At 41.5% G+C, this 576,716-nt stretch overlaps 9 protein-coding genes and 1 long non-coding RNA gene across 26 annotated transcripts; 7 read left to right on the forward strand and 3 right to left on the reverse strand.

Moving 5' to 3' along the window:
• The first annotated feature begins 18,089 nt into the window (after positions 1–18,089).
• Positions 18,090–51,450, forward strand: DEK (DEK proto-oncogene). Of its 3 annotated transcripts, none has more exons than XM_077810577.1 (11): positions 18,092–18,262; positions 20,957–21,082; positions 24,439–24,540; positions 25,116–25,225; positions 32,917–33,011; positions 36,543–36,663; positions 40,858–41,046; positions 45,564–45,699; positions 46,185–46,339; positions 47,519–47,587; positions 49,956–51,450. In XM_077810577.1, exons 2-11 carry the CDS (start codon positions 20,968–20,970, stop codon positions 49,965–49,967), a joined length of 1,104 nt encoding a protein of 367 aa, XP_077666703.1. In that variant the 5' UTR covers positions 18,092–18,262; positions 20,957–20,967; the 3' UTR covers positions 49,968–51,450. The 3 variants fall into 3 exon arrangements, with proteins under 3 accessions (XP_077666705.1, XP_077666703.1, XP_077666704.1); XM_077810578.1 differs by lacking the exon at positions 18,092–18,262 and adding an exon at positions 18,481–18,829; XM_077810579.1 differs by lacking the exon at positions 40,858–41,046 and having other exon boundaries at positions 18,090–18,262.
• Positions 51,451–52,199: 749 nt separating this feature from the next.
• Positions 52,200–99,829, reverse strand: KDM1B (lysine demethylase 1B). Of its 2 annotated transcripts, XM_077810575.1 has the most exons (22): positions 99,755–99,829; positions 99,144–99,208; positions 87,976–88,078; positions 86,889–87,013; positions 85,017–85,106; positions 82,821–82,932; positions 81,797–81,913; positions 80,505–80,543; positions 79,121–79,325; positions 77,704–77,882; positions 76,357–76,533; positions 75,214–75,288; positions 72,151–72,288; positions 69,484–69,655; positions 67,973–68,100; positions 64,884–65,015; positions 63,207–63,281; positions 61,603–61,719; positions 60,522–60,647; positions 58,788–58,910; positions 56,146–56,298; positions 52,200–54,992 (listed from the first exon to the last, which is right to left on the reverse strand). In XM_077810575.1, the coding sequence occupies exons 3-22, from the start codon at positions 88,063–88,065 to the stop codon at positions 54,909–54,911; spliced, it is 2,457 nt and encodes an 818-aa protein (XP_077666701.1). In that variant the 5' UTR covers positions 88,066–88,078; positions 99,144–99,208; positions 99,755–99,829; the 3' UTR covers positions 52,200–54,908. The 2 variants fall into 2 exon arrangements, with proteins under 2 accessions (XP_077666701.1, XP_077666702.1); XM_077810576.1 differs by lacking the exon at positions 72,151–72,288.
• A 7-nt stretch (positions 99,830–99,836) lies between these two features.
• Positions 99,837–115,247, forward strand: TPMT (thiopurine S-methyltransferase). Of its 3 annotated transcripts, XM_077810581.1 has the most exons (10): positions 99,843–99,984; positions 101,978–102,204; positions 104,013–104,105; positions 105,856–105,988; positions 106,856–106,908; positions 111,484–111,558; positions 112,858–112,943; positions 113,898–113,942; positions 114,100–114,138; positions 114,869–115,247. In XM_077810581.1, the coding sequence occupies exons 2-10, from the start codon at positions 102,065–102,067 to the stop codon at positions 114,988–114,990; spliced, it is 786 nt and encodes a 261-aa protein (XP_077666707.1). In that variant the 5' UTR covers positions 99,843–99,984; positions 101,978–102,064; the 3' UTR covers positions 114,991–115,247. The 3 variants fall into 3 exon arrangements, with proteins under 3 accessions (XP_077666709.1, XP_077666707.1, XP_077666708.1); XM_077810582.1 differs by lacking the exon at positions 114,100–114,138 and having other exon boundaries at positions 99,848–99,984; XM_077810583.1 differs by lacking the exons at positions 105,856–105,988; positions 106,856–106,908 and having other exon boundaries at positions 99,837–99,984.
• Positions 115,248–118,729: 3,482 nt separating this feature from the next.
• NHLRC1 (NHL repeat containing E3 ubiquitin protein ligase 1) lies at positions 118,730–123,830 on the forward strand. The gene has a single exon (XM_077810584.1). It carries the CDS (start codon positions 118,819–118,821, stop codon positions 120,019–120,021), a length of 1,203 nt encoding a protein of 400 aa, XP_077666710.1. The 5' UTR covers positions 118,730–118,818; the 3' UTR covers positions 120,022–123,830.
• Positions 123,831–142,707: 18,877 nt separating this feature from the next.
• KIF13A (kinesin family member 13A) lies at positions 142,708–339,618 on the forward strand. 6 transcript variants are annotated; one of them, XM_077810585.1, is made up of 40 exons: positions 142,708–143,139; positions 143,799–143,892; positions 233,908–233,920; positions 243,086–243,146; positions 254,505–254,597; positions 255,270–255,450; positions 259,039–259,126; positions 260,532–260,666; positions 261,910–262,022; positions 267,665–267,776; positions 269,517–269,729; positions 272,861–272,971; positions 275,041–275,175; positions 283,880–284,010; positions 285,717–285,803; positions 285,909–286,075; positions 288,945–289,155; positions 294,493–294,655; positions 298,650–298,790; positions 300,457–300,606; positions 301,225–301,389; positions 302,104–302,277; positions 302,837–302,988; positions 303,125–303,257; positions 303,354–303,500; positions 304,391–304,429; positions 306,502–306,601; positions 306,985–307,111; positions 308,582–308,637; positions 309,854–309,978; positions 311,436–311,612; positions 322,158–322,250; positions 323,758–323,914; positions 324,155–324,228; positions 324,829–324,876; positions 326,475–326,586; positions 327,623–327,774; positions 328,346–328,450; positions 334,435–335,551; positions 337,362–339,618. In XM_077810585.1, exons 1-40 carry the CDS (start codon positions 143,085–143,087, stop codon positions 337,646–337,648), a joined length of 5,994 nt encoding a protein of 1,997 aa, XP_077666711.1. In that variant the 5' UTR covers positions 142,708–143,084; the 3' UTR covers positions 337,649–339,618. The 6 variants fall into 6 exon arrangements, with proteins under 6 accessions (XP_077666711.1, XP_077666714.1, XP_077666713.1 ...); XM_077810588.1 differs by lacking the exon at positions 328,346–328,450; XM_077810587.1 differs by lacking the exon at positions 324,829–324,876.
• An 8,612-nt stretch (positions 339,619–348,230) lies between these two features.
• Positions 348,231–372,839, forward strand: SIRT5 (sirtuin 5). Its single transcript, XM_077810593.1, has 9 exons — positions 348,231–348,386; positions 352,465–352,603; positions 355,816–355,949; positions 359,079–359,304; positions 360,948–361,035; positions 364,949–365,002; positions 367,902–368,025; positions 370,958–371,073; positions 372,263–372,839. Exons 2-9 carry the CDS (start codon positions 352,489–352,491, stop codon positions 372,336–372,338), a joined length of 933 nt encoding a protein of 310 aa, XP_077666719.1. The 5' UTR covers positions 348,231–348,386; positions 352,465–352,488; the 3' UTR covers positions 372,339–372,839.
• A 2,457-nt stretch (positions 372,840–375,296) lies between these two features.
• Positions 375,297–392,811, forward strand: NOL7 (nucleolar protein 7). 2 transcript variants are annotated; one of them, XM_077810595.1, is made up of 8 exons: positions 375,297–375,457; positions 378,177–378,237; positions 379,617–379,675; positions 380,339–380,370; positions 381,643–381,724; positions 382,972–383,093; positions 383,176–383,253; positions 391,691–392,811. In XM_077810595.1, the coding sequence occupies exons 1-8, from the start codon at positions 375,306–375,308 to the stop codon at positions 392,038–392,040; spliced, it is 936 nt and encodes a 311-aa protein (XP_077666721.1). In that variant the 5' UTR covers positions 375,297–375,305; the 3' UTR covers positions 392,041–392,811. The 2 variants fall into 2 exon arrangements, with proteins under 2 accessions (XP_077666721.1, XP_077666722.1); XM_077810596.1 differs by lacking the exon at positions 391,691–392,811 and adding an exon at positions 384,416–384,743.
• Positions 386,422–456,868, reverse strand: RANBP9 (RAN binding protein 9). Its single transcript, XM_077810594.1, has 14 exons — positions 456,445–456,868; positions 448,007–448,118; positions 427,867–427,919; positions 421,039–421,206; positions 418,449–418,471; positions 416,546–416,730; positions 413,698–413,810; positions 411,401–411,509; positions 403,623–403,813; positions 401,484–401,631; positions 392,815–392,936; positions 389,389–389,540; positions 388,300–388,411; positions 386,422–387,394 (listed from the first exon to the last, which is right to left on the reverse strand). The coding sequence occupies exons 1-14, from the start codon at positions 456,851–456,853 to the stop codon at positions 387,264–387,266; spliced, it is 2,028 nt and encodes a 675-aa protein (XP_077666720.1). The 5' UTR covers positions 456,854–456,868; the 3' UTR covers positions 386,422–387,263.
• Positions 398,026–409,075, forward strand: LOC144261248 (uncharacterized). 2 transcript variants are annotated; one of them, XR_013345190.1, is made up of 4 exons: positions 398,026–398,326; positions 405,164–405,242; positions 405,831–405,918; positions 407,884–409,075. It is a non-coding gene; the product is annotated as an uncharacterized LOC144261248 (long non-coding RNA). The 2 variants fall into 2 exon arrangements; XR_013345189.1 differs by having other exon boundaries at positions 405,826–405,918; positions 407,884–409,074.
• Positions 456,869–509,223: 52,355 nt separating the features above from the next.
• On the reverse strand, positions 509,224–543,922 carry MCUR1 (mitochondrial calcium uniporter regulator 1). Of its 5 annotated transcripts, none has more exons than XM_077810597.1 (9): positions 543,517–543,922; positions 541,417–541,539; positions 540,250–540,353; positions 532,452–532,553; positions 529,339–529,380; positions 526,840–526,911; positions 521,858–521,911; positions 518,252–518,366; positions 509,224–514,620 (listed from the first exon to the last, which is right to left on the reverse strand). In XM_077810597.1, the coding sequence occupies exons 1-9, from the start codon at positions 543,614–543,616 to the stop codon at positions 514,565–514,567; spliced, it is 768 nt and encodes a 255-aa protein (XP_077666723.1). In that variant the 5' UTR covers positions 543,617–543,922; the 3' UTR covers positions 509,224–514,564. The 5 variants fall into 5 exon arrangements, with proteins under 5 accessions (XP_077666723.1, XP_077666726.1, XP_077666728.1 ...); XM_077810600.1 differs by lacking the exon at positions 543,517–543,922 and adding an exon at positions 543,074–543,304; XM_077810602.1 differs by lacking the exon at positions 541,417–541,539.
• Between the last annotated feature and the right edge of the window lie 32,794 nt (positions 543,923–576,716).

The following is a 576,716-nucleotide window of genomic DNA, read 5'->3' on the forward strand; positions in this document are numbered from 1 at the left end:
GTATAGATACTGCTGAGCCAGTGTCCAACATTACCTGAATAGAGTGTGGTTTGCTTGAGGGTGTAGCAGAAACGTTTACCGTGCACTTTATCTGTTCTGAAATATGTGCAGTAGTGATTTTGTCCACGCTCAGCACAGTAACATCTGGTATTTTAACTGCATGCACCTGTTGATTGAACTGGCTACTGCGACATACTTTAGCAAAATGTCCAATCTTTTTGCAATGATTGCACTGAGCTACTTTTGCTGGACATCCTGTGTAGCTTGCAAGGTGTTGTGGGGATCCACAGCAGAAACATGCTTTTACTGTATTTTGAATTTGCTGATTTGGTGGTTTTTCATTACTTTTCCTCTTGCAATTGTGTGTCTGCAGTGGTAGTGAACTTTTCTTCAAAGGAGTCACAGCCTGGACTGTGCCTCCTGTATCCATGCTCATTATTTTGGCTTCAGCTGTAGCTGGCTCAATCTGAGTAGCAATGGTTATTGCTTTTTCCAGTGCAAGTTGTGGTTCTAGAAGTAAGCATTCTCTTACGTGAAGCATGGTTGTTTTCTCAATGAGCTGGTCTCTAATCATCTCATCTGCCATATTTCCAAAGTCACAAATTACAGTCAGACTCCTCAGGGAAGCAATATACTGTATTATAGTTTCCCCTTTTTTCTGTCCACACTGGTAAAATCTGTAGCGATTAGCTACTACATTCACTTTTGGCACAAAAAAATTCTTTAATGCAGTGAGTGCAGTCTCATATTTATCATCTGCAAGGGGAAAAGTGTAGCTCCAAAGCAGTGGATTAGCAGAGAATGCTTTCTTACTTCAGAAATCTCTGTAGCACTAATTGCAAGCAGATAAGTCTCAAACACATGGATCCAGGTAGTAAAAGCAATTGGAGGCTTACCTGGGCTTTGCAGAAAGGGTGCAGGTGGGTTCAGAGGCAGAAGATCCATCCTCGTCTTCAAAATGCCTCTCCACCAGGCAAGGTACTAACAAGCTTCATCAGGACTTTATTTTCAAAGTGGAAACCTCTTTACCAAGCTGCCACTGCACCCTCTGTAGCTTTCTCCCAGCCTCTCAACTCCTCCCTTCTCCTTCCTGTTTTCTGTCCTTCCAGACTCCCAACAGCCAGTGCTCCCAATTCTAATAATTACAAGCAACATCTAAACACCACAACAAGGGAAGGACAATCAGAACAGCTATCACTCCATAAACTTTTCCTTCGCAAGATACAGAAATGATGTTTCAGTGACAAGTGTTATTAGTCACCCAAAAGGACCTGTGCCTATGTCCCTCTTCCATGCTGATGGAACAATGAGAGGAACAGACCAAGCTGAATTAGGGCATCAGCTGGAAGCTCAAGCTGAAAGAATCCATGAGCTAAGAGTATGTAACAAAGAAACCACAGTGTACATCAGAAGTGCCATGATGATGGCTGGAAGCAAATTCCACACATTTGAATTTGGCTGCTGAGTTCTTGAGGCAGGTCCTAAAGGATTTCACAAAGCTAATTCTGTAACTGAAGTTTTTGACAGATATGACAACTGTTAGTGAAAACTGAAGAAAGACAGCACCGGTTAGGATCTAAGGTTGGACGGAAGAAATGCCAGGTGATTGACGGACACCCTGTGTCTCCATGGAAAAAGTTTCTAAACTTGACATCCAATAAGCAGTCTGCTGTAAAATTCTTCTGTGAATATATGTTCAAAATGCATCTGAGAACAGGTGAGCACTCCCAGCATAGACACTCCTTCTTGCTGGAGGCTTTTCTAATGGTGCAGTAGCAAAGTCCATCACCAGTAGAGATGCTGAAGAAGCCCAAGACTTGTACAGTACTCAAGAGAAAGCGGATATAAGGATGCTGCCTGCGGGATGTGCCGATATGGCTTTTGGGGCTCTTGGTGTCAAAGGAACCATAGTAATTAGGTAGGGTGACCAGATGTCCCGATTTTATAGGGACAGTCCCAATATTCAGGGCTTTGTCTTATACAGGCACCTATTACACCCCACCCCCATCCCAATTTTTCACACGTGCTATCTGGTCACCCTATAATTAGATCAGCTTAGAAAGATGTTGGTCTTTGCTGTTCACTATTTTTCAAATATGGAACACTTAGATAACATGTGGACTGAAACAGGCACCATTACCAGCACAACTGACAAGCATTGCTTCATACCTGTGCATGCAATTTGTGATGCATTCACTCCTGACTACTGTAACATACTTCCTGCTGTACACTCATTAACAGCATTTGACTCTGTGTCATCCCTATTTGGTACTGGAAAAAAAAATGTGTTTAATGTTGTCACAATGAAGGGAACTTACCTCTTTAGAGATCTTGCCAAACTGGGAGAGGATAACTGACAAACTGCAATTTCTCCAGCAAGGAAGTTGGTAGCAGTGCTGTATGCCCAGAATGAGAAAAAAAGGAGCCCCACAGAGACCTGAATTGTTTGCATCTCAATCTAACTATCAAAAAGGATAAGAAAGTGGCCAAACACCCACTGCGTGAGGACAGTTTTGAAGAGCATGTCAAAAGAGTATCTTGGCAAACAAAGATTTGGATGTTCTTGCATAGGTAAGCCAGATATTGGATCACCATTTCAACTCGGATGGGAAAATGTGGATGATGAGCTACTTGCTGTATTGTTCAAGGCCCAATGGCCTCTGAGCCGCTACAAGACCCTTTTTGAGCCTCTGCAAGTAGGGATCACTGCACAGTCAACTGTTGCTGTAGTCAGTTCAATCTTCTCTGCACAGAACTGTGTACGTGCCAAGACAATGAAAACTGTGGTAAACCACGCATTCTTGGCAGAGATCATAATGATGAACTAGATGATGATAATGATGTTGACTAGCAATGTTACCAGCACTAATACATTCAATGATACCAATACAAATTTATTATTTAATTTTTTTTTTAGCCTTTATATTGTTGTGGTATTTTGGGGTCACAAAGAAATCCAATTTTATGTCCTGAAATATATGTAGTCATTAAAGTAATGGAAATGTATGCAAATATTTCAAAATGGTCATTTTTAACATGTTGATGGTTTCATTGTTTACCCCCGTTTCTGTGGTAGCAGCACCAGTTAACAACTCCACCATCATCTTAAAATAGACATAATAAGCTTTCAAATCATATATGGTGTGCATATGTGTAGAGAGGATACATTAAGCAGACCAAAACAGTGGTGTCTGCTGCTCACCCAGATAGGAAGTGTTTGCAGGATTAGGTCCTAACTTGGCACTGTGCATGCAGTAACAAAGGCATTCTGAAAAGGCAGGGAGTGCATACCCAACCACATTTAAAATACCTGTCTTTTATGTTTTTAAATGTGTGTTTCAAAATGTAACTGGACTTTAAATCAAAGCTACTTTTAAACTGAACTTAAATGTAAAATGTAAATATTTTGTTATAAATATGTAAAATAAAATTCCCACCTGAATAAAATCGCCAAATCAGTATACTGGTTTAAAAAAGAAAGAGCCTATAGAGGCATTCATAAGAGAAATAACGAAAATCCATCTTTTATTTGCAAAATTCCTAGAGTAGGGGGAAGCTGTGCAAAGATCGCCAAGCTGCAGACCATAGAAAAGACACATATTTTGCTAATAATGCAAACCACCGAGAAATCTCGGGGCCGGGGGGCGGGGGACGGGGAGGGGGGGGACACGTACGTTCCTTCAATAGGAAATCACTGACTATTTACTTACAAGCCTGGGGAAAGTTGTTTGTTTGTTGGGGGGAAGAATGAAGAGAGAAATTTCCCTGGCTTCCTACCTACCTTCAACCAATTCATGAGAAAATCCTGGCTTGACGCTGTGTGTGTGCTGAGTAGCAGCCATGGCCTATAATGGAAACGCTGACACCACAGGCGGCAGGCGCTTGTGGGCGCAGCTGCAGCACTAAGCCAGTGGTGTAACAGTAACAAGCCGCTGCACCCCTCCGCCACACGAACTCACTTCGCCACAAATATGAATGCAATGTCTTCCGATGCCGTGTGAAACTGACATGCTGCAAAAGGGAGCTTTCCAGACGGGGCGGGGGGGGTCATACTACAGCAGCTCTGGAAAAGCCTGTATAAAGGTCTAGATTAGAACAAAATGCCCAGCTGCATAGGGATAACCCCAGTTAGTTTCTTACCTTTCTTCCTCTATCCCAGCAGTTAGGGGATGGCATGAAGTTTTAAGCTTTGAGGCTGTTTCTTCCTTAACCCAGCTCCTGTTATCTTGCAATTTCAATAGTTGCTTGATGTGTAACAACAGGAGAGAACTGACAACAGCTTCAGGTAATAAAAGAAAAACCTCACTCTTGCAGATACCCCTCCTTCTCCCTCACTCCTCTATTCTGTTCACTTCTTTCTCTCCTCTATCATTCCCTAACTCAGCTCCCTCCCTTCTCTCTTCTCCTCTCCAGAGGAGGATGTTAGCAGCAACAGCAGCAAGTTCATGATCTCAGTTGACAGGAACTGGGGTGGGCAGCTGCAGGACCACCTCTGCCCACATACATCTTTCCGGCTTGGACTAAGATTGTGCCCTGAGCAAGTCTGGGGAAGGGATACACAACCCAAAGTCTCCTCATTGCAATTCATACATGCAGTGTGTGTCTGAAAGCACCGCCTCCTCCTCCTCCTTCTCTTCTTACAAAGGGAAAATTCATTTTTACATTTCATGAGTACAGTATAGAAACCAGGCCAGGAGTCAGTGTCTGAGGAGTCCCACAGCTATTGAATGTTTGAGGGGGAGCAGAAAGAAAGAGGCTCACTCTGAAAAGAAAAGCCTTTTGTATTCTGGAGAACGTCAACTTAAATCATGTATTGTCAACAAACCACTTATTATTGTCCCTGTTACTAATCAGACCTTAGATTATAAATGTTAAAAACTTTTTTAAAATCCAGATTGTCACTCCTTACACTGTTTACTTCATGTATGTCTTTCATTTTGGACAATGAAAATTAATTTGGTGAATTTCACTTTGAATTACAGCTGGTGTAATGATTCTCAGCGCTGAATTGTTTGATTACAGTAATAAGTATGGAAACTTTTCTATTGCTGTTAGATTTAGTAAAACCTTGTTTTATTATAATTGTGTAAGAAAATCTAAAGGCCTAGTATCTGTGAATAAAGGTTTGCAGAATCTGGGAAAATACCCCTAAATGAAGGGGGAAATGTAAAGTGACAGTGTCCCTTTATCTTAAATACAAGTTACATAATGTTTGCACAAGTGACTCACCTACAAACACACTATTCATTACAAAAACTATGCCAAAGGTGACAAGGGGCTAGCAATTGTCTGAAAGCTCATCCTGGGCCACATTCTGCTCCTATCATAGTTGCATTAACCAAACCTCATTGTTTGCAGTGATGTTGCACCAATGCACCTGAGAACAGAATTTGATCCCATGTGTTGAACCATGCAGATCTAGAAACCAATTTCTCAGCCATATCCACATCACCCAGATCTTTGCATCAAACAAAGAGGGATTCAGAATAATTTCCACTGCTCTGCATTTCTTAAGAGAGCTGTACTGAGATCTGTGTGCAGAGCTCTCTGACAGTAGATTTATCTGTAAATATCAGACCTGCTGAATAACACCTTTATGTGCTTTCCCTGAATACACAGTTTCAGAGGTTTTACTTTAATTTGTGTACATTTTGAAATACACACGATGCAGTAATCTCCAAACTTCAGAGTATATGATTGAATTTCACTTTATCCTACAAGAGCCAGTTACATTATATATAGCCACTTTCTGGTACCACCCAAGCACAGATAGCTAAGGTTGCCAGAATTCAGTGCTGTCATTCATTTTCAATGTATGGAGCATATAATCTAATGAAAGGTTTGTAGCATCTACTTAGAAAATGTCCAGTTCAATTTCAGTTTTGAGTCATGGTCTATATCTGGGGTATCTTACAGCTTTAGGATGTAGTTTGATCTTTGCATGTGCTTGGTTGGAAATATAATACATATCTATGTTTTGCCCTTTGCAGTAGAAGGAGCAGCTGCAGCTGGAACTATTTAGATCAGTTTATGTTTTACTACCTATTTCGTATAAATGATAATACCTAAATATATATGAACAGTTTGAATGCAACTATATTCTGCTGTTCTACAAATATACAATAGATGTAGGAGAAAAACACAGGATATTGTCAGGATGTTGTTAGTGTCCAGGAGAATCTCATGAGGAAACACTTCACAAATCAGTTATTCTTGACAATCAAAGCAAGTTTAAATTATCCTGTATAAACCTGCAGTGAGCAGTTGTGCTATAAGATTAGGCAATTCTTGATTAACCATGATATAAAGTAATTGCCTAGTGTATCAATAATTTTCTGTTTTCTACTGTTTTGAAAATTATTTGTGTTATTAAGTCAACCAATTATCTTTTTCATTTTTAGATTTTTATTCTGGCAACAATTTTGACATTTAGGTTTAAAAGCTGTATAAAGTTTCTAATGTTAATAATAATACTTAGCATTTATATGAGGCTTTAAATTTTTTCAGCACTTAACAGACATGAACTAATTAATTATCTTAACACCTCTGTGAGGTAAATGAGCAAGTATTTGTATTCCTGTTTTAAAGATGGGAAACTGATGGAGGGGAGATTAAGTGACTCACACAAGGACACAAAGGAGATCAGTGTCAGATAAAGGAGTAAAGGTATTTCTTGTATGCATATTATTAAAAAGTAGTATCACTCCGCCCACTGCAGCAGGTTTCCACTCTATACATAAAGCTCCGAGTAGGAACTGATGGGTACTTTAGTATTTTGAAAATCTGGCCATTTATTCTAGTATCTAAATATGGATTTAGGAGCTGAACTTCAGGCAGGCAGTTTTTATAATGAAGGCCAAATATTTTTCCTAGACCATTTCACAACATTCCCATCTACCTCTTATGTACAAAAATAAATGGTATTGATTTACTGTATTTAAAACAGTTATAGCAACATAACCTGTATAACAGTTATGTTAGTAGTACACATAACAGTTATGTTATAACCTGTATAACAATTAAGTGACATTTAAATGTCATGTCACAAGTAATTGTGTTGGTAAACAACTCCAGAGAAGTACCACCCTCTGGGATAAATTGCATGTACTGCTTCACACCAGGTTCAAGAGGCCCACCTGATGAAATTAATAAGCAGCAGGTATAATACAAACAAGAGGAAGTACTTTTTTACACAGTCAACCTGTGGAACTCATTGCCAGAGGTGTTGTGAAGGCTACAAGTATAACTGGGTTCAAAAAAGATCTAGGTAAGTTCATGGAGGATAGGTCCATCAATGACTATTAGCCAAGATGTTCAGGGATGCATCCCTATGCTTGCAGCGACCATAAACCTCTGACTACCAGAAGCCGGGAGGGGAAGACATGGGTGGATCACTCCCACTGCCCTACTCAAGTGAGTTGAATAATTACATGTATGTTTACAGCACTAGAGCCTAAATTGTCACACTTTCTGGAGCACCTCACTTAGAAGTTCTCCATCGTAGTTCAGATCAAGTCCAAACTTGCTCATCCTACAATAAATGGAAAGTGTTACATTAGTTTCAATCATCTCTCCCTACCATTTGTGTGGCCTATGGCTTAATAATGAGGTACTTCTGCCTTTCATTTCTTATAGAAATATAGAGCTAGAAGGGATCTTGAGAGGTTATGAAGTACAGCTCCCTGTACTGAGGCAGAACCAAGTAAACCTAGACCACCCCTGAAATTATCCAACCTATTCTTTAAAACCTCCAGTGACGGGGATTCCACAGTCTCCCTTGGAACTTCACTACTATCATTTGTCTCTCCCCTGAATGCGGATGCAGCATGGAACTCACTCAGAATAAGCATCTATATAGCTGCAACCTTAGCTTTTGGTAAAACTACTGTAACCCTTCTGCCCATCAGAGTTGGCAGCAACAAGGGCCGGGTTCAATATCTAGGGATTCCATTCCAATAACACAATGCAAAACCGGCTTGAGCCCCCACCCAGTGACCTGGGACAAATATATACTCGCTGGGTGCCTCCAAGAGGCAATACTTCCCCTCTCACAAGCACAGAGTCTGAGTATAGCAAAAGCCTTTTAATAACAGAGAGAAACAATGTGGCATTATGTTGGGGAAACACCACCAACAGGATTCATAACATAACCCATGAGCAAAAAACCCACCCCAAGCAAATTGGGCCATGTCCTTTCCCTTTGGTTCTTGAGTCCAGCAACCCAAAGTCCCAAAAGTCCAACAACGCAAAAGTCTCTGTCCCTGGTCAGTGCAGCACCAGAGTTCGAAAGTTTATCTGCAGAGTTTTACCTCCCAACCTGGGTGGAGATGTTATACCAATAAAATCAAAACCAGCAGGATCTTATTAAAGGGGAAAAGGCAAAATGCCACATTTATTGTGAATACAGAAAGAATCATAGTAAGCAGTTAGTTATAGCTATAACATTCCATTCAATTTCATATTTATTCACATATTCATTCATACACAGACACACACACACACACAGGTTCTGCAAGGTTATTATCATAGTTACCAGCTTTAAGAGTTGCTCATGCCAAGCCACTGGCCAGGTGGCCTGGACATGAGGAGGGAGCAGGGCCTTGTCAGATGCTCATCTGACCCCAAAGTTCTCACTTTCTAGAGTCCATTTTTATAGGAATTTATTCCTATGCCAGTCTATGGGAATAGCTTCATCACGCTGTTGCTGAATCAATCAGCAGATGGCACATTCCTGACGGCTCTGTGCTGCCAGATGTTATCTTGTTCTTTGGTTCCCCCATTCTTGAGGCTGTTGGGTGGATTCCAGTCTGCCCTCCGGGGGTCCTCTGGTTATTTTCACTTGACGCTTTCTTCAGCTGATGGACACTGGATTCTTAGGCTGGCACCTCCCTGATCGTTCAGTTATTATCCACACCAAGCATTCATCCACATACATCCTCTATCTCTATTTTAATCACAATTGTTAACAAAGCAAGATGAATACAACAAAAGGGCAGGGAGTCTCTGGGTGCTGTTTCTGTTGTTACAGGGTATTGCTTTGAGTCTCTCTCTGTGTGAGTAGTTGTTGTTACAAAGAATTGGTTTGAGAACAGACTCTGTCTTAGAATGTACTAACACAATTAGCAGCTTGCAAGTTTCACACATAGAGGGAGAGAAACAGTACCAAAAACCAAGAGACCTCTTAATTAGTAATACCCTGGAATTTAAACTATGGGGAATCAAACTCATTTGTGATTTTAATACAGAACTTCTTTAATATGATCCAACAGAGATGGGGGGGGGTTAAGGGGTCCAAACCCGATTGTCCCACCTCTCCATGGGGCTCTGCTCCGCTCCACCAGCCATCCCACAAACTGCTCCATTCCACCAGACACTCTGCTCTGCCAGCCATCCCATGAGCCACTCCAGCTGTCCTGCAAACTGCTCTGCTCTGCCAGCCACCCCACAAACTGCTCTGCAATATATCTTCAGGCTTCCCCCACTACTTAACGCAACACTCAGTAATTTCAGCTCTTAGTAAGTTTAGTTCTTTTGTGATTTCAGCTTGTAGTATGGGAGCCTCAGTGCTGCACCATTGGCCCAAAGTGAATTCAGCTCAGCAGCCTGTAACTAGACTCCTAATGGAATCAAAATTAGCTAGGATATTCCACAGTGGAGAAACTGCAATTAGCATGTAAGGCCCTTACCAGGGGGGGTCCATACCACCAGGTATTAATACCTGTCCCCAGCCTCTCTCAATTCACTGAGTTTTGGAACCCATGTCCCTTGCCTAGCGCTACTTAGTTGATGGTGAGTCCCTCCATCATAACAAAAGGCCAAGTACAGTTCCACTGTCCTTGATTCACATAATCAGGATAATAATAATTTATTCTTCCTGTCCCAATAACAGAGAAACTGGGGATCCCACAGCAGCCAAAGTGACCATTTGGGTAGCTATGGGCTCATGCTAGGCGGGGTGGGTGTGCCTATGCAAATGAGATCAGCCCCTAAAGTTCTTTTCCACAACTTGCCACAACTCACCACAGGGTGGAGCTCATCCTGACTCTGCTTAGACTACTGTACAAGAGAAAGACTGGTTTGCAGCAAATTGAAGAAATTCTTACTGAAGCAAAAGGCACAGCATATCTCCACCACAACATGACCCTCTCTGGAGACATGTGTCCAAGAGGGCATTGCAATGAACAGCAAGGCAATGTGCTCAATCATACTGGATCGATTTATGCAAGAAAATACAAACTTCCTTTGAGAATGGAGATCTAAGAGGAATGTATGATGAAATCAAGAAAGCAACAGGTCCTTCAGTCGAGAAGACTGCCCGACTCAAATTTCTTAATGGAGACATCATCGAGAGAAGCAAACACATGCAACACTAGGTGGAACACTATCATTAACTCTATTCACATGAAACCACTGTTTCTAAAGTAGCACTATATGTGATCCCAAGGCTCTAGAGGCAATCACTTCCCTAGCACCAGGATTTGCTATAGGAAAAGATGGAATTCCCTCTGGAGTACTGAAACAGGGAGGAGAGTTATGACTAACTGTCTGCACAATATCTTGCTTGCCTGCTGCAGGGATGGAGGGGCATCACAAGACAAGAAGGATGCCAACATCATAACATTATATAAAAAGAAAGGAGATCAGAGTGATTGCAACAACTACAGAGGAATCTCTCTCAGTGTAATTGGCATGTCATTTGTATGGGTTGTCAAAGTCAGATTCAGGACTCACATAATTTGTCAGACCACTCTGTTTATTAGCAAAGCACTTTGCCAATGCACCCAGATATGTGAGCCCCTCTCTGAGGCTCAAGCTAACTTATTTATACAAATAAGTCAAAGCCAATTTAACATAAGAGACAAAAGGAAGCAGAAACTGACAAATATACATACATATCTTATTTGCATACTAACGTTTACCAATCTCCTAGCTCAGTAGGAGCTCTAAGTTAATTAGTTTGAGGACCCATTGTCTCACACTCCTTAATGTTTCTCTTCCTGACAACTATATTTCAACAAACCCTTCAAGTAGCATTTCTTTAATGAATTATAATTTCAATATAATTCATTCTACTTTCACAGGGTCATTTTCAAAAGAGTGTATATCCAGAGTCAGTATGCCTTCCATGCCAGCACATCAGCTTTTGATATATTCTTCACTCTAAGGTAACTGCAAGAAAAGCATCAAGAACAAGGCCTCTCCACATGGCATTTATAGATCTTACAAAGGCTTTTGACCTGGTCAGCAGAAAGGGCCTTTTCCAATTGCTAGAAAGCATGGGTTTCCCCCCAGTCCTCAGACTGATTCAATCCTTCTGCGATGACATGAAGGCTACAGTGTAAAACAATGACAATCAATCTGACAGCTTTGAAATTCGCAGCAGTCTCAAACAGGGATGTGTTTTGTTATCAACACTCTTCAGAATATTCTTCTTTCTGCTGCTTCATCATGCTTTCTCACCTAGCACTCAGGGTGTACATCTCCAAACAAGATCAGATTGAAAACTCTTGTTATTTTTTTATTAATCATTTCACAGTTTTCAAGTACTGTATTATGGGTGAACAATTCACATTTTTCTCTTAAATGAGAAAATAAGCATTGGGATTGCACAGGTATAATTGAGAACAGAATTTGTATCCCCTTTTGGCAATTTAAATAGCAGTTTAAATTTCCTGATGGGGAAATTTCCTGATGGGGATCCTTTCTCGGGATCCCATCTCTTGTACCTGCTGGTGGGTGAATCTTATTATTTCACAGGTTTCTTCCATCTCTAGCTGCTATGACCTTGTCATATTTTACAATTATATATTTGTTTTTCTGGTTTGATCTACTTTTATGATTGACTCTTTGCATTAGTTACAGTATGCACATTTAAAATATGGATAATTAAAATAAAAATATAAGATGGAGGCTTTTATGGTGGACAAGTCATTTCCCCTCTTTGAACCTCACTATCCCCATAACTGCAAAGTGTCCGTCTAAAGTGACAATCATATGCTTTCCTCTGCTATCATTTAATGTCGGCTCAAATGTCATCCTGTAACAGTGGTGTCCCCATTCCCACCACCAGCTATTGCCCCGTCACAATTTCAGAGTAACTGCACCTGTATCCCCCCTCAGTGGTCCATTCCAGGAGTCCCCAGTTAGGTCTCAGATCTCCAGCCACCACCTGTGTCTGGGCAGGGTTTCAAGGCTTCACAGCCCCCTGCCATAAGTGTGATATTCCCAGTAATCCAGTCTGCCTTAAGGCCAGCTCCTGAGATTTGCTTTTTCTTCAAGGGCTATTATCAGTGCGTAATTTGTAATGAAAGAGGTGCTGGGGCTTAAGCAATATTTTTACTTTCATAACTGGTGCAGCAAGCCCAGAGGTGCTGGGGCTATGAACTGCCAAGACTAGAGGTGCCAGGGCTCAGTCCTGGCACAAATTAAGCACTGGCTATGATTAGTGTGTACCAACACTTACAAGTTACCACAGGGCTCTTTATCAGCAGAGTACATTATTCTTAGGATAAAAGCACACAGAGAAAACATAAACAACAGGTCCTACACACTTACTAATAAATGTACTATAAATTGCCCATCAGTCTTATGGGTCCTAGTAGGCCAAAGTCTTTCCAACTGTTCAGAAGGATTGACCACAACATCCTGTCCATTTCCTCACTCAAAATGAAGGCCCTGTGTCTGTTTAAACTTATCCTTTTAGCACTTTCTTTGTCCCTGAGTGTCTGGAAAACCTAGTTTGAACCAACCCAGAGGGTTCTTCTCTGGAGTTGTTTACAGTCTGAGCAACTTACCTGGATCATCTGCATAGTTTTTCATTCCTGGAGAAGCTGCGGTAACCCACTTTCATGGAGAAGAACATAATCATACATAAACCATTAACAAATAAGGCAGTAAGAAAATTGTGGGCCATGATTTTGTTGCAGAAACCAGCACTGTCAACGTTCACTGCAAATTTTTCACAATGCCATTCACTCAAATTTGGCCTGGCCACCCATCTGACATAATCCAAGAGGATGATGGGGCCAGGACACATGTGGGCTTGTCCCACTGGCTGCCCCGACTCTGCACCAAGTGCCACCATCTGCACTTAGCCCTGGTGGTGCTGGCCTCACCCTTCGGCCAGGTGCAATTCCATCTCCTTCAGATTGTGCGGGCTGGGCCACTGAACAACAGTGGCTCTTATGCAACTTTGAGGACTTCATCTTTTGTGGCTGCCTGGCTGTGCTGGTGCACAGGTTCAGGGAGGCCCCAGTGAGCGGGGCTGGGCAGAAGCTGTGGCTTATGCCTCCCATACGGTGTGGGGCTGGGACAGGGGAGCCCGGGTAATGCCAGCCCTCTCCAGTCTCTGAGCTGGGGCCGCCTCTAGGGCTCAGGGGCGTTGGGGCCCACATTCTGCCTTGAGTGTTGAAGGTTTGACTAGGATTATGCAGCCCCTGTGGGAGGGTAAAGAATCTGCTACCAACTTGATATCTATTCAGTTACAAGAGTTTAGGTCCTGCACCATCCCCTGGAGCCTGTCCCTCCAGCTGCCAATATGCACCTTCAATCCAAGCACAACTTTAACAGACTGGCCACAACTTTCTTACTGTCTTATTTATAAATGTAACACAATGCCCCCCAAACATACTTCATGGGTTGCAATATTTGTGACAACTCCTGCCTCAGTTTTCCTATTCTGGTCTTCCCAATAACTGCATCCAAGCTCTCATGCTAGTCAATAACACCCCTTTGGAGGTCTGGTTTATTAACATTGAAATAGTTTAACTTAATGCTATACATTCCTGCTCCCCTAGTAATTTGGACTCAACAGCTCATTAAGATCCTGTGGAGCTCAGCAGTCTGTTTGCCCTGTTGGAGCAGAGCAATGGAAAGCTGACTTCCTTCTACCCTAAGCAAGCACAAATGTCAGTTCACTTTGACACTCATTAGCACTTTACTCCTGGGGAAATTCTGTACCACTGCACATGCGCACAATTTATGGCCCCCCACAGGTTTCTTTGTTTTCCTGCAGAAAAATTACTTTCTGACTGGGAAGCAAAGGGAATCCACAAAAGTGGTCATGTGACCCTCCTCAGCAGTATGTGTCAGGTGCTCAGGGCAGCCGGCAGAGAGGTCAATCACTGTGGGGCAGGGGCGGGACTAGGGAAGACATGGCTGGTGGCTCCTATCCTGCACTGGGCTCAGCTGCTAGTCCCTGCTGGGCTGGGGCAGACGGAACTTCTTCTTCCTCTGCATGGCATCTGGGGCCAGGTCAGACCCACTTCCAGATTTCTCCCCAGGCTGTAGGAAGCTCTGCAAACTTCCTCCACCCCACCCCAACACTTCCTGCACCCATCACTCCTCAGTTGCAGGGGGAGGGATCACTGTCCAAACCCCGTGCATCCAGACCCTCCCACCAAGTCTCACCCACCCTGCACCCATAATGCCCCCGAGCCTCACTCCCCCTGCACCTAGACCACCCTGATGAGCCACCCAGATCCCCACTCTATCGAGTCCCAACCAGCTGCACCTGGATCCCAACCTCACTGAGCCTCACTCCCCCAGCATCTGGCTCCCTCCACACCCAGATCCCCCTGCTGAGCTCTATCCCTCCTGCACTCAGACCCCCACTGTTGAGCTCCAACCACCTTCACCTGGACCTCCCTGCAAAGTCCCATTACTGTTGCATCCAGAACCCCCCAACAAGCTCCTGTGCATCCAGATACCCCCCACACCCAGATCCCACACTGAGCCACCTCCACTCACATTGCCCCACACAGAACCCTCTCAACCCACACCTGAATTCCCCACACACAAAGCCCTTCCAAATTTGGATCCTGTCTTGCTGAGCCTGGCTGCACACACATGGTGTACCTGGCACAGGGGGGCAGGGCTCTTGGGTGTTTCTGGGGCAGGCCCAGTCCTTCCGCTGGGTCAGGGTTGGGTGTAGCCTTTCCGCTGAATCCATGTCCTAGGGGGGAGAGGGGGAGCTGCACAGTGATCTCCCACCTCTGTGCAGCCAGTGCTCTGTACCCCCAATGACATGCTGGAGCCTCCACATTTATTTGACAAATAAAATTTGAAAAATATTGCAGAATTTTAAAATGTGTGCAGAATTTTAAAATATTTGGCACAGAATGCCCTCAGGAGTAGCACTTGCACTGTCCTGTCCAGGCTACTTATTCCTCCTTAAGGAGCTTGATCCTACCGTGGCTACAGATAGATCCAGCCAGGCTTTTCCCTTTGGCTGCTATGGAGCACTTCTTCCCCACAGCCCTCTGGACATGAGGTAGGTGCTTTGCTCTTACATCTTTCTTTGTCTCCCTCTTATAGGAAGCACATCCCACCCCCAATACTGCACATATTGCCTGGTCACCTGAGCCAACAATACAGCACATTTAGGGCAGAAACTAGGATGTAAAATATGACTGCTTTTTGGCTCTGAGTAGCAGCACAGTCTATCCCAAGGAAGCAACCATGGTGGATGGGAAACAGAACCATTGTAGGTAAAACGGCCAGTTGAAAAGGGGGAAACAAGCAAGTGGAAGGTAAAGACAAAAGAAATTGGGAAAGAGAGGAAAGAAAAGAGTTTGAAAACTACAGATACCAATAAAGAAGAAAGGCTGGATTTGTGGCTAAGGTATAGGACTGTGAGCTCAGCTTCTGTTCCCAGCTCTACACTGACTGACTGCGGGATCTTAGGAAAAGCACTACCTCTTTCTACGTCTGTGTTTATCCAGGCTTAAAAGGGGGATGAATATATTGCTCCACCTCACTGGTCCTGGGATAGGAGTATTAGAGTGAATGATTATGAGAGGGGGAAGTGTGTGCCCTTGATAGGCTCTCCTTGTACTGTGGTCCCACATCATTCCTTTCTCTGAGAATCTCCACAGGCTCTACACCAGGGGTCTCAAACACGCAGCTGGCGGACTTATTTCCTGCATGCCATAAGCGCCGACTCCCCCACTCTGCCCCTCACCCCCGCCCCTCTCCTCACATCCCCCCCGAGCACGCCGCGTCCCCACTCCTCTGCCTACCTCCTGGTGTTTAGGACTTTCCAGGAGGGAGGGGGGAGGAGCGGGGACGCAGCACTCTCAGCGGAGGAGGCGGGGCCGGGGCGGGGATTTGTGGAAGGGGTTGGAATAGGGGCAGGGAGGGGGTGGAGTTGGGGCAGGGACTTTGGGGAAGGGGTGGGGCATGTACTGAAGTGTTGCTAGAGGCAAAGAAACCCGGGCTGCCCCTGTCGTCTCCCCAGTCCCGGGGCCTTCCTCCTCCGCCTGCCCAGCGCCAGGCTGCCAACTTGTGCCAAGCCAGGCAAGTGGAGTGGCAGGAGCATAGGGCAGCGCGAGGCTCTCCCGTCACCCTCCCGGCCACACAAAAACGTGCGCTGGCTGCAGCAGGGCTAAGCGGAGCCGGGCGCTGTAGAGCTGCGAGCAGCAGAAGGGAGGGAGAGCAACAGGCTGAGCAGGGGACCCGCGGGGGCCGCTGAGGCTGTATTACCGTGCTGGGCTGACGGGTGGGGGGGTTTGTGTTTTTTTTCTCAGTCAGCCCCTTGCTAGTTTCTCGGGGCATCGCAGAGTTTTCACATTTGAAAACAGCCCCCAACTCCTCACTCCTCCCTTAGAAACAAGCATGATTTGCAAACTGGGGGCGGGGCGGCGTTTCCAAGCCGTGAGTTCCACTGCCCATCTGTTTCCTTCTGCTCCCTCGTTACACAAGCCTTGTGCAGCTAGATACCTCTTGTGGCTATGGTAACACACCTCTTTTCATTAGGTGCCAGCAATGTGTTTGGTAAGACCTCAAACAGCTTAAAGTCTAGCAGAGATACACAGGAGCCAGGATGCACAGGAAGACCCAGAGCGGGGACTAACCTGGAGCAGTTTGGGAGAGGGGATTGTTTATTTGGGCATCTGTGCTGTGATTTGAATCATACCTGTCATTCCCCTTGGCTTTAAGGCTTTGTTGCAATGCACATGCTATGGGAGCCTGTTCTGAAAGGTGCTAAGCACCCTGAGATCCCACTGGTCTCAGTGGGAGGAGAAGGCATCTCAGCTCTGCACAAAGGAAGTTCTAACAGAGAGATGACCCAATTGGGGGGGGGAAGTAGTCAAAACCTGCGTCCCAGCCCCTTGCTGTTCTGGGCTGTGACCTCAAGCTGAAAGGTGCTACCAGCTGCCTTCTGTGAGGTTCAGCGCATGCTCACTGCCAATGGCTCTTAGCCCATCAGTCCCACCAGTCCCCATGACAGCTCCCTCTACCTCCGCAAGGGTAAATGGCAATGTTTGGAAGTACATATATATGTGAACAGTTTTTCTCTTCCATGAAGATTAACAAATCTTCAAAGGGCTCACTGATGAATATTTGCAAGCAACGCTTGAGATTGGTTTCGTCTCAGGATATCAAACCTAATATTGATGCCCTGGTTGATGCAAAACACTGCCAGCTAAGTGGCCAAAAATGAAATGATAAAATTAGCATTGACTTTTTGCATTACAGCTTTTAAAAAGTTAATACATTGACTTTTAATAGCATACTATATTACTCTTCATTTTTGACTATACTTTTGTATGGTTGTATGAAAAGGTTTGAGTGATGCGGCCCACGGGCCAATGTACTAGTCTTCATGTGGCCCTCTTGGTGATTTGAGTTTGAAAGCCCTGCTCCCCACTGTCTTTTCCACTGCATACCTCCGATGAAGTGAGCTGTAGCTCACAAAAGCTTATGCGCAAATAAATTTGTTAGTCTCTGTGGTGCCACAAGTCCTCCTTTTCTTTTTGCGGATACAGACTAGCACTGCTGCTCCTCTGAAACCTGCTCTACACAGACAGTCACAATTTCTTTGCTTCTATTAAACTAGTGACAAATCCCCCCAGATGTTAATGGGAGAAGCATCAGACACACTGCTCTGCTCCCGTCCCCCTCCCTCTACAGCAAGGAGCAGGCGCCCTCGCGCTTTGAACAGCCGGCATCCCGACACACCCCCAGCGCGCGCGCGCGCGCTCCCTCTGCAAGGCGCGCACGCCTTTCGTTCGCTTCACAGCCTCCAGCCGCGACTTGGGTTCTGGGCGCTGATTGGCTGCTGCCTTCCCGCTTCCTTCCCCTCCTCCGAGAACCCGCCATTTTGAAAACCTTGTTGATTCCGGCCCGGGGAGAGTGTGAGCGCGAGACGTGGAGCGCGCGCCTGTCCCCACCCCCATCCCGGTCACTGTGAACTGTCGCCTTCAGCCGCCGCCCACACGGGCGAGAGGAGCCGGGCCCCGCCGGGCAGCGCCGAGCCGAGGTGGGTGAACCGCGACTCCGGCGAGGGGCTGCGGCCGCTGTGATGCCACGGCGGAGGGGCTCCGGGGCCAGAGGCCTGTAGGAGCCCCGGATCCCTAGCGTGGGCGGAGTCACTCCGGCTGTCCGGCCCTGCAGGGATCGAGCCCGGCCAGGCCTGTTCCCTGCGCGGGAGCCAGGCCCAGGGCAGAGTGAGCCGCCAGCCCCGTCCCCCGCCTGAGCCCGCTGCCACCCCCGCGCCAGGATCTCTGATTTTCCCGGCTCCGCTCCCTGCTGCCCGCGGCGAGTTGTTTCCCGCCTGCAGGGTTTCTTGGGGGCCCCAGTCCTGGCGGGGGCCCCGTCCCGCTCGGGGTCGCTGCTTTCCCCAGCCACAGCGCGGGCCGACCCGCGCTTCCCTGCAGCCCCCGCATCCCGCCCTGCAGAGCGGATGCATCCCCGTGGCCAGGGTCGTCAGTCTTGCTGTGCAGCGCACACGCTGCGGCGGCCACCCCGCCGTGTTAGTTCGCGTAGCTAATTCTCCACCCCCGGACACTGGTCGCTGTCCAAAGCTGAGTCCCGTCGGTTAAGCAAGGTAACCTTCAGTGCCTTGAGTGTTGCTGAGGGGGAAGCTTGGCTACGTCTTTAAAATTGCTGCTACTTTTGAGTCGTGTGAACAAACTTAACAGCTGAAAATGGCCAAGGCCAAGTTCAGTTTTTGTTTTCTGTTTGGAATTGGAGTAACAGCACAAATGATTGAAAAGTTACTTCTGAATGTGCTTATTAGGCATCTCATTTGGCAAACAGTGTGAAAACCCTTCTCTCCTCCTTCCCTTCCCTGCTTGAAATCGCAGGCCACATCATCCCAGAGTAGGAATGGTTCTCAACCTTTCCAGACTACTGTACCCTTTCAGGAGTCTGATTTGTCTTGCCTACCCCAAGTTTCACCTCACTTTAAAAACTCAGGCTTCAGCCTCACCTAGTGGGGCTTTGGCCTTCTGCCCTGGGCCTCAGCTGCTGGCCCTAGTGACCCAATTAAAACGAACTCACCCACTGCTTGAAAACAGCTGATGTAGTATACAGAACAGTGTACATAAGTCATTGTATGACATTTTAGTTTGTACTGACTTTGCTAGTGCTTTTTATGTAGCTCGTTGTAAAACTAGGCAAATATCTGGATGAGTTGACGTGTATCTCCTGAAACCTCTCCATTCCCTCTGATTGAAGACCCCTGTTCTAAAGCATTTGTCAGGACACATTACATGAAGTTGATTATAAATATCTTATTGGAACAGCTGACCTTTTCTTAATCTATTTGCTTAACATTAGGAACAGGAAACAATAATCATGTGACTTTTAGGAGCTCTAGGACAGCTGTGTTTTGTTTCATTTTGTTTTTTTTGTAAATTGTGATCACTTTTTCAAAGATACAATCACTGAACTTATAGACAGATTTTCTTCTGTCCCCCTGATAACCATTGCATTACTCTGTCTTCAAGGGAATTTCTTCTCCTCCCTCCCCCCCCACCTTCACAGAAATGAGATTTTTAACTTCAAAGCCAGATTTGAGCCATTTTAAATATTAATGCTATTAAGCAAGACTTTTTTTTTAAATAAAGAAATTCATTCAAAGCACTAATACATGATTGATGTTCCATGTTCCAGATTTTATGGCCAGAAGGATCAGACTAGATCATCTCATCTGATCTTTTGTATATAGCACATGCCATCTAGAATTTCATCCAGTTATCCTTGTTCCAAAAGCAGTGTGTACTCCTCTAAGTTGTTTTTTGTTCGTACATTATGTGAATGTGTACTTACTATATGACAACATAAACTTAAATCAATATGCATGTTTAACCAAAAGCAGAAGTAGAATATTCCCTATCTGAAGTGTGGCATAATGAAGATTGTGGGTTTTTTAAACACTTGTATTTTCTGGCTCTTGATATTTTGTCAGGAGCTTTAAGCTATGTTAATGCAGTGTTGTTGCTTTCAGTAGGTATGGCTGTATAGTTCAGGATGCAGACTATGAGACCTTCATGTCTGGATGGATTTGATAACATTGCCATCTGTTCTAACTAAAACTTTTACTTTAAAATGCACTGTTCTTTAGTGGGGTATTCGCATAGTCACAAAAAATGGCCAGACTTGCATGACGAGGATGTGAAAAATTGTTCATATTCCTCTTTAGGTTACCTGAATTTGTGTTTATAGCATCAAATAGTCAGTGTAAAGTATTCACAGTAATATTGTGACAGGACTTTTATCCAACAAAGATGTCTGGTAGATATATTTAGACTTGGACAAATGAGTTTTACTGGTAAATGTTAGTAAACATCAGTTGCACTGTACAAACATACAGGGATGAAAACATATTTCCATCAATAATAATTTAAATTTACAGATAGGCAAAGTAAGAAAAATGTTGCTTGAAAATCTACTAGAGTTTGATTTAAGGCTATTTACTATGTATAGTTTGACACAATGCTGACAGTTTGTCTTGTAATGGTTACAAAGCTTTAACTTTTTGAATCTGTCAATAAATAATTGTCTGACTCTCTCCATAATTTCCCACAACTGAACATGTTTAAACTAAAGCTTAAAACCCCCAATATTGTGCATAAAAATTATAAAAAAAACAGTTCTGCCACGCCTATGTAGATTCAAGAATTTTTCTTACATGTTGTAATAGCAATGACAGTTCTCTTGTGTTCCACAGAACCACCCACCATGTCTTCCTCAAAAGAAGATACAATGTCTGCTGAACAAACAGATGAGAGAGAACCTGAAACTGAAAACAAAGTTGAGGAAAGTGAGGAGGAGGAGGAGGAGGAAGAAGAAAAAGGTAGGTATACATGCAAAGAAAGGGAAGATTTAAAAATAAGGGCTGAATTAAGTGTCAGAGTATCAGCCTATTCAGCAGTAATTCTTCGGTGTAATCAGTGTTCAAGGATGAGTGAGATGTAACAAACTAGAATATCTTTGGGAATGAAAGAGGGGGCATGGCTCTATGTGCAGATATTTCCTAATGTCTAACACATGAAAATCTAAGTTTATTTTATTAAGCTTCAGCACTTAATTTTAGGAAATAATTTCCTTTTTTAATGTGACTAACTGTATTTGTAATACCTGTGGCACATCTTGACATGAGGAGTCTCAGTGGACCCTGTTGTTGCAATGGAAGCAAGCATCACATGGATGCTTACACTGTATCCATGTAATGGATGTTATTGTGGTGGGCAGTCCAGGGATAAGAAATTCCTGGTTGCTCTGTACTTGGCAGAGAAGGAGATTACAGTTGAAGACAGACTGAGTCTTTCCATGATGGAGCCTCACAAGTAGTTTCTATTCTGGTAATCCAGTGGAAGCTATAAGGAGCAACTCACCTGAACAAAAAAGAAAGTTCCTGTGTGTCCACCCACCACTACTACCTGTGCTATGATAGGTATTGACCAAGGCTCAATCCTAATAGTTCTATACTGGTCCAGAGCAGTGTGTTCCTCAACTCTGTTGTAGATGGCCAATATTGATACAGTCAGACTGGAAATCTGGCCTCGGATAATCTTTCAGAACCAGGGCACCTCACTCCATCCCAAACTGGAGAGCATTTTACCTCACTGCTTGTTTTCTGACAAGGTAGAGCTCTGTAGGCACGAGGTCTCTGAGGAGTTAGCTTATATCCTCTTTGCATCTTAGAAGCCTTCTACAAGGACTGATAATTCCAAGTGGAATATTTCTTCAGTATGTTGCAAAATCACAAATTAGCATGGGGAATTAGCAGGAGGAGCAGTAACTAAAATGACATAGACATAATTTTAAAAAAAAATCAACAATTTCATTTGAAGCATGTGTCAGACTGTGCTGGCATTTGAAATCTGACAGTTTGAAGGTTTTGTGGTTCTCCAGTCTGATTTTGTGAATACCGTGTTGTATTTCAGCCTTCATTTTGAGTGTCAACTTGATTATGTGCTTCACTGTATAATGTAACTGTCATGTGGGACTGCATCAATCCTTTTGTGTTAGGCAGAGCATGTGCCTCTGAGTTTAACCCTGAATGAGAGAGTCATCACTGGCCATTAACTATTCAATGGCATTACCCTGGCAGGACAATGGAGGCTGCCAGCAGAACTGTTAAACCAGCAGCCCACGCAGGGTTGAATGTGTAAGTTCCACTCAAGGGTTGGATAATGGAAAATCACTGCGTGAGAAAGTAAAATATGTTTCAGGTTGGCTTTAAGAGAGAGGCTTTCTAAGTGGGGGAAACACCATTGCTAGAAGAGAAAAAGATGCTGGGGATCCCCTAGGGGACACTGACCAAAAACCCAAAAGTCTTGGGAGTGGTGGGGACACTGGATGGGAGGGATTTGCATTCAGATATTTGTTGTTTATCCATAAATCTGTAACTATTGTACTTTGAACAAAGTGTATATGATTAATAAGTTCCTTTGCAAAGGCTATTAATTCCTTGCTTTGACTATCATGTGATCTCTGAACAGTTAAACAGTAGTGCCATATGGTTGGACCTCTAGGGAGACTCTTGGGAGGTCAGCACTGGTTCTATGGGGCCTTGTGCTACAGGGCTCCACATCCTAAGAGGATGTACAGTAACTCCTCGCTTAATGTTGTAGTTATGTTCCTGAAAAGTGCTACTTTAAGTGAAACGATGTTAAGTGAATCCAGTTTCCCCATAAGAATTAATGTAAATTGGGGGGGGAGGGAGTTAGGTTCCAGGGAAACTTTTTTTGCCAGACAAAAAACATATAAAAAACTCTCTCTCAATATAAGTTTTAAACAAACAATTTAATACTGTACACAGCAATGATGATTGTGAAGCTTGGTTGAGGTGGTGGAGTCAGAGGGTGGGATATTTTCCAAGGAATGCCTTACTGCTAAATGATGATCTAGCACTCGGCTGAGCCCTCAAGGGTTGACACACTGTTGTTAAGGTAGCTTCACGCTCTACAAGGCAGCATGAATGGAAGGAGGAGACACTGTGTGTGTGTGTGTGAGGGAGAGGGAGAGAGGAAGGAAGGGCGGGACAGACTCTCACCATGTGTGAGAGAGAGACACGTGCATTGCCCCTTTAAGTATGCTGACTCTACTCAAAGTACACTGCCTTTTTAAAAAGAAAAGGAGTACTTGTGGCACCTTACAGACTAACCAATTTATTTGAGCATAAGCTTTCGTGAGCTACAGCTCACTGAAAGCTTATGCTCAAATAAATTGGTTAGTCTGTAAGGTGCCACAAGTACTCCTTTTCTTTTTGCGAATACAGACTAACACGGCTGTTACTCTAAAACCTGCCTTTTTAAGTCGATTAGCAAGTTGAGGCAGCAGCAGCTGCTGCCAGCAAGCTCCCTCCATTCTGAGCCCTGTTGTGTCCTTCCTTCCCCAACCCCGTGGCTGTGGAGAAGGGGTACAGGGGAGGGGGACACCCTGTTATTAGCACCCTTCTTTCCCCTACCCCTCACAGCAAGCAGGAGGCTCCTGGGAGCAGTTCCAAAGCAGAGAGCAAGAGCAGCATACAGAGGTGGGGTGGAGGGAGGGATGCCTGAACTACCAGGCAATTGATAGCCTGCTGGGCGGCTGTTGCCCAGGGAACTTAGGGAGCTGCCGGCCCACCCTGGTTCCAAGCTCACATCGGCTAGCTCCATCGGGCTGCTCTTTCTGCTTGCAGTGGACCAAGCAGGTGGCTGCCAAACAATGTTATAAGGGAGCATGTTCTCTAATTGATCAACAACGTTAACCAGGACAATGTTAAGTGAGGAGTTACTGTACAAGACAGGGAGTCTAAATCCTGGGATGCTACAACTTAATTAAAATAGGATCTCATCAATATGCTTGTATAGAGATTATATCCAAACCTACTTTATTTATAGCTGTATATGTATAGTTCAGCTCAGTTTTCAGCAGATGTGGCTCCAGTTAGTTGTAAATCAGTTCTGTACTTCTCTTGGTTACATAAATTATAAGATGTTGTTTGGGGCTCTTGTTAGTTCAGACTAGCATTTTACACTAAAATTTTGTGCAATGTCTCTTAAGTTAATTAGGTACTTCTACTGCATGTTAGGATACTATAGCTGATACCTTGAGATATTTTGAAATTCTCCCCCTTCTCTCCATATGATAGCAGTGCAGTTACAGTGTTTGTCTCACTATTTGTGAAATGTTGTTATGCTTAAGGGAAACTGTCTTTTGCAGAAAAGAGTCTCATTGTTGAAGGGAAGAGAGAGAAGAAAAAAGTAGAGAGATTGACCATGCAGGTATCCTCGTTACAAAGGGAACCTTTTACAATTGCACCAGGCAAGTTTGTCCACTTATTTCAGAACTATAATTGTTCTAACTAGTAGTGAATAGTGAAACTTCTTAAGTTGACTAAAGTATGAATCCTAGATAAGATAACTGAGCCACCATAAATCTTAAAATAGGTTGCTGATTTCTTTTTACGGAAAGGCTATTAAAATTACAGATGTGGAGAGGTTTGTGAAACTGTCAATCAACAATGCTGAAATACTTGAACAAAGTACATTTTTACCTGATCTCAGGCAGGCACATGATGTATAGCGACCATTTGTGAAAGCAAGAACTGCTGGGAATAAATGCTCTGTGTCCAAATATACTTGCACATCAGGTAACAAAAGAATAATATAAAGGTGGCTAGCAAGTTATTTAATTATGATAAACATGGTAAACAGGCAGTCATCTGCCGTCTGAAGTTTTTGGTCTAGGAGTAAAATAACATTATTCCTCTACCTCAAAAATATTTCAGTTTTAAACACTTGCTGTATTTAAAAACAGATACTAGAAGTTATAAACAAATATGTCATTTTGAAGAATATGAATGAGAGAGACAACATAACTTGCTTTAACTCTTTCAGGAAAGGGACAAAAGCTTTGCGAAATTGAAAGGATACAGTTTTTTTTGAGTAAGAAGAAAACAGATGAACTCAGAAATCTACACAAACTCCTTTACAACAGGCCAGGCACAGTAAGTCCATCTTTTGCATGATATTAACACTCTTTTGGTAGAGTTAAAAATGTATAGTGTATCATCACTTTTCCAAGTGGAAATGTGTGTCTTTTTAAAAGCAACATAGTTACAGTGCCTGCCTACAGAATGTTAGCATTAAGATAGACAAGCACTTAATTATAATTACACGTGAAATCCTTTATCTACCATTGTTACAATAACATCTAAGATTACGAACAGAGAAAATAATTTTTTTCTCACGTCTTCGAATTGTTTATCCCGTGTGTTTGACAGCACTACATACATAGTCGGTTTCACTGTGGTCTCTGCATATTTTGTGACATTTTCATATGCAACTGAGGGGAGGAGGACACTGCTTTATTTAAAACAAAACAGAACCCTAGTCTGTCACCCCCTCCCCCTCCCCCCCCCCCCCAATATGTTTGAAAAACCACAAAAACTGGCAGGACTTGGATAGATGAAGTACCTGAAACAACTTAACTTGAGGCTGATCACACTTCAAGCTGATGTGTTACCCCTTTAAACTAATGTCACTTACATGACTAATCTCTTTAAAGGGATAAAATATAAAAGTAAAATAAATTTGAAATTTGAAAAATAATTTGCTAGTGCAGAATATGTTCCAAATGATCTTAACTTTCATCAATAGCAAACTTGTTTCTGAACCATTTATGTGCTAATGAGCATACATTGTTTTGATATGGGGGTGCGAAGAGGCTTGGGTCATGGCTCATGTTGTGGGGAGCATCCAGAGAACGTAAGAAGGGAGATCAATCTAATTCTTTAGACTTTATTTCTAAAGGAGATGTTTTGAAATATGGAAGAGGCACTTATTCTTAAGCCTCATGTGCATTAGGGAAATTTTTGCAAAGATTTCTTATCATTGCTAACACTGGGGTCAGCTTCATTGATGGTACCAATGTTGAAGAAGCCCTAGTGTGGACAAGATGATGTAGTTTTAAGCACCCTGTTACAACTGCTTCAAGCAAATGTGATGATCAAATGTTTAGAAGACCAGCTTCTGGTCTAAAGTAGAGCTCTCAATGCTGTAACCAGTGGTGTAGCTGAGCTGGTGTTAGCAATGGTGGGAAATGTTTGCAAAAATTCCTTAGTGAAGACAATGCTACTAATGGAAGTTTGAAAGTCAAACTCAATGCTATTTTAAAGGGCAAGGAAGTATATGAAAAATACTTACATGAATCCAGGAATCTAAAAATACAAGTCTAAAACTTGCCAACCTTTAATGGCATAAAAATGCATTAACACAGAATTAAGATTGCTTGGTATGTCATCCCTCGCAGAACTTTTTGTTGAGCAGAACTCAAACTACAGAAGACCAGGAAATGCAAAGTTAAGGTTGCCCATGCCACCTTACTCTGCCCTCTTCCATCAATGTCCCAGTACACCCTGTTTTACACACACAGCACTTAGATAATTCTGTAGTGGAAAACAAGTAGTTTACTTAACAAAATATAGAGATTCAAATGATAACTAGATGCTTCCGTGTCATAGAGCAATACTCATCCCAAAGTCCTAGTGTTTTACAGCCAGGTCCTTCCATTCGTGAGACAAAGATGATGTCAGTTTGCCTGCTAGGTGAAATATTCTGGGTGTCTACACCCCAAGATATATCAGAACAATCCATTGTCCTTATTTATAAATAGTATTGCCGCGGTTTCTGTAGTTTTCCTATCTTATTGAAATTGCAAACTCCTGATTAGCCTTTGGCTCAGAATGCAAATAGACATGCATTGTGAGGTGGACAATACCTGCTACACCAGATAAGGAAATAAATGTCTGTTACCCCCTGCCTGAAACAGCCGTTCCTTAGCTAGGTCTCACTTGCTTATCTGCCTTACAAACATAATTTTCAGTTTAGAGATGTAACTTCTTAATTGTTATCCATACATAGTTTCACAAGTGATTATGATGATCAGTTGTTAAGGTCTCTTCCAAGAGCCATTTATTTGCCACCCTTTCATGAATTATTATTTATATATCTAATCCAGGGGGGTCCCTGTAAAACTGTGTGCATCCCCTGTGCCTTCTCTCAATTGGAATCAAGAGGTTCCTGGGTCATACTTCCCCATTGTTAATTGCGTCGAGTATCTGTTCACTGTTAACCTTGTTAGTGAAGACTGAGGCAAAATAGGCACTGAACACTTCAGCCTTCCTGATATTAGTTGGCTCTCTTTCCCCGCTAAGTGGAAGACCTACACTTCCTCTCATCTTTCTCTTGTTCCTAATGTATTTAAAGAAGCTTTTACTGCTTTTTATGTGCCTTTCTAGGTATAACTCTTTTTGTGCCATAGGCTTCCTGATTTTGTGCCTATATGTTTGCACTATTCTTTTGTACTCCTCCTTAGCAATTCATCCATGTTTCCACTTTTTGTAGGATTCTCTTTGATTTTTCAGGTTATTAAAGAGTGCCTCATGGAGCCATATTGGCCTCTTACTATTCTTCTCTTTCAGGGTGGATTTGATTTAAATCATGAATTTAAATCACTAGTCAGGAAGACTCGATTTAATCATGGATTTCTACATAAAAGTACATTCTTGTTGGTTGTCATAACCTTAATACATATTCTTCACAACTCAGAGATAGATGTAGGTTTAATTTTTAGAAGGTACACACTATACATTTGTAAAGTGATTTATTTTGAAAATTAGTTTTACAGCTATATCAGAAAATGAATGATTGTTTGGTTATTTCATTTACCAAAGGTAATTGAAGCAGATATTTATGAAGTCATTAGGAGGTAAACTATCTTCAGTTCAACAGGTTAATCATTAAAATTTGGAGGACTTTCTTGCTGTGCTGTATTAGGAGGAGAACATCACCAGACAGACATTTAAATTTGTTAAGGTCTCTACCTAAAACAACATTATGTATTCTGGATTTTTTTCTTCAAGAGCAAACATATGCTTGTTTTGTTAAAAATATTATGAATTTTTGAATTTAGTGAAACATTCCAGTGTTTTCAAATCAGGTTTGTTTTTGTTAAAATTGTGTTAACTAAAATAGTTAAATGAATTGTTTTTTTTAAAAAACAAATTAAATCGAGTGTCAGCCAAGTCAACATGAGAAACTTAAAATATTGGCTTCTGCAGCTAACTCAGTCGTCTTCACCTTCATTTTCCTGTTTGTTCATAATCTGGAAAAGAAAAACAAGCTTTCCTGCTTTTCAGGTCCCAAATGATGTCTCAATTTGGAATGATTTAGTCCAAAGGAAGAAAATATACTTTCTGTACCGGCAGAAGAAGCTACTGCTGTTAAAAGTGAGATTATCACTTCAACAGTCTCTGAATCCAAGTGCTTAAGTGACTTCCACCAATTCACTGGTGTTACTTTCTTTAAAACATCATCAGCAAACATATTTCTTAAATGGTTCACCCTTAGCTCTGAAATTTATTATAGTTGGCATTATGAAGGAATGATTGCTGGAGGTCCATGTCATAGCCAGTTTCTCTTCTTCAGCAGTTAGGGTTTGACCCTGGTACCGAGTATTGAGAATATTTGCAAAAAAACAAGCTGGTGATAGTGCATGTTCCATTTATTTGGTTTTTTAATGTTTGTAATTTAACTCTGTCATTGCATATTTCACTTTTTAAGATCTCGCTCAGTTCCTTCCAAATTTCAACAGCATCAGCAATAAAACAGCTATTTCCGTGCATTTTGTTCAAGGCTACAGAAATAGGCTTCAGGGTAATTAGCGTGTATTCAACATTTCTCTGAAGCCCAATGTTGAGAACTTTGGCTGTGACAGTGCCATCTATTTTTTCACAATTTTGTTCACAAACTGTCATCAGATTAGGCCAGTTCTTGATACAGTGCTCAAACCAGTCCACTACTGAGTTCCATCGCACATCTTGTGGAGAGTTAGCTTGGTTCCTCCCACTTTTTTCAGAGCAGCTGCTGCAAAGTGGTTGTTACGGAAGTATTTTGCAATTTCAATAACATTAGCCTTTATTTCTGGAACACTGAAGTCTTTGTCTAGGAGGTGCATCAAATGAGCACTGCAACTCTATGTTATTAGCTTGGGACTCTCTTCAAATAATTTATTCTCATCTTGGATACATTTGCAGCATTGTCTGTGACCAAGCTGCATACTAGACATTTGAATTTTTTTTCACTGTTTGTTATAGCTTTTACTGGTACGTCTTATAAGTATTCTGCTGTGTGTGCATTTCCTGATGTATCAGTTCTTTCTGTAAGAAAGACATTCCTCACAAGCACATACAACAGGATGATTGTGAACATTGCTCCACACATCAAAACTCAGGTTAACAATTTCACCCTCTGGACCTTTTGCACACTGCTCAATTTCTCTTTCATACGCTTTGTCCAGCAATTGGCCTGTGACATCTGCTCTGTTGAGTGGACTGTATCCTGGTCTTAATGACTGAACCACGTTAATGAAGTATGGGTTCTCAATCATACAGAAAGGAGAGCTTGTTGTATAAACAAACCAGGCAATTTTTTCATCAATTACCTCTTTTTGTAATCTGCTGGTTCTTATTACAAACTTATCTATGGTTGTTTCTGGATGATGGAGATTTTTTTTTTCTTTTTGCTGCAGGTGTTATACTGTGGCTATGTGACATGCATGATGTGACTGAAATACTATCATTGGCAGATAACTCTGAAACTATAGAAAATGATGGTGATCTTGAAGGTAGATAGTCTTCAGAATCCTGAATGTTGAGGATGGAGTCTCCTAAACAAAATAAGTCAGTTCAGTTATTTAATTATTATTACCATACTGCTGATTTAGTATTACTCATTGCATTCACTGACACTCAGTACTACTTTAAATGTGAAATTGTAAAAGGAAGATCTGCCTATTTCAGCTATTTTTTATCAAAACTGCATCTAAAATTATAGTACCATAGAGTAACAACTATATTTTTTGCTCAAACATGAGAATTCAAGAATAGTCCAGAAGGAAGACAGGCAGTCCTTAAGAAAGAAGTATGAAATAAAAAAGTATACCAACCTGAAAATACTGCATGTTTGGACTGTTCCTTTCATCCTCTTCAACACAGCTTCCTCCTGAGAAGGGACATATCTCATGATGTTGTTTCATTCGGGCAACCAGGCCTTTCATTTCTTTGTTGCACTGTTTGCATTTTGCATGCATGCGTGTCTTACCCACAGGTAGAAGAACTTCATTAAAATATTCCCAAACTGAGTCCCTTTTACGGCGTGCTGCCATTATAGATTTTCCCTTCTAGTGAGAGAATGGTATGGTAGATCTCAAATGAATGAAGGCTACACTCAGAAAGACCTCAAGACTTCTGGAATATGCTGCTCAAAATGTTTCACTTTTGTTTCTACTGCCTGTCCCTCTCTTCTCACATTTATCTCCAGACTTCTTCTCCTTGTCCAGATCTGTTCCACCCACAACAATCTTCTATTCATTGAACTTTTTGAAACTTTGCACTTTTAGAGAGAGGTAAGGCATTGACTCTGTACACAAATTTACAGAGGGACAATAGGTTTGAGGTCTGTTATTTCTCACCTCTATTATTTATTTTATTTTAAATCATTTTTGCTGTTAACAAGCATGTTATCTCTGGAGACCCAAACTGAGGACTGCAAAACTAAGCATCTCTGATGGTATCTTCTAGACTGATCACTGAGTCCCATTGGGTAGATAGAAAGATTAACCTAAATAATCTATACAGAAGCCCCTGGAATCTCATAAGATTGGGTCCCTAATCCATAGAATCATAGAATATCAGGGTTGGAAGGGACCCCAGAAGGTCATCTAGTCCAACCCCCTGCTCGAAGCAGGACCAATTCCCAGTTAAATCATCCCAGCCAGGGCTTTGTCAAAGACCTTAAAAACCTCTAAGGAAGGAGATTCTACCACCTCCCTAGGTAACGCATTCCAGTGTTTCGCCACCCTCATAGTGATCTATTGGAACTCATTTACAAAACATTACATGACTATATTGTCTCACACTATAGAATTAGAATTTATAATCCCTATACTATGATGAGCTATCTTTGAGCTATAATGTATCTTAATTAAAACTATCTTTAGATAGGTGTTTTTTCCCCATGGATCTATCTACGAGTTCTCAGAGTTTGTTCAAGTCTACTTTTCTGGAGTTTGTTGTCCTTATTTTGCTGCTCTCATTCCTTCCTTTCCTTGGACTCAGGAAATCTATCATTTCATTATCACTTTCACCCAAATTACCTTCCAGCATCAGATTTGCAACCAATTTCTCCCTTCTGGTCAGATTCAAGTCTAAAATTGCAGTTCCCCGGTTACTTGGTCCACCTTCTGAGACCAGAAGTTGCCACCAGTACATTACAGGAACTTATTGACCATCTTGTGTTTTTTTCCATATTCCTTTCCCAAAAGGTGTCTGGGTAGTTAACATTCCCTATTACTACCTGATCTTGTGTTTTGGATATTTGTTGTTTGTTCTAGAAATGCCTTGTCCAACTCCTCTTCCTGTTCTGAGGGTCTGCAGATGTCTGTTGTGATATCACCTCTTTTTTTCCCCATTTATCTTTACCCAGAGACTTTCAACTGGTCTGCCTCTCATCTTCTGGACATCGGAACAAGTGTGTTCCCTCTATACCAATATTCCAATATTAGATTCATCCCACCAAGTCTTTGATGGCAATTAAGTCATGATGGTTAAGTGAAAGTGTAGGTTGAGATGGTATGTCTACGTTTGAGATGGCAGATCTGATTCCTAGCTCATGTAGATGTACACAAGCTAGCATGCTAAAAATATCAATATAACTGCAATAGCAGAGGCGGCTGGTTGAGATAGCCGCCCAAGTACGTATCCAGGAGGTCTGGGTGGGTTTGTACTCAGGCGGCTACCATAAGCCGCTGCCTGTGCTACCCTTGCTGTACTGAGATCTTTAGCATGCTAGCTCAAGCAGAATCACACCACCCAGTATGTACACTGTACATGTATTCTTTCTGGGGAGTTGTCTAAGTCTGTGAGTGTAGCTACACCAGGATCCGGAAACTCCTGAATATTATGGTGCCAAGGGCCAGCGTGTGTGTGCACATATTGTGGCATTTCTCAAAGAGGGCAGAGGTAAGGTGATACTAAAAAAGTAAAACCACACAATCGAAACCAGTCTGTTCTTTACTTTTTATGCTGCTTACTCAACTTATGCAATAAACCAGACTAGCCAGTATCGGCCTCTTAGGCACTGGCAAAAGGCTGCAGATGTTGGGGTTGGAACCATTACAGTGGTACTTCATAAAGCTGAAGGCCAGTAGGGACAATCAGATCCATTTCATCTGACCTCCTCTAACATAAGCCTAAATCTAACTTGGATTTTCACACTTCTGAGCGACGTAGTTATTACTGATATAAGTGTGTAGTGTAGACCTGGCCTGAGTAAATTTCCCAGACCTGAAGAAGAGCTCTGTATAAGCTTGAAAGCTTGTCTCAGTAACAGGAATTTGTCCAATAAAAGATACTACCTCACCCACATTTTCTCAAATACATGACTACTAAAGTATTTTCGTACATTTTACCACACTATACAATGGCTGATCATAATGTCCTAATTCTGTATGCCCTTTCGAATGTAAGCATCTGAACAAACTTTCTCATATACTAATAACAATTAGCTGAATAAACATTGCTGGATGTAATCTATTAAACTGTTTCCAATGAGACATAATCAATGTGTTCTGTTTTAGGTTGCCTCACTAAAGAAGAACGTGGGTCAGTTCAGCGGGTTTCCATTTGAAAAAGGAAGTGATCAATATAAAAAAAAGGAAGAAATGTTAAAAAAGTAATGACTTCTATAACTACTTAATATAGCTAAATCATGCTGGTTACACTTATTTTCTAATGTTTGCTCCAGGTAATCTAAATTTTAGGATGAGGGATTATTTTCTAGAGCTTTGCTTTTTGTCCTTGAGCTCAACTTAAACAATTTTATTTCTTAATATGTTCTAAATATTATTTCAAATCACATTTAAACATTTCTAAAGAACTAGTTTCATTAGACATGTGCTCTCTCTAACTTCAGATGTAGGTTTAATCTTAATGGTGCAGGATTGTACTGGAAAGCAATTGCTGTTACGTATTGTAATTTTTTTCTAGAGGTTAGAAAAAACATATTTAATGAAGTTCCAACACCAGAGTGGCTTGAACTTCATGTAGAAGGCTTTAAATAATTTCCTCTTGTATTTTATGTAATCTCTGGATGTTAGCAAATGTCTACCAAGAAGCAGAACAGCCATCCTTAGTTTTCTGTATCTCTGATCTTCCTTTTGCTGTACCACTTGTAAATGCTGGGTTTGGACAATGCAGCCCCCACATTTCTAGGTCTAGTTGGCCCCAGTGGTCTCCACTCCACCTAATTACTTCACGAGGAATGGCAAGACTCCTGTGGGTAGCATGTTGCTCTGACCAGTGAGAAACTCGGATTTAATTCCCAAGGTTAAGTAAAATGCTTTGAGGGCACCACATGCAACTCATGACAAGGGGTACACCTATATTGTGTACTGGCCCTTATAGTTGAGCAAGGAACTCCTTTGGCTTGAAAGGGAATCCCCATTCATCCTTCTGCGTCTGAATGAGGAAGTCATTTTGAGGGCTAAAAAAATATTTCTCATTATCTGCATATTTAATTGCAGCCTTACTCCTTTCAAATGTATGCCAAGACCTGAAAAGATATGCAAATAAGAACAGTAGCTGCATCTTTCTGCTGGAAATGTAACTGTAAAATAATTAATTTTTAGCACTTAAATTTGTAATTAACTCCTGTTAAGAATGGGAGAAGTTCACACCTACTTTGTGCTGCTATTTCAGTCTGGTTTCAAATTCAAGACAATTTACTGGCTTACATTTTGAAGTTAGTTATGGCAAGTGGAAAGAGCAAGCAGACTTTTTAAATTTAAAGTTTTGCCCTTCAGTCTGCTGAAAATCAGTGGAAGGACTCCCAGAACTTGCAGAGTTTTGTTCTCTCTCTCTCTCTCTCTATTTCTAGTTCCCTAGGACACGAAGATTTCCAGGAGTTTAATTTTAAAAGTTAGTACTTATCAAATATTCATAGACCTACATAACAAATCATGGCAAACTATCTAAAGATGAAAATCTTAATCTTTAACAGGTTGAGTTGAAGAACATTTGCATTACCCTTGATATGCAAAATATTATAGGGTATACTTAAATACTTTTGCATATTCAGACTCGTAACTAATATGAAAAGCAGCTGATGTACGTTTGATCTGCTGTGCTAATCCTCTTCAACAAAATTTCCATGTTAATTCTTAAAATCTTCCTTCTCTGCGAAAGCAATTGCACATATGTTGTTTTAGGTCTTAGTACATCTGACTATCTGTTTGCTTTACTGCTTTTTGCCCCCTTCAGCACTGAAAAGTCTATACATATAACACTGGGGAAATTCTGCTGTAGTATTAATTACATTCTGACTGCAGGACTAAACTCTGTCTTCCGTACATCTTTGCAACCTCACTATTTTCAACAGGGCTGGACAAGCATAACTGAGTACAATATTTGGTCTGCAGAATTTCTTATGGTGAAGAAGAGTAAAACAGAAAGAATGAGCTTGAGCTTCAAACAGAATATTGAGTTTGACAGTACAAGCAACTGGAATTTTTACTTATAAGCTTAACTTGATATGGAAGGTACTGATACAAGCATAGAATCCCTCAGTGACCTCTTCATAATAAAACTGCACTTTAATACTTATTGTCTTGCACCCTACCAAACATAATTACTTTATCCAGAGATACCTCTTCCAGTGCAGTATAAACACTTATTTGAGTTATGTAATTCATAAGTAATGTGGAAGTTTTGAATGAAAGCAACCCTTGTTTACACGTATTCAGAATCCATTTCATAGCAGACCATTTAAACCCATGTTGATGAAATATTTGGCAATATGTTGTTGAGGTTTTTGATCATACCACGAAAGGCTCTAACGTGATGCATAGCAACAGTAACATTACTTATTGCAATAGAAGCCTTCATCAGTTTTCCAACTTTTGTGAGGCTAAAAAAATCAACACTAATGCAACAAGAAGTGTATTTACGCCATATTCTACTCATGTTTTCCTTATCAGTACAGCATATCAACTAGAGAACTTAAGTCAACCCTTTCATAAATATACTTCTCTTTAGCCCTGTAGTAATAGCTTAGAGCAGGGGAAGTCAATGGGTGGACCGGGGGCCAAATTTGGACCTTGACAAAAAATAGATTATCCCTGGTTTAGAAGTATTAGTAGTAGCCCCAACACCCAAACTCTTAGAATTCTCTCAGCAGTAGTAATTAGGTGCATATGTGTATCTACTTACCATCTTGTCTAGCGGGTGAAGGATTTGGAATGAATGTTGCAAAGGCAGCAACAGACACTTTCTGTTGTCTCTCCCAATATGATCTAGCCATGATCTGTTCTTGGCTGTCATCCAAAACTCAGTAAGTATTGTGGGAAATAATACTGTTTTTCCTGTTACCTTAAGGACTTTGGGAGCCAAATTAAAGGGACCTTGTTAGGTTCAAAGAAATTCTCGGCTCAAATGTATCTTCATTGGGTATTACTCTTCTCTTTGCTCATCTTGTACAATGAAGCTAGAACAATGAATTTCACTTTGGTTATTTTGCATTAATCTAGTTGCAGTTTCTGGATACAAAATTTCATTCACCACTATGTTTTAAAAAGGCAAAACATTTCGTTTCTGATCCTGCAAACCCTAAATTGTAACATGACACCCAGCTCTAGTTTCCCTTTATCCAAAACTGCTGATAAAGTAGACGACGTGTCCCAGTGTCTATCCATGCCCCAAATATACAGTAACTACTAGATGGCTGGATGGAAAGGCAGGAGCAACCAGAAGAAATAGTAGAGGCTAAAATATTAGCATTTTTGGTGGGGTTGCCTGCAAGGTTGTGTTTAAATAAGTCATGTTCACCAGACTTGTCCTGGAGTGGATAACTTCAAATCTGGGGGAAAAAAAGTTATTTACATTGTAACTAGGGAGACTTTTCTGAGGGAACTGCTGCTTATATTGTAGGTGTATTTATATCCCACAGTATATAGCTTTGAGTTGGTTTAGGGAAATTGTTGAGAAGGGAGACTTACTTTCATTGATTCTTGATGCTGACCTATTGTATGTAACTGTGTTTGTAAGCATCTACAGATAGGTACAGATGCAAATAGGAGTACTTAAATTGCCTACGCCTGCATGTGTTTGTAGGATCAATGTCTAACCAAAAGTGTCTCAAACTCTCAATACTTAAATGTTGACTTTTTTAAATAACCTGTTAAGATAATTGAATTTTGTTTCTGCTCAGATTCAGGAATGCCATGTTGAAAAGTATCTGCGAGGTCCTTGATTTGGAAAGATCGGGAGTTAATAATGAACTGGTTACCAGAATCTTAAACTTCTTAATGCATCCAAAACCTTCAGGCAAGGTGAGGCACAATTTTATTATACTTATTCATTGTTATGATTTCAACTTGGGGTGGGATGTGGGCAGAAAAAAACAATGGGGACATACAATGTTGCCTTAAGCGGTTTGCTCCCCCTTCCAAATATGCTTCTGCTACCATAGCTAAGTATGTGGGTGGCTCCTCGAAAGTGAATGTCTTTCTAAATCTGTTCCCGCGGTGACTCAGTGTAGCTGACCATAGCAGATCACATGTATAGGGCTGCAGGCTTAGGCAGAAGCCACAAGCTTGATCTTCTGTTCTCTTTTCCCATCATGCTCAGCTAGGCTGCAAAAGCATATGTATCCAGCTCATGGAGTTACCATTGGACATCTCTACCCAAGCAGCATGTAGTCTTTTTGCTTTGAGGAACAAAAAGGGAGCTGTGAAATGTGAGCCAAAAAGAAAAAAAATAGAAATGAGGTGAGGGAAGGGAGGAAGATGAAAATGGACAGAAAAAGGGTGGCAACTGTATCAGGGAATGGTATGAGGGCTCATTGTAGGTGGAAACACCTTTCAACCCATTCATCACACAGTGGGGAGGGGAAGGGGGGGATCACAGTTTTATTGGAACTGGAGTGTGTAACAATGCATTAAAACCAGCTGCACAAAATACTTAATTAGGCTCCTGTATTCCACCTTATTTTTTTTTAACCTAAGAGCAATACAGAAATGGTCAAAGGCTGTCATTGCTTATCAAAATTCCTTTTATCATAGTTGCTACAAATGTGAAGTCGTATACAGAAGTGAATAAGGAATGTCTCTGTCTATGCTGCTTTTTTTTGTTTGGGGAAGCAACCCAGACATCCATTTCTGTCAACACTTAACTTATTGAAGTGCTCTTCTACCCTGGAAAGTTATCCTCATTGGGGAGTTAATGTTTGTGTCTCTATAGGTTTAATTTGCTCAGTTTATGAAGAAACTATCTTCTAATAGCTGCCAGACCTACAAGTCAGTCTAGGTTCTTTCCTTCTCATGCATCATCTCCAGTAATAATAATAATCTGCTTTGAGTTACTTTTGTGCAGTTACTCGGAAGGCTTTTAAAAGAAACATGGACTCCCCCGATGCCATTTTCAAAGTTGCTTTTCCAGGGTAGAAGCACTAGAAGAGATTATAAGTTAAATAAGGAGAGTCTACTTGAGTGTCCCATACAGAGATGTTTGTTATTTAAAGCAGAAAATATGGAGCTCTTCCTAATAAACTTTAAATGACCATGTTTTTAGTCTTCAAAGACAAGTGTCTTTTGACAATTGGAGAGGTTAATCTAAAATGAAGCAGACATCACTAAAATGTACTGTGTGTACTTTCAGCCTCACAATGCTCAACTTTAGAGGGCTGCATATTAATGGGGATCAAAATTTTTCCCCTCCCCTGTTGACATCTTTCTACACACATAATCACCTGTTAAATGAGCTGATTGGTGTCATTGTGTTAGCAGGCATTGTGAAGTTTGGTTTTAGTCTTAACAGTGAGAACAAAAACGCAACAATAACTGAAGTTGGGCTTTTGTAGAATTATGGCTGAGGAATTAAATGAACTTTGCCTCAGTTTGTGTGGGGGAGGAATATGTATAGGTAAAATATGTATCTGGAGTTTTGTCCAACTTGAGGAACTTCCATTATATAACCAACATTTATTGCTGTTTGCATGTGATTCTACAGTGTAGATCAGTGTTTCTCTTAACCTTTCCTGACTGCTGTACCCCTTTCAGGAGGCTGATTTGTCTTGCATACCCCCAAGTTTCACCTTACTTAAGCTACTGGTTTACAAAATCAGACATAAAAAGACAGAAGTGTCACAATGCACTATTACTGAAAAATTGCTTACTTTCTTACTTTTACCATATAATCATAAAATAAATCATGACCCCCAGGTTGAGAAACACTGATATAGAATGTAAAGCAGTACAAACAAGTCATTTACTGTATGAAACTTTAGTTTTGTACTGACTTCAGTAGTGCTTTTCCTGTAGCCTGTTGTAAAACTAGGCAAATATGTAGATGAGTTGACGTGTCCTCTGGAAGACTTCAGCATACTCCCAGGAGAACATATACACCTGGTTGAGAAACACTAATGTAGATTATTGGATGGACATATTTGGAGAAACGTGTAGGTGGTAAAATAACTTACAGCAACACCCATCAAAGTAGCTTCACCAAACATAAGCTCTAAAACTGTTCTCATTAGGCAGCAACAGTAACCCTTTCTTATGGAATACAGATGTTTACCTAAACCAGGGGTGGGCAAACTTTTTGGCCTGAGGGCCACATCTGGGAGGGGAAATTGCATGCAGGGCCATGAATGTAGGGCTGGTGCAGGGGGTTGGAGTGCGGGAGGGGTGCGGTGTGCAGGAAGGGGCTCAGGGCAGGGGGTTGGGGTGCAGGAGGGGTGTGGGGTGTGGCAGGGACTTAGGGCAGGGCGTTAAGGTGCAGGAGGGGTGTGGCAGGGGGCTCCGGGTTGGGGTGCAGGAGGGGTTTGGGGTGCAGGCTCCGGCCCAGTGCCGCTTACCTTGAGCAGCTCCAGGGTGACAGCGGCGTGCAGTGGGGCTAAGGCCGCTCCCGGAAGCTGCTGGCACCATGTCCCTGCAGCCCCTGGGGGAGAGGGGGACAGAGGGCTCTGTGTGCTGCCCTCACCTGCAGGTACCTCCCCCGAAGCTCCCATTGGCGGCGGTTCCTCGTTCCCAGCCAATGGGAGCTGTGGGGGGCGGTGCCTGCAGGCAAGGGCAGCACATGGAGCCCTCTGTCTTCCTTCCCCCACCCTCCCCGGGGCCGCAGGGCTGTGGTGCTGGCCACTTTCAGGAGTGGCGCGGGGCCAGAGCAGGCAGGGAGCCTGCTTTAGCCCCACGGGGGTGGCAATCCCGTGGGCCGGATCCAAAGCCCTGACGGGCCGTAGATTGTCCACCTCTGACCTAAACCCATCAGGCAAAGCTCTATCTAAAAATGAAGATTACATAATACTCTGAAAGCTATTAAATGCTGACCAGACTGCCAGAAGGAAAATTTGTTTGATTAGGGGACCATCTACTGAATGTGTTCATCTCTGGCTCTCATAATGCTTATATGAGCACTTAAAGAGTCAAGTCAGGTGAGGTGGCAATTCTTTATTGGACCAACCCCTGTTAGTGTGAGAGACAAGATTTTGATCTTACACAGAGTTCTTCTTCAAGTCTGGGAAATGTAGTCAGTGTCACAGTTAAATGCTGTCAGCAGAACGCTTACAGGATTCTTTGTTATTTTTGTGACTCAAGGGGAGAGGCAGCCTTTAATGCCAATTCACAATCAGTCTAGGGATTTAGATTATAACCAATATTTAGATTCGCATTTAAATCAGCTGGAAGTTCAATGTAGCAAATGAAGTGCAGGTATGTTGTGCTTATACTAACCCCCTTCTAAGGCAAGAGGGTTGTCTCAGTCTGTATTAGCTGAGGCTTCAGAATGGTTTTCAACGATAGTTCTAAAATACAGTACACTATATACCTTTCTCACCTCCAGAATGAGCCAGTATGCTTGGTAATGTCTCTATTGGCAAGAAAAAGATGAGGCATTTTTTAATATGATTGGCAGAAAAAAATTAGACAATAGCCATCTAGACATTTTTGTTGGGGTGGAGACTCTGAAAGAATCCAGGGTGCCCTTGTCAAAAATGTTTGTATTTCTAAATAATGGAGCAATACTTAAGATTAAGATTCTCAGCTTTTTAGATCTGAAAAGCTAAGCCTCTAACTTGAGTCCATTTTTGAGATAATGGGTTGAAGTGATTGGAGGGCAACATGTTCATCCACAATGAATGACAGTGTCTTTTTTGGGGGATAGGGAGGAAATAGACACAACAAACTATAAACTCAGCGTCCACCTGATTTCCCCCATACCACAGACACTGACAACTATGTGGCTACAATTTTAATTGTTTCATTGTGCCCTAAATTGTGATTTTGTCATGAACTTAAATAAAACAATCCCTTGAATTTTTTTAAAGTAGTGTAAACTCTTCACTTTAAAATGACGGTCCCTAGTAACGGGCATCTGGTGGTTGCCAAAAGCACATACTTTTAAGTTTTATGGGTCAGTGGTGGCTCTACCTCTGCTTATTCTTGATTCATATGATTTGACTGAAATTGAAATTTAAAAAATTATTAAATTTTGTTACTCTTTTAAACCCATACTTTTATCTTAAACAGCCATTGCCAAAGTCCAAAAAAACACCCAGCAAAGGCGGCAAAAAAGAACGCAGTAGCTCAGGAACTGCACGAAAAGTAAAACACACCAAATGTCCTGAGATTTTGTCGGATGAATCTAGTAGTGAGGAGGAGGATGAAAAGAAAGAGAAAGCTGAATCTTCTGAAGAAGATAAAGAGAGTGAAGAGGAGGTAAATATAACAAAACTTCATTTTCAGGAAAGATGAATGAGTTTGTCTTGCTTAGTTTGTAACTAACTGGCTACATTACTGGAAGGGGGTTTCAATATAGTGTTATTGTTTTGGTGGTGGGTTTTTTTTAAAAGTGTAAAGTAAGCTTTAGTTAGTGGAAAGGATTGCTTCACATGTGGACAACTTGAGACAAAAATTCATAAGGTACTATATATCAGGAAGACCTGACTTCTTCCAGTGTCAGAAATATGGTGTGATCCAAGAACTAAAACTTTGAGGGATGAAGAAACAGAAATCAGAGGACCTGGTTCTGATCTCAGATGCTTGTGAGTCTTGTAAAATCAGTTGCTGCATGTGATGGACTTTTTTTAAACATCTCTAACAAGCAGTGCAGCCAAGAGCTGAAATTTAAGCATTGCCTTTCTTATATCTCCTGGTGACATTTTCTAGTAAAACACCATTGCTTTTTGACTAGGGATTACTTTTAGTGAGCTACAGTTGAAGTAAGAATTGTAGAATTCAGTAAGTAAAGTCACTTCTACCTATCTAGCACTGGTCTTGGGACATCAGTTCCCAGATTCTTGTGTAGTTCTTTAGTGGTCCCTCAAATATTTATTAGTACAAAACTAAGCAACCTTAAATGGTTTTCTGCAGATTTTCAAGAGGTGATAGTCCCACTACACTCAATTTTCTACTCCTTTTTGTTTGTTCGTTCTTTTCAGAACCTTATTTTTCCATAAACTTAATTTTTTTTCTTCAAACACTAGCATTTTTCCTCATACATTCACAGCTTGAGATTCCCCTCATCCCTTTCTTCCCCCTATTCTCACAAAAGTTACAAAATGTGGAGTGGCAATACAAGCATCTTCACATTGACTCAACCCTATACTATACCAGTGAAGAGACTTCAGGCTTCGTATCCTTTGACATCTTGATCTCTTAGATGAGATCGTTTATTACCTGCAGTTATGGCTGTGGGTTTTGTGATGTGGACGTGTCCAATTCACTAATTTACAGGACTGAGACCAGCATTTCATATAAGCCACTGAACTACAGGTTGTGATAAAACGTCAGCCACTATTGACCTGGGCTGCACTTCCACTTATGATTTACAAGTGTGGTAGGCCATATATTTGAATTGTCTGAGCTATGGAAGGTAGTTAATCGTGAAAACTTTGTTGGAAGGCAAATTCGTGTAACTTCAAAATGAAAATGTCATAAAATGCCAAATGATATTTCACCACCATTCTCCATAAAACAAGATTGGAACCACACATTCTTAACTTGCCATTTTTTGGTGGTACTCACAGCTGGTGAGTTGAAAGAGGGCTAGAGTATTAAAAGCTAATTTTATATTTTGTTCATCTGTTCACCAGTACAGTCTTTCTGCTGTGAGGAGAGGAATCTGGCTCTCTGTGTCAGGAGTCTTCTTTAGAAATCCTTTTTCCAAGAGCTCAGCTGCCTATAAAAGATAGGTAAGCCCCACTCACCTCAGTTTTTTGCCTTTCTTCAAGAGGTAGGAGTTAAACCCTCTGTTCCTTCCGAGCTGTCAGGTAAAACCTGAAAACTTTTAGATGTCTGACACTCCTAAGGAGTGTTTACAGACCCACCTCAGAGGGACTATAATGTTAGAGAACTTCAAAGGAAACTTGATTAGTTTGTGGAAAAACTACCCTGCTCTTAAAACATTCTACCTCTTATGCCCTGTACAGGCAATTCTCCTGACTGAGGGTCTTAAAGGAAAAGTTTCAGCAAACCAAGGGGTTGTGTATATTTAAAATGCTGACAGAGGGGTTCTCATTTCAGCACAGGTAATCCACCTCCCCGACAGGCTGTCTACACTGGGGTTTAACTGGATAGGTTTAACTGGATTTTTCACACCCCTGAGCGATGTTATACCGACATAATTTCATATTGTAGACCAGACCCAAGTAAACTCACTCAAGTTATCCCAAATTCCATGAAGGTTCAGACCAGAGTTGTCCGAACAGTGAGAAGTCAGACACTTAATTTACAATCAACTTGAAGATCAAACTTTCACAGACAATCTATAGATGAATATCTGTAGGCTATAATGTATGAAGTTATTGAAAATAAATTGAAATTATAAACCTGCTTGGAACAGAAGCTTATTGACAACTGAAAACTGGATGTCTCTTTAGCTCAGTTGTGGCAAATGGCAAAAGGTAGGCAAGAACTGCCTATATATTTAAAACGGCAAAAATTTATTATTTTTTTGCCATGTGCTTAACAGTCCTTCAGCAACAGCACAATAAAAACTAGCTAGACGGCCCTCATTTAGTTAGGCTATTCTGCTCTCTGTTGAGCTAACTGTTGGAGTCGTGGGTGAGGAATGGTTGGGACAGATGCAAACACCTGCATGCTTCTCTTGATTGAGATTCCAAAAAGACAGCTTCTTAGAATTAAGGATTCAAAGACAATTTTTAGAAAACAATCTGGATTCTGAGGAAAGAACACTTCCTATACGTTATAAGGCAGACTGACTTCCATTTAAACTTCTAACCTTGCTCTGTAGCCAAACACTTAAAACACCAAAGCACTCCAGTTTGAAAAGTAACTACTTAAGGATATGATCTGTGTGTATTTCCTGCTGACTACAGTGACAAAGTTCTCAGTGCTTCTGTTGCCTCTGAAAAGCCAACAGCTCTGAGGCAGTGAGCTGGATTCTAGTCTGACTGGGGCACCAACACAATTAACTAAGTTTTATGGGTTGCACAAGTGTAAATGAAAGTAGTTACTGGTAATGTGAGTCAAAATCCAATTTGGTTTTTTTTCATGTCAAATTGTTTTGCACTAGTTACGATTTACAGGACTTAAGCACATGCTTAACTTTTGACTTTTCCTTTTGAGAAATTCCCAAGTTCTTATTTTTTGCAGTATCATTTGATGCTAAACAGTGTTGTGGAGTTCCATGCTTGCCTCAGTAACTTTCAGAGGAAGTTTCTAGGGCTGGCAGTTAAACAGACTCTGATCCTGTAGACTTAAATACGTTTAACTTGTGTAAATAAAGCAAACATGTCTAGTTTATGTATCCTGTATCTTCTATTTATCAGTTGATTTTGACTTCATCAAATATGTTGTAGTTTGTCTATTTTTAAAGCATCATAACTGAGCCAGTTGTGTGCATTCATTAATGTAGTTCACTTCTACTAGTAAAAATTCACCCATGTGTAATAGTTAGAGGCCATGCAGCCATACTTCTGCCTGACTGAAGGGATGCTAAGTTGCAGTATTGTGGGCAAGGATGGAAACTAAAACTAGATTGTTTATAGAATACCATGGTTTGCTTGTTCAGTTTTAATCAGACTCTCAAGGGTTCTGTTGTAGGGCAAATGGTGCCTAGGGTATTCTAGAAATCAGATGACATAGCAGTCAGTTATTGGTGCTCCGCTAAAATAAACTGACTAAAGTTTTGGGATGATAAAACTGACAAAGTAAAAGGAAGGTAAGTAGAACATTGTGGAAGGGATAAGAGTTGGCATTCTGTTAGTAGTGGATTGCTTTCTAGGTGCACCTCTGCTTATTTTTGGCAGACTGGAGCAATTATGCGTACTTCTGGTTTTGTCTTAAAGGATAGTCGCTACTTATAGGAAAAACAGAATCTGCTTTGGAATAGTTATTGATGGGACACTATTGTATTAAGTGTAATTCTACTCTAAAATTATTTAAAATGACACCTTTTAATTCCAGTGTCTATCATTTATTGTGAACTGATCCCATATGTCATACTTTCTAACTGCCATACCTACAAATGTAATCAGGATTCTTTCCTTCTGGTGATTCGTCACCAATAAAATATTTTGTACACCAAATTAGATCCTCAGTTACACCCATACAATCTTGTTTAAGACTAATGGGGTTGTGCAGGTATGGGGGGTTGAAACTTGGCTGGCAAAAGCTTTATTACTTATGATGCTATGTGAGCACGAAAAAATGTAACTTTCATAATTTTCCAAGGTGGAATGAGTCCTGGGTATGTTTGTAGGATTGGCGGTTAGAAAATGCATCTTGCTTCATGGATAAATTCAGGTTACAATAATCATCGAACTCTCTGCCATTGTAGTCCCTTTTCAGAGTAGAATTTCACTTTAACCAGGCCTATGAAGATACCTGCCTCCTGGGGGAAAAAATGCTCTCTAATAACATCAGACATAATTATGAATGGAGATACTTAGTACAATCACCCATAAGGCTAGAAAAAGTTCCAGCTGTTTGTTAAAACAGTCAAGAATTTGATTGTCTTGGTTTGAGCTCCAGAGTTTATGCAAAATTAAAATCTAATCTTGAAGAGTCCAGATTTTAACTTCACAGTACCTATGCATTTTCCTCACTACCATCCACTATAGTACACAGCTATAAATAGCCAGTATGTCACATCTGAATGTAATAATTCAGTTTGCAATGACATGTTTCTCACACCCATGTAGCATATTGGTGGGGATTGAGAGCTGTTGTGCTAGAAGTCAGGATTCAATCCATTCTTTTCTCTCCTACAGCAACCTAAGAAAGCATCTAAAAAAGAAAAACCTAAACAGAAGATGCCTTCTAAAAACAAGAAAGCTGTGAAAAGTGCTAATGTCAAGAAAGCAGATAGCAGCACTACAAAGAAGAATCAGAACAGTTCAAAAAAAGGTAAAGGTTTTAGTCTTGTTTTCACTGTGTTGCTTAATTTAGAAGATGAGTCTTAACCTTAACTGTACAGCAAAACATTGCATACTTTTTATTGCTTCTCTGATGTAGAAATCACAAGTTTGTTTTGCTAATTTAGATTTGAAATAGCAGGATGAGACCCCCTCTCTGCTGGGGGGCCTTGGCAAGATCTTTAACAGGACCTGTAGAGTGATTTAACAGAATCTTATAACCTGGTCTGCAGCCATACTTCAGCCTGATTGATGGGAGAAGCTGAATTGCAGTATTCTGGGTTAGGGCAGAAATTAATACTAGATAGTTTTAAACACTTGGTATTTTATAAACAAAATCAGCAAAACATGATCTGTCAGATTGTCAAGGAATAATGTGGGACAGGGTGGGACATAATTGTCCTGTGTTCTTTTCTGGAGGAAGGAAGCAGCAGGGAGATGTCAAACATTTGAAATCTAATAAAGTAAATCTTCCAGATTTAGAAAGTGAGTCTGAGGATAGTTCAGATGATGAACCTTTAATTAAAAAGTTGAAGAAACCACCTACAGATGAAGATCTTAAGGAAACTGTCAAGAAGTTATTGGCCAATGCAAATTTGGAGGAAGTCACAATGAAACAGATTTGCAAAGAGGTATGTGTAAAAATTCTACAGCTTTCGTTTAAAGTTTTGTTTAAAAACTAACTTTGATATTCCTAATTTTGTTTTGTAAATTGTAAATGTGTGAAAATGTAAATATTTCATATACTAATTATACTCAAAGAAATGTGTGAATGTCTAAAGCTGTACCACTTAAGGCTTTGATCTTGAACTAGGCTGCATTGAATCTTGTCAGCACTTTGCTGGAAAGCCTCAGGGTGCTAGAGGTTAACAGAGGGTTAACACTTTCCCCTCAGCCTCCTCTACCCCACACATCTACCTGGCTGTTTTGTGAATTTAGTCCTCGTTTGCTTTTTGTCAAAATACATAAAATAAAACACATTTGAGTCAAAGTATTTTTTGACTTGCCCAAAATTTTGTTTTCAGCTGGACCTGAAACTAAACTTTTTTTAAATTTTTCAGAATTGCCAGCAAGTCAAAAAATCCATTATTTGCCAGTTTAGTGATCATCTCTCTCCCATCTCCCCCCCCCCCCCCCCCCATTTGGCTACTGATAGTGGTAAAACAGTATCTGTTTTTAAAAACAGTACTGTCATTGATTGATTTAAAGGACCCAAAACTGTACTTACTGTGGACCTGGTCTTTGTTCTTTTAGTCTCTTTCATACTTACGGGGAATGCAGCTGCCGGTCTAGAGTAGTGGTTCTCAACATGTGGTCCGTGAAAGCCTTAAACTGAAAAGATTTCAGTGTGCTCTCGCTCTGTGTGTGTGTGTGTGTGTGTGTGTGTGTGTGTGTGTGTGTGTGTGTGTGTAAAAAAAACTTCATGGGGTCCACATCTCTATTTAAAATTTCTTAGGGGTCCACAAATGAGAAAAGGTTGAGAACCACTGGTCCAGAGGATACAACACACCCAGTGGTAAACAGCATGAATTGCTTGACTCCAGGGTATTCTGTCACCCACATGTTGTGCTTTATTAATATGAAAACTGTAACTCCTGTTATTAAAAATAACTGCTACACAAACTTTCAAAAACTGAGTTTAGGCAAAATGAGGGAAATAAAAGGTTTGACACTTCAAATGACATTGTACAACTTACATTTGGATTCTACAACTCCAGCTCCTCTGCACTAAAATCATGAAGTTAATGTTCTGAAAACTAAAAGTAACAGACTTCTCACTCACACTAGCTCTTTTTTATTGCTTGCTTTAGGTATATGAAAATTATCCCAGTTATGACTTGTCTGAAAGAAAAGATTTCATCAAAAAGACAGTTAAAGAGGTAAACTTATCTGAAAAAGTAAATGGTATATTTTTAAACATCAGAGGTTGGGACACTATATAATACTAAGTATCAGAGGGGTAGCCATGTTAGTCTGGATCTGTAAAAGCAGCAAAGAGTCCTGTGGCACCTTATAGACTAACAGACGTATTGGAGCATAAGCTTTCATGGGTGAATACCCACTTCGTCGGATGCATGTAGTGGAAATTTCCAGAGGCAGGTATAAATATGCAAGCAAGAATCAGGCTAGGGATAATGAGGTTAGTTCAATCAGGGAGGATGAGGACCTTTTCTAGCAGTTGAGGTGTGAACACCAGGGGAGGAGAAACTGCTTTTGTAGTTGGCTAGCCATTCACAGTCTTCGTTTAATCCTGAGTTGATGGTGTCAAATTCGCAAATGAACTGAAGCTCAGCAATTTCTCTTTGAAGTCTGGTCCTGAAGTTTTTTTGCTGCAGGATGGCTACCTTTCAATCTGCTATTGTGTGTCCAGGGAGGTTGAAGTGTTCTCCTACAGGATTTTGCATATTGCCATTCCTAATATCTGATTTGTGTCCATTTATCCTTTTACATAGGGACTGTCCAGTTTAGACAATGTACATAGCAGAGGGGCATTGCTGGCACATGATGGCGTCTATTACATTGGTGGACGTGCAGGTGAATGAATCAGTGATGATGTGACTGATCTGGTTAGGTCCTGTGATGGTGTCGCTGGTGTAGATATGTGTGGGCAGAGTTGGCATCGAGGTTTGTTGCATGGATTGGTTCCTGAGCTAGTTACTCTGCTGTGGTGTGTAGTTGCTGGTGAGAATATGCTTCAGGTTTTCTGTGGACAAGGACTGGCCTGACTCCTAAGGCCTGTGAAAGTGAGGGATCGCTGTCCAGGATGGGTTGTAGATCAGTGATGATGCGTTGGAGAGGTTTTAGCTGAGGACTGTATATGATGGCCAGTGGAGTTCTGTTGGTTCTTTCTTGGGCTTGTCTTGCAGCAGGAGGCTTCTGGGTACACGTCTGGCTCTGTTGATCTGTTTCCTTATTTCCTCGTATGGGTATCATAGTTTTGAGAGTGCTTGGTGAAGATCTTGTAGGTGTTGGTCTCTGTCTGAAGGGTTGGAGCAAATATGGTTGTACTAGTACTAGTTTCAGAAAGCTTGGTTTTTTTGTATGGGAAGTGACCAAAAACATTTTTCAGGCCAACCTTGATTCAGGAGCTGGATCTTTGCCCTATGTGCTCTTCATCTAAAAGCTGATAGTTTTTTTTCTTAACATTAGTCAAACGTGAATGCCACTCACATGTGGGTTCAATAATTTTTTTATCTTTAGGAAATACGAGTTACTATTCAGGAAGAACTAAAATAGTAAAGCTACCATGGCCTCTATTAATCTAACTAGCATAATTAATGCACAGCTTTGAAAGGGCTAAATCATGGCCTAGGCTACACAGCAATTTAGGGATGCAAAGCACTGGCTACTTGCATCACAGGTAATAGCACAGGTAATACAGCGGGGAGGGACAGCTCAGTAGTTTGAGCTTTGGCCTGCTAAACCCAGGGTTGTGAGTTCAATCCTTGAGGGGGCCATTTAGGGATATGGGGCAAAAATTGGGGATTGGTCCTGCTTTGAGCAGGGGGTTGGACTAGATGACCTCCTGAGGTCCCTTCCAACCCTGATATTCTATGATTCTATGAGGAGAGAACACAAGCTGAGCTGCTCTGTTCCCTCTCCATGCAGCTGTGTGGGAGTGGGGAGAGAGCAGGCAGAGCCTTGGCTCAGCACATATCTCCAGTCACACACCTGGTTGGGAGAGTTATGATGCTGCCTTGAAGAGAGTACACTGCATCTGATGTAGACCCCATACTCCCTCCCTGCAGCAGTAGGGGAAACAGGAAGGAAACTGACTCCATGAATTGCAATCTTGCTTTCTTTAGCTGCTACAGCAACATGCCACCCTTAATGTAGAGCTCATGATCCAGGCTGTAGCTAGTAATGCTTAAGAATAATTTCAAGTGAATTCATTTTGCTACTCCCTAAAATAAAAAAGGGATGATGTAAGGGAACCAGTACTTGTTAGTCAGACTGCAGAAAAATTGTAAGTGAATGTCTCTATTTTACTTCAAACCCTCTAATAAAAAATAATGCATACACCTCAAATGTCGTGTATGCCAGCTAAAACACAGTGGAATATTCTAACATGAGATGGTACTGAACAATTTGATTTGTGATGGTACTCCCATGTAAATGGGATGGTTGAGAGAAGAGCATAAGCATTTCTTAACTAGCATTTTTGTACCTGTTCTTGAACAGCCTTTATCTTAATGGTAGACTGGTATGGAATTGATTAAGGCTAAAGGAGAAACTGTCTCATTTCAGTTGATTTCATGATCTAATTGACTGGAGGAAATGAAAACTGCTGACTTATGTTCCCATGGATTTGAAGATGATAGACACCAGCAAAAAGAATGTTTGTGATATATTATGTTTAGTCAGCGCTGATTCTGCGGACCGAGTATCAGTGTAAATTGCTTTGTGTACCTTTTTAATAATTGCATTTGATGCAGGTTTTAGTTAACTTGCTTACTTTTTTTTGCATGGCAATAAATGTTCCCTTTTTATAGTTTTGTACATTTTGAATTGCTTTGTAGTAGTAGATTCATTAAGACATCATAGCTTTTAATGTGCTTTAATACCTTGCATAATTTTTTTTAAGACTCAAGTAGGATAAAAGTTTGTGTTCGCATACATACATGCAGAAATTGTCTGGAATATTGCAGTATTGGGTTATAGAAATATTTGAATGCATATTCTGAAGATCAGTCATGCTAGTGTTTATATTCTGATTTACATGCTATAAATTCAGAATGCTCAATCTACATTACTGTCTTGCATGTGTATGCACTGAGAACCATCAAAGCATGGTAACTAATTGGCAGATATTATTTTTGTACTTTTAAAGACTGTATATAAAATTATTGCAGATTTCTGTTGTGCAAATCAGTTTTTTAAATCTCTAGTTATCTTAGGACTTATGACATGTCAGTGTTCAGCAGTGATGCTGGGATGAAAAGTGGGAAGCTCCGTTGAAGTTTTACTGTTTGTCCAATCTTGCCTTGTAAGGAAGATTCGCCTGTAATTTTATACTTAAGCTTTTCAGTGTTTAACTTTATATAAAAGGCTACAGCTGTATTTGTTCCAATGGCTTGACCTAATACATTAATAAAGTTCAAAGTGAAGGCTATGGGGGGAAAAGTAATTGACTTGATAATGCTTATTTGGGTGTTGGACTCTGTGGCCAAAACTTTCAGAAGTGGGTGCCTAAAGTGATGAACACCTGGCAGGCTTAACAACTGAAAATCATGCCCCAAATCTAGGAGCCCAAGCAGGATAGTACTTAATCATTTACTTTAAGTGCTATTCTGAATAGGAATAGTTTTCTAAATTCAAGCATAAATATGGTTTATGGTACTCTAGAATCACATCTCAAACTTTGGCCAACTGCTTCTGGTTCAAAGTGGAAATTTTCATGTAAGTTGTTTTTGCCCACCATATTATACCTTTGTGCTATTATAGAAAGTCACTTATAATTTATGTAAAATACTAACACAGGCCAAACAAAGTGTTGCTATCAATGCTATGAAAAACAAATCCTCTAATGACTCCAGTATTCAAGAGCAAAACATTTTTAAAATTTTAGTATTCTGTGTTTGCAAAATTAGGAGTCAGATTATTTAAATTCTGAAAATGTTCAGCCAGTCAGGATGTTAATTAACCTTTACCTTTTTATGATTTCTTTGCATGTAATCCTTTCTTTTAAAAGGCTGAATGTTTCAGTTTTGTACTCAATAAATGTCTTTCAGAAAAACTTAAATCAATTTTGATATTCACTTACCTGTACAGTAAAACTCTACAGCCACAGATGTGCACTTAGTCATCTAGAGAAAACTCTGGAAAAGGTTTCTGTGCTTTAGAGGTGTGATCTGTGCCATAACATGTCCTGCCATCAAAATATGACTACAACAAATGACCGACCCCTTGTGCAATTGCTTTGAACAATCTTATCAACTTTAACAAAGGCATTTAAACAATTTCAAAATCCTGGTAAAGCAGTAAGTTACTTGTCACTGAATCTTGTTTTGTCCTTGGGTAGTACTACAATAGGTTATTTTTAAATTGTACTTCTAAAGCTTCTGTAAATAACACTCATGGCCAAGTCACCACCTTATTTGAATGAGGTGGACAAGATCAAAGTTACTGAATTTCTTCTCAAATGCTTTTCCTCATGTAGGAAAATGCTAATGAAAGCTAGAGTGCATAAGTGTTGACACTATGATCTAACTCTACCCCACTGGTTCTCAACCAAGGGTATGGTCTATGGGTGAAGCTTGTGTGTAGAGTATCATCTCTTGTCCCCACCACAGTCAGTGCTTGGTGAAGTGTTGTGTGATCCTTTGAAAGACGCTGGATCCATTATTGTACAGATAATAGAATCAGGACTTGCAATTCAGAGATAGTTATAGAACAGCAACTATAAGATTCTGCCTCTAGATATTAGTCAAGCATGTGGTCATGTTGCTCAGTATGTGCTTAGCATCAATTTCAAAAACAATGTGCAACATCCAGTGGACACTTTCCAGTTTTATTCTGCTGCCATAACAGTCACACAGAAGAGTTGAAGTGTAACAGATCATGCTCTGCCTTCAGACATTTTGGTCATATTTTAAACAAATTTACTTAAAGCCATTCTCCAGTTGTTTATTTACAGGGAATAAACTGTACACAAGTTAGAAAAACTGGCATGCTTAATTAAATGACATAATTATTAGTCCCCAATAACTTCTCCAGTGCTTTAAGTTGGGCCAATTCTGAGGCTCTTAACTTTTTAAAAGTCTTAAATAAGTATAAACAAAATGGAATAGTCTCATTTTATGCTTGTTTCTCCACATATGAAGTGTAGCACGAAACAGTTTAAATGCCTGATTAGTCCATAATAAATGTCTTATTACTTTGGTAAACAGTTTAAAATTTACCATATGCTCTGCATTTATTATCCCCCATTCTTGCCTTTTTAATGAGGCCTTAATTCAGCAAAGCATTTAAACATGTGCCCACTGTTAAGAATGTATATAAATTCCAATGCAGTTGTCAACAGGACTTGGGTCTATGCTTAAAGTTCAGCATGTACAGAAATGCTTTGCTGAAGAGGGATAGACTGTTGAATTGGGATCTAAGACACTAAGGATTAACTGAAAGGTCAGGCTCTTAACTGTTTCCATGTTATTACGAAGCTGATTGGAGCTTTGACCAAGGCCTGTAGATGTGGGCTGTAAACAGAATGTATATTCTGAGCTTGTACCAATGATTCTTTTATTTAACTCTGTTTCTAAGCTTCTTTCCTATTAAAATTTTGGTATCTTATCTAGTACATTGAGAGAGGCAGGGAGCTCTTCCTTTCACTTTTGCCCACTATGGACACTTTTCATTTCCTGTTGAAATCTCTCTCACTTCCATTATAAATTGGTCTATAAAACATGGAATAATCAAAGTAGCAATGATTTAGCAAAATTTAAACCTTGATTACCATTTCTTCTACAAGCAAAGGATTTCAAGCCTTGCTCTCTAACCGTTAAGCCACTTACAATTTAGTACTTGAAGTATTTCAGAACTAGAGATATTAGCATTCTTTAGAGCAAAAAAAATTAGGAACACTTACACTTTCAGTCACATCCTCAGTTCAGTTTTAAAAAGCAGAATATTTAGCTGAAAAACAGATCTAGTTACATATAAACATCTTCAACCTTGTAAATTAAAGATTAAATAAAAATATTTAACATATCTGAACATCACATCTACTCTAGAAAACAAATTAGGTATCGAAGAAGAGTAAAAAATTTTTTTCTTCAGCAGGCTTCTTTTCTAAAGGTAACCTTTCTGGAGTTAAGCACTGTAACTCAAGAAGACTTGCTTTGTCACACACACACAGCATTCTAGAGACTAAGAAAAATAATTAAGTGCTTATTTTCCTTCCAGAATCACACAGAACTCTGCAGTAACATCACAGGAGGAAAAAAGTGTTTTGGTTTTTTTTTTTTAATTTAAAACATTTTCCATTTACCCTGTTCTATGGGATGTTAAGGCAGGTGTGGATGCTGTGTGTTTTATTTCTTGCTGCCTTCCCCTGTGGGAAGAACTTAAGTATCTACTTATCTTTTACTGAATTACTCCAGAATCATTTTTTATAATACCTTCAAATAATAAACTAAATCAAAGTGCAAGCCACCTTATTTCAGCCCTTCATAAAAAGCATATTTTACCTCATTCATCTTCACCTATTTTAAATACAAAAGCTGAATGAGTCACTAATAACTTACACTCCCCCTTTATCCCCAATTAAGCTCTCATAATTGTGTGTGTAAGTGATTCACCTACTCAGCTCAAATGAATTTGGAAGTTCACTTTCAAAGGAAAAACATCTAAACCCATACAATTTTTTTGTGCTACCCTACTTGCATGATCAACACTGAGCAAACCTAAACTTACTCTTATCATAAAGATTATTCCTTTACAACTCTGAATATGCAGCACAGAGAACATTTCAGAGACATTTTGACTGTAACAAAAGCTTTTTTCCTTTTGAAAAATCCTTTAGCTTCAATAACCCTTTGATGATTGCACTATAAACTGTTCCAGCAGTTTTTATTTAAAAGGAACACATTTGAGATGCCAAAGCCTGACTGGTGGACAGTAAATACACTGAAAAAATGTCAGAAGAGGTTATTAGGAGTAGGGTGGGGTAGATGTAACTGATTTTGTTCTCTCTTACAACCATCTCCATTGGCATTCCATGGTTTGGCTTGTTTGTTCAAGTACTACTCTGATCATGATCAACCTGAGAACAAAATGAATTTAGGAGCTCCACCACTAAATAATCCACCATGCTCTAATACTGTATAGAAATCAATTGCTCTGTTATTCTGAACTTCTTCAATGCAGGTGGTTTACTACAATAGTGTGGGCTGAACCATATAGAAAAAGGCCTCACACAGCAGGCTCTGGTAGTAGACCTGTGTGCGCCACAGTAGCAAGAGACTCCAATGTCAGTGCTGACATGTTAATATCATCTTTGTTGGAAAAATGACATTAAGAAAAACTATGACTTCATGTAGCACCAGGGTTTGAAAGAAAAGGAAAGTTAAAGATGAAGATTTTATCTTCAGATACCATATACTGTTTTAAGTACCACTTGGGGGAATGATAGCAAAGGGGAAATTGAAGAAAGTCTTACCCACAGAAAACAATTAAAAAATATATAGACACAAATGTCAGTATTCAAAATGCTGCTATTTTGCTTGCTTCTCGAACGCCACTCAAGTAGGCTCCTGTAACGGTCTGTGGAAAGTGCCTGTTTGTGGCCTATAATAAAATAAAAATTGCATAATTTCTGAAACAGCTATAGAAGAACAAAAATAAAATTCTGCTCCAAAACGAAGTTCTGTGTAGTGCAAGAGTGTTTGATATATGCTTTTACACAGGTATTTTCAAACTATTAAATGCTCTCAAATTTTAAAAATAGCTTGTTAAAAAGATGAACCAAAGAAAAGCCTTTTAAAAAAAAGGCAACAAGTATTGAATTTAGCAAAAAGGTAAACTCTGAAGTCATATATCCATTAAAGCGAAGAAATTGGACTCTTGGCAGAGGTAGTCATTTTTGCTAGTTTGGACATTACTTCAGAGAGGTTGTTCGTACACTTTCGTATATCAATACACAATAGTATCAATGGCATGAGTTTGTTACAGCTGCATAGTCAGTCAATTATGCAGTTCATCTGAACTGCGGTGGGCAATTATGAGTCTCAATCTATAATATGAACATGCGTTTTGTCTTTATAAAAATCAGCAATTGACCATATGTATCCAGATACAATTATGCAAAACATAACTACGATAAAGGGCATGCCTGGAGAGTCGTTTTTGAAGAACTACAATTTATCATTATTAACTACTTGAGACATTCCTCCATACATAGGCAGGGGCTTGTCTTTTAAAGAGCTTATTGCTCTTCTGTCTTCCATAGGGCAAGATGATAGTTACTGTACATCCCTAATGGAAAAACATGTCCACAGGGACTGAAGTCAGTTATATAAGTTATATCCACACCAGCGTAACAATTTTCCATTTTGCATCTTGTTTTGGGTATACATTTTGGTGCAGATTTTCAAAACTAGAGGCTCTGGCTCATATGGCTAAGCAGATTAAAACTACACAAACTGCAAAGAGAAGTTCAAATCACAATTACATCGAAAGCGTAAGTGGATTTTGTGGCCTCATCCTACTCTGCATTTATCCACTTCACAAAGCCACCCTTCAATTTGGTACAACTGGCAGTGCCAGCGCAAAACAAGCTAGGAAGTGCTGTACGTCAGAATCAAGGTGCATTGGCAAAGGGGATATTTACAAAATGTCTGTCCACTCTATATCTTTCTCTACCCAGCACTTAATCTCTTTTTTACAACAAATAAAAACTAAATTCTTGAACCAATTTTAGAATAATAATGAAGACATTTACCTCGCCAGCAAAGAAGATTGTTCCTTGAATGTCTTCAGCTATAACATCATAAGCCTCACCACTGCCACCTGTCTTTACAAAACTATATGCCATCTGGATCCAGGGATCTTTGTTCCATCGTGTAACAAAGTACTTTACTGGGTCTGGAACTTCCTGAATTATCAAGGAAATAAGTTATGCAGTATAATGGAGAGAGTTTATAGGAACCTCCAGTGAAGAATTATATTTGTTAAAATGCTTAACCTAATGTTTGAAATATTCAGGGTATACTCATGCAGCTTTGAACTTAGGAAATTTGAGAGTCTGCATAATACAAGGGTTGTAATGCTGCATACAGCTATATTTGGAGAAGAAACTCTTCTTCCCCCAGATGATATGCTTTGTATATTCTTCTGAACAGGTACAAGAAGCATCAGTTTACTAGTGATAACCTCAGGGTCAACATTACTATGCACAAAACTTTCTGCAACCAAGAGACTAAAGATCAACTTTGTGAAATAATGCTGAGATTTCTACAATAGTGGGGTACATCTTAGAAAGGAATCCTGGTGCAGCTTGTCTTTATAAACTGTAGTAACTGGTCCACCATGAAAGAAGTTTTACAGATAAGTTCTTCTGGTTGTATAAGATGGGGAGAAAACAATCAGACTGGCATGGAGACCAAATATTAATTTGCCACCTGTAAGTTCTTGAGAGGTCAGAATAGCAAGTAGGTGAACTTTTAATATGAATATAATTTGTTATAACAGCTGCTCACTCAAGTATATTTTCTGAGGAACAACTGAAAACTCAGGATTTCTTTAAGTGAATCACTTAAAAGTTAGCTATCAGTGTTATTTCTGTTGAGGCCATTAGCCTCATCCTTGCTGGTGTCTGCCAGCTTCATTAAAATCTCTCCCATCTAAGGGGTGGGGGGCTGGAAGTAAGCATGGACTCTGTATGCACCAACTATAAGGAAGGGCTCACACAAAGCATTAGAGCCACCAATGTACATCATGCATTACACAACACCTGAACTGCGTGACTAATTCAGACTAGAAAGCTCCAAACAAGATCCAAATTTCAAAATAATACAAATATGACAAAACAGTGGCAACATTTGTTTTACTCAAAGTTTACTCAACTCAAAGAATCCAGAGGTCAGTTTAGCCACTACTGGCTTGGCTACACTTGCGAGTTACAGCGCAATAAAGACTCCCCGGGCGCACTAGCTCACTACCTGTCCACACTGGCAAGGCACGTAGAGCACTCTGACTCTGCAGCTACAGCGCTGCTGGTACTCCACCTCGGCGAGTGGAATAACCGTTTGCTGCGCCCTCGCTGGAGTGTTGTGGCACCAGTGTGAACGAGGTGTTGCTTTACTGCTCTCTGATCAGCCTCCAGAAATGGCTCATAATCCCCTTAAGTCAAGTGGCCACTCTTGTCATTGTTTTTGAATTGGCTGTAGGAATGCGGAAATGCCCGTTGAAAGCTGTTTCTGACAGCCGGCTGCTTATCTCCTCCGAGGCAAAGCAACCATCACTGTGGAATGCTGTGTGTGTGAGAGAGAGGCGGCGGAGGGAGAGGGGTCTGCTGCTTTCTGAACTTACAAGACAGCATGCTGACATGCTCTCAGCCCCGCCCACCAAACCCACTCTCTCTCCCCCCACATAGCCACAACACACTCCACCCCACCCCCCACATTTGAAAAGCACGTTGTGTCACTTGCATGCTGGGATAGCTGCCCATAATGCACTGTGCCCAGTCCCAATGCAAGTGCTGCAAATATGGCCTCGCCAGAGCGCTTGAAGCTGTCAGTGTGTACAGACTGCAGGGCTTTCCCCTACTGCGCTCTACGAAGGTGGGTTTAACTCAAAGCGCTCTACATCTGCAAGTGTAGCCATGCCCTCAGTCTTCCTTAGCATCCAGCTGTTAAAAATCAGAGCCACTCTAGAATATCGTGAGAGGAAAGTTCAGCCCTCCAGGGTTGGGTGCAAATGGTATTGCTAAGTAATGATCTCCTGCTTCCCCAGAATTGGCAAATAGTGTTTATAATAAATGTAGATATTAGTTATTATCTCAAAGGTGACCTGCTAAGAAAAAGAGAGAGCAAAGAGGACTTGTACCCAACAGATATACAAGGAAGGCGTGCCTCTTTTGTGTGTGTGGGGAGGTGGGGGTTTATTCTGCTTGGTTTTCACATCAGAAAGCCAGCTCTTGACTAGCCTATACAACTTGCTGTATGGATGGTGAACTAGTGGGATGATAACATCGGAAAGATCAAGGACATGACACCTGATTAACTGAGAAGCGATTTTTACTCAGACTGTTTAAACTTTGTTTGGTTTTTCTTAATGCCTCTAACCAAAACATGTGGAAGAAAAACTCCCATTTGGTTTACATTTTACCAACCCTACTTCTTCAATTCAGGCCCATGATAGCTCCCAATTTCCTTTTCTGTGATCACAGAAGATCAGACTTGACAATCCTGATATTTCTCAGACAAAAGACAGGCAGAAAAACACACACATACACACGTTTCAGACCTTCTTTATACATCATAGAGAAGTAATAAAAGGGCGCAAACTTTTTGTTTCTTTGCAGGTCCCTCTTTAAATCTCTGGCAAGTTAATTCTTCTTTGACGGAAACAGACTTCTCTTACCTGCTCCTTAAACAGTTCTCGAAGTACAGTCATGCACAGTTGTAGTACTTGTTTGTCATCTAAATTCTTAATGGTTGTCACGGCATCTCCAGTAACTACTGACATTAGAACACTATATTTACCCTAGAATCAAAACATTAACATTTGATATCATTTCAGAAATACTAAGAATGTCTAGAAAGTCACTTAAATTACTACTGTCCCCAACAGACAGTCAGTGGGGAAAATTAACTTTTTTTTTTGGACCAAGTCAGTTATGATCCCAAAGAAAGTTCATCCTCTGTAGTTTTTACTCTCAGATATGAAAAAACTAGAAGTCAGAGGATAATATAGAACTTTATTAGGTAGAGTTAGTCCTTTTTAGAATAGTGCAGAATTAACTGGAACACATATATTTGTCAGCCTAAATAATACACAAAGGATGTTAACATGCTTACATTCATGCATAAAAGTCACATTTTCAGTGCCAGATCTGATCTCCTGTTCAATGCTAATGCTCCACTGCCAACTTCAAGAGACGGAAACAAGAAGAGGCCCCACTAGGATGCTAGTCATTATGGGTCTGAGACAAAGCCCACTGAAGTCCACGGAAGTCTTTATATTTACTTGACCGGGGTTTGGCTCAGGCACCAAATGTTCTGCTCTAAAACAGCTGTGGTCCTGCTTACCTGTTACCACAAAACTCAGCTATCAGGAGTTTCAAAAGTGAAAGAGCAGTGGCTACAGAATATTGCAGAAGGCCTCATCTCGCTCACAGTGTGCCATTCCTCCCTCTCCTCTTTATGGAGCAATTAACCTACCAGCATTACTAACCTAGAGAACAATTTGCTACGTAAGAATTACTCCAGAAGCTCCTATTTAACCTCAAAAACCCCCTCCACCAGCACACTGAATCTTTCTGCAGGAGTAACTTCTCAAATACTGGCAGGTGCCTTTTCTAAAGGTCAGCCAGGAACACATGATTACAGGACATTGTCTTCATAGGGTCTCTTGGAAAAGCCAGTAAGTTACAGAAAGCTCTTTACTTGTTCACAAAAAGTAGTAGATAAAAGGGCAAGGTACACTGAGAGTAAAAGGGGAGGGTGGAGGGGGTAGACATGCTGTCAAACCACAGGCTGGAGTTGGTATCAAAATCCATAGCTTTGAACTGACCTTACAGCCTTATTATTGTTATGGGTGAAGCCAATCTGACTGCAGTGGTGTCAGCCTACGGGTCCAATCTATGAGCCTGATTCTCTATCCCCCTTACTGGTTTAAAATGATTACACAAGGTGTAGGGAAAACAGAGAACCAAGACTTATGTTCCTAAGATGAAAACTGAATTCCTCATTCTTTCTCCACCATTCATTACAACAATCTGTATTCAAATTCCATAGACTTGGCTGTGGAACAGCACTTCAGTATATATCACCCCAGTGCCTTTATCTGGCTCAAGAAGCCCAAATCTTTCAGACCTAAAACAAGGACAGGCTAGTTGCATAAGGATCGCTCTGCAGCCAGTCTTGAAAAGTGTCTCCTACTTACTACAAAGCAATGCTTTAAAAAGAGTCTTGTCAATTCACAATCTGTTCTTCTCCTACAGAAAAATACTGGTCCCATTTTTCTAATAGCAAGGGAGCAAACAGCAGAGCAAACAGCAAAGAAAACCTCCATTATTGCACTTGGGTTTCAAACTGAAATTTGTTAAGAGACAATTGAAAATACTGACATTCCACCATATACAGCATATGGTACCTGTGGATCCATGTCATAGAAGACACTGAAGAGCCCACGTTTGCTGGAACTAGGTGGAACGTGACCAAAAAAATCAGCTCCTTGAATTTTGCTGTCCCAGAATCTATAAGGAAACTGCAAGGCAACCTAGAGAGAGAGAAAAGATTCAGTCAGAGAGAATTTCACATTACAGAATTTGTAACCTGCCTCGTACCTCCGTATTTAAAACGTTTCTCTTTCCCCTCAACCTCAGGTACCCAAATATGCTAGGTAGGATATTTGGGTCTTTTTCTTTATCAAGAAAGAAGAGTGGTATAAAACTTTTGCTATCTCAGATTAAAAAAGCACAAATCTGAGTAATGTTGGTAATCCATTTGGCTACAGAAAACCTTGGGCAAGATACTGTGCTCTTATGAGGCACTACACAGAACTCATAGCCCAGAGGGATGGTTGCCCTGTAGGGTGCAGCAATGCCTGGAAGTTCTGCAATGCTGTGTGCCCTTGGCACAGTCCTCCTGCCAGCCCCACCCCCAGCACACAAGGATTGGTGAATGTGAAGGGAACCTCAGAGATAGTTTTACGCACTAGTGGGGGAAGGGAGAATCCTCCCCAGGGCAAATACGGGGCTTTTAGTGTTTCTTTATGCCACTCTGGCCCTTTTGCCTGACAAAGGAACTGGAGTGGGTGGATATCACCCCTTATGTCTGTTAAACTTAGTACTCTACCATACACATTGTTCAAATATAGGCAAAAAGTTTAAAGACCAGCAGTGATTTTCTACAAAATAATTTGTTTAAAAAAACATGGTTAAATTAGGATGGAAAACGAAAGGAAAAGAAAAATGTATATATAGGATCCAGATACCATTTTGCTCTTCTATGCTTGATTTATTTATTTAAATGTATGTTGTGCAGGTTAAAAAAAAATTAAGAAAGTAAATATCACAATACACATACCCAGGCATACCCACAGCAGCTCTATGCTTATAGCATGAAAGTAAATTATGCTACAGGATGCAAGTCAGAATCATCCTACTAAGAGGCTCAAAGCACTTGATGCTCATTTTCTTTCCCATAACTAAAAAGTAATTTTAATTATGTACCTTCTCAATGACTCCTGCTCCCAAACTGTTAATGGCTTTCATTTTTCTTTCTGGCAGTGGTGGATTAAACTGAATGGCATTTTTCTGAAGAAGGGCCAGTGGCACAGTAACCAAAACCTATGGAAGAATAAAGAATCATGATCACAACAATAGCAAAAGCTTTACAAAGCATTAAGACTAATCTCTCATTGAAAGTACCCATTGTTCTTAAAAAGAAAAGGAGGACTTGTGGCACCTTAGAGACTAACCAATTTATTAGAGCATAAGCTTTCGTGAGCTACAGCTCACTTCATCGGACTGCATGCATCCAATGAAGTGAGCTGTAGCTCACAAAAGCTTATGCTCTAATAAATTTGCTAGACTCTAAGGCGCCACAAGCCCTCCTTTTCTTTTTGCGGATACAGACTAACACGGCTGCTACTCTGAAACTCATTGTTCTTGTAACAGAACAAAGATGAGGAGGCACAATTCTCCCAGGGCAACTCGGGGTTAGTGTCTACTGTCACTGCACATTAATGGCAGCCATGTCACACATTCAGGGGAGAACAGACTCCTCAGTACAGTGGTTCTCAAGATGTAGTCTGGAGAGTGACTTACAACACAGTGTTGAACTATGCTAACAGTAAAAACAACGAGGAGTCTTTGTGGCACCTTAGAGACTAACCAATTTATGGTTTTACCCCATGAAAGCTTATGCCCAAATAAATTGGTTAGTCTCTAAGGTGCCGCAAGGACTCCTCGTTGTTTTTGCTCACAGAGACTAACACAGCTACCCCTCTGAAACCTGTCACTATGCTAACAGTAGTAATGCTTCCTGATAGTTATAGTTCTAGAGTTTCCAAGTGGCTTTTTCGATTACTTTTCTCTACACCCTGCACAACAGCTTCATGTCTTATTCTTCTGGGCTTTTCTGTGGTGTAAATTCAGCCTTGATCAAAGCACACGCCCTCAAAATTTGAGAAGCAGCAAGCCTGGGCAGATTAGAGCAGTTGGAGCGATAGGAAATGAGGGGAGAGTCAGTAGTAAAGTGTAAAGTCCTATTCACAGAGAAAGGGAGTAAAAAGGCTAGATATATATGTATCTGGGTGAAATATAAATGTAAAAATAGGAGGGAGGTTGGAGTGGGGAATGTAACCAAACAGCTGTCACTAAAGCAAGCTGATTTTCAACTGGTCTCTTTTATATTGTCCTAATACTGACATCAGAATATTAGATTGACTCTTACAAATAGTTATTTAAGTCTAAATAAAAATATACTACTCTTACTAGTGCATTATGAAATATCAGTGTTATTAAAACAACCATCAAAATAAGCAAACAGAGGACGCTTCATCAGCCGTTAATCTTAGATATTTTTAAAACTGTGTGTTTCACTTATTTGCAAAATTCAGGTAATTCTGAATAGGTCATTTGTTCAAATGAGCGAGTTTCCACAGTATATATAAATTAGCATTCCAAACTTAAACATGCCCAGTGAAAAACGGTCACTATATTAACCAAACATGGGTCACTGAACAATTAAGTTGTAAAAATATACAGATTTTTTTTTAACCTCTAAAGAATCTATGATCTAAATATAGATAAACTTGAAACATACTTGTTACCTTTTGTGCTGTCCACACAGTTCCATCTGCTGTAGTGACCTGGACTTCTTCCCCAGAATAGTCTATACTGTGTACCTGGTTTGCAAAGGGAAAGTAATGGTGATACACCAAAAATTCTATGTAATTATACAGTCCACATTCAGAGGATAGCAAATTATTACAAGTCTATAAACGTCACTTCCGGATACGTTAGCTCCCGTATTTGATGCAGAAGAGCACGTTAATCAGAAAAACTAGCCACTGTGGAAAAAGGGAACCTGAAACAGTTGTTCACTGTTCAAATGAAGCAATTCATAATATGATAAGGAGGATAATATGTTATACACAGTTCTCTCAAGATTATCCCTGCGTTCCCAGAAATGGTAAGGGTAGAAGTCAAACAGTTTATTAGTACGAATGCTAACGCTAAGGAGTCTGATACATGAAAGAAGGGAAAATATATGTTTTTAAAGTCAAGTTAGTTACAAACGTGACTTTTTCAAGACCAAACTTTATGTACTTGCTAAATATTATGATTAGCTTAGTCAGACATTTTAGACTGGGGTGGGTAAACTTTTTGGGCCAAGGGCCACATCTGGCTGGGGAAATTGTATGCAGGGCTGGGGCAGGGGGTTGGGGTGCAGGAGGGAGTGCAGGGTGCAGCAGGGGGCCCAGGGCAGGGAGTTGGGGTGCGGGGTGCAGCAGGGGGCTCAGGGCAGGGGATTGGGGTGCAGGAGGGGTGCGAGGTGCAGGCAGGGAGTTGGGGGGCAGGGTGCAGGAGGGGTTCGGGCTCCGGCCCGTCGCCACTTACCTAAAGCACAGAGCTTCGCGCGCTGCCCTTGCCATGCCTCCAGGTACTTCCCCCAAAGTTCCTATTGGTCACGGTTCCTTGTTCCTGGCCAATGGGAGCTGGGGAGGCGGTGCCTGGAGGCAAGGGCAATGCACAGAGCCCTCTGCCCCCACGCCCCCACCCCGCCGGCGCCCCAGGGATGTGGTGCCGGCCACTTCTGAGAGCGGCGCAGGGCCTGCTGCACCATGGGGGGCAATCCTGCGGGCAGATCCAAAGCCCTGAGGGGCTGGATCTGGCCCGTGGGCCATAGTTTGCCCAACCCTGTTTTAGACTATGCCTCTAGGATGCAGATATCCAACTACATTTCCAGTATCACAGGTTTGCTATAAATAGAATCACTTGCTAACAATTGAGATGAAATCTAAACAACACTGAAATTATACAGAAATAATTAAAAAATAAAGCTTCTTCCTGTTCCGTCACATTGAAAAAAGTTATAGTTATCTCAAAACCAGATTTGTTTGTGGAATATGAAGAGATGCTTGTATGCTTCAAAGCTAATACTCTCTCATTACCTTCACTGCGGGACAACCTTGACTGGACAACAGGGAATGAGAGAAACCCAGAGCATACATACAGCAGGATGTGAGGTGCCTCCCTTCAATACCTTCTTCAGTCCTCTGCTTAATCACTGGCTGGGCAAAGCCAGCTGATTGATTGCCAGGTGCTCCTCTTCCCCCATTTAAACTAGCCTAGGCATTTCAAAAGCCTCTTTATCTCCAGTTAGTTCCTCCCCACCCCTCCCGCCCGCTCCCTCCCTCCCTCTCCTTGGTTGTAGCTTAGGAGCTGTGCCTCTTATGATGATGTGAGTCTGACCAATCCCCTGACACCATCACTTTACAACTCACCGGAAGCTTAAGTCGAATGTCAACACCTTCAGCCAGTTTATCTATGATGGTAGAATACCCTGGCGTTAAAAGGGTGTGATCTCCAGCAAACTGGGCAAAAAATTCATTGTGGTCCCATGAGCGTGCAGATACCTGTGGACAGAATACAACAGGTTGTGTCTACCAGTCGGGAGACAACATGTAAGCTTTATAAAAGCCATACATGTAGAGGAAGCCAAAGTGGTTTCTTCCATACCAGGGGATCAGATGCCAGCAAATTTTTTATTTAAATGAGGCTACGCTATGCAAATCATCTAATTAAGCAAAATGACACAATCTGGATAGGTTACTAGGCGATACCCTACTGAGAACATCATTTGGCACAGTGCAAGAGCAGCACTGTGAAAAAGATTGGTGTATAGGCATAAAACATTTTAGATACCAGTAAAAGGTGTTTTCCGACTGAAACAAGGGTATACAGCTATCCAATCTCTCAAATGATTAGATGCTACAGTGTTATTATACCAGTAAGGGTTTTTAAGCATTAACACTCAGATAACAAAATATAAAGAAAAGGAGTACTTGTGGCACCTTAGAGACTAACACATTTATTTGAGCATAAGCTTTCGTGAGCTACAGCTCACTTCATCGGACGCATACAGTGGAAAATATAGTGGGGAGATTTTATATACACAGAGAACATGAAACAATTGGTGTTACCATACAGACTGTAACAAGTGTGATCAGGAAAGGTGAGCAATTACCAGCAGGAGAGCGTGGGGTGGGCGTGGGGAACCTTTTGGAGTGATAATCAAGGTGGGCCATTTCCAGCAGTTTACAAGAACATTAGGAGGGAAATAAACAAGGGGAAATAGTTTTACTTTGTGTAATGACACATCCACTCCCAGTCTTTATTCAAGCCTAATGTAATGGTGTCCAGTTTGCAAATTAATTCCAATTCAGCAGTCTCTCGTTGGAGTCTGTTTTTCAAGTTTTTTATGTTGAAGAATTGCCACTTTTAGGTCTGTAATCGAGTGACCAAAGAGATTGAAGTGTTCTCCCACTGATTTTTGAATGTTATAATTCTTGACGTCTGATTTGTGTCCATTTATTCTTTTACATAGAGACCGTCCGATTTGGCCAATGTACATGGCAGAGGGGCATTGCTGGCACCTGATGGCATATATCACATTGATAGATGTGCAGGTGAACGAGCCTCTGATAGTGTGGTTGATGTGATTATGCCCTATGATGGTGTCCCCTGAATAGATATGTGGACACAGTTGGCAGCGGGCTTTGTTGCAAGGATAGGTTCCTGGGTTAGTGTTTTTGTTGTGTGGTTGCTGGTGAGTATTTGCTTCAGGTTGGGGGGCTGTCTGTAAGCGAGGACTGGCCTGCCTGCAGAGTGAAAGGCTAAACAGAATGCAAGTGTGCGATTCTAAAAACCACTCATATCAAAGATGCTTGAAAGATGCTTGAAATGGCAAACTTTGTCCTAAGAGAGGTAATGAATAAATCTCTGGGGTCTGCTTTTAAGGTCAGTGGATTGGTGCCACTACAAAGTTAACAAGCATGATTACATGAGATTTAAAAACACAGGGTGAAATTGTTGACTCCTTTGAAGTCAACAGCAAAACTCCCAAAACATATGGCTGAAAAATACTAGGGGGAGGGAAAGAGGTATGAAATGGTTCTCAGCAAACTGGACAGGAAGTAAAAGTAAACGTACGTCATCCATTGGGTTCCCATTGAAAATGAAAGTATTCTACTACTAAAAGAATAAAAATATAATGCAGCAGCTATGTTAATTATTATCACTTTTAATATCACAATAAAGTAGAACCTCAGTTATGAACGCCAGAGTTAAGAACTGATCAGTCGACCACACACCTCATTTGGAGCCCGAAGTACACAATCAGGCAGCAGCACAGACAAAACAAAACAAAAAAACCAAATACAGTACAGTACTGTGTTATATGTAAACTACTAAAAAAATAAAGGGAAAGCAGCATTTTTCTTCTGCATTGTAAAGTTTCAAAGCTGTATTAACTCAATGTTCAGTTGTAAACTTTTGAAAGAACCACAACGTTTTGTTCAGTTACGAACAACCTCCATTCCCAAGATGTTCATAACTCTGAGGTTCTATTGTATTCTCAGGTGCTACAGATAATTTGTCCAATAATATTTCACAGCAACTAATACAACACTAGAAAACTGACTACTGCAGGTAAAATGATACATGTAAATACATATGTGCATCACATACACTATATTGCCAGTACAACACAGCAGTGTTCCCTCTAATGTTTTACGTCCATGTGCGGAATGAATTTTATTATGTGCATCAATATGGGGCAGAGGTTTGGGGTGTGAGGGGATGAGGGCTCTGGCAGGGGGTGCGGGCTCTGGGGTGGGGCTCAGGTAGAGGGTTGGGGTGTGGGAGGATGAGGGCTCTGGGGATGAGGGATTCGGGGTGCAGGCTGTCCTCAGGCTGCAGTGGGGAGAGAACAGACTCCCCCCAACCCTCTCTCGCTGCAGCAGCTCGGGGCCGGGGGAGAGGAGTCTCTCCCCCGGCTGCAGCAGCTCCAGCGTGGATGGGCCAGGCTGAGGGAGGGGCTCCTTTCCCCCAGCCGCAGCAAGTCTGTGGCAGATCCATGCTGAGGCTGGTGGGGAGGGGCGCTTCTCCCCGCTGGTCCCAGCACAGACCTGCAGCGGCCAGCGGGGAGGGCCATGGCTTAGAGGGACCTTAGCATCACAGTGAAATTTGCATTCTGTGATCACCACTTGCAGTAATCATTTGGGTATGTGGATCAAAAGCTAACTTTTCAAAACCCAGTTTCCACTATAGCAGAGGAATTTACCTCACATTTTGCAGTGACCACTTGGGTGTAAGGTTCAAACTGGAGGTGAATTTCTTTGAGAGGGGAGTGCTATTATCTCAGTTTTAGTGATGAGAACTGAGGCACAGAGAAGTTACCCAGGAGGTCTGAGGTGGAGCAGGGAACTGAACTCGTTTCCTAAATTCCAGGATAGTGCCCTAGACATTAGATTATCCTTCCCTTCTCTCTATTTCTAAGTTACATCACATATTTAATCAATCATGCACTCACCTGATGGAGGTCACTGCCACAGGCGTACTCCAAGTTACTGAGGTGGAACTGTAGTACCTTTTCCTCCAGATCACTGAACTGGATACCTGACTCCTGAATAAAAGCCTTATAGATCTCCTGTATCTTCTCTGTACAGGAACAGATTTACAATAAAAATGTAAAATAGATGATCGCAGTTCATTGTTCTCTGACTCTCACAAGTTTGCAAGTTAGCTATTAATACTCATCCAAATTTACTTCTTATGTCGTGAAAAAGCTGCTACAGAATATATGCCAGCAAGATCTCTCTCATGTGATCAGATGAAACCCTAAATTTGAGTTCAGATTAAAATAAATTTGATTTCAGACACAGATCTCAAGGGAGTGTATGTTTCCCAAGAACTGCTCTCAAAAAGAGAGAGTAGACGTTACTGTCAACCTCAGAAAAAAATCTGGTTAAAAATAGGAGCCGTGTGGGATAACCAACATAGACAGCAGAGAAATTCATTATTCAGCTATCATCAGTACAACATGCTGCAGTGATGTGGTTTAAATGACACTCATTCCCCAAGGCTAATTCATCCAAAATAAATAAATAAATAGAAAACCCCAAAACAAACAGAAAACAACAACTCATGAATACTACTCCGAATGCCACCTTCTATAGCATTCTGTGTAATTTTCACTATAGCAAAAGATTTGAGAGCCTTGGGGCCTGATTCAAAGCTCACTGAAGCCAATGGATTCTCTTCATTGTTTTCCAGTGGGCTTTGGATCAGGCCCCTACTCTGTGTGTACTCATCATAGAAAAAAAGAGCAGAACTATATTCTGAAAATGTAATTAAAAAAATAAAATCACAGCTGCCCTGACCGTCTCTATCCAACCGAAACTGCTTCAGCTACTTAGGGTATGTCTACACTGCAATTAGACACCCGCGGCTGGCCTATGCCAGCTGTCTTGGGTTCGTGCTAAGGGGCTGTTTAGCTGCAGTGTAGACATTCAAGATCGGGCTGGAGCCCGTACTCTAGGACCCCATGATGTAGGAAGGTCCCAGAGGTTGGCTCAACGTCTACACCACAATTAAAAATCCCATTAACTTGAGCCCCATGAGCCCAAGTCAGCTGGCACGGATCAGTCGTGGGTGTGTAACTGCAGTGTAGACATACCCTTGGAGACAAACTAGTGGTAGTACCAAAGCCAAGGACAAGTATATTAAAAATGGCCAAACTATGAAAACAACTGATCTAATCTCCTATGTTACTATCAATGTAGGGAAAAAAAAAATCACCCTTCAAATGAGATATGGTATGGCCTACAACTCGAGGGTGAAATCCTGGCTCCACTGAATTCAGTGACAAAGCTCCCATTTACTTCAATGGAGCCTCGAAGTTTAAGGCCAACCATACATACAAATATTCAGAATCCCCAAATTATGTGCAAAATGAAAGGCAAATTAGCATAAAAGCCCCCTTATTTTTATGGTTATGAAAACTGTCAACACCTCTGGTGTCCAGGACAACTCCTCCCTTACCTCCAAGAGGGACATCTTGATGTTGGGTCTTATCTTTTCTCCATTCTGAGACAACATCCAGGATGGCATTGAAATGAAAGTCCATGCGCTTATCTATAGTGGGGTCAGTAATCCTTCCACCTTCTTGGATCAAATCACATCTCTCCCCTAGTTTGTGCATTTTAATACCAAGCTTCAAAAGAAAGTTAAAAATGAATAAGCATAAAATTTCTATGGGGAAAACTTCACTTTCTAAGCTGCTCAAGTACATATTAAAAAGAAGGGTAAATCCTTAGGAATAAGGCACTGTTGCTAACATGGAGTTTTTGCACACTTTAAACAACTGGTCCGGTTAGACATGAATCTCAACCTCTTAAAATAATACAAAAATTTAGTTCTGAATGGAACTTGAAACTCAGCAGTTAAACCAAGCCTATGACTTTTAAGCAACAATACATCAAGGCAGTACAAAAATCCAAAGATTAGGAAATGGTAAAACTAAAGAGTCGCACACTTTGTTGCTTCTGTAGGCAGAGTGCACTGCACACAGCAGGAGCTCCTTCTGTTCCTCAACATACACCCCACAAACTCTGTGTCCCACCCTTCCATCCCACTCTATTTCAGAGACTCACAGCAACCTCTTGGCCCCTTCCCTCATGCCAGGGGCTCCGTGTGTCCTCCATGCTGCTGAGTCTGCCAACCAGAAGCCAGGGGCTCCGTGTGTCCACCATTTTCCCCTTCCAGTTTTCACCAATATCAATATGGTTTTGCCCATAGAGGACTAAAACATTCCCTGAATGTTCTGGAATTGATCAGATGTTCAATAATTCAATAATTATTGCATTATAGACAGAAAGACAGACAGAGATGCCATTGAGTTGAGTGTTAAACCTTGCTTTGCTTGGCCAATATTTTTTTTTAAAGTCAGAGTAAAGAGTTGACATGTTTCACAGAGTCCAAGTGAAACAGTTACTTGGAGATGTAGCACAAATTCTTTTCAATGCACTTTTACCTAATCAGAGATATGGCCTAAGATTTTCCCATTTTACCCACTTATCCTGTGAGACCCTGGGCTGCTTCTCACTGCAGGTCTCTTTTCAAAATACAGATCTATTTTTTAAAAAGTAAAAAATACCCTAAATAAATGATCACACACTATTACTCAACATATGAGCTCTCTCTGGGTATTCAGAGGCCATACTTTTCTAATTAAAATAAGGTTTTGCTATTTCCCCCATTATTCTTCCCAGTGCCATAGAGCATTGGATAGTTACAGGAAAATGAGCTGGATTTTCTCCTGGCTCTGGGTCTCCAGAAGACTAGTTTGCTAAGTTCCACTTGCAAAAACTCAGTCTGGGATCTGAACATAAAGCTGCCTTGGAGTTTGCAATGCTGGCAGTGAGAAAACACCTTTTTACTGGTAGCCTGTGTGGATTTCATCTGGAAGTCACTGAAAGACAGTATCCATGAATCCCCACAATGCCATAAAACCACACATTAAGGTCAGTTGGGGCTTATAGTTGAAAACTATTGCCAACTCCAGTATAAGGGCTTATCTCTACTACAACCACCAAGCTGCTGGGGACTCTTACAACATTATCCGCAGTTGCAGGCAAAAACCATGGCTTCTTCTTGCAGATGGTGCCTAGCCATTTTTATTTTAGCTATATGCCTGACACCGTGCTAACACCCTGCTCTGTCCAAGGTTGTAGCACTAATCAAAGACATGGTTACCATACAGATGTCACTTACAAGACAGAATTATGTTTTAATCACACCAACCATGTCATAAATTGGGTCACCAGATGCGGTTGTTATTGCAATACAGATGGGCCCTAACGTTCTCAAACTTGATAAACTCTTATGCTTTACGGACTGACCATTTCTCCATATATGGATTAGTACTACTAAGGATTGTTATGAAAGTGATGTTTTTCTATGGAGGTCAATTTGGTTGCTACGAGTTAGAATAGCATTTCATCAGAATCTCTTGTTCTCACCCATTAAGTTGAGAACTTTCTCTATTAACTTGGTTCACCTAAGAGATAGACTACAGATACTTTGAGCAGAACATCTCTGAGCTAGTTATTTCTTCACCTCCTTTCCTGAATCAATGTGGACAATAATTTCATTTGAATTGTGTACTGCAAGATCTTCAATTAAAAATTTGTACTCTGAAAACACTTTTGTCTTTTGCTTCATTTATAGTTAAAACGTGGCATAGATCCAACTTAATTGTATTTAAAGAGCCATTCAAGACAATAAATACATATATAGTACTCTGTCTGAAAGGTAGTACTTGAAACTAAGGATTTTTCCTATTCTTTAGAATTCATATAGAACTTAAATGTACCAGAGAAATAATTACAATCATAAATAAGAGCAGTCTTACCACAAGGAATTCTATTGTGAGGGAGCATTTGGTTTGATTGGTTGTTTTTTTAAGATGACTAATGTTAAAACGGAGATATTTTAAAGAAACAAATTATTTTAAGGTTAGCTCAGCCATTACTCTGATTATAAGAGGCTGACCCACCTAATTCCTGGAAGGAAACTTTTATATTCAGAAATATTAACTCATGTGGAGCAAAACCACGGCACTCACACATATATACATGCCTACATGGCTTTGTAATTAGTCCATTTTCACTGACAATAATGCATAACCATTGCAGGGAAGAAACCCACTTGCTCACACATTAGTGCTATCGGGTTGTTGACACAGCCATTGACAATCTGTGCTCCTTTTCCTACGGTGACTCCTTTGAAAGTCTTATCGTCCCACACACGCCCGCCAATTCTGTCTTTTGCTTCTAGCACAATGACCTGTAACACAAACATAGCTTAGGAAGCTGTCAGAGAAGATATTTTAAAAACACTTATCTAGGCTCCAGGATAAAGACAAAATTAAGCTGCTTAGTTATGTTATTGAGCTTAATACTTTACTTTGTTGGACACTAATGGAGCAGACCTTCCATTCATGTTTCTCAAATTGTCATTTAAAGGTTACTTTAAAGAGATACATACACACTCACACAGTTATAAAACAAAGGCTCATTTACACTTTAGCCAAAATTAATACCTTAATAAAACTAGGCTTAAGCATATTATCGTTTGCTTTTTTCAACATCTACAAGGTGAAAAAACTTCCAATTTTTCAGGTTTAGGGAAAGGTGCTCCAGTTGTCCAAGTTAATATATGTTGACCTTTTGCTGCTTCTTTTAAAATACATTTAATGTACATTTCACATACTGAAAATAAATATTTTCTAAAGCGATAAGCAATATTTTCAATTAAAACTGTTTTTGCTGTTTGATATTAATATAATTCATTGCAAGATACATTTCTGCATGACTGAAACAATGCAGCTGGAGGACAACATGCATTCCGTGATTCAGCAATCATGGAATGGGCTGAAAATGAGGCAGAATTCCAGCCTTCTGGATTGTGATGCTGTGTATAAGAAAGTTGACCATTTATATCACTGTTTCAGAGTAGCAGCCATGTTAGTCTGTATCCGCAAAAAGAAAAGGAGGACTTGTGGCACCTTAGAGACTAACCAATTTATTGGCGCATAAGCTTTCGTGAGCTACAGCTCACTTCATCGGATGCATACTGTGGAAAGTGTAGAATATCTTTTTATACACACAAAGCATGAAAAAATACCTCCCCCCACCCTGCTCTCCTGCTGGTAATAGCTTATCTAAAGTGATCACTCTCCTTACAATGTGTATGATAATCAAGTTGGGCCATTTCCAGCACAAATCCAGGTTTTCTCCCCCACACACACACACAGTTTGTGGGGGGGGGAGAGAAAACCTGGATTTGTGCTGGAAATGGCCCAACTTGATTATCATACACATTGTAAGGAGAGTGATCACTTTAGATAAGCTATTACCAGCAGGAGAGCGGGGTGGGGGGAGGTATTTTTTCATGCTTTGTGTGTATAAAAAGATATTCTACACTTTCCACAGTATGCATCCGATGAAGTGAGCTGTAGCTCACGAAAGCTTATGCTCAAATAAATTGGTTGGTCTCTAAGGTGCCACAAGTACTCCTTTTCTTTTTGCGAATACAGACTAACACGGCTGTTACTCTGAAACCTTTCTTTTTGTTGTTACTCTGTTACACAATTTCCATAAGTCTTGCACAAAGTGTATCATGTAAGGTGTCAATGGAAAAGTTACAAGCTATCGAATATGATTATCCTGATTAAATCCATATTTGATCTTTGTATCTAAAGTTATGAATATTGGTTATGTATTTGCATCTCCAATATGTGTTTTGTTCCTGGGTGACACCCTCCAGATAGATTTACATCAGGGCTAGACAGCTATGTGTTGATGGCCCATTAAGGACACTCAGCTCACAATGGGTCATTGAAGAAATTCATCCTGCCCAGTAAGCCTTTCCTGTGGACACCTCAGAAACAATATGGCAAATAGCTGCATGAGTCAGCAAAGCATGCGAGCACATGTGATAATGATGTGACCTGGACTCCATCTTGGGACCAAACATTTCTATGCACCTGGCAAAGAATATAAAAAGACACCTGAGACACCTCCATGTTGCCTCTTTGCTGCTCTAATTCCCTGGACTGTGGATTTACAACTAAAAGGAATATCTTGAACTCTGGACTGAGGCCCTTCCAATCTTTTGGAAGTTACCAGAGAGACTTTTGCAAGCCAGCAGTCTTTTCCATCACTGCTACGAACCTGACATAAGGACTTTGCAATGGTAACCTTTATACCTCTCTTTTCTTTTATTAATAAATCTTTAGTTCATTTACTAAGGATTGACTGACAGCATGATATTTGGGTAGGATCTCAGATACATCCTGATGTGGGGTAAGTGTCTGATCCTTTGGGATCAGTAAGAACCTCACATATGGTGAAATAGGTTTTCAATAACCTCTAACTATATTAGACTTGGTTGTCTGGATGGGAGCCACGGGCTGGAATGCCCAAAGGGGACTGTGTTTGGCTTCCGGTTAACCAGTGTGGTACTGCAGAAGCTTTTTTGTTACTGGCTTGGGGAATCTAATTATAGAGTAAACCACCAGCTTTGGGGATGGTCTGCCCTATTTCTTGCAGTCTGCCCTGAGCGTTGAACTTCTCAGTGTGGCCCATCCAGGAATCTGATCACAAGGATTTTCAAAAGAAATCGAGAAGCTAGTTGCTCAACTCCCATTCAATCTCCAATCCTGCAAACATTTACACCTGGAAGTATTTCCCCTGATTTTAATGGGACTACTCATGTGTGCAAAGTATTGCAGAATCAAGATGAGTGGGGGAGAGGGATACAATCAAATGTATGCAATTTATGTACACTTGTTTATTATAAATAGATCACGTCAATTATTTTTAATTCTGGTAAAGTTAATTTAATAAACAAGAGTTAATTTTTCCCTTATTATTTACTTTATTACATTATTACAACCCCTAAGAACTGCAGTCAAGGATCAGGGTCCCTCTGTTCTGGACACTGTTCTCATATGTCATTTTTTAAAATAGTATGTAAAATATGTACTAAATGTACTGCTGTTTTGCTTTGTTGTTTGACCTGAACTGAAACAACCAACAGATATTACCTCACCTAATTAAACCTGAGATTTTGTACATTTATTGGGCTGTTCTATGGAGGCATCTGTATTAGGAATATTATTTTTCCATTACTGAAGGACAGGTTTCTATGTAGGAGGTCTGCTGTTTTTAAGTGTTGAATAAAGATATTTATCCTAAAGCTTCTTACCTTAATTCCAAAGTTGTGCAGTTGTCTTGCAGCTGCTAATCCTGCTGGACCAGCCCCAACAATAATGACAGATTTCTTTTTTGTTTTTAAAAAGAGAGAGAGAGAGAAGGAAAGTAGCAAATGTTCTTACAGAAGAAATCAGTTGGTGCAAAACCAAAAATCAATCATTGCACATTATGGGTGAAATCTGTGCTCCCACTGATTTCAGTGGTGTGGGATCATGCCTGTGTACTCTAAAATAGTCAATGATAACTTTGAAAGGCATGATTTGTTAGGGTTCATTTAGTGTCAGCGGAAGGCCAGTTATTGCTTTGGGGATACTAACTGGTTTATTTGAGGCCTTTAAAAGCATTTGTCTCAATTTACTTCAACTAAAACAGTGCTGATAAAAAGTCAAGCAAGTTAAGTGACCTAGATCAGATGCAACATGTATCTTGTAAGCATCTTTGATCACAAAAGGCATTAAATAACGAAAACTAGTTTAAAATACACACACACACTTTTCATTTACATGTAGCATAAAATTGTACTTGGCGTATCTCCTAGAAATACAGACATTACAGCACATATTCATTTCTGATCTACATTTCAGTGTTGTGTCACACAAATTGATAGTCCGATACAAGCACTCTTTGATCACAGTTCTTGAAAGGGCGGGGGGGTGGGGAATGAATCAGCATTCATGTCATGCTCCCTGTGAGCACCTGGTCCGGCCAGGGAAGCTAATGATCAAACCAGCAGACCAAATTCGGTGATGAATCCTGGTCATGTGCACCTGAGGCACGTTGCGCATACACTAAGACAACGACAGTTCTTGAAAGCCATGTTTTCTAGCGTGGGTAAACAGGGTTGAATTGCTATGCTAGGATGTGGAGGAAAGCAGAGTGTATACCATGGGTTTATAAAACAGGTCACAAAGTAGTTCATCCCTGTCCATAATAGCCACGGAAACCATAGGCCTGATGTGTCCATGGAAGTCAATGGGAGTCAACACTTTGCTACCAAGAACTAAGCTAGGTTTAAACATGATCCTGGCTAATATGGTTGGAATTACAGATTGAAACAAGAGCCCAAATGTGAAAACAGAAATTAAGCAGCAGCATATGCTATCTACTAATTAATGAGAATATTATGGTTACCTACATTGTGGTATTCTTTGGGAAGAAGATGTTGGTCAGGACTGACTGACAAAATCCCTGTATTAATCAGCCCTTTTCTTGCCATAAAATAAAGTATCCTCTCCATCTCTTGCACACAGCGAATACGCACAAGCCCCCGCACAATGATGCGATGAGTACATTTGTGAGGGGTCAGAGCTTCCTGCATTTAGGGAAACAAAAACAAAATAAAGACGTGTTCATACAAAATGTTCCATGCTTTCCCATGTTTAAAACACATTTCAACCGTAATTCAGATGCTGAAGCCTAACCTCTAATCAAACAGGTTACTAAGAGAGATTAACAAAGAGTAAAGGTCAATTTTGTGTCCCAGCCAACTGCAGGGAGAGAACTCTAGACCATTTGATTCTTCCAATTCTCCCAAAACCAAACAGAGTGAATTAACACAGAACAAACGAGATAAGAGTACAACGGACCTCAGCTACATCCATGCCTGCCAAGTACATTTAGATATCGCAGCGATGCTAGATAGTCAAGCTTTTCCACTGAATGTCCTGTGGATCCACACAGTAGAGGTTTGTGCAAGTTGTATGCTACTCCAGCCAAAATAAAAACAGGATCATATTCAAAAATTGTGTATTAAGAGACCCAAGTCGAGAAGTCTTAGTTTTGAGAAAACCAATAGGGCTTCTGATCTCATTTATACTACTATAAATCAGGAGTAACTCCAGTGAAGTCAACTGAGTTAAATCAGTATAAACAAAGAGAGAATCAAGCCCACAACCATGTCTGCGGTCACTTGTGCCCCTGCAGATATACTAGAAGGTGGCTGTGAGACTCCTATTCACTACATGGTGTTTGTGTTGCAAATAACATGCTCAATCTGGACTAAGTTTCTAAACTGCTAGAAGCTTTGATATTTTACTTTTCCTCCTTAGTCATCCTCAGCTGTAGTTTTGCCATAAGCTTGTTCTCACGCTTACCCAGGTGTCAGTACTTACCTAACATTCACATAAACAAAAAGTACTGAAGTGCCCTAAAAAGCCATTTAGAAATATTCTGAAGTTTCCCTTTACCAAGCTTGTACAGGGCTTTCATCTTAAAGTTGGAGTGTTTCAAAAAATTTGAAGATCACTTTAAAGGAAGTTTCTTGGCATTATTAAGTATAAGTAATTTTTTGTTTAGTGCTGGTTGTTTTGTTTTGTTTTTTTTTTTTACAATTTTTAAAAGTGCAATTACTGTGTCTAATGAAGATTCTTCATAGAACACAGACTCCAGGAGGGCTCTTCTGCCTATACTTCTTGGAGGCAGTGCCTTAGAGCACATTATTTGTAAATATAAAACTATACCATTAACTCTCAGCCTTGCTTACTTTGCAATTTGTGTACCACAAAGACAGGATGAGGTTTCTCAAAGCTAGGTACATGGTAGGATCTCGTGAATATTCTGGGAACTCATAGAGCTCATCTAATTCCATGACATCTGGTCTCACACAGAGTGCTTTACCACATTCATTGGGCTGGTAGAAGGGCTGGAAGTATCTATTCATCCCTGAAATGGAATAAAGACAGGCCGTGAATCAGTCATACTCTGCTGTATCTACTAGTCAGTTCCTGGCCAGTCTAAGATTATACACTGAGCATGCCCAATGACCATCCTCGGGGTGGTAGTGAGGAAGTCCTCAAACCTCTGGCAACTCTAAGGATTGTCCCAAGTTTTCACTGCTTTATTCCCTCCTCCACCCTCCAAGTCCTGCAATGCAGACATTGTCCTTCCAGCTGAAGAGATCTGGACCTATCCAGGTTAGAGTGGTTTTTTGGCTCTCTGGGTAACACACCCAGGTGGGACAAATGGATGCAGTAGAAAGAATCCAGGCCAATAGATGTTCTAGTCTAACATTCAGAAAATTCTTTGTTCTCTCTGAAATAAAACATCCTCTTGAAATGCAGAATACATTGAAGAAGAGTAAGTTGCTAGACAGTCTCTGACATCAGCAATTCTGAGTACATGAATTTTAGAACTATCACAGACAGCTAATATGAAAATAAACTCTTTATTCATAAATGATTGAAACCCTTGTGTTTTCTGAATTGTTGCTAATAATGATCTTTTACATTTCTAAAGCACCATCTTATCCAAGAATCTCAAAGCACTTTACAAACATTAATGACGTAAGCCTCACAGAAATGCTGTCAAGTTTCTAATCTTATAGAGAGATGAAGTGATTTGCAAAGGTCACATGGAAAAATCTATATCAGAGTTGGGACCAGAACCCAGATTTCTTGTCTCAGCACCACACAGCATTAACCTCAAGACCATCCTTCAACCTAATGTGCAGTATAATGATTCAGTTAAAGTAACTGAACATGTAACATTCAAGAAAAGGACACAAATCTTTGCAGAGCTGCGTCATGTAAACAGACCACCAGTTTTCAAAATGTGGGTCATGACCCTGTTTTAACGGGGTCACCATGATTGGCTTGGACTTGCTGGGGCCCGGGGCCGAAGCCTGAGCGCCACCTCCTGTGGCTAAAACTGAAGCCCAAGGACTTTAGCCCTGGGCTGTGGGGCTCAGGCTACATGCCCCCTGCCTGGGGCTGTAGCCCTCGGGCTTCAGTTTTGATCCCCCTGCCTGGGGGGAGAGGGCTTTGGCCTTGGCCCTCCATCCAGGTCAGGTTCAGGCTTTGGTCCCCCCTCCTGGGGTCATGTAGTAATTTTTGTTGTCAGAAGGGGGTCGCAGTACAAGGAAGTTTGAGAATCCCTGAAATAGACACACGAACAGCCCTTACCAGCTACATTAGGTGCACTCTTTATGTGCTCTACCTTCACAGCGTTGGATTCACCAAGTAATCGGTTAGTGCTGGTACAGGAGGGACTCATGCCTACGCAGTCTGGATAGTATGCAGACAGCAAAGGAGCTGCCACACTGTCTTTAAGCAAAGGAGGGAGGATGAGCATGGAGTACCACCAATGGTCTGAAACTTCAGCAACTCTCTGGATGGAGGAGAGAAGGCAGAAGAGAACAAGCATCAATACTCTGAACACATTTGACTTGGTTTTTCCATTTTACCCCTCAAAACTCAGACCTGAGAGCACTAAAAGCACCAGCCTCAGAGACAAGACAGTTTAAATCACACAGACATTTTTCTTCCCTTTCTCTCCCTCTTGTGCCTGACTTAGAAAGTGTGAACTGTTGCCATGTGCATCATAAATGAATCTGCCAAGAGCCACAACACAGCATCCATTTTGTAAGCTAAAAAAAGGAGACATACTTCACCACTTCATCCAGACTAGGCATTTTTAATTGTTTCTGATTCAAGACAGCTGAATTTAGGAAACTTAAGAGGCTCATGGCAATACATAATTGATCAGTTTCATTTACATTCTTCCCTCCCTGCAACAATGAACTTTGTCTTGCAGATCTATAGTTACAATGCAAAACAAATACAGATCAAAAAGCTTAAATATGTAGGCAAGCTTACACAAGTGTTAACAAGAATTAACCTGAACAAATTGTGTGGCATAAAGGAACTGTTCATACACTTGCCAACTTTGGCTTATAGCACATGATGTTGTGCAGAGAAACTGCAATGCACTGTCATGCCATTCGTGATGGCATCCCAGTCTAACCAAAATATAACGCCACACTTCAAAACAGTCAGACCTTTGTAATTATTGTGAAAAATTACAGTTTAGTTTTTCACATAGTACGAAGACAGTTTACGAAACAGGACACTAGCCTGAAAGAAAATGGAGGACCCCGCCCCCCCCCCCCCCAAAAAAAAAAAAACAGGGAATTTTCTGCCTAAATCTGGATGGTTAGTGCAGGTACTGTATGCCATTTTTGCCCGATTAGATCCCAGAATCAGGAGCAGACCTAGAATCAGGGCCTTAAGTCAGAGACTATGAAAACCACGCCAACATTTATACTAAGAGGGAAGAAAGATTAGAAGATTGAAGTGTCAGCCCTTCCCCATTATTAAAATGGATCCTTCTCCAGATGAGGCACAGGCAATCTCAATTCCTGAGGCTGAAATGCACACATGCCAAAAGACAACGCTGCAGTTGTGATCTCTGGCCAAGAAAGGGGAAAAAACCACCTACCCCATTCCCAATTTTTCATCCCACTTTTACACTATAGAGCAAATGAACCGTCATGTACAGACAACTCACCAGATCCTCAGGCATGGAACACTGGTCCGAGCCCTCAATCTGAAAGAGAAATTTAACTATCTAAAGCCACACAAGAATATTACATAAAAGAAGCAAACAGACTCTGGTACAACTCCTTTAGACTTAAAAGTGTATTTTTTTAAAAAAGAGTGCTCTATTTTAAGCTTTCATAGCACAGATAACTAAAATACTACCATATGGTAATTATTTTTTTACAGTATATAATATTAAAAAATACTAAAAAGCCAAACACCACAGATAAAGTTCCTGGCTGACTGAACCAAATGGCCTTGGCTATCTAATGATCCCACATTAACATATACATAGCTGGGGGGTTGAGTGGAAACAGAGGAGTTTCGGCTTACACTGCATTTCAGTGCTCAACAATACAGATACATGCATATGTGAAGAGGCAAGTATCTGCAGCATTGCATAAACATTCAATAAAATCATTTCCTGTACATGCACAGTATACTACTTTCATATGTCTACTAAAGGCACTTGTCCACAATGAGCACTATGTCAATTGCAAGTTGTTTGTCTGAATAGCAATTCCAGAGACATCTAAAAGTGTCTCTGCAAGTGAAAAAAGTGTTTCACGTTAAAATTCCACAAAAACAAAACAAAAAACAGCCAGATGTAATTTTATCAGATATTCCAGGAAGATTCCATGAGAAAATTCTCTTGTCCAAAGAATTAAAGGGTGAACTCCTGGTCCCATTGACATGAATAGCGCCAGAACTTCACCTTAAATGTCTGAAAACAAACTCGCGACAGAAGTCCTTCCTCAACCATAACTCTAGGGCTGCTAGTAAGATACTACAATGACTTTTAGGAGTTCACTATCTTCCTATTAAATCTTAATCCTTTCATTTCAGTTGTCAAGCACAGATGCACATTAAAAAACGGAAAAAAAAAAAGGACCATTGGACATTTCAGATGTTTTGACTAGTAAAAGAAAAAATCAAACCAAAAAAGGAATTGGAAAGGCATATACATTTTGGAAGCAGCAACTTTTGTGGAGACTGATCTCTTAGCATTTTGAAACATGATTTTACAACTAATTGCATGAGCATTTCTACAAATGATGTTTTGGATATTGCACTTTCATCACTTTCCTGAGGGAAACATTTAAATTGCTGTAGAATACAAACTATACAGCTCCTACGATCATCAACTCATCATTCTAACAAATGTAAATGTTAAAAGAAAAAAAAAAGCCAAGTTAATGACTGTAACAAGAGAATCACCTTAACTGCAGCTTAAGTAGGGACAAACAGTGTTGCTTTTACCTTAGTAGAATTGTTCAGTTTCATACCACATCGGTACGTTTTTGCTATTTGTGATGTAAGCTGAATTTCCTTTGTCAGCTGACGCCATTTCCCACACTCTGGTTTTGTGCACTGCACCTAGAAGTAAAAAAAAAACAAACATGTTTTAACTTGAGCTTGATCTATAATCAGAGTCAATTACATGATGCAGCAAACACCGGCAAAGGAATGTGATAGGAAATCTACTTTGGGACCATAACTAATGGGTAGGTAAGAAGGAAGATGCAAGGGAGTTATTAAATACATTATTCACATAAGGTGAAATTCGCCCTCATGCAGAGGACCAGTACAAAGGTTATACACAGTTTAAGCCTACTTACTCCCTATGGGTTTGATGCAGATGGCCAGGACAAGGCCTATGAGCCACCTAAGCCTACAGGGCGTAAATAAGACTTAAGCTGCGCATAGACTTTGTACTGGTCTTCTGCATGAGGGTGAATTTCACTCATAGGACTTAATTCCACGATGTATTGAACACACAATTCCCACTTATTTCATTGGGGTTTGGAAGTATGCAGTATGTTTCAGGATTAAATCTGTATTGTCCATTGCTGCCTGAACTCTCCCTTCCATTCCACTCCCATCCAGTGAAGGTGTACTCCCTTCCCGTCCATTTTACTTACCTTCCGCTCCCTTATGGCTGGTTTTCTCCCTCTCTCTCTATTTTCCCTAGTGCTACCATCCTCTTCGCCATCACCACCTGCCCACTCCTGACATCTGCTTCCACCTGAACTACATCCTAAATGCTTCCTGCTGCCTCAGTAATTAGACTGACAAACAGAGTACTGCATAGAGAGCACTTAGCCAAGGATTGGGAAAGATTTCTGACAGTGGAGATACTGATCAGGATTGTTATCTGGAGTCTGCTTTATCCCGCCTCCCTAATACAAGAAATCCTCCTAGAGTCCCAGAGCAGAACCTGCTACTTGATCTTCAAACACTAGAAACTACTCAAAACACACACACCCCCCACTATATTCCTTACCCAGTAAGGAAGTTGTTGATCAGCCATGAAAGCTTTAGGACTGGGCTCACTTTTACCATTACTGGTCCAAATCCTTTTCCAAGCAGTGTATTTCTCATAACCATCTTTATGACTAAGAAGAAAGTTAAAGTAAATGGCAAGCAGTTAGCAAGTGGGCTGGTCCAGTCTATTTTAAAGAACAATACTTATTCCAAAAAATCACGTTTAAAAAGAGAGAGACAGACACACACACATAAGGCTGAGGACAGCACTTTTTTAAAGACACAAATGCGATAGCAATCAGGGAAGTGTGTAGGCCTACATTTCCTTTCGATAATAAATACAGGGGCTAATATGCAAGGTTGAGGTGAACTACAGCTCAGCATATAACTGCCATATTAGTCTTTCTAGTCAGTTTTCAGAGTAACAGCCGTGTTAGTCTGTATTCGCAAAAAGAAAAGGAGTACTTGTGGCACCTTAGAGACTAACCAGTTTATTTGAGCATGAGCTTTCGTGAGCTACAGCTCACTTCATCAGATACATACCGTGGAAACTGCAGCAGACTTTATATATACACAGAGAATATGAAACAATACCTCCTCCCACCCCACTGTCCTGCTGGTAATAGCTTATCTAAAGTAATCGTCAGGTTAGGCCATTTCCAGCACAAATCCAGGTTTTCTCACCCTCCACCCCCCCACACAAATTCACTCTCCTGCTGGTGATAGCCCATCCAAAGTGACAACTCTTTACACAATGTGCATGATAATGAAGTTAGGCCATTTCCTGCACAAATCCAGGTTCTCTCACTCCCTCACCCCCCTCCAAAAACCCACCCCCATACACACACAGACTCACTCTCCTGCTCATGCTCAAATAAACTGGTTAGTATTACCAGCAGGAGAGTGAGTCTGTGTGTGTATGGGGGTGGGTTTTTGGAGGGGGGTGAGGGAGTGAGAGAACCTGGATTTGTGCAGGAAATGGCCTAACTTCATTATCATGCACATTGTGTAAAGAGTTGTCACTTTGGATGGGCTATCACCAGCAGGAGAGTGAATTTGTGTGGGGGGGTGGAGGGTGAGAAAACCTGGATTTGTGCTGGAAATGGCCTAACCTGACGATTACTTTAGATAAGCTATTACCAGCAGGACAGTGGGGTGGGAGGAGGTATTGTTTCATATTCTCTGTGTATATATAAAGTCTGCTGCAGTTTCCACGGTATGTATCTGATGAAGTGAGCTGTAGCTCACGAAAGCTCATGCTCAAATAAACTGGTTAGTCTCTAAGGTGCCACAAGTACTCCTTTTCTTCTTTCTAGTCAGTAAACTTCAAGCATCAAATTCTTTGACTGATTTGGGATACTTTGAATCTGAAAGGCACTTTGTAAAACTAAATTCCTACCACCCTCATCTAGATTTACTCAAGTTAAAATTGGGCTTGCTTATAATTAGGCTTGACAGAATTCAAGTCTATTTTTTGTGGTAATTTTGACAGATAATATCAATGTTTATTAAGTACTTTTTTCTATTTTTATTGGTTATAAATTTTCACAGTTGTGGGAAATTATAGGATGGTTAGACAATAATTAATTAATGACAATAGACACAGATTTAAAAAAGTTAAAGCTTTATAACTGTTGACAATTTGTGTTTTAACATCTCATGTCAAAATATACAAAATAAATATCCTTAAACCAAACTCTAACAAGTTCTCAAGCAGCATGAGCCTTACTCTGCTTATCTGTAAATTTTGACTCCCATTGACACAAACAGTTTTTCATCCATTTGTGTGTGTATGGTGAAATTGACATTTACTAACACTTACAGATAAAAATCTAATTCTTCCAAGCCTACAGCGTACCTTTAAAAATAAGGAAGATCTTGAGTTATTTTCCGGAAGAACAGATTCACAACTCATTACTTGTTGGTTTTGTTTTATTTACACTCTTTTCAAAAAGCCCTGAACACTTTTTTAAAAAAGTCACAGAAGAACTGACATACGGCTCAGATTGCCGCTTTTTGGTTCATAGGTGGCCCACACATCAGCTGCAGTTTGTGCAACTTACACTCAGCAGTCGCTAAGTCTCACTTCAAAATAAAGTCAGTAGAGAGGAAAAAGTTTAAAATATTTGTTTCAGTAAATGAGACTGTACATTTTTAATATCCAATCAATCTCTCCAAGACTTCTGTAAACAAAACATGGTCTCAGTAAGTATACCTTCGATAATAGTGATCAAAACACTCATTGCAGAAATGTTCCCCACAGGAGAGATGATACCATCTAGATGTGTAGCCATTTTTAGCACACCTAGGACACAAGAAAACAAGTAGACTGCATTATGACACTTAAAAAAAAAAAATCCCATGGACTCTGCTTCATTTTAAAATTTAAAGAAATGTTAAGGCCAGGGCATGGCAGAAGAGAGTTTGATACTCTGCTGTTTCTTTTTATGTTTATACAGAGCTTTGCACAATGGGCCCTGGCCTCTAAGCACTGCAATAACAGAAAGAGTAATAATAAAAATAATAATTAAAAATAATTTTAACTGTATAAAAGATCTCAGGTTTCATCATGAGCAATACAAGATGCAAAGGTGGCAAAATCTATGTCATGTACAATTTTATAACTTCTCTGAGATTGCAGCAGCTTCTGTTTAGTATGGTCAATTGGGCATGCTCTGAGCCAGATCTCAGAGAAGGTTGCTGGACATTGATAATTATTACTCTTATTTATACTGTGGCAACAGCCATTTACTTACACGCAGGAAAACATAGTCCCAGCCTCAAGGAGCTTACAATTTATTTTTTTTTAAAAAAAGCAAAAAAAAAAAGCATTGGGCATTTCCTTCTAAAAGCCCAAATTCATAGGTTGATTAAACCAAAAATATAGAACTATTTGCTGCTAGGTCTAGGTCTGTGTACGTGAAATATCTATTGTCCAATTATTTTCAATTATATAAAATTACTGATTTGGTTGCTATTTTAACCTAAGACAAAAATCTATATAATTACACATTGTAAGTGTTCGTTCTCTTTTATTGTCACATTTATATAAGAATTACATTCATTAGACAAAGCAATTAATCCTGCATTCCTTATTCAAGCAACAAACCCAATTAAGTCAATTAAATATTCCTCTAAAATTAAAATTATGTGGTAGCAAAGCACAATGGTGTCTGAGCTGGCTAGCCATGAAATTATCTAATTTCCCATAAGTAATCATATGGAAGTATTTTTAAAAAATAACACCTACGAAATAAGACTTAAAAATGATTAAATTGTCTTAATTGCCTCCTGCAGCATTTAAAATCACTTCCCATGGTTTCCTGGGTATCAAAAGTCCCATATGCCACGTACTCAGTTGCCAAAACTTCCAGCTTTCCTGTGACAACGTTTATAATGCAGATATTCCCTTTCAATATAAAAAGATGCAATACATACACAATTTAAAACTTGGAGGCAGCATAAAATAATTGTATATAATAGCCAAATTAACTGCACAATATTAAACGGGGAGGGGACAGTGCCACATACATTTAGAGACATGCTGCATATTATAAGCCCTGCCCATATAGTAATGCTTTATTTCCACATACCTCTAAATTCAGAATGTTAAATTAAAAAAGTACTTATATAAAAGTTGAACAGGAAGTTAGCCCTGAGTGAAAACAGGATGTTATAATGAAAATAGTTTTGTAAGCTTCAGAGCCAATCCTGCAGACTCAGCACATTAATGACAGATTAGAGAACTCTATAACAACACAGTAATAGTATAGGAGAGTATATGATGGTTTCATTTTGTGTTTTGATAGGGAAGCTCTTCTGTGTATGTTTCATAAACACACCCTTAATTTCAGAAAAACAAAATTTGTGCCAGAAAACAGCCGACATGCTGCACTGACAACCCTTGTCCTTGAGAAACGTTAATTCAGGATTGGCAATACATTGCAAAAAGTCATCTGCAAAAGATGCCGTTTGTGATGATTCACTAGCACTCTAAGTCTACAACCAGCATTACATCTGTACCTGTCAGTTTTGCCTGTAGCTTTAAGAGATTTTGTCATAGGTATGTAAGTACAGAACGACAAACCTTTCAGCAGCACTTGCAAAGCAAACAGGACATGTTGCAGTGCACCCAGCTTTTTCACATTTTCTATATTTCTTCTCTGATGCGTCATCATCATCCTCTGCTGCTTCAGCCGCCTTCTTCTTCACCTAATAAAGAACAGTTAGAATTGAACTCTCATAGGATCGGTGACTGGAAACAACAATGACGCTGAATTTTTTACAGTGCAACACCCAAAGATTCCATTGTTTCATCATTCAGGGCACAGCAATGGCTAAAATAATATAAATCAGATCTCTGGAATCCATAGCAGCGAGGGACAACTTGAAAACTGTCAAGGAAGGTCCGTTTTAAAGATCCAACAATCTCGCAATGTTCATTTAATTTAAAGGCTTCTTGATTTAGTCTTTTAATTGACACCCTTAAATAATTTATAAAACAGGGCTTCCAGTTTAAATTAATATTTTCATTCCTTTGGATCCCAGTGTTTCTAGCACCATCATTCCAATCTCTCTTTAAAATTATTTTATTGCACAAAGCCAATCAATGTTAATCTACGTTAATAAAGATATTGTATTCTACTCCTAAAATTTATAAATTAATTTTTAAAATAACAAAACTCCAATACAGAACCATCCTCCTGGTCACTCTGGGCATTGTGTGTCCAATTTGTACGGTCTGTCTAGGTCTCAATCCTGCTAACTACTCTGTATGGCTGTATCCCAAAGATCAATTGACTTTACTTTCAATTAATTATTTTCAAGTAATTATTCAAACAGCTTTACAACAAGTGGATGAACTCCAAATGGTCTGACCCATCCCATCCCCCATGGAGGTGGAGCCCACTGCAACATCAGAGCCTTTGCCTAAATTTACATCTTGTCTTGTCCAATACTTCATAAGTGCCCCCTTCCTGTCTTTTTCTGGAGTATTAAAATGCTCTCACCTTCTCTTTGGACAATTCCAAATACTTCTCCTCTGTTTGTGATAACTGGGTACTGCCCAAAAGGGTTACACAGGGGAGTCCTTTTATAATAAATGTTAAACAAATGCATACGCCAAAAATCATTTCTATGAAGCTTTAAATATATAATTTTTAACACTTAAGTACCTGTCTCCCAGAACTCCTCAAAGGAAGGTTATCTGGAGACTGGTCCAATGAGGATGACTTTTTTTTTGTTCGTACCCTTCCAGTTGACATTGTATTATAGGATCTGCAAAATGAAGTCAGAAGATTGTTAAGTAATATGACAAAATGGTTTGGTTTGAGAGAGTGGACTAATTAGATATTACATGAACATTCACCACCATCAACCACCACATTGGTCAGCGAGAGTTAGTCAAGCTACACGCCTTTATATCCATTAATGAAAAAAGAAAAGAAAAAGTGGGTGGGCAGGAAAGAGGAACAGTAATTTTATTTTAAACTAAGCTCAATGTGAACATATAAGAGCAGTTCCTCAAATAGTGTAAATCAGCATAGGGACGGTCTTACTCAGGCATTACTTAATACTACCTCAGTACAGGGGGACTGATTAGATGACCTGTTGAGTGCACTTCCAGGCCTTCATTTCTATAGCTGTATTGATTTCATTGGACTTAAGCTGATTTGCACCACCTGAAGACTTAGCTGATAATTATAGTTTAGAAAGTGAATAAGCATAAGCTCATAATGCAAGCCTTATACTGTTACTCTCAGTGACACTGGTCCTACCTACTGATTTATGGGGGGCTGCGGAATTTGGATTGTATAGTAACTTTTAATATAATGTATTTGAACTCTTATTTAATCTCAAGTCAAGGAAAAATTAAATGTATTCCGAGACTTGCACACCTTCCTATGAACGTACTTGTTCATTTAGCGTCTAGAAAATTGTAGTTGCGTTGTAATTATATGTAGTTATAATACTTTATACTTTACCAGTAAATGCATTGTAGAATACATTATAAAAATAATAAAGTCTTAGTATCTTGAGGCTTCTCTATAATTCTCCCTGATTAAATCTTTGATTGGAAGTGGGGAAGAAACCACCATTTATTGCACAAGTTATAAGGTGTGCAGATCTTGGTGTATAAAAACATGCTGCAAAAGATTTTAAAATATGCTATTGTCAAATATGTACTTTTCTCCAGGGAGCGAAGTACAAACAAGAGGGAACACAGGAAAAGAACTGAAAAAAAAAAAGACACAAAGGGGAAGTGGTACCATAGAAAGATATCTATATTAATCCACTGACCAAGAACTCGGTCTGTATTACTGAGATATAAATGTGACAATCAACTATAACCCTATGCAGTTCATAATATCTATACTTGTGAGCCTTTCCAATGATCAATCACTGCCATTTCTATATCTACCATTTTTATATTATCTTATTATGAGGCACTAATTGCCACTGAAATGCTCATAGCAATTTCCTTTTTCGAAGGCATTTAAGGCTGTGGGTATGTCTACACTGCCCATGTCAAGGTTCCTCCCCCACTCTGAACTCTAGGGTACAGATGTGGGGACCTGCATGAAAAACCTCCTAAGCTTATCTTTACCAGCTTAGGTCAAAACTTCCCCAAGGTACAAAATATTCCACCCGTTGTCCTTGGATTGGCCGCTACCACCACCAAACTAATACTGGTTACTGGGGAAGAGCTGTTTGGACACGTCTTTCCCCCCAAAATACTTCCCAAAACCTTGCACCCCACTTCCTGGACCAGGTTTGGTAAAAAGCCTCACCAATTTGCCTAGGTGATTACAGACCCAGACCCTTGGATCTTAAGAACAATGAACAATCCTCGCAACACTTGCACCCCCCTTTCCTGGGAAATGTTGGATAAAAAGCCTCACCAATTTGCATAGGTGACCACAGACCCAAACCCTTGGATCTGAGAACAATGAAAAAGCATTCAGTTTTCTTACAAGAAGACTTTTAATAAAAATAGAAGTAAACAGAAATAAAGAAATCCCCCCTGTAAAATCAGGATGGTAGATATCTTACAGGGTAATTAGATTCAAAAACATAGAGAACCCCTCTAGGCAAAACCTTAAGTTACAAAAAAGATACACAGACAGAAATAGTTATTCTATTCAGCACAATTCTTTTCTCAGCCATTTAAAGAACTCATAATCTAACACATACCTAGCTAGATTACTTACTAAAAGTTCTAAGACTCCATTCCTGGTCTATCCCCGGCAGAAACCAGCATATAGACAGACACACAGACCCTTTGTTTCTCTCCCTCCTCCCAGCTTTTGAAAGTATCTTGTCTCCTCATTGGTCATTTTGGTCAGGTGCCAGCGAGGTTACCTTTAGCTTCTTAACCCTTTACAGGTGAGAGGAGCTTTCCCCTGGCCAGGAGGGATTTCAAAGGGGTTTACCCTTCCCTTTATATTTATGACACGCCCCCCAAATCTCAGCTAGGGTGAAACACTGGCTGGGATTTCTTCCTGGAGCTCTAGGAAAAACAGAGTTAATAAGACACATGCATCTCTAAATATACTACCAAGTACATAAAGACTAACAATATTTTCCACATCTCAAGGACGATTTTAACCAGTTGATTCTGGGAAACTTTCACGGGAGAGTGCATCAGCCACTTTGTTAGAAGCTCCTGAGATGTGTTGGATGTCGAAATCAAAATCTTGGAGAGCTAAACTCCACCGAAGAAGTTTTTTGTTAGTTTCCTTGACGGTGTGAAGCCACTTCAGTGCAGCATGGTCGGTTTGCAGGTGGAAACGCCGTCCACAAACATATGGGCGTAGCTTTTCCAGAGCGTAGACAATGGCATAACATTCTTTTTCAGTGACTGACCAGTTGCTTTCCCTCTCAGACAGTTTTTTGCTGAGAAACACTACAGGGTGGAATTCTTGATCAGGTCCTTTCTGCATTAAAACTGCTTCCACACCACGCTCGGACGCATCTGTGGTTACTAGGAACGGTTTGTCAAAGTCTGGGGCCCTTAGTACAGGGTCAGACATGAGTGTCGCTTTAAGCTTGTTAAAGGCCTTCTGACACTTTCCGGTCCACTGAACACCATTTGGCTGTTTCTTTTTGGTTAGGTCTGTCAGTGGGGCAGCGATTTGGCTGTAGTGCGGTACAAATCGTCTGTAATAACCGGCCAAGCCTAAGAAGGATTGAACTTGTTTCTCTGACTTTGGGACAGGCCACTTTTGGATAGCATCCACTTTGGCCTGTAGGGAGCTGATAGTTCCTTGACCCACCTGGTGTCCAAGGTAAGTCACTCTGTTTTGGCCTATTTGACACTTCTTAGCCTTAACAGTTATTCCTGCCTTCCTTATGCGCTCAAGGACTTTTTGTAGATGTTCCAGGTGGTCTGCCCAAGAATCCGAAAATATGGCCACGTCGTCAAGGTAGGCGACTGAATATTCTCCTAATCCCGCTAGGAGACCATCTACAAGTCTTTGGAAAATGGCGGGTGCATTTTGCAGCCTGAAAGGGAGTACATTAAATTCATACAGCCCGAGATGTGTGATGAAGGCTGACCTTTCCTTGGCAGATTCATCTAGCGGTACCTGCCAGTACCCCTTGGTTAAGTCCAAGGTAGAGATGAACTGGGCCCGTCCCAGTTTCTCTAACAGTTCATCTGTGCGTGGCATTGGATAGTTGTCTGGGTGAGTTACAGCATTTAGCTTACGGTAGTCCACGCAAAAACGTATTTCCCCATCTGGTTTGGGAACTAGAACCACTGGAGATGCCCATGCACTTTCAGAGGGGCGGATTACACACATCTGTAACATATCCTGGATCTCCCGTTCTATAGCAGTTTTAGCTTGAGGAGACACCCGGTAAGGTTGGACCCTAATTGGGTGAGCATTACCTGTGTCAATGGAGTGGTATGCCCGTTCAGTCAGTCCTGGGGTGGCTGAGAACGTTGGCGCGTAGCTAGTGCACAGCTCCTGGATCTGCTGTCGCTGCATACGCCCAAGGGTCATGGAGAGGTTCACCTCTTCCACACCACCACCACATTTCCCTTCGTAGTAGACACCTTCGGGCCACTCAGCGTCGTCTCCTCCGTGGGCTGTAAACTGACAGACCTTTAATTCTCTGGAATAAAAGGGCTTTAGAGAATTAATATGGTACACCTTAGGCTTTCGGTTGGAGGTGGGGAATGCTATGAGATAATTAACAGCTCCCAGGCGCTCCTGGACGTGAATGGCCCTTCCCACGATGCTTCCATTTTATGGGCCTGGAGCGCCTTTAAGACCATGACCTGGTCTCCTACTTTGAAGGAACGCTCTCTGGCATGTTTATCATACCAGGCTTTTTGCTCTTTTTGAGCATCCTGTAAGTTTTCTCTAGCAAGGGTTAAAGAGGTTCGGAGGGTGTTTTGTAGGTTGGTTACAAAGTCCAGAATGTTAGTTCCTGGAGAAGGTGTAAATCCCTCCCATTGCTGCTTCACCAACTGCAATGGCCCCTTAACCTCACGGCCATATACAAGTTCAAATGGGGAAAACCCTAAACTGGGGTGTGGTACAGCTCTGTAGGCAAAGAGCAACTGCTGCAACACTAGGTCCCAATCATTGGAGTGCTCATTTACGAATTTACATATCATGGCCCCCAAAGTTCCATTAAACTTCTCCACCATGCCATTTGTTTGATGGTGGTAAGGAGTGGCAACCAAGTGATTTACCCCATGAGCTTCCCAAAGGTTTTTCATAGTTCCTGCCAGGAAATTAGTCCCTGCATCTGTGAGGATGTCAGAGGGCAAACCTACCCTGGCAAAAATGTCTGCTAGTGCCTGGCACACACTTTTAGCCCTGGTGTTGCTTAGAGCTACTGCTTCCGGCCATCGAGTGGCAAAATCCATGAAAGTCAGTATGTACTGCTTTCCTCTGGCTGTCTTTTTCGGAAAAGGACCCAGAATATCCACAGCTACTCGCTGAAATGGAACTTCAATGATGGGGAGTGGCTGGAGAGGGGCTTTGACCTGATCTTGGGGTTTTCCCACTCTTTGGCACACCTCACAAGACTGGACATAGGTAGAAACATCCTTGCCCATTCCCTCCCAGTGGAATGACCCCCCAAACGGTCTTTGGTCCTGTTCACCCCAGCATGGCCACTAGGGTGATCGTGGGCTAAGCTCAAGAGCTTGGCCCGGTATTTAGTTGGAACTACCAACTGTCTCTGAGGATGCCAGTCTTCCTGGTGTCCCCCAGAAAGAGTTTCCTTGTATAAAAGTCCTCTTTCTACAACAAACCTGGATCGATTAGAAGAGCTGAGAGGCGGTGGGTTGCTCCGTGCCGCCGTCCAAGCTCTCTGGAGGCTTTCATCTGCTTCCTGTTCGGTCTGGAACTGTTCCCTTGATGCTGGAGACATCAGTTCCTCATTGGATTGTGGACCTAGGCTTGGTCCCTCTGGAAGCGATATAGGGGATGGAGCTGTTTCTGTTGACTGTGAACCGCTCTCCGCTGGTGCACTATGTTGGGATTCAGGCTCCGTCTGAGCCTCTTGTGTCGGGTTATCGGCTGCTGCCAGTTCAGGGTCGGTGGGGCCCTCTGGTGTTGAGGTTGCAAGTACTGGATTCAGTGCTGACACTGGGTCTGGTGTTGGTTGTTCGGCTGGTTCCGGTTCTGGGACTGGTTCCGTCTGGGTCTCTGGGACTGGATCCACTACTGCTGTTGCAGACATTGGCCTGGGGTCCGGGTCCATCACCTCTGACCGGGTCCTGACAGAAGTTTCCGGAACAGAGCTAGGCCTCACGGCTTGTTTAGCCTGGCTGCGGGTGACCGTTCCCACCCTCTTGGCCTGCTTCACATGATTGGCCAAGTCTTCCCCCAACAGCATGGGGATGGGATAATCATCATAGACTGCAAAAGTCCACATTCCTGACCAGCCCTTGTACTGGACAGGCAACTTGGCTGTAGGCAAATTGAAAGAGTTGGACTTGAAGGGTTGAATCGTCACTTGGTTCTCTGGGTTGATTAAATTGGGGTCCACTAAGGAAGCATGGATAGCTGACACTTGTGCTCCGGTGTCCCTCCACGCGGTGACCTTCTTCCCACCCACACTCACAGTTTCCCTCCACTCCAAGGGTATCTGGGCCTGTGGACCTCTGGTGTGATTCCGGTGCAATGAACTGTAATCTGTTGGGGTTCTTGGGCAGTTGACCTTTACATGCCCCAGCTCGTTACATTTAAAACATCGTCCAGCTGACGGGTCACTGGGGCGAGGAGGGTTGCTGGAGAACGGGGTGGTGGGACGATAAGGGGTCTGGAGGGTTCTTTGGGAGGTAGGTGGGGCTTTGGGCGGCCCCCGGTAATAGGGTGGGGTCTGGGGTTGTCCCTTCTGGTCTCCGCTCCAACTGCGACCAGTTTTCTTCTTCTCTGCCACCTCCACCCATCTGGCTCCAATCTCTCCTGCCTCGATTACAGTTTTGGGCTTCCCGTCTAGGATGTATCTTTCTATTTCCTCAGGAACACCCTCTAAGAATTGTTCCATTTGCATTAGGAAGGGCAAATTTACTGGAGATTCAACACTTGCTCCTGATATCCAGGCATCCCAATGTTTCACAATGTGGTAGGCATGTCGGGTAAATGACACGTCTGGTTTCCACCTTAGGGCTCTGAACCTCCGACGAGACTGCTCGGGTGTTATCCCCATTCTGACTCTCACCTTGGATTTAAACAGTTCATACTTGTTCATGTGTTCTTTAGGCATTTCAGCTGCCACCTCAGCTAAGGGTCCACTGAGCTGCGGCCTCAGTTCTACCATGTATTGGTCAGTAGAGATGTTGTACCCAAGGCAGGCCCTTTCGAAGTTTTCTAAGAAGTTTTCTAAGAAGGCCTTTTCGAAGTTTTCTACCCTGCCTTGTAGGTGGGGAACTTTCTGGGATGGGAAGTGGTACCTGGAGAAGGATTGCTAGAGTTTGTTGGTATATTCTGCTGGGCCTTTATCCTCTCCACCTCCTCCACATGCTTTCTCTCTTTTTCCTTCTCCTCCTCCACATGCTTCCTCTCTTTTTCCTTCTCCTCCTCCACCTGCTTCCTTGCCTCCATTTCCCTCTTGTGGGCAGCCTCCTGTACCTCCTTCTTCAGCCGCATGAGTTCTATCTGTCTTTCATGTTCCCTTTGTTTTTCCTCAGCCTGAAATTTGGCTAATTCCAGCTGTAGTCGAGCCGCGGATTTTGTCATTCTAACCTCTCTGTTTTTAACTAACTTTACACCCGAGGTTTAGAAATAAACAAACAAAACTTGGCTGTAAAATTTTGCTGTGCTGGAATAGAATACCTATTCTCTGATAGTGATTGTCAGCCTACAGAAAAAGACAATTCCCTTGTCTCTGCTCTGGGCCCAAATCAAAGCAAAAAACCCCCAACTACTTGGAAACCTGCTTACCCAGCCCAAAGAAAAAGCAAATGGGTAGAACACCCCCCCCCTTATTTACTTTTAGGAAAAAAAAAACAAAACTCTGGGTTGGAAGACTGTGAATTTCCCTGCAGGAGTTAAGTACCCTGCCTCCAGGCAAAGAAAACCTGCAATTCACAAAGATAATCCCCTTTTGTCTCTGCTTGGCCACAAAGCAGAGAAAAAACAAGCTGCTTTCAGTTTCAGCTGTTTTCTGGACTTCCTTTCCAAAGGAAAAAAAAATTTCCTTTTTAAAATCTGTATTTCTAGTTCAAAAAATCTCAACTGGATCTCAAAATGATTTCAGGTTAATCCCACCACTATGCCACCATGTCAAGGTTCCTCCCCCACTCTGAACTCTAGGGTACAGATGTGGGGACCTGCATGAAAAACCTCCTAAGCTTATCTTTACCAGCTTAGGTCAAAACTTCCCCAAGGTACAAAATATTCCACCCGTTGTCCTTGGATTGGCCGCTACCACCACCAAACTAATACTGGTTACTGGGGAAGAGCTGTTTGGACGCGTCTTTCCCCCCAAAATACTTCCCAAAACCTTGCACCCCACTTCCTGGACCAGGTTTGGTAAAAAGCCTCACCAATTTGCCTAGGCGACTACAGACCCAGACCCTTGGATCTTAAGAACAATGAACAATCCTCCCAACACTTGCACCCCCCTTTCCTGGGAAATGTTGGATAAAAAGCCTCACCAATTTGCATAGGTGACCACAGACCCAAACCCTTGGATCTGAGAACAATGAAAAAGCATTCAGTTTTCTTACAAGAAGACTTTTAATAAAAATAGAAGTAAATAGAAATAAAGATATCCCCCCTGTAAAATCAGGATGGTAGATATCTTACAGGGTAATTAGATTCAAAAACATAGAGAACCCCTCTAGGCAAAACCTTAAGTTACAAAAAAGATACACAGACAGAAATAGTTATTCTATTCAGCACAATTCTTTTCTCAGCCATTTAAAGAAATCATAATCTAACACATACCTAGCTAGATTACTTACTAAAAGTTCTAAGACTCCATTCCTGGTCTATCCCCGGCAGAAACCAGCATATAGACAGACACACAGACCCTTTGTTTCTCTCCCTCCTCCCAGCTTTTGAAAGTATCTTGTCTCCTCATTGGTCATTTTGGTCAGGTGCCAGCGAGGTTACCTTTAGCTTCTTAACCCTTTACAGGTGAGAGGAGCTTTCCCCTGGCCAGGAGGGATTTCAAAGGGGTTTACCCTTCCCTTTATATTTATGACAGCCCATATTACAGTGCGGGTGCGGCAGTGCTGCGATGTGGGCAGTGTAGACACGCTTTATTGCCAAGAGAAAAAAAAATCCACCCTGAACGAGGGGTGGTAGTTTTAACGCTGGAAGCACGGCTCCTGGTGTTAAAGTACTGGCGCTTTTCAGCCCTAAAACTTTTGTCGCTCAGGGGGTGTTTTTTCACACCCCTGAACAACTAAAGTTTTAGTGCTGAAAGTGGCAGTGTAGAAAGTTTAGTTAGACAACAGGAAAAGACAATGAGTGTTCATACAATGAGATTTGTTTATTACTAAGTAAACTTGATGTGATCAACTAAACCAACACACTGACCTCACCCTGAGGTGAAAGGATTAGACTGAAGTGAGGAAAATCACACTAAGATATCTGTGTAAATGGAAAGGGAAAGGAGTTTAGACAAACCAAGGTATTATCCTCCTTTTGTTTATGTAGAAATGTAGTCTAACCTAATCAATTAGAATAAGATAAATAGAAGCTTGGTGATCTGTAGTGAATTGAAGAACAATGTCACCACACCACAGGTGTACTGAGCTGGGTAACATCATACCTGCATATAGAAAAAACACAGTCTGTATTTTATGGGGCTTTTCCAAGGGTAGGCACACACCTCTCTGTGACATGGTGCTGTTTTTTCCTGCAACCTGCTTTCAGGAGTGGGGTGAGACTTGTATATCCTTTGTACGGCCTTACTTGGTAAAAAAGCGTAATTCCTTAGCCGAGAAGCCTTTGTCATACATAGCTAGACATGTCTGTTTATAAACTATATTATTCTGAAGAAAAATTACCAATATACATTGAGTTTGGTGAACCTGACTTGAACTGGGTACTTGACTATTGTCAGCCAGACAACTGCTGACTAGTGGACCAGAAGAGACAAAGAGAAGAGAAGGTAATTCTTTCTGTATACAGCAGGGGTGGGCAAACTTTTTGGCCCGAGGGCCACATCGGGGTTGCGAAACGGTATGGAGGGCCGAGTAGGGAAGGCTGTGCCTCCGCAAACAGCCTGGCCCCCGCCCCCCCAGAACCCCCACCCATCCAGCCCCCACCCCGCTCCTTGTCCCCTGACCACCCTCTCCTGGGACCCCTGCCCCTAACCGCCCCCCTGGAACTCCACCCCCATCCAACCCCCCTGCTCCCTGACTGCCCTGCCCCCTATCTACACCCCTGCCCCCTGACCGCCCCCTTCCAGGACCCTCGGCCCTAACTGCCCCCCTAGGACCCCACCCCCATCCAACCCCCTGCTCCCTCTCTCCTGCCCCCCTCCCTGAACCTCCACCCCATCCAACCACCCCCTGTCCTCTGACTCCCCCCAGGACCTCCTGCCCCTTATCCAACCCCCCCTCCCCCCACAAGGCTGCTCAGAGAAGCAGGACAGGCTTATTGGAAAGTCTGGGAGGTGGGCGAGCACAAGCCATGCTGCCCGCATGGCAGCGTGGCTGCTGGGAAGAGGGGCCAGCAGGGGAGGGGCCGGGGGCTACCCTCCCTGGCCGGGAGCTCAGGGGCCAGGCAGGACGGTCCCGCGGGCCGTAGTTTGCCCACCTCTGATATACAGGGTCACAGATATGGAGAAGGCGGCTGCGGTTATCCTCTGCTGAACTGTTTGGGAAGACCATTTAGGGCACAGATAACCCTTCACACCTGAAGGGTACAAGGTTACTGTTACAGAATGGCTGGCATATTTATATCAAGTATCAAGGAGGAAAAAAAGCAATCTGTTAAGATATATAAAGAACTCATACTTCTGGTTATACAGTCTGCTGCTTATTGGATCTTGCCACTGGTGAAAAGGTTTAAAAAAAAAAAAAAGGTGAGTAAGCTAGTCAAAACTCCATTTTCCCCAAACGAGAAGTGGGTAAACTCTGCTTACTCACATTTACCCTCAGCTACCCTACTGGATCCTGGGGGTGGGGAGGGCGTACGCACCACCCCAAAAAAACCCCAAAACAAAACTTCATTTCCAGTAGCAAATTGTTCTATTATTCTATGCTAGACTTTACATTTATCTTATTATTATTATTAATAGTAGCCTTTTGGCTACTAAAGTAATTCTGAAAAGGAGACATTTATGATACATTAAAAATGTCAAATGATGTGACAAAGTATGTTACGTACTACTACTTGGGAAAATATTTCAGAGTTTAAACATACAGTGACAACTAATTCATCTGAATGACATGGGGATCATGACATTAATATGATAAACAAGATTTTGGATAATCAAAAATGGTATATACATGCACACATTTAAATGTATCCATTATTGAAAAGTTGTTTTTAAAATAAACTATTTAAGAAAAACATTCAAATGGAGTTTTAACTAAAATATGTCAACAAAACCATTTGACAGAATATTTCAACCCATTAACCATAAAATGGTAAAATTAGCATATTTTAAATGTTATGTCATTATCTGCAAGTATTTTGCAAGAGAAGTCCCCTTTTAGAGACATGACAACATAAGCAGCTGTAAGGCAATGTGTCAAGGGTCCCTGCACCAGCTGGGGATAGCCAGTTTGAGGTTTCTCTTCTAAACCTTGGGGTCCCACAGGCTCCAAAAGAATCCCGAAGCTACAGAGCACAGGTGGGAACTGCAAGAAGAGAAATCTATCTGTGCTCTGCGGGAGCTGGTTTCTGCTCACCTTGGATCCAAATCACCCAGGAGCCGGATATTAAACTAATGTGTCCAAAGCACTTCCAACCAGAGCTGCAATAAAGAGAAACCATGGTAAGGTCAAGCGATAGACCCTCCCGGCAAATGATCCCTGCTGCGCTCTGGAGACAAACCCCCGGACACCTGCTCACCACCCCCTAGCGCTGCTGCTCCCACCCAGACGCTCCCTACTCCCCATAGAGACACTCCTCCCCACGGCCTGCCAGGTAGGAAGACACCAGACTCCCAGATACACCCTCCCCCCGGTAAAAATCCCAGAGATTTCCCCCCCCCCCCAAAAAAAAAATAACCCCCAGGGAGCCCCAAATCCCCGATGCCAAGAGCGCGCCAAAGCTCCCACGCACACAGACCCTCCCCCCGGCAAAGGAAAAGATTCCTGAGGGACCCGCCCCCCGCAGAAGAAAGCCCCGTTCAGGGGGCTGCTGGGTCCGCTTTGTGCGGCGCTGTCACCACATCCCCGCCCCAGGCGGCGGCGGCGGCGCCGGCAGCAGCAGCGCCGCCTGCCCCAGGGCAAGGAGGCAGGGGCTGCCGCGGCCAAGCGCCCGCCCCGGCGGCGTCCGGCCAGGGGCGCTCACTCACCGCAGGGCGCCGCCGCTCCCACCATCCTCCTCCCGGGGCGGCCGCCGCTCACCTCTCACCCCCCGCCCGCCTGCCTCCCTCCGCTGCCGCTTCCGCTCTGCTCGGCGCGTAGCGTGCGGGGCAGGGGGCGGGGACAGCGGGTTCCTCCCCCCGCGGCCCGGGCGGGCCGGACTCCGCAGCCTGGAGGCGGCTTGGCCGGCTGGGAGCTCCGCGGGCCGCGCCCAGGCCAGGTCAGGACGGGGCGCTCGCTCGGGGCCGGGGCCGGGGCCGGGGCCGGGTCTCTGCTGGGGACCGGGGCTTTGGCGTTGGGAGAGGGAAAGACGCTGCGGGGTCCCTGCCCCAAAGGAGCTAGAGGGGGCTGGCTGCGCTCCAGCAGCGGGGGTCGGAGTTCCCAGGGTGTGTGCGGGGCGCTGGTGGCATGTCTGGCTCCCCAGCCTGGCCCTGCTGACGGAAAAGATTCTGGAGGGCTCCCTCGGGCGCTCTGCAGCCTCCATCGCCCTGGCACTGGCTGTCCCCTAGGGTGCTCCTGTTGTGCTGTTTAATCATCAGTATATGGACGCGAGTCACTAAAGCCCTGATCCTGCAAACGCTTGAGCTCCCGGTTTATTTTAACCCTGGAGAGTAAATTTCCTGTCCTTGCCGTCCATCCTGGCACTGTTCTTACTCTATGTTCCATTCTGTGCATCCGATGAAGTGGGCTGTAGCCCACGAAAGCTTATGCTCTAATAAATTGTTAGCCTCTAGGGTGCCACAAGTCCTCCTTTTCTTTTTGGGCTTTAAGTTAAGCATGAACATGTTTGGAGCATCAGGGACCAGGTGAGGTGTGGAGAAATCACATTGTTCTAAGGCGTTAAAGCAGGGTGGAGTGATTGCATAACATAGCCTTTTCCTGTAATTGGCCCTGGCACAGAGGAGCCAAATTAACGGATTGTGTAATCTCAGAGTCTCCTAGTGTTGTACAATACACAGTTTCTCAGTCTCTTCTCTTTCTCCCCGTTTTATTTCTGTTTGTTTATTTCCTTGGATTCTCCCACCCCGGAAAAAAGTACATAACTGAAATAAAAGTCATTGTGAGATGGTAACTTGCTCACATGTGGTATTTTGGATCACTCTTCAGGCAATTAATTATTTAACTTCTTGTTTATAAGATTGGTACAATCTGGAACTATCATTTGCTGTTCAGTATTTTTATTTTCCAGGAAAAACCAAAACTAATTTTTTTCTTCTCACTAAAAAGTAATTTAAAATGAGATATCCTTTTTCTCTGAAACCTTAGGTTATTAATTTCATGACCTTTGTATATTTTAAACTTGCAACATTAATATTGCATTAAATATGATTTTGCATGTTAATTTATTTGGCATATAATGTCAGCAAGCTGTTAAATCTCAGTTTTGGGGAACAGAGCAGGGGAGAAGGGCGTTTTAACTGTGCTTTGGAGAGGAAGGTATCAGTCTAAAAGTATATCCCTCTGTCCCCAATGGGGGAAATGCGTGAATGTCCCCTTTTTAATATTAACCTCCCCCTCCCCATTTAAATAGAGCTGCTTCCTACAGAGCTCGGTCAGCAAACTGAAATTAAGTACAGACTGAGAAACTTCTGGGACCACACCTAGAAAAAGGAGAAAATTTTGAAAAGAGCAGCCCTGCTATAATGTTTTCTATTCTTTATAATGAATTCCCTTGTCCTAGTGGTTTCCACATTTCTGAAAGCTGAACCTCCTTTCAGGAAAATGGAAACCATTCTTGCCCCTCTTCAGTCCCACCATGTGTTGTGAAAAGGGAATTTAAAAATAAAGTGTGGAAATTTATCTTAAAACATTCTAACCAACCCCAATTAAATCCTTGTATATTTCTTTGGAATCTCATTGCAAGTGTATTATACTGTGCATGAATGGAACATAAGAGTAATGCATAAAATGGTATGTAAAGATTTGTTTAAGAATATAGAACAAAATTCCTTTAAGATCTATCCGTGCAGGAATTCTGGATTGTCCCATAGATGATATTTGCTCAAAATAAAGTGATCTGAGGTGACAGAAATATTGTCAATATGTTAGGACCCACATTTCAATTCTGTTAATAAATTAAAGGCAAACCTGATATGAATAAAATATTTTCATGATCTTTTAAAATGCCAGTTGTTTTTAATAGTGTTTTTATTCAGACAGAATTCCAACTGAAGCTAATAATAGCAATTAATGAAAGTTCTCCCTGATTGCAGGATCAGGACCTCCGTACATGGTACAAAATATTGCTTGGGGAATATATATTTTTACCCTCTACACAGACAACGTAAGTATATGAGACCATGGACAGCTTTACAGATGTACCAAGAATAAAAGAAAGCTCTGATATTGGGCAACAACAATGCAGAGTGGTGACTGAAGAGGAATGGCTGCAGAAATGGCAAATGAGAAAAATTGGATTTCATAAGGAACAAGGACATCGGTATGTAACTCTTTCTTCTACCTAAGCTGTAATGAATGATAATTGGATAATATGACTTTCATAAGGCCTGTCCCAAAAATGCAGCCTGGGTACAAACATCAAAGTGTTTTGTACTAGCCTTTTCAGAGCTTCTATAATTTTGGATGTTTAAGTTGCCATCACAAGGATAGTGGAGAGATGGAAAGATCACCTTGCTTGTCAAACTTTTACATCTTAAATGAAATCTTTAGGCCACAAAACTTAGATATGGTGTGTGTTCTCTGATGTGAAACACTTCTACAGTATTTATGAATTGTTTTAGACCCCAGTCTTGCAGTATGTAGTGCGAGTGCACAGCAGTTTACCCATATGCTGCACCTTACAGGATTGGAGCCTTAGAAAACAAAACTAATTATTCTGGTTACATTGCCCAAGCTGAGTTAAATACAAGAAGTAAATAGTGTAGAGTAAATTAAGATGTTTTAGGTTCGTTCAGTTGTAATAATCTAAGGTAGCCGTTTCAGAGGTGAGTAATTCTTTTGCCCAAGTAGTAGGCTGTGCCCAATTATAATGGTAATTGAATTTCCTTTTTTAAATTTAATTTAAATGTCTGTTAAAAAGTGGATGTTATATTGTAAATTAATGGAGACAGTTTGAAACACCAAAGTATAGTACACTTGAGGTTGGGTGGAAGCTTTTAGCTGGGCTATTGCATTATGTCTGGCATAGACTTACCTATAGCTATGGGTTACTTTAACCAATTACCCATCTCAAGGTGAGGGTTTATACCTATACCTTAATCTCTGAAAGTTCAGCCCCCAAGAATGACTACAGTAAAGAGGTTATCAATAGAAAGAGGACCCCCAAGGTGAATAATAGAGACTGCATAGTGCTCTTTCTATAATAATTACTTACACTGCAATCTGTTAAAGGAGAGAGAGAGACCAATACAGAACACACAGTATTTGTATTACTAACACCATGCCTTGTGGAAAAACCTGAAGTGCTAGTCATCCTCGCCACCACTAGTGGTCGTCATCCTGGTTTCTCCCCCTCCACCACCCGGCAGTTAGGCCACAATGCAGCTTTTATAATCAGTTGTGCTGATGCCCACTGGGGTTCATACATATTTATGATGGTTTTAGGAGCCCCTTTTCCTTATTTGACTTTACATACTTCACTACTTTTGGGGTGATAAACACCCATTTTTTCATGGTTTGTGTGTATAAAAACATCACCTGTATTTTCCACAGTATGCATCCGATGAAGTGAGCTGTAGCTCACAAAAGCTTATGCTCAAATAAATTGGTTAGTCTCTAAGGTGCCACAAGTACTCCTTTTCTTTTTACTTCTGTGGTGTCACATTTTCCATAGGCTAACTTGTTAGTTCCTCTTATACTCGTTAACATTTACATCCCCTTATCACCATAGTAACAGAAAGTCTCTAATATTTCACCCAGGCTGCCAGCGGTCATCTTGTAGCGTCTGCTGAGCTCTCATAGACGTTTTTATCCAAACTCAGCACTTCTTTTCAAAAATCAGTGCATCACAAACATAGACACAAGCTCAGTGAGTTTATTATTAGCTTACTTAGCTCTATTGTAAAGATAAGTTAGCATAACTTAGCCTAAAGCCTAATTTGGCTAAACTAAATAATTTATAGCCGAAGGCCTGTAGACCCTATGTTAAATCATTAATTAATACTTATATTTCACCTTTATATCATATAAATACCTGATACCTTTTATTCTTGACTACACTTGCTTTTCAGCTATGAACATGAAACAATTCCAATATTAAATAGTTATTTTTTTTTTTTTCTTCTGCAGGATTTTAAGGAAGTATCTGGATGTTCTTCTTAATGGCAGGAGTGGACTCAGGATATTTTTTCCACTTTGTGGCAAAGCAGTAGAAATGAAATGGTAAAATACAGTCCTTAAGAGTAGAAATCTTCTAACTTATTTTTCTTGGAAAATGTATTATCCTGTCTGCATCTCTGTAAGTTAGTGAATATAATAGTCATTCCTTTATTTTCACCATAAAGTATAGTTCCTTTGCTTTTACATGCTCACTAGATATTTTAAAAGAAGGCAGCATTTAATTCTTCCAGGTTTTCCAGTGATGAGGTAATAGTAACAAACAGTTAGAAAGCATTCATGTAGGAAAAAGAACAGTTCAGCTATATAAAAATTTGATGTATACAAAAGCAGCTAGGTTATGAAAGAGTAAGATGTTTAAGATTTTTGGTATGGTAAGTTGATTGAGAGCTAGAAAAATTTGCCAGGCACCTATTATCCAAATAGGGAGAGTAGGCACCAGTGAGCTTCAAGGAAAATGACCTGTTAAGAAGCCCAATACCTTATGTCCTGGCTGCTAGGAAGTGGGAGGGTGCTGGGATTCCTACCAGGGTACTCTCCTGGGAGAGTTTCCCCAGTATGCATCCGATGAAGTGAGCTGTAGCTCACGAAAGCTTATGCTCAAATAAATTGGTTAGTCTCTAAGGTGCCACAAGTACTCCTTTTCTCCTGGGAGCCTACTTCAAGAGTATGTACTATCTGCTGATTAGTAGATGTTTGTTTAACTTTAAGCTTTTCAATCTCTGTCTTAGCTTCCTTCCATCATGTCCTCCTCCCCCCCCCCCAAAAAAAAAAAAAAAAAAGGTTGAGGGGAGAGTGTCTCTGCTGCTACTCTGTATCAACATAGGCTCTTGGTTAGTACCTTCTCTGTTTTGCCAAACAGCAGCAGTGTGAAAGAAATGTGATTCTGCAGTTAACTGATAAGAGTTCTGTTGCAGTGAACCTGACCAGTGTGTTGTTAATTTAATTCTGCTGCTGTTTGGCAAAGCCAGGCAGCAGCATAGGTCTTGAGCTGTGTATCTTGAGACACCAGAGAACAGTATAGTAGTAATAATGTGTAAAGTGTAGTAATGCTGAGTCATTCAGGCATGCAGTATAAGATTGCTCTTTGTCTAAAAACTCATGTCATGTATTAATATGGATCACAGTTACTAGAGATTTCACTTGGCATGGGTCAGCATCCATCTTCAGTTCAAATTTGGAAAATTTTCTTCGTAACCACGAAATGAAAGCCTTATAAGTGTTTGAGAAAGTGATAGTCTAGCTCCTCACTTGCCAGAGAAAGTTTCATGCTATTCAACAGCTTTTGCGGTTTTTCAAACATTGATGTTGTAATAACATTAACAGGATGTGAAATATCAAGCAAACACTTTATCCACTAGGTGACTGAATCCTTGGTCATCCACCATGGGAGGGAAGTATTATTACTGGTCATTGTAGTGCCCCCATATTTTCCATTAATATAGTAAAAATGAATAATCAATTGCATGTAAAGCTTCTCAAGTTCAAACAAAGTGCATTCCTTAGTTCATATCAAGATCTACTCAAATAACCATGCAAAATTGCATTAAAATCAGATACTGTGTTTTTTTTCCAATAAAGTGTGAAAACTCCAAGATTAAAAATACCTATATAAACCCTATCTCACAAGAGCCTGGATTCTGAAAAAAACTGCTGTAATAAACTACTGTTCTGTAGGAGATACATATGTACCAAAGCCTCATCTTGAGGTAGAGAATGATCAGGATAAATCAAAATTATGTAATAAGAACAGTGAATCACAAGTAAACATGAAAACTTTTATTGCTGTGCATAGGTTAGCTGACATGGGACACTGTGTAGTTGGTGTGGAACTCAGCGAATGTGCACTGAAGGAATTTTTCACAGAACACAATCTTTCTTATTCTGAAGAACCAGTCCCAGGGATTTCTGGAGCCAAAGTTTTTAAGGTTTGTTTTGTGCTTGCATAGTCAAATCTTTTTCTATACTTAATGATGCAATTCAGGGACAGCTGAGCAGGCCAAACCATTCTTTAGTCATGTAGCGCTTCTTTGTCTTGCCTTTCATCTTTCACCTGTTCTAAAGAGGATTCTGAGAAAGAAGCATCAAAGTTGAATTTTGTACTGGGTAATTATCCTCAAGCTGTTATTTAGTTTGGCCCTCATTCAGCAAGGTATTTAAGTGCCTAACTTTAAACACTTTGAAGTCAATGGGACAACTCCCATGCTTAAAATTAGACACTTGCGTAAATGCCCTGATGAATCAGTTGTATACAGTGGTGTTGTAGCCATGTTGGTCCCAGGAGATTAGAGAGAGAAAGTGGTTGAGGTAATATCTTTTATTGGACCGACTTCTGTTGGTGAGAAAGACAAGCTTTCAAGCCACTCCGAGCTCTTCTTCAGGCCTGGAAAAGGTACTCACAGTGTCACAACTAAATGCAGGGTCAAACAGATAGTTTAGCATAAGTAGTTAGCACATTGTCTAAGGGACCAGTCAAGGTGAAGTGGCCTGTTAACACTCCTGTCCTGGTAGGACAAAAAGGGGGGTTAGTGATTGTTGTAACAAGCAGTAAATCTAGTGTCTTAAGTAAAAGATATTACCTCATCCACCTTTTTTCTCTCTCTCTCTGAACCTTAAGCCCATACCACATGACAGTGGTGAAGCAGCAGTCACAGGGCTTTGAGATACATCGATAAGGAAAAACTGAAAGAACATTCCTCCTAATTCCTCCCCCACTTAGGTTTTTTATTTTAAAATATATATATATATTAAAATATGTAGTTCACTAAAAGGTGTTTCCCTGCTTTTCATTGCAGAGTACCTCTGGGAACATTTCTCTGTATTGTTGCAGTATCTATGATTTGTCCAGGTAGGAATGAACAGCATTTTTTCACCAATCAAATTTTTAACAAATATTGTTAGGTTATGTTTTATCTGAACTAGCCAAAAGCATTTGAGCAGTAAGGACCAAATCATAAGAAGCACTGAACATCTGCGACTCTGACAGATGTCTGTCGCAGGCTAACATTTCGGGGTTGCCGCCTAGGGGTGAGAGCAGGCACCTTGTTTACCTCCTGTGTTCTACAGACAGCCACAACCGTGTGGTCTGTTTCTGGGGTACAGAGTACAGCCCTGCAGCTGTGCCTTGTATGAATCTACCCCCTTTCAGGGGCTATAAAGCAGTCCATACAAAAGGAAAATACTTCCCTGACCCCTCCCCCTTCGTTGTGCAAGAGAGAAGGAAGTAGTCTCTCAGGCCTTACAGGCATTCTCAGTTCCTTAATGTGAGTAAAGGTTATGGCTTAATCATGATGGAATTGTAATAAAGATAACCAGCCCAGGCCATCTGCTTCTCCAGAGGGCTCGGCAGGCAGCACATAAAAGCCATAGGTCAGTGAGTGCTACAGGACTCCCAGTCTGAGAGCTCTGAACCCTGGCACTGCTTGCCACCAATACTGCACTGATTTCCACCCTTATAAGGGCCTGCTTCCAGGCATGACACACCTCACAAGTGCGAGGGGTTGAAGCTGATTGCGACCACAGGAGTTCCTTAACTTTGCCTTGTCCGTGGGAGTGGGGCATGTCGTCTGCTCCACCACAATATTGTGTGGGAGATGCAGTTATTCAGCATCTCTCAGAATCAAGCCCTGCCTGCTTGCTACTGACTAGGCTCAGTCCTTCATAATGCTGAATGCTCTCAGTACCCAGAGCAGTCAATGGGCCAGATTTACCAGTCCATGAAGGGGACTTTGCCCCTGTTTTCTGGCTCAAAGCTGCTAGATCCAGCCAGTGGAGGCTTTCCTTTGTGCCAGTGAATTATTGGGTGGTACAAAGCCACCTTTGCCGCTCCAGACTCCAGCATAGGGAGGGATACAAAGGAATGTTAAAACCACCTTCCTTGCCTCTGATCACGTCCTGAATACAGTTCAGCCAGACCAGAAAATCTGTCCCATAGGGCGTTAACGGCACTCAGCATCTGCAGGATAGTCCCAGTCTTGCAGTTCTTATTTAGATAAAACTCCCTCTAGGGCTGGTGAGTTTTGCCTCAATATCAACCGCAGGAGCAGGCTGTTAATATGAGCAGTATTGCCCCATAGCTTTACAGTACTATGAGGAAATCAATCATTTATCTTTGTAAATGATAAGAGTATCAGAGCTACTAGAGAGAAGGTATAATTTGTAGATGGGGAGACAGGAATGTGGTGCTGGCTCTGAGATATTGTGGGTAAAATATCCAAAGTTATTAACATAACAGATGGTCACTAAACCTTTTGCTGACTTAGCTGATTCTCTTTTGTTTGTGTGATTAAGCGGCCTTGCAAGAATGGAAGTTTTAATATAAAAGATATTTCTATATTCCATCCAAAGTGACAAGGTAGAGAAAGATTCAGGCAATGTTGCTGCTTGCACAACAGGCATCTTTAAAACTTTCTAGCTATCATTGGACGCAGAGCCTGGAAATGTTCAAGCTTATTGTCAGCAATTTTATAAAAAGTTAATGATTTTTAAATATAGTTGTAAGTAACATGGCAAAATTTAAAACCTCTATGATACCAATATGGAATGATATTTCAAAGTAAAACAAAATATGTAACACGTTAGCAATGCTGCCAGTGGGAATCGCTAGACCAAATAGTGAGGAGATGTGGTCTTATTTAGAGGACAAAATAAACAGGAGTCACATGCATGTGTTGTAAATTTTCTTCTACATTCCTGTTTTGTTTTGTTTTTTTTAATAAGACGCTCTTATGCAATGTTCTAAAAGAGTGGTGAAAGTGTCAACATCGTTCTGTCAATGGAACAATTGGAAGACTCCTTTGAGTATAAAAATGCATCAATACTGTTGCGGCTTCTGTCCACACACAATATAGGTAATACTCGGTTAGTAACTATTGGCAGTTAAGCTTACTTCACGCTTGCCTGGGCTGGCCTGTGATCAGTCACTTTTGTTCTAAATTCAGAACATGATTTGGGCAGGGGAACCTAGATGTGTTCATGCCCTGTGTCAGAATGAGACAATTCAGACTTTTTTTGCTAGTTAATGAGTAACAGGAATTATTACTCTTTGAAGGAATGCTGTGTTGTAGCTAAAGCAGTTAAACTAAGCAATCAGTTGTGGCTCAGAATTGTTATGAGTGCTAAGCTAAATTTTTTACAATCTTTGTACTTACTAAACACACCCTTGGGGCCCAATTCTGAGCCCTGATTCAGGCAAATATTGCCTTAAATCAGTGGGATTTTTGTTTGTGTGTGATCTGCAGGATTGGCCTAACGACAATATTTAAACCAGGGATGGGCAACTGTTGGCCCAGGAGTCACATCTGGCCTGCAACATTATTTTATTTGGCCCATCACAACACAGCTTAGGGCAGGAGATCCAGCAGACACAAGGGCAGGAAGAGGGCAAGGCATCACTGGGGAGGGTTCCGTAACATAACATTGTGGCAAGAACAGTGGGCTGGAGCGAGGAGGTAGGCCCAGCCCTGTGGGACAGGAGCCACCTCTGCCAGGATGAGTGGAGGGCAGGCTCATTCTCCAACCCACCCTCTCACCACAAAGGGGCAGGACCCTACTCCCCACCCCCCTGACTCCTGTGTCACATTCCTCCAGGGACAGGACCTGACCAGACTCCTCTCCTCACCCCGCTTCCTCCTCCCAGCATCACAGCTCCCAGGGTCGGCGCAGGACACGACACACATACCTGTGTCACATACCCCATCACCCCACAGGGTTTTAATGGTTTTTATGGCCTTCTACTCCCTTAATGTTGCCCATCCCTGATATAAACTATTGTTTTATTTATTATTATTTGTATTACAGTAGTGCCTAGAATTCCCAACTAAGATCAGGGCTCTTACACAGATAGGTGCTGTTCAAACACAGTGGGAAACAGTGCCTGCCCAAAGAGTTTACTGTCTAATTAGACAGTACAGTTAAGAGGTGGGAGGAAAAACAGAAGCACGACGAGGTGACATGGCTTCCCCAAGGCCATACAGCAGGCCAGTGGCAGAGGTTGAAATGGAACCCAAATCTAGGATCCTGTTCACGAGACTATGCTACCTCCCTACTTAAATTGGCTCTTAAATATCACGTCTTGGTTGTGAAATGTTATATTTAAAAGCCAGTGGTAAGTGCATGTAGAAGGCAAAGTAGTGGGATCTCCTCTCCTTGCAGACCTTTAAAAGAAAACAAGCTTTTAAAATTAAAAGGAGGACTTGTGACACCTTAGAGACTAACACATTTATTTGAGCATAAGCTTTCGTGAGTTTTGTGAGCTTTTAAAATGTTTCATGTCTCATTGCATCAGACAGAACAATACAGGACAGGGTTACAGGTCAGAAGCCAAAAACTTGATGATGATGTTGTGATTAAAACAACGGAAGAAAGTGTGATTTATTTATTTTATTTATTTATTTAAATGTTAGTGGACTCTGAAATAAAGCCCAGTATCAGGTGGAAAGCTGCTGCACAATTTCAGGGTATCTCACATTTTTGTTTTAAGGCAAATTTATTTTAAACTCTTCTTTGGAATTATGTCACTTACTCCATTGTTACACAGCACACTAAATCACAGTTTTCATATTTACCAGAAGGAAAACTTACTTAATGTCACCCTCCTAATTCTCACCGGCAACCAGTGAGGACAGTTCTCTTTACCAGTAGACTTTATCAAACTGAATTTGGGCACCAATGCCACATCAACCAACACAACTAGGAACAAAAATAGTCCCGAACAATTTGTTGGATTAAAGCAAGCAGCAATGAGTTTTAGCTTTTCTCAAGTGAAAAGATACCTCAGAATAAACATCTGAGGTATATGTTTGGGTCTTGAGTCTGAGTTGCACGTGAGCTGAGCTCAGTGCACATTGAGCAGAATGGAGTGAGCTGTCTTGAGCCATCTCTCTCTCACTCTCTTGGATCTGGAAGTGTCCAAGGATTGTTGCAGTCCTTGGCATAAATTAGTGGTATCCCCAGAGTTTCTATAAATTATGACTGCCTGAAAAAACTGCCTCATAACCAAGAACAGCTGTGTTCAAACTAGAGCTCTTCTTGCCCTTGCACACCCTTGCCAAAGGGCAACAGACTCATTCCACCATTTCTGTGGCACCCAGAGAAGGCCTCTACACAGGAAATGTTCCTTGTTCAAAATGTTTTATAGCATAAAGGGGCCAGACCATAGCAGCATATCAGCCCTCTGTGCATGTGCACAGCCTATCAGAGATTTTTCACTTCTTTTGCAAAAGTATCTCAGTCAAATTATAAAAAACAAGATCATTTTGAAAAGAACGAGGAGTATTGGTGGCACCTTAGAGACTAACAACTTTATCTGAGCATAAGCTTTTGGATTTTAGCCCACGACACAGACTAACACGGCTACCACTCTGAGAGATCATTTTAGTTTTTAATATAAAATCTTTTCCTTCTCTCCACCCCCTATTTGTAGCACAATTGCTGGCAGGTTTGATGGGATTTGGGACAGAGGATCTCTAGTAGCCATTAACCCATGTGATAGAGAACAGTAAGTAATGTATTTATTTTATGACTGTTTTCTTTCTGATAGGCGGTACCTTTCACAACATATCTTCCTGGCACTGACTAATCAGCCATCCCTCACTTTCCTTAAACCATGAGTAATCCAAGCCAGTCCTTCTTTGCCATCTGTGGCAACTAAAGTCACTGAACACTGTGTTCTGAAACAGAGTTTCCTTCCGGAAATGGTCTTGCCAATGCAAACAATACCATTGGCATAAGGACAGTACAGTAGAACCTCAGAGTTATGATCACCAGAGTTACGAACTGATCAGTCAACCACACACCTCATTTGGAACAGAGGAATGCAATCAGGCAGCAGCAGAGACAAAAAAAAAAAAACCAAATACAGTACAGTACTGTGTTAAACCTAAACTACTAAAAAAAGGGAAGGTTTAAAAACATTTTTTATAAGATAAGGAAACTGTTTCTGTGCTCATTTAATTTAAATTAAGATTATTAAAAGCAGCATATTTGTTCTGCACAGTAAAGTTTCAAAGCAGCATTAAGTCTATGTTCAGATGTAAACTTTTGAAAGAACATCTATAATGTTTTGTTCAGAATTATGAACATTTCAGATTTATGAACAACCACCATTCCGGAGGTGTTTGTTCGTAACTCTGAGGTTCTACTGTATGTTGCTGCTTATGTTCTATACCTAAAGCTGCTGTTCCCATCTAGTGGTAGATATGCAGATCTGAATTTTACCATTACTTTTTGCTTTCCATGTTTGTTTTTGGTCTCTACCATTTTCACCTTTTTCTGCCTCACTCCATCTTCTTTATTCTCCTTTCCCCTCTCCAATCTTACCCATGACCCTCTCTCTTCACTTTACCCCTATTACTGGACATTAAGTTAAGTTGAATACATGGCCCTTACTTTGTAAAAATAAAATAAAATAAAATAAAATGCTGTGAATTAACAAAATCAATACTGCATAGGCCCCTCTACAGTAACTATAGATTATTGAAGACTTAAATACTAGGTCAGCTTTACATTTTCATGTTTTTGTTAGTTCATATGAAAAATGGTGTGCGTGTGTGCATGCATGCATGTGTATAAGGTAGAATTTTATTAATTTTATTTAGGGTTTCATATGTTGCATGTTTACTGCATGGAATTTTACATGAGAAGTACCTCAGTTAAATTAGTTTATGTGCATTTCAAGGGTGCATTTGAACTATTCTGCATAGGAATACATTACGTATCTTTTTTGCTGAACATTTTGAGTACTCTGTACCATATACTTACAAAATAATTACGACTGCAAATATTTTTTTCTTTTTAGCTATGCCAATTTGATGTTGTCTCTAATGGAGGGAAGCTGTTGTTATCTCTTGGTTAGTGTTTTATATGATTCAAATAAACATAAAGGTAAGAACTTTGAATCATTTTGTTTAGAAGTTAAGTAAAATCACTTTTTACCTTTACACTAATTAATTTATATATATATAAAAAAATAATTTTGCCTCAGTTCGTGTCAAGAGGCTTGGTGCTCAGATTTAATGTTTTTCTATTTAACTATATTTTGGCATTCACAGTAGCAAAAGTTTGTGATTTTTTTTGGGGGGGGTGAAAGGAGAGGGGTTTGTTTGTATGTAAATTTCTTTATAACCCTGTTTCCACTTGCTTCTCAGTTTTGGAAAAAAATTCCTACAAGGCAGAAACTTTTCGTGCTTGGTCTCAATTGAAAGGTTGTTTTTTTGGGGGTGGGGGAGAGGTGAATTGTGAAACAAAATGCAAAATAACGTTGCCTTCGCTGTTTTTTGTATAATGTATAGAGAGTGTCCTGTTTATCCCCTTCTGCTATGTCCACCTCCTTGGCACCCTTCCCTTACCCTAGCATTGCTCCCTCACTTGCACCCTCATTATCTGAAAATCCTATTGTATTTCTGATGGATACTAACTCAGGATTTTCAGTATCTCATGACCTAAAATCAGGAATTATTGCCCAATTTACTGTAGCGTGGCTACCTCACAGGTGTTATAATTCATTAATAAATGTTTGTAAAATGCTTTGAAGATGAAAAGCTCTATGTAAGCGTTAAGTATCATACATCAGGCGGATTGATTAATTTTTATTAAACCCAGAAGCTCCTTAAGTTTTCCTTGATAATTATTAACTTAATACAAATAAGTTTTCCACTGCTTTTTGAACTTCTCTAAGTAATTGTTATTAAAAGAAAGTCTTATAATTAATAACCTATAATAATTCTTTTTTAATATTTTAACATTTCTCCTTGTATTTGGTCAGTGTTTGCTTCATTGTAATATTAGACGGGTCATCGTGACTTTTGCTGATTCAGCTTTTCCTTTTTTGTTTTCCAGGTCCACCATTTTATGTTCCTGATTCTGAAATTAAAAGTTTATTTGGTAAGTTATCTCCACTGCAGTTATGAGTTTTCTCAAAACATGTGACAGACAAATGTGTTCATATTGTAGTGTTTTGAGTCGTCCTGAGGCAAATGTTTGCTTCTTGTACAAAATCTGGAGAGACATAGTTTGAAAATAAATATCGTTTTCACTCCAGGGTTATTGATATCAGGGGAAAACATCACTTCCCTAAAAGGTATACAGACTCATTGTTTAAATACACATTGTAAAGGAAATTTGAACCTGTGCTACCAGTAAGACATAAACAGTCCCTTTTTGGCCCAAGGTTACTTTCTTTCCATGCTGAGTCTCCAATAATTCAAACTAGATCCCAATGTTCATTCTTATTCCCACAGCTTCTCACTCTTGGTCCTATAGTCACTTTCTCATGTCCTTTCTGTACCAACATCTTGGTTTCTTGCCCCGCCCTCCCCACCCCTTCCTCCAAGCCCCATTATCTGCTCATTTTACCCAGATTTAACACAGAAACCTTCCCCACCATCTGTGTGCTTTCTGCTATAATTTTGAAACCAAAGTTAACTTGCAGGAAAAAAAGTATGATGATAGGAAAACACCATGTTAAGGGAATTAAAGATCCAACTTAAAGCTACTGAAACAAGAAAATTGAGTTAAGGTTGACATTTCATCCTTGATATGCCTTACATTAAGCTTTGGTTCTACAGATCCTGTGGTTTACACCATTCTGAAACCTCTGAAGTGTCTAAACACCATGAATTATTCTTAATTAACAGTAGCATACAATTATGAGAGAGGGCTAAATCCTGCTCACTTTATTTATGCTAGTCTGCAAATGAGTTAAGTCAGCGAGATTTTTCCTAATAGTGTAAAAATTCATGATTGAAAAAAGCAAAACAAACTATCATCATCCTTCATCATATCTGTAACTTGCTATTCTTCCTTTTCAGGAAAAGTCTGTGAAATTAAGTGTCTTGAGAAGGTCGATGACTTCTCGGACCAGCACAAAGCCTGGGGACTAGATTATTTTCTGGAGGTAACATATCTGCTTACCTTAAAGTCTGTTTCTTGATGAAACAAGAAACACAAAATTTATTAGCAAGGTGGGAAGAATTATATTGATCTCACTTTGAAATGAGCTGGATATTTGGGAATTCTGAAACACCTCAGTATATGAAAACTGGGTTATGGAACATCTTTGTCTTTTGAAGACTTTATGCTTTCTAAGTCAATTACACTGTACATCTGATTTGACTTACAGTATCTATTTTAAGATGCGTAGCACTTAACCACATTGAAACTCTTTTTATAAACAATCATTTTAACTTTGTTCGTCTCCTGTATTATTTCAAATAATTAAAATTAAAAAGTCTCTCTCTATATAGCTTTCTTTGCTATTGGCAACTACACACAAGTTGTTTTTCTTCAGATATTTCTTAGAAAGGTACTTCAGATATCTCTGGGAAAATGGCACCTCTGAAGTTACAGCAATTTTGCTCTTGCGTCTCTCAATGGTCACCACACCTCCACCCAGATTACCAGCTTTTCCATTCACTTTGATTTGTTCCTGCAAGAACTGCTCGAAGTCGGCTGCGTCCATGATTCCATCTTCGATGGGATGGGTGCAGTCCAGAGTGTGTGTGTGTGTGTATAAAAAGAAATGACCATGACCGTTCTCCATAGCTACCAATATTGTCTGTCTGTCTGGAGCTTTGCAGTCCCATCCCAAGTGTTCATAGTTCCAGCCCATGTCCTAGGAGCTATACAGTGCTGACAGCTACAGCTTTTGAAAAGTTTTTTTTTTTGTTTTTGTAATTCTGAGCTCCTGCCACTAGTGACTGCTGCATAGAAGAGGCAGGAGGCTGCTTGACGGCTGCTGTCTTTTTCTCCCTACCTCTGTTGCTATGTGCTGTGCAGAGTAGAGACTGGCTAGCAGAGAGCAAAGCAGAATATTCAGCAGCAGCCATCACTGGATGAGGGGGACACAGTCAACTATAGATCTCCAAGAGGGGTAAGGAAAGTGACTCAATTGAGAGGAGAGCAGAAGACACCGGGAGTAGATGCCCCTTGAAATTTTCTATAACTGTGATATTCTTCCCCCTCAATACAACAATTATGAATCCGGGAGTCCGGCCACAGGAAGAAGGGTTGTATGGGGAATGTGGATTGTGGGCCCTAATGGATACCCTTCTGCGGTTTGGATAAGCATATGAGCTTTAGGATATTTATCTGAACTCAAACCTTTGAGGGTCTCCCGTCGCTAGTTTATAGACACTATTACAACTTTGCAAAAGGGAATTTTAGTTTTGAGTCCCTAATAATAGATTTTTTAAAGTAACCTAAAATTCACTAGGATGCTGACACAATCTAATGTTGGTTCTCAGACCCCTTTCCTTCTCCATCCTGCATTACCGTATGCGGAGAAGAGTCTCTGAAACCAAAGCTGATTTACAGTATTACAACCTGACGTTTAAAGGGTGCGATCGGTAAGGCCTTCCTCAGGGGTCACACTCCGGCAGCTTCAAAGGCCTTTTCCCCTTTCAAGGGTGTTTTGGGGTTTTGGTAAGTCTTTGGGCCGTGAAGTCTTGTCAGATGTTTTCCTCTCACCTACTCCATAACATGAATCTGAGGCACAGCAGTTTTCCTTCTGGTTGCTGCCCCTTCCTGTTAGCAGCTCTCCTTGTTAAGCTTGCTTCCTCCAGCTGAAGTTGGCTTTGCAGGCATGTTTGTTTGGTAGGGATTGAACCCAGAGGAGCTCATTAGCTTTCTCCTGATTGGGATGGGGGCATGCCCCTTCACCCAGGGGTTATGAACATTAGAGTTGGAAGTAGAAGCAATGTCTTGTATCAAGTGTGTGTGTCTCTTGCTCATAATTTTTTTTTTTTTGAGGCAGGTATAGTTAAAATAGTTGTTTTAAAATATTGAGATTATCCAGTTTAAAAGATTTAGCTGTGCATTCATATCGCATTGAAGTGTATTTGTATCCACATCCGATCAGTGATCTGCAAACACGGTCTTAGACATCCACAGATTAGCAGAGCTTTAGAAATATATGTCAATTTTCCTCCATTTCTGTTTGTGGCAAGCTTTTGATGTTCATTGCAAACATTGTATTCAAAGAGCTGCAGACTCAGGTCTGATGCTTTCAGGATATTTGTAGTTGTAGCCAGTAGTGAGTGATCACTTTAATGAAACTTTAAGGTTTTTGTTGTTGTTTTTTAACCATTGAAGTTGGTGGTGACAGGGTAGAGAGCAAAGTAGGACCCCCTACTGGCTGGCTATATAAATACTGCTCTTCTAGCATCCCAGTCCGTTTCTTTGTTTGCAAGAGAGTCTGTCTTCTCAGAAAAATAAACCAACTACAGAGGATCAACAATGTGCTTTGAAGAAAAATAAACAACAAGGATCAAGAGAAAAGTAACTCTCAAAAAGCAACCTCCAAGCACTGAGGTGAGGCAGGCAAGTGAGTGTCCTCCTGCAGTATATTTTCAGAGAAGAAGTTGAAGGAAGTTCTTTCTCATCTCCAATAATACTATCTCTGTGCGATTCTTACTCCTGGGCCATGAGATACTCAAGGGATATTTGAAAATGAAAGTAAAGCTGAAGTGAGCAGCAGTAATAAGGCTAAGGCCAACAGTGTGAACAGGGAGGTTTTAAAAAATACAAAAAGGAGCAAGTTACTCCTTAAAAGCCCAGGGTTGGACCTAACATTCAAGTTTTCCAAAAAAAAGACGTTAATTGGACAAAATCAATACAAAGAATGTAAGAGACATCCCTAAATAAAAATCAACACTTTGTGGGCATGGGGGAAGTTTGATCCCATCTATCTTGGAAACAAGTTCTGGAACATGATGAGTCTGAAACGGCATTCCCAGGAGGCTGAATCCAAGTAATAATACTTTTGTAAAGGCACCCAGAGTGCATGATGTAGCCATTTCACCTACCTCTGTAATAGAAACATACCTGAGGCAGGCAGCGGTGGCTGCGTTGCTCCTGACTGAGTGAAGTTTGACTTGGCCTCTAGTTGCAGGTCAGCCAGGTAATAGCAATGAGAAATGCAATCAGACATCCTATTAGACATGGTTCTCTTGGTCATAGCATTGTTCAGTAAAATAATGTTAAAAGGAACAGGTAGGTAGACTTTCTAATTGCTTTAGTCCACTTCCAGCAGAACCCCAAGGACCCTTTAACTTTCTTTGAGCATGTGGAGAAGGGCCTCCCCGGATGGGCAATGTGGGTGTGGGAGGAATGTTAACAGCAGGAGGTCAGAACAGGAAACCTTTGTGACCTAGTCTAACTTCCCAGCCCATCTCTAGTAGCAGGATAAGAGGTGGAAGAAACCAGTGGTCTGAACCGCCTCTCTAACAGATTAAACTCCTGCTCTTGCCTGGGCTCCTGAAAATGATAAACGCGGCCCTGTTCACTCATTGCATCCTGAATAACTACCCCTCAATTGCCCACTACCCCCTTCCTCTTCCTTCCTCCTGCTTTTGTGTGGTTTATTGGACTTTAATCATGTATTGACTCTCGAAAACTGATGTGGACTATGAAACCACTCTTGCTATGCTAAATTACCATGATTTAAATGATATGAGTCTGGATTTATAGTTTACAGTTTAGATATATGTTCATTCCAAATGAAATTAAACAAAATATTTGAGGGAAAAAGTGAAGATAACAGTAAGAAAATATTAAAATATATTTTGGTGAGCCCATTGCATTTTCCCAAGTTTCCTTTAGAGGGCAGGAGACTACAGTAAATGCTTTGAAACGGAACATACCATCAGCATTTATGGAAAGGCCTCTGATGTAACACAGTCCTGTGACTGTCCAATGTGACCAGATGGCAGCGTCACATCGCTAGCACAGTATAATCAACAATCCTCTTAAAGCTGCAACTATGTCTGCCACGGCCCCTGATAGAATGCAGATTATGACCGAACTGGTGAAGGAAACTGAGGTCAGTCTACTTGAATGCAAAGTGTGTTTTGAAAAATATAGCCAGAAGAAGAAACACAGGCCGAGGAACTTGCCCTGTGGACATGTTATGTGCTTGGAGTGTGTATTCTCTCTAGCACACCCAAGGAATTTTAGGTTGGAGTGCCCTTTCTGTCGAAGAGCTTGCAAATCCTCAGAGACAAGTGACTGCTTACCATTGCTGCACCTGATAGAGATCTTAAGCCCTGCAACTAATATTTCTTTAGCTTCAAGAACAACAACTGGGACTGGCAATGAAGCAGCTGTATCAGCATCTCTAGGCTTAACGTTCAACCTTTCTTTCGGAGGCTGGGGGACGCTGATCGATCCAACTGGGATTGCAATGTGTCGAGGGTCTGACTGTGTAGTAGTGGCACACGATGGCAAGAAAAGGATTAAGCTGTTTAGCTTGAGTGGAAGCTGTATACAACAGTTTGGGGAAAGAGGAGATGCAGGCAATGATATTAAATACCCACTTGACGTGACAGTAACATTGGACGGCCACGTGGTTGTCACGGACAGCGGCGATCGCTCTGTGAAAGTGTTTGATTTTAACGGAATAGGCAAGCTAGTTATCAGGGAATCCTTTTGTTTACCATGGGGTTTGGATACCACCCCAGAGAATGACGTTATCCTGTCTGATCCAGAGGCAGGTGCTCTTTCTCGGTTGACAGCCAATTTTAAAAAAGGAGAACTAAAGAAAGTTCAGAAGATCCAGTCTAACTTATGCAACCCAAGAGAGGTGGCAGTTTCTCAGACTTCTGGTATTATCGCTGTAATAGAGCACCTGATAGCTAAGGGACCAAACTACAGCAGCACAAGAGTGAAGATATTCAGTGCTGACATGAAACTCATTGGCCAGATGGATAGCTTTGGTCTAAACCTAGTGTTTCCCTCCAAAATATATGCCACTGCTGTGGCCTTCGACAGAGAGGGACACATAATAGTAGCAGATGCCTATAACCAAGTTGTATTGTGCTTAGGAAAACCTGAGGAATTTCCTGTCTTAAGGCCCATAATTACCCAAGGGCTTTCTTATCCTGTGGCATTGACTTACACAGCAAGCAATTCTCTGATTGTCTTAGACAGTGGTGATCATTCAGTTAAAGTATATACTGCTAGCTGAATTGTTTTGGATTACTAATTTCATTCCATTTCAGATTTTAAAAGAAGTCATGATGGTTTTATCAGATGCATGTGTGGGTTTTTTCTGCCATGATTTTGTGTGAAACGTACCATTTTTATGGACATGCTGTATGGTGTTTGACATTTGCTCATCAATTCTGACTCCTAAGTATGTGTGAGAGACAACATGCGTATTCTAAATAGCACTAGACAAAGAGACCTCAACCAGATGACCTGGCATTTTTTCTAAACCATTATACGATTATTACTTTTTTTTTTTCCTTAAAATGAACAATAGTCTTGTGTTAGATAATGGAAGATCCTAGATCAATTGTGAAACAGAGAATGACTTGCACCTTTTGGTTATCTTGATTGAAGTCTAGCTTACACAGTGTTTTTTTGATAAGGTGAGAGAATCTCACGAGAAAGAAGCAGCAATTTTCAGAAATTCTATTAGAAGGGAGACTCTCTAGCTCAGAGGACTAGTAACTGTAAGTGAAATGTTTTAGTTCCAAAGGTTACTTTAATCCAATTGAGGTCAGTAGTGACAAAATACTTATCTCGTTCAGTGGTCAGTTTGAAATGAGTTGTGTGGTCAAAGTGTAGTTTCTCCACATTACAAAAACCACCATGAAGACGGCTATTATGAAAGGCCAATGACTGAATGGGCCTAGAGACTGATCCACCATCTCATTCCTAGAGGTAGGCCTATCAGAAGAGTTAAGACATAGTGGTGGTGCAGTGTTTGGAAGCTTGTACTATCTGGGCCATACATTTTCTTTAGAGAATTATTTTGTGGTAGTCAGGTTTCCATCGTGCACCGCTTCTTCATTAACACTAACTTCACTTTGAAAAATAAAGTTCTAAAATTTGTAACAAAGACACTGTCTTACGGTTTGACCACAGTTATGCATTTTTGTGTGTGCCAGGCTTGTATTTATTATTTATAGTTTCTTACACTAACCTCATCACTGTAGTTTGAGTGCTTGCATTAAGAGTGCCTAGCTGTGTAATGATAGTGATATAAAAGTCAGCTTCTCCACATGGATATAGACAGTGATTTGGGTAGTAGCAGTGATGAGCAGAACTCCAATGGCTCAAAGGTCTAGGCAGTTATCTGGTCAAAAACTTGTTTGCAGCTCTGCAAACTGAATTGGGCATCTTACAGAAACAAACCTTCATGAGATTTCTGGTACTTTGTGCTTCTGGGTGGCCTTTCTAATTAAATATTAGCACTTCTGCTTCCAGACCCAACCAGAACTAAGTGTAGATGTGGTGAGAAGGGATGGAGGAGGTGAACCTCATTTTTTCCCCTCAAGTTTCAAAAAAGATTTTGGGTCAGTTCTTATTTTATCCAAGACAATCTGGCTGCATCTTGTCACTGGTTCTGTTGCTTCACTGGATAGCAAAAATTGAAGAGATAATGCTATGACTTAAATAGGGATTATAATATTACTTTAGTTGGACTCTTCACTGAATCTATTTGGATTTCTCTGCTGCTAAAAAGAGGCTGTTTGATAGCTTTGAATTATTAAGTAGTTTGACAGTGACGGCAGTTTTGATACAAGTGTAAATGCTTTGTAAGGTAGATAGAGGTAGGCTGAAATTATATATACCTCTTATTTTCCTTTATTTTTATTTGGCCTCACAGACTCAATAAGATATTCTGTACTTCCACATGCCCTGAACCAAAGCCCTTTCAAGTCAGAGGGAGTCTTTCCATGAAGTTTAGTGGGCTCTTGATCAGGCTTTTAGAGCATATAATTACTACATAATATTATACCCCTACCATAATTGACAGATCCTTATTTTAAACAGGACAGGGGCACTTTCAGCACCTCATTTCAGATTCAATGTATCTTTGTACCTGTCTTGTATTAAAATGTTTGAAAGTGATAGAATACCGTTAAATAAGCTATTTTCAAAAAGTTTTACTGATTAGTGACATACCAGGACATTAATAATTGTGGGTTTGGAAAGCAACATGAAGTTTCTGCACTTATTTATTATGGGTTTGTTATTTTACTTCAGTATATTCATTTTTCTTTGGTATCACTAGATCTGTTGTAGAGTAACTTTATATATTAGAGATTTTATGGATCTGGTTTGTAGATCTTTTCCATCTCCACCCGCCACACACTAAGGCAGTGGTTTCCAAACTGTGGGATGTGCCTCCCTCGGGGGGCGCAGAGGAATGTTCGGTGGGGCATGTTGGAGGGCTCAGGCTAGCCCCACAGTGGGTGGGGATGGAGTGCCCCCCAGCCCAGCTCCGGCCCCAGCTGCAGCTCCACTCCATCCCCAGCCCAGCTCTGCCCTCATTCCTTCTCCGCCCCCCAGAAGAGCTCCTCTGCTGAGCCAACAGCACAGTAATGGGGGCGCGGACAGATTCCGTTACTGGTAAGGTGGGCCATGACAGGTAAAGTTTGGGCACCACTGCAATAACGGGTCTGAGGGTGACAAGGTTTGGATTCTCTGTAAGAAGAATTCTGCTGGCCACAACAGGATTCCTCTGTGGGTCAGGACACTCATGCAGGGAGCGCTTTACTTCTCTGAGTAGGAAAAAGAACCTCTTTACCTGCTGCCAGCAAAAGCTTACTATTAACTATGGTGTCTGGGGGGGGATACCAAACTGATTTGATAGAGGAGAGAGAGAGGGCACAGTCTTCCTCTTCCTTCAGGGAATTGATGTACTTCTAAATGCATAGGGAAGGGTACCTTAGAAGTATGTGAATTAATAAAGTGTTAAAAGTAAAGTTTAGGGTGCTAGACATTCAGGCTGCGATCCGTCATCTGGCTTGTCCTTTCAACCAACATAACCCCTTCCCACACCCACCTTCCCCAAACCCCACCCTGTTGTGCACCACAGAGAGTCAGCACAACAGAGAGTCAGAGTTTGTCCTTACTCTTTTTAACTTACGGATGAACAACCTTGGGACCACCTAGAGCCACAAAGGTAACTAGCCAAGAGCTGAAATACTGAACTTAATTTTTAAATAAATTCACGCCATTTTAAAATCCAAGCACAAAAACACAAATTATCCTTGTTCTGTATTTCTCTTTTGATAGATAATAGAAATAGCTTGATGTTTGAGTTCACAAACAAACAAACTGCTTTTGTTCCCAACCTGCAGTAGTAGGAAGATGGTGGCTGGAGCAGAAGGATCTATTCTAGAATGCTGCAGGCTACACTGACTTTTGCTTGTGTCAAATGTGTGTTCTTTCGTTGAATGATGCATTATATTTTGTGTTTGTTATGAATCTCATTGCTATGCCTTGTAAAACACTGGGCAGAGAAACCATTTAAAATTCTGTCTTCAGTTATTAAGGGTGGGTGCCTAAAATATAGGCACCCAAATAAGTGTCCTGTCCTATGAAAGTGCTGACTACGTGAAGCTCCCACTGACTTATGAAACTGCATAAATATGGATTTAGGTGACCAACTTTAGGCACCCACGTTTGGAACTTTTGGCCTGAGTTATTGGGTGGTGGTGCAGCCATATGACTGCAGTACATTTTGCTCCTCCTGTTTGCTCTTTTATTCTTTGTAAATGTGTGCTAAAACTTAATCAATAAAACACTATTTTTTGGGGGAGGGAATCCTCTGTGTTGTTAGAATTTTGTTCCATTTGTTAGAAAAAATGCAGGAATAAGCAGAAATTATTTTCAGTAACTAAATATATCCTGAGATTAGGTGTTAGTAATGTAGGTAATAAACTGAAATGCCCTAAATTTTGTTTCTCATGTGTTTTCCTTTTTCTTTATACATAGAGCAGAACTATTACATGCATATTTTATATATGTCTTCCACTGGTTTAAAAGAAGAGACAATAACGATGGTTGTTTTACAAAGGCCTGATGATCAAATACTGGTCCCATTGATTGAAGTCAGTTCGAGTTTTAACACAGACTTCAAGAGGATAGACATTTGGCTCTGAGGGAGAGGAATGGCAATGGACAAGAATTCAAATTCAGAGGTCATGGTTCCATCTGGCCTTAAATCTATGAATTATTTATTCTTGGGTACAAAATTCCAGTGATCCACTTATTACAAAATTGCTTGTTTGATTATATAGATGTGATAGTTCTTTGCAGATGGCCTTCTTTGCATTACATGTTTCAAAAGTAACTTTTACTATAGACATTTCACTCTTCTTCTATTATTACATCTTTATAATTTCCTCAAAATAGATTCTGATAAATATGCAGCGTATAATATATTGTCTTACTATCATCTGACTACCCTCTGCTTAAAATTCTTTAGTTCTAATTTTCCATAGTTGAAAGGGACAACTATATTTAGGTCCAAAATTTATAAAAGAGATAAATAAAGGTCTCATGGCTAGAAATATTTTCATTATTTAAAAATGTTTAATGAAAACAGATTTTGTATTTTCACAATACATTACATTGTAGAGGCAAAGCTAACAAGGTGGTGGTGTGGGTTGTTTTTGAATACTTCATTTTTCTTGAAGGATTATTTATATGTAGAGGGTGTGCAGCTCTAGGGGTGCTTACTTTGTCCAAAAACTTCAAGTCCTACACATTTATTATTACAAATACTAAGTTGAAATTGATTGATAATTCTCTTATTACTGCCTGGGAAGGGCCATATTCTAGCTGTGAAGTCACACCTGCTCAAAAGTGGGCTGTCCAACTTCCAAAATTCAATATTAATCTAAAGGACAGAGCCCTTATCTTGTCAATTTTCCAAACTGAAATACTTCATGCCTTAAGAATGTTTTCCCTTTAATGGCACTTGGGCTGTGCTTTGAATTGATATTGGCTCCCCTTGTGCTTAAGCAATGAACATCTATTCACTAAATCTTTCACTCCTCTTCACCTTAAATCAGTTCTCCTCTCTTCCACCCCCAAAATAATTTAAAAAAAGGAATTTGCCCACCAGAAAGTAGTTTCACAGCAGTACATCCCTTTAGAGTGCATTCCAATTTGTAAAGACTTTGCAGACTGGGAGAGTACATTGGCTCCAATTATCTAAAAATGTAACATGTAGAAGGGTATTAATTCACATGATTAAAGCATTTCCACCAGTGAATACCAAAGGAATTAATAATGACAAGATCATTAGTGAAATGTCAAAGCTCCTTAAAAACAGTAAGGCAGTTTCCAGACAAAAAGATAAGTAACCACAAAATCTTCCTCCCTTTTTTAAGACATGAATCATGGAGCTGGGAAATCAGGGTTCTAGTCTCAAAGACTCTCCTGTGTAACTTTGGGATAAACTCTGTGCCTGTAATTTGGGGCTCATAATATTTACCTCCCTGCTTATCGCACAGGGATGAAGAATTAATGTATTAATATTTATAAAGCTCTGAGATTAAAGCATGGAAAATGGTATAAAGTGCACTGCATCATCCACTTACTTTATACTGCTTACCTTGGATAACTCTGAAACCATCCATAAAAACTAGGATTGTGTTTTATTGAGAGAGCTCTCTATTGAAACCTATATTTTTGTTACCAATGTCACTTAACTCAAAGGTTGGAAATATAATACATTGTTGAAGTAGCTGGTGCCCTATGATGATGGAAAAATCTAGAATTGATAATTATTCCTTCTAACTTGTATTTTACCAAATTAGTGTGTGATGGAGGGGGGTGAGGGACTACTTTGTTCTTTGAAATACCATATTTCAAGTTTAAAGGTTTGTAATCGTAATTTTGTGTGTGGAATTTTCATACACTGTAGGCTGTGGTGTGGATACAATTGTTAGACTGTTTAGGCTCTAGCAGTGAAAACCTGGGCTGAGAGTCCTTGGTGGCAGAAAGTTTGCTCAAAGGGGTACTGAAGAGGGAATAAACATAGACACAGAGGACATGAACCTACATCCTTTTTTGACAAGCATAAACCAAACAAGGTATGTTTTAAGGATGCACCTAAAATTGGCATTTCTGAAACTCCTCCAGCCAAATATTTTACTGCCACAAACTGTAAACATACCAGAGTGTATGTTTATATGCAGCTATAACATGAGATCAGGACTCAAAATAAAACCAAATAGAAGTTGCACAGTGTGTGTGTTAGACGAATGCACAGGATCTATCTACATGGGAACCAAAGATCTGAAATTATAGGGAGTGGGAATTCTGCCACTACATTTGTTTGGAAACAAATTGTTAGAGTATGTGGTTCACAAAGGACTGGACAAAGTTTTGTTTATTTTATTTTAAATACAAGCAATGGTTGTAATTAAAGAGTCTGGGAGAAATAACCAACAAACCAACTTTTAGAAAGACATTCCATGTGCTGGGACACATTAAGTCTAAGGTTGTATAAAGTAGATGAAACCACGGTTTACCCAATGATACAGTTGTATAACATGGGATATATAATTTAACCCAATGACTCCTCCATGGAGCTCAGTAATGTGTGGTTGAAGCAGAAACTGCAGAAGGGAAGTCTTGTATTGTACGACAATACATAAATCCAAGAAGGAATCTGCATAGTAACCTAAGATGAAGTACGATATCTTGAAACAAGCCTAAGAGATCTAAGGAAAGATGTTGGAGAGGTAAAAGATTAGGGAAAGATTATTTTAAATCTCTGTAAGAAAATGTTTCCTAAATCACAAGCTCTTTTGCTAACTGTACTCCAATTTGCATTAATTTTACAACATTGTTTTGTAGAGCTGAGATGTTACTAAAAAGATTTTTAACTCTTTACAGTAATTTGTCTAAGTGGGGGCTTGAGCCCATGTTCTGTTAAATATTCCTTCTTGATTCTGCCTTCTGTATTTATATAAATACTCCTTAGTATCCCAAATGGGACTACCCACATATATAAATACTCCAGGATTGGACTTTTAGATACACTGAAATCGCACGATTCTCACTGCAGAGGTCAAGCTTTAGAATTTAAGAGTTTTGGGACAGTTACTTCTATCCTTACATGCCTAATCTGCTGTGCACATTTATGGCATGTTATAATTTATTGTAACATTCAACAAAAAATTTTCACCAAACACACAATTTATTTTTCATTATGTATTTCCCCCTTTTACCATAACAAACCCTTGGATAGGTCACAGTAGCCCACCCAGCCCTAAGGTGGATCAGTAGAATATCTTCACTTTTGGATGTGTAGTTGCTCAGCAACCAACAGATGGGGACTAGATGGACTCAATTGCAGTCAGTGCAAGATAAATACCAGGCCGGCTCTTGCAAATTCTGAAGAGGAGGAGAATAGAAGGGCCTATTATTGGGTCGGGGGGAGTGGGTGGTTTAGGATACTTTCTGTGCAAGAATAACTGTGCAAGGTCTGGTTATTGTGTAGAGCATAGGACTTGTGTTTAAGGCTGCTAGACATTTTGATTTTATCTAATCTCAGATTCATGAACATCCAACTAGCAGTTGCAACAGTTCAGAGCAATTTTATCATTTTTAATATAGAAGAGTAATATTAAAGTTACTCCAGAGAGACATGACCCTCTAATTTTAATGAGTTGAACATTTTTGTGTGCACTTAGGTAGGGCCTGATCCAACCCATTAAAGTTCCTGGGACTCTTTCCATTGACTTCAATGGACATTAGCTCAGGACCCCACTTACTTTTTAACAAAGGGAATCCCCTCCCCCTCTTCTGCTACTATTCAAGCCAAGGATTTATTCAGCTTGTTTGGATGGAATCTTTTGATGAATGACTTTAATTATCTCTTCCAAGCAACATAGTTGCATTTATCCACTGCATTGTATAGGGATATACAATTTTGCATATGATACAAAGAGGGAAACCTATTTGTATGCACAGTTGAGAAGTAATTTTATAAGGCGCAATTGTGGCCAGCGAGTCTGGCTGTCACCTCAGGCAGGCTCTGCAGAGCCACAATAGCCCCACTGCCCTCCTTATGCAGTTGGGCAAGAGGGGGCAGAATGGGCAGGGCAGAACCTTGGCTCCATCTGCAACCAGGTTTCAACCTGGCATAGTTTACTCTTTCTCTGTAGCAGACAGGAACACAAGAGGGAGATTGTGACGGAGTTTAAAGGGTTAATAAAAATCTTGTACTAATTTTTGAAAAGGCTAGTTTCATTTACTGTATCACAAAGAATGGATATTTTATCGATTTCTTGTCTACCCCTGTAGAGCAGAAACTATATCTCTATAGCTGAACATAAGGGTTTCTGAATGTTAAATATACTTGATGTGATATTTTACTGCTAACTCTATAGTCTGTTAGACTGCATGCTCTTCAGGGAAAGGATTGTCTTTACATATTTTGAACAGTGCTAAGGAAATTATCTGCACTAAGCAAACGTATATATAATAACTGTATTGATGTACCAGACAGTATTTGTAAGCTGGCCTGCTGCTTTCTGTTCCCAAGAGCCATGGGGCTCTCAATTCAGGATTCACGTTCACAATAGAACTGCAGGGATCTGTTCAGTCATACTTGCATACCAGACATTCTTTATAGTAATGATGAAGAAAGTGAGGGCCTTCTGGGGTGGGGAATAATGGAAGAGTTGTCCTTTACAGTGTTTGCTGGGGCCTGCCCTGCTGATCTACATTGTGATAATGTCAGGAACAGACTGGGGCAGTTAATTTTTTCTTAGGGATGAGCAACTAATTTCTCTATTGTTAGGTGGTGCAACTAAGTACTACAAATGAGTAAACACTAAAATTAATATGGTTATTGGGAAAATCTCAAAAGAAGAAAATGAATATTTGATCCTATTTTAAAAGTTGAACTACTATTTATATTAACAGTATATATCCAATATTAGTAAATCTGAGGCCTGCGATTCAGTATTTTTATTTTGTTCTCATCACAGTGCTTACTTTTTATGTTTTCACTTTTCTTCCTTTCTACCTACCATACACCTATCACAGTGGTAAATGAGCATCTTGATCATTTATTAAAGTGAACCCAAGAAAATCTGCCTCTCTTTCTCCCCCCATACTGTAGGGTGTGTGTGTAATGTTTGAGGTTTTTTGGTGGAATTATTGAAGGAAGACTAGGTCTTTTGATTTTGTAATACCAACAGTATCAGAAGCCCTATACTGTGATTCCTATTAACTGCAGTGAACATTGCTAGTCAGGTCGGATAACCTACAGTGCTAGTTTCCCTGTTAGTCATTTAAGAAGCTGTTTGAATTCCAATATATATTTCTTTTGAAGCCAAAAGTGAGGTGCTGTTAATTTATTTCCCCTTTAGTATTTGGGGTAGATGCTAACCAAAGTAAAAACCAACCATCTTGGTCATGCATACTCAAAAGTCTATTCACATAAATGTTTTCTTTTACTGGCTGTAAAGGATTCTGAACTTGGATGCAAAAAGATTACTAGGTTCTGAGCTTAAGACTGTAGGGATATTAAATTCCCCATTTCCACCATATAGGCTTGAGCCAAAGCTCATTAAAGGCAATGGAAAGATTCCATTTGACTTTAATATACTTTCAGTCAGGCTCCCACTATACAAGAAAAGATTTCCTAATACGTGAGCTAAAGTTTGTTTATTTTGACTTTAAGGCTTGTCAACATGCAAAGTTGTTACAAACTTTAAGACATTACTGCATCTGCCACCTCCTCATCTGCCTCCAGACAACTTCTTTGTAATGCCTGCTTTATAACAAAACGTCTGATTCCAAGATGACTTCTTTTCACCAATACTGTTTTTCATCTATAGGTGGCATTGGCACTTAACAGTTCCCACAGTAATTGAACAGTGGGAGGTAGGGAGCAAGGCAATGTGACTCCCTCCCCTGCTCTTTGATCATTGGAGAAGGGAGTATCCTCTGCAAAACTTTAATACAGTTTAACATGTTATTTTTACACATACTTCCCTTTTCTCTTGTGTTGCGCGTGTGTACTAAGCTTTTTTATGGACACCATTGCAAAACAGTATAGGGATTCGCAAAAAGAAAGGAGTACTTGTGGCACCTTAAAGACTAACATTTATTTAGTCTCTAAGGTGCCACAAGTACTCCTTTTCTTTTTGCGAATACAGACTAACACGGCTGCTACTCTGAAACCTGTTAGTATAGGGATTAGAGGCACAGACAAAATGTCAATATACTTAATCAGTTCAACGATATTACATCTAATTGTACCATCAGCACTGAAACATTTCAGCCTGACAGGAACATGATGGATCCTGCCTCAGCAATGCTTACAAGAAAGTGCTCACCTGGAAACATTGTCTTTAAAATTCCAGACTGCCTGAATCTCCACTGATTCAGACATGCATATGAGCAAACCCTACTTCAGAGCAAGGTGTTTAAAAATCCATGATTTTTTAAAAAAAATCAAAAAATCGGATTTTTTTATTTTGATAAAATGCTTTTTGAGGAAAAAACCTATCTAATGATAGTTTTAATTAGGATACATTATAGCTCAAAGATATCTCATCATGGTATAGGGATTATAAATTCTAATTCTATAGTATGAGACAATATATTCATGTAATGTTTAAGAAAAGTTTTGTAAATTAGTTCCGATAGTTCATGGATTGCAGACCCAATCTTATTGGGTTCCAGGGGCTTCTGTATAGATGATTTAGGTTAATCTTTCTATTTACCCAATGGGACTCAGTGATCAGTCTAGAAGATACCATCAGAGATGCTTAGTTTTGCAGTTCTCAAACTATGGATTTGTGTCTCCAGAGATAACATGCTTGTTAACAGCAAAAATGTTTTAAAATAAATAATATATAGAGGTGACAAATAACAGACCTCAACCCTGTTGTCCCTCTTCAAATTTGTGTATATAGAGTCAATCCCTTACCTCTCTCTAAAAGTGCAAAGTTTCAAAAAGTTCAATGACTAGAAGATTGTTGGGGGCAGAATAGATCTGGACAAGGAGGAAAAAGTCTGGAGATAAATGTGAGAAAGGAGGGGCAGGCAGTAGAAACAAAAGTGAAACTTTTTGAGCAGCCTATTCCAGACTGTAGCCTTTCTGAGTGTAGCCTTCATTGATTTGAGATCTACCGTACCATTCTCTCACTAGAAGGGAAAACCTATAATGGCAGCAGGCCGTAAAAGAGACCCAGTTTGGGAATATTTTAATGAAGTTCCTCTACCTGTGGGTAAGACAGGCACGTGTACAAAATGCAAACAGTGCAACAAAGAAATGCAAGGCCCGGTTCCCCCAGTGAAACATCATCATGAGACGTGTTCGTTCTCAGGAAGAAGCTGCATTGAAGATGATGAAAGGTACATGTCTGAACATGCAGGATCTTCAGGTTGGTAAACTTTTTTTATTTCATACTTCTTTCTTAAGGACTGCCTGTTTTCCTTCTGGACTATTCTTGAATTCTCATGTTTGAGCAAAAAATATAGTTGTTTCTCTATGGTACTATCATTTTAGATGCAGTTATGATAATAAATAAGTAGCTGAAATAGGTATATCTTCCTTTTACAATTTCATCTTTAAAGTAGTAATGAGTGTCAGTGAATGCAAAGAGTAATACTAAATGAGCAGTATGGTAATAATAATTAAATAACTGCATTGACTTATTTTGTTAGGAGAATCCATCCTCAATATACAGGATTCTGGAGACTATCTACCTTCAAGATAACCATCATTTTCTATAGTTTCAGAGTTATCTGCCAATGATAGTGTTTCAGTCACATCACGTATGTCACATAGCCACAAGATAACACCTGTAGCAAAAAGAGAAAAAAAATACCCATCATCCAGGAACAACCATAGATATCTTTATGATAAGAACCAGCAGATTACAAAAAGAGGTAACTGATGAAAAAATTGCCCCCTTTGTTTATGCAACAACCTCTCCTTTCTGTATGATTGAGAACCCACATGTCATTAACATGGTTCAGTCATTAAGACCAGGATACAGTCCACCCAACAGATGTCGCTGGCAAATTGCTGGATAAAGTGTATGAAAGAGAAATTGAGCAGTGGGCAAAAGGTCAAGAGGGTAAAATTGTTAACCTGAGTCTTGATGGGTGGAGCAATGTCCACAATGATCCTGTTGTATGAGCTTGTGTGACAACAGAAGAAGGGAATGTCTTCCTTATAGAAACAGTTAATACATCAGGAAATGCACACACAGCACAATACCTACAAGAAGTAATGGTAAAAGCTATAACAAACTGTGGGGAAAAAATTCAAATGTCTAGTACGCAGCTTGGTCACAGACAATGCTGCAAATGTATCCAAGATGAGAAGAAATTTAGAAGAGAGTCCCAAGCTAATAACATAGGGTTGCAGTGCTCATTTGAGGCACCTCCTAGACAAAGACTTCAGTGTTTCAGAAATAAAGGCTAATGTCGTTGGAATTGCAAAATACTTCCGTAATAACCACTTTGCAGCAGCTCTGAAAAAAGTGGGAGGAACCAAGCTAACTCTCCCACAAGATGTGCGATGGAACTCAGTAGTGGACTGTTTTGAGCACCATATCAAGAACTGGCCTAATCTGATGACAGTTTGTGAACAAAATTGTGAAAAAATAGATGGCACTGTCACAGTCAAAGTTCTCAACGTTGGGCTTAAGAGAAATGTTGAACACATGGTGAGTACCCTGAAGCCTGTTTCTGTAACCTTGAACAAAATGCAGGGAAATAGCTGTTTTATTGCTGATGCTGTTGAAATTTGGAAGGAACTGAGTGAGATCTTAAAAAGAGAAATATGCAATGACAGAGTTAAATTACAAGCAGTAAAAAAAAAAAATGGGACAAGCACTATCTCCAGCTCATTTTCTTGCAAATATTCTCAATACTCAGTACCAGGGTCAAACCTTAATTGCTGAAGAAGAGGAGCTGGCTATGACATGGACCTCCAGCAATCATCCCTCCATAATGCCAACTATAATAAACTTCAGAGCTAAGGGTGAACCATTTAAGAAATATATTTTTGCTGATGATATTTTAAAGAAAGTCACACCAGTGAACTGGTGGAAGTCACTTAAGCACTTGGATTCAGAGACTGTTGAAGTGATAATTTCACTTTTAACAGCAGTAGCTTCTTCTGCCAGTGTAGAAAGAATATTTTCTTCCTTTGGACTAATTCATTCCAAATTGAGACATCATTTGGGACCTGAAAAAGCAGGAAAGCTTGTTTTTCTTTTCCAGATTATGAACAAACAGGAAAATGAAGGTGAAGACGACTGAGTTAGCTGCAGAATCCAATATTTTAAGTTTCTCATGTTGACCTGGTGACATAGCCTATTTAATTTTTGTTTTGTTTTTTAAATGTTTAATTTAACTATTTTAATTAAAACAATTTTAACAGAAGCAAACCTGATTTTAAAAAACTTGAATGATTAAATTCAAAAATTCATATGCTTGTTTTGTTAAAATATTATATGTTTGCTGTTGAAGAAAAAAATCCAGAATACATAATGTTGTAGTTTTAGTTAAATAAAACAATTTAAATGTCTGTCTGGTGATGTTCTCCTCCTAACTCAGCATGGCAAGAAAATCCTCCAAATTTTAATGATTAACCTATTGAATTGGAGGTAGTTCACCTCCCAGGGCCTTCATAAATATCTGCTTCAATTACCTATGGTAAATGAAATAACCAAACAATCATTCATTTTCTGATATAGCAATAAAACTAATTTGAAAAGTTTTCAAAATAAATCACTTAAAATGTATAGTGTACAGTACCTTCTAAAAATGAAACCTACATCTATCTCTGAGTTGTGAAGAATATGTATTACAGTTATAACAACCAACAAGAATGCACTTTTTATGTAGAAATCCATGATTAAATAGAGTCTTCCTGACTAGTGATTTAAATCAAATCCACCCTACTTCAGAGTATGAATATTTCGGTCAATTTTTAATTTGAAAAGCCCATTAGGAGTGGTCAACAGTACAGTAAATAAGCTGTTATTGTCCCATCTAATGAACATAAAATACCAAAGTACAAGCTTAATTTTACTGTTGATGTATTGTCCTGTCTGGGAGGAGGTGCAGAGCCACACAACCACAAAGAGAGGTTAAGTGGGGACTGTGCTTTAAGGAGTCATAACCACTCCCCAGCATGCAGGGAGAGTGAATACGCACCATCAGGGGTATGTCTACACTAAAAGTAGACATCTGCAGCTGGCCTGTGCCAGCTGACTTGGGCTCGGACTAAGGGGCTGTTTAATTGCAGTGTAGATGTTTGGGCTCAGACTGCAGCCCAAGACCCTCCTCCCTCACAGTGTCCTAGAGCCTGTGCTCCAGTCCAAGCCCGAACAACTACACAGCAATCATCATCCCCTTAGCCCTGTGAGTCCTTGAGCCACAGAAAACCACTCTCTCTCTGTCCTCCTCCTTCCTCTTCAGCCAGCTAGTGTAGCAATGGAAGGATTTGGAGAGGATCCTAGCCAGTGGGAAGAAGCTGCAGATAGCAAAACTGTATGCTAACAGTTGTTGTTGCAGCCATATTGTAAATGGCCATATTTTGGAATCCAAGATTCTTGAGGATTATTTGTAATCAGTACAAATATCACCAAATTCAGGTATTCATAGTGACAGAAATTTCAGATCCAAAAACCTCCCAGTCCTAATTTATAACTATTCTTACCTGCAATTGCTTTTTCATATGTACCTTTTATATAATACTTTTCATCTTCAAAGCATTGAATAAACAACTAAATAATCCTCACAACAAAGAGAGAGTTCTTATTTTAGATATTTCACTCTAAATTTATTCAGGCTTGGTTTACTGCAGTGGAGATACAGCAAGAATGAATTTGACCCAATATGATTTTAATTCAATCAAATACTTCTGCAGAGAAGTCATAATTGTAACATGGTGGACCATACTCTACTGATGTTAACTGGCACAACTCTATTGAAGTCAATGAAGCTGTGCCAAATTATCCCTGCAGACAGTTTGTCCTAATGTGTGTAAGTAAACACATGACATTGTTCTTGTAACTTTTGTCTCCTTTCCCTGTTCTGTTTATTGCTTACATTCATAGTTTGTCGTCTAAATGTAAGCCCTGATCTTGCAGTTGGAGCCATGCGGGTGGACCCACACTAAATTCATATAGAGCCATATGGGGGTCTGCCTAGGCAGATCTAATTACAGAATCAGAGCTTTAGATTGTAAAATCTCTAACAGCTTAATGGGACTAAATCGGGGGGCCCAGATAATCTTCATCCAAGAATATTAAAGGAATGGGCACATGAAATTGCAAGCCCGTTAGCAAAATTTTTTAATGAATCTGTAAACTCAGGGGTTGTACTGTATGACTGGAGATTGCTAACATAGTTCCTATTTTTAAGAAAGGAAAAAAAAGCAATCCGGGTAACTACAGGCCTGTTAGTTTGACATCTGTAGTATGCAAGGTCTTGGAAAAAATGTTGAAGGAGAAAGTAGTTAGGGACATTGAGGTCAATGGTAATTGGGACAAAATACAACATGTTTTACAAAAGGTAGATCATGCCAAACCAACCGGATCTCCTTCTTTTAGAAGATAAGTTTTTTTAGACAAAGGAGATGCAGTGGATCTAATTTACCTCGACTTCAGTAAGGCATTTGATACTAAAAAGAAAAGGAGTCCTTGTGGCACCTTAGAGACTAATCAATTTATTTGAGCATGAGCTTTCGTGAGCTACAGCATCAGATGCATCTGATGAAGTGAGCTGTAGCTCACGAAAGCTCATGCTCAAATAAATTGGTTAGTCTCTAAGGTGCCACAAGGACTCCTTTTCTTTTTGCGAATACAGACTAACACGGCTGTTACTCTGAAACCTGGCATTTGATACTGTTCCACATGGGGAATTATTAGTTAAATTGGAAAAGATGGGGATCAATATGAAAACTGAAAGGTGGATAAGGAACTGGTTAAAGGGGAGACAACAATGGGTCATACTGAAAGGTGAACTGTCAGGCTAGAGGGAGGTTACTAATGGAGTTCCTCAGGGATCGGTTTTGGGACCAATCTTATTTATTCTTTTTATTACTGACCTTGGCACAAAAAGCGGGAGTGTGTGTTAATAAAGTTTGCGGATGACACAAAGCTGGGAGGTATTGCCAATACAGAGAAGGACCAGGATATCATACAGGAAGATCTGGATGACCTCGTAAACTGGACCAATAGTTTAATTTTAGTGAAAAGTGCAAGGTCATGCATTTAGGGATTAATAACAAGTATTTTTGTTATAAGCTGGGGACTTATCAATTGGAAGTAACAGAGGAGGAGAAGGACCTTGGAGTATTGGTTGATCACAAGATGACTATGAGCCGCCAATGTGATGTGACCGTGAATAAAGCTAATGCGATCTTGGGATGCATCAGGCAGGGTGTTTCCAGGAGAGATAAGGAGGTGTTAGTACCATTATACAAGGCACTGGTGAGACCTCATCTGGAATACTGTGTGCAGTTCTGGTCTCCTGTGTTTAAGAAGGATGAACTCAAACTGGAACAGGTCCAGAGAAGGGCTACTAGGCAGATCTGAGGAATGGAAAACCTGTCTTATGAAAGGAGACTCAAAGAGCTTGGCTTGTTTAGCCCAACCAAAAGAAGGCTGAGGGGAGATATGATTGCTCTCTATAAATGTATCAGAGGCATAAATACCAGGGAGGGAGAGGAATTATTTAAGCTCAGTACCAATGTGGACACAAGAACTGTGTTCTGGCCATCAGGAAGTTTAGACTTGAAATTAGACAAAGGTTTCTAACCATCAGAAGAGTGAAGTTCTAGAACAGCCTTCCACGGGGAACAGTGGGGGCAAAAGACACATCTGGCTTCAAGACTAAGCTTGATAAGTTTATGGAGGGGATGGTATGATGGGATAGCCTAATTCTGGCTATTAATTGATCTTTGACTATTAGCAGTAAATATGCCCAATGGCCTATGATGGGATGTTAGATGAGGTGGGATCTGAGTTACTAGAGAGAATTCTTTCCTGGGTGTCTGGCTGGTGAGTCTTGCCCACATGCTCAGGGTTTAGCTCAAGGGTGAGCAAACTTTTTGGCCCAAGGGCCACATCTGGGTATGGAAATTGTATGGCATGCCATGAATGCTCACAAAATTGGGGGTTGGGGTGTGGGGGGGGGAGGGCTCCAGCTGGGGGTGTGGGCTCTGGGGTGGGGCTGTGGATGAGGAGTTGGGAGTGCAGGAGGGTGCTCCGGGCTGGGACTGAGGGGTTCAAGAGCAGGAGGGGGATCAGGGCTGGGGCAGGGGGTTGGGGCACGGGAGGGGTGCAGGCTCCGGATGGCACTTACCTCAAGAAGCTCCCAGAAGCAGTGGCATGTCCCCCAGCCAGATTTTATGCGGTGGTGCAGCCAGGGAGTTCAGCACGCTGCCCCATCTGCAGGCACCGCCTGTGTAGCTCCCATTGGCTGTGGTTCCTGGCCAGTGGGAGCTGCAGGGGCGGCGCTTGGAGTGGGGCAGCATGCGGATCCCCCTGGCTGCCCCTACCTGTAGGAGTCAGAGGGGGCACATGCCGCTGCTTTCAGGAGCTGCGCGGAGTGGGGCAAGCCCTCAACCCCGCTAACCAGCTGGAGCACCGGAGTGGGGCAAGCCCCAGTCCCCAGTCCCCACTCCCAGGCAGGAACTCGAGGGCCAGATGCGGCCCCAGGGCCGTAGTTTGCCCACCCCTGGTTTAGCTGATCGCCATATTTGGGGTTGGGAAGGAATTTTCCTCCAGGACAGATTGGCAGAGGCCCTGTGGGTTTTTCGCCTTCCTCTGCCGTGTGGGGCACGGGTCGCTTGCTGGAGGATTCGCTGCACCTCGAAGACTTTAAACTATGATTTGAGGACTTCAATAGCTCAGACATAGGTGAGGGGTTTATTACAGGAGTGGGTGGGTGAGATTCTGTGGCCTGTTTTGTGCAGGAGGTCAGACTAGACTATCATAATGGTCCCTTCTGACCTTGAAGTCTAAGATTTTTGAGGCAGAGGCGCCACACCTTATTTTTATTAATTCGTCTGGAAATTGCCTGTCCCACTTGTGGATGTGGTATAAACAATAAAACAGATGGTGAGTATGATGATATACAGTAAAGTAAAAACAACATTGCACAAAATCAGATTTCTCTTTAGAAATTAAACATGAAGAAAAAGAAATGAGGGAGGAATGGACAAGGAAAACTCCTATTCTGGTTTTAGTTTGCATTATCTATTGCGGGGGAATTGCGTAAAGTGCTTACTGTCACAATCCTTTTGAACTACTCCAGCTGTGTAGAGTTTCATATAGTGCTCTGGGCCCAACATTCTTAACACTCAGAAAGAATACTGAAGTTCAATTGTTCTGGACTGGGACTCAGACTTGGGGTCTATTCTTTGCTCTGCCACTGGTCTACTGGATGACCTTGGGCAAATCACTTCCCCTTTCTATACCCTAGTTTCCCCATCTGTAAAATGGGGATAATACTGACTCCTTTGTAAAAACACTTTGAGATCTACCTATGGAGAGCACTATAGAAGAGCTAAGTATTACTATGTTAGTCTTTTCATTAAGTATTTTACTGGAATTGAGAGATTATCAATCAGTCTTTTAAAGAAAGTGTGTGCAGTTGCTGTAAGACTGGTGGTGGTAAAATAATCACGTTTCAAAGGTAGGTGGCATATATACTGACCCATAGTCTTCTAGCTTCAGTTGCAATTTTACCCATGTATCATAATTAAAATATCGATGTTTTCAAAAACAGATTTAAGCCAACATGTCCAAAGTTGGATATTTATATTTATGCATTTAAGCTAAACTGGCCTAATTTCTAAATGTGCAGAATAGCTCGAGTTCTGGTTGAAAATTGATGGTCCCTGCAGATGCTCAGCAATTTTGAAAATTGGCCACTTTCATGTAGATGCCTAAATATGGGTTTGAAAAACTTCACCTGATATTTCAAAAAATTGTAGGAGACCCTTATGCAAAATAACTAAAGAAAACTATGGCAAAATGTTTAATAGTTGTACAATTTAAGTTATGCTATTAGGATACAAAGAGATATTGTATTAAGTAGTGGTAGCTGGAAATCATTACGCTAAAAGGGTGAAATCCTGGTCCCAATAAAGTCTGTGGGAAAAGTCCCCCTCACTTCAGTAGGGCCAGGATTTCATTCCAGATATATGATCAGATTCCAGCTCTAAGAATGGCACACATATCAAACATGTTAAAAGTGTTAAGATTTAAAAGTTCTTTCTACATCTGAAGAGAGTGGGCAATAGTATTTTTCAAGATTATGCTAATTATGCTTTGAAATCAGCCATCACAAGGTTCCTAATTAGTGAGCAACATTAGGGCACATAAGTCACTTACATGAATTGCCTTATTCCTCTCTTTGTTCCAGGAATGCAAGAGAGTGTGGGGAAAAATACTACTCTCTCTAACACACTGGTAGTGACACTGACTTTAGTGGGACAATTTGAGTCATGGATTTTGCTGGTTAGTTCTCTCCAAAACATAGGGTGCTGTAGCACTGAGCCAGATACTCAGCTTCCTCCTCATTAATGGGGAGCTTTGCCACTGAATGTAGGACCAAGCCCTTAAGCGTTTAAACTTTAAAAACAGATGGGAAAAGGGGGTTTAATAACTTTAAACACTTTTTCTAGTCAACTCAAAAATAGCGTCGGTGTTAAATATTGAAGATATATTAACTAATGATTTAGGGGAATTAAAAATGACCCATTTTTTAAAACTTGAACTCAGTGAATGGTACTCTCCCCTACTGATCCACAATGTTAAAAGGAGACATTCTGATCTGTCAGGTTAACTTAAAAGTAGACATTTTTGAAAGATACCTAAATAAGCAGTCATCAGCCACATTAAACAATGTTTAGGTACATCTATTCTGCATTTGGTCAGAGGACTGACACTTAAGATTTCCCCCACCCCACATTTGGGGCTCGTAACACCATTCAACCTGAACTCATTTTAGTCTTAAAGTGTCTCTATAAATATGTTACATGTAGACCCATGATCTTCAAGTCCCCCAGCAGGATTTTGCAGACACAATCAAAATAACTATCAGTAAGAGAGGTGAAAAACATCTAGGCCATCTAACATGTATCTGTGAATTAGGAATTAGAAGCAAAAGAAAAATCTAAAACCCCATCTAAAAGCACTGGACAAAAACCTGTTATCATAAACACTGGTGGTAAATTCAGAGAAATTCCTCTTCAATGGAGATATTGTGGATCCCCACTGATGTACCTGAAAGTAAATTTTGGCTCAGTGTGTAGAACGTCAGGAAGGCCACTTGTCTACATCACTCCTCTCAACAATGTTTTACTCTCATTGTGCTAAAGAAAAGTTTATTTGGATAATTTACCATTTGAGTATAAGGAATCACATCTTCTCTTGTCCCTGCAATGTCAAAAATCTGACTCCCTAGAACACAACCAACAGATTGATTTCACAAATGTTAAAATATAACCTTTTTAAAAAATGTATGAGATGCTGGGCCCACTGAAATATATGAAAGTTTTGACACTGATTTCATTAGAGCTATGATTTCACCCCATGTTTTTACTTATGTTACAAATAAAATCTTCGGTTTTTAAAGGTGGCATTTAAAAACATCTAAATGTACTTTTCACCACACTAAGGGCTTGGCTACACTTGCAGATGTAGAGTGCTGGGCGTTAAACCAGCCTTTGGACACCACAGCAGGGAAAACACTGCTGTGTGTTTACTTTTTCTCAGATTGGAGGTTGAAGTTAATCAATTTCACTTTCTCAGGCACTAACTCTAACTCAGCATTGCCATGTGTTTGAGTTGCAAAAAGTTGGGGTTTAGTTTGTTTTCATTGGATTTTTTTTAAAATCCAAACAGTTATATTGAGCTTAGATTTTCTTTAAAAGCTTGTTCTTATAAAACCTAAATGTGGGTCAAATTTGGTTTGATAATCTCTTTAAAATCATTAAAATCTTAGCTTTATTATTTACACTACCTTAAAAATTTAAGGCTTAACTACTCTGGCACTGAAGGCACTATACAAATAATAATTATGACTTTCCAATCAAATTCTCTATTTTAAATTTTTTTGTTTCTTTTAAAATTAAAAAACTGCTCTAAATCCTCTCACCACTGCAAACTTTCCCTTTTTTCTGGCTTCTGTGAAATAATGAGATGCAATCAGGGAGGCTGGTGACAGGGCAGCAGGTACAGCAAGATGTTGGTGGAGAAATTGTTGAGAAGATTATTATTCCTAGCAGGCACCAAAATAGTTCTCCCATCAGATAGGCAGAAAAACATCAGGGAGTTCATGGGATGTTGTGCCCCAGATACAGGACATGAGGGCAATCTGGACTCTTGACTCCCAGTGTCTCTTGTGTGTACCTTTTTGTCCTGGAGTAGTATACTATCTTCCCTGTCAGGAGAAGATGGGTGACTGGCATCTGAATTTACTACCAGTAGCAAAAGTAGAAATTTAAAGGATTTCTTATGGCAGCCATGTTTGATGGAGAAATATAAACAGGTATTATGCCAGGAACCAAGCACTGTATCAGCCTGGATCTCACTCAGCTTCCCTCTGCCACTTCCCTCCTCATCCACAACTGCATTCCTGACATTTGTTCCTCTTCAGTGCAGGTCCTGCTTCCAATCAGCCTAACACTTTTAGAAGTCGTTCTTCCTGTTCCTCCAGAGTTTTTCCAAACACAGTCACATCATCCAAATAAATAAACTAATACTTGTAATAGGTTCATGTCTCCCACAACTTTTCTCTATAAGACAGTGGCATGTGGTAGGCACTCCAGATATTCCTGGGGGCATGTGTTCAAACAGAAACCTAAAGGGCAGAGAATGTGGTTTTCTCTCTATCATCTTGTCTCAGGGGGATGAGGTAATATGCACATCAAAGATTCACCATCAAGAACCACTGGCTCCCTAGCAAACAGTTCAAGGCATAGAGTCATGGTGCACTCATCAATCACAGCGCATCTACTTAAGGTAGAGTAGTCTATAATCATCCTTATTTTCCCATTTCTCTTCTGGACCAGCACAATCAGCATATGAACTATGTGGTTTACAAGCAGTGCATGACACCGCGCAGCATCACCTCAGAGAGCGCAATCTTCCTAGAGGGCTCCAAGGGCTGGTGAATCTTGCAGTCTGATGTTATCACAGAACCCTGAGATGGAAGGGCCCTCGAGAGGTCGTCAAGTCTGGTCCTCTGCTTCCTTGGTGCGTCTCCCATGCCACCCGGGGAGCAAGAGCACCTGGGAGCTTTCACCTTTCCTCAAGCAGATGATCCTTCCACTCCTCAGACACTAAGGAACCCCCAAAGTCAAACCCTGCACGATCTATGAGTGGGGGGCCTGGGGCTTCACGGGGGACTTTCTGCCTAGGAGAGGTCTGCTCTCCGCTGTCTTCTCCAGGCGCCTCCAGCCACTGCTCTGCTCTGCCACCCTCTGGTCCCACCTCCCCCATTCACCCCGCCGAGCTGCTTATCCCCCTTGGTCCGCACCTCGCCCCCCCTCCCCGCCTCACACCCGCCACGCCGCTTTCCACGCCCTGTTTCACCCGCCCCGGCGGCTGCGCGCGCAGCGCTCGGCTCCCTCCCACCTCGCCCTACGCGCGCACAGGGCGCAAAGTACAGGCAGGCAGCTCTTTGCGAGGGCGCTGTTCCCTCTGCGCATGCGCTGAGGGGGTCCGCGCGGGGGGGGTACCGCAAAGCACTCGGGGCGCGAAGGATATACGCATACCTAGGCGGCGGGGTTACCCTGGGACACTCCTTTCCACTCCCCCTGCCTCGAAGACACTCGGCTGTTTCCGTGTCTTTCCGGAACAACCTCTTCCCCTCCTCCCCCCTCCCCCGCGTTAACCCGCCCGTCTCCTAGGCGGCTGCGGTCTGTTCGGCGAGGCAGCCGCTGGCCGTTGTGGGCGGAAGATGGCGGTCGGGACGGGCAGGCGGCAGCCGCAGCAGCAGCAGCGGCGGCGCAGAGGAGCGGAGCGGCGGGAGCTGTTATGCAAACGAGGCTAGAGGCGGACAGACGCGGAGTCAGACAGGCAGAGGCCGCCCGGGGCTGCTCGGCCGCCGCTCCCCTTCCCCCCCCTCCGCCCCGCACTGGCGATGGACCTTGGGGCTGCGCCTCGCCGCGGGCAGCGCGGGGCTGGCAGCGACCCGTCCCTGTGAGCGGCCCCCGGGCAGCAGCGGCGGCGGCGGCGGCAGCGCGGAGGGAGCTGGGCGCCGCCGGGGAAGATGTCGGAGATCAAGGTGAAGGTGGCCGTCAGGGTCCGGCCCATGAACCGCAGAGGTAAACCGAGCCGCCGGCTGCCCGCGGGGAGCGCCCGCCGGCCCCCCCCGGCTGGGCACCCCCACCGCTGCTTCTCCCCACCGTGGCTGAGCGGGCGCACCCCCGCCCCAGCGCCCGAAGCCGGGTGCGGGTGGGGGTCGGGGGGGTGTCGTCAGCGCTCACGGACCCCACAACAATCAATGAGCAAAAGGTCACCCTTCAGGGGTGCGGCTGAAGCGTCCCTTGTCACAGCCGCTGCTCCCGCGGGGGCGGACCCTGCTTTTTCAGACCACTTTGAGCACTCTCCTATCTCTTCCCCCCCCGCCCCCCCCCGGGTGCACACACCTTCCCTCAGCTGGTGGAGGTCCAGGGTGAGCCTGCGACTCCCCCATCTTCTCCGCAGGGCTGCCTGGAGAACCTCCTCCTAAGGAGGGCAGTTCTCCAAACAGCCCTGGGGATTAGCTAGGGGAGCTTCAGGCTCTGGGGAGAAATACCAAACTCTCCTCCCCCCACACACATACCCCAGTAGTAGTGTGGGGGTAAGGGTTGTTCGGCAAGTAGCTCTGGGGAGACGTTGGGGGAAGCCCAGTTTGGCGGGATGGAGAGGGGTGCACGTGGGTCCCTTCTGTGCACGAGGGGCTATTCTGATAGGTAAAGCCGTCTGGCATGTTCTCTTCTAGAGTTGGAGTTGAACAGCAAATGTATTGTGGAGATGCAAGGGAATCAGACTGTGCTGCACCCTCCCCCTTCAAACATCAAACAGGGAGATAACAGGTACAAATAAAATATCCCTATCCTGAAATCCCTGCCCCACCCTGTCTACTTTGGATTAAGCATGGGCTCAAACAATGAGTTGTTTGTGTGCTTTTTTTAAGAGACAAGCAGCGTCTTAATGTTGCCTCCGCTACTTTTGGAAGCTCTTTAAAAAAAAGTCCAGTAGCCTGATTCTCCTTTCACTTGCAGCTGTGTAAGATGCCAATAACATCAATGAAGTTGTATCAGTGGGAGATCAGAATCAGACCCCAAGTTTCTCTATCCACACCCTGTTAGAGGATTTAGGGGTAATAGCATTACTCTTTTAGAGGCAAAAGATCATTAGTAGTTTCATATATGTTTAAAGATTTATGCTTTCATCAACTGTTAGATGAGATTGATTAGTGGTGGGATGCAAGAAACTGAAAAGTCCATAATATTTTTGGCAGTTTCATTAAGGAGATTCTGTTCATGAGTTGCTGTAACCTTCAGTTTTGATTTGTGGGAACAAAAGTTGTGTCCTGGATTTTAGATGTTGGGGGAGGGATTTTTCAGGGCTGTATTTACCAGATTGCAACATATTTGCATTTGAAAAGTTGTGACTGCTGGATCCCTTATTAATTCTGTGGTGTTCTGTGAAGCAGTGTAAGAGAGTGCACTAAAATAATTTGGAAATCTGGCACTTACTTGTGAAGTCCCTGTAAAGAATACTTTTGGAAATCATCCAAAATACCAATGCACCAGATTGTAAAAATAGAGCAGAGCAGGAAAAGATCTGCCCCCCCCACCCCATTTAGGGTGGGGGCATGAGGAGGAGAGCATTGTGTACTGATCTGTTCAGTTACCTGTTAAATGATCTCTGTACTTGGTGCTCTGAATATATTTTTTGCTTAAGAGCAGAACGTTAAGCAAATAATCAGTTGTGGCCATTTTCCCATAAGACTGCTTGCACATCTCATAGGCATGGCTTTGTGAAGAAATAGAACTCACTGCATATGTCCATCTGAATTATTTGAGTTGGTGCTTTTTTGGTAGACATTTTACACTTTCATGATGCTTTATATCTTAAAAATTCTGATACTTCGTATGAGGGTCCACTTACACTAATCCAACTGCAGAATTGGGATGTAATAAATTTTGTGTTCAAGTTTAGCTTTATGCCATTAATCCTTTTGATAACAGCGTAAGGAAGGCCCATCTTGTGGTTTACGCAGTGTTTTGGAACTGGGAAGATATGGGTTCATTTCCTGGTTCTTTGCCAGACTTTCTGTGCAACCTTGGCAGAGTCATGTAATCTCTCTGTGCCTTGGTTCCCATCTGTAAAATGGGAATAATAAATGTTGTCTTGGTCTCTTATTTACTTATTTACTGTTTCTTACTATGTGTGCGTATAGTGCCTAGCACAGTGAAACCCTGATCTTGATTGGAGCCAATGTTCTAAAATGTGTAGGCTTGAAGGAACTTTGGTACTGTAAATTTATTCTCCATACGTATTTCATGATTTTGTACAAAACTAAAGGAAGAAATAAACTGAATATAGTTCTGAAAAAAAGGAAACAAATGTACAAATATACCAGAGTAGAATCAAGGTTTTAGAAATAAATGTTCAAATAAATAAAAAGTCTACAGTAAAAAAAAAAAAACTGAAAAAACTGTTTCTAAATTACTGGTAATCAACTTAAGGTGGGAATGTTACCCTCTTTGTGAAAATTGTTGCAGATATTTGGGAAGAAGTTACAATGCTACTGTAATATAAGACCACATGTGGTTTGTCTGTATGGGTTTTTTTTCTTGCTTTATCGTCTGTTATGTATAGAAATATCTATCCCTTTTTGACCTTGCTTGAATTAGGACCCAATTCTGTCTTGATAACCACATGTGCAGACCCTTGCAGCAGCATGGAATCCCACTGGCATAAATAGGCCAACAAACATGTTTCTTCAACAAACATGGATCTGCCCACCTGTAGCTCAGTGCAGCTTTGGGGTCTTAGTTTATTGTTAATATTTAATTTAGTAGTTTTCTTTGCAAAACTGTATCTGATTTAGTGCATTGGAAATATCCCTGAAGTGTGTAATGTGCAATGGACTGTGATCAGTTAATATTGATCATTTTTGTTTTGGTCTAAATAAAATTGTAATTCATTGTCTTCCAAATCTGGAATTTATGTATAGCTTTTTCCTGAAGCTTGTTGGATCCTCCTGATGTTTAGCAGAACCACTTAAAATCCGTTAATTTAATATTAAATTATTGGATCATATGTTTTTTTCCCCTCATCTGAATAGTCAATACTGTTGGTACTGGAGGAATTCTTTATATTTTTATGCATTTCCAAAGATATTGTCGATATTAATTTAATCTGAATCATTGCAACAGTGCTGCTTGTATTTGGATTAATTTCATAGCAGAGATAAAGGCACCAAATGGGATTGGGTTTTCTTTGTGTAGCTTGGTTTCATATTTCTGTTACACTATTGCTATAAAGAAAGATCTATTTCCGAATTAGAATTTCACTCGTTGGATTACTGGTTGATCATTTTACCATTACTCTTGTTTGTAGTTGCATATTAAAGATGAAAAGCTAAATGTCTTACCAAAGTTAACTTTTATGTGGAACGCCTGGGGCACTGGGTGGGGCCTAATTTTGTCGTGTTTGCTGGATAGTTCGTTGTGGTGTATGTATTCCCTTTGAGTTCAGTAGGACTACTTTTTACTCATTGTGAGTAAGCACAGCTCAACTGGGCCTGAAGTGTGTGTAATCATTTTCTTTTAATCAGAGTTGTCCATACTTGTGAGAGAAGAGGAGGGGAGAGGCAGTTGAGATAATGTAGGAAATAGTGTTTTAAAAATTTATATTGTTGTGCTGTCATTTAAGCTGGCAAATGTAATATTGGAAAAAATGCTTTATAGTTAAATGAAAGTAAAAGTTTATACTGTGATTCATAATAAGAGCAAGTGGCTTCTACTAAAGGAAGCAGGCAGGCTTGGCTTCCATAATTGCTTTTTCTTAATGGAATTAAGGCCAAGAAATCAGTGATGGCAAAATAGGTTTCAGGACCTCCTAGAGCTGAAGTTTAAAATGCACAGAACAGATTGTGTAAAACAAAATGATCAGACAGAACTTTCGTACACATTTATAATTAAACATGCTGGTACTCATTTCTAGAAGATTAGCTTTTGGGAAACAGTTCTCAGGTGATGAACAGTGGAGCTGTACAAACTTGTCTGTTTCATAAGGGTGGTTGGTTTTATTTTGGAATTATATCTAACGAATATGTCAGAGTTTTTTTAATTTTGTAAACTTTAGGCTTAATCTTCACAAGGGTAGGATTTTTGTGGTTTACACAGGTGAGTAAATATTTTCCCCATTTTACAGGTGAGGATAACAAGGCAGTAGTTGTGACTTGCCTAAGATCACAGTGAGACAGCGGCAGAGTAGTGGGGTAGATCCAACATTTCCTGACTCCAGGTCCCTTGCTCTAACCACCAAGTCACATTGCCTTTTAAAAAATTTAGTCACAAAAGACACCTCAGTCTAAATTACTTAATTTAGAGAACTGTCCAAAGCAGGCTAGCCTACCTGCCCCCACAAACATATGATTTTCTAATTTTGTATTCAGCAAGGACATCAAAACCTAGAAGAAGTTAACCAACTGCATTTTAGTCTCATTGAGCTAGGGAGAGCTTATTTGGTTCAGTTTTTGACTCGCATCAGGAAGTGAATGTAAAAAGGAACCATTTAACAGGCATCAGTTGCACTCCCTTCAATGTTGGGAAGAACATTGGAATTGGGATCTTTTAGCAGGAAGATCAGGCCTAAGTGTAATTAGTAATAGCTGTAATTGTTTCTTTCTCTTTAACTGATAGCCATACTTTTTTGTGGATGGAGAACAAATCAGGAATACCTTTTGTCTTTCCTCTATGCACAGGCAAGATTACTTGTCCATCTTCAGTTGGAGGAAGGAAATCAGATTCCCTACTAAACTCTTCTCTCTGTATTACTAACAATATGAAACACTGTACCGAGTGATCAGAGACAATTAGGAAATGGAATAAACGTTTCTGAACATGTTGAAAACATTTTGTTTCTGGGTATTTTTGATGAAATTTTTGTCTTGCCTCTGAAATTTTCCAACTCATTTTGGGAGTATTATAAGCTACTGCTTTGCATTTAGAACTGCTATCCCATTGTAAAGTAATGTAAAATGAACTTTCCTGGAGTTTCCTTTGCATTTGTGCTAGGGTTCTGCTTGCTAATTGGAATAGACTCATCCCTCCCTCCCCATCACTGCCAATTTATTTTCTAAAGAACATGAATTTCGAAAAGCAAATCCTGTTTTGATTTCCCTAATGACTCTAGTACACACATTAATCCTCTGTCCTCTTTTTTTTTTTTATTTACTAAATTATCTGCATCTTGACTAAAATAAGTGAGGAACTAGGGAACCTGCAGAACTGAAATATTCCTATATAACTGCAGAATCTAGGACTGAAACCAGGGAGATTTGTTGGGAAATTTATTACATTAAAGCATATTCTTGTGCAAATTTATCTTTATTCAAATACTTTCTTTCCAACTTAAGTAAAAGGTTATTAGCATGTGAAACTGAACTTAAATATACTATTTAGATTAGAAAGTGTCCTGGAATTCTTTTTACAGACATCTTAACCTTTTCTGCATGCATTTTGTAAGGTTTCTTATGAATAAACCATCTGCTCTGCCTACTCCCTTGACCTCTTTGTGTTACTTACCAGTTTTTATCAATGGTTAAATCCTGAAAGCATTACTTGAGCAAAACTTTTATTGTAATTGTAGATTGATAAGAGCTATAGAATAATACTGGGTGGTATTTTGTAATGTTTCCTGGCTCCTCTTTAGGAGTTTTGTAGGCCTCTTTGCTTTTTTTAAATGACTGCTTATTACCTTCGAGTCACTAATTTCCTAGCTAGTTAATATTTAAAAACCAATTATTCCATACATTTCTTTCCTAAACAATAATTCTGCTTTTCTTTCTGCTCCTTCCTGTTTCCAGAGGAGGGGGAGATCATGAATCTGTATAAACTTCAGTGGTTGTAGTTTGTTTTGATTTACCACTATTTGGAGCATCAGAGGAGACTGGGAGGAGAAGGTCACTGCTCTGGGGAGTTTGTGTGTGTTGTAACAGTCACTGCTTTAAACTGAAACTTGTCAGAAAGGAGTGTCAAGTGAAATGAGACAGCTGCTAACTCTCCACATGTCTGAAGGAATTATCAACCAGATAGAGGCGTGGATGCATGTGCTCTAAATAATCACCTGCCTGAGGTAGTGTATAGAATAACAGTGACCACTGCCTTTTGTCTATAGGAAATTGTAAAAGTAATCTGACTTTGATCTCTCGTAAATTAGTTTTCCTGTTATGCCTCAGTGTTCAGGTTGTGAACTACTAGCTTTGAATCCTCTTCCAAGAAGAGGTGCAGTCGCTTTATGGAATATATATATATGAGGTGGGAAATTGCATTTCAGAACTGTTTCAGCGGCATTTCACTTAGTTTCCTACCTGAATCATGACTAGATCCTGTTCCAGAAGACTGCTGTTGTCAAATTACACATCATTAAAAATCCTAGAGTTCAGGTTATGGCTATGTGGCAGTGCTGTTTCTGAGGTGGCCTGAAGCAGGGTGAATGGGGAAAACTATTGTTCTTTTAATAAGTTTAAAATCCAGACAGCTAGAAGTACCTTGTGCTTGGGTCTATAAATGGCACTGCTGGAGGAAGCTCATGTTAGAGGCTCTTGGAATTATAAGCAAACTTTTCTGAATAGAAGAAATAGTTTGGCTGCATATCGGAACAAGAACAGAAAAGAAGCATTTGAGGGGAAAAAGGATAACCGGTCTTGGTGTTGTCTTGAATGGTTGTTCCCAGTTTTCCAGCCTTCCTTTATATGACCATTGGTGGAAAATTTATAAAGTGAGAGGTCAAAAAAGATGAACGAGTCAAAAGTTTCTCTTGTAGATCTATCATAAAATGTTAGGAACACCCCAGACAATGAAATTTTGAAGTAGTTTGTTAAAGAGATTAGCAACCCTGTAGACATACTTAAATCCTGTGGTTGGTCTGAATGATTATTTTTACACCAGCTGATTATTTTAGCCATATAAATGTTTGTTTTGAGATTAGGATTACTGCTAAATTTTCCTGCTTTAAGAAATGAAATACATATTTTTAAAAGACCTGTAATTTAAAAACAGAGTAATTTTTTTCTTTCCTAGGTAAAAGTTGATAAGTGGAGGTAGCCTCATTGGTTGCCCTGTCAGTGAGCCTCGCATTTTATGCTTAAAGGTGAGCGAGTAGCTCAAGCTCTCTGTTTATTTGTCCCCTGCCTCTCTGAGCCTGTTAATGGAAGTAATTAGTGCCAGTAATACTGAATAACTAATCACTGCAGGAATGCTGTACAGGCACTATAAAATAACTGAATATTTTTTCTGATCATGCGATTCCTTGTCCTTTGTATGTGGGTGTGTATTACAGGCTTCAGAATATGATGTCTCTATAGCAAATACAGAACTACAGTATAGTGAAAGACACAATTGTACGCATTCATTAAGTGTGTGAAAGATTAAAGCCAGGGCTGCCGCCATGCAACAATCTGTGCCCTCGTTGGTCAGCTGGGAGTGAACTTGGGACCTCCAGGACAAAAGCACAGGCCTATACCATGTTAACTAAAGGAGTAACTCCATTAGCTGATAGCAGCAGTAATATCTCTTACCCTCTACATAGATTTCAGAGTAACAGCCGTGTTGGTCTGTATTCGCAAAAAGAAAAGAAGTACTTGTGGCATCTTAGAGACTAACCAATTTATTTGAGCATAAGCTTTTGTGAGCTACAGCTCACTTCATTGCATCTGATGAAGTGAGCTGTAACTCACGAAAGCTTATGCTCAAATAAATTGGTTAGTCTCTAAGGTGCCACAAGTACTCCTTTTCTTTTTGCCTCTACATAGAGGGAGTAATCAGTAGAAGTAAATAAGATTCACTTAGCCAGTATTAGACATCATACTGTCAGAAGAAGCTTGTCCTGAGAGCCTGAGGTCTACAAACCTTCAAATCCGCTTACAACTTTAGGGACCCCTCCATCGATTGTTGGTGGGTATTGAATTGGGAACTCTTACTGCCAAAAGCACAGGCCTTTACCACTTAATGACTCGAGGAATTAATGAGTTAAGGAGAGAGATGGTGCTAACAAACAGCTTGACTATTGAGCATACAGTAACTGATCAGCGCAAAGGAGTGAGAGAAGCCTGTGCTGGAGAACTATTAGTGGGACTTCTTACACAAGCAGACATATTCTGTATTTCCAGTGCTCGAGAGGGTGCTCCTTTATTCCAGTTTCATTTGGAAGGCAAATGAACCCCCTTCCAATACTGTAGGCCTGGTTCAACTTCGCTAATTCACCTCTCAGTAATTTTGACTCTTGCTATTCTGGTAGGTTTTTTTTTTTTTTCCATTTAAAACTTGAATATTAAAAATGTAAATATATCTTGATGGAACTTCCTGTTAATTTGATGATAAACATATTATGAGCCAATAAATTCACTTGTAATCAGCCTTAGACTTTTTTCAGCCCGTAATACGGAATGGGACACACCCTCAAATAATGATATATCGATGGCTTGTGAGGTATACTAGGAGTTAATCTGAAGCTACTGGCTTCACATAGTCACTAACAACTTTTCATCACTATTAAGCTGACTTGGATTTGAACTAATGATCTAGAGATATGGCATTTATACAGTACTAGTTGAGTTGTAATAGGACAAAGATTAATTCCTAACTTCTTTTGAGTGAAGGTAAATCAAACCTTGAAAGTTATTTAAATGGAGTTCTTTTCATTCAGCAATAGTACTGAGCACTTTCTCTTAAAGACTTCTCAAAGCACTTTATAAACATTAATTAATTAAGCCAGTTGCTTTGGCTGGAATTTTATCTATGTGCACATGTATTCAGAAAAACATTTTTTGAAAATATATTGAATATGCATAATTTCTTTTAATGTAGCGCCTTTCAAAGTAAACATTTACAGCACATAAATGATAGTATATGAACAGTTGCTTTAAAAATCTGTTGCTGTAGGTTGAGTATTTTAATATAATGTATACAAAAATACAACCTTCTTTGTGTGTGTCTGTATGCGCACACACAGATATAGGTTCTGTGTGTGTGTGTGTGTGTGTGTGTGTATGTATATATATATATGTATGCGCGAACATATATAAAAATAAAAAACATGGGTGAACATAGTTTATTGCACAGGTAAGAAACTCCTCTAGAAACTTTAGTTCAAGTAGAATGAAGTAATTACACACTATCGTTTTTTTGGGTGCTTAAGTTTTCTTTTGGTGTCAATAGTTTTTTTTTTTTTTTTGTTCTGATACATAAACACAAACTTGGATTAAGTGATATTCAAAAGCATCCACTAAAATCAGACACTTTCCCCTCTCCAACTTCTTCATAATTCTGAATAGATTCCTGACATATTTGACATCTGTTTTATCTGCATGTAGATATGTAAACTAATCTATTTTGCTTAGTATTATGCTGATGAATTGCTGCTGCGTGTCACATCTTTGAATGAGTAGATAAAGCTTGTGGTTTCATGGATTATCTTTCTGTAGTAATTTAAGAGCAGTGTTTTGCTTTCCATTTTTCCTTCTATTTTTGGAGTCAAAGTGAAATCCTGCACAACATGGTTGATACCCACTTCCTAAAATGAAGCTTATCTTTCAAAATTACTGGGGGGAGGAAATAGCTCACTAGTTCTTAACCTGTGAAGTAAACATTGTTAGACTTAATGTGCATTGACTTGTATCAGATAAATACTCAGTGATAATTTTTGAAATATTCTTTTTTAATTTAGATTTATTTTGGAGAGATTTAGTTGCCTGCAATTAAAAGTGCAACTTTTATGTGGAAATATACTATTTGATTTATTTTACTTCATTTTTCTAAAACACAGTACTTTAATTGATTAATCTTTGTTTTCCCTATGTTTTGCACTCTTTGAGCCCAAATCTTTTGGATTCTGAGCTTTTCATGAACTGTGTTGGTATGCATTGCTATACTCCCTATTGTGCACATGACTGTAAATGAAAAATTATTTCCCCCAAGATTACATGGCAATATAGCTATGTACTAGTATCACTTTGCCTGAATACTAATCCTTTAAAATGATATCCAGTTGTTAATTGAAGACCTAAATTTTTGTTTTTAAATAATAAAATACTCAATTAAAAGAGACTTGGACAAATACCAGAAACATTTACTTTCCAAAACCTGACAAAATTCAATTAATGAATTCACTGAATAGCATATTTTTACAGCCAGAGGAACTAAGTGTGACCTTCTGCAAAACACAGATCATAGTTTTACCCACGAAATTAGCTAGCACTATGTTTTACATTTCGTAAACTGTTCTACTGTGAGGATAAAATGTGACTTCATACCATCTCTTGGACCTTCCTTTGCTGGAAAGCCTTTTTTGTTTAAGATGATAAACTGTATTTGAGAATAGAAGGTATGGTAGCTACACGTTGCGATGTTCCTTTATAAAAGGTGATTTCATGAGTGTTCTCTCTCCTTTTAAAAAGTTGTGTAATATGGCTTAATTGGCCTTTAAGCATTTCATTGTTGTGAGTAAAGATTTCAGCTTCCTCTTGACAGTTTAGCTTTTAGATAACTGCCTTAATTTATACATTAAGTGAGTTAGTGTAATTATGAAGATAGAAAAGTTCTTTTAGACTATAGAGTCTATCACCTTTCCTAAATTCTCTGCAAGTGCAGTTCCTTCATGGGAGTATAGGAGTGTATTAAACTTATACAACATTTGATCTTGGCCACCATGAGGAATGTAATTGTTAATTTTCAAAGTTTATGCCAAACAGTCTCTGCCAAAGCTGTCAGTTTTTTGCAAGTGCAAGTTAGGCTTTGTCTACACTGGCAAGTGAAAGGCAAAACTTCCGTCCTTCAGAGGTGTTTAAAAAAAAAAAACAAAGACGCACAGGAAGACAAAAGTTTTGCCGACAACAAGCGCTGATGTGAAAAGCTCTTTGTTGGCAGGAGCGCTCTCCTGCTGGCAAAGAGCTACACCGCATGTCTTTTAGCGGCACTGCTGTAGTGGCACAGTCGTGTTGCTAAAAGCTGCATAGTGTGGACACAGCTTCAGTCTTACCAAAAGCACTTTAAACTGACCTGTTATGTCCCCTCAAGAAGATAGATGCCTTAAAGTTTTCATAGGGTTTTACAATTTTGAGAACTGAGTTTTTACACTTAAACTCTAACAGATCAGTATTTTCAACCATGCCCTATTTCCTCTGAGTTAATTGAGGCCCCACAAGTGACTGTTGCTTCCCTGCTCACTTTTGCTCAAAAATGGAATGTAAACGTAAGACCTGTCTGCAGAATAGAATTTGAAATAGGATGTTGTCCTAGAGCATAACTTATGTTGCCAGTTGCTTCTGATTTCCTCGCTTACCTTGCACAAATGCTCCCAAGTAAACTATATTCCTACCATCTATTTGGCTCCTTCTGTTAAGAAAAATGACTTTGAATACAAATTTTAGGAATTTTTTGTTACCTCTTATTTTTAAATTCTTATCTATTTAGGTTTTAAATTTAAAGGAATGCTGTTGTACTTTCGTTCCAAATATTAATGTTTGTGTGAATATTTTTTAAAAACCTAATAACAAATGTATTTTTGAACTTGAATGGAAAATTTGTTTTGGATTTAAATGTAACCTTACTGTTGTTGCTACCCAAACATTGCAACATTGGGTTAACTGGAAGAAACAGTGGAACTGCATATAAATGAGTTGATACACCTCCTCTATTTTTCATTGTCCAAACTGAGTGAAATGCAAAAAGTTAAAAGCACAATCAGTAAAAAGTAAATTGGACACAAGTCTGTCTATGAAGAACCCCTTACAGGACTGAGAGCACTATTTCTATTTTCTAAATTGTTAGTGCTAGCATTTTTCTTGAAATCACCATGATCAACACAGGTTGTTCTTGGTTTAATAGTAATTTTAAGTGAATAATAACACTTAATGATGCATGTGTTATACATATTTTATATCCCATTGCAAAGTTGTTGTTTTGGAATATTAATTTCCTATTAAGACAACTTACTTTTAGGGATCATGATATGTCTTTGCTTCTGAAAGTTTTAAAAAATTAAACTAAATGTAAACCAAGCATGTTCAAATAACTCATATAGAATTATAAAAGAAACTGACCAATGAAAATAGGTGCTGAGATGTAGTGATATCCTCTATTTAATGTGGCTGACAGTATCTGACAATAGGAGTTTTCTTTTCAGGGTGATTTAAAAATAAAAATGTGGCTCATAATAGTTACATGGTGAACTACCTAAATATAGCCTTATTTCTGTTATTTGAAGAATATTTATAGGGCACTCTTGCAGTTTTTAAAAATCAAATCAGATCAAATCAATTAATGTGATTTATTTCTATGCTTGTGGCCTGGTTTCTTTTGTGGAAATGTTGCCTAAAGGATATATGTTTGATTGTAATAATGGCCTGTATAACAGCCTCTCTAATTCTGCATCATCTGATGGTATTTTCTATGGCAAGTATGATGATTCTGTGCCAAATTGTTATGTAGTTTGTGGCGTTTCATGATGTTGACTACATTCTGCATTACTTCTATACCCCAAACTCTTGTTTTCTTCGTACAGAGCCTTGTGTATGCGAGAAATACAGGATTAGTTCCACTGCATGGCTACACATAAGTGCGGCCTGAAAAATGCTAGAGATTTTGAAAATATCTTCTCTTTGTTTACTTGTGTGTTCCCCAAACCATAGCCATTTAACATCAAGTACATCACCTAATTGCTTTAACATCAACGGAATGTTTGCACTTTGTCTCACCCGTTTTATTTAATTTCCTTCAAAGGAGGTGGATGGCTCTGGCATCCAAAAATGTGCCTGCTTCTGTTTTAAGTAACAATGGATTTTAATTTCAGATTAATCTTGTTAACTGAAAAGTTTCTAAACTGCTTGTCTTCCATTGGAAGTTGGGAGGATACACATTTATTTTAAAGACTGAAACACACTGTTTAACTTTTGCCCTTCTCCTGGTCTTGTCCTTTTTTAGCCCCCCTTTTACACACAGCTTTCTTCCTTCTGACCCTTTGCCACACTCTTCCTTGTGCTTTTGAAGATGCTATTTAACACCTATTATGAAATCTCCAAAAATGTCAGTTTGGGAACGTTAAGGGAAGAGATTAAGTACTGCTGGCAATTCTTAGTGCTCTTTCTTTGTGGATTGTAAATTGATAACCTGGAAGCTTTTGATTTAAAGTAGTCTCTAGTGCAGTCAGTGTAACAGGCATGTGCCTGTTGCCTTAGCCAAGTTGTTCTGTCATGCTAGTAACTCACCTGAAACCACTTTCTGACTCTTTCTTTCCTATCCTCAACTTTGCACACTAACTGAAAATTTCTCTACTGCTGGGAAGCTGGTCACGGCTGTCAACCATATATCATTGTAAGATGAACCTTTCAGTGGTTGGCTAGCCTATTGTTTGTTTTGTCTTCTATTGAAGATAAAAGTATAACTTTGTTTTCAAATGCCATTGCATACATGTGTAAAATAACATTATATGAGAGTGTCAGCTTTTGAAGAGAGAAAACTATAAGCTGATTTTAAAAAAGTGATGAGAATATCTAGGTAGGATTTCAAAAATCCTCCTCTTTCCACACATGTAGGGTGTGGTTGCTTGTGCCATTGTGGAAAGATCAAAACAGTGACTTTCTTCATGTCTTTAGAATTACTGAAAATTATGAACTCTGAATAGAAGGGTCCGTGTAGATTGAGAGATCTTTTGAGTGAAGGGTTGGTTACTGACTACATTGCTGACTGCTTTTTGTTCATGTTTAAAATGTTACCTTCATTTTAAAAAAAAATGAAATGTTAAGCTCTACAGCATGTCAATTATTTTAAATCAAGCTCTGGAGTAATTCAGTGTTCTCTACTTGCCACTGTTTTAAAAATGCATTTAATTTAGTCATTTTCCCCCAGTTTTTTTATATAACATTCCACATTTGTCACAATACATAGCAAGTAAATCAAAATGTGCTCTAGCAAATAAATAAATAGAGATATTTTGAAAACACATACACTAAAGTGCTTGACTGGCTTGTAAAAGTATGTCAAACTTCTGCTTCTGAGTGAAAGCATTATAGAATTTAGGCCTGATCTCAGGGTGGATTGATTTAAATGAGGGTGATTTAAATCAGCATGTATATCAAGTGGAAAGCCTTGGTTTTAAATAAATGATTTTAATTAACTTTTCCATTTGAACTCCAGTTATTTTCTAAAGAGAGGTGCATTCTCATTGGTTGACATAACCATTCAACATGTTGATTTACAACTAAATAGAGCCTTTACCCTAGATTTGGTACATCTTTATGCTACTTAGGAAGGTACATTTATTGAAACAATTTATATAGTTAATATTCAGATTATTCTTAATTGTACATTTTTAGTACATTAGAAAGTGGTGAATGATATTGCTTATTTACTAGATCGGGGTTCTCAACCTTTTTCTTTCAGAGGCCCCCCCCCATGCTATAAAAACTCCACATCCCACCTGTTTCACAACAACTGTTTTCTACATATAAAAGCTAGGGCTGGCATTAAGGGGTAGCAAGCAGGGCAATTGCCCAGGGCACCCCACGAAGCTAAGTTGATCAGGCTTCTGCTTCAGCCCCAGGTGGTGGGCTCAGGGCCCTGGGCTTCAGCCCTGCACAGCAGGGCTTAGGCTTTCTGCCCTGGGCCCCAGAGAGTCTAAAACTGGTTCTGCTTGGCGGACCCCCTGAAACCTGTTCCTGGGCCCCCGGACCCCTGTTTGAGAACTACTGCATTAGATAAAGGTACTGGGCAGATCAGTGTTTTTCCATGATCTGGAAAGTAAGTTTCCATTGCGGGTAAGGTGACCGGGCCGGGCCACCTGTCACTAATTTAGTGGGACAGTACCAAAATGTACATTTCAAGTCCTGGTCCCAGACTGAATGACTCTGGGACAGCATTTGTCCTGGATTCCCTGTGGCACTGCTTTGTACCTGCCTGAGGCTCTGAAGTGGCGCCAGGCTCTGACTTCGCCATGAGGCCCCGCCCCCTGCTCCTCCTCCTGTCAAAGACCCCGCCTCTGAGGCTTATAGTTAAGGCTGTGAGTCTGTCACGGAAGTCATGCCCAATGGGAGCTTCAGCAGCCGTTGCTTGTGGCGGAAGGAGCAGAGCCCCTGCCTCCGCCGCCGAGGAGATGCAGGGACAACTAATTAGGTAGGAAGACCTGCCAACCCCCCTAGCACCAGCAGGGGTCCCAGACTGTGCGCTGCAGCCTGACACCTCTGCCTCCTCAGCACCAGCAGGGGTCCTGGGCCACCTCCCGCACCACCCGCAATGCCCCTGGACCACTCCTCCCTGCCCAAGTTTTAGTCAAGGTGCGTATTTTTGGGTGAATTTTTGTTTACAGCCCGTGACCTGTCTATGACTTTATTAAAAAAAAAATACCCATGACTAAAATGTAGCCTTACTTATAGTACCTGGTATTCATCATCGTTGTCTGCGATCCCTTGAGGTCGAGGATGATCTGTTTCACAGGTTTTACTTTTTTTGAGTTCTTTGGTGACTGAGGAGTCCATCATTGAGCCCCAGGCTTGTTGGCAGACATTGCAGATGATGATAGAAGTCAGGGTTGGGCCACGATTGCTGCATGACAGTCTATCCTTTCTTTTCCGGTGTTTTTTTTGTGACCACGGCAAGGATATTTTCCTCAAAAGTGGATGTTCCTTCTCTGACAAGTCTTTGCCAGTTATCACTATCCTGGGCTACTGTCTCCCAGTGTGTGGTGTTGATGCTACATCTCTTGATGTTTATCTTGAGGATGTATTTTAAAGCATTTCTTTTGGCTTCCCCATTTCCTTTCTCCTTTGGTGAGTTGGGTGTACAGCAATTGTTTTGGTAAGCGTACATCAGGCTTGCACACACAGTGCCAGCTCCACCTCAGCAAGTGATGGATAATCAGGGCCTTAACGCAGAAGATGTTGGCCTCTGTGAGGACACTGAGATTAATGCGGTGATCCTCTCACTTTGTTGAGGATCGTTCGAAGAAAGTGTAGATGCTTGCATTCCATGTTTTTCAGGTGTTTTCTATAGGTCACCCAAGTCTCACAAGCATAGAGGAGAGTTGGGATTACCTCTGCTTTATAAACAAAGTCGTGTGTGTTCTGGTGTTTTGATTGTTGAGCACCTGGTGAGGGTCTGCCAAAGTCAAGGCTGGCACAGGGGATTCTATACTCAATCTCAACGTCTGTGTCTGCCCTCTGTGAGAGATGGCTGCCAAGATAGGCCAAGTATTCCACATTTTCCGGTTCTCTGTCAATGTCGATCTTCCTTGCTGGGATTCATGACTGACTGGGAGCTGGCTGGTGGAGAACTTTTGTTTTGCCAATGTTCAGAGTTAGCCCTAGGCTTTTGTAAGTTTCAGAGAAGCAATTAAGGGCTGTTTGTAGATCCTCCTTTGAGTGTGCAACTACACCACAATCATCTGCATGCTAGAGTTTGGTTAGTGTTGCCGGTATTACTTTAGTTCTGGCACGGAGACAAGAAAGTTTTTGAAGAGGTTGCCATCAGTCCGATATTGGATTCTAATGTCTTTTGGTAGACTGTCTTGGGTTAACATTTTCATAGCTGCTAAGAAAATGGAGAGAAAAGGGTAGGTATCAGTACACAACCTTGTTTTATGCTGGTTGGGATGACAAAAGGTTCAGAGGTAGAGCCACTGCACAGGATGGAAGCAGTCATCTGGTCATGGAAGAGTCTTACAATGGTGATGGATTTGCTTGGGCAGCCAAACTTTGACATGATTTTCAACAGAGCCTCACAGTTGACAGTCAAAGGCTTTGGTCAGATTGATAAAGGCCATACATAGTTCCTGGTGTTGTACCTGGTATATTCTCCCTGTGAAGGTATTTATACGCCATAATCAAGATACCTTTCAGTTTTCTTTTTGACAAACTGAACAGATTGGTCTCTTTTAGTATAAGGCATTTTCCCCTCATGAATCTTTTCTGCACTCTTCAGTTTTTCAGCGTCATTTTTAAAATGGATCGGTCTCACCTATGCCATACACAGGGGGTAAACTTACCCCTGTAATCCTACTCACTAGGATTTGTTGTTTATGTATTCTGGGATTGCACTGGCCCCTTTTTGTGACAGCATCACACTGGAAGATCTTATTCCGTTGCTAGTCCACTATGACTCCTAAATTTATTGGCTGCAATACAGTCTCCCATTCTGTAGATACAATCTGCCTCCTTTGTTCCTAGCTAAATAACCTTGCATTTGTTCGTACAGAGGATTGAGCGCTTTGGCTGTTAGGCCAAAGTAATTTGACCCATGTTCAACTTCAAAAAATTTAATAGTACATTGATCCTCATGTTGGGATTGATTATATGCAATAAATTATTTAAAATAAACAATGCAATGGGATTTAAGAATATAAAGATACTGATTCAAACTTTTACCGTTAAATTATTACTGCCTTTGAATGTTTGTTGTTCATCTTCATGTACCAGCCCAAAGAAATAAGTTGGAACAAACAAACCCATCAGATGAGGACAGAAAAAAACACCTTGTGATGTCACCCATCCTTTTCCCCTTCATAGGCGCTTGCTAGTTTTCACTCCCAAATGTGTATTCTTTAGAAGATGGAAGATATAACATTTTACTGGTATCCAGAAGTTATCTGTTTAACCATCTTAGGGGATGTTTTAGGCCAGGTTTAATTTCTTTCCCTACTTTATTCTGGATAAATTCTGGATCAAATAAATAGGGTTAGTAATTCAATTGCGTATCAGTAGTTCCCATTAGGAAAGTGGTTCTCAATCGATTTACCATTGTGGGCTGCGTCCAATACTACTAGTATAGCCTTGAGGATGTCACATAGGCCGCAGTTCTGTGGTGACTGGGCCGCAGGTTGAGAACCACTGCATTAGATACTCCCCCTTCAATACATAACATAGGACATTAGCAAAATTTTACAGCGTGGTTGCAAGCTCTGATTTCCTTGTAAATTTTTCTTGATGGCCCCAAAGAAGCACTGATTCTATGGAAAATCCTCATCAAAGAAGTAAAAGGAGGTGACTGAGTGTCAGTGTGTTAGCTGGCAGTTCCATTCATGTTTGGCCTTGTGCATAGGATTCAGACTTGCATATTACACTTGGAATCAGCATCCATGGTCTTCCTACTTGAGTGTGATGGACAAAGCCAAGCAAAGTGGGATTCTGTGCATCTTGTGCAAAAGAGTAGGTGTGGCCAAAGCTAGATCAATATGGGGAAGTATTTCACTTATTTGTGTGAAGTCTGGCTTGGTGCTAGAGCCTCAAGAAGACGCTCTAAAAAGGCTTTTTAGGCTGGATAGTGCAGTCTGAGCTACTCCTGTCATCCTGGCTTTCATGGCAACTTCAGAGGATTGTGAAAAGAAAAAGTACATTCTTTTATTGCTATCCTAGCGGAGTCTGGCTACTGGATTAGTTGTTTGTGCACAAATTTTGCTTTCATAGGTACAGAATGCATCAGTTCCCATTCTAAGAAAAGATGTTTCATGATAATGGCTGCACATATCTTTTTCTAATAGTTTTAAATCTAGAAACTGTATCTTCCTTTCTGAAGGCAGATTCTGGCTTCATTTACTAGCGTGCCCTGTTTATTAAAACCAAAGACTACTTGGAAGAGAATTTAAAGTGCTAAAACTAATGAGAATAGCATGTGTTAGGGTGTGCCATTTGCATGTTTCTCTTTACAGTAGAACAGAGATGTAAAATTAATATTGAGCTGTGTGATTACAATTGGTGTATGTGTTAACAGAATGAAAATCTATAAGCTGTATGTTCTACAGCAGTAACAATCGCTCTTTGAAACATGCAGAATACGGTAGAAAATAAGGGTCAGATGACGTCCGTTTTTATTAAAAGATAAAATCAATATCACTTGTTTTCTGTTAAGTCTTCAAAATTGCTTTAGTTACCCATTCAGTGAAAGCAATGAGTAAAAAATCCAGAAAATTGTGATAAGCTGAATGTTTTCGACTACTCGAGGGACAAATCTTGCAGAGTTCACTTCAGGCTGTGGGATTTTTCTGTTGGCATACAGGTCTGGCTAATGTTGTAGTAATTTAATACTGAGGGAGAGCTTTGGGCAGTTACCCGATAAGGGGAGCTGCTGTCAATAGGCTATGTATAGCTGTTGGCTTCCCCCTCCCTCCCCAATATTACTGTGTATTTTCCAAGAACAAATCCAAAAGGCTCTAAGGTGCCACAAGTACTCCTGTTCTTTTTTTTTTTTTTTAGTAAGAACTCAGTCCTGCAAAGTGCTGAGTGCTTCTTTGAAGGTGCTAATCACTCTCAATTTCCACTGAAGTCATGTCTGACTTTATGGAACTAACTGGCTCCAGAGAGGGCTAGGTCTGACCTTCCCTTCTTTGCTGCAGAGTCTATGAAGTGAGAGGGAGGTGAGAGGGGAAATTTTGTGCACTGTGAATGGTACAGAAAAATCCTGTCCTCTTTGAAAAGAAAAAGCTAAAGAGCAGGCAAAACAAATTTGAGATGGGTGTATACAGTAAAAAGCACTACTCACTGTGAGTATACTCTGCCATTTTTTTTGTTTTCAAGCTTTGACTTACGTTTGGCATTCCTGAGCCTCTTATTGGAGGTGGCCGCTTTTCTGAATAGCTGTCATTTGTGATGCTAACAATACGTGAACTCACTGTAAGAGATTGACCAATTCTGCTACCCTTATTTATATTGAGTACTATTCAGATACAGCTCAGTGGGACTAGTCCTGCATACATCTTTGCAGAGTGGGGCCTACGGTTTTACTGAAAGTGAGCTGGGCTGAGAGAACTGCACTCCGAATTAGTGTACATCTTACTTTAATAATAATAATAATTAATAATATAATAAAATTAATAGTAGGGTGGATACAAATCATTGATATTAAAAAAATTAAAAAATCTAATTTTTAATTTAAATTGGATTTTTTAAAATTTTCCCCTCAAAAAGCATATTTAAAGATAGTTTTAATTAAGATACATTATAGCTCAAAGATATCTCATCCTGGAATAGGGATTATAAATTTTAATTCTATAGTATGAGACCATATATTCATGTAATGTTTAAGAAAAGTTTTGTAAATGAGTTCCAATAGTTCATGGATTAGGGACCCAATTTTATGGGGTTCAAGGGGCTTCTGTATAGATTATTTAGGTTAATCTTTCTCTCAGTGCTCAGTCTAGAAGATACCATCAGAGTTGTTTAGTTTTGCAGTTCTCAAACTGTGGATTTGTGTCTCCAGAGATAACATGCTTGTTAACAGCAAAAATTAAATATATATATATAGAGAGAGAGAGAGGTGAGAAATTTGTGTACACAGAGTCAATCCCTTACCTCTCGCTAAAAATGCAAAGTTTCAAAAAGTTCAATGAACAGAAGATTGTTGGGGGTGGAATAGATCTGGACAAGGAGAAGAAGTCTGGAGACAAATGTGAGAAGGGAGGGACAGACAATAGAAACAAAAGTGAAACTGTTTGAGCAGCATATTCTAGAAGTCTTGAGGTCTTTCTGAGTGTAGACTTCATTGATTTGAGATCTACCATAGCATTCTATGTCAGCAAGTTAAAGAAGTATGGGCTGGATGAATGCACTATAAGGTGGGTAGAAAATTGGCTAGATTGTTGGGCTCAACGGGTAATGATCAATGGCTCCGTGTCTAGTTGGCAGCCAGTATCAAGCGGAGTCCCCCAAGGGTCTGTCCTGGGGCCGGTTTTGTTCAATATCTTCATTAATGATCTGGAGGATGGTGTGGATTGCACCCTCAGCAAGTTTGCGGATGACACTAAACTGGGAGGATTGGTAGATACGCTGGAGGGTAGGGATAGGATACAGAGGGACCTAGACAAATCGGAGGATTGAGCCAAAAGAAATCTGATGAGGTTCAACAAGGACAAGTGCAGAGTCCTGCACTTAGGACGGAAGAATCCAATGCACCGCTACAGACTAGGGACCGAATGGCTAGGCAGCAGTTCTGCAGAAAAGGACCTAGGAGTCACAGTGGACGAGAAGCTGGATATGAGTCAACAGTGTGCCCTTGTTGCCAAGAAGGCCAATGGCATTTTGGGATGTATAAGTAGGAGCATTGCCAGCAGATCGAGGGATGTGATCGTTCCCCTCTATTCGACATTGGTGAGGCCTCATCTGGAGTACTGTGTCCAGTTTTGGGCCCCACACTACAAGAAGGATTTGGAAAAATTGGAGAGAGTCCAGCGGAGGGCAACAAAAATGATTAGGAGACTGGAACACATGACTTACGAGGAGAGGCTGAGGGAACTGGGATTGTTTAGTCTACAGAAGAGAAGAATGAGGGGAGATTTGATAGCTGCTTTCAACTACCTGAAAGGGGGTTCCAAAGAGGATGGATCTAGACTATTCTCAGTGGTAGCGGATGACAGGACAAGGAGTAATGGTCTCAAGTTGCAGTGGGGGAGATTTAGGTTGGATATAAGGAAAATTTTTTCCCTAGGAGGGTGGTGAAACACTAGAATGCGTTACCTAGGGAGGTGGTGGAATCTCCTTCCTTAGAAGTTTTTAAGGTCAGGCTTGACAAAGCCCTGGCTGGGATGATTTAATTGGGGATCGGTCCTGCTTTGAGCAGGGGGTGGGACTAGATGACCTCCTGAGGTCCCTTCCAACCCTGATATTCTATGATTCTCTCACTAGAAGGGAAAACCTATGATGGCAGCAGGCCGTAAAAGAGACCCAGTTTGGGAATATTTTAATGAGGCTCCTCTACCTGTGGGTAAGACGGGCATGCGTGCAAAATGCAAACAGTGCAACAAAGAAATGCAAGGCCTCGTTGCCTGAATGATTGAGAACCCACACTTCATTAACAAGGCTCAGACATTAGGACCAGGATACAGTCCACCCAACAGAACAGATGTCGCAGGCAAATTGCTGGATAAAGTGTATGAAGGAAAAATTGAGCAGTGGGCAAAAGGTCTAGAGGGTGAAATTGTTAACCTGAGCCTTGATGGGTGGAGTAATGTTCACAATGATCCTGTTGTATGTGCTTGTGTGACAACAGAAGAAGGGAATATCTTCCTTACAGAAACAATTGGTACATCAGGAAATGCACATACAGCAGAATACTTACAAGACGTAGCAGTAAAAGCTATAACTGTGGGGGGAAATATTCAAATGTCTAGTACGCAGCTTGGTCACAGACCATGCTGCAAATATATCCAAGATGAGAAGAAATTCAGAAGAGAGTGAAGAGAGTCTCAAGCTAATAACATACGGTTGTTGTGCTCATTTGATGCACTTCCTAGACAAAGACTTCCATGTTCCAGAAATAAAGGTTAATGTTGTTGAAATTGCAAAATACTTCTGTAACAATCATTTTTCAGCAGCTGCTCTGAAAAAAGTGGGAGGAATCAAGCTAACTCTCCCACAAGGCGTGCGATGGAACTCAGTAGTGGACTGTTTTGAGCATGTATCAAGAACTGGCCTAATCTGATGACAGATTGTGAACAAAATTGTGAAAAAATAGATGGCACTGTCACAAAGTTCTCAACATTGGGCTTGAGAGAAATGTGGAACACATGCTGAGTGCCATGGATCCTATTTCTGTAGCCTTGAACAAAATGCAGGGAAATAGCTGTTTTATTGCTGATGCTTTTGAAATTTGGAAGGAACTGAGTGAGATCTTAAAAAGAGAGAGATGCAATGACAGAGTTAAATTACAGGATTAAAAAACTGAATGGAACAAGCACTATCTCCAGCTCATTTTCTTGCAAATATTCTCAATACTCGGTACCAGGTTCAAACCCTAACTGCTGAAGAAGAGGAGCTAGCTATGACATGGACCTCCAGCAGTCATCCCTCCATAATGCCAACTATAATAAACTTCAGAGCTAAGGGTGAAACCATTCAAGAAATATGTTTGCTTATGATTTAAAGAAAGTCACACCAGTGAACTGGTGGAAGTCACTTCAGCACAAGGACAGCAGTAGCTTCTTCTGCCAGTGTAGAAAGAGTATTTTCTTTCTTTGGACTAATTCATTCCACATTGAGAAATCTCTTGGGACCTGAAAAGGCAGGAAAGCTAGCTTGTGTGTTTGTGTGTGTGTGTGTTTTTTTACAGATTATGAACAAACAGGAAAATGAAGGTGAAGACGACTGAGCTAGCTGCAGAAGCCAATATTTTAAGTTTCTCTGGTTGACCTGGCTGACATAATCGATTTAATTTTTTTAATATTTCATTTAACTATTTTAGTTAAAAACAATTTTAACAAAAAACAACCTGATTTTAAAAAAGTTGAATGTTTCACTAAATTCAAAAATTCATATGCTTGTTTTGTTAAAATATTATATTTGCTGTTGAAGAAAAAAATCCAGAATACATAACGTTGTTGTTTTAGTTAAATAAAACAATTTAAATGTCTATCTGGTGATGTTCTCCTCCTCCTAATACAGCATGGCAAGAAAATCCTCCGAATATTAAAGATAGTTCACCTCCCAGTGGCTTCATAAATATCTGCTTCAATTACCTTTGGTAAATGAAATAACCAAACAGTCATTCATTTTCTGATATAGCTGTAAAACTAATCTGAAAAGTTTTTTTTTCAAAATAAATCACTTTAAACATATATAGTGTACAGTACCTTTTAAAAATGAAATCTGCTTGAGTTGTGAAGAATATGTATTAAGGTTATAACAACCTACAAGAATGCACTTTTATGTAGAAATCCATGATTAAATCGATTAAATCATGATTTAAATCAATTTGAATAATAGACAGTGTCAGCTTAAAGGCAGTATTTGTCTGAAAATTTTGTACACGTTCTTGTTAGAAGTAATACGTCAGATTACAGAAAGAGATCTGAGAGGAAGATCTCATTTCTGATGGTCCTACTTGGTATGTGAAATAGTACTTTGTGTAAAGTTAGTTTCTCAATTAGTCAGGCCGCAATCCACTAAATGAATCATACTAATGAAAGATGTCTGTACAGATTCTCTTTCAGGATTGGACCACTAGTAATTTTCCCCTCTGTGTAGGCCACACACATAGGAGTAGTAGTGAGAGAAACATCTAGGGCATGTCTATACAGTTCATGGTAGCGAGCCTCTCAGCTCGGTTCATAGACTTGGGTTTGTGGTGTTCACTCTAGCACTCTAAAAACTGCTGTGTAGACAGCACTTTGAAGTGGCAGCTTGGACTCAGAAGCCTAGGGAGGAGGGTGGATTTCAGAGCCCTGAGCTCTAGCCTGAACCACAACTTCAGGGTACTTTCTGTAAAGCTATTTCTAGAGCACTAGTGTAAGCCCCACTAGCCCAAGTCTATCAACTTGGGATGGGAGGCATGATCTGCAGGCAGTGTAGACATACTCCTAAAGACAAAAGTGACTGAAAAATGGAAATAACTGATAGGGGGACTCAGGATCAGGTTTAGAATTTAATTAAAAGCTGACTCGATTTCAGTTTGACAGTGTCCTTTTAAGAATCTCAAAATGAGCTTATTTTAAATAAAATGTTTAGTTTAGAGATTATTCTGAAACTTTCTTCTGACAGACCAATATTAAAGCAGGTTAGAAACTGTATGATCTCTTTCACTGGGCTCTTGCACTACAGTTGTGAAAAAATTACATCTCTTTTTTTTATAAGAGGTACAGAACTTCAGGGAGTTAATTCCTGTCTGAACTAGAGCATATCGCTTAGAAAAAGGTCCGGTCTTGATTTAAAAATTGCCAGTGATGAAGAATCCACCTCAACCATTTGTAAATTGCTCTAGTGATTAATTACCTTCACTGTTAAAAACCTGTAGGCTGAATTTTGTCCAGCTTCAACTTCCAGCCATTGGATCTTGCTGTTCCTTTGCTAGACTGAAAAGCCCATGGGCAGTACTGCAATTTTGGAGATGATAAACTGTAAGTAACCCCGCCGCAAAGAGATTAAAAGAACTCATGATTTTTTGGGGTGAAACCATGATTTTTTTCAAACAATCAAATCACATTTTTCAGTATGTCTTTTGGCTTTTTAACTCCCCTCAATACCTCTGCCAATGTGAGAGATAATTTCAGGTTAAAAAAATCAGTCTTTAATGTACACCCAAATGCAAGCCCCTCCCTGGTTGCTCAGATGGAGACTTCACTTACTCTCTCCTTGGCCTTAAGATAGGGCAACTGCCATCTATTTCCTATTACTGTCTTGACTCAGGAGCAACACTTCTCTGCTTCCTGCTGCCTGGGGGTCTGAAAAGGAAGTCTGTGGTCATTGTATTTTGGCAAGCATGGAAACCAAGTGTAAAATGTTCACATCCTGTTATGAAACTTCTGGATTTCTCTTTGGAAGATTTTGAGAGTTCCGTGCCTTTTTTGTGTTGTCTATAATTTGTTACTCAAGTAACTAACAAAAAGAAAAGGAGGACTTGTGGCACCTTAGAGACTAACACATTTATTTGAGCATAAGCTTTCGTGAGCTTCAGCTGAAGTGAGATGTAGCTCACAAAAGCTTATGCTCAAATAAATGTGTTAGTCTCTAAGGTGCCACAAGTCCTCCTTTTCTTTTTGCGGATACAGACTAACACGGCTGCTACTCTGAAACCTGTCAAGTAACTAGATTAGTTATTTGGGGCAGTTTTTTGGTCTGTTTTCCCAATCAAACTATTCTCTATTTTAGGATACTGTAGGTGACCTGACTCTCTTTGTGGGTAGCATTGGATTCAGTGAATATAGTAATTCGGTCAGGATAGTTAGATTAATTTCTAACTATGCTTTAGCACTTTTTACATCCCAGATTGTTGTTTTTTCCACCTTTACTCTTAGATTTTCTGTATCAACTCTGCTAGCTAGAGGAAGCTGCCTAATCAACTCATGAGTAAGAAGCAGATTTGCCAGTTGAATCACTTCTCTGAAGAGGATCATGTTTAACACTTCCATGGCTCAATTTCTCTTGTTAATTCTGTTCATAACTTGAAATTTCACAAACAAACTCATGTTTGAATAACTCTGTTAGAATAATTCCCCAGATGGTTCCTGGAATTTAAAGGTCAGTGCATGAATACCTTTGCATACTTGAATATTTGCCAGAAGTTGAGCCCTAACTGGCAGGAAAAACTTCAATTCTGGCACCAATTATTTTCCTCCAAAGAATTACTTTTACTTTATTCCCAAGTCAGGAAGCAGTTTTTGTTTGACTCAGAAAATGGTGATTCCAGATTTTTGATCCAAACCTGAAGGAGATTTTAAAAAGCATAGGCTTTTGTCCAGACACCAGACTGTCTTGATGTAATTAAGGAATTGGTTCTGAATCTAGCTTCGAGAAGCTATATCTTACATTTCAACTCTTCTGAAAGTTGTATAACTTTCACATTTTAATATTAAATGAGTTTAGTACAATTGTTGCAGTAATTACCAAAAGAATTAAAATTAAAAAAACTGAAAGGACTTTGTAAACTATCTTCAAGGCCTCAAGTTCTATCAATATTTTGATCAGGGTGAGGATATAATATATAATTTGAATTCTTAACACTTTATGTACACACATTCTCCATAATTAAACAAAAACTACTCTCTTCATAACCTACATGTAATTAGAAAAGGAGGACTTGTGGCACCTTAGAGACTAACAAATTTATTTGAGCACAAGCTTTCGTGAGCTACAGCTCACTTCATCGGATGCATTCAGTGGAAAATACAGTGGGGAGATCTATATACACAGAGAACATGAAACAATGGGTGTTACCATACGTACTGTAAGGAGAGTGATCAGGTAAGGTGAGCTATTACCAGCCAGAGAGTGGGTGGGGGGGAAAAACCTTTTGTAGTGATGATCAAGGTGGGCCGTTTCCAGCAGTTGACAAGAATGTCTGAGGAACAGCGGCGGTGGGGGGAATAAACATGGGGAAATAGTTTTACTTTGTGTAATGACCCATCCGCTCCCAGGCTTTATTCAAGCCTAAGTTAATTGTATCCAGTTTGCAAATTAATTCCAATTCAGCAGTCTCTTGTTGGAGTCTGGCAATTCTTCAACAAAAAAAACTTCAAAAACACTTTGAGGTCTGTAATCGAGTGACCAAAGAGATTGAAGTGTTCTCAGAATGGTTTTTGAATGTTATAATTCTTGACATCTGATTTGTGTCCATTTATTCTTTTACGTAGAGACTGTCCAGTTTGGCCAATGTACATAGCAGAGAGGCATTGCTGGCACATGATGGCATATATCACATTGGTAGACGTGCAGGTGAACGAGCCTCTGATAGTGTTGCTGATGTGATTAGGCCCTATGATGGTGTCTCCTGAATAGCTGTATAGCTGAATGCTTGATAGAGATCTTGTAGGTGTTTGTCTCTGTCTGAAGGGTTGGAGCAAATGCGGTTGTATCATAGAGCTTGGCTGTAGACAATGGATCGTGTGGTGTGGTCTGGATGAAAGCTGGAGGCATGTAGGTAGGCATAGCGGTCAGTAGGTTTCCAGTATAGGGTGGTGCTTCTCACTTATTAGCACCGTAGTGTCCAGGAAGTGGATCTCTTGTGTGGACTGGTCCAGGCTGAGATTGATGGTGGGATGGAAATTGTTGAAATCATGGTGGAATTCCTCAAGAGCTTCTTTTCCATGGGTCCAGATGATGATGTCATCAATGTAGCGCAAGTAGAGTAGGGGCATTAGGGGACGAGAGCTGAGGAAGCATTGTTCTAAGTCAGCCATAAAAATGTTGGCATACTGTGGGGCCATGCGGGTACCCATGGCAGTGCTGCTGATTTGAAGGCATACATTGTCCCCAAATGTGAAATAGTTATGGGTGAGGACAAAGTCACAAAGTTCAGCCACCAGGTTTGCCGTGACATTATCGGGGATACTGTTCCTGATGGCTTGTAGTCCATCTTTGTGTGGAATGTTGGTGTAGAGGGCTTCTACATCCATAGTGGCCAGGATGGTGGTTTCAGGAAGATCACTGATGGCTTGTCGTTTCCTCAGGAAGTCGGTGGTGTTTCGAAGATAGTTGGGAGCGCTGGTAGCGTAGGGCCTTAGGAGGGAGTTTACATAGCCAGACAATCCAGCTGTCAGGGTGCCAATGCCTGAGATGATGGGGCGTCCAGGATTTGCAGTTTTATGGATCTTGGGTAACAGAATACCCCTGGTCGGGGTTCCAGGGGTGTGTCTCTGTGGATTTGTTCTTGTGCTTTTTCAGGGAGTTTTCTGAGCAAATGGTGTAGTTTCTTTTCGTAACCCTCAGTGGGATCAGAGGGTAATGGCATGTAGAAAGTGGTGTTGGAGAGCTGCCTGGCAGCCTCTTGTTCATATTCCAACTTATTCATGATGACGACAGCACCTCCTTTGTCAGCCTTTTTGATTATGATGTCAGAGTTATTTCTGAGGCTGTGGATGGTGTTGTGTTCTGAAACTATTTCCCCATGTTTATTCCCCCTCCACCCCCCCACCCCCCACCGTTCCTCAATGTTCTTGTCAACTGCTGGAAATGGTCCACCTTGATTATCACTACAAAAGGTTCTCTCTTTCCCCCCTCCCCCCCCCCCCGCCCCCATGCTCTCTTGCTGGTAATAGCTCACTTACCTGATCACTCTCGTTAGTGTGTATGGTAACACCCATTGTTTCATGTTCTCTGTGTATATAAATCTCCCCACTGTATTTTCCACTGAATGCATCCAATGAAGTGAGCTGTAGCTCATGAAAGCTTATGTTCAAATAAATTTGTTAGTCTCTAAGGTGCCACAAGTACTCCTTTTCTTTTCGCGGATACAGACTAACTCGGCTGCTACTCTGATACATGTAATTAGTGGTGTGTACTCTCTTAAGCAGCAGAGTCAATGCAGTTCACCTGCATTATGTAAGGTTGAGCAGGGCTATGGTCTTTTCTGATTGGGAAAAGGCAGTGTATATTCAATCTTCAAAGAGCATAGCAGAAAGTGATGATTTAAAAGATGTTAAAATTATGCCAGGGTACTTGAAAATTGTTCCATTCAAGGGTTATTCGTTGCTTCAGAGAAATAATTTTATCTTGGGTAACAGAGACAATTGTATAAATGTATATAGGACAGCATGGGAGTCCCATACTTATTGAAGATCTTCTTATGTACAGGGTAATATCAAAGATTACCCTAGTCCAGACTTTTAAAGATTTTGGTTTTTGTTTTTTTTTAGGTATTGCTGTGCTTGGCATTGCAACACCTAAATCTCATTTTCTAAAGGGATTTGGGCACTTGAGTCTAAATCCCACTGACTTTAGAAATATGTTTAAAACACTTCACTATGGATTTAATAAAGTGCTTTCCAAAAGCACCAGAGTCCTTTACATGACCCTCAATAGGTAGCAGGTACAAGACCTAGAAAAGTAGATTAGAATTTTGTTTTGAACTGATAAAATAAGTCATCAAAACAGGCCTCACAGGAGAAGTTTTACTAACATGGGACGATTGTAGGCAAAGCTGCAGTACTGAAGTTAATAGTATTAACTTATTAATTATTAAGACAGCAAAAAAAACAGAGAAACAAACATATATTTCAGGGAAGCACATATATGGAAATGAAATCCTGTAAATAAGGTGGAAATCAAGTGGTTGACCTTAAATAAGAGTCATGTTCATAAAACAGAAATCTAAAAATGGGGAGAGCCAATGAAAGTACTTGAATAATGGAGTTTCTTGACTTGAACAAAACAATTGTACAACAAAATTTTTATGCGGTCTTGTCAGTGCTTTTATTTTTTCTTCTGATGCAAATGTGACAGTTGACACAACATTATAAATCACTGTTATGTTCCTCAGATGATGATTAATGGTTGTAGTGAACTCCATTAGTCTGTGGAAATTGTGACCTGTATTTTAGTTGTGGTAAATATTCACTACAGAAGAGGTTACTGTTGAATTAAGGTTGTAAATTCAAACACAAAACAAAAAATGCTTTTCCTTCATAAAACTTACCGCAACCCACTGTATTTGCACCAATCTTCCAAATATAGGTTGTGTTATATTTCCTACAAAACTAACTTTGTAACCACTACCTACAACTGCCCTGCTTATTTGGGTTTAAGAGTTCCTTGGGAGGTGGGGGTCAAGAGTGGTTCGGAAATTGTGAAAGATTGAGCACTTGCTATGAGCACAAGGGGATTGACCTCTTTCTGGGGATGAGTGCTTCTTTGTGTAAAATAAGGGAGTTTGACAGGTGAGAGTGGGTTAGGGCTTGTCACGTGGACCAGGAGGGTTTGGCTAGAAAATGGGTTGGAGGCTTGTTACTTTGGGCAAATAGGGTGAAGAGAGTTTGACAGCTGGGATGAACTTGAGGAGATGGATTTGTCATGCGCTTTTGGAAAAATCCTAGGGAATTTAGTAGGGATGAAACCAATAGGGCTTACCTAGGGTTCAACAGAAATTACTGTTCAACTTAGTAAAGTAATATTCGTTTATAGGGCTTTTGAACCATCCTAAGATCCAATTCTCTGTTAAATTCTGTGGGTTGGTCTACAACACGAATGGAAAGGTTACCATATTTTCTTTAAATTCTATAGACATTTTCCATAAACTGTGAGGAGTGGCTTATGAAATAGTTCTTTCTATGTGCACCATTTGGCGCACACAAAGCAAGATGCAAACAATCTATTTAATTATGAATGAACCCTTTTATGTAGTGTCTGGATAATGAACAATATGTAAAATAAAACCTTGTTGAGCAGTGAAAACATTGGGGAAGTCTCATTTCTCATGGAACTACATAGTACTTCCATAAACACCAAGTAAAGAGATGAGGCCAACAGCCTTGGTGGTCCCTGTGGGAAAGTGATTTCCAGATTTCTGGGGCCTTCTCTGAGTACCCTATTTCCAGCCTGCATGCTTTTGACTCTCAAGATAAACAACAAATGTCCCCAGCTTTTGTGGTGGAATCATGGTTTGTGAAACACTTTGAGACCCTTCCGGATGAAAGACTTCAATTTTTTTTCTAATAGTAAAAACAAATCACATGTTGACATAGCGTGTAAAGATTCAGTTATATTGGGTTAGTAAAGTTTGTAGACTATACAGAGGACTCCACTAGGCTGGTGTGTGTTTATAATTTAAGACCTTTTGTTCTAAATCTCACATGTTCTTTATATACAGGCAGAGATGGTTAATCTATGTCTGGTTCATCTGTGTGAATATCCAAGAGATTTAAGTGGTAACTAATTGTATAGCATATTCTATGTATGGTATTATACACTCTGTTAATCGGAATAAAAATGGATTTTGAACATTGATCTGTTTGAGTTACTGTTTAAGAGACTGTGTCAGCCTGTGGTCAGCTGACCAAGAAACAATTTAATGCCTTTTTTTTCTTGTATTTGAGCAAATATGGTCTTCCAAACAGTTCCTTCTAAAAAGTTTTTGCACGTACTTCTTAGCATATGTGCAACGTGCCTCAGGTGGCATGTGGCCAGGATTCATCACCAAATTTGGTCGGCTGGCTGGATCATTAGCTTCTCTGGCCTGGGCTGGGTACTGACAAGGAGTAGGTTGTGAATGCTAATCCATGCCCCCCTCTGCACATACTGTAATAGAAAATTGCATTGGTTCTAAGCAATGACACAGTATCAAGGTTTCTGTTATGTGTATGTGCATATTTGAAAGTCATTGTTCTGCTGTCAGTAAAAGAATGATGCAGTGATGCTCCTCAAAAAGAATTTGAAAAGCAACTAGCCAAAGACTCAGACTACCAGCAAAAAATTTAAGTACATCAGAAGCAGGAAGTCTGCCAAACAGTCAGTGGGGCCACTGGATGAATGAGGTGCTAAGGGAGCATTCAAGGAAGATAAGGTCATCGTGGAGAAGCTAAATGCATTTTTTGAATCAGCCTTCAATGCAGAGGATGAGAGGGAGATTCCCACACCCTCACCATTCTTTTTAGGTGACATCGGAGGAACTGTACCAAGCTGAGATTCAATAGGGGAAAAACAATTGAACACAGCTGCCAGTTTTTCAAAGAGACATTAAGGGCACAAGAGCAAACTATCCCACTGCGTAGGAAAGATAGGAAGTATGGCAAGAGACCATCCTGGCTTAACCAGGAGATTTTTCAATGATCTAAAAATAAGAGTCCTACAAAAAGTGGAAACGAGGTCATAATACAAAAGATGAATATAAACCACTAACACAGGTATGTAGAGACAAAATTAGAAAGGCCAAGGTCCAAAATGCGATCAAACTAGCTAGAGACATAAAGGGTAACAAGAAAACATTCTACAAATACATTAGACGCAAGAGGAAGACCAAGGACAGGCTAGGCCTGTTACTTAATGAAGGGGGGAAACAATAACAGAAAATGTGGAAATGGGAGAGGTGCTTAATGACTTCTTTGTTTCAGTTTTCATCAAGAAAGTTGGTGGTGGTTGGACATCTAAGATAGTGAATGCCAGTGAAAATGAGGTAGGATCAGAAGAGTCTAAAATAGGGAAAGAACAAGTTAAAAATTACTAAAACAAATTAGATGTCTTCAAGTCACCAGGGCCTGATCAAGTGCATCCTAGAATACTCAAGGAGCTGACCGGAGAAATCTGAGCCGTTAGCGATTTTCTTTGAAAAGTCATGGAAGACGGGAGAGATTCCAGAAGACTGGAAAAGGGCAAATAAAGTGCCAATCTATAAAAAGGGAAATAAGGACAACCCGGGTAATTATAGACCAGTCAGCTTAACTTCTGTAACCAGAAAGATAATGAAGCAAATAATAAAGCAATCAATTTGCAAACATCTAGGAGATCATAAGGTGATAAGTAACAGTCAGCATGGATTTGTCAAGAACAAATCGTGTCAAACCAACCTGATAGCCTTCTTTGACAGGGTAACAAGCCTTGTGGATAGGGGGGAAGCAGTAGACGTGGTATATCTTGACTTCATTAAAGCTTTTGATACTCTCTCGCATGACCTCTTCTCATAAACTAGGGAAATGCAACCTAGATGGAGCTACTATAAGGTGGGTGCAAAACTGGTTGGAAAACCATTCCCGGAGAGTAGTTATCAGTGGTTCACAGTCATGCTGGAAGGGCGTAACAAATGGGGTCCCGCAGGGATCGGTTCTAGGTCTGGTTCTGCTTCAATATCTTCATCAATGATTTAGATAATGGCATAGAGAGTACACTTACAAAATTTGCGGACGATAAGAAGCTGGGAGGGGTTGCAAGTGCTTTGGAGGATAGGATTAAAATTCAAAATGATCTGGACAAACTGGAGAAATTGTCTGAAGTAAACAGGATGAAATTCAGTAAGGACAAAAGCAAAGTACTCCACTTAGGAAGGAACAATCAGTTGCACACATACAAATTGGGGAAATGACTGCCGAGGAAGGAACACTGCAGAAAGGGATCTGGGGGTGAAAGTGGACCACAAGCTAAATATGAGTCAACAGTGTAACGCTGTTGCAAAACAAGAGAACATAATTCTGGGACGTATTAGCAGGAGTGTTGTAAGCAAGACACGAGAAGTCATTCTTCCGCTTTACTCTGCGCTGATTAGGCCTCAACTGGAGTATTGTGTCCAGTTCTGGGCGCCACATTTCAGGAAGGGTTTGGACAAATTGGGGAGAATCCAGACAAGAGCGACACACAGATTAGAGGTCTAGAAAACTTGACCTATAAGGGAAGATTGAAAAAATGGGGTTTGTGTAGTCTGGAAAAGAGAAGACTGAGAGGGGACATAACAGTTTTCAAATATGTAAAAGGTTGTTAAAAGGAGGAGGGAGAAAAATTGTTTTGCTTAACCTCTGGGGATAGGACAAGTAGCAATGGGCTTAAATTGCAGCAAGGGAGGTTTAGGTTGCATATTAGGAAAAAACTGTCAGGGTGGTTAAGCACTGGAATAAACTGCCTAGGGAGGTTGTGGAATCTCCATCACTGGAGATTTTTAAGAGCAGGTTCGACAAACACCTGTCAGGGATGGTCTAGATAATACATAGTCCTTCCATGAGCGCAGGTGTCTGGACTAGATGACCTCTCGAGGTCCCTTCCAGTTCTATGATTCTATAATAGAGGAGGTTTTGGAGCAGATTTGATAAATTAAACAGTAATAGGTCATCAGGATGAGATGGTATTCACTTAAGTTCTGAAGAATCTCATATGCAATTGCAGAACTAACAACTGTGGTATGTAACCATCATTTAAATCAGCTTCTGAGACTGAAGGATAGCTAATGTGACACCAGTTTTTAAAAAAGGCTCCAGAGTAGGGATGTAAATATTGGTTTAAAAAGTTAACCGGTTAAATGATTAAAATTATAACATTTAACTGATTAACCGTTAACCGAGGTTGTGCCACCCGGGGTAAACGGTTAAGATCACTTAACAGTAAGCCTAATGCTTACCAGTTATCCTTTTACATCCCTGCTCCAAAGGTGATCCTGTCAATTAGTGGCTGGTAAGCCTAACTTCAGTACCAGGCAAATTGGTTGAAACTGTAGTAAAGAACAGAATTATCAGACACGGATGAACATGATTTGTTGGGGAAGAGTCAGCCTGGCTTTTGTACAGGGAAATCACGTCTCTCCAATCTATTGGAATTCTTTGAAGGGGGGGGGGCAATAAACATGGACAGCGGTGATCCAGTGGATATAGTATACTTGGACTTTCAGAAAGCCTTTGAAAAGGTCCCTCACCAAAAGCTCTTAATCACAGTAAGCAGTCATGGGAGAAGAGGGAAGGTCCTCTCTGGGTTCAGTAACTGGTTAAAAGACAGGAAACAAAAGGTAGAAATAAATGGCCAGTTTTCAGAATGGGGAGAGGTAAATTGTGGTGTCCCCCAGGGGTCTGTATTGGGACCAGTACTGTTCAACATAATCATAAATGATCTTGAAAAAGGGGTAAACAGGAAGGTGGCAAAATTGGCAGATGATACAAAATTACTCAGTGTAGTTAAATCCAAAGTAGACTGCGAAGAGTTACAAAGGGATTTCACAAAACTGGGTGACTGGGCAACAAAATGGCAGATGAAATTCAATGTTGTTAAATGCAAAGTAATGCACATTGGAAAACATAAACCCAACTATACATACTAAATTGTGGGTTCTTAATTAGTTGTTACCACTCAATAAAGAGATCATGGAGACATTGTGGATAGTTCTCTGAAAATACTGCTCAATGTGCAGTCAAAAAAGCTAACCATGTTAGGAACCATTAGGAAAAGGATAGATAATAAGACAGAAAATATAATTCCACAATATAAATCCATGGTATGCCCAGACCTTGAATACTGCATGTAGTTCTGGTCACCGCATCTCAAAAAAGATACATTAGAATTGAAAAAGGTACAGAAAAGAGCAACAAAAATTATTAGGGGTATGGCACAGCTTCCTTGTGAGGAGAGATTACAAAGACTGGGTCTTTTTATCTTGGAAAAGAAACGACTAAGGGGAGGGATATAAGAGATTTATCAAATCATGACTGGTGTGGAAAAAGTAAATGAAGTGTTTACTCCTTCACATAATGCAAGAATCATGCATCACCCAATGAAATTAATAGGCAGCAGGCTTAAAACAAAAGGAAATACTTCTTAACACAATGCAAAGTCAGCCTGTGGAACTTGTTGCCAGGCAATCTTGTAAAGGCCAAGACTATAACAGGGTTCAAAAAAGAATTAGATAAGTTCATGGAGGATAGGTCCATCAATGGCTATTAGCCAAGATGGTCAGGGAAGTAACCCCAAGCGCTGATCTCCCGAAGCTGGAAGTGGACAGCAGGGGATGGATCACTCAATGACTGCCTGTTCTCTTCATTCTCTCTAAAGCACCTGGCATTGGCCACTGTCAGAAGACCGGATACTGGGCTAGATGAACCATTAGCTGACTGACCCAGTGTAGCTGTTCTTACATTCTTAAGTGGTATAATTTCATCGAAAGTAGAGAGCGAGGAGAGGAGAACTGTCACCATGCCTTTGTGGGTCACAACTGATAATACCAAATTCAGGACAAACCCCTGAGAAATAGGGCAGACACACCCCAAAACAGGCAGTTATTCTCCCTTAAGATATACCAAACCAGCAACAAAAGTAAACTTCTGTTTCACCACACGAGAAGTCAGAAAAGCTGTTTCCTGAGGCATTCCAGTCCTGGATTCAACGCCCAAGCACTAGACTTAAAGATGAGTGGTTCTTTTTAAAACCAATTTAATTAAATAAAAGAGTTCCTTTGATCCCAAAGGACCAGCCACATACCCAGGTCAGTATATAACTCTGAGCTTATCCAAAACTCATGCTGTTGCCAATCCTTTAGTATCTAAAATCTAAAGGTTTATTTAAAAGAAAGAAAGGTGAGAGTTAAAATTTGGTCAAAGGAATTAAATACATACAATAATTGCAAAGTTCTTGGTTCAGGCTTGTAGCAGTGATGGAATAAACTGCTGGCTTAAGTCAAGTCTCTGGTTGCTTCCAAATCACTGGAAGATTCTCAGTCCTTTGGTTAGAATGCTCCCATTAGTACAAGTCCATAGTCCAGAGGCTTGAGCAGGAAAGAGGCAAAATTGAGATGTTTCCAGCACCTTTTATAGCTTCTGCTATGTAGAGGGAACTCCATTGTTTCAAACAAAGCCCTCACCATAGTTAGTGGGAAATTACATGTAAAAGGTGGAGTTTAGAGACACATGGGAAGTCACATGAGAAGCCATTACCTATACCCCAGACAGAACATTCACAGGACAGTCCATTCAGTGTAGGTGGGCATCTCCTATTGTGAGTTAAGTGTCCTTTCGATGAGCCACTTAACTTGAATAGTTCCTTCACAATGTGCTGGCTAAACACTTGGTTGGTGTTTCCCAGAAGCAAACACTTTAGAAATACAGGTAAAGAGCCAATACTCATAACTTCAGATACAAAAATGATACATGCATAGAAATAGCATAATCATATTCAACGAATCATATCCTTTCCATAGACATTTTACATGTCACATTTTGTTCAAGATTTTTTGCAGTTATATAACAGTGGTAGCAACAATGATCTACATTGTCATAGTTTAATCAGATAACCTCACAGGAAACTATTAAAATGTGGGGAAAATCCATTTTTAAACATCTCATTCAGACTACCAAATTGAGAGTTGCAGGATTTAGAGAGTACAGAAATAAGACTACTTCTATATACCTCTAATGATAATTCAGCTGTGTTGTTTTTTTTTAAAGCTGCCTTGTACTTAAGACGCATATGTGTTTTTCTCGTGTTTTAGAATATTTAAATACAAGATATATTAAACTGATTTGTCCTTGATGATATACTTGTGATACCTGTAATTCCTAACCTGCTCACTCTGGTAGATCATGTAGCTATCTTATTATCTGTGCTGAATTAAATATTGGAATTCAGATGCACAAAAATGCTGTATGGAGATTTGCTTCAGAACACAGTGTTGTCTACTTGAAAATGTAGGTTATGAATTTCCTCTGACATCAGAAATATATTTCAATTTGTAATATATATGAAATGGAATATTGCAGGGTGTAGTACCTTTATAGTGTTATCCATGATTTTTAACTCTGTCGGATGTGACTTAAAGGAATAAGTAATTATAAGGCTCATCAAAGGATACATGAAGGCTAAAGTATTAAAGGCAAGTAGCAACTGAGTAAAAATTTTGCATCTTGAAAAGTGCTAAAATGATTCTTGGAGATAATTATTTACTTCTCTGAGATAGATAAGCAGAGGCTTTGTCATGCAAGACCCTTATTAATGAGTTTGACTGAGTTTAGGCCTTGTCTACACTGCCGCACTACAGCTCTGCAACTTTCTCGCTCACGGGTGTGAAAAAACACCCTCCCCTTAGTGCCGCAAGTTTCAGCGATGTAAAGTGGCAGTGTACACAGTGCACCAGTTCTGGGAACCACTACTCCCCTTGTGTGGGTGGTTTTTTTTTTTTGCAGTGCTGGGGGCATGGCTACACTTGCGAGTTAGGGCGCCCGGGGCTGCTTTAATGCGTTCTACCGCATGACATGTCCACACTGGTAAAGCACGTAGAGCGCACTGACTCCGCGGCTAGAGTGCTCCTGGTAATCCACCTCAGCGAGTGGAATAGCGTTTGATGCACCCCTGCTGGAGTACCGCAGCGCCAGTGTGGATGCCCTGGCCTGTTAATGCGCTCTGATCGGCCTTCAGAAGTGTCCCACAATGCCTGTTCTAGCCACTCTGGTCATCACTTTGAACTCTGCTGCCCTGCCCTCAGATGATCAACCGTCAGACCCGCCCTTTAAATTCTCTGGGAATTTTGAAAATCCCCTTCCTGTTTGCTCAGCCAGGCGTGGAGTGCTCTCAGTGAATCTTTCCAGGTGACCATGCCTCCACACGCCAGGTGATCCCCAGTATGGAGCAATGGCTAGGTGCTGGACCTCATCAGTGTTTTGGGGAAGGAAGCTGTCCAGTCCCAACTGCGCTCCAGCCATAGGAATTACGATACTTTTGGGCAGATATCAAGGGACATCATGGAAAGGGGCCATGACCGGGACGCACTGCAGTGCAGGAGCTGCAGAATGCCTACTACAAAGCCCGCGAGGCAAACCATTGGTCCGGTGCTGCCCCCACGACCTGCCATTTCTACAAAGAGCTGGACGCAATACTGGGGGGCAGCCCCACCTCCATTCCGAGTACCACCATGGACACTTCACAGCCCAGTTCAACAAGGCAGGAGGAGGAGGAGCAAAGCGGGAGCAAGGGTGCTGAGGCGGAGGAAGACACCCTGGCATCCCTACATGCATGCAGGCAGGAGCTGTTCACAAGCCAGGAGGAAGGTAGCCAGTCGCGGTGACCGGTGCTTGAGGAAGGACAAACACCAGAGGAGGTTCCCGGTAAGCAGCTTTTATTTTGGGAAGGAAGTTATTCGGTGCAGGCTCTTGGGGCGAGGAGGGTTAGGGCTGCATGCGTGCCTATATGTGGAATAGGGCATTGATGTGGTCTCTCACATCATGGTAATCTGCCTCAGTGATCTCTTCAAAGGTCTCATCCAGAAGTTGGGCAATGATATTCAATTATTTGAAAGATGGCAATTGAAACTTCATAAAAGGAAATACTTTTTTACACATCACTAATTAGGTTGTGGAACTCATTGCCACATTAGGTAGTTGAAGCCAAGAACTTGGCAAGATTTAAAGAGGAACTAGATGTTTATATGGATAACAAGAATATTCAGAGTTGTTTATATCTAGCTAATACTAAGAAAGTAGTTTTGGAAGAAAGCTTAGGGGCTTAAGTAACCCTCTCTCTATTAAGTGTGAGGAAAAGACTTTCATGGGGCCAGATTGTCCTACATATGCCTACCACAGGGTTTCTTGCACCTCTTCTTGAAGAACCTGTTTGCTGGGCCATTTTCAGGGACAACATACTGAACTAGGCGAACCATGGGACTGATCCAGCAAGGGACTTCCATGGGTGAGAGACAGATGAATTAGGCACAACTGTTCTAATACGGTCAGTGCATTTTCTAAAATTGTAATCCTACACATAAAATACTTGTTGCTACACAGCAGGCTCCTCATATAGGCACATGATGCAGTAGTGGTGATCACAGTTAGTGAAGTATTAAATTTATTGTAGTAGCCTTTTGGGGGGAGAGAGAGAGACAGGGTAATATGAAAGTCTTCCCAGCAATTACAGTAAATGCTAGTAAAGCACCCTGGTCCAGTGTAGAGAAGGGAAAATGCTTTTCCTTTTTTCCCCCCACATCCTCTAACTGTTGGTATCCACCAGTCTGGAACGGTCTCATTTGGTAAGAGGGAGACTCTTAAATGGCTGAGTTAAGCAAGACCTGCTTAAATTGGGGTGGGAAACCAATTTAATTCTAGATCTCTCATGAATGGCTTTGTAAATCCAATAGGCAGGCAAAGGCAAGTAATCTTTTTTATTTAATACTCTAGGATTGTCTTCATTGTAGAGTTAACAGGGTTTTTACATGGGTGTTGCCCCAATCTGGCTCCCATCCACATGCAAAAAATTCTCAGCTCACTGTGGATGCAGACTAAATATTTCATTGCTGATAGTCCTCCAATGCCTTCCCACAATTTCCCGTGTATCCAGAAGGACAGACATGTTTTACCACAGTTCATGGGGAAAGAATTATAGAGTGGTTCAGCTTACTGCAGCTCTGAGAAACAGGAGATGTGCCCTCAGACAAGTGAGTACAGCATCTGTGTGGACATAACTTGAGTATGGCTTTGCAGTGTGACTACTCTTATCCAGACTGGATCAACACAGGTGCTCCCAACTGGATGCCGAACATTCAGCTTGACTGCAGTGAAGATACTTCCTAGTTTTTAAGTCTTATCTACACTGAGAATTTTTACCAATCCTCCCAACGATTGCCTAGCTCTGGTGCTAGCAATCGAAGAAGCAATATAAGCTGTATGATGAGGTCCATTATTGAGCTTAGAAAATGAATTTCGTTCTGACAACGGGGGCACTGCTTATTCTCTGCAGGTTTATAAAGCTAATAAACTCATAGATTTCAAGGCCAGAAGGGACCATCATGATCATCTAATCTGACCTCCTGCACATTGCAGGCCACAGAACTTCATCCACCCACTCTGAGACATCTTGTGTTTAAAAGTTCTCTGCAAGAAAGTCCTCAGCTTTCTGTCATGGCACATCCAAAGTTACTAATTTTGACAACATATTGACAAAGGGTTCTTGTCCATAACTTCATTAACATTTGAGTGCAAAGTCCCCAAATTGGCTGGAAATAATTGAAATATATATGGAAGTGTATTAAAGTAGTGAAGGAACATCACGCAGTGCTTGGATGATATCCATTCCATCAAAGATTACTGCACCATATTCTGGAACATGGTCAATAAGGCAGTCTCCGCCTTTGGACTGAACAAGATGAAGCCCAGCTGACTTGTTGCCAGAGTACCATTAGCACTCACCAAAGAGAAGGACAAGATTACTCTATCAGTTTTCCTACTTTGATCTAATACAATAAGTCTTTTAAAGAGTGTCTTGTCATTATGAAGAATCACATCTTTGCCAGCTACTTTTATATTTGTGTTTTGTTTGGCTTGATCATTGAATGTTTTCTGTTTCTGGCTTTTGATTGGAGAAAAAATGTCCTGGGTAGCAGAAAGCAGTTGGTGATTCAAGAAATCCATCAGTGCAATTTCACCTTTCTCTTGAATAGTAAGCAAGTCATTTGCAGTCTTAGTAGTGGCAACAACACCTGAACTTAATCACATAGTCCATCTTGAGAAGTATCAAGAAGGATTGTCATGCATTTAGTAGTGCATAGAATGCCTATGATAGCTATCTTATCATTCTGAATTCTTGTGCTATCAAGATCTTCATTTGCATACTTCTGGAATCATTCCTGCTTTTATTTCACGTTGTCTCGTATAGCAGCTCTTTCAAGTTGTTAAAAGATCCAGCAATTAAACTGCTGAATAGTTTTGTGTCAATCCAATCAAGCCACTTTTTGTTTTTTTAAATCTTTATTGCAGGTTTGTTCAATTGCCTGTTCATGTGCAGTTGAAGAGAATCCATATCCGTGTTGATGTTGAACTGTCCACTGTCCTTGAGTACTGAGTTCTGTGTAGCGTTCTGGATGTTTCAGCATTTCCAGACAGTAATACGGATGATGACACATGCATAGCTCACCCAATATTCATCATGCCCTGGTTCTTCTCTTAAGTGGATAGCTGAACGATGGAACTGCAGGTCATACTCACCGGTTGCTCTCACAAAAAGGAACAGGATTTGCACCATATCAGTGTAAGAGCTCCAGAAGGTGAATGTTGGATTCTCTTTGCTCTTCCTCTGGACAAAGTCTTCGTATTTCATGACCACATTGGCAAATTCATCAGCTCTATACAGAACATCAAATGAGTCAGTGAGGAATGCTAGCTTCATTTTTTGATGACTTCTAGGTATTTGTTTGCTTAGTCCAGTGGTAATGATTTAAGGAAAGTCTGGAATCTCAAGCGCTACATGCTTTCATGTAGAAGTTTGTGTGCCCTCGTATTGTGATTATAATGGTAGCTATTTAGAGCACCATTAATTGATCCTTGGGTGACAACAACTGACTCTATCAAGAAGACACAAAGTCTTGCATCCACAAATCTTTTGTCAAGAACACCTAGAAATGATATGCAAGTATGGAATTCACCAAGCCACACTATCAAACATCTTGTGCAGTTGTCAGATTTGTTGTGCTTTAGCATATATTGCTTGGTCAAAGGCCAAGACTACATGCTTAATTTCAAGATGATTAGCTATATCAGTACTTTATTTCAGAATAGTATAAACAGTAGACATCTCTATTGGTGATATCTTAATGACTAGAAAGCAATGGATAGCTGACTTCTTGAGAGTATAGTCATGTTGAAGAGTAGTAGGAAAACTTGTCCAGCCAGGGAGTGTACATGAGTCAGCATTGAGAGTGTCATAAAAATGTATGCCAATTCAGTGCTCAGTGCTGCTTCCAGGTTTGATCTGTACCTGTCAGCCTCTCTTGGGGTATGGGCACGATGACTTTAATGTTGTGGACCTCACGTTCTGATGGTTGCTCTATTGCAAAATGAGGGACTGCTTTAAGAGAACACACTCTTTTTTGGTAGTGGGGCTCTTCCTAATGTTGGGGTTGAGTCAGAGAGTGGCTCTGCAGCATTATTCCATTTGTATGGTGTGTGGTGCCATGCCCAGATAGTTTCTTCTCCAAAATCAATATTGACCCAGACTAGAACTGGTGGAGCCTTTTTGGCAAAGCCCAGTAGAACCTCTGTGATGCTGGCAGACCAGGTCATACCAGCACCCCAGGCCAATTCACTTGTGTATTAGTATAGATCAAAATGAGTGTAAATGTAAGAGTGTATTCAGGTGTTTAAACTTCATGAAAACTAGTGGAATGTTACTTGTATTGTCACTTATCTATTCCTGTTACAATGTAATAGCAAATCTTTACATTGCGTATACGCCTGTAACTAAATAACCCATCAAAGAAATCTTGTGAAATGCTAATGAAGGACTTAAGGACTTCAATAGAAATGCTAATTTCAAAGCAAGTGGCCCTTATGTATGATGGTCGGAGGTCAAAAGATTAAGTGGATTTCTCACTCATCATCATCATCAAAGAAGAAGCCCACATGGGTAGAGGCACTGTTAGCTTGTCCTCTGTCAGAAGAGACCTTCATCTCTGAACTGTTTGAACTCTTACATGGTAGTGTACCAGATGTAAAGTGGAGATCCCCAGAGACAGTCTAGGTACCCTGAAAAACTTCTGGGAAATGGGCAGTTTATTACATCACTGCCACCATTTGTAAGTACAAACTGTGACTCACCTGTTATATTTTACCTGCTTTAACCTCTCAGTAGCACTCATTTCCTTTTCTTAGCTAATAAACCCATAGTTAGTTTACTATAGAATTGGCTGCCAGCGTTGTCTTTGGTGTAAGCTCTGGAGTACCAGTTGATCTGGGGTAAGTGACTGGTTTCTTGGGAGCAACCTGATGTGTGTGTGTTTCTTTTTCTTTTTCTTTTTTTAGTTTAAATAACCTTTTATCACAAAGTCCAGCTTGTCTGGGTGGTAAGATAGACTGGAGAATCTAAGGGCACTGTTTGTGACTCCCTGGTGAGACTGGTATAGTGATTCAGAAGTTCACATTTGTTACTATTTTAGTGAAATTAAATTTTAGAACATACAACCATACAACTTGGGATATCTGAACTGTTCTCTGAAAGTGTCCCCTGAGTTAGACACTCACAGTTGTGAGCTGCTTGAGACAGCATTACAATCTCATCAGAACATTTAACAAGCTATATCTGAGCTGAGCTTTGGCTGATGTCATGGCTAATTATAGTATTCCAAGGTGCACAGTGTTTCAGGTTGTTTGGTATGAAGACCACTTCAGCTGATCCTGTCAAGTGTCTAATTGTCAATCCAAGGCAAAGGGATTTAGGTGTCTATTTTTGACTCTTGGGTACAAGGTAACAGCATCTTTGCAAAATGATACGAGTTTAAGGTTCGCATCATCTGGAAGATCAACATAGCCAGCCAGTGTTGGTGCTTCTGATGCTCTAGTAATCCAGGCCATCAAAAATTTAAAGTTGACTTTACAGCATCAACAGTTAAATCAATTGATGTTGGTGGCCAGGGACAACTCATTCTAGAACTGCTCATTCAAGTGTGCTCTTGATGATTAGTGCAGCATTTAACAGTTGATTGCACATCAGGAGCTGGTGTACTTACTGTTGATAATGCATGGGGTGGTAGATCAGCTTGTGGTTGAGAATGAATTCACTCCTTTTCATTCCGAGTTGTCTCCGTATCTGTTCCTGCCTCTGACTGGATAAGGAAATCTGTTAATAAGCATACTTGTTGAGTCTGTCAGTGTACATTATCTCACTAACATTCTTGTGGTGTCATGAAAGATGAGCTGAGGGAAGTCACATTTCAGTTTGTCAACTGTGTAATAAAAACACATGTATGATTTCTAAAAATGGGTCTCTAAAGGACATCGATTGTAGTTGTAAGGCATGAGTCTTGCTACTGTATTTTAAATTATGTATTACTATTGTATTCAAAATTTACTACAAACTTAAAGGTTAGAAAAATGCTGTGATGTTTAAATTTCCATTTTTCTCTGCCACAATTGTGGGCAAATGATTATGAAAATGTCAGCCTATGGAATGTTTCACTTACCTAGAATTTGAAGCGTCAAGACCTTCATATTTTTTTCCAAGCTTGATGAAAATCTGGGTAAATCTTCGCATTCACAACACCTCCTAGTCTACAGTGAACCTCAGGTGTATTATAATGGCACAAAAAATCTTGTAGGCTTTGCTATACATCTGCTCAGCACAAGTAGGCTTATTCTTATCTACTGACTTTGTCAAAAATCTTGTGTAGTTTCTGTAACATGTTTTATGATACTGAACTTCAACTACCACATGATGTTGTTCTTGTATGTGAATGACAATGCTATGATGATCTTTTGGCTTTTCCGCACCTACAGTTTCTTGCTTTTTATGGATCACAATGGTGTATCATTCCCTTTTCTTGAATGTGATGCAGATGGCAGGAAGGACTGATTCAGAAGCCTGAATAGGAAGGCCAGATCTTGACCTTAGTGTCTTCCCGGGGCTGAGCAAAGGTGTGGAAGTGGTGTTGGAGGAGGTAGACTGTCCATCATTCTGTTTTTCCTGTAATACTGACTATTGAGCACAGCGTTTTCTTGCACTCTCTATGCGCTTTTTGTCTATAAAATGCCTATGGCAGGTCGGGGGGAAACCTGCATCACTGGGGATGTCATCATATTCTTTTGGCAGGTGCTCTTGAAATGAATCAGCAATGTATCGATTATCTCCATTGAAGTCCAACTGTGCTTGAGCCTATTCATGGTATTTATCCCACCTGATGTGTGTAAATGGTTAAATGGACTCCTTGATTGAGGCTAGATGCAAATAACAATGCAAACCAGTTATAAAAACTGGATTCCTTTTGACTCATAGATGATTTATTGGGATTTCCTGGTCTTCATCACCATCCTTGAGCATGGCCATGTTGGTTGTGTATGAATGCATTTGTTAATTAGTCAAATCCAAAGCCTCCAAGCTTTGCTACAGTCTCCTCTTATGGCTGACTCAGTATTGGGTCAACTTTTCAATATTTGCACACTGGATGCTGAAAAGTAAACAAAAGACAATAAAAATCACACCACGTCTTAGAAACTGCAATGAAAAGTCACTGCCTGAAAAGCTAAATAGTTGATAATATTTATGGCATACGGCAAGCACAGCAGTAAACACTAATTGTTGTTGCTAGGAAAATGTGGTGGTGCTAGGTACAAACACTTCTTTATTGTGTTTATACTCTCTTTTGCTTGAAATTAAATTTATCATCATTTGAGACATCAAAACCTCCCTGAAAGATGTAAAGACTTTGTGCTATTTTTCTACAGTGCTACAACTAAGGAAAATAAACTGTTTGTCATGAAAACACATGCAACTTTGAATATTTAGGAAGAAATTAATTTAAAATATCTTGCATTTGTAATCCAAATATTTTGCCTGGAGTTACAAAGGAACACATTAACAGCTGTACTGAACAGTGAGCATTGCTGATGGTAAATCAGGAGTAGGGTAATGTTTTTCCCCAGTCATTTTACCAAAATAGAGAGATGGCTGAGTATTACATGCTATCTGTTTGCAAGATCAATATGGAAAATTTTGGTGATAATATCCACTAGATGGACCAGACTTCTGGGCTTTTTAAACAATTTCAACTATAATTCAAAGATAAAATACAAGTTTTTTGAGCATTTTAAACATGTTTTCTCCCATGTATCATATAAGCTGTATGATTCTTTCACTAATCATTTCAATACATGTTTGAATATGGCAATCATTTTGAACCATCTCGGTCCCAGATTAGGTAAGTATTGTAGAAATTATAGCCAAAAATTCTTTAATCAGTATGGTGTCAAAATTGGTTGACAGCCAGGTAACTTTTGGATGTGCTATGATAGAAAACTGCAGGGTTTCTTGCAAAGAACCTTTAACACAAGATTGCTCAGGTTATTGCCTACCTGCAATTGCATAGAATATTTTGCCGTGCCACTCTTGCTGGAATGGAATGACACAATAATGAGCCTCACTATATGGCCTGTTAGTGTAGACTTGGTGCAGGTAGTTTTACAATTTTCTAGACCAACAATGGAAGAATTGCTAAAAATATTCAGTGTAGACAAAGCTTTAGTGTATAACCTTTTCTAAAATGACTGCTGTCTGTCTCCCCTCTGGAGTTGTCTGGGAACCATAGTGGAATGGTGTTCTAAACCTGGTTCATTTACAAAGATTTTAATCCTGGTTTAGGCTACCTTTTGTTTCAAAAGCAAGCTATATGAGAACCATATTCTTTTATGGATGGAAGGTCTGCAGACCCCTTATAATAGATCTTCTCCTGTTGAACCTTGTTGAGAGGCAGAACCAGACCTGTCAGAGCATGGTTTCTGAGATCAGTTACAATCCAAGTGCAGTGGGATGATAGTTGCTGCTTCTTTTCTCATAGAAAGATAAATATGAAATCAGATTAATGTTGCTGGTATTTAATATGAACTATAAGGTGTATTTTTAAAACATTTAAGAAAAGCTAATATTGTTCTGAAGCAGGGTATTGGTTCAACTAACTTTTGTTTTACCAAAAAAGCTACAGGGAATTGATGCTTGCAAAATCCCTGGTTTAATTTAAATTAGAAATGACTCTTCTCCCACTTCCTACCTCTCCTTACAAAAATCCCTTCCAAAAAACCAAATCAGAAACTCAAGTATTTTATTTGATTCAAAATTTGTTAATGGAGGAGCACTGGGAAATTGGGGTTAATCATATGCCACACTAAAAATTAGTGTTACATAGGAAACACTGCCATTCTCTAAGAGGCACACCTGGGGTAGATTTTTGTCTGCCTCTCTCACATACCCAAGTATAATGTAACTGTGTATAAAAGTGTAATAGTTCGTAATGGGTTACATGTTTTTATACAATGTGTATGTTTTTAAATTTAGCATTTTCATCCAGTTTGAAACAGGGTACGACATATTTTGAAGCTAGTTGTTGTCCTTTTCTTTTCCTCCAAGTTTTGCTCTTTAGAAAGTGGTTTGACCCCTTCTACATGGGAGGAATCAACTGTTATTTGTACAAGTAGGATAGCACCATTGTAAACAGCACCAATGCAGTGTGTCCACATTAGCCATACCACCTGGAACTCAGAACTTATCCTTCTCAGTATTTTTGTTTATTTTTAAATAGTGAAGTAGAAAATAATCTGTCAAACTGCCTTCAATTTTCTAATTGCCATAGTATAAATATTTAAAAAATAAAATAGAGTTTGTTCACTTGTTTATATTGGTCACAGTCAAAGCTTCCTACCAGCTTTGTGTTTACTGCTTTATTTTTAGCTGAGTTTCTATTTCCATGGAGCCTTCCCCACCATCCCTTGAATCACAGTTCAGTCTGTGTTTGGCCTGACTTGCATAGCCTTTATGGGAACAAAAGGTCTTGGAAGACTGGTCTGAAGTTGAGGCATGATTCCTGGTTCTCTCTCATGCCAGTTTTTTTGTCATGCCATTAAGGAAACAATTGCTCTTGCTGATAACAATTCTTTCAGATGAGTGTTCAAGGCCATTTGTTTAGGAGGTGTTTGGAAATAATTACAGCATATTTGTACTGCTGCTTCTCTAAAAATCGTCTGGAAATATATTCATTATCCATGGTATATCGGTTAAAGTTCTGTTCCTCAGCATGCTTAAACCAACCCGAGGAAAATTGTGAATTGTATAGGTTTTTTGACTGCTGTGAGTTAATCATGAATGTATAGTATATGGTGTCATTAACTTTCTGTTAAAGTTGTTAGGTGGTAGGTATACAACTAATAACATCCCAGTTATAAAAGGAGTATTGTTGCAATTCAAATAGAGATGTATTGTGATTCAATGCAATTCATGTTTTTTATTTTTATACAAAGCTATCCATCCTGTCACCTGGAGTCTGAAGTCTGAAAGTGCTTCCATTCTCACCCAGTCAACACTAATCCCAAGGTGGTTGGAAAAGTCACTAGAGGGTGACATAACTTACCCTTTCACCATCCTAATCTTTTGATTGTTGCTATGGCACTTATTGTGATATCACAAGTGACTTCACTCTGTGATCAAATAAGAGAAGACTATAGATAGAGAAGGAACAAGTTATTGTTTAGATCAACACAACTTTGGTAGCTAGCAAACTAAAATAAGTTAACTGGAAAATGTCTCCCAGTATATTAGATTGGTTCCTCAATATGTCTCACATGGAATGTGGACTTGTTAAATGTTTTAAAACAATTTAGATTTCAGTAGACAACAGATATTCTATTCTGTTGAATTGCAATAAGATTTAGGTATCCACTACTCCAAATAGCTGTTACCTATGTTTGCTATAAATAGACTTTATATTCAGATAGTATCTTGGTTGTAAGGATGTGTTTTCTAAAAATCTATAGAAAGCGGTACATAGATCTTTGTCAGAAAAGAACTTCTGGTGATCATTTACTTGAAAGCTGAGGTGTATCCTCCTTTTCAGAGCCTTAATCATCTTTTTATGCTGCAAATGCTCTGGTGTTCCACGACATTGGGAATTGCTTCCTATTTGTCTCAAAGATCTACCTAGCACAGGAGTCCCTGAAACAGCTTGTAACTATAATCAAACAGAAGGTTATAAATTGTACCAGACTGCCAAGAAATTATTTTGGCATTGGGGAGCCATCGTTACTGAGCTAAATAGCTTTCTGTGCCTTGCTCAGTTCCTTAGGCTGTTTTTCAGTTCACACATTTTTCACGCAAAAATTTTAAAATGCTGTATTTTTTTCTATTGTACTATATTCCAAATAAGTCTTAATTCACTTCTAAAAGACTTCGTTAATGCAGAGTTATGATTTCCTAGTACTATCCTTGCAGTCTCTGGAAGGGGGCTAAATTTAAATCTCTGAAAATCAGGAAATACAATGTTAAGTTAGGAGGTTGTGTGACACATACTAACTCTGTCCTCCTTTTGAGTGATGCCTCCGTCAGATCATAGGAGTGTATCCTTCCTGAAGATATAGAGAATGGGGGAAAGTGCACAAGTGTAATGAAGGGAAACTCTATACGAGGATAAAAGGTGGATTGTTAGTACATATTTGACAATTTTGAAGTAGATAAGTTGTATTTCATTTTATTTGCTAAACGGATTGAGTTTAAAGCCTAGGGATGAGCCTTGGAGTTTAGGTCTGGTTTAGCAAATAAGATCTAGTGAGGCATATCCTACACTCATCCGTTTTGCCTAGTCCAGACAAACAACTAGATGTTAACACTTGTTTGTCCCTGTCTTTGGATTTCTCTTTGGGGACATCATCTTATGGTTAGCAGTGACTGAACTTTGTGATGCACTGTGATGTGTTCCCAGACAGCTAGTGCTTATTAAAGCACTGATGCATCTCAGAAGGCAGAGAGGTGCGTGACAGTAAGGCCATGTCAACACTACACCGTTAAGTCAACACAAGGCAGCTTACATTGACCTATCTGTGGAGGTGTACACACTGCAATGCTCCTCCCCCTTGAAAACCCTGGGAATTTTTGAAATTCATCTTCTTGTTTGCGCGGTGTGGGCAGTTCACATAGCATCTTCCCAGCTGACCGTACTGGCTCCCTGCAGCAAACACACTCCTGTCTGGTGTACACTGGAGTTGGTGGGTCTGTGGGGAGAGAAGGCTGTGCAGTCACAGCTCCACTCCAGCCACAGGAACTTTGATACCTATGGGCAGATTGCTTATGGCATGGAGGAGAAAGGGGAATGATAGGCTGTGCAAAGATCAAGGAGCTGAAGCAGGCAAAGGAAGCCAATCATCTGTTTGGTGTGTCGCCAAAGGCATGCTGCTTCTACAAGGAGCTGCACGCCATCCTCAGCAACGACCCCACCTCCACTGCCAAGAGCCCTGTGGATAATTTGGGGTGATTGGAGACAGTGGCCAGTGGAGTGAACCCTGAGGATGACATGGTGGAAGAGGATGGGGACAGGCAACAGGGACATCTGGTGGCATGGCAAGCCAGGACCTCTTTTTAACTCTGGAGCCACCTGATGCAGGAGAGGGAAGCTCTGGTAAGTACTCATTGTGCTTTGGTACTGCAGGGAGACATGAGCTAGACAGGGAGACATGCTTTTTTAAATCAGGGTAGAAGAGAGATTGAAATACAAACTGTGCCTGTGTTAGTTATCTGTTTCTCATTCCCCAATGCAGCTAGGCAGAGGGGGCCCTATAGAAAAGTTTGTTTACGCATATCGGGATGTCCCAGGAATCCTCCACAAAGATCTCTAGGAAACTTTCCTGGAGGTACTCTGCAATCCTCTGCTGCAGGTTTCTTGGGAGTGCTGTTTCTTTCTTTTCCCGTGGTGGGAAACTTTGCCGCGCCAATCAACTATTTCTGCAGGCACCAAAGCAGCACATAGGCAAGTACCATACAGATTTGGTCTGCAGCTGCATGCATGCAGGAGCTGCACCCTTGCATCCTCTGTTAACCTCAGGAGCGAGATGATAGCTGCTATCACCCCTGCCTGTGTAAAACAGTGCCAGTGTTCAGAATAGTGGCCCATGGCGCTTGTAGTGATAACCGTCTGAAATCCCCCCACCCTTTGTCCCATCTTCCCCATTCTCCCTTGGGCCAAACTCACCATGACTGGGGCTCTCACCGTGCTTGCTAAGAGAAAGTGAAAAAGTGGTGTTTCTAACTTGTTTGGAGCAAGTCTGTGAGTACACTTACAATAGTGGCTCTGTCTTTTGTTTCTTTAGCTTCTGTAAATGTGCCCTTGAGGCATACCAGCGGAATGGCATACCCTCTGATAGGAGATGAAACAGAAGGAGTAAAGAAGACCTATTCCAGGAGGTGCTGCAATCCTCTGATACTCTGGATTGTGAACAGAGAGCATGGAGAGAGGCTATCAATGAGAAACTGCAAATGGATAGCCAGGATAGGAAACAGGCAGGAGCGGGTGATACAGCTGCTCCAGGACCAAACAGACATGCTGAGGTCCCTGATTGAACTGCAGGCAGAACACATCTGTACTTGCTCCCCTGTTCAGCCCATACAGAACTGCCTTCCATGCCCTTTCCACACTCCTCTTTCCCCTCCACCCCTCCCAATTCTTCGAGTACCTCATACACTCCGCCCTGAGTGATGTGTTTCAGAATGACAGCTGGACATAAACCTAGCTGTGAGAGCCTCATTTAAAAATGTGCTCTTGTTTTCTAATTCCTTGTAGAACATAGAAATGTTTGCATTAGCGTTGAATAAAAATGTATTTCCTGAAAGAGAGAATCTTTGTCTCCTAGATATGGTGGTTGCTGCTGAAATTTATACACAGTGGTAATTGGTGCATTTATACTGTAAAATTAATGCATACACAGCAATCATTACAACAGTGGTCCCCAAACAGGAGGGCGTGGTGGGGCTGGGCCAGCCCCCAGGGAGAGGGAACGCCACTCACCCTGCTCTGCCCCCAGCTCTGCTCCACCCCCAACCCTGGCTGCAGCTCTGCCCACAGCTGCAGCCTCGGCTCCTGGCCTGGCTGCAGCTCCACACCTAGCCGTGGCTCTGGCTGCTGGCCCTGGCTGTGGCTCTGCTGCTGGCCCCAACCAGCCTGGCCATGACTCTGCTCCCAGCCCTGCTCCCAGACCCAACCCTGGCCTCAGCCCTCTACTGTGGCCCTACATCCACCCACAGCTCCAGCCCCATACCGGGGTAAGGAGGGCGTGATGTAAAATGTTTGGATACCACTGCATTACACAATTCACGCTGTGGTACAAGAAAATAATGCCTGGTTCAATGCATCACAGAAACCCACATTACTGTGGCTCATTGTCAAAATGCTCCTTTAAAGCTTCCCTAATTCAAATAGCTCCCCATTGTGCCCCTCTTACAGCCCTGGTATCTGGCTGCTCAAAAGCAGCAGCCACCTGATCCACCCCAACTCTCAACCCCTGCAGAAACTTCTTCCCTCTACCTTTACAAATGTTATGCAGAGGCACAATAGGTTGCTATGACCATGGGAATATTTTCCTCATAAAGGTCTAACCCAAGGATTCTCAAATTTCATTGCTCCGCGACACCCTTCTGACAACAAAAATTACTATACAATGCCAGGAGGGGGGACTGAAGCCTGAGCCTGCCTGAGCCCTGGTGCTCCGGGCAGGAGGCGGGTGCATGGCCAAAGTCCAAGGGCTTCAGCGCCAGGCGGGAGCCTGTAACCTGAGCCCTGCCACGTCTTCGGCTTTGGCACCAGGTGGAGGGGCTCGGGCTTTGGCTTTGGCCCCGGGCCACAGCAAGTCTAACGCCAGCTCTGGCGACCCCATTAAAAAGGGGTCGTGACCCACTTTGGGGTCCTGACCCACCGTTTGAGAACCGCTGGTCTAACCTGACAAAAAGGCAGTGCCAGAGCCCCTTTAAATGGCCAAAGGCACATTCAATAGTCATTCTTCACCTGCTGAGCCTGTTGTTAAAGCGCTCCTTGCTGCAGTCAGGGTTGCCAGTGTAAGGCTTCATGAGCCACGGGAGCAAGGTGTAGGTGGGGTCTCCAAGGCTTTTCCACATCCCCAATTGGAATCTTCTGGTCTGGAAAGAAAGTTCCTGATTTGCAGCATTCTGTACAGGCCTCTGTTCCTGAAGATGCATGTGTCATGCACCTTCCCTGACCACCTCAAGTTGCTGTCAGTGAAATGACCCCAGTGATTCATTAGAGCTTGCAATACAATAGAAAAGTAGCCTTTTCTGTTGTTGTACTCCATCGCAAGGTGGTCTGGGGCCAAAATGGGAATATACGCTCCATCTAGCACACCACCGCAGTTAGGGAATCATAGAATCATAGAATATCAGGGTTGGAAGGGACCCCTGAAGGTCATCTAGTCCAACCCTCTGCTCGAAGCAGGACCAATTCCCAGTTAAATCATCCCAGCCAGGGCTTTGTCAAGCCTGACCTTAAAAACCTCTAAGGAAGGAGATTCTACCACCTCCCTAGGTAACACATTCCAGTGTTTCACCACCCTCTTAGTGAAAAAGTTTTTCCTAATATCCAATCTAAACCTCCCCCACTGCAACTTGAGACCATTACTCCTCGTTCTGTCATCTGCTACCATTGAGAACAGTCTAGAGCCATCCTCTTTGGAACGCCCTTTCAGGTAGTTGAAAGCAGCTATCAAATCTCCCCTCATTCTTCTCTTCTGCAGGCTAAACAATCCCAGCTCCCTCAGCCTCTCCTCATAAGTCATGTGTTCTAGACCCCTAATCATTTTTGTTGCCCTTCGCTGGACTCTCTCCAATTTATCCACATCCTTCTTGTAGTGTGGGGCCCAAAACCGGACACAGTACTCCAGATGAGGCCTCACCAATGTTGAATAGAGGGGAACGATGACGTCCCTCGATCTGCTCGCTATGCCCCTACTTATACATCCCAAAATGCCATTGGCCTTCTTGGCAACAAGGGCACACTGCTGACTCATATCCAGCTTCTCGTCCACTGTCACCCCTAGGTCCTTTTCCGCAGAACTGCTGTCTAGCCATTCGGTCCCTAGTCTGTAGCGGTGCATTGGATTCTTCCATCCTAAGTGCAGGACCCTGCACTTATCCTTATTGAACCTCATCAGATTTCTTTTGGCCCAATCCTCCGATTTGTCTAGGTCCTTCTGTATCCTATCCCTCCCCTCCAGCGTATCTACCACTCCTCCCAGTTTAGTATCATCCGCAAATTTGCTGAGAGTGCAATCACACCATCCTCCAGATCATTTATGAAGATATTGAACAAAACCGGCCCCAGGACCGACCCTTGGGGCACTCCACTTGACACCGGCAGCCAACTAGACATGGAGCCATTGATCACTACCCGTTGAGCCCGACAATCTAGCCAGCTTTCTACCTACCTTATAGTGCATTCATCCAGCCCATACTTCCTTAACTTGCTGACAAGAACACTGTGGGAGACCGTGTCAAAAGCTTTGCTAAAGTCAAGAAACAATACATCCACTGCTTTCCCTTCATCCACAGAACCAGTAATCTCATCATAGAAGGCGATTAGATTAGTCAGGCATGACCTTCCCTTGGTGAATCCATGCTGGCTGTTCCTGATCACTTTCCTCTCATGCAAGTGCATCAGGATTGATTCTTTGAGGACCTGCTCCATGATTTTTCCAGGGACTGAGGTGAGGCTGACTGGCCTGTAGTTCCCAGGATCCTCCTCCTTCCCTTTTTTAAAGATTGGCACTACATTAGCCTTTTTCCAGTCATCCGGGACTTCCCCGGTTCGCCACGAGTTTTCAAAGATAATGGCCAATGGCTCTGCAATCACATCCGCCAATTCCTTCAGCACTCTCGGATGCAACTCGTCTGGCCCCATGGACTTGTGCACATCCAGCTTTTCTAAATAGTCCCTAACCACCTCTATCTCCACAGAGGGCTGGCCATCTCTTCCCCATTTTGCGATGCCCAGCGCAGCAGTCTGGGAGCTGACCTTGTTCGTGAAGACAGAGGCAAAAAAAGCATTGAGTACATTAGCTTTTTCCACATCCTCTGTCACTAGGTTGCCTCCCTCATTCAGTAAGGGGCCCACACTTTCCTTGGCTTTCTTCTTGTTGCCAACATACCTGAAGAAACCCTTCTTGTTACTCTTAACGTCTCTTGCTAGCTGCAGCTCCAGGTGCGATTTGGCCCTCCTGATATCATTCCTACATGCCCGAGCAATATTTTTTGAATCCTTTTGTTGCAAAGCCATCCACTATTTCATGCACATTGCCCACAGTCACAGTCCTTCGTATCAAGAGGCAATTAATGGCCCTATACATTTGCATCACTGCAGCCCCACTCTGGACTTCCCCACTCCAAACTGATTTGTGACTGATTGGTAGCAGTCTGGAATTGCCAGCTTCCACACAGCAATCACCATTTGCTTCTCCACCATTGTGGACAGCTCTCATTTTGGTTTCCTTGTGCTGCAGTGCAGGGACAAGCTCTGCACACTGTTCCAGGAAGGTGGCTTTGCACTTCTGAAAGTTCTGCAGCCTCTGCTTGTCATCCCATCCCTGCATAACGATGCGATCCCACCACTCGGTGCTTGTTTCCCACACCCAGAACTGAGGGTCTTCCGTGTGCAGTTGCTCTATGAATACCAAAAGCAATCTTGAATTGTTTGTCTATGGCACGCAGCAGGGCAGACACCATGGAGTCATCATCAGATTTGCAGCTCATGCAATATTGCAGGATCAGCCACATTGTGTTCATAGTGCTCATCACAATACTACAAAGCAGTGCAGAATCCATGTTTTCAGACAGAGATGGCGGGTGGGCAGTTTACAAGGGCTGTTGAAAAGCAGTGTGAAATATAGTTGGAAGCCCATGGAATGATGGGATTGAGGAAACTACATCATGGGACGCTGAGCCCACCCCCATGAGGCACAGCGATCCCTTCCCAGAATCCCCAGTGGCAGACGGTAGTGAATTGCACAGTGGGATAGCTACCCACAGTGCACTACTCTCTGTTGATGCAAGTGTACTAACTGGGGACATGCTCCCCTGTCACAAGGAGCGATGTGTGGCCGTGCAAAAGCGTTTTTTTAATTATAGCGGTGGATGAATGTTGATACGGCTTAAGTTGACTTGACTTCATAGTGTTGACTTAACATAAGGCTGTGTCTGCACTTCTGGCAATGTGTAGAGTGCGCACACTTTATGCCTCACTAGCACACAGGTTGGATAAAAAATGATCTTTTGAAAAAATTAAAAATCCAATTTTTATTAAAATTGCATTTTTTAATTTTTTTAATTGTTTTTTCTTTTAAAAAATAAACCTGTAGAAAATGAAATTTTGTGTTAAATATAAAGTATGTTAAGGCCTAACCTTTTTATCATCTCTTCAAACATAAATAAATACACTAAATTAACTAAAAAATAAATATGCTTCATCTGTGAGCTTCTATGAAAAACTTGGAGTTAATGGCTGCTTTTCTATATAAAGACAGAATCAGAGGAAAACCATCTAACTTCTGAAGTTAAGCTTTATAAATATGGTGCAATAGGGCGTGTATTGTACTAAGGGTTTGATCCTAGGGACTGTGTTACTGGGTGGAAGAGACTGGCAAAGTCATCACAGGCATTGAACGTGGCCTTTAACTCCAATAATATGTCTTATCAGGATCATCCACAGATTCTGCCTGGGTGGTTTCCTACTCCTGTTTTATGGCTTCTCCATACCTGAACTCTGATTAGCTCAGTTCACAAGATTGTCTCCACCCACAGTTAGGGTGACCACAAAAAGCAGCCCCCGGCCCATGTCCCCACCGCCCAGGGCATGCCACCCAAGGCAGGTGGAGGGTCCAGGGCTCCCCACAGCGGCCCAGGGTCCCTAGGCAGCTCTTACTACTGTCTGGCCTTTGGCCTGGTCAGTGGTGGGGCCTTGGGGGGGGAGCGGAGGAGCAAGGGGCGGGGCCTCATGGCAAAGGGGGCCTAAGTCCCAACTCACTCTCCCCACCCCGAGGTGGTGGTTATGTGTTTTTTTTTTTTTAACATATCTAATTAAATGTTACATGTGGATGTGACTGACAGCTGTACTAGTTTCTCTGAAACGCTAGATGTTCTTAAAACTGTCATACATAGATGCTGGAGCTAAGAGAGCCAAGTGATGTCTGGTTTCAGAGTAACAGCCGTGTCAGTGTATTCGCAAAAAGAAAAGGAGTATTTGTGGCACCTTAGAGACTAACCAATTTATTTGAGCATAAGATTTCGTGAGCTACAGCTCACTTCATCGGATGTCTGTTCCCTCTACCTACAGCTGCACCTGTCCTCAAATGGCAGAGTGGGGTCTGAAACCTGCTGCAACTAATCACTAGATCAAACAATGAGGGTGAATGAGTGTATGAAGAAGAAAGAAGGTACAGATTTGTGTTGGACACCATACAGAAATTGGCAGATTTTATTAGGTTTGGTTTGGCCCACTGCCAGTTGCCAGTTCCAAGGGTGCAGAGTTAAGGTCGTGTAGAAGAGTGGTGTGGAAAGCATTATCATAATTTTGTTTTCTGGTTTTCAGAGGTTTAAGTTTAATCATCTGTATGTTCTGCAAGAACATGAGGTAGTGCTTAGTGCATTAAGCTCTTGGACAGTGAATTTCCCTTGTTTTAAAGAAAGTGATGGTAGATGTGCTTTCATAGCCCATTGTAAACCAGATGGAAACAGAAAGGAGGAAGGCTCAGAGTCCAGACTCCTTACTCCAGTTCAGAGGCTAGTATAGAGGAAAGTGGCTCTGCATGTGGATTTCTAGAAGAGGAGGCTTAATGGGATGTTCTCATCTGAATTGGAACACCCCAGTGGGGTGAATAGAGCCTGAAACAACTATGAAAAATGTGAGCTACTCCATTTATTTAAATGGATGTTCTCTTCCATCCTCTGGTGATCGCATCTCTTTGTGCCTTTGCCATGAACTGAGTATGCTAGTTATCAGTTCCCCACCCTCTTGTCAGAACTTTATGCTTGTCTCCAGCTCCTGACACAGACCAGTTTAAATTCTGTGCTAGGAAAGATAATGGAGCAAATAATTAAGCAATCAATTTGCAAACATCTAGAAGATTATAAGGTGATAAGTAACAGTCAGCATGGATTTGTCAAGAACAAATCGTGTCAAACCAACCTGATAGCCTTCTTTGACAGGGTAACAAGCCTTGTGGGTGGGGGGAAGCAGTAGACGTGGTATATCTGACTTTAGTAAAGCTTTTGATACTCTCTTGCATGACCTCTCCTCATAAACTAGGGAAATGCAACCTAGATGGAGCTACTATAAGGTGGGTGCAAAACTGGTTGGAAAACCTTTCCTGGAGAGAAGTTATCAGTGGTTCACAGTCATGCTGGAAGGGCGTAACAAATGGGGTCCCGCAGGGATCGTTTCTAGGTCTGGTTCTGCTTCAATATCTTCATCAATGATTTAGATAATGGCACAGAGAGTACACTTACAAAGTTTGCGGACGATAAGAAGCTGGGAGGGGTTGCAAGTGCTTTGGAGGATAGGATTAAAATTCAAAATGATCTGGACAAACTGGAGAAATTGTCTGAAGTAAACAGGATGAAATTCAGTAAGGACAAAGGCAAAGTACTCCACTTAGGAAGGAACAATCAGTTGCACACATACAAATTGGGAAGTGACTGCCTAGGAAGGAGTTCTGCGGAAAGGGATCTGGGGGTGAAAGTGGACCACAAGCTAAATATGAGTCAACAGTGTAACGCTGTTGCAAAAAAAGCTAACCATTCTGGGATGTATTAGCAGGAGTGTTGTAAGCAAGACACGAGAAGTCATTCTTCCTAACTGTCAGGGTGGTTAAGCACTGGAATAAATTGCCTAGGGAGGTTGTGGAATTTCCATTATTGAAGGTTTTTAAGAGCAGGTTAAACAAACACCTGTCAGGAATGGTCTAGATAATACTTGGTCCTGCCATGAGTGCAGGGGACTGGACTGGATGACCTCTCAAGGTCCCTTCCAGTCCTATGATTCTATGTTTCACCTAATGCTGCCTAGCAGAAGTTCAGCAAGCCTCTCTTAGGACAGAACCAGTTCATCTGGCCCAGTACTTTTACTCTGGTCTATGTGGTGTCATTTTATACTCCTGTTGTTGTTGTGGCAGTTGTTTGTGACGATCTCCCTAAGCACATGAATTTTAGAGCATTTTGAAAAATCAGCCCTAGTGTTCTCTCCCAAGCCCTTTCACGCGTTTCTTTCCCCAGCCTCTGCCAAGCTGCTTGCTTCAGGTTCTACCCAGATTCTGTCATTTCAGTATAGAGGAGGAGCTGCGGCTGCTGCTTGTGAGGGAAGGAAACTCGTTTGTATTGCTCCCCACCATCATTCTGTCCCAGCTTCCATTAAGGGATGAAATCAGTAACAGCCCTGTAAGTATCTTAAAAGACTAGCACATTCTTTTGTATACACATTGTAGGTGAACTGCAAAGAGCAGAAATATTGGGTTTGTGTCCTTTTATTTGCTGCTTCATGCTGCATAAAGCAGGTCTGAACTTCCATGTGTAACTGTTCATAGATCCCAGGCCAAAGTGATCGGGGTGGTCATGGGCAAACATGTTAATCCCATCTCTTTTTTTTTTTTAATTTTGTGAAGCAGGGTGGTGTGAAGCTGTGAGAAAAGAAGAATAATAAAATTGTGGTAGAGGAGGAGAAAGAAAGGGGATGGAGAGTGGGAAAGAGAAGGATGGATTTTGAAGGGTAGAGAGAGGCTGAAAACAGATTTTGGCAATATGACTGTATATGTTGCTTATGGTGGAAACTTTCTGCGGCCATATATTCTAAATGTTCATGTTCATAGTTAAAATCTGAATCTTACAGGCTTTGATGAGTTCTGTCCTTGGACGAATTAGCCCTCTTTATAGAGATTTGTTATTTTCTTTAGCAGTGATCTCAGACCCTCCTTTTCTGGCAAAGCAAAATTCCTGTGAATGTGTCTAACATGAAGTATCCTTTCCATTATTCTCTCTCAGGAAGTTTTTGATTGTTGCTGTGGCAACTTGAGACCTTGTCTGTGACTGATCTCTTACCTGAGGAATTTGTCCACTGCCTTTATTGAATAAGCACATGTTGTGACCCTTCAACATGACACTTTGTTGTTCAATATGCCACTTCTGGAAAAATAATTAACAGCATGAAAATTGTAGTTAGTTCTATATGTAGAATGATAATCCCCTGTGAAAAGGAGTGGGATGTGTGTGTGTAATTTTAAAAGCATTGTAACTATGTAAATATAGCTAAACTATGCACTCACAAATCTTATTTCAACTCTGTAGCATGTGAGGCATTCACCATTTCTTTGGTGCTGAAAATCTGATATTGGTAATTCTCAAGTCATAAGAAGTTCTAGTAAAAATGAAAGTACCAAGCCAACTATAATCCCTTTTTATTGTCTCACTTTAGTAATTAGTATAACTGCTTTTACAAAAGGTCTCAAATAGGTTACAATTTTTTTAAAAATTGTGAAAATAAGACATGCATATTCTTAAGTAAATGACATGTGTACACATTTATCCACAATATTGTATTTCTCCTTTCAGTTATTACCCTTTGTGACAATTTTGGGAGTTTTTAGTTATTGGTCTGCTTGATAAGTGGGGTAGGGGATTAAAATACCGGAGGCAGTTTAATCCAGGTCATTTGAACAAGGCAGTTTGGTCCTAATAATCAATTTATATTAACTGTCATCATAAATCATTTAAGATCTGTATAAATGAAAATCTGTAGCAAATGTGTATTGCCTTGAAGCAACTATGGTGGTTGTAGGAGAAAATGGTTCCTTTTGAATTACTGTGTAGATTGCCCTGGAATGTGCAAACGATCATATTGTTTGTTATCATAGTTATTTATAGTGCCAGTGACACTATGGTAAAGACTGTCTCAGCATTTCCATTATACAGTTTTATTTTCAAGCCATGTACCTTGGCCATTTCAAATGGCACTAAGCTGAAACTTGGCATATGAATTGGATATGCTTAATCAGCAGCCTTGATAAATACTTTCCTTATGTTTTAATGTCACAATTGTTTGAGTATTTTTAATTACTTGTTTGTACAATGTTATTTCTGTGTGACCATTGTTATGACAAATCACATTAAAACACCTGGATGTTAAAATATAATTTAAAAAATCTGGCTGTGAAAAAAAGACCATTAAAGAATAGATCTAAAATGAAACAATCAAGGAAATTCAATAACATATGGAATGTGAGACCACTCTCTGCTATATGCCACACCCCTTCATAGAAGACCACACAGTATGTGGTGCTACAGGTTGGAACTGGAGTGTTATCCATAAATTAATCTTATTTTAGTTAAAGATGAAGTCCAGTGAAGAATTTCATTCTAACACACTTTTTGTTCTGATCTGAAGTTTGTGCCTTGTATTCTATGTGCTTTTTAGTGAAAGTCATGAGGATTTTTTTCCTAATTTAAAAAAATCTGATCCGTAGTAGTTAGGGTTCTTAACAGCTAGATATCCTTTTAAAATGGAGGTATCAACTGTACAGTATATGGCTGGTATGTATTTTTCTGCGGGGAAGCAAAGAAATCTGCAGGGGACATGAATTCTGCACACACGCAGTGGCGTAGAATTCCCCCAGGAGTAACAGTCTGCTTTGGACTTAACTATCTTGAAGAGCTTTGTATCATCTGCAAACTTTGCCACCTCACCATTTACCACCTTTTCCAGATCATTTATGAATATCTTGAACAGTACTGGTCCCAGTACAGACCCCTGGGAGACACCACCATTTACTGCTCTCGGTTCTGAAAACTGACCAGTTATTCCTACCCTTTGTTTCCTGTCTTTTAACTAGTTACTGATCCATGAGAGGATCTTCCCTCTTATCCCATGACAGCTGACTTTGTTTAAGAGCCTTTGGTGAGGGACCTTGTCAAAGGCTTTCTGAAAATCTAAGTACACTATATCCACTAGATCCCCCTTGTCCACATGCTCGTTGACCCCTTCAAAGAATGCTAGTAGGTTGGTGAACCATGATTTCCCTTTACAAATCATGTTCATTTATGTGTTTGATGATTCTGTTCTTTACTATAGTTTCAACCAATTTGCCCTGTACTGAAGTTAGGCTTACCAGCCTGTAATTGCTTGGATTGCTTCGGGAGCCTTTTTAAAAAATAGGTGTCATGTTAGCTATCCTCCAGGTGGGATGAGGACTTCCCCTTTCTGTGGAATTTTTTAGTATGTTATCTACTTTGAAATTTCAGAAGGCGTGTATTAAACTCTCTCTCTTAAATCTCTCATTTAGAATTTTCATATGGAAAAAGAAGCTAGCTACCTGTTCATGCTGGTAAGACCAAAGGGGCAGTAATTCTTAGACGACACCTTTTGGAAATTTATTTGGAGTTGAGGGGAATCTTTGGAAACGAAAACAATTGTAGTAGGTAAAGGGAATGATAGTGTCCTCTAAAACATCGCAGCCATCACCACATATCTTGTTAATTCAGCTACAGTTAATGTGTATTGTGTGCTGAAGGTTAGACTAGCAACCCTAGCCTAGAAATGTTTAGAAATACAATAGATTTTAGGGAGACTTGTATTTTTGAAATTTTGTATACAGCTTTAGAAAAAACATTGTAGTACTGCTGTTCTCAAATATTCCCATATTAGGGATTTCTTCTTAAACTAGAGATCTACTTATTGACTGTCTTCCTTCCAGCGTGGTTATATGAAGACATCATAATAAATGCTTTAAGGAAACAAGGTGAAAATCAGTTTCTTTCAACACTAGGGGAGCAGCTGCTCAGTTAAATCTCTCCCTGCCCACCCAATCCCCCTTCTATCTCAGCTGGTCATTTTCTCTCTCAGTATATAGGACTTCAAAATTGTTGGCTGACTGCTCTAAGCTCTCCACAAGTTTGTAGTGTGAAGTCTTTGCAGTTGAATTCTGTGCAGCTGTGCATTTGCTATCCTTGCAGTTTTTTACCAGAAAATTTTGATCACAGCTGTATTTACCCCAAATACGAAGCAGCTGCAGAGGTGCAGAGAGAGGTGCTTTATGTCTACATTGCAACTAGGAGATGATTCCCATTATGTGTAGAATGACAGGTTTCAGAGTAACAGCCGTGTTAGTCTGTATTCGCAAAAAGAAAAGGAGTACTTGTGGCACCTTAGAGACTAACGAATTTATTTGAGCATGAGCTTTCGTGAGCTACAGCTCACTTCATCAGATGCATACCGTGGAAACTGCAGCAGACTCTATATATACACAGAGAATATGAAACAATACCTCCTCCCACCCCACTGTCCTGCTGGTAATAGCTTATCTAAAAGCCATTTCCAGCACAAATCCAGGTTTTCTCACCCTCCACCCCCCCACACAAATTCACTCTCCTGCTGGTGATAGCCCATCCAAAGTGACAACTCTTTACACAATGTGCATGATAATGAAGTTAGGCCATTTCCTGCACAAATCCAGGTTCTCTCACTCCCTCACCCCCCTCCAAAAACCCACCCCCATACACACACAAACTCACTCTCCTGCTGGTAATAGCTCATCCAAACTGGCCACTCTCCAAGTTTAAATCCAAGTTAAACCAGAACATCGGGGGGGGGGGGTAGGAAAAAACAAGAGGAAATAGGCTACCTTGCATAATGACTTAGCCACTCCCAGTCTCTATTTAAGCCTAAATTAATAGTATCCAATTTGCAAATGAATTCCAATTCAGCAGTTTCTCGCTGGAGTCTGGATTTGAAGTTTTTTTGTTTTAAGATAGCGACCTTCATGTCTGTGATTGCGTGACCAGAGAGATTGAAGTGTTCTCCGACTGGTTTATGAATGTTATAATTCTTGACATCTGATTTGTGTCCATTTATTCTTTTACGTAGAGACTGTCCAGTTTGACCAATGTACATGGCAGAGGGGCATTGCTGGCACATGATGGCATAAATCACATTGGTGGATGTGCAGGTGAACGAGCCTCTGATAGTGTGGCTGATGTTATTAGGCCCTGTGATGGTGTCCCCTGAATAGATATGTGGGCACTCAAATAAATTCGTTAGTCTCTAAGGTGCCACAAGTACTCCTTTTCATTATGTGTAGACTGACTCAAGCTAGTTCAGCTTGAGCTAAAAATAGCAGTATGGCTGTTCCGGCAGTAGTGGCAGCTGGGGTTGGCTATTGGAGCTTAAGACACGGGGTGTTGGGTGGGCTTGGACTCAGGTGGCTAGCCTGAACCACCACCAGTGCCCTCACACTGGCTCTAACTGAGGTACTGCGAGTTTGTCTGTCTATACTGGGAATTACTCTGACTGTCTTGAATGGCCACCGTTAGCAGAAGTATTTCTCCTTGATGTCTGACACCTGCTTCCTCATTGTGAAAGGAACAGATCTGCAAACCACCTGGAAGTGCTCTGCAAACCACAGACTGAGTATGACTCTTGATGTGGATACGTGTGTAAATATATAAGAACCAAAAAATACAAATTAACCTTGCTGTTCAGTCTTCAGATCTTTGAAAACTGAGGCAAATGTTTCCATTGGTTCTGCTGAATACCAGAGGTGAAAATACCACTGGAAGAGTAGTGTTTTTCCTTCATGTAAGGGTGCTATAAATACTTCAAAAAATTAACATAAGGCTCACTGTTTTTAAGAACAGTTATTTTTTTGTGAGACAGCAGCGTGCTGACTTCCAGCTTCATTTGGACACTGGCCATAAAAAGAATGTAATGTATTCAACTTTGAGTTTACAGGGCAATTCAGAAATGCTTTCACTGTTCCCAAAGGATCAGAGAATAGTCACATTTCTAGCCATGAGTGTTTCTGTTTAATTGGTTGTATCAATTGGGCAAGTAAAGTTCACATTTAAGGTCAAAATGGTGAGAATATGAACTCTTCTAGTCAGTCACTTCAGGAGGTTAGCTTCTGCCAGAGAGCTTCTGCAATTTATGTTAGTCCAAGTTAAATGAATGTGAAATGGGTTTTTCCTTCAAGAGATTGTGGCCCATCAAAGTGATGTAAAAAGCTACTGTCCCGGGTGTTCTTGAAACATAACAGTTGGATGTTGCAGTTACTTAGCTGTCAGTGCAAGTGGAGGTGGGAAAAAACTTAATTTCATGATATGAAAGCATTTGTGCTAGTAAATACTGTAATGTTTACAGTTCTATTATAATATTTGTATTAGTGTAGCCTCTAGGAGTCCTAGTTATGGACCAGGATCCCCACTGTGCTAGGCACTTACAAGCAGAACAAAAAGATGGTTCCTGCTCCAAGTTGCTTACAATCAAAGTATAAGACGAGACAACAGTTGAGTACAGACTGAGAAGTACGAGGAGTCAATGTAATGATATTGGTCAGCATGGTAAGCAGTGGTCTCTGCACACCAGCAACCAAATCATTGGTAAGTTTTTTGTTGGCATCACTGCAAAGGAGAATTTAAGGAGGTTAATTAAATTGTCTCATAACACTGTTTGCTCTTGTTCATGTAATTTTCTGAAAAATTTCCTGAAAAATGGTTGAACAAAACCCCTTAAATCTATAGTGTGATTGGTTCTTCCAACAATAATTTCTTCACTAAAGTTGATTAAAAAACTAAAAGTTGGGAAATTCCTTCTGATCTGATCTTGTTCAGTGGATATATGTTAAGATTTTAACTTGTTAATGAAATAGTCCTCCCCTAGAAGGGGGCTGGAAGGACTGCATGCATTTTCCAGCCTGACATGCGAAGGAGCTACTGCTGGGGCAACCTGTACGGCAGTGGTAAATGCAAGGTCTTCCATAAAATTGCCTTGCTGAGAGGAATCATTGGCACTGAAGGCAAGTTTATGATGCCTCCTGTGGTGTTGTGTAATTTCTGAATTTTATTTCAAAACCCAGTAATAAAACACTATCTTTTCCTTGAAAGTTACAGCTCTCCTCATGTGCTGATGTCCAATTGACCCAGTCTTGTACAGTAAATAAATAAAATAAAAGTAAACCAAAAAATCTCCAAACTGGTTCCAGTCAAACAATGGCAACAACAGCATGTGAACACATGCACTTTGTTCTCCTCAGTAAAGTTTGATTTGAACTTAAAATAGAACTGCCTATGGCCCATATAGGCTTTAAAGAAAATGCCCAAATAAATTACATGCTATAAATGATACACCAATAAAGTTTTAAAATATGATTGCACAAACATAAAGAAACAGTTAAGGTTCTCATGGTAATCAGTTTGCCCATAATAGTGCCTGTTGTAAATATTTCAGTATAAATTATTCTTCCTAATAATCAAATATGTCATATAAGTGAGTTAATGTTGTTGTTCCTATATATAATATATTACATTATTGAACCTTATTTGTTACATTTTTCTGACTTTTGCACATTTGACAGTTCATATATATGTGCGTATGTTTGTTGCATTTAATTTATTTTATATTTTATATAACAGAGCACATTCTTTGAATTTATATGTATTTAGGCTTGACACACTATTCAGTTCACCCATCAAATAATGTCAGTCGACTGCTCAGTTGATCACCTAATTCAGCGAGAATGCCCTGATGTAGGTGGTGCCTACCTTTTTAAATTGCATCATGGTGCCATCTTTAGTAAGCCTATTTAAATGTTTTGATCACTTACTTTGATACATACTGATGCCATCTGTTTGCGGGGGAAAAGGTGAACTAATTGAAAACTGAGCATCTTGATTGGCTGGAATCTTCTAGAATGAACATTATATGTGTATATTATTTGTATACCAAACCATAAGTGTACAGGGTGGCTTACAAAGCACATTTGTAGGCACTCTCTACTGGAGGGGCCTCTGAACTTAATTGAGAATGTTTCATTTGGGAAGATCCTGAGTGCTGCAATCCAGCCTTGGAGACTACGACTCCCAGATGTTTTGGGGGAAGAGTGAGACTTTTGCTTCAAGGGTATAGAGGAGAAGCTGAGATTGCTTTCTGGAGCTCTGTCCAAGCAAGGAGCTGCTGCTAGACAGGTGGAAGCTGTTGCTGAGAAACTGTTAGGGCTTTGACCAAGCAGTGAGCTATGGAAGCTATTGCAAGGCTTCACTGGTGCCAGGGCAGAGACTGTTACTGTGTCCAGAACTGACTGAGGTTGGCATGCAGTGAAGGCAGCATGAGTAACCACCACTTTTGTGTGGGAAAATGATTGTAGGGGAAACGGGACAGCAAAGAGACTTTTAAGGGGTTTCCCTGAATCTGAGGAGAGAAGTGGTCTTATTGTCTAACCAGGATCCAAGGTTACTGACTTCTGATTATAACAACTCCCATCTTCAGAGGGGTTGTGCGTCTTGGAATGATCCCAAGTTACAATTGCTCTGGCTCTTGTTGCCTTGGCTGGACTGCTTTTCTGGACCAACAGAGTGCTGTCCCCCACTTCCAAGATCTTCAGGTTCTTCCACACAAGCATCTAGAATTCTGAATTTCAGAGTTGTGCATGCTCACTGGTGGAATAAATAATGCCAAGATGAATGTAAGTTGATTGAGCCTCATTTACTACAGTGAACAGTATTTATTAGATTAATTGAAGTGCCACCTGTTGAATTAAATTGGTTGTTGCATTTTAATTAATCTCAACCTGTTATATCATGTGTTTCTCTATTGTTAAGTAAAGGTGCGTTAACTCCAGTCTAAGAGTATATTGGTTGTATGTTGTTTATAATTGGTACTTTTGCGTTAGATCCATTGCATGGATTAGCTCAGGGTTACTCCTGGAAGCTCCCAAGGCACGCCAGTGAGTGTGGAGGCACTGCCAAGATTAATTTCCTTTAGAAGTAAAAGGACAACAGCAGAAGAGTGGATTGAGGATCCCTCCGATCCATCATCACCAGTGGGATACTCAAGATTTCTTTTTCTCTTGCAACATCAGGCACCCAGGGACACAGGTGAGTGTTGCCTGCTCCCAAGTAACCCAGGAAGGAAAGGGGGTTTACACATTAAACAAGTTAAGAGACAGACCCTGCCCCTAAGAGTTTACATTTGGAACTGACTAGACAAGCTGTGTGGAAGAGGAGAGGAGGGTTCACAATCATTAAGCCTCCTCCTAACACAGTGAGAAGATGCACAGCTATTAAGCTGTTTGAAGAGTTGGCCTGCTGGATAACTAGCTTAAATGCATTTAAAAATTACTTTTCTTTTATAATTGCTATGTTTTTTTAGATTTCATTTCATTTTTCTTTTGTAACTATTCAGCCTTGAATAACATTCACATTTAAATGCTAACCTAACTTTGCTAAATAGGTAATCTTTCATTTTTTAGAACTTCATTTCATTGTGTTTCATGTTTTTCTGAGTTAAAATAACTCATTAACTTGTTTTTTGTACTTAAGCATAAGTATCTATCTGAGGGCTGGTCTCGACTACAAAGTTAGGTTGGCTTAACTACATTGTTCAGGGCTGTGAAAAATTCCATGCTCTGTGCAATGTTGTTAAGCCATTCTAAGCTGCAGTGTAGACATTGTTAGGTCAGTGGAAGAATTCTTCTGTCAGACTCTCTACTGCCTCTCAGAGATGGGTTTACTACAGAGATGGAAGAGCCTCCTTGTGTTGCTGCAGTTAGTATCTATGCTACAGCAGCATAGTGTTTCTAGTGTAGGCTCAACCTATTGCAGACCCTAAACTCTTCTTCTTTTCTGTTAGTCTTATTAGTATTCTAATTAGTGTTTTTAAAATATTGACCATTTTTGACAAAATTTGACCAGTCAGATGCCTAGCCTTATACTAAAGAAATGTTATATTGAGCTATGAGCCCTGATCAGATCCAGTAAGGGACAAGTTATCTTCAGATAATTAAAGGTATCGGATAAATGGCAAGAGCATGAAATGACTGATTGCTACACTGCTTTCATGGCTATTAGCTAGCTAGACTTTTTGCATGGAGAAATATGTAGGTTAGGCAGAATGTTTCATATGACTTGGTGAATGATTTGTATATCATGAAGATGAGGCTTCCTGATCTATGCCTATCATTTAAAAAGGCACTGTGTAAGTGGGAGCTCAACCATTGCTCCCAAAATGTAGCTGCTTAGTTTATAGTACTATAATAGAGTCAGAGAATAGTGTGTATATATAAGCATTTGTGTTCCATTTGTCTTGTTTCTTAGTATTTAGAATATGTGGGGTAGAAAAGCTAAGACACTTAAAAATTTTTCCATTGCAGCCTACTAAGTGGAGAGAACAGATATTTTCGGTCCTTTGGATGGTGAAAACAGAAACATGGCGCCTGGCCATACTTTGCCTCAGACGTTATTGCTTAGCTGTAGCCTTTCGATTGTAAATCATACCTATTCACTGAATTTGTAATGTATTAAAAATTGCTTCATGCGACCTAATTCTGAGGCTACTTCAATGGGAATTTGCAGTTGACTTCAGTCAGAGCAGGACTGGGCTTATGAAGTTTTAAAGCCCAAAATTTAACTTTATAATCAGTTTCATGCAGGAAGATGGTGAATCTCATATCAGTCTCACTGCACTAATACATATTTGTCTGATGGTTTAGCACTGGCTTTCTGCCCTGAGAGCCTTTTAAGAGGGGAACAATAAGATTGGTTACTGTATTGCAAACTAGTGAAAGTATAAAAGAAAAATAAAATGCTACGACAAGGAAGGGACATTGGTGTGATCTAGTGAACCTGAAAGGATAACTTACTTATGGAACACCTCAACATTTTTGGTGTGTTTCATCTTGTGACTGCCAGTTCTGCTTTAGACTTTGTGTCATTTTCTCACGTTATCTGTAGCTATTTCTTCAAAGGGAAAGAATAGCAATGTTTTAACAACAAAAATATGTACAGTACGTAAGACTGTAGACTGGCTTTTTGGAAAAGTGTGATAGAGGTCATATATAGCAAATTAATTTATCACAAAGTTTAAAGGAAATTAGTTTCTCTTAAAAGCAGGTCTAGAAACCAGAGTGAAATAATATTGTGTATAGAGTTAGACTTTTGAAACCTTTTCTAAAGCTCTCTTCCGGAATTCCTTCCTACATGAATTATATTCCCAATTCACTATAAGTAGGTAGATCAGCTACAGGATCTGCATTTGTAACCCTGTCTGTATTTGCTTTGGCTTTCCTTACCCTTTCTGTTGATTTCCTAATTTTTTTATTACATTTGTAAACAAACTTTTAGAAAATGTAAGAATAATAGAAATATTATTACAATTTTTTAAAAATTCCAGTTAAGTTTTTAAAACTAGTGCAGCAATATTTGAGTTTCAGGTACTGCAGAGGAATAAGAACCTAAAATGAAATTGATTTTCATTTTCCTATCTGAAAGAAATGCTAGTAAGTAGTGATGAGTAAATGTGATTTTAAATATTTTCGCTCTGATAGTATACAGATACTGTACATCAGGGGTTCTCAAACTGGTCGCAACGTTTTTACATGGGGGGGTGTTGCAAGCTGTTGGCCTGCATCCCCAAACCCTGCTTCGCCTCCAGCATTTATAATAGCGTTAAATATTTTTTAAAGTGTTCTTAATTTATATGAGGGGGGTCACACTCAGGGTCTTGCTATGTGAAAGGGGTCACCAGTACAAAAGTTTGAGAACCACTCCTGTAAGTGTTCCTGCATAAGCTGTGTACCAATTACTTTGGAAGATGTATCTACAGATACAGTGCAACCAGAATACTTAAATCATCATATTTTAAAATTGTAATAATGATTAGTGTTGAGAGAGGCTTAAATGCCTAAATATCTGTCTTCCTAATGCCTGATGATATTTACCAGAGATTCCCTTGAGGACTTCTTGAACTTTATTAAATTTGAATTAGTTTTTCCAAACAGTTTAACAGTCCCATAAATATCTCTAGATCAGTTCCACAATAGACATTTCAGCAATTGCTTTTGTCTGAGCTAGCAATTTAAACCATCTTTGCTCAACTGCAACAGAATTTCTGTTAGACAAAGTTTAGATTTTTAAAAATTGTTAGGTGTCAGTCCCTTGCCTATGTCATCCATTGTTGAAGGTTCCTAGTGCAAACCAAGACATCAGTTGTTGTAGATTTACCACCTTTAAAAGTCTGGAAAAATCTATATAATTGTTCTTTTAAAATACTTCAAGAGTGTAACCTAATACCAAGCAGGTTATGCTTAGTACAGTGTTAGCTCGTAGTAAGTCTGTCATTCCAAAACTAGGTAATGATTGTGCACTGGCCTTGTTTATCAAGTAGAGGTTCTCCACACATTTTAATCCAAACACACACTGGTTAAGATAAAACAATAAGATATGTTTGTTAACTACAGCAGAGGTCCCCGAACTGTGGGGAGGCGTGGAGGACCGTTTGGGGCAGCTGCGGCCAGGGATAACGGTAGGGATAAATCAGATCTGCTAGGGATGACTTAGCAATACCCTGAAAGGAAAGACCTCCACTATTAACAGCAAATTCACCCCCACTCCCCTCTCTAAAATGGGTTGGGCTTGTTTAGAAAGGTAGTGCCACTTTTTTTTCTTGAGACGTGACAACACTGCGCTGGAACCACATGGAGGAACTGTTCTCTGCTCAGCTGCTAACACCTGACAGAGAGCAGTGGGTGGTTTCTGGAATGGGCTCTAAGAGGTAGGTGCCGGCGCCCAGGTGGGGGTGGGGATCCATCCTGTCTGCCTCCTCTTCTGCTCCACCGTGCCCCGATTGCCCCAGGCCTGGCTCCTTGCTATGGGGACCGGCCCCTGCTTTGTCCCGCTGAGCCCCTGCCCTTCACTCTGGGGGCTGACCCCACCCCACTATGCCCCGATTGGGCAGGCAGACAGGCTCCACTTCAGCTCCTCCTGGCTCTGCAGGCAGCAGGTGAGTCCCGGGAGAGGGGGAGTATACTAGGTAGAAATTTGTCTAAAATAGTGATTCTATAAATCTAACTTTCATTATATTTAACCTGTAAAATTCCCATGGAAAGAAGGATTTCCAGCTCATTTTGAATGTGATATTACATCCATTTTTAGCCCTGATGGCTTATAAGATATTAGACTGTTAAATCCTGTTGCTGTTATAGAGCTAAATGTTGCCTATCCTGTATCTCAGACAAGTGTACCTCTTAAGAAAAAAAAATTCCATCTCTGTGTAAGAGGAAAGGCTGGTGAGACATTGTTTGCAGCAAATTATTAAAAAAAAAAAAAAAATACAGGTGGCTGTTCTGACAGATGCTTAGGAGTTTTGAATACTGGTACTCTCGTGCAGCGGTCTGCAAACTATGGCCCGCGGGCCGGGTCGGCCCTCCAACCAACAGGGGAGAAGCGGCAAACAGCTGAGTAGGCACGCCGAGCAGGCAGGGGGAGGGGCCGCCGGCAGCAGCTCACGCGGGGCGGCAGCACAGCTGAGCTGGGGGCCGGGGGGTGAGTGCCCCCTGGAGCCTGTGTCCCCCCAAAAGGGGAGCCAACTTAGGGGAGAGTCGTTGCTGCAGCCGAGCAGGAGAAGCAAACAGGCAGGCACAGATACACATCAGCACAAAGAAGGCAGGCTGCGAGCAGGCAGGGGGAGGGGCTGCTGGCAGCTAGTGGGGTTGGGGGCTGTCCTCCCAAAAGGGGAGCTCCTTTTCTTTTTGCGAATACAGACTAACATGGCTGTTACTCTGAAACTTAGGGGAGAGTTGCTGCTGCTGCAGCAGCTGAGCAGCCACGGGTCCGCCCTGTCTTAGAGTAAAAATACAAGGCAGATGCTTAATTGTCTGATGAACATTTACAATCAGTTTTGATGATAGGGAGCACCAGCTTTGAACCACTGCAAAGTGCAATTTTGTCAGAAAAAAATCAGTACCATACTGCTAACTAATTCTAAAATAATATTTCTTTATTTTTGAATATGTGTATTTGTATGATACAAATGTGAGTTTTTAGAAATAAAAAAATGTGAAATGATTTTTAATGTATTGGCAAATATTTTGTGTGATTTCACAGTACCTGCATCGATTTAACTTTTATACATGATTTAGAATTTAATACACACTGACAGAGTAGAATAGTGTTGTTTTTAACAATTTGCATATATTTTGCATATATTTGCATATATAATTTTTTCACAGTCGCTTCGGCCCATGAAGCCCCTTCAAAAATCTAATATGGCCCTCATCTCATAAAGTTTGGAGACCCCTGCTCTAGTGGATAGAAAGGGTGGACAGTGCAGAGGAGAGATCAAAGATACAAAATGTATCACGTTTCACTCAGTTACCATATGGATATCAACAGTATAAATGCAATATGCATTTAGTTCTAGATATTAGAAGACAATATATATTTCAGAAATGTTGTGTTTAAGGTTTCCCCTGAAAAAAATAAACATAAGTTTCAGACTTTTACTTGTGCAAGAAACTGGCATAATGTTTCTGCAAGTGGCAGTTATTTAATAGATTGTTCTTTGAACCCATTTTTCTTGCTGTTTACTTCCATTTGGGGTTCTTGTGACTTGAAAGTGCATCATCTTATCCTTTTCTTCTAGTGCATCAGCTTATTGTTGTCTTTGACGTTTCTACTCTGTGGCAGTTGGTAGCATGTTCACACTTTTATCTATTAAGGCAATTAATATAACTTCTCAAACACTTGCTGACACATGACACACGTTTCTTCTACAGAATTCTTTCTAGTGAGTCAGTGGAAATTGTTGAATTAGTGTGTTACCATTAAAATTAAGTGGTGTTTTAAAAAATATGCTGATCAGCAAACACAATATTTTATTTCTGATCAACCATATCAAATGAATGGATACTTTTATGCTTTTGAGTAGTGATCTCAATATAAAGCAGAAAACTGGTGTGAATTTTGCTGTAACATAGTCTTTGACAGACTAATTTTTAACTACCAGTTACATTTAGAGAATGTTAATGTATGGTTATATGGCCATGTGAAAGGATGTGGTGCCATGCCTGATTAGCATCTCTTGAAATCTCATTAGTAACATAAATTGGATGAAAATTGAATGGTGATTTTTCTCCAGCATTGTAATTGAATGTGACAATGAAACTCAGTGGTTCTTGCTTGTTGCCTACAGTTGGAACATGCTGCTGAGCAAAGAATGCTTATACAAGATAGAAAATAAAATCTTAAACTTCACAACTGTGTCTTTGCCTTATGAGATTTGGCTGCTGATGTATGCCCATGTCCCAACATGGGGTTGGTAGTGACTCTTCTGCTCATGTTAAATCAATGAGCAAATTAAATGTTGTGACCAAAATGGAAAAAGGTCTGGATCTAGTTTATTTTAGTTAGTGCACACCTCCTATTTATTGTAAAGTGGAAAGGATTAGGTTATTTTCTCTCAATCTGCACTAAGCATGCTGTCACCGCTCAAAGTATTGTTACCTTTTGTTTGTTAAAAGAAAAGGAGTACTTGTGGCACCTTAGAGACTAACAAATTTATTTGAGCATAAGCTTTCGTGAGCTACAGCTCACTTCATCGGATGCATTCAGTGGAAAATACAGTGGGGAGATTTATATACAGAGAGAACGTGAAAGAGCCGGGGGGGGGGTTCCCTCCCCCACTCTCCCGCTGGTAATAGCTCACCTTAAGTGATCACTCTGGTTACAGTGTGTATGGTAACACGCATTGTTTCATGTTCTCTCTGTATATAAATCTCCCCACTGTATTTTCCACTGAACGCATCCAGTGAAGTGAGCTGTAGCTCACGAAAGCTTATGCTCAAATTTGTTAGTCTCTAGGGTGCCACAAGTACTCCTTTTCTTTTTGCGAATACAGACTAACACGACTGCTACTCTGAAACCTTTTATTTGTTGTTTTTCAGTGAACATCACCATTTACTTTTTCTAGGTCGTGATTTATAGCACTTTGAAGGTTTCTAAACAGCTATACTACTAGGACATTCTCAATTTTTAGTATTATTGACAAGACTACTTACCACATTTTCACTCTAAAATGCAGGGGAGGAGGGAGACATTATTCCTGTCAGTTATTATAGTTCATATCGGTGTAGCAGATTGTAATATTTAGCTTTTAAGTGTGCTTTTACTAAAAGGATGAAATTTAATTTGTGAAGCTTAACAGGTTTTGTTTCCCCCTCTTTATAGCAATGATCCTTCCTTGTGTTTTACTTGTGGTGCCTTTTTTTTTTTTTAATAAAAGGGCTGTGGACCCTATACAGAAGGAGTATAACTTGAGTAATCTGGTATTTTGATTGTCCCAATTAGTCCGTCTGTACTAATTGTCAGGTTGGGAATTGTAACCTTGGTGATTAGAGTTTCTGGAGTCAGCAAAGTCTGGCAAGGGATTTCTTCCACAGAGATGGTAATATTCAAGAGGTACAGTATTTAAGAGTCAGCTGAGAGCTGCTAACCAACTGAACTGGTTGCTTGGTTATATTGGTCTCAAGAGCCTGTGCTGTGGGTTTTAATCCAGAAAATCTTTTACAGAGAAGAGGACAGTAACTGGCAATGAAATAAGAGTTGTGAACAATTAAGGAGTCTACAAACATTTTGTTTATAAAATTATTTTAAATATGCAGAATTAATATCCCACTCTCCAAATAGCTATCCCTTTAAAATTTAAGACTAGCCTTTAAAGGAAGTAATCTCTGGTCTGGGGAGATAGTATTTCCTGTTCTGATCACTGAGTTCTTTCCCTCTTCCTCTCTTTAAAAAATAAAAAGTAGTATTTAAATTGTTAGGGCATGTAATCACATCAAAGGGTAGAGTAGGTCAAATTTTGTGTGCATGTGTGCAAACATCAAAAGACCTGAGCACTGGTAGTGCTGTCTAACTAAAATTGGTTAGTTTCAGAAGTGAGAAAAAATAAGTCCCTGCTTGCTTTTTAAAAGACTCTGGAGGATGGCATAAATGTAGTTTGTCAATTCTGTGATATACCAGGCATTTAAAATTGCTTATTTCTGGTAAACCCAAATATGAAATTTTCAGTACATGTGGAAATAGTGAATCAGTTAAATGAAAATGTTTTTTATATTTCCTACAAGATGATGTGCAGGAGTGTTGGCCATGCAAAATAGTGCTGAATTGTCAGGATTAGACCAGAGGACCTGCAATAGGGTTGCAGCACCTGCTGGCCAGTGATGGGACCTCCCTGTTTAAGAGTGCTGCCATTGGTCAGTCTCAGTGCCTGTACTGGGAGCCAGGATTGTTGGTTGTTTGAGAATCACGCACAGAAAAAGCGATAGGTAGATGAATGCCCTTTTCCTTCTTGCTCCCACAACCACCTGCAGCAGTATTCTGCCAGCATTCCCACAAGTTCAGACTATATTATGAGTGTAGTTGTACTTTTATATAGAGATTCTTTCCTAGTCTGAATGTGTGTATGGTTCTGTTTGTTTGCGTTTTAGGTAAGTGTAGTGGTTTCCATTTAGATTACTCAGGTGTTGGGCTTGCATACTCAGCTTGAGTGGGTGTGGATTTAGGACCATGAGCACAAATTTCTTTAAGTTCAAAATTTATTTCCCATTTCACATAATCACAGCATCCAGCAACAGGGGCAGATTAGCAGAGTTGTTTGGAAAATGTTCTTTGTGCCCACAAAAAACAGTGAGTTTCCATTCTCATGAAAAAATTTGGGGGTTTTTTTAATAGAAAAACCAGCCAATTGTTTTCAGTTTTCCGTTGCTGAAAATATTTTAGCTTTTGGCTTTTCAACAAAAGCCTGAAAAATTTAATTGGAAAGGGACCCATCCCTTCGAAATTTATTTGGATGAAAAAGCTATTTTTAAGAGGTGGGGTTTTTTTTTTTGTTTTGTTTTTTTTTTACTAACCTTATAGATTAGCCTTTTGGGTGTGTGGGTTCTGATTCTCCCAATCCATGGTGGTTTGGAAAGTAAGGAGATGCTGTTACCTGCAGATTAGGCATCATCCCACCTCGTGCCAATGGGAGTTTGCTTCATCGGAGCACCCAAGTTCTCTGTGCCAAGCTGTAGTTCTTCACACACTAGTTTATGGGATTACTGGCTTGGAATCATGGACTCCTTGGGCAGTTAGCACATGCAAGTCTTGTAGTGAGGAGGTGTTTGGAACAGTAGTGGTTCAGGGCTATTGTCATTTTCTCCTCTCCCTTTCCATAGGTACTAGGACACATCTCTAATTTGAATTAATTTGTGCCTGTTGAGCCATAAGCTGTATAACTCTTTTGTCCTCCATGGTCCCTGCTTACCACAATGATGGCTTGGATTCTTGAGATTGTTTGCTTGGTTTTCCTTTTCTATTCTAGAGATTCAGATTCAGATTTTAATAATTTCCCCCCCTATATTTTGCAGGAACTTTTGGCAGTAGGATTTAGTCCACTATGGCATTGTACTAGCTACCTTATTTAACTTTGTGTTGGCTCCATTTTCCTCATTACTATCACTATAACTGCCTTCATCTTGCTGCATGTGACAGATGTGGCAGTATGTTGTGCAGGTTATCATTTAAGTAGGGTTTACATGGAAATTGAGAGGGGAGCTGTGTATGTGTTTTTGGCAGCATGGTTTCTGATGAGGATCAATGTACTGTTCATGCAAGTCCTTAAAAATCTACTTGATGTGTTAGAAAGCTTTTTCCTTTTCTACTCTTCCAAGGACTGTTTTTTTGCATTCTTACATCCTGTGTTTATGTGACATATAAGGTTATTGGCCTGGGAATCTATTACCAAATTGATATGCTGATTTCATAACCAGTTAGCTCCACAAGAGGTGCCCCAACTGAACAAATAAATGAAAGTTCAGCTATGGCTGTTTACCATGGTGTTCCAGTTCAGACCAGTGCCTCTCCTTTACCCTGTTAAGGGGGAGAGGAGATGTGGGCAGCTAAATTCCTCGGTGCTGTATTCTCTTTGAAGAAAGTTGTATGCTGCAGGTAATTTTTAACGCAGATCGACTGCTGAGTTACTGTGAGGAAATAAAGTGGTCATTGACCATGGTTGAAAATAAAGTGGTTGAAAATAAAGTGGTCATTGACCATGTGAGAGCATGAATTTTTAAAGTGTTTGGTTTCAGACTTGCAAATGGCAGTCTGTAGTAATAAACAATAAAACAGTGGACAATATAGGATTGTTAAGCAATATAATCCTACGTAATTTCTCTGTTTGTCGGGGCGGAAGGGGGAACCCTTGTGTCTCTGCTCCCTACACAGTTCACGCTGTTCAGTTGCATGCCTACTTTCTTTGTTGTCATAAGAGGTGACGCTGGCACACCAGGAGCCAGCCTATGCCAAGGTCCCTGTGCCTCACTTGAATACTGATAAATACATAGCTGGAATCAGTCTGGCTCACCTGTGTGTTAGTATTATTAAAATAGGTGTTAGAATGATAAGAATGTGCTTGGTGTTTCGACTTTATTGAATGCTTGTAAGTTGCTGTATGTATTACTCATATATAATAATTGTATCCCATATGGTAAGGAAATATTTGAGTATTTGCATTGTAAGCCTCTGTAACTGTGTAAATCACCAGACGGGAGAGAAACATTAATTAGTGTGAAGTGCTGGCCTCAATGTGTTATGTCCTGCCCCACAGGGACGGCCCATTGGCACCAGATGAACTAGCATGGATCCTTGAAGAGGACAAAAGACTTTGTGGTTGCTTGCTTCCTGCCCCCTCCCTTCTACCCTCCCACAATAAAGAGATATGCAAGTGAATTCCTCCCGTCAACTGAGTTTGCAGGGCGAAGTAGAATGGGGGAAGGGATAAAAACCCTTAACAAGGAGGAACTATATCTTTATGCTGCTTTTATTTGGAGGGGCAAGGATTACTAGGTATAAGCAAAAGGTCCCCGGTGCATTGCCTGGGTTAGCCCTACAGGATATATAGAGCTTGCTTATTACAGAAGTTTGTTACCTTTTGAAACTTAAGATTGGAACTCATTGGGGTGCGGAGCATTCTGGGTCCTGTCCCAGCACCTCATGATGCATCAGTTCGCATCCCAGCAATCCTTGTACTTCCGTCCACATTTGGCGCCATCTTTCAACATTTTTTGTACTGCATGCTCTGTCTTCCCTTTTGAACTGTGAGAATGGAGCCTGAACTGCTGAGGAGTATGCTGACGAGTCTCGCCAGCATGTCACGTTTGGCAGTCGAGTTATTCCTTATGATCCAAAGTGACAGTGAGGGCTCCGACGATGATATTGTCTCGAGTAACACGTATGAAACGAGTTTGCTTGTGGCATTCACGGACATGCTCACCACCATAGAATGCCGCTTTTGGGCTCGGGAAACAAGCACTGAGTGGTGGGATCACATCGTCATGCAAGTCTGGGATGACGAGCAGTGGCTGCGGAACTTTCGGATGAGAAAAGCCACTTTCATGGGAATGTGTGAGGAGCTTGCCGCCACCCTGCGGCACAAGGACACAAGATTGAGAGCTGCCCTGATGGTGGAGAAGCAGGTGGCTAGTGCATCCTGGAAGCTGGCAACTCCAGACAGCTACCGATCGGTCGCTAACCAGTTTGGAGTGGGAAAGTTGACCGTTGGAATTGTGTTGATGCAAGTTTCAGGGCCATTAATTGCATCCTGCTCAGAAGAGCCATGACTCTGGGTAACATGCATGACATTGTAGATGGCTTTGCACAAATGGGTTTTCCTAACTGCAGAGGAGCGATAGATGGCACACACATTCCAATTCTGGCACCAACCCACCTCGTCTCAGAGTACATTAGTCAGAAGGGGTATTTCTCTATGGTTCTCCAGACGCTTGTGGATCACTGTGGGCGTTCCATCGACATTAATGCAGGCTGGCCCGGAAAGGTGCATGATGCACACATCTTTTGGAACACTGGCCTGTTTGGGAAGCTGCAAGCCGGGACTTTTTTCCCAGACCAGAAGATCACCGCAGGGGAAGTCAAAATGCCCATTGTGATCCTTGGAGACCCTGCTTACCCTTTAATGCCATGGTTCATGAAACCCTACACAGGGAGCCTTGACAGCAACAAGGAGCAGTTCAACAACAGGCTGAGCCAGTGCCAAATGACTGTGGAGTGTGCTTTTGGCCGTGTAAAGGGCTGCTGGCACCCTCTGTGTGGGAAGCTGGACCTGGCTGATCACAGCATCCCCATGGTTATATCCGCGTGCTGTACCCTCCATAACATTTGTGAAGGGAATGGTGAATGATTCACTCAGGCATGGAACTCGGAGGTTCAACACCTGGAGGCTGAATTTGAACAGCCAGAGAGCCGGGCTATAGAGGGGCCCAGCGCGGGGCTGCAAGGATTAGGGATGCCTTGAGGGAGTAATTTGAGGCTGAAAGCCACCAGTAATGTCTGGTGCCCTGCACGGGAGTGAAGTGCAGTAGTGCAAGTGTTCGTAGGAATCTGTGTTTGCTACGCTGACTTGCAGTGCCTGTTTCTTTCCTGGACTAAGGTATCTTTTACTTTATGCAATAATAAAGAATGTTTTCAAAGCCAAAAAATCCATTTATTGAAAAGAAAATGCATTTATTGAAAAGAAACAACTGCTTGGGAAACAGAAAGAGCAAGGGGGTGGGGTGGAGAATGGTACAATCACGGATTTGCGTATGTCCTGTTATACTCAGCCTTCCTGTCTGGAGTGCTGTGCAATGAGTACTGCACTTTAGGATGGCTATACTGCATGGTGATGGGAGTTGAATGCAGTGGGTAAGGGTCGTAGGGCTGGGTGATGAAGCTACAGGTGTTGGAGGCAGCAGGTGGCGGTAAGAACCCGGATGATGGGTAGTGCTCCACCTGCATGGCTACGAGCACCTGGATAGAGTCCGCTTGGCGCTCCATGATGCTTATCAGCCGCTCCATGCTTTGCTGCCGGAGCACCGTGCTTTTGTGCCGGCACTCCTCATTCTGCTGGCGGATCCTACTTTCACTGTCCTGCCACTCCTGCACTTTTTGATTTTCATTATTTGAATGCTGCATTACTTCATGCAACATATCTTCCTTGCTTCTACGTGGCCTCTTTCTGATTTTTTGGAGTCTTTCAGCCGGTGATAACACGGACGGCTGAGATCTCAGGGTTACATCTGTAAAGGCAAAATGCAACACTTAACAGAAGCAGCATTGTTCACACCAGACAGAGCAATGATTCCCCCGTACTAAGGGCAAGCAGTCTACACAATAGCATAATTTGCCCGTCCCAAAGCGAGCACACACAACCCACGGGAGCCTCTGGTGTTTGTCCTTCCCCAAGCACCAGCCGCCGTGACTGGCTACCTTCCTCCTGGCTTGAGAACAGCTCCTGGCTGCATGCGTCTGGAGATTCTGGGGTATCTTCCTCCGCTTCAGCACCCTCGCTCCCGCTTTGCTGCTTCTCCTCCTCCTTGTTGAACTAGGCTCTGAAGTGTCCATGGTGGTACTCGGAGCGGAAGTGAGGTCACCCCCAAGTTTTGCGTTCAGCTCTTTGTAGAAACGGCAGGTTGCAGGGGCAACACCGGAGTGGCTGTATGCCTTGCGGGCTTTGTGGTAGGCATTCCGCAGCTCCTGCACTTTAACCCTGCACTACAGTGCATCCCGGTCATGGCCCCTTTCCATGGTATCCCTTGATATCTGCCCAAAAGTATCGTAATTCCTATGGCTGGAGTGCAGCTGGGACTGGACAGCTTCTTCCCCCCAAACACTGATGATGTCCAGCACTTTGCCATTGCTCCATACTGGGAATCGCCTGGCAAGTGGAGGCATGGTCACCTGGAAAGATTCACTGAGAGCACTCCACGCCTCATCTGAGGGCAGGGCAGTAGAGTTCAAAGTGATGACCAGAGTGGCTAGAACAGGCATTGTGGGACACTTCTGGAGGCCGATCAGAGCTCACTAACAAACCAGGGCATCCACGTGGCACTCCAGCGGAGGCGCACAAAACGTTATTCCACTCGCCGAGGTGGAGTACCAGGAGCTCTCTAGCTGCGGAGTCAAAGCGCTCTACGTGCCTTGCCAGTGTGGACGGGTAGTGAGCTAGTGTGCCCGAGGCTCCTTTAAAGCGCTCTAACTCACAAGTGTAGCCAAGCCCTAAGACTGAACAAGGGGAAACAACTTCGCCCAGGCTGGAAGGGCACCTGGCCTGTGAAGAAGATTATTAAAACCACATTACATGTGAGTTCTCCCCCTAAACCAGTTTCTTTAGTGTATTAAGCTTAGTTTGTGTGCTCTGTTCTGTTTTCTTAGGGCATGGCTACACTTGCAAATGTAAAGCGCTGTGAGTTAAACCAGCCCTTGGAGAGCGCAGTAGGGAAAGTGTCAGATTCAAGTGCACTGGCGTGGCCACATTAGCAGCTCTTGCAATGCCACAGAGAGCAATGTATGGTGGTAGCTATCCCAGTATTCAATTGCCTGCAAACTGCTTTACAAATGGGGGTGGTGGTGGAGTGGAGTGGAGTGTGACAGGGAGTGTGTTGTGTATATGTGGGGGGAGAGAGAGTGGGTTTTTGGGGAGCTGAGAGCGTGTCAGCATGCTGTCTTGTAAGTTTAGACAGCAGCAATCCCCCCCCCACACACACTCACAGCAAGCAACATTCCACAGTAATGGCTTGCTTTGTCCCGGAGCAGATAAGCATGCCGGCTGTCAGAAACGGCGCTTCAAAAGGGCATATCTGCATTTCTACAGCCGATTCCAGAATAATGACCAGAGTGGCCACTTGACTTAAGGGGATTATGGGACATTTCCAGAGGCCGATCAGAGTACAATAATGCAACACCTCGTTCAGACTGACGCTGGGGTGTTTCAGCTGAGGTGCAGCAAGCATTATGCTTCTCATGGAGGTGGATCACCAGGAGCGCTTCAGCTGCAGAGTCCAGGCACTCTAAGTGCCTTGTCAGTGTGGACGGGTCGTGAGTTAGGGCGCCTGGGGCTGCTTTATTGCACTCTAACTTGCAAGTGTAGCCAAGCCCTTAGTAATCTGCCTTGTTCTGTCTGCTACCTCCTTAACTACTTAAAATACATCTGTTATAGTTAATAAATTTATTTCTGGTTTATAATTTAACCCAGTTTATGTGATTTCTAACTGGGAGGGGGGTGAGAAATTTGTGCATGTCCTCTTCCACATGGAGGGTCGAAGAGGCAAATATAATATGCCTTTGGATCTGTACTCCAAGGGAGGTGGACATCTGAGTGCTGGAGCAAGTCCCTTAAGCTGAGTCTTCCCAGAGCTGATCTCCAGCTGGGTGTGGCCCTGCCTGTGTGTGTGTGTGTGTGTGTGTGTGAGAGGAGATTTTAAGAGCCTGGCTCAGGAAGACTGGTTACAGGGGGCCCATGCTGTCAGAACAGGTAGACTCAGTGGTATCTCAGCACATCAGGTGACTTCCCAAGGGGTCCAGCCCATCACAACCACCTCATCTCTTTTGGTAAAAAATTATTTTGGCCATTAAAAATTATATTGGTCATTAAATGCTCCCACCATGTTATGACTCTTAAAAAAATAAATTTAGCTGTAATCAACTTGAAAATGAGGTGAAGGCCCCATAGTTTATACATCATCTAGAATCTTCATATTTGATTGCTTAATCTTCTTAAACTAATTCTGAGAAATGAGAACGATCCACAGAATAGTTACTAAAACGCAAAATAACTATAGTGGAATTACTGTGAAATCACTGGTTATTTAGTGGAGTCAAGACCAGTTTCTCAAAAGGTCCCTCTACTTTTGATTCTCCATTTTTGAGTACCTAATTTTACACCTACTTTTTCATTTTCAAAGATGTTGAAAACTCTAATTGAAGTCAATTTGTTAATGCTACTTATAGAGTGGAAGGAAAAGATACTAGATGGGTTTTTGCAGTGTACATTTTTTTTAAAATGATGAGCTTCTCTTCTGGTTGATCTGAAGCTTAAATGGAAATATTGGAACAATTCTCCCTGTGAGCCAGCCTGTGTTCCTATGAAAGTCAATGTGAACAAGATTAAGCTGTGTGGGCCGTAGTATAAGTAAATGTTAAACTGCTTTCCATTACACAGAAGTAGCATTATAGTCAGAATATAGAAAAACTAACTGGCATTCTTCTATGCAAAATATTCTGTATGGTAAAGAGACAACATTTTGAAGCTGCTAAAAAGTGTGATATAGGATTTGTTTTCTTTAATAAGAAAACAAAGTATTATTGCAATACAAATCAATGTGCAGTGTCATTAGTAGACAACTGGGTAGGTAAATGCACTCTGGTTACACACCTTCACTTGCTGCTGTTGCCAGTGGTGAATGGCATGTAGCTGTGCTGAAGATGAAATGCGCATGAGTTCAAGGACACATCCCAGCCCAAACCAAGTATACCTTTTGCAGTTAATTCCTTACTGCTTTCAGTAAATCAGAAGTGTATTGTGAATATGATTTTAACAAGATAGAACATAAATTATGGAGTAGCAACACGAACAAACATTTGTAAATGTTTTTACAAATTGGTTTTCTTTAACTGAAGGAAAATTTGAGGGAAATGGTTTATGCATCCTAAAATCTTGGTATACCTCAGTGAAGTTAACCAAACAGTTGAAGTGCGGATGTGAAAGTATGTCTTTGAGTAGGCCATAAGAATGAGTGTGAATAGCTTTTAATTTCTGAAGATTAAAAAACAAAACCACTGGAATTTGGTCATGTTTGTTCTGGTTTTGTAAACAAAATTTTCACGCTCCTCAAGGTATTCAGACAGGACAGTTTTGAGATCTTTGACCTAGAGAATCACTTGGCCTGAACTGGTAGTGGACAGGTTATTCTTGGAACTGGGTTATTCTATAACTCTCCACATCAAACAGATTGAAACTAAAGCCTCTGTTGTCTGTCCAGTTTACAAAATTAGATAATGTTTTGCAATGTTTCTTGAAGTCCTCCACGTTTTTCTCTTTAGGGGGCATCATCTTGTGACATCTAGAGTTTTGGTTTTCAGTAAGTTTAAACTCGACACTGAAATACGCACATCTACAATTGATAATTTTTTCCATGTTTTGGATCTTGCAAGTGCCTGTAGTGTAAAGCGAAGACAGTTATACTGTTTGCTGTAACTGAACCGTATGGTAATCTTTGCTTGTTTTCTGATTCTTGTGCTTTTTTGAAGTGGAGACACAATTTTTTTCAGCATGTGTTCTGCTGGGTTTACAGCTACAGAATCATTTTTCTCATCTTGAATGAGATAATACATTACTAAATGGATTACAGTACTAATGGATACAGGGCTTGGGGTCTGTGTGTTGTTTGGCACATCTTTCAAAACAGTGATATACATTGACGTGAAAATCTAGTTGCACTGAAGGAATTTAATACTGGTAAATCATAACACATCTCCAGATTATTGTCTTTTGAAATATCAATTGCATATGCTAAAATGAATAAATAAATAAATAAATAAAAAGCAAGTCCTTAGATCATAATAAATCTTGTGGTTCTTCTCCTTCTGAATTATTGCCAGGATGATGATTACCGTGAATTGGCAGAAAGTTCCAAATTACAATATATATTTTTCTTTTTAGTTATCTAAGATAGTAGAATGATTCTGGAGACCCTTTGCCCTTGTTGCTGCCGGTGGAACCAGCAGGTGTTCTTGTTGTTGAGTTGCTAGTTTGGGCTTGCTGTCAAGAAAAGAATTTTGGAACAATAGGAAGTAGCTAATCCCTGTGGTTTGAAATCAAGAAAATCTGCTGGAGTGATGAGCATCTTGCTGGATGAAATTGGCAATTGGGAGCTTGCATCTGCCCACCACCAATAAAAATTTCACTGTTTAAGAAAAAATATAAAGTAGGTTTCAGAGGATAACAGGAAAAAATTACCCAATCATATCTGCATAAATTTAAGGAAATATTTTACAGAGGATGTATAAAACTATTTGTTCCTTAAGAAAACCTTCTGGATACAATTGCACCTCAGTAGATCCACTTCACATAGGAATATTGATGTGAGGGTTATACACTCAGGATTGTTTTGCTCAGAAAGACAATTAAGTGACTCCACATGGCATCTGTCTCCCCTTTCCTCAACTGGATACTCAGTGTGTTTGGTGATCCTGTGGAGGGTCAAGGAGGGACATGTGTGGTCTGTCCATCAGCCCTGCAGAGAATTTCCCTGTAAAGTTAATATATCCACAGACTGTTAATTTTGCCTCCTCCTCAAAACCACTGGGTGTGAGGCTGTCCTTTAAGAAGCAGTGGAGCACTCCTTTACACAGCAGCTGTGCTGTTGAGTAAGGTTGGAGGGTGTTGAGCTGGTGCAGGGTCAGTGTACAGAGAGCTCCATTCTCCTGCTGGTCTCCTGACATGCCTGAGTATTTCTTTGAATGTATGCCTGTCTTGATATGAGTAATTGGACATGGGTGAAGCCTCATTTCTTGGGAGACAGGATTAAGGAAGTAAATGGATCAGCAGGCTGGAAATAGAATGTCTATACTAGCTAAAATAAGGGGGAACATCCAGAGAACATTTACAATGGACAAGATAACAATGGATAAAGCATAAAAAGAGGTAACTAATAAGTAGTACACAGAATGTGTGTGTTGTACAGAGGTTGGTTCCTACAAAGTGATGAACCCTATCCCAAAGCATGTAATGCAATGTAATGTGTAAATATATATAAAGAAAGAGGTTTTCTGTGTAACTGTAGATGTGTGATATGCCCTAGGCTAGTAGTTTTCAACCTGTTGTCGGTCTGCAGTGTCTGAGTCTGCAAAAGGTTGTTGTTACTATAGAGCAGTGCTTTTCAACTGTGGTCTGCGGACCAGTTGGGGGCCGCAGACTGTCTAAAATTTCCAAAGGAATCTGCACCCCCATTTGAAAATTTTAGGAGTCTGTAAATGAAAAAAGGTTGAAAACCAGTGCCCTATACCCACCCCCTACACTTGAGTCTGATCAACTCAGTGTAGCTTTGCTGTATGCCAAATAAAGGAACCTGAGCATTGAGGCTGGAGTCTAACTGAATTCTTGGGGAACTGAGTGGAAGAGGTCTCAGGGGAACCCTCATAGGGAGCAAATTCTGACTGTTCCCTCACACTTCCTTTCCCTTAACTCCGTCTGCCAGGACTTCCTGCAGTAGGAGGTGATCAGACAGCTGCTCTGTAACACCATTGAAAATTGTTTTGTCTTCAACAAAAGTAGACTTCTGGAGTTGCAGCATGTATATGAGAGCAAGATTTGGCCCCATGAGCTTACTGGTTGGGAACTTAGTAACCAGGTGGTTCGGAATTTTTTTTGTTGGCGCCCCCATCGGTGGTGATTGGATAGATGAATCCCCTCATAAATGCCCTAGCCCCTTTGCTACAGTCTTTCCCTCTTTCTGTCCATTTTCTCTGCTATCCTTTCCTATTTCTTCCCTGATTGTCACACAGTCACCTATACATATTTTCTTGTCTTTCTTTTCTGTTTTTTCTAAAAACAAAATAGGAGCCCCTGTGGCTTTGTTTTGGGCTCTGATTTGGCAAAGCACTTAAAGCATATGCCTAAGGCCATCCTGAATCATAAAAGCGCTTATGCACGTAAATCCCATTGATATCAATAGGACTCAATCATCTTCTTAAAGTTAAGCACTCACTTAAGCACTTTGCTTTGAACTGTGGCATTAATTTTTGCTTGCTTTCTTTATACTCAATGATAACATTAGTTGGAGCAGCTTGTGAAAGGGCAGAGTTTTCAATCAGCTGCTCCCCTACTTTTCCCAAATGCAAGGGGAGCTGTGGATTTCTTTCTTTCTCTCTCTCTATTCCCCCCCCCCCCCCCCCGAGTCGCAAAACTTTTCCCATCTCCACTGTTTCTGTTTCTATTGTCTACCCTTATGAATCTAGATCAGTCTAGTTCCTCAGGTTGGGAGTCCCTGTAGTTAGTTGTACAAGAAGTTGTAGACACAACTGTTGTCATTACAGGGTGAACTGCACTTTAGATCCCTTTATGGTGTCAAGTATCAGATGGGTAGCCGTGTTAGTCTGTATACACAAAAACAATGAGGAGTCCAGTGGCACCCTAAAGACTAACAAATTTATTTGGGCATAAGTTTTTGTGGGTAAAAAACCACTTCTTCAGATGCATGGAGTGAAAATTACAGATGCAGGTATGGGCACTGCTATGGGTAACCGCATGACTGACTTAGAACAATGGCTTACTTAGAACAGTGCTTCCTCAGCTCTCGTCCCCTAGTTGCCCTCCTCTACTTCCACTACATTGATGACATCTTCATCATATGGACACATGGGAAGGAGGCCCTTGAATTCCACCTGGGTTTCAACAATTTCCACCCCACCATCAGCCTCAGCCTGGACCAGTCCACACAAGAGATTCACTTCCTGGACACTACAGTACAAATAAGTGATGGTCACATAAACACCACCCTATACCAGAAACCTACTGATGGCTACACTTACCTACATGCCTCCAGCTTCCATCCAGGGCACATCACACAATCCATTGTCTACAGCCAAACCCTAAGATACAACCGAATTTGCTCCAATCCCTCAGACAGAGACACACACCTACAAGATCTTTATCAAGCATTCTTAAAACTACAATACCCACCTGGGGAAGTGAGGAAACAGATTGACAGAGCGAGACTGGTACCCAGCAGTCACCTACTACAGGACAAGCCCAACAAGGAAAATAACGGAACACCACTGGCCATCACGTACAGCCCCCAGCTAAAACCTCTCCAGCACATCATCAACGATCTGCAACCTATCCTGGAAAATGATCCCTCACTCTCACAGACCTTGGGAGGCAGGCCAGTCCTCGCTTACAGACAGACCCCCAACCTGAAGCAAATTCTCATCAGCAACTACACACCACACCACAGAAACACTAACCCAGGAACCAATCCCTGTAATAAACCCCATTGCCTACTCTGTCCCCATATCTACTCTAGCGACACCATCAGAGGACCCAACCACATCAGCCACACCATCAGGGACTCATTCACCGGCACATCTACCAATGTGATATATACCATCATGTGCCAGCAATGCCCCTCTGCCATGTGCATTGACCAAACCAGACAGTCTCTACGTAAAAGAATAAATGGACACAAATCAGACATCAGGAACGGTAACATGCAAAAGCCAGTAGGAGAACACTTCAATCTCCCTGGACATTCTATAACAGATTTAAAAGTAGCCACACTTCAAAAAAAAAAAAAAAAAAAAAAACCTTCAAAAACAAACTTTAAAGAGAAACTACAGAACTAAAATTCATTTGCAAATTTAACACCATTAATTTGGGCTTGAATAGAGACTGGGAGTGGCTGGCTCACTATGAAAGCAGCTTTCTCTTTCTTGGTATTAACCTCTCCTCTTCAATTATTGGGAGTGGACCACATCTACCCTGATTAAATTGGCTCTGTCAACACTGGTTCTCCACTTGTATGGTAACTCCCTTCTCTTCATGTGTAGTATAATAATGCCCGCATCTGTAATTTTCGCTCCATGCATCTGAAGAAGTGCGTTTTTACTCACGAAAGCTTATGACCCCAAATAAATTCGTTAGTCTTTAAGGTGCCACGGACTCCTTGTTGTTTTTGTAGATCCCTTTAGTCCATTGCAGGTGTGCCCCTTTGAGGATTAGGCCTCACTACCTTCACCCATCTCTGGGTGGAACTATGCTGTTTAACTGCTCCAGGTCTGGATCTGTGGGTGGCAGTCCACTTCTTTCCCAACGGTGTTAACACTATAGGCTGAACAGAGTTTATAAACTGACGTGTATCTGATATTATCTGTGTGATATGATTCTGGCTGAATGCATAGAATTAAATCAAAAGAAGCTGCAAGGGGGAAACTAACAGGAAACAAAATAATGGCAGAGACCTGTGACAGCCGCTGATTAAAGTGACTCAAAAATCATTTCTTCAAAACAAAAGATTATTTATTCATTCACCGAAAGGTACAAAGCATACAGAACAAAAGAGTAAAAATAGTAAAGGTCTATACACATATTTCCCTTTGCCTAAGCCTTATTCATTCTTTGCGAGCCTTGGTGCATTTCATCCATCTCTGGCTAGGGAGAAGCAGAGTGCTTTGCTAGAATTTGTGTGTGTATTTTGTCCCATTTCCTCCTACCCCCAGCTTGTATGTCTTTCAGCTCTTACTGACACTCTCTGAGTAGCCCCCAGGAACTCACTCAACCCCACCCTTTTCTAGGGCTGGGTTCCTAGAATGGCTTAGTATCTTCTTTTGACCCTAGGCATAGCCTTGGGAAGAGTAAACCTTTGTAGCCTTGACAGAGGGTTTGTCTACACTGGCACTTTACAGTGCTGCAACTTTCTCGCTCAGTGGTGTGAAAAAACACCCCTATGAGCGCAGCAAGTTTCAGTGCTGTAAAGCACCAGTGTAGACAGTGCACCAATGCTGGGAGCTACGCCCCTCGTGGAGGTGGGTTTTTTTAGAGCGCTGGGAGACCTCTCTCCCAGCGCTCTGCCATGAGTACATAAGTCACGGCGCTGCCATGGCAGCGCTTTAACATTGCCAGTGTAGACTAGCCCAGAGTTAAGCAGGTAGCTTCTTCTCAGTTGATAGCCCAGTCCTTGTTATTTTAACTCCTTTGAAACTATTTACTGTACATGTCATGTCTGTGCCATCATTTTGTTTCCCCCTTACAAGTTCCTTTGATCTAACTCTATGCATTCTATCAGGATAATATCACACAACTAAACTGAGATGCAACTGATATTTATAAAAAATAGATATTTCCCAGTTCTAAGCAAACCTCAAGATAAAAATGTTCAGTCTTTTTTGTTCTTCCTCATTTAATAACCAAACTTGCTCTGCCAAAGTAGTAAATGTGTAGATTTGCTTAAATTCTAATCCTGCAAGGTATGTAACATGTTGGACTTCTGGGCTGATGCTAAACCCCGTTGAAGTCAATTGGGCTATGCCCTGCCACAGCAAGTGGTCATCTTACATTTCAGATTAAATATATATAATATTACATAATTAGTATTGGATACCAATACCTTGTACACTTGATTTTACTTTATGTACAAAGCATTTAATATGAAAAGTTCAAAAGTATGCTAGACGTTAACCTTGTTTGTATTTGTTCCTTTTTATTGCCTTCCTGTGATCTGCCTGATGTATTGGCAATCCTCTTTGCGGCCATTGCTGATTCTCCAACATCTAGAAAACCACCAAAGGTAAGTGTGTGATGTCTCATTTTGTAAATATATTGACTTCAAAAATGCTGAATATTGAAGAAATGCCCAGTATCTTCTATTAGCATGTTATGTGAATGTTGCCGTTAAAGGAAGATCTATTAAAGAAACACTTGTTTCATGTATTATGTTCAAATTACAGGTTTCTTAGATCAAACTTAAATTGTATGTTAATTAGATTAAAATATACAGAAAGATAAAGCAACACTGCTTCTTAAAATTGTGCAGCCAGGAGATGCTGTTATTTTAGTACGTTTTTTGAAAATTCTTTTGTAGGTGGAAATAAGTGCTCCATGCAGAATAATACATCATTACACATAATGTTGCTTTTTAAAAAAAAATCCTATATTTTAAAAGTACTAAAATGCAGGAAATGGATTTGATAAGAAGCAAATTGTCCTTTTTTGTAATCGGCATTCTTCAGGTTTGATTATCTGACAAAGCAGCCTGTGAGCACCTGACACAGTAAATACCCTAGAGAGGATTTGCTGAACTATGTTTTTTTAAAAAGGTGGGGGGGACAGGGACAGGTGACAACACTGCTTTAATGATAAATAGTCACCACCTTGTTCTTTAGTGTTATTTTTGTTTATTTTTCTTCTCTTAATGTTGAAGTAGAATCAGCTATAAAGTGCAGGTACCAGTGATAAGTTAGAACACTACTTTCTAAAATATAGCTTGTGTAAGCATGTGTGAGACAGATCAATCCAGCTGCCATTTCATTTTCAGGCTTCTAACGTTTTTGTTATCCTTCTTCTGTTTGGCAAACATTGGACTACTTTTATTTCTGTACTCCAGACGGAGGTGGAATTGCCATGTCTGGGTTCTTCTTGTGTGTTACTTCCTTGATTTTTGTACCATAATTCTTTATGGTGGTGGGAGTGTGTAGGAATCTGGAATTGGGCTTTAGTTGCTTCTGCAAAGGGAGTACAACAGCACAAAACACTTGTCTAGGTCATCAAAGAATAGTGATTGATGTATATTTTAATAAAAATAGCCATCTAACTACAAGATTAGGTGTTTTGACAAACCTTACCAACTCTTCTGAAAATTAAAAATGTCTGCAGTTAAATAGTAATGCTGTGTGTCATTCTGAAGATTTCATCAAGCAAAGGAGGATGGGACAGAGTACTGTAATGCAGTAAAGCATTCAGTTGTTAAGGTATTTGAAATATAAAGCAAAATTTTAATCTAAAATTTCAAATTTTAATTAGGTCTTGGGCAGGTGAAGGTAAATGGGATGCTAAGTTGGTTTTAAAGAGGAAATGCTGTGTGTTCTACATAGAAAAGAAAGGAAAATATTAGACCTTGTATTTGTGTTTGGAAAAAAAATTAACTTTTTCATGTTGCCCATACTAGCTACAAAGTCATATTATATGCCTCTGTTATATTAGTGTGAATTGATAGAGAAGCTTTCTGTACTCTTATGTAACATTGTGACATATCTAATGCAAAATAGGACTATTGATCATCATAAAAATTACAATTATTTAACATTTAATTTTATAATTTTACAAAAATATAGTCACATCTCCTTGTGTGGTCTTTCCTTATCATTTGGAGATAAAACACAGTAATCTGCCTCACATTATAATGTAAAAACTTGTGCATATGTCAAACTTGAACTGTGGTCGTGTTACTGAGATTTTAATTAATCTTCACACTATAATGCAAAACTTTTAACATGTGTATAAGGTTCCCCTATCTGTTGGAGGCAGAAGGAAATTTTTGTTCTGCTACAAGTGATTGTGTATTGTACACTCCTCTGTAGGTGTACGTGCACCCAATGCACTCAAATCACAGACTTTTGGCACTGTACCAGCAGGTGACACGTGCTTCCACTATCCTCATGCGCTGAGCCCAGTTTATAAAGGGGTGTGATCAGTTCCTCTCAGTTCCTTCTTACTGTCTGTGGTGAGTGTTAGAGCTCCCCATCAGTCTTTGAGCTCCAGTTTAGCCAGCCTTTAGGAAAATTCTCCTTCTGTATATAGTTCTAGCTTAGCCTAGTTTTAGCTTTAGAGTAGTTTGTAATTTGGAGAGCTTAGGTTGGGCTACCAGGCAGAAATCTCCAGGTTTCAAATGTGCCACCTGCAGTGCTGTAATCCCTGTTAGTGACAAGCATAAAAATTATCTAATCTGTTTAGGTGAGGGACATGTGAGCGATTAATGTCCTATTTATACCTCCTTCCCAACAAGAATGAAAAAGCAAAGGGAATTTCTCCTCAAGAAGGAGATAAATCCCTCTTCAGAGCCTGACCCAAGGACAATGCGGTAGCATAATGTCCTCAGCATGTTCAATAAAAGGAAGTTTTTGCACAAATCCGAACATTAAGTGCTTCCTTAGGGCATCAGCCTTATTCCAACCCTGCAAGGTCATAGAGCGTGACCTTGGAACCTTCTTCTTACAGAACTGCCCAGAGTGAACCCCTGCAGGAAGTGTCATTGTACTTCTTATCCATTAAAGTAGACCTCCTGAGGGCTACTATCTCCAGTCAGATGAGTGTTTTATTTGAAATGGATGGCGTTCTCTGAGACAAGATTTGTAATTTTAATGCAGACAGGTAGTCCTCACAACTGTCATAGCGTTCATTCCTTAAATAAATTCAAGAAATATTCCTTCTTTAGTTAAGCATCAAAGACTAGTCCTTAGGAGCATTAATAACTGCAAGGTGGAGTTATCATGTGTCCTGTATTAAGATCTGCTAGATGGCTTTTAGTTCACCAAATTCTGCATATTGGCCAATGCCATTTCATTTCTTTTGTCAGATTCTTTTGTATTAGTGCCTCGGGAAACTGGAGGAAATATATGTATATAAAATGTTTGTTTTGGAAGCCCATATTTAAAGGATGATGCTGCTTCCCACTTGGGAGGCATACTTTTATGAAAATCTCATTGTAGTGGATCTGAGGATGTTAGCATGAATAGGAAAATTTATCCATGTTTATCTTTCTTTGAATGATATGGTGTCACGGATCCACAGGATCAGTGCTATGCCCTCACTTTTGGAATAGTCTCTAGGAGTAACCCCTTCAGGTGCCTTCCTCCCCAGCCCCAAGGGCAACAGTGCCAGAACCTCGGTAGAAAGGGGAGCACAAGGCCCCACCCTTCTCTGTGGCCCCGCCCTCTGCTCCTCCTCTTCCCACTCAGGCCCTTTTCTCGGCCAGGCCAGAAGCCAGAGCTGGGCAGTGGTAAGAGCCAGCCGGGCCACTGTGGGGAGTCCCGAACTGTCCACCTGCCCTGATCTCCACCCACTGCAATATAGCACTATTGAAAGATGCATATTATGTTGGAGCATGGGGTAGGTGGAATCTTAACTGTGTATGTAAAGTGTAGTCTGTTTGAACACTTTTAATTGCCTTAGTAGCGTGGAAGTCCAGTCAATTGTAAAGTGACTAATTCTTAAAAACGGCATCCAATCCAGTGAAAACTGGCAAGGGACCTACCAAACTACAGAAGCCATAAGAAGTGGGAAATATTTTACATGATAATATGATATTAAAACCACTGATGTGGACAGTTCCTTTCTTTGGAAGAACAAAATATACAGTTTTCAAATGAATCATTTATAACATACAGGCCAACTCGTAGGTAAAAAATGTCTCAAAGAAAATGTAGTCCTGAACAATCCTCTTAATTGTGTTTCTTAACGTACCATATAGTGAGGTGGAGATGGCACTCCTATTATAAACTATCAAACACCTACTTGCCAGAAGACAGTATGAAAGATAAGTGGGGACCCAGTCATTGAGCTCCAGGGGCAATTCTCTGCTGATAATACAAACCCCACCTCTCCCTGTTTGGAATATGGCAGATGCTACTAGGGTATTGTCCCATACTACCAGGAGGTGGGCTTCATCTTGCATGACAGTCTCTGCCTCGTAGGATTTCTGTTTTTTGTTTGGCTGATGGAAGGAGAGAAGGGATTTTTTTCTTCCTTCCTTGTTCCCAACACATGAACGTTGGGCAGTGGACTCCAGTCTCCTACTTGCCTCTCTAATGAGGGAGAGGTTGTCTTTGTCGCTGAACCCTCTCTTCCAGCCTCTTTTTCTAGGTCATCCTCCCCATGAATAATGTCAGTCCTTCTGTTGCTGCTGATTGTTTTCCCATGCAATAACAGAGTGAGACTAATGTAATTATCAGTTTTTGTGCTGCTGAAAGGGTTCTGAATACCAGCAGTGAAACAGGCCAAATTTAAGGTTCATTTAGATGCTTAGCAAAGCAGAGCCACTAGAGCCTCAGGTATACATACACTATATGCAGAAACACAAAATTCTGCACGTCTTTTGTGTATTGAAAGATCTTAATGTAATGTATTCACATGGTGAGCTGAGTTAAGGGTACCAGAACTGAGTTTCCTGCCTGATCTTCATGTATATGGCTGTTGCTTGGTAACTATATGCAGTGGTGAACTGGAGCCAGTTCGCACCGGTTCACTGGAACCGGTTGTTAAATTTAGAAGCCCTTTTAGAACTGGTTGTCCTGCGAGGGACAATCTGTTCTAAAAGGGATTCTAAATTTAACAGCCGGCCAAAAGTGGCGCCTTAGGCGCCGACCCCATTGGTGCCCCGGGGCTGGAGCACCCACAGGAAAGAGCACAGCACCCACCGACAGTTCCCCGCCCCAGCTCACCTCGCCTCTGCCTTCTCCCCTGAACGCGCCGCCCCGCTCTGCTTCTCCAACACCCCCCCCCCCCCCCGCTTCCCGCAAATCAGTTGTTCGAGCGGGAAGCCTGAGAAGCAAGCGGCGGCTTTGCACTCAGGCCCGCGGAGGCAGAGGTGAGCTGGGGCAGGAGGGTGCGAGGAGGGCCGTCCGCGCCACAGCAGGTAACCCGAGGGGGGGTGCACAGGGGAACCACTCCCCACCCCAGCTCACCTCTGCCTCCCTGGGCTTGAGCGCAAAGCCGCCGCCTGCTTCTCAGCCATCTCTGGCTTCCCACGTGAACAGCTGATTCGTGGGAAACCGCGGCGGGGGGCAGAGAAGCAGAGCGTGGTGGTGCGTTCAGGGGAGGAGGCGGAGGTGAGGTGAGCTGGGGCCAGACGGGGAGCTGCTAGTGCGTGCTCTGCACCCACCAAATTTTCCCGTGGGTGCTCCAGCCCCGGAGCACCTACAGAGTCAGTTGCTCCCCCTGTTCCCCCCCTAGTTTTGCTACCCCGCCCCTAGGAGCCAGAGGGACCGGCTGGATGCTTCCCGGGAGCCGCCCCAGGTAAGCCCCACCGGGACTCCCCACCTCGCCCTCTGGCTCTTAGGGGTGGGGTGGGCACCCACTATGGTGGCCCATGAGACCCTCCTGCCTGGTTCCAGGGGCAGTCAGGGGACAGGGAAGTGGGGTGGATGGGGCGGGGGGGGCGTCAAGGAACACGGGGGATTGGATGGGGCAGGAGTGGCGGGGGCGGGCCACGACCCCCTCTTGGGGTGAGGAGGGACTGGTTGTTAAGATTTTGGCAGCTCATCACTGACTATATGAATATAATTATTGAACTCGGAGCTTGCATCATCATTGAATAAACTCCTATGATGCGATGGTGGATGTATGTATTAGCTCAGATGACCTAATCAGGTTTGGCCCCATTATACTGAGTGTTGTACAATCAAAGATTAATAGACTAGAATTTGTCTTTGTATTTCAAAGTTGCATATAACTAAAAACGAGGGATGTGTACCCAGATGCCTTATATACCTTTAACAATTTGTATTTCTAAACATCTGAATTTTAGTAGACTTCATATAGAATAATTGTCTGTTTCCAGTCTTTGCCTATCGTAGGGCAAAGGAGGGTTCTTTGCCTATTGTAGGAGGGGGTTCTGACTTGAACGTTATAAAGAGTGTGTTATTTTTATATTACACATACAAAAATAACTTTAAAAGAATATTAAGGTGTAAAGACAATTATGCAAAAGTTAGGGAATGCTAGAATCAAGGTTGTCCGTGAAACGTTGCATATGCACAAAGGGGTCGGATTGTTATAATAGTGTTTACATGGCTTTATACTATTTTCTTCATTAGATCCCTGCCTCATTCAGTGTGCAGGAGGGATGATGTTACTCAGTGAGCATCTATTCAATATTTTGCTTTACTCTCATTGTTCAATATGTGGTCCTAGTCCTCATTTACTGCACACTGTTCAAACCCTTCTCTGAAGACAGAATTATTAATTTCCTCATAAGTTTTATCACGCTGATCATTAGTGTTCAAGGACTTCACCAGTATCCCTATGAGATAAGAGTGATATTGTCCCTACTTTATGGATGGGGAGCTGAGGCACAGAGAGAGGTCAAAGTCAAAAATGTACACTAATTCTCAGTGTCCTTTTTGAGACCCCAAGTTTCCTTGTCTAGCGATGTTACCTCCACTCAGCAGGCTCCTTCTCCAATCTGTTTCCACCATCCCCATGTCCAGTCATTGTCTCCCAGCTCCCAGTCCCAGTTTCCTTGCCTGGCTAATCTTAGGCCTGGTCTACACTACACAGTTAGGTCAACGTAAGACAGCTTACCGCAACCTAATTATGTCAGTGTACACACTACAGCCTTGTCTCGCCGATGTAAGTGCCGTACTGCACCATCATAACTCCACTTGCACGAGAGGTGCAGGGCTTATGTCGGTGTAGTTAGGGAGACACAGTATCTGTGTAGACAATGCATGACTTACATCACCTATTAGCTGTCTTGACAATTTCAGGGCTCTGTAGCCTTGAAATTGACAAGAAAGCTGGGCCCCAGCTCCCTGCTCCCAACCAGGCTGCACCCACCTTGCTCTCCACTCAGGGAGGTGAGAAGCCCAGGCTGCTGCCCCCCGGCTCCTGGTTGGGAGCTGTGAGCTTTGGCTCTCAGCCCTCTCTCTCTCTCTCTCTCTCTCCTCTTCTCTCCCCCCCCCCCACCCCCCCCCCTCCGGTGAGGACACGCACCATTGACAGAAGGAGAGTAGTGTGGACATAATTACTGCAGTGGCTGTAAGTTGACCTAACATAGGTCAACTTAAGTCTATAGTGTAGGTATGCAATTAGTCATCATGTATCCATCTGTTTGTGCCCCACACCAGCCTCTCCATTCCCCGTCTTCTTGCCTGGCCACCTACAACACCCAGTCAGTTCCCCTGTTACCAGAGCCTCCAGTTCCAGTTTCATCAGGCTTCTTGTCCCTATCTGCTTCCTTTCCTCTCTCCCCAGCCTCCAAGTCAGGTGTTGTCATCCATGCTGCTTAGGTGCCAGGGACAGGTAGATCATTGAGAGCACAGGAGAGACAGGCTTCCTCTTCTCAGTTCTGGTGCCTTACCCTGCCCAGAGTGGTCAGTTTTGGGGAAAGTCCAGCTTTGCCTTGTAGACCTGGACTGGAGCATGCCCACTTGTTTTTTGGGGATGGCACGTGTGCAATGTGGTCAGCACTAGGAGCTGTGAGGAGTTAAAGCAGGGGTGGGAAAAATACAGCCCACGGGCTGAATCTAGCCCATCTAACATTTCTGTCCAGTCCACCAGGCTCTTTGGCTGCCTCCTCGCAATCTCCGGGCAGCTAAAAGTCCTGTGGGGCACTCAGGCAGGCTGCCTGCCTGCTGTGGCTCCACGCCATTCCCAGAAGCAGATGGCTGCTGCTGGCATGTCCCTGTGCGCCCCTGGCAGGGGAGGGCTGGAAGGTGGCTCTGCGTGCTGCTCCCACCTCCAGTACCATTCTCACAGCTCCCATTGGCTGGTTTCGGCCAATGGGAGCTGTGAGGCTGGTGCTTGTGGGCACAGGCAGTGCATGGAGACTCACTGCCCTTCTGCCCCCAAGGGCCATGCAGAGACATGCCACGGTGCCAGCAACCGGCAGCTTCCAGGAGCGGCGTGGGGCCACAGCATTCAGGCAGCGTGCCTGAATGCACCGCTGGCTGGGAGCTGCCTGTGGTAAGCACCTCCTGGCCAGAGCCTGCACCTCGCACCCCTTCCGTCCCCCAGCCCTCTGCCCCAGCCCAGAACCCCCTCCTGCACCAAACTCCCTCCCAGAGCCCACACCCCTTCCATTAATATAGAATGTGCAGCCCGTGACGACTTACCAAAATTCTTGGAGTGGCCTCCCTGCGAAAATTATTGCCCACTCCCGGGTTAGAGCATGCTCACTGTGTACCAAATCTTCTTAGATATTAGTAGTTACAAATCTCCAAAATCTCTTCTTAGCATGTGCAAATGCAGATTTTTGAAAGGCTTGTAACTTGGCCAAAGTTGGGCAGATTTCCCCAGTAATAGCAACAGTCTCAGGCCCTGACAAATTTCAAGACTTGGCTGCAAAGTATGCTGATGCTATAGCTTCTCAAAGAAACGGTTCTAAGAATTTTTTAACATGGCTAAACTTATTTCTCCCTACCCTCTTTCTCAGAAAAGGCTGAACTGCTTTGGCTGAAACGTTCCAAAAAAAATTAGCTTTAGGTGGACACCTGACATGGAATATTTCAGCTCAGATACTTAAAGCTGGCAAAGTCTTATATGCAACTGAAAACAGTCTTATAATGGAAAGTGTGGGGCAACCTTAATAATGGTGCTACCAGCCCTCCCTGTAATAACTACCCCCCTTCTCCCACCCCCAATGCTATGAACTGAATTCATAGAACTCTGGGAAAACTGTTCAACATAGGAAGACAAATGTGGCTCTCTCACATTTTTGCGTTGTTTTACTTATATTAAGTATTATGGTAACTTAAATATTTTTAAAACAAAAATTTTGGAGTATAGGTTATATATGCAACCAAGGACAAATCTCAGACTTCGAGACTATTTTATTCCTGATGGGATCTGTATTAGATTCTGTGGAAATAGTGACAGGTTTCGGAGTAGCAGCCATGTTAGTCTGTATTCGCAAAAAGAAAAGGAGTACTTGTGGCACCTTAGAGACTAACAAATTTATTTGAGCGTAAGCTTTTGTGAGCTACAGCTCACTTCATCGGATGCATTCAGTGGAAAATACAGTGGGGAGATTTATATACATAGAGAACATGAAACAATGGGTGTTACCATACACACTGTAACCAGAGTGATCACTTAAGGTGAGCTATTACCAGCGGGGGGGGGGGCGTGGAAATAGTGTGGTGCATCTGTCATTCCAACAGGTATGAGGAGTTGTGCTTCAGGGATGGATGTTTTGTGTGTTGGAAGCTCTTCATTTGTCTTTTACACTCTTATGCAGGTGTTTGCCTTTGATTACTGCTTCTGGTCCATGGATGAATCAAACACCACAAAATATGCAGGTAAGTCACTGATTTTCACCATATTTGGCAGTGAATAAATGCTTTGAAAATGGATAATTTTCTGTTTCTTTGGCTGATCCACTGACCTTTTTCTCATTAAAACAGACTTTTGGCCTTTCAGTGGACTAGGCCCACCATAGTGGATTCTCCTCAGCTCAAAAGAATACAAAATTTATGGGGCCCACTATAGTGTTACGAAAGGAGGCTTTTTTTTAAACCTATAAGCTTTAATGTTTTCTTCCTTCTTTCACTCCCTTCTAGCCTCCTTTGAGGAATGATTCTTTCAATTAAGGTGAAATTTCAGTTCTCTAGCAGCAATTACTTCTGTGTCCTAATACTAGTCGTGAGACTATGTGTTTTCCATGCCCCACACCAAGATTGAGGCAGAGCCCACTGACTGCTGCAAAGAGGAAAAATCTCTCTTCATCAAAACATTTAATCATCGTCACTCAAACCCTAGTAAGCAGATGACAGGTCAAATTTCCAACTTGTACCCTTCTCTAGTAGGTTGATGTTCAATGTCAGACTGTCAGGCCAGTCACTACTGCCTCTTGTCATATAACTTCTTATTTTTATTACCTTAAAACTTTTAATATCTGAAAAAGGAACCATTTTGATTGAATAGACATTATTTGTATCTTCAGAAGACAGTGGCATTAGGGGATGGTCTAATGACATGAACTAGCTTTAGCTATGCTACCTCTTACAGAATGTGCCTTTTATTGTTAAAAAAAAAAAAAGGAGTACTTGTGGCACCTTAGAGACTAACAAATTTATTTGAGCATAAGCTTTCGTGAGCTACAGCTCACTTCATCGGATGCATTCAGTGGAAAATACAGTGGGGAGATTTATATACACAGAGAACATGAAACAATGGGTGTTACTATACACACTGTAACAAGAGTGTGATCACTTAAGGTGAGCTATTACCAGCAGGAGAGCATGGGCGGGGGGAGCCTTTTGTAGTGATAATCAAGGTGGGCCATTTCCAACAGTTGACAAGAACGCCTGAGGAACAGTGGGGGGTGGAGGGGGGGAAAAACATGGGGAAATAGTTTTACTTTGTGTAATGACCCATCCACTCCCAGTCTCTATTCAAGCCTAAGTTAATTGTATCCAGTTTGCAAATTAATTCCAATTCAGCAGTCTCTCGTTGGAGTCTGCTTTTCAAGTTTTTTTTTGTTGTTGAAGAATTACTACTTTTAGGTCTGTAATCGAGTGACCAAAGAGATTGAATTGTTCTCCGACTGGTTTTTGAATGTTATAATTCTTGACGTCTGATTTGTGTCCATTTATTCTTTTACGTAGAGACTGTCCAGTTTGACCAATGTAAATGGCAGAGGGGCATTGCTGGCACATGATGGCATATATCACATTGGTGGATGTGCAGGTGAACGAGCCTCTGATAGTGTTGCTGATGTGATTAGGCCCTATGATGTGTCCCCTGAATAGATATGTGGACACAGTTGGCAATGGGCTTAGTTGCAAGGATAGGTTCCTGGGTTAGTGGTTCTGTTGTGTGGTTGCTGGTGAGTATTTGCTTCAGGTTGGGGGGCTGTCTGTAAGCAAGGACTGGCCTGTCTCCTAAGATCTGTGAGAGGGATAGGTCGTCCTTCAGGATAGGTTGTAGATCCTTGATGATGCGTTGGAGAGGTTTTCTTGTTTTCTTGTTGCAGACCATTGTTATCAGATCTGAATTCCAGCGGTGGTAATCAGTTCAGTGGATTCTACTGTGTCACTTACCTGCCTAATCTGGATGAGGCCTTTTTTATGTAGCAAACTTCTCCCAGTGAAGTTAGTGTGAGTCTTTTCATTGGCTTCAATAGGACCAAGGAGAGAGCCTGGAACCAAATGAGCAACGAAATTTAAACCCATTTGTTGTCTCAGCAAAACCCCCCCCAAATTAATTTAATGGGAGTTAACTCAACCCTACCCCTCTGCAGCCCACTTAGATCTCTGAGTTACACCCAAGTTTCCTCAAATACCATCCAAAAAAAGTTCTATTGACTTCTTTTAGCTTGAGAACTGAACTTATATACAACCCTGCTCAGTCTGATCAGACTGTAGAATGGTGATACTTCTTTTGATCCCTCTCGTCAGCAAAAAAAACAACCAACCAAAGGCCTTTTCAGGATGTTCTTGATGAAAAAAGATGCTTTTACCATCCCTTATCAGTTAATTCGATTTTGTACATTGCTGGAGTTATCTTGTGACTGTCTTAATTGTTTTAAACAGATGGTGTGCACTAGAACATAATAAATTTTGGGGGAGGATAAAAGATTTTCTTTTATCTGCTCTAACATAAAGTGACTGGGCTTTTGGCTGGCTAAATCAATCTTGTGTTAACTGACTCTATTCCATGTCCTACAATAATATACCTTGTTTTAATGCCAAACAGCTGAGTGCAGAAGTGATCAGAACTCTTAAAATTCCCTTCTTTTCAGTGGAATCGATATTTTTTTCCTTTTTTGATATCTTCACTATTTAGTTGCTTTTAATGGATTTATAGCTTTGCCTAGATCATCTTATTTGTTGTGGTTGCTGATTTATTATTTGTATTGTGGTAGCACCTAGGCCTCCAGTCATGGGCTAAGGTCCCCATTGTGCTAGGCACTGTACAAATGTACATCTTGTCCAACACCGAAGACTGAACTGGGGATCCTCCAGTGCTAAAAACATGATGTGATGGGTTCCCCCCTGGGGTGCCACCTGGAACTGGGGTACCACTGAGCCCCTTGACCCACCAGCCTGGGCTCCTTCTCACACTGTACTGCTGTGACAAGCTGTAGAGCCCTCCAGCCTGCACTTTCGTCAGCATTCATACAGGTAGGGACACACCCAGCTGCAGTTACATGCAGGCTCTCTATCCAGCTCCTGCAATGAACCAACAACAGAAAGGCTACAGCTAAGGCAACTCCCAGCTCCCCAGGCACTCACCTCCTTTGGAGTATAAACACAAAATTAAACCGTCTTGCGCTGCACAGGGAATTGTGCAGTGTAAGCTCAGAAAGTTCACCCCCTCCCTCGATGTAGAGAAGAATATGTAACACCTTTGCCCCTGAGCTATGATTCCCATACACTTCACTCCAACTCACTGGTTAGGTAAAGCAAAAACAAGTTTATTAACTACAAAAGATAGATGTTAAGCAGGTTACCTAGCAAATCACCAAAAAATACAAACTAAGCTTAATATACTAAATAGATTAGATATGAATTAGCAGATTCTCACCCTAAGTGATGATACAAGCGGGCTGCAGATTCTTAAGGAGCAAGCTGAACATGCTTTACAGCTTGGAATCCCCAGGTATGTTATTCACAGGCTGGAAATCCCTTTAGCCTGGGTCCAGCACTTCCCCCAGTTCAGTCTTTGTTCCTCAGTGTTTCCAGGAGCCTTGTTAGAGAAATGAAGATCGCAAGGTGATGACACTCCCTCCCTTATATAGCTTTTGCATATGGTGGAAACCCTTTGTTTCCAAGCTTGGTTTCCAGACCAGTCTATGCAAAAATAATGACATCTCAAGATGGTGTCCAGCATTATGATCACATGTCCTTGTAGAGTCATAGCAGCCATTACTCACAGGCTGTTTGGTGCGTTCTTAGGAAGGGTCATCACCAGGTGGGAGATAAGCTTCTCCTAAGGCCTATTTTTTCCCCCTAATGTCCTATTGCCCTGAATAGGCCCTTTCCCACTCACTGTCTAGACTGAAAGCATCTTGTCTAGTGAGCGTTACCCAGGTGTAACTACATTTGAAATACAGATGCATAGTCAATATTCATAACTTCAGATACAAAAATGCTACATGAATACAAATAGGATAATCATATTCAGCAAATCATAACTTTTACAATGATCCCTCACATGACTTATCTTGCATAAAATGCATCATAATTATGTCAAAATCAAATCATATAATAATATCACTATGAAGAATATGGAGTGCAGTGTCACACAGGAGTGTCTACAGCAGTGGTGGGCAACCTACGGCCTGCAGGCCACATGCAGCCCGTTAGGGTAATCCGCTGGCGGGCCATGAGACCGTTTGTTTACATTGACCATTAATATACCTGGCTGCCCAACCTATGCAGCCACACGACTTGATTGTTGTTGCCCTTTCCCTTTGGTGTGTGGGCTTATCTGAATATGTTTGCATTGTAAATGTAAATTGTAAAGTTTATGGCACTGGGTTTGTGTCTTTTTGTTCTGTAAAACACCTAGAACACTTTGGATGTCACATAAGAGCTAAATAACAGAGCTGGTTGAAAAATGGAACTTTTTCAGCAAAATACTTGTATATTTAAATTTTGAACTTTTTGAAAATAATATTCTGACCCAGATAATGTGGTATCTGTGCTTTCCATTTGCCTGGCTGAGATTGGTTGAGGTCAAAGAAGTTGATGCTTAAACTCGACAAAGGACAAATAGTGCTAATGGATTAAGGGAAAAGCATCTGGAGCATGGGCAGAAGGGTTTGATGCAGCCCCTATTAACATCAGTGGGAGTTTTCCCATTGATGTCAATACGTCCGAGAGCAGATCCATGGGTGGAAACACATTCCTTGCCCTGAAAAGCTTACACTTTATAGACAGAGACCATACAAGTCATGGCACAGCATTTTGGCAAAGGGAGGGCACTGAGAGACTCACAGCAATGAGAACAAAGTAAGGACAATTTTACAAGTGTGTAAACTGCAGTAGCATTTCAGAAATCTGTAAAGAAATGGATTTTGAGACAAGGAGAGAGAGAGAGAGAAAAAGAATGCACTTCTTGACCCGTGTGTTATACTTTCTCCCCTGCAATTAATGTTAAGTGCAGCCTAACCATTTCCAGGATGCTTGAGGCTGCATCTGTGGAACAAAGGGGGGTAGGGTGGAGAAAGGTGGCCTAGATTGTCAGTCAGTATCCCTTTCTAGGTGGGTTATTTCGATTAGGATTTAGGGCATGTCTACACTTGCCATTTAAAGCGGGAAAAGTCCCTTTTTTGTGCAAAAACCGTGGGAGCGTCTACACTTGCCAATGACTTTTTGCGGTGAAACTCAGAAGTTTCACCGCAAAAAGAAAACCACCTATAGGAGAGGCGTACCGTTCTTACCAGTGATGTGCAAGTGAAGACATGTTCTTCCTGTTTACACAACTTTTAACCTATGGAGGATATCCCACAGTGTCGAGGTGACCACTCTAGCCAGCAGCTCTGCTGCTCTGACTCCAGGTAAACAGACATGCACCCCTCCCCCTGTAAAGCCCCTGGAGCTTTGAAACTCCCCTTCCTGTTTTCTTGGCAAGTGCTCACTTATCATCTGACCAGGTGACAATGCCTGTTCCAGGGAGCAAACATCCCCTGCTTAGAGCAATGCTGAACGACTGGAGCTTATCAGTGTTTCTGGAGAGGAGGCTGTGCAGCGACCCAGGATGCCCTGCAATCACCTCCCCTTCCTCCCCGGCCCCATTTCCACAAGACGTAGGGTGACCAGATGTCCCGATTTTATAGCGACAGTCCTAATTTTGGGGTCTTTTTCTTACATAGGCTCCTGTTACCCCCCACCCTCTGTCCCGATTTTTCACACTTGCTGTCAGGTCACCCTAACAAGACCCATCATCAAACTAGAGAGAGGTGTACTGTGGGATAGCTGCCCTAGAGCGCTGCTCTCATCAGCGATGGAAGTGCTGCAAATGTAATCACTCTCTGAAGCCTGAGGAATTAAATGAATACACAAACCAGCGCTTTACTTTCACCGGTTCACTATCACTGATGAAACGTAGAGTGCAAAAACTCTGCAAGTATAGACATACCCTTAGTTTATTGTTACTATAGGCGACTAGTAACTGCTGATAGTAAGGGGGCACAATTTAAAGGTTATGGTGGTATGCAGCAGGGTTCAAGGCAGGTACTCATGAGACAAAGGAGTTTTAGTTTCTAGCGCTATTTTTGATGTCATGTTTTACGATACTAGCAGAAAGAGACTGTTCTAAAAGAGAGCTACACATGAAGAAAACTGTGATTGTATGTTTTGTATGTGCATTAAAAATCTTAAGAAAGTTGTCCTAATATATGGCTAGCATTAGGCTGATTTGTACGTTGCTGGCTCTGACACTTGCGATTCTTAAAAAAAGGAGCACTCGCAAAAATTCTTGTGCATTCTGTCATTTGCTTCTTTGGTGTGCTCACTGCTACCCTAGAATAAAGTGCCAGAATCAGTCTTGTGAATAAATATAATCCCAACACAACTGCATACAGCTTTATAATTACAACCAAACCAAGTGAGGTTCTGATAAGAAAAAAAAATCCATCTTTATTTTAATAAAAAACATTGTTTGGAGTGAAGTCCTATCCCTCGTTCACATTCCCAAGCACTCAGATATCAAATGATTTATATTAGCGCACTGGATGCCTATTAATTTCATAGGCAGCGTCAAGGAATTTTCCTGATTCTAGTGGCAAAGATGCAAGCAGACCATTAAACAGAACGGAATGCAAGCGTTGCCATTGGGATGAAAGCTCTGAATAACTGTTACAGCTTAGCCCTCCAACAAGTTTACATTTCCCAGAAAAATTCCTGCAGCTGCTCAGAGATACGGTTGTTCTACCTGCACTTTTGTGGTTTAGAGAAATTCAGTGGAAGATGGCTGCCAAGAGACATACACTGTCTTGCAGCGTGCAAGCAGGCAGCGAAGTACGCTGCTAGGCAAACTTTGTCCGGAGAGAACACCCAGCAAATTGGTCAATAGAATGGGGACTTAAAAGCAAATTAGCAAGGTCTTGCTCAGACAGTGCACAAAAATGTGTCATTGATTTGTTATCTAGCTGGCTTTGAACCTTCGAAAGTGAATGAGATTTTTATGCCCTTGAGCTGCTGATCCCCATCAAACCAGTGAGACAGCTGATCCACCTTTACTTCTGTATTACTTATTTAAAAAGACTAGCCATTGACTATAAATGTAAGAGACCGTTTTCCTGTAACAGCAGCTATATAAATGGGGATACCGGGCCAAGACCCTTATTTCAGTGATCCATTACTCTGGTCTATTTCAGAGATTTGGGCTTAATTCTCCACTGTGCCCAAGTGGAAAGATCCCCCAAAGACCTTAAGCTAGCTGAGAACTGGGTATATCAGAGCCTAGCTCTGCCTCCTGCCCTTCCCTCAAATGTTCTGTCTCCTCCTTGCCTCTGAGAAGACTTTGCTTTCCCTTATGCCACGCAGTGGGTCCCAACGCAATAGATGACAGTTGCAGAAGGCAGCAGAACCATCACTGCCAGTGGGGAGATTCCTTTGTGTCTTTCAAGTTCGCTCTCTGCTGCATAAGCAGAGAACTATCCCTTTAGGTCTGTAATGCCAGGGACGGACAATGGTGTGATCATCTTAGACCAGGTTTACCTCCTCTGTCACCACTGACCTGTTACTTTCTCTTTGGCTTTGGGAGCAGAGCAGATCTATTGCATCTCTCCACCAGACACCAGGTTCTCCTTAGCAGCCTAGCTTTTGGTAACTACAGTACAATCTCGCTAATCCACACTTAGCTCACTGCCATAAAAAAAAAAAAAAAAAAAGATTTCTCCCTGCTTTTCGCAGACATCTCACTGTTGCATGCTCTCATCTCATTGCTTTTAAAGCCTTATGCACGCTACAAAACACTTACTACTGTACTAGGAACTATTATTATAATTAAAACTGCACTTGGCAAATAAATGAATAAAGTACATTTTGTCAGGCACTACTCATGCTTGTTTGTTATAATTATTGTGTTGGTTCACTTACTCGCTAATTTGCTAAACGTAGTGATTCAGTGGTCTGTCCCGCTCCGTGTCTGTTACCAAGGCTTGTTCTGCTGCCTGTTGCACTCCTATGAACAAGCTGCTATCTGGTAAAGGGCCATGTTGTTTATTATGAGGATTATTTATTAGGGTTTTTTGCATTGTTTTTTCATAACACTCAGCAATGATAGATTGCACAATTGCTGGCTATCTGCCAGGGTACCATTTGGTGTAATTAAATGACACCCGGAATACGTATTTGTATTTTACCTTCTCAAGAGACACATTCAAAATGTGCTTTGCGAAGGTTAGGAGAGCATGTGCTCAGTTCCAATAGAACACTTATTGCATTGTTCAGTCACTTCAATTATACATTTGACTTACTTGCTTTATGTCTTAAGCCTTACATTTCTCTTTTCATTTTAGTTCTTGTTACACTAAAGTGAAGGGAACAAACAATAACTAATATATGTTTGCTGAGGATTTCTGGAACAATGTAAGACATAAGATATTTTTGCAGCAGTACAGAAAAAGAATTACATCTACGAGGCCAATTTTATCCTTGGTATAATTTCACTGGAGTCAGTGAAATTACAACAGATTAATTATACACCTAGCTTTCAAAGTGCAACAATATGCCATACCTTCCAATACCCCACTGTACCCAATACACTATAGCATACCTTCCAATACCCCACTGTACACAAATATGCCATACTTTCCAACCCAATACAGCACACCTTCTCATACCCTACTCTGTATGCAGTATTTTAGATCTTGTAATTTATAATCCCCTATTAGGTATCCACGTATTGTAACAGAAATAGTATTGAAGTATGTATCCATGTAGCGCTCAGCCAGTGCAGGGTTGGTTGCAGTAAAGTGACATTCAGGATCACTGCACACCTGTTGTGTACTTTGCACCTGGTGGGAGAGAGCAGCTAACAACACTTTGTCCTTATCCTTTCTTGGCAATCTCTTTGCAGTGAAAATATTTGCATCAGTGCTACTTTCTGTATTTCCAATGTGAGCTGGAAGTGGCTCTCTCGTTACATAGCAAGACCACCAAAATGCTACCCTGGGAATAGGGTGCATATGCTGTGGACCTACAGCAAACCAATATAATGAGGTGCCACCTCCGAATGTGCTGCTAAGGGCATAGCGTGAAAGGAGGCCATCAGCTAAACATGCTGTACAGCTCTTCCAGCATTAGATACAAATCACACTCCCAGCAAAAACAGGAGAGGGGTTTGTGGCTCTCTGAGGAGCCTAGGCTCTCAAGGTTATGAGAGAGGGTGAATAATGAAAGCCAAAAGACACGTTGCTGGAAAATACACCCACAGCTTTGCTTACTGTACAATAGAGCAATTTCCCTCTTTAAAGCCTATACCTGAGGGAAGAATGGAATGTGGGGATATGACATTGACCCACCCTGTCTAGATTAGGAAATAGGTTGTATTGAAAAATGTGATAGTTTATTTCTCCCCCCAGCCCCCCCCCCCATCGCTATCCCCTGGCCCTGCTGCCCCCCCAGATGCCCATCCAGGCCACATGGCTCTTCTCTTTCTTTGCTGCGGCCACACCTCCCTCCCACCCCCCCCAGGTTTGCAGCCCTGGCCTATGCTGCCTCCCCCTCTCCATGATCATCCAGTGTCCCCGGGGGGGCCCCCACTTCCTCCCTGATCCCTCCCTCCCCTGAGCGCTCCCATTTTGCCCCGTCACTGCAAGAAAGAAGCTCCCCTTTTTGCTTACCGGGCAGGCAGCGGCAAGCAAAGCGACTCCAGCGAGCTCCTCTCCTTGGCACATACCTGAGCACAGCTGTAACTGGGTGGGCAGGACAGGACAGGGACAGCTTCTCTGGAATGTGCCTGCTCCAGGGTGTCTGGGGAGGGGCATGTGACCATTCCTGCCCCTCCCTAGAGTTGCCCCTGATTGTTACAACCTATTAGCTAGCAATAACATCTCATCCTAAAACTGGATGAGACAAATTTTACTTTAGTACATGCTAAACTGGTCAAGGGAAGGAGCCTACTCTTCATCTCTACCAGTTTGGCCTATGTTAAAAGCAACATTGCCTCATCAACAGTAGAGCTTCAGGGTGCAATAGTTAGAACATGTTCTAACACCACACCGTTACATTCTAGTCAAGGCAAACTTTAAGGGTATGTTTAAAAGAGAATCAGAGATGTATTATTAAAAAACTTGTTTAAACTAACGTTTTAAAATCCTAATCTAGACGGTTTGGGGTGGGGGGGTCCTGGGAGGGGGCGGTCAGGGGACAAGGAGCTGGGGGGGGGGGTTAGATGGGTCGGTGGTTCTGAGGGGGGCAGTCAAGGGACAGGAAGTGGGAGGGGGCGGATAGGCAGCGGAGGCCAGGCTGTTTGTTGGACACAGCCTTCCCTACCTGACCCTCCATACAGTTTCACACCCTGATGTGGCCCTTGGGCCAAAAAGTTTACCCACCCCTGCCCTAAGCCAAGGAAAAGTTTGGCTAGTTGCACTTTAATGTTTTAACAGCTCAGACTTAAATAAGAGATAAGCAGCAATAAACATCAAATATTCTACAAAATCACTATGCAATATGTAAAAGGTTAAAAACACCCTCTTCCCCCCAAACTAGGTACAAACCCCACCCTTAACTCAGCGCCGCTTATTTTGGGAGTCGATGTAGATGGCACACTTCCCAGAGCAGAGCTCAAAATACACAACATACTTGCCCTGTTGGTGGTGCACAGAGGTCTGAACTTTTGGGTGACATCCACTGTTCCTACTTTCATATCTTGGCTCATAGAGCTTAAAGCATACTTAAAATCTTCTATGACTGTTACACTCAACAGAGGATTTTCATATGGGGTCTCTGTATCTAGATTTTCAAACTAATACTGTACTTACCAGAAAAAAAGAAAAAAAAAAAAAAAAAGATAGGCTGGAGTGTATGCTAAGATAAGCCATTCAACTCAATAATATGCATACCATCCCTAGACAGAATCTCAATTCTTTCATTTTGGTCAAGGTGTCACCTTGATATGGAAAGAAAAATAACTGGCTTTTATTGAAACTTGAGAACCAGATCACAAGAGTGAATAGCTGGGACAATCTCTAGTAAGTGTTCTTTAAACTGGGAAACTAACACATTATAATAGTGATGCTGCAGTAATTAACAATTTTGCTACTCCACGTGTATTTTTGTAATTCAAGAATGCATACTGGCTAAAATTTTCACACTTGGTTGCCTTAAAGTTTAGCCACCTATATTCTTTTCTAGGCACCTAATTTTAGTTGCTTGATTTTCAGAGATGGTGTAGTTCTCACTGAAGTAAATGTGAAGTGCTCAGCACCTATGAAAACTGGGCAACTTTTTTTAAATACTTAAATGTAGCTTGCAGTGCCAGTTTTAGGCAACCGGGCTTCAAATCTTGGCCATTTTGATTTTTGTGTGTTAACAATGTTTTTCTTCCTTAGCAATACACTCAGAAGAACAAAAATTTCCTTTTAGATTTCCATGTCAGTAAAATCACAATTTACTCAAGGTTTAAGAATCTTGCTCCTTTATTTTAAATAAACTGTGGTGTTTCTTTGTGATATGCTGTTTTGTTTTTGTTTGTTTTAGATCAAGAAATGGTGTTTAAGTGCCTTGGAGAAGGAATTCTTGAAAAGGCCTTTCAGGGATATAATGCTTGTATTTTTGCCTATGGACAGACAGGTGAGAGGGTCTTCTGTTGATCTGAGGAAAAGGTGGAGAAGGCTGCTGTGTGTGTGGTGGGGGCGGAGGGGGGGCAGAACAAACAAAAATAATAGAACTAAAAGAAGAGCATCTAAAAATTCTGTGGGAAAACAGTGAAAATAAAAAATCCTTCAAACACCATTGTATTACTACAGTATTATATTTTCTGTTTCATTTTTAATTAAGTACTTGATTGACAGCTCTGGAGATTGAACTCATCCTCTATTTAAACACAGAACGGGTTCAGCAAGGCTGGTGGCAGTGCAATATTCCTTACACAGTTGTAAATGTATGTTTAGTTTCTACCTGCAGGAGCCATCGTCTAGGATTGAATGGAAAATTCATATCCTGTGCCCATTCATTCTTTTGTGTGTGTCAGGTGAGACTGACAACAAGGGTTGCCAATAAATAGCAGTTGTGGTAGAGGTGTTATGAAAGAATCCTGTATTGATTTACCTATTTCTTTTCTTTAGTACTCAGATGAACTTGCTGACTGCTTGGTGTCCTCCAAGTCACTTTGTTGTCTTAGGTGCTTCTTGAAGAATAAAAGGCAGAGGAAGACATACATTGTGTGAATAATTTAGTGACTATTTGAGAAATTGCAGGGTGCTTTAAAATATTCTATTTCTCTTCCCCTTTGCTTTTCTCTAGGTTCAGGAAAATCCTTCTCGATGATGGGCAATGCAGAGCAGCTCGGCCTGATCCCACGGCTCTGCTGTGCTTTATTTCAGAGAATCTCTGTAGAAGAAAATGAATCTCAGACCTTTAAAGTTGAAGTGTCCTATATGGAAATCTATAATGAGAAGGTCAGAGATCTGTTAGACCCTAAAGGGTGAGTAGTTTTTTTTTATATTAGTTGAAACTGCAACATAGAACTACCCACTTTGGAAGGGTTTGTGAAGCTTTTGTGAACTTGTATGTGTATAAAACTTGTTCAGAAGGGATCACATGCCCAAAACGTTAGAGTGAACAGTTCTCAAATAATACCAAGTTTGTAAAGCGTGAACGTGATGTTGTTGATTTAGGCTTGGTCTATACTAGAAAATTAGGTTGGCATAACTAATCCAATCAAGAGTGTGGATTTTTTACATCCCTGAGCAATGTAGTTATGTCGACCTTAACTCCCTGTGAGGACAGCGCTAGGATGGCGGAAGATTTCTTCTGCTTACCTAGCTACCGCCTCTTGTGGAGGTGGATTACCTATGCCAATGGGAGAACCCTCCTGTTATCATAGGTAGTATCTACACAGAAACACTGCAGCTGTGCCGCTGTATTTTTTTAAGTGTAGACATAACCTTACTTGTATCTATTTGAATAGATGCTTAAAATAGCACCTTTTAACTAGTCACTTAACTGAATAAATGCAGTCACTTTTGGTTCAGCTTAGTACAGCTGTTGAACAACACACAATATCTCTATATACATCAGTTTAGGACAGGAAAAGAATACTTCCCTTTTACATGGGGAAGAAGGGATGAATGTATTTGATGTAAGAATATTTATTGCCATAGTTGCAGAAGTGTAACCTGGAATACCAGCAGCATTCTCGGATTTTGTATATTTTGAAAGATAAATGTTTTTATAGAGAAGTATTTTCTTTTTAGAAAATGTAGATTAATTTTAAAGGACCGAGAACACTAACCAGAGTAAATATATGATTGTAGGGGTGGGGGAAATACAGAAAACTAAAAAAGAATATCAAATTAATCAGTACATTAGGGCAACTTGATTCTTCCTTATTTGTGGCTGTGTGATATATGGCAATTCCTGATATACTAGCTAACATATGTCATTATTTTATAGAAAGATTTGACTCACAATTTCTCTTAGCAGCTTGCAGTGCTTGTGGAAGCCTTACAAAGGAAAAGACAGCCCAATCTTGCATCCTTCATTACACACCCCGTACGCCTAATTATTTTGTTAGGAGTTCTGATTGTGATAGGAATGTCGGATTAGGCCAAAAACCCATTAGATGACTTTTGTCTCTCCTCCCCACTGTACTCCCTCAAAACAAAATAAAACAAAAAATCAGACATAAACTAATATAAGCACTTATTATGTGTTACATGTTGCATGTCTATCCAGCCATTCCCTATAACTAGATTTCAGTGATGGTCCTTGAATCTTTCTCTCCTAGTTCGCTGGATTTAAAAGAGTGAATACTTATGAGAAAACTAAAAAACAAAATAGAGACATTTTGTTCAGAGCATTATCCTTCATTTGTGTAGAATTAGATATGGGCAACAAATGAAAAATCCAGTCATACTCTCCAATGTCAAATGTGAAGCTTTCTGTGGCAAGTAGAGGAGACCTAAACCATCAGTTTCTGTCTCTTATGGTTCCAAAAATAACCTTGTAAATGTAAACCAATGCTGTGCTGACTTCTGAGTATGCAGATAGCTTAAGTGTCCTGTTTAATGCTCATAGTGCATCAGAATGAAAGTACAGTAGAACCTCAAAGATATGAACACCCAGAGTTACGGACTTACTGGTCAACTGGAAACCATGTGGAACTGGAAGTAATCAATTAGGCAGCAGCAGAGACACCCCCCCCCCCCCATCCAGCAAATACTGTACTACCTTGGGGCTTTAGCTCTGGGGCTCAGGGCTTCAGCTACAGGGGTGGGGGTTGGGGCATTGCCACAGTATGAGGGGAGTCAGGGCTTGGAGCTTTGGCCCCATGGGGGGCACTGGAGCTCGGGGCTTCAGCCCTGCAGAGGGTGCCAAAGCTTGGGGCTTTAGCTACGAGGGGAGTACCTGTTTCAGCCTCAGCGCTCTCCCCATAGCTTAAGCCTTGAGCCCCCGTGCCCTCCCCCCACCACCAGCTGAAACTAGGAGTGGAACTGTGGGGAGTCCTGGAGCGCCCCCGCGGGGCAGAAGCCAGGATTGGTGCTGCAAGGCTGAAGCCCTGAGTCATGGTGCCCTCTGCAAGCTGAAACCAGGAGCGGAGCCGCGGGGCTGAAGCTCTGAGCCCCAGTACTCGCCCAGGTCTAAAGCCCTGAGTCCTAGTGCTCCTGCAGAGCAGAAACCCTGAGCCCCCCACCCTCCGGCTGCAGCCCCAATCCCCCCATGGCTGACATCTGTAATGTCTAGAGTTACGGAACATTTCAGTTACAAACAACCTCCATTCCCTCTGTAACTGACTCTGATCAATTTCTTCTATTGAAAACCCTGTATAGCAGTGAAATGAGAAATCCTGTCACTTTCACTCTGTTTGGGAAACCTATGAGGCAAGTTCTACAGGTATTCACAGGGGAAGAGGACTGGAACACCAGAAGCAGCTGGAGAAGTAGTGAGGGAATTTTGGAGTTGGAAGATACCTTCTCCTGGTAGTCACAATGAGACTGATATACAGGAGGGAGTCTTGGAAGAAGGTTTGTAAAGCCTAAGGCTTGATCTACAATAGAAAATTAGGTCAGGTTAACTACATCAGTCAGGGGTGTGAAAAATCCACACTCCTGATCAATGTAGTTAAACTGGCCTAAGTCCCTGTGTAGATAACACTAGATCAATGGAAGAATTCTTCTGTCGACCAAGCAACTGCCTCTTGGGGAGGTAGATTACCTACGCCCATGGGAGAATCCCTCCTATAGGTGTAGGTATGTCTACACTGAAGCACTACAGCAGTGCAGCTGTGCCCCTATAGCCTTTTAAGTGTAGACAAACCCTAAATATGTAGTGGTTGACTTAATTGTATTTATTGAATGATAAATCCTAGAACCCTCCCCGATCCCAGCAGCTACGGATAGGGGCTGAGCTTCTCAATAAGGCATTGTCTCCTGGACTTCACTGAGAGCCACCTGCCATCACTTATACTTGGTATTTGTCTCGGCAGGTGGGTTTAGGTCTCTGACTAGGTTTCTGTTTTGTTTTTGTTTCTTTTTGTTTGTTTTTTAAATCACTGACTATGAATATGTGTCCAATATATACAGAATTGTATATGTCAACTAACAGATACAATTTAAAGATTAGACTGTTACATTTGGATAAAGTGTGAAAAAATATAAAAGTTAGTCTTCCTTGATTTGCTCTATCACATCCTGGATTTTTGTTTGTTTTCCATTTTTGTCTATAGAAAAAATAACATGAAGCATTTCAGGGTCTGTTCTAAACAGCCCCTCTTCCCCCCAACAAGTGTGTGCATTAAAAAAAAATTGAGATTATAATGATTAAAACCTGGTTGGTAGATTAACAATAGAAATAAGATCAAACCAAATCCAGAGTTTATCTGGAGGGTGGTTTTTCTATTACTTTAATCATTTAAAAAAACAGCCAGAATTTTAAAAATGGATCTCTAAGTTCTATAGCTGATGTGTTGGCAATTCAAACAATTGCTTTCATGGATTTCTTTTTTAACCAGTACAGTTCATAATAAATTGCTATGGGAAGGTTTTGAATAACACCCTGCTTTGTTCCTAAGGAGCCGGCAGTCCCTTAAGGTTCGAGAGCACAAAGTATTGGGGCCATATGTAGATGGCTTGTCTCAGCTGGCTGTTACTAACTTTGAGGTAAATATAAACTGATGACAAATAACTAAATAACATTTCTGTAAACAGGGTGATAGGAATTTTGTACTATGTAAACCAGTATCTACTCAATGTTTTGGTTCTTTGAGGTGATTTATATGTTCTAATATTTGACTTCATTATTGACAGTCACAAAGATGTCTGCCTGAAGACTCAGAACTATTTATTTCAATTAAAAGCTTTTGGCCTGATCTTTTTTTCCTATGGAAGTCAATGGAAAAATTCTTGTTGACTTTAGTGGCAGCAGTATCAGGCTCTTTGTTTGTGGAGATTACAGTGTATATGTAGCCAGTGCTAAGTTTGCCAATATTTCTTTATTATTTTGATTGTTTTCTATCCATTGGTTACAGTCTTCTTGTACTATGCTTATTAGTTGTATCAGAGTTTATCATAGCTGCAGAAGGGCCCATTTGAGTAATCTGACTCCTTTGAAAATGTTATGTTTCTAGGGTTTATAAAAGACAATAAAAGGTAATATTTAAAGAAGTGCTTTACACACTGCATGGAGTTTTCTTTATAAAGGAAATTGAATGGAAAAACCCGTTTAAGTATTTTTTAAAAATGGCAGAAAATCTTCACTAATATTTTTCATGTACTACTAGAGGAGGAAAGACTACTCTTTTCAAAGACTTGTATACTTCTGAGGCAGATGTGCATGACGTAAGCATGAAAACTACCTTCTAGTTCACTTAGATAGTATGGGTTGAATATAATATTAAAGCTCAAGTAAATGAAAGAAGCAGTTTCTTTCAGTCATTGACAGATTGCAGTTTCTCTGGTTCCAACTTTTATGAATTGTGTTAGCTAAGGGAAAACCAAATGCAGTCAATCCTCTCCTACCCCGATCTTTAAAAGAACATTTTGCTAGTGTGAATTTTCACAGCTTTTTTTTTTATGCACATTTTCTCAGGAGAGTTAGCAAGCACATGTATCAAACTCAACATAATTGCCTTTGGTTTTATACATGTAGAAAGGTACAGTCTCTAAGTGAGGTAACCCTTTGAGCCAATTAAGTGAAGATAGTATTAGTGCAGCTCACTGAAGAAACACATTGTGTTCATCTGTCTAAATGGTTTTCTATTGGCCTAATTACTGGCATTAAACAAATATGACTTGTAATGTGGATGTTGTCAGCATGTTCTCAGCTACAGATGAGTAGAGATTGTAGCTTGTGTGTCAGAACTGTGTTTAAGTACAGCACTTAGAAATTTAAGGGGTCTGAATAACTGCAGCCTATCAAATTATGCACCCTTTGTACACTGTACATTTGAAAATGTATGGAGAAGGTCCTCATCTTTTCTATGGTAAAGAGAATTTTGTTTAGTGGGAAGAACGGTTTCACCCACTTTTATCTTAACATCCCTTTTTACTATATGTTATGCTCCAGGATATTGAGTCCCTGATGTCGGAGGGAAACAAATCTCGAACGGTTGCTGCAACCAACATGAATGAGGAAAGCAGCCGCTCTCATGCTGTATTCAATATTGTAGTAACTCAGACACTTTATGACCTGCAGTCTGGTGTAAGTGTGTGTTTGTGGTGGTCCTTGTTTGAAATAAGAGGCACTTGCTGCCATTTTTCTCCTTTCAGCCACTCAGCATCCGGGATTTACATTTCAGGGGTGATAAATTTAAAGGAAACTTGGAGAACACAATTGAAGTCCACTGTCAGAATGCATACTGTTATGCATCTATAAGTAGCACTGCTTAATTTGGGATAAGGAGACCAAATGGCCTACCATTTTAAAACTTAAGCTGCCTTGACTCCTAGGGGGTAGAGTTTTTCACCTCTGCCTTAAGAGTTTTAATGTCACCTGGGGACACAGTTTCCTGTATGATATTGCATGACCCTTTCCTTTGATCCCATTAGTGGTTATTATTTATGTGGGAAGGTAGAACACATGAGTATTCTCTTGGTTTGCCTTTTCTTTTGTCTTTAAGAGTATGAGTACACTGCAGTTGGAAGTGTGATTGCAGCATGTGTAGCTATATCTGAGCTAGCTAGCACGGGTTACCAATAGCAGTGAAGCTACAGCACAAGGCTTTAGGCCTAGGGTAGCCACTCAAATAAGTTCCCAGCATCCTGGGCGGGCTTGTACAGCCATCACTGAAGCACATGCTAATTGTACTCACAGTAGCTAGATTGCAGTATGTGTAGGCAAACCCAAGCTAGTGTTAACTACACATCCTGATTGCAGTGTAAACATATCCTGTCTTTATTGTAACTTGAACTATTTTCCCTTGGTACCTAAAAGGGAATCCAGCCTCAAATAATTTTTTGAGTTAAATTGAAACATTTTTATGATTCCCTTAGCTCATCTAGTAGAGAGGATGATTCAGATTGAAATTTAATGTACAAGAAAAACTACGGAAGCAGCCAGTTGCCAAATGAGAGATGAGCATGCTGTTTAAGACTGACTACTGTAAAACCTGTCCTAGACAGATGATTTTTGCTGTATTAGCATTGGCAACACTTTAATAGCTTACCATGCCAGTAAAGTTATTGAACTTATACCATAGTTAATGCTATTTCATAAGTGGTGCAACCCTTAGGGATAAAGTGATATGAGAGTAACTGTTTAAAAAAATTAAAAAGCCTTATGGGAATTCCTTTTTCTTCAGGCTCTCTTACACCTCTGATTTGTCACTGTTCATAATGCACTGCTCATAAAACAGCAGGATTTAAGTACTGCAAGTATATCTGGTTCTTTAGCATTTTGTATTCACATTTCTTGGCTATTTGTCTCCTATGTTTCATTCTTCTAGAATTCTGGCGAGAAGGTCAGCAAGGTCAGCCTGGTGGATTTGGCTGGTAGTGAGAGAGTGTCTAAAACAGGAGCTGCAGGAGAACGTCTGAAAGAAGGCAGCAACATAAACAAGTAAGGACATTGGCAAATACGAAGTGTAAAAATGAATCTTCCAAGGTTAGTGTTTCATTGCCTGCCTGGAATCACTTGTCATAAATCACTTCAAGTGATGCTTCTGGTCAACAAGCAATTTAATTATGCTTTTTCAGCAACTATGTGCTGAACACAACATTATACGTTGACGCAGGGAACCTGATTCATACATGATTCAGATGAGATCTTTGTGCTGCTTATTTGGAAAAAGTGACAACAGCACTCTTTAAAGAATAAACCTTTGTGATTCATTTACACACCCTTTCTTCAGACACCTGTAGCAATCTCATCATTGAAAGAGTGTAAGCCATAAAAGGAAGAATACAAACCATAAAAAATTTGGTGAAAACTGAATGGCTTTGCTCCTACATGTGCTAAAAATATGTAAGAGTATAGTTCACAGTTTAAGAAAAATAGGTCACAATGAAGGTGCATAAGTTTAAGGCTGCCTAGGGGCATCTGTAACTCAAGCAATAACAATTTATAGGGCATTTTGCTACCATAACTACTGTGTTATTCCACAAAACAAATACTTAGCATGATATCACCATTGTCTTAAATATACTAATTTCCTTGGGAAAAATTAGATAAAATGCAGCATCCAAACCTAGCACTTTTTTCAATTACCAATTTTAAAAGTTTCCATAAACCTTTTTTTGGTTCTCTGTAAGGTGAGCAGGACAGCAGAGGTATATTTCAACAACATTTATACTAGAATATTAAAAACCTAACCTCTTTTAGAAGCTGGACAGGTCCAGAGATGCTTCAGTAAACACCAATCTACTTTGCATCAGTGTGTCATGTTAAAAAGTTTACATGATCGGCACAGTAGGGTTAAGAATCACTACATGTGATGGGAAACTGGATGGCTTTAGGTTGGTAGTGTGGTACGTGGAGTCTTAACTCTCAAGGTCACTGATTCAAATCCAGCTGTTAGTTTTAGTTTCTGGTCTCTTGGAATCTCATGGTTGGTACAGGCCTATGGGAAATGAGTTGGTTGTCTCAGTCTAACTCCTCGTGGAAAAGTGTCACATCACAAGACCGTTGCCACAACAGACGCTAATTGCCATTCATGCTGGCAGTCTCGGCATATATACCAAGAACGGAATGGGCATTGAGAGTGAACTCTCCTCACTTTTCCCTATAACCTTATCCCGTCAAGTCAGGCTTTACATCCTTTATTGTGGTGGCAGCATTGGAATCTTGCTCTGTCCATGCTGTATATTTTCTGTGGATAGATGTCTTCAGATACAGATAGTTCAAATCTTTCATGAGTACTAAATTTTACTTTGAAACATTTCTAAAAAGAGAATAGAAAAAAAATCCATCTTGATTCATTTCTATAAGTACATTTACCCCAAGTTAAGTTCTTGTATGGTATAAGTTTGTATCCCCTTTATCCATTTATTCACTGCTCTCCATTTGGAACTCCACTTGATGCTTGAATGCTGAAGAGAATTCCCTTAGTGCTGTACTGTGGTGTCCTTTACCTCTCTTTTCCCACACCTTGTAGAATTGTCTAACTCTTTCACTTACAAGAAGCCACAGAACTTGTATTTGATATGCACTTGGGGAAAAAAGGCATTTTTATTTTGAGAGAGGTGGATTTTTCCCTCTTGTTCTGAAAGTGCATTGCAACCAATAATCAAAGTTTGTTTCTAGAAGTTGTGCTACTAGAACTGATTTTCACAGAACAACTCCCATTAAAATGTGTGAATAATGTGTATCACACATACTTTGTATTGTCACTCAGAATAGTATATCTCTGAAATAGATACTGAGCTCTCAGGGGCAGAGACAATAGTTGAGATTTCCAAAGTGGCACTGAAAATTTTAGCAACACACCATTTTATGATGATCAACATATTTTATAACATTGTGGACAGTGAATTTGACTGACTTGTAAAGTATCCCAGGTTTTTTTATCATGAGGTCAAAAGCAGAGTGGCTACAGTTGCTTGAAATGGAAAAATCCATTAGAATATAATCCATATTGATTGCTATATGTAACTGCTTTGGATGAGAATGTGAAAATAAAGGAAGGCAAAGCAGTCTGACTTGTGCATTTACAGGGCTGGGCAAACTATACAGTACAACTAAATAAACCACAAATTTTGCAGGATGACTTCCGTGGCATCTAACCAGTTCCTGCAGATTTGCTTGGAAGTTCAGTTTCTTCATAAAAGCAAATACTGTGGATGAAATAGACTCTTCTCCAGTTATATACTCCCCTTCTCTCCCCCACAGCTCATCCTACCTCAGGCACTCCACTTGGGAATGCTTTGGAGGGAAGGGATAGTTTGCTCCATCCCAGTCAGCTCCAGAAATGACTTGCACTATGTAAGTCTTAGATCTTGCTATCAGTGTATTAGACCGAGGAGTCTGCTTTCTGCAGAGAGCGCTTTTGTTTTGTTCTCAGAGGTAGTGCTACTCCTTTTAAAGGAGATGCACACATTGTGTGCTCTCATTGATATTTTGTTTGTTTTCTCTAGTTATTTACCTTAACCTAAAATAAGTCATTCAGGCTTACAGTCATCCAGACATATGGCTTCTCTTTGTGCATAAAAAAACATAAGAAGATGGCCCTCTCCAACCTTCCTTCCAGAGGGTGTTGGGTGGCTATTCGTCTCCCCTCCATCAGGGTTTTCAAGGGACCTGCACCATAACTGTCTTCCTCGGTCCTTGCAAATATTTTCAGAAGAGCTAAATGTGCCTGCTTCTCTCCCAGTAGAGTACTGGCTACCATACTGACCATAGGGGCAGCGGTACCCCACAGTGAAAACTAGATGTCAGTGAAAACCCTATGAAAATGGGCTGAAACTATGCCATTCAGTGCAGTGTTCTCCACTCTGATAAGCAAGCACCACCTTTACAACTGCTGACTCAGGCACTTGTTTGGAATGTGCAGGCCTCCAACTGCACAATAACAAGTGAGCCCAGTCATGCATAAGGAAAAAGTGATGTTGAAAATGTGAAACCCACAGAAGCGATTCTCTTTCATGTATTCTGCACCAGGCTGCCAAGTAAACTTACTCTTTCTGAACTGTCCCAGCTTATTGGGTGGTGGAAGTGGCTTTTGTTAAAGGGCATTATGTAAGCAATATCAGAGAACAGTATGTAGATTAGATTAAAGTAATTACACATCTCCGGTGCATTATGAGTTATGAGGCAAAGTAGACACTGGAATCGTGTAATTATTTTATTGCAGCCATTTCTCATAATACTTCCCTTACAATGTTTAGACAATGGCTTTCGTTACAATTTCTTCATTTGTATTTTTAAGGGATGTTCATTTTGGTATTGTTACATTTGTTAACAATTAGCTGTATAAAACAGATTGTATTTTATTAATAATAATAATAATTAATAATACCTAGCTCTTGTACAGCAATATTCATCGGTAAATCTCAAAGCTTCTTACAAAAGAGGTCACTATCGCTATCCCCATTTTACAGATGTGGAAACTCAGGTACAGAGGTGAAGTGACCTGCCCAGCAGGTCACTGGCAGATCTGGGAATAGAACCAGAGCTCCCAAGTCAGTTTGGTGCTTTGTCCACTAGACCACACTGCCTAGTTAAAGCCATAGTTAAATCTTTAATACTGTGTTAACAAACGACTATTGTTTCACTAAATTAAGTGCCCCTTTATTAAAACCTGGTCTATACAGTTAAATTAGTTGGCTTTACATGGGGCCTTTGAGGAGCAGTTTTGGGTGCAGAGGTTGCTTTAGTTTTTTCCTTGTGTGAAACTTTTCCCACTTTCTCTTGCCTTTACATTTCTTTTATTCCTAGGGATCTTCTGTTTTTGCCACTGTTCCTCTAGCTGATGGATATTCAACAGCACACCTTTAAGAGTCTGCTATTGGTACTCCTTAATTGTCTTGGGAGGTTGGTCTGGACTGGAGCAATGTGTGACACCCCAATATTTGCCATCTTCACAGCCTCTGGAAATGAGAGATTGGGGATCCAGCAATCAGTTATTCCTGACAGTACTGCAAAGGCTGATGTACTTTCACTTACACAACAATTTAAAATTAAAATACCCCTTTGTGCTGCATAGTATGATCATTCATACATGGTATTCTATATACAGATAGGCAATATACAAGCTAGGACAGGGGTAGCCACCCTGAGCCTGAGAAGGAGCCAGAATTTACCAATGTACATTGCCAAAGAGCCACAGTAATACGTCAGTAGTCCCGCATCAGCTCCCCACCCCCTGCTCCCAGCGCCTCCTGCCCACCGGCAGTCCCACCAATCAGCGCCTCCCCCTCCCTCCCCACACCTTCCGATCAGCTGTTTCATGGCATGCAGGAGGCTCTGGGGGGTAGGGTAGGAGCGAGGGCATGGCAGGCTCAGGGGAGGGGGCGGGAATGGGTAGAGTGGGGGCAGGGCCTGTGGCAGAGCCAGGGGTAGAGCAGTGAGCCCCCCCCGGCACATTGGAAAGTTGGCGCCTGTAGCTCCAGCCCTGGAGTCGGTGCCTGTACAAGGAGCCGCATATTAACTTCTGAAGAGCCGCAGGTTGGCCACCCCTGTGCTAGCATGTGTGATCATAAGGACAAATTGACATGCCCCTCCCTAAATTTTATTTCCTTCTGCTTCCTTGTCTACACTCCATCCATGCCTCCTCTCATAACATCCGAGTATGTCCTTCTGCTACATGATACTGCAATATCTTCTGTAAGAGTTGTTACAGCTGGAATCCTTCAGATCTCTCATTAAAACACTTCTATGCAACATCTTTTGACCATTATTTATTGCAATAGCACTCAAAAGCCCCAATCAGGGTCATGGCCTCATTCTGATAGGCACTGTGCCAAGACCCACTGTCCCTGCATCTAAGGGCTTATTTACACTTACAGTGCTGTAGCGTATAGTGATGGCGCTGCCTACACATATGTATAAGTACAAGTGTAAAAATGTATCTATATAGTATATTAAAATATGTAAATATAAGTAGAATATATAAAGGTCCAACTATTCCCACTTGCTCCTCAATCCAATCAGCATTAATTAGTTGATTCGTTGTAAAGGTTTAATGTGTGGATTGGAAACGTGGGGGTGCGGGGAGTAAGAATCTTTGCTTTAAAACAAGACTAACTTCCTTTAACCTGGTGCTTCAGCTATTTTGTCAATCTAATTTAGACCCTGAACCTGCATATATTTATGAACATGCTTAAGTGTGTGAGTAGTTCTGTTGACTGCAGTCCCTCTTACTCAGCTCTACAGTGCCGTCAGCAGTGCTTAATGAATAAGTGTTGAGGCAAAAGGTCTCTTACCTTTGGACTTTAGCCTCTGAGGAGGGGTACATAAGACGCTGCAACCTCACATGCTGAAGTATTTGAAATATTGTAATATTTTAACTGAGTTCCAAACTTTCTGGTTTAGTCTCATCAGGTTGCAGTATGAAATCCTAGGCAGCCACTTAGACTGCTCTCTGAATCCAATTCTCTTTTTATAAATATGGTTACTTTAACAGGCATCTTTCAAAACAGTATATGAACAACTGCAAACCACAAAGTCTAGTTCTCTTTCAAGTCCTCCTCCTCTTCTGCATTTTACCAAATCATATTGTTTGGAATATATACACAAAGCTGTTTAATGTTTTGCTGTTTTCTTAGGTCACTCTCAACACTGGGGTTGGTTATATCATCGCTTGCTGACCAAGCAGCAGGAAAGGGGAAAAACAAGTTTGTGCCTTATAGAGATTCTGTACTCACTTGGCTTCTCAAGGTAACGCATGGTCTCATTTCACCCTGTAGACCAGTGGTTTTCAAACTTTACGAGCTGAGCCCCCCTTTTGACTTACAATTTTTAGTTGCCCCAGCCCCCAACCCAGACAAAACAGACCCACAGACTGGGTGGCCCCCTCAGGTGAGTCAGGGATGGAGGCGGCGCTCTGTCTCCAAGCCCCGCCATGCAGGGCTGCCCCAAGCCTTGCCATGTGGGGCTCATCCAAGCCTCCGCTGCTGCCCTGGTTGGGGGGGAGGGAGCACAGTGTGGCCCTGCGAGGGGCATTATGGTCACACATAGAGGAATGGGACTCTGAGCTGCACCCAGGAAAGTGTACAGTGACCCTGTGAATGCCAGGCTGTGAACAGGCAGACAGCTGAGCAAGCCATCTTCTACACAGTGAGCCACTGGGCGCCCTGGCTTTGCACCCCACCGTGACTCCTGCTTCGGGGTTTGGCTACAGCAGGGATGGAGAAGGAGCCACAGTGATCCCGAAGTAACACAGCTTGGGTGGTACTGACAGCGTCTCCTTCCTGGGCTGCGCCGGGCTGCCTGTGGCTTCCCAAGACAGCTGCAGTCATGGGCAGGGAATAATCTTCCAGGGCACATGCGGCTGCCCGCAGTGGGTGAAGATCCCATCCCTCTGCCTCAGCACTGGCCTGGAGGTCCCTGTTCGGGCTTCTTTATGCTGTTTGAAGGTTGACAGATTCCATCCCCCTGGGGGAGCCACGCCACCCTGATCTGGCCTGGGAAGGCTGCCTGCAATCCACTCATCCCCTGCGCCAGGGCCAGCCTCAGACACACCTCGAGTGGCAGGAACCTGTAGGCAGAGCAAAGCTCCCCACAGCTCTTTGGGCACCTCATGCAGCTCTGGAACAATACAAGCCCCATCCCCCACCCCTCACCTTTGGTCCCAGGAGCCACTGTCTACACAGTCCCCTGGCACTTCCTCTGTCCCCACACTTATCTGTGGCTCAAAATGGCAGCCTGTTTGACACTGGCTCTAAATGCCATGAGGGGAGGAGTGTGAAGTCATCACGAGGGCAGCTATTGGAGTACAGCCATCCCTGTCACATGAGTGGGGAAGGGGTGGGATCTGTGTGCGGGTTAGAGGAGTTGCTGTCCATTCCCAGCCCAGGCAGAAGTGCATCGTTGATCTTGCCACTGCCTGCTCCTCTGCATGACAGTCATGAGCAAAAAGACACAGGTCTCCTACATGTGGCCAGTTGAGCCTGCCTTCCTGAGCCACCTCAAGAGGGGGTTGGGTATCGGGAGGGGCCAGCCCTGCGCTGGACCCCCCCGAACATTCCTCCGCATTCCTCTGGAGAGATGCGCCCCACAGTTTGAAAACCTCTGCTGTAGACAAACTGTAAGCATGATGTGTTGTGGGATCGAAGCATACAGTTTTGATTTTTAATGAGCTGTGGGGTGGCTGCTGCTACAAACTTCTTTCTGTACTACTAGGAACAGATTCTCTGCTGCTGTTTTTGCTCTGCCTGCAGTGATATCTTATGACCTATGGTACTAATCTGTAGTGGGATCATGTCTAATGCACTGAGACCTAGAAATTGTTGGAGTTATAGATCAGATTCAAATTAATCAGTGCACTTTGGTGTCTAAATAGATGTCATATATATTTCAAATCCGTTCTTTACAAGGGCACATTATGACTACAGAGAGAATGGGGTACGTTTTAATATGTCCTGTATTCCTCAAACTTTCGAAGATTATGCTTTACAGGACAACTTGGGAGGAAACAGCCAAACTGCCATGATAGCCACAATTAGCCCATCAGCTGACAATTATGAAGAAACGCTCTCTACACTGAGATATGCAGACAGAGCCAAAAGGATAGTTAATCATGCTGTGGTAAATGAAGATCCAAATGCCAGGGTCATTCGAGAACTACGTGAAGAAGTGGAAAAATTGAAAGAACAGCTCTCGCAAGCTGAGGTAAAGTTATTTGGAGCTCTGTGTATCTAGAGTTCTATAAGGAAATATCAAGTGTTTTGATAGGAATTTCCTTCTATGTGTAGTTCTTACAACAAAGTTCGGAAGTGAGATTGCTATGTTAATTACATTGTAAGTCATTAACTTTGTTTCTTGAAAGAAGCTGAAATATCTGATGGTTCATGAGCCTCTTGTAAGCATACACTGGGTTGTACAGAAGGTGTACCTTGCCAAACTAGATCCTTTCCTGAAGAACTTAATCTAAAGGCACAAGTAGATACTCTGTAGTACAGCATAGAACAGTCTGTGACCTGTGATCATAACTGCGTAGTAGGTTTTCAACTTTTTATTGTGTTGTGGGGGTTTTTTTTGGTATATTTTGGGTTTTTTGGAAGGAGTGGAATGTAGCTTGGTTAAGTTAAATGGGGCAGTAAAAGACACAGAGTCAGGAGACAAAAACACTAAGCTAACTGGTTTGCTGTGACCGCTGCCTATTATGCTAATAGTAATGGTCTCCCTGTTAACCTTATTTTCCCCCATCTATATGATGTTTTCACCTCTTGTCTCCCACATAGATTGTAAGCTCTGTACGACAGAGGTTGTCTTTCCTGTGTGTCTGAGTGTGAGTGACCCTTTCCAGACTACTATACCCTTTTCAGGAGTCTGATGTGTCTTGCGTACCTCAAGTTTCACCTCACTTAAAAACTACTTGCTTACAAAATCAGACCTAAAAATACAAAAGTGTTGCAGCACACGGTTATTGAAAATTGCTGGCTTTCTCATTTTTACTATATAATTATAAAATAAATCAATTGGAATATTAATATTGTACTTACATTTCAGTGTATAGTATATAGAGTAGTATAAACAAGTAATTATATGAAATTTTAGTTTGTACTGACTTTGCTAGTGCTTTTTATGTAGCCTGTTGTAAAACTAGGCAAATATCTAGATGAGTTGATGTGCCCCCTGGAAGACCTCTGCGTACCAGCGGGAGTATGCGTACCACTGGCCTTATGGCATTTAGGTTCTGATTACTGAGCCCTCTGAGAGCTGCTTTGGACAAGCATAAAGAGTAGGAGATGAGATTAGAGATGAATGTGGGGATGGATTTGTGTAGTGTAAGCAAGAAAGAGAAGCTAGTATAGAGGTTGTTAAAGAAGATATATGAAGCTGAAATGGCAAAGTTTCCATGAATTTCTGTTTTTCTTTGCAATGTAGACTATTGATTCTGTTAAATTAAAGAAAATAAATTAAAATTATATAAATTAAAGAAATGCCTAATTTTACCTATTCTTCTAACCATTTAAAAAAAAACAGGTTATATTAGTTGTTTCTGTATTAAACTGTCATTTGTGTTCATGGTATGTGGGCGACCTCTGGCTGAATACTGTTGTCAAGCAGTGTTGGTATAGCCGCATTGGTCCCAGGATATTAGAGAGACAAGGTGAGTGAGGTAATATCTTTTATTGGATCAGCTTCAAAATGATCCGATGAGATGAGCTTTCAAGCTTGCATAGATTGCTCCTTCAGGTCTGGGAAATGTACTCAGTGTGTCACAACTAAATACAAAGTGGAACAGATTGTTTAGCATAAGTGGTTAACATTTACTTCATTTTGAATGGTCCCTTGAAATATGGGTTTCCTCAAAGGAAACCTGTACAACACCTTCAAAAGATGAGCCATGGAGCTTAAATTTATAACTTTACTAGACCCTAAAAATCATTGACTGAATGGAGAAACTGGATTTATGGCTTATTACAGCAATCTATAACCCACTTAACCCCTCCACCATTTTTTTTTTCCTTTCACCCCTATGATTGGAGATGTGTTAATGGGCCACTTACCTTGAATGGTCCTTTAATATATATTAACTACTTATGCTAAACAATCTGTTCCACCTTGTATTTAGCTGTGGGACTCTGGGTATGTCTATACTACAACAAAAACCCCATGGCTGGCCCATGCCAGCTGACTTGGGATAAGGGGCTACTTAATTGCAGAGTAGATGTTTGTGCTTGGGTTGAAGCCCAGGCTCTAGAACCCTGCAAGATGGGAGGGCCACAGAGCTCAGGCTGCGGCTTGAATATCTACATTGCAGTTAAACAGCCCCTTAGCACAAACCCCATGAGCCCGACTTGGCTGGCATGGGCCAGCCGTGGGTGTCTAATTGTATTGTGCACGTACCCTCTCAGGACATTTCCCAGACCTGAAGAAGAGCATTGTGTAAACTCGAAAGCTTGTCTCTCTCATCCGCAGAAGTTGGTCTAATAAAATATATTACCTCACCCACTCTGTCTCTCTACTGTTGTCAGGGATGTATTTGAAGCTACCTAAAAATGCTCTGAATTTACCCCAAATTACCTGTTGTCTTGTCTGTCTGACTAAATTATGTAAAACTTTCAAGCTTACTGTTCTCCTACCCTTTTACTGACACCAAAGAATCATGAGAAACAAAAATACCTACTGAATACCCACATGGATGGTCTCACCACCTTATTTAATTTCTTTTTGACAATTATTAGGGTGAGAAACCTCTCCTAGTCCTAGAGCACATCTGATATTGCTTTATACCCACTGCCTGTCTCAGTTTTCATCTTCAATCCTCAATTTTTCTATAATTGGCTAGGACACCTACAAAATCAGAATAGGCAAAATATTAGGAACGCCACATGTGTCCTCAATCTAGTGAAGGCATTTAATTCAAATAGTTATAAGAAGAATAAATTAAAGAAGGGTGATTGAGAATATCCAAGTACAAAGGAATAACTTGTTAGATATTTTTGTTTGCATATAGTCACCCACTTTGCATAAATATATTGGGTCAGATCTTCAGCTTTGATAAATCTGCATAGCTCTGTTGACTCTGATGGAGCGACCTAGATTTACACCAGCTGAAAAATTGTCCCATTATTGTCAACTGTTCTTTCAGTGCTCAACTAGGGATCTATGTCACATATTCACAGTTTCCCCTGTAAAATTAACTCAACAAAAAAAGGAAAAGTCCTGTCATGGCTTGATTAGTAATTTATTCCTATTGTGGCCAGCAGCTTGCTAAAACCAGCTTGAGCAGAGTTATTTTATGTATGATGATATTTTAAAATTGTAATAATTTTCTTCTTCTCAACATTAAGGCCTTGAAGGCACCAGAGCTGAAGGAAAAATTGGAAGAATCTGAAAAACTGATAAAAGAACTTACAGTCACCTGGGAGGAAAAGCTAAGGAAAACAGAAGAAATTGCACAGGTAGTCCAGATACTTTAACTACTGAGATCTGGATCCTCAGCTGGTGTAAATCAACATAACTCTATAAACTTTAGTGGATCTTTGCTGACTTACAATAGCTGAGAGTCTGGCCATGGATATTGCTGTTTCCTACTCCTTTACTTCTGTGGGGCACCCTCTCTTGGTCTTTCATCCTTTCTCTGTATTTTTCATTTTTTTTACCATTTCATTCAACCTTGTATCCAGAGTACAGTGTAATTTGCCGACACTGACAGTTTCATTAGAATAGATTTAATGGGATCGCTGCCTTGATATGTACTTAAAACAAATGGCAGTGTGTACAGGCCACTTCAGATTTGTAAGACCAAAGTAGGAACATGAATACAATGGGTGAAATCATAGCTTCATTGAAATCAATGAAAAAAAATTCAAATTGACTTCAGAACGGCCAGGATTTCATCACTGAATTCATCCATGTGTGCTACTATAAAACAGTTCTTAAACATGAAGTGACTCTGTAAAGTAAAGGAAGAAAATTGTGTAAAAACAAATTAACTTACTAGTGTCATTAAGGGCTTGTCTACCCGAGGGCACTTGGGAAAATTATTCCGAATTAGCTAAAGGTGCGAATTAAAAATGGATTATTTAAACTTCATTGAACTCCTGAGTGGATACATTCAGAATTAAAGTGGCCTTAATTCAGTTTATCTTAATTCTGAACTAAGATAACCTAAATGAAGGCCAATTCAGTTCTGAATGTGTCTACACAAGGGTTTACTACAGTTTAACTGATCCACTTTTAATTAAAAAGAAAAGGAGTACTTGTGGCACCTTAGAGACTAACAAGTTTATTAGCGCATAAGCTTTCATGAGCTACAGCTCACTTCATCGGATGCAGCCTTAGCTAATTTGGATAAATTTTTCTGAGTGTCCCGTTGTAGACAACCCTAATATTACCTTTGATTAGAATTTACAGAATTTTTAGATTGATTTATTTGCCATCATTTATGTTATTTGTTCTTTGTGGGTTGTAGAGTGAATGAGTCAGTTACACTTCAAAGTTCTCACGCATCAGCAGTGTGTTATGATGTTTGGGTTGCAACCACTACAAAATAACATTTAGATCTAAACACAAACAGTTTTGCTGAATTACTTACAAAATTGGGGAAATGTTTCCATTAGTATTAAGTACTTTGTAGCTTTTTAAAAACAAAATAAAACTTTGAGCCCAAGCTACTTTATGGCATGCCCCTAAACCTGAAATCATAGCTGCTAGTATAGGCACCGACTCTGTGGGTGCTCCAGGGCTGGAGCACCCATGGGGAAAAAGTAGTGGGTGCTCTGCTCCCACTGGCAGCCAAGCTCACCTCACCCCTTGCCCCACCTCTTCCTCCTCCCCTGAGTGCGCTGCGTCCCCACTCCTCTGCCTACCTCCCAGCGTTTCCCTTCCGGCCGCTGCCAAACAGCTGTTTGGCAGCGTTAGCACGCTCTGGGAGCGAGGGGGAGGAGCGGGAACATGGTGCACTCGGGAAGAGGCGGGGCTGGGGCTGATATTTGGGGAAGGAGTTGGAATATTGGCAGGGAGGGGCGGAGTTGGGGCGGGGACTTTGGGGAAGGGGTTGGAATGGGGGTGGGGGTCAAGAAGGAGTCGAGCACCCATGGGAAAGAGGGGAAGTTGGCGCCTATGGCTGCTAGTATGCTTATCTTTCTAGTATTTGCATGTAATGTGACAAATTTGCAATGGACATGCAGAGTCGGAACCTGATTCTGCAACCCATATGGTGCATAGTAGTTACTCATGTGAGCAGTTCCACTGAAGTTGGTAGGACTACTTGCCTAAGTAAGTGCTTTTCAAAGTGAGTGAACATTAAAGGAGTAGGTCATGGTGCATAACATTAAAATCTAGAAAAGAATACAGGGTATGATCATTGTATATTTTAATCCTTTTACTGTAACTTATGTGATAATACTTTTAGTAGCCGTGTCCTGTAGGTAGATTAGTATTCAGCTTTACTCCTTGCTTTCATTTAGTTATTTTATTGTCTCAGCAAACTATAATATGTGAGTTCAACCTTTTTATGTGTTTGTAGGAGAGGCAAAGGCAACTAGAAAGCATGGGAATTTCCCTAGAGTCCTCTGGTATCAAGGTTGGGGATGACAAGTGTTATCTGGTTAATCTGAATGCAGACCCTGCACTCAATGAGCTCTTGGTTTATTATTTAAAGGTAAGAATGCAAACAGGACACTGACATATTTAACAAATCATATTGAAGACCAATCTTGTTTTTAATTTCTGAAAGAATTTGGAATTTAGAGTGATGGACGTATAGTATTGGTGACAGCAAAGTAGAGTTGTCCTGATTTTCCCCTCAATTGTGTAGACTTATATTTTCACTGGCACTTTAGCTCCATTGACTTCAATGGGATAACTCCTGATTCACGACCCTGAACAGGAGAACCAGGCTTAGTGTGTGCAAGTGTTATGTAAACTCCTGTATTGCAGCCTCAGTTTTTCCAACTGAAGGCTAGTTGTGACTCCCCTTTGGACTCCATCAGCACTGCTCCCAAGAGGTTGATGTGAGGCACTCCTGCACAGCACTTGCAATTCCTTCCTACCCATGAAGTGAGAATTGGATTCCAGGGATCAAATCTGGAAACTACCATCTGTCTAGCCCCACAGTGTTTGAATTCTATACCATATTAGCATGGGCTAGTTCTAAGAAACAATTCAAGTATTCTGAACAAATGGTTCCATAATTCATTCAATGACTATCAGATAACCTCAACTGACAAGTAAATAGGTTTTAGGGTTATTTTTGTTTTCACTGTCAGACACATCATATGTGCTCAGAGAGCCAAGCGGGGGTCCTTTCCTTATGCATTTTAACCCATAATAAAGTTTTTGCAGGCCAAATTAAGCCCCCAGTTACGCCTGTGCAACTCCACTGTCTTCAGTAGATTTGCATAGTGTTCCTGATAGAAACTTGGTGCTGGATTCCATCACCCTCACTCACGCTGTATAGTACTGTACTTCCTAAATTGTCCCATTGATTCTAATGGGAGTACTCATGGAGTAATGTACTACCCAGTATGTGTAAGAATCTGTCCCTTAGGCCTGGTCTACACTATGGGGTTAGGTCGAATTTAGCCATGTTAGGTCGATTTTCAAATGAATGTGTCCACACAACCAACCCCGTTCCATCGACTTAAAGAGCTCTTAAAATACATTTCTGTACTCCTCCCCAGCGAGGGGAGTAGCGCTAAAATCGACCTTGCTGGGTTGAATTTGGGGTAGTGCGGACGCAAATCGACGGTATTGGCTTCCAGGAGCTATCCCAGAGTGCTCCATTGTGACCGCTCTGGACAGCACTTTGAACTCTGATGCACTAGCCAGGTACACAAGAAAAGCCCTGGGAACTTTTGAATTTAATTTCCTCTTTGGTCAGCATGGCGAACTCAGCAGCACAGGTGACCAGGCTGTCCCCCCAGAATCGCAAACGAGCTCCAGCATGGACCAAAAGGGAGACACTGGATCTGATTGCTGTATGGGGAGAAGCATCTGTGCAGTCAGAACTCTGATCAAAAAGAAGAAATGCAAATATATTTGCCAAAATCTCACAGGGAATGTTGGATAGAGGCTACAACAGGGACAAACAGCAGTGCTGCGTGAAAGTTAAGGAGCTGAGGCAAGCCTACCAAAAGACAAAGGAGGCAAACGGTCGCTCTGGGTCAGAGCCCCATACATGCCACTTCTATGATCAGCTGCATGCCATTCTAGGAGGGGACCCGACCACTACCCCACCACTGTCCGTGGACACCTGCAAGGGGGGAGTCTCATGCAACAGGGAGGAGGATTTTGTGGAGGAGGAGGAGAATTCGCAACAGGCAAGCCGTGAATCTGTTCTCCCCAGCACCTACGACCTTTTCATCACCCTGGAGCCAATACCCTCCGAAGGCAGGATCCCCAACCCTGAAACTGGAGAAGGCACCTCTGGCGAGTGCACATTTGTAACTACAGTACAGGGTTTAAAAGCAATAGTGTTTAATATTTGATTTGCCCTGAAGAATTGGGATGCATTCGTGGCCAGTACAGCTACTGGAAAAGTCTGTTCACATGTCTGGGGATGGAGCGGGAATCCTCCAGGGACATCTCCATGAAGCTCTCCTGGAGGTACTCTGAAAGTATTCTGGGATCATTGCAGCACAAAGCATGGCAGCGAATGGTCCTGGGTTTTGGTCGCATTCAAGCAACATTCGGTCTATATCTTTCTGTGTTAGCATCAGGAGAGTGATATCATTCATGGTCACCTGGTTGAAATAGGGGAATTTTTGTAAGGGAACAGTAAAAGGACCCCATTCATGCTGGGCTGTTCGCGCTTGGCTAAAAGGGATCATCCCGGAGAAAAGCCACACCGTGGGGTGGGGAGAGGTGTGTGCTGCACATCCACCCGAAAACTGCAGCCCCTCCTTTTAAATGTGAAACCCAATCCATTGCTTGCTATGGGAAAGGATGGTGCTGCAGTTTGAAACCATTCCCACGTGTTATGCGTAAGAAGCCAACCCTGCGTACCCTTTGCCTTACCATGGCTGCATGGAAACTGAATTCTGTTGCCCAGCCGTGTGTGATGTCACCATACTGGCAGGCGCTCAATATAAAAGGCAAAATGCGTTCTTGTACCTAAAGCACATGTGCTGTCTGCTGTGAATTGCTTGATTCACTATGAAAGAGTCTCCCTTTTTTCTCAGAAATGTATCATCTTAAATTTTACTCTCCCTTTTTATCTCCTCCCAGGTGCAAATGTTTCTAGGCTCCCCCATCATCTCCGTCCCTGAGGTTATCACAGATTAGAAGGCGAAAAAAACCACACTTGCCATGACATGTTTTCTGAGCTCATGCAGTCCTCCCACACTGATAGGGCACAGCTGAATGCATGGAGGCATTCAGTGTTAGAGGCTATGAAAGCGTTAAGTGAACTCAAAGAGTAGAGGCAGGAGGCAATGCTAAGGCTAATGGGGGAGCAAACGGACATGATGAAGCGTCTGGTGCAGCTGCAGGAAAGCCAACAAGAGCACAGACCCCCGCTGCATCCATTGTACAACCACCTGCCCTCCTCCCCAAGTTCCATATCCTCCTCACCCAGACGCCCAAGAACTTGCGGGAGGGGGAGGCTCCGGGCACCCAGCCACTACACTCCAGAGGATGGCCCAAGCAACGGAAGGCTGTTATTCAAACAGTTTGATTTGTAGTGTGTCTACAGTAAGAAATGTGGCCTTGTCCTTCCCTCCTCCTGCACCCCACCCCACCCAGGCTAACTTGTTAGTTATCTCCCCCTTTTTTTTTTTAATTAATAAAGAAAGAATGCATGGTTTCAAAACAATAGTTACTTTATTTCGAAGGGGGGCGGGTGGTTGGCTTACAGGGAATTAAAATCAACAAAGGGGGCGGATTTGCATCAAGGAGAAATACATACAACTGTCACACCGAAGCCTGGCCAGTCATAAAACTGGTTTTCAAAACCTCTCTGATGTGCAGTGCTCCTTGCTGTGCTCTTCTAATTGCCCTGGTGTCTGGCTGCTCAAAATCTGACACCAGGCGATTTGCCTCAACCCCCCACCCTGCCATAAACATCTCCCCCTTACTCTCACAGATATTATGGAGCACACAGCAAGCAGCAATAATAATGGGAATGTTGGTTGCGCTGAGGTCTGACCTAGTCAGCAGACAGCCCCAGCGAGCTTTTAAATGTCCAAAGGTACATTCTACCACCATTCTGCACTTACTCAGCCTATAGTTGAACTGCTCCTTACTACTGTCCAGGCTGCCTGTGTATGGCTTCATGAGCCATGGGAGCAAGGGGTAGGCTGGGTCCTCAAGGATAACTATTTCAACATCCCCAATGGTAATTTTCTGGTCTGGGAAGTAAGTCCCTTCTTGCAGCTGCTCGAACAGCGCGGAGTTCCTAAAGATGCGAGCGTCATGCACCTTTCCCGGCTATCCCATGTTGATGTTGGTGAAATGTCCCTTGTGATCCACCAGTGCTTGCAGCACCATTGGGAAGTACCCCTGGCGCTTTACGTACTGGTTGGCAAGGTGGTCTGGTGCCAGGATAGGGATATGTGTTCTGTCTATCGCCCCACCAGTTAGGGAACCTCATTGCATCAAAGCCATCCACTATGACCTGCACATTTCCCAGAGTCACTACCCTTGATAGCAGCAGCTCAGTGATTGCATTGGCTACTTGGATCACAGCAGCCCCCACAGTAAATTGATTCCCTACTGACTGGTAGCAGTCAGGTGTAGCAAGCTTCCACAGGGCTATTGGCACTTGCTTCTCAACCATCAGGGCAGCTCTCATCTTGGTATTCCTGCACTTCAGGGTGGGGGAAAGCCCTGCTGGATCCTGCCAAGACCATTTGGCAGAGCCCAGCAACAATACCATTGACATGCAAGTGTGCCAATTAAAAATAAATTACGTCCCAACCAAGAACTCTGCATTTTTATTGTCCCATCCTGCACTTAACTGTCTTGTTGTAGAAGCAGTGAGTAAATGTGGCAGACAGCAACACACTGAATCCACACCTTATGATAAAGACCAAAAACATCTTGACCTGTTCGGCCATAAGACCACCTCATCTGGAAAGCTTCAGTTTAGAATTGCATATTTCCAGGCTCTTATGGCAAAATATAACCATCAAATTATTCTAAGTTTACTACCTTTATTGAGCACCTTCTGGCAGAAGATCGTGAACAATTCCAATCCATTATTAATGAGGGTCAGCTGCTAGCTAGGACCTCATTGCAAGTGACGATACAGTTGATACTGCGGCTTGTTCTATGTCTACAGCAGTGGTCATGTTTTGAGCATCCTGGCTTTAACTGTCTGGGTTCCAGAGAAAGGTCCAAAATATGGTAGAGTACCTCCCCTATGAGCTATTAAAACTCTTTGCTGAATCCACTGATGAATCCTTGCACAACCTAAAGGATTCCAGGGTCACCTTGTGCTTCCTTGAAATGTATACACCTGCAAGCAAACAAAAGTTTAGCAGGTTTCAAACGGCACAGAGATCCTGTCCTATTAAATTTTCAGGATTTCAGAGCTCCTCATAAAGAAGCTGAGGTTGCAAAGACAGAGGCTGCCTACTTTGTTTGCATCTACAACATCAAAATGACAGTTTTGACAGATTGGTTGAGGGTTTGGAACAATCTCACATCATGGAGCTGCAACTACACCGTTCTACCTGCCTCTTCCCACTTTGGAATCTGTCTCCACCATTTTCATTCTGCGTGGCAGAAGATTACATCATGGGTGTTGAGGTTCTAAGATCAGGTTACTCCATCCATTTAACTTCCGTTCCCTGTCCCTTTTCAGGGACTTCTCTCATGAGCAGTTCTGATATGGGAGATAGATTCCCTTCTATGCATTGGAGTCATAGAACCAGTTCCAGCTCACCACAGGGGGAAGAGATTTTAGTCCAAGTATTTTATGGTCCCAAAAAAGTACAGGGGCTGGAGACTGATTGTACATCTAAGACTCTAAAACAACTTTGTGACAATACAAAAATTCAAGGTGGTGACTCTTGCAGCTATAATTCCGTAGTTGGAGCCAGAAGATTCATTTTTGGTCCTTGGCTTTCAGGATTCATATTTTCGTGTCATGATTCATTTTTCTCACAAGAGATTCCTTCAGTTTTCTGGTTGGTCAAGATCACTTCCAGTATCAAGTGCTTCCTTTTAGACTTTTTTCTGTCCCAACGGTGGTATTGAACGTATTGGCCGTGGTCACCGCTTATCTGCAATTGGGGATAATTGTTTTTTCCATATGTTGATGATTGGCTGCTCGAGGACTGGTCTTACAACAAGGTTCTCTCTGCCATAAAGACAGCAATGTCCTGGTTCCTCAGGCTAGGTCTTCAGTGCAACATTGAGAAATCCACTTTGAGCCCTGTGCAAATGATAGAATTCAAAGGGGTCCCCTCAGATGCAGTATCAGTCAGAGCTTACCTTCCCATGGACAGGTTCATGATATTAACAAACCTCATTTCAAAAATTCAAGGCAGTCCACAGACATCAACAAGAAATTGCCTTCAACTGTGGGGACAGCTTCTACCTTTGTGATGCGAGATGACAGATTATGCTGCGCTGTTTCCAGGGATGGCTCAGGACAGTTGATACCCCCAAACAATGTATGTGCCTGAACAGACTGGTGTCAGAGAGACTGTCAATTGGTGGAAGAACCTAAGCAATGTATGTGCAGGTGTTTCATTAACCAGTCCTCCCCAACTATCACCATAATGGCAGAGCAAATTGTCTGCTAAGAAGCATTATTACACCTCAACCTCAAGGGCAGTCTGGATTGCCTGGTCTCACTTCCTTCCATTAATCTGGGACAAATCCATCAAAATCACAACAGACAAAGTAGCCTGTATGTTCTACATCAACCGATGGGAGAGTGAGGGGGGAGGAGATCCCCTTCCCTTTTTGCAGAAGCAATAAAGCTATGGGATTTGTATATAGCCAATCACATCCTTATTTCAGCAACTTACCTTCCAGACCTACAAAACATCATAACTGACAATCTAAGCAGATGCTTCCTTCAAGATTACAAATGGGGAGTTGGACTTCTAGACACTCAATCATATATTTCTGACTTGAGGATTTCCAGAAGTGGATCTCTTTATCACCCTTACCAACAGGCAGTTTTACTCAAGAGGAGGGTTTAGGCCCTCACACACTGGAAGATGTTTCCTTGTTCTGCGGACAAGAGGCCTTCTGTTTGTATTTCCTCCAGTGCCCCTGATATTGAGAGTGGTGAAGAAGATCAAGCAAGAGAAAGCCAAGATCATATTTAATCATTCTAGTGTGGCCCAGGCAGACCTAGTATCCTTACTTGATTCTTCCCTCCGTTTGTCTGGTGATGAGTCTTCTGTCAATGCCCAGTCTTCTGTGTCAAGACACTTCAGACTCTCCATCCCAACCAAGGAATCCTTTGCCTCAAGGCTTGGTTACTCAAAGGTTCACAGGAATAGAGACTTCCTGCTCTGCAGAGGTACAGTAAGTGTTATTAAACAGTAGGAAAAAGTCTATGCGAAATATTTACCTGCAAAAATGGAAAAGATTTCACCACTAGTGTGACCAGTGACATCTTTCATCTGTTTCGTCTTCCTTCTTTGCTGTCCTCAACTATCTGCTGGCATTAAAGTCAGGATTATTTATGAGTTACATTGGGTTCACTTGGTTACTATAATGGCTTTTGTTCCCCGGTTGAGGGATTCTCAGTATTTGATCATCCCGCCACAGTGAGATTCATTCGGGGGTTGAGGAGCTTTTTTCCTCACATTAGAGATCCCATCCATGTATAGGATTTAAATTTTGTATTCAAATGTCTTATAAAACCCGCTTTGGAACAGAGAGCCACCTGTTCCCTTCTTCACCTAGCAATGAAAACAGCATTTTTGGTGGGCATCACTTCTGCTCAAAGAATTGGGGAAATAGGAGCTTTAATGGCAGACTCTCCCTTTACAGTGTTTTCCAAGAACAAAAAATTAGTCTGCATCGTAAGTTTCTATCTAAGACAGTGTCTGAATTCCACATCAATCAAGGCATCAATCTCCAGTTTTTTTCCCCAAACCATGTCAGACCAGGTAAATTCTGCTTTCCATAATTTGGACAACAGGAGGGAACTAGTCTTCTATTTGGAAAGAACCAGATTATTTAGAAGTTTCCCATACTGTTTCAATTGCCATCAGACCCAAAGGTACCACAGTTTCTACCCAGAGACTCTTGAGGTAGATTTCTGGATGTATTTTTTCTTGTTATGAAGCTGCCAATATACAGCCCCCTTCTAGGGTATTAGCCCATTTCATGAAGTCTCTTTCTATCTCCATGGCATTACTCAAACACATCCTCTTTACTGAGATCTGCAAGGCTGCAGCTTGGACTTTAATACATACTTTTTCCAAGCACTAAGCGGTTATTCATTCTTCTAGATGAGAAGCTGTGCTTGGGAATCCGGTCTTTTGTTCAGTGTTGGACTTGGCTCCAAAGCTCTCTCCTCCTCATGAGGCTTCTGCTCAGAAGTCACTTGAAGTGGCACACTCATAGGGACAGTACTAGAAGTAGTAAAGGTTACTCACTTTGGGCAGCAAATGTTCTTCGAGATGTGTGTCTCTATCGGTACTCCACAACTTGCCCTCCTTCCCCTCTGCTTCAGAGTTTCCTCTGTGTGACTTTATGGTGGAGAAGGAACTGAGGGCAGTGCATCTGTACAGCCCTATGTACCCTCGGAATATGGGGCACGAGGATGCGTAGTGCACATGCATGGGACAAACAGCCATTACTACCAAAATTCTTGGATCAAAGGCACGTGGGATGCAAGTGCATCTGAAATGGAGCACCTATAGGGGGACACAGTTGAAACGCCAGTTACTGCCCAAGATGCGTAACCTCTCAATTTGGGTCAGATTCTAAGAGACAAAAGCTATGGAACTTAGCTGACTAATACAGTATGCTTACCTCAGTTCTAGTTTGCCCAACTTTTGCAGCCCATGTTGTCCTCTCTTATGGACTGCGGGACACAACTCATTTTCCTTACCATGTGCAGTAATGCATAGGCACCACAGAGACTTGTGAACACTTTAAATCAGAATTAAATTGTTTCTGTGGTGTTTAATGATTTATAGAACAAAACTACTAGGATTAAATGCTGCATAGAAGAATTGGTCAGTTGCCTCTTTTAGTCTTACCTCTGTCAGACCAGCATCATTTTTTGCTGTGTGGAAGTCCTCAGTGTAGGATTTCAGAGTGTTGGTTATATATTTTCCATTCTTGTTATGTTAATATTTTTGTTGTAAGTTGTATCTGATAAGTTATATAAAGGGAAGCAGTTTTCTTGATTTTCATTGATATTTTATTAATAACCTATGAAACAGGATCACACCAGGGTTGGTGCAGATACCTCTCAGGACATACAGCTGTTTGGTATAGGGATCCAACCAGAGCACTGTGAGATTGACATTGCATTAGATGGGGAAGTTTCTCTCACACCAAAAGAAAATGCAAGGTAAGGAAGTTCAGCACACTTGTCCCGTGCAATGTTTGCTTCTCATCACTAAAAGGTGCGTGCATTTTTATTTTACTATGTCACAAATACTGTGTGCTCTGGTCAACAGCCATTTTCAATACAGGTGATGTCAACGGAAACTGTAAGACACCAGGGACCTCCAGGCCAAAGAGGAAGTTTCCATGCTGGTTCTGGATAAACCATAATCAAGGATGTCTTGGAAACAAGGATGGGATCATTGTTTACATAGATTCCACCTCTGGGATGGAATAGCAGCCTGTCGGTTGGTTGGATGGATGAATTCTACCCCTGTGAATTCACACTCTTAGGCTTTGTGAGAATAGATAAATTTCATCTGAAGGCCGCAATTATAATAATGCCCAGTAAAGTATGAATCCAGACTCTTTTCCCTCTTGTTTCTCTTATAGAGTTATAGGAACATTCCATTTATGGGAATTGTTTCTTCTTTGTTAGCATTTAAAGCTGTTCAACCTTGTAACATCACTTATGGCATGTGCAATAATTTCACACAAATATACTGCCTGTGATCTTACTGTTTAATTAATTTCACAGATATAGGCATTATAGGGTAAACAAAAGATGGAGGGATAATCTATTTTTTCAAACCCTATCTTCCGTGTGCTTTTTGTAGAGTACATTTTAGCATGTATATCGCAGTGCTGCAGACTAATAATGTAAATTACAGAATTCCAGCTAGATGGTATTCAGATTTATGGTGATAGATATAGTACAAGGAGTTAGTAGTTTTCGCTGGCAAGAACAGAGGAGCATGTCAGTGGAAAAAACATATAACCATGTTTTGTTTGTGACTGATCTGAAATGCTTAAGTAATTGTTTCTGCGATGTTTATATCAGCATGAACTTTGTTACCAGAGTTACAACTTTAAACAGAATGAATTATTTCATATCTGACACTTAAGATATTTGTGATACAAAACTGAATTCAGAACTCTGAATCTGAAGGGACAATATTGCATTTCATCTAGGACATTACATTTTAGAGGGAAATACTATTTGATTTATTTTTCTGCTTTGAGCCACAGAAGCAAGAACCGAACAATTCCATCTCACTTTTTTATGAATAAAGCTTAAATATAGATGACCCTAGATGCAAATGTCTTTTTTCAAAATTTTTCAAAAATAGAAACTTTTGACCAATAGAAGTCCAGTTTATCAAAAGAATTAAATTCAGTGATATAAGGGATATGTATAAATAAATTATATAATATCTGTGGTATGTATTAGCAATATTTACCATCTGTTAGACTAACCTGTTTCCTAGAGTTTTCCTTAGAAATGGCAAAATAACCATACATAAGCTTTTTCTAATAGGGTTTGAATGTAACTAGGTTCACAGACTGTTTACAATGAACAGTCTGTGACCCAGTTTCTGGAATGTGCATGTGGCTTTTTTTAACTACCAGCTATGAAACTAAAATGGAAGCCGTCTCCCCCTACTGTTTATAGTGCAGAGGTGCAGCAGTAGCAGTTTTTCAAAGGCAGTGGGAACTGATCTTTCATTAGCAACTTTTCACATTTACACTTTAATAAGAACTTTGTTAGTCTGTGTATGGTGTATTACATATGATCTTGTATAGGTGCGGAAAATAGACTTGATGAACTTGTAGGTATTTTCTATATATCATTTCTGTCATCTCACCAGAGTGGTCTTATTGTTCTTTTAGATCCTGTGTAAATGGCACACTGGTATGTACTTCCACTCAGCTGTGGCATGGAGATAGAATCCTATGGGGAAACAACCACTTTTTTAGGTAATTTTATATTCCTTGATTTCCTTCCACTCACACATCTTATTTGCTTACCTATTTTCACTCTTGTTTTTAAAATCTTAAGTCACTTTTACATTTTTTAAATAGAATCAATCTGCCAAAGAGGAAGCGACGAGATTGGTTGAAAGACTTTGAAAAAGAAACCGTGTTAGCGGAACATGATTTGGATGCAACTAGTGAAGCTTCTTCAGAACCAGATTACAACTATGAATTTGCACAAATGGAAGTTATAATGAAAACTCTGAATAGTAATGGTAAGAGAATTGCAATATCAGGTGATGCACAAAGGTTGTTTGGGTCCAATTAAAAAAATCTGCTCAGATATATGTATTTAGGAGTTGCTGGAGCATATCCATTATCCGTCTAGTCCAATATCCTCTCTGATAGAGGCCAATATTGGATGCTTCAGAGGAGGATGCAAGAAACACAGTCCTGGATAATTATAGAATAAACTGCCCAAAGGTGGAATTTCTTCCTGACCCCATCAATCGATGGTTAGCTCATGCCCTGAAACATCTTGTTTTTTATTTTTTCCACATTATTGTCCTATGTAATGTAACTGTAAATGATGATCATATAAATTTCTAATCCTTTTCTAAAACCTGGTAACTTTTGACCACAATTACTTGTGAATGTGAAAGTATGCTATAAATTTAACTTTGAAGTGTATTTTATGTCAATTTCATCCTTTCTTTTCCACCACACACAGTTGATGTGATACCATAACATTGTTAACAAGACAGTAGCGAAACCAGAACAGACATTTTGGCAAAATAATCAGCCAGCATGCTTTGACAGTTGTTCAGCTCACAGTATTTTATACAATCTCACTTATTAAAGTCTGTTAAAGGATGTCTCATGCAGAAGAATCTCAGTTTTTAGTGTTTAGCAAATTAGAACTGCTTGTATTGAAATATAAATGCTCAGATGCTACTTAATCCACTTTCTGCAGATATTGGAAATGTTACTTGAAATGAGAAAACTGTTGGCTTCCCAGATGTTACAAAGAATATTTTTCATACTGCGGTTTGTTCATGTAACAAATTTTAATGTTATCTATAGTAGCAGATGTCTGGGGAGATAGTTCATTCGATCTTGTTGGGGAACTCACTTTCTGGCATCAGTTAAATAATAGTCTTTGAGTAATTTAGCAAACCCTTGTCTCGATTCATCTTTAGAATTATTTCCTGTACGTCCAAACACAATAGCATCTTTTTCATTTCTGCCATGCTTGTTCATTATCTTCTGCGTAATGTTTAATTTTTCAATCATTCTGTATAATTATGGTTTCGAAATATTTTAGAGATGCTATAAAAATTTGCAGATGTGAAGATAATTCTGATTGTATTATGCAAGTATTTAATATGATTATTATAGACAGGCAAATAAATAAATTCAGCTTATATACTCCTATCAAAACTCCATTCAAGCAATAATCCTTTTTGCTCCAAAATGTATCTGGAAGTTAAAAATAACTAATCATTCTAATGCCAATACAAATTCTGGCTACTTGTTCATAGAGTCTACAACTTGTGACAATTTAGGCTATGTAGTATATCATTTAATGTCTTGTGAAATGTTCAATATTTACATTTACGAGTTTTTACTTTGCATTTCATAACTGTTATAATTGTGGTATCCCTATAATAAGTCTGTGTGCAAAGCATGAGTTCTTTTCTTCGAGCAACAGTGATAGGATTAAAATAGTAACTTGCAGTAGTTTTCAGTTTTTCCAAAGATATGCTGAGAAGACATATATCTTAAATTAATACCTTTAATGATGCTAAAAATGATGCAGATAAACAAATTCAAACTATTATAGCAGATCACAGGCAGCCCTCACCACTGTTATGTTCAGATGAAAAAATTGGGTTTTATAAAGAACTTTTCCTAGTTCGAAGAGTATATTAAAGTAACTTTACAAATAGTGGACCCGATTGTCCTCAATTAAATATATGGGGCTTTTCAGAATCTGTCCCACTAGTTTAAATATTAATTGAATTGTGAGCAGTCACCAAATGTAAAACTTTTGCCACATTTATCTATAAAAACATCAGAACTTTTTTTTAACTGAAAGTTGAGTATTGACAAGCATCTCTTTGCCTGACCAACACCTTGCAGAGTCTACCATACAGAGCCTCCATTTAACATGGCATCTTTAACAATGGCACGTCTCTCCATGCAGCACCGATATTGTATATGGGACCATAACAGGACTTGATATTTGGAGCAAAAGCAGGACCACTAGCATCTAAGGGCTTGTCTATGCAACCTCAGAGTTTGGGTTACAGGGGTGTGAACTGCACCACACACTAGTGTGCTGTGACTATGTTAATGCAAACTATGTATCTTTCAGTTTGTGTTCACATGATCTACATATGGCGGTTACAGCACAGCAAGCTAATTTATTGCTCAATAAAATCTTGACTTTAAGCTTCTCTTACTGCCAGTTCAGTTACTACATTTAGATCTTCAAAAATGAAATCAGCCCAGAGTTTATTGTACATTAGTGTGGAATGTACATATGGGACAGATTTAAAATTGACAATATGTGGCAATAATTTATTATAGAAGTTTATTCTCTTTCAGAATCATAAAGAAGTTCTAGGAAACGTACACAATCTATAATGTGCTTTTAAAAAGAAAAACAATGTTTCTTTTCTTTCAGTGGTTGTTACTAACTGAAGTAGATCATTTGGTTGGTTTGCTTCAGTTTTCTTCCATCACCCTCCATCACATTTCCTCAGCAGCTAATACAGAGAAAGTGAAGTTTTCCTTTCCCTTCCTTCTTTGTCCTACTTCATTGCTCTTACTAATTCATCCCTTTCTCTATCCTCCCTCCCTCCTCCACCTCGGGAGGCTATAATATATTTTAAAACAACATAAAAAAATAATGGAACTAAATGTTTGTCAGCCATCACTCATCTCACTTTCTTTATATGCTGTATTCCTTTCCTTTTGTATATTTATTTTGACTTTTGGATTGTAAGTTCTTTGAGGCAATGGCTGCATTTTTCTTTGCTTTTGGAAAGTACCTGGCAATTTTTGAATGCTACTGAAATATAAATAATATGACAGTAATTGAATTAAAATGTTGTGTTCGCTCATTTCATCCTTTTCTAGACCCAGTCCAAAATGTGGTGCGGGTTTTGGAGAAGCAGTACTTGGAAGAGAAGCAGAGTGCTCTTGAAGAGCAGAGGATAATGTATGAGCGTGAGCTCGAGCAACTCAGGCAGCAGCTTTCTCCAGAAAGGCAGCATCAGCACGGCAGTGACAGGCTCTCATATACAGCTCAGACTGCCCAGCAAAAAGTAAACATCTGGACAGAAGAGAGGTGAGAATACTGGAGTTAAAACCAATATGAATGAGAAATACAAAGGAGAGGGCTAAGGGATAGAAGGACATTGTTAAACCTGTCTTCAACCCAGTTAAATCCGACTTTTTTTTCATTCAGAGCTCGATTCTGACCTCTACTGCAGTGTGGGGCTTCCCATTGGTTTGGTATGGTATCTCACATGCACCTTTGAGAGCAGAATTTTGCCCGAGTGGTGTGGTGACTTTTATTTTTCTCCCCATGAACTCTTCATAGAGCAGTTCAGATGCTATGCAAGTGTTACATTCATACAGTTTTAACATTCCCTGCATGTGTTGCTGACAGATTACTTGAGGGAGGGAGGGAAGGGACAAATATGTCAGATCAAGCTTTGTCAAATATTACTGTGCCATTAGTGTACCCAACACTGTGAAAACACAGTCCATGCCTCAGGAATCTAACAATGTGTATCGAGCACAGAAAAAATTCAGAAACACAGGACGTGCACAAAAAATTAAAGGTTTACTCTTAAGTTGTGCAAACTTTTTAAAAATAAATAAATCTGCTTTTAGAACACTGTTGAAGGGCCTCACACAAAATGTGCATTTTGAGGAATGATTTTGAGTAGAGGCAGGTTGTTTAGTGTGCAAGGGAAACACAGGAGTTCCAATCATAAGGGATGGTATGGAAAAACACAGACAAAGCATGGGTGAAAGACTCACAAGGGACTTTTGGGAGGGAGATTTGGAAGGAGAGCTTAAGAAGTCGGAGAAGGAGTAGGAGGAGGAAATGCACCGAGTTTAGGAAGGGGTAGGGATGTATATTGAAGATGACAGAAGCTTGTTGATGTAGGAGGTGAGAGGAAGCTATTGGACTCACAGAGGGGAGTGATAAGATTTTCAGCAGCTGCATTTTGTTGTAAACAAAGTAATATTTTGTTCGGGGTTCTGTGATTCGTCCAACAGAAGGAGTGGATAAATGGACTACTTGTTTTTTGTCCAACTCTGTTTTCTGTGAATGTTTATTTGCATTGTACGACAGAGACTTCATTGTTCACTCATCTCTTTTTTTATAAATGGTGACTTTGAGCACTCCTTTCTATCTTGGTGTATTTCCACTTCCTCCATAAAAAGTCAATGTAAAACAAAAGTCTAAACAGAGTAAGCCAAAATTGTCTTGCCTCATTCAGACCCAGAATGTAGGAAACAGAAAATAGAATCAAGATCTAATCCTGTAAAACCATGCATTTTGTGTTAGTTTTTGTGCAAGCCTTGCTTTCAGCGTTCACAATGTCTGCCAAACTGGGCTTGAAAAAAATCTGCTCGTCTATTCACCAGTGATAACTAGAAAGATTTCACAAGCAAGGAGGGAAAACTGTAGTATTTCAGTTTTAATTAAAAATTGTTTCTAGCTCTTAAAGATGTAACGAGAACCATCCTAATGTGAACTGAATGCAAAATGATGCAGTCTCATCTTCCTGAGTTTGCAGACAAAGCTCTAGTACTTTTATAGCTTCTTGCCGCTTTGCCAAGTAGCAGATTGAAATTAATAGGCCTCTGGTCAGATTCACTGTTGCTCTTCATAACTGCCTTGTGAACAGTATTGAAGCTGTCAAAAAAAAAATCACATAATTGATACGGTACCACTGCTTTGGAAAGGCTATGAGCAGCAGCATAGGTAAGAACTGGAGTCACTCACAAGGGAGCCACTCACAAAATAGGTGGGAGGGAGGGGTAGAGCAATAGAGACATTTTCCCCCCTTCTTACACCTTACAGCAGCCAGAATGCTCTGGAGCAGGAGAATGGACAGAAAACTAGAATGGATGACAATATCCTCTAGCTTCAGGCTGATATGAAAAGATGAAGCCCCCAAGCAAGAAATGGGGTGGGCATGCCAGCACTCACCCTCTGTACAGCAACTGTTGGGGGAGTTTGGGAGGAATGGGCCTTCAAACAAGAACGTTGTCCTTGAATTTCACTGGTGGGAATCCCACCCTCATAGCTGAGGTCTCTAGGTCCTACTGCAACATAAAAACACCACTACCATCCATGGCAATTATGCATCTGATAAAAATTGAGTCCTATCAAATTATTTTAATGAGTAAAAGGTATCCTGCAAGAAATAGTGAACATTTCCAGTCCTGCAGAATATTTTCTTAGACTTAATTTTTTGAGCTCTAAAGGAGGCTCAGGTTTGAAGAGGGGGGAAAAGGTCCATGTATTGGAAAGAGAAATCAAGAGAAGTCAGTGGGGAATGTTTAGTGTTAATTAGGCGGTAAAGGCACAACAGTATTTTGAGGGGGAAGAGGGCATCTACTGACCACGTGATGGGAAGTATGGAAAACATACTTCATATTCTAGGGCACAACACCATCTGTTCAGTTTGAGGGGCAAGGTGTAGCAGACCTTAGTGACTGGACTTGCATGGAACGTGACTGGTGTGTATTATAGGGCACGTTCCAAGTGCCACTGTAGTTAAGGGTTAGCTGCTGTTTGTTTTAAAACCAACGTCTTTCAAGACTCGATTTCCAGATGGGATTTGCTTTTGTTTGTATCCAAATGGAACTTGGCATGCATACGTTGTATAGTAAAAACACCAAAATCCCAGCTGAAACTTATTTTGTTCGCTTCAGTTTCTGTGGCGTGTTTTTGTGGTGCCCTAAGTACATTCCCACAACTACACAAAGAAAACAAGAATTAAAATATACAAAAAATCATGAAAACTCCCCACACTAATAATTGGCTGAGGTAACAGCCCCACCTAGCTACACTATGCTTGTCACCCATTCCTTCTCCAAAAGCCTGAGGAAAAGAAATTGGCTTTTTAGCATTTCCAGAAAGTTGTTAAATTCAGGCTCTACTTGGACCAAGAAAGGGAGCCAATGACTTCTCCTGGAAAGAGTCTTGTCATCATCCTCCCTCCCTTTTTAAATTAGTAACCTGTTAGCTTGAGTACATCTGCTGATCTGACATGAGGAAGCATCACACAGGGAGAAAAGGGAGTGTATTTTATATAGCCAGACCCCATGCCATTTAGAGCATTTAGAGATCAAAAACACATTCAATTCCATATGGAAGCCAGCAGTACAACAGAGCTCGCATGTAACGTGCTCTCGGAACAGAGCACTGCTTAGTGAATAAGTATCTGCTCTAGCTTCAGCTTCCTGACGATCCCACAATATGTGTCTCAGTAGAATGCATTATTGCCATCTAATCTCAAATTGCTGATAGTATGGATAACGGTAGTAAGAGGGATGGGGAAAGGAGTTTCCCTCTTTGCCCCGGAGCAGGTGGCAGGGGGAATAGGTGGCTGGAGGAGGAAAGGAAGCAGTCTTGGACACAGCTGCTGCCTGAGTATCTGGCCTCTAACAAGGTCCCACTTGTATTGTAGAGCTGAGCCAGATAGGAAATAGGCACTAAGCTTGGTACTTTAGAATAGTAAAGATACCACAAAGCAGGCCTCCTCGCTAATCCTACCAATGGTCTTATCCCTTTCTGTTCAACTTGTACATAATTTTGTGTTACCTTGCATGAGAGAGCTTTCAGGGCAGAAAAACAATTGCCCAGAACTACTGTCTGGAACTCCACTCAAAGAAGAAAAGTGTAGCCACTCAAGAGAAGTTCCTGCTAGGGACTACACGCATGACAACAATACGGCATGGTCTGTGGTATTTAAGGCATCTGACCAATCTAAAAGAGTAGAAACAAAATATCCATTCAGCCAAACTCTGCCTATATCTACATGCCCCACAGAACAAGCTTGCCACTCCTCCCAAACGTGTCTCTAATCCTCTATAATTGATTTTCGTAGGATTGTGTGTGTGTATGTGTATGTATGGTGACAAGATGGCCAATGTTAGTATGGTGGGTCCTGCGCTTTTCTTGGCAGTGGGGCTAAGACGCCACCCCTTACCCCTGCTCTTGGGACTCTGAGGTCCCCGATAGAGGCCTGGGAAGGTGACAGAGGAGGGAAGTGGGGGAGGGGTCTGGGTTTGCTCCTCACTCTAAGCCCCAGCCCCTCTCAACCCCTGCGGGTTCTTACCCTCTTTCCCCTTGGGTGGGGAACCTTCGGTCCTCAGACGTTGGGGGAGGAGGTCTCCCTCCCCTGCTGGGGCAGGGTCTCCCTTACTTCAGTTCACTGGTTTTTCAAATCTTACAACACCTCCAACCTCCAGTCCTCTCTCCTTCCTCCTCTTCCCCTGACTGCCTGAAGCAGGGGGGTTTATTAGGTTCCTGACAGGGCTTAATTGACTACAGGTGCTCCAATTTAACCTGTAGCAACCCTCCCTAGTCTACAGGGAACCATGCCTTAATTAGCCTAGGGCTTATATATTTCCCCTGTACCATTCTACCACTGCTCCCTGGCCCTCCTATATCACTATATATATACACATACATACATACATATATGTATATATGTAGTCTGGAGACTAAGGAATCTTAGGTTTAATTATGGATTTTATGCAAGAAATTATGGGATATGATATACTCCCTTGTAAGTCCTGCTGCGCATCTGGGATGTGCAGACCCCTTAAACAAGGCAGAAATGATTGGGCTGCTCTCTCTATTACCCAAAGAATAAACATGTAAAACTTAAAAAATTAATATTGGGGATCCTACATTAGGAGAGTCTAGACTTGCATCATAGGGAGGAGCACCATATGCAGGTTGTTGCTGCCAGTTTTCATATTAGATTAGGTTTGTTCAAACAGGTCTGGGAACCCTTTTTGGAATTCATACAAAGGGTGTTAACCTGCACACATTGCTCCAGTTGTTAATTTGTGCAAGTATTTTTTAACTATAGGGTGCGTTTGATATGTGGAACATATGATGTTTTATACTAGGGATGGCTAGTATAGTGGGCCATGGAATCCTACAGCACAGTAGGGCCCCCCAGCTAGCCTTATCTTTTTAATAAGAAGGTGTAGACACAGGTGGTAGGTTCCAGCATGTAGTTGTATAAAGATGAAGCATCTTATGCTGGGGCTGGTAGTCTTTGGGGGCCACACCTCCAGATGAAAGGGAAAGACAGATGGCGGTGTATTTTATTGCTTCAAAATTAAGAGCAGCCTTCAGGCTCCTAGCAAATTACCAATAAAGCAATTCCTCTGTAAATGTGACTTTTAGCTGGGAAAAGTTTGAGTGTAATTGCTCTAGGCCTTCCTCCATAGCTGTATGTTTTTCATATGCTAAGATTTTTCTCAATCAAATGATGTATAAGACACATTTAGTGTTAGTACAGCATTTCTTTGCAGATTTGTTTAAGAAAAAAAGGACTTGACTCGCAATTCTGTTTGTGACCTTCCAATAATAAAAATAGGTTTCCTTCTATTTTTAATGTTATCTGCTGCACTACAGGGATGAATTATTCCGGCAGAGCCTGGCTAAACTTAGAGAGCAAATAGTAAAGGCCAACACACTGGTGAGAGAAGCAAACTTCTTAGCAGAAGAAATGAACAAGCTAACTGATTATCAGGTGACACTTCAGATCCCTGCTGCAAACCTCAGTGCCAACAGAAAGGTAAAAAGAGCTAATCTCAGAAAGATGGAATTATTTTATTGTCCTGACCATGCAGGAAGAAATATGAGATGCAGTGTTTGTTGTTTAACTAGGCCCCAATTTTACTCATCTAACATCTGAGAATACCTGGCAATCAGTTGTACAGTGCAGGTCATCATTCTTTTGTTAATAATTTCCATTTATCTGGGAGTGCTGCTGTCAGCCCTCACCTTTCCCAACCCACTCCCAGCCAGCCCGTTGTTGAGACCCTAACGGTCTCCTTTTGTATGAGAGTTAAGGAGGACTGGAAAAGGGGGAGGGAGTTGGCTCCCCACTGTATCAACCCCACCCTTTTTCAATCTTCCTTAGATGATTCCTCCCCCTAAATCTTATTCAGCTCCTGTTTATCAGTGAACTGTATTCCCTGTATAACAAGTACCTGCTAGCTACTGAGTTTCAACATTTTGACTAGTGCTGTCGATTAATCTCAGTTAAGTCACGGTATTAACTCAAAAAAATTAATCGTGATTAATCTGTTTTAATCATACTGTTAAACAATAGAATACCAATTGAAATTTATTAAATATTTTGGATGTTTTTCTACATTTTCATATATATCTTGTATTCAGTGTTGAAATAGTATTTTTCAATTCACCTCATACAAGTACTGTAGTGCAATATTTTTATCGTGAAAATGCAACTTACAAATGTAGCATTTTTTATTACATAACTGCACTCAAAAAAAAAAACAAAAAAACAATGTAAAACTTCAGAACCTACAAGTCCACTCAGTCCTACTTCTTGTTCAGCCAATCATAGAATATCAGGGTTGGAAGGGACCTCAAGAGGTCATCTAGTCCAACTCCCTTCTTTACCTTTACAAGAGATAATGCTTCCCACTTCTCACTTTCTGTTGACATTGTAAATAAGAACAGGCATTTGCATGCAACTTTTATAGCCGACATTGCAAGGTATTTACATGCCAGATATGTTAAACATTCATATGCCCCTTCATGCTTCAATCACCATTCCAGAGGACATGCTTCCATGCTGATGATGCTCGTTAAAAAAATAATGCGTTAAATAAATTTGAGATTGAACTCCTTGGGGGAGAACTGTATGTCCCCTGCTCTGTTTTACCCACATTCTGCCATATATTTGATATTATGGCAGTCTCGGGTGACGATCCAGTACATGTTCATTTTAAGAACACTTTCACTGCAGATTTCACAAAACACAAAGAAGGTACCAATGTGAGATTTCTAAAGATAGCTACAGCACTCAACCCAAGGTTTAAGAATCTGAGGCCTTGGCTACACTTGTGAGTTACAGCGCAATAAAGCCGCCCAGAGCGTTGTACCTCACTCCCCGTCCACACCGGCAAGGCACGTACAGCACTGTGTCTCCACAGCTACAGCGCTGCTGGTACTCCACCTCCCCAAGAGGACTAACAGCTGTTGCACATTGGCTGAGACACTCCAGCTCCAGTGTAAACAGGGAGTAATGTTATTACACGCTGATTGATTGACCTCCGGAAACTCCCCATAATCCTTTTAACTGAAGCGTCCTCTCTTGTTTTGTTGTGAACTCCGGACGAGGAAGTGTCATTTCAAAGCTCCGTTTTGGGGGCTGCTTATCAAAAAAACAAACACAGCTACTGTTTGCTTTGAATGAGTGAGAGGTAGGCAGGGGGGCTCTGTTTGGAGTGCCGACACCTAATGTTTGCTTGAAAAGAGAGGCGACGTGGGGGTGGGAAGGGGGTTGGGGTCCATTTCGGTGAGCGGCTGCTTTTCTCGTCTATGAGAAAAAAAGAAACAGCTGCAGTTTGCTTTCAGTGAGTGAGAGGGAGGGGGGTCTGTACTTACAAGACAGCATGCTGACACACTCTCAGCCCCCCAAAAACCCACTCTCTCTCCCCCCACGCTGCCTGTCACACCCCTCCCCACCCTACCCCACCCCCATTTGAAAAGCACGTTGCAGCCACTTGAATGCTGGGATAGCTGCCCATAATGCACCGCTCCCAATGCAGCTGCAAATGTGGCCCCGACAGTGCGCTGGCAGCTGTCAGTGTGGACAGACTGCAGCTCTTTCCCTACTCAGCTGTACGTAAGCGGGTTTAACTCACAGCACTGTACATCTGTAATGCCTTCCAAAATCTGAGAAGGACGAGGTGTGAAGTATGCTTTCAGAAGTCTTAAAAGAGCAACATTCTGATGTGGAAACTACAGAACCCAAACCACCAAAAAATGAAATCAACCTTCTGCTGGTGGCATCTGACTCAGATAATGAAAATAAATGTTTATTGGTCCGCACTGCTTTGTATGGTTATCGAGCAGAACCCGTCATCAGCATGGACTTATGTCACGTGGAATGGTGGTTGAAGCATGAAGGGACATATGAATCTTTAGCACATCTGGCATATAAATATCTTGCAACGCCAGTTACAACCGTGTCATGAAAATGCCTGTTCTCATTTTCAGGTGACATTGTAAACAAGAAGCGGGCACCATTATTTCCTGCAAATACAAGCAAGCTTGTTTGTCTAAGCGATTAGCTGAACAAGAAGTAGGACTGAGTGGACGTGCAGGCTTTAAAATTTTACATTGTCTTATTTTTGAATGCAGGTTTTTTGTACATAATTCAAATATTTGTAAGTTCAAATTTTATGATAGAGATTTCACTACAATGCTTGTATTAGGTGAATTGAAAAAAACTGTTTCTATAGTTTTGTTACAGTGCAAGTACTTGTAATAAAAAATAAATATAAAATGAACACTGTACACTTTATTCTGTGGTTTAGTTGAAATCAGTATATATGAAAATGTAGAAAACATCCAAAAATATTCAAATAAATGGTATTCTATTATTGTTTAACAGTGTGATTAATTGTGATTAATTTTTTTAATTGCTTTACAGCCCTAATCTTGACCTATCATCCTTTCCTACCTCACTGGGTCCCTTACTTGCTGTGGGGAAGGCAAAAAAAACACCCCACCTCAGCCAATCTGGGGGTGAGGGAAAAACTCCGTCCCAGCTGCAAAAAAAAACACAACTAGTGCAAGCCCACAGGAGATCATAAAACCTAGTCCTACTACAACCCCATGGGAGAGAACGTGGGTACTGCTGATATTGTGATTGGGAGAGAGAGAGTGAGTTCTTTCTGGAATTCTTGAGTACAGGTACCCTCCCCTTCCTCCAGTACACATGGCGAGTCAGTACCACTATCTGCTCTGGCCACTTCCTGGTCCCCCCAGCGTGGCTCTGGTAGGTCCGTTGCCCTGGCCCCTCCCTCGTAACCCAGATGCAGGTAGGACCCATAAAGGAGCGCTGTCCTCTTTTTCCGTGCTGCCCAGGCAGAGTCATCACATTCAATTGCGGTGAGCACACTTTCATTTTAAAAGGAAGTCATTATCATGTTTAGGTCCAAAACTTAGTCATTTAAAGTTAATAGTAGGTGGAGTATGGAGAGTAAATAGTTTTAAAAATAACAGAGCAACATTAATTATAGCTCCTATAACTTTCTTTTACCAGTATCCTTCCATCCATGCATGCACAGCATGGGAGCTGATGACACTTGTTCTGTTTTCTTGCTGTGCTGCCTAAGTAGAGTTCCTTGCTTTTTAAATTCAAATTGGGAAGTTTTAAAAAAAACAACACTTTTTTGAGCCTATGTGATATTGTCTTTACAAAACTTAAAATAACCTATTTAGTCTTTTAAGAGGCTTATTGACATTTGAGATATATAGTAAAATCTACTGCTGTCATTATCACTTGAATTTATGAGAGAGAATTTTTATTTAACACACGTACATAAAAAATAAGTTATTTGAGAAAGACAAAGGGAAATAGCCACTGGATCTTCACAGCACTACATGCCGAGTTAGAGGGCAGAATATAAAAGGGAGCCATGTACTCTATATTTTAGTACTCTTTGAGAATATAATTTGAGTGAGGAGTTTAAATATTTTGAAGTAAAAATTCCTGTGCAGTCAATAATTATTATTCTCTGACTCAGAGGGGGGCAATAGTAAGTGAGCCAGCTATTCAAGTAAGAAGAAAAGGAAAAGGTACTCAAGTGTGGACTATTGAGAAACTGGAGAACAAATTGATTGACATGAGAGACCTATATCAAGAATGGAAGGAGAAAGTTCCTGAGGTATTTAAAATACATTTAAAAATGTCAAAATGTATGTATATGTCTATATCGTTACAGGTTCAGTACAAAGAATGTAAATATGTGTACATAAACCGGTATGTACAAATACTGTACTTTGGTGAAGAAGAATTTTCTGCATGAGTTGTTGGTGGAATTGTGAACAATACTGAAATGCAGAATGTACATTACAATGCATAATAAAAAATAGGCTCCTCATTCTGCCCTCATATACGCACATTACACTTTTATTGACATAATTCCAATTAACATGACGCCAGTGAAATTCGGACAAGTATTTGAGAACAGAATTTGGTCCTAGAACTTAAAATTCGCTACTCTTTCCCTTGTGTATTTTTTGTACATGTTAACTTCAAAGCCCTAAGTAGAGTTGGTATTTGGTTAGAATTAAAATATCAAGTTGGCCATAAGTGTAAAAATATTCATAATGCTTATATATAAATATCATGCCTATATGTAATCATATTAGTCCTTGCCTCATTATACCTTGCAAGAGAATGAAATAGGATTTGGTTGTTCAAGAGTGTGCCCGTTAAATTGCCAGGTAGGAATACATCAGCAGCATGCTATCACATGGCTGATATGGGGAGCACAAATTATTCTGACTCTCACAGTCTACGTGGAGCATTATTCTCATAACAGTTGGAGCAATCACTTGGCTTCTGTGTGCATTATTGCTTCTTTGGACAGGATGAGAAGAAATACCTTCTTTCAAATCATGTTTGTATTGTAGGTCTGATCCTGCACACATTGAAGTCAATGGGCCGTTGATTTCATTGAGCACAGGAGTGCTAAAATGTACATCCTTAAGTATTAAAAGTACATCTCTTGGTTGTACTAGTCTTTTTTCTTGGGCATGAATGATCTTTCCTGGAAGTATGTAGTGCCCTATATGCTGTAATAGTACTACTGTGGTTCAAATGTTTGGGTTTGGAAAGGGAGAGGAAGAGGCAGGCAAAGAGGAGGAGCAGGATACAGGGTTCTCATGCATCCACAGAGCAGTATACATCTCTATGGGGATTCCTAGCTAGATACTTTGAGGCGGAGCCAGATGATCTGCTGCCATGCATGGGGTGTTTGTATTTAAAAATCTGTGGAGATTATTTCAGCCATGTAGCTGTATGAAAGCAGCTCCAGACCTGGGGGAGATTCCTCCTTGAGTGCTCTCTTAGCGCCTCTTGCTCTTGCAGTGTTCCTCAGAATCCAGTCCATATATCTAACTGGGTATTGGGAAAATAATTTGATTCTTTCTTTTTAAAGACCAGTTTCAGATGAGATATAAGGAGGTGCAACTCCTTGAAGTTCTTGGAATTGCACCGATTTAGAACAGGGTCTGAATTTTGCTGAAGCTCTTTCAAAATGTAGGTCATATATTTTATTATTTGTATGAGTGAAACTAAATTATTTAATGATCCCCATCCCAAAGATCTTATTTGAATTTTGTGGTGAGCTTCACATCTAAATTTAGGTGTGGTGTGATGACTGAGAGAGAAACATCAGAGGAGTGGGGTGGGGTGACTAAGGGTAAAGGTCACAGAATAAAGAATATAGGTTTGTTTGGTTTGGGTTTTTGCGCATTTTGATAGTTCCACTAAGTTTACAACTTTTTAAAAGTAATTGATGTACCTTTTTAAAAAAAACAAAACAGATAAGGAAGCCCATTGGTAAAAAAGGTGACCCTTTCTATGAAGCACAAGAGAACCATATCTTAATTGGAGTAGCAAATGTCTTTTTGGAGTGCCTTTTCTATGATGTTAAACTTCAATATGCGGTGCCAATCATCAGCCAGCAGGGGGAGGTAAGGCTAAATAGAATCTTAATATATTGGTAATGTATAATGTATTGCAAGTGGAAAGAGGGAGTGAAATTAGTTCTGGGTTTGTAATCTGTTTTATAGGTAGATATCGCACACTAAAATTTTGACTAACCTAAATGTTGAATTTTTTTAAATTTTTATAATATTGAGTCTTTTTTTGTACCTTTAAATATGCAATCAGCAAAAAACTATTCATTTTATGGCTAAGAAAATTTGTTAGACTAAAAACGTAAAATGCATTTTGTGATGGTAATTTGGCAGACAAGTAATAAAAGGTCAGAGATTAAGGCCCCCTCAGCTCTTTACAAAATTTCTTTAACCCCAATTAAAATTCAGCCACAAATCCACTACAGTAATGTCCCTAAGTACTTTTACTGTCGTGTGTGAATTGAAAAGTTGAATAGTGGGATAAATGTATCTTGCATTCATTTCCTCCATATTCTCTTCCTTTTATTTTTCCTTGTGGTATTATTTCCCTTCTATTCTATTTCATTTCAGTTCCACTGCTTGTTGCCTGCTCCCTGCTCTCCCCTTTGAAGTTAGATATTATACAATGTTCTAATGTTCTTAGAACATAAGTACTTAGTATTTGTGCTTCAGGTTGCAGGACGGCTGCATGTTGAAGTGATGCGAGTCACTGGTGTTGTTCCAGAACGTGTACCAGAAGGGGATGACTCTTCTGAGAACTCCAGTGAGAGCGGAAGCCTGGAAATCATGGACAGCAATGGAGAAATTATTCACAGAGCAAAAAAGCTCACCTGCAGGGTAAGTAGGAGACAATCTGTTAGTTGAGACATTTTTTTGAAAAACAAATGTATTGTTACAATCCAATCTAAATATTAAATTTTGCAGGACTTGGTTGTTTAAGATGTTGTTAATAGGAAAGAGACTCATCTCTTCCACTCTGATTCAGATGTAGTGCAGATTAGTAGTGATCAAAAATGATTACCATTGAATGATTGTGAATTGAGTGGTTTAAATTCAGTTTCTAGTGGACACAGGTCCACACCACAAATACTGACATCCCAAGAGATGGCAGTCACAGAAGAGGTTATCCTTGCATTTCAGGGTTGATTTGTCAAGTAGAGAAGTTTTCGTGGCTGTTTATGCTCTGTGGTTAGAGACTATTTCAATCTCAGCTGCCATCAGTTCAATCCCTTCAAAAAATAATTATGTGTATATATAGTTTTAAAATGTAAACTTACATATTCAATTTCGGGAGCCTAGCATTTTACACGATCAAAAACGTAGATCTAGGTCTGCAAGTTAAATACTTAAACACTCTGCAGACACATGCATCTGAGTTTTTGCATATGCAAAACTGCAGGCTTCCAGAATAGATGCATGTTTAGAAAGTGTTTGAGGTCTCTTTTGAAAAATTGGTCCTGGACGTGAATTGTCACTTACATGCTTTAGTTTTTAAACAATCTGTAAGAGGAAATAATCACATTACTTTAAGTGTGTATTTATCTCACTCAGGTAAAAATAAAAGAAGCAACTGGACTACCACTGAATCTGTCTAACTTTGTCTTCTGTCAATACGCATTCTGGGATCAGGGTGAGTCAACTGTAGCAGCCCCAGTGGTCGATCCTGATGTGCCATCACCTCAGAGCAAGGAAGTTCAGTTTACAGTGACCTTCTCTCACTGTAAGGTAATGATTTTATTTTAAAACAGCATATCAGGAGGGCAATATGTTTAAGATGAACTATTCAGAGCATGACTCTAAATGGCATGTAAACTTTTGGGGAGAAAATGCAACTAAATGTCCTGTATCATAATCCCTAGGAAACTGCGTTTTGGGGGAGAAACTCAAATTTATAATGTGCTGTAGTCATATAATAGTCATAGCTTGTTATAATTTAGTTGTATGTTCAAAACAGTTTGTCTTTAAACTTGTAAGGAAACACCAACACTTATAATGAGATTTTGCTATGTATTAATTGAAGTTTTAATGATATCAGTAATTTAGAGAGCATAAACATAAGGCTATTTAGAGTGTGGTTGAAATGTTAGAAACACACCTATATGGATTCTTGAGATTTGTTTCAAGTCTTCTATGTCTTCAAGGCCCTGCCTGTGAATCTAAGCTTCTTATCCAAATTCTTACCTCTACCATGCAAGCAAAGACCACATTTGCTCTGCCCCCTGTTGCAAACAAAATGAAGAGATTTGATTTATTAATTTAATACAGTTCCCTTCTCTGTTTCCAGGACTATGTGGTAAATGTCACAGAGGAATTTCTGGAGTTCATTTCAGAAGGCGCTCTTGCTATTGAAGTGTGGGGTCACAGATGTACTGGCAATGGCAGCTCCGTTTGGGAGGTTGATTCTCTTCATGCTAAAACTAGGACACTGAGAGATAGGTATGAATAAGCTACAAGGAATGATTCCATCAGCTTTCCAAAGAGATTAGGGTGAGATACTTGCAGTGTTAGAGAAACTTTGTACTCTTACTGATCTGAATTACAAACGTTGCTTGTTTGGGGTGTCTCTCTCTAGGTGGAGTGAAGTAACTCGCAGAATAGAAATGTGGATTTCCATACAAGAACTAAATGAGATGGGGGAATATACAGCAGTTGAACTCCATCAGGCAAAGGATGTAAACACTGGTGGGATTTTCCAACTTAGGCAGGTACTGAGTCCTTTTCCTGCCCTGTTAACCTGCTTTAAGAGTATTCTTAAAATGTCGTTCTTAATTTCTCTCTGGTTCTTCTGGTCACTTATTCAGGGTCATTCGCGAAGAGTTCAGGTGACAGTGAAGCCTGTACAGCATTCGGGAACACTTCCCCTCATGGTGGAAGCCATTCTTTCTGTCTCTATAGGCTGTGTGACTGCCAGATCGACCAAACTACAGAGGGGGTTGGACAGCTACCAGGTAGGGCAACTGGTTAATGCACTGAGTTAATAATTATTTGCTTTGCTGTTTGAGAACCTTCTTAAAATAGTTCAAGTTATAAAATCAAAATGGAGGCCAGAGTATTTTAATGTAATCATATCCATACATTATTCTGTTACTTTTGCTCACTTTAACAGATGCCAGGCACATATGTGTGTAATATGTGCTTATAGGCCCAAGTTTTTCCTGTTGAAGCCAGTGGCAGAACCCCTACTAATGTCATTGAGAGCAGATTTGGGTGCAGAAATACACATTACCTATGTGTGTATATACACGCATTTAATGTACATATCAGTTCACTATAGAGCCACCTAACTTTCCCTTGCCTGTTTACAGTTGCATATATAATAGAAGTGCTCAGTCATAATGTTATATCTAAGGGCTTGTCAATATTTTGTACAATCCATTATTTTCAGGGGTTCCTACCTCTACCATAATAATGTTGATCTGATTCCTTAATTCCTGCCTATTGTCTAGTGTTACCTGTTCTCTTTAGAAATTTGATAGCATCTTGTCTGTTTAAAAACTTGTGCAGTATGTATAAGAAGCAAAATACATTTGAAAAAAAAATTATCAGGTACACTAACAACAATACTCATATCACAGGTGAGATACTAAGATCAAGTAAGAAAATTGAGACCAGTACTTTTATTTTATTAACCAATATCATATAACCAAACAAAAATGCAAGGAAATCCACTAATTGTATGACTCCAGTGATTAAATTTCATAAATGTTTTGCCTTTGTACCAGTTTGTGTGTGATGGAAATGTTTGGGGTTTTATTGGTATGTGGTTTTTTTGGTGTGCTGTTTTGTCAAGAAAAATGCGTGTTCTTTGTGTTTTACAAAATTTATTTTCTCCTACCAGAGAGATGATGTTGATGGTGGTGATATGGATAGTTATCAGGTATTGCTGCTGTTGCTGTATATCCTGTGGCATGGGGCACAGCTAATGCTAATAGCCAGCAACTTTTAAGTGGATAAGAGTATTGGAGCAAGCAAATGCAGCTTTAAAAATACATTCTCTGCATTTAAAATATTGCCTGGGCTATAAAAACATTGCCATTTCAGTATATATTATATTATAATTTACTTTATAATCTTACACTTCATTTCTTCTTTCTTTAGTATTTCCAACAATCAGATCTTCTAACTTCCTGTTACTTTAAAAAATAAATAAGCTTAGCAACTTTAATATTAGAATGAAAATACAGTTTCTTACAATAAAAACGTGCAACCTTCATTAACATTTACTATCCAGAATTTACATCGTAGGTTGTTCTTTAAAAAGCAAATTCCTTGTCTTTAGAAAATGTCTTACTGTTTGAAAATGCTAGTAGAGAGGCAGAGTGGAAGTGCTGTGAAATTAAATATTTTAATTAGAAATTTTGGTTTTTAGGCTATTGAAGTTTCGTTTTTGCTCATCTAAAAAAATAAAAACGTTAGTCTACATTTTCAAAAAGAAAAGGAGTACTTGTGGCACCTTAGAGACTAACCAATTTATTTGAGCATAAGCTTTCGTGAGCTACAGCTCACTTCATCGGATGCATACTGTGGAAAGCGTAGAAGATCTTTTTATACACACAAAGCATGAAAAAATACCTCCCCCCACCCCACTCTCCTGCTGGTAATAGCTTATCTAAAGTGACCACTTTCCTTACAATGTGTATGATAATCAAGGTGGGCCATTTCCAGCACAAATCCAGGGTTTAATAAGAACGTCTGAGGGAGGGGGTAGGAAAAAACAAGGGGAAATAGGTTACCTTGCATATTGGTAACCTATTTCCCCTTGTTTTTTCCTACCCCCTCCCTCAGACGTTCTTGTTAAATCCTGGATTTGTGCTGGAAATGGCCCACCTTGATTATCATACACATTGTAAGGAAAGTGGTCACTTTAGATAAGCAATTACCAGCAGGAGAGTGGGGTGGGGGGAGGTATTTTTTCATGCTTTGTGTGTATAAAAGGATCTTCTACACTTTCCACAGTATGCACCCGATGAAGTGAGCTGTAGCTCACGAAAGCTTATGCTCAAATAAATTGGTTAGTCTCTAAGGTGCCACAAGTACTCCTTCTCTTTTTGCAAATATAGACTAACATGGCTGTTACTCTGCAACCAGTCTGCATTTTGTATTCTGAGTAGCTTTAGAGATGTTAAAATCTGGAAAGCTAAAAATATGTATCACCAAAAGGTAGCATTTAAAAAGAATAAGAACAAATGCTAAAAATGGAAATCATATTCCTGATATCTTCCTAGTTGTAAGACTTATATTTGATTTTGGCACTTGGAAGAAGCAAAACCTTATTCAGGCATGGGTGTTGACATCCCTTAATATAGCATAGTATGTTCTGCAGTTGTCTTCAAAATGTCAGTTTAGGTACTAACTTTCTGCGGGCTGTTTGTGCGCTTCCTGACACCTTGAATCACAGAGAAGAATAGTCCAAGTTTTCCTGTGATGTCATAAAGCATGAATGCATGATAGATTTTGTTTGCATGGGGAATTTTTTATTGCACTGATGGCAGCTAGTAACAGAATTTTGTGCAGGTTTAAGGGTACACTGACCTGTCTGCAGTCTTCAGGAAAACACCTGGCCAATGTATAATACCTATTTTTCCCCATTCCACTGCTATTAAACAGTTTGGATGCCACTTGCCTGGTCTTAATACTTACCTGTAAATCACAGATTCTGAATATGAACATCTTAGAAATGTTGATAGCATAAAAATTATACAGCAGCTGGTATAGTTTCAACTTTTCATGCTTTTCCTCTTGTAATTTGAAACTTGAAAGATACTGACCTTTAATTTCTGGATGGTGCTTAATCGTGTGCATGATATAAATGAAAGCTTCCAGCATATTAATCATGCAAAACTGTTCAATAGCATTTCTGATCACAAATTATCACATACAGTTAGTTGTATGTCCTTTGTAAAGATCAATATTGTATGTTCAGGAAAATATTTTCTCTCCTCACATTAGGAAGAAGATTTAAACTGTGTGCGAGAAAGGTGGTCTGATGCGCTCATAAAACGCAGGGAGTACTTAGATGAACAGATTAAAAAAATCAGCAATAAGCAAGGTTTGTATCACTTGAAGCTTAAAATCTCTTTGTACTTTATCCCCCTTTCCAAACAGACATAGTTGTACTTGACGTGAAACTTAGAATTGTGAGCTTTTGGGGACAAACTTGTCTTCAATATATCTGTGGACAGTGCTTAGCATGTTGTTTAGAATACAAATAGTAGCTTTTTTTAAAAAAATGTCACATTAACCTATAGAGGAACTTTTTCTAGTAAAGTGGAAATTATACAGTAGTTCAGATTTCAGTGTCACAAATCTGCATAGTGTGATTTATAATCTAGTGATAAACTGTAACTTTGTTATAGGCAAATGTGAACTACAAATGTACATCTAAGATACATCTAAAATCATACATCTAATATATTGTCTCTTTCACTGTAGAGAAAACAGAGGATGAAATAGAACGGGAAGCACGGCTACTAGAACAGTGGATGGGACTAACAGAAGAGAGGAATGCAGTGCTTGTCCCAGCCCCAGGCAGTGGCATCCCAGGTGCTCCTGCAGATTGGTACGTGTAAATAGAGTTCAAGAAGACAAAACCCCAACATCAGTTTTTTGTATGTGTGCATAGCAAATTAAGTGATGACATTTGAGGGTCTGATTCACCACTGTTTGTATTTCAGTGTTACACTAGCATTAATTGGTGTAAAGCTGGAAGAACAGTGGTGAATCAGGCCCACAGTCTGTAATATCCAAATATGAATATAAACTATTCCTCACTAAATTTCCTGTTTGATGCTTTGCTTTGGATACAAAAGGAACTGTATCTGAACTTCCTCCTCCAAGAGCAAAGAACCGTTTGGCAAAATTTAATTGAGCTAAGTTGTAGCATGCACAATATATTCAGAATCTGAAAGAAAAGTTGCCTAGTTAAATTGTTATACAGAAACTCTGAGGTAACAATCCTGTAGTTACAATTTGAGCAGTCACGTTAAATCTAAGCTCTTGTTTTCAGGTGGTTATAATCCTGAAGACTACCTGTAGGTTGGAATCTTTCATATGTACATTTTGTTGGCTCAAAGACAAATTATAGAAAACTGTTTAAAATTCCACTTTGCCTTTTTTAAATGTTTGGACCAATTGTTTGTGTTTGTTCCCCACTCAAACACACACACACAAGTTTCAGAGGCCTTTATTTGTACTCTGATAGTTAAAACTGTCTTTAAGGGGAAAAAAAACCAAAACCAAAATCAAACCTGGCTTATATGTAGTCCACACTTCTTAAGTTGGGAAAAACTTGGCTAAGAAATAGTTGTTCTATTTGACTGAAAATAGCGTACAGTGCTACTTAGGCAGTCTTTCATTAGCAGGAGAATGGATTAGATGATCTAGTAGATTTTTTCCTATCTCTGATTTCTAGGCTTCTGTGACTTTTCCTTCTCAATTTAGATATTGTGTACCAATTAGCCAAAAATATACACATTGATATAAATGCTATGGCATTTAATTTCAGTGATTAGTTACACGCACACTTACTTGAAGGTCTGTTCACCTATGTGTATGAGACAATTGAAATAAACAAATAGTGTTTTATTTTAATGTACTATGATTGGACCTAAAAAAAAAAAGGGATGAGTTAATTCTATGTGGGGAAAAAACTATATCAATTCAACGACAATGTGTATGCCCGGAACAAGGCTGAAAATGTGTATGCAGAGAACAAGTCATTTAAAGATGAGGTTCCCATAACAATTGAAATGTGCCACGTCACCATGGTGAATGTTTTTATTTAAGCTATATATATAGTCATATATACAGGAATACAATGTATATAATAGGTGAGTGAATTACTGGATCTATGGGTACTATAACTTTGAGTATCCTAACTTTTTCTGGTTCAGTTAAATTCTCCACAAAAATGTCTGAAGGTTTTAATCATTGGATGCATTGTACATAAATATTGCATGGATAGCTGCCTGTGTGGGTTAGCTTACATATTTATTTTACCATATTGACAGCAGTTTGTTCTTACTTCCAGGACCCCACCTTCAGGAATGGAAACACACATACCTGTCCTTTTCCTTGATTTGAATGGTAAGTTGTACCTGTAGGTTAGGAAATTTCTTTAATGCAGTTTTTACTGAAATAATTGAATTCAGCTCAACTGGTAAATAAAGGGGTGGCCCTGAAAGGCAGGGAAAATAAAAACTTGAGTTATGCCTCTGATTCCACTATGTTGTACAGCTTTTGGAAGGCAAAATCATTTTTTTCTGATTTCACAGATTGGTGCAAGTAAGCAGAGAATAACTTTACAACTGGGACCAAATAACAAGGGATTGTAACAGACTTGAAGGAGATTTTCCTAAAAGATACTTGAGGAAATTTGGTGCATTGTAGTGCCCCAAAAAGAAGCAGGGTTTAAACTTAAGATCGACAGCAGATAGGTAAATCTAGTGCAAATTTCAAAAGGTGCTTCAGTTTTATCTGCAAGAACATATTTCTTTAAAGCACTGATAGAAAATTGTCCAAGTGCTATTGAGAAGTTATGTTGTTTTTGCTCTCCTCATTCAAAAATAATGATTATTTAAACTGCAAGTTAGTAGCATAATTAAAGAGTTTTATTCATAACACAGAGTATTTGAAACGTCTCCCAGTGAAGTCACCGAGTTCTTCATGTGAAAGGACTACCAAAATGAATTCTTAGTATTTGTTCTTAAAAGAGATGGCATCTCTTAGCTGAAATTTGTTTTATATCTGAGGGTTTTGGGAAGTTAGCAGGTAGGAGACTAAACAAGATGTTTAGGAAGAACTACCTGATTCAGTGGAATATTACAAAACTTGCTTGACTGATCCTAATATAGTCCCGTGTGTAAAATCAAATGTCCAGATATCCTAGTATTCTAGTCTCCTAAAGATGCCTTGATACCTCAGCGGTGGTTGTGATATGAAAAGCTAGTTGATTATGGATAGATTAAAAAAAAATTTCAGGGCCTGTCTGGCACAATATATTAATTCATGAACCTCTAAAAATCTAGTTTGAAATTTTGTTTGGGTCACAACTGAGAATGAGTATTATGGTTTCAACCTAGTTTTCCCTAGCCCCTTTTGCGTAGGTTACAAACTTCCCCACAATTTGGCATATTAGTTATGATTAGCCAACACTTAATACAGTATGAAAGATGTACAAAATCATCTGATAGGCCTTTGTAACAATTCAGGCCTTTATAACAATTCAAACTTCTATTAACTTATATCATTTTGTGTAGAGCTAACTATTTCATTTTTGTTCTTTTTGTGTTGATTTCATTAGCTGACGACCTCAGTGCCAATGAACAGCTTGTAGGTCCCCATGCATCCGGAGTTAACTCAATACTGCCAAAGGAGCATGGGAGTCAGTTCTTTTATCTGCTGATCATAAAACACAGTGATGATGAGGTAAATTACTAATAAGTCTCCTTCCTGGCAATTGTGACTTAAATTCATGCTTGCTTTCTGCTTTGTGTTTTTATTATGTATTTAATTCTTATTACTAGTTAAGTATCAAACTAATTATAAATGTTAATTTATTGTTAATATTTTTGGTGCCAGGGTCATTCTTTCAGTCTTCAGACCGTACAGGTTACTACCCATATTTATAAAACTATAGTCATGCGTTTTCATCAGAGTAGAGTTGCTAACAAATTCAGTTTCTGATAATTACATTCTATAGCCCCAAATTATTTTATGCAGTTCATTTGGATGGGATGTTCCTTGTTTCCTGTGCTAAACTGTTTTATATTGATGTGCGATGTCAAACAGCTGCCATATCCTCCCCAGAATTAGCTATATTTCAGTGGTGGACGAAGTGATCCATATTCAGTTTTTTCAGTTTAAAGGTGACCTGTAAAGCATTTCAAAAATATAGTGTTTGTTGCTTTATCTCATGAACAGAAGACCTGAAAGTTTTCAATAGGGTTATTTTTTAGGTCTCTTTCTGCTTTTTATCCTTGAAATACCATGAACGCATGGTGCATCCTGTATTTTGCAGAAGATATCTTTGGGATCTTAGAGAATGTAAATTTTTAGCTCTCATTGCTTACCTTGGAGAAGTGGGGGATGTTGAATCTTTTTGGAAAAGACTTTTTAACTGTCTAAAAATCCTTTCCTCTCTGCGTTGCTCAATTTGCACACTCTTGGCTCTTGTGATGTCATAATTTCACTTATTCTCTAGTCACTACAATGTCTTCCAAACTAGATAAGGCCTTAATTTCTAAAGTAATAGATTTTTTCCTGTGGTAGGTCATGTTTTTTTTGTAAAAGGTTTGGGACCATTCAAAGTGAAAGGCGCTATGTAAATGTAGATTAAATCTGGAGTTGTACTTGATTTTGACTTGTTCTGCCTTCCATGCTATCTCATTTAGGCGTATATCCTGAGACCAGCTCCCAGGATGAATAACTTGGCTGGGTGGTAGTGGGGATGTGTGCGGAAGGAAAAGGAAAAGATCTTCCACAGGATGGAAGATGTAGAGGCCTTTGTGTGCCCCTCTGCTATGGCCCAGTCCGATACCAATTGAGTTGTGAGCTTTGGATCAAGTCCCAAGTAAGAGACGACCAGAGGATTCATGTAGCAGTGGATCTGTGGTCCCTCTCTCCAATTTAACCCTCTGCTTGCAGCTGTGTATAGATCCCCGGTACACATGGGTTCTGCACTGCACCAGGCTCACATGCTCCAATGTGGCCTTTCAGAGCCTGACACACCCACTTTAGGAGCAGAAGTGACCACTACAGCTATTGTTTTTCTTTCATTAATGGTGTTACTATTTCTTGTTAAATTCTGGTAAATTTTAAATTGAAGTAATTGTCATTAATTTTCTTTTTCTCCTTTTACTTCACTACCCAATTTGTCCACTTAGGTTTCAGCCACTGCTGCTTGGGACTCTTCTGTCCATGATTCAGTGCATTTGAACAGGGTAACACCACAAAATGAGAGGATTTACTTAATAGTGAAGATCACTGTGCAACTTACTCATCCTGCTGCTATGGAATTAGTACTGCGTAAAAGGATTGCAGCTAATATTTACAACAAGCAGGTAATGGGTTTTATTTGTATGTTCACATCAGCTTATATAGCTCTTAATTTTATTTGTCTTGTTCTTGTCCTAGTATTATTCCATTTTGCAACTGGCTTATTTTTCTTGGCTCCGAAGCCTCATTTATCTAAAATGGCCTCTTAAATGAGAAAATTTCAGTTAGTGATGAAAGAACTGAGTGTTGATCGAGGTTCCACATAGAGCATGGAACAAGATAATACTTTTGCCAACAACCTACAGTATGAAAATTATGGTTGCTATATAAACCATATCGGGGCTACAGCGGCGATTTAAAGGGCCCCGGGGCGGTAGCGGTGGCAGGAGCCCTGGGCTCTTTAAATCGTCACCCGAGGCCCACCGCCACTACCCCAGGGCTCCAGCGGCAGTTTAAAGGGCCCGGAGCTCCAGCTGCTGCTGGGAGCCCCAGGCCCTTAAAATTGCCGCCTGGGGAAGCCGGTCCGCCCCGGTACAGCGCACTGGCTCTTGCTGGCAGGGGTGGCAGGTTTGTCGAAAATTTGGTGGTGCCCAGAATCTGCCCCCCCCCCAACTCCACCCCCCACCTGCCCAAGGCTCTGGGAGGGAGTTTGGGTGGGGGAGGAGGTTTGGGGTGCAGGCCCTGGGCTGGGGCAGGGGATTGGAGTGCAGGAGGGGTGCAGGGCGCAGGCTCTGGGAGGAAGTTTGGGGATGTGATGGGGTGCAGAGGGAGGGGGTGCAGGTTCTGGGAGGGAGTTTGGGGATGGGAGGGGGTGCAGGGGTGAGAGCTGTGCTGTGTGGCTGGGGATGGGTGCAGGGGTGTGGCTGGGGATGGGAGTGTGGCGGGGGGGCTTAGGGCTGAGGCAAAGGTTTAGGGTGCAGGGGGTATGAGAGCTCTGGCTGGGACTGGAGATGAGGGGTTTGGGGTGTTGGAGAGGCTCAGGGCTGGGGCAGAGGGTTAGGGTGTGGGGGGATGAGGGCTCTGGCTGGGGATATGGGCTCTGGGGTGGGGCAGGGCTGGGGATGAGTTTGGGGTGGAGGCAGGCTGCCCCAAGACTGGAGCCAGAGAGGAGGACTCCCCCTAGCCCTCTCCCTGCCAGCATCAGCGAGCTCTGGGGGGAAGGGGTCCCCTTTCCTCCCCGGCAGCACACTCACCCCCACCACTGGCACTGCACGTGCTCCTAGGGCCCCTTTCAATGTCCAGGAATCTCCCTCGCCTCCCCTGTGGTGAGTGCCATGGGGGTGGGACTGCCATTACATGTGCACCTCGTCCCCTGCTGCTGCCTCTCACTGCAGCCTCACTGGGGCTGGGGGATGGGGCTGCCCTTGCCCAGCGTGGGGCAGGAGTGGTGACTGTGGGCAGGAGGGGCAGTTGTACTGGTGGAGGGTCCTGCCAGAAAATGAAAGGGTCTGAGGGGGAAGGGCAGGGGAAGGACAGCCTGCCCTGGCAGTAGAGGATTGGGGTCATTAGGATCCTGTGGCGGCAGTTGATGCAGGGAGGCAGCATGGAGCTGCAGAAGAGAGACAGGGATGCTCTGCTCCGGGGACTCAGGGAGGCGTGCAGGGGCAGCAAGGGGGGGCCAGGGACACTCGGTAGAGGCGTGAGGTGGCAGCAGGTGGAACCACGGGGGAGACCCGGCCCCAAACATAGGTGGAGCCGGGCCCCCGGACCCTCAATATTGCTGGAGCCATGAGCCCATATAACTCGCTTCTACTGCTTGTCAGTACGCCATACTGGGGCGTACCAGCTTACTTTCACCTCTGGTTAGGAGTCAAAATTATAATTCTTCGAGTAGTGTCCTTATGCATGCTCCACTGTAGGTGTGTGTGCACCCCCATGCTGTCGATTGGAGAATTTCAATAGCAGTCCATCCTGTGCACGCACGGCTTCCCGCCTGCCACAAGGCTAGCCAGCATGCGCAGGCATTTATTCGCTGCCTCGAGGAGAAGCACAATCCACAAAAGTGTGGTTGGTGCCAGCAACTAAAACCCAGGTCCAAGGAAGGACAGAGAGTTAAGGCTAAAACTCCTGCTGATGGAGTTGGTCCTTCAATTTCCAAAGTACCAGAGTGAGATATCAATGCAATCTTCTATGTCGTGGGCAAATGATTCTAAGGAAATGAGCTGCTCATTAAAAACTGGTAAGAAGAGGTCTGTGAGTCACCATAGCAAGCCCAGATCAAGCCGGAAATGTTCTCTGGCTCTATCAGTATCTTCTGTACCGATGGCGTGAAGCCACCTGGAGTCAGTACCCAGGGCATGCACAGTACCGAGCCATCAGAGGCAGTCGGACCACCCAAAGACCCGATGGGCACAGGCAAAGAGATACCGGTACCGAGGAGGGCATGATAAACATAGACGATCTGCCCCAGCGAAGGCTACATCAGTGAGGTCACTGACACCAATCTTGGTGCGCGTTACGCTGATGGATCATTCAACCAGGTCCACATCACCAACTCCCTCAGTGCAAGCTCCTCAGCACCGGCAGCCATCGGCACTGATACCAGTACCATCCGCACCTGCGGACTACAGGTGCGCATCGGACCTCTTTGTATGTGATGCACCAGACTCGGCCCTTCCCAGTGCTGGGGCCCTGGTACTGAACTCGCCAGGAGCAGTGGACACAATGGCATCTCCACACCTTGCTATGCCTCTTTCCCATTCAGACTCAGATAGAGAGACAGAGGAACTGGGTTCTCACTAATCATCCTACCCACCATGCAGACCCCAGTCCCACCAAGCGATACCAGGGGTGCCACCCCGGCCCTCAACCTCCTTGGTGTGGGCAACCATGGTTCCAGCCGCCAGCTCCCTACCCACAATGGCCATACTGGGACGCCTGGCAGGCCCAGAGATGATAAGCCTCACAGGCCCCTAGTGTGAATTACCAACAGGTAGAGAGATGTCCTCCTTCAGCAGTGACATCAAGGGCACCAGATCCTCCTGAATTCTTGGAGGAAGAACGGGAAGTGGAGGTGGGAAAGGAAGAGTCTCCTCAAGCCCACCTCTCATTATCCTCACCTGATGAGGCGGTGGGTCTCCCCCTCACCATCTCTGGCAGGTGACTTTAGGTCATTCCAGGACCTAATTCAAAGAGTGACTGAGGCCCTACAAGTGCAACTACATGGTGTCTGAACCTCCTCATAAACTGGTGGACTTTCTTCCACCTCCATCAGGGTAGCCCTCCCTAAGGCACTTCTAGATCCTGCTAGGGTCATATGGCAGACCCCGGCGTCCATCCCACCAACATGCAAGCAGCCAGACAAAAAGTACTGTGAGCCAGCGAAGGTGCATGATTTTTGTTCACCCATCCACCTCCAAATTCCATCATAGTGGTTGCGGTCAATTTGAGGTTTCCCCAATACCAGTTTAAGTCTACGCCATATGACTGAGATGGGAAGCCCTTGAATCTGTTTGGCAGAAAAACCTGTTCTTCCAGTTTTGGGTAGCGAACTATTAGGCCTTACTAGCCAAATATGATTATCAGAACTATGCAAAATTAAACATTTATTAAAAATTTTTTATTTAAAAATTTTAAATTTAAAAATTTATTGAGCAGCTTCTGGATGCATACAAAGACCAATTCATGGCTATCATTAACGAAGGCCAGCTAGTGGCAAAAATGTCTCTGCAGTGTGCACAGGATGTGGCCGACATGGCGACGCACTCAATCTCCACAGCGGTGGTTATGAGGAGGACCTCTTGGCTCCATTTGCCCAGCTTCCCGAAGGAGGGAACAAAGCTATTCGCTGAGAAGACAGATGCATCCCTCCACACACTAAAGGATTGTTGAGCAACTCTGAGATCCCTGGGGGATATACCCAACAGCCTACAAAAGAAAGTACAGTCCTCAATCACAGTTCAAGCTGAGATCATCATAATACATGCCTCAATACTTGTTGCATAGATCGTACGAGCCACAGAGAAATAATCAAAATTCTCTAAGTTCAAATAATCAGGGCCACCACCACCCTTGTCTCAGCCCTCAATTTCAAAGCGACACTTTTGATGAGTTATTCGAGGACCAAGAGAATGCTCCTTACAATCTCACCTTGGGAAACCCCCCTCCTTCTTTCAGCGATTGCCTTTCCCCATTCCGCAGCAGCTAGGAATGGATAACCTCCGAAAAGCTGGTGCTGGAAATTGTCCAGAATGGATATGTCATCCACTTTTCCTTCCTTCCCGCTCCCAAACACCCTTCCCCGTCCCTCTTCAAGGACCCTTCTCACAAGATTCTACTACACCAAGAGGTGAATCATCTCAGCGTACCCACACAACTCAGGGGCAAAGGCTTCTACTCTCGTTACTTCCTGATACTGAAGAAAAATGGAGATTGGAGACCTATAGTGGACCTCAGAGTGCTCAACAGGTATGTCAAAGCACAGAAATTCAAGAAGGTTACGCTGTCAGTGATTATCCCAGTGTTAAAAAAAGGAGACTGGTTCTCAGCCCTCGACCTTCAAGATGCATACTTTCCCATTTCTATCATACTGAGACACCGTCATTATCTCAGGTTCACACTAGGCCAGGACCACTACCGGTACAGAATACTCCCTTTTGGCCTCTCATCGCTCGCCCCCTCCCCCCTACACACACACACAGGGTATTCTCCAAGGTCCTTTCGCTAGGAGTGGCCTATCTACGTTCTTAGGTTATTAAGATTTTTCCCTACCTGGACAATTGCCTTCTCAGGACACAATCCTTCACAGGTCACTCAGACCACACAAGACTTATTTCTAACACTGGGCCTACAGATCAAACAAACAAAAATCAACCTTGACACTGGTTCAAAAACTAGAGTTTATAGGAGCCAACCTCGACTCCATTCAAATGACGGTGCTTCTACAACATCACAGATTTCTCAGTCTGTCCTCATTGATAGAGACAATACGGTCCAGGCATCAAATCTCGGCAGGACACTGTCTTCAGCTTCTGGGACGCATGGCTGCGGGCACATCAGTCATTGTCATGGTAGACTACACATGAAGTGCCTCCAAGCATGGTTTACCTCTGTGTACAGACCAAACAAAGACAATATAAACAAGCTCCTGACAGTAGTCAAACAATCCTTAAACTGGTGGAAGGACCCAATGAACATTTGCATGGAGATCCCATTCGCTCAGTCTTCCCCATCTCTTCTTCTGACCACCGAGGCATCCCCCATAGGCTGGGGAGCGCATCTCAGTGGTCACACTGTTCATGGCAAATGGTTCCCATCAGAGAAATATCTCCACATCAATCTGCTAGAGCTCAGAGCAGTCTGAAATTCTTGTGGTCACTTCCTCCTGCTGATCAAGGACACACATATGAAGGTCATGATGGACAACATGGCCTGTTAGGTACTACATAAACTGGTAAGGAGGTACCAGGTCTCATTCCTTATGCACAAGAACATCTGAAGCTATGGAATTGGTGCATCTCCTACAATGTCCTATTATCAGAGGCCTACCTACTGGGAATACACAACACAACGGCTGACAGTCTCAGCCACAAGTTCCTCCTCTGCCACAAATGGGAAGTAGAACCAACCATTCTACACAATATATTCTGGCAGTGCGGGTTGCCAGACTCGTTCGCTACCTATCAGACCAAGAAATGTGTGCAGTACTGCTCCATAGTGGGGATCGGACAACACTCCAGGGGAGATGCTCTCCTTCTCCCTTGGGACAATGGCATTCTTTACGCCTTTTCTTCATTCCCTCTCTTGGTAAAAGTAAAAAAGGAAAAAGCAAAGGACATTCTGATTGCCCCCACCTGGCCCAGACAGACATGGTACCCTTACCTGTTTCAGCTGGTGGTGTGTTCACCGATGACCCTACTGATCACTCCCTGCCTCCTGTCATAGAACGAGTCCTGCATCTCAAAGAGTGGCTCCTTTGTGGTTCCAGCACAGAGACATCCTGCTCAGAGGAAGTACAGGAGGTACTGTTGCACAGTAGGAAGGGTGCTACTCGTTGCACCTACCTACAGAAATGGAAGAGATTCCAGACATGGTGCCAACCCAAGGATGTCACCACTAATTCAGCCACCTTACTGGTGATTCTGGACTATCTGTTACCCTTAAAGAAATTGGGTCTCTCTGTTAGCTTGCTGAAGGTTCACTTGGCAACAATTGCTCACCTTTCCTCCTCGCCATCACTTCTGCCAGAAGGATAGGGGACATAGCAGCTTTGATAGCATATCCCCCTTTTACACTCAGACCACACCCAAAGTTCACTTCCAAAATAATTTCTGCATTTCACATGAATCAACTCATTTAGCTCCCAAAATTCTACCCAAAACCTCATACGGATAACAGAGGGACCATCCTCAATACACACAATGTGTGGAGAGCCGTAGCCTTCTACTTAGGACAGAGGCCTTCAGAAAATCTCCGAGGCTCTTCCTTTCAGTTGTGGATAGGACAAAAGGTACAGCGTTGTCAGCTCAGAGGCTCTCCATGCGGGTATCTGGCTGTATTAAACTCTGCTACCAATTGCAGGGGGTAACACACCTATCTTCAGTATGCACACATTCCACAAGGTCAGGCTCCTTGTTGCTTATCCTTTCTAAGGGTATCCCCATATCAGAGATATGCAGAGCAGCTACATGGGCATCTGCACAGAACATTATGCCATTGTGAGTGATTTGCCTTCAGACGCCCAGTTCAGGGCCTCTGTACCACAGGCGCCAGCTTCCTCCGGGCCCAGGGGGTGTTCAACCCCCTGCTCTGCCCCCACCCGACCCCTTTCCCCGCCTTTTCTGCCCCACCTTCTCCTAAGCCTCCATCCCTGCCCCACCTTTCCCCCCCCCAGTTCTGCCCCCTCCCCTGAGCACACCTTGTCCCCTCTCTCCCCCGACCCAGCACCTCCTACATGCTGCGGAACAGCTGATCACAGTGGGTGGGAGGTGCTGAGGGAGAGGAGTTGATCGGCAGGGCGAGAAGCTGGCAGCCGGTGGGTGCTAAGCACCCCCTGATTATCCCTTGGTGGGATAACTCACATGACTGGAGTACTGTCATGGATGGTTATAAACTGTTCAGGAAGGACAGGCAGGGCAGAAAAGGTGGGGGAGTAGCACTGTATGTAAGGGAGCAGTATGACTGCTCAGAGCTCCGGTACGAAACTGCAGAAAAACCTGAGTGTCTCTGGATTAAGTTTAGAAGTGTGAGCAACAAGAGTGATGTGGTGGGAGTCTGCTATAGACCACCGGACCAGGGGGCAACTTCCGCAACTCACAGAAGCTACTAGATTGCACGCTCTGGTTCTCATGGGTGACTTTAATTTTCCTGATATCTGCTGAGAGAGCAATACAGCGGTGCATAGACAATCCAGGAAGTTTTTTGAAAGCGTAGGAGACAATTTCCTGGTGCAAGTGCTAGAGGAGCCAACTGGGGGGGAGCTTTTCTTGACCTGCTGCTCACAAACCGGGAAGAATTAGTGGGGGAAGCAAAAGTGGATGGGAATCTGGGAGGCAGTGACCATGAGTTGGTTGAGTTCAGGATCCTGACACAGGGAAGAAAGGTAAGCAGCAGGATACGGACCCTGGACTTCAGGAAAGCAGACTTCGACTCCCTCCGGGAACGGATGGGTAGGATCCCCTGGGGGACTAACATGAAGGGGAAAGGAGTCCAGGAGAGCTGGCTGTATTTCAAGGAATCCCTGTTGAGGTTACAGGGACAAACCATCCCGATGAGTCGAAAGAATAGTAAATATGGCAGGCGACCAGCTTGGCTTAATGGTGAAATCCTAGCGGATCTTAAACATAAAAAAGAAGCTTACAAGAAGTGGAAGGTTAGACATATGAGCAGGGAAGAGTATAAAAATATTGCTCGGGCATGTTGGAATGAAATCAGGAGGGCCAAATCGCACCTGGAGCTGCAGCTAGCAAGAAATGTCAAGAGTAACAAGAAGGGTTTCTTCAGGTATGTTGGCAACAAGAAGAAAGCCAAGGAAAGTGTGGGCCCCTTACTGAATGAGGGAGGCAACCTAGTGACAGAGGATGTGGAAAAAGCTAATGTACTCAATGCTTTTTTTGCCTCTGTCTTCACTAACAAGGTCAGCTCCCAGACTGCTGCGCTGGGCATCACAACATCGGGAGTAGATGGCCAGCCCTCTGTGGAGAAAGAGGTGGTTAGGGACTATTTAGAAAAGCTGGACGTGCACAAGTCCATGGGGCCAGATGAGTTGCATCCGAGAGTGCTAAAGGAATTGGTGGCTGTGATTGCAGAGCCATTGGCCATTATCTTTGAAAACTCGTGGCGAACGGGGGAAGTCCCAGTTGACTGGAAAAAGGCTAATGTAGTGCCAATCTTTAAAAAAGGGAAGGAGGATGATCCTGGGAACTACAAGCCAGTCAGCCTCACCTCAGTCCCCGGAAAAATCATGGAGCAGGTCCTCAAAGAATCAATCCTGAAGCACTTACATGAGAGGAAGGTGATTAGGAACAGTCAGCATGGATTCACCAAGGGAAGGTCATGCCTGACTAATCTAATCGCCTTCTATGATGAGATTACTGGTTCTGTGGATGAAGGGAAAGCAGTGGATGTATTGTTTCTTGACTTTAGCAAAGCTTTTGGCACGGTCTCCCACAGTATTCTTGTCAGCAAGTTAAAGAAGTATGGGCTGGATGAATGCACTATAAGGTGGGTAGAAAGTTGGCTAGATTGTCGGGCTCAACGGGTAGTGATCAATGGCTCCATGTCTAGTTGGCAGCCGGTGTCAAGTGGAGTGCCACAGGGGTCGGTCCTGGGGCCGGTTTTGTTCAATATCTTCATAAATGATCTGGAGGATGGTATGGATTGCACTCTCAGCAAATTTGCGGATGATACTAAACTGGGAGGAGTGGTAGATACGCTGGAGGGCAGGGATAGGATACAGAGGGACCTAGACAAATTGGAGGATTGGGCCAAAAGAAATCTGATGAGGTTCAATAAGGATAAGTGCAGGGTCCTGCACTTAGGACGGAAGAACCCAATGCACAGCTACAGACTAGGGACCGAATGGCTAGACAGCAGTTCTGCGGAAAAGGACCTAGGGGTGACAGTGGATGAGAAGCTGGATATGAGTCAGCAGTGTGCCCTTGTTGCCAAGAAGGCCAATGGCATTTTGGGATGTATAAGTAGGGGCATAGCGAGCAGATCGAGGGACGTGATCGTCCCCCTCTATTCAACATTGGTGAGGCCTCATCTGGAGTACTGTGTCCAGTTTTGGGCCCCACACTACAAGAAGGATGTGGATAAATTGGAGAGAGTCCAGCAAAGGGCAACAAAAATTATTAGGGGTCTGGAACACATGACTTATGAGGAGAGGCTGAGGGAACCGGGATTGTTTAGTCTGCAGAAGAGAAGAATGAGGGGGGATTTGATAGCTGCTTTTAACTACCACTGAGAATAGTCTAGAACCATCCTCTCTGGAACCACCTCTCAGGTAGAAGAGGACAGGACAAGGAGTAATGGTCTCAAGTTGCAGTGGGGGAGGTTTAGGTTGGATATTAGGAAAAACTTCTTCCCTAGGAGGGTGGTGAAACACTGGAATGCGTTACCTAGGGAGGTGGTAGAATCTCCTTCCTTAGAAGTTTTTAAGGTCAGGCTTGACAAAGCCCTGGCTGGGATGATTTAATTGGGGATTGATCCTGCTTTGAGCAGGGGGTTGGACTAGATGACCTCCTGAGGTCCCTTCCAACCCTGATATTCTATGATTTTTTTCTGTGGGTTCTCCAGCCCTGGAGCACCTATAGGGATGCTACTCAAAGAAGAGGAAGTTACTCACCTTGTGTAGTAACGATGGTTCTTCGAGATGTGTCCCCCTATGGGTGCTCCATGACCCTCCCTCCTCCCCTCTACTTCAGAGTTCCACTGGTTGACTCTGCGGTAGAGAAGGAACTGAAGGAGAAATGCCCGCACATGCTGGCCAGCCTCATGGCAGGTGGGGATCCGTGTGTGCTGCTATTGAAATTCTCTGATTGACAGTGCAGGAGCGCACACACACCTACAGTGGAGCACCCATAGGGACACGCATTTTGAAGACCCATCATTACTGCACAAGGTAAGTCTCTTGCCACTGTTGCCCACTCACCCCCTTTCTTCTCTAAGCAGGGAGCTTTAACCATTGTTACTGCACAAGGTGAGTAACTTTCTCTTCATCGTCCTAGAGACATGGTCGAAGACAAATTTTCCAAGTTATTTTGCAGCCTATGGTCCAGAGAATGAGAGAGATTGACATCCATACAATAAATATATTGTGATCTGATTCTCAGTTTCCCTATTCATTGTGTAGTCATTTATGCCTGTGCAAAGAAGGTGTAAAATGCTACTATTCTCATTTGGTTGCAGTTTATACTCACAATTTATACTTTGCACAAATGTAAAAAACTACACAAATTGCAAGGCAAATTGCAGCTTAGGGAAGCTGGGCCCATAAGTGTAGAAACACGTGACTGCTTCATGCTAGGAAGAAGCATCAAAATATTAATGAACTTACAAATGTTAAGAGGGGTGTTTTTTTCTTTTACCGTTAAAGTATGCAAAATAATAAAATATGCTAAAAATTACCATTGTGGATACAGTAATTTAAAATTCTTTTATATTTCTAGAGTTTTACCCAGAGTCTGAAAAGGAGAATATCCTTGAAAAATATATTTTATTCCTGTGGTGTGACCTATGAAATAGTATCCAATATACCAAAGGTAAATTATACTGCACTTATTTACAATCTGTTAAAGGAGCAGAACGATATTTTGGGGCAGGATATATTGTTTGGGTGGGAATTGAATATTCAGTTTTTGTTGATACGAAAAGAACTTGTTAGTTGTATATTTGATTCCTCTGTGCCAGATGAATCTGTATACATTTTTATTTGAATAATTGTAGAGTATAGAAGATCTAGCCTGATGCAGGATTTTATTGATTTAGTTAACTTTTTTTTACTTTCTGGACTGAGAGCGTGGGTATCAGGTTTGAACAAACTATTACAGACATTTTTAAAATTTATTTCCTTTGTACAACATCATTATAAATAGAAAAGGAGTACTTGTGGCACCTGAGAGACTAACAAATTTATTTGAGCATAAGCTTTCGTGAGCTACAGCTCACTTCATCGGATGAAGGTGCCACAATTACTCCTTTTCTTTTTGCAAATACAGACTAACACGGCTGCTACTCTGAAACCTATCATTATAAATATTTATGTATATAAGACTGGTACCTAGTTTAAAACCCATTTTCAAAAAACAGGATTTTAAAGGAAAACAGTTTTTGATTTAGGTTTTCCTCATTCAGAACAACTAGGACAGTGGTTCTCAACCTTTCCAGACTATTGTACCCTTTTCTGGAGTCTGATTTGACTTGCGTACCCCAAGTTTCACCTCACTTAAACACTGCTTGCTTACAAAATAAGACATAATAATACAAAAGTATCATAGCACACTATTACTGAAAAATTGCTTACTTTCTCATTTTTACCATATAATTATAAAATAAATAAATTGGAATATAAATATTATGCTTATATTTCAGTGTATATAGTATATAGAGCAGTATAAACAAGTAATTTTATGAAATTTTAGTTTGTACTGACTTCGCTAGTGCTTTTTATGTAGCCTGTTGTAAAACTAGGCAAATATCTAGATGAGTTGATGTGCCCCTGGAAGACCTCTGCATACCAGCAGGACTACATGTACCCTGGGTTGAGAACCACTGAACTAGGACATCTGAAAATAAAAATAAAAGGGTGTAACCTGAAAAAGAGCACTTGAAAGCTTGTCTCACTCACCAACGGAAGTTGTTCCAAAGATATTACCTCACCCATCTTGCTACCCTCGCATAATACTAATTACAATGTACAGTCTATGAAGATTATACAGACTATTTAAGAATCAGGAAGGAAGAGTTAATAGTCATAAAATAGTTAACCCATTACATACAGCCTTTTTGTTTTTCTGGTTAAACAGTCACATTTGGGGGGAGATGTAGTGTCTGATAAATATGGAGAGCTTTCCCCACCATGGGGCTGTTGTTATATTCTTCCTTCTATATCAATATAGATGCTGGACAGTCTTAGTTCTGTGGAGGGACCATTGATCAGTCTAGTCCTCAAGACTGAGAGATTCTGAATAATTGAATCATGGTGCATTTAAATCAGTGGATCTCAAAAAATGTATCTATTTTAAAAAATCTTACAATTTATAATTTTAGGCTACAGAAGAAATTGAGGATCGTGAGACTCTGGCCCTGATGGCAGCAAGAACTGAGAATGAGGGTACATCTGATGGTGAAACTTATATAGAGAAATATACACGTGGTGTGTTGCAGGTGGAGAACATTCTAAGTCTTGAACGACTAAGGCAGGCAAGTAGCAAGGAGAGGAGATCCAATGGGAATTTTAAGACTGGGGAGATTTTGAGGAGGTGTTTGTGGTGAAAATCAGGTTAAAAAAAGTCTAGATAGATGGCAAAAGCATGATATGTGGACTTATGCAAGAGTGTACTTCAGTAAAATGGACAAATCTTGTCTTAAACATGCTGCTGGGTAGAGGAATTATAGCTTCAGTGAATTAAACAAAGGTCAAAATATTCCATATTTTCACAGGCAGTCACAGTGAAAGAAGCACTTTCTACTAAGGCAAGACACATACGGAGGAGCATCAGCACACCAAATGTCCACAATGTAAGAAAGTCTGTCTGAAATAGTAGTAGAGACATGGGTCTTTCCTTAGTTTATAGAGTGGATAAAACATTTCCTAACCATTATCACACCAAGTGTCTATGTATTCTGAGCTAGCACTAGTAGAAACTCTAAAACTGTCAGTATGAAGGGGGAATTGGGTCAAGATAACTATTTAATAGCAAAAAAATAAATACATCAAGGATTTTATCTAAAATCTGTCTCGCCTTCTATCAGGTGAATTTTGGTCTCAGGTGCCAGTTTTGGGTACCTGCTCAAAATCCCAGCATTATACTGGTTTGGTCAAAACAGTCTGCCCAGAAGTTTTTAAAGTTTTCACTTTTAAACAATTGATTTCATGTTTTTTCTAGTAAATTTTATGAGGAGTCTTGTAGATCCCTATGACATCTATGAATACGATTTGCTCTTCTACTTACTTTATTTATTCTCACACGCAATTAAAACAGCGGTTCTGCTAGCTGACTACATCATTGATGTAGACACATAGAGTAGGTCAGACTAAATTATCATAATGGTCCCTTCTGGCCTTATAATCTATGAACACAAGATATTTTGTCATACCTGTTCACTGGTGTCTTCTAGGTATCCTCTAGCCGATTAGATCTTTTTGGCTGTGATGAAGATGATAAGGTATATGATTTTGGATTTTCAGAAGAATAAGCTGCACAAATCTTCAATTCTCTTGTTTTTCTAAAACAAACTAAAAAAGCACCATAGCAGAAATGTATCGTTATCTGAATCTTGGATTCATATTACTTGTTTTCATTTAGGTGTACCATTTATAGTCATTTGGATGATACTTATTTGTAACTTAAGTAAAGCATAATTTTAGAAACTGACATGACATAACTAAGGGAGGGGGATTGGAAAGATGTAGGAGAATTTAGAACATATCCTTAGAGCCAGTCAACTTCCTGTGCAGATCAGTGTGACTGAGGTCCTAGTCATATTGCAGATGAAACAATGCTATGAATAACCGTATTTTGAAATAATTATTGCGAGCAGGGTCTTCTATGGTCTGCATAAATAGGGTTCTCTTCTCTTCTATGCTGTGGGAGAGAGTAAGTAGGAAGTAATCTCTGGGATGTTTTTGTAGAAAATGTGAAAAGAAAAGGAGTACTTGTGGTACCTTAGAGACTAACCAAGCTCAGTGAGCTGTAGCTCACGAAAGCTTATGCTCAAATAAATTGGTTAGTCTCTAAGGTGCCACAAGTACTCCTTTTCTTTTTGCTAATACAGACTTACACGGCTGTTACTCTGAAACCTAGAAAATGTGAGACATTTCTGTATTATTTCTGTGAATATTATATATGCCTCAGTTTATCTTCTGGATATTAATTTTGCATAACTGCATGGACTTAAATCAAAGGAGCTTGTTAGGGGGAAACAAACAGGAAATTAAACTGACAGAGCAGAGATAAGATACCTCCAGAAAGAATAACAAGGGTTCTTAACAGAACAGTGGGGAACTATTAATTGGGAAATACCCACCTCCATGGCTTCTGCCAGGCTAGCAGATTTCTTTTTTCCAGACCTTAGCCTAACATAAAAGGGAACTAAGCTGTTAAAGCTCCCTGCATAGAGAGGAAAGGGGGTGAGCAGTGGTTGGATATGAGTGTTCAATAGAGAGATGAGAGAATGCTGCAAAGGGCTGTCTCTCTCCCAGCCTAAGAGTAGGGGTGTTTAGGCTGAGTGGAATTTATCTAAACTTCACTCTTTCCTTGCAAGTTTAGGATAAAATTCACATGTATAGGCTGCCTTTTGGTATGTGTACACTGCAGTATGTGACTGCTGCACGTGTAGACATACCCTAGCTAGCTTTGCTCCAGGTAGCTAGAACAACAGTAGCAGTACAGCTATGGTGGCAGTATAGGCTGTACAACCCCCTTTGGGAGCCTGGGTATGCACTCCAAGTCTGTGCTGCCAGGGCTTCATTGCTACTGTTTAAGCTAGCTAGATCAAAGCCGACGTCAGTTTGTCTACATGTGCTGTGGTCACATCTTTGATTGCACTGTAGACACAGTCTTTGTTATTTTAACTCGTGTCTCTGACTGCTGTGTGCCTGTTGACTAATTAATACTTTGTAACCAGAAAATGTATGCAGTGACACAGTTAAACCAGTAAGTTTAAAATTGCATAGGTGAGGTAATTAAAAACTTTTGAACTTTGACTTTGCCTATTAGTTTTGTTTTTGTCTTAATTAGTGTGCATCTGTTAAAATTCCTTAGGGTTGGTCAGAAAGCCACCTCGATATATCCGACTGTTCTTCCAGTTACCAAGATGTATCATGTTACGGTACTTTACCGAGGGATTCCCCTCGCAGAAATAAAGATGCTGGTGGTAAGTCTTTCAAATATATATATGCCTTTTAAATTGCTCTTAGAGAAAAAAGCAAAATATTGCAACAAGAGATAAGGATGATGAAAATAAAATGCAGGGTTCAAAGTTCATGTGCAGTGCACAGAGCCTATACTCTGGAAAAGTACCTGCTTAGTGAAGAGCCTAACTGAGACAGTATGGAAGCAAGGAGAGAAAAAGAGGAAGAGACCTCCAAGAAGGAAAAGAGAAGAGACAAATGTGTTGAAGAAGCAAAACAACAAGGCGAAAAGAAATGAGAACCAAAATAAGGAGGGCTGGAAAGAACAAAAAGGGTTTCTATATTGTTTTGTGCATTTAAAAAAATTAGTTACAATGGCATTGATTTTATTGGAAGATATCACTTCAAAACTAATCCTGACTCCATAGATGTCCTGGTTGCTTGTTTTTTGTGTGTCAGTATACTTATACCATCAACAATTTATTTGGTTTGGATCAGATTGTAACAAGATATTGTGATTGGGGAGTGCAGGTATGGATTCCATTGAAAGTACAGAGCAGGGCAGAGAACTACACGTGCTTATAGGCTCCTTTTTAAATTCTCTTTGGGTCTTCCTTGATTCTGTCACATAGTGTGTGAATGCAGGCTTAGCTCCAGGGCAGAGCAACATCAGGGAGCCAAGCAGGGGAACGCTGAGACGGAGGAAGCAAAGATCTGGTAATTGTGATTTCGAGGATAGCGGGTCTCTTCTTGTGACCGAGGAGGAAAGGGGAAGTTGGGGAGCTTTTGCACCAGCCTGCAGGGAGCAGCCTGTCCCATCCTGCAGTCCTGTGCACCAGGCTGTTCCTTAAGGTGGAATAATCCCTCCCCCCATGGACCTCTGTGCCACCCTCTACTTGGGCCAGTGGGTAAATGCCATGGTTTCACCCTTTTTGTAGCCAGAAACCTTCCTAATATGCTGTTTGACCTTCCCTGATTATACATTATTCTCTTTGCACTTAAGAAGATGGTGCAATAACTACACACAACTGAACTACTATGTTTTTGGTCTTCCCTTAGGTTGTATATCGGAGAATCCACATGCCTTAATGGCCAGCCCTTTTAAAGCATTTTCTCCTCAGCCTCCAAAGTTTTTCAAACCCTTAATGCCCGTAAAAGAGGAGCATAAAAGAAAGATCCCTCTCGAAACTCAACCTCTGCTTTGCCAAGAGGTAATTTTCTTTTTTTCTGAGTAAAGCAAAACTCTGAATCAATCTTTATTTATGAGTAAAGAGTAAATTGCTGTACCTAGCAAATGGTTTGTAGCATGTATCCATAGCATGAAAACGTTGTGATCCTGTGTTGGTAATGACTGGTGTGTGCTTCAAGGGTTGCTCTCTTTCATTGGAATTGGGCCAGTTTCACTTTTTTGGTAAGTATTTTTGTATGGAATGTATTGGTTCTTTTTTTCAAACAATGATATTCATTTTTTCGTTGTTTAAAAAAAGTGTCCCTTGAATATTTTTTATTTTATAAAACAGTGGCAGTATTTTTTCAAAGTGGTGTTTTTAGGATATCCATAACTGACACCTTATTTCTAACCTAAAACACCATTCAGAAGATTGCACAAATTTCTTTTTAACTGTATTAACTTGAACCATGGTACGGTATGTGTTCTGCCTATGTGTTTCACTTTAGTAAGATGTCCTTGTCTCTTTCTAACTTGCATGGGTATAATACTGTACTCAGCTGTAAGTGTCTTCTTTGTGTGATGTGATGTGTTGTGTGTCTTAACATTTTCAGAGCATGCCTTCACCTCAGGTACATAACGCTGGCTGTGTTGTGCCCTCAGGAAGTAATGCCAGCAGCATGCCAGTAGAAAACAATAGCATACATGAAGAGAAGATTGTAAGTTTGTATCTGTTTCTGTCATAATGCCTGGTGGTGGGTTTAAGGTCCTTTCACGGGCGATTATGCTACAGCTGCAGTGGGGGGAAGGTGATGTGCATTTGGTGTTTTTTAAATTTTAAACTGGCTATTATAATGTACTGTTGCTTTCTTGTGAAGATAATCTATAATTTGCAGTAACTCAATTGATTCTTTGATCACTCATGTGTAACCCATCAGGGGAAAAAAATCAGTTTTAAGGGTTGCAGTGTACAAATGGTGAAACAGGTAAAAAGTACTTTTAGAAATCTTTCTTATGTACTCAGGTTTTGTGTACATCAAAGTAAATGGAATGATCCCATTTGGTGTAAGTTATCTTGCATTTAGTGGTGGGCCCTTTTTGAAAGCTTCAAGTTGCCTGATGTTGAAGTGCTGTGGCTAAAATAAGATTGCAGCTCTTAATTAACAGACAACCCTGTCTTCACCATTTTTAGATTGTGGAAATCGTTTATTATTAGTTGCCTGGTTAAATTTTTAAATGCTACCCCCACTAGCGCAGCATCTATGAGAGGTGCTTCAGCATTTTTCTTGTATGGTAGATAGAGCTGTAGGACTTGGGTGTTAGCATACGCTTCAATCTGAAAGTTGGTATGCAAATTCAAAACCTGAAAACTATTGGGAGGGGGAGGTTTAACAGTCCTGTAGACCTCAGAGCATGTGCTGCCAAAAATTCCTCCCATTCTGTAGATTCTTGCGTTCCTACGGTATAGCTCTAGTATGGCTTGTCTTGTCTGGATGGGTTTTTTAATGAAATTTTATAGGCCCTTACCCTGAAGTAGACTTGGCCTTTTGAAAAATGGCTGCTGTTCATGGGCAGTAGCTGATTTATTTTTCTTCTGCATCATGTTACAGTTCCGTAGCATAGTGTGTGTCAGCAATCAGCATTTGTGAACTCTGGATCATTGACTTGAGTACCATGAAGGGAAGAGCGGCAAGTTAAAACTCAAGGAGTCCATTAGAAAAATGTATAATTTAAGGTCCCATAGAGACTGAAATAACTTAATTTGCACAAATCCCCTAACACCTTCTTAACAATATAGCTTACCAGAGCTAAAATAAAACTCCCAGTGCTACAGGAGGTCTGTGCTGAGGGTGGGCTCCCAGGCGAGGCTAAATTTTTCAGAGCTAAAATAGACTGTGCCTGAACCTGGCTGGACTAGATGTTACAAGCTAGAGCAAACCTTTGGCTAAGCTGGGCTCCCAGGATGATTTCAGTGTTTGAGTTATGGCTTGTTAGTCCACTCTACCAAACTTCAGCCAATCTGGTCCCCTCCACCCGACTCACAATGAAGACTCCCAGCTAACAGGAAACACTGTGATTGATTCCTCCATCACACGTAGACTGGTGTAATTAACATGGCCAGGTCCTCCACTGTTATAAATCTGCAGGTTTACAGTTCTAAAAGAAGCTGCCAACAGTCACCATAGGCCTGGATCTATGAATAGTTGAGTGCCACATCAGATAATGACACCTCAGCAACATCTTGCAGGATTAGACTCCATGTAAATAACAAGAATTCTAAATGAAGACTGAATATGTATTTACAAAATGGACAGCAGATTTTTTATTTTTTTTTAACTAGGGTAAAATGTTATACATTTTTAAACATGTTTACATGCCATTTGATTGGCCTGACTCAGAAATTCTCACATTCTGTGGGGAGTGTAGTTTTGATTTTTGTCTTTTTATCCTCCTTTCATAACATTGAAAAATAAATAGACCTTGAACCACAAACAACAATATTAACATTAAGGATTTGGCCTAAATCTTCAAAAAGCAAGGCAATATGGCATTAAACCTAAAACATAGGTTAACTGGCATATATTGTATGTATGTGCTGGAATACGTGTGTGTCGTGGCATGAAATAAGGTCAGATTAAATGTTTGAATATTGTGTGGGCATTTCAAAACTGTTTGCAATTAACATTTCTAATCTTGTTCCAGCAGATCTCATACCAGTAGTAGGCAATAAACTTGGTGCTGTGAAAATTAAATGTAAAGCACCAGTGGTGTAACCACTGAATAACGTGTGCCTTGTTTGAAATTAGTCACACAATAGCTGGGAGTCTAAGGGCTACTTGTGACCCCTAAATTAAGAATTTCAGCGCTTTCAGATACTTGGATTTATCTCTGCTAAATTCAGAGAAGGCATAAAAGGCTCTTTACATCAGCAAGATGTCACAGTTTTACTGTGCTGTCACTTCTCATTCTCTGAATCCCTGTGCTACTGCTGCTCCCCTATGTGCTATTGGCAGTTCTTTCTTCTTAATTTCTGCTGCCACATGCTTCTTACCATCTCTCTGGAGTCTGTTTTTGGTGCTTCGGGCTCCTTTTGCTTTCCTTGACACCTGGCTCGTGCTCCTTTCCAAGCATGTTCTTCTGCGATTCCCTTTTTGGTTCTTATTTTGTTGATGATATAATCTGAATTAGAAACTAGTCTTTCTATGGAGAATGTGCAGTAGCTTATATTCAACTAGATATGTTATCAGCAAACATACAATATTTGCTAGGAAAATAGTGTTTTCCCTTAATGTTTTGAAAATAACCCTAACTCTGTCCCTTTGGGTGGTATGTGTTATTTGAAGGGTCTTTTACTATATGATCACACAACTGTAGACAATGTGATGTGCTATTCAGGTATTACAAACTATGTTTTATATAACCATAGATGCTCATAAAGTATGAAGAAAAAATATTTCATGCTCTTAAAATACTTCTCTAATAAGACTAAAAATAAATTGAACTGTATACTAATGATTTGTAATATCTGCACTTTCTTCCACTCTTAAATGTACACATATGTAACATTTTTCAATACTGTCTATACAGCATAATGTGTGACCATGTAAGGAAAGAACATTACACATAAGTGTAAGGAAGCTGAGTAAAAGATGCTGTTAGAATTTTAGCTCTGAATTTCCTAATACATTTCTTCTAAAGGAAAGAACATTAACAGGAAAAATATTAAATAAAAAGTGGGGGAGGAGGGATGTAAGCAGAGCTACTGAAAAAAGTTTCATAGGAGATAAAATATCAGATAATCTGTGATGCACAAAACAGACATGTTTTACACACTATGCATGTACATGGGAGGGGCATTATCCAATTTTGCCCAGGCCCAATTTTGCTTAGATTATAAGAGGTGACAGCTTCTCAACCCATGGAAGTATAGTGGCTGTTGTAGTTTTGTCTATTTAAGGCATGGAGTGAAATCCTCATCTCATTGAAGTCTATAAGAATTTTGCTATTGACTTTGGTGGGGTCAGGATTTCACCCCTGAAGAACAAGATAATAGGAACAGAAATCAGTCCCACATCTCTCACGTGACACTATGTAGCACTGCCACCAGCCTCCAGACCAAACATCAATAAATAAAATATTTAAAAATAAAATCCTCATTGAAATGTATACATATGAAATTGTTAAGAGTAGCTAATACTGTTACAAAGAAACAACAAATAATCACTTGACCAAATACTAACAGAGCTGAAATCTGCTTAGCTTTTATAGTCAGCTCAGGCATACCCAAACCAGTAGGACCACCTGCCTTAAAGCATTCAAACATTTTCCCTGTCAGTGAATGTTTAGTATGACTTGCAGAATTTATTCAACCCAGGATCCAGTTCTCCATTGGCAATAACATTATTTGAGTTACTCAAACTATTGGTTTTCTATATGTATTGAGCACTGCACAGGTGACAGGCTAAAATGTTAAGGAGAGCCAAGCTACAAAAAAGCATCATGGTGAATAATGTTCATCACTCATAAGGATCAAACCATGTAGGAAGTTTCTAAAAACTCACTGTGAAAACTGTCTTTGGTTGAGAGAGACCACTTAATCAAATATACATAAGTGTGGCCTTCTAAAAATGTGCCTCAGAGGACATTTTAGAGAATTGCTTCTTTCTGAAATTAACAAAATGAACAAACGGGTTGTTCTGTATGCTTTTTCTAAAGTTCCATAGCTTTATTAAATAATGTATTTCAAACAGGCTGTGAGTGGCATTCGCACTAGTACTAGTTGTACCATGTTTAGTGCTTAGATACTACAGTGATGGGCACAGTATAAATACCTAAAATAAATAAGTTTTAAATTTTTTTCTCACCTCTCAGAGTGCAGAATTTAAAAAAAAAATCTTAAAACACATTCAAGTGAAAACTGAAGGAAAGGTGGGATAGTCTATTTTGGTCAAGGTTTCTAGATTCTCTTCCTAGCTCTACCACAGACATCCTGTATTACCTTGGGCAAATCATGCTAGTCTCTGTGCCTCATTTTCCCCATTTTTAAAATGGATTTAATAATACGTCCCTGCCTCACGCCGGCATTGAGGATGAAGTCATTAATGTTTGAGACATTTGGATACTATGGTGATGACTATAGTGAAAAAATCCAATGAATAAACATAAAATAATTAAAAAAGCAAACATTTTGGCCCAGATTCTCTCCTCTATTGAATCTGCTGGAGGCAAGGGGTGGGAAATCAGGGAGCCAATCACAGGTCATTCTTGTAGCCCTGCCATGAATTAGAACATCTTAGGAGCATGTGCTTAAGTGTTTGGCTGGATCAGGGAATCGTTTCAGGCGTCTTTTTGTGTACCTTAACTATGTCATAATTGAGAAGGTCAGTTGTGTAAGGATGACAAATGATGCGGGTGGAGGGGCCTTTTTAAATATATTAAAATGGACCTAGTGTAGTAGAAGTAGTACTGTAGGAACATTGTTAGATATCATTGCATAGTGAGCACTCTCTTGTACCTTTAAAATGTCAGTATTCTACAGTTAAGAGAAATGAGTGCTATACACTGGGAGGGGTGTTGCTTGTGTTCTGCACTGCAAGACTACCACTCTTACAGTAGATATGTTAGTGTTATGTGCTGAAACAAATGTGTTATTTTTTTTAAGCTGTATTTCTAAAATTTAAACTGAAGTCCTGTGTTTCTTGGTAACTGACCCATGCTTTTCTCTATCAAAATACCACTTGCACAAAAAGTTATACATTGGCACTTAAGAAAAATATAGTACAACAGCTAAAACAGTGACAAAATGTATGTTGATTTGCTTTTTTATTTTTGTGTAATGAAGTTTTATGACTGAGTTTAAAAGAATTTCAAAAGCAGAAATAGTAAAATATTTAAGATATTTCCATAATTCCAAAACCAAAGTACTTTGAGATTTTCTGAAATTTCTCCCCACTAAGAGTTTACTTTTATATTTTGAGAATGTAAGCATTTTTATATGGTGGGAGGTACAGGAAAGGGGGCTCTAAAAGAGTCTCAGAAAGTATGCTAAGCTGCACTATAGGACTCATACTGTGTTCGTGTGGCAACTTAGTACAAGATAAGCTGGTGTACCGTGGATTCGTGCCCTGGGTTGCTGCACACTAACTTGCCATGCAGAAAAGTCTTATAAAAACTTTAAAAATATATCTTATGTGATGAAGTTATCATAAAAAGATTACTCTCTAAAATGAATGAATAGTTGGTCTGTGTCATGAAAAGAATTGCAACGTATTGTATGGTTTCCAGGAACAGGATTTGACAAAAACCTATTTTGTACTCAATAAGTGACTCAGAACATGACTCATTAAGTGACACGTGTTTGGTCTATTTACATATAAATTCAGGGGTAAAAATATTTTGGACACTTCATGAATTTCATTACAATGAGCAGCTTAGAAAATATTGATAGGGCAGCACTTTCAGTGGCTTCTTTTTCTCTGTTAGTTACTAATTGCAATTCAGAGGTGACTCATTCTTTGTTTAAAGGATGTAAAATTATTTCTCTTCACTCTTTTGATATTTAGGAGACAAATTAATTTGGAATATTGCACAATATAAGCTGTGGGATAGTACTTAAATCAATGAAGAGAATTTTTTTGAAACTTTAATCTAGAAAATATTTCATAAAGAGCTAACCCTCTGTAACTGTGTCTAATTTTTGCAGGACTCTGATGAAGAGGACAGTGAGTTGGAGGCCATTAATAAGAAGCTAATAAGCTCACAGGGTTTTCATAATTTTCGGCCTTACGTACCTGAGGAGTTTGCTGACTTCAGTGTTTACAATGCTAGCCTGGAGAACAGAGAATGGTTTTCCACTAAAACAGACTTCATGAATTCTCGTGTCCTTGAGAAAGAGGTATCCCGCAGCCCCACCACTAGCAGTATTACTAGTGGCTACTTTTCACACAGTGCCTCTAATGCTACACTGTCTGACATGCTTGTTCCCTGTAGTGATAGCACAGACCAGCTAGCCAATCAGATGAAGGATTTGGACTCCAGTGATCATTCAGGACCATGTCTTGCATATGATATGAGATCTTTGAACAGGGAATTTCCAGAAAGGAGCTTAGCTAGAGATAAGATACATGTGTCACCACTAAAAGAAAACGGTGCCTTAGCAAAAGAGGTTCCATCATCCCTAAATATCACTAACAAAAACTCTGAGATGTTACATAGAGCTGGCTCTTGTTCAGGTTTAGATTCTTCAACTAGCAAAAACATGCGAGACAAAATTGAGTTTTCATCCCGGGAAGCAACAATTGAGCACACTTCAGATGTTGTCGAAGATCATTCATTTACAGAGTTCATGGGTGTTGAAGATGGAAAGGACTTTGACCAGTCAGTAGATCCAAAGTTATGTTCCGCTGGTTCCTCTAATAAAAGGAAAGAAATACCAACTGCTGGGGTGGACAGTGCCTCGGATTTATCACAAAACACTTACAAAGAGGGCGTTCGCTTAGGCCAGCTGGAATCTGTGGCTGTGGGTTACCAGCTGTCAAACGCCATTGAAAACCCTCTGTTTTCTGTATTAGTAAAAGAGACTTCATACTGTCAGACATATCCTGATTCTTCCCTTAATGATTTCATTACAAAGAACCATTTAGATGTTTCTGACTCTGAAGATGGTGCTTCTGCAGACCAAGCCCACACTTTGCCTAGCTGGGTGGCAGTGGGAGAACAAGTATGTTTAGGAAGTAATAAGACAGGCACAGTGAGATACATTGGACCAGTGGATTTTTCAGCTGGAATCTGGGTTGGAGTTGAACTAAGCGTTCAGTTGGGTAAGTAACCACAAATAAGGTACTGTGGGTTATAAATACAGTCCTGTGACATAATGTAAGGTTACACTGTATATTCGCACACTATGTACTCCTGTGGGAATTCTGCACTAAAAAATTGAAAAATCTGCACACAGTAATTTTAAAATTCTGCATATTTTATTTCTCAGAATAACACAGTAAAATCACACCAGTTTCAATTATTTATTTCACAATACCTGTCAGCAAGTATGTCTGTAACAATACAGACAACAAAAAGATTCAACAAATGTTTTTTGACAAATAGATTCCTCACTAGGCATATTAATACAGAACTTTCAGTAATAATTCATTTAAACTACAATACAGAAACTTATTTCCCACATCCCTCAGAAGCAGTGCAAAAGCTTGAGGGAGTCAAAAGCAGCGGAGGGAAAGGGAAGTAATTGGTGGGCAGGAGCCTGAGAGTGAACCTGGAGGGTTGTTGGGTGTGGGTGGCAGAAGTATGGAACAGGTTTTTTGTGGGGAGGGATTATTAGGGTGTTGGGGAGTCTCTCCTGTGCAGTCCCTGGCTGACCCCTAGCCTCTCCCATTCAGTCAGGCACATCTGCCCTGTCCCCATATGTCCCTGTACCCTCACTCCCATTCAGTCCCTGCCCCAGTCTGTCCCCCTCACTAGCCCTTCTGAACCCCAGTCTATGTGCCCCCCCCCCCACACACACACACAGCAGGGCACTGTGAGGAAGGGCACTGTGAGGAAATGCAGACTCTCCTCTTCCCTATCAGCTGCTGGCTGCTACACCAGGTAAGCCAGCTGCCCTCTGTTCTGGTGCCACAGCAGCCTCTGTTGGGCAAAAGGCATAACTGCAGTGCCTCTGTGGCAGAATGTATTTTCTGTGGGGGACATGAATTCCGAAGTGATGCAGAATTCCCCCAGGAGTAACTATAGTGTTGGGAAATACTAAACCAGCCAGGAAGCGGGACTATTTTATATACTCACCTTTCTTAGTGTAGTATATTACTGTTTAAGTTTACAGGTTTTTTTGAAGAGCTAATTTTTAAATGTTTTTGTTTTCAGTTATTTTAAACAAAGAACTGTTCTACTTGGTTTATGCAAAGTGTTTTTTCATACTTCAGGTCATACAAGCTGCCATTGGTTCCCCTTTGTTCCCATGTTTTGTAGTTGGGGGAAGTTAAGGTAACTGAAACCTTTTAAAACTGTCAGCATTTGAAACAACCTCGTGGTGCCAATTCAGCATTCACCTCCATTGACTATAGGAACCAGCAGCTGAAGAGTTCAAATGTTTGTTTCAGCTGCTGCCTGTTATCTTTGCCAGAGATCACTTTTCATTAGAACAATAGTAAAGAGAAGTGTTTAAAGTGCTATTTTAAAACTCTTTTTTACCTTGATTTTATCAGTACAACTTTCATTTTGATGAGAATATTGGAGCAGAAAGGGAACCAAAGCCATTTGTGTGTAAAAGCTTTTTATAGAAATTACGTACAGACTATTGGAGTTAGTGGTTTTTTAGAAAATTTAAGAAGCCAGATTTTGGACAACGAACTGAATTTTTATTTTTTAAATATTCAATTCTGATGTTGAAACAACATTTGCTTTTTTAAAGGGAATAAATGGTAGCTAAGAGTTACTGTGGGGAGTGGTCATTGCTCAGAATGCTTCCCCACTCGTGTTACGTACTTTTGCTTTCACCACTAAGAGCTTTAAGCTTGAGTACTCAGAGTATTTTCAGGATAATCACCACATATATGTTCTGTAACTGCACATGATGGCTAAGTATTGAAAATTAATGCCATGTATTTATTTTCATTTAAGGGAAACATGATGGAACTGTAAAAGGTAGAGAGTACTTCCACTGCAAGCCACGACATGGTTTGTTTGTTCGTCCCGGGCGCCTCAGTAAATCACCAGTTTCAACAAAAAGATGCAGTAGCACTTCACAATCTCAGGCATCCTCAAGTTTAGAGAAGCGAAAAAGTTCTGTACTTCCGGGGTCATCATCCTCTTCTAAAGCAGGAGAAGCACCCCTCTGTCAATCAGGAGATGCAGCGGCTTCTGCTTTTTCGAGGAAACAAGAGAACAGGAAGTCTTGGATTAAATAAGCCGTAGTAATTTTGCACTTGCTACACACATCAAAGTGTAGAAACCTTTAAGGATTTTAAAAGTCGTTGTACAGTTTTCATCTGTCCATACTGAATGTGCACTCTGTAGAGTCATGGACTTAATTCTCTATTTTTTTTATAAATAATATATATATATTATATATATATATATTAATGTGTATCTATAGTTAGTCTGCCAATAGGCAGATATGGCTGCACACTAAAATACAGTTAAAGCTGTTTTGTAGATACTTATGAGGTACTGGACTATTTGTTACACAGCAACTTGGGAGATGTATTTTAAACAAAAAAAAAAAAAAATTATTTTGGGGAAAGGGATGTAAAACCACATTTGAAAAAGCTACACTATGCTGTTCTTAATTACCAAAGAACTTGTATTAGACTGACACATTTGCTGTTTATATCTTGTTTTTATTGTAAACGTTTGTTTTAACTATTAGCTTGGTGCCATGTTTCTTTTATCACTGGGCACCATGCTGCCTTATGTCCTGTGTTTAAGTACACTGAAATATCTGACTGCTTCATATATATTTTTTGTCTTCCTAGAGGCCTGCCACTGTGGTGATTTGGCATTGTGTTGAAAATACTATCAATGTCAAGCCTGTATGTTTGGAATTTCATATGCTAACCCAAGCCAGGCAGTTTGATTGCAGAAACAGTATTACTGCAAGGAAGTGAGGACAACATTTCCTTTAAAAATGGATTTTAGGCAAATGGGGAAACAAAGCAGCAGTAATGGATCACGACTGCAAACCTTGCACTGTTATTTTTGCTGGTTATGATCAAGCTAAAATGGAACATTCTAAAATAATTGTAATCTGTAAAGTCTATTTTAATAATGGAAATGATGGAGGGACTTATGTACAGTGCTTGTGCATTCTTGAGAAAGCTGTTCCACATGTAGATATTGTAGATGCCTGTACAATGTCTTGGATATTTGTAAAGTAACAAGTGGTAAAAATGAGTGAAATGAATGGCCTGCTGTACCTGTTTTTCTTTATTTCTTAGCCAAGTGAACGAGTGAGATACCTGGGACCTTACTGAAAAGCTGCTGCTGTTCCTTTGATTTTGTGTATATTAAGCTGACTCTAGTGTTTTACTATTTACTGTAAAGAACTGTAATTTATATTCTATTTCTGCCAACTTACTGTATTTAATGGGTACAGATCTTTTGTGTTTTAGAATACAGACTGTTTGTTTCAGATTTTAAAAAAGATTGTTTTGCTTGTATTTGACTTCAATACTGTATTTAAGGATTCATTATCAAAAATTAGGTTTAATGAGTTTGCTAGTTCACAGCTTTGGTGCTCCAGTGGGATATACTGTATGCACCTCTTGAGAGATATACATGCTAAAAAGAGACTATACCTTTTAGGAGTGGAAGAGTGGACAGTATAAATCACTGATACCTTTGACTGGTTCGTGTAATATAGGGTTTCAGTAATGACAGAATATAATGCATCTGGCTGTGCCCAAATGTATGATTTGCTTTTTGGAAAAGAACATACATAGAGCAACAGTTCACAGTATTGATGTCCACCCAGAACTGATCAAGCTGTATCAGTGGAAAAAATTATCATGAGGATTGTAACTGAAGAATTCCTTTGTGAAAAAGTATTTTATCAAGGATAATAAGCGATCCTAGAACATATCCAAATGTTTATATCAAAACAGTATTTTAAATCTAAAGGATATAAATTAACAAAACTACATAAAAAAAATTCTAAAAAATTTATAGTATTTGCCCCAAACAACTATTCTGGATCATTTGAAGACTAACGTGGACATTATTTTATGGTAAAAATACAATGTTATTTTGGTTTACGATGGTGTTTATAACACACACACTTGTATTTATTCTAGGCTTTCATGAATACAAAATGTGCTTTTACTTCAGATATTTTGGGGATACGTTTGCTAGTGTTAATATGCAGCCTGTAAAGATATTGCACAAAAATAACAAACCAGTCAACCCTATCTGAATGCTATACATTCATTCAAGAGCTGTTTGTACAATAGTGGTCATGTCAACATTTAAAAAGGGCTCTATAGGTGATCCCGGCAATTACAGACCAGTAAGTCTAACGTCAGTGCCGGGCAAATTAGTTGAAACAATAGTCAAGAATAAAATTGTCAGACACACAGAAAAACGTAAATTGTTGGGCAAAAGTCAACATGGTTTCTGTAAAGGGGGAGATCATGTCTTAATAATCTATTAGAGTTTTTTGAAGGGGTCAACAAACGTGGACAAGGGGTATACTTAGATTTCTAGAACATAGTATACTTAGATTTCTAGAAAGCCTTTGACAAGGTCCCTCACCAAAGGCTCTTATGTAAATTAAGTTGTCATGGGGTAAGAGGGAAGATCCTTTCATGGATTGAGAACTGGTTAAAAGACAGGGAACACAGGGTAGGAATAAATGGTACATTTTCAGAATGGAGAGGGGTAACTAATGGTGTTCCCCAAGGGTCAGTCTTAGGACCAATCCTATTCAACTTATTCATAAATGATCTGGAGAAAGGGGTAAACAGTGAGGTGGCAAAGTTAGCCGACGATACTAATCTGCTCAAGATAGTTAAGACCAAAGCAGACTGTGAAGAACTTCAAAAAGATCTCACAAAACTAAGTGATTGGGCAACAAAATGGCAAATGACATTTAATGTGCATAAATGTATAGTAATGCACATTGGAAAAAATAACCCCAACTATACATACAATATGATGGGGGCTAATTTAGCTACAACTAATCAGGAAAGAGATCTTGGAGTCATCGTGGATAGTTCTCTGAAGACATCCACGCAGTGTGCAGTGGCAGTCAAAAAAGCAAATGGGATGTTAGGAATCATTTAAAAAGGGATAGAGAATAAGTCGGAGAATATCTTATTGCCCTTATATAAATCCATGGTACGCCCACATCTTGAATACTGTGTACAGATGTGGTCTCATCTCAAAAAAGATACACTGTAATTAGAAAAGGTTCAGAGAAGGGCAACTAAAATGATTAGGGGTTTGGAACAGGTCCCATATGAGGAGAGATTAAAGAGACTAGGATTTTTCAGCTTGAAAAAGAGGAGTCTAAGGGGGGATATGAGAGAGATATATAAAATCATGAGTGGTGTGGAGAAGTGAATAAGGAAAAGTTACTTACTTGTTTCCATAATATAAGAACTAGGGGCCACCAAATGAAATGAGTGGACAGCAGGTTTAAAACAAATAAAAGGAAGTTCTTCTTCACACAGCGCACAATCAACCTGTGGAACTCCATACCTGAGCAGGTTGTGAAGGCTAGGACTATAACAGGGTTTAAAAGAGAGCTGGATAAATTCATGGAGGTTAAGTCCATTAATGGCTATTAGCCAAGATGGGTAAGGAATGGTGTCCCTAGCCTCTGTTTGTCAGAGGGTGGAGATGGATGGCAGGAGAGAGATCACTTGATCATTACCTATTAGGTTCACTCCCTCTGGGGCACCTGGCATTGGCCACTGTCAGCAAGTAGGATACTGGGCTGGATGGACCTTCGGTCTGACCCAGTATGGCTGTTCTTATGTTGTCTCTGTACTGACTGAAACTCCTGTGCTTATGCTAAGCGTGTATGTTTCATAGAACCCAAGGCCAGAATGGACCATTCTAATTATTTAGTCTGACCACCTGTATAACACAGGCCCTAGAACAGGGGTGGCCAACCTGAGCCTGAGGAGGAGACAGAATTTACCAATGTACATTGCCAAAGAGCCACAGTAATACGTCAGCAGCCCCACATCAGCTCCCCCACCCCAGGCCCAGCTCCTAGCGCCTCCCACCCACTGGCAGCCCCGCTGATCAGTGCCTCCCCATCCCTACCTGCACCTCCCAATCAGCTGTTTTATGGCATGCAGGAGGTTCGGGGGGGGGGAGGGGTAGGAGCGAGGGCATGGCAGGCTCAGGGAAGGGTGTGGGAAGGGGTAGAGTGGGAGCAGAGCCAGGGGTTGAGCAGTGAGCACTCCCTGGCACATTGGAAAGTTGGCACCTGTAGCTCCAGCCCCAGAGTCGGTGCCTATGCAAGGAGCCACATATTAACTTCTGAAGAGCTGCATGTGGCTCCAGAGCCACAGGTTGGCCATCCCTGCCCTAGAACATGCCAAAATTCATTTTGAACAAGAGCATATCTTTTTTTTAGTTCCAATCTTGATTTACAAATTGGTAGTGATGGAGAATCCACCATAACATATAGAGATTGTTCCAGTGGTTAACGATCCTCACTGTTAAAAAAAAAAAAAAAAATTATGCCTTATTTCCAGTTTGAATGGTCTAGCTTCAACTTATAGCCCTTGGATCTTGGAGGTTGAGGACAGCAGGCAAGCGGAGAATCCCTTCTCCCCAGCAGCCAGGAACTGTTCATCACCCTGAAACCAATACCCTCCCAACCCTCCCAAGGTGGGCTCCCGGACCATGAAGCTGGAGAAGGCACCTCTGGTGAGTGTACCTTTGTAAATATAATACAGGGTTTAAAAGCAAGTGTGTTTAATGATTAATTTGCCCTGAAGACTTGGGATGCATTCGCGGCCCGTACAGCTACTGGAAAAGTCTGTTAACATGTCTAGGGATGGAGCGGAAATCCTCCAGGGACATCTCCATGAAGCTCTCCTGGAGGTACTCTGTGTTCGCCTCAGGAGAGTGATATCATTCATGGTCACCTGGTTGAAATATGGGAAATTTGTTTAAGGGGACATTCAGAGGTGCCCGTTCCTGCAGGGCTGTTTGCCTTTGGCTGAAAAGAAATCATCCCCGCTCTTAGCTATGCGGTGCGGGGAGGCCCGTTCGTGCTGAGCTGTTCGCGTTTGGCTGACAGGGATCTCCCCTGATACTAGCCACGCTGTGGGGGTGTGGGGGGTGTGAAGCAATCATCCCAGAGAATTGGGTGGGGTGGGGGTTGGGTTGTGCTGCACATTCACCCTAAAACCACAGCCCCTCCGTTTAAATGGCCAACCCAACGGGCTTTGCTTGGTATGGGAAAGGAGGGTGCTGCTGTTTGAAACCGTTCCCACATGTTCTGAAGGTTGAAGAAGCTGAAACCCTTTGCCTTACCATGGCTGCCTGCAAGCCGAATTCTGTTGCCCAGCCGAGCATGTGTGATGTCTCACACCGAACCGGCAGGCACTCAATATAAGAGGCCGAATGTGACCTTGTACCAAAAGCACATGTGCTATGTAATGTGAATCACTTGATTCAGTGTGAAACAGTCTTTCCTTTGTTCTCTAAAATGTATCTTTTTAAATACTACTTTCCCTTTTTTTCCTCCCGCAGCTGAAAATGTTTCTACGTTCTCCCTATCATCTCAGTCCCAGAGGCTAGCGCAGATTAGAAGGCGAAAAAAACGCACTCGCGATGAAATGTTCTCAGAGCTCATGCAGTTCTCCCGCACTGAAAGAGCTCAGCAGAATGTGTGGAGGCAAACAATGGCAGAATCCAGGAAAGCATTAAATTAACACGATGAGAGGAGGCAGGAGCGCGATGAAAGGAGGCAGGATGCAATGCCGAGTCTAATGGGGGAGCAAACTGACATGCTCAGGCATCTGGGGGAGCTGCAGGAGCACAGACCGCCACTACAGCCCCTGTATAACTGCCCTGCCCTCCTCCCCAAGTTCCATATCCTCCTCACCCAAACGCCTAAGAATGCCGGGGGGGGAGGGGTTGTACAGGCACCCAGCCACTCCATCCCAGAGGATTGCCCAAGCAACAGAAGGTTGGCATTCAATACGTTTTGAACTGTAGTGTGCCCTTGTCCTTCCCGTCTCCCCTCATCTACCACCCCACCCGGTGCTTCCCTCCTCACCCACCCCACCCAGGGTACCTTGTAAGTTTTCCCCCTATTTGTGTGATGAATTAATAAAAATGCATGATTTTGAAACAATTACTTTATTGCCTCTGAAAGCGGTGATCGAAGTGGGGGAGGTCGGTTGGCTTACAGGGAAGTAGAGTCAACCAAGGGGGCAGGTTTTCGTCAAGGAGAAACAAACAGAACTGTCACACTGTAGGCTGGCCAGTCATGAAACTGGTTTTCAAAGCTTCTCTGATGCGCAGGGTGCCCAGCTGTGCTCTTCTAATTGCCCTGGTGTCTGGCTGTACGTAATTGGCCGCCATGCAATTTGCCTCAACCTCCCACCCTGCCATAAATGTCTCCCCCTTACTCTCTCAGATATTGTAGAGCACACAGCAAGCAACAATAACAATTGGAATACTGGTTTTGCTAAGGTCTAACCTAGTCAGTAAACTGCGCCAGCGCGCTTTTAAACATCCAAATGCAGATTCTACCACCATTCTGCACTTGCTCAGCCTATAGTTGAACTGCTCCTTACTACTGTCCAGGGTGCCTGTGTATGGCTTCATGAGCCATGGCATTAAGGGGTAGGTTGCGGCCCCAAAGATAACTATAGGCATTTCAACATCCCCAACGGTAATTTTCTGGTCTGGGAAGTAAGTTCCTTCCTGCAGCTGTTCAAACAGACCAGAGTTCCTGAAGATGCGAGCATCATGCACCTTTCCCGGCCATCCCACACTGATGTCGGTGAAACTTCCCTTGTGATCCACCAGTGCTTGCAGTACCATTGAAAAGTACCCCATGTGGTTTACGTACTGGCTGCCAAGGTGGTCCGGTCCCAAGATAGGGATATGCGTTCTATCACCCACCACAGTTAGGGAACCCCATTGCAGCAAAGCCATCCACTATGACCTGCACACTTCCCAGAGTCACTACCCTTGATAGCAGCAGCTCAGTGACTGCGTTGGCTACTTGGATCACAGCAGCACCCACAGTAGATTTACCCACTCCAAATTGATTACCGACTGACCAGTAGCTGTCTGGCGTTGCAAGCTTCCACAGGGCTATTACCACTCACTTCTCAACTGTGAGGGCTGCTCCCATCTTGGTATTCTTGCACTTCAGGGCAAGGGAAAGCAAGTCACAAAGTTCCATGAAAGTGCCCTTACACATGCGAAAGTTTCACAGCCACTGGGAATCATCCCAGACCTGCAACACTATGCGGTCCCACCAGTCTGTGCTTGTTTCCTGGGCCCAGAATTGGTGTTCCACGGCATGAGCCTGCCCCATTGCCACCATGATGTCCAAATTGCCAGGGCCTGTGCTTTGAGAGAGGTCTGTGTCCATGTCCTCATCACTATTGTGATCGCACTGTCACCTCCTTGCTTGCTTTTGCAGGTTCTGCACATACTGCAGGATAACGCACGGTGTTTACAATGCTCACAACAGCAGCAGTGAGCTGAGGAGGCTCCATGTTTGCCATGGTGTGGCGTCTGCGGGAGAGCAGAGTTGCAGTGGAAGCGGTGGATGATGATGGATGCCACGAGAATAGATATTTATACAGAATGACGAGAGGGCCTGCGAGGTGGATTCATGGCATCAGGAGAGTAGGGTTGCAGCGGAAGTGGTAGATGACGACGATGGTTAGCAGTCCTATTGCACCATCTGCTGACAGCAGTATGGCATCTGCACGGAAAAAAGGTGCGAAACGATTGTCTGCCATTGCTTTCACGGCGGGAGGGGCGACTGATGACATGTACCCAAAACCACCTGTGACAATGTTGTTGCCCCATCAGGCATTGGGAGCTCAACCCAGAATTCCAATGGGCAGCAGACTGCGGGAACTGTGGGATAGCTACCCACAGTACAACGCTCCGAAAGTCTATGCTAGCCACGGTGGTGAGGACGCAGTCCGTCAACGTAATGCACTTAGTGTGGCCATACACAATTGACTGTATAAAATCGATTTCTAAAAATTGACTTGTATAAGATCAACCTAATTTAATTGTGTAGACATACCCTAAGTGTCGTACTTTGCATTTGTCTTTACTGAATTTACTTTGTCATAATTAAATTATTTATTCTGTTCCCTATGATTTAAATATTCACCACAGAAAACTTCATTGTTGTTAAGTAGGCTTGGCAGAATTTGATATTTTTATAACTTTGGATAATATTGATGTTTATTTTTAAGCATTTTTTTTTCAATTTTTATCAATTTAAATGTTTACTGTTGTTCCAAATTATGGGGAGGCTGCACCTCCTAGGTTCTCACGCTGGTGCTTCCCTAGTCCTAAAATTAACACATGATAAAGCACAGGGGTCAACAGGAGGGGATGGTTCCCCCCCAGCCCTCTTCACCCTACTTAAATGGTGGCTCTTCTCCAGATCCACTAACACCAACATTACAACACATTTTGTACACCTTAAAGTGGGACTCAAAAGTTTGCAAGCAACATTTTTGTTACTGTGCCTACCTGTAAAATGTGATTATCATTGATGGAAATATTTTTCATTGATTTGTGCATGTGTACAGTGAAATCAATAACTGATAAAAATCTAAGCCTTCCAAGCGTAGCTCCAAGGTCACTATCAAAGACAAAAGATAAAATACCAATGACACAAGTAAAAATAACCCAACTATTGAGATATGGACATTATAAATTAGTTTTCTTTTAAAAATAAGACCCAACACATGTAAGCACCCCAATAAACAGATTTTTCACTCAGCAACAAGTGAACAACCTTGACAATGGATGCACATAAAACTGGCACTTCTGAAACTTATAGTCAAGAATCTAATTTTGACATACTGAAAATATATTTTCTTGGTATCTTGTAAATGTTCAGTGCATTGATAGTGACATGACATTAGAGCTTAGGTGATGTTATAAGAGCTGTGCAAGCTCATTCTGAAACAGTGAGCTAGCAATCACCTTGTCTCTTGCAGTTTCACAGGATCTGGGAGCTGAACTGAATAATGTGGGGGAAACTCCACAAGTACTCCTTTATGGAGTTTTCCTGCTCTAGCCTCTCTTGTGGTTTTTGATCTGGCTGTCTGCTTGCAATCTGTTTCTATACTTTAGTACCTATATTTTAGAAGAGTAATACTGGAAATGGATTGAAGCTGTGTAGTTCAAACCTGAAATTTCCTAAAGTTCAAGTTTCAGAGTAGCAGTCATGGTAGTCTGTATCAGCCAAAAGAACAGGAGTACTTGTGACACCTTAGAGACTAACAAATTTATTTGAGCATAAGCTTTCGTGGGCTACAGCCCACTTCAGTGGATACTGAGAGATTGTGCCACACACTCTCAAAGAAACTGTGAAACCACCTGATCAACATCCTATACAGCAACCGGGGAAAGATTGTGACTGAGCTCTCAAAACTGGATACTCTCATGAAAAACAACCTTCTACACAAACCTCCTCATGGATTGACTTTACAAAAACTAGACAAGCCATTTACAACACAAACTTTACTTCTTTACAAAAGAAAAAGGACACTAAATGGTCTAAACTGCTACATGCTACAAGGAGCCACAACAGTAGTTCCCTTAACCCACCCAACAATATTGTTAATCTTTCCAGCTGTACTCTTAGCCTATCAGAAGAGTCTGTCCTATCTCGGGGCCTCTCCTTTTGTCCCTCCAGACCCACGAACATGATACAATTCTGCAGTGACCTAAAATCCTACTTTTGACATCTCTGACTCAAAGAATATTTCTAACACACCTCTGTAGCTTGCATCCGATGAAGTGAGCTGTAGCCCATGAAAGCTTATGCTCAAATAAATGTATTAGTCTCTAAGGTGCCACACGTACTCCTGTTCTTTTTGCTAAAGTTCAAGGACATTTGAACGGAAAGTTTTGATTCAGGCAGTTTTCTCCACTTATAATTTCTACTTCTGTCCTTTCTCCAGTTTTTGATGTTTCTGGTCATTTGAAAGCCACTAACTGCAGGTGTGCAATAAGGTCTTGGCCATTTAACTATGTGAATCGGTACTACAGGGTCCTTGGAAACGTCTTCGTCAGTCTCTCCTTGGTGATGTACCTTCTCTCTGCTGCTGATTTCAACACTAGGTGTGCAGTTTTCAGATAAATTGGAGATAACGTGCTAATGGCTGAGTTAACTGTGCCGCATACCAGTACTCCGCAATGAGAAGAGCATCAGAAGATGGAAAAGGGAAAGAAGCCCAAAAGGGCAACAGCAATGTTTGAAGGGCCAGTGAAGAAAGGATAGAGCAGTAAGGGGCTACGCCATAGCCAGTTGGTGTGGGGAAACTGTAAAAAGAAATCCAGTACCATGTAGGCCTTGAGGCCCTCGTATCCCCCAAGGCTAAAATCTGATTCCGTTCAGATCTGAGAGCTAAGAACCGAGGGGAAATCTGGCCTATAACATGGGCCCTGTACCATCAGAAATACCCGTCAGTGTCTGTTTCAGCTTGCAGCACCACAGCGTAGGGGAAATGAATATCGCCTCCTGGCCAGGCTAACCCACCTAACCCCCCACCCCCGCCAGCACTGGAGGGGCCGCAGGTGCCGGCGTCGCTTCCCGGAGCGAGCCGCTGGTGGGAGAGTGTCTCTCCCGGACAGGGCTGCGCGGCCGGGGCCGAGCCGAGGGGAGCCGCGGCCTGAGCAGAGCCCGCTTGGGGGCCGCGCGGGGCCGTGGGGCTCGGTGTTAGCGGCGGGGTTTCGGCTCCCCGCTGGATCCGCCGGGCGGGCCCCAGGCGCGGGCGGGGGCTGTTCTGGGCCGGGCCCGGCTCCTCCCTTCCCACCCCGCCCAGGCGGCGGCGGCGGCGGCGGCGGCTCCAGGGGTGGGACGTGCCGCCCTCCACGCAGCAGCGGCCGTAGCTGGGCCCTGACGCCAGCCGCTGCCGCCTGTCCCGCCGCTGCGGCCTCCGACCGGGAGCTGCTGCGGAGGTGGGTACCCGCTCCGGGCCGGGGCCGGGCCCCGGGAAACCTGCCGGGGGACGCGGGGCGGGGGGGAATTGGGGGCTCTCCCCTCACGGGCCTGTCAGGGGCTGTGCGGGGCCGGGGGCTGATAACCCCGCACCCGCCCGGGCCGGCCTCGCCTTGGCGGGGGGAGCCGGGCTGGGACGCCTGGCTCTCAAAGCCTGAGCCCCTGCTGCCGGAGCGCCACCCTGCCCGGCTACAGCCGCATCCCGAGCCGCCCCCCGCCTCGCTCCCTAAGGCTGCCACCTGTTAAACCAGGGGTGGGACGCTGGGAGCCCCCCCGATCCCCCAACCCAGCGTGAGCCTCCACTGACTGAGCTAAGCGTGGGTCGGGTGCCAGGGCAGTAGCAGGCTGGTTGGTGAGTCTGTGTTGCCTCGCCGCTAGGGATAAGAGTGTCCCACCGGCTGGGTGTGGGTTACACTGACACATATTAAGGGCTTGCCTGTCCCTGGTATTGCTTGACATATACCCCGTTCAGCTTTCATTACACTGGGTATAATTCAAGCCATACAAAAACTGTGTGAAGACCAGCCCTAGCACATTTGAAAATCCGGGCCTAGAAAGGGCAAGTTGTATCTTCAAAGAAACCTAGGGCTTGAGAGGTCATCTAGTTCATCTCCCCCCCCCCCCCCCCATGCTGAGGGAGGGGATGAACTAAATGGCCTGGGGCAGAGCCAGGGGTTGAGCAGTGAGCACCCGCTGGGCACATTGGAAAGTTGGCACCTGTAGCTCCAGTCCCAGAGTTGGTGTGTATACAAGGAGCCGCATATTAACTTCTGAAGAGCTGCGTGTGGCTCTGGAGCCACAGGTTGGCCACTCCTGTTCTAGAGCTTTGCTCTTACAGTTAGCAAGTTTTTCCTAATATCCAGCCCGAGTCTCCCTCACTGCAAACTAAACAGATTACTTTTGTCTGACCATTTGTGGGCATGGACAACAACTGATAGCTGTCCTCTCTGTAACAACCTCTTACATATTTGAAGAATTCCCTCTCAGCCTTGTTTTCTAGATTAGACATGGTCTGGTCAGGGGTGTAGATCCCTAGCGACCTCAGCATCACCCTTGAATCCTTGAGGGAGTGGGGCACTTCATCCAACTTGTTGGATGTCCTCTCTAGTCAGATGCACCTGCTATGCAATATATATTGGATGCCTGCAATCAAGAGGCATGTTGTGTGGTAAAGCTAATGGCCATGGGCCATCTGATGGGTTCATAGCCACCTGCGGTACCATCCGATACTCTTTGATGGTTTTTCTTAGCTCTTCTCTAAATTCCTGATGGAATTTGTATATGTATGGGCTTATTCTTTCCCATGTCAAAAATCTGTATTTAGCAAAAAGGGCCTTGTTGTTTGTGATACAAAATTGGAGGGAGACAGATGAATATGCCTTATGCCTGAAAAGATCCAGTTCTTGGAGTCCTTATTTTTCAGCATACCCTTGGTAGATCAGGTCTTTTCTTGGACCTCGGACACAACCAGAGACTCTGGGGATGGATGAGTGTAAAAATTTTTGAAGTTTTTGATAAATATTTTTCTACTTGTTTTGAAGTAGGGGGAAGTGAGCCTTAAGGTTTTAGCTGGTTAGGGTCACCCCAATACATTTACAAAACAAATACCTATTCTCCTAGTCTAGACAGACCCCTGGCATATAATGTGGGCAGGATATGTTGTGTTTAACCCAGGCTCCCGCTAGCACATTTTTAAAGTGCTAAACTGTGTCTTCATTTCTACACTAGGTGCAAAATTGCATTTAAATTGTTAACGCTCACATTTTTCTAGTCTAGAAAAGAACAAGTGAAGGTTTTTCCCATATTTATCCCCATGTGACCCTTTAAATAAGACTTCCCTTTGTCTGTCTCTCATTCCTGCCACAAACCATTGCCTCAGTGAGATTCTAATCTGAGATCCTGCAAATTGTTACATGAATGCAAACATCCATAGACCAGGTCTGTGAACGCAGGTCCACCCACACATTTATCATTGCAGGAGTTAGGCCCTACATGTTTCTGTTTGACATACTGTTGTTGTCTTTGATTTGTTTCAGTGTGTAACAAAGTAATATACATGTAGAGTGTGCTCTCAGCAGTACAGTTGCTTGTCTAAGCTGTATTAATGTTTTTAACATGTCTGATAGACAACATTATTATGCTGTGGTGCCAGTAATGAAATCATGATATTTGTAAAGTGCAATAAACTCTTTGCATTAGTATAATCTTAGTATATATGTTCTGTCATCAATATCAGATAGTTAAAATTGGTTTAAATATTTTATATAGAATATTCTTTCAATATTATAATGAGAAAATGATGAGGTAATATAAGGGAAATAATCACTAGTTTTGTGTGTGGTTTTTACCTCCTACAGTTTCAAAATATAGGGGGAGCTTCTTCTTTTGATTGGGATGTAAGAACATCTGAGTCAGTGGAAAGTACTGTGGATTTTAAATATCCGGGAAGATTCTATTTAAGGAAAAAAATATGCTGGTTGTAGTGAATATAAATATGAAGGCTGGTTTTTTTTATTATTATTACTTCCCTCCATTTTTGTATAGTTTCTCTATGTTTTAGTGGATTGTATGAGATTTATCTTTTTAAAATACTTTAAATTCCATTTACCACTAAAGAGGAAATGAACTTATAAATGCCGTATATACTCGTTCATAAACTGAATATTTTTGGTAAAAAAGTGAAGCATCAAAGAGCGGGGGTCGACTTATAAACGGGTCTACACCAAAATTTGATGATTTTAAACTCTGTGAAATCATTGAATTGAATATCTAATACATTGTCGTTTTGTTTACCTGGAGCATCTGCAGGCATGGAGCCCCTCCGTTCCCAGTGGCTGCGGTTTGCTGTTTCCAGCCAATGGGAGCTGCGGGAAGTGGCGCACCACTTCCTGCAGCTCCCATTGGCTGGGAACGGCGAACTGCGCCACTGGGAACTGAGGGGCTCCACACCTGCAGACTCTCCAGGTAAACAAAACGTCCCAACCCGCCAGTGGCTTACCCTGATGGGCTAGGAGCCAATGTTTGCCAACCCCTGAAATATGGGGTCGGCTTATGAAAGGGTCATAAAGTTTTTACTATTTTTACCTATCCATCTTGGGGGGTCGGCTTATAAACGAATGGGCTAATGAACGGGTATATACCAATAACACTTTCCAATATGTTCATTCTTTATAAATGTTACGTAGTATAAGGAAAATTACAATACCAAGGTGAAAAGGATAGAGCAGCTGTACTGTGTTGAGAGGTAATTGGATCTAACACGCTAAACACCAGGATTGAAATCTGTATTATGGGTTTGGCTGAATGGTCTTAGCCCATTGGCCCACTAAGCACTTGGTCACCCTTACCCTGTCTGAGGGTCTCATCAGCCTTGTCATAAGGGGACACAATTCCCAGTGAAATCAGTGTAAGTTGTAATAGTTTACTCCAGTTGTGAATTTTCCCCAGTGTATGTTTTACCATCTGTAAAGGGGGAATAAATCACAGAATTAGTTAATGGTTGTATGAAGTATTACAAATTAAAAGCCCTGAATATGCTAAGGATTACTGAGTCTGCACAGTATTGCATTTTTGTTTATTAAACCCATGAGACTATACTGTATGTTTTCAATACAAGGACTCAAGGGTCACAGCAGAGTGGAAAGTATTAATTCATTTTATGGGGGAAAATATTAAATGGCTATTCCACCTTGAGTTCAAGTAAGATTTTGACATGTCTGTGTTTCATACTGGGGAAAAAACCTGGAAAAAATATAGGTATTTCAGTACTTTCTCTGCAAGAAGAGGATTGGCAGTCCTTTAAATCTTTTATGTTATGTTTTACCATATTATTTGATTGCTCTGTAAGTTTGAAATACTGTAGTTGTGAACTTTGCCCATAAGCAATACTTGGGCAAACGGGGTGAAGGATGAAATAGTAAATACTGTACCTCATTTTTTTGTGACACAGAAAAGAGAGTATTTAAGAGTATATTCACTGTATATCTTTGCCACATAAACATGTATTCATATAACTTTTCATTTGATCTCTCCTTTCAGATTAAGAACTATAAAGTGATCCTGATGAGTCTCTTCCAGTTTACCAGTAGAAGGCTGGTTTCGCAAGCATATTGTGGACTTAAGACACCTCCTTCCAAGAAACAAAGGATTTGCTTAGAAATGGCTCGCCCTAATTCAAGTAAGATAAATTCATTCCTGTGCTATGTATTTTTTTCTTTCTGTACTCCAGACAAATATTCTGTCAATTATTTTTCTGTCTTCCTTGCTTCCTGAGTTTTGAGTATGTTAAAGTTAAGCAGCATTGTTGTAGACACACAGTACTGAACAACATAAATGTTCCAAACTTGAGAGAGTATATTATATAAACATACTGTATAATACCTGCACATGTTTCCTTGTTTTAAAGATTGCAAGGTCCAAACCACCAGTCTCCTTTGCTGAATCACTTTTGGCTCTGTGATTGTAGAATCAGTTCTCTGCCTTATCCCTTTGTAAAGTAATGGGAAATTAATGCGTTTGCCTGTTCCTTGTATTTCTATAACTTTTTAATCCTAATTTTTGCAAACAGGTCAAATTAGTCATCATGTGGATGGAAGCTAGAAGTTTAAAAAATGTTTTTGTTGTTTAAGTGCAAGAAAATCCTATGGAAAATGTAATAAATGGTATGTTTTTAAACTTGAATTCAAATGACTGAAAAGATTAAAAAAAAAAAAATCCTTCTAGGCTTTGACCTAGCATGAGAAATTTCAGCCTCCGAGTAACCTGTTACAAGTGCCTGATAATGAGTGTTTAGAATGGAAATGCAGTTTCAACATTAAATACAGCATCACTACAGTGAAGCTGTAATAATCAGGAGGAGAATGATGATTTAATAAAAGCTTTGTGCCTCGCCTATAAGCTTGATTTGAACTTGCCCGGGCTTTGATAATAGCAATCTATATTTTAATTTGAAAGTGAGATTCTTGGAGAGACAAGTATTTAAATGGAAAAGTGTGGCTGTGAAGCTTTGGGTTTTTGTTTTTTTTTTAAATGGGTGAAAGTCACCTTCCTTGCAATCAAGCTGAATGATTGCCAAGTTCCTGACATAGTTAGGGGTCAAAATGGCTATTCCTGTTAACACTTTTTATAATGTCAATATTTATAAAATAAGCAATATATTTGTGTCACTGTATATTTTTGTGTATATATTTAGATTTGTCTTCCATATTCAAACAGAATAAAATTCACTCCTCTGCTTCTGCACTGCAGGCTTTCTGCAGGAATTGAGGTAGTGAAACCACTCCCACCAACTCACAGATAGGGTATTGGGTAATACTACAGCTATTCAAATCCAGGTGATAATCTACATGAAAATCTTTCTTCAAAAGAGTTAGTTTAACTTGAATACAACAAGCAACATCTTTTAAATCATGGATTCTCAAACTTCATTGCACCGTGACCCAATTTTCTGACAACAAAAATTGCTACATGACCCCAGGACGGGGGACCCAAGCCTGAGCCTGTCTACGCTCCACGGCCCAGGATGTGGGGGCCAAAGCCCGAGCCCCACCGCCTCATGTGGTGGGGGCCAAAACTGACACCCAAGCTGTGGGCAGGAGACCTGTAACCTAAGCTCCGCCACCCACCGCTGAAGCCCTCAGGTTTCAGCCACGTGAGGTGGGGCTTGGGCTTCAGCTTTGGCCGCAGGTCTCAGCAAGTGTAAGCCAGCCCTGGCAACCCCACTAAAACAGGGTCGCGACCCAGTTTGGGGTCCTGACCCACGGTTTGAGAACCATTGTTTTAGATTGTAAAATACAAACAGTATTGAAAGTTCACCTCCACAGTCACATTCTAGGAGGGCTGTGGTCTGGTTTGGGCTGTGTGACTTTGGGAAGGTCACTTCACATCTGTCAATTTAAAGGGATTCTGTTGACATACAAATTGTATTTCTTTCTGAAAATTATCTTGTTTGCTATAGTTCAAAGCAACATCTAAGATGACTATAATTTAATGAGATTAGAGATGCAAATATTTTTGTTTTTCAGCTTGTGCATTTGATAGCTCTTTTGTGTATTAATTTAATTCTTTGCCCTTTATAATCAGTCACTTTTCCAAGCTACTTGTGTGGATTTTTCACACATTACTGGGAAAATGATTGATAAATGTAAATGCAAACCAAAAATTGACAAGGTGACTCAGAGGCAAATGTCGTACCTTAAACTATTTTCAATTAATGTTTTTTACACTAACTAGATTTTAATTTGTGTCTTCCTTTTAATTAGCATAATGTATGAAAAATTTTAAGATGGTTGTATCACAGGTCAGGGTAACTACATCTGTATTTCCCCTCAGTGGTCCAACAAGGGCACCCACTCTCAGGCTTCCAGCTTCCCAGCCATTGTCTTTCTGGGTGGAGACCCGCGTCTCTTTCCCTTCTGACTTGGGTATTTCCAGGCTGCACAGTTCCCTGCCTTCACTGTGTTATTCCCAGCACAGACAGGTTGCCAGAGGACACCAGCTTGCTTTCTCATCAGCGATGGTTAACAGGTGTAATTGCTATAGTTATAAAGTACCACACAGCACTTCCCATGCAAGCCTATTTTATTCTTACAATAAAAAATGTTACTGAGAAAACATACTAAAACCAATAAAAAAAACCCTTACATGCATGCTAATAAGCTTACCAGCCATCATCCCAACCCTAACACTGGCTATGGGAGGAGGAGTCCTTCAGCCTTCCCTCCTCCCCCTGATTTCCTTTGTGATCACAAGATTATCACAGCCATAGTTCAGAACTAGCACCTGTTCTTATGGGGTCTCAGTAGTCCCAGTCCTTTCAACCCTAATCTAAGGATTGGGGCCTTCCATGGAAGCCCTTAGACCAGGGGTTCCCAAACTTGGCTCGCGGCTTGTTCAGGGTAAGCCCCCGGCGGGCCGCAAGACACTTTGTTTACCTGAGCGTCCGCAGGTGGAGTTGCGGGAAGTGGTGGCCCAACCACTTGGTTGAAAGGGGTTTATATATAACTAGAAATTACAGCATTATTATTGTATCCCTATTAATTCCAGCATAGGAACTTTTGTTTAAAGCCTCAGTCTTCCAAACATTTAACGTGTGTACTTAACTTCATGCACATGAGTAGTCCTCTTGCAGTTAGTAGGGCTACTTGTGTGCATAAGTGTTTACAAGATCAGGGCTTAAAATGGTTTCTCATAGATAACACTTCTAATTTTGATGTACAGAACATCAGGAAAGAATAGATATTCTAAAATTAAATGTGTGGCAGTTTTGCCCAACAGCCACATTGTGCTTGTATGCCCATTGCTAAATATCTGAGTGATTAAATGGTCTCTATTTAAACATGAAACAAAACTGTTGGATCAATTATTGTTAATTTTTTCCATTATATTTAGATATGGCTGATTTTCGAGAAGTGTTTGCCAAAGCAAAGCATATAGCCATTATTACAGGGGCTGGTGTTAGCGCCGAGAGTGGTGTTCCTACCTTCAGAGGCTCAGGGGGCTACTGGAGAAAATGGCAAGCTCAGGTATGTACTGGGCCAGACATTTGATGAGTGACTATTATTCCTTTAATTCAAATGTGCCATTGCAATGAGTCAGAAGCAGCTAGCTATTTTAAAGGGTTGCAGTGCTCCCACAGTGCTTCAGTAGTGAGAAAATGTTCTCTGCTTAGCCATCTCTGCAGCTTCTTCTCATGCTCCACTGTGGTAGCCTCATGCAACTGCAACTTCTTCTTTTTGCTGGTCAGCACAACAATCTTAGCTCTCTTGGAGACACTTAGGGGTCCTCCTTGCTGTTTCCCTGCTTGCTTTTTTCCTCCAGGACACCTCTCCCTTTCTGAATTAGACAAATTGAAAAAAACAAGGATGAAGGACGGAATTGAGTACATTTTTTTTGTTTATTTGATTGCTTGTAACACTTTCTAAAGCTTGAAAATGTCTTGTCTTGATGATTTTGTCTGAAACACTCTGACAACTTCTTACTGCAACCTGCTGTCTGTGCTCCTTCTGTGGCTCAAAATTAACTTGATTTAATGTTCCCTTTCTTATATTTGCACTGCCATCATAATCAATTTTATGTGTGTGTGTTTAAGATAATGCTCATGAAAGATTTAATTCTTTTGGAAACTAGAACAGCTGTGTAGTTATCCAGTTACTGGCATGATAAAGGTGCACCTCTATTTCTTTCAGTAATTGTGCATTTAAATACAGTATATTTATATAAATGTTGTTTTTTATAGGAGAACTTTGACATATTAATGTTCAATCTTTATATAGCACTGCAAGTATATAGTTCAGATGTCTTTATTTGAATGAGCTTTCTCCCCCTATCTTTTAAACAAGAAAACTGAATGCAAAAGGCGTATTAATGCAGAATTATGGCTGAGATTTTATAGACACGCAGGAGACAAAGTATTAGTTGCTGCCAGAATGAAAGCCTATTATTTGGCTATATTATACGTAAATTAAGGCCAAATTGAAATGACCAGTAGCACAAAATATATCATGCAAAGGTGCATAGTTTTATGGCTACTTTAGTGCATATAAAATATTAATTATTATGTTTCTCTTAATTTCCTTGTATTGTGTTTGTACTCTCAAGAGGAGGCTTGGTTGGGCAGTGTAGAATGAGTTCTGTGTGCACAGTGTAAAAGGAGAGAATTCTGGATAATATTACAGTAAAATTATATGCAACTTTCAATGGCATTTCTTCATTGCATAAAATACAGTATTTATAGATCCATAATTATAAGGCCAGAAGGAACGGTTATGATCATCTAGTCGGGCCTCCTGTATAACAATGACTTATCATGCCCCTATAGAATAAGAAGGACTGATTCTGGCTATTGACTTGTATTCTTGTTAGATATAGCTGGTTACAAATACTCTGATGTTATCTTGTCATTTAGGTAATAACTAGGGCTGTTGATTAATCGCAGTTAACTCACGTGATTAACTCAAAAAAATTAATTGCGATTAATCACAGTTTTAATCACACTGTTAAACAATAGAATAACAATTGATATTTATTAAATATTTTGGATGTTTTCTTCATTTTCATATATATTCTGTGTTGTAATTGAAATCAAAGTGTATATTACTTTTGATTACAAATATTTGCACTGTAAAAATGATAAACAAAAGAAATAGTATTTTTCAGTTCACCGCATACAGCTGCTGTAGTGCAATCTTTGTCGTGAAAGTGCAACTTACAAATGTAGAATTTTTTTGTTACATAACTGCACTCAAAAACAAAACAGTGTAAAATTTCAGAACCTACAAGTCCACTCAGTCCTACTTCTTGTTCAGCCAATTGCTAGGACAAACAAATTTATTTACATTTACGGGAGATAATGCTGCCCTCTTCTTATTTACAGTGTCACCAGAAGCTGAGAACCGGCATTTGCATGGCACTTTTGTGGCCAGCATTGCAAGGTATTTACATGCCAGATATGCTAAACATTCATATGCCCCTTCATGCTTCGACCACCATTCCAGAGGACATGCTTCGATGCTGATGACACTTGTTAAAAAAAAAAAAATGCGTTAATTAAATTTGAGACTGAACTCCTTGGGGGAGAATTGTGTGCCCCCTGCTCTGTTTTACCTGCATTCTGCCACATATTTCATGTTATAGCAGTCTTGGATGATGACCCAGAACATGTTGTTCATTTTAAGAACACTTTCACTGCAGATTTCACAAAATGCAAAGAAGGTACTAATGTGAGCTTTCTGACGATAGCTACAGCACTCGATCCAGGTTTTAAGAGTCTGAAGTGCCTTCCAAAATCTGAGAGGGATGAGGTGTGGAGCATGCTTTCAGAAGTCTTAAAAGAGCAGCACTCAACACAAAAACTACAGAACCCGAACCACCGAAAAAAGAAAATCAATCTTCTGCTGGTGGCATCTGACTCAGATAATGAAAATGAACGTGTGTCAGTCCGTACTGCTTTGCATTGTTATTGAGCAGAACTCATCATCAGCATGGATGCATGTCATCTGGCATGGTGGTTGAAGCATGAAGGGATATATGATCTTTAGTACATCTGGCACATAAATATCTTGTGACGCCAGCTACAACAGTGCCATGAGAATGACTTTTCTCACTTTCAGGTGACACTGTAAACAAGAAGCAGGTAGCGTTATCTCCTGTAAATGTAAACAAATGGAGCGATTGGCTGAACAAGAAGTAGGACTGAGTAGACTTGCAGGCTCTAAAATTTTACATTGTTTTATTATTGAATGCAGTTTTTTTGTACATAATTCTACATTTGTAAGATCAACTTTCATGATCTAGATTGCACTACAGTACTTGTATGAGGTGAATTGAAAAATACTATTTTTTTTTACAGTGCAAATACTTTTAATCGAAAATAAATATAAAGTGAGGACTGTACACTTCGTATTCTGTGTTGTAATTTAAATCAATATATGTGAAAATGTAGAAAACATCCAAAACTATTTAAATACATGGTATTCTATAATTGTTTAATAGTGCGATTAATAGCACGGTTAACAATGCGATTACTTTTTTTAATTGCTCAACATCCTTAATAACTTACATGTGACCATATCTACTATCAGGTGTAGTTGTTTTGCTCTTATTACGAATGAATGAATGAATGGTGGTGTTTTTTTTTTTTTTTTTTTTTTCAGGAATTAGCTACCCCAGAAGCCTTTGCAAGGAACTCCTCCCGTGTGTGGGAATTTTATCATTACCGCCGGGAACTGATGTTGAGTAAACAACCAAATCCAGCACATGTTGCCATTGCAGAGTGTGAAGCCAGACTGAGCAAACAGGGAAGGAGTGTTGTGGTCATTACTCAGAACATCGATGAGCTCCACAGAAAGGCGGGCACAAAACACCTCTTAGAAATTCATGGTTAGTATTAATGCACGCATACGCTAGAACTGCTCAGAAGATGCGGGGGAGAGTTTCTACTGAAATATTTGAAGTGAAGTCAAAAACTTCAAGTGAAAACCAAAAACATTTTTATTCAGAAATGCCACGTGCCCAGTGGCCCAGAGCCACGTGGCCCAGTTGTCCTTTATGGGTCTGGCTCCTGGCCAGATTACATCTCTCATTACACACTGTGGCCAAGGCCTCCCATGATGCACTGTAGCTGCTCAGGAAGAGGGGACACCAGGGAGCAGCATGGAAGATGTAGTCTGGGATGGGTGCACTATCGCTCACGAGGTGCTGTGGTGGCATTTCCAAATAAAATTTTTGGTTTTCAGGTGTTCGAGTTTTAGATTAAAAGTCAACATTTTCCAGGGAAAGCAGACACTTTTTCACATAAACAGTTGTTTTGTTGAAAACCCAGTTTCTGTCAAGCACTTGAGATGGAAAATTTTGACCAGTCTTAATGCATGTGTAACGCCAACAGACCCTGGTCGTTGGCAGGCAGGATGAAACCTGGGACCTCTGGAGCTTAGTGTATGAGCTTCTACTGCGTGAGCTAAAAGCCAGCTGGCTGTTAGCTAAGACTGTAAAGCAGACTCATTTAACTCTCTCTAAGTGGTCTCGGTGCCACTAGATGGGACAGAACACCACACCCAAGGAGGTGTGTGGGTTACACATGCACTTACTCTGACCAGCTATTGCTGAACTTGTCATCACCTGCTGTCTCTTCCCTTTGTTGTTTGTCATTTTGTTTTTTATATGGACGATGGCACTGGAACTGTCTCTCTCTTAATATTTTCTCCTTGCATGTCTCAGATCCACTTGGATGAATATACTCATACAATAGAACTTAGCTTATTTATCCTAAAGGGTAGGAATTACAAATTACTGAGTTTTCCAGTTTGCGAGCAGGGATAATACATCACAAAGTATTTTGTTTACTTATTCTGATAAGCGTAGTTTAATTTTGATTATACTTCATTTTTTCAAAATATACTACAGTATATTACAAAGTCTTAGTAATGTCAGGCCTCACTGTATCATTTGTGGTTAATTATTTGAGAAGTCGGAGGTACCTTTTTTGAGCATTTTTTGTGCAAATTACAAAGTGTGTGTTTTAACACAGTTCTCCTGTACTCCGAGGGAAATGCTACAATCATAAGTCATCCTTCTTAGCCAGATTGCAAACAATTCCCATTTTTTTGTAAAATTATTTTTTTCAGCAACACTGTGTTGTAGTCATCTAGATGTCATGAGATAAACCAGAGTATAAGACACAGTCTGCTAGAGGGACCATTTCTCTGGTTCAGCATGGCAGTTTCTATTAAACTTGTGCTCCTGCCTTTGGTGTATCTTGGCTTTGTGAATAAATATGCTATTGGCTTCTTTGACTGCCAATCCAAAATGTTTTATGTACATGCTTTATAATAAACTAATTCACAGTGCTGCCATGTTGGAATTTCTTAATTCTGTGTTCCTGTAACTTAAACTGCCCACAAGATATATTCTCCAATGTCAAATAAGGGAACACTTGGGATGGATATAACTGTTTGCATGCGTAACCACATCTGAAAGTCATTGTTTGATATTAAAATCTGGAATTGCTGCTTTGTGCATTTCAGGTAGCTTATTCAAAACCCGATGCACCAGCTGTGGAAATGTGGCAAAGAATTACAAGAGTCCAATATGTCCAGCTTTGGCTGGGAAAGGGTAATATATTGTGAAACCCATACTTTCTCTTTTTCAGTTTGCTACTTATTTATTATCTTAAACAGGGTAGATATTTTCAGAGCGGGGCTGGGTTTTAGCCAGGTGTCCCCCATTTACCTCAGTGGGAATTGTGTTTAAAGCTCACATGATGCTTTGAAAACATAGGATATATTGTTTCATTAATTCTACTTTATTCACTGAGAACTGGGAAGATGTGGGGCCACTGAAACAGCTCACTGCTAAAGTGCACACGGGGCTTAGCCATGTTTTTCCAAGTTTTTTAAGTAATGATCATACTTACAGGAAATTAGCAGAATAAGTTCATTAAAAATAACCCACTAGATGGTGATACATTAAATGGTTCTAGCAGAGACTAACCTGGATCCAGTTACGTATTATATATTTAGGCTTATATTTTATATCACTCATTAAGGTTTTTTTTTAATATCTTCTTTTACCTATTGTGACACCAAGGCCCATTTGTGGTTCACTACTATGTGTCAGCAACTCTTGTCAGGCCTGACATATTCACGACATCTACCACACTGGTAAAATTCAGAACTGGGAATGTATTTGGGGTCACCTTGCTGATTGTAACCAAGGCTGATGGAAGCCAGAGTGGGTTGGGGTCAGAGCTGCTGAACCAGGGCTGTTTAACACACAGACACTCAGGGTGTGACCTGCGTGCTTGTAGGCAGGCTGGGAGCTACAGCAGCAAAACATTGTAAGGCACCCAGGATTGCAGGGCAAGTGGTGACAGCCCCTTCCTGGTCTGGATTGCCACTGAACGCAGTGACACCTACACAAAAGGAAAAATGAAAGATGTTTAACAACAAAAGCTCTGGGAAGTTCCAAAACCAACAAGCTATATTTAAAAGATCAGTTAAGATTTCTGAGTGACAAATCAAATACAATTTTCTGTCAAATACAAATTATATCAATAATGAGCACTTTAATGACACATCTGTTATTTCAAAGGTGAGGCCACAGAATGTCATACATTTGGCTATTAAACTACAGCTGCACCCTTATTCTGAAGAAACAGCAATAGGCACTTTATTTCTTTTTCTGATATATTAACTAATATCCCCATACACCAATATTCCTTGAAATATTTAGATATCAAAATCAAAAATACATTAAAATTCCCGCAGCAATCCATGTCTCTCAGTTATGGTTGATGTGATGAAATATATACTTTGTTTAAAAAATGTTGTGGAAGGTGTAGTGTAACCTTCAAGATGTCCTTACCTATTTTTTATTTGCTTTTGAGTACTTCAGTTTTGTAAATGATGTGATATATGGGTACATTGCTGTCACTTAGCAACCTTGACTGGATTTGAAGCAAAGTTTTCTGGTTTTGGAAACTTTTAATGTTGGACTCTAGGAAATGAAACATTGGTTCTGTGCATGAGATTGTGACTAGATGAACTAAACTGTTATGTACTATTTCTCCTTTCCTCACTTTTCCCTTTTTAAAATCTTTGCCACTCTGTCACCAAAACCAAAAGTTTAGAAGTTTTGGAAGCTGCTGAAAACCTGTTTTAGGAAGTGATAACTCAGGAACCCTTTGTCCAAATCACTTCACATTTAGTAGAAAACATCTATCTCCACCCCCTTCATAATCTGACAGTTTTTAGACTCCTATTCCTTTGTTGGAGATTTTGGAGGTAGGAGAAAAATCAGGCTTGTAGTAAAAGCTTGATTATAGCCTTAACTTTGGAATGGCTTTGGTGCTCCATAATATCACAAGATATAAATGTAGTATATGAAAAATTGTTTATCCTAAAACTTACACAAAATTGTATATCCGTTCCATTAGAACAAACATTTCAGATGGTCTGGAACCATCAAGTTGAGTGGTTACTATCCTATGTTACTATATGAACTTTTTACCCTTATCCCCTTCTCTTCCTCCCCACCTTTCTACCGTTTGTTACGCTCACTTGTTACATCTTGTCTTAAATTAGACAGTAAGCAATTCTATACAGGGACTGTCTTTCTATAGGTATGTCTACAATGCATGCTTCTTCTGGTGGAGTGTGGAATACATACACTATGCTCCCTCCTAGTATGGGTATAAATAGCAATGTAAACCATGAGGCACTGCTTAGGTGAGTAAAGTAAAGACCCACCTGAACCCTGTACCCTACACAGCTCTCTACTCACCGAAATAGTGCCTCCGATGTCTACACTGTTATTTTTAGCAGTATAGTGTCCTGCTGTTGCTTCCCCACTGCTGGAGTCTTTCCCTGCCACAGGGACCTGCCAGAGCCTTTTCCTGCCACAGAGAGTGACTTTGGCAGCAGGGAAAGGCTCTGGCATGGGGGAAGCAGTGGGGAAAGGCTCTGGCAGCTCCCCCACAGCCAGAGCCTTTCACTGACCAGTGTAGGTACACACTGCAGTGTGGATGCAATCTGCTTTTCACTATGGCATGTAGCTACACATTCCATATGTGCTGTGGCCTGTATATTTTTACAGAACCTTGCAATCTGATCATGTCTCGGGTACTTACGTGTTACAGTAGTACAAATAATAAATAACAATTTGCACGTAGCCCTCAGAAAAACTTCAGGTATAAATGATGGTAAATCTGACTTCAGTCATTAAACTAGTAATATCCTTTTAGATCTCCGAAAGAGAAGAGCTGCTTCAAGTTAAAGACTAGGTTTACACTGAGAGCAGTTTGCTACCGTATAATATAGCAGCAAAATGCTCTTTGTGTGAACATAGTTTATGCTGGCAAAGTTGTGCTTTTGCTGGTACAGCTTATTCCAGCTGTGCTGAATGAAATAAACTATACCAGTAAAAGTGCAGTTTTTCTAGTATAACGGTGCCTTTGCTAAGGGCCTTGTGCCGGCACAGCTACGTCAGTCAGGAATCACACTTCTTCATACCGCTGACCAACATAGCTATGCCCTTTGTAGTGCATACCTAGCCAAAGATGACCTGCAAAGGGAAGATTGGATTTGTGCCCAGTTTTGCTGATTTGATATATAAAGAAGATCTAGAAATCTTTTTTTTTAACTTTCATAATATTAAGAATATCAGATCTGGTCTCTCTGACTTTGCTTGATGGCATTTGGTGGTGGGGAAAAATGAAGAGAGAATTTTGGAACTTTCTCACCTCTTGATTGAAAGCATGGAGGCATTAAATCCAAAGATGTCTTTTCTTCCAATTGCATTAGGCCTGGTCTACACACACAATTTGTATTGGTATAACTATTTTGGTTAGATCTGTGATTTTTTTGTTTTGTTTTTTATTTAACCAATTACAGTTATGCTGCTACAGTTCTGAGGGAGGACACAATTATATTAGTGGGGATACCAATACCAATATACCAATATAGTTGAAGTGCTATACGTTTTGTGTGTAGGGAAAAAGCTTAATTAAATAGGCATGAAAAAAAAAGACAGAATTTTAAATGGTCTGACTAAAAATCACATTTCCCCTCAATATCAGGTTTCACTTCCTTGGTATCTGTGTAGTGATACTCTTGCCCTGTCTGTGGTCATATAGAGTTGTTCCAGGTGGACAAGTCTGGAATTTCTCATATGTGAAAAAATTAAGAAAAAGTTTTTTTTAAGGAAGAAAAAACCCATCCCAGAACTTTTTACATTAGAGAGAAGCAAAAAAAAGGGGCACACGTACATTCCCCCCAGCCCCTTTGTGGTGCTCCACATAAATGGAAACCATCTTTTTTTGTGCCTTGCACCTGAGCCCTATTATTGTTCTTACCATTCTAAAACCAATTATGAGCCTGGTTTACTGACTTTAGTGTTGTAGTAGATATATTTATTTTCTACAGCTACTAAACCACCTTGATTTGAGAGAGTACTCTGGAGAAATACATTTTACTTGTAATAGCATTTTGTTTGGTACTTAAAATGTGTTTTTATTTTGTGACTTCAGTGCTCCAGACCCTGAAATAGAAGATGCCAAGATTCCAGTTGAAAATCTTCCTCGGTGAGTGTTGACTTTCATCTCTTTTCACCACACCAACATGATCCCCCTCAAATTTCACAAGTACTTTGAAAGGATGCCTCCACAAATGAATTAATTAATATTGTTTACATAGCATCAGAAGAACGTGAAAGAAGTGTACAAAATGAGAAAGACAGAACAAGTCTACACTATAGACATATCAGTATAACTGTCACTCAGGGGTCTGAAAAATCCACACCCCTAAGTGACGTATGTATACCAATCTAACCCCCGGGATAGACAGTGCTGTGTTGGCCAGAGAGCTTCTTCAGTTGACATAGCTACTGCCTCTTGCAAAGGTGGATTAACTATATGCTCATGGGAGAAGCTCTGCCCTAGCATAGGAGTGTCTTCACTTAAGCTCTTCAGTGGCGCAGCTGCTCCAGTGCTGCGTTTTAAGTGCCAAACATAGTGCCAAACATCTTAATTTTAAACATAACATTACAAGAGATAACTGACAAAGGAAATATGGAGTAGGGGTGTGATGTTCCCCTGGTGTTATCTGGACTGGTGATCTGCTAGGTCATGCCAATCCTCGACTGGGAGTCAGTCTTACCCTGCTCTGCTGTGAGAACCCCCACTCCCGGGCTCTTCACGCACAGCCTCTGGCATGTAAGCTGCTCCCAGCTACATGAGTGAGCACTTTTGGCCAGCCACTGCTTGGATTGTCTGACCGAATGACACTAGCCAATATCTCCAGTCCCAGACACAACCCTAGGAAGCTTATATGAGTTTGTCAATTTAACAAAGAAGTTGATATGTTTCAGGCTTGTTATCCCAAGCCTCTGACACACTTCAAACCAAACACACTGCTTCAGGTAGAATAAACAAATTTATTAACTACAAAAGATTGACTTATAATCACTTAAAATCTAAGCACAAGAAGTCAGATTTGGTCAAATGAAATAAAAGAAAAACGCATTCTAAGCTGATCTTAACGCTTTCCGTACCCTTACAAACTTAGATGTGTCTCACCACAGGCTGGCTGGTTGCCCTTCAGCCAGGCTCACCTCTTTGATCAGCGCTTCAGTCACTTGGTGGTGGTGTCTGGAGATGAACAAGAGAGCGCATGGCAAATGTCTTTCCCTTTTATCATGTTCTTTCTTCCCTCTTGGCTTTGTTCCCCCCCCCCCCCTTCAGGGTCAGGTGAACATTACCTCATCGTAGTCCCAAACTGACCAAGGGAAGAGGGGTGACTCATTCGAGAATCCAGCAGATCCTTTGTGTCTGCCTAGGCCAGTGTTCTTTGTTCCTGTGAGGCTGGGCTGCGTTTGTCCCATACATGCCCTGATGAGATGTGAACTGCCCCTCTGCTCCTGGAGAGTTTTGCCTGGGCCTCTGCTACTGGAGAGTTTTTGCCTGGGCTTGTTTTAAGCCATGAGGACACATTTTCAGCCTCATAACTATATACATGAAATTGCAACCTATAAAACAATGCTCAGTGCATCATGAGCCTTCCGAAGACACCCGACATGACAAACTTTGCATTGGATACCACACAATCATATTATAAGGACGAACATGGGGGTGCAAGGTGTTTCCCCGAGGTACAGAGCATCACAAGGGGTTAGAGTGAAGAAAAATAGATTGCTTATTTATCTGTGTACGCCTCTGGTAAAGACAAGGCTCAATGAATAGATTGTTTAGCAAGTGGGAAGTTGAACAGTGGTAGCAAGCAGCCAAGTACTACAGGATAATCTGCTGTTTATTCAGTAGCTAGCACTCTTTCCTCTGAGGCAGTATCTAATACTATGCTTGGAGTTGTCTGCTGCAAGATATCTTGTGATCATTAAAAATCCCATGGCAGTTTTTGTGGCAGTAAATTATTTACCTCAACTTTTTGCACTAGACTATACTATTTTTCATTTCATGCATTAGACTGTTGGGTAGTATTGCTCAATCTTGTTAAACAGCTTCTGTACTTCACCCAGAGATATAGTTGCACTGTATAATAGAGGAAGCTCTTCCTGTATCCTGTAGTTAAGAGGATGTGGTCCAAATGGAGTGGAGTAGTTTAAATCCCCAGTTGTTCAACTGACTCTGTACAAACATACCCCCTTTGATGTCTGCCCGCACAAAATTAATTTTGTAAAGTACTATAGAGTCCTTTGGAATCAGAGATTTGATGTCTTAGCTTCAGCTGTAATGTGAAACATTATTTTTATATTATTATGCCTAAGGCTGCGAGTCTTTCACGGAAGTCACAGATTCTTTGACTTTCTCAGACCTCCGTGACTTCTGCAGCGGTTGGTGCAGCTGATTCCAGAGCCACCCAAGCAGCTGGGGTGGCCCTAGGGGCCAGCCGCACCGGCTACTGATCGGGCAGCCCCGGGCAGATGGTCCCAGTACAGCAGCAGTGGAGCTCCAAGCTGTACCCCCAAACAGCAGTGGCGTGGGGCCCCAGGCAATTTCCCTGCTTGCCACCCCCTAATGTCATCCCTGGCTTTTATATGCAGAAAACCAATTATTGTGGCAGAGCTGGGCCGGGGAGTTTTTATAGCATGGTTGGGGGGCCTCAAAAAGAAAAAGGTTGAGAACCCCTGCTGTAGCGCATCAGCAGCCACAGGAGCGCTTCCCCCACTCAGCCAACCCCCAGCACCTTAGTTTTAGTTAGGGGTATTTTTAGTAAAAGTCAAGGACAGGTCACAGGCCCTGACTTTTTGGTTCTTGCCCGTGACTTGTCCGTGACTTTTATAAAAATACCCGTGACTAAATCGTAGCTTTAATCATGCCTAGATTGAACATACTGTTGTCCTAAGTGTGGTCTAACGATACTGTTGCAATTGAAATAGGTCAGTCTTAAACATTTTTAACAAATCAATGCAAGGCTCAAAATCACTTTGAATGTTCCATCTCCTTCTATTGTTGTAACTTTTCACAGGTGTGAAGAGCAAGGCTGCAATGGCCTCCTCCGTCCCCATGTTGTGTGGTTTGGAGAAACTCTGAATTCAGACATTCTTACGGAGGTTGAAAATGAACTTGAGATCTGTGACCTCTGTTTGGTGGTAAGGAATGCTTTGGTTTCCTATTTAGTCAAGCAAACTGAAATTAAGAAATCACATCTCTCAGATATGGGAAATGTAGATACAGCCATGAGACAGTTTCAGTGAAACATAATACATTAAAATAAAGTCTCACTCTGTTAAGGTAGCATTAAGTTTGATGATTTAAACATACCAGTAAAGAATTTCTGAGTCGAAGTAAATTCAGCAGTGCTAACTTGGCCACATAGCACATACTATCTATATTAAAGTTATACACTAGCTGCATATGCAGTAGTTGAAAGTACTTGTGCAATATGACCAACCTAATACTGCTTAACTTTTCAATTCCTTAAACAGTGCAACCTTTAAAAAAAAAAATCACACTTTTGACCTTTTTTTTTTGTTTTTTGTTTACTATAACTGTTTAGGAAGTTGTAAAAGCTAACAAATCATTTTTTAAAATACATTTTTTTTGTTTTAATTTTGTATCAGACAGAACTTTTATAGATGGTCAGTTTAATATAGCCAATCAGTTTCCCCTATTTGCATGGGTTTTTTATTTTGCTAAAAGGGGGGAGACAAATATTTCAAAACATAGGAAAATATATTCTGTAAAATCCCATAAATTGGTAGGAAGGAAAAGGGACAGGTGTAGTACCTGAAACTACTTTTAGCTTTAATTGAATGTGTCCCTAACAACGTGCTTAAGGTTACTTTAACATTTAATTTATACTAAATGAGAAAGAAAAGAGAAGAAGCATCTTTGCAATGATAGCACAATCTATGCTGGTAGTCGCTTTCCTCGAAGTTGCCTCTTCCACCATAGATTATTCTTTCAAGTGCAACTTCATCTTTTGCTTTTTAATATATTCAGTGTTTTACATGTTCAGATTAGGGATGTCGATTAATCGCAGTTAACTCATGCGATTAACTAAAAAATATTAATTGTGATTAAAAAAATTATTCACGATAATCACAGTTTTAATCACACTGTTAAACAATAGAATACCAACTGAAATTTATTAAATATTTTGGATGTTTTTCTACATTTTCATATATATTGTATTCTGTGTTGTAATTGAAATCAGTGTACGTTGTTTTTTATTACAAATATTTGTACTGTAAAAATGATAAACAAAAGAAATAGTATTTTTCATTTCACCTCATACAATCTATCATGAAAGTTGATCTTACAAATGTAGACTAAGGTACAAAAAAACTGCATTCAAAAATAAAACAATGTAAAATTTTAGAGCCTCCAAATGCACTCAGTCCTACCTCTTGTTCAGCTAATCGCTCAGACGGACAAGTATGTTTACATTTGCAGGAGATACTGCTGCCCTCTTCTTATTTACAATATCACCTGAAAGTGAGAACAGGCATTTGCATGGCACTTTTATAGCCGGAATTGCAAGGTATGTACGTGCCAGATATGGTAACGTTCGTACGCTCCTTCATGCTTCCGCCACCATTCCAGAGGACATGCTTACCTGCTGATCATGATGCTCATTAAAAAAATAATGCTTTAATGAAATTTGTGACTCAACTCCTTGGGGGAGAATTGTATATCCCCTGCTCTGTTTTACCTGCATTCTGCCATATATTTCATATTATAGCAGTCTCGCATGATGATTCAGCACGTTGTTCATTTTAAGAGCACTTTCACTGCAGATTTCACAGAACAAAGAAGGTACCAATGTGAGCTTTCTAAAGATAGCTATAGCACTTGACCCAAGGTTTAAGAATCTAAAGTGCCTTCCAGAATCTGAGAGGGATGAGGTGTGGAGCATGCTTTCAGAAGTCTTAAAAGAGCAACACACCAATGCGGAAACTACAGAACCCGAACCATCAAAAAAGAAAATTAACCTTCTGCTAGTGGCATCTGACTCAAATAATGAAAATGAACATGCGTCGGTCCGCACTCCTTTGGATTGTTATCGAGCAGAACCCGCCATCAGCATAGACTCATGTCCCCTGGAATGGTTGTTGAAGCATAAAGGGATATATGAATCTTTAGCGCATCTGGCACGTAAATATCTTGTGATGCTGTCTACAACAGTGCCATGAGAATGCCTGTTCTCAGTTACAGGTGACATTATAAACGAGAAGAGGGCAGCATTATCTCCTGTAAATGTAAACAAACTTGTTTGTCTGAGCGATTGGCTAAACAAAAAGTAAGACTGGGTGGACTTGCAGGCTCTAAAATTTTACATTGTTTTATTTTTGAATGCAGGTTGTTGTTTTTTTTACATAATTCTACATTTGTAAGATCAACTTGCATGACAAAGAGATTGCACTACAGTACTTATACTAGGTGAATTGAAAAATACTATTTTTGTTTTTTACAGTGCAAATACTTGTAATCAAAAATAAAGTGAGCACCGTACACTTTGTATTCTGTGTTGTAATTGAAATCAATATATTTGAAAATGTAGAAAGCATCCAAACTATTTAAATAAATGGTGTTCTATTATTAAATATTAATCTCCACAATACCTCTGAAAGGTAGGAGGGCAGCTACTTTACCTAATATTTTTAAACTTGCTTTAGACTGTGTTCTGTTAGGATTTCCCTTATTTATTCCCTTGTCAGTGGCCCCACTTCTGAGTGATTTTTTTCTTTTCCCTCCTCCTCAACCACATATGATTGAAAATGGCTTATTTTGTAACCAGTCACTGCCATACCACTGTCAACTAGAAGGGCTGAAGAGCAAACTTGGGTGCTGTTTTTACTCCCTTCCAGTCCGAGGAGTACTGCATCAGACCTCTTATCCCTCAGATTTTGGCAGGTTGCAGAAATCAGGCCATATCAATACTTGTAGACTCGTATTGTAGGGTTGAACATGCATTAGATGTTTTAGCAAAGCTGTAGGTCAAGAGTCTCTCAGGATGTCTGAAGGTACTGGATTCTTTTTTTAAAATGTTGATCTGATGCTGTGTTTTTTTCCCTGCAGGTGGGAACCTCTTCTGTGGTGTATCCTGCTGCTATGTTTGCTCCTCAAGTATCTGCCAGAGGAGTGCCAGTTGCAGAATTTAACATGCAAGCCACCCCGGCTACAAATAGGTTCAGGTAAAACTACTCACAGTTTAGGTAGAAGGGGGAAGCAATGTTAACTTAAATGATTTCTTATGTTGTCCTGATAAAACTTAATGCTCTTAAGTGTCTAGAACAGTGGTGTTCAAACTTTTCCTGTTCTGCCCCCTTACTAGTAATGGAGTCTGCCCATGTCCCCCTGTTCCATTACTGCACAGCCAAGGCTTCATCAGCAGAGGAGCTTGGGCTGACAGTGGAGCTGGGGAGGAGCTGGGGCTAGAGGTGGCTCTGGCCTGAGGGTGGAAAGCAGGTGAGGGCAGAGCTGGGTTGAGGGTCAGAGCAGGGCGCGGAGTGGAGCTGGGACTGGAGCTGGTCTCAAGGTGGAGCAGAGCTGTGGCTGGGAGCCAAGAGTGTTTGGGGTCTGGGGGCACAGTGAGGGCTGGGTGGTGCTACCTCCCTGGCCCCTGTGGGGGCTGGCCCAGGCCCTGCCATGTGCCCCCCTAAAACGTTCTGCCATGACCCTGAAGGGGGGTGCTCCCACCATTTGGGGACCACTGGTTTAGAAAATGTTAGACAATGACATTTCCTAGCTCTTTGTTTACTATTTTTTCAAAATCTGTCTAAACTTTATAAAAAGAAAAGGAGTACTTGGGGCACCTTAGAGACTAACCAATTTATTTGAGCATAAGCTTTCATGAGCTACAGCTCACTTTGTCGGATCCGATGAAGTGAGCTGTAGCTCACGAAAGCTTATGCTCAAATAAATTGGTTAGTCTCTAAGGTGCCCCAAGTACTCCTTTTCTTTTTGCAAATACAGACTAACACGGCTGTTACTCTGAAACGTAAACTTTATAGACAAGGGGGTCCGAAGAGTTTATAATTCTCTATCAGATTGTATTAAACTCTCCTGGTTTGTTTTTCAGTGTTTTAGTTTAACTGCCAATTTATTGAAAATACAAAAACTAAAATGTGACATCTATAGGATTTCAGTCAAGTTACTTCTTTACCCTGTTGAATGATTTGCTGCTTAAACAGCTATTACAACAGGTGCTGCTTGCTCCGGTGTCTGTGTAGGAAAAATTACCCTTTTAAAATGACTAGACAACCTGCAGAAACTGGATTAAGGGAAGCGTATAAAGGGCAAACATGCTGTGGTGGTAATTTGTATTATAACTGGCTTTCATCATCTTTTTTTTTCTCCTAACCATTCCAATTTCTGTTTCAGATTTCATTTCCCAGGTCCCTGTGGTACCACCCTGCCTCCAGCGCTTGCTCGCCATGAAACTGAAATAATCTCATGAGCATTCATCTGAGGGAGGGGAAATAATTAAATTGCTAAGAATATCAGGAAGTACACATAAGGTGAACTGGATTGTTGTAGAAGAAACCCTAAGTGTTGTAAGGAGACTAGATCTGTGGATGAAACTAATCAAAGAAATCCTGATTCTCACTTACACTGATGGCAGTGATAGGATTGGGAACAGGGGAAAATACCGGACTTTGGAATTTTAAAAAAGGTCATGTTTCTGTCTGACTAAAATCTTTTCTGTCAAAGGAAAACATAAAAACAATTAAAAATAACTCCAAAATTGACTGGCTAGAATAGGATGATGGTGCTCTATTAGATGAATCTGAACTCCACAAAGACTTCATTGTAAACCAATTGGAGGCTTATGGATCTTTGACCTTTTTTATGAGAAGTGAAATTTCTGAAAGGGATGTTGTGTGAAAAGAGGGAAAGTAACTTTTTATGGGGTTAACACTTCGGCACTTTGAAAAGAAATAAACACCCTAAAAACTTCGAGAGTCGTGGGAACGTTCACTCCAGGGGGAGCTTGGGGCTTGCGGCGCTGCACTTTGTGTGTGTGACATGGATGGAAGCGCGGTGCCTATGGGAGGACCAGTTCCAGCCTAGCCGCTTTACCAGCTGCACCGGGGAGCTGCACGGTCTTCATGTTATTTCCCTTGCTTAAGCACCTGTTACCTTGTTATGGGATAGGAGATTAAAGGAGTGTTTCTGTCGCCTGTGGTTGCTTTTTACTGCGGAGCGGGGGTTTGGGTCTGGCTTTGCCTAAATTAATGCGGGCTTGGGCGGGGGTGTGTCATACTCTCCTTGTGAAAAGAAAAGGTGGACTTGTGGCACCTTAGAGACTAACCAATTTATTTGAGCATGAGCTTTCGTGAGCTACAGCTCACTTCATTGGATGCATACCGTGGAAACTGCAGAAGACATTATATACACAGAGACCATGAAACAATACCTCCTCCCACCCCACTCTCCTGCTGGTAATAGCTTATCTAAAGTGATCATCAAGTTTGGCCATTTCCAGCACAAATCCAGGTTTTCTCACCCTCCCCCCCCCCCCCCCCAACTCACTCTCCTGCTGGTAATAGCCCATCCAAAGTGACCACTCTCTTTAAAATGTGTATGATAATCAAGGTGGGCCATTTCCAGCACAAATACAGGTTTTCTCACCCCCCCACCCCCTTCCAAAAACCACACACACAAACTCACTCTCCTGCTGGTAATAGCTTATCCAAAGCGACCACTCTCCCTACAATGTGCATGATAATCAAGGTGGGCCATTTCCAGCACAAATACAGGTTTTCTCACCCCCCCACCCCCATACACACACAAACTCACTCTCCTGCTGGCAATAGCTCATCCAAACTGACCACTCCCCTTACAATGTACATGATAATCAAGCTGGGCCATTTCCAGCATAAATCCAAGCTTAACCAGAACGTCATGGGGGGGGAACAAGGGGAAATAGGCTACCTTGCATAATGACTTAGCCACTCCCAGTCTCTATTTAAGCCTAAATTAATAGTATCCAATTTGCAAATGAATTCCAATTCAGCAGTTTCTCGCTGGAGTCTGGATTTGAAGTTTTTTTGTTGTAAGATAGCGACCTTCATGTCTGTGATTGCGTGACCAGAGAGATTGAAGTGTTCTCCGACTGGTTTATGAATGTTAGAATTCTTGACATCTGATTTGTGTCCATTTATTCTTTTACGTAGAGACTGTCCAGTTTGACCAATGTACATGGCAGAGGGGCATTGCTGGCACATGATGGCATAAATCACATTGGTGGATGTGCAGGTGAACGAGCCTCTGATAGTGTGGCTGATGTTATTAGGCCCTGTGATGGTGTCCCCTGAATAGATATGTGGGCACAATTGGCAACGGGCTTTGTTGCAAGGATAAGTTCCTGGGTTAGTGGTTCTGTTGTGTGGTATGTGGTTGTTGGTGAGCATTTGCTTCAGGTTGGGGGGCTGTCTGTAGGTAAGGACTGGCCCACCTTGATTATCATGCACATTGTAAGGGGAGTGGTCAGTTTGGATTAGCTATTACCAGCAGGAGAGTGAGTTTGTGTGTGTATGGGGGTGGGGGGTGGTGAGAAAACCTGTATTTGTGCTGGAAATGGCCCACCTTGATTATCATGCACATTGTAGGGAGAGTGGTCGCTTTGGATAAGCTATTACCAGCAGGAGAGTGAGTTTGTGTGTGTGTTTTTTTAAAAAAAAAAAGGGCGGGGGGGTGAGAGAACCTGGATTTGTGCTGGAAATGGCCCAACTTGATGATCACTTTAGATAGTTGTCACTTTGGATGGGCTATCACCAGCAGGCGAGTGAATTTGTGTGGAGGGTGAGAAAACCTGGATTTGTGCTGGAAATGGCCTAACCTGATGATTACGTTAGATAAGCTATTACCAGCAGGAGAGTGGGGTGGGAGGAGGTATTGTTTCATGGTCTCTGTGTGTATATAAAGTCTTCTGCAGTTTCTATGGTATGCATCTGATGAAGTGAGCTGTAGCTCACGAAAGCTCATGCTCAAATAAATTGGTTAGTCTCTAAGGTGCCCCAAGTCCTCCTTTTCTTTTTGCGAATACAGACTGACACAGCTGCTACTCTGAAACTCTCCTTGCGCAGCGCTACTGCAGCCTGCCTGGGCGCTGGGAGCAGGTCGGGATGGGGGAGGGGCCGGGGCACAGTGTCGCGCGGGTTGCGGGGAGCGCAGCGCGGGTTGCCGGGAGCGCAGCGCGGGTCAGGTGGGGCAGCGCCCAATGAGGCAGCGGTTCTCGGGCCGCGCGCTCGGCTCGCTCCAGGGGCTCAGGGCGCCCGCCAGCAATTACAGAGCGGGAGCGCGGCGCGTGGGCGGTCCTAGGCTGAGCCGGCCGCGGGGCAGGCTGGGAGCTGTAGGTCAAGCCTGACCGCGGCGGCCCCGCGACTGCTTCCGGGTCAGAGGTGAAGGGGGGGGGCGCGCGATGCTGGAGAAAGAAGCTGCCGCCCCGGAGCCTCCCGCGGGCGCCGCCGCCACCTCCGAGGAGGACGAGGAGGCGCCCGAGGAGGTGACCTTCGAGCGGGCGAGAGCCGCGGCGGAGACCGAGCGGAGACGCGCCGGGGACACAGCGCGGAGGTAACAGCCCGACGTGGCCGCAATCGCCCCGCTTAGGCCAGACCCACCCCTCCCCCCACCCGCAGGGAGCCGCTGACCCGCAACGCGCCGCTGCGGGCAGGGGGCGGGGCGAGGAACCGCGGCCCGTCAGAACGTGGGGGCCCGGAGCAGGCGCGTGCTACCCGAGCGTGCCCCGCCACGCGCTGCTGCTGCGGCCGCTGTCGCCGCCCGGGTCCCGCTGCGGGGCGCCCCGGGCCCTCGAGCTGCAGCGGCCCCCGGCAACTTCCCGTGGGCGCGCGGTTGCCCGGCTGGTGGGACGTTCGTGCGCGTCCGTCACGGCACCTTGGACCCCGGCCGGGAGCCTTTCGCTCCGCAGTCCAAGTGGCCTTCGCTTTGCCAGCGGCAGGCAGGGCAGCCAGGCCGGAGCCCTCCCGCAGGGCACTGTTAGTCATGGGGCCTTTCACCTGTTGAACACTTCTGCCATTTTGCATGGTCCAGGTGTAGCTCCAGGTTGGTTGCTCTTAAATCTAAAGAGGAGTGAAGTAGGGAAGCACTCAACTTTCTGACTTGCCCTGTGTAGGGAAGCCTTCGCAACGTTTCACAGGTATCAATTTTGGCCTGAAAAAAATTTCAATAAATGGTTTAAGGTTAAAATTTTAAGGCAGTGGTTCTCAAACCTCTTTTTTTCGTGGACCACTTGAAAATGGCTGAGGGTCTCAGCGGACCACTTAATGATCTTTCCAAAAATTTGCTAACTATTGTAAAGCACTTGGGGGGTGGGGGGGTTTATATAGCTTTTTTATCCAAATAATTGGTTTTTTGTTCTACAAATAAAAGCACAACTGCTATTTTAATATTAGTAGTCTTACTTTTCTAATGCAATGGATGTGCCCTCTCTCCTCCGCCACAGCAGCCCCCGAACTGGGGATGGGAAGGAGGGCTGTCTCTCTCTGGCAGCCGCAGTCCTGGAGCTGGGGAAAGTCGCTTCTTTCTCTGGCTGCCTCAGCCCTGCACATCCCAAAATCCTCTCACCCCCTTTTCTCACGCCAGTGCCCCCTCCCATCTACTCCCTATTCCCTGCCACCACCTCATATGTGCATCTTCTCCAGGGTCCAGGCACCTAATTAGTGGAGCCCTGCTGCCCTTTCATTCTCTTGTGTGCGGCTACCCAGGCGCACCTCTTAGAGGGAACTATCCGCGGACCACATGAATGGAGCTTGTTCGCAGACCACAGTTTGAGAACCTCTGATTTAAGGTGATCTCTCCTCCTTTCTTTTCTGCACTGGTCAGAACATCTTTCAAGAGCAGGAGAATGAAGCCCAATAGCATCATGGGAGATTCTGCTGGGCACACAGAGGATGTTGGCCTAGCTGTACAGTGATCCCCTCTAAAAGCAATGCATATAAAGTGGTGGCACTTTTATCCTATTATAATTAATCAATTGATCCATGTTTTAGCTGCTTTAACTGTAAAGATTCCTCTTTGATTTCAGCTTCTACCTGTTTGCTAACCATATGTGATAGAATCTTTTTTTTTATTGTTAATGTGCTTGCAGGAAAATTTAACTTACAAACACAGTATATGTTGTGTTTACACCTTTCTTGCATTATGAATTCAGACCAGTTCTCCAATTTGTCAAGGTTATTTTGAATTCTAATTCTGTCCTCCAAAATGCTTGCAACCCTTCCCAGCTTGGTGTCATCTGCAAATTATGTAAGCATATGCTCCCCTCTCATTAATGAAAATATTGAATAGTTGCAAACTGACGACTCACTTCTGTGGGACCCCACTAGATGTGTCCTCCCAGTTTGATAGTGAACCATTTATGACTACTCTTTCAACCACTTGTGCACCCACCTTATAGTAATTTCATCTAGACCATATTTGTGGGGGTCTGGCCCAGTGTGGGCAGCCGGGGGCTGGGGTGTGAGTGGCTGGCCAGGTATTAACAGTTAAGGTCGGTTAACATTTTACATCCCTAAATGCAGTGCATAAGTCCCTTTGTGAATCCAGCCCTTTTCCATTTTGTTTGACGTGGAGTAACTAAGGCGTGGGTGTTCTAAGCTAAAAACACAGTGAGGACAAGCAACTTCAATTTTAGCAGTGAGGCAAAGGCCTGAGAATCTTTCCCTGAAATAAGATTGGGGGTAATGGGCTCATATGTTTGTGCCAAAGTAGAGTAGTACAAATTTGTGTGTAACGGTGACTGTGTGTGTGTTTGTTTCTGTATATGGAACAACAGTAGATCTGCTGCCTAATAGCTTTTGTTGACAATTTATTGGTTAGTATTTAAAATACTATTTTACTATGCCTTCAACTAATTTGTGTACATTAAATGTTTGTTTGCTATAAAAACTGTATTACCTAACTACGATGGAAGGAGACTAATAAAGAAATAACACCATCTTCATTTGGGGTTTTGCCTTTGGTTTAACTCTGTAGAACGCTTCTCCAAACTAGAAAAATATCTTGTTTTATTTGTGCCCAAATTTTAAAATGGAGATTTCACAATGGTAGCAAATAGTGATGGAACTATCAAAACAGTGAATCGTAATTTGCTTCCCTTGCACCAGAGGATGGGGAAAGGTAGAGAGAGCAGATTGTGGAAAGCATATCTGCATGTGTCGCAATTTGCTGCCTCCGGACCCAAAGATGCAGAAAGGCAGAGGCAGCAAATTGTGATGGTAGTACTTTGTAACATTGTACCAGCGCTGACCTGCATGTTCTCTCCTCCCCACAGGGACAGGGAGCTGCTGAAGGAGAAGCGGCGGCGGCAAGAGGAGCTCTTCAAAGAGCAGAAGGTAAAGAGGGCCTGCTTCGGCCAGGCCAGGTTGCCTTGCCTTGTCCTTTGTGATCGCAGGCCCTGCTCACTGAGGGTGCCAGGCTGCTGCAAGAGAGATGTAGCCTACAGGCCAAGAGGCATCCTTGTTTGCCATGAGCCTGGATGATGAGCCCCCTGCCCAAGGACAGTGTCTCTCATGACAGTGTGGGAGTGGAGGAGCCTTTACTGCAAAGTCCACTCAGTGCGGCCAGGGTATTAACAATTCTGGTTAATATCACCACTCTGCAGGAACGAATCCCGCCCCATCCACTGTAGTGTGAATGGGATTTGGCTGTTGGCAGCCACATGCCACTTCGTGAAAAGCAAGGCCCTGGCTGCAAGCAGGGAAGGAAGCCCTGAGAGCCCACCACAGGCAGGTTTGGGAGACTACAGTAAGGCAAGGAAGCACTGGGACTTGCCTTTCCTTGCTGCAGCCCTGCAAACCGGCCTACGCACAGGGGAGTGCACAGGCGATAAGGGCCTGCAGGCTGGGAGGCTGTGGCGAGGGCAGTAGCAGGGATGGGGGCTGTAGCCCAGATGCCAAAGCTGCACAGTACCTCTCCCTGCGTTCTCCAGGTTCTGCCCTCCTGGGGGCCTGAATCCAAGGAAAACAAGCACGCTGAGCACTGACCCCTGGAGGGTGCAGGGGGAAACGGTATTGTGTAGCTCTGTGGGCCTCCAGTGCCCCCACTCCATTTGGGTAGCAGCACCCCTCCCCACTGCTGCCTTGCCTGCAGGCAGGTTTGCAGAGGGCAGTCAGGGAAAGCACATTCTAGCACTGCTTCCCTTATCGGCAACTGCCAGATAATGGCAACTTTTTGCTGGCAGCTGAGGGGTTGCTAATAAGTGGACTCTACTGTACCAAGATATATAAAATCTATGGCTGTCTGAACTTGACAGCTGGGTGGGCTGGGTAGCTACCATCTATCACCACTTATTTATTTCTTCAGTCAAGAAGGAGCTAAGCCCCCGGAGCTCTAGGAACTGATTAGAACCCATGGGTCTATTCAAACCTACTTACCAGTAGCCGAGCCCAGAGACCCACATGAACGTATTTTGAACATCTGCATAATCTACTTATTCTTTTGTACTCTTTGTAGTAGAGTAGACAGGACTAAATTTGCTGGTGGAGCTTGTAAGAATAGCCCACCTCCCTCCCCCGCGCCCCCCCCCAGTTTACAAGTGATTTTTCACCAAGAGTTGAAGTTAACCAAATTTTTGAATATTTGTTGACATTGGTATTTTGACAAGTTCAAAAATATGTAGAACAGCTTTGCTGTCATCAAATACTGTCTTGAAAAGGAACATCACATAAATGAAGAGTTGTAGCCATTAAAGCATTTCCTTAATTTTCTTTAGAAAAGAAAATTACTTCCTGAAAATGTTCTAGAGGAGTTAACTTCAGGACCACAGATTAAGTAAGTATAAGTAGTGCCCTAATGCACAAAACAGTGCCCTAATTTTATTAGGACTTAGCTGTATTTTCTGGCTTGCAAAAAAAGATCAGCAGTAATAAAGAATCAGTGGTTGGAACTTTGATGATGGGTGGGCAAGAACAGAATGCATTTCTCTCTCCTATAACTATATTGTCTCTGCGGATCTAAGAGTTAGAGGTTTCTTCAGACTCGCTTTTCTAATTATACTCACATTATATCTTTCCAGATATGGTTACAATCAGAAAATTAGCTATGTAAAAACGTCACGTTGCTTAGATTGTTTCTCCCTCTGTGTGTCTTTAATAATGAATTGTGTTGTTGCAAGAGGATGGTTTATGGCATTAACAGGATTGTACATGTGCTATTGAAGCTTACTATTTAAGGTATTTTTGAACATTCAACAGCGTACTGAAACTTAAAGACAAAGTTCTAGTAGGGTTACCTAGGTTGTTCCAATCCCCATCTAATCTTTAAGGCTCAAGATCATATACAAAAATAATTATTTGAAAGTCTTTATTCTATTTAGGACTTTGTAAATATTGTAAGGAGTTAAAATACATAACTGTGAATAACCACAGATTGATGGGCTCTTTCCTAAATGTGAAGAGTAACGTTTCTAAACAAACTTTCTCATTCCCTCCTAAGCAACAATAACCTGTCTGACACAACCAAACAAGGTAAGATATAAACTTATGTTAATTTCTTTTTATGATGTCCCAGATATGAGGTCCATTCTGTGTTAGAAATAGCTGCAGTAAGATTGTTCTGTGGCGCTGCAATCCCTTGTGATAGTGAAACCTGAATTTAACAATTAGTGATTGCTGCAGCTTAGCAATTCTAACTTCCTCTCTGACTCTCCTTTCTTCTGGAGTTATCAGTGTTGGCCCTAGTTCCATGTCCTCTGTTTTGAGAGGCCTGCTGTGCAAGTGCTTGATTTAAAATACTCAGTGTTTGAAGAAACTTTTAGCATAGACAGAACAGCTTGGAGAGCTGGACAGCCTAAATAAAGAAGAGGGATCGGTGGAAGACAACCAGGTTTTTCTGGGTGACCCAACACTGGAAGGCATTCATTTGTATTTGCATCTTTGTAATTCTCAGAAATGACCACAACCATAAAACAGCCTTTACTAATGCACTTGTTATCTTCCTTGATTCTTGGAGCAGGGCCATGTATGTTCCGTATTCTCATGGCACTGTAGAAACAGAGGAGAAACCTCTCCCCTCATCAAAACCAAAATCCAGGGCACTCACAAAGACATAAATGTGTAGTGCTGTAGTCCCTTTCATCTGCAGATCTCAATTGTTTTACAAATATAATTTCACAACCTCCTGTAAGCTATGTAAACATTACCCCCAATTTTATATCTTCATAATGCTTTAGAAACAATAATGGAGTTGAACTCTAGGTTTCTTGAGAAATCAGTCTTCATGAGTGGTGCTTAATTCTCTAAGATACAGGGAGTGAAGCCAACCTTGGACTGTATTTTAGGACTCCTTGGGCTATGCACAGCCATTGTGCAACATTACAGGCTGTTTCATCTCTACAGCTTTATTGCTCACTTTCACTGTTGGAAAACTTGAAGTGCTAAATACTGATCCGCTAATGTTTTGATTCTTGCCTCTCATCCTTTCCTGTGACCCAGCCACAGCAATGATTCCTCTTCGCACCCCCCTACCCCCGTATTGTTCAGGAAGGTAGTAATTAAGCTCTGAAATCACATGTAAAGGTGTGTCCTCCAAAGCCTGTTTTGTCCTCAACAAGGCCGTTCAGGCAGAGTACTGAAAGCAGCACCTCTTACCATATGAGCTGCTGCTACTGGAAATGTTTGGTTCAATCAAAGACCTGTGAATTGTTTTTTCCAAAGGCCTACCTATGATCAGTTTCACTTACTATCTGGGGATTGACATTAGTGTGTAGAAATTGTTTGACTGTCTTGCATCTATTTTAGGTGAAAATCGAAATGAGTCTGAAAATAAGAATGAAGAACGTAACACAGGACAGGACAACAGAGGAAACAAACGGGTTGTTAGGTATGATAAGTAGCTCCAGTTCAGTTAAAGTGTTACTGTGGTCAAAATCGTAAAGGGCTTGAACTCACTCTATTTTGAGATCAAACTTCTACCCCTCAGTCATGTCAGTTTGACTCAGGCCATGCTGTGTGAGTGAAAGATGTGGGATACCTCTTTCCTGCAGTACAATGCTTTTTCAATGATAAGGAGAGGAATGCTTTTTCTTGTCTTACTAATGTGGGGGCTTTGGGATCCCAACACTTTCATGCACCCCATATCATTCCTCCCTGTGACATCCTTTTGATATAAGTCAAGTGGTCTCCTGAGAAGAATGCATTTTAGCACCTCCCACACCTGTGCTATTTTTGAAGTAATATGTGGCCAAGTAGGTTTTACAATGAAACTACAATATGAATGTGTTGCAGTTGGTCTGTGCTTAAAGGCAGCATGCTCTGCCAACAGACAGGAGCAGCAGAGGCTATGGAATAGCCAGAAAGGCCCTCTGGCTGATGCTGTGGAGGGAAATGTGTGCCTTTTGGTAATAGACAGCAAAGATAAACTTGCTAAAAATTGCTGAGTGTCTCTCAACAATCCTGTGAGTTTTCTTCTCCCTTTTGCTAGGAGCTTCAGGACACCGATAATTCCTCCTCTGCCTACAGGGAAAACTATGCCCAGAAAGTCTGCATTTGTGCATGGATTCCCCTAGTCATTCTGAGTGCTGCAGGGAGATCTCATCTGCAAATATAGAAAAGAAGGGTTAAGGTTCCTGCCCTATGCATATGACTTGGCTATCATGCTGTGCAACAGTAGTGAGGGACTAAAATGATGCCTCATGGGCAGTGAAGTCCCCTTGCTGGAAGTGGTGGGATGAAGCCTTTGGATCCCACAGAAAAAATATCAAAATTATTCAAACATGGTCTAAGCATCCAACTGGTGACATGAGTCTGGAGAATAGTTGGCACTGGCTTTTGGCAGGAATGCTTTTATGCTCCCACAACTTTAAATGCAGAGACATCATTTTTGGTGCTGTCGAACTCTGGGGAAAGATGTGTATATGAGACTTGCTGGTATGAGTTCTCCATAATATAGAAATACTTTTGTATTTCACCAAAACATTTTTGTTCTAATGAAGTTGAAAAATATTACATGAGTGGAACATGGCTTAGGAATTAGAAGCCAGTAAAAGCATATTTTGTAGCAAGATGTTGGCCAGAACATATACTGTTTGGGGGTTTTAAACAAGTGACTTTATTTTTTAACTTAACTAGATTCAAAGGAAACTATATGGCCGTGTGCTTAAAAGATCAAGATCTAACCAGCCAGTACCAAAAAATGGCCAAAGACTTTGTACAGAGTCATCTATATGGACCAGGCACCAACCGAACAACTGGTAAAGTAACTCTTCCAGGTGTAATTCTGTATCTTTTTGATCATCTGCCTCTGTGACTAACTTTTCCTTTCATTTATTTCAGCAAACCAGTTCTTTTCTTTTGTGAACAAGAAGAGTCCACTTAAAAAAGCTGCAGTTCAGTTTGTGAACAAATATTGGGGTAAGTGTAGTGAACCCAAAATGCTTTGTTTGTATTTAAAATGTGCAAAAATACTTGAGTATGATAAAATTGTCAGCTAAAGCAAGGACAAAAATTAGCCACAAAGGGGTTTGGTTAACAGTACACAATCTGGAACAGTGTAGTTTAATATTTATAAATCTGAAGCAAGGCACAATATTACAGTAGTTATTAAGAGCCTTTTGTTGAAGGGAAGGCTAAACTCCATGCAACATGATGATGATTAGGTTTAAGACAACAGTAGGTGGAGCAATTTAAATGCACCTGATATTGTTTTACTATAGGCAAAAGTCAACATTTTGAAAACTAGAGCCCTGAACCTGCAAACAGGCTTATAACTGTAGTTCTAAGAATGGTGCTTAAACATATACACGAGTGTTTGGTAGAATCTGCCACTTAAACAAAATGGCTTCAGTATTAACGTAAAGCTAGCGCTTGCGTTCATACACACAGCCTAAAAATAATGAATATAAAATCTATTCCTTTCAAACTGCTGGTCAAAGCATGTTTTCTTGATTTGTGAATGTTCAGTATATCACAGGATGGAGTTTGCTTATCAACATGGTATTGAGTTCTCAGGGTTGGGATGTTGAGGCCCTCAACTTGTCTTTTTTGGTGTAGGTGGGCATTAAGTGTGAAAGTCTTAATATTATTTTTCAGCCCTTTAAAGGGGGAATAAACTAGTAGAATTTAGTATTGTGGGGGAAGAAGATGATTAGCTAATGTGTATAAAACGGTACACACTAATGTCAAAGAAAGCAACAGACGTTGAAGGTGTTGTGTGTGTGAAATACAGTACTCATCTGTGGGCTTCAAAATGGAAGAAAGTCAACTCTTTTTTTAGAATACTATTCAGAAGTTACAAAAGGCAAAAGTATCTCTGCTCCTATTGTTCTTTGCACCAGGATTTTATGACATTCTTGAAATGGCACAGTGGAGTCAAGTGAAACGCTGAGGCAGATGGTTTTCTATACTACCAAATTGCTCCTCTTGCTGTAACATGGAGCCCCTTTTATAGCATTGCAGAATAAACTGGATGAAGCACACACTCAGTGCTATGTAGTCTATTAAAACTTTCCAAATGAAAGCTCCCTGGACATACCCCAGAATCTGCAGCCTAATACTACATTTTCTTTGCTTTTAGGGTCAGAGGAAAAACAGAAAGCTAAGCAGTTTAAAAAACACTGGATGTCTATAAAGAAAAAAAAACCAAAGAATTAAGATAAAGCCAGCATTTCCTTAGCGTCTATCTTTGAGGTCTGTCTGTAAAGCTCCTGTGTTTCACGCATTAACTTTTAAAATATGGCCAGGAGCCACCTTATCTCTTAAACCCACCACTGCTGTGATATCTGCAAGAAATCAGTTAATGGATAGGGTTTTTTTTAAAATCAATATCCAGCTGACTCTCTGCAACCTAAGTTATCAAAATAACTTGTACATTATACCATAATTAATAAAACCTATTTTAAGTATATCTTGTGTAAGAGTGTTGTGTTCACCTGCTGGATGATGATTTCTGGAAGCAGAGCCTTGCTCTGCTTCCCCACCATCTAGAAGGCTCTTGTGATCAGCAACTTGTGCCCTTGCCAAGGGCACCTGCTATTCTGAAGGGAGTCTTCCCTAGCCAAGCTGCAATCAATGGAATGGTACCTGAGGTCCCAGGGTAGGGCATTTGAATCAGCTCTGATGCTACCACTGCACAATGCTTGAGTTCCGCCTTCAGGAACCTTCAGCTTCATAAGGTCAGGCAGTTTGTCATTACTGCACATTACCCACCTGGACTTTTGATTGAGATAATACAAAAAGCACATTACAAGGCAAGAATTGCTTCTGTACAGTACCCACCACAGATTTCCCCTATTTCTCAATTCATGTCATTTAAGCTGAACTATGGCTAGCAAAAGGCCATAAGAGCACAGACAAGGTGAAAAGGTCAGTTTAAAACCAGCAGTCATCTGCAGGATTTTCATATGGGGAATTTGAAGCAAGCTGTCTGTACTGTAATCAAGTGATGAAGCCCATCTTTATAAAACAGCAGCAACACAGTTGTGAGCTCAAGTTTAATGTTTACTTTCTGATACAGAGCACTTCTATAGGAAAAAAAGGCTAGATTCTCAACCCTCAACTTTTCACAAATCCAATATTCCTCCACCACCAGGGTTAGGAGCAAACTATATGCCCTGGTACTTTAACCTTGAAAGTTGATCTTTTCTCCCCCTCAGGAAGTTGCTAATCCATGGCAATATTCCTGCCTTATCTAATAGCCTCAAAATTATGTAGGTAGTTTACTAGAATTGTGTAAACAGAAGCTACACCTAATGGGTTCCTATGATATATTCTAGGTGTAAATTTGGTTGAATTAGCTGCCTCCCATTTGCTGGTATAGTACCTGACTTTAATAAGACTGCATAATTAGCAGCCCTACCAGTTCCTGCCTTCAGAAATTTATTGTTCTGCAATGGGATTGTCAACTTGCCGACTATTTTCAGGTAACAGAGTGCTCAGTGGCCCCTAGGATGATGTCAGTGGTATTGGTCTTCAGTTGACTCACTGCATTGCCTTAGAGGCTTCTTGTGGAGCTGCTTTCAAGTTGAGTATTCACTCTTCAAATTCCCTTTGAGTAATCTACCTTACCTGCAGTAGTTTGTTTCTGTTGCAACAGGGGGCTGGACCTTGCCCTTTAATCACACTTCTTGCTTTTTGATGTGTGCCTTCTGAGACACAGTAGCTTTCTTGCTGACTAATATAAGTACTGCAGAAAATAAAATCCAGAGTCTGAATTCCCTTTTCTGAAATTCAGTGTCAGTGCTTTTGGGTTTGATTAAATTAAAGCTTATTTTAAGATGAGCAGGAGGTTGAAAGCATTTGCTTGGTGGCTCCCTCATAGCACTTCACAAATTGTTGGTGCATTCAGTTGAAACTTCAGTCCACTAGCCAAAGACTGGGAAAGCTGGACTCTTCCCCAAGCACTAAACACATCTTGAAGCAGGTAGTATTTTGCTCATGAGAAAGCAGTTTTAAGCTATTTTAACTTTCTACAACCATTTGCTGCTTTTGCCCTGTACATAATTGAAGTGCTCAATTCACATTAGTTTCAAAAGCTGGAACACAAAGTAGAATCAGTGTAGCATACAAATCCAAAGCTATTAATATCTGTAGAATAAGTTTTTAATGGCTGGTTAATTATGATATCACTACATTTTATTGCAATAGTACTCATTTAAGCACTTTTAAAAATGCAAGGTGTACAAAGATTAAATTAAGACTGTAAATTGACTAATATTTGGTTTTTATATAAATAGAGGTCGTAACCACACTGTGACATGTAATACTGTTATTATACAACAGTTAAACTGGTGAGTCTATAACAGAAGTTGTCTGTAGTTAAACAAAGAAAGTTGAAAAGACCATGTTAAAACAAACTACTAAGATCAACAGGTAGGGATTGTAAGTAGCAACAAACATATTCACTCAGCTCCTGAGTATTTCAAGTTTTACAGTACACATTAAAAATATTTCTTCCCATCAACACTATATATCCAAACTGTCAGGTGTTTATGCATTTTGCAAGTTACACTGATTGAACTATGTAATAATAATGAGGGTGGAGGTTGGTAAGTCATCCTGCTTGAACTTTACATCACCCACATGCTAACACATCCACAACATTTTCTATTCTTCTGCCCCACCTCAAGGTGGTAGGATTTTTGGTTTGTTTTGAACAATCATTTAAAGAATTTGTAATGGTCAATTTGGATGTCTGACATCAGTGATACTTTTAACTCTTAGTTGTCTAAGAGGTTAAAGATGGAAAATTTCTCCTAACACTAAGTTAGAAAATCATTTGCATCATGCTGTAAACTAGGAAGCAACATAAAGCGACAGACCTGTCCTTAGTACATAATTAAAAGATCCAAATTCCAGTCAGCAGAGCTGATATACCTCCATGTTGAATATGCCACAATACATACTTGAAATCTTCAAATGCATAGCTAGTGTAGATAGTCTTCCACTGTGGCAAATGCACATGATCCAATTCCCGAACGCGCCATCAATCCTAGACACTGTGAAGCCTGTCCCATTGCTAGGGCGAGCGGTGGCTGCTTTGGCAGATTGTGGGTCTCTGAAAAGATTCAACAATGCAGATGTGTAATAGATCTTTAAAAATTTAGAAGGCAAATCACTTTCTAGGACACAGTACTAGAAATGGAGCTGGCATACTGGAACACCAAAGATCGACCCAGTTTCACACGTTGTAAGCCTTTCAACTATACAGTAACAAACTCTGAATCTGTAATTTAGGCAGGTTTGTATGTATATTACAACATGCACAGTTCATAACATTACTAATGGTTTGAAATCGTTAACCTGTTGAATTTCCTTTGTGCATGAGGTTTTTGATATTTCTCAAAAGATAAGTCTTGCTGTATGATGAACTGTAGTTGCCTGTAAGTCATTATTTACCAAGTTATCACAGAACGGTTTCTCATACTGCGGCGTTACCTATACATGAAATAACTGCATCGCAATCAACGACTACTGTAGTCATTTGAAAAACTGCTGACTTTAATGGTGAAAGGCGGATGTACTCTGGTACTCTCTCTTGGCTCCGAGAGAAGCAAAGCAATATAGTTGTGGCACTTATACCGTGAGTGAGGACTTTGACCCCCAATACCAGGGTTTTATGATAAATTACTGCAAAAGCAACATCACAGAATTTTATTCTGGTGTTTCTCTTCTGCAGTGCACTGTCAGTAAGTCACTAATTTGATATAATCTGTTCAGTGTTGGGGGGTTTTTTGATTGTCCATTGTGCCATGGACACTCAAGTCTCTCAAAACTCTGGTTTATGGATTTTTTATCAGTTTTTCAGGTACTCCCATTAATACAGGTACAGTGGTTATTCAACTATACATATTGCAGAATACACAGCCCTTTGCAAGAGTCTAGGGAATGCAATGTCATTTGTGCTTACAGCACCACTTACCTGAATAAACATGCCATGAAGCAAAAAGCATAAAGAATTACCTAGTATTGCACTATTAAGAACAGAGCACACCGGTTCTCTCTGTATTGGATCAAGCTGGTTTCCAACTGGACTGCTCCAAGGATCCGAATATGCAAGTAAACTGAATGCATCCTGTGGGAAAATTAGTGTTCAGTTTTGTTTTCTATCTAAAACTTACACAGCTATATCAGGTTAGTACAGACATAAAAGCTATTTTCCTCCTTCTAATCTAGAACTAAAATTTAGCTGTCTGCCACACAAGAGGCTGCAAATGCACTTTGTTAATAAATCAGCATACAGGGCTACTGTATGATTAAGGCATGTGCCCAATACTAGAGTTAAGAAAACTGAGCTCATGCCATTTAGCCCAGCAACCTGCAACTTCATAATATTAGAAAAACCTAAAAAAGTTATTTTCAACGTGTGAAAAGGTGACTTAGATTAAAAGTATTTGGTGACAAGGAGAGCAAAAGAGATTTAAAAACAGTATAATAGAGTTCTTGTTTCAGCTAGCAAAACTCAATATGGTTTTTGTATGGGAATTACTTTCCACCACAGTCTTGCATAACTATAAAAAGCAGCTGGAGAAATTATAAGGAAAATAACTGACAAAAATTTTCTCTGCACTTCCCACCCACCCAGAGAGAGCAACCATTACATCACATTTCAGGCATATGTATTCTCCCTTGATATAGCACCCCATGTTCTGCTGCTTGACTGGGTCCAATGTTTATCTGACCGGAACTCGAAATGGCACCTACGTAGTCCACATTCTAGATTTATTGGGAGGCGACTATATGATTTGTTGTATGTGAGGAGGAGACTGTGTGCCTTGTATTTTTAAATCTAGGAATTTTAAAAAAAGAATTTTTAACAGTGGTTACTTCTCTTATTGCCAGAGTAATGTTCACCTTATATGTTCAGACTATAAAACTGCTGTACACAAGATGGGAAGCCATGCTCCTCAGAATAGAAAAATATTGCAATAGCTCTTCTCATTTTCATGAAAAAAAAAGGCAAAAAACTAGCTTTGGTTAAGGCAGCAGATATTGCAAAATTCCACTTGGAAGTGCAGTCACCAAAATTACTAACGTAAAATATAGCCATACCTTTAGCATTTTCTTATTTGTTGTGTTTTTGCCACATTCTCTCCTTAGCTGTTCACTCATTGCCTGCAATTCTCTTCCAAAATGGATCATTCTTTCAATGGCCGCCTGGCTACCTCCACAGAGCTGACGTCTTAACTGACTTGAGTCAACTTCTGCAAGAATGACAAATCAGCATCACTAATACAATATGGCAGTACAAATGTACGCTATTAATAAGTTTCTGCCAACTGATTAATTCATGTAATCAGGAGCAGATGTGTGAGATCTCAGAAAGAAAGTAATTCAGGACCAGGATTCTTGGCACAATGTGCCTGGTGTACAGCGCACAGCTGTGGAGACCTTTAAGTAATTACTGAAGCCTCTACCTACAGAAATTGCATTAGTTTAACAGATTTAATTAAAATGGCCAAAAACCTCATGCATCTTGCATTGGAGTAAATTTAATGACAAGCTGAACTGCTATAAGGCAGGTTCAAAAATCAAGAATATCCAACAGGATTTTGTACTGGTTTAAAGGCACTTTTAGTTAAACTGGTGCAACACTGTGCACAGACCAAGCCTAATGAGCCTATTGTCTACTAGGGGAGAAAAAACAATTCTAGTTGCCTGTTCACATTAGCACCCGGCATTACAAATTCTGAACTGTCAAAACGAGGTTAACAGATCAGACATTGCTACAGAGCTAATCCCAGAAACATACTTTATGTCTGCAAGTCCACTGTCACTTCATAGTTATTAGGAATCTACAGGACCCTTGGGGAAAAAGCTAAAAATAGCACAGCAGGCGTAACTCTCAACTAATCTGAAATCTCAGATCACAAAAGGGTACTGGCTAAAAACTGGAGGTTTTTTTTACATCTTATTTGAGCATTACAAATTGGAACAATTACAGGTGACTGTACTTCCCACTTCTAATACTTTCCACCAAGGGATTTCAAAGCACTTTATGAACATTAATCAATTTCAACATGCTATGAGATGAGAGTTATCCCTATTTTTACAGATAAAGAACCTACAGTAGGGAGAAGTTAGCTGACCTATCAAGATTACACAGGCAGCTATGGAACAGCATTAAGATCTCCAACTCGGACTTGTGCTTTAGCCACAAAGACATCCTCCCTATCTCTTTAAAAATAGTCTAGTCTGTACGTAACTTGCTTGTGATAATAAGGTCTAGCTTTTAATAGCATCCAGCAAATTATAAGAGTAATTTTTACCATAATTATCTTAGATAAGTGAACTGTCACCTCCAAAACAGATCTCTGGTTACTACAATCTCACACACACACACGTGTACATAACACTAGAGAAACTGGAAAGAGTTCAAAAAAGTGAAATATCATAAAATAGGTCTCAAACTGTGGGGTGTAAAGTATTCTGGGTAGTCCAAGAAGCCACATGTCTTTTACAGAAGTGAAACACCCACGAGTCTTGAAGCAGCGATGTGTGTTGCTAGCTGGAGCCCAGTCTAGGACTTCATTTTCCAGAGGCTGTAAACAACTAAATTAAAAAAAAAAAGCAACTCTGTGCCCTGTGCAGCTGTTTCATGTCTATCACAGAAAGCCTCTGTGGAAAAGGCTGCAAGAGAGTAAAGAAGTGGTTTTTCGAACACAAACCAGATCTTGTTATTCAGTTTCAGCAATGTAATACACAGGGTAAGACGCGGGGAATTCAGAGGACTCTTGTTGAGTGCTGGGAACAGAAGTACTGTGCTGAAACAATGACCTAATGTTAGTTTATTAGGGAAGCTGCAGAACAGCATTAGTGTATGCTCTGAGACTGGAGCAGTTTCACAGATCTTTTTAAGAACTGTTGTACTCTGAAAGTCTACAAAAAGATCCATACATTTGTCTCACTTTAAATAAAAAACTGTTTTTTCCAACATGCAGTCCTGCAAATACAGGGATTGATTGTCAAGCTGGATTCTCTCTCTCTCACACATGACCATTATGAAAGATTTAGTGAGGCCAAATTATGGCCTATTTACACCTGTGTAACCCTCAATGCCTTCAGCATGGTTTCACAGGTACATCGGATAGGCCCTATAACTGAAATTTAGATAACTTCCTCTTAGCTGTGCTGGCTCTAAAAGAGGCTGTTAAACTTATCTGTCACTAAAGTCAACAGGTATGAATGAACACAGAACAGGTCTGATGAGTAAGACAGACAGCCATTTTTACAAAGAGTATATAGTCCTACCTTAAAATGTAGCTAAGTCAAATGGGGAAAATATTAAATTTCTGTTTGGTGGGAAGCAGAACCATTTCAATCTCTTATCAACCCTTCCTTTCTCTGTCCACAGGGAAAAGAATATTGTCCCAAAACATCTCCCCAATACCTTGGGTTCCTTGGTATTGGCCATTTTGGAACCCCATCCTCAAAGAAATCTTTCCTAAACCCCCTCTTCTGGTCTTCAAACCACCACCACCCCCAACCTCACCTCATCAGATGCAAGCTGCCCACACACCAGGACACACCAACTCAAAGAAGCACCAGAACAAATGCAAAACCTGCAGACATATCCCCACTGCTACAATTATCAGCACACTTTTCTGTACCCATGGGTCTCTCTACACAGGCTTATCAAAACATGTGGTGTACCTCATCCAGTGCACTAAATGCCTCAGTAACAACTATGTGGGTGAAACCTGACAGACAATCACTACACTCTTGAATGAACTCACACAAGCAAAATTATAAAAGACAGACACCAACCATATCACCGGTGGGTGAACACTTAAAACAATCACTCTCTCAGTCCTCATCCTCCAAGGAAACCTGGACAACACTTTCAAAGACAAGTCTGGGAGCTAGACACTAAAAATCATGGACTGAACAGAGTCACTAGATGCATGGCTTATTACAACAATCTGTAACCCACTAAACAACCTCTCCCTCCCCCCCCGCCTCCTGCCCTCTACTTCCTTTCCTCCCTACCACTGGAGAGGTGTTAAACAGGCCACCTCATCTTGACCGGCCCCTTGAAATATGCGTTAACTACTTATGCTAAACAATCTGTTCAGATCTTGTAGTTTCCCAGACCTGAAGAAGAGCTCTTTGAAAGCTTGTCTCTCACCAACAAAAGTTGGTCCAATAACAGATATTAGTTGTATTGCTATCAATGAATGTTGAGTTTTCAGGGAAAAATTAACTGCTAACATCAATGATCTAAACAAAAAGCACGATGGTTTCCAACTGAAGTTATGTGCCGGCTTAAAATATCTATTCAACATTCCCCTCCCCTGCTTGTTGTCAGATTAACATCATGCCAGATAGTTATGAGATTTACATATAGTACAATACTAGCAAAATGGAAAGTTAAGATTTCAGTTATGTCACTAATTTTCAATTTGGGAAGCATTGCAAGTAAAAACATAACCTTGTTGCCATCACTTTTTATTAAAAATGTAAAATATCACTGCAGACCCATTTCTGTGTCACATTCTTCCATTTCGTGATCATGTTTAGAACTACCATTTAGGAAGCCATTGGATGAAGTCTCTGCAACTCCATTGGAGTAGTGATCTGTTTCCATGTCTACATCACTGCTGAGAAAGGGGGGGAAAAACATATTACTAACTTCAAAAATACTTTTGTTTGCTTCTCCACTTTACAATTTCACCTTTACAATTTCACCTTAACAATTCCCGGTCTCCCCTAGTCAAAATATCACCTTTTTAATAATATCACATTGGATCAGTAATAATAAACCATAGATTTATTCACAGAAAATCACTACACAGGCATCAGGGATTTTGGATTGCCCCAGCCCAACAGCCAATGTGAAATACATTAACACTCAGCATAAGGTAGTACAGATCTCTGGAGCTAAGAGATGTGAAAAGTTAATTTTACTATTTTGTTGAAATATGTTAAAATACATGTTAATACATATAGCTAATTTAGATATAATTATCAGAGATCCTAGTTTTTCTTGATAAAAGATCTGAAAAAAATTCACATTTTTTCGTGATTAAGATTAAAGGCTGAACTTTAGTTTCTCTAGCCATAATATTACACAAATTCAATGTGTTTTACTGATACAGAGGAACCCTATTTATCCAATCTAATTGGGATCGGGGCCCGATCAGAATAAAAAATTGGATAATCCAGAGAGCTTCAGCTCTGGGTGACGGGTCTCTGGTGAAACCAGCGCACTTCAGCCCCAGTTTGGTTAATACGGAGAGCTGGATAATAAAGGCTTGGGTAAACGGGATTCTACTGTACGGTTTATAGTTTTCACAAAAATGTAAAAACGAAAGATTCTCTGTAAAAACGCAAATTCATCATTTTTCCGTGGCAAACTGATTTCTAGGATCCCTGATAATTATACACAGAAATTCCAATGTGGGTTTTGAGCTTGGTCACAAGCGGTAGGAAGTATACTTCAACTGCTGAGAAAATCTGCTATTCCAGTTCTCTTATTTTTTTACACGAAAGGGCAAGCAAGCATGAAGCTATTTGGAGAACACTAGCTTTAGGCAAAACAATGCAGTTCTTTCAGCAAGTTTCAGTCCATAGATTATTCACTCAGACTGGAAAGCAACATCAGGAACAAGATGGAGGGCAGAGGAACAGGATTGGGGAAAGAACCAAAACCCAGTCAGCCAAAGCATGCACAAGAAACAAAAGAATTGTGTTCAGAAAACACACATGGAGCACAAGACTGCATGACAGATCTCTGTTCATGGCACTGGGCAAAAGAACTCTTTGGAAGCTGCATGTGCTCTCGTTGAAGAGAGTGCCTTCAAGGGCTGGAGCCTCAGACAGACCCATGTTTTTAAATGTATTTAGGTGTTGCAACATTTAAATGACATAGAAGCCTAAATCTCATTTTCAAAAGGAATTTAGGCACTTAGACACTGACAATTAATACCTAAATACCTTTAAAAATTATGGGCCATAGTAACCGTATACTCCAGCTCATTCTATTATCAGTTATGAAAAGCACTGGTTAAAGATGCACTTCCTCGCCGACATTGCTTTTAAGGCTAAAAGAAATCCAGTTTACAACTAATTTCACTACTAAGGAATATTCAGCTCCTTTTTAACATCAGGAGAAAAAGTCCCCTTGTAAATGCTGGGCTGTAGTGCATCTTACGAAAAGCTTCAAAAAGGTGGGTTGAAGTTCATGAAGACCTTTGGCAGAGACAACTGCTACAACAAAACACTTCCTTGAAACAAAGAAGTGTTTTTGGAACCTCATCTGTTTACGCTAATTTTCTGATTTCTTGAGAAGGGACTAGAAACCACAATTGCATTAAAAAGGCAAGAAGAAAAGCAACAGGGCAGTCTGCAAAGTATCTCCAATGACTGTACACAAATGCAAGGAGCATGCGGCACAACAGGATGAAGTGGAAGTCATGGTATATGAAGAAAATTATGACTTAATTGGCATTAGAGAGACTTGGTGGGACAACTTCCAGGATTGGAATACCAGCATTGAGAGATACAGCTTGTTACAGAAAGGTTAGTAACTGTTTTTTCTGGAACATTTGTTCTTTGAGATGTGCTGCACATGTCCATTCCACATTAGGTGTATGCACGCCCCATGCACAGTCACCAGAAATGTTTTCCTTCAGCGGTTCCCGTCTGGTCAGCTCTTGTGCCCTCTGGTGCTGCGGGCTTATGGTGCAGAATAAGGGGTCCGGCCAACCCCGCATCCTCTCAGTTCCTTCTTGCTGGCCAACTCCGACAGAGGAGTAGGAGGGTGGGTCGTGGAACAGACACGTGCAACACATCTTGAACAACAACTGTTACAGAAAGATTAGTAACTTTTTTCTTTGCGCGCTTGCACGTGTCCATTCCACATTAGGTGACCCCCAAGTAGTACCATAGGAGGTGGGCTCAGAGTTCATGGACGTGCAGATCGCAATGCAGCTCGACCAAAACCAGCGTCATCCCTAGCTTGCTGGTTGATGGTGTAGTGGGAAGAAAAGGTATACACCAACAACCAGGTTGCTGCTCTGTAAATGTCCTGGACTGGCACCTCGGCCAGGAATGCCGCTGAGGAATATTGTGCCCTCGTGGAATGGGCAGTCAGAATGTTTGGTGGAGGGACACCCACTTGCTCGTAGCACAAGCGAATGCACGAGATCGAGTATGAAATTCCATGAGCCAAAATGGGAAGGCCTTCCATTCTACCTGCTCTTGCCACAAAGAGCTGCGTAGATCTACAGAATGGTATTGTCCTTTCTATACAGAATGCTAGGGCACACCTAACATCGTATGTGTGGAGGCGCTGCTCCTCCTTATTGGCGTGTGGTTTCGGGGAAAAAAACAGTCAGGAAAATAGCCTGATTACTGTGAAACTGCAAAACTACCTTCATAAAAAACCCAGGGTGAGGGCAGAACTATACCTTGTCCTTAAAGACAACCTTGTACAGGGGTTCTGATGAAAGGGCTCTGATCTCTCAGACCCTCATGGCCAAGATAATTGCTACCAGAAAAGTCACCTTCCAGGTGGGGAGCATGACGCCAGGGGCTTGAAGGGAGGGCCCGTGAACTTCGACAAGACCAATTTAAGTCCCAAAGGGGAATGGGCTCCCGAATCTGCATCCATAGCCTTTCTAAGCCCTTGAAGAAACGAATGGCCATTGTTTGAGAAAACCAATTGCACATGCACCAGAGGGTGGAATGCAGAAATCGCTGAGAGATATAATTTAATCGATGAAATTGCTTATCTGAAACACCAAGGTCTAGCACAGTAGTTCTCAAAGCTGGTCCGCCACTTGTTCAGTGAAATCCCCTGGCGGGCTGGACCGGTTTGTTTACCTGCCATGTCCGGTTCAGCCAATCGCGGCTCCCACTGGCCACGGTTCACTGCTCCAGGCCAATGGGGGCTGTGGGAAGTGGCGCGGGCCAAGGGATGTGCTGGCCACCTGTCCCGCAGCCCCCATTGGCCTGGAGCAGCGAACCACGGCCAGTGAGAGCTGCGATCGGCCGAACCTGCGGACACAGCAGGTAAACAAACCGGTCCGGCCCGCCAGGGGGTTTCCCTGAACAAGCGGCAGACTGGCTTTGAGAACCACTGGTCTAGCAGATACTCCAGCACCATCTGAAGAGACAACTGAGCAGGCGAGAGGCCTTGTTGTGATGACCAAATGGAAAAAACACTTCCACTTGGCAAGGTATGTCACTCTGATTGGTTTAACCCTGGAGCTTCCATATTGTTAGGTGGAGGGCACAGAGATTTGGGTGGAGCATTCAACCATAGCCCGGAGACATCAGATCTGGGAAGGGAGGGAGCGGCATCAGAGTCGCTACTGATGGGTCTAACAGTGTACCGAACTAGTGTTGATGTGGTCAGGCTGGGGCTGTAAGAATAACCCTCGCTGTGTCCCACTTGGCCTTCAGCAGGACTTTGTGCACAGGGGGGAAAGGCATAGAACAGGTGCTTTGACCAAGGGAGTAAGAAGGCATCCATGAGTGAGCCTGGGCTGTGGCCGCACAGAGAACAAAACTGATGACATTTTCTGTTCTGCCTGGTTGCGAACAGATTTACAAGGGGAGTCCTCCACCGCTGTAAAATTACCTTTGCTATGTGTGGACAGAGGGAGCACTCATGGTGAGTGAAGAAAGACTCGCTGAGGTAATCTGCCAGCTCGTTCTGTGTTCCTGGAAGTTGAAAACCTTTGCAGTGGAGCAAGTGCTTTATGCAAAACAAGTGAATAGTCTCCTGACAGGGGAAAGAGTGAGCCCCTGCCTGTCTGCTGATGTAGAACGCGGCTGCTGTGTTGTCCGTAAGTACCCTCATGTCCTCGTTTGCAATGTGGGAAAGAACATCTGACATGCTAGACAGGCCACTCTGGGCTCTCTGACATGTATATGTATAGAGAGCTCTTCCAAGGACCACAGACCTTGAGTCCGGAGGTCCCCTAAATGAGACCCCCAGCCTAACTCTGAAGCATCTGTAGACAGAGATATCGAGGGCTGGGGCCTGGCAAAGGGAATGCCTGAGCCCACCAACCAAGGATCCCTCTAGCAGTTGAGGGAGGCAAAGACTAGAGTGGGCACTGAGAGCACCAAGTCCAAATGATGGCAGTTTGGCAAGTACATCAAGGCCAGCCGAGCTTGAAGGGGTCTGAGGCTCAGTCTTGCATGCTGAACTACATACGTGCACGAGGCCATGTAACCTAAAAGTCAGTCACACATTTCTGCCTCAGGGTGGGCCTTGGAGCGCAATATCAGTGACGCCATCATCAGGAAGTGGGCTTCTGGGAGGAAGGCCCTGGCTTGGGTAGAATCGAGCACCGCTCCGATGAACTCTATTCTCTGTACCGAGATGAGGTTTGACGTCTGATACTTTATCAATAGACCCAGTGTTTGAAAGGTTGCCTGAATGAGGTGGATATTGTTCTTCCCCTGCGCCTTGGACTGGCCTTTGATCAGCCAGTCATCGAGGTACAGGTAAATTTGCACCCCTCGCTTTCTTACAAAGGCAGCAACTACTGCCATGCATTTCACGAAGACCTGTGTGGCTGCCAACAGGCCAAATGGGAGAACAGCGAACTGGTCATGGGTCTGATTCACAACAAATCTGAGAAAACTTCTGTGCCCTCAGAAAATCAAGCAATGAAAATAGCCGTCTGTCAAATGGAGGATGGTGTACCAGTCCCTGAGATCCAGGGAGGGAACGATGGAGGCCAGGGAGACCATGCGGAACTTTTAGCTTTTTGAGACAGCTGTTGAGGCAGCACAGGTCTAAAATGCCTCTACTTTGCTTCTTGTGCAGATCCTGACAGAGTGGTAGAGCTGAGAAATGGGTGAGCTGTTAAGGCCTGAAATATTTCCTCGAAAGGCACCATGGCAGAGAGACTCAGGGACTTCAGGGTCGCTCTGGAGTCCTTCCGGACATGGAGCTTCACATCTGTTAGCTCTGAGAAGAGTGAGGACCATTCAAACAGAAGACCCTGAAGGGATTGCTGGACCTCCACAGGTAGGCCAGAGGACTGTAGCCAAGAGCACTTTCACACAGCTGTTACAGAGGCCATAGATCTGGCTGCTGCATCCAGGGAAGCTTGGAAGGAAGCCCTGGCTATTGTCTTCCCTTCTTCCATCAGAGCAGAGAACTCCTGCCTAGATTCTTGAGGGAGCAAGTCCTTAAATTTTGATACTGAGTCCCAGACATTAAAGTTGCATTTCTCTAGCAACGCCTGATGGTTGGAGATGCGAAGCCGTAAACCGCTAGTAGAATAAGCTTTTCTACAGGAAAGGTCTAGGTTTTGTTTGGGGTTGGTTTTTTTTGTTTTTTTCTTTGGGGGGGGTGTTTTGCCTTGGGGGTTGCTCCTTACAGTCCCTGCCTGTCCCTTTTGTTGGCTGCCAACACCACCAGGGACCCTGGGGGGAGGTTACAAGTAGTCATAACCTTGGGCAGGGGCAAAGTACTTCTTTTCTGCCCTCTTCAAAGTGGGGGACCAGAGAGGATGGGGTTTACCAAAGGGTTTTAATTGGACCCATAATGGCCTCACTGAGAGGAAGCGCCAACTTTGACAGGGCCACCATGGCCAAGATGTCTACTAGGCTGTGGGAGAACTCTTACTACCTCCACTTCCAGTCCTAGGTTCGAAGCAACCCAGGGTGGAGGGGGAGGGAGAGTTGACATGCTTGGCCCTGACACCATCTCATTTGGGGAGGAGGCGGCGGCCTGCACCAGCATGGGTTCCTCCGCTTCTTCCTCTGCGCCACATGGATCTCGCAGGTGCAGGTCCTGAATGTTGGTGCCGGAGTCTGTGTTGGGTGCCGCTCAGTGAGATGGAGGAGCCCTTCTCTCAGACACCATTGAGTAAGAGCATCAAGAGGGGGGGCCTGTCACCGCGGTGGGGGGAGCCCCACAAGTTCCAGAATGGCCACTGCATTTCCATAGGCCAGTGCCCACTGGGCCATGCACTCAGAGGTACCCCCACACTGGGATCCCCCATCATATAGGATTTGGGGAGGGTGTGAAAATAAGAGTATGGATTTCTCGGCTGGATGCACGACTCCACCATAGCTCCTCTCACCCACTGCTCCCCCGCCTCCACTATTCTGAGCATGCCGCCTCCCCACTCCTCTGCCTACCTCCCAGCGCTTCCCACTGCCAAACAGCTGTTTGGCAGTGCTTAGGACTTTTTAGGAGGGAGGGGGAGGAGCGGGAATGGGCGCAGGGAAGGGGTGGGGCCTCATGGAAGGGGTGGAGTGGGGCAGGGCCGGGGGCAGAGGCATGGGCTTTTGTATCTTTGTATGAAAAAGGTGTCAGTGATGCGACTCTCGGGCCAATGTACTAGTCCTCACGTGGCCTTTATGGTGATTTGAATTTGCAATCCTTGCTCTAGACAGTATTGATGGCCCCAGTACTGAACGGGAGTTCAAGTCAACATGCTCCCTTCTACTTGCCAGTACAGAGGATGTCAACTCTTGGATGGCTGGTGATGGCAGTACTGACAGCACCAGTAAGTCTCTGGCCACAATGAATGCCTCCAGAGTGGACGGCACCACTATCTTGCTGGTACCATGCTGTCCCTCTGGTGCTGACGGCTGATCCTGAACTGGACTCCGAGCCTGCAAATTGGACGCAGTTGACAGTCCTGTCTGTCAAGTGGGGACAGAGGAATGGCCAGACTCAGGGGAAGAGCAGTGGAGTCTCACATGCTTTGCTTTTTTTAGAGCTGGGGAACACCCTGTTACCCAGCTGCTTCTTACCTTTCTTTCTCGGCACTAGTGATGGGAAATGGTGCTGAGAGTCCCTTACAGCAGGCAGAGAGCACTCTGTATCGATGCTGAGGTTCTCGATGCTGAGTCGGTCCGGCTCAACTCCAAGGAGGGTCTGAGTGCTGCCTCCATCAGGATGTATTTTAACCTGGCCTCCCAGTCTTTCTTCATACCAACTTGAACTGGTGGCAGATCCGACAGCGATCCCGGATACGAGTCTCACTCAACCACTTTAAACAACTGGAGTGTGGGCTGCTCTAAGGCATGGCCATGCCACAGGGCTTGAAGCTCAGAGACCAAGGCATGCCCAGCTCCAGGAGCAGAGGAAGCAATGCTAATGCATTGAGTTCAACTAACTATTTACAACTATTAACTAAAGTCCAAACTGAGAAATAACTACTGGGAATAAGAAAAAAGGAAGGCTGGAGTGACAAACGAGAACCACTGAATGTAGCTTGCCAAAGAAGAGGAGCAGTTCCAGTGACCGTCACGGGCGTTAAGAAGGAATTGAGAGGGTGCAGGGTTGGCCAGACCCCTTATACTGCACCATAAGTGCGCAGCACCAGAGGGCGCTAGAGCTGACCTGACAGGTACCCCTGAAGGGAAAAATTTCTGGCAACTATACACAAGACAAGCACACACCTAATGTGAAATGGACATATGCAAGCACTCGAAGTAGTATTTCCATATTTGTTGTCATAATGGTTTATCACAGACAGTTTTAAAAGTAAACACTTCCCCTCCACCTGCTAGGTCTGTTAACTCTTCCTGCACTCAAGTCTGGTTCTGTCCATCTCACCCAGCACCAGCAACAAACATTCTACAGGCCAAATTCGGCTCAGTTATACCTATGCTATCTATCATTTTAGAATTACCACCTCTGACATACGCAAACCCATTAAAAGCAAAGGATTGCACACATCTAGTGCTTACAGCAAACCATTGTGGTTACATACATACATGAGAATCCACAGTTCACTCAATCTTATCTGCATAAAATAAAAAGCAGTGAATATGTTTGTCACTGAAGTCCTCAGAAATGATTTTGACTAAGCACCAGACCAGAAGATGAAGGGAGAAGTTTGACAACCTGAAGAAGCTGGTATGAGAATAAAATCTGATGTCTCTAAATGTCACAAATAATTTAACAGAACAGTATATGTGTACTATTATACTTTCACCTTCAAGACTCAGTACAATACAGTTAATGAAAAATATGAGAAAATAATTCCAACCGCCTCACCCCATCCCATTTTATGAACTATCAGTGACTTCAAAAACCACATGCTGTGCCTGGGTCCTAAAAATCCATATAAAAATTGCGCTCTCTGCAGTGCAAAATAAAGACGTTTATGACAAAAACTAGCATCACGGTGGATCAGACATCTGTTTGGGAGATTACTCACCTGGTGTAGCTGTTCACTTGCTGTGATCTTGATACATTTATATTGTTGAGTTCAGGTACATTCAAACTTGTGGATTGGTGTTTAATATGGCAGTAAGACTGATGCGCTTTGTTTGGTATTACTCCATTACTGCAACTACTTTCAAAACCTAAACAAAATAATATTTTGGTATTTTCAGTCAGTTACAAATTGTGATTTTACGTACACATTACTGAAATAAGCATAAGACTGATTTGTTCATGTACAGTAGATTTATCAAGTAATTCCACATACCTAGCTTCCACTCCTCAAGCCTTTGAAACAGATTTAAGGCTTTCACAGTAAAAAAGCCAGGTAATAAAATTAATTAACAAACGTTAACAGCAGTTTTTATATCAGATTTTCAGTTCACTAGCGAATGTTCCCAGTGAAATACACAAGTCAGAGGAACTACAGACCTTTTACTTGGAATATACCATTCAGAAAGTATCTGAAAATCCTGACTGGGCTAGAGTCAGCCTTGATTTTTAATGACTACACTTTATCTTAATTGGCTTTGTATAATAACATTATGTTATTTTTCATATGTAAATTCAGTAATTTGAAGGTATATTCAATATTATCAACTAAACAAAGGATTAATGAGGATCAAAATTTGATGGAGAATTACACTTCGCTAAACCGCAGAACATTTGGTTAAACATTACTCCAGCTTGGTGTACTAGTCTTTCCTGCTAACACCTCATCCCTCCCTGGTAATATTTAATTGAGGAAAGCTGTAATTTAAAAGCAGACACATTCAACGTGTACTAATTTGATACTTTATTTTATCAAGCCCTGAAAATGGGAGTTCTATATATTCTACTGTAGCAATAGATCACAAGCACTTTCAATCGGCCATCCAATAAATCTATCAGCTACTACTAATGTACAACTTGGCATAGATTCTTTATCTTCAAAACAATAGAAAGTCAAGCGTTTTGGGGGTGAGAGATTTTCTGCATCACATCCTACTAAACTTTCAAAGTTGAAGATAGATAAACAGGATACAAGTTATAAATACCTTCTATTTAAATATTATAATGGCTACACGTTTAACTTTTCATAAGTTCTTTGGTCCCTTCTCTATTCCCACGACAGCAGTTGCCTTTCCAGCAGCAGTGTCCCCCCCACTGGCCACTTAACTCTCACTTTCTACTTAGGGAAAACTAGACTGAAGACAAGAAGTTGGCCCCAATTTAGATTTTATAAAAAGAATTGAACTGAAAGTGGACAGAGGGACACCAACTACTGCTGAAAGAGGACTGGGTTCAGTGAAGACATACAAAACTTCCACTTACTTTCACAGTGCCCAGTCTCACCCTCTGTCCAACCAGCTTGCACTTTGAAAGCTGGTCCTTCCCCCAAATATTTAATATTACTTAAACTGAACTGGAAGCCTTGAAACATTCAAGTCTGTCTTTTAAGATAAAGATCTGCTTAAGACAGCCTGACCACTCTCAGTAGAGCTGAGCAGCTTCAATTGAAGTTTGGAGGTCAGCAGAAAATCAGAAACTGACCTGCTGACCACCAACCCCCCCATACCAGCACAGCACTGCTCTGGGACTCCTTACCAGTCATTCTCTATGCCCTATGTCCCATACTCATTCCTAGGCTGAAGGAGATGGTAGCTTCTGGTCATGTCAGCAGATCAAATGAGGCAGTGTGGGGGAGGTGGAATACAATGGCTCCCCTGCCAAGGGAAAAGCAGTGCCATTTGGGAGTCCCACCCTAGAATCACCTCCAAGCAGCCAACCGCATACTAGGTGCCAAAAACCACACCACTACACAAAAGACTTCCCAAAATATTTGGAACCAGTCCTCAAGTGACGTACACCACAGGATTAGCTGGTTGCCCAAGCCTTTACTTTCACCTAGCTGGATTTATACTTTGAGGACTGGACCCCAGCTATGCACTATTTCCAGTTGGCAAACGACTGACATCACCAAAAGCAGCCGATTGACCAGTACAAACTTCCCTTTGGATAACTAATTCAGTAGGTTAAACTAGGAAAACACATCATTAATATGCAAATCTGACAGATCTGTTATTTTGTCTTGACATTCAGAATTGAAGAAAGAACTCAGTATAGTGCGGGGTTTTCCCCTAGTTTGACTCACCAGAGAAGTGTGTGCTGCTTCCTTTGCTTGTTGCTAAACTGTGAATATTCATTCCATGGCTGGGGCTCATGCTAGGACTATTAAATGATCGAGGGCTTACAGGGTAACTGTCTTGTGATTTTGGACTATGGCCTCCCAGACACCGCACTTCACTGTCTGTACCATTCACCATTTCTATAAACTGGCGCACCCTAAACAATTAAAAAAACCAACAGTTATCTTAGGGAAAAGATATGCCACTTCAGAATTTCAGATAAACATTCAATGCAAATAGAAGTAATTTTTTAAGTCTTAAAAACAAAGTTTTATTGTCCGACAAAGCACTTGATGTCAGAGTTTTAGGCCTGGTCTATACTTAAAAACCAAGATTAACCTAGCTACGCCACCAACGGCTGTGAAAAATATCACATCCTGAGAGCCATAGTTAGGTCGATCTAACCATCAGAGTAGAACTCTTCCATTGGCCTAGCTACTGCTTCTCAGAGGTTGATTAACCACATTAATGAAAAAACCCCCTCTGTCAATGTAGGATGTACCTACACTACAGTGCTACGTCATAGCTGCAGCTGTACCAGCATAGCGCAGGTCGCGTAGGTATATTCTCAGTCTTCAGTCTATGAGGTTAGAGAGTATCTGACCAGAACGTAACCTCAAGAGAACAAATAACTGATTTGTGGGGAGGACCTAGAACAGCAAGAACCTTATCCTGCAAGAATTTTGACAATCAATAGTCTTTAAAAAAGGAAACTTTAGAAAGATTAAAATGTTCTATTTTAAATTAAACTTTTTCCTCAGGAAGAGACGGTTACTCACCTTGTGCAGTAACGGAGGTTCTTCGAGATGGCTGTCCCAATGGGTGCTCCACTTTAGGTGCTTGATGCCCTGCACTTGTAATCTAAGATTTGTGGTAGTAGTGCCCGGTTGGGCCACACATGCGCCATGACTGTCTTGCGCTGCTCTGAGCAGTTACATAGTGGTGTGCAGCCAACTGTCCCGGTTCCTTCTCTACCTGAGACAATTGGCCTGAAACTTTGAAGTAGAGGGGAGGAGGGAGGATAGCGGAGCACCCAGAGGGACAAGCATCTCAAAGAATCTCAGTTACTGCACAAGGTGTCTTCAAGGAGTGTCCCAGTGGGTGCTCCACTTTAGGTGATTGTTAAGCAGTGCCCTTGAGTGGAGGGGAGGGGCTTTGGCGTTAGTCTACTGACTGGATAACACGAAGTCCAAAGTGAGCATCTGATACTGATTGTTGTTCTAAGCCTTAGAATTTAAGGCATAGTGTTTAGTGAAAGTATGGACTGATGCCCAGGTAGCTGCTCTGCGAATCTCAGTGATAGGCCACAGATTCTGCTAGTGCCCTGGTGGAGTGTGAGAGAACTCCCAGTGGAGGTTGTAGATCGTTGTTTTGGTAGCACAAATGGATACATCTTGCTATCCATTTGGAAAGTCCCTGTTTTGAGATGGTTTGACCCATCAAGCATTCTGTTATGGAAACAAATTAGCTAGATGATTTTCTACATGTTTTTGTTCTTTCTACGTAGAACGCGAATGCTCTGCAAACATCCAATGTGCAGAGTAAGGCCTCCTTCCCGTCCGCATGTGGTTTAGGAAAAAATACAGGTAAGTAAATGGATTGGTTTAAATGAAAGGGGGAGGCAACTTTGGGAATGAATTTAGGATGCGGTCATGGGATTACTTTATCTTTAAAGAATGTCATATACAGTGGGTGTGCCATTAGGGCACCTAATTCTCCCACCTGTCTGGTAGATGTGATGGCAACCAGGAAAGCCACCTTCATGGATAAGTGCAACGAAGAACAAATTTTGCAAGGGGTTCAAACGGCTTTCCCATGAGTCCACACAGAACAAGGCTGAGGTCCCACATAGGTGTAGTTTCTTATTGTGGAATAAGTGTTTTGAATGCCTTTAAGGAAGCATTTAATTGTTGGGTGAGCAAATATAGTGACCCCATCCACCTTGTTGTGGAAGGAAGTAATAGCAGCCAAGCATACTCTGATGGAGCTTGTGGATAGCCCCGATTTTTTAAGTCCTAGTATACAGTCCAGGATCCTCAGTGGGGTGGACGATTGTGGCAAGATCTGTTTATCTGGGCACCAGATGCAGAATTGTTTTCATTTAAGTACAGGAAACACATATATCCATAAGTCTCCCACTGTTCAGTAATATAGCTTTTACTTCCTCAGAACAGGCCTTCTTGACCTCCATCAGCCATGGAGTAACCAGGCTTTAAGGTTGGGGTTCGGGTGACAGACTCATCCCGCATCTTGTGATAGACGGTGAGGTACTAAGGGAAGGATTCGAGGCGGTTTCACTGCCATCTAGCACGAGTATGGGAACCACATTTGTCTGGGCCATGTGGGTGCTATTGGGATGACCCTGGATTTGTCCTGCTTGATCTTGTGAATGACTCAGCTTAGGAGTGGGGTCAAAAGAAATGCATACATCAGTGGTGCCTCCCATTTTGAGGAGAGTGTTGCCTAGGGAGTGGTGTCCCAATCCCACTCTGGAGCAATGTTGTGGGCATTTGGCATTCTGAGCTGTTGCAAATAGATCTATGGTAGGGAACCCCCATAGTTTGAATATGGATTTGAGAATTCCAGGATCCATCTCCCACTCGTGGGTTTGCGAGAAATCCCTGCTTAGTACATCCGTCGTTGTAGTCTGACATCCTGGCAGATAGGATGCAGATATCTCTACGTTGTTGGTGATGCACCAAATTCTAAGGGCGTATTGCCTCTGTATATAGGGAGTATAATCGTGCTCCTCTGTGGTGGTTTATATAAAACATGCATGCTATATTGTCTGTGAGGATCTTGATTGTATTGTTCTTGATTAGAAGTACTCACATAAACTTACTGGAGCTAAGGGCAGTCCAAAATGTATGTGCAGGTTGGACTCTGCAGGGGACCAGCGGCCTTCTACAGTATTGTTGAGTAGATGTGTCCCCCAACCTATTAGGGAAGTGTCTGTGGGGACTGTCATGGTTGGAGTTCTTTGATGGAAAGGGACTCCTGAGCAGATGTTCTCTGGTTGTATCACCATGTTAACGAGTCTTTTACTCTGCATGGCATAGTGAGGCATCTGTTAAGAGGGTGTCTGTACGGAATATACAGTGTTTGAAGCCAGGCCTGCAAGCATCTCATGTGGAGTCTGGTATGCCTGACAACAAACATTGTTGTCCACCCACACGTGCCCCAAGAGTTGTAAACATGTTCTGGAGGATGTTTGTGGGCTGTCCCTCACTGTTGAAGTTACGTTGACTAGGGTGAGGAAGCATTGTTCGATTAGCATTGCTGTTAGACTGTCGAGACAGAGTCCTATGAATTCCAACTTTTGGCGGGAACCAGTATGGATTTTTGCACATTTATTTGCAACCCTAGATTTGTGAAAAGGGTTATCATGCTCTGCGTGGCATTTATTGCTTCTTGCTGTGTTGGTGCCTCTATGAGGCAGTCATCTAAGTATGGAAATATCATACTCCATGTCGGCACAGGTGAGCTGCAACGACAGTGAAAACCTTGGAAAAAAACCCTTCGGGCAGTAGATGGGCCGAAGGGTAGCACTCTGTATTGGAAATGCTGTTTCCCTATGTTGAACCTCAGGAATATTCCGTATGACGGGTGGATGGTAATATGAAAATAAGCATCCTGAAGGTTGAGAACCGAGAGCCAATCTTCATTCTCTAATGCCGGAATTATTGCGATTAGATTCACCATTTTGTTGTGCTCTCATGAATTTGAGTTTTTTGTAAATCCAGACTGGGTCTCCACCCGCTGGTCTTTTTCTGAGTTAAAAAGTAATGTGAATAAAAATCTCTCCCTGTGTTGTGATGGTACGGGTTCCACTGCACCTAACTGTACAAATCAGGTTTATTTTCTGTTGTAACAGGTGCTCATGAGAAAGGTCCCTGGGGAGGGATGGGGGAAAGGAGGTGGATAGGTGGGATAGAAATAAAGGGGATGGAGTAGCCCTTCTGGATAATCTCTAAAACCCATTGTCTGTCATGATGGTGTTCCAGACTGGGTATTATAGTGACAGACGGTCCCCAAATGGGTGAGGCACCATTTCTGGTTCATGATTGTTTAGAGGTGGATTGTTGCGATATCAAAGGCTGATCTTGGTTCTGCTGATGTCTGTTCTATCTTTCTTTACGCCGTTGGTCATATTGTCTTAGGGGTGAGAGTATGGCATAGACCGGAATCTCTGATTGTAAAACCTGCCTTGTTTCTTTTTGTTTTCAGGTACTGTGACAGACTCAGACCAGAAGGATATAAGAGAGTAGTGGAAGAGAGGTATATCAGCCTCAGAATGAGTAGATCCCTGTCCCCTGGATAGCCAAACAAAGGCTACTCCAGGCCAATCAAGACGCCTGACACCAAATTAACCAGTTAAGGTAGTTAGGCTAATACCAGCACCTGACCTCAATTAACTGGCAAAGGCTCAGTTAAGGCCATTAGGTTAATGGAGACAGCTGGAACCAATTAAGGTCCTACTCATACTGCTTAAAAGCTCTCCTTTCCAGTTCTCTTGAGAAGCCCAGGTGAAGGGAGCTGAAGGAGAGGGAGCATTGCTGAATCCTGAGGTAAGGGTGAAGCTTGGGAAAAGGCGACCATGGAGAAGCGGCCCAGGGAACCAAAGCAGCATCATCAGTGAAGGGAAAAGCCACCAACAGCTGCTACCATTAGGGTCCCTGGGCTGGAACCCCGAGTAGAGGGTAGGCCCGGGTTTCCCCCTTCCCCCTCACTCTACTTCCCCTCTCAAGGGGAATCTCTGTAGACTTTGGTTCAGGCAAGAGACCAAACTGAACCTACTGAGCTCTAAGGAACAACAGAGACTGTGGGTATTCCACCTTCCATGCTGGCCTATGATGAAAGTAGCTCAATAAGCTGTGACCTTTGCTGCTATACTGGGAAAGGAAGGTCATATTGAGGGTGTTAGTGAGCTTCTGAGGCCACTGAATCCACCTGGAAGCACGGGACCCACCAATAAAGGCTCGGAGCTTTGTCACAGTACGTAAATGCCAAGGGTTTTTAAGGTCGCCCTTGAGTCTTTTAGGGTGTGTAACGAAACATCGGTTTTGTCTGCAAATAATTTCTGCCCCTCAAAGGGTAAATCCTCAACCGTTGTCTGGACCTCCCTTGGGAGCCTGGAGAGGTGGAGCCATGATGCATGCTGCATGACCACGGATGTCACAATGGATCGTGCTGCCGTGTCTGCCGAGTCAAAGAGGTCTGGAGGGCCCTCCTGGCAATGAGACCCCCTTCAGAAATGTTTGCATTCTACTGTTCTTTTTTGTCATCTTGTAAATTTTCAATAAAAGTTGACCTTTTGGAGAACAGATTGTGCGTATTTGGTTAGAGCAGCATAGTTGGCTATGCGGAACTGAAGTGTAGCTGAGGAATAAGCTTTCCACCCGAAAAGGTCTAGCCTGTTCCAGTCCTTATCGTATGGGGTCATTCGAGACTGGCGTTGTTTGCCCCTTTAGTGCAGGGTGTGTAAATAGGAACTCAGCCCCTTTTGCTAGCACATAATATTTTTTGCCAGATCTTTTACATGTGGGTGGTGCTGTAGCAGGTGTTTGCCAGATTATTTTTGCAGGCTCCATGACTGCATCACTAATTGGCAGAGCTATCTTGGCCTGAGTATGTTTGAGAGATTGTGTTGGGCTTCTGGTAGCTGAGCCAACGAAATGACCAGGGATTCAGCAACCCTTTTGAAGAGGTTCTGAAAGGATTTGAAATCATCCCCTGTGGTGAGGGGTGGTGGCATTATGGTTTCATCTGGTGACAAAGATGAGAGCTGAGTAGGTGGTGAAGTGTCATGTTTGGCTGTGTCCTCAGGTTCCTCAGTGTCTTCCTCTTGTGTTTCTGAGGGTGCCTGGACAGTTGAAGTGTAACAAGGCTGTTCTGGACCTAGGCAGGCTAGGGGCCCGCAACTGGATCCTATACACTGCTCAGGGATCCCAGTATGACCATTTAGGTGGGAATGGTATGGGGGAGGGGGTGCCTATGGGTGACCATATCATCCTCCTGTATCTGCAGATGGTCGGTGATGAAATGGTCAAAGCTTGGGTGAGGAGTGGCAACGAGTATATATTACTGCCTCGTCCTCTTCTTCCTCTTCACTGGAGATGGGGTGGCATATCTGCAGGGATTAGTCAGCTGGCTTGGTACCAATCTGGATGGGGTACCCTCGGTGCAGAGTAGAGGAGATTGAGATCACTGTCTGGTCCGCATGCCTCATGAATTGCTGTGGAAAACCTTGAGTCTCGGTGCCGGAGACGGCATGGTGGACAGCCCGGGAGCATGAGTTGAAGCTGCCAGTGCTGAGGATTTAGAGCAGTGCAGCATAGGAACAGCAGGCAACGCCACTGTACCGCTCGGTGCAGAGATCTTCTTCCGTTCCACAGATGCTGTTATGTTTCATTTTAATGCGTAAGCCTCCATTTTAGCTAGCCTCATAGGGTCCTTAGCTATTCAGGAACTCGCGGTGCCAGATGTTCCAGGTGCCTCGTGTTCTGGCACGCTCAGTGCCGTTGATACCAGGGCAAATTTTTCAGTTGGGGATTGCTTTCTTTTAGACAATTCTCAGTGCAGAGATGTCTGCAACTGCTTTTTGGTAGCCTTTCTAGGGGTAGGCTACTTGGCAGCCATTGTTGAAGTGGAGCCCATGTCAGAGACTGGTGACCATTAGCCAGGGGGTGACCTGGAAGCAGGGTCAGAGGTTGGCCTGAGGGATTTCTCCATCATAAGAAGCTTCAGTTGGAGATCCCTGGCTTTTCTTGTCCTAGCTGTCAGTTTATTCAAAAGTGCCTACACTGCAGAAATGTGTCTCGCCAAGGCAGCGGATACCCTGAGCATGACCATCAAAGACCAATACGGAGAGTCTGCAAGTCAGGTGAGCTGGCCATTTTTGCGGGAGTCAGTCTCTTGCAGAAATAAAAAAATAATGGTAAACCCTGTTTGAGGCTAAGGCTGCACACCTGCCAGAGAGGCAGCAGTAGATAGGAAAGGTAAAGGGATTTTTTTTTTTTTTTTTTAAATTTTTAAAGAGGTTAGAGTAAGGCAAGTGATACGGAAACTAACTACAACTAAGCTTACACTATCACTATGAACTATTTATTATAAATCTTATCTGATGTAGGAGAAGGCACTGCTGACTGCGCCAACTCAAGCCAAAGGCAGTAGAGAAGAAACTGAGGGACAGTTGGCTGCGCACTGCTGTGTAACTGCTCGGAGCAGCATGAGAACTACAGCGTGTGCGCGGCCCAACTGGGCACTGCTACCACAAATCTCCGATTACAAGCGCAGGGTGTCAAAACACCTAAAGTGGAGCACCCACAGGGACTATCCTCGAAGAATCTATCATTTCCCTCAAAATCAGTGAGGGAAGAGGACTCAGTGTCTGGAATTAATAAGTGACAAAAGAAAGTTTAACATTAAACATTCATAATGGAAAATGGTTCCAAAAATTTTTTTAAAAATACAGATTTAGATGAAAACTCAGACTCTGGAAGACAATTCTTCGGCAAGAAGCGAATTATATCCACAGAGCTGCAGAATTCAAAGGACCCTGACGACAATCTACAGTTATTTGATCTAGAAGATAGATCTAGCACACAGAAATGTTAACTAAATAAGCAGTTTCTAAAAATTCTGTTGAACTTAAAGCTTTCACAGGAACAAAATTAATTATGTAATATCTCCTAAGACTACACAGTTATCTATAGACAAACATCTACATAACCTGAAGACTCACTTTAATGCAAATAAGAGATTAGGATTTCTTTCTAGTAAACTTGGATACAACTGTTGTGTTGTTTCAATGGCTTCTCCCATTCTTCCTGCTAAAACCAATTTTTGAATTCCTGTTCACCAAAGCACAAAAAAGTAAGGTTAAATCTTGCACAGTGTAAGGATTCGTATACAACATTAAATGATTAAAAATACCACCAACATGAATCAATAGGATTTTTACCAAAAAATTCACAGAAAGAAATGCATTCATTTCCTTGGAAATTTTGAAATATTTTAAGAGTTGTATTTATTTTACAGATATTTATGAGCATTATATAGGTTATATATTGCCAGATGCTTTGACAAACACACTGAACTACCAGTTACTCAAATAGCTCATTTAAAGGAAGATTAAAAATTAAGACATTCATAGAATATCAGGGTTGGAAGGGACCTCAGGAGGTCATCTAGTCCAACCCCCTGCTCAAAGCAGGACCAATCCCCAATTAAATCATCCCAGCCAGGGCTTTGTCAAGCCTGACCTTAAACTTCTAAGGAAGGAGATTCTACCATCTCCCTAGGTAACATTGTTGTGAGTATTTTATTTTTAACTGATATGTCTTCATAAAGTATGCCCACACTGCACTGCTGTCATTTGCAAGACCAGGAATACCAGGTTATATCTAAACTATGAAAAATGGTCAAGTTTAGATTGTGTTTAGTTAATATGCTAGCTAAGCCCAACCTAAATGTGACTCCTCACCTAATGAAAATCAGAGTAACACCTTAACTTAATTTTCACCTATTTAATTTACAGCCTAAGCTCCTGACTAGACTACAACTCATCCTGCTAAAACTGAACTAAAAGTGTTGATATTTTCCAACCGTAAACCTGACAAATGCAATCTGCATCTAAACAGCACGTGCTAGCTAAGCCTCTACCACTTTTCCTACTCAAGGCAAAGTCTACGTCTGTGGTCCCATTCAAGTTAACTGACTAGTAAACCAGAGCTGATTGTCAATGTGATTGTCAACATTAGTCTAGACCAGACCTGCGGCTGTCAGGGTAATCTGCTGGCAGGCTGCTGCAAGACAGTTCGTTTACACTGACCGTCCTCAGGAACGGCAGCCCGCAGCTCCCAATGGCTGCGAACGGCGAACCGCAGCCATTGGGAGCGGCAGGTGGCCATGCCTGCGGACAGTCAAAATCAGCAAACTGTCTTGGGGCCCGCCAGCAGATTACCCTGACTGGCTGTGTATGGCCCGCGCGCTGCAGGTTGCCCACCACTGGTCTAGACACACCATTAACATTTGTTCCAGGATAACGCCAAACATGTTTGTGTCCTTCCTTTCAAACACCAGGGTCATGGTAGGTAATTCATAACATTCCTCTTCATTAAACTAGTTCCAAAATTAAACAGTACTTTCAAGATTAACAAACCAGTGGCTCAAGAATCCATGATTCTGCAGAATCTGCAGAAAAGGACCTGGGGTTACAGTGGACAAGAAGCTGGATCTGAGTCAACAGTGTGCTCTTGTTGCCAAGGCGGCCAGTGGCATTTTGGGATGTATAAGTAGGGGCATTGCCAGCAGATCGAGAGACATGATCATTCCCTTCTATTAGACATTGGTAAGGCCTCTTCTGGAGTACTGTGTCCAGTTTTGGGCCCCACACTACAAGAAGGATGTGAAAAAATTGGAAAATGTCTAGCGAAGGGCAACACAAACGATTAGGGGACTGGAACACATGACTTACGCGGAGAGGCTGATGGAACTGGGACTGTTTAGTCTGCGGAAGAGAAGAATGAGGGGGGATTTAATAGCTGCTTTCAACTACCTGAAAGGGAGTTCCAAAGAGGATGGATCTAGACTGTTCTCAGTGGTACCAGATGACAGAACAAGGAGTAATGGTCTCAAGTTGCAGTGCGGAGGTTTAGGTTTGATGTTAGGAAAAACTTTTTCACTAGGAGGGTGGTGAAGCACTGGAATGTGTTACCTAGGGAGATGATGGAATCTCCTTCCTTTGAAGTTTTTAAGGTCAGGCTTGACAAAGCCCTGGCTGGGATGATTTAGTTGGGGACTGGTCCTGCTTTGAGCAGGAGGTGGGACTAGATGACCTCCTGAGGTTCCTTCCAACCCTGATATTCTATGATTCTATAGTTGTGCATTAATGCACTGAATTATAATGTTGTAAGATTGTTGAAAGGACATTCCACGATGAAGTTTCATAGATTAAATTGTAGGGAATTGTTTTTAATATAAGAGACAATTTAAAGTTAATTTGTTTTAAAAAGCATGCAGTGTACTTTCCAGCCTTACTTTGTCTATTTTTAATGGAGGCTAATTCTTCTAGTACAGTCTGGTCTGTAGATCTGGCAAAAGCCTCTGCTGTTGCACAGTACCCATGATGAACTAAATAAGATGAAACCATTCTGAGAAGAGAATTCAAAACAGTTAAAATATGCAACATCATTTACACCATTATGCAGGTAAAATAAACTGAAGACACTTTTCAACTTTCAAGACAGCTCAGCAAACAAAATCACTTGCTTGACAAAAGCAAATAGTGGAATTAGTAAGATACCTAAAACAGAAATATATATTTGCAACATATAAAAATGTCCTATCCCATCTAGTCATGAATACATTAACTGAATCTATTTGATTTCCTTCCCAGAAGAGCTAAGCTCCTTGTTAGAGCATATTCTTACTTGTACTTGTTTTTCCAAACTATTTTTTTAACATTTCAATTTAGATAGAAACAATGGGATTTTTTTTAACTAACCCCATTTGTTAACCCAAGTTATGATCAAATTACATATTGATTTTTTAAAATTTATTCCTTGCTCATGAAACATGTTGGACTTAAAGCCTTGTGAGGCCAAATCCTGTATTAATCCACAGAACAGATACAGTATGCTCAGTAGCAATAAGAGTTTCTCCAAACAGCACCAAAAATGTTCCACATCCCAGAACTGGCATGAAATTCTGCATATGTCTACACTGCAAAAGAGACCTGCAGCATGTCTCAGGTCAACTGACTCAGGCTCATGCCACAGGGCTAAAAACAGAGTAGATATCTGGGCTCAGGCTGGGGCCAGGACTCTGAAACAGGGTGAGGGAGATGGGTCTGAGAGTCTAGGTTCCAGTTTAAGCCTGAACACCTACACTGCTATTTTGAGCTCCATGAGCCCGAGTCAGTGGACCCAGCCTCTGAGACTTGCTGCTGTGGTCTCTCTTCTTTCCTTTTTTTTTTGGGGGGGGGTGGGGGGCCAGTATAGACATGCCTTATGAGTAAGAGGGAAGACTCCATGTTTAAGGAAATCTGTGACTGTGTCGATACCAACACGTGTCTACTGGCAACTAGACAGACTACCAACCCAGTTTAAACAAGCTACAGAGTAGCCGATTGACTTGCACTCGCTAGTGACATTGGTATGAATTTGTACTTATAACCCAACTATTGATCTCCTGCAAACATTTAAGTCCTTGTACATAAATTAAACATGACATAATGGGTTTACTCGTGCATAAAGATAAGCACATGCATAAGTGTTTATAGGATCAAGGTCCTAAAGGAAAAGCCTTTAACAGATTTTTAGCATAAACATTGGTGCAGAAAACAATCGTGGTGGCAAGTGGTTCTGATTCTGCATGGTGGTAAAAAAATTCAAATACTTGTGACAATTCACTTAATCACATGAATTGTAATTGATCCTAAATATTGTATTTAAGGTTCTGAATCTAAGTACACTGAGAATGACAAAGTAAGTTATATTGCCCCTTCAGTAGTTTTTTTAAAATTAAAATGCTTGTTTGGCTGGGAAAGACGACAAAATGGTGTCTGTCAGGTGGTGGTGAACTAACAATATAGTGAGCATTCACTTGAAGACCAAAATATGTTCATTGTGATGTTCCCCCAGCCAGTGAGTCTGCTCAAAAAATTAAAATTAATGCCACATTAATACAAAACACTGTTGTAAACAATGCATTCCAGCAAGTAGCTGGACTAATACAGCCAAATTTACAAGTTCTACTAACATTGTGAGAGTGCAGAAAGAAAGAATACCATAAAATAGGTTTTCAAGATCTGATTTCTTTAGTTTAAGTGAATTTAGTGCTTATGAAAGAAGGGGGAAGCTAGGAGAGCAAGTGAGAGCAGCGGCAATTTTTAAACTGCAAATTTCATCCCAAAATACTTTACGAAGTTAAACAAATTACATATACGGATCGCTTCATTTGCTTCTGAAACAGCTACTATTCCACATCACATAACACAAACAATATTGGCACTGAGTTAAAAACCATATCCAACTGAAAATACACGAGGAATTCAGGCATTTTTAATTTAATTACCTGAGTTAGGCACAAAAAATTTATATTCAATAGCTATAAATATATACACACATACAAATACATATATAGCCATTCCACATAGACTTGTGAGTTGAGGTAGTCTATGTCCATAACCTGTGTGTATCAGTTTCCATATCCACTCCCTCTGCGTTCAACTTCACTTGTCATTTCAGATTGACTTTTCTTTGGGGCAGGGACCAAGTGTATTCCATGTTTTGTGAGGCACCTAGCATGCTTTGGGGTGCCAGATGAATAGTTATTAATCTCCATAGGCCGTTCAGTCCCCTGCTTCTCTGCTGAGACAGCCATTATCTGTGTCAATTAATGTCAAGTTGTTGTAGTAGTTTTTTAAAAACTAAAACAACTACAGTTATTTCTTTGATACAGACACCTATCTACCAGGAACTGAACTGATAGAGATTTCTACATATGCCATCCCAATGGCCATTCAACAGAATGAATTTTCGGTCACTACTGATCAAGGATGCATTTGAACTGGTGACCAAGAAGTCAAACGTCATATAGCTTATTACTAATTTTATATACCAGCCAGCTGCCCTGATGAATCTTAGTGGTAATTGTAATTACTGTATCAAAGAATGCGCTTCATTTTTTTACCATCATTTCAATATGACAGGAAAAATACAAAGTTCTCATGAACATTTAAGAAGGGTCTATATTTGTTCTAAAACTATTCCAACTATTTGAATTTAATTAGGATTTCGTACAAACATTTTTTTTAAATGCCCATTTTAAAATCCCTTTTAGAGAATTTTAATTATACAGTCTTTAAAATCCCTCTAATTCTTACTTTTGAATCATTGTCTGCCATTCTCCTTCCCGATCTCCTATAGGAAATCTGTCGATCTGAGCCTGAATTTTGGTTCTCCATTCTCGCATATAGTCTTCAATATCAAACACAAATGGATGCTGCCCAAAGTTAGCATCTACCACTTCTCCTGGTGTTTGAAGCCCTACTGTAGGGTACAAGTTTGGCTGCAAGAGATTTTTTTTTTAATCAATACTTTTTCCTTTTACTCCAGATTCCCCCCACTTTTTAATCACCTTCAACATCCCCACCCACATTTATCACTGGGGAGAAGTAGTACTCAGTCTCCTAGCATTCCCAGTGGTTAGTCAAATTTTAGTAACTGATACCAACCTCAGCAATAGGACGACATACAACTCTGTCACCAGTGGGAGAGGAAATAAAACACTGCCCATTATTTTGAGATCCATACCTCAACACTGGTAATTCCTCATCAAACTAACAAATGCAATTTTTAAAGCATGGTTAACTTCACACTTTTTGGCTTCGATTTTATGTTGAAAACATGTATCTCCAAGTTAAATAATCCTGGACTTTTAAAAAAAAAATTGATTTCTAAACAAGAGCAAAAAAATTTAACACAAATTTATAAAGTGGGTCATTTCCATTTTCAGGTGTACCACCACTAAAATTCAGATGTTTTAGCAATGTTTAAGGTAAGAACTGACAGGATAGGGGAAACTCCTTAGCTTCAAAATTCAAGTATAATGCCTACAAAGAACCATAACAGTTCACTAAAACTCTCATGATTTCTTTGATTTGTATCTAAAACGACTTCAAAGCATTTGTCTTCTAAATTCTATTTTCTTTTCAGAGATTGGCCTTCACAGTGAACTTTTAAAATATGGTCCCAATTCCCAAAGGGGTAAAATCTGTTTTGCCAGCACTAATGCGTTCTAGGATCAGAGTGAATTTTTGGATGCCAGTAGCGTCTCTTCAGCTTTTTCTCTTAGGACCTAATAGCACAAAGATGCCCTCCAATAGGATTTTGTGTCTTAATCATGGTCCTCTAAATCACAACACCACCAAAGTCCAGATTGAAAATGACGTGAATGACAGAAAGGCAAACAAAAGAGACATCATGGTGTAACCATGGTACAGGGGGGCCTTTCATATAGAATGCTGCTGGAGAAAAATCCAATCAAAATATAACTAGAGCTTATAGAATTTTATGCAGAATGTCACCAAATTAAGGTATTTTTAATTTATTTAAAATAGTTTACATACTTTGTACTATGAACTAAATTACAATTAGAAAGCCTAGTATGACTAGTATTGACACACTCATTAAAAATAGCCTTTCTTGGAGGAAATGCCTAAATTTGATATTACACACACAAAAGTTGGTGTTTTAAGAAGCCTTTGCATATAATGCAGCCACCACTTGTGTCTGAACAATGGACATTTGTGCTTCCAACTCAGGTATTCTCAAGAATGAACACACAGACACACATACTTCTGTATTTGGGCATAAAACTATGACAATATAAAATAAGTTAGCTTTATCATTATTGTTCACAGATTATCTCACAACCAGTTGACAATCAAACAAGGTATATAAATAAAATTTTAAAATTATGTATTACATTCTCATCTTGATTTTCTGGTCAAAATCCTCAAGAAAATGCCCTGATACTAAAATCTGAACAGAGAAAAAATAGTAACTATTTGCTTTTCAGTATTAGTATTTACAGATACTGAGTTTCAAGTTTTTGCCTCAGTAATATTTGTCAAACTGAAAACTAGACAGATAAAATGATATAAAAAGGGCATAGTGCACATTTCCAAGAAGTATAAGCTAGACAAGAACAATCAGTACATCTGAAACAGCTATTTATAGTATACAGAAAAATTTATTTTCTGTTTGAAAATCCACTTATCTTACCGGTAGATCCGTGAAAGCAATACCTGTAATAAACAGAGATGCATTAAAAATAATTTTTCATGTACTTGTATTCAAAATGTACTGGAAAAAGTTGAGCAAGTAACTTCCTAGAGGCTTTTTTTGTTTTGGGTTTATTTGTTTTTTTAATTTAGTATGCAGGAGCATTCAAGTAGTCAGTTAAATCTGCCAGATCTCATAATTGTTGAAGGGAATATCTAGATGCTAAATATTTAGTTTCTCTAATAGTTATCTGTTACAGGTTTGCAAAAACTTCCCTGACCTGCCTCAAAAGTAAATATGACAGGCATGCGGACATCCATAATGCTTCTGCACAAGTTAGTATAGTAGTAACAGGAACCAAAAGGTCAGTATATGGCAAATAGAAAAGAAATATTTTCAAAAGATAAACATTAAACTACCATACAAAAATATGCAGACCAATATTTTGAAACTTGGTAGCTTAAAGCTATGTTCTCTTACCAGTGTTATATAGGACTAAGTATAGATCTGACAGCCTATCTTTAAGCAATCAAGTGTGAAAATTTTGGCCACAGTTGACTGTCTTAAATGCTACAGAAAAAAGTAGCAATAGCATTTTCGTAAAATATTCTGGCAATGTACAAGGTCTGTCATATGCAACTATAATAACGAGATGAAAGTTTACTGCAAAGAAGTGTCTCCTACTGGCAATGCATTGTACTTTTCTTGTTTGCAAAAATTAAAGCAGAAGTAGCATATTTACCAGAAGCTTTGTTGAAAATTAATTTAGTTCTGATCCAAACTAAGTATTCTATTGGAGTTAGATAAAGTCAAACCAGGTATTTTAGTATCTAGTTATAAAATATGAGAAGCTGATAAATGACAAAACCTGATAAATGATAAAAAGGGTAATTTTGTAATTTGCTGGGATTAGGAAGGGAAAAAAAATCTAACCTTTTTATGTTCCCAGTGCTTTAGGTAAATTTTAGAAAAAGATTCCAATTTCAAATAGATTCTTTTGAAGAAGTGAAATTCTGTATCTGAAACCCACAGGGTGTATCATAAATTTCCTTCTCCTCAGGCTGTAAGGATTTTATTTTTAACCTTGTTAGTAGTTGTCCATCTATGCTGACAACTCAAGTTTACTTTGGTTTTATTTCTCCATCTGCTATACCACTACCATCTCAAATGTACTAGGACAAAAAACAAAGCTTCTAATCTTTCCTCCTAAATCAAACCCCATTTTCCACCACCGTTAACATCTCCATCCTTCACCATGGAGGCCCTCAATATAAGGATCACTTTTGATTCCTATTGTCTTTTTCCCACACAAACTGTAACCAAATCCTGCTGCTTCTTCCATCACATCCAAGAGGCTAACTTGCTGTCCATGTCCTAATCTTCTCTTGCCTTGACTACTGGAATCTCTTCCTCTTTGGACTTCTTGACTGTCACCTCCTCCTCCAATTTCTCCAGAACGACCTCTTATATGTTGCCCTGATCTTAATACTCCACCCCCTCACTTTTGCAGCCTCCCAGCAGCTTTCCATCACTCTAAATAAGCTTTTTGTTCTTCCCTTCAAGGCCTATATTAAGCTCCTGCCTAAATCTACAGCCAGTTTCTTTATCAGTCCCACTCCTACCAACAAAAGACATCTTAACTCTTCTTCCCCTTTGTCATTTTCTCACATTGTCTAAGCCTTATTCTGTTAGCCCCTATTTCAACACTCTTCCAAAACCTATTCACCAAGCCACAACCCTCTCCTTAACCCACTGCTAATACAAACATGCAAGACATGAGGAAAGAAAAATATCTTTGTGCACTAAAGTGTGTGCAAACTACCAGACAGGTAATTTATGCAGGATTAACACCACCCATCCCTGCTGTGCTCATCCTCAAAGTTTCTGTACAATGTGGTATAATGAGACATGATGCTAAAACATATGGTGAAGGGTTAACTGCCATACATTTGGGATGGCCTATGTAACTAACTTGTGGCTTTGTTCCAGCTCTAAATGGCTTGGGAACTAGTTACTTGAGAGATCATCTTTCTTCCAGGTGAGAAGTGAATATGCTTTAAGATAAAGCCCCTTTGATTTAAGGGGTATGGAGCTACTGGCAGTGTGCTGTCCATAAAGGGACACGCACTATTTGAAATGCATTCTCCTATGCTCTGGGACAAAGGGTAATTAGATTTGTTAGCAGACTTCATCTAACAGTAACACACAGTATATAATTACAAATTCAAAAATATAAGCTTGAATTTAATTGCAACAATTGAAGACTAGAGACCTTCAGAAAATTCATATGCCAGATCTTAGTCACCACAAGTTGAAATATATGCAGATCTCCTGGGAAAGATGGTGTGGGCAAACCCTCCAAATTCATGTATAAGGTTTTAATGTTGCATTAATAAGTTTTTCTTATCGGCTAGTTTAAAGCCCTGCAGTATAAAACCCATTTAAAAAAACCAGTCCATATTTAAGGTGCTCATGAATCTTAACTCCAATGTCAGGGGCAGCTTAATACAATTTTAAGATTTTAAACATACAAAAAACTGCACTAGGTTTGTTGACATCAGCTATCATTAGCAGTGATTGTTTTCCATACCCAAACTGTGTCCATTCTTTGTGTAGAAGCAGGTATTGTTGATAAGGTTTACACAACAACCAATGACATCACCAGTTGTAAATGTTGGGCCATAGGGTTGTCCAGTTCCAGAGGAACAAAATGAATGTCCATCATCTCCATGGTAACCATATGAATGTTTATCCCAACCTAAAACAAAGCATTTCAAGTTTTATTCACTTGTTTCCACTACAAATTAATAGACAAAAATAAACATATACAGCAAAAGTTAGCTTGTTACAACCCAAGCAGTTTTTTTATTAAGGTTGATTACCACACTCACCATTATTCCTGTAAAACGGTAAAATAACTGTTACCAATACACATAAGACAGAAAGTGCTAAATTAAAATGCTCTGGTTCACTTGAATATCATCTTCTTTCAAAAATGGTTGAACATAAAATTCTATTTCAAATAGACTAGTCAAGAAAAAAAGGGAAAGTGTGGCAAAGACTATCAATTCCCTCTCCCTTTTTAAAAGATTTGAGATTCAAAATTGTCAACATTTTACAACTGACCAGATCCACTGTCTGAATGTTAAAGCTACCTGCATGTCTGGCATGTCCCAATAAAATAATGAGGTTTCCTCTTAATTTCCCACATTTTACAACATCCATACTTGAAGGCACACGTCACTGTCCCATTCAGACTGTCTAAAGACCCAGACATGTCTCTGGAGAAAGTCACGGCCACTCTTGAACATCCTTAATTGTTGTTCAGCAGGAAGCAGCACAACCTCCACATAATAGCCAAGCCCACAGACTGTAGTACTACTAGCCTTGCTGCCCTAGAAAACTTCAAATGCAGAAGTGAACTCAGGGGAAAAAAGTCATTAACACAATATAATCAAGAAGGCCTAATTCTGCATGTGGAGAAGCTGCAGGATAAATAAGTTTCACACAACTGCACACTTTCTTCTGTTTTCAAAAGGAAAGTTACGTATGAAGCAACTGTAGCGTTCCCTCAGTACAAACACAAAAAACTCTCTGGAAAGGAGTGACCTTCTAAGCATCATGTATGCTCCCTTACAGATCTGACCATCCGATGCAAGGGTATATAAAGGAGCTCAAATCTCAATTCCAACCCAGTTTCATTCCACGTAATCGGCAACTCCAACGGACTCCAAATAAGCGGGGCATGTGGCAGGAGCATAGCTACGGGGGGGAGCGGGGCAGCAGCCGCTCCCCCACCGAGCAGAAGTGGCGCCTTTTTAATTACGTGGCACCTTTACAATTTTTACTCACACGGCGGCGCTCTGGGTCTTGGGCGACGGGTCAGGGGGAGCGGAGATAAAAAAAGGCACCACCTCCCGGTACTTCAGCAGCACTTCGCCGTCGGGTCCTTCACTCGCTCTGGTCTTCGGCAGCGTTGCGGTGGCGCGGGGTGGGAGGTGGGGAGGTGTCCTTCAGTGCCGAAGACCGGAGCGAGTGAAGGACCCAACGCTGAAGTGCTGCTGAAGACCCATAGCGCTGCCAGGTGAGTACCAGAGAGTGGCACCTTTTTTAATCTCCTCTCACTCCCCACCGTTTTTTCCACCTGGCTACTCCACTGGAATGTGGCTCTATAGACAATCTCCCTAAAGAGCTTGGGAGTAATTTCATTCTCCTGAGTGCTATCCGACAGCCCCGCTCATGGGAGATTACCCAGCAGTAACTGTTAAAGGAAGAGTCACAGAATTAAAGTTTCAGGACTGCTCTCCTGAATTTTCAGGATTTTTTTTTTTTTTTTTTAAAAGAATACTTATCATTGAGGTAAACATCTAGGAAAGCTGAGTACTAGCTCTATAACTGCTGCCCACTAAAGAGAGCAATGATGTGTAAATATATTAATTGAGCTCCAGGTAGCAACTTTACACATTTCTAATAGGAACATTCTTCAGACATGCTGCAGAAGCTACTCTGAACCTGGTGAAATATTTACAAAAGGCTTCAGCTGTTGTCATACCTGTACAGGCTTCATATAGCTGGATACAAAGCCTGATCCATTTATGAATCTGAGCAGAGATGCATATTCTCCCAATTTACGTGCAGATGCCACAGTGCTGAGAGGCATGCATATAGATTTAATCCTGTTTAGATAAAGGGCTCCTTTTAACACTGACTATGCACCCTGGCTTCTCCTATCACCTCATGAGGTCTAGGGAAAGAAAGTGAGGCTGATGGATTGATTTAAAAAGACATTTCAAGACCACCTTAGTTAAATATTTGAGAATGCAGGACCACTTTATCCTTTGAAACACCAGATAATGAGGATCAGTCACCAGAGCTTAGATCTCTCACATTCTCCCAGCTGATGTTATAGCCACTTAAAATACAATCTGTATGGCTAGATGGTACAAAAAGCATTCTCGTAAAGATTCAACTGATATAGATTCAATTTACAAGAAGGTGGTGGCTCCTAAATGCTTAGGAGGATGAGATAGTCTTTTCTTTGTTAAAAAAAGTCTCTGAACTATGATGTGCTAATTATGGTGCGCTAGTATCTGTGTATTGGCAAATGGTATGCAAATGCAGCTCTCAGATTGACCCTATCAGCATTCAAGGATAATCGAGAGTGCTTGAGAGAGAATCCAAAATGTAAGGAACTGTGGGAGACAATGGCGCAGTTCTTACTGGAGATTCACTAACAAAGCTTTGTCCACAGCTGTTTCTTGTGGAAGCATTAAGACCCTCTAAAAAGACCTAATGACCTTCCAGGGGGAGATCAGTATCCAAACTCAGCGGTTTAGCACAGTTAGGCAGCCAGGCTGAGAGATCCTGTGAAGAAACCTGACCTGGAAGTTATGAATGAAGATTCTGAAGAGTTCAGAGGGGAACAGGAGGTTTAGATAAAGGTCACATGGTCTAGGAATTAGTACTGGTAAACCCAGATGTGAGATTGTCCAAGTGAGCCCATCCATCCAACCTGTGCCCAATGCATTTTTCATAATCACAACTGATACTAAAATTGAAAGGTGTTCCCCTCAAGACAATCTGGTATTGCCTTTCACTACACATTGAGGGCCTGTTATCGCAAGAGATTCAAGTTTTTCTGTTGTGCAGAAAATAGTGTTACATAGAAGCCATGAGATCTAAAAACCTGCGTTCGAAGTTCAGTGTTTTGCAGTTAAATATTTGCAAAGATTACGGATTTCAAAAATCTCTTCAAGCCTGACTCTCAGTAAATTGACCTCTGCAGAACTACAGTGTGGAACAGCTCCTAGTTTCTCAACCAGAGACACTGGAACAAATGAATTTTTGGAAGGCAAACAGCACTTTCCATAGAGATTGTGCTCCTCAGGGGAAGCTAGAATGGATTCCTCCCACAGACCTACAAAGGTCACACAGTTCCTCTCAAGGGATACTGCATAGGGCATGCAGATCTGATTGAGCAATTGACACCAAGAGAAGTGACACACAAGGAACTAAGATGCTTTGTATTGAGGCATCACCTTCACAGATTTCTAAAGATCCCTAGCTTCCTTTTGGCATCAAACTCATCTGAAATACCATTCCATTGTATGGGGCTGTACTTCTTCTGTTCCTTTGGCAGGCTAGACTGCAGGCCCTTCAGATCTGCAGGTACCAGATTAGTCAGATTACTCAAATTTCTTCTAAGCACACCCAATAAACTCAGATGAGTCTGATCAAAAGTGGCAATCATCCTGAGAGATGAAGAGCTTCACAGAGGTACCAAACATTTTCATACTGAAGAAAGAACATTGCTCAGATTGAAGAAAGAGCATTGCTCAAACCCCCACACATCTGAGTTCACCAGGAAATTCAACAAGAAGTGGGAAAAATAAACTGCTAATGAATACAACAGGCTAGGCTGATCTACAAAGTGTCACAGAGGCAAATAGAATATTAAAGCTTTTAACAGTACTTACTATATTAAATTATAAAAAAATCTAACGATAGTGGTGAGGTACAGAGAAGAAAAGTCTTCCACACTCACAGCAGAAACAGTCAGAAAGGAACTGTGATGAAGTAGGGCATATGGCTCCTTTGCAGATCTGAATGTTCAGTGAGGTATATAAAGGAGCCTGTGCACTGCCTTCACAGGTCATTGCTTTCTATGGGGTTCCATGCAACTAGGGCAATATGCATATCCTGAATACGGAGATCTACACTGGCCATACTTTAAGGAGAAGTAAAATTTATGAAAATAGTTAACAGAAGAATATGCAGCAAATTCACAATACAAAGCATTTAAGGTCAGTAAAATATGGTAAAAAAGCCCTCTCACACTTTGGTTGTACTGATTTAGGACTTAACCCACACTGTTTAAATATAATGGCTTCACTAGACACCACTTTAATTAAGGGCCTTTCAGAAAATTCAACACAAAAATACTATACTAAAGGAAAGCTACATGAATTAGTAACACCTTTGAGAATTCTTTATTCTTATTCATAATTTTGAATACCCACCGATAATCCACTGACTTCACAGCTGCTACCCACATCACTGGACACTGGCATTGTTGTACTCTTGACAGGAGGTTTAGACTGAAAATGCAACTTGTTTGGATGCATCAGAAACTGGAGACTACAGATGCTGTAAGGCTAATTTAACATTATCTACATTTGGTTAAACTTAACCAAGTTTTTTAAAAAGTCTTATGTCTCCTATTTCTTATGTATTCAAAAATGGGAGCTGCATTCCTAGTCCTACTCAAAGGGAAGCTATTTTAGTGATCAGAATCTTTCTGTATTACACTGAAGCTTTTCTTTAACATAACATTTTAGGTGAAACGTAAACACACTACAATTCGGGGAAGTTACGGTTCCCACAACAGCCATACTTTGTCTGCATGTACATATAATAAGGACATTTGACAGCACAGACAATAAATGTTATATATTACACTACAGGATCAGAACTAATTGTCAGAACTAACTTGTTTTGCTAGCCTCTGAGCACTTAAAATCTCAGCCATAGGATTACTACTATTTTTCTTATTAAAAAAACAAGTTAAAAAAATAGGATTTTTTTAGGCCAATACGATTTGAAATAGCTAAGTTTAAAATATCTGAAAAGCCAGGTAAAGTATACACTAACACGTCACAATGTGTTGACACTGTACAACAATATTCCATGTATTTGTATTAACATATAGGCCCTGATCCTGAAAAATCAATGAACTACTTGTGTGATCACAGTTAAGCATGAGAGTGTTGGTACCACAGAAGCTGACTCTGTGGGTGGCTCCAGGACTGGAGCACCCATGGAAAAAAGTTAGCAGGTAATACTTTTGATCGCCCCGCTGATCAATTCCTCCCCCTCCCTCCCAGCGCCTCCGGCCCACTGTGGATCAGCTGTTCCGCGGCATGCAGGAGACACTGGGAAGGAGGGAGAGGAGTGGGGACGGGGTGTGCTCAGGGCAGCGGATGGAAAGAGGCAGGGTGGAGGTGGGACCTTGGGGAAAGGGGTGGAGTGGGGCGAGACCCGGGGCTGAGCAGGGGTTGAGCACCCACAGGGAAAACTGAAGGCCGGCACCTGTGGTTGGCACCATACTGTGCATTCCTTAACAGTCTTAAAATAGATAAGGAAACCATGTTGGGACAAGAGTAGATATTCTGCTCTACTCTTAACAATGATATACTTTTGATTACAGCAGGGCATCTCTGTTAGCTATTAGAAAATGACGTACTACAAATCTGCTGAGCAAGGAAGTATTTTGTGATTCAGGCTTTCATACAACTGCTTACTTTACCAGAGTTGTATTTGTTCTGTAGCTGAAGTGTCTTGGTGGCGTTCTAAATAGGAAAAGTATGATGGATATTAACAGGCTGGATTGATTAAGTCAGTGATTTAAAAATGAGCTATTTTAATCATGATTTAAATCAGAAAACAGGAAACACTGATTTAAATAATCAGTTTTAATTGTGTTTTGCATTTGTATGTTATTTTCCTAAAGCAAGGTTAGTAACCATTAAAACACTAAGTAAATCTTATCTTCTCACACCAACTTAAAATAGCTCTTACACTACATCCGGTGCTTTCTTCACTAACTAGCAGGCTACACTATATCTAAAACATTTATTGATGCAGTTACATCGCTTAATAAATAAAAATTAGAATACATGTAAGTTAAGAAAATGGTGAATGATGGGATTTCTTATTTACTAGATTTTTTACTTGTGATTTGTGTTCAGTTCTATTCAAACTCAACTAAAATGCACAAAAATGGCATTTTATTTTTTTAATTAAATAAAACTACTTTAAATGCTCTGGATATATAAGAAAAAAGTTTTGTATTTAAATTAACTCATTTATTAAACAAATTAAGCATAATCTATAGTGAATTAAACTGACTGCTTCCAGATTCTTAACCAGTGATTTCTACCTGTTCAGTAGTTTGACTTCAAAACTTAGTCAACAGTACATGTTTAGTGCCAATTTTTTATATTTCATTTAAATCATTTTAATATATTATAATAAGCAGAGACTTTAACATAGGTTTCCAATTGCGAAGGAAATTTTAAACAGATTATTAAAAATAAGTCTGTATTTACTTTAAATCAAAAGATCATATTTAAAATAAAAAAATAGGGATTTTAATGTTATTTGCTTTTATCCACCCTGGATTTTCATGCCCTGAGAGCCAAAGTACAGTGACCATGATTAAGAATTAACTTTTTCGGCTGAAAGCTCTACATAGCAGCAAGGACTGTCTTTATATCGTATTATGCCCTGCTAAACATATTGTCGATGCTCATCAGGATCACACATTTCAAAATATATTTACTTACTATATTGTAGAACCATTAAGTTAATTATATTGTTTAATTGTTTCTAAAATCAAACACATAAATATTAAACATACCTGGTAGTCTGTTCATATTTACACCTTGAGCAGAAAGCCCAATTCCCATGTAACTGTAAAAATCAAAATAAAAACAAACTTATCTTTCTTTTACAATACAAGAACAAAAATAGATGAAAGACATTTCCAAGAAACACTATTCTGATTAATCTAGTTCCAGATAAATTGCTGAGAGATCATTTCAGACACTGGCAGTGCAAACTGGCATAGTGGCAGTGCAATCAAAACAGGAAAGACATTCCCAATGTATTTGTTGATCTGGTGTATCATGGATGAGGTACTTGTCCGTGAGGCAGGAATAATTTTGGAACAAGTTCCCTCTCCTTCAAACATCTCAGTTTTTATATAAAAGTACTAATGGAGGCCATCAAGTTGACAATAGGGCCTTGCTTCACTAGGCCAGTAACTGTTGCTATGAAGAGGGGGAAATCAAAGCAGCTTTGCTAAAGAGAAGGCAATTCCAGAGAAAGATGAACCCCTGGAGAGTCCACCAACCCCTTGAGAAAATGCAGACACAAATTACTTTACCAAATACATACATTTATAGACTACATACAGATTTAGAAACATTAATGTATATTTTTAAAAGACATTTATTAAAGTCAGTCTAATAACCCTAATCATGGTCTTTGAATGTTGTTTGCCAGAAGCTGGGAACTGGTAACAGGGGATGGATCACTTTAGGATTACGTATTCTGTTCATTCTCTCTGGGGCACCTGGCATTGGCCACTGTTGGAAGCCTGGGCTACATGGGTCATTGATCTGACCCAGTATGGCCATTCTTATGTTATTAGCAAGCAAACTGTTCAATTTATTGTGGTTTTGAGAATAGTTCAAATTAGTTCACATAATATAAATCAAAGAGACAAGGTAAGCAAGGTAATATCTTTTATTACATCAACCTCTGTTGGTGAAAGAGAGAAGCTTCTGAGCTACACAGGTCTGGGAAGGTACTCAGAGTTGGTCCATTAAAAGCTATTACCTCATCCACCTTGGGTCTCTAATATCCTGGGACCAACACGACTACAACACTGCATACATAAATCAATCAAGGCATAGTAGCTAATGAACAAAAAAAAAAATATTCCCTAGGCCAATTTGAAAATAGTCTATACTAATAAGCTTGTTCTTAACATTTTTCTCTTTGTATACATCTGATTTTCAGATAAATTTTCTATTATGAGTACAAGTTAACTTGATATTTTAATTATAACTACTAACTGGCCATGGGCTAAATGGCCTGAAAGTGACCAGTACATCATAGATGTAACATGCTCTCTTGTGGGAATTCAGGGTTCCCGTCACGTCTTCCGATCACCACAAACAATTAGCTGCTTCCCTGCTGCCTCATGTATCGCTACATGCAAAAACATTCCCTCCAGTGATGTCTGATGTATCCCATGCACACCCCTGAAGTGCTGACAATCTATGATGGAATCTCAGCACTTCAAAGATGAATGCCATAGTTTCTGATACAAAGAAGCTGAAGCATCAGTCAGTAAACAAAGGGGTTAGGAGTTGGACTTTTAATTACATTACTGAGACACTGATCAAGACAGAGTCAACATAACTATTCCAAATAACGTAAATGGAAAAACCTAGTTTTCCATTAAATATGTAAAGGCATCAGATTTACAAGGCCAGTCTATAATCCCCAATATATGAAGGACTCCAATGTGAAAATTTTAAATCTGTCCAAAATACAACGGACAAGAGGGTTTTGTAAGCAAGTGTAAAGGATACCATTTAATCAGTATAAATTTAGACAGATTTTTTTTTTGAAGTCCAACTACAAGAAAGTCCAAAATTTAAAATTAACCAAAATTACACTAAAAAACAATTTTTCAGCCTGTAGTCAAATTTTTATATCAGTATTTTATAAAGGAACAGTACTAAGATGATGTCAAACTGCAGGATCAAAGACTGAGATCAAGTACACTGAAACTTGAGACTGCATGCAACATGTTGGTCAGAACTTCCATTTAATCTGAAGGAGCAGATGACGTTCCTGCCTCTGAAGATAAAAAATTTTCTGCCCCCTTCTCTCCACCTCATATCACTTTTAAAAGGTGGCTCTATGGATATTACTCTCAAAAAGGGATCTGTCATTTAATATAGCTGTAGACAGTGGTTTCATCTGGTGAAGAAAGTGGTACACTAACTACCCCACCCCACTAACCGTACTGTTACTGTAGGATACCATGTGAGTCCCTTAATACTGCTAAGAAAGCTAAAGGGTTTCAGCATAGCGTCTTTACAGAAACTAAAGTAAAACTAGACAGTATTTCAATTAATTTATATTATTGTAGAAATCTGGAAAAGGAAAGGATGAGCTAGAAATCAGTCAGAAGTATGTGAAATCAAATATTGACAAAAGACAGTTAACCTCAACAGGGATCGATGCATCTGTGAAACAGAGAAGAAGAAGAAGAAAAAAAAAAAGTCTGCACACTTTGGTTCTCACTTTTAGTTACTGAAAATCACAACTTCTACACTGATTTCTTATTTGCGTACTAAAATACTGCATGTAAATTAGTTGAAATAATAAAGCTTTTGTATTTTTACTTGTTATCCAGCACCTAGAGCTATGGATTAAGTGTTTTATGAACTGAAAGATTTTAAAAAGTATAAATATTTGCCCAGAGTAATTAATTGCTTGTACAAAGAAACACTCAGATGAATTGTACAGTTACTTCCCACACCCCTAAGGTTCACATATCAAGAATTTCTATAGTTTTGGAATTGGAGTAAAATTAAGGGCAAATCTATGGATCTAAGAAGGGCCCAGAACAAAAGGATGACAAAGCAAACAGGCAACGGCAGGCCAGGACCAAGGTGCAGAATGGGACTCTAGGCTGTTGTCCCAGGCAATTACTGCAGCACTTACAAGAAGCACTGGCATAAAGTGGGGCTCAGTTTAGGAGGCAGTCACAAAGAAACCAAGGGACAGTTAGCCCTCCCCCACTCAGGGCATGTCATGGCATAAAACAGTCCATGTAAAGATGGTGAGAACAACAGGAAGGAGCATGACTCACTTCAAAATGCAGTCAATCTGTAGACCAATTTGACTAAAGAACGTGGGGAGGGTGAGAATGAGAACATAGCTACAACTCAAAGATATGTATATATTTTAAAGAATGCAGTTCCCTCCTTGCCTCTTCCCCGACCCAAAATCTAGCCCCAATTTTGGTACTGATATGAGTGGACTGAGGAAGAGGGTGGGTTAATGGAGAGTGTCTGGGCCTTAAACCAAATATCTGGAAGGCAATCATGAACTCATACAGTGCTAGCAAGACTCGGTATGAACTAATATTTTAAAATACAGTGTAATCTTAACCATACATCATATACAATCATTTTAATCAGCCCATGAGAAAGCAGAATAAAAGCTTAAGGTTGGCGATAGAACTAGAGGTGAAATGCTGATAAGGACTATTCCTAATAGTATTTAAAGGCTTTTATATTTCCTTCTTTTTAATTTAAACACTTTTTCTTGAGGTTTCCAACTAGTCACGTAGCACAAGAACAAACTGTCTACTTGCACTTCACCCAATATATAAATTTCTCAGAATGTTAAGGAATTACAAAAAGGTTAAGGTTCAACTATTTGAATTCTCTTCTTGTAAAATTTAATCTGCCAAATGGGTAGCCATAAACAGGCCAGTGCGTTTTTTCCCCTAGATTTAGGTTTTGTCTACACTTTCAAGTTGACCCACCACAAATTTGATTGTTTCACATTGAAGTTATTGTTTATATATAATAACAAAATATATTGTTGAGAATCTGGCCTTTGAATATGCATTAACAACTTTACTTTGGAAGCGTGTTTGCTGAGGGTGAAATCCTCCCTCATCGCAGTAGAGTAGGTGTGGGTGCATCTCCATCTCCATTCTGTGGCAAATGCTACACAATTTTACTGCCAAGTCATCCTGCTGGTATCCCATGCTGCTCTGTTGACTAACTGGGTCGCCTGCCTCTTTACCTGTGTGCCTTCTACTGCTCCAGAATTATCCTGGCTGGCTGTCACCTTGCAGTTTAATCACTAGCATGCAGCCAGTCTTTCCTTTGCAATTCCACCTTGTGTGGGTTTCAGATACCTGTGTTATTCTCCTGATCATCGATTAGGCAGTCATACCTCATGCATCAGTGTGGTCTTGTTGTGACAAAGATTTCCACTTCATTGCCCTTTGGAGAGAGGTGTGTGTAATCATCTGAAGTAGAACCACCACAACACACAAGTATACCAGTAGTTATCCAAACAAATGGAGAGAAAGCACAACAGGGATTCAACCCAGTGCTGCACTAAGGAAAAGGAGATCCAGCTGGGCTAAGAGTATAAAGAGATCTTAGAGGTTCTGTGGCTACAGTGACTCTCATATATCTGGGAGAGATGCCATCACTGAGCTACTGTATTGTGTGGACACCAAAGAAAACCCTGCTGACAGTGGAGAGGATGCGGAGCATGCAGATAGCTATACTGAACCTCATATCCTGTTGCTATGGCAGATACAGAAGTGGACTCAGTCCCAGAGACTCAGGGGCTGAATGAATCACAGCCAGATGTTCCTGCTGCATCACAAGGAGAGAAAAACTGTGGAGGGGAACACTAAGTATTGTATATTTTTATATAAGTTTATGCGAAAGAGGTTTTGAGCAACTTACTTCTGAGTACAATAAGGATGCCATAATATTTGTCTACAATCACATTGCCACCTGAACTTACACCCCCACCCCTCTTGGTGAAAATGGAGGCCATGGCAAAGAATATATAAACTCAGCCATTTCCGCCCCCCCCTTTGCTAACTCAGCCACCACTATCTTGCTGCCTCCTTTCCCACACACCTTACCATGGTGTGTTTGTTGTTGTTTCCTCCCCTACCTAAGTATGCCTCCCACCGAAGACAGCAGCACCATGGGAGTTAATAAGTTTTAAAAGAAAAGCACTTTTTATCATAGCAGGAAATACAGAAAAGAAAAAAGCAATGGATTCACTTTTATTAATGCCCAGTTTTATTATTGCCCTCTCCACTTTTAGCTAATGTGAGTCATTATGAGCTAACTCAGACAAGGCTTGGTACAAAAACATTACAAAAATTAAACGTAAAGCACTATAAGAATTTAACCCACCACGTACAGAAAAGAAAGCAAAAAAAGTTTCTGGATCTTAGTTTCATCACTGCCATCAGCCTTGAGGCAATGCAAGTTATTATGAGGTAAACTGACCAAATCATGCTACATCAACATCTCAAAAAGAAAGATTTTAAGGTACTTTAGAATTCTGCAGTAGTTCCAGTGTGGGTGAATTTCATATTTATTTTGCAGTACACTTTATGCTGATCCTTGGGTGTTACAAAAGAAAGTTTAAGACAAAGGTAATACTCCAATTTAGCACTGAGATTACATGGCAATAGAGCAATCTCAGATAGCTTGTGGATCTCTTCCACTGCTAGACCTGCTCTGGGGTCACTATTCTGGCACATAGTAGCATGGCATATTTTCCCGGTTTGTCCATTGCCTTTCTGAAAAATTTCCTCCTCTGATTCTTGTGGACACACTTGAGTGTAACATCCTCCATAGCAGGGGTTCTCAACCTTTTTCTTTCTGAGGCCTCCCACAACATGTTATAAAAATTCCATGGCCCATCTGTACTATAACAACTGTTTTTCTGCATGGAAAAGCCAGGGCCAGCATTAGGGGGTAGGAAGCAGGGCAACTGCCCAGGGCCACCAGGGCACAGTGAAAGTAAGTTGCTCAGGCTTCAGCCCCAGGTGGCGGGGCTTGGGGCAGCAGGGCTTCTGCTTTCTGCCCTGGACCCCTGTGAGTCTAATGCTGGCCCTGCTTGGTGGACTCCCTGAAATCTGCTCGTGGCCCCCCAGGGGACCTCGGACTCCAGGTTGAAAGCTGCTGCTCCATAGTAAGCACAACCTACAGAAGTGTAAAGTCAATTAACTAGGCTGAATGATGCTTCCCCCCCACCCCCACTCTGCCAGCAGCATGCCAGTCTGCACCTTTTATTTATTATCCTCCTAGTTGTGGAGGAAGTAACTCCCTGCTGCTGCCTTCATACCACAGGGCCAATGATCCTACTCAAAATGGGAATAATTTGAAAGTGTCTTACCATGTCCAAGCAAAACACAAAAAAGCCCAAGGGATTGCAATTCCAACATCAAGGGGGGCCGGGGGGGGAGGAGGGAGAGTCAACATTTTAATCACTGTTGGCATAAATACTACAGATGGACCAACAACTAGTTTTTTCCCCCCATAACTATTGAAACTTTGAAATGACCAAGGACAGGATGCTAACATAAAGCAAATGCCTGTCCTATATAGCAGAAATAGGTGCTCAAGAGAGGGCATTCAAAGAGCTCTTGAACACATCCAAAGAGAGGGACAGAAAGATGTGTGGAGGGAAGAGCTCCTGAAGCATGACAAAAAGAAGAGGGAGGAGGACAGAAAAATGGCTAAAACTTAGACACAGGTGCTGAATATGCTGGAAAGATCATCCTCCTGCAGACTAAGGCACCTGTGTTCAAGGACTCAGCCACATTCTGTGCCTATGTCACAACCTGTGCGTGCCCAGCAGCCCTTTATCTCTGAAAATATCTGAATTGTGAAACAGATCATTCAGTACAACCTCATCCAGAAACCGGTCTTTCAAGGCATTCTGTGCCACAAAACAACAAAGAAAATGCTGGCTTTGGGAGATACCTTTAACTCCGTCACAAACTAGGGAGATGCCATTCTACCACCATGCCACTCCCCAAGATGCAGAGAACAACGTAAGGCCCTACATACACATATTTATGACCTTTACAGCAAAAAGGTATGCTCACTTTTGTTTTAAAAACTTTGTTTTCATTTACAATGTTCCAAATAAGGTGTACACTTTTTTAAATGCCAAGTTTATAAGGTACTGTTATTTATTAAACATTCATATTTGTACAGTGTATATGAAATTAGCAACATGTTCTGTTTGAAAATACTCATACATTTCATACCATGGCAACAGCATATTTCCTACAAAGGTAGGTTCCTATTTCCTACTAGAACAGCCATATATTCCATGTTACGGGCGGTTTATTTCATAGTAAGCTCACCACAGGTTTCCTACTAACGTAACCCATATTCTCTCCTAAAACACTCAAATATTTCATACCAAGGCAGCCAAATAAGTAAGATAGAAGCTATGCTCCTTGGAGATAACATTGTTCACAATTGTCCCTAAACTCAAAGTAAGAACACAACTCATCCCTAACACCGTTTTCTGACTTTGCTGACAAGTGTGAGACAGGATCCAGTGGCTGGAGGTTGAAGTTAGATAGATTCAACCCTGAAATGAGATTCAGTTTCCTTGGTGGGATTGTGGTTGACCACTGGTGCAGTTTACCAGGGGTGGCAGCAGACTCACCATCGCTTCAAGTCTTTAGGACAAGACTGGATTGTTTCCTAAAAAACTTTAATCCAGCTTCTGGGGGGGAATTCTACAGCCTGGAGAGGGAGGGTAGGGAGTGGGCTGTCTGGCCTTGGTGATCCCCTCTAGCCTTGGAATCTATGACTATAAGATCTCCACCCCTACTCCCAATCATCCACTTCCTTCACAGGCCCAGGGGAGAACTGGATTGCCCTCATTGCCCTCAAGATGTTCTTAACATGTGCAGCTCTGCATAAAGAGAATGATAAACCAAATCTTATGCTTCAGGACTTCAACCAGTTGCCTGAATAGCTCAGGGAGGTTTCTCCCCCTCCCACTGTGCACAATTGACTAGATGTATCCCTGGGAAGAAGGAAGAGTTTGGTTTTGTCTTCCAATTAAGCTTCAGGGACCACAGCTGGAGACAGAACACAAGACAAGGTGGACCAGTGTTCTAGGATGGTACAGCGAATCCTCTTTCCAGATGCCTGGCTTCTGTTTTGCTCACATGCTCAGGGTCGCAGTAATTCACCAGAGCTGGGGCGAGCAAGGAATTTTTCCACCAGGTCAGATTGGCTGGGATCTTGGGGGTTTTTCACCTTTCTGTGCAATGAGGTGTGGTTCACCAGCTGGGACCATATGGGCATCTCTCATCTAATCAATTCCCTGCTATTGCAGGGGCCCCAATGGCACCTTAATCTCTCCTGTTCTCTGCCTGTGGCACACAGTAAAATCTCCTAAGAATGTAGACACTTTGGTCTAATGTTTTTGGGTTTCATACAGAGATACCTGAGTGATGTCTAGTGGTTTGTGATATATGAGGTCAGACTACATAAGTGGTAACAAGAAACTATTCTACAAATACATTAGAAGCACGAGGAAGACCCAGGACAGGGTAAGCCCATTACTCAATGAGGGGGGAAGACAATAACAGAAAACATGGAAATGGCAGAAGTGCTAAATGACTTCTTTGTTTCAGTTTTCACCAAAAAGGTTAATAGCAACTGTGTGTGTAACGTAGGCAACGCCAGTGAAAATGACGTAGGACCTGAGGTTAAAATACGGAAAGAAAGAGTTACTCACCTTGTGCAGTAATGATAGTTCTTCGAGATGTGTCCCCACTATGGGTGCTCCACCGTAGGCATGTTTGCGTTCCTGCACTTCTGATCAGATATCTTTGGTAGCAGAGTCTGGCCCGCACATGCGCTCTCCCCCAACTTCGTGCTCTGCCTCGAGGCTAACTAGCACTGCGTGGGCAAACCACCCTCAGTTCCTTCTCTGATGCAGAGTCCCTATTGAGAACTCCAAAATAGAAGGGAAAAGGAAGGGTTGTGGAGCACCCATAGGGACACACATCTCAAAGAACCATTGTTACTGCACAAGGTGAGTAACTCTCTTCTTCGAGTAGTGAAGCAGAATCCCCCATGGGAAGTTGGGACTTTGGAGTCGAGTCTGTTATGGATGATAATGCTGCAGAGCCAAAGATAGCATCGGAAGCAGAGACTCCACTAATGTTCTGCGAAGGTATACACAGATGCCCAGGTCACTGCCCTGCAGATTTCCAAGATAGGAACATTCTTGAAGAAGGCGACAAAGGAGAAAACTGATCTTGTGGAGTGTGTACAGATTGCAGATGGAGGTACCACACTGAGAACATGATAGCAATGTCTAATATAGTTCAAGACCCATTTGGGGAGTGTCTGGGCCAATATCGCTGTGCCTTTAGACCTTTCCACAACGGAAAGGGAAAGCTCAGAAGATTTCCTAAAGGCCTTCATCCTATCCAGGTAAAAGGCCAGGGCTCTCCTAATGTCTAGCATGTGCATTATAGCCTCCTTGTTATCATGATGAGGCTTAGGGTAAAACGTCAGGAGGTGATCAGATGGTTTATATGAAAAGACGAGGTCACCCTGGGGATGATCTCTGGGTATGACCCAAGGGTAACCTTGTCTTTAAAGAATACTGTTCGCGGGGTGGGCGGGAAAATATGCCATTAGTGACACTATTTTCCCTATTCTCCTTGCTGAGGTGATGGCTACCAGAAAACCTATCTTCATTGACAGTATGTGAGCAAACAAGTGGCCACAGGTACAAAAGGAAGTCTAGTGAGGCTCTTTAAAACTAGATTTAGGTCCCACATTGGAGTTGGATGTCTGGGTTGGGGAAAGAGGTTCACTGTGCCCTTGAGGAATCTCTTTGTAGTTGGGTGTGATAAAACTGAGTAACCCTCTACTTGTAGATGGAAAGTCAGCATGGCTGCCAGGTGTACTTTGAGCGAACTGAAGAACAGCCCTGACCCCTTGAGATCCAGCATGTAGTCTAACACCACGAGGAGAGAAGAAGATGTTGGGGTAATTTGTCTGGAATTACACCAAACCTGAAACCTAGTCCACTTTTTCAGGTAAGTATGATGGGTAGCCAATTTTCTACTGTGTAGTAGTATTTCCTGTATCTCCTTGGAGCAGGAACCATGTTGGAACCATGAAGGACCCAAGCCTTGAGACGGAACATCCATAGATTGGGATGGAGAATGTGTCTTTTGTTCTGCGAGAGGAGGTAAGGTGTGGGTTGAGGAGGGATCTGTGGACATGTCGCAAACTGTGACAGGTACGGGTACCACATCTGCCTCAGCCCAGGTGGGAGCAATTAGCATGACATTTGTTTTTTCCCTTTTTATGTTTAACGGGCCTTTCAACAGCAAAGGGAATGGGGGGAAGGCATATAGAAGGCCCTTGTTGCATGGAAGAATGAGCATGTCCTCTAATGAGTGCTGTTCGAGGCAAGCCCTGGAGCAATAGCGTGAGCATGTCATGTTCAGGTAAGTAGCAAATAAGTCTGTTGTTGATGTCCCCTACTGACAGAATACACTGTGGAGTACTGCTGGGTTCACTTCCCACTCATGGTCGTGTGAGAACTTGCAACTGAGACTGTCTATTATATTCTGCATCCCTGGTAGGTAGACTGCTGATATTAGAACACTGTAGTGAATGCACCAGTTCTATAGCTTTAATGCTACTGTGCATAAGGATAATGATCTGGAGCCTCTGACACTTTACGTAATACATGCACGCGGTGTCATCTGTCATGATCTTCATGTGCATATTCTGACCAGTGGAAGAAAGAGCAAAAGCATTCCCGACTACTCTGAGTTCAAGGAGGTTGATGTGGAGAGTCCTCTCCATGGACTACCACTTGCCTTGAGTATGAGGTTGTTGAGATGTGCTCCCCAACCTATGAGGGATGCATCCATAGTGAGAAGCAATGTCAGGGGTGTAGAGTGTGCAAACCGGACCCCTGTGCAAACATTCCCTGGGTTGGTAGAAAGACCCAGCAAGTGTTTGATCCTGGAGGGCATCAAGAGAGGTTTGTCTAACCTGTTTTTGTTTGGTCTGTGAGCCAAATTGAACCGTGTCTGAATACACCTCATGTATAGTCTGGCGTAAGATATTACAAAAGCGTGCCAATGCCTGGCTGATGTCTATGGACTGGCCTGAACTTATGAGCATGGACAGACTGTGGAATCTGTTGTGGAAGGAACGCTCTTGCTTGCAAGGAATAGAGATCGGCCCCTATAAACTCCAAATGCTGTACCGGAGTTAAGGCTGACTTTTGGACATTGATTTGTAACCCTAGCTTCGTAAATACTTCCACAGTTCTGTGGGTGGCCATCATCGAAGGAGTGGGCTCCTGAGGGGACAGTCCTTGTATGGGTAGATCATGACCCCCCAAGTGCATAGGTGAGCCACTACTATGGAGAGAACTTTTTAGAATACTCTGGAAGTCAATGAGAGGCCGAAGGGGAGTATTCTGTATTAGTAATGGTCCTGACCTAGGGTAAACCGGAGGAATCATCTGTGGGATGGCAGAACAGATATGTGGAAATAGGCATCCTGGAGGTCAAGAGCGGAGAACCAATTTCCCTGTTCTAGAGATGGAATAATCACTGCTAGTGTGACCATCTTGAATTTCTGAGCCTTCACAACTTTGTTCAGTGCTCTGAGATCCAGTATAAGTCTCCAAACTCCGTTTCTTGGGGGATCAAGAAATATTGGAAATAAAAACCTTTGCCTCAGAGATGTACAGGAACAGGTTCTATGGCTCCTAGGCATAGATCAACTCCTACCTCCTATTTCCTATCTTAACAGTCTCTTGTGAGAAGGGTGCCTGAGGAAGGGCAGAGAGGGGGGTTAAATGAATTGAATACCCATTGGAGAGAACATCTGACAGATGGGGTTTGGAAATTGTGTGTTCCCAATTTTGACATAACAGATCAAGGTGGCATCCAAAGGGATGAGAGAGGTCGGAAAATTGCAGCTGGTGTTATCGGTAGTGATCTCTCGGGGCCGTGACCAACGAGTCAAAACTGGTGTTTTGAGGTGGAAGGTTGTGACATGGAAGACCTGATGGTCTGCACCTTTGAAATTTGGACTTATTCCGCTGTAGTCATAGTAGCGCTGTGGTGGGTACTGAGTCAGATGTGACTTATGAGAAGACTGAGGACTAAATTTCCTTTTCTGTCCAGGTATATAGATCTCAGTATAGTGTGGCCCTGGAATCTTTCAGAGTGTAGAGTGAGGCACTGGTTTTATCTGCAGTTTCAAGCCTTTATAGGGGAGGTCCTCAACCATTATCTGAACCTCCCTCAGCAGCCCCAAAAGATGCAGCTATGACACCCATTGCATCACAACCACTGTTGAAATCGAGCAGGCCACAGTACCCATGGTATCTAGTGCGGTCTGGAGTGCTATTCTCTCCACTAACTGTCCCTCATGAACGATGGCATGAAATCGGTCTGAGAGACTCTGGCAGGTGTTCAATAAAGGTGTTAAATTTGGCATAGTTCATAGGATTTTATTTGGCCCTTAGGGCCTGGTAGTTTGCAATTTGGAATTGAAAAGTTGCAGAAGAGCAGGTCGGCCTTCCTCACAAACAAGTCAAGTCTTTTCCAGTCCCTATCATTAGGGGTGGATTTCGAGTGATGCTGACGGCCACTGTAGTTTCACCACATCCACCACAATGGAATCACGTGAAAAGTGACAGAAGAGAAATTCCATATCCTTGAGGGGCACATAATACATTTTGCCGGCCTTTTCACATGTCGGTGTGACCAGTGCTGGTGTTTACCATATAAGCTTGGCCAGATCAAAAAGCGGCCTCGTTGATGGGGAGGGCAATCCTTGAGGAGGATGTATGTAATATGTCCAGGAACTTACGGTGGGTGTCCTTCACCTCCTCTAGAGGGATTTTCAGTGTATCCACTACTCTCTTTGTAAGGTCTTGAAAACCTCTGCCATGGATGCAGGAGTGGGCATCACTGCCTCATCTGGAAACAAGGAAAAGAAATTAGATTGTGATGTGGCCTCCTCTTCTAGTCCAATCTCCTGTTGCTCAGGAGGCTCTAGATATGGAGGCAGAGGGAGGGGACCTCACGGATTCCTGGGGGGTGACACTAGATGCCCAGGAAGTCTGGTGCCTATAGGCCACCCATGGATCCAGTAAGGCCACTGGGGTGGTGGAAAGGGCATGGGTGGCAGAGCCCATTGCTGGTCATATCCTGGTGGTTGAGGTCCAGAACAAAAGGTGTATCTGGGAAGGCCTAGATTGATGGTGGGAAGGAGCATAACAAGAGTGGCGAGAGAGAGCATCCTCCTGGTTGTATTGAGAGTCTTCACTGGATATTGGTGGAGCAGACAAGGAGACTGGAGGTGAACAGCTCGGTACCGTGGTGACTCCAGTGGTCAAATTGTGCCCGGTACTGGGGCTCCAGCACTAAGTAAAGGGTACTCTCAGATACCACCAGATCCTTAGAAAACCAAAATTCCTATGGTACCGTGGCAATCAGTACTATCAGGCCTTTCCATTGCTGACTTGTCAGTACCAAGCAATCTGGCGACGTTGGCCAAGATGAGCAGTCCGAACAAGGTTGTTTAGCTGTCATCAGTACAGAGGTCTTCCACACTGGTGCTCTCTTCACGGAGACAGTGGTACAGCCCATACTCCTATCTCCAACTGGTGGTACCACTGCCTCAGCACCTGTGCCTATAGGGTCCTTCGCTTAGTAGCAGTGTCTGCACTGAATGACCCACGCGATTTGTTGGTTCCATGCTTAGGAGCCATCGGTACTGAAATGACCAAACGTGCCGGAGATCTCCTCAGGGCTCACTGTGAGGGCTCGTAGCTCTCTTTTTTGGAATCTGAAGGTTTCTTCCTTGGTTCACCCCCTTTGGAGGTAGAAGGCTGCAGTAATGTCTCTTTGATGAGGTGAGCCTCGGGAACTGGGTTGGTTGCAGAGGTCCCTCCACCAGGAGCAGTTTCAGCTTTAGTTCCAGTTTTTCCCAGAATCAGGCATTTAGCTACTGGCAAAAAGTACACTTCTGTGGAATGTGGGCCTCTCTGAGGCAATGGACACAGTGGGAATGTCCATCTGTTATTGGTATGGCCTCTCTGCAGGAGAAGCTCCCCTGGGCTTAAGAGGTATCAGACATGCCCCTTGCTGGGGACAATCTCTGGGAGGGGGGGGGGGAGGGAGGGGGGGAAAGGGATAAATATATTTTAACAGGGAAGGGACAAAATGTAACTGAAACCCTATCACACTAAGAACATCTAAGATAAAGGGATTCTAAGAGGTAAAGTATCTCTATCCAGGGGCAACTGAGAAGGAAATGAGGGTTTTAGCCCACACAGCACTAGTTAGCCTCAAGGCAGAGCATGAGTGGGAGAGAACGCATGTGCAAGCCGAACAGACAGTGCTACCGAAGACCTCTGATCAGAAGTGCAGGGATGCAGACACACCTACAGCGGAGCACCCATAGAAACACTATCTGAAGAACATGTTAAAAATTACTTAGTCCAGTTAGATGTCTTCAAGACCCCAGAGCCTGATGAAATCCATCCTAGAATATGCCAGGAGCTGACTTAGGAGATATCTGAGCCATTAGCAAGTATCTTGGGAAAGACTCCAGAGGACTAGAAGAGGGCAAATATAGTGCCAAATCGATAAAAAGGAGAATAAGGACAATCCAGGGAATTACAGACCAGTCAGCTTAACTTCAATACCCAAAAAGATAATGGAACAAATAATCAAGCAATCATTTTGCAAATACTTAGAAGATAATAAGGCGATAAGTACCAGTCAACATGGATTTGTCAAGTACAAAACATGTCAAACCAACCGAAGAGCTTTCTTTAACAGGGTAACAAAAGCCTTAAGGATAGGAGGAAAGCAGTAGATGTGGTATATTTTGACTTTAGTAATACTTTTGGTACTGTCTCACGTGACCACCTCAAACTAGGGAAATATAGCCTAGCCCTAGATGGAGCTATTATAAGGTGGGTGGGTAACTGGTTGGAAAACCATTCCCTGAGAGTAGTTATCAGTGGTTCAGTCAAGTTGAAAGGTCATATTGAGTGGGATCCTGCAGGGATCAGTCCTGAGTCCCATTCTGTTCAATATCTTCATCAATTATTTAGATAATGGCATAGGGAGTACAGTTATAAAGTTAACGAAAAATAAGCTGGGAGGTATTGCAAGTGCTTCGGAGGATAGGATTAAAATTCAAAATGACCTCGACAAACTGAAGAAATGGTCTGAAGTAAACAGGATGAAATTCAATAAGGACTAATGCAAAGTACTCCACTTAGGAAGGAACAATCAATTGCATATAGACAAAATGGGAAATGACTGCCTAGGAAGGAGTACTGCAGAAAGGGATCTGCGGCTTACAGTGGATCACAAGCAAAATAGGAGTCAACAGTGTAACACTGTTTCAAAAAAAAAAAAAAAAAACCCAAACATCATTCTGGGATTTATTAGCAGAAGTGTTGTAAGCAAGACTCTTCCACTCTACTCCACACTGATAAGGCCTCACCTCAAGTATTGTGTCCACTTTTGGGTGTCACATTTCAGGAAAGATGTGAACAAACTGGAGAAAGTCCAGAGGAGAGCAACAAAAATTATTAAAAGTCTAGAAAATATGATCTCCGAGGAAAGATTGAAACAACTAGGTTTGTTTAGTCTGGAGAAGAGAAGACTGAGGAGGGACATGACAGTTTTCAAGTAATAAAAGGCTGTTACAAGAAGGAAGATGAAAAAATTGTTCTCCTTAATCCAGAAGTGGGAAAACTATGGCCTGCAGAACCGTCCTGCTTGTCCCCCAAGCTCTTGGCCTGGGAGGTTAGCCCCCGGCCCCTCCCCCGCTGTTCCATCTCCCCCCCAGCCACACCACTGCGCAGGCAACGCTCTGGGCAGCGAGGCTGCCCGCTTATGCAGGGCAGCGCAGCAGCGTGTCTGGCTTCGGCCGGGCGGCGCAGCAGCCAGACATGCTGCTCTGAGCAGCATGTTAAGGGGGCCGGGGCGTTGGATAAGGGGCAGTTGGTCCTGGGGGACAGGCAGGGGGTTGTTGGATGGGGGGGCAGTCAGAGAACAGGGAGCAGTTGGATAAAGCAGAGGTTCGGGGGGGGGGGGGTGCCGTTAGGGGCAGGGGTCCCGGGAGGGGGCAGTCAGGGGACAAGGAGCAGGGATTGCATGGGCCAGGGGTTTTGAAGAGCGCAGACAGGGGGCAGGTGCCAGGCTGTTTGGGGGGCACAACCTTCCCTACCCAGCCCTCCGTACAGTTTTGTACCCCGATGTGGCCCTTGGGCCAAAAAGTTTGCCCACCCCTGCCTTAATCTGTAAGGATAGGACAAGAAGCAATGGGTTTCAATGGCAGCAAGGGCACTTTAGGTTGGACATTAGGAAAATCTTCCTGCCAGGGTAGTTAAGCACTGGAATAAAATTTCCTAGGGAGGTTGTGGATGACCTCGAGGTACCTTCCAGTCCTACAATTTCTACGATTATACAGTGGGTCTGGAGACTACGGCTCAAATCTCAGTGAGGGTCACTAAAGAAAAAATGGATTAGTGATCTCATCCTAGCTCCATTTATCATCACCTCTAGACCACCACAATTTGGCATAGTCCAGTAACCGTTCTAGAGACCAAGATCAGACTGCGTGTATTGAGAGCTGTGTGCAGAAGCTAGCAAAGTGCTTGACTGTACAATGCCTGACTCAGACAAGTACTATTGGCCACTCATGTTCCCGAGCACTAACTTTACATTTTTGAGTAGTCACATAAAAAAAAAAAAAAAAACCTAACTGACTTCAGTTTTCCAATACAAAATTACAGTAAATAAGGCATGCATTCAACACCTTAGAGAAAGGTTTAATATATATAACCATCTCATTGATACAATAACCAAGAAACATTTCCCCAAGTGCATCACGGAACATTTTGTCAGTAAGTACTGTGATACCCAATGTTTACCAAAGCACAAATGTGTTTTTTTTACACTGATGAGGGTTGCCTATAACAGTAAGTGACAGTGTATTGGAGTCAATATTTGAAACAAGGCATCACTCCCACTATTTTTAAATGCATGAATAGACTTTTCTGGAAGCAGTGTTTTTAGCTTGACAGTCAAGGGACGTAAGGGAACACAGGTTTTTGTTTTAGGTTCCTCACCATGCCCTACCCACCCTTCTTACTGGAGCCATTGTGGCCTTGCTCACAGATAATGAGTCCCAACAGTTGCTTCCCAGGCACCATAGTCAAATCTTAGAAGTCTCCAGCTCTCCAAAAAAGGCTGCTGGATCAGCAGAGGCTTGTACACTTTTACAGACTGATATTTAAACATTCCTCCTGACACTGAGCCTGCATTTCTCCAAATCAACACCACTGACATTTCCAACTGGTGTTAAAGGAGTTCTTGTTGACATTTAGTTATTACTTATTCTGACTTTTCATGCCACCTGATCCTTATTGCCACACTTTTCCCTATTTCCTCTTCTCCATGCCTACATCCTTTGTTCCTCTACTCCCCTTCATTCCTCCTCTCTCATCTTTCACCATTCCCACCTCCCTTCCCAATGTTTCACAGGCCTGGTCTACACTGGGGGTGGGGATCGATCTAAGATACGCAACTTCAGCTACGAGAATAGCGTAGCTGAAGTCAACGTATCTTAGATCAACTTAGAATCACTTACTTCACGTCCTCGCGGCGTGGGATCGACGGCCACTACTCCCCCGTCGACTCCGCTTCCGCCTCTTGCAGTGGTGGAGTTCCAGAGTCGACAGCAGAGCGATCGGGGATCAATTTATCGCGTCTACACTAGACGAGATAAATCAATCCCCAACAGATTGATCACTACCCGCCGATCCGGCAGATAGTGTAGACATGGCCACAGAGTGCCACCAAAACAAAAGGGCGGGGGTGGAGTTAAGAGAAGATAAAAACCAAACAGACTCTAGAAATAGGCAGAGGCTTAAGGAGTAAAACTATCCAGAAAGAGGCACAGGATAACAAAGCAAATACTAGAAACAAGGCAGTGGTTGGTTGATTTTTTTTTAAACTAACACATTTTAAAGAAATTGGAAACAATCAACTTGTGCAATTGTTTATTTGTACTGTGGTGGCACCTATGAGCTCCCCAACTATCATGGACTACAATCTCACTGTGTGAGGCATGTAGAAAACAGAACAAGATGGTCCCTGTTCCAAACAGCTTATAATCTTAATACTATTACCTTTCCCTATTCCTTCCCCTGTTTGTTAGAGTCACTTGTTGCCTTCTGTCTTAAGCTATATTGTTTGGCTCTTTGGAGTAGGTTTTCTTCCATCTACCTAGCTACTGCCTCTCGGGGCGGGGGTGGGGGGGGGGTAGGGATGATTTACTATACTGATGAGGAAAAGCCCTTCCATCGCTGTAGCTAGTGTCTACAGCACAGTGCAGTAGTTGAAGTGACCCAGTTGTGCCAGTATTGCTCTTGAAGGGCAGACACAGCCTGAGACAGGCACTTGGAAAAACAAGGTGGGATGGCTGAACTGTCAGAAGGAGTTAGGTAAGCCACAGAGACCATCGCATCAAGAACACCCAAAAAGTCGTCTTACAGAGCTTCAAGAGGAAACTTTAGGGCACCCTCACGTGCAGTCATCTCAAATTTAATCATTCCAAAACCAAAACTAATTATTTCCCTCTCCTCTAACTCCCTTATCTCCACTGACTACTATTATCCTTCCTGTCTCCCAGGCTTGCAACCTCAGTGTAATCTGATTTATAACGCACTGGTACCCCATCCCACCCCATATCCAATCTCCATTGCTTCTTCCACATTAACTCAATCAAAATCCACTCTTGCCCCACTATTCTCACTGCCAAAATCTTTGTTCATGCACTAGCAGTCACTTGACATGCCGTAAAAAAAATCTTCTAAACTCTCACGACATCTATCCAAAAGACTGCTTTAGTAAACTTCCTCTTCTGATCCCCCAACCCCTCCTACAATCCCTCAGCTAGCTTCCTGTCTTTGCACCATATTCTGTTGAGAGGCTGTCTTCCCAATATGTCCCTATCTAGTCCATGCTCTGACCAAAAGACAAAAGGTTACCCATTACCTCAAGGAGGACTTGCTGGTGTCTTAAAAGAAGGTGAAGTGATGGGACAAAGTGAAATTAACTGTTCTTGACACCTTTACTGAAGCTGAATAATCTTGGCAAGAGAAAAAACTGTCACAAAAATTCCTGGCCTAGGGAACCTCAAAGTCAATTACATGCTTGTACAACGCCTGTAACAATGAAACACCAATACTACTCTGGCCTTTAGATGCTATCACGATACACTTACTAAACCACATCAGAGAAGGATTACTCACCTTTTGTCAGAGCAACACCACAAAAGTGTTACAGTGTGCAGTCCCCCAAGCAAAAAAAAATATATATATAAATATACTACTGCTTTTAGAACTTCCCCACCAAAAAACAAAAGACAAACGTTCCCCATATAATTGAGGCATATTTGCCAACCCACCTTTATTTATTTGTTCACACTGAGGAATTTTCCCAGTAAGCCCTTACCTGGATAGATAATGTACCTTTTTACGAAGCAACGCAGCCTGGAAGTTCTGAGATACAAGAGACACACTCATGATGACTTTCACAAACTGAAACACTCTGGAAAATAGCAGCTGTACTTGCTCAACTGTTCAAGACCTTGTGTTCTTTCCAGGGGGTCATTGCTTAATTACTAAACATCTACTCAGCATATTTAACATTTGAAATGTTTTCAACAATAGTTCAATGCCAAGTAGTTTAATATACACAAATATCATTTACTTTTTAAAATGAATACAGTACTTGAAAAAGGTACTGGATTGACAGTCCCAGACAATAAACTTCTCCATTTGGCCACATAATGGACAGTATTGGGTGGTAGCTGTGCAAGCTCCTTAATGTTAGCTTAAGAACATGCCTCCACCACATTGTGAAAGGACGACACCCAAGAGAGCAGGCTCAGTCTTTGTGGCCATTCAATCTGTAACTCCTCTGCCAAAACTGCCAACAAGGATGCTAATTACTGTGTTTTTTATAATCAGGATCCTTAACTATTGGAAAATGAACCAAGACTAAGTAATTCATCTACCACAGGCTGCCAGATGGTAATTTCTGGTCAATAATGAAGAAGGCTAGCTTTAAAATGCTGAGAGGTAAAAAGTTCACTGTATGCATTGTTACCAGTTTCCTGAGCCATCTAGTTGCTATAAAGTATTTTTTAATTGAATAATACGTTTTGACTTTGAAGCGATCAGACTGATTAAATGAAAACTGGTATGGAAATATAGAAATACGTGAAGTGCAACTCTTCCAGAAAGGCAGAAAAACAGTATGAAAACAAACAGATACATTCAATGCTTACCCATCTCTTCCTTTACTGACAATTTTAACTTCAAAATAGTATATTCCACAGGCTGCAGGTATAGGATGTGTGGCTCGAACTGAAGCAGCATCCTTTGGAGTTTTGCCATGACCTGCAAAACAGTTAAAATATACTAATTTACATTAAAACCTAAAGTAAACTGTAGAAGTGCAAGTTTGACAGTGTACAAGTCAGTTGTTCAAAATAAAGGATTTGAGTAGTCAATTTACTACAGTGCATAAAAAATTTCTGATCAGACTCATTATTTGTGTATGGAACAGCATATGAAGCAATGTTATTATGAACGTGTTTAGAATATGCTAGCCATTGTCCTTTGTCTAAACATGCCGAGAGACATACTCTCATGCTTAAAAAAGGCTTTACAGATATCTGAAAACAAATAATTACAAAACAAGATTCATTCTGTTTGCAATAAAATGTGGCTATATAATTGGACAACAGTCCACATAATAAGTCTTGAAAGCGTTGCATGGCTTCTCAGTTGCACAGCATTTACTGATTTTTATAAACTGAAATGTGATACAATTGAGTTTAATCTACTGCTTGGTATACTTATATTTCTTTAAAACAATTTCAAGATATTTTGTTACTGTTGTCTACAATAAAACGGTCAGTTACTTTACAGCAAGCACAGCAGGTGGCTTATTTCCATGCTCTGAATTTCTTTGATTTCAACAATGCATTAACCCAGGGGTCCCCAACACGGTGCCCGCAGGTGCCATGGCACCCGCAGGCGCCATGGCATCCACCGGGGCATTTTTGTGCGCCCGAAGGACACCCCACCGCCTAAATGCCACCGAGAAGCGTTGCCGTTTCTCTGCAGCATTTCGGTGGCGGCGCTTCTTCTCGCTGCCGCTTTTCGACAGCAAGGTGTCCGGCGCCCGCCACGGTCTTCTGGGAATAGCATATTGCTATTCCCACAAGAAAGGCTGGAGAACACTGCATTAACTTCATAAAGTCTTCAAATAAGTAAACGTAGGCCCTGCTCTTTTGGTTACAAAACAGCAAATGCTATATCAATCTGCTACTGCAAGAAGTCCTAATCTCTGTGTTTTTGGCCTTGGACAGTGGTTTTCAAATTCTAGTTGGCTGTGTACTACCTTTAGTATGTGTCATTAATAACCTCTTTTTTTTAATTTAAAAAACTGTATGAATAATCCAACATTGATTTTTTACTGAAAGTTATAAGTAGCCTGTAATTTACTTTCTGCAGTCAAGTCATGCTCCTGCCATGTACTCAAATTACAAGACTGAATGCACTTATTGTATTTCTCAACACTGGTAAGTTATAATTACCCCAGGATGATTCTATTAGAGTAATAAGCAAATCTACAGCTCTAGAAGTTCCAGAATAAGTTTTTGTTTTGTTCTTAAGTGTTAGCAGTTCATTGTTTAGATGCCATAAATTAGGTTGCCAGACTTGTCTATACAGAAGTCCTTGGGCCTAATAAGCAGCCAAAGCCTTAAAGGGGCCTCTCTGAAGCTTGTGAGCAGAGCATGAACTCTGACTGTTCTGTTTAAAGGAGGTACTATTAATTTAGAAATTACTTGTGTTAAAAAAAATTCCAACCTGTTTACAAGTAAAACCAAAGAACTGACTACAGAAAAAATATTTTCCCAAGTTTACTTTATCCATTTGAAAGTGATTTCTGTAGTTCGTTTAATTGCTTCCACTGTATATTCAAGTCAGTTTCCGCTATTTGTGTGGGCCTTTCATACAACAGAAGAGAAAAACATTTTATGAACTAAGAAAACGCAACTGTAAAGCCACTATATTGCCAGGGAGACTCAGGAGAAAGTGGCACCCCAAACTACTTTTAGCTCATTTTAAAAACTGACTCCATTTCAAGTTTCTGTCCCTTCAAAAGTTTCCTTATTGTTCCTATGTAGGCGCTGAATTTTAAATATACGGGTTTTTGTCTCAGATGATCTGCGGTTATCACTTTTGACAGTGAATTCTACTGCAAGGAATGCAGTCGGCCGAGTATCTCAAACGTCACACACACACACACACATGTAAAGCATCCCCACCTTTTTCTCTACATTACCTAAAGTAGAGAGCTTTCCTTTTAAAGACTATCATCGCCTGTGTCTCGTTTATTTTTCATAAGGGTCTTCAGAGGATGACATTTTTGAAGTGTATATTTAAAATATTTAACTAAGGGTTTCAAAAAAAAAAAAAAAGTCTTCTGCAAAGAGATAGGACCTTACACAGCCGTTTCACAGCCATCCACTACAGATTTTAGTTTTACTTTGTAGGAGAGCTTGCAGACAACTAATTACAATAACTAGCTTTTTAAAGTTTAAACTTTGACTTTGTCCAAAAGTCTGACTTTGTCAAAAAAGGTTTTAAAAACTTGGAGGCTACAACATTCTGTGAATAGGGTTTCCTGCTTTTATTATAGCAGCTAGACATTCCTGTTGATTAACTTAAAGACTTTTCAGGCATTTACAAATTGAACACAGTGTAAAAATAATCTTAGCATAAAAAAAAAAACACGTTTGAAAAAGCCAGTTGGAACATAATAGTTTAACGTCTACTGAAAATGACATTTTTAAGCTTTCAAAAATGTAATATGTAGGCCCAATCCTGCAAAGCTCTAAGCCAGAGGTTCTCAAACTTCATTGCATCATGACCCCCTTCTGACAACAAAAATTACTACACGACCCCAGGAGTGGGGACAGAAGGCTCAAGCCTGAGCCTGCCACAGACCTGCTGCCCTGGGCAGGGAGGGAAGGAAAAGAAGAGCCAAAGCCGAACCCCAAGCTCCGCTGCCCCTGGGGGTCAGGGGGGAGAGGAGGGGAAGAGAAGAGGAGATGAAGCCCAAAGTCTTCAGCCCTGGGTAGAGGGGTCCTTTAGCCTAAGCCCCTCTACCCAGGGCTGAAGCCAAAGCCTGAGCCCCAGGCAGCAGGTTTCCAGCTTTGGGCCCAGGTGGTGGGGCTTGGGCTTCAGCAAGTCTAACACCAGCCCTAGCAACCCCATTAAAATGGGGTCCTGACCCCCAGTTTGAGAACCGCTGCTCTAAGCACATACCTTCACAAACACTGAGTAGAGTAGTCCTACTTAAGTCAATGGGAGTACCCAGCTGGACAAAGCTATGCATGACCTTACACTCTTTAAATACAGCTTAAATAAATACAGTTCCAAAATCTGATTTTTGATAGTTTTAGCAGACAGCTTAGTGAGCCAGCTGAAAGAGAAATAAGAACAAAACTACTCTTGGTGAACACATGGGGAAAGGTTTTAATGAGACCAAAAAATGGTCTGTTGAATACTGCCTTACTTCAATTTCTTCCACAGATGACACTTGGTTTTAAATTGGGCAAAATTAGATCCCAACTTTGCCACTGTAACACAGACAGCAATCAAAACAGAATCACTTTGCCATTCTTACACAGTGTTGGTTTGGTGGTACTTCAAGTGCTCCTGGGAAAACTGAACAGGATTACCACAACCAGATCCCTCCCTTTTGTTTATTAGAGAAATTTAGAGATACAACTGGATGCACTGGAAGTCAGCTAGAAGATTTTTAACTTGGCATTAGAGGCAATTCAGAGAGGACTTGTCTTTACATGGAAAGAAAAAAGACTGCACCGTCAACAAAGGTGTGGTTAATATCTATTAGCCAAAGCCTCACTGAAAAAAATCCTATCAATGGCTGTTTATTCAAATTGTATCATTTTTGCCCATTTTGTTTGGCAATCACCCACAGGTGACCTAAATGAACTCTGTTTCTAGGAAACAACAAATTAAAAAACAAACCAACCAGAATTACTGGTTTTTTGTCTCTTTGTTTGAAAAACTGTACCGCTTATGGTTTGTCCTGTCTATTTAGGTAAATCTCTTTATGATTATCTTCGCAATTAAATCCTGTGCTACTTTTTGGCTTATGATCACAGACACAGTATTAGAAAACATAACTATCAGAGAGTATCGGTGAACATTAACATGGTAGAAAATCACTGGAACATTTTCATTTCCCATTTTATTGTGAATGAATGAAAATTTAAAAATATTTAAACCAATAATTCAAAGATAGTATTTTCATACAAATTCCATTTTGTTGGGGCCTATACCCTATAAAAATGGACCTTTATGTCTGATCAACGTTCTCACCTTCAGCTAAGGACTGTTAGATGACAATGAAAGGTATATTAGCAAGTTGACAAACACGTTTTTCTGAAATGGTTTTACCTTTCTCATTTATGAAGCTATACCAAGAAAAGTCTAAGTAATCAATGTAAATAGTGCTAGGTCAATTCTAATCAATCTGTAGATAGTTTGCGGTGTTCCAGAGGGCCCAGTTTCAGCTTATTCCTATTTTATATTTATTTTGTGACAGATTTAAGAAACATAGGTGAGGTATTACTGATGCCCATATATACTTTAGAAAAAAATACATATATGTCTAAACTTTGACAAAACTATAGAATTAAGAATCGGAATTTCTAAAATACATAACTGAATGACTGACTCAGAAGTTTTGGGAAAAAATTATGCTGGTTCTGGTAGGTGATATGAGGACAGCTAGATGCTCCCCTCACACACAGCCTCACCATTTTTATGAGAGTATGCTTCAGATGGACAACGTTGTACAGTTTTGGCAGTGATCTTTAATTTTTGTTTGCCCCTGAGAATGTATGCTAATGGCCTGTTTTCATCATCTTAATGCCATCAGACTGTAGTCCTTCCTCTTGCACCTTGACCTGGTAACCACTATCTCCTTTTGAGACAGATCTGATTAGTTCAAGTGCTCTACATTAGGTTTACAAAAAGACAATGATCCAGTGAATGCTATTCATGCACAACGAAGCAACACAACTGTCAAGCGTGGGAGAAGACATTCTGTCTACCTGAAACTCTGTATGGACTATCTAGTGGTGGGCAGGAAAATTACAAATCCTCAAACTCCATGAGATATGGATTTCCTTTTTCTCATAAACCAGAGAAAACAAAAAACTCAAATCTGGCAATATGACAGTTTGTTCAAATTATTAAGTGATCTGAAAAAATAAACAGAGGACCGACTACAAACTGAAAAGTGGTTTTTTCACACAATTATTTTTTCATAAGCATGTTTCGATTTTAAGATACTGCACACTAATATCTGGGAGATCAAAATGTGGCCTCGACACTGACCTCTACACTTTCTCCATAAAGCTCACTCAATGGCAGGATTTTCCTACCGTCAACTTACTTCTCTCCTCTTCCCTTCATCTTCAATATTTCACAAAGGAAACCTCCCATCAGAGAGGAAAGTTCACTTGGGACATTAAACAGGAGGCGAAACAAAAGTGAGAGAAACAGGTGGAAGGGAAATGAAGAGGGAAGACGTTTGGAGAGGAAAATGATGTTATCAGAACAGTGCCAATCACAGATAAGGAACAAATGCTTCCAGAAAAGTTGATTCTATCAGAATGTTGGAGGGGCAACAGAGGAAGGTTAAATAAATGTATTTAAGGTACAAAAACAAGACCAAGAGGAAGGAGGATGATTTAGTTGGTTTTGGTCCTGCTTTGAGCAGGGGATTGGGCTAGATGACCTCTTGAGGTCTCTTCCAACCCTATGATTCTAAAGGAGTCATTTTTTTGGTCTTGCATGCGTCTCGACTGGATCTATTTTTCAAGTGGACTGATGGAGAATCCCACAAATCTCTCCCCAATCCAAATGTGCCAATCAAAATCTTTACAAAAACAAAACTACTGGTTCTCAAACTACAAAGAACCAAATGTTCCTTCCCCATTGTCTAGATAGCTGAAGGTGTATTGCCGGTGCCAGCACTTACAAGATTAGAGAGACTGAACCTTTTCTTTAATTGGAGCCCTATTTGAAATCGTTTTGCAATGGGTGACATTCTATAAAATGCAAGAACACAGTTGATACCATCTTTCCTTATTTCCATCATCCATTCTCCGTCCTGTCCTTTTCTATTTTCTTTTTGTTTTGTCTTGCTTGCGTCTTTTAATGTTGTTGGGGGTTTTCTTTGGTCATTTATTTTCTTTTAGTTCTCCCCTCACAAGTAGATACAGAGAAGTGGGGTGGCGTCCGTTGGTGCCAGTCGTAGCTTAGCCAAAAATTGCAAAAGCAAAGAAGCGAAGCGAAGCTTGGGCTACCAGCATATATAGGAGCTACTCCAATGCCTGTCTATGGGCTTGTCTACATGTAAAACACTACAATGGCACAGCTATACCAATGTAAATTCTTAGTGTAGACCAGGCCAAAATTAAAGGTGACAATGGAACAGGGAGGGAAAGATGGGCAGTTTTCAAGCAGCCATTCACTGCTTTAACAATATAGCACATTTCTAGTTAGGAGAAGGAGAGGAGGCTATGTGTATTACAGTTGCCCCTCACCCACTCCACTTCTGATCCACGTTCCCTTGGACTAGTCTGGTGACCCCATTGGTCTATTCATCCTTCATCCCCGCATTGTCATCAAGTAAGATTAAGTTAACAGTAATTAGCGTGATAACTTAGTCAATGTACTTTTACAGCAACAATCTCCCTAGTTTCCAAGTGCCCAATGTTCTCTAAGTAGCCGCCCACGTTTCAAAAACACATGGTTACATCCTGCTGGTGGGAGGGCTGAGGAAGAGGGCAAAGAGAAAAACAACTATATTGTCACATTAAAACAGATCAGAAAGATTCTATATCTACCTGTTTATTATAAACTATTATTTAAAACACACAGCAAAACAAAAACAAATACAAGTGGGAGGACTTGCTAACCATAAAGCTATGTCCTTGCTATGAGAATCCTTACAGCAGCCAGATCCCAGTACACACAAAATACTCCTAAAAATATCAAAGTAATAAAAATCCAAACAAAAGCCAGAAAATTCAAATATAAAGGACATCCTGGAAATATTAACTTACAAACCAAAAAGCCTAAAATAAGGCTTACCAAATTTGAATTTATTGGCTTTTGTATGTTTGCATCAAACTTCGTGTTACATAAAATGAATATTTTGTATTTAATATAGATTAGGACCTGTCTATTGTAGGCTATTTTACAGAATACATCTAGCCTTTTTTGGCACCCATATCTCATGATTTATATGTTTTGTGTTGCCATCTTCCTCCTCTTTGAATCAACCGTAAAATATTTCTCAAGACTTCACTTGAGCTTCACCTCTGTAAACTTTGAGAAAGGGTAACCACAAGGTTTTAGGGTTATTCCTCCCCTCCCCCATACTCATTTTGACTACAATCTGACCTCGCCATCGTTGCCAACCCAGAAGCTGTTTTTAATCTGAAGCATTTCTACTTTAGGACTTGGGCGTGGAATGCCAGATGTGTGTTTTTTTCAGGTCAGGGTGAACTCATGTTTCTAGCTTATATGACATTTTCACAACAACCAATACTTAAAGTACCTTATTGTTATCTCTGGCTGATTTACATGAGTGTATGTAATTTGCATATCTTTTCTTCTGCAATAAAAGCCTTAACAATACTGTAAACTGATCTGTGAGAAACCTGAGCACAAAGTATGAGATTGAGATTAAAATGTAGGAAAAACTAATCTTGAATACTACCCACACTACTACTCTCAACATTATGTATAGTACTTACACAGGGACTATAATCAGTGACTACTTTTAATTCTATTATTTCATATGTTTCATTTCCTACAAATCAAGATGTGTTTTCTCTGTGGCTTCCCCTCCCTGACATTTCCGTGTTTAGTAGTTTTACATTTATGCATCTTATAACTCCTTATACCGCCTGTTCTCTCCATTTCTAGACAAAAAGCATTTCTTGTCCTTATTTTTGTAGCTAGACACATGACACCATGCCGATTCTGCTTTATTCTCCTGCTTGTCCTCAAACTCGTTTGATAACAGAATCAACAGGCTGAGGAAGTCTACTAGTTTATAGCCTCCCCCCCCCAAAAAAAGAAAAAAAAACCGAGTGAGAAAGGAGAAGAGATCGGATAGGCCTTCCTGCTCCTCTCCCACGGGTTTATACTGGGGGGGGGGGGAGAGAGGGAAACGGGGAACCCGGATGATCACCCCGGATCATGTAAACTCTTTAGGAGATCTCAGAAAGAGTTATTTCTTGTTGTGTCTTCTCCCCGTTCAAGCTGGTGCCTTTCCCAAGCGCGATTTCCTCCCAGGTGAGGAGGAGACCCAGTAGGGGAGCAGACTTAAGTAGAAGGGGCGCCGAGGTGAGAAGCCAGGAGCCCAGGTCCCCCCCAGGGAACTGGGCAAGGGGCCCCAGGGAGGCCGCATATGTACATACCCCTCTCACCCCCAGGCGGTTTGTCTCTATCTAGAGAGCCATGGCCTAGCTCCCGGCTCCATGCGGGGAGGGCCCTGGGTCCCGGCGGGAGCGGAGACGAGGGGGGCGCCCCCCCGGTGAGGCCGGGCCCTGCATCCAGCCCAGGGCAGACGCCCCCCGGCGGGCCGGGCTCTCACCTTTGTAGTGCACCCGCAGGTTGTTCTGCGAGAGGCCGATGTAGCTGAATTTGTCCTTCGGGCTCCAGGAGCGGGGCAGCGGTGTTTCCTGTTCGTCCACGGCCGGGTACAGCCGCTTCAGCCGCCGCTTCAGCTCCTTCTCCTGCTCGTTGAGGGCCGGGTCCCCGTGCGGGAAGGCGGCCGGGGCGCTGCTCCCCGCCGGCAGGCCCAGGGCGGGCAGAGGCCCGGCGGCGGGCGGAGGCGGGGGAGGCGGCGGGGCCGCGGTGGCCGGTGGCGGGGGAGGCGGCGGGTGGAGCAGCAGCGCGGCCGCCGGGGCCGAGGCCGGCGCAGGGCCGGCGCTAGCGGCGGGGGCGGCGATCCCCGAGGCCTGGGGAGCTGCCGTCAACGGAAGCTGCTGCTGCCCGGACATCCCGGCCTCCGCCACCTCCTGCGGCGGCGGCTGTCCGTGGACCGTCTCCGGGGCGGGCGCGGCGGGCAGGCCCGGGCACTGCGGAGCGAGGCGGGGGTGGGGGTGGGGGTGGGGGAGGGGGCGGTTTAGACGGGCAGCCCGGAACCGGAGTCGCGGGGGGAGGGGAAGGGCGAGGAAGGCGGCGGTTACGGACCCGGGGCTAGTGGGGAGCACGCGCGGGTGGCTCGAGTTCGGGCCGCTGCGCAGACAGAGGGGAGCGGGGTGAGAGCGCGAGACACCGCGGCTGGTCCCCAGGCCGGCGCCAGACGCTGCTGCTGCTGCTGCGGTGGAACGTCCCGGATCAGCTGAGCAGCTCCCCGCGGCGGCGCGAGGAGGAGGAGAAGGAGAAGGAGGAGGGGCTTCCGCCAATCACAGGGCGCGAGGGCGGCGCCCAATCCGCTCCTGCACGAGAGGAGGCGTGAAGGCGGGGGAGCCTGGGGCGCGCGGCGCGCCTGCACCGGGCGCTAGTGCGAAGCGTGGCAGCTGCAGAGGAGGCCTGCACGTTTGCCATGCTCTTAGTTTCGTCCGAGCCTGGGGGCCTCCTGTCCCAGTCCTGCTTGGCTGAGACTTGAGGGCTGAACATGGGCTAGCTCAGGCTACAAGCTACTACCTGGACGAGGGGTGGGGAGCTGCAGGTACACCAGCGCCAGCAAAAATCCTAGGGGGCCTCCCTCGCTCACTCTCACCCCTGAGCCAAGAGGGTGAGATCATAGAGGACGTTTGGAAGAGACCTCAGGAGTTCATCTGGTCCAACCCCCTGCTCAAAGCAGGACCAGCCCCAATTAAATCATCCCAGCCAAGGCTTTGTCAAGCGGGGCCCTACAAACCTCTAAGGATGGAGATTCCTCCACCTCCCTAGGTAACGCATTCCAGTGCTTCACCACCCACCTAGTGAAACAGCATTTCCTAATATCCAACTGAGACTTCCCCCACTGCAGCTTGAAACCATTGATCCTTGTTCTGTCATCTACCGCCACTGAGAACGGCCGAGCTCCATCCTCTTTGGAACCCCCCTTCAGGTAGTTGAAGGCTGCTATCAAATCCTCCGCACTCTTCTCTTCTACAGACTAAATAACCCCAATTCCCTCAGACTCCCCTTGTAAGTCATGTGCCCCAGGCCCCTAATAATTTTCGTTGCCCTCCTCTGGACTCTCTCCTATTTGTCCACATTCCTTCTGTAAGGGGGGGGACTAAAATGGGATGCAGTATTCCAGGTGTAGCCTAATTAGTGTCAAATAGAAAGGAATAATCACTTCCCTCGATCTGCTGGCAATGCGCTTACTAATACACCCCAATATGCCATTGGCCTTCTTGGTCAGTCCTGGGGGGCGGGGAAAGAAGCTCCTGCAGGCTTGGGTGGTGGTACAGTCTTGGGAGACTGAGGGAGGGAGCTGCCCTGTTGTACCTGTGGCAGTCAGCAACCTGCACAGGCATTAAATATGATCACACTTGCCTCAGGGTGCTACTGTACAATAATCCTATTTTATAGATTGGGTCTGTTGATTTTAGGCAAGGAGCCTTTTGCTTTGTAGAGGATAACACTGTTCTGTGGTGGAGTCTGGGCAGCTGTTGCTTAGCATGTTTCACAGTAGCAGCCGTGTTAGTCTGTATCCGCAAAAAGAACAGGAGTACTTGTAGCACCTTAGAGACTAACAAATTTATTAGAACATAAGCTTTTGTGGACTACAGCCCACTTCATCGGATGTATAGAATGGAACATATAGTAAGAAGCAACCACACAACAAAAACACTAACCCAGGAACCTATCCTTGCAACAAAGCCCAATGCCAACTCTGTCCACATATTTATTCAAGTGACACCATCATAGGACCTAATCACATTAGCCACACCATCAGGGGCTCGTTCAGCTGCACATCTACCAATGTGATATATGCCATCATGTGCCAGCAATGCCCCTCTGCCACGTACATTGGCCAAACCGGACAGTCTCTAGGCAAAAGAATAAATGGACACAAATCTGACATCAGGAATCATAACATTCAAAAACCGGTGGGAGAACACTTCAACATCTCTCGCCACTCAGTAAAAGACTTAAGGGTGGCAATTTTGCAATAGAAAAGCTTCAAAAACAGACTCCAACGAGAAACTGCTGAGCTTGAATTAATATGCAGACTAGATACCATTAACTTGGGTTTGAATAGAGACTGGGAGTGGCTGGGTCATTACACGTATTGAATCTATTTCCTTAAGTATCCTCACACCTTCTTGTCAACTGTCTGAATGGGCCATCTTGATTATCACTACAAAAGTTTTTTTCTCCTGCTGATAATAACTCATAATTAATTAGCCTCTTACAGTTTGTATGGCAACTTCCACCTTCTCTGTATGTATGTATATATCTATCTATATATATCTTCTTACTATATGTTCCATTCTGTGCATCTGATGAAGTGGGCTGTAGCCCACGAAAGCTTATGCTCTAATAAATTTGTTAGTCTCTAAGGTGCCACAAGTACTCCTGTTCTTGTTGCTTAGCATGTATTTGATCTTAAAGGAATGATATCTCTTAGATTGCCAGTAACAAAAATAATGTACAGTTATTACAAGGAACACCTATGATTATTGTACACAAAAAAAATTAGAGTATCAATTCTTAAACTATGGTCTATGGAGTGAGTACTTCCTTGTGGTCTACAAGAGTTACTCCTCCCATAGAGTGGGTTTTTCTCCCTGTTTTCGGTACTAAAATTCAATACATTCATACTACAGCTATTCACAAAGCGCTCACTCTGTGACCCATCAGTCCTCATCCTCAAAAGAAACCTACAACATAACACTTTCAAAAGATGAGCATGGGAGCTTACATACATAACTTTGGCTGACACTAAAAATCATGGTCTTGTACTGGATTATGGTTTATTACAACAATGTGGGCCTCATCCACACACTATAGATATAGATGTTATAGTTTATATATATAAACGATCTGTATGGCCCTGAGGATGTCAGTGGGCCATAGCTGTGTGCTGATTGGGCCGCAAGTGGCCCGTGGGCCATGGGCTGAGAACCACTAGCATAAGTAGTTAGCACATATTCTATATGCTCAAGGTTGTATTTAGCTATGACACTCTGAGTACCTTTCCCAGACCTGAAGAAGAGCTCTGTGGAACTCAAAAGCTTGTCTCTCTCACCAATAGAAGTTAATCCAATAAATAGAGCCCTACCAAATTTATGGCCATGAATAGCATATATTTGCATGTACCCATCATGGACCATGAAATCTGGATAGTGTAGGTTAAAAGCACACAAAAGACCAGATTTCACGGGGGAGACCAGCATTTCTCAGATTGGGGGATCTGACCCAAAATGGAGTTGCAGGGGGGAGTCACAAGGTTATTTTAGGGGAGTCACAGTATTGCCACCCTCACTTCTGTTCTGACTTCAGAGCTGGGCCGCCAGAGAGCAGTGGCTGTTGGCCAGGTGCCCAGCTGTGAAGGCAGTGCCCTGCTAGCAGCAGCACAAAAGTAAGGGTGGCAATACCATACCCAGGCCATCCTTACTTCTGCATTGCTGCTAGCAGGGTGCTGCCTTCAGAGCTGGGCTCCCAGCCAGCCACCGCCGCTCTCCAGCTGCCCAGCTCTGAAGCCAGCACTGCCGCCAGCAGCAGCAGAGAGGGTAGCAGTACCGCAACCCCCTCTACAATAACCTTGCGAACCCTCTCCCCCCCAAAAAAACACTCCTTTTTGAGTCAGGACCCCTACAATTACAACACTGTGAAATTTCAGATTTAAATAGCTGAAATCATGAAATTTACAATTTTTAAAATGCTATGACCGTGAAATTGACCAAAATGGACCATGAATTTGGTAGGGCCCTACCAATAAATGATATTATGTCACCACCTTCTCTTTTTAATATCCTGGGACCAACATGGCTACAACAACACTGCATACAATCTTTCTTATAGCAAATGGTCTATACTATGAGAAAGTTTGAGAACTGCTGGATTAAAGGGGGAGGGGGAAAATGTTCCTATTTCCCCTATTTGTTTACTTTGTGGTTTTGACAGTGCTTTGAATAGTTAGATTCATTGTTGCCCCTATATAGTCAAGTAGTTAGTCAACTACCTGTGCAAGTCTCTCACACAGCTACTTAGAAAACATTTAAGAATCAGAAAAAATTTAAAACCATAAATATTGGAGGGGCAGCTCAACTGCAGGCATAGTACCTGAAACAAATTTTAAATAACTATTATAGATAGCAAGATTTTAAGGTGGCAGAGGCTCAAGACAAGAATGAAAACAGGAAATTAAAAGAGGAGATAATCTTCATTCCATAGTTCTGGGTGACAGTGGTGTAATAAAGGTATTGCACTCAGGAATGTTTGTAAGAGACTAATTATTATTTCCTGTATCTTGTCACATGACATGCGTCAGAATTATAAAATGTTGTACCTCTGACATGTGTGAAAGAGTCTGTATATATGATCCCTAGAAGCTACAGTTTTGTTTTGGTTTTTTTTGATCAAATGGCAATAAAGCATAAAATACCAGTTTAAAAAAAACAAACAAACCCTGCTGCAACTCCAATAAACACACACAAATAGAAACATCTAAGACAGAGGTAAAAAAAATGAATGGCTATACTGGATTAGATCTGAGATCCAGATAATCCATTGTCTTGTCTCAGACAGTGGCCAATACTGGATGTGTCAGAGGCAAATGTGAGAACACCATGCCAGCGCAGGGACCCCCACATTAGGTCTTATCCTGATTGCCAATACAGTCAGAAACTGGCTTAAACCTTGAAAGTTTAATGATTTAGCATTCTAAATTAATAGGCAGCAGGTTTAAAACAAACAAAGGAAAGTATTTCTTCACACAACGCACAGTCAAAATGTGGAACTCTTTGCCAGAGGATGTTGTGAAGGCCAAGACTATAACTGGCTTCAAAAAAAGAACTAGATAGTTCAGGGAGAATAAGTCCATCAATAACTGTTAGCCATGATGAGCAGGGATTCAAAACCATGCTCTGAAGTGTCCTTAGCCCCTGTTTGCCAGAAGCTGGGAATGGCCCAACAGGATGGATCACTTGATCATTACCTGTTCTGTTCATTCCCTCTGAAGCACCTGGCATTGGCCACTGTTGGTCGACAGAATACTGGGCTCTATGGACCATTGCTCTGACCCAGTATGGCCATTCTTATGTTCTAATTTTTTTGTTAGCAGTAACTTTTAATTCTGGATATTTATGTTATCCATACAACTATCCAGTCTGTTTTTTAATCTTCCTGAGGTCTTGACCTCAACAACTTCCTGTGGCAATGAGTTCTATGGTCTAATTACATGTTGTGTGCAAAAGTATTTCCTTTTATTTGTTTTGAATTTGCAACCTTTTAATGCTGGTCCCTTTGTTCCTGTACTATGAAACAGGGAGAGCAGAAGTTCCTGCTCTGCCTTTTCTACTCCATTCATTATTTTATATACTTTTACTATCTCCCCTCTTATTCAACTCCTTTCTAAGGTAAGTAATTTCAGTCTTTTCAATCTGTCTTCACATAAGAGTTTTTCCCTGTTCCTAATCATTCTTGTATGTAGTGGTGTTGTAGCTGTGTCAGTTTCAGGATATTAGAGAGAGACAAAGTAGGTGAGGTAATATATTTTATTGGACCAACTTCTCAAAAGGCTTTTCTTTCTCACCAACAGAAGTTGGTCCAGTAAAAGATATTACCTAAAACCACCTTGCTCCCTAATCAGTCTTGTCATCCTTCTTGTTACAAGACCAATTGCCCTTGGTCTCATTCTTCTCATATCCTTTTTGATGTAGAGTGAGCAGCAACGCACACAGTATTCCAGGTGAAGCCACACTATAAAGGCATTATAATATTTTCTGTATTATTCTCATTCCTTTTGTATCCTAACATCTTATTTGCTTTTCTGAATGCAGCTGCATATTGAGCCTCTTTCCCAAGATGTCTATAATGATGCCCAAGTCCGCTTCCTGAGCTGATACACACTTTATGAGGTTCTAAATTAATTAAGTAGTTTACATTGTTTCCTCCAAAATGCAGTCCCTTGCAGTTATTAGAAAAGGAGGACTTGTGGCACCTTAGAGACTAAAATTTATTTGAGCATAAATATTAATAATGCTCAAATAAATTGGTTAGTCTCTAAGGTGCCACAAGTCCTCCTTTTCTTTTTGCGGATACAGACTAACACGACTGCTACTCTGAAACCTTGCAGTTATTACATTCAATGTCATTTGTCATCATGTTGTCCATTCAACTAGCTTTCTTAGGCCTTCCTGAAGTTCTTCACAGTCCCTGCTGGTTTTGACTAACCTAAATAACTTTGGGTCATCAGCAACTTTTGCCACCTCACTACTCACTCAACCCCCTTTTTCCCCACATACAGTAGAACCTCAGAGTTATGAACACCAGAATTCCAAACTGACTGGTCAACCACACCCCTCATTTGGAACTGGACGTACACAATAAGGTAGCAGCAGAGACCACCCCCACCGCCCAAAAAAAAGTACAGTACAGCACCATGTTAAACATAAACTACTAAAAAAATAAAAGGGAAAGTTTTTAAAACAGATTTGACAAGATAAGAAAACAGTTTCTGTGCTTCTTTCATTTAAATTCAGATGGTTAAAAGCAGCATTTTCCTTCTGCATAGTAAAATTTCAAAGCTGTATTAAGTCAATGTTCAGTTGTAAGCTTTTGAAAGAACAACCCTAATGTTTTGTTCAGAGCTACAAACAACCTCCATTCCTGAGGTTCTCCTAAACAAATTAAACACAGAACATAGTACTAGCATGTGAGGCAATCCACTGTTCAGCTTCTGCAATGATGAAAATGATCATTTAATCTTATAGGGTGGGTGAGGTAATATCTTTTATTGCACCAATTTCTGTTGGAGAGAGAGAAGCTTGGGGTGGGGGGGCAGGAAACAGCTACAACTATAATGCATATATTTAGTCCTACTCTTTGTTTTCTGTCTCCTAGCCAGATTTTGACAGATGACAGAAGTTTGCCTCTTACCCCATGATTACTTAGCTTCTGAAGTAGTCTCTTGGTGAGGCATCTTGTCAAAGCCTTTTGAAAGGCTAAATAAATTACCAGCCAGTAATTATTTATCCTCTAGTTTATTGACACAAAGCATTCCAACAGAATAATAGATCAGTGAGAAAATTTTCTTTTGTACAAGCCATGCTAGTTACACCCTACCTCCCATTTCTTAAAATTCTAATTTTAAATGAGCATTTCAACCAATGAATAGACAACATAAATGCCCTGACAATAGAAGGGATTACTTTGCCTCCTATTGGACATCTGTCAACAGCTATTATCTTTTAACCTTAATGATTTTCTGATTACATAGCCACTTCTTCTTGCAAAAGAAGGAATTTTGCAAGGCCTGTTCAGCTGCAGAGGTGGATCCACTACTTGCATCCGGTGTTTACTACTCCTCATGTTTTCATCATCATTCAATGAGTAGGAGTAGGTCGATTCTGTTTTTGCACAAGTGATGTCAGGAGTAGCATTGTGGCCATCTTCAAGAAAGAGAGAGCGCCAGTATTTTCCTTTGTTCTCTTTAGACATCTTCAGTTCCTCCTGCAGGATTGACCCTTGGGATAGTTATGATGTATGACCTTAATGTGGGTGGTATAGCTGTTACATTGGTAAATTGCCAGCTAGTTTGTTTGGAGTCTAATATCTCCCCTTTGAAACTGTATACTGTTCTTCCTGTAGTGTTCCTTGTGTTCCAGTTTCCTGCTGCATACCTCTTTTGTAACTACTGTAGAGTTAATTGTCTTTGCCTCAAGAAGTTTATTAGATACGGGCACTAAAATTTTTATCCTTCTGTCCACAGGTTGCTGAAGTGGTGATTTTAATCCAAAAGCATTGTGAGTATATTGAGATACTTTAACAATACTAAGTATGGATCTCTGGAATCTACCTGGAGGCGTTCTATCAAGCTCTTCACTATTTGATCTGACTTTTCTGAAAACCTGTTTGCCCATATGTTGAAAGAATTGCCAAAGTGAGGAACTTATGATTTATGGGCCATCGTCAGTTATTAACTTTGTGGAATCTAATAGCGAGCAAGCTACAATTTACAATGTTGCTATAGTGTTACTCATGTATAGCGCAACAGTTCTATTTTTATAAAACTGGGTAATCCATTAATACATTTTTTTTAAGTAACAATATACCTGTGCCAACTTTAGACAAAGGGCAAAACAGGAATCTCACATGGTTCCAATGATTCTTTTGCATTCTGCTTCTTATATTTATTTTAGATTTCCACATGGATGCTTTATCTTCAATTACAGCATTTATGCCTGGTCTGAATAGGACATCCTGGGCTCTGTGTTTACACATTTAATACCCAGATGGGCACTGTGTCTTATGCTAAGCATTACAAACCTCTCGGTGTGCAGCACGATGATATGTGCTTTGTACAGAATCCCACTATATGCAGCAACTTAATCCTTATTGGCCTATTATATTTTCACGTTTGGAGATACCTAGGCTGCTTTTCTGTTGGCCATCAAATTAGAATTACTCACTGTCGGAAGGGTGGATTATGTTGCATTACTTATTTCAGTTTGTCAAATTTTGTTTTGGAAATAGGTAGTAATACTTGAGTCATATTTACTTCAAATCTCTTTTCCTGCAGCTTGTTGCTGTCACAATACATGGAAATTCATAAAAGCATATATGCCATAGGCAGTTCTTTACCAGGCTCCCAATTTACATTTCAGAACAAGTATTTTTGCAGGTTCACCAGATGAAGCATACACTTTGCACAATAATAGAAAGACATTTTTAGGAGCTCATTGGAATAGATCTGTAAGCAAAAGTTTTCAGTCTGCATCATCTGGCCTAGTGTGCAAGGCTGACTAAAATGTCGAAACAGGCACAGAAATTAAATATCTAGCAAATGTGAATAAAAAGCCTTGTCGTGAGAGAAATATATGGGGGAGTGGGATAAAACCTGACTGGAGTGCACTGGCTTATCCATTTTGTGAAAGCAGAAAAATCAAGCTATAATGCTATCTTAGAACAGTTGTTCCCAACTGGTGGGTCATGATGCATTTGTGAGTCACTTTGAAGCAACCCACCTAGCACAAGCAAGTAAGTTTGTAATATGTAAGAAAAATAATTTTATTTAATCCTGAGTCTAGTTTTAAAATGGACTGGAGTGTGTGTGTGTGGGGGGGTGAGAAATAGTAATGGCCACAGTTTCCAAAGTGGAGGAATGATCATGTGCAGTCAGGTTCTCTTAGTTCCTGCTGTCCTAAGTGCAGAGAGATCATGTGGAGTGAGGATGAGGAACAGGAAAAGGAAAGTGAGAGAAGAAAGAAGAAAAGAGTCCAGAGAAACTAGTAGCTTAAAGTATGGTTTCAGAGTAACAGCCGTGTTAGTCTGTATTCGCAAAAAGAAAAGGAGTACTTGTGGCACCTTAGAGACTAACCAATTTATTTGAGCATGAGCTTTCTTGAGCTACAGCTCACTTCATCAGATGCATGATACATCTGATGAAGTGAGCTGTAGCTCACGAAAGCTCATGCTCAAACAAATTGGTTAGTCTCTAAGGTGCCACAAGTACTCCTTTTCTTTTAGCTTAAAGTATATTACTCTCCTTTTTTTCCTATGCACATCCCTTTCCCACCACTGTCTGCTTCAGCAATCTGTCTCCAATGACATAATGCAGGGGTTCTCAAACTTCATTGCACCGAGACCCCCTTCTGACAACAAAAATTACTACATGACCCCAGGAGGGTACATGACCCTGGGCGGGGAGGCCAAAGCCCAAAGGCTTCAGCCTTGGGTGGGGGGGGCTGTAACGTGAGCCCCACTGCCCAGGACTGAAGCCAAAGCCTGAGCCTCGCTGTCAAGGGCTCAGGTTTCAGCCCTGGGCCCCAGCAAGTCTAACATCAGCCCTTGTGACCCCAACCCACAGTTTGAGAACGGCTGACATAATGGATGAGTTCCAATACAGTTTGTACTATCAGAGGGTCATTGAAAGGTTACGTTTGTCAAAAGAGGGTCACAGAACTGAAAATATTGGGAATTATTGTACCAAATGACACCACTGAAGCTCTCTTTCAAAAGGTCTAGGATAGAAATTTGCAAGTTACATGTTCTTGATAAGCATACTTCAGACTTCCTATCACAAACTAGACTATGCTTTTCTATCTAGTCTATTCATTAAAAGTGTGCCCATCACGACAGACTCCAGGTAACATAAATCAGAGACCATCCACTGCATCCTTGTTTACAAGCTACTGAATCAGATGATGTTCCAAAACACTGGCAGGCTTCTACCCTAAGTTTCTGGAAGACAAAGTTACATGAATCCTTTTGAAAATAACGATTCGTTGTTTCTACGTGGTGAGAATGACCAAAAGAGAGGAAAGGTAGTAAATGCAAAAATATAAGAATTGATAGATATGGACCAATTTTATCAACTGCTATTCTCAAGAAAACTCAGGGTAAATGTCATTTATGTAAAAACTGGTAAATTCCAGCACCTATCTGGGAAAGAATAGGTGAATTACTAGATTTCCAGAAGGTTAGTATAATTATCCTTTAGCATTCTTACGTGGCTTATTCTGCACAGTAGCTCCTGAATACTAGATATGCCCTTCTGTGAGCTTAAGAGAGATCAGTTGAAGCACTGACAGTTTCAAGGTAATCACGAGGGAGAATTGGTAACTGAAAGGATTGAAGGCTCAGATCCCTAAAGGTATTTAAGTGCCTAACTTCCATTGATTTCAGCAGAAGTTAGAAACCTAAATACCTTTGTGGATCTGAGCCTAAGGCTTTGTCTACGCTAAAGGGAAAAGTCGATCTAAGCTATGCAATTTGAGTTACGTGAATAGCGTAACTCAAATCGACGTAGTTTAGATCTACTTACCGCGGGGTCCACACTACACGATGTCGACAGGAGATGCTCTCCCATCGACTCCCCTTACTCTTCTTGATCAGGTGGACTACAGGAGTTGACAGGAGAGCGATCGGCGGTCTATTTAGCGGGTCTTCACTAGACCTGCTAAATTGACCGCTGATGCATCGATCCTCTGGTAAGTGTAGACAAGCCCTTAGCATTTAAGTGGTTTTTGAGGTTTTGTTGATGCTGAAAATATACTTTTTTTTTTTTAAGCTGGGTGTAGCAAGATTTGAGACTGCAGACTTCCAAAAACGTGTGTCATGCTGACCCACTTCTTCTTGAAAACTAATTTAGGGTTTTTGGCAAAGATCCTGTACTAGCTATGAGTGATGTTCTGATCCCAAGAATGTTGAAGTGTCCAATGATTATCCTAATTATTGTTATTGTGTTTATAGAAGTGGGAAGACCCTGAGGGAAAGGAGAACCAGGAAGTGGGATGAGTAAGGCTAAAGGAATGGTTAGCTGCACATACACAGAGAGGTTCATCATGCTTTTTCCTTTAACTGACCTGACTGGTATAATTGATGTTTTATAAGAACAGTGTTTTTCCCCTTTCTGTGCCTAGCACACTTAAGAATGCACATACTAGTCTCAGTGGTAGAAGTGGAATTTTAAAAAGAGACACTGAACTTGAAATCAAGCCAGTTAAAAAATAGAAGTTCAAAGAAGTTTGAGGTAATACAGCTGCCTCTAAGTCCTACTGCCAATGTTTGTTGTGCTACCAACACCACATTCCTTCCCCCTCACCCCCCATCTCCCCTCTTGCTCTGTGAAATACACACACCAAAAACCAGGAGGAAAGAGACTATAGTGAAATCATGATAATGACTATACAGAAAGAGGTCCAAAATAGCTCAGAACTTCAGGGAGTGCTGCAAGATACATCATCTTAGGAGAGCTGCTGAAGAAGTGAATATTGGTTGGGGCAATGTTTAGAGAAAAATAGGGAATTTATTTTTAAACTTCCTGGATATTTAGTATTATAAATATGATGTTATTTTTAATTATTGTATTTTAAGCATGTTAGAGACACCTAAATTTGCAGATAACCACCTCTTATTTCATATATGTAAAGAATAAATGCCCAAACTAAAAAAGTAGAAATATTTTTGTAGTCTCATTCAGTTATAATAATCTTAGACAATACTTACAACACTAGTAGACAAAAAAATTCAAACAGAAGAAGTGTGATTTTGAAGGTAATTTTTAAATTATATGATCTAAAATGGAATTAATCTTGATGATTGTAGGAAAAATAATTTCCTGATCTAGCATAGAGAAAATAATTATGTCTGTCATGTTACACCTATGTTAACACCCACTCTTGTTCTAATTCATTGGTGATGCAGTTCAATCAATGACACAGTAAAAATGTCTGAATTCTATCTACATTGCAGCTTTCTTCATTGCTACCACCAGTGAAGTTGTACCAATGGTGAGTTATGGCTAGAGTTTGGCATTGAAGACAAGGCCTTGCAGGCTCATGTCGACATCCAGCATTCTAAATTTACATAGTACCTCCATTTGTGAAGTGACCATTTAACAAAATATGATGGATCTTTATTCTACCGAAGGGGACATTCTTAGGTTAAAAACTGTGTAACTTGAAAACTAAATCTCCTTACTTATGTTACTAATAAGTTCACAGATGAAAGTTGAAATAGATTTTTAACAGTTCACTTTTATTCATTTATGCTGTTCAGTTTATTTTTTTTGTCCAAGCTGACTGACATGCATAAGTAGCTAATTTGCAGTCAGTTTTACTCTAGCAGGATGCTGCAGTGTTTAGGTTGCTAACATTGCAGGGCAATGATTATTTTTTAAAATAAAAACTAAACTAAGATAAAATTTCCAATGTTGCCAACCCCAAGTGTTCAAAAATCATAACTCTGGTCCCACTCTAAAAAATGAGGTGGACTCAAAAATTCTTATTTCTTAAAAATAAGAATGATTGGTTCTTTTTATTTGCCTTCTGGTTTCTGAGCCTTGATGATACACATTTATGAGGTTTTTTCCTCTTACCATGAGGGTTAGGAACTTACATTTTAAAAACTGAAAGCTGAGATTCTGACTTAATCACTTAATTTTAACAGATGGAGCTTTAAGAAAAACACCAAGTATCATGATACTCGAAATAAGATCACAAGAGTCATCAACACTGAATTTGACCTGATTAGTTCACTAGAATCCACTGATTACTGAAGATTGCAAGCTGTGTGTGGGAGCCAACTTTTGACTATGTTAAAATTATTTCCTTCAATTTTGTATTCTCAATATTCTGTGAGAAAGGAAAAGTACAACTGTACAGCCTAAATATTTTCTCCCTCAGAAAGCACAAGTATTAGTGTGTTTTATTATATATTGGTAATTTCAGTGTGCATATTTAATCTTAGTGTTATTAACATCTAATTGTAACAGATATTGCAATCATATGCAATATCTTTGCAGGCCATACTGTATTACAGTTATGAATGATTTATAGAATCATAGAAATGTTGGACTGGAAGGGACCTTGTTAGGTCATCTAGTCCAGTCCCCTGCACTGGAGGTAGGGCTAAGGCAGGGGTTCTCAAATGGAGTCGTGACCCCTCAGGGGGTCACCAGGTTATTAAATGGGGAGTCACAAGCTGTTAGCCTCCACCCCAAACACAGCTTCACCTCCAGCATTTATAATAGCATTAACTATTAAAAAAAAAGTGTTTTTAATTTATGGAGGAGGGTCGCATTCAGAGGTTTGCTGTGTGAAAGGGGTCACCAGTACAAAAGTTTGAGAACCACTAGGCTAAGTATTATCTAGACCATCCCTGACAAGTGTTTGTTTAAACTGTTCTTAAAAACCTCCAATGACAGAGATTCCACAACCTTCCTACGTAATGTGTTCCAATGTTTAACTACCCTGACAGTTAGGAAACTTTTAATGTCTAACCTAAATCTCCCTTGCTGCAATGTAAGCCCATTACTTCTTATCCTGTCCTTAGCAGTTACAGAGAACAATTTATCACTCTTCTTATAACAGCCTTTTATGTATTTGAAAATTGCTATCACTCTCAGGCCTGGTCTACACTAGGAGTTTATGTCAGATTTAGCAGAGTTAAATCAAATTAACCCTGCACCCGTCCACACAATGAAGCCATTTTTTTTGACACAAAGGGCTCTTAAAACCGATTTCTGTACTCCTCCACAACGAGGGGATTAGCGCTGAAATCGACATAGCCATTTCGAATTAGGGTTAGTGTGGACGCATTTCGAAGGTATTGTCCTCCGGGAGCTATCCCACAGTGCACCATTGTGACCGCTCTGGACAGCACTCTGAACTCGGATGCACTGGCCAGGTGTACAGGAAAAGCCCTGGGAACTTTTGAATCTCATTTCCTGTTTGGCCAGGCGAGCTCATCGGCACAGGTGACCATGCAATCCCAGAATCGAAAAAGAGCTCCAGCATGGACCGAATGGGAGGTACCGGATCTGATCGCTGTATGGGAAGAGGAATCTGTGCTATCAGAACTACGTTCCAAAAGACGAAATGCCAAAACATTTCAAAAAATCTCCAAGGCCATGAGGGACAGAGGCTACAGCAGGGACGCAACACAGTGTCGCGTGAAACTTAAGGAGCTCAGAGAAGAGTACCAGAAAACCAAAGAATCAAACGGGCGCTCCGGGACAGAGCCCCAGACATGCCCCTTCTACGCTGAGCTGCATGTAATTCTGCCACCACTACCGCACCCCTGTCCCTGGACTCCGATGATGGGGTACTCTCCACCATGCCTGAGGAGTTTGCGGACGGGGAAGATGAGGAGGAGGAGGACGAGCTTGAGGAGAGCACACAGCACACCATTCTCCCCGACAGCCAGGAACTTTTTATCACCCTGACTGAAATACCCTCCCAACCCAACAAAGCAAGAGAAGGTACCTCTGGTGAGTGTACCTTTTTAAATAGAATACATGTTATAAAAGCAAGCGTTTTTTAATGATTAAGTAGCCCTGAGGACTTGGGATGCATTTGTGGCCAGTACAGCTACTGGAAAAGTCTGTTAATGTGTCTGGGGATGGAGCGGAAATCCTCCAGGGACATCTCCATGAAGCTCTCCTGGAGGTCCTCTAAAAGCCTTTGCAGAAGGTTTCTGGGGAAAGCAGCCTTATTCCATCCTCCATGGTAGGACGCTTTACCAAGCCATGCTAGTAGCAAGTAATCTGGTATCATTGCATGACAAAGCCTGGCAGCGTATGGTCCCAGTGTTTGCTGGCATTCAAGCAACATCTGTTCTTTATCTCTCTGTGTTATCCTCAGGAGAGTGATATCATTCATTGTAACATGGTTGAAATAGGGGAATTTAATTAAGGGGACATTCAGAGGTGGCCGTTCCTACTGGGCTGTTTGCCTGTGGCTGAAAAGAAATGCTCCCCGCAGTTAGCCATGTGGTATGCGGGGGCGGGAGGGGGGCGGCATAGGCGCTGAGCTGTTTGCGTTTGGCTAGCAGGGATCTTCCCTGATACCAGCCACAGGGTGGGGTGAGGGGTAAAGCAATCATCCCAGAGAATTGGATGGGGGTAGGGGAGGGTTAGTTTGGTTTCTGCTGCTGCACGTTAATGGGAAAACTGCAGCACTAAATGGCCAACTCAACGTGCTTTGCTTGGTATGGGAGAGGAGGGCGCTGCTGTCATGAAGGTTGCAGAAGCCAAAAGACTATGGCTTACCATGGCCGCCTGCAAGCCAAATTCTGTTGCCTGGCACTGCGTGTGTGATCTCTAACACCAAAGCCACAGACACTCAATATAAGATGCAAAATGCAACCTTGTACCAAAATCACATGTGCTATGTGATGTGAATAGCGTTGTTCACTGTGAAAGAGTATAGCCATTGTTCTGTAAAATGTGCCTTTTTAAATACTTCACTCCCTTTTTTTCCTCCAGCAGCTGCAAATGTTTCAAGCCTCCCTCCTCCGTCCCAAAGGCTATCTCAGATGAGGCGGCGAAAAAAAACGCATGCGCGATGAAATGTTCTCTGAGCTCATGCAGTCGTCTGGCACTGACAGAGCTCAGCAGAATGTGTGGAAGGACACAATAGCAGAGTACAGGAAAGTGGCCAATGAACGTGAGGAGAGGTGGCGGCAGGAAGCCTCCGGCGTCTGGTGGAGGTTCATGAACGGCAGCAGGATCACAGATTGCTGCTGCAGCCCCTGTTTAACCGCCCTCCCTCCTCCCCAAGTTCCATAGCCTCCTCACCCAGACACCCAAGAACGCGGGAGGGGAGGCTCCGGGAACCCAACCACTCCACCCCAGTGGACAGCCCAAGCAACAGAAGGCTGCCATTCAACAAGTTTTGAAGTGGCCTTTTCCTTCCCTCCTACCCTCCTCCCACACCCCATCCGGGCAACCTTGTGAGTTATCTCCCTATTTTAATAATCAATTAATAAAGAATACATGGTTTTTTAAACGATAGCGACTTTATTTCCTTTGCAAGCAAGCTGTGATCAAAGGGGGGAGGGTGGTTGGCTTACAGGGAATTTAGAGGCAACCAAGGGGGCGGGTTTTCATCAAGGAGAAACAAACATAAGTGTCACACAGTACCCTGGCCAGTCATGAAACTGGTTTTCCAAGGTTCTCAGATGCGCACCGCTTCCTGCTGTGCCCTTCTAACAGCCCTGGTGTCTGGGTGCGCATATTCAGCGGCCAGGCGATCTGCCTCAACCTCCCACCCCGCCATAAGCGTCTCCCCCTTACTCTCACAGAGATTGTGGAGCACACAGCAAGCAGCAATAACAATGGGATATTGGTTTTGCTGAGGTCTGAGCAAGTCAGTAAACTATGACAGCGACCCTTTAAAAGTCCAAATGCACGTTCTACCACCATTCTGCACTTGCTCAGCCTATAGTTGAACATCTCCTTACTACTGTCCAGGGTGCTTGTGTATGGCTTCATGAGCCAGGGCATTAAGGGGTAGGCTGGGTCCCCAAGAATAACTATAGGCATTTCAACATCCCCAACAATTATTTTCTGGTCTAGGAAGTAAATCTCTTCCTGCAGCCGTTTAAACAGACCAGAGTTCCTGAAGACGCGAGCGTCATGAACCTTTCCCGGCCATCCCACGTTGATGGGATCCCACAGACATAGGTGAGAGGTTTTTCACAGGAGTGGTGGGTGAAATTCTGTGGCCTGCGTTGTGCAGGAGGTCAGACTGGCTGATCATAATGGTCCCTTCTGACCTAAATATCTATGAATCTGTGTTGGTGAAACATCCCTTGCTCTCTGACAGTCACCATTGCAGGGACATTTTCACTAGGTTCTGTTGGCAAAATGTTCTGAAAAGGCTCATTGCCATTGTAAGAATGCTTGCTATCCAAAACCTAGCACTGCGTGGCACTTCAGATCAGCTGTATGTGCCAAACAATGGAAACTTCCTTAAAATTGTGGAGCTGATGGCTGAGTTTGATGCTGTACTCCAGTAGCATCTAAGAAGAATCACCACCCAAGAAATGTACACACACCATTACCTTGGAAAAACAATTCAAAATGAGATCATACAGTTACTGGCAACAAAAGCCAAACAGAAGATTGTGGCAGATCTGAAGTCAGCAAGATATTACTCTGTTATTTTGGACTGCTCACCTGACATCAGCCATAGGGAACAAATGACTTTAATGGTGTGTTTTGTAACAACAGAACTTAGTGAAAATGTCCCTGCAATGGTGACTGTCAGAGAGCATTTTCTAGAATTTACTGACATTTATGATAATACAGGAGCTGGTATGACAAATGTGCTTCTTAAAAAGCTGGAAGATACGTGAATTGCAATCGCTGACATGAGAGGTCAGGCCTACGATAATGGTGCCAACATGAGAGGAAAGAACAGAGGAGTGCAGACACGGATCTGAGAGTTAAACCCTCTAGCTTTTTTAGTCCCATGCAGTTCTCATTCATTGAACTTGGTTGTCAGTGATGCAGCATCAGCTTCTAGTGAGGCTGCTGAATTTTTTAATGTAATTCAAAGCATTTATGTATTTTTCTCTGCATCAACTCATGGATGGCAAGTTTTGAAGCAACATCTGGGAACATCCTCTCTTTCACTGAAACCACTGAGTGCCACACGATGGGAAAGTCGAGTGGAGGCAATAACGCCTATCAAACACCAAATTAAGAAGATAGATGATGCTATAGTTGCCATTATGGAGGATAATGCTATGACAGGAACTGTTCGTGGGAGAACAGTGGCAGAGGGAAATGGAATCACCAGAAACATACATAACTTCACATTTCTGTGTGGCTTAGTGTTGTGGCATGACGTACTGTTTGAAATAAATGTTGTAAGCAAGAGACTTCATGGTGTTGACCTTGATATATCTGGAGCAACTGGACAAAGCAAAGTCATACCTACAGTCTTACCGGTCAGATGAGGGATTTCAAAACATTCTGAAGAGTGCACAGAAGTTGACGGAGGAACTTCACACTGAAGGTATTTTCCTACCAATTCAAGAACACAAGAATCATCAAAGAAGAAGACATTTTGATTACGAGGCACGGGATAATCCCATAAGAGATCGCAAACAACAATTCAAAGTTGAATTCTTGAATCAGGTGCTAGATTGTGCAATGCGGTCAGTTGAAGAAACTTTCATGCAGCTCAAGGAACACAGCAGTATATCTGGGATGTTGTATGATATTCCAAAACTCCTCACTATACCTGAAGAAGGCCTACACCAGCAATGCAGGTGTCAGGGTTCCTTCCCCACTCTGAACTCCAGGGTACAGATGTGGGGACCTGCATGAAAGACCCCCTAAGCTTATTCTTACCAGCTTAGGTTAAAAACTTCCCCAAGGTACAAACTTTGCCTTGTCCTTGAACAGTATGCTGCCACCACCAAGCGTTTTAAACAAAGAACAGGGAAAGAGACGACTTGGAGACGTCTTCCCCCAAAATATCACCTCCAAACCCTACACCCCCTTTCCTGGGGAAGGCTTGATAATAATCCTCACCAACTGGTACAGGTGAACATAGACACAGTTCTTGGATCTTAAGAACAATGAAAAATCAATCAGGTTCTTAAAAGAAGAATTTTAATTAAGGAAAAGGTAAAACAATCACCTCTGTAAAATCAGGATGGTAAATACCTTACAGGGTAATCAGATTCAAAACATAGAGAATCCCTCTAGGCAAAACCTTTAGTGCCAGCGAGGTTACCTTAGCTTCTTAACCCTTTACAGGTGAAAGAGTTTTGCCTCTGGCCAGGAGGGATTTTATAGCACTGTAACAGAAAGGTGGTTACCCTTCCCTTTATATTTATGACAGCAGGGCACTAGAGACAGTGTTGACACATGATGACATGCGCGATATTGATGCGAGTGATTTAGGTGATGAACTGAAAGCCCTTTCAAGACACATTCCAGCAGGATCAACTCCAAAGGCTGTTCTGGAATATATGTGCACAAATAAGATGACCACCCTCTTTCCAAATGCTTTTATTGCTCTGTGCATACTTCTAACACTTTCTGTAACAGTTGCCAGCGGAGACTGCAGCTTCTCCAAGCTGAAGTTAATAAAAACACATCTACACTCCACAATGACACAGGAGAAGTTGGTCGGCCTTGCAACCATCTCAATAAAGCATGAGCTGGCCCAGACTGTGGACCTTCAGCAGGAAGCAGTTCAAATCTTTGCAACCAAGAAGGCATGGAAAGCACCACTTTGATTATTCAAACAGATAAAAATGCCAGTGTTTACTATGCAGACAAGAAAAGTTACATTTCCTGTTCAGGCGTTGGAAAGTTAAGTGTTACTTAAAATTTTTGAACAAGGCATTTTAAGTTGTTAGTTCTCCTTTATTGGGGTAGGTAGCAGAGCAGTACCATGAGAGGAGTAGAACAGGAAGAAGGCAGAATTGAGACCTTTCAAAGTTTTGGCCCAAGCGAGTGGGCATGGGGGCATCATTTGAGCTCCCCACCTCAGGTGCCAAAATGTTGTGGGCCGGCCCTGCCTCTTGGGTAGGTTTGCATACATGTACTGTTCAGGCTAGGTTTTCCAGAGACTAGAAGACAAACAAAGGGCTTTTAGTATAAAAGGATGGTCTTGAACTGACCTCATGGCCTTCTTTCTGATCTAGCAGACAGACAGGACCTTTTGTCCAATGGAGGGCCCCCCTAACCCTTGTGGAGGGGTTGGAAAGACCATGGTCTATTAAGACCCTAAAGACTGATGGGTTACTCCTGCCAAGCTTTTAGCATATGTGTAGAAACTTTTAGTGTTTTTTTTAGTGTGTTTCCTCTAATGTTTTTACCTTAAGAATAAATGTGCTTGCTTAGAAAGTGCTGTGTGTAACTTGTAACTGCTAGCATATACTGTTTATAGCCCTCAGGCAGGAAGCAAAACACAGGCACTGGCCTTTAGACAGACTGGCTTACTGGGGATATCACAATGTAAGGCAGGGAGATGTGCAGCTTTAAAACTCCTAGTCAGAAGGGAGTGGGACAAGGGTCCCTGTCCAGAGACAGGTGACATCAGGAGACCTGACAACCCTGGGAGTGGACCACAGAGGGGTAATACAGGTGCAGTTAGCCTGAAACTGTGACACTAATAATGTGTTAACAAATGGGTGTTCGGACCTAAGTCTGCCATTGGCATTTCAGGCCCAAGTCTGTTAAAGCTCTAGTCAACATAATTTTGTTTTTAAACTAAAGACTACAAATAGTAAATGTCTGTAAACCAGCTTCTTTAACAATTCAGCATTGGCCTGATTATCTCACAGTTAGTTCTTGGTAATTAATGGGCTTTTCTGATAAGCTATTTGTTTGCTTAATCTTGGCAGTCTATTTACAGTTAGGTATCCAAAGATAAATTTACTTGGCAGCCTGTCACTACTTGTTCTGGTGCATCAGCTCTGTCATTTGGACATTTTAAAAAGGTGTCTGTATGTCTCAAGTATGAACAGCAACTCAGCTGATATCCTGTGAATATACATCCCTCTTGTATAGAGCCTTCTAATTAGCAACATGAACGTTCAGCACAGATTCTAGAAAACTAGAAAAGTTGCATATTAAAATATCTTTATTTTTACAGACTTTGTAGCATTGAGCCCAGGATTTATAGTAATTCTTACAAAGATACAGTCTACAAGGGTTTAAAATTGATGTATGGTGCATCATCCTCTTCTTTCAGAGTGGTTTTATTATATATCCTTTAACATAAAGTTGTATTTTTAGATGTAATTATTCACTATTAAGGACCACTTTGCAACATAAATCAAATTATTCATATGAGGACAAAGGATTTTAGTTTAGTCAGCCGATTCTGCTTTCTTTCAGTGCAGATTATGCAAACACAACTTGCCTGGATTCTTTGATCTAGTTCCATGCTTCAATAATATAGTTTTGGTTATTTAAGGTTGTGAGGACAGACAGTAACTAAGCCACCTAAGTAGTGACTGGCGCAGTGTAGATCTGTAGGAGGAGGGACTGCTTGCAATGCTGTTGGGGCTATTACACCAGTGATTTCTGTCCACACTGGAACTGTGCTGCTGTAGGATCACCTGGTGGTTTGGAATAGATTTACTTCAAACAAAGCTAACAGTAAAGCCTGCACGCCAAAGTGCTTCAAATGGTGTGGATACATGCTGGGTTACAAGCATGCTATGGACACAAGACAAGGTGATTACCATGCTACATTTCTGTAATAAGCTTTTATTCAATAAGCAAAGTCTACTTGGAATGGCAGCACTAGTGTCTGAATGCTAAGACTAGTCAGTCATGTTTAACTCATTATGTTTGGCCTTTCCATAAATGATATAGTTCGTTACCCTAGGGTAACGTTTTCAAAAGCATATCATTCCCATTTTTCAAAAAAGTGACTTTGGGCACTTAAACAGCCTAGGTCCCATGGACTTGGATTGTGCTTCTAAATGAACACATCACTTCTGAAACTGGAATTTAGGCACAGACACTTCTGAAAATTTTACCCTTTGAGCACAATGGTGGAAGGGGTGGAATTCTTTTATTTTTGAAATAAAGAAAATACTTCCGCCTGATCATCATTGAATGCCTGCTGAGTAAAATAAGGTCAAAAACCATCAACACTGACAGAAGCTAGTGAACTTGTAGGATAGCCTACAAAGCCTCAGAGCGACCATTCTTCTGCATGACAGCTTTCAAAAATGAAGTCTTTAGTACTCTGTTGGTGGTAGGAGAAATGAGAAGGATAGCTAAAACATTACATAAGGATTTGACAAAGCTCATATTGTGGCCGTGACATGGCCTGATTTGGGAAACCCTCCCGAGTCAAATTTGGTCTGCAGCCTCTCAAATCTTAATACTAACCTTGTATAAAGTTAATCACATGGGAGTGACAAGTTAGAGACTGGCACAGATCAGAAAGGGGGCTCTGGGTGCATACATTCATCAGTTTGATCAAGCTACCAGGACTCACCAGGGCATAGGATGCCCCAGATGCATCTCCTTCTTCCCAGCCACATATACTAACCTGGTACCTGAGGAAAGCTATGAAATAGAGCAATTAGAACAGCTCTGTGCCACCTGAGGATCCCTCTCTAAAAAAAGAATCCTAATGAGGCCAAGTAAGCCCATTTTAATCTACTGGCGAGGCACAAAGTTCTGGCACCATGGCTAAGGATCTAGCCTTATTATAGGTGAGGTTGGTAGCTCCACCTATTAAGGTTGACTGACATTTCGCATTATAAGACTCTGTTTTCAGTTGCTTATAAAACTTTCCCAAACTAACCATTCAGGTTGAAGTTGTTCATGCCAGGCATCTGCCTCAGGCTGATTCTCCTCTCCCCCACTTACTCATTTAATTCCAGCCACAACAATTCAACCATTTCTAAGAACGAGGCTAGGGGAAAATATGCTGTTTTACCCATGTTAAAAAAAAATACTGGTGAGCTTTTCCTTTATCAGCTTTAGCACCCTCATGCTTTGAAGCAGGGGCTTGAAATTTAGTAAGGGGATGGCCTTTGTTTTAGAGACGGGCCTTTTGCTCTCCGCACGAAAATCCATCCAAATTTGGCCAATTTATAAGCCTTTGGTGGGTGGTGGGGGTGGAAATCACTGTTCACAATGCTCAGAGATTTGCTAGAGCTTCACATTCTTGATTCTTGACGTCAAGAATTATAACATTCAAAAACCAGTCTGAGAACACTTCAATCTCTTTGGTCACTTGATTACAGACCTAAAAGTGGCAATTCTTCAACAAAAAAACTTCAAAAACAGACTCCAACGAGAGACTGCTGAATTGGAATTAATTTGCAAACTGGATACAATTAACTTAGGCTTGAATAAAGTCTGGGAGTGGATGGGTCATTACACAAAATAAAGCTATTTCCCCATGTTTATTCCACCCCCTCTTCCCCCCGCTGTTCCTCAGACGTTCTTGTCAACTGCTGGAAATGGCCCACCTTGATTATCACTACAAAAGGTTCCCCCTCCCCCCCCCCCCCCCCCCCCCCGGCTCTCCTGCTGGTAATAGCTCACCTTACCTGATCACTCTCCTTACAGTGTGTATGGTAACACCCATTGTTTCATGTTCTCTGTGTATATAAATCTCCCCACTGTATTTTCTACTAAATGCATCCGATGAAGTGAGCTGTAGCTCACAAAAGCTTATGCTCAAATAAATGTGTTAGTCTCTAAGGTGCCACAAGTCCTCCTGTTCTTTTTGCGGATACAGACTAACAGGGCTGCTCCTCTGAAACCTGTCAGAAGATAATCAGTTACTCATTAGCTCAAGTGGCAGAGATCTGTGTTGTGGATATAAAGGTTCCAGTTCTCCTGCTGATCCGTGTGGGTGTCAATATGATGCCACATGATGGAATTTCTATTTTCTCCAGTTTGTTTAAAAACCTAGAAAATTACACACAATAAAATGACATTAAAAGAACATTGAGGTTGCAAAATCAAGCCCTCAAAAGTTATGAAGCGCCAGAATTGTTTGCCTGTGCCATGTATTTAATGGCAGCACTACTAGCAAAACAAAACACAGGAGAATTGTTATCTCGATCTCAATGGTTGGCATCTTGCCAATCACTTTTTTTAAAAATAGGTTTTAATACAATGGCTGCTACATATAATACATTTGTCTAGTTCTGCAGGGGTTCATGACAGATTGTTAGGATAGCAATAGTTCAGATGTCTTCTGAAGACCTACCATTTCCTTGTAGGTTTCAGAGTAACAGCCGTGTTAGTCTGTATTCGCAAAAAGAAAAGGAGTACTTGTGGCACCTTAGAGACTAACCAATTTATTTGAGCATGAGCTTTCGTGAGCTACAGCTCACTTCATCACTTTCCTTGTAGTATTCCATCTATAAATGCCATGCCCCACTCAGTGCACTTCTCTAAATGCATTGTAGTGCTTTGGATCCTTTCATGTGGAAATAAAAGCTCCTTGTGGGCAGGGATGCTTATTTGTTCAGCATATTTTACCCACAGTACGGTGTATGTACATCTATGGAGTTATATAAAGAAGGAAGACTATTAATAGCAGAGGAGACAGCAACTAAGTGTTTATATTTCACCCTGATCTATGAACCAGTTCAAACATGAGTGTTCCTCCTCTCCCCCGCATGCGATGCATCTTGAATGTCAATTCCTGTAAAAGGAAGTTTTTGGTTAAGTGATGAATTGTTTTCTCCAGTATATCCAGTGACCACAGTCTGATTTTCTTTATTTAATTGACATGTCAAAATGGTATGGTCTTATATAAAGCAAAAATGTTTTGTTCTCTAAAAAAATGCAAGGAAAAGGAAGTACTGTAGTAAAAATCAGACCCACTCAAAGAACACAGACATCAAGTCACCAGAATTTTTGAAGGCCTCAGTGATTGGATCCCACGCCTAACGTAGCGATTCAAAAACATGGGCTCCAAGCCTTTCTACAAAATAGGACTGATCCAAACAGCAGAACAAAAAGTACAACTGTTACTTGGGCAGCAATGCAGTACTGTAGCACCTGCAAGGAGAAGAGCTATTAACTAGGTGTAGTAATAAGTGTGTGAATTTAGTTAATTAAAAACCAGCAAGAGGTATTGGATAAGGGTTGTTGACCAATACTTATTTGTTCCAGCACTGACGTGCTACACCTCTGATGAAAGAGTCCTTAGTGATTATCCAGAAATGTCCTCTTTCAGCTGGCTAAAGGGTGAACAAAGATTGTGTAAAGAAAAACAAAGTTGTTTGTAAGGTTTCCGTGGGGGGCGGGGGGGTGTCAGAGGGGGAGTAGATGACATTGTTTAAAAGTGGAATTAGCCCTGCATTTTAAAAGTTGATAATTTTGCAGGATGTTAATGTGATTCTTTTTGCTTTTGTTTTTCCAAACAGAAAAAATGCAATACAATTAAAATATGAATATACTCCTACAGTCTTTACTATAGCAAAACTTCCACTGAACCAAGCACTTTAGAGGCCCAGTCTTATAGCAATGTATTGAATTCAGAGATGCTTCCAAGTTCATGAGGCCTTAAATGTCTTTTTTTTTTCCAAGCAAGGTAACATTCAACATCCTTAAGAAGGTCTTTAATGCAATATACCAAATTTGGATCCTCATTGACCTCAAAGATGTTTTAAGCACCATGTTCTCTAGGGATGCATATACACTGGGCAAATTGGCTGCAGCTCCATCAGAGTTTTCAACAGGAGAAGCTGTAGTGCAATTAGGATGGCATGTGTTTTTACCACATCATCTAACCTTACAGGACACAACTGGTAAAAATCTGCACCCTGTCTGCACTACAGCTTCCACTCGTGGAAGTGCAGAGGGCACTCCCCTGGGGCGGAAACATGCTTACTAGTTTTGCAAGTATAGGCAAAACCCTAGCTGGGAAACATAAATGCATGAAGGAAGAGGGGCTTTCCTAAGTACAGTACCTTCAGTTTGATTCCTCGTTGAAGATGCTTTTGGCTACAAGAAAGGATTGCATACATTACTGAGGAGGCCCTTTCCAGCCCACTTACAATTTTTCTTTCAGCAGTTCTGAAATAGTAACTAAACCTTGGTGAGGCCTGAGTCCAGCCACCACATTTTGCTTAAATGGTTGATTCACTGGCAGAAAAATGCTTGAACTCTCAATGGGAAAAACAAAACACTTAAAAAGCCAAAATGCCATTTGGCTCCCTATTCACAGGGTATGTGGACAATGAAAAAGGAGCCAATCCACAGGTCTGAAATGCTGCAAAAGAAACCTTGACATATTCTTCAATAATCATTTGGTACTTTCTCCCTACTTTGACACTGGCTTTTTTTGCCCACCGCAAGTGAACGAAATGTGTCTGTTTTTAATTTTGTGTTCATATCAGCATCACGGATTAAGAGTAGCCTACTTGTGGAAATATTTGCTAGCAGAGGAAGCACAAAAGTGTTCTAAACCTGCACTTGGTGAGTTCCACTAAAAGGATTTAGTTCTTCATAATTTTCTCAGTGACAGTATGCCTATAACAAGTGATACAGCCCCACTGACTAAGCCTTTATTGCACTCCATTATTGTTCTGTACTGCCCAGAGATCCCAGTCAGAGCAGGGGGACTCATTGCACGAGGCACTGTATGTACATAAGAGAGAATTCATGCCTCAAAGAGCTTATCGTCAAAATAGACAAGATGAAACAAGGGGGTGTAAAAACGGAGGGAATGGAGAAGACAGATAAGGGTCATTGTTCCCGTTTTGGGCTTGAGGAAAAATTGGAAGGTGCAGGTTCCTACTTTACAGATTAGTTTGGGAAGGGCAGCATGGAAGGAAGCACAAAGGTACTTTTATGAGAACTATAACCAACGCCCACTAGAGCTGTCCATGCAGACAAAAGAGCGTCTAACCCTTAACCATCCAGATGAGGTTGTCCTAGCCAGCCCTCAAGGGATACTTTCAGCAAGCCTATCTGCATTTAACCCTTTCTATGGAGAGTTTCATAACAGGTACTCATATTAGTAAACCAGAGCATGGATCATACTACACCGTTGCCATGGCAATAAACAAGATGGACCTCAATCCATTCTCCAGTATTGTGAGTGCAAGTAATTGTACCTGCAATCACATCAATTTAGAAACCTAAGTTTGTGTACAAACAGGCAGTCTGTCTCCCACATGTGTGCAATTTGGTGGAAGCTTTTAAAAAGGATATTTAAGCCTCAAGGCTCTAACAACAAGACTTATTGAAACTAGCTTGCCACTTATCTGGCTTAAAAGCCATTCTGTTGCTGTTTTTCTAATGGTAAGTACATCGAAGCTAAGCAGAGACAGAGTTCAATATTTACTTATAAATAAACTAACTATGTGTTATTAAAGTGAGTGCTTGATATTGCTTGCCATAGTTGAAATAGCAGAAAAACGGTTTCAAATATAACTGTTTTTCACATGCTGATTACTTTCTGAAAGTAATGCCACTCCCCCCACATCCATTTCTGCTATGAAGCCGACAAGAAGTTAGTTATCTAATAATGGCTAGGTTGAGAGGCAGGCAGGGATAGCAAGAAATATAGAAAAATATTTTCTGGAAAACTTAAGTAACTTCTCATCAGCCAAGAGTGGCGGGAGATGGAAACTTAAAATGAACTAGTGTCCTTGTTTGGTCCGAAAAAAACAGGTTTGAGACTACAAAATAAATTAAATAAATCAATCACTGCTTGAAGACTGCACTAAGCAGGTGCAATGGAAAATTTCCTTATTACAGTAGTGTATAGAAACCACAGTCAAGGATCATAGCCCCATTACAGTAGTTACTGGACGAGAGAGAGAGTCGCTGCCTCATGGAGCACTCAGTCAAAGATTATGATTAAATAATACAACAGGTGGATGAGAGGCACAGGCACATGTTAACACAGTCCAATGAAAGTGTAAATAAAACCCACCCTCTTAAAATTCAAAACAAGGCACACAAAAGGATTTAAAGTAAGAGGGTATAAAAGGAATGGGAGAAAAAGGCCGTGGCCAGGGAAACACTGGGACAAATTAAATGATCTACAATACATTAAATACAGGGTGTTTTTGAGACTGTAAGTTTCTTGGGACAAGGACTCTGTCTTGTGCGTGTCCCTTACACAGGGCCAAGCACATGATTGACACATAAAATAACAATCCATAGATTTTAAGACCACAAGGGACCTTTTTGATCATCTAGTTCAACTTCCTATCTAACACAGGCCATATAATTTCATCCAATAATTGCTGCACGAAGCCTGTATCTTGTGATTGAGATTGAGCAAATTTTTTAGAAAGTCACCAGATCTTGATTTAAAGACATCAAGTGACAGAGAGGTTTCAGAGTAACAGTCGTGTTAGTCTGTATTCGCAAAAAGAAAAGGAGTACTTGTGGCACCTTAGAGACTAACCAAGTGACAGAAAATTCACCACATCTCATGGTAAGTCATTCCAGTGTTTATTATCCTAACTAAAAGATGCACAGCCTATCTCTAGCTTCAGCTTCCAGCTGTTCGATCCTGTTAGGCCTTTTGTTCTGCTAGATTAAAGAGTCACAAATCTTCTCTCCATGTAGGTAGATTGTGATCAAGTCAGCTCTTAACCGTCTCTTTGATAAGATAAACAGATTGATCATCCTAAGTCTTTTGCTATAGGGCAGATTTTCCAGACCCAAAAATAATTCTTATAGCTCTTCTCCAAACCCTTTCTTCGGTCTTGTCTATGCTACAGGTTATGTTGGTATAATTTATGAAGCTCAAGGTATGAATAAGCCACATTTCCTCTGAGTGATGTAAATTACACTGACCTAAGCACCAGTGTGCATAGAGCTATATCTGCGGGAAAGCTTCTCCCACCAACATAGCTACTGCCTCTCGGGGAGGTGGTTTTATTATGCTGATGGGAGACTTCTCTCCTGTCAGCAGCTTCACCAGACATGCTGCAGCTGCACTGCTGTAGCATTTCTAGTGTAGACTAGCTCTAATTTGTCAACACCCTCTGAAGTATTGACACCAGAACTTGATATCTATCCCACCCCTGCTATAATACCACCTCCCAACTCCTACTAGATATTCCCTGCTTATACGTCTCAGAATTGCATTCACCCTGTTAGTCACAGCATCAAACTGGGAGCACATGTTCAATTGATTATCCACCAACAGGTCTGTTCTCTCAAGTCAATTGATTCTATGATTCATCCAAAGTTGTCTGCATCATTGCAGCACTGGCATAAAGCAGGTTAGGGAGAGAAAGGAGGAGGAAGCAACTTAATATTCAGTGGCTATAGATTTAAGGCTCCTTGACTGCATTGATAGGATACCCAGTTAAGTGTTTGTTTACAGGCATAAAGCGAAAGCCACAGAAAATTATGCAGACTCTTTTCTAGTCAAAAGAAAACATATCCCCAGGTACACTGAATTGTCACACGAAGTTCCATGGTAGTCTGAAACATATCCAATTAATGGTACTGCAATGGCCTATCTGCTTCAAGATTTTATTATGAATCAAGCACAGTGAGGACAGGATTGCTTCTGTGGAGAATAAAACCAGTTTACAGACATAAAAATCGAAGTGAATGAACAGAATTTTTATGAATAGCATCTGACAAATAGAGGGGTTTTCCCCTAGCAAAATTAACAGACAATGCTGAAAATGTTTCTAAGTACAGTTACTCTTCCAAATCTTGTTACTCTGTCAGTTAAAGAAAGATACAACAAAATCAAAGCAATAAAGAGGTAGTCATGTTGCATATTGTGCTACAATGCCTGGAACATATCATACATAATTCAACCTGCTGGAAAGTGTTTACTGTTCAACAGGTTAGTTTCTCGTTGCTATATTTCATGACAGTAGCTTTGTTCTCATTTTAACTTCCTTTGATGTTCCATTAAATTTCTTAACTCAAAAATATATTTGGAAGAGGCTAGACCATGTAATGCTGACCTATTTTTTGTTTTCTTGCATGTACTAAGGTTGTGAGGGCAGGGTCCACAAACCAGATGAAAGGACAGAATTTAAAGTCAGCAGGTTATTCAGTCCTGTGAGCAGACTGTTCAGAGTTGGATTTAGCTGTTGTGCAGAAAAGAAAGAGAAAGCATAAAAGAAATGGAACAGGGGAGGAATACAGAAAGATTATGTTAAATAGGTGTAATGTCTCTGCAAGCGGAAATGTGAAGAGCCAGAAGCCTTTTTTTGGGGGGGGAGGGAGGGCGAGCTCTGAAATATAAAACCCAAGATATACACTGGGCCCAACTTTTCTTTCTATTATGCTGGTGAAAATTCAGAGTTCAGAAGAGTTACTCCAAATTTATTTATTAAAAATAAAAATACTGGGCCAGATTGTGTGTGTGTGTGTGTGTGTGTGTACACACACGCACTTTAATAATGAGGGGGGAAAAAAGGTATTGCCTGGGAATGAACGAGGGCTCTCTTGCATCTGTGTTAGTCCCAAATACAAGAGAGAGAAATTAAGGTTAAATAACTTCCCCAATCTTTCTCTTTCCCATTGCGCTGCCCTCAGAAACCGTTGCACTCTGGTCAGTTTACAACCACTCCATCATTCCCAAACTACGTGTTTTATCCTTTTTCTTCTTCTCCATCTGCACATTTCTTAACTAAAATGACATTTTACTTCCCTCCCTTCTCATGTAATTTGCCTCATTTCTTAAAGAAAAACAATGATTTGCAGTTGCTGACATGAGTTTTCCAGTTACAAAATCATTTATCTGTATTATAGACTCTGCCTGCTGAGCTAACCCATAATAACCCAAAATGCAAATGGGCATGCCTCTCCTGACCCCAGTTTTGAAAGCTGCTTTTACTTTCCCTGCTTCCCAGGCCATACAAAGGGAAGACAGGCTGTTGCTGAGAAGTCAGCAGGAAGGACTGGAACAACACCTGCCTGTCTGCCAGGTGATCAGGATCCTCCATTTCATCCCACAACTATTAAGTGCTGCAGACACTGAGAATCTCGCAAATCAATCCCAGGAGAGATTATGGCTAATGCCAATTAGGTTAATTAGAGAGTTCTACATTCTTTTCTCCCTGTCTCTCCCTATTTCCCCCCCCAGCCTCCTTTTTGCTCTCTCCTTCCTCCCCACCCCCCAACCTTCCATCATCCTTGTCAGAGAACCAGCTTTAACATCTAAGGATTTGCTGCCAGAAGATTTTCAAACATGGGATCTCCAGTATACTTTAAAACATCCAAATTAATGCTCAGCATAGAAAGAATGTTCAAAATATCTTCCCTACCCCATGCCGGCAAACTCCCTCTTTCCTTCTCTATGCAAAATTATTCTCTTGGGGAAAAGTCTGTATAAGATCTACCCTGACCTCCCTCCTTCCCTAATGACTAATGCTAGGTTTTTCACTGGTTCTCCTCCATTAACAAGCCCACCAGCACCAGTGACAATCTCCTCCTGGCTACTTACTTCCCAGGCCCCAATTCTCACTCCCTTCTTAGCCTCTGCCTCTCTTGCTTACTTGTTCCTCTCAGTACAAGCAGGCTCTAGTTTCTCCCATCCTTGACACACTGTGCTGTCCAACTACTGACCCAACTCAAACTTGACATTTACTTCTGTTGACCAAAATTTCTTTCCTACTGTTTCCTGGATTCCTGCCAGTCTGGTGTCCACTCTCTCCTCACTACTGAAATTGCTCTCAGAGTTTATAGTGACCTTTTTTTGGGGTCTCCAATTCATTCTTATCCTTCTTGGCCCCTCTTCTGTTTTTGGTACAGTAGATCAGATGTTCCTTCTGAACATCTCCTCCCTTAGCTTTCACAACTCCATCTGCATCTGGTTTTCCTCCAACCTCTCTGGTCGTTCTTTCACTCCTCCTGTTGGTCGGTCCTCCTCTTCCTTTCTCACTCACCATGAGGGTCTCATAGGGCTCTGTCCTTGACCGTCCCTCTTGTCTTCTCCTCCTGCTCCACACAGTGGTGATAATCTTGTACAATCACATGGCTCCAAGCTACTATTTCTCTGCGGATGACTTGCCAATTTACCTTGGACTCTTGAACTGTTGGCCATCCAATCCCACACCTCCTGTAACGCTGACATCTCCTCATAAGAACGGCCATACTGGGTCAGACCAAAGGTCTATCTAGCCCAGTATCTTGTCTTCTGACAGTGGCCAATGCCATGTGCCCCAGAGGGAATGAACAGAACAGGTAATCATCAAGTGATCCATCTCCCATCACCCATTCCCAGCTTCTGTCAAACAGAGGCTAAGGACACCATCCCTGCCCATCCTGGTTAATAGCCATTGATGGACCTATCCTCCATGAATTTATCTAGTTCTTTTTTGAACTCTGTTATAGTCCTGGCCTTCACAACATCCTCTGGCAAGGAGTTCCACAGGTTGACGGTGCGTTGTGTGAAAAAATACTTCCTTTTTTTTTGTTTTAAACCTGCTGCCTATTAAGTTCATTTGGTGGCCCCTAGTTCTTGTGTTATGAGAAGGCGTAAATAACACTTCCTTACTTACTGTCTCCATTCCAGTCATGATTTTATAGACCTCTATCATATTCCCCCTTAGTCATCTCTTTTCCAAGATGAAAAGTCCACATCTTATTAATCTCTCCTCATACAGCAGCTGTTCCATACCCCTAATCATTCTTGTTGCCCTTTTCTGAACCTTTTCCAATTCCAATATATCTTTTTTGAAATGGGGCGACCGCATCTGCATGCAGTATTCAAGATGTAGGTGTACCATGGATTTATATAGAGGTAATATGGTATTTTCTGTCTTATCTCTTTCTTAAGGATTCTTAACATTCTGTTTGCTTTTTTGACTGCCGCTGCACATTGAGTGGATGTTTTCAGAGAACTATCCACAATGATTCCAAGATCTATTTCTTGCGTGGTAACAGCTAATTTAGACCCCCTCATTTTGTATGTATGGTTGGGATTATGTTTTCCCATGTGCATGACGTTGCATTTATCAACATTGAATTTCGTCTACTATTTTGTTGCCCAGTCACCCAATTTTGAGAGATCCTTTTGTAGCTCTTCACAGTCTGCTTGGGACTTAACTATCTTGAGTAGTTTTGTATCATCTGCAAATTTTGCCACCTCACTGTTTACCCCTTTTTCCAGATCATTTATGAATATGTTAAATAGGACTGGGCCGAATATAGACCCCTGAGGGACACCACTATTTACCTCTCTCCATTCTGAAAATGGACCATTTATTCCTACCCTTCGTTTCCTCTTTCAACCAGTTACCAATCCATGAGAGAACCTTTCCTCTTATCCAATGATTGCTTACTTTGCTTAAGAGCCTTTGGTGAGGCACCTTGTCAAATGCGTTCTGAAAATCTAAATACACTATATCCACTGGATCCCCCTTGTCCACATGCTTGTTGACCTCCTCAAAGAATTCTAGTAGATTGGTGAGGCATGATTTCCCTTTACAAAACCCATGTTGACTATTCCCCAACAAATGATGTTCATCTATGTGTCTGACAATTTTGTTCTTTACTATAGTTTCAACCAGTTTGCCCAGTACTGAAGTCAGGCTTACTGGCCTGTAATTGCTGGGGTCACCTCTGGAGCCCTTTTTAAAAATGGGTGTCACATTAGCTATCCTCCAGTCATTTGTTACAGAAGCTGATTTAAATGATAGGTTACAGACTACAGTTAGTAGTCCTGCAATTTCACTTTTGAGTTCCTTCAGAACTCTTGAGTGAATACCATCTGGTCCTAGTGACTTATTACTGTTTAGTTTATCAATTTGTTCCAAAACCTCCTCTAATGACACCTCAATCAGGGACAGTTCCTCAGATCTGTCACCTAAAAAGAAAAACAAAAAAAACATGGCTCAGGTTTGGGAATCTCCCTCACATCCTCAAGCATGAAGACAGATGCAAAGAATTCATTTAGTTTCTCTGCAGTGGTCTTATCGTCCTTCAGTGCTCCTTCAGCATCTCGATCATCCAGTGGCCCCACTGGTTGTTTAGCAGGCTTCCTGCTTCTGAAGTACTTAAAATTTTTTTGCTATAACTTTGAGTCTTTGGCTAGCTGTACTTCAAATTCTTTTTTGGCCTTCCTAATTATATTTTGACACTTCATTTGCCAGAGTTTGTGCTCCTTTCTATTTTCTTACTAGGATTTAACTTCCACTTTTTAAAGGATGCCTTTTTGCCTCTCACTGCTTCTTTTACTTTGTTGTTTAGCCATGGTGGCTTTTTTGGTTTTCTTACTATGTCTTTTAATTTGGGGTATAAATTTAAGTTGAGCCTCTATTATGGTGTCTTAAAAAGGTTTCCATGCAGCTTGCAGGAATTTTACTTTTGGTGCTGTACCTTTTCATTTCTGTTTAACTAACCTCATTTTTATGTAGTTCCCCTTTCTGAAGTTTAATGCTACAGTGTTTGGCTACTATGGTGTTTTCCTCGCCACAGGAATGTTAAATTTAATTATATTATGGTCACTATTACCAAGTGGTCCATCTATATTCACCTTTTGGACCAAATCCTGTGCTCCATTTAGGACTAAATCAAGAATTGCCTCTCCTCTTGTGGATTCCAGGACTAGCTGCTCCAAGAAGCAGTCATTTAAGGTGTAATTCAAGAAACTTTATCTCTGCATCCCATCCTGAGGTGATATGTGCCTAGTCAATATGGTTGAAATCACCCATTATTGTTGAGTTTTTTATTTTAATAGCCTCTCTAATCTCCCTGAGCATTTCACAGTCACTATCACCATCCTGGTCACGTGGTTGGTAATATATCCCTACTGCTATATTCTTATTATTCGAGCATGGAATTACTATCCATAGTTTCGTTCATTTAAGATTTTTACTTAATTTGATTCTATGCTTTCTTTCACATATAGTGCCCCTCCCCCACCAGCACGACCTGTTCTGTCCTTCTGATATTTTGTACCCTGGTATTACTGTGTCCCATTGATTATCCTCATTCCACCAAGTTTCTGTGATGCCTATTGTCATAAATATAAAGGGAAGGGTAAACCCCTTTGAAATTCCTCCTGGCCAGGGGAAAGCTCCTCTCACCTGTAAAGGGTTAAGAAGCTAAAGGTAACCTCGCTGGCACCTGACCAAAATGACCAATGAGGAGACAAGATACTTTCAAAAGCTGGGAGGAGGGAAGAGAAACAAAGGGTCTGTGTGTCTGTCTATATTCTGTCTTTGCCGGGGATAGACCAGGAATGGAGTCTTAGAACTTTTAGTAAGTAATCTAGCTAGGTACATGTTAGATTATGATTTCTTTAAATGGCTGAGAAAAGAACTGTGCTGAATAGAATAACTATTTCTGTCTGTGTATCTTTTTTGTAACTTAAGGTTTTGCCTAGAGGGGTTCTCTATGTTTTGAATCTAAATTACCCTGTAAGGTATCTACCATCCTGATTTTACAGGGGGGATTTCTTTATTTCTATTTACTTCTATTTTTATTAAAAGTCTTCTTGTAAGAAAACTGAATGCTTTTTCATTGTTCTCAGATCCAAGGGTCTGGGTCTGTAGTCACCTAGGCAAATTGGTGAGGCTTTTTACCAAACCTGGTCCAGGAAGTGGGGTGCAAGGTTTTGGGAAGTATTTTGGGGGGAAAGACGTGTCCAAACAGCTCTTCCCCAGTAACCAGTATTAGTTTGGTGGTAGTAGCGGCCAATCCAAGGACAAAGGGTGGAATATTTTGTACCTTGGGGAAGTTTTGACCTAAGCTGGTAAAGATAAGCTTAGGAGGTTTTTCATGCAGGTCCCCACATCTGTACCCTAGAGTTCAGAGTGGGGGAGGAACCTTGACACCTACGATATCAATATCCTCATTTAATATGAAGCACTCTAGTTCACCCATCTTATTATTAAGACTTCTAGCACTGGTATATAAGCACTTTAAAATCTTGTCAATTTTTTAGCGGTCTCCCAATACATGATGTAATTGAATGAGACTTTTTTATTTGACTGTTTCTCATCGGATCCTACCTGTATTTTATTGTCCATACTCTCCTCCTTACTAGGACAGAGGATCTCCATTAGTAGAAAGAAAAGGAGTACTTGTGGCACTTTAGAGACTAACAAATTTATTTGAGTATAAGCTTTCGTGAGCTACAGCTCACTTCATGGGATGCATTCATCGGATGCAAGTCCATTAGTAGAGCCTCCCCTAAGGGATGTTTCTGTCCAAACCATGTGTGCCTCTGTCAGCTTTCCCAGAGCCCTTAAAATTAAAAAGGTCAGAGCAGTTTTTAAACCAAGTGCCAGCAATCTGCTTCCATTTTGATTTAGGTGGAGCTCATCCTTCCTGCATAGGCTCCCCCTTTCCCAAAAGTTTCCCCAGTTCCTAATAAATCTAAACCCCTTCTCCCTACACCATTGTCTCATCCACGCATTGAGATCCTGCAGTTCTGCCCGTCTAACTGGCCCTGTGCGTGGAACTGGAAGAATGTCAGAGAATGCTACCACGGAGGTCCTGGACTTCCAACTGTTACCTAGCAGCCTAAATTTCGCCTCAAGGATGTTCCACCATAAATTTAAAACTTAACTTCTAATCAGTCCTCCCAAGCCCACTGCACACTTGACAGTCACTCAAGCCTATAACTTGGAGGAGTCAAAGATGACTCTCCTCCCCCTCCCAAATTTTTCTTATCCAGCATATCCAGGTCTTGTCCAAATCTTGCAGCTTCTTCCTCCATAGCAACATCTCTATGATCTGACCTTCCCCCACCGCCTCACTTATTCAATAAACATGGCAGTAATCAAGGATGTCAGTCTCTTCCTCTCTGATACCTACAACTACCCCCATTCATTCAAAACAAAAACTGCCACAGTAGTTTTCCTTGCCTGTTGTCTGACCATACCTCTCCCCCCACATTTATTGAATCCCACCCCTGGGCTGTCCCTTTTTCCACCACATCACATTCAAGCTTCTTGTCCTCATCTAGCTCCTTCACAACCTTGTCCTGCTCTTCTTACTTATTCTTGCCTCTTATGTCACCCTTTTGCCGTCTCTGTCACTAATGCCAGCATCAACTCTTGCTTTTATTTGCTCAGACAGATATTTACATGCTGTCATCCATGCTTCTGTTTATATGTAAAAGACCTGTTCTGAACTGACCTATAAACCTCTCATCTTTTGAGATCCACTTCTCCAGCAACAACTACAAGACACTAGCCAATTGATGACGACTTGGATGACTGGGAGCCAGAGAGATAGCAGATATGCATTTAAGAATTCTGTAAATATATATCATGTATATATTGCGATTATATCCCTCTCGCCAACATCAGTATCTTGTCAATTAGACTGTCAGTGGATTGGAATAGGGACCATATCATCCTCTGTATTTGGATATACCCAGGAAGCACATTGTGGAAATCACTGGAATACCAACAACAAGAAGGCTGAACCCATGTTTCCACCCCCACCCACTCTGAAATCTAAGAAATTCTTTGTAAATCTGAAGAAGCTAGTGAATAAATTGAAGTTACACATGATTTACAATAGCTTAACCAAGATTTAGCTGGTCCCCTCTTTAAATTTGTGTGTGTCTGATAAGATGGAGAAACTATTTGCACAAATGAGGGAATCAAACACTAAAGAGAACAAGCTAAATACAAGGGAATTCATAAATGTCAAAATGCACAGTTATGAATATACAGAATAATTTGCCAATTGCCTTAAGTACATCAAAGGTGAGCCATTGGCTCAGGGAAACTGTGGCATCAAAGCAAGTGGTATAAGTGCATAATAGAATATGTTTATGAAGAGGGTGTGAAAGGGAGACTTAAGATTAGTGTGAAAAAGCAGGAAAGCGAACGACACAGCCTTGCAAGACAAGTAGCCTTTTTGCCTCCTCCAGCAATGCCACGTTACATAGTCTGCTTGTACTTCTGCCTGGACTTCCTAATTTAGGCTCCAGTCCTGCATGCTGTTCTGTGCACATAGATCCGTACATTTAAATTTAAGAAGGTTTCACCTGGACTCAAAAGTCCACCCATGCAGAGCACTTTGCGGGTTCAGGGCCTTTGAGTCTGAAAAAGCTCTGATTATGCATGCTGGTCCTATTAAAGTCAAGAGTAGATGCACACGCAATTCTGCAGGGGACAACCGCACACTTAATTTCACTTTTGTCTCCCAAGTCTGGAGACACTGACTGCATTGCAACCAAGCCACAAAGAGGGAGTGACTGGCGTGGCAGTGTTTGGGTTCAAATACACTTGACAATGATTTTCTCTCCTCTGATTAATATCAGCTTTAACTTCTAACAAGAATTTAGAGGAAAACATCTCATTTACCAAATGCCTTTTTTCAGTCAGGGCACAAGGATCCATGCTAGCAGAAGGCATTGAAAGACTGGAACCTAAACAATGGACTTGACAAAGAACAAAACAAACCTACACAAGGAAAGGGGAGCGGTAAGGAAGGGCTTGGGTTATAGAAATATAATTATATGGTTTCTCACTTTAGTCATACGTACATTTTAGACAGGTCATTTTTTTGAAAGTGTACACACTCAAATGACTTATTACTCACTTATAAGCAAGGGTATCACTCACATACATAGCGAGGCAGGTCAAATGAAACAAAAATTTATGTTTATGCAGCTTTTTCCAAAACTGAAGAAACCTCTCTGCCAGGGGGATTTATTCTGGCTAATGTTAAAGCAGTATAAACTCCGCACTGTGGATGCAATTCTATGGGTATAAAAAGGTGGTTATACCATATGGCTATTCCTATAAAGGAAGGGACAAATATACTGGTAGAAAGCACCTGAATCCACTCTAGGCATTCTACCAGTATCACTTGTTTTTTTTATTTATTAAGAAAACCAAAAAAATTCACACCCTGGTCCCTATCTGAAAGTTATACTGGTACAAAAATCTGCCCGTAGATCAGGCCTCAGTCCCCTCAAGAGGGGTTTGTGGCAAAGTCTTCACAAAGTAAGATACAATCTCATGAAAAACAAACTACCTAAATTATTTGTCCATAATTTCCACAGGCTCCTTCCAGGTCTCTGACTGTGGACAGCTGTTTCTACAGTCCTCTTCAATCCCAGGACGCTTTACTCTAGGTTAGAGGAGAAGGTAGCTTCAGCACACGTTGTCCAACAGCACGTATTTGCCCTACTCAATTGTTTTCCCCAGTGCAATTTCCTGCGCTCAGTGGAGGTCACTACCTCCACTGATTCGTAGCTATGTTTCCTGGAATTGGGTAGTACTAGCCAGGAGACTTCTGAAACACCTTGATACACACAGCCATACATTTAATAGCCCAACTTTCATTTTGTATCCCATAATAATTGAGCCATTTTAGTGTACAGATTCCAAAACTAGTCTTGTATACATTTTCTGTGGCACTCCGAGCACACTTGTGAGCACTATTAAATAGAAATGACAGTAGAATGAGGCATGGAACAATGTAAGCAGTCAGGCCTGATATATGAATGAGTAAATGTTGAGAGTTACTTTCAACGCTGAGACAAAATTCTGCCTCTTCCTCTGCAGCTGCGGCGAGCCCTTCCTTCAGCAGAGCTATATGACTCAGTTCAGCTCTGTGCAGAAATTTGAAGAGTTATTCTGACCTGCTAGACTGTAAGTGTGCCAAACAACAGCTTTGATCTCGTGTATGGATTATAGTGGGTGGATTAGAGAATTAGTTGACCACGATGATTGCAACTTATTCATGAAACCACTGCACATGCGCCAGTTGTTCTCAACCCACAGCCCACTTGCGGCCCAATCAGCACACAGCTGCATGTGACATCCTCTGGGTCAGGACAGGAGGGACACCTGCCCCAGGCACAGAGCTGGCAAGGGAGGTGCAAAATGGGGCAGCCCAGGATCAGGCTCAGCAATGTCAGCCCCCACTCCCAACAGCAGGCCAGGGTGATCCTGCAGGGTGTTGATCACAGGTCTAGTGACCCTGGGTGGACCAGGCTTCCCACAGTGGCAAGCAGGCAGGATGGACAGCCAGGGTATCACAGAATATCAGGGTTGGAAGGGACCTCAGGAAGTCATCTTGTCCAACCCCCTGCTCAAAGCAGGACCAATCTCCAATTTTTACCCCAGATCCCTAAATGGCCCCCTCAAGGATTGAACTCACAACCCTGGGTTTAGCAGGCCAATGCTCAACCCACTGAGCTATCCCTCCCCCCGAAGGACGCCAGCAGACGCCGGGAGGGGAAGTGCAGCTGGTGCACGGGGGACAGACTAGGTGGGGAGTCTGGTGGAAGTCCCTGAATGGGTGGCACTCTCTGGGTGGGAGATTGGGGAGAGGCAGTCCCTGGGTGAGCCATTCTGCCCTGTACAGGCATGTGTACCAGCCCAGTGTTGCGGTGTGTGTGTGTGGAGAATGACAGTCTCAGAGGGGTCGGGTGATGGGGGACCATCTCTGGCAGGGGGGGCACCTCGCACTGGCTAGGGTAGACAGGCTCCGCAGCTGTGCTGTCCAGGCACTCGGGCCAGCCATGCTGCCAGCAGCATGGAAGTGAGGGCGGCATAACACCATGCCATGCCACCCTTACAGTAAAGTAATTATAACAGTGACCGTTTTGACTTATTTTGCTAATTGAAAATGCTCTTGGTAGACATTTGCCAGTGCTGAAATGAAAGGTACTAGAGCGATTTGAATCCTATTGCTTTCATCTAATACTAAACCATATTTTTTTGGTAGATATACAGGTAGTATATATACTGTGGGGAGGCATAACACAGAGCTGCATATGCGGCCCACAAGGATAAATAGGTTGAGAACCACTGACATGCATACTGAGAACTTTAGTCCAGTCTCAGTGTATGTAAATCCCAGAGCATCAAGACAGAGCAACTAAAGCCTCTGCTTTTGGTTTCCTCCCTCTCCTCACAACACATATTGTCTATGGGCAGAAACCACACATCCAACTAAGCAAATGGGAACATAGCATGTATTTTAAAATTTATTTTCTCCACATAAACAAAAAAAACTTGTAACATTATTTTTATTTCAAAGGGAAATTTTACAAGCCAAACAATGAGAATGGGCACGTGTTGAAATTAAGCACATTAAATTTGGAACAAACAAAAGGAAGTGCTTTATTATGCAACATTTGTCAGCCCATGCAGCTTGTTGCCATAGGAGGAATTAGAGGCAAATAATTCTGTGGCTGGATTTGCAAAAGCATTGGAAAATTGTTTGTCCAGGAACAGCATTTGCAGCTAGGGAAGCTAAGAGTATAATAAGGGTAATTACTTCATGCTTCTTTCCATAAACTGGTTGCCTGCAGGAGGTAAGGAAGGAATATCCCCCTCATGTCAAAGTGCAGCACTATACAATTGGCGACACACATGGTTTCTTTTGTGGCCCTTCTCTGAAGCATCAACTATTGTCCCATGCTGTGCAGTATCAGGCCTTTCCCAAGGATTAACGGTTGGAGCTAATAAGGTATTTATTCTGTGGGGTAAATTTTCAAAATGGTTGGGGCAGGAGTGTTCAGCTCGGGTTTGTACAGGCTTTAATGAAAGCTGTGCTACTAATGTTTAAAAATATTTTTTCAGAATCATGGGCCAATAACGGTGCCTGCCCTCCAATGAGGTGTCAGGGTATGGATGTCTGTATATTTTTGCTGCACTCCATTTTGGCCGCACCTTTAATTTTATTACATAACTAAATACGTTTTAAACAACGGCATACTACTACACACATTTCTATGGCACGCTTCCTTAGAGAATCTGGGCACCAGTGCATTTAGCAGGGATACCATAGGAATGAGCAGTCTAAAACCTAGATACGTTAGATTGAAAGAGGAACTCACATCCCATCCTCTCCCCTACAGACTAAAACCACTTATAGTGTGGCTCTACTTTGAATAATTACTAAAAGCTACCTTGTGGTGTTTCCATCTTTATTGCCTCCCTATGTATCAAATGTGTTCAGTTTATAAGTAAGTGACACCTCCACCCCCTTGCTGTTTTGAAGGGCTCTAATGTGGCTTGTGCAGTTACAGCAGAGTTCTCCCAGCGCTATAAAAAACCCCACCTCCACGAGGGGTGAGCTACCAGGGCTAGGGCACTGTCTACACTGGCACTTTACAGCACTGAAACTTGCAGCGCTCAGGGGGGTGGTTTTTCACACCTCTGAGCAAGAAAGTTGCAGTGCTGTAAAGTGCCAGTGTAGACAAGCCGTTACTGTCAGCCCTGCAAACTCACCCTATGCTCTCAGGGTTCCACTGGATTCCTTTCTTCTCACACATCAGTGATGAGGGTTCTGTAGGCCAAATTAGGCCTTGTTTACACTGCCCAATACCATTGTTTATCAATCAAGTTCATAAAAGAAGAACTATATACACAGGTATAGCTGACTGGAACTTGGTAAACTATTTTGATTACGGTGAAGTGAGCTGTAGCTCACGAAAGCTCATGCTCAAATAAATTGGTTAGTCTCTAAGGTGCCACAAGTCCTCCTGTTCTTATTTTGATTACGATACACAAGATGGAATTGAATCTAGCTTCTTCTCTCTATGTTGTGCTGGTTCTGTAGAGATGACTGGAGTAAAAAAAAGAGGTAAACATTTGTTGTTGTCACAAGTTAACAAGCCCAAAGTCAATTGGTTTGATTCTGACTACTTAGAGTAAACCAGTCACTCTTCGGAGTAGAGCTATGCTTTCAGAAGTCTCAAATATAAGGGGTGTCATAAATATAGGGGGAAGGGTAGCAACCTTTATGTATGTAGTAGCATAAAATCCGTCCTTGGCAGCTGTACTGGATTGCTTCACCTGTAAGGGGTTAAGCAGTTCAAATAACCTAGTTGGCACCTGACCAGAAGGATCAATGAGGAAAGAAGATGCTTTCAAATCTGCAGGGGGAGGATTTGTTGTTGTTCTCTTTTGTTGTTCCCTCTCCGGATGGAGGGAGAAGCCAAGCAGGTACAATATCTCCTGAAAACATACCTGGAATAATCCATTTAAAACCACAGAAATTGTAAGTAGGGCAAGAAAATGTTAGGTTATCTTTTGTTTTGGCTTGTGAATTTTTCTATGTTACAGAGGTAGTTTTATTCCTGTTTTGGTAACTGTGAAGCTGAGCCCTGAGGGGAATCCTCTGTGTTTTAAATATTTTTACTACCTTGTAAAGTTACCTTCCATCCTGATTTTGCAGGTGTGATTTTTTTCTTTTCTTTATAAATAAAGTTCTTCTTTTACGAACTTGATTGATTTTCAGTGTCCTGAAGACAAAGGGTCGGTCTGTGCTCACATTGCTAAGGCAATTGGTTGGTATATTATTCTCAAGCCTTCCCAGGAAAGGGGGTTAAGGGGCTTGGGAAGATATTTTGGGGAGATAGGGATTCCAAGTGACCCTTCCCTGAATTCCCTGAATTTTTGTGTAAATCACTTGGTGGTGGCAGCAATACTGTCCAAGGACAAGGAAAGCAATTTGTGCCTTGGGGAAGTTTTAACCTAAGCTGGTAGAATATAAGCTTGGGGGCCTTTCATGTGGGTCCCCACATCTGTACCCCAGAGTTCAGAGTGGAGGGAGAACCCTGACAAGGGGCTTATGGTCAAAGGCATTTCTTAGGAAGATAAAGAGTTATGCAAATTGGAATCTAATTTGGTCCCAATATTGTATGTTCTTGGGCAGAAAGCTAATGTCACATATAAAAATCAACTTGTTTTTTTCCCTTTAGTTAAGTTTAAAAAGAAAAAAAGAGAGAGAGTGTCAGGAAGAGATCTTATACAAACATTTCAGCTGCTGTTGAATTTCTTCAGCTAAACTACAAACCTCCATCCAGTGTCTCCCAGACAGGTGCATCTCCCCCCCCCCGGCATCCCGAACCATGACTGGCAAATAACTGACTACTTGGTGGTAGTCTCAGAGACACCAAGGATTACCAGGGTATGGAGACTGAGCTATCATATTCTAAAAATTCTTCCTCCAGTTCAAGGATGAAGCACATGGAAAAGGTGATGCAGGGAAGTTTGCACTACCGTTGCCTGGATGGCATATGTTCTGAAGATAGATATCTAACCTCTCTCACTCCATCCCCTTCCCAGAGAACAAATTGAATTCTGACTTCATGGAGCAATGGACATCACCTGGAGTTCTCTGCTCAGTGTCCCACCCAATATGACTTTGATCACAACCCCCCACTTTTCCTTTTGGTGACCCCAATTCCTTTTTTGGTCCCTCCCCTCTGATTAAGAAGGTGGTCATTTGTGATAAATAAAGCTGGGGGGGGCGGGGAAGGGGAGCTCCCTGTTATGGACACCCAGCCAGCTATAAAATCCCTCTTAGTAGCTGTTCTCTACTTGCCTTACCAGTAAAGGGTGAAAAAGTCTCACTGCTATGCATAGGTAAAAGGAAGTGAGTGGACACCTGATCAAAAGAGCCAATGGGAAGGCTAGAACTTTTTTAAATTGAGAAAAAACTTCCCCTTTGTCTGTCTGTGATTGTTCTCCTGGGGAGAGGGGGACAAAGCAGTGATGCTGTAAGAAGCTTTGGGCCAGGTATGAAAAATCATCTGAGTCATATCTGGAAACTACTCATTTGAAACCCCAGATATGTAAGTAGATCAGGAAATATCTAGGAAGATGTGATGAGGTGCATCTCTTATTTCTTTATGGCTTGTGGGTTCCTCTGTGCTAAGCCCAGGTGCTTTGGTTTTGCTTGTAACCTTTAAGCTGGACCTCAAGGAAGCTATTCTTGGTGCTTAATCCTTGTAGTTGCTCTTTTAAAATCTAGCAATAGATGTAAATTTTATTTAAAAAAAAAAACAAAAAAACCTTTTTTCAGAAAAGGATTGGAGTTCTGTGTCTTAAGAGGTTTGTGCATTTTTTTTTTTTTTATTAGCTGGTGGCAACAGCTTATTTCCTTTGTTTTTTCTCTCTCAGCTCTTCCCCGGAGGTGGGGGTGAAAGGGCTTGAGGGTACCCTACAGGAAGAAATTCCCAAGTGCGCCTTCCTGCGCTCTCAAAGGGGTTATGCACTTGGGTGGTGGCAGCATCTGCCCATACAAGGTCAGAGAAAAGCTGTAACCTTTGGAGTTTAATACAAGCCTGGAGTGGCCAGTATTAATTTTTAGAATCCTTGCAGGCCCCCGCCTTCTGCACTTGATATGCCAGAGTGGGGAATCAGCCCTGACATCATCATTTGCTCAAAAAGGAGTTCTTGGAGGGGCCTTGCCTATTCCTTATCATGAGATGGAATAAACTGGCCTGTCATTATCACTAAGTAGAAACTTTTTGAAAATTTCCCCAGGATCACCTTATTTCTTCTCCTCCCCACTTTTATAAACCCACACCATGACAACTGGCCCCATGGCTGAGTAGAGCAGGATACAGTTCTTCAGTAATGCAAGAACTATGCTCTTTACATAAAGGCTAAACCTGGTTACTTCCTTAGCACCCATAGTCCCTGTTGCTCCTGAGGAAGATGTACCTGAATCCAGCTGAAAAAGGAGTTATAATGGAAATGCTGACACAGTCTTAACAAATTTAACCAATGCAGCCATTATGATATTGATGTTTTTAGGAATCATTTCTCACTAATGAGAATATGTACAGCTTGTGTTTATACACAGGTAGTTAAAAACGCAAACAGGACAGTGTCATTTCTGTGTACTCCCAATACAGCAGGATTGCAAAAAAATAAATAAATAAATAAAAAATTGTATATCAAGTACATACTTTGTTAGGTTAGATGCACAATGGAAAAAGCCTTGACAAACATATTTGCCACAAGAAAAGGAGGACTTGTGGCACCTTAGAGACTAACAAATTTATTTGAGCATAAGTTTTCATGAGCGGCTATAGCTCACGAAAGCTTATGCTCAAATAAATTGGTTAGTCGCTAAGGGGCCACAAGTCCTCCTTTTCTTTTTACGAATACAGACTAACATGGCTGCTACTCTGAAACCTGTCATATTTGCCACAGAGATCAAAACAATAGCCCATCAAGGCTGGCATCCTGCTTCTAGTGGTAGCCTATGCCAATTATTTCGAGCAATATGAAAAGCTAACTCTGTACTAACCTAATTATAATGTGCTGTGCATGGGGGAATAGGTCTTTCTTCCCCCTGAAGAGGTAAAGAGCGTTTATCCATATTTGTCATTTCCTCTAGTTATGTAGCTCATGAGTAATTTCATTGATCTGGACCACATGGTGGTTTAAAAAACAAGTGAAGAGACCACAAATAAATTTAAGAGCACTAACCTCTTGGGATACGGTTCAAATACCACTAACTGATCTACTCTAGGACCTTCCAACGATTGGCGCACCGTTCCTTGTCTTTACAGAGTCTGGGATCTGATCCAGGAAGAGCCTTCAGCTCCCCACTATAACAACAGAGGATTAAGGGGCCGCCTGCCACTCAGCAGAGACTCCATGTTGGGATCCTACACCTCTGCAGTAGAGAACCTTCTGTGTAACCTGCATGCATGGATCCCTGTGCTGGGGTGGTAGGATGCTCTCTCACATCCCCCCATTGCCCTGGTGGGGCCAATTTCTCCTTATCTTCAGGCAGGCTGGGGTCTGCATTGGGAAGAGGCAGAACTCAGGCACTTGCCACCCTAGCAGAGGGCTCTCTGGGGACAGGTCAAAAAGTACCCTTCTGCTTTGGACAGCTGGGTTTCCACATAGCTCAGCTGGGGTAGAACTGGGAGGACTGGTCTGATGGGGGTGGGAAAGTGCAAGGCAAGCAAACTCTCCTCCTGACTCACAGCTCTGGGTGGAGTAGAAACTACCGCAGCTCCTCCCTCTTTTAAAGCAGATACCTCACTCAGCAACGAGCTCCTTGTTCCTTTCAGGCTGTAACAACAATGACCTCATCAGGTTATCATGTGATCCCTGAGTTTGCGGTCCTAGACAGATTTGTTACTTAATCCAGCCCTGCCTTTAATGTATACTGGCCAAAACTGCATTGCAAGCTCCTATCTAATTTGTTTGTTCACTGTCACTTCTAGGTCTCTTAGCATTACTGCTTGCTAGGTTTCTCCATCCCACTTGAATTCTTTCCCCCCAGAAAGATCAGTTTACTTTGTACCATGAAGAATCTAATTTTGATATTTTCTGCTCATGTATCTAATCTCTCTCCTCATGGGTACTTTCAACTCCTGATGATTTAGTCTTTTCTGTGAGTGTCACCATACGGCTTATTCCTACTATATCATTAATGATGATTAATCATACTTCCCTTTCAGTCTTTGATAGTGTATACAAAAAGTGTAGTTTAGAGTCAATGCCTAAACACCCTACATTACAGTGACATTAAGTTTGAGATTTTAAAAATCAACAGAAGTGGACAATTCGATCCCCCACCCAGAAAATAATCCATATTTAACTAAACAAAACTAATGTTAAACAATTTCTGACACACCATTGCCACTAGTTAAAAGAAGGGGTAGGTAGCCAATGGCAGTTCAAATGCATTTGTTAAAGTGTAGACCTCTTTACCACTACATACATTCAGGCTTATTACAAAGGGCAATCAGGGCACTGCATACCTCCACTCCTCTATGGACTGTGGATAAACCACTTCAGTTATGTTTTTTCCTCCCACTTGCTACTATTTATTTAATCTAATTAAGGTGTTTAAAAAGCCACCATGCTGTGTGGTATAAACACCTTTTCATGCTTTTCTATATGTATGTTTATCCATATCTCTGTTCTTGTCTTACTCCAAAACTAAAGTGCACATCAAGGCCTTGTGGTTTTGGTGCACATGTTGATGTTTTAACAGTACATTAGCTTTCAAGCGGCAAGTTGTTTAGTACAAAGATCTCAGACCAATACCCATCAGGAGATTGATAAGGAAATGTTTACACATAACTATCCCATTGACTTCAGGGTGTAAGGATTTGGGTTACATTCTATTGCATTAGAATTGCTTTGCTTAAAAAAGCCTAAAATGAAAGAAAACGCAACTTTGTTGCTAACTCATACTTTTATTATGAGTGTCACTATTTGTTTTTCTTCATGTCCCTGCTCCTGGATTCTTGTGACTAAGTAAGAATCTCAGCTTTCATATTTTAAAAGCGTATGTAGAAAAAAAAAGCTTAAATCTGAACCCTGAAAGTTAAAAAAAAACAAACCAACAAATTAAAAGAATCCAAAATACATTAACATCTCATGATTTTGAATTTACTCATGATTTTATAATGCTGAGGTCAACTATATTATATTTTTGACTGTCCTGGGATAGGACCACAGAAGTGCCATTTTATTTTTTGTTTCTACTTGAAAAAATATTTCCTTTTTCTATGCATATGGAAATATTGGCATGCATGAAAATGGAGGTGAAGTCCTACTAGACCAGGGTGGCCAACACGCAGCTCCTTGTATAGGCACCGACTCCAGGGCTGGAGCTACAGGTGCCAAATTTCCAACGTGCCGGGGGGTGCTCACTGCTCAACCCCTGGCTCTACCCCCACTGCATCCCTTCCTGCCTCTTCCCCTTTCTCCTCCCCCTCAGAGCCTCCTGCATGCCTTCAAAACAGCTGATCAGGAGAGATGGGGAGGCACTGAGCAGCAGGGCTGCTGGTGGGTGGGAGATGCTGGGAGCTGGGGGTGGGGGGGCGGTGAAGCTGATGGGGGGCTGCTGATGTATTACTGGGGCTCTTTGGCAATGTGCATTGATAAATTCTGGCTTCTTCACAGGCTGGCCACCCCTGTAATAGACATTTACCCCTCAGACTAGATGCCTTAGCAAATGGGTAATAACCATCTGCCATCTACTATCAAATCAAACTAGATTTATTTTTTCAATGAAGTTACATGCCCAACCCCCAACACCTCTTTGTTATCACAATCAAGTTTATAACTCTAAGTGCAATAAGGATCTGCCAGGCAGGTTAGGAAAACCTGGTTGTCCAGCAGCCCAGGATAACCAAACATCTGATTTGATCAAGTGAAAATTATCTGCTTACTGCCTGCTGGAAACAACACTATTGACATTTCAAAAATCCTGGGTGCACTTGGACTGAGTGGTTAAAAGGGAAGCATGAAGGGAAAAGCAGCACCCTTTTGCCCCCGCACCAGTCTTCAAGGTGTGTGACCCTAACCATAGGTTCCCTCAAATCCGAGGAGGAAAGAAACCAAGCAACTGCTTGGGTAATTGCTGCATTGTACACAATGGAAATTAACTACTATTACATAATAAACATTTTAATTGGACAGTGAAGGCTTTATGGATCTGACTGCAATACAGATGCAGTGTTTTAGAATACTATTGATGGGACATCCAGATACACTATTTTAATATTCATTGCAGTGTTCTCTCTCAAAAATATAAGAGATGATTGAGCAGCAGACAGACAAAAGGAAAGAAAATGCTGTTTGAGTGATATCCACATCGCAGTGTTGGCAGTTATAGCCAGCAGACAGGCAAGCAGATTTGCTCAGGAAGCAAGAATATGAAAATCTCTCTAGGTGTGATCCTTAGGCTCCCAGCAAGTTACTGGTGCAGCCAACACATGCACCTCTGTTATAAACTCACATTGATCACTCTTTAGCCTGCCACTTTAAGAAATTCAACCCTTACATAATATTCTAACAAACATTCTCCTTTACTCAGCTTAACAAGTCCACATTCACTGATGTCGTCTTTCTAAAGGTGAGCGTCAAATAAAAGACTGAAGTGGAATTAAGCATGATGCCTGTTCGGGACATTCAGCACAGAAGTAAGTTTCAACTCACTTTTTGAAAAAATCTTTTTTTCAATCTTTGGATTATCATGGTACTTCCTAGTTTACCACATGTATCCCAGAATGCTTCATTTGGTGACATCACAAATAGGGGGGGTTGCAATGACAGTTCTGGAATTTGTGAACTCACGCAGAATCCTTCAGTGAAGAAACATTTTAAAAAGAAATTGAGTTCCCCATAAATCTTAAAGTTACATTGTATTTAGAACCCAGTTAGTAGGAACATTCAACTCAAACATCTCTCACTAAACAAAGAGAGAGAGCTGAACTGTCACTATGGCCTCCTTTTGAGGACAACTAAGAAATAATACAAGGCATTATGGACATTTGATCCTTTCTTCCACAATTCCCCTAAATTCCCAGAAGAATTCTAGTTTGAAGATCTCCCAGAAGCCACTGCATCAGGCAGCTGTACCTGGTTCTGTGGAATAGGAACACAGCAGTACAGCTGCATCGATGTAGTATATGGTTTTGCACCAAAACCAGTATGGCTTGTGTGGACACACTGCCCTGTTTGTTCTCTCTCCCTAAATCTGTTTTCTAGTGTAGACCAGGCTTGTGTAACTGGTCTTCCAACAAGCCTCCAAAACTGAATAATTGGCTAATTCAGTTGGGCCTACTCACTGACCTCTCTTTTGCCCAGCTACTCTGTAAAACAAAGGATCTCTTCTGGTCTGACTAGAGCCAGAGTCCACTCTTTGCTGTAAGCCTCCACACAAGACAGTGCTTAAGCCACAAAATCCCCTTAACTGCTATAGGCATCCATTTAGGGGTCTTTTCAGCAAGGACCTTTACATTTGTCCCTAAGGAAAATTTCATACAAATATTTAACTATACCTTTGCCATAACATGATTGAGGATAATGGATAAAACAAGAATTGCTTAGGACTAAACTGACTGCTCAGCATAATACTACTTCAAAAAGTTGCAGTATCTGCCCAAAGGGGGCCACACAACACCCTGACAGAGATTACTCAGGAGCAACAGAGAGGGTGCTTGTTGAGTACAAGCAGATTAGACATACATTTTTATAAACACACTGACTTTATCTTTTACCCCTAGGCCCTGCCCTGCTCTCCAATCCCACCATTCCCCTCCTGGTTATGAAGTTGAAGGCATGCATCCAGATGCAGGCAAAGCTAGGACTTGGCTTCTAAATTCTCTAACGGATACAGGGATATTCTGCACATGCAGCTAAAATAGTTTTAAAGCCATCAAAATTAGACTCATTTTGAGCTAGTGAGGAAAATTCTTTTCAAGACTGCATTGTATAAACCTTAGGAAAGTTTTAAGTACCATAACAGTTTGTGACCACGTGCTCTTCCGTGTTCCAGGCAAACACCAGGTTTGAGTAGGGCACAAATAAGTCTAAAGTTTAATTGAGGCAGTTCCCCACACCCTACCTGGGAAAGGATTCCCTGCAGCAGTCTTAGAAGGCCCCTCCTGAGCCAAAGTCCTTTTATAATCAAGCAAAGAGAAACTCAATAGCTTTGGCCAAGCCTACCTTCCTCCACAGGGCTCTGGCAGTCAGCAGTCTCTGTAGAGATCCTGGACTGGTCCTTTCTCTCAAAGAGCAACACATAACATATCTGTTCTTCTCCTTAGTTAGCCAGCTAGTGAACTGTCCTCCTCCCCCGCTTTCATTATCTGATTGCAAGGGCAGGTGTAGCTGCTTGGGGCTGAGTGGACCCACAGTAGCTCATTAGCCAAAATTAGCCTCAATTTGACCTTGGTATATCCCATCACACAGTTGAATTTAAAATTCTCACACAACATTGTACATGCACAACTTATCCTTTAAAAAAATATCTGCCCAATATCTGTAATGTGAAATTTTACAGATACAGCAAGAAGGGACTGTCCATTTAATGTTAATCACAACTTTACTAAAACATATACAAAAATCAGTAATAAAGCTGAGCAACCACTGCGCTTTTAAAGAAGAGCTTGATAGGAGGTGGGCAGGGGAAGACTGCAAAGGAGAGGAAAGGAGAAGTTAGCCTAGTTTGAATATTGGGCAATATTCATTTACCTTGAGGACAGGAATAAACATTAGCCAAAACTATAGATGAAGTATGGTGAGGAAATGCTACACTAATGTTCAGCACTTTTCATCCCAAGCCTTATCAACAGTGGATTTTTGCAAGTGTAGACAACAGGCATCTACTGGGGATATTGAGTTTAGAGACATGCACAGACAAAGATTAGCCATGTTGTTCTGCACTATTTCAGGAACAACAGTTAAAAGCACATGTTGCAAACACCTCAGCAATGTAGTTTTCCTAGTGTAGTGTAGACAAGGCTTCACTTATTGCCAAGTCACTCAGAAAAGAAAGTAAGCGCAGACAATACTTTGTTATTCCTTAGCTACCAGCTTAGTGGCTGCTTATCTTTACTTTCCAGAGAGTGTATGTATGCTTGATTTGACTTCTGTTGCTATAAAAACTTATGTAATGTAAGCCAAGCTGATTTGGATACCTGACTTATCTGGTGCAGTAGTTGGCATCTGGAGAAAACTGACCACAGAAGAGACAGATGAAGGTAAATGCCTGTATAATGGATCACAGGAACAGAAAAGGCAGGACTCAGACCAAACTTCCTATTTCCTCTAAAGCAATAGCAAAGAACAGCAAGTGAAGACTATTGTGGGCACACAGAAATCTGAATGCTCTACAGGGAATAAGGCAACAAATTACTTCTAAATAACTTCTGTCAGGAACACGATAGTCTTTGAAGTGGTAGAGGAACAATGTTCAGAAAAATGGTAAAATGTGATATGCTGCTAAAAAAGTATATTCCACTAATCTTGTGAGAGGAAGAATAAACTTCTCAATTATATCAGCTTTGATAAAAATAGGCAAGTCATTTTGCCAGCATATATGCTTTTATTTCAGATTAAAAAACAAACACCAAATATTCCACACATTTCATTAATGGCAAAGGTCAGTCTTCCATTTATGCACTTAACATGAACAGTTGATAATGTAACAATCGCTCAAATGGAATGCACTTTTTAAATCTGTAAAAATATAAATATAAATTCAATAGCTGTACAACTAAAAACGTAAGAATTGATAAAACTCAGAATTAAAAATGCATTATGAAACTAAAAAGTGATCAAGGAATAAAGATTTATTTTTCAAATACAATTCCTGTTCCAGTATAGATTTTTTTTATAGCAGGAAAAGTGACCATGTATGCATTGTGCCGTCTCATGTTCAGTGTCTTTCAAATAGAATTTGCTTAGTTTAGAAGCAAAAAAGATCCCTTTATTTGAGCCCTGAAAACTTACAATGGGATGAGAAAAATCAGTCTTGCCCACGCATTGTGACCAGTAACAATAAATTAGCAACTGGAATTCAGCTAACAATTATGCTGATAGAAAAAAATAAAACTGGGCTGTATCGGGTCTGCAGGTGGTAGCAGGAGTAGGAAAAAAAAAATAACAAAAAACCACCACCACCAAAACAACACACCAATCACTTTTTTCCTGGAAGGAAAGCAGACATGACTTGCAATATATATAGGGTTAATTCCTGGCTCCACTGAAGTTAATAAGGAATTTTGCCATTGACTTTAGTGTTGCCAGGATTTCACTCAGTGAGTACATATGTTAAGTGAGAAAATGCCATTTTATATGGTCATTTACTGACCATAATCAGACTTTAAAGCTTTTAGCATAATTTTTAGTAGTGTCAAACTTTTGGCTTGAGATATGATCCTGATTTTAATTATTATTCTAATATTTTGGTCAAATTTCAAGATCCAAGGCAGTTAAAATAGAAGCAAATAGTTTAAAAGCGAGACTAATAGATAAAATGTTAGTGACAAGACCTTGAGTGGCTAGACTGTTTGCTGGCATAGACAGGCAGAGGAGTAAGAAAAAGGATGCAGATTACCTATGCCAGGGTATATAAAAATGGATAAAGTAAGAAGAATAATATTCAGCAATTACATCAGAGGAATCAGGTATATGTAGTTAAAGGCAATAGACTGCTTCTGGTGCTGTGAAGACAGATACCCAGTACATTAACATTAAGGCAGATCATGTGTATAGAAGAATCAAGGAACATTTCCAGTTAATGCAAAGAAAATATCTAGCTTTAAACAACTCTTCTTTCTCCACTCATGGTTTTAGCACAGAAGCCCTTAACACCACACTTGAAAAAGGACAAAATTAAGATTTTTAATAGAGACAGGGCTAGGTAATTTAGCTGTAAGGAAACAGAAACAGGTTAGAACTTACTAGGGAAAGAGGCCTTTTTTGGTTACAGATTTTAAATTAAAAACAAAAATGTAAGAACTCCCATCTCAGTTTCTTCTTCTTACTAGCATATTTACATTGTGACAAAGTTCCTGCTCTACCTTGGTGGGTCTTGCACTTATTGATGGATTTGCTCGCCTTGGAGCTTCACAGCAGCCCTCAGCTTGGCCGTTTTTCCGATCCCACGGTCCAGGCTGACTCCTCCTATGTCCGACCAGGAGTTGGGGAGAACCTGGGCCCGCCCTCTACTCCTGTTTCCAGCCCAGGGCCCTGTGGATGCAGCTGTCTAGAACACCTCCTGGAACAGCTGTGCAACAGCTACAACTCCCTGGGCTACTTCCCCCATGGCCTCCTCCCAACACCTTCTTTATCCTCACCATAGGACCTTCCTCCTGGTGTCTGATAATGCTTATACTCCTCAGTCCTCCAACAGTACATGTTCTCACTCTCAGCTCCTAGTGCCTCTTGCTCCCTGCTCCTCACACACGCACCACAAACTGAAGTGAGCTTCTTTTTAAAACCCAGGTGCCCTGATTAGCCAGCCTTCATTGATTCTAGCAGCTTCTTGATTGGCTGCAGGTGTTCTAATCAGCCTGTCTTGTCTCCAGAAAGTTCCTGATTGTTCTGAAACCTTCCCTGTTACCTTAGTCAGAGAAAAGGGACCTACTTAGCCTGGGGCTAATATATCTGCCTTCCGTTACTCTCCTGTAGCCCTCTGGCCCAACCCTGTCACAACATGTTAAGTTTGTTTTGTGAGAGTTCCTCCTTGATTCACATTTGCTCCCCAGAGCCCCAAGGCTTATTATAGGATCAACCTGTATTTCTGGTAGAGGAAGACTACAATGCGTTCTCTGCCCAACCCCTACCCCCACACAATCCCCTCTGCAGAACTGTCTGTTCATGCTGGCCTAAAGGTGCTCAGGACCTGAACACCCATTTCCTCCTTAGCAGCATACTATACTATTGATAGAAATGTAGGCTGCCTTGAAACTTTCAGAATTGCAGTGATTTTATAGAAAGACAAAAGCCCCCCCATTTTCCAGCTATGCCAGATGACCACACCTTCTGAAATGAGGTCTGCCAGTACAAAGGCAAAATTTTGAAATCTGATACAGAAATAAGTTTCAAATGCTGATGAGAAATAAGCTATAATACTGAAGACATTATGTAGCATGTGTGCAGAAAAAAGCTTTTAGAGAAATTAAGGAATGGAAAATTAATGGCACTGGAGTTGGGTTTCCCAGTTGCTGCTTGTAGTTATTTGTTCTTTGGATATAAATCTTAACATTCCAAAAACTAGTTCATGGGTGCTGATGTGCTTGCTCCTCATCTGTATCAGTAAGCTGGATTTCGATATTAAGGATCAGATTGGAAGGGATTTATTTGAGCTTTTCAAATACAGAAAGGGATTTTGCACTTTTTTTTAATGCCAATGCAGGTAAAGATATTACAGCTTGCATGAATATGTCAGAAACTATCATAACTGATCTGCAATGGCTTTTAAATGCATAGCAAACTGTACCGCGTTCCCTGATGAATGAAGGTTTTGCATCTAACAACATATCTGATTTAGAAATTTCATGGCCTTGAGCACCGTACCTGGAGACTTTACAGGCTTGGAGTACTGAAGGTTTCCTATTCTGTATGTTGCCCCTTTTTGTGAACTTTATTAATTCCAGTCTACAGCAAACATTGAGAGTGCTGTTTTTCCTTCAAGATCCATTTCTGGAGCAAAAAATAAATAAATCTTATAATCTTGCAGCTTTATTTCACTGCAAAAGTCACACTTCTCTTGTATAAGAATCTCACTTTTCAGCAGAATTCACTTTATATTTGAAATTAAATATGCAGAATAAATTTACAATTCACTAATATTTTAATCCTACGACAATTCATCAACTGCTTAGGCATCCAGCTGGTCAGAGATTATATTCCAGTGTAACAAGAATATATAGTTCCCACTATATGCTTTTATATATAAAAGACTGAAGTAGATCACACCTAACGTTTACCTAAATTATAATGCCTGACACTTTAATAGTGACATTTAAAATAAATATAAAAATCCAGCTTTAAAACAACCTTTAAGAGTTGCATAATTTTTATAGTTTTTTGACAAACACAAAACCAATTCAAAAGTTGCTAGTAATTTGGAGGATATTGTTTTGCAATACTAGCTTCCTTGACACTACCTCTTAAATGTTCTCTCCTTTTCAGTGTTTTATAGAAGTCTTTTTATTTATGTTGTTTCTTAACTCTTAGCAGCTAGGGTAAGGTTTACTAAATTAAGAATCACTAATAGGAAAGACCAATTGGTTATTTTTATTAAGAGCGATTAAACTCAGATTATTGTTAGTTACATTTTTAATGATTATCCACTAGCCTTTAGGTCCAGGGTAGTCCTTGCTTTTGTAAGATACTTCTACCTCCATCTGGCCTCCTCTCTGTCTTCGTATAACAAATGATAGCCCCAACAGCCAAGAAAGTTCAATGGCTACTGGGGTATATATACAAAAAGTTAGCCAGCCTGCCATGACTTCCAGAAATAAAGCAGGGAGCAAAACTGGTATGGTACCTGCCAGCCTTTACTATCAGCCCACAGAGAGAGGAAAAAAACAAAGAGAAGCTAAGCAGAGAGACAGGACCCTAGGTTAATGAGAGTGATTGGACCTGGCTGCTCTGTTTGGTGATTGACCCTGGACACATTAGCCCCATTTCCCCATAATTTCCCCTCATTGCTACCACTAGTGGAAGCATTAATGTAGAGAAGGCATTGATATTGTAACTACCATTCCATATGGCCTTGGTCTGTGCAGGATTAAACACACCAGTGGCTAGTCTACATTAGTGGTCCAGTAGAGGAGCTGTACCATTTGTAGAACTTCTGGGAAAACAGCTAGTGTAGACATTCCCTTAGTGACCACAGCCCTAAGGCGATCACTCTAGTAAGTGATAGCCAGTTGCTCTTTCCTCCCTAGAAGAGAACTAATCAGCTTTAATTCTCACCTCAACAGTAAAAGAGGCAATTCTCTTCTATCAATCAAGCAGTGACAGAGAGCAGTTTGTATCTCAACATAAGGTTGTAGAAGAGATTAATATAAGCTATTAGATCTTACTGCTCTTCAAACTTCTGTTCCAGTTTTAGTACAAAATTTAAAATCATCATGTGCAATGAGTTTCAGAACCTTGTGTGTCCTAAATGTGAGTTCTTAAAATGCTACGTAAAAAACCAAAAAGGTCATAGAGACACTGTTCCATTACACAACACTTTTCATGAAACATAACTGTTTGTTTGGACGGCAATTTGGAAAACAAACCATGATGCAAACACTTTAAAAATCAGCATAACAGATAAAGAAATATTTCTTTACAATATAAGTATATGAATACATTTTTATTAACGAAGAGGAAGTGTGTAGACTGTGCATTAATCCAGTAGTGTTTCACTCCAAAGGCCTACGTCCAAAATTGCTGTAAGGTCACTAATTAAATACATTTGGAGATTTTAAATTTATGACCAAATTCTGTTCTGAAACATACAACTGCTACTGCACATGCCTATCTCAGCAGAGTCTGGCATATAATTCCTAGTGGATTCTTCACCACATCACACAGTCACTACACCATTTGGTATAATTTGCAGTCTGCTTAACTGAGGCTCTAAAACTACAATAGGAAAAGGATATTGCAGGTCAGGATTGAGGGGAATTGGCAGAGCTGTCTAGATTATGCCTAGTTTGTGCCAGAGGCAATCTTCTCTCTATATTGAGATACACGAACAATTTATTCCCAGGCACATTTTGGGTACATTTTCAATATAGATTATTTTAAAAAATAAATATAAATAAAATAGTATTGACTCGCTTTAAAGTGAAGACTCAATGAAACTAGGAGAAAACATCCTTGATTTTTATAAGGCAAGAAAGCACATGTCCTTTTAAATAGATGCTTTATTATATCCACAGACGATAAAATCCCAGTGCTACAGTAAGACATGTAAATACTGAACCTGAAAGAAAAAAAACAAGAGTTAGTGTGAGAATGAGAAAAGGCGAGAATACATTGTTAGTTCTTGTACTGCTCCCTCAGGAAGCAGTATTCCAACAGTTAATTGCAAATACAATGAATTGTTACAAGTTATGGCTATATTCTTTATTTTTTATTTAAGAAAACAAGCTATTCATCTCCAGAGTACAAACACAACTTCAGTGGGGAGGTGACCACAAAATGACAAAAGAGAAGAAAGGAAGGAAAGAGGGAGTGAAGGAAAAATGGGCTGGAAAGCTATCAGCAGTATTGAAAAATCCTATCATTGCTTACCATTCTGAATAATTAAGATCAGCGTAACAAGTTATGGTTACAAAATGAGGAAAGACAATCTGAATATTAGTAGCAAAGTCCAATATCCTGCAAACACTGTAGTTTTTAAACTTCACTTAAAAAGAGTAGATATGATCAATATAATTTGTTGAAAAGTTTATCCTTTAACAAGTTTGCAATTCTGTCTGTGCGAGCCCTCTTCTTCTTCTCACAGTCACCCTCCAAAAAGTAAAGAGTGTTTTTACCTTTGTCTTTAATAAGAGTAGTTATGCAATGCTAAGTGATCATAGGAACATAAGAATGGCCATACTGGGTCAGACCAGTGGTTCATCTAGTCCAGTATCCTGTCTTCAGACAGTGGCCAATGCCAGATCCTTCAAAGGGAATTAACAGAACAGGGCAAATATCAAGTGATCCATCCCGTGTCGTCCAGTTCCAGCTTCTGGCAGCCAAAGGCTTAGGAGCACCCAGAGCATAAGGATGCATGCCTGACTATCTTGGTTAATAGCCGTTGATGGACCTATCTGCCATGAACTTACCTAATTCTTTTTTTTAACCCAGTTATAGTTTTGGCAATGTGTGTTGTGTGAAGTAGTATTTCCTTTTCTTTGTTTTAACCCAGCTGCCTATTAATTTCATTGGGTGACCCCCTGGTTCTGTTATGTGAAGGGGTAAATAACACTTCCTTATTTACTCTTCACATCATTTACGATTTTATAGACATCTATCATATCCCCTCCCCCTTAGTTGTTTCTTTTCCAACCTGAACAGTCCCAGTCTTTTTAATCTCTCCTCATATGGAAGCTGTTCTATCCCCTTAATCATTTTTGTTGCCCTTCTCTGCACCTTTTCCATTTCTAATATATATATATATATATCTTTTTGACATGGGGTGACCAGAACTGCATACAGTATTCCAGGTGTAGGCATAGTGGGATTATGATATTTACTGTCTAATTATCTACCCCTTTCCTAATGGTTTCTAACATTAACTTTTTTTGACTGCCACTGCACATTGAGCAGATGTTGTTTTCAGAGAACTATTCACAATGACTCCAAGATCTCTTTCTTGCATGGTAACAGCTAATTTAGACCTCATCATTTTGTATGTATAGTTGGGATTATGTTTTCCAATATACATTATCAACACTGAGTTTCATCTGCCATTTTGTTGCCAATCACCTAGTTTTGTGAGATCCCTTTGTAGCTCTTCGCAGTCTGCTTTGGACTGAACTGTCTTGGATAATTTTGTATCATCTGCAAACTTTGTCACCTCGCTCTTTACCCCTTTTTCCAAATCATTTATGAATATGTTTAACAACACTGGTCCAAGTACAGATCCATGGGGGGGGTGGGGGTGGGGGGGAGACAGACGACACAACACTATATTCCTCTCTCCATTCTGAAAACTGACCATTTCTTCCTCCCCTTTGTTTCATGTCTTTTAACCAGTTACTGATCCATGAGAGGACCTTCCCTCTCATCCCAGGACTGCTTAGTTTGCTTAAGAGCCTTTGATGAGGGACCTTGTCAAAGGTTTTCTGAAAGTCCATGTACGCTATATCCACTAGATCACCTTTGTGCATGTTTGCTAACTCCCTCAAAAAATTCTAATAGATTGATGAGGCATAATTTCCCTTTACAAAAGCCGTGTAGACTCTTCCCCAACTAACTGCGTTCATCTATGTGTCTGATAATTCTGTTCATTATAGTTTCAACCAATTTGCCCAATTACCAGCCTGTAATTGGCAATATTTATAGTACTTTTGAAAATCCTAAGATCCAACATAGGAGACCAATGTATTTTTCAAAGTAGGGGAAAGAGCTTTACTCCCCCGACACATTTTCAAATGAGAGTACCTCTTTAGGCAATGTTCCTACAATGGGTTAGGAATCCTGTTATGAAAAATATGAATAATAACTGTACTAGTGTGAGAGACAGAACCATGTTAATAGGTTTATCAATAACCATGCTCAAATCAATACATCTCTACAGCAAACCTACTCATTTAGTAGTACTGCATATTTACAGTCAAAAAATACATAGTGAAAAGTCAGGATATGAAAATGATGTAAGCAATAACACAAGAAACATGTTATATTATGTAATATTATGCTTATACAATTTGCATATGACACCAGGGTGGGAAGGGTTGCAATCACTTTGGAGGACAGGATTAGAATTCAAAAAAACCCTGACAAATTAGAGAACCATTCTGAAATCAACAAGATGAAATTCAATAAAGACAAGTATAAAGTACTTCACTCAGGAAGTGCAATCAAATGCACAACTACAGAATTGACTAGATAGTAGTACTGTTGAAAAAGATCTGGCGGTAACAAAGGTTCACAAACTGAATATGAGTCAACAATGTAATGCAGATGTGAAAAAGGCTAATATCATTCTGGGGTATATTAACGGGAATATTGTATGTGAGAAGTAAATGTCCCACTCTGGTCAGCACTGATGAGGCCTCAACTGGAGTACTGTGTCCAATTTGGGTTCCAGGCTTTAGGAAATACGTGTATAAACTGAAGAGTGTCAAAAGGAGAGCAACAAAAATGACAAAAGGTTTAGAAAACCTAACCTATGAGGAAAGGTTAAAAAAACTAGGCATGTTTAGTTTTGAGAAAAGAAGACTGAGGGGTGAATTGATAACAGTCTTAAAATATGTTAAGGGCTGTTGTAAAGAGGACAGTGATCAATTGTTCTCCATGTCCACTGAAGAGAGGACAAGAAGTCATGGGCTTAATCTGCTGCAAGGAAGATTTAGGTTAGCTATTAGGAAAATTTTGCTAACTATAAAGGGAGTTAAACTCTGGAATAGGCTTCCAAGGGAGGTTGTGGAATCCCCATCACTGGAAGTTTTCAAGAACAGGTTGGATAAACATCTTCAGGGATGGTTTATGTTTACTTGGTCCTTTTTCAGCACAGGGGGCTGGATCTGATGACCTCTCAAGGTCCCTTCCAGCCTTACATTTCTATGAAAGTGTTCGTTACATACAAATGCCAGAAAATGAAAAACTGTACTTCAGCACAAGGCATGTATATATACACAGGACAATAATCGTACAAGCTGAACTGTTCTAATTGATGGATAGATCTCCTTTACATCGCTAACCACTCTTGGCAGGCACTGTAAATAAATTTAAGCATGATTCAGTGAGTAAGCATGTCCCTAACTTTAAGCACACAAATAATCCCACTAAAGTCAATGAGTCTACTCAATGTGCTTAAGTACCTTGCTGAATCAGGGCCTTTAATAAGAGAGTCGAACACAACTCTAACATGCGTGCATATATTTGTCAGAATTCCTTACCTGCTAAGTATTTAATATTATCAAGTTTGTGCGATTCCAACATTGTTTTCAGTCCTGCAACTTCTGTGTCTATTTTCCGATCTGTTTGAGTTAGAGCTCGGTCTTGTTGTGCATGCTAGAAACAAAGCAGAGTATTAGTTATCTGAACACAATTTAACCTTAAAACTAAATCTGTTTCCTTTCTGAATTACTATTTTTGGCTCTCCCTTCACTCTTGCAGATTCAGTACTTTAACAATGTATTAAAAACTAAGAATCAGCCTTTCTCTGGAGGCTTCTGTAGTTATACTCCTCCCTCTAAGAAGTATTAAGTAATGTTATATTTCTTAAGAAGCCAGAGGTTTCCCTTATAGTACTGAAAATTCATGCTGCCACATTTAGGTGAATACAAGTATAAAACTTACTGCTCTGCTGTAGTGTTTTTTAAAAAAACTTATAAAACATATATATTTCCTGATGGATTTATTACAGAGGTGACTTCATATCAAATTTACAATTAGCTGTCGATTCCATCATAAAATCCTATTCAAAGGGTTTGTAGTCTGTCTTTAAAAATTCATGCTGACTATACTTGACCGACAGCTTTTGTGCCTGATCCTGCAATCCTTACTCAAGCAAATTTCCAACAAAGTAAAATGGGAGTTTTGCCAAAATAAATATATAATCTGGCCCCATTTTTATTTCACTCATCTCTCCACTTCCTTAACCCACCACTAGATTATAGTTAAGGACGCAACATCAGCATTCCCTTCTTTGCTGTTGGTGATTTGTATCACAACTTGAAGAGGTTCAGATGAACAAGGTGCTGAGAAACTGTCAATATAAATGAATGGTGAACATACTGAATATGTACCAGTCTGGGAAAACAAAGGTGCCTGGGCTAGTAAGGGATGATCTGGCTTTATCGAGGCTTCATCCTAGCTGATCTTTCTGATCACCTTGTTTCTGAGGAGAATAGGTATGCCCCTGGAAGCTTAATCAGGGAAATGAGATGGTGTCCATTCTCCAGGCCTGTGGGAGCTAATGCTAGGAGCAGAATCTCACTATTCCTGTTGGTTTGGTTTGTAAACATCCCCACCATGGAAAGAACCACCTTGATATAATTTGATCGAGTTTTTGTTTGGTTTGCTCCCACTGTTATACCATTTGCTTAAAACAACTAAGCAAATCAACATGACTGTTGGGCTTGCCAGAGATGTATGTGGCTTTGATGGGCAGACCCAGATGTTCCAATTATGGAAGAATTTTCTGGCCTCTCTTTTTAGATGTTCACTTTCAATTCCATCTTGACAGTTGATATGAGCCTAGTAATTCTGCTGTCACCTTCCAAGCTAAGAGTTGCAGTTCTCAAAAGGCGCTTTGGGAGGAAGCTGACTACTGCATTTCCTGCTTTCCACAGCTCCAGGAGGTTGATGCAGAGCTGGGATTCCTGGGGAGATCACATGCCATGATTCATGTTCCATCTGAGCTCTCCTTCCCGAAAGTTGGTGTTCGTTGCCATGCACACTGCTGGTGCATCTGCCAAAGCTGTGTCCTTGTGATCACTACTGAAGGGACTGGACATCTGAAGGGACTATCAACACACAGTCCATATCCTGAACCAGGTACCTCCATGCCTGATTGGGAAGTTCTGAAGGAGATGAAAGTTGGAGTACTCAAGGTACTTTTCCCTCCCTCACAGGCCTTTATCATATGGATCAGCTGAATGCACTGATGTGCTGAGGAATTGCAGCTTGTGTTATGTCAAATTTCTCCTCTGACAATACCACAAGACCCAGGTTGGTTTGGAATTCCTAAGGTGGGGTAAGGGAGCTCTTCTAATGATTCACTATGAATCTATTATGTACCAGGAACTGGATGATTTGGTGAACATGGAAAGCTCATATGATTGCACCTTTGCTAGCAGATTATCCAAAAAGTGGTAGAACTGGATGCTCTCTTATTTCAGAATAGCAGAAAAATCATTAACTTTGTGAACACCCCAGGGCTGGGCAACAGACTAAAGTTCATTGCTTGGCTATGATAGTTGTTATTCCTGAATGTAAAATATAGGAACCATTAGTGGCAGGAATGAATTGGAATGTGATTATTCTTGAGATCCATGAAATTTAAGAAATAATTCCCAAGATTTCTTATTCCAGATCTTTAAATCCTGAAATGAGTTCTGCACACAGAGAGGTTGAAGACTGACAAGTCCATTTCCCCGCCCAGGTGGGGGCTGGCAGTGCAAAGAGGTGAACATTTGAACAAGAGCCATTTGATATAGCTGGCTGGATACCACACTACACCTGAAGCAGCTGAGGATCTACTGTTAGGCTTGGAGTCCCCTACCTTCCTCAAGGTGCTCTCCCAAAGAGTCTCTGCTGACACAAACCACACTAGGAGAAGATAGCAAAAATTCCTGAGGAAAGGTGTTTTCAGACAGCTATCAAGGAAATCTCTGTTTATGAGTACAGAAGCAGAAGACTGGGGAGTCACATTAATGCAGTTGACTATTTGCACCTGTTGAGGATGCCAACAGACAAACTGCATGTGGAGGTGGATGGGGGAGCAAAGAGGATAGAGAGGATCCTTTCGTCAGGCTCAGATTTAGAAAGGGTAGAAAAACCCAGCAGTTTCAAGCCTGATGGAGCAGTGGATTTTCCATGATAAAGACAAGGAAACACACAAGTTCTCAAAATAACTCAAACATATAAAATATGATAACTGAATTGAATATTTGTATATGTTCAGGGTTCTAAGAACTCCATGTGAGTTTTGCTTTCATGCGTATCATATATTCCTGGGGGAATTCTGCGCCACTGCGGGTATCTGGGCTGGGGGGTGCCCCGTGGCTGGGCTCTAGGGGGTAGGGAGTATGTGCAAGTGTCTGTGCTGGGAGAGGGCGCAGCTGGGCTCTGGGGAAAATGGGCAGAGAAACAGGAACTGGGTTGTTGTAGGGGTTTCTTTAATTCTCTACTCCTGGGGGAATTTTTTTTGTGTTGGTATTGTCACAGACATAGTTGCAGACAGGTATTTCGAAATAAGTTACAAAATAATTGAAACTGGCATGATTATGTAGTGTTATTTTGACAAATAAAATATGCAGAATTTTTAATTTTTTGGCACAGAATTCCCCCAGGAGTAATCATGTATGTACAGCATTATATTTCAAAAAGAAAAGGAGTACTTGTGGCACCTTAGAGACTAACCAATTTATTTGAGCATAAGCTTTCGTGAGCTACAGTTCACTTCTACACTTTCCACAGCATGTATCCGATGAAGTGAGCTGTAGCTCACGAAAGCTTATGCTCAAATAAATTGGTTAGTCTCTAAGGTGCCACAAGTACTCCTTTTCTTTTTGTGAATACAGACTAACATGGCTGTTACTCTGAAACCTGTCATTATATTTCAGTTACCTGTGTAGTAATGTCATAGTACTATACATACACACATACACACACAACAAACTATTTAAAACTAGCTAAAAAATGAGTTCTGTACATTTAGGAGACCTGATATATGGACATTTAAATATTACTCATGTTAAAGTTGTTTGTGCCTGTTTACAGTACACAAATACAAAAGCCACCTTATATCATTCAACAATCCATTCTTAAATTCTTACCAATGCCACTATTTCTGTCCTTATTTCCAGCAGTTTTTTCTCATTAACTGAATACTGAAGAAAAAAAGCAAACAAAAAAAGCATTACCCTCTCTTCTGAATTTGTTCCCAGTTTCATATTAGTACTTTTGCTTAGTTTCCAACATCATTGTTATAATTCCTAAGATGGAATTCAGTATTCTTCTGTGTTTGCCAACAATATTTAGAGTTACCATTGTAGAACAGATGTTGATCTTTGGAAGAAAAGAGAGTTTAAAGCCAAATGTTCAGCAAACCTCAGAGCTATAAGGGCAGCAGATCTTCTACCAGAAACTGCCCTTTAATTATGGCAATATGTTTGCTGACTGGCAATGGGAAAGGATTGCAGATCTGCATTAAAAAAAAAAAACACACACACACACAAATTTCGATGAACAGTAATCCCGTAACTGAGGCTAGATTTAAATATTCTGCTGTGTTCACTTAAGCATAGCTTAAAGAGGACACGGTTAGACTTTAGCCACCTTTCTCACCCCCACCCCTCAGTATGAAGTTTTAAAAGATAAAATCAGATTTAATTGTCATATATAGTTGTTTAATCAGGATTCTAGATTTGTTCCCCACTTGAAATTTTGGAGTGACAGTCAAAGAAAATTCTTTTAATTTGAAATTAACATTATTAAAAATTATTGGTCAAATATACTATGTTTATGTCTCGTGGTAATCCATTAACTGATTTGTGAAACCAGAAGGATGCCTTTAAATGAAGAAGTTGAATCCGGATAAATAATAACTCCACATAATGTTCTTGAGTTCTATAAAATGGGGGAGGGGAGGAAGAATATCACACGTTGCAAAGAAAAAAATTACCGCATGCTTGCAAGAACTGAAACACATCAGTATCGTTCAAGTTAGGAGAGACTCTGGTGAATGGAGAGGGGGACAAAAATACCACAAACATCTTCACTCAATATTTCTTTTTAAACAAGTAGTCAACAACTACTTGTAACAGCTCTAGCACGTAAGTAGATGGGGGACAGAAAACTAAAAGTTGGCAGGGAGATGGCCCTTAGGTTTGATATGTGTTTTCAGTAGTTGAGTAACAATCCATAAAAGTTAAAAGTAAAAGTCCAATATCAATAATCTTTTAATGTTTTTATGGCATTTCCTAGAATTTTAAACAGTAATAGAAAAAAAATCCATAATGTTGACTAATCTACTAAGCAGCAAGGGCTGGGCTAATGGAGTAACTGGTAGCAGAAGATAACAGCCTACTACTGTCATATATATATACTACGTCAATCAGCACTAGAGGCGGGTGTTGCACAAATTTTATCCAGGAGTTTTACAGACATTTGCTGACAAGAGAATTCTTGGATTTAATACTAGGTTCCGGAAGGGAGTTTGCTGCAGTGGTTCTGCCCGTCCCCCATAAACCTATGTCTATCCTCGAGCCCTTGTCCCTTACAAGCCCCACTCCTCCTAATGCCCCCACCACCCTGACTCCTTCTCTCTTTGGCTTCTGACCCCCTCACTCTCTGCTCCTTCACATCCCTCAGTTTCCTCCCACCATCCTCTTGTTGTCCCTCCCCATCCCCATCTTCTACCCACCCTCTGCTCCTATACATCCCCCTGCCTGTCCCATCCAATTCCCCCCTCTGGTTCCTGCCTCTCCCACTCCATCTACCCCCCACATTTCCCAGCTTGCACTCCCCAAACACCTCCCCTAATACTCCCTCTGCTCCTATTCAACTCTGACACCTGGCTCCTATTTCTCACTCTTTCCCCCACGGATACTGTCCCCTTAGCCTTCTGCATCTCCCCACCCTCTGGTTCCTGCAACCCCCCTTTTCCCTTATCTCTTCCCCACTCTTTAGTCCTCTGCAGTCTAAATCAGGCTGCTCCTCCTCCTCACTGCCTGGGTACCAGCAGGGGGTACACTGAGAGCACAGGGGAGACAGAACTGCTCTCAGTTCTGGTGCCACAGTATCCTGGAGCAACATTTGTAAGAAAAGTTTGGCTCAGTCTCTGCAGCACTGGACTAGAGCATTCCCTTTTTTTTTTTCATGGGGCCAGCATTCCTGACACAAAGACCACCTCTTTGCCAAATTTCAAGTTCCTGCTTCAAAATATGGAGGCACTACAGCATCCTAAAAAAGTCTTATAAGCATTTGTTAACATAGGCAAAACATTGTATTTTTCCCTAATCTGGTCCTCAGAAACAGCTTATCCTGTTTTTTTAAAGGAGGGTTATGGGAGGAGGAGGAGGTTCATCCTGAGACAGACACCCAGTATGGAAAAATTCAGTCCAAATGGTTAGTTTGGCAGGGTTACCAGCCAAACAGGGTCTTACAATGTGTTGGGCAATCTTATCTAAAGACATCACTCTTGTGATATTGATAAATATGTTGAATACTATAGTAAATTTAAGCAATCTGTAAGATTCATCTGAACTAGTTTTATATAAATTGCCAGGATCTTCAATTTAATTATATGAAAGAGAAAAGATTATTCTATTCTACAATACTCATGGCCTTCACCTCTTTGGTTAGACAAACTTGAGATATTTTCTTGTGCGATAAGAGCAGGTAAAGGCAACTGCCAGAATGTTCCTGGCAGATGCCCTAGTACCAGCGGTTCCCAAACTGTGGGTTGTGGCCCCAAATGGAGCACGCCATCAGCAGGTGAGATTCTGGTGATCCCTACTGCATGGAGGGTGCCATTTTGCTCTGAACAGCATGGCCTTGCATGCACCATACGTATAAGGTCACACTGTGCGGAGGATGCTATTTTGTAGAGCAAAATGGTGTAGTCCATGTGGTGTGACCTCGCACATATGTGTGAGGTTATGCTATGCAGAGGTCATGCTCTGCAAAATGGCATCCTCCATGCTGTCTGTGGTCCTGGCAGGAAATACTTCATTAAAATGGGATCGTGCCATCAAAAAATTTGAGAACCTCTGCCCTAGCCCTAGGCTCAGAGCAATGAAAAGCTCCCCCTTTGCTCATTTCTCAGCAGCCTTAGTTTGCCCATTCAACTCTGAGTCTTTCTGGTTATATTTGTGACTGTCCCTCCCAACTTCTTTGTGTGGGCTTTTGCCCCACATTTCAATCAACCTCTCCTCTTCCCAAACTGGATTCTTGGATGCAGCAGAAGGAAACATTTTGACTAGCTATTGCAATGTCATAACCTAAATAATGTCCTTCTGCTTCCTATCTTATCACTAGAGAAACTTTCCTACCTTGCCTTTAAATGAAGAAGTTGAAACTGGATAATAACTGTAAAACAAGTAGTGTGTACACATTTATATTTTTAAACAACACGCTGATGGACTATTAGCTCACCATGCTTTGGAAATATTTCAGGAGTAAAGCCACTGGTTAAGCCTTTACTAATTTAAGTTACCCCAGGTATCTTCCTAGGTAAGTGTGCTTTATTTTCCCCCCAGCTTTTATAGGGCTCTGCACATTCAAGTATAGGTCTCACCTGTGTCCAAGTGCATATGTAAATAATGCTTTCACTAATGCAGAAGCAACAACATCTAGACATAAGCACAGGTTGAAGAGAGGTCACAGAACTTTCACCCAGCCCTTTATTTTGGGTTCTCCTCTTTCCTATTATGTACAAATAAACCTTATTTTATATGTAGCATCATGTTCTCCATTCATCTGCCTCCTTCCCCATTCTATGCCAGAGTTCTGGCCATGCATGATGTCTGCTGACAACAATTAGCAAGCAAGCAGTCTCCTTGAAAGGTACAATATCCTGTATAACAACAGACTGCAATGGAGTACATGTCTGTAGTCTATAGTTATCTACTTCTTCACATAAAGGTTGGGGGTTTCATCTAGAAAAGCAGTGTAGTCTAGTGCTTTGAGCAAGAGACAGAATCCAGATTCCTGGGCTCTATTCCTGTCATCTTGGACATATCACACACTCTTTGTGCCTAAGTTAACTGATCTGTAAAATGCATACAATAATGCTTACCTACCCATAGAGATATTGTGAGGCTTGCTATTTAAGTAGTTAAGAGCTTCAGAGGAAAGGTGCTATGTTAGTGCAAAGCATTATTTTTGCAACACCTGAAAAATCTATGAGTTCAAAGGTTTGAAGGCCACAGTTTGTTCTTCAACCCAATTCTCTCATGGAGCAGCACAGAGGGCTACCCAGAGTACTAAGTCATTGACCCAACCCAGGATAGCTTGTTTGACAACCATTATGAGTAATCACTTTCAAGGGCACATCTACCAGTTTTGAAAGAATAAAGACTAGCAGGATCTAAAGAAAACAAAGCTTACTGCCCAGAGTAACGGTCAATATTATTCCCACACTACACGTCTATGAAATATAAATGTCAAATGTGACGAGTGACTAGGGAAAATAAAATCTGTTGAAAAATGTCATTCAAAAAAGACTATTCAAGTTAGGCAATACAATTTTTTTTGATTTGCAGAAACACATTTTGGTAATGGCATTTACAAGAGCTTAAAACAGAGTTACATATAATACTCTAAAAGAGAAAAAAAATTGCCGATTTACTGTAACCTTTATTACTCCAGTTAAAGATTTTCAGTTCTATCAGACACTTGAAAGTCAGAAGTGACCAATACCAGTTAGGACAAGACAGTGTGAAGATCACTTTAATCAAACCGTTGGCTGACATACTGGCTATGATGTAATTAGTCCCCTATTGGGGCAAGGACAGGCTTTCAATTTCGGTAATTTAACAAAGTATTTAAACTTAATTTGAATAGATAAATTTAAAAAAAACACATTGTTTTTAATATCAAGATTAATGAGGAAATAATGTCAAAATATGATAAAATATTAAAAGCAAATGGCGTCACATTACACTACAGAACCATTAAGATGAATAATTATGGTTCACGCTATCTTCTGGCCAAAAGACTTCATGGACAACCATGAAAATTACATTCTTGACCAAACAATTTCAAATAGTATTCACATTTTTACATACTTCTAGAAGAAATCCATAAAACATACCAGTTCTTTTACTCTGCTCTTTTCCAGATTGAAGCCTAATTTGTTATCTGCACGAACTTTGGTAACTTCATCCTAGAGAAAAATTATACAAAATATATCAGGAAATTTAAAAAACATTTTTCTCATTCAATTCATGAGCTAAGTAATGGAACAAATATATTGTGCCTTCCTACTGCAAACCTCAATAAAAGGACTTTTCTCCTGATCTCTGGGGTGAATAGGATTCCTGAAAGCCACGACAACTTGCAGCTGCTTTTGAGACTAAAACACTGACATAGCAGATCCAGGACAACGTAACATATGTCTATCCAATGAAGCTGAGAACATTTCTTATGTCCCAGGTACTACTAACTTAGACGTTTGGAGGCCAGGTCTGGGTATGTGTAAAATGTTGATGTCTTATAGAGACATACGACTGCTCTAATCCATTCAAGGTAGCATATAAAAATATGCCTTCAAAGAGGACACTGGTAATGGTCATCTCTCTAATAACTCTTTGGCTTAAAAAAACCCCTACAGATAATTTAAGACAGCTCATGGAATATTTACTGAAAGTTATATAACAGATATATTATATTTTTAAAACTTTATAGAGCTACTTGTCAATGTTTTACTCGCACAATAGCAGTAAATGGTGCTGCTGCTTCTCAATGACAGCTACCATTTTACTGCAACTTCCCAGAGGAATTCCAGTTTCCTGACTGTGGGTCATAGAGCAAGCTGCAAACCAGACTAGTGCATAGGATAAATGTGAAGACTGATGAATATTCCAAGAAATTCTACTACGTATCAGACACATGCAAGCATTTTTTACAAGCCACTATTAAGCTAATAAAAAAGCGTTTAATTATCTTAGACTCATTTCTGTTTTAGTAATTTTTAATTCTGCTTAATAACTTATAAAATATCTGTCACTAATTTTAAATTATCAATTCTTAATTATAAAATTTTAAGTTACAATTTTCTTTTAACAAACCTATCTCACACACTGTGTACGTTTCTATTTGTTCTTATACAAGAACAAATACATCATTTTAACCTTGAATATTACCAGAGTGAATTTTCATACCATGATGAAGGAAAAATGTAACTAAATAATTTAATTTTATGTAAAAACAAATTGATGATGACCTCAAACCTCTATAAAACCTACTAATGAAAAATATCAGTTTTAGGAAGAATGATTTGGGATAGAGATATTAACGTCTATGTAAAAGGAAATCAATATCAAATGCAACTAATTATGATAGATCTTAGGGATTAATTAGAAGGATTTTAAAACTATATTTTAGAGTGTTCAAAAGTGCACAATACGAATACACAATATGAGCCTTATTTTAGACATGATGTAATATTATGAAAATCAAGACAACAGGAAGAGGATGGGGTGATGAAGAACAATAATTACAAGATCACACAGTTACTAAGCCTAGATATGTCAACAGCTTGATGGTTCAGTGCAGAAGCATTAGGAGATCAGCAACCTGGGAGTGGAAGGGTGTGCCCCCTCTCCAGCTGAGAGGAGCAAAGTAGGGCAGAGTGGTGAATAGGAACCCTAAGACTACATCCTCAGGGGGCAACCACTTTTCCTAGGGGCAGTCTGGCTTCTTTAACATTGGGAACAATGGGAAGTGGTGTCCATTTTGATAGAAGACATTTTTGTTTTTATTAAGGGCACCCCGTAGTTTCACACCCATTGAAAACTGGAAGTGGCAATCATTTTGAAAGAGGGCAGTTAATAATGGAATTCTCTGAAGGAGACAAATTTTCATCGCATCTTCTGAAGCAGCAGAGCTTTCAGTTAAGAAGAACAGCACTACAATGACCATTAACCCTAAACAAACAAAAAAAACCAAACCCTTTTCATGTAGTCCGTATACTCAATTTCCGTAAAATTTTACTCTATGGGAAGTTTGAAGAGAGTTTCATTTTTCTGTTATTACAATAATTTGGATAAAAAACATGGTCTGGCACATGGGGTTAAATTTCGTAAAGAACCAATTTTTAAATTAATTTTTACTCAAATAAACTAAATGACTTGCAGAGTCTCAGAAAACCAATTCTGTGCCCAATAAGTGCTGTGATTTTGGGGATAATGCCATGCATTTTAATAGAAAATAAAGTGGCCTTAAGAGCAGAGCTCAATTCAGCCCTAAACTGCAACTGGCACTTTCTTAATTCAATCAATAAAATGCAAATAAAGTAAAACAGCTAAGAGAGCGAAAAATCTGATATAAAACATATTTTTAGGTTTTAATAGTTTCAGCTACCACTAAGAATACATACATGAAGCTGCCTTTGCTGCAGAATCCAGGATTTGGAGATTTCAGTCCCCCATACCAGGGTACCTGCAGCATAACAACTAAGCACTTTAGTGGCAGAGGTAAGTAAAAACCTTTTAAAAGTGAACAAGATAGATATTTAAAATGCGTCTCTAAATTCTTCATATTCATTATAGTCATATTGCATCTAAGTAGTAATATAAACAATGCATCTTACCGTTACTTGCTTCTTTAGCATCCGGAGTTCAAGTTTTACTTTCTTTAAAAAAAAAAAAAAAGTACATATAAGTAAATGTCCTAAAAGTACTGGTGAATCTGCATTACAGCTACTAGCACTGTACTAATGATCAATAAACTATGCATATTTCCAATTTCCTTTTCATTTTATAGATTGTCTAGTCCAGAGCGGTATAATGTTTTTAAATAGTAACAAATGTGAGACAGGTTACAGTATCAATCAGTCATTTCTGCAAAAACACTTTTTTAGAAGCATGTTTATCAACAGTTTCTTTCCGCTATTAAGACATTCCAGAATTGTTTTTTTAAGGGTTCCATTTTAATAAATTGTAGGGCTGTCAAGCAATTAAACAAAATTGCGATTAATCGCATTGTTAAACAATAATAAAATGCCATTTATTTAAATAGCTTTGGGTGCTTTCTACATTTTCAAATATATTGATTTCAATTACAACACAGAATACAAAGTGTACAGTGCTCACTTTATTTTTGATTACAAGTATTTGCACTGTAAAAAAAACAAAAGAAATAGTATTTCAATTCAGCTAATACAAGTACTACAGTGCAATCTCTTTATCATGAAAGTTGAACTTACAAATGTAGAATTATGTACAAAAAAACCTGCATTCAAAAATAAAACAAATGTAAAATTTTAGATTCTGCAAGTCCACTCAGTCCTACTTCTTGTTTGTCTGAGTGATTGGCTAACAGGTTTGTTTACATTTGCAGGAGATAATGCTGTCCATTTCTTGTTTACAATGTCACCTGAAAGTGAGAACAGGCATTCTCATGGCACTTCTGTAGACAGCATCGCAAGATATTTACGTGCCAGATGCGCTAAAGATTCACATGCCCCTTCATGCTTCAGCCACCATTCCAGAGAACATGCTTTCATGCTGATGATGCTCGTTAAAAAAATAATGCGTTAATTAAATTTGTGACTCAACTCCTTGGGGGAGAATTGTATATCCCCTGCTTTGTTTTACTCGCATTTTGCCATATATTTCATGTTATAGCAGTCTTGGATGATGACCCAGCATGTTGTTCATTTTAAGAACACTTTCACTGCAGATTTCACAAAAGGCCAAGAAGGTACCAATGTGAAATTTCTAAAGATAGCTACCCAAGGTTTAAGAATTTGAAGTGCCTTCCAAAATCTGAGAGGGATAAGGTGTGGAGCATGCTTTCAGAAGTCTTAAAAGAACAACACTCCAATGTGGAAACTACAGAACCCGAACCACCAAAAAAGAAAATCAACCTTCTGCTAGTGGCATCTGACACAGATAATGAAAATTAATATGCGTCTGTCTGCACTGCTTTGGATTGTTATCGAGCAGAACCTGTCATCAGCATGGATGCATGTCCCCTGGAATGGTACTTGAAGCATGAAGGGACATATGAATCTTTAGCGTATCTGGCACGTAAATATCTTGCAATGCTGGCTACAACAGTGCCATGAGAGTGCCTGTTATCACACACGTGACACTGTAAACAAGAAGAGGGCAGCACTATCTCCTGTAAATGTAAACAAACTTGTTTGTCTTAGCGATTGGCTGAACAAAAGTAGGACTGAGTGGACTTGTAGGCTCCGATGTTTTACATTGTTTTGTTTTTGAGTACATTTATGTAACAAAAAACCCCTCTATGTTTGTAAATTGCACTTTCACGACAGAGATTGCACTACAGTACTTGTACGAGATTAACTGAAAAATACTATTTCTTTTATCATTTTTACAGTGCAAACATTTGTCGTAAAAAATAATGTACACTGATTTCAAATACAACACAGGATATAATATATATGAAAATGTAGAAAAATATCCAAAATATTTAATAAATTTAAATTGGTATTCTATTGGTATTAAATTGGCTATCACCAGCAGGAGAGTGAATTTGTGTGGGGGGGTGGAGGGTGAGAAAACCTGGATTTGTGCTGGAAATGGCCTAACCTGATGATTACTTTAGATAAGCTATTACCAGCAGGACAGTGGGGTGGGAGGAGGTATTGTTTCATATTCTCTGTGTATATATAAAGTCTGCTGCAGTTTCCACGGTATGCATCTGATGAAGTGAGCTGTAGCTCACGAAAGCTCATGCTCAAATAAATTGGTTAGTCTCTAAGGTGCCACAAGTACTCCTTTTCTTTTTGCAAATACAGACTAACACGGCTGTTACTCTGAAACCTATTTGTACACAGTGTGATTAATCGCGAGTTAACTGCAATTAATCAACAGCCCTAATAAATTGTGTTTCCAATTTATGTATGTTAAACACAGTTCAGAAGCACCTTAAGTTAACAGTCCCATTATTTTTTCCTTGTTCATTCACCTCTAAATATATAAGATTACGGATAAACAATTTTTCCCTTCTCAATAGCCAACAGAACACCTTCTATTTGGTTTCCTTTAATTGTGACCTTTGGCAGAATTGTTAACAACCTACCATCCTCTACAAGGTTTCTTTCAACATCTTTTTGCTTGCTGTAAATTTGTTAAACCGCATCTGCCAACGAGATGGTAAAAATTCCTCCTCTTCAGCAGACTAATTTCACTCCTTTGGGCTGACTGACAGGGTCCCTATACAGCAAAAAGATATGCTCAGCTTCTAGGAAGAGGAGCAATGGGATATCTGACATACGTCAGGAGTGTTTTAACGCTGTCCCCAAAGGAGCCTAGAAATCTTGTAAGACATGCATTCAACTACGGATTGTATAACTACTACTGGATCAAATTTTTTAATGCTGTAAATGATTATATTATATTACTACTTCTTCAGGTTACTGGGTGCTCTGCAAGCAACTCTCCACACTTGATACTATGATTCTACTACTCTTGGCTTTCCCTCCCCTCCTCCCAACACAGAGAAGTTTCAAAACACAACAACAAAGCTTGATGCATGGCTTTCCTCTATGCTGTGTGTTCTCAACTTGGGGCTCGTGACCACCTTCCCTTACTTTATGGCGAACTGGGAGGGGCATCGCAAAGCTTTTTTCTGCTGGAACACGAAGTCATGGTGTGGAAAAAGTTGAGAAGCACTTCTCTGTGCGGTATACAAAAAAACCCAGTGCTACACTAGTTTGTATGTGTTTTTTACCTCATTTTCAGCTCGGAGTGCTGAAAATTCACTCTTTTCTAAAATAATCATATCCTTTTTCACACCACCAATATGAGACATTATTTGCTGAAGAGTGATTTCCTTTGAAAGAAGAAAGAAAAATTCAGCTCATACCATAACAACTGCAACATCCTAAAAACTTGTACTTGTGTACAAATATAGTATTTAAAATGCTATTATTTCAGTATCCGTGTCACTTAATTTAAGATGGCTAATTTAAGCTCAGAAGCTAGCTAAATTTTACTCAGAGCTAGCACAAAACACTAGCTATTTCTGAAATATCTACAGGTTGGTGGAATTGTGATATCACTGGTAGCTCCTCTCTTCACATTTCAGCTTTTCCTCTTCCTGCTGCAGCTATAAGTGTGGTGTTGTAACATTAAAGCAACTAGTGACTCCAGTGATGCAAAGAGCTGGAGAGGATATGGGGAAGGAAGTGCATTTGGACCATATCAGTCATATTGCACCTGCCAGCCGTAAGTTCTGCAGACTAATAGATACATGTAATACTACATACTGTACCAAGTCAAATAAGAGGGCATTTTATTGTAGGCATGTACTTAACCTAGAATACAAATAAGAACTCATGACAAACTGTTCTTTTCCTCTTACAAGAAAAGAAAAAAAGATGCACAGAACAGCATATAAAGAGAGCACTTCAGTAAAATGTTCTTTCCTATTTCAGCCGAGATCAAGATACCAGTTACAGGAATGTTTACTTCAACACTCCAAAGAATGCAATTTAGGTGCCATAACTACTCCGGAGTGCTCAGCAGGTCCATTGGTCATACCAATACAAAGCAGTGCTAACTTGTGTTTTTCTTTTTTCTTATTGTTACAGCCAATGATGACCATCAACTGGCTCTGGTTATGAAGACATGTCAATAGCAGTATTACTTCAAAGTTTAATCTAAGTGAAATATTAAACAATGCTTAAATCCTGTCTTCCCTGTGTTTATTTTAAATAAACAGTATTATTTTATATATATTTTCAATTTCACTGAGGACAGCAAACAGGACAAAGAACACAAAAAGTGGAGAAAGGTGGCCTGCTCCCACCTGTTTTACCCTATCTTTCATCCTCTCCAGTTCTCTCTGTAATTGTAGGCATTTTTCTACAACTATACTAACATAAGTCTTTACACCATCCAGGTAGTAACAGAGGTAAATATTTATTCCCATGCTATAGATGAGGGTGCTAAGGAAGAGAGGCTATATGAAATGACCAAGATGACGGAGAAGTCAGCATCAGAGCCATAATTAGAACACAAGAATCCCTTGCTCTTCGACATTCATATAATTTACTAGAACAAACTTTCTTATGCTATGGAGTCACCCATTGTGACCAAAGGCTAGAGATGAGCTAGCTTCTATAAGCAGTTTGCTGGTGGCTGGGAGGGTGCTTTGAGCAACCCTAGCACTACTGGTCTACTTCCAGCTGCAAATAGGTCTGGGGTCTTCCCAGAACCAACCGCCCCCCCCTCCCAAAAAAAAAAAAAAATTCTAAAGACACAGAGCTGCCCTGGGTAGCTGTAGAGGACATCAAGAATAATCCATGAGTTTCAGGAAATAATCATAGTGACAAATAATCATATCCTGTATATGATGGAAACCACTTCAAGCCAGGGGGTACTACTGCACCTCCAGCACCAGCACCACTGATTCGGAGTCTATTTGAACAGGGACTGGAAGACTACTTGTCCAAATTTAGCATCGTCTCTAGATTGCTGAGAGATTGCTTAGCGAGAAGCGAAAGCGTGACATGATGACCAGGTTGCCACCTTGCAAATGTGGATGTTAGTCAGAAATGTCACAGAAGTCGCTTGGAATCTAGTCAACGTCTCAGTACTCTATCTGGGGCTAGCCAACTCATAATGTAGGTGAATACAACTGGATATCCATGATAAACTCCTTTGTGTGGAAACAGGACTGCCCTTCATTCTGACTGCAAAAGCAATGAACAACTTAAACAAAGAATGGAAAGGTTTAGTCTGTTCTAGATAAAACACTACAGCTCTTCTGAGATCTATGGTGTGCAATCTCTCCTCTTCCTTATTATGGTGAGGCTTTGGGAAGAAGGTTAGCAAGAAAACTACTTGGTTGATATGAAAAGTGGAGACCACTATTGTACCCAACCTTAGATGGGGATGAAGGTAAACTTTATCTGCGTAAGAAACCATATTTGGATAATCTGATACTAGGGCTCTCAACTCTCCTGGCTGATGTAATGGCTAGTAAAAACACTACCTTCACTGAAAGGTGCAACAGAGAGCAGGTCACTAATGGCTCAAAGCGGGGGACCCATCAGCTTTGTTAAGACTAGATTCAAGCTCCCTGGTAGAACACGGTTCTGTACATGCATAAATAGTCTGTCCAAACCCTTAAAAACCTTATAGTCATCGGGTTGGAAGAAAAGGAGAGGTTATCCACATGAGGGTGGAATGCTGATAACAGCCACTAGGCATAGTGTGATTGAGCTAATTGCCAATCTTTGATATTTCAGATACAAAAGATAGGCTGGACTATGCTGAATAGAAGCAGGAATATGGGAGACCCCTTTCAGCTTCAACCAGACGGAAAACCTTGCTAAATGGGAGAGGTAAGTCATCCTGTTTGATGGTTTTCTGCTACTATTCAGCAGTACCTTCTGCATCTCTCTAGAGTAGGACTCCTCCACTGAAGTTAAAGACGAAGACTCCAGGCTTTTAGGTGAAGGGCCTGAAGACTGGGGTGGAGGAGGCAGCCAAACTTCTGAGCAATCAGGTCTGTGTGAAATGGGAATAATAGTGAGGGACTAATTGAGAGGTCCAAGAGATGAGAAAACCAGTGTTGATGGGGCCATACCAGGGCAAATTGCTACAAGACAGGCCTTGTCCTGGTTGGCCTTGCACAGAACAAGAGGGATAGGGAGAAAAGTGACCACAGCAGTAGAAAAGCATCTGTCAATGAACCCAGGCTCAGTTCTGCTCTAAGCAGAACTGGTGAAATTTTGTGTTGTCCTTCGTTGCAAAGGGATCCATTTGGGGAGTTCCCCAGAACGGGAAAATGGACCTTGCTACATCTGGGCAAAGGGACTACACATGGTGATTATTAAAAACCTGCTCAGGTTATCTGCTAGCATATTCCAAATACCCAAGAGGTGGGCTGTATTCGGAAGCATAGAGGTGTCGATGCAGAAGTCCCAGAGGAATATTGCTTCCCAACAAAGTTTACATAAAACATGGCACCAATATTCCCCTTACCCGAACAAGAGGAAGGAACGCCATACAAGGTAAGCACAACTCCTTGATGTTTACATGTAGGCTGAGATCTTGGGGAGACCAGAGACCTTGCATCTGCAGGGGTCTCACATGAGCCCCCACAACCCATATCTGAGGCATTAGTGACTAAAGTAAGAGATTGCTGAGGCAGGGTGAAAGGAACTCCCTTGCAGATGTTGATTTGATTGGTAGATAGACCCAGGAAAGATAAGATGTGACTTGGTATGTGCACTAACATATCTGTGGGATGCTTTTTTAGTTAATACACCTCTGCCAACTAGCCTTGAAGGCGTGTGAGAGACAGTCTGAAGTACTGGACCATGAAAGTGCCACTCCGCCATGTGCCTAAACTTCCACCCCCGGGGTGAGAGAATAAGCCCTTCAGTCCAGAATGAGGTTTTGCATTGCCTGAAACCTTTTCAGCAATAGTAAGGCCCTGGTTGCTGTAGAGTCCACAACCCCACTCCAATGAATTCTGTTCCACAGACAGGACTGAGTTGTCTGAGTTGATCAGCAGACCAAGTGCATTGAAGGTGGATCAGATTATGCCTATGCTGGACATCACCTGCGACCTGGATTGACCTCTTATCAGCCAGTCGTCCAAGTAAGGGACTACATAACCCCGACCTCCAGAAGAAAGCTTCTATTACTGCAATGCACTTTGAAAAACAAGTGCGGCAGCCAAGAGATTAAAGGGAACCATTGTAAACTAATAATGGCAACTGCTGACAATGAATCTCAGAAATTTTCTGTGGCTCTCATGAATCGCCATGTGAAAGAAGACATCCTTTAAGTCAAGAGCAGCGTATCAGTCCCCCAGCTCTAGGGAAGGGATTATGGAAGCTAGAGTGACCATCGGGAATAGCAATTTTTGTAATAACTTGTTTAACTGCCTTAGATCTAGGCTCCCTTTTATCTTTGGGATCAGGAAGTACTGAGAGTAAAATCCCTTTCCCCTGAACAAAGGAGGGACCTCCTCTATAGCTTCTACAAAGAGGAGTGATTGTATTTCTTATAATAATGCTGCTTTGTGAGAGGGGTCCCTGAAGAGGGATGGGGAAGGAGAGGAAGAAATAAATTGGAGCCTATATCCCACATCCACCGTGCTTAGAACCCACCAATCTGTTGTGATGTGGGCCCAATGACGACAGAAGTGGGACAAACAGTTTGAAAAAAATTGTAAAATAAAAAGGAGGCACTCTTAGAACTCGTAAAATGCTCTTGACCTGCCCATCAAAATGAGCTCTTGGAAGATGCTACCTGCCTTGATGAACTGGTGACTGCCAAAGCAGAGGGCAGTGGTGGGTGCCTTTTGTAACCTCTGCTCCTTCTCCTTGGCAGATCGTGGGCTTGAGGGGCAACCCCTCCCCCCCAAAAAAATTCTGGGACTGATGAGAACAAAAGGCCTCCCACTTCACTGCTGGGGTGCAAATGTCCAGGGATTTCAGGGTTGCTCTAGAGCCTTTGAGAGGATGCCGAGCATCTTGTGAGAAGTGTGATTCTCAAAAGATAATTCCTGGATTGTCTGTTGTACTTCTGGAGGGAGGCTAGACGCGTGTAACCAGGATGAGTGGCTCATCATGATAGCAGAAGCCATGCTGCAAGGGGCAGAATCTGCTGCATCAAGACCTGCCTGCAGAACCATTCTGGTAACCAACCTGCCCTCCTCTATCAAACACCGGAACTCCTATTTCACCTTGTCTGGGACGTGTCTTTGAAACTCTGAAACTATATCCCCCAGGATGAAATTGTAGCACCCCAGCAAAGCTTTCTGATTTCCAATATGAAGCTGTAATCTCCTGTGGAATAAAGCTTCCTCCCAAGTAAGTCCAGCTTCTCATCCTCAATTTTTGGGGGTCGTTGCCTGTTGTCCTGTCTGTCTCTCTTTCTTATTGGCTGCTGCCACAGGGGAATCTGGAGGAAGATGATGACACAGGTGTTGGAACCCCCTGAGAGGGAACAGAATACTTCCTCTTTGTTCTTTCTGCAGTCAGAGGCAGGGAAGCTGGGGTCTACCAGAGGACCTTGGTAGGCTCTAAGATAGTCTTATTTATAGGGAGAGCTATTCTGGTTGGAGACACAGATGTTGAAACATCCACTACCTTATGTGATCTTTCCCAGGCCTCCTCTGGGTGGATGTCTAAATCCATAGCCATCCTCCTCAACAATTCCTGATGGGTCTTAAAATAATCAGAAGGCAGATAAATAGGTTCCAACACAATTGCCTCATCAGAAGGCAAAGAGGATGCCAGCGGTACTGGGGGCTGGTCATGAGAGAGATCCCAAATCTGTTCAGAGCAAGGCTCAATACTGATGACAGGGTGCTTTTGTCACTGATGCACCTGATGACCAGTAGATGGAGCCTGCTAAGGTGGCTGTAGAAACGTTCTTGAATGAGGGAGGAAGCCCCACAGCCTCCAGAAGGACCACTGCTATGGCTCCAGCCCCCAACTGTGCGTAGAGCCAAGAGTCCCTTCTATAAGCCCCTTCCTGGAACTAAGGCTGAACCCACATCAGGCAGGCGACATACTCCTGATGGTGCGACTGGATAGGTTGGGATACATAGGATCCCACTTCAGAGTCTGATGAAGGAGAAGCCTCTTCTTGTGAAAATGGCAGTGCCACACCCATTGGTACCAGTGAAGAAGGTTCAGAGTCTGAAGAAAGGGAAGCAGAGAAGATCATCTGTGGCTTTCCCCTAGATAGTACCCCTTTAATCAATACTCTGATGGTTGAGCCCAATAGAATTGCCTGGTGCAGAGGTTAAGGCACTGACAGTGGCACATTGGGCACTGGTGCCAGGTGAATTTCTTGAACTGGTCGTGACGAGAACACAGAGATTTAGCAACTCTCTTGTAGCTTCACATGCCTCAGGAGTAGATGGCACCGGGAAGACACTCTGCGGTACCGGAGTGCGAGGAGATGCCAACGAAAGTGCGTTGGGAGCTGGTGTCAGCAGGCCGACACTGGGCTCTGGAGTCAGTAAACTCCCCTGTTTAAAGGCATGCTATGGGGAGTGGTTCCTCCTTAAACACACTCCCATGTCGCTAGAAGAGCTCGACCTCTTCACATCTTCCAGTGATCCTGGCACAGAGTCTGATTTCCAATGCCTCTTCCTCAGTACCAGCAACGCCAATCTGTCTCTCAGTATCGGTACTGCCAGAGGTGTACTACTGGCCAACACCAAGGTGCTCAGTACTTGGGCCAAGGAAGACAGCTCAGATAGAGGATATACTGCCAATTTGAGCAGCAAATGTTTTATTCTGGTTGTCCTGCCTTTTATAAAATGGGGCTTAAAGCCCTTGCAAATGGTACACTGGTCGCTCATGTGAGCCTCCCCCAAGCACTTAAGGCAGCTGAGATGAGCTTTACTATTAGGCATTGCCTCACGGTAAGAGTGGCAGGGCTTGAAACCCAGAGCGCATGGAATATCTCCAGTACCAGGGCTGGAACCGAGACCAGGTGCCAGAACCACACAAAAAACATTTTTTTTTTTTTTTAAACTGACTAACTACCTACTAAACTGAACTAACTATACAATGGGTACTACAGTACACCCTCACTATATTCCCTTCATAATAACAAACCTTCAGTTATAATGAACCTGGTCCCTGGATTCCACCTCGAGCCCAGCTACAGAGCTGGAGGAGCTGTCAGCCGCCCCATCCTCACTGACACTTTATTTTGCTATAACAGACTCCTGGCTATAATGAACAAATGGCTTTGATCCCAATGGGTTTGTTATAGCGAGGGTGTACTGTATTTACAGTATTTGACTAAAACTTGAAGGAGGACAGGAAACTCTAATAACCATCATGGGTGATAGGAAGGAACTGAGGTGGGTCAGGGGCAGCTTGACCCTTTATGCCTGTGCCTAGGTGTGAGATAGCAGACAGAACTTATGATGCCCTAATGGATACCACAAAGGGAAAATCTCTCTGAGAACTGTGCACTGGATTGCACGAATGCCTACAGTGGAATGGACAAGTGCAACCACTCAAAGAAGAGCCAAGGAAACCCTTACTTCCTTGTGATAGCAAATGGGTTTGTCTTTCTTGGGAAGACTTGCACTATTCGCTATATCTCATGTGCCAGTCAATTTGCGTGTGTCACATATCTCAATCTCTTACCTAAAAATTCTCTAGTCAATTACCATTTCAACCCCAAAATGATGGCCTGTATTGCACTTGAGCTTGAAAAGTCTGCATCTGGGTGGTGCACTGAATCACAATAGTTGAAATTCAAAATCCATAGCAACACTTGTTTGTGCATTTGAGAATAGGGGAAAATAAAAATCAGGCCTCAAAACTAAATATAAATCAAGCATCCAGTTTGAAAACACCCAGAAGATATATAGGGATGCTTACATTGTATTTTTAACCCCGAATTTCTTTGCTGTTCAAAATGTAAGGTACAATTTGAAGCACAGTCATTCCTTAAATACCAAGTTACATGTTTTACTAGTAGAAACATTAAATTTTGGTTTTCTTTAAATCCAACACCTTCCTGTATCTCACCTGTTGTACTTTGGTCACCATGTCCTTGTAAATCACATCCATGTTGGTATTCATAATTTTCACTAACGCAGATACAATTATCTCTGATTGCTGAGTAGTGAACCCTAAGCAAAACAAAATACAGCAAAACATAGCAAAATTATGCCTGAACAATTTTTTCAGAGATGTCTCTTTCAAATACTGTTCACAAAGATTTTTAATAAATTATGGCCATGGCAGAGGCCACAAACATACTCCTCCCTCCATTCAGAACTAACAACAGAACACAATGTTACTGTCCAATTAATTAAATTAGAAACACACAAACATGCAAGGTTTCTCCACCATAAAATGAAAACTGCAGTATAGCTAAATGGCAACTTCTACTGTTCAGCACTATCCCTCAACAACAATATAGGATGGTGGTATTTTATTTATTTATTAAAACAGATGTGGGTACACATCAGAATGTCATATTGTCTCTCTCATGCCTGCTTAGTTTTTTGTGAACAAGCAGGTTATTGGAAGTTATAACCTTGCTCTTCAAGAGCAGGAACCTGATTTTAGTACACTACTTGTTCAGAAAAATGTAAAAAGGTATGCACAATCCAATAAATCAGAACAAAACTAGTTGGTCTGTTTTAGGTCTACCAGTCTTTAAGACTCTGTAAAATATAACAATATGTAAAGTGAAGTGTATTATGATTTAACTCACTTCTGCTGATTATTGTAACAGTTGCAACATTCTACTAAGATATTTTGCAAAACAATAATCCCTCAAGAAGTACTTTCAACATTTGCAGGTTCACAATAAAGGCAGTGATATGATATTATGGATGAGAATTAAAAAAAATGCAAACGTAGGGCAATTACAAGGTATGTAACAGTTAATTAAGTGTTATATAGCAGGCCTGACCAGTTTCTGACTTCAGTTACACAGATGTAAATCCAAAATAACAAAAGTCAAAATTTGATCTTAATAATGTCCCTTTAAAGCAGAATAAATATCTCAGTAAGTTTTAAGCAATCTTTATAAAAGCTATCTCACTAAGAATGACACTTTTAAATTAAGTGTCACAGAGAAATAACTGCACAAGTTTAGTACTCTGAAATGATAATGAAATCATACAGCAGAAATAAGTTATAGATCACTCTACATATTTGAATAATTTGTAACAGAAAAGTTACCATTTTCTTCCAACAGGCACACTAGAGCATGGGTGTCAAAGAATAGCTTTCTACTCCCCGATAAGGAAAATTTCCCCTTGACACTGTGAGTTTGTAAAGATGATGCCACAGAGATGCTTAAGTCTACAAAAAACGCATACAAGTTACTGGGTCAATATGAAATGAAAGTACATTCACTAAGACACTTTTTATTCCTGTAAGAAGTTCACTACATACTTCCAATAACTAAAAAATGGCATTACTTTAATCTACTATAAAATTCAATAATCTCTCCCAACATACATTATTGCAACATGCTCAGGATGCTGGAGTTAGAGTGCAAAGCACCTTCCAGTCAGCTATTCTGTTCAGCTTTTTATACAGTTGTACGCCATCACCATGGTATCTGAGCACTTTCTAGTAGCCTATTACCCTTGTGAGTAATCTCTGTGAACTCAGTGGGACTACTTATGTATAAAGCCACATTACAAGCGGTACAGCAGCATAACTGCTCTGCCACAGCAGCGTAGACATTTCCTACAGCAACAGAGAGCACATCCCCTCAAGACAATTCTTCCATTGACCTAGCGGTGTCTACACTGGGGCTTAGGTCAGCTTAACTACATCTCTCACACAGTGTGAATTTTTTACGCTCCTAAGTGACGTAGCTAGGTCAACCTAAATTTTAGATGTAAATGTGCTCTTACTCACACACACAGATGTTTGCTGGATTAGGGCTTAAATAATGCGTTCAGCACCTACTCAAGTCCATGGGAGTTGAGGGCACTTGGTATTTTTGAGGACTAGGTCCACAATCTTAGGCCAGATCTACACTATAAATTTACATTGGTGTAACTGTCACTCAAGAGTGTGAACCTCCCCAACGCCCCGAGCAATGCAGTTATCCCAATCTAACCCCCGGTGTAGACAGTGCTATGTTTATGAGGACTTCTCCTGTTAAGGGAGCTACCGCCTCTTGCGGAGGTGGATTACTACGCGGATGTGAGAACTTCTCCCGTCAGCGTAGTAGTGTCTTCACTGAAATGCTACCGTGGCGCCACCGCACTGGTCTAGTTACATCGCTGCAGCGTTTTAAGCAGAGAACTGCCCTTACTTCATTAGCCGTTACTTCCTATTATTTACTGAAATACAGTGGAACCTCAGAGTTACAAACACCAGAGTTACAAACTGACTGGTCGGCCACACACCTCATTTGGAGCTGGAAGTATGCAGTCAGGCAGTTGAAGGGGGTGCGTGTGAGAGCAAATACTGTACAATACCGTGTTAAACAAACTACTAAATTTGAGGTTCTGCTGGACTTGATGGCCCTTTAAACAGAAAATATTTATTCACAATCTGATATTTACCATTGTAAACAAAACTTAAAAACACACAGCAAATACTGTTGCTGTTTGTCTTTTTCAAACAGAGTGTGAAGAGATGGGATTGTTGTAGGGAAGGGGAGATAGGCTAGAGTGCTGTGGCTACTGAAGAGTTATGAGGTTGACTTGCGATAAACATGACACCCATTTTATTATATGTAACAACTCCCACCAAAACTGTAGAGAAGATATAGTTATGCTCAATTCAAATCTCCCGAATAAGTATTTAAAGTATAATAGGGTTAGTTTTCTGGATTAAGAATAACTGGAAAAAAAATGCAAACACTTATTCCTACAACTGGCAGAAAACAGCATTTCCGCAGGAGAGTGAATTTTCTCGTGGGCAGCAACATCGGAGACCCTCCAGCTCGGTTTTACTAAACACGGCTTGTCACAACACCGCGGGCAGGCGGCGGAAGGCGCCTGTGCGGTTGCGCTGCGCGCGGAAACAAGCAGGCCTAGCCCGGGAGAGCCCGGGCTCCCCTCACAGGCCCCCTTGGCGAGAGCAGACGCGCAGGCCGGAAGCCCCCGTGGCTGTCAGGGTGGGGTGAGGGCAGCCCGCGCGCGGAGAGCGCCCCAGCCCGCGGCAGAGACTCCAGCCCCCAGCGCTGCGGGGCCTGGGGCGCAGCGCACACGGGCTCCCGGCTCAGCTGGCGGGGCTGCAGACTGGGCGGGCCTGGCCCTGCGGGTGAAGGCCGGGCGGTGGCGGCGGCGGCGCTCGCGAGACCCCCGTTCTCACCCCGCTCGCTGCGCGGGCCAAGACGGCGCAGGCGGCCGGTCCCCGCGGCGGCGGCGGCAGCAGCGCTGAACCCGCTGATGCCTTTACTCCAGACTCGCATGGCGCCGCGGGCCGCATCCCCTGGCAGCGCGGAGGAGGCGGTTACTAACGGGCGCGCGTGGGCGAGGGGCGCGTGGAGGAAGCCTGCTAGCTGCCAGTCTCCAAGGCAACGGGGCGACGGCGCTGGCGCGGGGATGTCACGTGAGGTGGCGGAGCGGCCGCCTCCCCGCCCTGGCGGCTGGAGCAGGAGGACCAAGCACAGCGGAAGTCTGGCCTCGATCGCATCACCCTCCGCCTGAGGGCGGTACTAAGGCTGTCTCCTCAAACCCCTGCGCCCCGGCGTCTTAATTCCGGCACCAAGCTTCGCCAGCCCATTTGGGCACCCAATGCGCATGCGCCTCTACGCGCAGATGTTTCCGCATGATGCGCGGTGACGTCTGGGCCCCGCCCCTTGACGAACTGAGCGGCGTGGGCGTGGCTGAGTGCTGAGAAGCGCTGGGGCGCTGGCCAAGGGGGAAGGCTGGGGGCGGTCCCAGGCGCGCTCGCCCGCCCCCCGCTGGATTGGATCCGCCCCACACAAGGGCAGGCAGAAGAGCCAACCACGGGGCTGTAGGTTACCAGGGGCCCGCCTGGGCGTTGTCTGACGCTGTCTGAGCTCAGGGGGTGGGGGAGTTTTGGCACCCGCCGCCTTGCTTGGTGCAAGCCACTAAGGATGCGAGTCTGAATGAGACCTTTGCTGTGGGCAAAGAAGCCGGCCACACAAGTAAGGTGTAACCACGCACCCAGCTCACGAAAGCTCATGCTCAAATAAATTGGTTAGTCTCTAAGGTGCCACAAGTACTCCTTTTCTTTTCACGCACCCAGGCACACACAGAGAAGGTAAAAGTAGATTGGTGACACTGTAGCAAAGTACTCAGGGAAGGTCACGAGAACTGACTGTAGTGCGGTGAGGTGCATCTGGTCCTGTGGCTTTCCTAGGTCTGTCTGTGTATAAAAAGAAAAGGAGTACTTGTGGCACCTTAGAGACTAACCAATTTATTTGAGCATAAGCTTTCGTGAGCTACAGCTCACTTCATCGGATGCATACTGTGGAAAGTACAGAAGATCTTTTTATACACACAAACCATGAAAAAATGGGTGTTTACCACAACAAAAGGTTTTCTCTCCCCCCACCCCACTCTCCTGCTGGTAATAGCTTATCTAAAGTGATCACTCTCCTTACAATGTGTATGATAATCAAGGTGGACCATTTCCAGCACAAATCCAGGGTTTAACAAGAACGTCTGAGTCGCAAGTCCTCCTTTTCTTTTTGCGGATACAGACTAACACGGCTGCTACTCTGAAACCTGTCTGTGTGTAGTTATGGTTCTCCCGGACCACCATGCTGCCACCTCTTAGTTATATTAGAAGGTATGGGGAACAGTGACCATGGAGTTCTAACATTGGTGAAAGGCTGGTGAGGCTGGGGTCTTTAGGCACATTGGTCAATAATTTCTTGCATGGTGACAGGTTTCAGAGGGATAGCCCTGTTAATAGGTGTCAGCAAAAACAATGAGGAGTCCTTGTGGCACCTTAGAGATGAACAAATGTATTTGGGCATATGCTTTCGTGGGCTATAACTCACTTTATCAGATGCATGGAGTGAAAAATACGGTAAGCAGCTATAAATATACAGCACATGAAAAGATGGCAGTTGCCTTACCAAGTGGAGGTGGGAGGGGGGTGTCACTGCTAACGAGGCCAATTCAATTAGGGTGGATGTAGCCCATTCCCAACAGTTGACAAGAAGGTGAGGGTATCAACAGAGGGAAAATTATTTTTTGTAGTGACCCATCCCCTCCCAGTCTTTATTCAGGCCTAACTTGATGGTGTCAAGTTTGCAAATTAATTCCAGTTCTGCAGTTTCTCATTGAAGTCTGTTTTTGAAGGTTTTTTTTGTTGAAGAATGGCCTCTTTTAAATCCGTTATTGGGTGTCTAGGGAAACTGAAGTGCTCTCTTACTGGTTTTTGAATGTTACAATTCTTGATGTCTGATTTGTGTCCATTTATTCTTTTGCGTAGAGACTGTCTGGTTTGGCCAGTGTACATGGCAGAGGGGCATTGCTGGCACATGATGGCCACATTGGTAGATATGCAGGTGTGGCTGATATGGTTAGGTCCTATGGAATAGATATGTGGACAGAGTTGGCAATGTGGTTTGTTGTGGGGATTGGTTCCTGGGTTAGTGTTTCTGTTGTGTGGTGAGTAGTTGCTGGTGAGTATTTGCTTCAGGTTGGGGGACTGTTTGTAAGCGAGAATTGGCCTGTCTCCCAAGATCTGTGAGAGTGAGGGATTGTCCTTCAGGATAGGTTATAGATCCTTGATGATGCGCTGGAGAGGTTTTAGGTGGGGGCTGTAGGTGATGGCTAGTGGCATTCTGTTACTTTCTTTGTTGGACCTGTCCTGTAGTAGATGACTTCTGGGTACCCTTCTGGCTCTGTCAATCTGTTTCGTCACTTCCCCAGATGGGTAGTGTAGTTTTAAGAATGCTTGATAGAGATCCTGTAGATATTTGTCTCTGTCTGAGGGATTGGAACAAATGCAGTTGCATCTTAGGGCTTGGCTGTAGACCATACATCGTGTGCTGTGGTCTGGATGAAAGCTGGAGGCACGTAGGTAAGTAGAGTGGTCAATAGGTTTCCGATATAGGGTGGTGTTTATGTGACCATCTATTATTTGCACTGTAGTGTCGAATAAGTGGTTGGGAATGGGCCACATCCATCTTAATTGAATTGGTTTCATTAGCACTGACCCCCCACTTGGTAAGGCAACTCCCATCTTTTTATGTGCTGTGTATTTGTACCTGCTTACTGTATTTTTCACTCCATGCAGCTGATGAAGTGGGTTATAGTCCACAAAAGCTTATGCCCAAATACATTTGTTAGTCTCTAAGGTGCCACAAGGACTCCTTTTTGTCTTTTTAGGTCAGTAATGCTCTGCAACATATAAGCTTGTTGTCTGAATAAACCTGTGATGTTCTGGGAACTGATCCTTTTCTCTCCTGCTGCAACCAATCCCTCCATTCTTAGTCTTTCTCCATGGTCATATGGCCGCTCCAAGCCCTGTGTTCACTGTCAGCATCCATAGAGGACTGGAGTACCTTGCCTAACATATCCACCCTAGTCCACTTCTTTCTCCTCCTCATCTGGGTCAGACATTCAGTAGGAGCGAAAGGGGGACATCGGAAGGCCAGCATGCCAGAGTCTACTGATTATAACATGCAGATATACCATTAGATTTACAGTCACAATGGAAAAGGAAAGATAAGTCTCAAAAATCCCTTCCCTTATTCCCATAAAGACCTTTAAAAAGAAATGTGGGGTGATGGTTCCCATCAAGTATAGTATAGTTGTAAAAGCAGCAGGTGTGTTGGGGGCAGCACCAGATTTCTTGTTCTCCCTCACCTTTTGGTATCCCTGGCGGAGTTCCTTTGCTTTCATACAGTACCACTGATCCTCACCACGCCCCAGTTTCAGCATCCCCACTGCTATCAACTTGCAGATGTCAATATTTCTGTGGTTATTTGGTAACTGTGTTTGCACAGCCTCTTCTCCCTCCAGGGCGAGGAGATCCAAGGCTTCTTCCCAGCTCCAGGCAGGAGCACATCTAGTAGTTCTCTAGGTTCATGGAACTGGCATGGTTGGATGCACACAGGAAAGGCCAGCTGGTAGGTATGCTGACCAAGGTTGGGGAGTGGGGGGTAGTCTTCCAGTCTCTGGCTCCTGAGCAAGGGAATTCAAAAGTGTGAGTGGATCAGCCACTGTTGCCAGGACAGGGCCAGCTGCTTGAGGACTGTTAGGATAACACAGCGTGAGTGTAGACACTACATTATCTGTGTCAACCCTAAGTAGGTTTGTGTCATTTGAGAAGGTGGTGCCATTGCATTGCTGTAAGGGGGTGCTTACAGCAGTATAGGACAAATTTCAGTGTAGATATGTATCGGCCAAGTTGTGCACACGTTGATTTAAGTTAATGTAACTTTTTAGTGTAGACCAGGCCTCACTCAGTGGCTAGGTGAGGTGGGAAGAGGATTTGGTCTCATAGGTTATATCTACACTGCAATTAAAAATTGTGGCTGTCCTGTGCCATCTGACTTGGGCTCACAGGGTTTGAGCTAAAATTCATAGATATTAAGGTCAGAAGGGACCACCATGATCATCTAGTCCGACCTCCTGCACAATGCAGGCCACAGAATCTCACCCACCCACTCCTGCAATAAATCTCTCACCTATGTCTGAGCTACTGAAGTCCTCAAATCGTGGTTTAAAGACTTCAAGGAGCAGAGAATCCTCCAGCAAGTGACCCGGGACTGTTTAATTGTGGTGCAGACATTTGGGTTTGGGCTGGAGCCTGGACTCTGGGACCCTGTGTGGTGGGAGGGTCCCACAGCTTGGGCTGCAACCCAAGCCCAGGCCCTGGCTTTTATATGCAAAAAAACAGTTACTATGGCACAGGTGGGCCATTGAGTTTTTATAGCATGTTGGTGGGAGGAACCTCAGAAAGAAAAAATTAGGGAAAATATATAAAACATTTTAAAGGGCTGTAGCCATTGTCTGTCAAGACTACTCTTCAGAATACATTTCTTTTCTTGAACCTAAAAATATCCCGGAGGTAGCTACATTTCAGTGCTGAATGAAGGGATCCCTGTAGGCATAGGCCTCATTTTGGCTTCAGTTGCATCTGCACAAGTTCAGTGACATCAGTGGGCTTACACAACAAATGTGTTTGCAGGGCTATAAGTGAGGTGAGAATTCAGCTAACGGTATGTACAGCACATTTGAATCATTTGGGTTTAAAAGGTATTGTATGAATGTCACAGTATGAGCAGCGGTAGTATCTTTTGATATTTATGAGTATGCAGACAGTTGTCTTTTCATCCTGAAATGTTCAGTAGCTGCAGCACGATATTTTCTTTGATATTTTTATTCTTCAAAGATCTCTTTCAAAACCCTTACAGGGATTAAAAAGCAAATGTGCAATTATTGAAGCATCTCCTTTCATGTCATCAGCCTGTTTGTAGTGGGTTTCAGAACTTGTATTTGTCAGCAGAAAATATATGCAAGAACCACGACACAGATGGAGATTGATTCTGAGTGGGTTGGGTTGTGGCTGCAAATACACAAGCATCTGCTGTCTGTCTCAGCAGTGTCCATTTTTGTCCTCTTTTAGGGCAAGCAAGGTCTTAAATGATGCTTCATTGCTCACTCCCTCATCTTACATTACTTCTAGCCTTCACAGATTACTTGAGGCTACTGACTTTCATCTCCATATCAGAGATCATCTTATTCACTTCTTCCCCCACTTTGTTTTTCCAGGTCCACTTTTTCCATCATATGATGAAACAACCTTCAACATAGATAATTGGCATTTTAGGTGTTCAGATCCCTGAAGGCTGTTTCAGAAATTGTACCTGTAGATCCAAATATTTCAGACCTGTCTGTTCTACTAGCTAGAGACTGAAGGCTAGCTTCTCTGTTGGACTGCCTCGGGGGTGTAGCACAACAAGAGGCGTAGACAGAGGGAATGGGGCAAAGGTAGCTTTATGCCAACCTTGTGCCCTCTAGATTCTACATGGCAGTAGTGCTGAAATGGCTTCCAGCATAAGTTAGAGCAGCCCTGGGTGCTCAGCGTACTGCAGCTGTTGCTTGGCTGTAGAATAGCCCAGAATTCCTATAGTTCTCATTGCTGTGGGCTCATCCCCTTCACCAATGTCCACTGTATGCTACTCCTGCACTGGGAGAATTCTCCTCAACTTCTTGAAGCTCATATGTGGCATATAGCAGCTGGATTTAGGTCCAGAATCAGCCCCCAAGAGAGACTTCAGAGCAGTTTGCCCTAATATAGTCTGCTTGATAGCGGGTACCCAGGCTAACAATTGGAAGGTACCATACATCACACAAGCTATAAAACAGATATTTCTATTTTACATCACCAACCATGACAGCCGGTGAATATTTTCATCAGTAGCTCAGCTGATCCTAATCATGGCCATATTGCCCCTTCCAGGGACAATCCTCTCTCCAGCCTGAGCTCTCTCTCACAATGCCTTGCTAGTGACCAGCAGAAAACCCCTCCAGGTGCTGTTATCACTCAGCACAACCACTTGTGGAGACCCCACACCCAGCTAGATTGCATGAATGCTTCGAGAGACACTCACGAATCACACAGAGAGAGGCACCAGAGCCAAATCCCCCAGTTTCAAGCGCCTCAGGAATATATCGTCTTGCACTGCTCAAGATGAGCAATACAGATTTATTTATTAGTTCACCACTTCATCAATGGAGAGTGAATATACACCAGTCTTTGTACTCTGAGCAGATAAACAGTAAAACAAATTTATTGACTATAAAGGATAGATTTTAAGTGATATTAAGTAATAGGCAAAAAGTCGGAGTGAGTTACCAACAGAAATAAAATATAAGTACGCAGTCTAAACTCTCAACCCTATTAGGCTGAGCAACAACTACACTAAGCAGTTTCTCACGCCACTGGATATTGCAGTTCATAGTACACAAATGTCCCCCTTGAAATCTGGGCCAGTTCCCTCAGTTGGAGTCTTTAGAGTGTCCTTGTTGCTTGCAGCATAGATGAGTGAAGGAGAAAGGCCCAGCATGTGGCCACTGTGTCTGTTTTATACCCTTAATCCATGCGGTTGGAAAACATAAGTCCAGGCATGTTTGGGTGCATTGCTGAGTCTCCAGGCAAGTTTGAGTAATTCCCCTGGTCTGGCCTCATGCAGGTGAGTCATTGCATTGTAGCTCCCTTGCTGAACAATGGTTGTTGATGGGTTGATTGACATCCCGCCCATGTGTTGGTTACTTTCCTTGTTGTTGCCTCTGGGAGCTAATATTTGATCCCCCAACTTACAACATGTTTTAGTGACCACCAGACAACACAATTCTCTTATCTTCATATGCATTAACGATATATGTCTGTGAATATATATCTGTGGATAGAGAAATGACTTTCAGCGGATCATAACTTTTCCCCTGATACCTTACAAGGCATGCTTTATATATAAGATCACAATTATATAAAAATGAGGAATATGGGGGTTCCACAATGCTCCCCCAAGGTATAGAATGTCACAACCTGCACCTGTACAGGATCCCTCTGAAGTCAACGGAGACCACCTGCATGGTTCTTAGTTCTTAGTACAAGGTCAAGATTTAAACTGTTTTCTTTACAGCCTGCCTAAACAAGACCCATCTTTCTGTTCCTCCTCTAGTCTGTTAAGTGTCACTGTCATAGCTGTTGCACTGAAAGCCTTGAGATTTTGAGACAGGCCTGTGATATTCCACAAAAGCCTGATTCTTAGGTCAAAAGCCTGACGTAAGGGAGGTATGGCTATACGGGGGGGAGGGATAGCTCAGTGGTTTGAGCTTTGGCCTGCTAAACCCAGGGTTGTGAGTTCAATCCTTGAGGGGGCCTGTCATAAATATAAAGGGAAGGGTAAACCCCTTTGAAATCCCTCCTGGCCAGGGGAAAGCTCCTCTCACCTGTAAAGGGTTAAGAAGCTAAAGGTAACCTCGCTGGCACCTGACCAAAATGACCAATGAGGAGACAAGATACTTTCAAAAGCTGGGAGGAGGGAGAGAAACAAAGGATCTGTGTCTGTCTGTATGCTGGGCTTGGCCGGGGATAGACCAGGAATGGAGTCTTAGAACTTTTAGTAAGTAATCTAGCTAGGTATGTGTTAGATTATGATTTCTTTAAATGGCTGAGAAAAGAATTGTGCCGAATAGAATAACTATTTCTGTCTGTGTATCTTTTTTGTAACTTAAGGTTTTGCCTAGAGGGGTTCTCTATGTTTTTGAATCTAATTACCCTGTAAGATATCTACCATCCTGATTTTACAGGGGGGATTTCTTTATTTCTATTTACTTCTATTTTTTATTAAAAGTCTTCTTGTAAAAAAACTGAATGCTTTTTCATTGTTCTCAGATCCAAGGGTTTGGGTCTGTGGTCACCTATGCAAATTGGTGAGGCTTTTTATCCAACATTTCCCAGGAAAGGGGGGGTGCAAGTGTTGGGAGGATTGTTCATTGTTCTTAAGATCCAAGGGTCTGGGTCTGTAGTCACCTAGGCAAATTGGTGAGGCTTTTTACCAAACCTTGTCCAGGAAGTGGGGTGCAGGGTTTTGGGAAGTATTTTGGGGGGAAAGACGCGTCCAAACAGCTCTTCCCCAGTAACCAGTATTAGTTTGGTGGTGGTAGCGGCCAGTCCAAGGACAACAGGGGGAATATTGTGTACCTTGGGGAAGTTTTGACCTAAGCTGGTAAAGATAAGCTTAGGAGGTTTTTCATGCAGGTCCCCACATCTGTACCCTAGAGTTCAGAGTGGGGGAGGAACCTTGACAGGGCCATTTAGGGATCTGGGGCAAAAATTGGGGATTGGTCCTGCTTTGAGCAGGGGGTTGGACTAATGACCTCCTGAGGTCCCTTCCAACCCTGATACTCTATGATTCTATGGGACTGCAAGATCAGGGAATTATTTTATTTCATCAACCCTTTTTAGGTCATCCTTTCCTAGGAGTCTAAAGTTTACTGCCCATATCCTGTTATCACTATTAAAGCAAAAATAAATAAATAAAAATCATTCACTTCTGTGTGAGCAGAATTATCTTATAAGAGTAAACTATAAGCGGTCTGGTCCTACTCCCACTGAAGTCATGGAATCAGGATTGCGCCACATGCACTTGCTCAGGTTCGGCAACCTCTGGCATGCGGCCCATCAGGGTAAGCTCCCTGGCAGGCCGGGCCAGTTTGTTTACCTGCCACGTCCGCAGGTTCAGCTGATCGCAGCTCCTACTGGCTGCAGTTCGCTGCTCCAGGCCAATGGGGGCTGTGGAAAGCTGTGGCCAGCACATCCCTCGACCCGCACCACTTCCTGCAGCCCCCATTGGCCTGCAGTGGTGAACTGCGGCCAGTGGGAGCTGCGATTATCCGAACCTGTGGACATGGCAGGTAAACAAATCGGCCTGGCCCGCCAGGGGCCTTATCCTGGGGGGCCTTGTGCCAAACGTTGCCAATCCCATGCATTAGCTCTTCACTGATACCAGCAAAGTTATAATATATTTATCAAATTATGTAATTAGGGATGTGATTTTATTTTGAAAATTTATTTTTTAGGAAAAATCATAGATGGTCATTGTGAAAAGGGCAAAAAGAAAGAAAAAATTTAAAAAAAATCAAAAACAATTTGCATTGTTTAGCCCCTCCAATAATTTTTTTCTATTTTAGTTCTAATACCAAGAAAAGTGCCTATGGCATGGTTAAAAGTGAATAGTTATGAACATAGCTGTTTCCATACCAGAGAATCCACTTTTGTAAACCCAACTTGATTCTCCAAATTAAATTAAATAAATTGTAAAGTTTATTAACAATTGACTTGATTAGGGAACAGTGTTTAACAACAGATCAGTTCATGTCAACACAGAAACCACTGAAAAAGAAAACAATAAGTTACAGCCAGATTAAGAACATTAAAAATACATGTTTTTCTGAAGTGGATCACAAAGGCTGAAAAAGGCACACTTTCTTACATAAAAGACATTTTTAAAGTGTAGTGGTAGGCCAAATCAATTACAGGGTTTTAACTTCGGGTTCAGTTCTGCCATCCTTTCTTGCACTGAGTAGTGGGACTAATCATAGAATGAGAGACTACACAAACTAGTGGTGGAATCAGTCCCCCTGGTTACTGGAAGAAGCTCAGATTGTCTTTTTGAACTTTGACAGAGGGCACCTCATGACCATTTAGAAAATTAAGGCTCTCAGCTTCAATGCATTTTTTTGCCATAGTATTGTCACTTAGTACCTACTAGCACTTCCTGCAAGTTGCTGAGTGTCTCCAACCCCTGTTGAGATGAATGGGAGCTGAGTGCTCCACACCCCTCAGAATCAGGCCCTAACTTTGATGTATTAAGTGAAATTTGTTCCATTGCTACCATCACATCTATCCAGTCAGCTATGCACGTACAAAACCCAAAACCCCTCACACATCAAATGTCCTGGATACTTTTTAAATGCGGTATAACAGACGTCCCAATTTATACATAAACATAATCAATAACCTTATTTTAAAAAGAAATCTTTGCACTGTAAGCCTCATGTTTTGACTCAACTTGGGATAGAGTCCATACTTCTAACAGAGGCCAAAAATTGGGAGTTTGTAAGTCTTGAGTGAGTACTAACTAAAAACAGCAGTTCACAAAATGCATTGCTTTCTAGCAAAATTACCAATTTTCATAACTATTTAATGTGCAATGAAATAAACGCTGCTTTTTGAATGTTTGAGAATTGAATGTATTTGGCTAAAAAAGGAGTGCATTCTGCATGCATTTGTATTTTATTTATTGGCAGGGGAGGGGGTGTCTAAAAAAGCCTGCCATTTCACATCAAATAGCATTCAGAATTTAAAGACTTTCTCTGAGCAGTTGTGCCTTTTTAATATCAGTTGTTAGAAAAGATAAATGTACTACATTTCTTGTTTTAAAATGCTTTATTGATTTCATGCAACCTCTACATTTTTCATAGCAGAGGAAAATATACAATACAACTTATTAAACCGATGTATATTTGCAAACTACTAGGCAGGCTACAACTTTCAAGAGGTATAAACCCTGAATGCTTAACTTTAAGCTTATGAGTAGTCTCATGGTAGTCAGTAGAACTACGGTTAGGCTATGTCTACACTTACAGCAGTATGTATAGTACAGACACTGTGCACCCTCTCCCCCTCACCCTCCATCCTGGATATAAATAGCAGTGTGGACAGTGAGGCACTGCTTAGGTGAGTAAGACACCAGAACCTTAGGAGTATGCACCCTACACAGTTATGTACATGCCCACTCAGCGTCTCCCATGTCTACAATGCTGTTTTTAGCTGCATAGTAGCCACTTGCTGGAGCCTTTTCCTGCTGCAATGAAAGGCTCTAGCAGCAGGGAAAGGCTCAGCATCCCACCGCCTGAACCTTTTGCTGCTGCGTGTAGCTACAACCTAGAGTGTGGCTATACTCTGCTTGTTTTCACTATCGCGTGTTGCTCCATGTAACCTACACACTGCAGCAAGTGTAGACAGGGTCAACGGCTTTAACTTATGCACATGCTTAAGTGCTTTGCTGTATTATGGCTGGAGGGTTCAGCACCTTGCAAGAACGTGTGCTCAAGAGGCATAAGCCAACCACTGACACCTGGGGTTAGGAGGGACCTTCCCCCACAGGCTGGTTATTACATAACTGCCCATTATAGTAGTCTTATGCTTTCCTCTGAAGCTGCTGGTACTAGCCCTAGTCAGAGACAAGATACTGGACTAGATGGACTAATGGTGATCTGGTATGGATTCTTATATTCCAGGATATTAAAGAAAAAGTAAATCCTTGTGGGTTTAGTCCTAGCATGTAGCCAGATAGACATTTGAATTGTTCAAAGTCTTTCCCCCATTTTGACACACAGGACCCTTGGCAAAGATTCCCGTTCTTTGCAAACAACTCATCTCAGACCTGACAAATTCACTATATCAGATACATGGCTTACAGGGTATTTGTCTATAAAGGGTAACAAGGTCTCTATTGAAAGCTTGCAACTTATTGATGTTCATAATCATGGTGTGATATATGTATTGGTAATATTTAAGGAATAATGTCACTATATTGAATATATATGGTCTTAAGTTTAAAAGGAGTCACTAGGGAATAATACTTGGTGACAGCCTGTTCAGGCAAGAAGGAGTTGGCACCCCTCCTTGATTAGGTGGTGATGTAATGCAAAGGAAAGACAGGACTGGCATAGCCCACAGGAGAGTGCTTGAGTGACTCAAAGGACAGTGAAGTGAGGGAGCTAACACCAAGTTACCACAAGCAAGACTCCCTCATGCCTGAGGCAGAGGGAACAAGGTGACACATAGTCCTGGGCACCCAGAGAACCATTAACACCTCACCCTCTTCAAAAGGGCTGTTTAGATAAAAATGTTGCCATGGAGGGGAAACGCAGGTGCAGTTACCCTGAAAGTGAGACACTGTGCACTGTTTTTTCTCCTCCCTTTTTCATTGGAGAAAGAGACATCAACTCCTCCAATGCCCTTTTCCCCAATCATATTCATTTGTGGGTATTATTTTGAATCAACAAATGCTGGAACTGTTCCTAACAAATAAGATACAGTTTTATTAGGGAGGCAAGGTGGGTGAGGCAATAGCTTTTACTGGACCAACTTCTGTTGGTGAGAGAATCACAAGCTTTCAAACCACACAGAGCTCTTCTTCAGGTCTGGGAAAGGTACTCAGAGTCACAGCTGAATGCAAGGTGGAACAGATTGTTTAGCATAAGTAGTTAGCACATACGGAAGGGGCCAGTCCAGGTACAGTGGCCAGTTAACACCTTCTGCAGTCATAGGACAAAAATGGGGGCAGGGTGGGGGTTAGTGGGTTACAGATTGTTGTAAGCCATAAATGCAGTGTCACTGTTCAGTCCACGATCTTTAGTGTCTAGCTGAGGAATGAATTTAAAGCTCCCAGGCTCATCTTCTGAAAGCATTGTGTGCAGGTGTCCTTTGAGGATGAGGACTGATAGGACCATTCAAGGTAGAGTGGCCCCTTAGAATTTGTGTTTAGCATAAGTAGTTAGCAATCTGTTCCACCTTGCATTTAGCTTTGATGCTCAGAGTATCTTTCCCAGATCTGAAGAAGAGCTCACCCATCTGGTCTCTAATATTCTGGGGTCAACATGGTTATGATACTGCATGCAGTTTTATGTAATTCTACCCATAGATGGCAGTAACTGCTAATAGTGCTAAATGCTGTACTTACACCATTTCAGTTCAAAAACAGTCCCACATAGTCCATAAGGCTTTCAAAACAATAAACCTGATCCTTCAAGAGGCTAATAGCCCTCTATTGGGCACCTAATGTGAGCGGAGGTGCTCAGCACCTTTCAGGAGCCAGCCCACTGCTAGAGGGGGAAAAAATAACGCTAAACACAATAGACTGAATCAGTGGATGCTGCTTCAATCAAGTATTACCATTGCTATTTTCCATCCCCATGTATGTTTTGAAATTATAATGTGTAATGTTCATTCAAGAGCTACAGTTAGATTAATAAGCAATGGTAGTTAAAGGAGAATAGGAGTTCTCGTTAGGTTCTGATTGGTGACTGGAATTTTTTACTTATACAACAAATAGGTAAAAATCATTCTAAATTTAAATGTATTGAAATTAATGGAGTTACACCAGAGATTAATTTGGCCCCATATCCCACCCCTAGAAGCTAAGAAAATCATCATCATACCATTTATAAAGGACAATACACAGAGAAGAAAGGGGTAAATGGTTTGTGAAGTTATAAGGCAGTGAGGAAAAATCTATGCAAATTTCGACTGTTTCTGAGTATGAAGTTGTTACCCCTTTTTAGCCTGAGCCGTTAGTGGGACCTTGTGGATTGTTTCCATTCAGAGGAGAAAATGATGATATGAAACAGGATTGCACCCAAGAAATACCTGCCTATTTCCAAAGAATCTACACAGAGTCCTATTTCCCTCAACACAGTAGGAATCAAAAACAGAAGGCAGTTTTTTTACTCTCAATTCCAAACTTCTATCCAGTCCGCAGTCTTCCCCCCCTCACCTTTCTCTGAAGGCCATGTTACAAGTTGCTTCACTTGTTGTCTCTTGGCTTTCCCGCTGCCTTCTGACTCGAAAACGCATGTAGTTCCACCAAATAATACCCAGCCCCTTTTTTTGCATTCAGACCCCAGGAAAAATTCCTCAGGTCAGGTATACGCTACAGACTTCTGCCAGCATAGCTATGTCGGTCAGGGTGTGAAGAGGTGTGACTTCTGAGTGACATAGCTATGCTGGCAGAAGTTCCTAGTGCACACACAGCTAAATCAGCAAATCATATTTTAGATGTGGCGGTGGTTTTACTATACTGGCAAAAACTACAGCTTTGCTGGTATAGCTGTATCCATTCTAGAAGCGCTATGCTGGTACGGTATACTGGCATTCCTGTACTGGCAAAGCCCTCCTAATATGGACATGGTCTCAGATCTCATGGCTCGATCCCTACTACAGCCTTGCTATGATGGTCTGATTTGGACAGTGGCTTTTATTGTTTCAGCTATTACAAAGCAAAGGGGCATATAATTGCTCCCTCATTTAACCTGAATGGAAGGCAGCTATCGTGTCCACCAGCACTGCCCAGAGAACAAAGAGACATTCCCTCGGAGATACCCAACCTCCAGAATAACAGTATTTGGCCCCACTCTGGTCACTTGTGCCACTCTAATGCTGGCTTATACAACTGAATTCTCCTCACAATGCTGCATGGATAGGGTGGGTCAGGGATACAGCTGGAGGAACAGGCAGGGCTGTTGCACTTCTGTCCTTTTGCATTCCCTTAATCCTGGGTCAGGCCAAGGGAGCAGAAAGCCATCTTTCCTTCCAGTCTTCTGATAAGCTTTACTTTCCCATGGCCCTGGTACCTGCACATTAGCCAGATTCACCATTGCCTTTCACCTTGTGGAGTCATGTAACCTATGTAAAGTGGGTGCAACATCATCATAGGTGTAAAATGCTAACAGTGTAGGTGAGGAGAATTAGGCTTTCGTAGCATTTTACATACTTATTAGTGACTACACAAGCTGCAAAGCAGTGAGGAATTAGTACCACAGTGTACAAATGACAGCAGTAACTTTCATAGGCTATAGTGCCGCTATGAGCTAGGGAAGTCTTGAGTAGACACACTAACATGAGCTCTCATCTGAGCTAGCACACCACACGTAGCAGCGTAGCTGCCTTAGCATGGGCAGGAGTGAGTGGTGCTAGTCGAATCAAATACAGTCTGCTTGGACTCTGTGGATACAAACTAGGGGCAGCTAGCTTATGCCGCTGCTCCCTGTGCTAAAGTGGCTATGTTACTATTCGAACTAGCACAAGTATGTCTGCTTGAGCTGGGAATCACACCCCCTAGCTCTAAGTGTAGACGTGGCCACACAGTGAATATGAGGGTTGGACTAGATGACCTCCTGAGGTCCCTTCCAACCTTGATATTCTATGATTCTATGAAGCAGAAGGGGTTGTGAGTGGGAGTTCCCTATTTTCTCCTTACCTTTAGAGGTCAGGAGAAGATATAGCTTGTACCCATTCACTGCCATGAGGACTTCAGATCCTTTCCAGTGGGGGCCCTTCTGCACATTACAGCTGCCATTTCCAAAATGGAACTGTCAGTCAGGGAAATAGTTTTCAGCTCCTTTAGTTTTCAGTCCCCTCTGCTGCCTTTCATTTAGCAGAGGAGAATCCAGCTCAGGCCTATACCCTAAGAAAGTTCAGCACAATCTATCATTCCCAAGCAACTGGGAGTGGTGGAGTGGGCTGGAATTCTGGATTAAGCTCCGAGGGAAAGAAGCAGGGTTGGGTGGCTGCATATGGGCTATGTTGTTACAGCAGAGCGATAACTCTGCTATAGTTGAAGTGGAAAAAACAGTTTCTGTTTAAAGTGCCACTATTCTAAGTGCTCTTAAATCTGTACAGTTCAGACTGCCTTGAAATTGTGTGTGCCTCATGGGGGCAGGGGGAGTGGTCAGTGATTCAAGTTTAGAGCAGTTTGACTTAAGGGTTCTTGAGTACAGGCTCTGCCCAAAAAAATGTGCAGCAGCTGTTCTGAAAGTTGACATGTTCTGGCAACTTTTGTGTTGCTTTGAGATCAAGCCAGGGTTCTCAAACACTAGAGGGTTACCCTAAAAGAGTGCATGGCACAAGTCCTTTGGAGAAAATCAAATTAAAAGTTTGTTTGAAAAAGAGGTTGCTTCTCAAGTTTTACCATGCCTAACTGATGTGCTGAATGGATTACACGGAGCATGCGCAGGGATAGAGGCCAACGATCTGGAAAACAAGCTCTGTTTCACAGGACCTGGGATTGGAGACTCTGAGAGTATATGAAGTTATTGAACCTGAGCACCGCCCCAGGCACTGATTTAAAATCTAATCCAGAGCAGAAGTCTGCAGTGTAAAAAAAAAAAAAAAAAAGAAAAGAAAAGAAAAAGGCACATTGCTCCAATCTGTCGGGGGGCGGGATTTTTATTCTGTGGAAATGTAATCTGAGTACAACTGAATATTCAGAAGGCACTGAAACTATTTTCTGAGACGGAAATAAACTACACAAGCAAATGCCTACTGGGAGGGGAGGGTAATTACGAGTAGAAGAGTAGGTGGGAAAAAGGGGAAAGGGATGGGGGACCTGAGGGTGAGCGACAGGGGAACTGTGGAAAAATACAGACAGGGGCACCTATCAGCCCCACATTTCTCTCCCTTGTGTGTCATGATTTATGGGGTCCTTGCCCCCTCTTCCCTGTCTTCTCCAGGTAAGCCAGGTTTTGGAGGAAGATTGCCTTTCTAGGGGTGTCTGAGCTCCATTCCCTCATCCCTTTATGTGAACTGGGAGTCACTGCCCCCCTCCCCAGGTGTGTGCGCCCCCCCCCAATTCCTACCCCACCATGTGAGCCAGGACCTGAGGGAAGATGTTCATTAGTTGAATAGCAGGTTCAGGGAGGTGTGAAGTGGCCCATTCATCTCAGTGAAGATGTTCTTAGCTGTAAAGCACCTGTGGGAGTATTATAAATAACTAGAAATGCTGTATATTATGGACAAGTTATGTAGGATTTTTGCTCTCATTTTTTCCTGCTGAGGAGTGATTAAAAAAAGAGTTTTAAAAAAATCTGCAGCATCACATGAAACTACCACATTGGGCTTGTTCTCTCACACCATACCCAGAGAAGACTGTCACTGAGTTCAGTGAGAGTTTAGTCTGAGTAAGGACTGCAAGGTCAAACCCAAAACAAGCACTGAACTAGAATGCCTTATAGTCATCACAAAGTCCTTTCCAAAGCTTTGACACTAATTAGACTCTTCAGACTGAATGTGACAAAGTCCTTATGCTAAAAAAGTTCAGGTCAACTGGAGCTAAGCAATGCCTATATAAAGAAGAATCTAGCCAAACAACTAGGGACTTATCCAGACATAATACAACTGGAATGTAGAGAATTTCACATTACAAAACATTCAGACAGACACAGACAAGAAATATAATTTCAGATGCACATAGCGTACCTGAAATTCCTGTTTTTGAAGGCACACAATAGGACAAAACTGTGTCACTATTAAATCTTTCAGAACTGTTAGACTCCTTCAGTTCTCTCCATTTTTATTAGATATGAAATACTATTACATTCTTATCCTCTCCAACCCCACGTGGCTCAATCCATTGTTACTTGCACTCTTATTGAAGCTAACTGAGAATAAGAAAAAGACCTGAAAGGGGAAGGAAAAGGGGAACCATGTGGATAGTATTTTTCTTTTCCCCTGCTGATTGCCCAGAACCTAAGAAGCTATAAAAAAAAGCTGATCAATGCAATGTTTAAGCTCAAATATTGTGTAGCAGTTGAGGATAACAGTTGGGCAGAGAGATGCTTGAGAAGGAAATGCGCCTGTGTTGAGCTCCAACACGCAGGACTAAATTCAGAGAGGATAACTGAGGTGGCATATGTTAAACCCTGTGCATTAAGTTAGGCTCTCTTATACTCACTCTAGGAGAGTCTGAGTGTAAGGGAGCCTAAGATGGTTGTAATTTACATGCTAAGAAAATGTATAGAGGTATTTAAAATAGGAGATTGCTTTAACTTATCCATTCTTACACCTTCCTGTTACTTCCTTTATTGCTACATTCCTTCCTTCTCAACCCTCAGCACGTGAAGTACTCTAGCTTAGGGCTTGTCTTCACTATTGGGGTAAGTCGACCCAAGTTACGCTACTCCAGCTAGGTCGACTTAGCCCGGTGTCTTCACTGCACTGTGTCGACAGGAGACGCTCTCCGGTCGACTTCCCTTATCCTTCTCAGGGAGCTGGAGTACCGGAGGCAACTGGAGAGTGCTCTGCCATTGATTTAGTGGGTCTTCACTAGACCTGCTAAAATTGACACCTGCTAGTCTCCCCGGGAGCGAAGACAAGCCCTCAGACTCCCTTACACTCAATGGGCCACAGTGCAGGGATGCTGTAAGTTATATGGTGGTGCCACAGTCACCGACTTTCATTTTTTTTGGGTGGATGCCCCACCTCCCACTCCACTCCTTTCCTCAAGGCCCCACCCTCGCTCTTCCTCTTCCCACCCCTGCTCTACCCTGTCCCACCAACACCTCCCGCCCACCACCATACAGCTGGTTGGTGGGTGGTTGGTGGGTGCTGAGCAGCCACAATTTTTTCCCTATGGGTGCTCCAGCCCCAGAGCACCCATGGAGTCAGGGCCTATGGGTGGTACTACAACTAAATGGGAGGTTAGGGAAGTAAGTTGAAGAGACTCTAGAGGAGGGAGTCTAATTTGATGGAACATACTACATGATCATTCCTTGTATAAGTTTCATAAACTTTCTTAAACTCGCCTCTGGCCCCTAGAGTGCTGTTTCTGACTTCCCAGTTCATCCAGTTGACAGGTGCCCTACAGCACCCAGAAGGCCCTAAAGGAAAAGCATCTCAGACAGAAGGGGATCAGCACTTGCTAATGTGTCAACACACTTGAACCACCTTCCTTGGAAGGCTGTGCTGGCAGGTTAAATGCAGACTCTGATGCAGCAATTTCAATATTTTCAGGCTTCCTCCTATCACCACTTTCTTACTCAAGAGGCCTTCTGAGCCAGCAGTGGCTTTATTAGTATCAGATGCATTCATTGGTTTACCTTCTAATGATTGCTAAAGTCATTAACCAAAATTTGGGGCCTTGTAGGATTGTTTCTGTTAGGATGAGAAATTGGTGCTATGAGTCAGGTGTATTCTTAGTGTAAACTTATTTATAAAAATATGCACAGAGTCCTGTTTCTCTGGACATATTAGAAACAGCAGCAAGCAGTTTCCTTGCTCAGAAATCCCTAAGTCTGCCACTCCTATGAGCTCAGTGCCCAAGAAACTGTCTTTTTCACAACTCCTTCTCCTGCTTTTCTCTGCCTCCAACACACTTAGGCTGTGTCTGTACTGCCACTTTCAGCACTAAAACATCAGTCATTCAGGGATGTCAAAAAAATACGCCCCAGAGCGACAAAAGTTTTAGCGTTGAAAAGCACCAGTATAGACAGCGCTTTTATTGCCGGGAGCCGCACTCCCAGTGATAAAGCTACCACCACTCGTTCGGGTGGTTATTTTTTATCTCCGGGAAAGCCGTGGCTGCGCTGTAAGATGGGCAGTGTAGACATAACCATAGGCTGCAACAAATACCTGTTTGCAACCAGGGAAAGCTCTGATCTGCCATGCAGCCTGGTTCTTGGGTGGTAGCCTCCATTGTTTGCAGCTGTCTAAGGGCTTGGCTACACTTTCGAGTTACAGTGCAATAAAGACTCCCCGGGCGCACTAGCTCACTACCCGTCCACACTGGCAAGGCACGTAGAGCGCTCTGACTCTGCAGCTACAGCGCGGCTGGTACTCCACCTCGGCGAGTGGAATAACGTTTGCTGTGTCCTTGCTGGAGCGCTGCGGTGCCAGTGTGAACGAGGTGTTGCTTTACTGCGCTCTGATCAGCCTCCAGAAACGGCCCATAATCCCCTTAAGTCAAGTGGCCACTCTTGTCATCGTTTGGAATTGGCTGTGGGAATGTGGAAATGCCCTTTGAAAGCTCCGTTTATGACAGCCCGCTGCTTATCTGCTCTGAGACAAAGCAAGCCATTAGTGTGGAATGCTGTGTGTGTGTGTGTGTGTGTGTGTGTGTGTGTGTGAGAGAGAGAGAGAGAAGGGGTGGCGGGGGGGAGGGGGCCTCCTGTTGTCTGAACTTTGAAGACAGCATGCTGACATGCTCTCAGCGCCCCAAAAACCCACCTCCCCCACATACACACAACACACTCCCTGTCACACTCCACCTCACCCCCCCATTTGAAAAGCATGTTGCAGCCACTTGCATGCTGGGATAGCTGCCCATAATGCACTGCTCCCAATGCCGCTGCAAGTGCGGCCACGTCCGTGCGCTTGAAGGTGTCAGTGTGGACAGACTGCAGCACTTTCCCCTACTGCGCTCTACGAAGGCTGGTTTAACTCAAAGCGCTCTACATCTGCAAGTGTAGCCATGCCCTATCTCTGTATTACGTAAAGAGGCTTGATTGCTCCATCTGTTGAGCCTGAAGGAAAGTGCTTGGCACACCCAAGGACTCTAAAGTGGTCTGTGATTGTCTTTGGACCGAAGACCTTGCTGATGACAGCCATTAACACCTTTCAGCATAACAGCATACTGCAAAACTTCAAAGTATTATTCAATCTAGTTCAGTGGTTTTTAAACTTCATTGTACCATGACCCCTTTCTGAAAACAAAAATTACTACATGACCCCAGGCAGGGGAAGGGAGGAGAAGCTCGAGCCCCACCACTGCGGGTAGGGGTGAGGGGCCAGAGCCCAAGCACAAGCCCTGCCACCCCAGGCTGAAGACCCAAGGCTTGGTCTTCAGCCCTGAATCATGGGGTTCAGTCTTTGGCCTCAGCAAGTCTAATGTTAGGCCCTGTGACCCACTGTGGGGTCCCAGTTTGAGAACTGCTGTTTGATTCCTTTCCCCCCCATGCAGTAACAACTCCTAAAGACAGGTTTCAGGGTGTGCACGGTAGCTAAGAATTACAGGATAGTGATGTATTTGGAGCTGGTCTCTAATCCAGGAATACTGTATAATGGCATGGTTATGGAGATGTTTTCTGCATGACTATATTGGTTTCACTCAATAGGAGTTTGTCTGGATCACAGGCAGGAAGAAGGACCTGGCTCCAGATAGGTGGCTATCAGCTGACACTTAAGAGTCATTAAGGGACAATGTCAGAAGACAGAACCACTGTCTGACAATTCTGGTTTGATCTCCTGCGTAGCCCATAGGACTGATTGGGCTAGGAATGATCAAGGACCTGCCAAACACAGAAAAACCTATCACCACCAAAAACAAGCCTCTGGCAGAATTAAAACCTATCTTAGGTGGAGACACAGGAACCTGATGGTGGGAGTTGAGAAGCTAGGTCACCATCAAAGAATGGTAGAGCTAGATGTGACTAGACTGTTAGTTTTAAAATCTTCACAATAGGAGAAAAGCATTCGATAAAAACTAATTAAATACTTTTGTTTTATGCAGGCTGTTTGGTCACTATATCTCTCTAATCAGACTCCTGAAGGGAAGGACTGCAGGTGCCCACACTCAGTCAGACCTTCAGGACAATATCAGTTGTCACACAGAACACTGTAGTCCAGGGCCCAATTTAAGAATGGAAGAATTGCAGGATTCCATTCCAGGAGAGGAAGGGTATGTCTACACTGCTGTTAGACACCTGTGGCTGGCCTGTGCCAGCTGATTCCAGGTCACAGGGCTCAAGCTAAGGGGCTGTTTAATTGCTCTAGCCCAAGCCCAAATGTCTACACCACAACTAAATAGTCCCTTAGCTCGAGCCCTTTAACCTGAGTCAGCTGGCACAAGCCAACTGCGGGTTTTTAATTGCAGTGTAGACGTACCTGAAAAGGCATGAGGAGGTGCACTCAGAGACCAAAGAGGAAACTGAGTTGCAGCTACCCCTGTAACAGTGACAATGTTAAAGTACTGCTGTTTAATTGGAGAAGCATAAAATGACATTCTAATTCAAGAATCTCCAAAAAGCACTTAGTAATGAGTGTCGTGAAGGCTAGGGACCCTGCTGAAAAAAAGTATCTCCAAACCCTAATAGAAAGGAGGGTAAGTAACTATTTAGAGCGAGAAGAGGAACCAGAAATTAACTGCCAGCCTCCACTTCTCTAGGCAACTCTTTCATTAGATTGAGTCTCGGTATAAAATAATATGAACATCCTCCAAAGCAAAAAGCCTATTTCTAAATTGTTATTAATGGATTGTATGGATGGAGGAAGAAAGCAACCGGTTACCTTTCATTGATGAGTAGTGCTGTAAGCAGTACAACATTACATGAAGACTATCCCACAGCAGAAAATGCCAGCACAATAAGAGATAGTAAGGCCACCTGAGGACATAACTATCTGCAGAGTGCTGTATATGTCTCTGCTTTTTAACTATAGGTAAAATAGGAACTTAGCTCTTTGGATGAAATTTCACCAGTGGTTTGTTGATTTTTTAGATGGATGGCAGTTATGTATGAATCTTTCTCCATAAACTTGTTTTTAGGGTCAAGTTTTTGTTCAGTTATAGCGAGATACATAACACAAGGCAAGAATTCCACTGAGTAATTCTGGTGACAACAGTGGAACTCTAATATTGGAAAAAAATATTGTCAGCAGAATGTATCAGCAGAACCAAGGAATCTCTGCATTGTAGTTTAGGTACCAGGCTAATACATGTTGTACTAATCTGCCAATATTGTCTGTGTACATACATTCTGTATTTTGGTATGGTGTCATACGAGGCTGCCCAAAACCAACATGGCAAAGAGCTGTGGAAGCTGAGCTGAAAAGCCTGGGAAGAGCCGTCCTTTGGGTAGGGTGGATTGGGGCAACCGCTCTGGGCCCCGCAGGCCAGTGCGATTCGCCGGCGTGGTCAGTCCTGGAAGAGACAAATCTGTCACTTCTGCCCCAGGCCCTGCACCCCCCCAGGCAGGGCCGGCTCTATATTTTTTGCTGCCCCAAGCAGCAAAAAAAAACAAACAACCTGCTGAATATGCTGCCGCCAGAGAGAACAGAAACATTGAAGGGAGCTGCTGCTGAATTGTCGCCGACAGCGAGACCCGAGTCAGAAGAGTCACCGCTGAATTGCCGCCACGGGAAACAACGGAGGGGGTTTGCTGCCAAATTGCTGCTGGGGCTGCTGCCGGAGTGCCACCCCTTCAGCAGTGCTGCCCCAGGCGCCAGCTTGCTTAGCTGGTGCCTAGAGATGGCCCTGCCCCTAGGCATGGCCCTGAGCCTGTGGCACAGCTGGAGACCCATTGAAAGACTTGCCAGAAACAGACAGGAGTGGAGGAGCTTTGGCGCTGTCCTAAATGCCAGAGGTGTAATGGGAACATGATGATGATGATGTCGTATTAAGTTTATGTTGGAATGAGTTTGTGATTGATGTGAGAGCTATTGTGGTACCCAATAGAATTTACATGGGGAACGTAGGAGACTGAATAATTCAAGTTGGAATTTGGTTAAGACACAAGGGCGAACACTCTTACATTTGGGAAATTGCCTTGTGATATTTTCTGATCATGAAAGACCTCATTTTTGTATTTTACTTAAAAGCTAACAAGGTACTCATATGGCATCACTGTAATATCTGAGACCTCATAAACATTAATGAATTTATCCTTACAACACCTTTGTGAGTCAGGGAAATACCATTATCCTATACTACACATGTCTAATATTAAGCTCCTCAATCCATATTTAGTGACTTAACTACAAGTGGCCTGATTTTCAAAGGTGCTGAGCTCCTGCAGTTCAGTAGGACTTGTGAGAGTATGTATGAATGTCAGTCCACTTTTATTTAGGTTTGAAAGGCTATCATTAGGCACCCAGGTTTGAAAAAAGACTTTTGCTTATGTGATTTTCCCAAAGTACAGGAACTATCTGGCAGGTCCAGGAACTGAAATCTCCTGAGCCCCAGTCCCTTAAACCACAGGATCATCCTTCCTTTTACAAATAAGATGGTGACTTGGAGGAGGGAAGTGTGTAGGCATCACCAGAACTGACTGTCTGCTTGAGCTTTTAACTCCATGTTGAAGTTGGCATAATCTCTGTGGACATCACTGCTCCTTGGGCCCCTTGCGACTCGCCCGGAAGCCTCTCCTATCTCTTAGATGGGTACTCTTCATAAAGACACCATCTGAAGAAATGTTTCCAGAAAAGGAACTCACAAGGCTGCAAGATTACAAAGCAGAGTAAGCTGGAACAATCCAAGATGGTGGCCACTGAGCCCAGGTCCCTTGTGGGGAAGAAGGAGCAGGGGAGAGGGATCCCTGTCGCTAGAGAAGATTTGAGTTTAGATCCTTAGAAGTCCTCCCTAGATGCCAAACTGGATTAAATTAAGGCAAAATGGAGATATGCAGGGTTGCCACCTCTGAGGTACAAAAAAACCCCAAACCAACACCCCTCTCCCCCATGCACATCCAGGATGATCCTGAGCCAATAAAACTGGACAGTTGGCAGTGTGTACTGAGCACCCTTACCGATTTCTTGGGACAGATGGCTCAAAAAACGGGACAATCCTGGGTAAACCTAGACAGGTTGCAACCCTAGACAAGAGGGACTAGTGTGGAAATAGGCATACGGGAGAGAATGGAGGTAGAGGCTTTGCTGCAGAATAGAATTAAAATGCTTGAAAAAGAGAGAGAGAGACCTGGCAGGAGAAAAAAAAAGGGCGCGGGAGGGGGGAGAGAATAGCTGAAGACACAGCAGCATTAAGGGAAGCTCATATTAGATAGAGATGGGCCTTTCCGTTTAATTCCTCTTCACCCATAAGGAACAGATATCTGATCCAAGAATAGAAAAAGAGGGAGCATTAGGAGGACCCTCACAAGAAGGCAGTCCAGACTCCCATGAAGAGACAGACATTGAACCAGCAAGCCAAAATGAAGATTGATAATTAGTCAAATCTAGAAGAGGGATCACCAAAAAATAGTAACAGTAAAATCGAGAAAGATTCATAAGGAGGTGGACATCCAAGATAAATCTGAGGAAGAGGAAAGAAAGTAGCAAGAGTGCAAGAAACAAAGCAGAGTATCCATTTTGCTTATGAAGTACTCTGAACTATTTCATAAGCGTATTATTTAAATACCAGAATATAATGGGGAATGGAAATAAAGATTACAAATATGTGCTAGCTGTAGGGTGGGGAGAAGAGGGTTGTGTAACCACATGCTAAAAATAGGATATAAATGGGGAAGGGCTGAAATATTGCTTACTGAAACGTCCCTTCCCCCTCCCACCCCATATTGGTCCTTCTAAAAAAACCAGCAGTGCCTTGGCTTCACATGGGGTGGATGTCGAGGTCTCCCCATTGGGAGTTCATCATACCAGTGGAGAAGGCAGGTTAGCCAGATCCATCTAGGACTTTGGTGAATCTCATTATAAAGGGGGAAGGGATTTGTATTGTTTATGGTGTCAGTATACATTGGAGGCTTGAGGGATTTAGGGGGAAGAATTTGGGGGAAGGGATTGGGGAAACTAAGAATAATGTTCTAATGTTTAACTCGATATATATATTGAATTTGTTAATTTTACATGAGTGTAGAATGAGGGGACAGGCTGGTTGGTAACTCGTCTCAAGGAAAAGGTGGGAGGAGAGAAAGTTAAAAAAATATAGGGTTTGGGGAGGAAAGTTGCGTAGGGATAATTAAAATAAAAACCTTCAGATTCAAACAAAAATTTTAGATTAAAGAATGAAAATGGATATTTAATGATGAATAGTATTTTTGTTCAATGAGTAGAGAGACCAACTGACCAATGGCATAAATACACTTTAAATTAAATTTTTTTTTAAAAAATAAATAAATCAGATAAAAATCCAATAGTTAGAATTAGGGCTTTAGATATTTGGTTTTACTTTTTCTTCATACAATCTTATCTACCAGCTAACAATCCACATCTCTTATCATGACTTCTATACAGGGTGGCCAAACTTGCTGACCCTCTGAGCCACACACAAGAGGCTTTTGAACTTCTGAAGACTAAAGACACGTACAACCTGCCCCACGGGGCAGCGCCTGCTGGGACATGGGGCTAAAGCCCTTCCTGCAGGGCAGAAGCCTCTAGTCCCACCACCCATAGGTGCTGACTCCATGGGTGCTCTGGGGCTGGCGTACCCACAGGAAAAATATGGTGGGTGGTTAGCACCCACTGGCAGCCCCCCATCAATGCCTCTCCCTCCCCCCAGTGCAGAAAAGGTCCCCCTTTTTAGAAGCACATGCCAAGGATGCCTATAACAGGATGGTTTGCCCCATATTGGCTGGAGGGCCTGAGGCTAGTCAACCTTGATTACTGAAGAAGCCACAAGGGGGAGAGATTAGGTGATTTCCCTATAAAGAGGGGAAGGAAGCGGGGGGGCAGGGGGATACTTACGGAGATCAGAGACTGCTAGGAATGAGCAGGCTCCAGAGTCCTGGGATGGGAGACGGAGACTGAGACTATAGGCAGGAAATGACTAAGAGTGATCCCACAGGAGAGTAAATTGCATGGATTTTGTTTTGAGACATTGAGTGTTAGCTGAGTTTATTTTTTATCTGGATAAACCCAGACCCCAAGAAGGGGCGTTGTGAATTCACAAAAAGGGTGTGTGGAGTTTAAAGAGCCCCTGGATGGGGAAATTGAGGCAGGCTGCCTGCAGCATGACACCAGGCCACGAGGGAATGCTTAGGAGGTGGCCAGTCCAGTGACTCTGCCAATCATCATCTCTTCCTTTTGCCATAGTATTAGAGAGTCATTTGTCCAATCAATCAGAAATAATCTAATAATAAATGGAATTACAATAGGAAACAGGGAACACAAATTAGCCTTATATGCAGATGATGTTATGGTAATTTTTGTGAATCCAACTCACATGCTACTAGAATTACAAGAGGAAATCTTAAAATTTGGCCAAGTATCAAGAATTAATGTAAACTACAATAGGTCAGAACTCCTGGATGTAAGTGTGGGCTCCCATCTACAGAAAGATATAAATGGTATATTTTAATTTATAAATTAAAGATAATACTTCAATAAGATACCTGGAAATACACATTTCTAAAAGATGTCAAAACCTATATTATACTTTTTTAATTAAGAAAATCAAAACAGATTTGGAAAATTGGCCAAAATACAAAGCTTCATGGTTAGGCAATATTACAGCAATTAAAATGAATCTCTTAGCCCCAAAGTAACACACTTTTCCAAAACACTCTTGCTTTAGGTCCCTGGAAATCTCTTAGATCAATGGCAATCCATGATAAATTCATCTGGGGAAAGAGAACCCAGGGTTAAGCAATGTATTTTAAGGCCATGACAAAAAGGAGAATTGGCTTTACCAAACATTAACTTAGTCATTTCAGAAGTCTGATGTACTGGCTAACAACAAACCATAATAAGCACTGGGTAGAGGGAACAAGCTCATTGTTGTGAAATCAAACTCCTCATGATATTCTGGTTAAAGAAATCCTATAGGACAAAAACCAATAGATAAGCCATCCTTTTTTGAAAGCAACAGTAGAAACGTGGGCTAATTTATTTAGAAAGCTAATCGCACTCCCATCACCTCTAATGCTCACAGCAAATACAAAATTTAACCCCAATAAAAACCTGGCAAGTTTTGACATTTGGGAATTTATAAGTATATCTCAATTTTGCCAGCTGTTTAGAGACAGACAATACATTTAAATTATTTGATGAAATGCAACAACTTGCAAAAGACCAGGATATCAATACCTACAGATAAGGTTGCCAACTTTCTACTCACACAAAACTGAACACTCTTGCCCTGCCCCTCCTCTGAGCCCATGCCCAGCCCCTTCTCTGAAGCCCCCCCCCTTGCTCTCCCCACCCTCACTCACTCGCTCATTTTCACCAGGCTGGCTTCGGGAGCTGGGGTGCAGGAGAGGGCTCTGGGCTGGGACTGAGGGGTGCGGGCTCTGGGGTGGGGAACCTTTTTTCTGTCACAGGCCATTGACCCATAGGAAAAAAACAAAACAAAAACACCAATCTCGGGCCACTCACCCATCCGGGGGGGGGGGGGGGGGGCGAGCGTGGAGGCTCAGGGCTTTCCCTCTGCAGTGGGGTGAGCTGGTGTGGATGCTTGGGACTTCCCCCTGCAGCAGGGCAAGCTGGCTCTCCTGCCCTGTGTGGGGCGCCACTGGCCAGTTGAAATTAACCACAGGGCTGGATCCGGCCCACATGCCCTAGATTCCCCTCCACTGCTTACACGTAGGAGCCAGAGGTGGGGGCATGCTGGCTGCTTCCCATGAGTTGCAGGGAGTGGAGGCTAGCAGGGAGCCTGCCAGCCCTGCTGCACTGCTCCACCCACCAGACAGTCAACGGCTCGGAGCCATGAGGATCCCTTTTTGACTGGGTGTTCTGGTCAAAAACCGGACACCTGATCACCCTACCTATAGGGGAGACATTTTTCAAGCCCACCTCCACAAAGAGGCAAGAATTTGGGGGTGGGGTGGGGTGGGGGAGGGAAGACTTCAAAAAGCTACACACTACATCCATGAAATACAAAGGCTTATTCTTCGTTCTATACAAAATAATTGCTACTGTTACTTAGAGGAATAAACTGTTCATGAAAAGATGGAAAGCTGATGTAGGCATCTACACCAGCATTAAGAAATAGAAGAATAAATGGAGCAATGGTGCCCACATCTTGACACACATTAATAAAAGAAAACTACATTCAAATTCTTTTTCAATGCTACCTAACTCACCTTAAAATTAACAAAATGTATGGTATAGGGATGTGCAAATGCTGGAGAAAAGTATAACAAAAGGGGAAGATTTCCTCAATATATATGATGGCCTAAAAACTAAGACATTCTAGAAAGCCACTGGAGACTCTTTAAGGGAGATAGGAGTTATCCAACAGCTGACACCTGGTATTTTTATTAAGTGGTCTCAAAAACTCAGCATCTTATAAAAGCCAAAAAGAACTGATCACTCATCTCTTAGTTGCTGCTAGAATTACTATAGACAAGTAGTACTTGTCACACCTTAGAGACTAACCAATTTATCTGAGCATAAGCTTTCGTGAGCTACAGCTCAGTGTGACAGGTGCCTCCATTCACCTCTAATGACACCTCCTTCTGGTTGCTCTGGGGGATTAGCTCTTTCCAGGGGATGCACCCTCCTCTCACAGTTGCACACCATCACTTCATCTCTTTCTCTCTGGTCTGCAGCCCCTCTCTTGCTCCAGGAACCACAGCATCCTCTTTGTGACTTGCCCCTTCAACTAGGTCACTCAGCATTCCCCCCTTCCAGAGTTCAGTCTTTCAAAGTCTGTCACTCCCACAGTGACCCAGGCAGTCTTGCAGTTCACTGCCCCACCGGCAGTTAGGGGAACCTAGGACCACTCTCTACTCTGTATTCCAGCTCAGGGACCCTCTGATCAGCAGTTAAGGTCTGCACTATCCTATACCTTGCTGTTTTTCTGCTGAGCCTTTCCTACCTTTCTGGCTCCCCCAACTCCTGGGTTTGCCAGCCCAAACTCCCTCCTCCCAGGGAGTAACTGTAGACTACCCTCTATATACTTAAACACACCTCCTTTCTCCCAGGAGGTGACTGTAGACTACTTTCCTGCAGCCCTACTTTCCTTTGCCTGTTCTCCTGACATAGATGGCTGTACACACCCCAGCAGCCTTCGTGCTTGCTTAGAAGCTTGAGAGTGCTTGAAAACCAGAGGTTGAAAAGGAGGCTTAGTAGCAGGTGAGGCAAGAACTGCATGAGACCCTTGAAATGCTTAAATCTAACTATATCCCTAGAGATCACCGCGAGGCTGGCTTTATAGAAATCCACACAGGTGAACTTCCTCTTTGATTAGGGCTTTCCTCTAAGCCTTCAGCCTAATAGGTACATTGGCCCATCTGGCCTCCATTAACCTCTTCAGAGCAAGTTTGGGGTGGACACCCGATCACACCAAGTAGTGGAAGAGGAGTGATGATCTAAAATCTATTGACTGGTATAAAAAAAGTGGGGGATATTCTGGTACCAGAAAAGTTAATCAATCAAGTCAGATGTTTACGGAGAGAAAGGAAAAAAAAAGATCACTATTTAGAAATCTGATGGAACTTTCTGGAGTTTGCTGGAAGAGGATCATCTCCCTCCACCAAAACTGCCAGTTTGAAAACTCTTTGAATACTAAAGAAGGGAAAAATACCTTCAATAATAGTCAAAGTTAAACACAAACTGAAGATATTAAAACAAGAACAAACAGATAGGAGGAAGGAGGAAAGCTTAATACTGTGTAAAGTTTTGATAGGACAACTAATAAGCAGGATATACCTCTAAATGTAAGAGCAAAACAAAACAGAAGTTTGAACCTAAACATGAGAAGAAAGACTAACTGATACTGTCAACTGAAAAGACAGGAGAGGAAGAGTAAAAAAGCATCAACTGCAGTATGTGATTAATATCAGAAGACTGAAGAAAGTGGCTGGTAGCAGGTCTTGTCACTACAGCTTTAGGGACTTCTATAGGTCAGTTTATAATTGTATATAAGTTTATATATATTTAAGTTGTAAACAGAATTTTTATAAAATTTCTATTATAAAAGAATTGATCTGTTAACAAAAATATAATGGTAAGATGATACACCAACAATATGATGTGACCTAGCACCATTCTTAGGCACTGATTCAGTATTAATTCAGGTCCCAGCCAATCCTGTGAGTTTCTGCATGCCATCTGTTTGTTGCTAAGTGCTCAACTTCCAATGCAAATTGAAGGCATACTCAGCACCTACCTGTCAGGATCTGGCTTTAGAGATTGCAACGGCACCCAATACATCACTAAGATCACTTTGTGTATTTTCCTTTTGGGTGCCTTTTCCAAATATTGATTGGACCCATCCTTGTTTAACTCAAGAGTTCTGATGAGAGCACATTGTGAAATGATACATATGTATGTGGTTTTTTTAAAAACCCAGATAGAAAGGTCACTCCAGAGTTAAAATAAAACAAAAACACACCTAAGGAAGGTGACTAATTTTGTCAGGCATTACAACAGTAGTAACTATGGGGCCTGCATAACTGAACCAATATATCTTTTCAGAGTACAGAGTTGTGTTCATGAATATTACCCTGAAAATAATTTAATCTTTCAGCAGCACCAATTCCATAAACGATTTAAATTTATTTTTAAAATTATAATCTGTGAAATACTTCGAGATGCAACAAGGAGGGGCAGTACATTATTTCCATCGCAGCGGAGAGCAGAATCTATGACCAAATACAAAAGGCACAGAGAGGATTTATAGCAACAATTTCAAATGGTGCATCTTTACTTTAATACAGAGTCATCGATGGGAGCATGATATAAATATTTTATGTGTCTTAATATTATACTGTAATAAACAGACTATCATCTCTAATATTATATATATATATATATATAGAGAGAGAGAGAGACACACACACACAGAATGAAAAGTAGGTCTGTTGGTGACCCAGCAAATCCTGCCTTGTAACCCCAGCTTTGGCACAGATTCCCTCTGTAGCCTCAAGAAAGTCACGTGAGATCCTGCAAAGAGAACCACACAGATGGACTCCCGCCCTCATACAGAGCCCTAGTGAAGTTTCCAACACTCTGGAATTGCCCCCCCCACCCCCCACCTTAGTCTGAGATAGCCCGAATCTGATGACCTTCAGGGCCAGCTGCAAAGTACATCTTTTTTTCCAGTCATCTGAAAATGGGGGAGAATTAAGAGGGTGGTAAATTGTTGGCCCGGAAGGGGAGCTTTAGCTTTTAATTTACCTAGTGTGTTTGTTATGGGTTATATTGAATGGCTCTGCAGCACTTTAGTTACCTCTTACTTTTGATGTGTGTATTTTTAAATTATGTAACTCTCCGGCATAACTAGAGTGCATTGTATACCCTTTTGTGTGCCTAATCCAATAAATAAACAGTGTTCCTTCCACATGAGACAGTCATAAGCAAAATCAAGAGAAACGTCAGCTTAGCAGGATTTTATAATCGGCTCTATGAACTGAAAGCATTTATGAGTTAAAGAACACCACCACATTCTTAGACATTCTGTATCTTGAAGAGGCCATTTAAATCCAAATGCTGATTAGCCAGATATGCAGAGCTAAACCTAATCTTGAGCTGAGCCAATCAGTTCAGGTCTTTAATTTTGAACTCCCTGACAATTCTGCTTGTGTAAATATTTGTGTTCATGCTTTGCATGTGTAGGACCACTTGAAATTTTGCATAGCTGCAGACTGAACACCTGCATACATCCAAATGAAAGATTTAGAGAACAATACTAAGCTTGCAGCAAAATTGTATCTTTGTTGCAGTGTTTGAGAGCTCAGAAAAATCAAATAAAAATTATATGATGCTAACAATATCAGCTTGTGTCTTCAATGAATACCATCAGTTTGGACATCTGCTGTTATAAAGTGTTGCTTATTACTGAAGACTTAGAGTCTTAGTATTGGGCTCATAGCAGCACACTGATGGAATAGGCAAAAAGAACAGGAGGACTTGTGGCACCTTAGAGACTAACAGATTTATTTGAGCATAAGCTTTCGTGAGCTGCAGCTCACTTTGAAGTTGTAGCTCACTTTGTAGCTCACGAAAGCTTATGCTCAAATAAATTTGTTAGTCTCTAAGGTGCCACAAGTACTCCTTTTCTTTTTGCGAATACAGACTAACACGGCTGCTACTCTGAAACCTGATGGAATAGGGAATAACATTATGCACTACCAAGGCAGTGGAGCAGCTACGTATCTGCTATTGCAGCTTCTGGGCTTCAGTAGCCTTTGAAGTTGCTTGCCCCTCAATGAGGGAGGAGTATTTGGCCAGTGGAGCCACGTAGTCATGTAATTGCTGGCCATACCACATACTCCAAAACCCACCAGGTGCAGGGCAAAGGGAGACTCCATGAGCACAGTTCTGTGCTAAGCAAGGAAGTACAATCCCCTAGGTTTGCAGGTCCTCTCCAACCTATAGTTTCACTGTGGTCAGTGTCTTTTGGAGGAGAGGATTTGCATCAAATGAATGTCTTTTTTGCAACTGTATCCCCTTCCTGACATCCATAAGCTCAATATAAAAACACCATGTTTCACCTTGTGACAAATGCTGAGCTTACCAGAGGTGCCACTTAGTGGTTAGTTCACTGGGTCCCAGCTGTCCCCAGTCTCTTGCATCCCTCACCTGTAATCTAATCACTTCAACACTGTGGCAGTCTACCTTTGGGTAAACAGCAACTCAGGCCTCTACCCCTCCAGTCATCAGTTAGGTTTGTCATCTTCTGGGGTAACAGAAGGCATGATAGCAAGCACCCTGGAGTGCTTTGGGCTGGCCCTGGCCCCAGCTTCACAGTGGGGCAAGTTCCTGGGTTGCACAACCCTTCCCCCAACCTGGAGGGTATTAGCCTCTCCCTCTATCCAGGGTTAAAGGAAGGCTGCAGTCCTGGATCAGCCCCTACCTCCAATGAGGCGCCCAGCTCAGCACTCAGCCTCCCAGGCTTCTCT

Source organism: Eretmochelys imbricata, chromosome 2, assembly GCF_965152235.1.
Source record: "Eretmochelys imbricata isolate rEreImb1 chromosome 2, rEreImb1.hap1, whole genome shotgun sequence".
NCBI lineage: Eukaryota > Metazoa > Chordata > Testudines > Cheloniidae > Eretmochelys > Eretmochelys imbricata.

Coding starts and splice junctions, on each gene's coding strand:
- TPMT (XM_077810581.1), top strand. CDS start 102,065: ATGGACAGCTTTACAGATGTACCAAGAATAAAAGAAAGCTCTGATATT. Junction 105,989..106,855: donor CTGGAGCCAAAGTTTTTAAG/GTTTGTTTTGTG, acceptor TTTTCATTGCAG/AGTACCTCTGGGAACATTTC. Junction 106,909..111,483: donor AGTATCTATGATTTGTCCAG/GTAGGAATGAAC, acceptor CCCTATTTGTAG/CACAATTGCTGGCAGGTTTG.
- RANBP9 (XM_077810594.1), bottom strand. CDS start 456,853: ATGTCCGGGCAGCAGCAGCTTCCGTTGACGGCAGCTCCCCAGGCCTCG. Junction 401,632..403,622: donor AAGCAGCACACACTTCTCTG/GTGAGTCAAACT, acceptor TATTTTGTTTAG/GTTTTGAAAGTAGTTGCAGT. Junction 388,412..389,388: donor CAAATAAGAAAATGCTAAAG/GTATGGCTATAT, acceptor ATTTTCCCACAG/GATGCATTCAGTTTACTTGC.
- MCUR1 (XM_077810597.1), bottom strand. CDS start 543,616: ATGCGAGTCTGGAGTAAAGGCATCAGCGGGTTCAGCGCTGCTGCCGCC. Junction 521,912..526,839: donor AGAGCAGAGTAAAAGAACTG/GTATGTTTTATG, acceptor TTTTTTCTTCAG/TATTCAGTTAATGAGAAAAA. Junction 514,621..518,251: donor TAATATTAAATACTTAGCAG/GTAAGGAATTCT, acceptor TTTTTCTTTCAG/GTTCAGTATTTACATGTCTT.
- NHLRC1 (XM_077810584.1), top strand. CDS start 118,819: ATGTCTGCCACGGCCCCTGATAGAATGCAGATTATGACCGAACTGGTG.
- SIRT5 (XM_077810593.1), top strand. CDS start 352,489: ATGAGTCTCTTCCAGTTTACCAGTAGAAGGCTGGTTTCGCAAGCATAT. Junction 355,950..359,078: donor GGAGAAAATGGCAAGCTCAG/GTATGTACTGGG, acceptor TTTTTTTTTCAG/GAATTAGCTACCCCAGAAGC. Junction 368,026..370,957: donor TCTGTGACCTCTGTTTGGTG/GTAAGGAATGCT, acceptor TTTTCCCTGCAG/GTGGGAACCTCTTCTGTGGT.
- DEK (XM_077810577.1), top strand. CDS start 20,968: ATGTCTTCCTCAAAAGAAGATACAATGTCTGCTGAACAAACAGATGAG. Junction 21,083..24,438: donor GGAGGAGGAAGAAGAAAAAG/GTAGGTATACAT, acceptor TGTCTTTTGCAG/AAAAGAGTCTCATTGTTGAA. Junction 25,226..32,916: donor TTTACAACAGGCCAGGCACA/GTAAGTCCATCT, acceptor GTTCTGTTTTAG/GTTGCCTCACTAAAGAAGAA.
- NOL7 (XM_077810595.1), top strand. CDS start 375,306: ATGCTGGAGAAAGAAGCTGCCGCCCCGGAGCCTCCCGCGGGCGCCGCC. Junction 378,238..379,616: donor AGCTCTTCAAAGAGCAGAAG/GTAAAGAGGGCC, acceptor AATTTTCTTTAG/AAAAGAAAATTACTTCCTGA. Junction 383,094..383,175: donor AGGCACCAACCGAACAACTG/GTAAAGTAACTC, acceptor CATTTATTTCAG/CAAACCAGTTCTTTTCTTTT.
- KIF13A (XM_077810585.1), top strand. CDS start 143,085: ATGTCGGAGATCAAGGTGAAGGTGGCCGTCAGGGTCCGGCCCATGAAC. Junction 294,656..298,649: donor ACCTCAGTGCCAACAGAAAG/GTAAAAAGAGCT, acceptor TCTCTGACTCAG/AGGGGGGCAATAGTAAGTGA. Junction 323,915..324,154: donor TGAACGACTAAGGCAGGCAA/GTAGCAAGGAGA, acceptor TTTCACAGGCAG/TCACAGTGAAAGAAGCACTT.
- KDM1B (XM_077810575.1), bottom strand. CDS start 88,065: ATGTCAACTGGAAGGGTACGAACAAAAAAAAAGTCATCCTCATTGGAC. Junction 60,648..61,602: donor GAGCAGGAGTCATTGAGAAG/GTACATAATTAA, acceptor CTCTCTCTCTAG/GTTGCCTTGCAGTTTCCTTA. Junction 58,911..60,521: donor TCTATGACATGGATCCACAG/GTACCATATGCT, acceptor TTTTGATTCTAG/GGTAAATATAGTGTTCTAAT.